Below are 576,716 nucleotides of genomic sequence, written 5' to 3' on the forward strand. Positions count from 1 at the left end.
ATAGGTTGACTACTAATTCATGTCTTCATACATGTACTTTGGATAATGATGTCCATCACATCCCACCATCCTTGCTAACCCCCCGCCCCCTCCCTTTCCCTCTCACCTCTCTTCCCTATCTAGAATTCATCTATTCCTCCCATGCTCCCCCTCCCTACCCCATTATGAGTCAGCCTCCTTTTATCAGAGAAAACATTCAGCATTTGTTTTTTGGGGATTGGCTAACTTCACTTAGCATTATCTTCTCCAATGCCATCCATTTACCTGTATATGCCATGATTTTATTCTCTTTTATTGCTGAGTAAAATTCCATTGTGTATATATGCCACACTTTTTTTAATCCATTCATCCACTGAAGGGCATCTAGATTGGCTCCACAGTTTAGCTATTGTGAATTGTGCTGCTATAAACATTGATGTGGCTGTGTCCCTGTAGTATGCTGTTTTTAAGTCTTTTGGGTATAGTCTGAAGAGAGGGATAGCTGGGTCAAATGGTGGTTCCATTCCCAGATTTCCAAGGATTCTCCATACTGCTTTCCATATTGGCTGTACCAATTTGCAGTCCCACCAGCAATATATGAGTGTGCCTTTTCCCCCACATCCTTGCCAACACTTGTTGTTTGTCTTCATAATAGCTGCCATTCTGACTGGAGTGAGATGAGAGAGTGATTTTGATTTGCATTTCTCTAATTGCTAGAGATGATGAACATTTTTTCATATATTTGTTGATCAATTGTATACCCTCTTCTGAGAAGTGTCTGTTCATGTCCTTGGTTCATTTGTTGATTGTGTTATTTGTTTTTTTGGTGCTTAGCTTTTTGAGTTCTTTATAGACCCTAGAGATTAGTGCTCTATCTGATGTGTGAGGGGTGAAAATTTGCTCCCAGGATGTAGGGTCTCTATTCACCTCACAGATTGTTTCTTTTGCTGAGAAGAAACTTTTTAGTTTGATTTTATCCCATTTATTGATTCTTGGTTTTAATTCTTGTGCTATAGGAGTCTTATTAAGGAAGTTGGGGGCCTAATCCCACATGATGAAAATTAGGGCCTACTTTTTTTTTCTATTAGACGCAGAGTCTCAGGTTTAATGTTCTTCTTTGTTCACATCCCTCTTCTCTCTGACTCAGCCCCCGTCCTTGACTGGTCCCTGGTCTTTCTTCTATTTTGATAAAATCTGAACCCCCCCACCTACAATTATTTTAGATTAGTTTCTGCATATCAGAGAATTGGACTTGTTGTTTTCAAAAAATCATATATTTAAATTTAATCTAGGATTTATTGCCTCCTGTTCATCTTTTAGAATATTATAAATTGCTTTCTAATGTATCATCAAGATTTGAAGGATTTCTATTTTATCTCCCAGACCTAATTTCCAGTGTTATTTTTCATTAGTACTGTGGTTAAATTGGTCCAATGCTCATCCCACTGTTTCATCTGGGCTTCTTGTTTGTCTTCATTTTGATTTCTTCATTGATTGGTTGGATGTCATCAGTTCACCAAAAAAAAAAAAAAAACAATTTTCTTTTTTAATGAAGGGATCCTAGATTCTTGGAGTCCTTGAGTTCTTTCTCTGCCTCAAACTTGAAGATTTTTATTCTTGAAGTTCATTTGTTAACTTGGTAGAGTTCAGAGTTAATCAGCCATTTCAAATTTTCCTAGAACACAATCTGCCCTGTCTGCAGTTTTCCTGTTTCTTTAATTTCATTTCAAAAATCTTGCTGACATGTATTTAAATGGTTTGCTCTTTGTTCCACTTGTTGGAATTGCTTCTTAAGGAAGTTAGGACAAAATACTGTAAAGAAAATGGCTTAAAACTATGGGGTGCATGCCTGTAATCCCAAAGGCTTGGAAGGCTGACAAGGAATATTGTGAGTTCAAAACCAGCCTCAGCAAAAGAGAGGCACTAAGCAACTCAGTGAGACCCTGTCTCTAAATAAAATACAAAATAGGGCTGGGGATGTGGCTCAGTGGTTGAGTGCCCCTGAGTTCAATCTTCAGTATCCCACTCTCCCACCTCTATCCCCAAAATACAGAAATTCACTCCTTTGCAGTCCTGGAGACTCCTAGGTCAAAATCAGTGTTTCTGCAGTGTTGATTCCTCCTGACACCTTTGGGGAGAAGCTGTTCCCCTTTCCTCCCTCCTGATGATAGCCGGCTAACCTTGGTTCTCCTGGGACAAGTCATATTGGATGAGGTCCTTCTCATGGGTGTGACCTTCCTTTAACTTAATTACATCTACAAAGATCCTATTCCCAAATAAGATCCCAGGCAGAGGTACTTAACATATCCTTTGATGGGTGACACAATTCAACCCACAAAACATCTTCAGGAACTCTTTCTTTAGAGTATAATAACAATTTCCTCTTCCATTATCAATTATATAATTTTTTATATAAAAAAATCTTTCTTAGCTTTATATTTCTCCCCTCCCTATGTTGACTGATATTTTAAGTGTGTCTTCTATCTCCTTAATTTTCTTTTCAACTGTGTCTCTTCTTTTTTGCTCTAGTTTATCCATTAATTCTAAAATGGTATCATTGTAACCTCAAATTTATTCCCCTTAGTCTTCCATGTCCCCCTCATACTTCTGAAGTATGGCTAGACTAGTTTAAGTTTTTATTTCTTTTTAAATAATCTTATTCTCATTAACCTATCCAGTGGGACTAAGAGCTTGGGAATTATCCTTGGGGTACTGTATTTTAGGAAAACAAGAAACCATATTTTTAAAATTTCTTTTTCATGTGGCATTTTCTCAGATGTTTCAGGTTAACACACTCCTCCTTTTTGCAAACTCCTGTTTAAGAAAAGCTGCTCTGAGTCCCACGGCCACCTCTGTCCATCCACGTGACCCTGGCTTCCTTTTTGCCTCTGTTGGAGGCATCTCATCATCCAGCTGTTGCTGGAGGTGAGGTGTTGCTTTCCACTCTGGATCCTGTGAGTGAGGTGAGGGCCGAGAATTCAGCTGGAGTTGGGAGCTATAAATCATTCTTGGAGGAATAAGTTTCTGATTCTCTGTCTTCAGTGTTGTTTTCTGACCTGTGCCTGAGACGGCTGCACTTAATGAAGCAGAGCGTCCTTTCCTCTGGACGGTTCCCCTGTGTAGTGTGGTGTTCAGGAGCCTGTGCTTCTGCAGAAGTAGGTCAGTTGGACAGTGCCCTTCCCGTTTCATTCCTTCACACCTCAGGTCATGCTTTGAGCATCCCTGAGGCCAAAGGAGACATGGGGACACCGTCCCCCTTTCCTTCCTTATCCAAATCCAGAGAACTAAGAAATATCCTTGGGAGTCAGTATCCTCTGGGGGATAAAATTCTTCTCTTGACTACCACCTTTTGGACAGGATGGCACGCACATTCCGTGTTTAGTTGTGGCTGATTTATTTTTATACTGTTATCTTTATTTCATGGTGATGAGACGGGAGAGACTGTGATTGTTTACTTTTTCTTTACCTGAGTGTCCTTCCTGAGCCTTTCAGTTATGTCAGGATACTAGTGGTGTTTTTTCAAAAAACTGTCAATGATAATTTATTCATTTTTGCTTGCAAATGAAACTCTTAGAATTCAATATTTTTTTTTGAGGGGGAGGTACAGGGATTGGACTTAGGGGCACTTAACCACTGAACCATATACCCAGCCCTTTTTTATATTTTAGAGACAGGGCTCTAACTTACTGAGTCTGGCTTTGAACTTGTGATCCTACTGCCTCAGCCTCTTGAGTCGCTGAGATGTTTTAGGTATTTTCATAGCTGCAGAAGTCCTTGCACATTTCATATCAACGCCATGATTCTGAAGCATGACTTGTAGTGTATCAAGATAGGAGGTGACTCTGAGCAGGATGGCACACACCTATAATCCCAGTGGCTTGGGAGGCTAAGGGAGGAGGATCTTGAGTTCAAAGCCAGCCTCAGCAAAAGCAAGGTGCTAAGCAACTCAGTGAGACTCTGTCTCTAAATAAAATACAAAACAGGGCTGGGGATGTGGCTCAGTGGTTGAGTGCCCCAGAGTTCAATTCCTGGTACCATCCAAAAAAGATAGGAGGTAATGTTAGGATGGAATGCCAGGCCATGTCCTTTTGGACAAAAATCAAAAGCTTCCGATATGAAATAGCAATGACTAAAATACATTTTTTTCATTTGTTTATTTTCCTTCTATCTACAGTCAGAATAAATGTCACCAGAAGTTATATTTTAGATTCTTGATGATTTTAAACTTTTGGTAACTATTAACTCATCACAAGTGAGAAAAACATTCTCAAAATATGTTTCTCCTGTTAGTTCTGCCTCCATTCCACTCCCGTGGTCACCTGGACACCAAACTTAAGGATCTGAGGCTGTGCATAGAGTCACAAAACTAGTCAAACCAGTCCTCATCCTCTCATCCCAGGTACTCATTATTCTTCAGAGCTTAGAGGACTAATTAATAAATCAAAGAAATCATGATAGAACTGTGCAGGTGTTTGGGCTTTGACTTTCTGAGAAATAAGTCTGGTATTTTCAAAGGCATATTTGTTTCCATGATGCAAGAGAAATACGTTATTGAATACAGATGCCTTGATATAATGGATTGGTTATATTTAAGCCAAACCATGATATAGCCAGGTCTTCACTGGGGAGATGTGGAACACAGCCAGTAAGTGCCACTTTTGGGCTACACTCACTTTTGGTGGCCTTTTGCTTCCTGCCTATTCAGGATTTGAGTTTTGGGCTGGGCCTGAATACCCAGCAGTCCTGGGCAATTTTAGGACATCACCAGGAAGCTTGTGAGTGGGACCACTTGGTGTCAGTGTTGCCTTTTCTTACCCTGGCAGGACCTGCGTTGGACTGTCTTTTTTTCAGACTTTCTGGTTTTGTTGGAATACAGGATCTTGGACTTTCTGTCCAAACTACAAGGACTATCTAGTTCTACCAGCTTCCTTTACAGGTGGAAGGTCTGAGCTGTAGAGAAGGAAGAGCTGCTTCCTGTGTAACATGATTGTCACCCTCCCGAGGTCTCTCAAATGGCTAACTCAGGATCTCACACTTAAATGGCCATTGGGTCAGGCAGAATGAAAACGCAAGTGAGCTTGAGATTCGCCTAATAAACTAAAAGGGGGTGCTCCTTTTTTGTTTTAATTAGTGCATTATAGTAATATATAATATTGAGTTTCATTTTGACATAATTTTAGATGCATGGAATATAATTTGCTCTCATTCTGCCCCCAGTACTTCCTCTTTTCCTCCTCTTCTCCCTCCACCTGTTCCATTGTCTTCCTTCTATTTATCATTAGTTTTTTCAATTAGTGCTTTATAGATATGCAGAAAGATGGAATTCACTGAGGTACATTTATATACATTCATAGCATAATTTAGTTGATTTCATTCACATAAAAATATGGCACTCCTTGTTTTCCTTAATCCCCTTGGTATGTCTTTTTTTTCTATCTATATTGATGCAGAAAAATTTCTTCTATTGTTAAAAAAAAAAGCACAGCAAAATCATGATAGAAGGAAACTGAACCTTGGTCACATGTTGGGGTGACCATGGAGAATGACTCATGCCAGCAAGGTGATCTGTACAAAGTGGGTAATGAGTAGATCTTCAGATTCTTCAAGAAAAATGGGGAATCTGGAGTTGTATGTGAATTCTTCTCATTTGCATTATCTGGCTTAAACAATGACCGCCACAATAACATCCAAACCCATCTTGTGCTAAATATGGGTCTTCTAGGAGAACGAGCTTCAGTCTATTGACTTGAAATATTTCACGTACATCTGAGTGAATTGATAGATTTCAGCATAAAAAGGGAAGGTCCCTTGAGAGATGCACAAGGTCATATGTCATTGGTGACTATCACTTTTTTTTTTATCCAATGAAAAGAAAATGTTGTTGCACAGATGTTTGAGGGGATGGGAGCCCAGGAAGGTTAAGTAGCCAATAAGAACCTCATTTGATCTAATTTAAATTTGGGAAAGACAGATAACACACACATATTCCATGTTGGGTACAGTTTGGGCTGTGAATATATCAGGAAGGGAGCCCCAGGAGGAAAGCACCTTAAAGTCTCTCCCAACTCTGAGACTGACCTCTTTCTTAGACAGAAGGGGCGAGGGTGAGAGCAGTTCTCAGACTCAGTGGTGCAGTGGGACTTTTGCTGGGTGGATTAGGAAGGAGAAGGGCAGGTGGGTAGTCACAGGGAAGATGGTGAAGAACTGCTGATTGTGGCTGTCCTGACTGTGGATAGCACAGGGCGGTGGTGGGGAAGAGCTCGCAGCTCACCCATTGGGCAGTACCATCTGTTGAGTGCAAATTTCACAGACAGTAATGTTTAGGAGAAGTGGAATCACCACACAAAGGAAGAAACGGTCTCTGAGAGAAGATCATTCACATCTAGAAAGGAATAAACTCTGGAACAAATACCTAGGAAGCTGAATTTTTCATCATAAACAAACAAACAAAAAACAGATTTGAGTTGAAAAAATCATTTGATTCTTGGTGTTCACCACCTGTAGTTCTCTGGTGCAGTGTTGTTTAAGTAGGAATTCTTTCTTCATCAACTTTAGAAGAAAAATGATCTGCCATTATTATTTGCAGGAAAAATAGCATCGATTTTAGAGGAGGATGCAGTGTTGGTATAAGGACTTAATTTGCAGCAAGAGGACTAAAATCTAATGCATCTGAATAACTTCTTTTTTATTTGTTCTTTTTTAGATACACATGACAGTGTATTTTGACATATCATACATATATGGAGTAGAACTTCCCATGTTTGTGGTGGTACATAATGTGGAGTTCCAGTGGTTGTGTATTCAGATACAAACATAGGAAAGTTATGTCTGATTCATTCTACTGTCTTTCCTATTCCCTTCCTCTATCCCTTCCCTTCATTCTCCTTTGTATAATTCAATAAATTTTTGTTCTCCCCCACTCCCTTATTGTGTGTTAGCATCCACATATCAGAGAGAACATTCAACCTTTGTTTTTTGGGATTGGCTTATTTCACTTAGCATGATAGTTTCCAGTTCCATCCATTTACTGTCAAATGCTATGATTTCATTCTTATTTATGGCTGAGTAATATTCCATTATATACATATACCACATTTTCTTTATCTATTTATCTGTTTAAGGACACCAAGGTTGGTTCCATACCTTGGCTATTATAAATTGAGCTGCTATAAATATCGTTGTGGCCCCATCACTATAGTATGCTGATTTTAAGTCCTTTGGGTGTATGCCAAGGAGTGGGATAACTGGGTCAAATGGTGGTTCCATTCCAAGTTTTCTGAGGAATCTCCATACTGCTTCTAGAGTGGTTACAACAATTTGCAGTCCCACCAGCAATGTATGACTGAACCTTTTCTCTCACGTCCTCAGCAACATTTATTGTTAGTTGTATTCTTGATAATTGCCATTCTGACTGGAGTGAGAAGAAATTTCAGTGTAGTTTTAATTTGCATTTCTGTAATTGCTAGAGATGTTGGACATTTTTATTTCATCATTTGTTAACTGATCATATTCCTTCATCAGTGAAGTGTCTGTTTAGTCACTTTGCCCGTTTATTGATTGGGTTCTCTCTCTCTCCCTGCACCCCCCTCCCCGGGTGTGTGTGTGTGTGTGTGTGTGTGTGTGTGTGTGTGTGAAGTTTTTTGAGTCTTTGTACAATTAATGCTCTATCTGAGGTGCAGGTGGCAAAGAATTTCTCCCATTCTGTAGGCTCTCTGTTCACATTCTTCATTGTTTCCTTTGCTATGAAGAAGCGTTTTAGTATGATTCCATCCCATTTATTTGATTCTTGATTTCACTTCTTGCACTTTAAGAGTCCTGTTGAAGAATTTGGTCCCTAAGCTGAACATGATGGAGAGCTGGGCTTACGTTTTTTTGAAGAACTTTTTGACAGGAAGGGTTTCTTAAGATTATAATGTGTTCTTGGCAGAGATACTGGAATCCTCTTCAATCCATTACTACAGTGATCATCTCTCAAGAAAACCAACTCTGCTTTTAGAATTAGCTTTATAAAACACTAAACTACCATATTCATGTCTTTTGATTAGAAATATTACTGTTTTACCCTTGATTCCTGGGTTTAGCACACTAATTGCTTCACAATATACTTGGAGGTCATGTTCTTATCTGGAGGTTAACTACTAATTCTTAAAAAATTAAAATGTTAAACAGCATTATCTGTGGTCGAACAAGACTAGGAAGTATTGAATATTATGCCTTTCTATGGAAAAATCACAAAACACACTTTAGAGTCTTCTACAAGTCCTGAGAGTTAAGGAAGTGCTAGAAGCCAGTGCTATACTCTTCCCCATCACTGGGATGCAGGTTATGTTTCAGCTCTACAGAACCTTTTCTTAGATAAAGTTTCTTCTTTTCCTCTTTTCCCAAACTGACAAGTTTTTACTCATGGTTTGAGCTTCACTCAAATGCAGTTATTAATCTGACTCTTCTGTTAAGCTATATGCAACTCCCTAAAAAGGACTGCACAATTTTTAGGTAGTTGCATTCCGGCTTCTTTGTTCATGGAGTGTGAATCACACTTACAACATGCAGTTGTGACACTCAGGCTGCTTCCTTCTGCAACCTTACATTGTCCATCTTGAGATCTGTACTACCCAGCACAACACCTAGCAATAGGCTGTACTTGACACATGTTTGTTAAATAAATGAAAATCAAAGTCCAAGCATACAAAAGCCAGGGAATGGCTTAGTGGTGATCTGAGGTATCTTTGCTTCTCTCTGAACTAGAGTTTAGGGAAAGAAATGTTACCAAGTGCTAACCTATGCCAGATGCTATGTTGGGCATTTCTATATAAGGACCAAACAGTTTTTGTTTGGTGTAGCCATTAGATGGTGCATCCTCATGGAAGATATATCAAAAGAAGTGATTTTGGATAATATACTTAATTTCATGGCATTGATCAAAAGTTAAGGGGGTTGGGGGTATAGCTCAGTTGGTAGAGTGCTTGCCTCCCATGCACAAGGCACTGGGTTCAATCCCCAGAACCACACACACACACACACACACACACACACACACGCAAAAGTTAAGGCGGGGTGGGGGAGCGTATTTCTAACACTTTGCAAATAGCATCAGTGCAGACTTTGCAACAGGTCAAGACTCTCCCCAGTCTGACTCTTCCCTAACTCCACTCCCACCTAGTTCTCCTACGCCACGTCACCTCTGAGCTGCACCAGGGCAGCTGCCACTACCCATCCCTCTCCTACCCTTGCAGTGCCCTCCCTGATCTCCATGGCGTTCCCACTGGGCTCCTTCCACACTGGCCTCAGTTCTGGTCTGTGAGTGCCCTGCAAGGTCTGCAGCCTCAGGGTCTTTTCCCTGACTGTCGCCTATCGGGGACCCTCCTGTTCTGGCTCTTCATCCAGTGTGTCCCTTACATCCCTCAGTCCTCAGCTCACAGACTGCCACCAGGTCCCTTTTGGAGCACTCTGAGACAAATGAATGGTGACAACAGGGAACATGAGCAAGGCAAACAACCAACAAAGGTGCCCAACTGCCACAGTGGACAATTGAGCTTAATCCCCGGGGAAGCTCTGGAAAAGGGGGAAATGCTGCCTCAGCGTCACCCCATGGGACACTGATACTCCCACTTCCCTCAGCCACTGGTATGAGATCTCAGGGGGAGGAAGGAGGTGCTTCTGGATTGCTCCTTGTTAGGCAGACAGAGCAGTGGAAATAGTGCCAATACAGCTGTAGGAAGCAATCCTGGAGAGTCGTTTTCAGACTTTAGTGTGCACACAGACCCCGGGGGACCTTGTTAAAATGAAGACTGATTCAGGAGTTGGGGCGCTAGGGCCCAGATTCTGCAGCTGCAAGAAGCTCCTAGATAATGCCCTTGCTGCTGATCTGAGGACCACACTGTGAGCAGCGGGCACCTTAAGTGCAGGGCGAAGGAGTCAGACCCCTGGTGCCGTCTGCTCCACCTTCATCAAGTAGGCATCCCCAGGTTCTCCCAGGTTATTTCCTATGCATCACAAATCACAATCTGAAACGTTGGGCCCTCCTCCCCGGAAACTTTTCCATGATTAACACAAATGATGCAGCAAGTTCTAAGCGCAGTTCTCAATTTATCTTGCCCTCCATTAAAGCAATAGTAACGTGTTATTAAGCTGTTCATGGTGTTCTGCTACCTGTTGCAGACAGGACTGTAATTGTGCACCCTTTGCACTTCAGGGCTTTCCAGACACATGGCCCCTTACCCTTCAAACCCACCACTTGTCTGGGCTGTAGGCTTCCAGCATTTTTCTTTTGCTCCTGCTGCAGTAGGAGCTGCAAGGTGGAAATGGGTGGAGGAGGTCTGACATATAACAGAAGGGACCTGCCTTCATAGCAATGTCTTCTTCCTACCAGCCCTTGCCAGATGGGGAGGGTGGCCATTGGGAATATAACTCTCCCTGCCCATCTCTCCTTGACTTTGGTGCCAGCAGAACTGTGGCTCCCAGCAGAGCGCTGAAATCTCTCTCACTCATTCCTTTATTCCCTCCTTTTCTTGCTTCCCTATCAGACACTTAGTGGGAACCTACTGTGTGCTGCACTCTGATGTCCTCTTGGGATCCAGGAGTGAACATGTAGACAAGAATCCCTGCCCTATGGAGCTCACTTTCTGTGGGAGGGAGACAACCAATGATCAAGACAAGCAAGGAAAATATAAAATATTCCAGATAGTGATAAATGCTATGGGGAAAAGTAAAGCTGGGACAGGTGGGTGAGAGGGCAGAGGGAGGAACTGTATTTGTGCGGAGCGTCGTGGGAAAAGCAGGTCTGGGTCATGGACCCACCTGGAGGGTTGGAGCTTCCTGTGGGGAAAGGGATAAAAAGACAGAGATTCTGCCTCACAGTCTCAGGGCAGCAAATGTTGGCTCAGGAAAAAGGGCCAGAGTCTTAGAAGAAACATGTCGAGTCTCTCTTGAACTCTTGCTGATGGAGGTGATCAAAAAATGCCATTCTTAATTTCTGGAAACTCAAGTTCTCCTTCTTGGAAGCAACTTATATAAACAATGTATGTATACTTCCAAGAATATTTTACTCATATATATGTATAAAATACACAAATATGTGTGCGTCTACATGCATATCTATATAAATATCCATAGAATATGTGTGTAAATATGTGTATGTATATTTATACAGTGTATGTATACATTTGCATATGCAGTATGTTATACATGTATGCATGCATATGTATGTATACACATTTCAAAGAGGAGTTCATGAATATTCAGGAATCTCACTTTATGAGGATTCAGCCAATTGATCATTCCTCCAGGTGTCTGTAATGCTTACAAAAATCAAAAAGTCTTTAGTACATTATCCAAGAAAAAAGCCAACCTAATTGAGAACAAAGAAAACAACATCTTTTTATGGGGCTAATTAGGATTGCTATCTAGGAAAACAGATTCAAGCAGTTTTGAAATGTGCTGTGAGGTTTTACAAAATGGTAGTGGTATGGACAGCTTTAAATCACAAGGACATTGAAAATCACATCACTTGGTGGTCAGGAATTATGGTTGGTACTGGCGAAGATAAGCTGTCTTGTAAGAAAGGGATTGGATGTGGTCTCAGCCTTTGGGGAATTTGTTGGAAAGGGTCCATTATATAGAAGGTCAAGGGAGATTGAGTGACTCACAGGTCAACTGTATTTGGCAGTGATCATTCTGTAGCCATATTCAAAGTTTCAGATGTAGATTTTTCTGTGATCTGATTAACAGTGACTTCCCAATACCGTTTTAAGTGTCCCAAATCAATGCTACTCCATCTTAATATTTTTTTTTCCTAGATAGGTAAATTTCCTGTATATTTCAATTTTAGGAACACCAGACATCAAGCACTATCAAATATCTCTGCAAGGCAAATCATTATGATAAATAGTTTCCTCCCCCCTATCCTGCCCCAGTTTGGCATCTACACCTATCTTATAATTCAAAGCATAGACTGTGGATATAAATACCTGAGAACAAATCCTAGTTGGGTAGGCTGTTACCCTCCTGTGACTGTTTTAACTAGTCACCACAAACATAGTGCCTTAATACCACACAATTTCATTGCCTCGGTTCTGTCAAAAGTCCAAAATGGTTTTCAGTGGACTAAGGTAACAGGCTGTGCTACCTTTGGCAGTTCTAGGGAAGAATCCATTTTAGTTTTTCCAGCTTCTAGAAGCTGCCTGCATCCCTTGGCTTGAGGCCCTCTCGTCCATCTTTAAAGCTAGCCATGTAGTATCTTAAAATCTCATTCATTTTCAATCTCTTCCTCTCTCTTCCCTTGCCCTTCTTTCTTTCACCTTTTCTTCCTTCATAATAGCTCCTCTATGAATCCTCTCCCTCCCCCAACAAAGTCCCTTGTGATCACACTTGAGACACAATGATAATCCAAGACAATTTTTTTTCATCTCAAATTATTAACAGTTTGCAAAATCCCTTTAGTCATGTAAGGTCATGTTCACTAGTTCTGGGGTTTAGAAGGTGAACATCTTTAGGGGGCTATTACTCAGCTTATCACAGGTAGTCTTATGAAAGTTTTTTTTTTTTTTTTTTTTTAATTTCTTTAGCTACAGAATTTTCCTAAACACAAGTCCTCTTCCCAGTAAATGACAGTAGGGACCATCCCCCAACCAAGTTGTGTCCACTAAAATGTTCTGGGGCGGAGTAAGGTAATTATCTCAGGTTGAGAACTAATGCTCTACAGATTACAGTCTGCATCCCCAACTATCACCCCAAATTATTAAGATAATCTAATTAGCATTTTAGCACTTAATGAGCAATGAAAAAATTTGCAAGGATATGATTCCATTTGATATCTCCCCAGTCCATTATGCTATCCATGTTTGTAGGGAAGCTTTACTCTTTTCCTTCTGAAGGTTTGATCATTTTTGTCTATCAAATGAACTAACAATAGACAGACAACAGAAAAAAAGAACCAACAATTTTTTTTCTATGCCACATACATACAAGAACATGAGACTCAAGAGGGAAAAGATGGCGGAAATTCATATAGGGTTTAACAAAGGGATCTGGGCAAAGGAGATCTAAGGCAGGCTATGGAAGTTTGGGGGAGGATGTGCACAGTGAATGGGGGTGTCTGGTTATGCAGATGAAGCTTTCCTTGTGACAGCACCTGAGGTCCTCCCTATCTGGACCAGGGGTCAGACCCCAATCTTTTTCCTGAAAGGGAGAGGCTGGAGGCAGGAGTTATCAGTTATCATAAGTCAAGATGATCTTTGCCTTAAATTAGAATAAGTAGCTTTTAGTATTTTAATATAATAAATATAAATTTCTTTTAACAAATGAAAAGCTACTCAGAGCCATTCCTGTGAGTGCAAAGGTCTGCAGTTTCTCTGAATAACCAACTTGAAATATGCCAAAGAAATATATTTGGGGTGTGACATTTTAATCTCTCTCATGCCATAAATTTTATTTCTGCATATATTGTGGATCCCCAGATGTACTTTGGTTTTTAATAGTCAATACTTTTCTTTTAAATTAAAAAAAAATCTTTTATATTTATGCACACATTTGGCCCTCTTGGTGTTCATTCCTTCCATGTGCCTGAGAATCCCTCCTGGGTTGCTCCCTTTCAGTCTGAAAAGCTGGTGACATATTTTGTCTAAAATGTCTTTATGTAGTCTTCATTTTTAGAATTCTAGTTTTTTTTTCCCTTCAGCACTTTAAAGATATCAATTCTGTTTTTTGTTGTCTTCCATTGTTTTCTAATGAAAGGTCAGACATCATTTTTTGTTGTTGTTTTCCTGGATATAGAATCCATTTCCTAAGTTTGCATGAAGAATTTATTGTCTGTGTTTAAAAGTTTTTCCTTGATCCTGTGTTTTCAATCAGTTTGACTAATGAAATAACATATTCTTTGCTCTGTTCATCATTTTAGTTCCATTTTTAAAAAATCTCAATTTCATGTGTTTTAGTATTTGATATCTAGAATTTTCATGTGGTTTTATTTCCAAGTTTTTATTTCTCAAAATTCTCATTTTTAAAATCTGTTTTGTCTCTTTTTCTAATTTATTTAATTTGTCCTAATAGCTATTTTAAAGTCTTCACTAATTTCAAAATCTGAGCCACTCTGAGTCTTGTATTAACAGTTTTCTTTCTCCTTTCAATTAGGAGTCATATCCTATTCCTTATTCACTTGTTTCATAATTTTTTCTTGCATGGCAGAAATTGTGCCATGAAACAATTGTAGCCCCTGGAGAAGATACTATCTTCTACAAAAGCATGTCCTTCCTCTGTCAGTTCATTAGGGGGAGAGGTCAGTCTTTACAATCCAGCCAGGATTTGAGCTGGCTTGTGGCTGGGTGATTTCAGCGTTGGTTAGGTTCAATTCAACTGTGTTTTTAAATGTCTTTAGGGCTAACTTGGTCTGTCTGTGTGTATCATAGGCCACACCCTCTGGTAGGACTTTGGGATCAAAACATTGAACTCTGTTCTGTACAGTACTCTCCCAATTTAATTTTTATGCCACATCCACCACCAACAGAAGTTCCCAGGGGGAAGGTGGTGGGCAAAAAGAACAAGTTATCTGCATTTGGAGCTTCTGAACACATCAGTCCCATTCTGCCAGCCCATGAGGTCTGTAGGCTTTTCTGACCCCACAAAGGTCCCAGTGCCTGTTGTCAGCCCAAGTTTCCAGTGGCCTCTGTGGATGAGAATATGGTCACTGATATTTGCTCACTCAGACCTGATCCTTGTCTGTAATTTATTTTCTTAGACCATTTTGTGTCTGCACTTTGCCAACCTCTTAAACAAGATGTAGGGTAGAGATGAGCAATCCACTAATTTTTCTAGTTCATAGGGCAAGAGCAATGGTCCCTCAAGACCTCCTTTCTCCTGTTTGCAAATCAGTTTTTAAATATTTCTGAGATTTCTAAAGGTGTCCCTTTGAATTGTTCTATGAGTTACTGAGACATGTGAATTGCTCTGAAGCTACAGATGTGTCTCCTGGAAGCCATATGTAATAGGGTTTTATTCTTTATTTCCTAATCTGACTTTTCTTGTGTGTTTGTAGGATATTTGGTGTGTGTACATCTGATGATGTATTTGGGTTTAAATATATTATCTTACCCCTGTTTTCTATGTTTCTCACCTACTATTCTTTTTTCCCTTATATTTCAGTCTTCTTTTGTGTTAAATAAAAATTTTATAACATTCTCTTTTCCTTTATTTTCTTCCTAACTACACATCTTAGAAATTTTAAGATTTTATCCTAAAGATTATACAATGAATCCTTGACTTAGTATTCTAACTTCAATTTTACTTTGACCATTTCTATGATAAATACATTTGAAAACTTCAATTCCATTTATGGGTCTCTCTCACCTTTTATATTACTATTGTCACACATATAAATTATGTTTAAAATTCGTCATCCGTGTGTGTGTGTGTGTGTGTGTGTGTTCCTGTGAGACAAGTCTTATTAAATAGTCAACATTCATTCATGTTCATGAATTTGCCTTCTTCTCTGATTTTCATTCTCTCTCTACCTTAGTGTTCTTCTTCTATCAGGGATTCTTCTACTTATAGAACCTCCCTAGTATTTCTTTAAAGTCACTCTGCTATCACACTTTCAGGGGGAATTATTCAGAAATGTTTTGTTTTCTCTTAACTCTTGGCTTTCCTGGTAGCCCTAAGCTCATTTATTCTGGTCTTCTTAGCCCAAGGGGCTCAACAGAACCTCTGGATTGCTGCTTTATGATCTGTGCTGTTCTCTAATAGCTGACAAGCACAGTGTGTAGGATAAAAGAGGCAAATAGAAGGTTTGTCTTAGTACATTTCCCTTCTCTTCAGGATCTTGATCTATTGAGCCTGGTTCATTGATTCGTCACTGATGATTATATGCGATCAATTTTTCAATTTTAATTTATTTTACCTAGGTTTTGTACTTGTTTTCAGTAGGAATTTCACTGTGAATCAGGATTCTGTCACAGCTAGAAGTAGCACCTATAAATAATTGTTTTTAATGAAACATGTCACAGAGAAGTCTCTCCTTGTCCAAATGGGAATCTTTCAGATGATTTCCACAGCTCCTATAAAGCCTGCCCAGCTCCTTTTTCTCTAGATTAAATGACTGACATGTTTTGCAGTCAATAGGACATGATCTTCAGACTCCTCACCTTACTAGTTTCTTAGTTTATCTTTTTCACTTTTAAGTGGACTCCTGGTTTTGGAGTCCAAAAAGGACACTTTGAAACCCAGTTCTCTCATATTGCTTGATAGTGAACAAGTTAATTAATTTAAACCTTTGATTTCTTATTTGCAAGATGGAGGATATCATCAAGCTTGCAGAGTTATTTTTGAATTAAAATAATGGGACTACAGTAGGCACTCAGTAAAAGATGCTACAGGTTTTTTTTGTTTTTTGTTTTTTTGTACTTTTTCACTTGCTATCTTCTTGGTAGAGCATCTCGCTGGAATAAATTCTTGATGTTGTTCTTAAAGGTTGGCTGAAACCTTTTCTGTACTTGTTCTTTATATTACCTGGCTTAGTTGTTCAATCCATTAAAAACTATAGAATCATCCTCAAAGACTTTATAAATCTTAAGTTATGTCCTGTCTCCTCCTCTGCACCCCCTCTTCTTGGCAGCACAAGAGGGAGGAAAGATGTTTCTAGAAGAGATTAATTTAACTGCAGGAATACCATTTAAACAGTACAGTATTCTCCCCCTCTCCAAAATGATCCTTTATCAGGACTTCACTTGGCTTCCTTCTGTTTTACAGTGGAAAATTAATAAACGTTTTGGATGCAACCGAAGCCAAGGTCAGAGCTGCCGCCGCCGCCGTGCATTTGTTTGAAATGCCTTTTTCCTTCCACTCGCTTCTGACCCTCTGAGTTCTTTTATCAGTGCCCACACATTTTTGGTAACTGATTGTCATTACATTGTAAGGATGCTGCCTGCATGATTGCTCTTCCACCATGGATGTCAGCCAGCTGAAACATACCAGGAGACAACAAAGGGCATTCCTGACATGGGGGAAAATGGAGCAAGAGAAATTTACACATGTGTCTGACATTTATATTCTTTTGAGTAGCTTTTGTCTCTTTGAAAATTCCCTAAACTTACTACCTCAAGAAGAAGGATGGAATCTAAATGCAAGGGAGAAAAGAAAGCCCCCACTTTGAAGATGGCGAGTAGGATGAAGGATTACAGGTCTTCTCTGTGTGTGTGTGTGTGTGTGTGTGTGTGTGTGTGTCCATTTTTGGTGATGGAAAAAGGACAGAGTTGTATAACAAGGTCACAATAACTTTAGTCCCTGATGTGTTAAAGAACAGTTCTATCAAAAAAAACGATGTTTTTAAGGGTTTGTTATACCAGTGCTTCCTAATAGCATCTTTCTCTTGCACCAAAGAGCTCTAGCTAGCCCAGGTGTTTTCTGCATTATTGGTTACATGTAAGGGGAATGCCTTGAAGAAATGTTACTTATGTGTGGGGATCTGTGTGCTGGAACAATAGGGGCTTATTACATGCTGAGCTTCTGATCTCAAATGGTAGAATTTTACATCAAGACTGATTAAGCCCCAGAGCGGCAGTAGTGCCCTGTCTCAATCTTTATTTTACTTCCTAACAAATGTAGAACTCATCAGTTGATGCATACTCTGGAGAGCAAGATGTACAGAATCTTATTTTGTAATACCGGGTTGACAGAAGTGGGTGATCCTTTGAGGTTAATACAGAGCACACAATTTGTAGGGCCAGCAGAGGCTTGATCTGTGAAAACAGTGGTATTGTCTCTGAATATTTAAAGACCCTCAGGCTCTGAGATACCTAAGAACTTAGTACTTGGATTCATGGAAGCTGTATAGTTAAAGCCGAGAGTTTTTTTTAATTTTCAAAGCAATCCAAAATCCTTTTCATAGAAGTTTTTCTTAAGAGCCCAGTACACAAAAGATAAATTTAAAAAGAAGTATTCAGGTTGATACAAGGTAACCAAAGATTCCTGCCCTCCATTTTTCTCTTTCACCCCAATGAAGTTTCTGCCCTGCAGTCTCTAGGAAGCAGTTTGATAAACACTTGTCTGAGGAAGCCAGTGAAATGTGTGTGTTGTCAAAAGAGGATTGCATCGACTAGCCATGACCTCTGGAGGTAAATTAAAGTAAAGCCATCACTGAGAGAAGGAGGTTTTTCCTGTGGACTCTAGTTTTGTAAAATTTCTTGTTTAAAAGAACGCTTTGTTATTGTTTTTGAATTTTCTCAATTCAATGATCATATAGCCCCAGAATAATTTCAGAGTCTGAAAGAGATGAGTAGGAGTCATATGAAGACTTCTCTGTTTTCTCATCTCCCAAAATGGCTTGGTATGATTTCTCTCTTCCGTCCACCCATATGCAGTCATCACTAAAGGGCATATATGGATTCTTGTGAATTTCTGTATAATTTTGATCTGAGCTCCTGGCAGTATAAAAGATCTATATAAGTGGTATGAAATCTGTTTATTGAGTAGAATGAAAAAATTTGCCTCTATTTTTTGAAATCTATGGCCCTGGGTAGAGGAGTAGTGAGGATCCCCGAAGAATCTCAAAATTATACATGCTTCCAGAATTTAAGACTGATCATTAAATGTGGGCTTAATCAGAATGTTTTGAGTTTGAAATGACAGAAACAGCTTAAGCGTAAGTAAGTAGTTGGTGATTATTGAAACTGCGGTTCTCCAGATACACATGTCATCCAATCTCTGTCACTCTTGCTTTCTGTTCAATGTTCTGTTCTTGGGCAAGTCCCCATTTTTCCTCCTTTAGATGGTGAAATTCCTTTATGCTTCAGGAGCAGCGCAAGATATGGAACAGTGCTCTGCTGCCACAGCTTCAGGCTTAAATGAACCCAATTTAGCAACCCTCCCCCACAAAAAATAAGAAATGGGATTTCTTTCCTAGAATCAGATTACAAAATCCTAGGGAAGATTTTTCTTGGTCAGCTTGAGGCATGTTCCTATCTGTAATCTAGTCAGTAGCCAGGGAAGCTTGGGATATTGTTTTTAATCTTGAATCCCATCAGAATATTCTAGCATTTTTGTCAATTTTTTCCAGATTCTGACCACTTGCTCTATTCTAGCTTTCACTTTAGAATGTTGCATGGCTATGTTCTGCCTCTGAAATAATACTTGCATTTTTATGGTGACCTTAAGAGCAAACCCTTCAAAGGTTTTGGCAATAAAGACATGGTAGCTACTTGGGTTTGATGTAGCTCTATCAAGAAAAATAGCTGGCAAATCCTTATTGATGTTGAGAAAGAAACCTTCTACACCTCAACCCCCAGCTTTACATTAACATGGTGAATATGCTACTATTATCCTGTCTTCGGTGATATGACTTTTTTCTTTGAGGAAATTCTTGCCCAAGAAGAGAAATATTGCAAATATTATTATTGTTCATTTTGAAGACCCATCCACTCCCCAATAAAAAAATAAGTAAATTTATTCCCTAAGACATTTTGAACATTTCTCTTCAAAATCGTCCACTAATCCTAAACCCTATCCTAATCAACATCTCCACACTGGAAGACTTAAAAATAGACTGCAAATCTAGTGACAACTTGCCTTTGTCCTTTCCCACTTTTAAGAATATGAAGACTTTGTCCAAAGTAGTGTTTGTCCTCCCCCATGGACAAGGAACTCAGTCTCAGGTGTTTGGGTGATGTTTGGGGATCTTCTGTTTGACCATGTGAATAGCTGCTCAGCTCTAAATACAAGTCCAGGTGAATATGACCAACATGTATTAGGTGAATTCTGTTTACAAATCCTTGAGAACTGCACTGGAAGGAGACTCTCAACCTGACTGGCATGTGGCTCCTGTTCTCTAAATCCCTATAAACCAATGAGGCATAATAAATCACATAAGTTCCAAAATCAAGTAATTTTATCAGGTAGTTTTGAAAGAATTCCAAGCAGGACATCTCAGAAGGCTTCTTGGAGGTGGTCTGATTGAACTTGGCACCAAAGCAGGACTAATATATCAAAAGGGCAAAGGGTGGGAGAGAGCATCCGAGACTGAGGATGCAGCCTGAGCTGAAGGCAATGACGTAATGGTCAGTGTGGGTCTTGAAAACTCAAGTAGACCTGTGGGCTGGTGAGAAATGAGGCTGCAAAGTTGGGTCCATATTTTCTCCCTGCCCTGGCTTGTTTGTGTCCTCTTCCTGCCTGTTCTTCTTATATGTTACTAAACGTATTGCTGAAGAGTTGGAACACAACTCTTCATCTCAGTTGATTCTACTTAAAAATGTTTACTTCTTCCTTTTTTAAAGAAGCAGTACATTTCAACATTTCTCAGTGATGATCATTTAATACCGAGGTCCCCACCTGCCAGGATGCCAGAGTCTAGCTGGGAAGCTTGGTGAGAGATATTTTCCATGATGACATAGGAGCATGATTCTCTTTAATGGAATGGTGCACACGCTGTGTATTCTAATGTCTGGGTGAACAAGCAGAATATCTTTATTTTTTTTTTAAATTAAGGTTAAAACTTTAAGCAGACTGAGCATGTGTCAAAACAGAAGGGAAAATATTAGTTAATGTAAGACAAGAAAGTGCCTTTGGTAAACTCTAATTTCTTTTTACATTAGAGAAGCAGTATATTGCTGTTCTCCATCTTAATGTGTCTTTAATGGATTTATTTGTAAATACAAAAGGGATAAATGCACATTTAAAAAGTTTAGAAAAATATATAATAGTACAGAGAAATAGGGGGAAACACTTAGAAAGCACAAATTGAGAGCTTGTTCTAGACCTTTTTTTCTATTAATGTTCTTACACGATTAAAAAAAATGCTGCTGCTTTAATTTTTATTTCAGAGGTTCTTCAGTTCATTAAATATATAAAACTTTAGGGTCTGCCTCTCTTCCACATTATCTATCCTTTTAGAAAATCTGTTTTTAAATCATTGCATAGAATATGGTAATACAGTTAGACCATAATTTATTCTTTCTATGGTGCCCACTTTGTTATGGTTTCTAGCTTTTTTTCCAGTGATAATGAGATAGGAATTTAGAGATACAAGTAGAACACTGAGTCTCAAAAGAAACTTTCATAAACCATTGTAATACACAGTATCCTTGCTCCCAACTTGCCGATTGTCTGATAAAAAAGCAATAAAACTAAGACCACAAGACATCTGGAGGAACAGCTTCTTTAAGGAGTAAAGACACACTCTTGAAGATTTCGGTGCATGCACTGGTCTCACTATTAATTGTAAGATACAAACCTCTGAGTGGAGAAGAAGAGGCTAATGAGATGCAATGTGGGAAATATGCAGGTATTTATGTATGATAACTAAGATTCTTTTTGTATTTAACATCTTGATTTTAGTATGTCATGGGGGCAAAGGGAATTTTCCTTTGAAGACTCGGTACTAGAATTTATGTCATAGACTGACAGACTCATGGAGAAAAGGTACATGTGCTTGTTACAATGGGCCACACAAGATATGAGACTCAAAAAGGGCCAGATGGTTGAAGCTTAAATAGAATTTTGAGCTATATGAAGAGGGTCCTGGGTTTTCCCGTGGGGAGGTGATGACACGAGCTGTGGAAGAGTGAGGGGAGTAAATGGCATGATGGACAAGATCGTCCTATTGTGCAGGTAGCACCCCACAGGTTGCACACACCTCTCAGTAGAATAAGTGGTACTGACCTTTAATCTTCATTTTTTAATTAACTTTTTAATTTATATATGACAGTGCAATGCATGATAATTCACATTATACATATAGAACACAATTTTTCATATCTCTGGTTGTATACACAGCATATTTACACCAATTTGTGTCTTCATACATGTACTTTGGATAATGATGTCCATCGCATCCCACCATCATTTCTAACCCCATATCCCCTCTCTTTCCCTCCCACCCCTCTGCCCTATCTAGAGTTTGTCTCTTCCTCCCATGCTCCCCCTCCCTACCCCACTATAAATCAGCCTCTGTATATCAGAGAAAACATTCAGCATTTGGTTTCTTGGGTTTGGCTAACTTCACTTAGCATTATCTTCTCTAACTACATCCATTTACCTGCAAATGTCATGATTTTATTGTCTTTTATTGCTGAGTAATATTCCATTGTGTATGTAAACCACTTTTAAAAAATCCATTCACCCACTGAAGGGCATCTAGGTTGGTTCCACAGTTTAGCTATTGTGAATTGTGCTGCTGTAAACATCGATATGGCTCTGACCTTTAGTCTTCTTCCTGGTGAGTTAATCTTTCATGTTTGTTGAGATTATGGGGAGAGAGCTCTTGACAGTCCTACTGCTTCTGGAGGAACTTGCTGTAGTCAAAATTCAGAGACAGCGAGCTTTACTGTGCTTCGGGAGGGAGGGAGTGTGAAGTGAAAGGAGGGGGAAGATAAGGTCACACAGACCTTGGTTCTGGGACTGCTTTTTCAACTACTTATCATGCCCAAGTGCCATACTTTTGAGGTGCTGCTTTCTGAACCTCAACAGTATGTATCATTCCTACTTTTTACTCATCATTTTTTTTTTCTCGGATTGCTCCAGTTTGGGCTATTTAATTGATGATTTGTCTTTTTAATATTCTCATTGTATAACAATACCAGAATTTATTTATCTATTGTCCCTTAGATGTTCATCAAGTGATGTCTACCCTAACTATTATCAGATTCTATATATTGCATACTGAATTTGCATTTCTTTTGCTAGTATGGGTAAAGCATCCAGTTATATATTCATCGTTCATTTTCTCTTCAGTGAATCGAGTGTTCTCTCTTTCCTTTCTGTTGAATTGTACATCTTTTACTTATTAATTTATAGGCTCACAAATAAAAAAAATTATAGGCTACTTTGAGAAGATTAGACATTTGTCTGCCCATGTGCAAGATTTGTTTTGAATTCTTTTAGGTATTTACCTAGGAATAGAATAACTGAGTCTTATGGTAATGCTATATTTAAATTTTGAGTAACTGACAAATTGCTTTCCATAATGGTTGCATGGTTTTCTATTCCTACTTGCAGCAAATGAGGGTACCATTTTCTTCTCATCCTAATCAACACTTTGTTTCTTTGATCATAGCCATCCTCATGGGTAGGAAGTGATATCTCATTGTGTTTTATATTTGCATATTCCTAATGATTATGATGATCAGCACCTTTGCATGCACTGGTTGATCATTTGCATATCTTATTTGGAGAAATGTCTATTTATGTCTGTTGCCTATTTTTGATTGGATTGTTTAATCTTTTTATTTAAATATAAGTATTCTTTATGTAATGTGGAGACAAGGTTCTTATCAGATATGATTTCCATTCTTTGAGTTGTCTTTTCATCCTCATCATACTGTCCTTTGATGCACAAGTGTTTTTAATTTTGACGAAGTCCATTTATTGATATTTTCCCTCTGTTTGGGCTTTTGTTCCATAGTCTTGCAAATAATTTTGTATGTAGCATCATGAGAGAGTTTGGTCTGTAATTATATTTCTTATAAACTCCTTGTTATATTTCAAAATCAAGATTATGATTCTGCTTTTTACAGTGGTCCTCATTTGAAAAGTTATCTTTCTTCTTTTCTATTCTCCGGCATGGTTTGTGGAAAATTGGCATTATTTCTTACATAAATGTTTAAAAGAATTTGCTGGTAAAGACTTCTTTGTATTGGTGTTCTTGATGGGAACTTTTCAAATACTGAACTCCACTTGAGAGAGATTAGAATACTTAGAATTTGTATCTATTTTTGTCAACTTTGTGCTATTTTTAGAGGTTTTACCTCTCACCCAAAGTGTCAAATGTATCAGTATAGAGTAATTTATACTTTCCTCTTATTAAAACTTTTATATATCTATAGGTTCTGTGGTAATGCCTCCTTTTTATTTTAGAAATTGTTAATTTGTGTTTCCTCATATTACTAATCAATTTTGTAAGGGAGCATCAATTTACTAATCTTTACACCCAGAAATAACTGCTGAATTTTCTGAATGAATGCTTGTTTTCCATTTTTGTTGATTACTTTTTTATCTTGTGTTTGATTTGCTGTTTTTATTCCGTCTTGAAATGGATTTCAGGATTTATCCTTCTTTAATGTATCTACTTTAGTTTATAAATTTTCATCTGACTACTGTTTCGGTGATAGTTAACCACCCTCAATTTTTTAAAATAAAACTTTTATTGAGAGACAATTCAGCATTTAAAATATACCATTAGCAGCTTTTAGTGTACTCGCAGTTATAGAACCATCAATTCTCTCCAGTTTAAGGACAAGTTTTTCATCCTAAAAAATAAATTCACTACACACGAGCTGTCATTCTCTGTTCCCTTCTACCTTCAAACCCTGGAACACAGTGACCTACTTTCTATTTCTCTGTATTTGCTTATTCTGGGCATTTCATATGAATTCATTTCACCCTATGTGGCCTTTTATGTGTGGCTCCTTTCAGTTACTATGCTATTTTCAAAATTTATTTTGAAACATGTATCTGTTATTAATTTTTATGGTGAACAATACTGCATGGTATGGATAGCTTACATTCATTTATCCATTCATTATAAGTAGTGGACATGCAGGGTGTTGCCACTTTTGTGTATTATGATAATGCTGCTATGAACATTTGTGTGCTTTTTTCGGTAGACATTTGTTTTCATTTCTCTTGGGTATATACTTGAGGGGGAATCTCTGAGTCCTATGGTAACTCTTGAGAAACTGCCAATGTGGTTTTCAAAACAGTGATGCCATTTTCATACTATGTGGCAATGTATGAGGATTTCTGCGTTTCCCTATGCTCCTCCGCACTTTTTATTCTTCCTGTTTTTGAGTCCAGACATCCTAGAGGATATGAAGAGGCACCTCATTGTGTATTGATACTCAAGTGTCGATTGGCCAGTTGTATACATTTTTTTTTTTTTTGGAGAAATGTCTATTCAAATCCTGTAGCTGTTGGGTTGCTTGTCCTTTTGTTATTTGTGTTTATCAGTAAAATATCTTGATCTTTGCACCACATGTGTTTTGCAAATATTTCCTTTGATTGTCTAAGTTGACCTTTGCTTTCTTGATGGTGGCTTTGAAGCAGAGAAGTTTTAAAGTTTAATGTACTCTAATTGCTTTTTTAAAAATTACACATGTTTTTAGCATCCTACCAAAGAATTCATTATCTAATCCCAATCACAAAAAATTTACTCCTGTTTTCTTCTTGGGGTTCCATCATTTTATCTATTAATATTTAAGTCTCTGATACATTTTGAGTTACTACTTGTATATCACATGACATTCGTACCCATTTTTACTTTTTTGAATGAGAATATCCAGTTGTCCCAGCACCATTTGTGGATACTCATATCCTCATTACTATTTGGGTGAAAATGTTTTCTAGTTTTAGTTTGATTTCTTCTATGAAGCATGGATTATTAAAAATATGCGATTCAATTTCTAGGAAATTGAGGGTTTTCTCTGAGAGATATATGTATACATGTTGCAGGCATTTGCAGACATTGTGGTACGTGTGTGTATGTGTGTGTGTTTGTGAGTGTAAAAATAATATCTATGCTCATTTATTCTTTATGATATGGCAAATGACTGCCTTGGTAACGGTTCCATGCTAATTTGAAAAGAAAATATATTCTGTGATTGTTCCATGAAATATTCTGTCTTTGTCAAGTACGTCAAGTTTATTAATTGTGTTACTGAAAACTTCCATATCCCTACAAGTTTTTCCATTTCTTTTTTAAAGAATTACTGCAGTTTCTGAAGAGGTATTTTTATGTCTCTTCTATCATGACTCTTTCTGCCTTTTTTTTAGTTCTGGGAATTATATTTTGTTTCATGAATTTGGAGGTTAAATCATTAGGGAAATTCCATTTTGCTGTCTTTCACTAACCTGGATCCATTAATCACCATGAGATATCTCCTTTTATGTGAAATTATATAATTTTTTGTCTTTAAGTTTGTTTTGTCTTATACTATGAGAATGATGCTGTCTTTCTTTTGGAAAATTTCTACATGGGAGGGCTTTCTCCATGTAGCAAATATCTCCAAGTAGCAAATATTTTTAAGAAGAATTTAAGTCAACTGTCTTAATTTTCAGTTGGAATAGTAATCAGTTTTTACTTAAAATAATTGCTGGTGCATTTAGGTTTGAATACATACTCTATTTTATTCATATTTTTAATACCTAAATTTTCACCTTATTTTTTCCACCTAAGGTTAATTTTCTGCAGTGAGTTCCTTATTTGGAAGTTCAAGGAGAGTTTTCCATCCTCCCAAGCATTGAGTTTATAAACATTGGTGTTAATTTTTTTCCTGCTCCATCTCTAATTACAGTTTAAATGTGTAAATAATTTTACATTTACAATTATGTTCCCAAGCACTTTAAATGATACAGGTTGCTGATGTTTACAATTGTTTTCTTTCTCTTGGTTATAACCCTTTCAAGAAACCTTTAAGATTTTTCTTTATTCATGTTTTCTAAAATTTTATTTTAAGGTTTCTATCTTTAAATAAATTTTTATTTATCATGTTTGGCATGTGTCCAAATTGAGGATTCATATATAGTATTTTTTTTTATTTTAGAAAGTCCTTAGTGGATATCTCTTTGAATGTTGCTTTATCAGTCAGGCATGGCGGCACAGGCCAGCAACTCAGGAGGCTGAGGAAGGAGGATCACAAGTTTGAGATTGGCCTCCACAACTTAGCAAGACCCTGTTTCACAATAATATAAAGGGCTAGGGGTGTAGCTCAGAGGTAGAGTACTCCTGGGTTCAATTCCTAGTACTGAAAAAAAAATACTACTTCTACAACATTCCCTCTATTCCTCTAAATCTCTAATTAGACAATTATTAGTATCTCTGAATGCTCATCTCAGTACTTTAGTCAATTTTACCTCCTTTCCCCCCTGGCTGTACTCTGGCTGAATTCTTTACTATTTTTCTCTAATTAACTGATTTTCTTTTTGCCTGTGTCCCTTCAGATTTTATCTTTATTCTCAACTATTATTTGAGTGACTGCATTTTTTATTTCTAAAAGTTGTTTCTGATTCTTTCATATATATGTGTATTATACATGTGTATATGTGTGTATGTCTCTGAGACAGAAAAAGGGAAGGGAGGAATTTTTTTGTTTCACACATTTTCCATTTATTATAGTTGGAGATGGACAAGAATGCCTTTATTTTATTTCTATATATTTTTTAATGTGGTGCTGAGGATCAAACCCAATGCCTCACATGTGCTAGGCAAGTGCTCTACTACTGAGCTAAAGCCCCAGCCGTCATACATTTTCCATTTTTAGGCATGTTCTTCTTTCATTTTTTTCTTTGAGGGTTTTGCCATTACTTATTTCAAAGTCTTTTCTTTTTTTTCCAGATTCACCTATAATATTAATTTACCCAGATTTCATTCTGAGTTGTTGACTCATGGCTTGCTTGTCTTAATATTAGTTTTCTTCATGTTTTAGATTTTCCCCTGACAGCTTGGGATCTTTGTTTTGATGGTTTTCTCTGACTCAAATGATTTTGTAAATTCATTTGTTTCTAGGATCCCCAAAAGTCCTTAGTGCAGAACTGGGTTTTATATCACTTGCTAGAGTTTTCCCCCTAGAGCAGCATCAGGGAATTTCTGCACACTTGCAGGTGCTGAGGAGGAGGCTCTGTCTAATCTTGTGCTGTGGATGGGGAAGGTTTCATTACCTATTGTGTAGGCTGCAGTCGCCTGCAGGCTTCTCTCCTCCTCCCTGTCCCAGATTGTAAGCAGTGAACACACCCTCAGACAACCTCTGACCCCTCCTGGTCCCGGGCCCCAGCAACCTCATGGCTTTAGCTTGACACACTTTTGCATTTTCTTCAGTTTTAGGATTATGCTGGGTTTTAGAGATCTTAACTCTTTTCCTCTTTTTCATTGTGATGCCTGTTTAGATCAGAGAGTCGGCCTCAAGGTGCAGTCTCACTATATCACCTTGACTGGACTTTGAAGCACCAGTCATCTCCTTGAAGTGCAGGACCTCGCTGTCTGGGGTGCAGCCCCCCATGACATCCATGATGTGCCGTGTCTTGACTTCTGATGCTTTGGCCTCTGTGGTGACGCGGTGTGAAATGTCGGAGACTGGGGAATTCTGACTTGTGTCTCCTTCTTTTTAACCTCAAAGGATCTCTACTTTCCCTTCTTGTTGGCCTCAAAGGTACTCCCTCTATCCTTTGGATCTCTCTTTCTAGTCCTTGATGGTCAATTATAGAAGCCATCCTTAGCACCTAAAAAGCACTTTTCTTTCCTGGAGGACAGATTAATATTCACACTCTCCCAGCAGGTGAAAGGCAAGAATTGCATTCCATGTGTCTAATTCACAGAAGAAAATGAAGATGAGCAAAGCCGTAAATGTTCAGCCTTCTAAGTAATGAAACTAACAACCTATACTTTTCCACAAACTGTTTCCTCTACGACAGCCCCCTTCTAAGTATTTGTGCGCCTGATTTCTTCTCTTGTCACCTCTTTGGGGAAGGGTTTGATTCTCTTATTGCACTTTGCACTGTGTGGAGACACGATCTTGTTCATATATTTTTGCATTGCTACTTCACACTGGATTATAAACTCCCCGGGCCACACCTGTTTGTATTTTATTATACTTTCTAGACACAGAAAAGCATGGCCAGCACTCTGCCCATGTTCATTAAACAGATGACTGGTGAATAAATGGCCCTGGTCACTCTGATGGTAATTTCCAGAGCACTGTGAAAAATCGCAAGCTGTGAGAGCTAGAGAAGATCATTCCTTGACACTTTCATTTTACAGAGGAGAAGGAACTGAGGCTTAAGTCTTGTCACAATCACATAACTAACTATTGACCAGACTGGGAAACGACAGTGAGTTTCTTGTATCCACGCTGCATGATTGGTTTTTGAAGGAGCATGAGCTTTGGGGGGCCCTGCCACTTGACCAAACCTCAGTAAATACAGATGCACCAAACAGATTCCAGATCTGCCTCTGCTGCTTTTGCACACGTCAACTTGGACCATCACTACGTCTCTCTAGGGGTCAGTTTCCCTCTGCACATGATATAGGTGTCTTGTGTAGTTTATAGATATACTGTGGTAACTTAATGCGATAATTTAAAAGGTTACTTGGCAATGCATGTGAGAAATTAGTTTGATAGACGCAGTGAAAAAAGAAATATCATGGGAATATTACTGCCTTTGTGCCAGTCAGACATATTATACAGGGAAAGATTGATGGCCAGGAGCTGGGAAAGGTGTTATTAGGAGCCCTAAAGCCTAAAGAAAGAGTTAACAGGCAGGAGAACACTATGAGGAAAGGCCAGTATTTGTAAACTTACCATCATGATTGAAGGAGTGTTTTTATAACCCTCAGAATCATGATGCATCTGTCAGAAGGAATAAAATCAACTATGCATATTTTAAAACATGTCAGAGATCTATCTAGCATGGCATGAAATCACCAAATTTTCTCAAGATGGAAAATGAAAGCTAAGTAACTCTGAAGGCTTTCATTTAATGTAACTATTATTTATGGATGATATTTTATGCTTTTCTGAGTTACATGGATATCGTGGAAGAACAGTAGGTTCCTGATCCAGCTAGGGCTCTGTAAATAAGTCACATGGCTAAATGAGGGCTGAGAGTCCACCAATAATGTGAGCTACAGACTGGACTCGGCACTAGATTGTGTCAAAAGGGAAAAATGGCCCCTGGAAAGGCTTCCGATTTCATCAGTAACAGGTCAATGGGAACTTTTTAAATGAACCACATCACATTAGAGGTAGGGGAGAAAAGTAGAATGCAGAATAATTTTAGCCTTCTTCCAAAGCTTAGGAAGACTAAACAAGATAACTGAGTAGGGATGGTTGAAGGTGTCAGGAACCCAGATTGCTGAAATCAGAACTCAGTGGCATTTTTAATGAAGGAATTTGGAATATTTGTGTATCCATGATGAGAGATCTCGAGTGTAAGACCCAAGTTTAAACACAAAATTGATTTATGTTACACACACACACACACACACACACACACACACACCACACACATATCTTGTGTACGTAGCCTAAAGGTAATTTTATACACTATTTTAAGTAAATTTGTGCATGAAAGATACTTGGTATGGAATTTCTACTTGTGATATCGTGTTGGCATTCAAAGTTTCTTATTTTGGAGCAGTTCAGATTTCAGGTTTCCAACTTGGGAATGTTCAATCTATATCAGTTATTTAAAAAAAATATTTATAAAGAATAGATGAGGACTTTTGTGGTAACTCTCTACAGAACTGGAGGAGAGGTTAACTACAGATTTCTGGGTACCTGAGTGCATCATCTATTACACAGTCTTTTCTGAAGAGGAGAAAGATGAGTCAGATGTTGGATGAGGAACCATGAGCGGCAGTCTCATGAGAGCTAAGGGAAGGGGGTTATGATGTGTAAAGATCATGGAAGGGATGGGGCCAAGATGCACCAAATTTGAATGAAACCATTTTACATTAGAGAGTATAATGTCTAACCTAACAAAACAAATCTGGAGTGTTTGAGGCAGGAGGGTGTTGTGGAACATGGAGGAATGAAAGTGAAAGAAGGTAACAGGGATCAGAAGGGATCTCTTTTCATTATTGTCACAACTTAGCTGTCCATTTCAAGTTGTGGATAAAGTTTTCTTTAGTTCCTCTTCATGTCTTTCATAAGGGGAAAGGGTTGGGCCCTTCCTCACCTTCTGCTTGCTTGAAATCCAGTAGGGGAGCCAACCTCCTACAACCCTGGTGCCCACATAAAGCTTAGATGTATTTGATGTCCATGCATAGAAGAGCTTTGTAACCATCACAGGGGCGAGAAGGACAATTTCAAAGGTCTCATTCTTCTGTGGCATGGAAGAAGAGGCAACCTTAAATTGCAACGTATTCTTTGTGTTCAGAGGTCTTTTCAAATTTGACCTATTGGTACACTTGAATAAATGGACTGAAAGTTGAAAATGAAACAGTTTTTAAAGCTCAATTTAAAAATTATCTTTGTTTATCTTACAAAATTAATGGTGGTACTTAAGGAAGTTTAAGTAATATGAATAGTCGTATTTATATTGCTATAACATCTTAAAATGATTGGGAATACTTTTTATATCCTTACATTTATTTTTTATTTTTTTCCCCACTTTCAAGTACTGAATGTTTGTGTCTTCCAAAATTCGTATGTTGAAATCCTAACCTCCAATGTGGTGGTATGAGAAGGTGAAAACTATGGGAGTTGATTAGCTCTTGAAGGTGGAGCCCTGATGAATAAGATTAGTGTCTTTATTAAAGGGTCCTCTGGGAGCTCTCTTGTCCTCTTCCTCCCATGTAAAGAGATAATAGGAACTTGACGCTCTCTATCTTGGAATAGGGCCCTCACCAGAACCCAACCAGGCAGGTACTCTGATCCCGGGCTTCCGGACTTAGAACTGTGAAATATAAATTCCTTATCAGCTTCCATTCTACAGTACGTAATGATAGCAGCTGACATTAAGACCTAACTATAGTTAGGTTTCATGCAATTCTAGATCTTTAAAATTTATTTTAAACATCTGAAATTGTTCTGTAGTTTCTAGATTATTTTAATACTTATAGTCTTCCATTGACTGGATGAACAGAGATGTATTTACCTATAGTTACTATTGTCAATTTAAAAAGGCAAATCCTGGATATTTTTCTTGCTAAACATGCAATATATAATTTTGGGTCAAAGGTTTTGTTTCTTACGGATTATTTCTAGGATCAAACTATGTGTCTTCATTTTTGTTTCATAGAAAAAGCAGGTACAAGTCTTTTTTGAAAAAGTTTTATTTTACAAATATTATAAACACAAGAATGAAAGAAAAACCCACAATACCATCATCCAAATAAATCAACTTGCTTTGTCTTTCAGTTTCCCCAGAAGTCTCCATTCATGTGTAAACATCATTTTTACATATTCAATATTCATTTTTTCTGTATCAAAATAAAATCCTCCAAATCTTTCTAAAGGCAGCATGATATTCCATAAAGTCAAAATAACCATGATCTAATTGATGTTCCCTTTTATGTGTTTAGGCAACATTGCTTAATTTTTCCATCTTTAAATTCTTGTGCAATACATATTACTAACCATTTTTTCCTATTTAAAAATCATTGCAGGGATGAATTTTGAAAATGGGTTTGGTGGGACCAAGGGGGTAAATATTTTTTATTATGACTCATTAAAAAATTAACCAGTTACTTCCTGAAAGAATATAACAGTGCCCACCCTTCAGTGCAGAGATACATTTGCCTTCTTTTTGACAGGAGGGTGCACAAACTCTTAAAAAGGAGGGAACTCTCCTGGAAGTTAATGCTCAGCTCTGTCATTTGGTAGTAGAATTATCTTAGGCAAGTTTGCTTAAAGATTTCTATATAGTGGGAATTAATACCTTTTTTTGGTTGAATTGTATCATTGAACCCAGGGGTGCTTAACTACTGAACCACATCCCCAGCCCTTTCTTTATATTTTATTTAGAGACAGGTTCTCTCTGAGTTGCTTAGGGCCTCACTAAGTTCTGAGGCTGGCTTTGGATTCTCTATCCCTAGACCTCAGCCTCCCAAGCCACTGGGATTACAGGCATTTGCTACTGTACCTGGTTAATACCTACCTACTGTTTCAGGATTAAACAAAGTATAAAACAGCCTTATTACATTTCCCTCAATGTAGCAGACACTATTTAACTAATCTATTAAATTAAAAATAATTTTATTGGTAAATTAAAACAAAACAAACAAAAAATCCAATAGATTAAGAAAAAAGCTTTGTCGATTAAACTTTCTTTTTTCATTGTTTATTCTTAAATCAAGGATATGAACATTTGAACCACATTTATATGATAAGCGTAACCACATTTTATTTAGTAGATTCTATGTTCCACTTTTTATGATTTTAATATTTCTAAAATCAGGCTGCATCTTAAAATGAATATTTAATGTGGTAGCATCTTTGTTTTCCTTGGATAGTGGTTATTAATTTTGTTACATCTTTCAGTGTCTCAGAATTAAGAAAAAAATGAACATGTTTACTTGTGTGAATTATGTGCTTATTATCTCTTTTGTTCATTTATTTATTGATGCCTTGATAGTTTTCTTATTAATTTACATGCATGTCTTCAAGTTCAAAATTTTTAACCATTTCTTTACTGCTATTATTTTTTTATAAAAGTCTCCTGTGTATGGCAGTGGGGTGGAGGAAGAAGGAATTTAAGAATTAAATATACTTGAACAGGCTAGTCTTTTGTCTTTGAGATTTCCTTCAGCATTCTTCCACAAATCCTAGGTGGGTTGCTAGTCCAGATCCTGTTATTTTGTCTTTCTTTTGTGGAACTCTTCCATACTGTGTGGTACCTGATCATTTTAGATCACTTGAGTATCCATAGGCTCTGAGATACTCAAGAGCCAGAACAGGATATGATTTATTTACAAAAGAAATTCAAAAGACACCGGATAGACAAACGTATGTAACTGTGGTCCACTGGAATTAATTTAAGGTGTGACTCTGAAGCCGCCTCAGCCTCACCAAATAAATAGTTGGTCAGTTTTTCCTAATACCAATCAAATAATCGTGACCTTTTTCACTGGTTTGTAAAGACATTCTAGCTCTTTGCTTTCCTGCCATCAACTTCTCTGCCATGGTTGGTTATTTCATATCTGTGACTACTTTGTTGCCAAGATTGCCCATTTGCAAGCTAAATGAGGGCAGAGGTCACTGAGTTGTTCTTGCTCTGTAGTTTGGGAATGAGAAAATAAGTGGTACATTGAACTGGTAAGACAGTTAGTCCTTCATTCATTTTCATTATCTATTTCTGGTAATTTCCATCGGTTCCATTCAGGAGCCTGGCACTTTGCTAGGCTCAGCATTTTATCAGTACTGAGCAAGCTGTGCCTTTGTTCTATAGACCATATTATAGTGGGGTAAATGTAAAAATTAACAGGTTGCTCTAGTAAGGTGGAAGCTGTGGTGGAGATGTGGGCAGGGTGCCTGGGAAAGATTGCTTGATAAAGATTGAGAGGAACATTCAGAGAAGACTTGCTAGAGGCGGGTGTCCCCTGAAATCTTAGAGGATGAGCAGGAAGGAGCCAGAGGAGGAGCATGTTTTCCAGGTAGAAAAATAATGCTCAATGCAGTCAATTTGTATTTGTTTCTGAAATATTATCTTCAATGTTGCTATTTTGTGATTTTCAACAGTCTGTTAGGTTTCTGTCATTTTAATGCTTTGTGGAGAGAATATTCCTCATCTTTTAATTTTTCTATTTTATTTTGCCTGATCCACTTTAAATCTTGTTTATTTTCCAGAAAGATCTGTTGGGATTTTTGATGGGTATTTTTTCAAATATGTAAATTAGCTCGAAGGAAAACAATTTTGGTCAAACAGCTAAGAGCTAATCACTTCATTTTATATTTTTCTTTCAAAAATTTATATGTTACTTAGTACAGGTTGAACAGATCTCTTATGAGATCTTTTCACAGATAAGTTTATGAATGTATACATATTTATTATGTTTAATACATAGATATTTTTTATCAAGAAATTTGGTAGGATTTCCTAACCAGAGATTGATTTGTTTGCCTAAGAAACAAGAACCAATTTTTACTTTGTTCTTTTTAGTTAAATTTTTGAATTGTACATGTCATTGAGGTTTTCTATTTTTCTTATAAGGAAACAACATGCTGCTGTAGCACACTTTAGATTTTTTTATGTGGTTTTTCTAAATGGCTGCTACTTTTTCTTGTAAGAGCATTCTCAGGCTGAGTGATTTCCTTTTCTTTGTCTCTGTCAGGTGAGGATTTAGAAAAGAGAAGAACGAGAGTTCTTCCAATAAAGTTTTACAATTAAAGGAAAAATTTATATGTGTGTTTTAAGTTTATTTTTATGTTCTTAAAAGATTTATCATCTAGATTCTTGGTTTCATTTTTTTTAAATATAAAATTTGGAATTAGTGATCTCAGCTTTATTGTTCTTTTTTTTCCCTTTGTCTACTTTTTCTAAAATCTTAAGTTGAATGCTTGATTTATTTCTGTGTTAATAAGTTTAAATATATTTATTATGTTGAATATTACTTTGGTCAAATTATGTCATTTGTAGCATTTTTAATTCTGATTCTTTAGTTGGGTTGGTTATTTTTTTCCAAATCACCAACTAGTTAGGGAAATGTTCAGTTTTAAAATTTCTAGAATTTTATGTTTGTATAAAAATAAACTGTTTCTATTTTCAGAGAAAATAGTCTGACAAGTTTTTAACTGTTTCATTTTGAAATTATATTTCTTTGTTTTATATGAGTATGGTCGAAGAACTTTTTTTGCTATTATACAGAGGAGTGTGTATGTGTGTATGTATATGTAATAGTTCATTTTTCATGCTTTAATAAAATTATAAGAATGGAGTGGTAAAAAACTTTGCCTCCAATTATATTTAATTTTCATATTTTTGATTTTTGTTTTTTGATACGGCTTGTTCAGCATAGTGGTTTGTGTATAATCCATAAATTAAGGCATAATTCATTGTATGTTATTAAACTGAATTGCTCCAATTTTTTTTTTTACCTTAAATTTCTACTTCAAAATACTGATTTCTTATGCTAACTTTGGCAGCACATGTACTAAAACACTGACTTCTTAATTCAAATTGCTTGGTTAATTTTTGCCCAACATTTTAAAATACAACTATTGACTTGGTCTCCTAGTAGATTAAAACTGATTACTGCTTCTGACTTAATATCTATTATCCTTAACTTTGCTGACCCCAAATACCTACTATCCTATCTACACAAGCTATAATCTGGAAGATTTTATTTCACATTTTGTGTGCCCATTTTAAATTCCAGAAGGAGTTCTCTTGAAGTATCACAAGTTGTCTTTAGGTATATCTGTTTGTGCTAGGGAGTTTCAAAAGCTCATCTGTTTGTCAGTTCAATGAGGCTCTTCACTGGGGGCTGTAAGTTGATTCTCAGCTGCAAGTGTTCAGTATTATTGAGAGGAATTAAAACCTGGTGTTCACAAACTAAAATCAACTTGTTATTGCACTTAATTGGAGATGCCAATTCATACATGTTGCTCACAAGTTTTTAACTGTTGGTTTATTCTCTGGTACTCTGATGTCCTTTCCCTTCCCCTGTATCCGAGGATAATGTGGGCTGCATCATTAACTGTGCCATAGAACCTTTCATCTTTTTTGAAGGAGTTAAGATCAGAAGAAACCTAAAAGTTGCTGATTTACACCTAACTGCTACTTTTAAAAATTCCCTTGTATGAAAAGGAATAGAGCTCTTTTTAGCTCCCTGGCATTTCCGTCTGCTTCCTAATTTTTTAATCAAAAATGATGTCTAGTTGTTTGACTTGTACTAAGGGTCTTCCTCTCACACCACATTAACCTTTATCTTTTTAAGCTAAGATAAGATTCCACTTTCTCTGATTTTGCTTTTTTTGCGGGGAGTGAGTAAATTTTCCCTAAAGTGAAGCCAGGTAACAAAATGATTGCATCTTTATACATAAGTTTCACCTTGCCTGGGGATCATGTTTTTAATACAGCCTTTTACCTTGAAGATTCTGTAATGTTCCCTCAGTGTTGCTTGGACTCAGGAGTTAAATTTAACAAGATGTGGCCTTTGATGAAAATATAACTGGGAGTAGACATTGGTTCTTTCATGCATTGACTATGTAAAATCTGTCTTGGGTTTTCTAGATGAGAAAATTACCTGTGTACCTTATAACATTATTGTGAAGATCAGTTTAGATATGTGATCAATTCTGCATAAACTTTAGAAATGATTGTTAAGTATTCTAGGTTCTCAGATAGATAAGGAGGCAAATCATAGTACAATGTAGTAATTGCAAAATAAATTATTAGAGACTTGAGGGAGAATGAAAAGGACCACAGAGAAAAGATGTACATGAATGGAAAGGAGAATGATGATATTCTGAGGTGGGGTAGTGCTAGATGGGAGGGTGTTCTTGGCAGGTGGAATAAACAGTGTCACCGCAACTTGTCACTGTGGTAGGCTAGGAATAATGAGATGCGCTCAGTGAAGGATTGGTTCTGGTGGGTAGGGCAATGTGGTTATGCCATGGTGCTGTCCATCATATACACGGTCTCACCCAAGGCTCCATTTAGGGGAGCAGTACTGGGATTTTCTTTGGATGAAAACTAACTGGGCCAGGGATGAACATGGTTTATCCACAGGTGACCAGGAATGTTAGTTGAAAAGGTTGTACCCAAAAGGGACCATTCAGACTGGTTTCCTCAGACTTAGAGAGAGGAGTTGTAAGCCACAAACAGAGGAAACCATATAAGTCATTAAAAGAATAATCTATATTAACTGACCTGCTTCAAATCCTGGGGACTCCAAATTCCAGGTTATGTATTACCTTATAATTATCTTTCTTTTAAAAGGCTGGATGGCTTCTACCTGTGTGGCTCTCTTCTTGAAAGCCAAAATAGCTTAGCCCAACATTTTAGGCCACCCATCTAAGAGATGTAGAAGAGAAGTTGATCTGAAAGTTTATTTCTGAAGCACAGTACATAAGAGTGACTGGTTTATTAGCTGAGAGATTGGAGTTCCCTGAAGAAGTGGACAAGGGTGCTTTCCTTCTTAACAATCATTATTTTTATTAATATATTTTACAAGACTGAAATTGAAATAATATTAAATACAAATTTTTATACAGAAAGCGTAATAAAGTTAAAATAGTTCCTTGTAATTCATAGCATTATTGCAATGCTTACAAAATTTTTGCATAGAGTGTGCAAGGATTGATGTTATTCAAAACAAAACTAAAAAGCTCTTCTTACATCACAACCAAACCCAGAGCAAAAACAAAACCAAACCAAAAAATAACACAGAGGCTGGCCTCCATTGCTTCATGGGAATGGGTCTCCTTTTTTAAAAAATTCAGAATTCCCAAGCCAATGGGACTTCTATGACCTCTTTTATTTATTTTTTTCCTATTAAAAGCACCAGAATCTGGCTTCTCCCGAAGTACGACTAGCCATATCATGATGGAGGGCCTCTGCCTTTTCTTTCTCAAATATGACCTCCTTAAGAGGTGCCTCTGCTCCTTCATGGACTCCAAAAGGAAAAGTCTTGACCAGGAAAAGTGGGTTACATATGGAAAACTTCAACCTCAATCCATAAAACACTGGATAACAATTATCTTAATTTTGTGTCACCCACATTCAAGTGTGCACACAGTTCCCTTCACTTTGCTAGAATCTCCCCTCTTTCAGGAAGCCAGATTTCTAGCCCTGGTCAGGTGGGTTCCATGAGACCCTTACAGTCATCCATTCCTGGCTTGCCATTTGAACATCTACACCAATAGAAAGGAAATCCCTGGTAGACTGACTCTGAAATAGGGACTTAAACCTTTTTAGCTCATCTTGTTTTAAGGTTTTTATGGGGAGGTTGAGTCAGGTAAACACTGTCTCAGGGGCTGAGTGTATTTGGGTATAGTGAGTGGATCTGCAGCCTCCCCAGTATATCAGATATGTGCAGTATAGAAAGCACATACCAGCAGGATGGATCACCAGCCCTGTGGCTGTGGCCCTCTCAGCTCGGGGGCGGGGGTGCTGGGGTGCCAGGTGACAGTAGGACCTTGATAAAGGCATACTGGTGCATAACCTATTCGAATGGTCCTTGGCTGAGTTAATTCTTCAAAAGGACTTTGTCTTTTAACTCTAGCAGTTCAAAGCCCAATGTCTTCGCTCAGAAGATAAAAGTGCTGCAAAGCTATTCAGTTCTAATGAACTTCAGGTGCACGCATTTTCTCCTTTCCTGGTTGGAAGGCCACCAGCCTCATTGCTGAATCTAGGACGCCAGTGTATGACCTACTCTGGTTAAGAGTGCTGTTTTTTTTTTTTTTTTTTAAATAATAAAAGAAAATTGGCAAATGGATCTCATTTCCAACTTGGACGAATAGGGAATTGTGGCCTGAAAGCTTTGGTGAAAAGAATTCTGCACACGAGGAAGAATATAGCCCATTCATGACTGCTGAGGAGGTGAGGCGCTCAAGCCCTGGCAGATCCAACATGACCCGCTCAGCTCCAACCCTATTGAGTGGCCAATGCTAACCAAACCCTGTATCGGTAGTCTTGTTTTACTGTAGGAACAGGGACAGTAACACTCTCCTGAGTGCCATTCTGTTTGATTGTTTCCTTTACTTTTGCCAAAAACAAAGGTGGAGAAGAAGGACAACCAAATGGTTCAAAGACCTCACCTAAAATAAGAGAGAACAAAAGGTATGTGTGCAGGAGTGCTGCTTTGTTTATACCCATAGATTACTACTAAAATGTCCTAATCATGAGGCTGACAATCTGAAAGGATAAGGTGCCTGGCTTAATAAGCAATACATCCAGAGCAAACACATTTTTTTTTTTTTTTTTGGTTCTAGATTCTATTATCCAGGCAGGTCTTCACCCCATGGGTCTATAATTTAGTATTGATTGTTATCATCATGAGAGGCTACAGAAAGCAGGGAGATAAGAGTTTTGCAGTCTCATTTGTTTAAGAAGATCTACTCTAAAATCTAGTAGCTGATACTTCCTAACAGCTTGAAACATAGTTCGTCATGTTGGTGACTTTTTAGTATGGTGGTCAAAAGTTAGATCTACATTCCAGCTCTGTCATTTCCTAACTAGTGGCTTTGGACAAGTTTCTTAACCTTTCCATGGCTTCATACCTGCATTTATACATTGAAACTGTAATGAAACCCATTTCAAAGGATTGTTTTGAGGATGAAATAAGTGAATACATGTGAAACACTTAGCCTAGTGCCTAGCACGTAGTACATATTCAGTGAATATTCATTAAGCAATTATAAGAGAAAATAATCAAACTCTTTCCGTGTCTTAGGGTAGGCTTTGGATCAAAGGAAACCTCCTTTTATGCAATTTTTTTTTGTGGATATGATTCTTTTTGCAGAGAAGTTTCATAGCTGTGCTCCTATTCTTAAAAGAATCCATGACCCTTAAGACTTAAGCATCCTGTGAATTAGATGGATATGGAAACTAAAGAGACATCTCTCTCATTGACAAATGTCACCTTCCTGCTCTCGGACAATCTGTTGCTGTAGCCCTCCCATGTAAACTAACAGACCAGTTTAGAGTTTCTCACTTTATGAAATCTGAGTTATCTCTGATTTTGCTAAAAATCCCCAATGTAGATGTAGGCTGCGAAGACACTGGACTGGTGCCTGCTAGAAAATTCTCAGTATGCAGGGTAGATTTTAGATCAAACAGATGTTTTCTTCTCCCTTCTCCCAGTGAGAGAAGAATCATATTTTACTTAGCTGATCTCAGCTATAGGATGTTCAGTGATGAGGCAGAATCAACTCACTTTCTATCCAGGATGTCTACATCCTGAACGAGGTGTTTGGAACACTACTCTGCCTTCTTACCATGATAAGTAGATTTGGACTCAAAACTACTTCTTACTTATAGCAATTCTTCCTTTGTTTTCTTCCAATTTCAAACCACAAAAGAGGTACCAATATTACCAGTTGCTGTGCTAAAGTAAAGGAACTGTAGTTAGCATCACTGTTGGTGTGAGGGAGACTGCTGACCTATGCTCTGAAGGCATCTTTAACACTGTGTTACGTATCACACTTTCTAGTGCATGGGGGCTCATGACAATCTTGCTTTTTTCTCCCAAAGGAAGATACTAATTTCCTACTCCATCAGTATCTACAAAAGGAGAGTGGGGGAAAGCCCAAGTCATGTGTTTGAGCATAGGGTGCACCAAAAGGGGTGTTTTCTTTTACACTTGTGCTCTAACAATACTCAAAAGGACCTCCCACAAGTAATTATTTTCCCTTTGCCATTCAGACCTGCCTGAAGAAATTTCAAGGACTCGATTATAAAGAAAGCTTTTGAGGACCATAGAAATCACAGTGCTTGCGAAAGAGCTGATGCGTGGTGTGCTATGCTGATGGGAGCAGCCGGCTTCCCACCGCTCTCTCTCTTATCAGTGGTTTGGCTTTGTGAATGAGAAATTCAGAGGCAACTGTATAATTTTAAATTCCGATTAGCACAAAGAAAGGGATGCATTTGACATCCCAATGCAGTAGCTTTGACTATTTTAATGGAAATAATGTGGGAACTGGGGGAACTTTCTACCAAGGAGAAAGTGATGAAAGACCACAAGAGGGACATTTTATCTTGGAGATAAAAGGCCTGTTTTCTAAGGTTGTTTCTTTCATTCTAACTTTTTCCCCACTGGTTACTGGTGCACCATGCAAATGTGTCATTCAAGGAATTGCTACTTTATCCTCTTTGTACCTGACATTTCCTGGGGTAGGGGTGAGGGCGAACTGATGTTGTTTGAGACTTCCTTAAATGAAAAATTTTCAGCTTTCATAGATCCTTATTAAAAAAAAGGGTCAGGTGCTGAATTGTATCTGTTTACTCTTTGCACTCAAACATCGCTACCTTTTGCCTAAAATAAAAGCAACACGTTCTATTCTGCTGCCCTGTAATCTTCTATCAACTGTATCTACATGGAAGGTTGAGGTGCCTCTTATCAGATAGAGATTAGGAACTAGTAAATAATGATCATTTTCACTAAAAAGATCCTTCCTCCCCAACGTGAATACTCATACTTACAGAGGGTCATTCATAACTCATGTTTTTTTAAAAAATAATATTGAGTATAAAGCCCTCAATTAGCAAAAGGGGTGTTGATTGGAGAGACGAATTTCTGGTAGGAACCTGCTTTCCCACACAGAAGCAGAGTAGTAGAATCCAAAACATGTTTTGTTTTTTTTTTCTTTGCACTTGGCACCAAGGAACAAAATACCGAGATCCTTGGAAACAAAAGCAAACTGGCATTACTCTGGTTCCTCTCACCAATGGCTTCATAAAAATAATTTTCCTGTATTTTTCTTCCTACACAAATTAAAATCCTGCTTCTTCTGATACTTCCAATTATCCTTCCTTCTGACCATTTCTTGAGGCATGCCGTGGCCAGAGGACCATGAAGTACCCTGGAGATATGGATAACCAAGGTAATGGAGACCAAAAAAAGACAATGAAGTAAAAAAAAAAAAAAAAGTCTATGAAGGACCTTGGTGTGGTCATCTTTCTGGAGAATGGGCAGGTGAGGTGGGAACTTCTGTGTGAGATTAGATAGTTCCAGAAAGAGTTTTCAGGAAAGAGATTGTCCATTTCAACCCATCCCTGCTTCACCTCTTGTCACACAATGATGCTGATCCATTTATTAAGAATCCTCCGAAAAGATTCAGAGGATCTATCACAACTTTCCTGTTCCACTAAGCTGCCCCTCATTCTGTTCTCCCTGACCCCCCAAATCCTCTGATCTTATGTTTCTCCAACAGATGAATCATTTCTTCATGTAGTTTTAAGGAAGCTCTTCCTTCCTAAATTAGTTTGCCAAGTATTTATATTCCCATGCTCACACAGAAATGCAGGCTTACCCTTGCTACTAGGGGATCTGCTTTCTCTCCTGCTATGTCCAACATATACCACAAATGGCCTCTAGGTCAGGGGTCAGCAAACTTTCTCCATGAAGATCCAAATAGCCATCATTATGTTTAGCGGGCCACATGAGTTCTGACAACCCTGGTGTCACAGAGTGATATCAGTCACAAACAACATGCAAATTAAAGCACATGGCTGTGTTCCAATAAATCTTTATTTACAAAAACTGGTAATGAATCAGATTTGGTCTCCAGGTTAGAGTTTGCTGACCCTTGCTTTAGGGTCAAACCTCAAGCAATCTTTGGTCTATGGCTGCTGGATGTACAGTGAAAATTATCCAAAGGGAATATGACTTAAAAGAAGTTGGAAGCCAATTCAAGTTTATAAGGTTTATCTCTTGGGCAACAAAACAATCACAAAGTCACATGTCAAGTTTCCACCTTGGCAGGTGCCACCATAAGGCTTTCAAAAACCTCCATCACACTGAAGTTTTTCCCAAGATGGAAATTTCATGACTTATCAAGCAGAGATCAAATAGAACTAAATGTTAAACATATTTGGAGATTTTTTCATTTATAAAAAATATGGAGAATAGTATCATATTAGAACTTCCAGTATATTGAAGAATTGTTTGAACTCTTTATTATATTGCCAGGTGTTTACTATACCCCAAAGTGTGATTGTCTAGCAGGTATTTTATACAAAGATTAGAAAGAATCTTGTTTTTTAAAATTAGGGATTAGCAGATTTTAATGTAAAATCTATTTTTTCCCCAGAATTCAAATAAAACTTTCTCTTATGACCATGGAAAGAGATTCCGTTTAGAGGGCATTGAGACGGGGGGAAAAAGTACATTGAAGATCTTTGAGTATATTTTACCAATTTCTAAAGTCTGAAATAAAATGCATAATTTCATCCACACTGGAGTTTCTGCTTATTAACTTATACATTGTGGTCACTTAATGTAAATGAAAGGCAGACTTTCAATCCCGCGTCCCGCAAAGGTGCTTCATTTATAATCGTGATTACTATTATTTTTTATTCAACTTGTGATCTGATTACCTTTAGAATTAAATTTTGCAAGAGGACTATACCAGTGTTTCTTCTTCTTAATTGGCATAGACCTCCCAAGGTGCTCATCTCAGACATTTGTCACGATTAAAACAAAATCAGAGGAAAGAGGTTCAGGGAACTCTTGTTTCCTCATCATCAATAGATGATGTATGTGAGATGGCAAAATGCAGAGATGGTTTGTCTGTCTGCTTCAAGTACAAACCTGTCCTAAGGTATTTAGCCACAATCTATTGTGAGCTATATGGTTTATCTGAATGCTATTCGGTAGGTGATCTGAATAGCCAACTAGAGATTTTTCCTGGCTGGGAAAAGCCCTGGGTGTGATACATGCAGATTCTGGCAGGGTGACCCAACAGGATATTGGTAATCCCAATCCAGAGTATCCCGATGTCTTTTATGGTATTCTTTTTTTAGACCTTAGTACTACCAACTCAGCAATCCTATGGACTTTCCCTAAGATCGACCAACCCAATTCTTCTGCGTGACATCCAAGCAAGAACGAGAGGAGCGAGCCTGGGAGAAACCAGCTGAGTTGCTTGGCCATCCCACCCTCCAAGAAACCAAGCAACACACAGTTTGCTTTGACAACCCATGTGTTCCAACCTCAGCCTGATGCTTGAGTGACACCTCAAAAATATCAAAACTCTTTATCTTTCATGACAAACCTTCCTCTGCTTGAGAAGGAAGAAAAATTAGAACCTTATTGAAGAAGGAAAAAAAAAAAAACATTCAGGCCAATACATACGGCTTCATTTTAGAATTGCGGGGCCGTTGCTTGTCAAATGGCATCCAGGACAGTCTAAGCCAGTTACATCTCCACTCTGGGCTCCGTAGAGTCCACATCTGTTAACCATTTGGTGTGTCTACCAGCTGTTGATGCCCAGTCATAACTAAACCATTCCTCTCCAATCACCCAAAATAAACTACAGGTAACAAGATAAATAGGATGTGCTTCTCCTTGCTGAGTGCATTGACTTAAGGCATAGGCACATTTCCCCCTCTTTGAACAGAGATGGTGTAATCCCCTGTCCCAGCACAAGAGCTGGCCAGGGTGACCCTGGAGCATGGTGATGAAGGTGGAAAAATGAGAGGTAGCTGATGGCGGGAATTAGAGATGCTTCCATTTACGGGGCAGTGGGTGCTGCTGTGTCCCACGGCACACAATGATTCTGATAAAGACACATGACTCAGTTTACGTTAACTTTCAGTGAGCAATTTTGGCAGCATTATAGTGCTTTAAACCTGTGATTTCTAGAGAAAACATAATAATGATTTAGGAATATACATATCCCAGTACTGAAAAAAAAATAAGATCAAAACTAGAGAGTGGGTAAATGCCTTTAAAAATACAAAATGTGTCTAAATTACCTCCCTGATACCCCAAAATGCATGAATGGCAATTGGGTTCCCTATGCTACTCTTATATTTCCATCTTAAAATGATTTTTCTTGGGGTAGGGCTCCACTCTTTGGGATTTTGATTGACCTCATCATTTTGGATCAGATTCTATTGGAGGAAGAAGTGAGACTATAACAGCTTTGGAGCCATTTTTTTCCTTTAAACAGAGACATATCACCCATTTATTCTTTGCCTGTCAGGCCACTGAGTTGCTACCAGCTGACTGAGGAGCAGCTGTTATCCTAATTTGTGCTGATTTACAACTCTAATTTTGACTATGGGAGGAATATGTGAGTTTAAAGGAATTAAGATAAGCTGAAGTTGGGTGAGCAGTTCAAAATTTGTTAAAACTCATGCTCCTCATTCATGCAATGACAAAAATCCCAACACACTTGGCTGCAGGGGTAGGACAGGCATTTTGAGTTCCTTTGATGACTTCCATGGCATCGACCCATCTCTGATTTGAAGGGGGGCCCTGGGCCAGCCTTATAGACTTACTAAAGCTAAGAAAGGGAAACCAAACATCTACTTTTTTTTTTTTTTTGGTGTTGGTGGGGAGCTGGTGCTGGGAATCGAACCCAGGACCTTGCACTTGCTAAATTCTCACTTTACCACTGAGCCATACCGCCCCCCCAGCCCAAGGTGTGTGGGCTTCATACAAGGATCTTAGCATTTGAGTGTGACTTGGCGATTCCCGTCATCGCTGCCTATAATGATGTAAAAAAAGAAGACATGCTGTCACTTGAACATGTTGATGCATATTCAAGTGTTTAATCCACTATGTGACTTTGAATGGTCTCGGGGATGTTGGGCCTGAATGAGTGTTTTGATTTCTGACATGTAGGTGGTGGGGATGGGATGGAAAATGACAGTGGATATCACAGGGTCACCCATGGTTCCTTTTGTACTGAAACCTCATTTTATACAGAGGATATATATATATTTATTTATATTTATTTATATATATTTATATCCACTCACACAGGCAAACACTCTCACGTGTACACATACACTCACCCATGCACACGCGTACACACACGCACACGCACACAAGGTCTTTGATAGGCTTTCTGTGTTCTAGTAAAAATAGCTGGCAGCCAGTGTCTAAAGCCAAAAAAAAGGCCTTTATGCTGCCGACAAGGTCCACTGTGGATAGTTTTTCAAAGGCAGACACTTGTGTTTATCTGACAAGTGGAACCAGTTCCCGCCTGGGACAGGAATAATCTCCCGTTGGCGCAGACGCAGATCTCGAAGACCTTCTGCCTCGTTCCTGTGGGCGTGTAGGATCCATGAGGCAGTCTAGGTAGTTTGATTTTCGCAGCATCTAACCTAATCTGAAGAGAGTGAATAGAAAGGAAAGAGTCAGTCAGAGGCTGCCATCTTTACTCTGGACTTGCAGAAAGAGCGAGCAGATGAATGTTCAGCTTCATTTAAACCTCACGAGCACCTACAGTGTCTTGGCACTGGGGATCTGAGATGCTCAAGACAGGTGAAATTGCTCCTCTCCCAGAAACATACATCTTAGCAAGATAATGCTACACCGACCAACATTAGCAGTTTTGCAAAAAATATAAAGTGTAGAGTGTGAATAGTGGTATATGTAACAGTTTTCATTACCTGCAGGCTTCTCAGATTCTACATATGTCCCTGTATAAGATGAACCTTCAAGAGGAGGGGAATGAACAGCATTTTCCAAGTTTTAAATGATGAGTGAACTTTCCATTTTCCTTTTTGAACAATTTATGTTGCTGGTATTCTATAGAATATACTTATATACATTATTATAAAAAAATTAGCAGTGGTGAGACTACCAATAGAAATGTGACTATAACTTAATCCTCCAGAGCTCAAATTCTGAGATATGTGAGATAGTCACTCACTATTTTTATGTGTGCTGTTTGCAGTTTGTGGCTATTTGAAGAGGCAGCTGTGATAATTGAATGTTCTCTCCATTTTAAAATAAAATAGTAAATGCCAAACCAATCAAAGGGAGGGTGTTATATCCATGGGGTGGATTAGGGAAGCAGGTGGAGACTCCCTGTGAGTGGATACAACAGGGAGAATAGTTTTACCTTTAAAAAAAAAAAATTCTGGGCTGGGGATATAGGTCAGTTGGTAGAGTGCTTGCCTTCTACGCACAAGGCCCTGGGTTCAATCCCCACCACCATCAAAGAAAGAAAAAGATGCTAAAAAAATCTCAGGTTTTCTCCTTCTTATTTTTATTCTTAAATTAAAAGCCTCACTCATAAGTGAATACTTTGAAAGTATTTTTAAAAGTTTGTAGTCAAATCATACTGGGGGGGAGGGAATGTTGTAGAGGCAATGAAGCTTGAATTGTTTGCAAAAACACAAGAAGTGTTTTTATTCATCCAACTGGATTGTGATGGGATAAGAGAATGGATATCTGTAATCCTTCATTCTCTGGTTACCTGGTTTTACCCTATTAATTTTTTGCTTGTTGTGGTTTAGAATAGTTGTTAGAGCTGACTCTCTGTTCCCAATGAAAATAGAAACATACAACATAAAATACATGCATGTAAATTAAGTTCATCTTTAGCCAGATGGGTGAGACATTCAGCTTGACTCTGTTGGCTAAATAAATATTATTTTAAGGCAACAAGAGAGAATTTGGAAATAGCATTCCAAATTGGCCATATAGTTGTGTACTTGCAACACACTCCATTATGGTAGCACTTCACAAATAATGAATCATAACTTTTAAGTACTATGGTTTTGGCTTGTAATCATGTTATTCAACTTTTTGTGTCATAAAACAAAACTTTCTGATTGACTCCTTTGGTTGAAGCAGTGCAGGATCAATCTTGGTGCAACCCAGCTCTGGGATAGGCCGGCCTCTCGGACATGTCTGTCTTTGGGCTTCTGTTCTTCCTAGCCCTTACCTCTCCATCTTTGGACTCCAGCCTCAGCTCTGTTCTGCAGGTGGCTTCCATATTGCCGGCTTCTGCATTTATTTCGACTCCTTTTGGGGCCTCCATCACCAGAGAACGGGTTGGAGACTCCAACCTGAAAGACACACAAGGTGAAGATTAAAGATCCTGTTCCATTTTTGGTGAATTTCAGAGAAGGTTGGTGCTCAGGGCATCAAAAGAGCATTTCAGAATTTGATCAGAGGATGTTTCTAGTTTTGCTTTAGAAACCTGGACAAGTTTGACAGAGAATATAAGGGGTCTAGGCTGTATCTCTATTGCATTCCACAAAGGTCAGAAGGAAGGTGTTCCAGGATCATGACTTCATGTTATCTTATATCCATTCAATTATTGCTTTATTGGTATAGTTAATCAAACTCTCACATGTGCATTTTTTCAAAAGAATAGGACAATCGTAGGTCTAAACTGAGCTTCCTGAAATTGGTAGATATTGTTTCCACTTTTTCTTACTTTCTGTGTCTTCTTTGGATGTGAAATCAGATAGAAGTTAAGAAAATAGATCTAGGAGCAAGACATGCTTGGAATTGAGTCATGGTGTGGCCAGTATATGATCCTGGGCAAATCATTTTTCCTTTTCCTTCTATAATTTCAAAAAGTTGAAGTTTCTTCATTTATAAAGTACTTCAAATAATGCCTGTCACATTGGAAATGCACATATGTATTAACTATTACAGGTGAAATTATGTATTCAAAATGCTTGGAACCAGAAGGATTTCAGAGGGTTTTTTTTTTTCTTTTTTGGAATACTTGTGTAGACTTTACAAATTGAAAAATCCAGATTCCAAGTTACTCCAAAATGTGAAACTTTTGGAACCTCCTGTCGGCACTTAAAAATTTTAATTGTTTGGGGCGTTTTGGATTTTTCTGTTGGGAACACGAAATAGACTGCTTTTATTAATGTTATTGTACCAGAAAATTATAAAGCAGTCCTGAGCCCTGTTCTACAATGTAGTTGTCAAAAGATTTAGAACGGGTCAGTGGTTGCCAGGGCTGGGAGTTGAGGTGATTTGTTGACAAAGGCATGACAGGAGGGGATGTTGTGGACAGTGAACCTGTGTTCCATATCTTGATTGCAGTGGGGGTTACAAGTCTCTCTGGATTTAGCAAATTTTATTGTATGTAAGATAAGAAGTAAACCCAGAGAAGGTGAATCAGTCATATTCTATTCTAATTATGATACCAAAATAGAGGATAGTATTTCTTGGGTATTTTTTCTTTTCTAATTCACCTTAATGAGAAAAACATTAACTAAAACTCAGTCATCCCCTGAATATTCTAGATTTTTAACATTCCTATTAGATGGCAATATATGAAGATCCTCTTCTCTATTACTTCAAAGTAGAAGTAGGGGCCTCAGCAATGGTTTTCAAACCACTTTTATTAAGACCAATTTCCCTAGTCAACATCTATAAGTTTTGATCACCCTGAACATGCTGAAAGGGAACATCATACCCTCTGCCCATGTTGTTGTGTTTCCATTACTCCCTTGGGGCAGGCAAACCCTCTAGAGCCTCAGTAAGGGACGAGAAGAACAAAGTGACCAGTAATATGCCATCCCCTAGCAATCGATGGTCATGTTACATGGATGCTGCAGAATGCTGCCACACTTCTGAGTCTGGCTTCTTTCTTTATTTTTTTGGTAGGGGGTATCAGGGATTGAACCCAGGGGTGCTTAATCACTGAACCACATCCCTAATCCTTTTTAAAAAATATTTTATTTAGAGAGAAGTTCTTGCCTAGTTGCTTAGGGCTTCCCTAAGTTGTTGAGGCTGGCTTTGAACTCTGGATCCTCCTGCCGCAGCCTCCAGAGCCACTGGGATTATAACAGGTATGCACCACTGTGCCTGGGTAAGGTTCTGGGTTCTTAATGTTTGCTTCCAGGCCATAGACTTTTCCCTTGAGTTGTTTTTCCCCTACAATGACTCAGCCAGAGTCTGAAAGAGAAGCAACAGGCACAATTACTTGACCTTCTCCCAAACTCATTCTTTGCTTACTCCTTTGTATGTGGCAAAAGTCCCCCATCCTGACCTCCTTCTCAGGAGACCTTCACCATGGATGCCTGGGCTGGGTGGGGCTGCCTGTCATTATGGTTTACTGCGTGTGCATGTGGTTTTTCTCCTGATGAGATAATGCTGGTGGGACAAGGTGTCTGGTTACCAGGGCAACAGGAGTGCTGCAGTGCCGCCTAGACCTCAGTCCAGCTCAGTGGAGCTTCTCCTATGTTCCTGACCACCTCTCAGTTTTGAAATATGAAGATAGTTCTATGCCACTTTCTTTTGGTTTCCCTCCCGTACAGTCTGGTTGATTTACACAGTTTATTCCAAGTTTTCTGACATTCCACGAATAGTGATGTGCCTCCTGTTAGCACAGGTTTGCCCTCCCATGGCTCCACCTGCTCCACCTTCCCCAGGGTGGAGCCCTCTTTTCTTTCCTTCTTTCTTTCCCTTGCTCCCTCCCTCATGGCATCAGTTAACTCAGCCTTTAACTCCTCCCTCTCAGGAGACCAGAACTTCTGTAATCTGCTTACCTGTTTCTCAATCTTTGTCTCATTATTTTCCCCCCGCTTTTTTGAAATCTACTTTACCCACAAATATATCTCCCTGAAGTCAGTATTGAGTATGTCATTTGTTGTTTAATTAAAACCTTCCCAAGGTCCTTAGGAACTTGAACTCCTGAGCTTAGTCACCATTTAGGGTTTGGTTCACCTTATTGTATTGGTCTTATTTCTTGCTGAAAACATCCGCTATCATTTATGAAGGGTTGACTAGATCGTGGCAGTGTGAAAGGGCTTGCTATATGTAACAGTATTGAATCATCACAAAACCTTATCAGCCCTGTGCTCCTGTAATCCTGATTGTGACTTGCTCAGGATTGCACTTGTAGTTAAATGGCAGAACCAAGATTCAAAGGTAGCAGAAACCAAAGCCAGGGTGTTGTTTACTGTACCACGCCGCTTTCAGAAAAGCTATTTTTCCTATCCATATTGCTACCCTGTTCTCTGTAATTAAATGTCACTTTTTTATTTTTGTGGAATTAATGCTCATCTTTCCAAAGCTAGTCCACGTCAATGAGAACAAGGATAGTGCCACAGACAGCTGAGTGATGCGCACTTCCCAGAATGCAGTGTTTCCCATTTTGAAACAGTCTTTGGGTGATGTCAAGGAGGCACCCACAAGAAGGCTGTAAATAGACACTAGTATGGCAATATGTAAATCAATGGATGTGTAACTGATGTGATTCTGCAATCTGTATATGGGGTAAAAATGGGAGTTCATAACCCACTTGAATCAAAGTGTGAAATATGATATATCAAGAACTATGTAATGTTTTGAACAACCAACAATAAAAAAATTAAAAAAAAAAGAAGGCTGTAAATAAAACAACAGTCCCAGTGTAGTGCTATTTGGCAAATGACATTGATTTGAATGTGAAAGAGAGGATGAGATGCTGTCCATCAAAGTCAGCTGCTCTTCTAACCTGGTCAGCTATTGCCAAAGCTTGTAACTTTTTTTTCACCCCCCCACATTGATTTGAATGTGAAAGAGAGGATGAGATGCTGTCCATCAAAGTCAGCTGCTCTTCTAACCTGGTCAGCTATTGCCAAAGCTTGTAACTTTTTTATCACCCCCCCACATTGATTTGAATGTGAAAGAGAGGATGAGATGCTGTCCATCAAAGTCAGCTGCTCTTCTAACCTGGTCAGCTATTGCCAAAGCTTGTAACTTTTTTTTCACCCCCCCAATTAAAAAAATTAATTTTATTCTGATACATGAAATTCCACTCATAGATACAAAAGAACATTTATAAAAGCACAACAACTATAAAAAGAATGACAATGCAAGGGGCCTTGTATACTCATCATCCTTTTTATGGGGAAAAAAAAAAAAAAGAACTTTTTACCTTGGTAGTGCCCTGAGCTCATCTTCTTGATCCCATCCATTCCTGTCCCTCTCTAGTAGTAAGTACTATATGGAATTTTGTGTCTATTTTTTCTTTTTTGCTTTTCTTTATACTATTGTATGCTTACTTTCTTCAACAATATACTGTTTCCTCTTGCACATTTTTTGAGATTTACGCACAGAGCAATTAAGCATTTCTTTAGTCACTCTTTCTCCCTCCTTGTTATGTTCCCATGTTCTGGCACATGGTTCTATTTTATTCTGTTTGTCTGGTGTTATCATAACCCCATGAGCTACTTGTCCACCTCTGTTGGATGTTTGCATTGGTTCTAGGTTTTTGTTTCTACACATAGTTTATCTATGTACATAATTGCATATGCTCCTGGTGTGTTCATGCAAAAATCTCTTTGAGACACTTAGAGGAGACTAGAATTGCTACTCCTAGGGGAGGCATACTTTTAGCATAATTAGATAATGCCAATTAGCTTTCAAAAATGATTGTTCCGATTGACTTCCCCACTAGAATTGTATACAGTTCCAGTTGTTCCACTTTCTTGCTAGCATTTGATAATATTAAGTATGAAATGAATGTGAAATAGGATGTTATTGTCTTTTAAAATTGCGTTTTCCTAATTAGCAGGGAAGCATTTTTGCATTTGTAAGCCATTTGGGATTTTCTTCAGTTAATATGCTTTCTTTTTTTTTTTTTCTTTTTGTGCTATTTCAATTATTTTACATTAAATGTTTTTGATGTGATTTGTAAAGTATATATGCTGAAAAATATTTAGTAGTTCTATATACTGATAATTTCGTCTTTCAATTTGTGGTTTGACTTCTGTGTTCAATATCTTTGGATGAACAGAAATTACATTTTATATTTTAGTGCAGGCACATTTATTATTGTTACTATTTTTTCCTATAGGATTTGTGCTTTCTATATCTTATCTGAGCAGTCATTCCCTACACTGAAGTCATGATGTTCTTCTATATTGTTTTCAAAAGTTTTATGCTTTTTTTTCATGAAATAAAATTCATCATGAATTGATTTCTGTGTATGGTGTGAGGTTGGGGTCTCAACAGAATGCAGGAAATCTCAATACCATATGCTTAAAAGCCCACATTTAGCTCTGTCACAATGATATGTTTATACATTTATGGTTCTTTTTCAGGGTTTCTAGTCATTACATTATTCTATTTGCCCATCCTCCAAAATTATTTAAATATTTTAGCTTACTAGAGGTTTTAAATTCTTTATATTTCATAAGGCAAACCTGCCTTCCATTTTCTTCTTTTTCAAGAATAGTTTACTATTCTTGATCTTCCATATAAATTTGGAACTTGAGTTTCACAAGGAAATACTGTCAGGATTTTGATTGGTTTTAAGTTCAATCCATGAACATTATGTCTAATTAGGAAACACAATTTATTCAGAAAACAACTAATTATTAGCAATTTTCTCTGAGTTTAGCATATCCTTTGTGGTTGATGAAAATGGTATTTTTAAAAAAGTATTTCTCTTGTTCCTTTCCCTTCCCTAGTGTGTATTTATGTGTATATGTGGGTACATGTGTATACACATACATATCTTCTATTTTTTTGGTATGTTGATCATATGGTCAACACCTAGATAAATTAATTTTCATAATTTGTGTACAGATTATTTTCCATATATTCCATTCTAGTCACTATTAATTTTAAATTATGACAGTTTTATATCTTTTCATTTTTAGACCTTTTATGTCTTTTTATCTTCATACTCTACATACTACACAATATGATATTGACTAGAAGTAAGGAAATAGAAATCTTGCTTCTTCCTGACTTTAAGAAAAATTTCAACAATGCAGTTACCATTCAGTATGTTTTTTTGCTCTAGGAAACTTTTTTCCCTTTAACACTTTTTAACAAAATACAAATCCAAGCAGCTTAGGAGGCTAAGGTAGGAGGATTGAAGGTTTGAGGCCAGCCTCAGTAACTTAGCAACTTAGTGAGACACTGTCTTCAAATAAAATATAAAAGAAAAAGGGGGCTGGTGATGTGGCTCAGTAGTTTAGTGCACTTGGGTTCAATCCCTGATGCCAAAAAACAAACAAAAACACACAAAATAAAAAAGTTCCCTTCTAATTTTCTAAGAGATTCTATCAGTAATGTGAAATGTATCAATATATCCTTATACATTATAAAATATATTATCTATTGAAATAATATATTTATTTTTAGTATATTAATGTGTTGATAACACTTTGTCATTGACCTAGCTTCCCCATTATTTATCACCTATTCTATATATGTATGTATATACATATATATAATTCTATATATATGTATGTGTGTGTATCTATCTATATCTATCTATATATATGTATATATATATATGTGTATATATATACACACACATACATATATATATGTGTGTGTATGTATATATATATATATATATATATATATATATATATATATATATATATATATATATGAAACCATGTGTTAATAACTTTTAGAATTTTGCACCTGCATTCCTGAATGGGTATATTCTGTAAATTTTTCTTATGATGTCATTGTCAGGCTGTATAACTCCAGAATTATTTATGAAAGATTAGAATTATTTGTCCCTTGTGTATTTAAACTTATTGATAAATCATCTGGGATAGAAAACCATCTTATTTCTATATAAAAAAATAGAAGCAAACAGTTTTATATGTTTTCTCAGGTTGCATTTTGCAAATTATCTTTCTCTTGATATTTCCCACTTTATACTAAGCTTTAAGTTTCTTGGCAAGTTTTTCATAATAGCCCCATTGTTTCTCTTAATGTCCCCTGCGTTTGTAGTCTAGTCTCCGTTTTCCCTTGAACAGTACTACCTGAGGTTTATTTTATTAGTCCTTTAGAAGAACTAACTTTTATCTTTTTCAATTCTATTTTATTTGTAGTTCTTAAATTTTTTGCAGGTAATTCTCCAGTTGTTCTAAGTTCTAAATGTCCTACTTTGTTGATTTTTTACCTTTCTTAATTTTAATATGTGTATTTAAGGGTAAGCATTTTTATAGCATTCCAAAGGAATACTTATAATAAGGTATAAATATTTTTTAATTTTAATATGATTTATCCTCTGACTTATGAGTTTTATAGAAAGGTATTCCTTAATTTCTACAATTACAAGGTTTCCTACTATGGATTTCTAGATATTTCTTATACATAGTTGCTTCATTGATTTGAATATTTTTTTGAAATAACAATCTTGAAATAGACAATCATAAAATCAGTTTTTTAAAAAAATTAAGACTAGCATTTGAGTCCATAATGTGCCAATTTTCATAAAAATTCCATGACAAAGAGTATGTGCTTGGGATGTAGCTCAGTGATTGAGCACTTGCCTAGCTCATGATGCCCTGGGTTTAATCCCCATAACACTACAAAAAAAAAGTGTTCTTCAATTGTTGAACATGAATATATAGAAAATGTTCTATGTTGGCCTTATCAGGCTATGTAAATTGTTTAAATTTTTATAGCCATATCCATTTTATCAACTACTGAAAGAGGTGCGTTATTAGATGCATACAACTTTAGAATGGTTCTATCATCTTGATCATCTTCTTATAAACATGTGGGACTCTCTTTAGTTTTTGTAATCCTTTGCCACTTGATATGGTTGTTCCAACTCTGTTTCCACTAGTATCTTCTTTAAACACATTTTTCCATACTTAAATACTAACCATTTTGTATGATTATGTTTTACATGTATTTCTCATGCTGTTGGATTATTATTGATTTTAGATGCCTTTTTACTGAGATAAAATTCCCATACATTGAAATGCACAATCTTAATTATACACTTTGAGAAATACATAAAAAAATGATCAACATCTCTAGTAATTAGAGAAATGCAAATTAAAACTATACTGAGATTTCATCTCACTCCATTCAGATGGCAATTATCAAGAATACAAGTACAATAAATGTTGGGAAAAAGGTACACTCATACATTGCTGGTGGGACTGCAAATTGGTGTAACCATTATGGAAAGCAGTATGGAGATTCCTAGGAAAACTTGAAATAGAACCACCATTTGACCCAGCTATTCCATTCCTCGATTTATACATAAAAGACTTAAAATCAGCATACTACAGGGACACAGCCATATCAGTATTTATAGCAGCTCAATTCACAATAGCTCAAGTATGGAACCAACCTAGATGCCCTTCAATAGATGAACGGATAAAGAAAATGTGGCATATATACCCAATGGAATATTACTCAGCCTTAAAGAAAAATGAAATTATGGGACTCTCATGCTAAGCAAAATAAGCCAATCCCCTAAAACAAAGGCCAAATATTTTCTTTGATGAATTTTTCACCAAACATCCCACATGTGCATCTGCTGTCATATTGATCAACCCTCCAAAGGCAAGTGCTCATCTCATTTCTGTCTCAACAGATCGATCTTGCTTGTTCCTAAACTTGATATAAAGAGAGTCTTAGTTTTTATACTCACATGACTTTTGAAATGCTTGGTTTTCTTCCACATGGCTGTTTTGATTCTTTCTATTGGTTAGTAACGGTCAATTCAAGAATTTGCTTATCTAATAAATAGTTCATAGACATCTGGTTGTTTCCAGATTGGGGCTATTTTGTGTAAAGTACTGTGAACATTTTAATGCAAGTATTATGGTTTAGATATGAGGTAGCCTCTGCCAAAGCTGCTGTGTTAATGCAGAAATATTCAGAAGGTGAAATGATTAGGTTATGAGACCTGTTACCTAATCAGTTTGAAGGGTCTGACTGGGTAGTAACTGTAGGCAGGTGGGTCATGCCCTGGAAAGGCAAATCTTTCCTTCAGCCCCTTCCATCTGTTCCTGGCTTCCATGAATGGAACAGTACCCAAGGCCTTCCACCATGGTGTTGTGCTGCACCTTGGTCTAGAACAATGGTTTCGCCAACCACAGGTGGACCTCTGGAACTGCAGATCCCAGATAAACTCTTATTGGGTATTTTGGTTACAGAGACAAAAAGCTGACTTACATAGCAAGTCTTTTGAGAAAAGTTTTTCCTGAATTAATATCTACGAGTGGAATTACTAGGTCATAAAATAGATAAGTTTTTAATAACTGTGGGAAGGCAGCATCCAAGCTGGTCCCCAGTGATCTTTTCCTCTAGGTACTTATGTTCTTAGGTAATTCTCTCCCTTCAGTGTGAGCTGAATGTGTGCTTCTATACAAATAGAATATGGCCAAAGTGATGGTCTATCACTCATGAAATTAGGATATAATAACTGATTTCCATACTTGGCTTGTGTTGTGGTTTAGATGTGAGATGTCTAAGAGAAGTGTTATGGTTTAGATATGAGGTGTCCCCCTAAAGTTCAATGCAAAAGGGTTTAGAGAATAAATGATTGGGTTACAAAAGCCATAACCTAATCAGTGTGTGAATACACTGGCAGGTATTAACTGGAAACTGTAGACAGAGGGAGTGGATCATTGCCGGTGCATCTTTAGGGTTTACATTCTGTCCTTGTTGAACAGAGCACTCATTCTCTCTTTCTCTCTAGTTCCTGATTGTTATGTCCTTGAGCTATTTTCCTTCACCATACTCTTCTGCCTTGATGTTCTGCCTCATCTTGAGCCCCAAGGAACAGAGCCAGATGTCTTTGGACTGAGACCTCTGAAACAGTGAGCCCCCAAATAAACTTTTCCTCCCCTAATATTGTTCTCCTCAGGTCCTTTGGTTCCAGCAGTGAAAAAGCTGACTAAAACAGGGAGTCAGTTGTTTTGTTGATAGCTTCCCTGTGAAGGGGCCCAAGAAACAGGGAGGACATTTGCCCATGGGGAACTAATATCCTCGAACTAACCATCTACAGGGAACTGAATCTTGTCCATGGCTGCAGAAATGTTTGGAACTGTGTCTTCCCCAAATCGAGCATTTGATGAGATAGATCTCGGCGCTGGCCCAAAGTTTAACTGTAACCTCCTAAAAGATCTTCAGTCAGAGGTTTCAGCTAAGCTGCACCTGGATTATGACTCAGAAACTGGAGATAATAAGTGACTGTTGTTTTAAACGGCTAAGTTGTGAGGAAATGTGCCACCCATCAGTAGATTAATAGCGTAATAAGAAATTGCCCAACTACATTCTGAGATAGTTCACAATTTTATGTCTCTACTGCTGATGTTGATGCTAACCTCCTTTTTAATTACAGCTATTCTAGTGACTATAAAATAGTGCTTTATTATGGTTTCACTTCCCCGATGAATAATGATACTGAACACCTTACCACTCATGTGGTAGCTGACTATTCAAATGTGTTCTTTTGGTAAGGGCCTATTTAAATCTTTTTTTTTTTTTTTTGCCCAACTTTTTCCAGGTGCCTTTTTTTCACATTTTTTGTTACTGATTTGCTTCATCTACTGGGGGAAAGTATTTTTCATATATACATATAAATATATATAAATCAAGTGTTTTCTCCCAATTGACAACTTTTTATTTTTGTTTTTGATGAGATTTTAATTTTGATAAATTTCTATTTATCAATATTTCGTAAGTTTACTGCTTTTGTGTCAGGTGATGGTTTATTAGAGAAAGTCCAACATAACAAAGGCACTCTCCTATGTTTTCTTCTGAAAGATTGACAGTTCTAGATTTTAAATTTATGATTTGTTTTGAGCTAACTTTTTAGAATATTGTTGAGGGTCATTCTTGGCAGTAGGTTTATCCATCTATTCCAGCACCATTTAGTAAAAAACAAAATTCTGTCTCTTTTGAACATCACAGTGCTGTGTTGAGAATCAATTAACCACATGTGGGAGGACAATCTCCAAAATCTATTTATCTGTATTATAGCTTCATGCTAATGCTCATACTGGCTGTCTTGGCTTCCTTATCCTCTTGGCTGGTCATAATGTTACAATAAGTCTAAAATTACTATCATTTCTTTAATGTTTGCAAAAGAAAACAGATTGTTTAGACCATTGTAGATCCTTCCCTATTTCATATTAATCTTTGAATTAACTTGTCAGTTTCTAAAAACAGGGAAAAAAAAGTCTGAGAGGATTGCTTCAATTCATGGAGGAGTTTTGGGGAAAGTTATTCTTAACAAACTTGAGTCGCCAGTAGATTTTCTTTTTAATCCAACTGTTCAAATTTACTCTTCCTGATTTATGTGCTTTTGTTACATGTCCTGATTCTGGGTTTTGCAAGGCTCCTGATTCTGCAAGGTTATTGTTTATGCAATCAATGAGTTCTTGTATATCTATGTATTTACCACTTTTCTTATTCCTTCTGTCATCTTAGTGTTTTTTTCCTTCTTTCTTATTTTTATTCTAATTTGTTATATATGGCAGCAGAATGCATTACAATTCATATTACACATATAGAGCACAAGTTTTCATATCTCTGGTTGTATATAAAGTATATTTACACCATCCGTGTCTTCATACAGGTACTTAGGGTAATGATATCCATCTCATTCCACCATCTTTTTTACCCCCATGTCCCCTCCCTTCTTCTCCCACCCCTTTGCCTTATCTAGGATTTGTCTAATCCTCCCATGCTCCCCCTCCCTACCCCACTATGATCAGCTTCCTTATATCAGAGAAAACATTTGGCATTTGATTTTTGGGGATTGGCTAACTTCACTTTGGCATGATATTCTCCAACTCCATTCATTTACCTGCAAATGCCATGATTTTAATTCTCTTTTATTGCTGAGTAATATTCCATTGTGTATATATACCACATTTTCTTTATCCATTCATCTACTGAGGGGCGTCTAGGTTGGTTCCACAAGACAATCCTTGATGTTTTGTTGTATTGCAGGTCTTCTGGGGTAAGTTCTTAATTTTGTTTTTATGGAATAAATTCATAATTTGCTGTCCCTTTGTGAAAGACATTTTGGCTGGATCTCAACTTCACATGGACTTATATGGATAAAAAAGCCAAGATGGTCAGTATGAGCATTAGCAGGAAGATAAAATTCAGAATACAGTTTGGAAGTCATCTACCCACGTGTGGTTGATTCTCAGCCTAAATATCTACTTGCTCTCAGAACTTGTAGCTGTTCTTTACTCTGCTCCTCAACACTGTGATTGAGAAGTCAGCTGTCAGTCTACAATTTTAAACCTCTCTGGGGTCCTTTTCTCTCCTTCTGCTCTTCATCTTGATGGTCTACAGTGTTATTGTTATACATGTGAATTTCATTTCATTTACCCTACTTGATTTCTTTTTTTAACTCTCTAAATTCGTGCTTCTGTGTCTTTCATCATTTCTAGAAACACTCAGTTGATATGTCTTTCCAAATCGTTCATTTTTTCTTTATTCTCTCTCCACATTCCAGAACTTGCATTAGATATTCTCATTCTGGAATTTCTGCCTCTTTGCTTTCTGGGGAGTTCGGATACCTTTTCACATTGATTTACATTTTTTTTTTTTTCCATCAGATCCATCGAGGTGTTGTTTCTTGAGATCTTTATTTTCATTTCTAGAAATTTTGTTTTCATTTTCTAACTTATTAGCCACTTTTATATTCCTTTGCTTTCTGCTCTTTCATTCTTTTGTTCCTTTACGTGTAGTAAGTTGTACTCATTTTGTTTTCTGTAATTACTACACTGAAGCCTTGGAAGGCGTAATCCAGCTGCCCTGGTTCCCTGCGTGCTCACAGTGCCTGCTTTTCTTTCTTTTTTTTTTTTTCCTTCTTCTTCTTAACTTGAGTTCATACTTCTTGGGGCTTTACCTGCTGAAATTATTTGAAACGGGCACTCAAGTTCATTTTCTCTAGAGAGGGTGCATGTTTATTTCCATCAATCTCTGGCACCATCCTCACCTTGAGCCCACTGTAAGCTCATCTCTTTCCTTAAGGTCAGGCCCACCAGGTAAGATGAATTCAAGGCTACAAAACAGATTTAGGTCCTATTTGAGGTGACCAGGTCCTACAGAACATTTTTGTCTTTCCCTCCTACTCGGTGCTGAGGTTCAGGATAGATCATTTCCCTAGTGGTCCTCTGGGTAAAAGGCTCAGGTGGGGAATTCCTGGAATCTTGCCTTTGCACTAGGGGTTTGGGACCTGGCACCAGTTTCGTCTGTGAGATCTCTTATTTGACACAGAACTTCCATAGGTGCTGAGAGAAATTTTGTTCCCATGGTCAGGAAAACTGAAATTAAACCATCTAGTTTAACAAAATCTACAAAGCTAAAGCTGGCCTCTATACTCTTGTCTTCTGTGGGTTTTCATGCTTCTTTAGTTTTTGAACACTGGTATAAAATCTTAGCTAATTTCAAGCTAGCAGTGCACTTAAAACATGTCTAAGACATATGTTATCCAGCATTCTTCCTTAATTTCAGTGGGTAAGCTGGTCAGAGTACTTAAACTACTTAGTAACGCACTAGAGGTCTAGGTTTCTGGTTTATTAAAATAAGTGAGAACTTCATATTGTTTAATGAAACCATCTCATCTTTAAAGGTCAGCAATTTGTTGTTCTTTTATTTTCTTAAACCATGGGTATGCCAACATTCTGAGAATGATATTTAATGTAAGAGTTGCCAATTTGCTTGAAAACTCTATTGACTAGGGCTCAACTAAAGGAAGAGAACCTCTGTCAGTGAGATCTGTTGAAGTTTGTTGTAAGAGTTGGACCTTTCATGACTGGGGAAGCTGATTTAATAGGCTGTTTAAGGCTGTTATCTTGGTGTCCAATGCTGGAGCCTGAAATCAGCAGAGGAGGAAGTTAGGAAGGAGAAATGGAATGTGAAGTGAGGGACAGTGAGGAAAAAGTGGTACCTAGGTCTCCTAGCACTTCGATGTGTCTGATGTAGGGGAGAAAACACTGTTATCTTTCTCCTTGATGCTAAGCATGCACATGGCCCAAGAGCTGGAGAATTTGAAGGAGGATCAATGGGAGCCTCTTAGAAGAGCTGAAGTCTTGGCTGCTGCCCTTTGCTGACAAACTGAGCCAGGAAGTAATATTGTGTGTGCATGTGTGTTGCTGGGGATTGAACCCAGGGCCTTGTGCATACTAGGCAAGCATTCTACTAACTGAGCTATATCCCCAGTCCCCAGCAAATGATTTGTGATAGTGCATCATGCTCTATTGCACAAGAAGCATATGGTAGTTACTTCAAACCAAGCCAGACAGGGAAAGAATTCTAGGGCTACAATTTCAGCTTAGAGAAGTCAGCACACTATATATCCACCCCACCATGACATCCTTGTTTTAAACATCTGTTTTGGTTTGAACACACAGGACTCATTGGAACTCACTTCAACTTTCAATTACAGAAAGTGGTAGAAATAAAATAAGCATCTAAAAACAGTAAGAAGAAACATGGGTTTTTCCAATCAGATAGGTTCTACTTTTAAGTCAAACAAGGGTTACTTTGAAACTCAAGATCCTTTAATGATCAGTTGGTATTTAAATTTTATGAATGAAGTTATTGAGTTTGTAAAGAGCTAAGTATTAAAAAAAAAAGTTATGCCGAATATTCCAGGGTTCTGCTCTAAAAGTTTAAAATGGATTGGATAGCTTCCCTTGAAGATGATTTCTCTGAGAAAGCAGCATTCTGTCCTCTAGAGTAGACCCATCATGAGATTTGCCTTTATGACAGGCAACTCTGATCATCATATAACATCCTTTTGAATCAGTCCTCTTTTTCCAGGATAGAACTTGTGGATTTATTTTTTAACAAACACTTATTAAACTAGGCCTATGGAGAAGTCACCTTAGCCCTGGTTTAATAAGGTTCTCTATATCCTAGACTGGTAGAGATTGGGGTGGTTTTGAATGTCCATTATGAATTGGTTCATTGATTTGGTCAGCAGACTTATTACTGAGTCCCTAGTATCATGAAGAAGGCTGAGGTTACAGTTAAAATCAAGACACACCAATTCTTGTCCTAGTCAGTTTTACTTGCTATTGTGGATAACATAGATTAAGTAACTATTTGTTAATGGTGGTGGGAAGTCCTTGACAGAAAGTACAGGACCTTATAGGAATCCATAACTGTGGACCAGGTATTAGGAGGAATTCATGTCTGGGAAGGCTTACGTTGACAACTGATGGATGGGAAGGAATTAGCCTCAGGAGGGAGGAAAGTTCCAAGCAGATGGACCAGCACACTGTCTGAAGACTTTTAGGAGGAAGATAACTTTGTAGGTTAAGATAAATTAAAAGAAGGTAGATAGAGAAAGTGGTATTAATAAGAGGTAGGAGGTAAGTGAGGCATAATAGCAGAATGTGGTGAGATAATAAAGACTTATATGGACAAATGTGGAAAGAAGCAAAAAGGAGGCCACGTAATTTGATTTCCATGTTGCAAAGAAGACTGGATAGTAGTTAATTTAAATTTAATTTGTCAATTTGACTAGACTATGGAGTGTCCAGACATTTGGTCAAATATTCTGGCTGTGTCTGTGAGGATGTTTCTGGTTGAGATCAACTTATGGACGTGTAGACTCAGTAAAGCACATTGTCTTTAATGCAGGTATACTTCACCTGGATGGCAAGCTGAGTAAGAAGGAATTTTGCATGGCTGACTACTTAGGACATCAATTTTCTGCTGCTATACTGGGACTTTTGTCCTCTGATCTCCTGAGACCACAGACACAGACTGAAACCACACCCCCCATTCTCCTAGGTGTCTCACAGACAGCAGATCATGGGACTTTTCAGCTTGATTTCTTTGATGGGAGTCAATTTCTCATAGAATTCCTCTATATTTCCCAACGTTTCTGTTTTTCTGACTGATAGTTAAACTCTCTACAGAGTGAAGAATGCAAAAAATTCATGAAGAAGACTGAAAAGGAACTAGTTGAGTCTGTCACTATTACAGGTGGGGAAAGATGGGGATTTGGATTTGATGACAGAATGAATCAAAAGTTTTTCCAGTGTTTTGGATTTTGTCACTGGTAGGTAGTTAAGGGTCAGCCACTGGAGAAAAGAGTATAAAGCTCTAAAATTAAGAGTTCAGTTTTAGATACGTTGAAGTTTTTTAGATGTTAAGTGGAAATATAAACATGAAGGGCTAGAGGAGGACATAAAGTGGTAACATTTGATCGTGGTTAGTGGTGAGTGAATGGTATTGTGTATATAAAAACCTCAAAAGAAAAATCTCTGAAAATATCACACTCTGTGGAGTTGCAGCTGTCTATTTTCGGCTGGTGAGAGTAAGGAAAGTGCACTCTGGGAACGAGTTGTGTGGCTATTTCACGGTGTAGATTGCATTCTGCCAGCATGAAGATTTCCCTTGAAATCAGTTCTCATTCTACAGCACAAAGAGGGCAACATCCCGACCAGAGTTCCAAAGGGCTCAGCTTCTGTTTGTGGCCCTTTGACATAGCTCTTTTTTGAGTTTTGTAGTCTTTGGCCCAGGAAACAGGACAAACAGAAAACTGGTCCTGTCTTCTATGTTTATGAAGCACCGAGGAGATGTTTCTCTATCAAATCGTCATTTGCTGCTACAGTTCTGTGCTCCTTTGCACCCGCTCATTCTCTGCTCAAAACTTTAAATGCTATCACAAGGCCTGTTTTTAAAACTCTGAGAATAATTTATTTGCTGTTGGCATTATCAGTTTGTTCTCTCTGTCTCAGGCTCATTTTTTTGTTGAAATTGTTTCTGTTGAAACAGTGATCACTTATCCAGATTTCTCGTTTTCATTTCCTTCATCATAAGCATCTACATTAATCACTTCCAAGCCTAGACAAGCTTTTAGATCATATTTTGCTCCGATCCTCAGAGAATGGAGACAATGGCTTTTGTTACTTTGGGGAGTGACCTTCAGAACATCATAAAAATCGAGGAATGTATATGATAGCTGAAATGGAAGGGAGTTAGCTCCGGACTTTCCTAAGAAATAACAGATTCCTACCAACACCTAGGATTACTCCCTATTTTTTCTCCTCATACTTAACATAATCAGAGAAAGTTATTGAAAGGGGAAGAATTGAGAACAAGCTATAAAGTTGGTATAGTTTTTTGGGGTGCCGGGGATTGAACTCAGGGGCACTCAACCACCGAGCCACATCCCCAGCCCTATTTTGTATTTTATTTAGAGTCAGGGTCTCACCGAGTTGCTTAGTGCATTGCTTTTGCTGAGGCTGGCTTTGAACTTGCAATCCTCCTGCCTCAGCCTCCTGAGCTGCTGGAATTACAGGTGTGTGCCACCATGCTCAGCTAAGTTGGTGCAGTTTTGATCAATCAAAGTAGCTGAACCTAAGGAGTTCTCAGATTAACTGGGAAATGTCACTGTCACAATTACAGGGGATCTTTGAATCTTAGGTCATACCTCACACAAATTAAATCAGAATTCTGGGGCATCTATATATTTTTAAAATTTCTCTCTAGAGAGAAGGTATAGACAACCACAGACATATCTAGCTCAGCAGACCTGTGTGTATTGCAGATCATGGGACTTTAATAACATGAATCCCTACCATTCCACTGATGCAAACAGCATATTCTGGTATCACTTCTAGGCAACAAGCAACTCTTGTTGCAAGCATAGTGGCCGAGTTAACATGCGGGATGCGTTCTGAAAAATGTGTTGGTAAGCAGTTTTGTAGTACAGTTTAGTATTTGTGATCAGTTTTGAGCTCTGAAAAGGTCATTGACCAATTCCACAGAGAATCTATTGATATTTTAGCACCTCAAAGTCCTCGAAGTTTTTGTAAAATCTTTTAATAGCTAGAAACAAAGCATGAAAGAAAAATGGACTTCTTTAGCCACTTGCCTCTGACTATTTTAGGTCAAGATTGTTCTCTGCACTCAAGCTCTTTGCTAAGTCTGACATGCTGCCAGGATCTACAACAGGGTGCTCCTTGTGGCTCACACAGAGTTAAAGCCAGAGAGGAGATTAGAAGAAATACAAGAAATTATCAATGCTTATCAGGTTCGGAAGGAGAAGAAGAGGGATGGCTGAGTTTGTATCTCAATGAATTCGATAATGACGCCTGTCACTGATCACCCCACCTGTGAACCATCTATCTGAGGAAGGCTTTGCCTGCATCTCCACACTCTACTTCCTAACAGTCCACAGGGGAGAGACTGTCATCCCCTCATAAGCACACAAAACGGCTCAGCCTCAGGAAGATGGACAACTTCTCCAAGATGAAACATCCAGCAGATAGAGGTGCTTGGGCTCATCCTGCATCTGAAGTTCTGTATCTAAACCAGTGTCTTATATTCCCGCTGAAGGGAGAATAAAGAGTCTAAGGCATTTAAAAGAGGAGAAACTATTGTGCTCCCAGAAAACCTAAAAGATAGCCTGGCAAAATATGGGTAGCTGCAGCTTTTGCTTTTGGTCCAAGTTCAGTATGAGACAATGCTAGTATGACTCGAACATGATCAAAATTAAGAAATCACAAATTGTTGCAAATCGTACAAAGATGGTAAGAGGAAGGAAAGTGATGTTTTTGGTCCTGGACCTTGTTTGGAACATAAAAGCATCATATTCAATGCTAGATGATGGGCTCTCCGGGGGACAGCAACTCACCTCAGTGAATATTCATTGAATATTAGGCACATCCTTTATACTGGGCGTGAATCTAGCAGAATCACCACCTTATAGGCTTTATTCCACAGGATGAGAGAAAGAAAACAAGTGAACAGACACATAGCTACAAACTATGCCCAGGGGCATGAAGAAATGTCAGTGTTTGAAGGGTAGTCAGGGAGAGCCTCTGAGAGGTGACATTTCAGTGACACTTGAAGTAGACAAATCAAGAACAGAGGGTAAGCTAACTCTCTGCTGCAAGGCAGGATGATCAGAAATACTACATAAGAACAGAATACTGTATACGAGCCTGCTTGCTGTAGGATCTGTTGAAGACCCTGTGCAGGCTGGAAAGGGAAAACTTTAGGACTATCCAGATGCTCATGTTTTAAAAATTGGGTTTATCTATCGATGGTGACATGGTAGATTACAGGAAGAGTTTTCTACCCAAAATGTAAAGTTACTTTTTATTAAATAGAAACAATATTGTAGAATACATTGGCTAGGAGTTGGGAGAACTGAGTTGATCTACAGCTCTCTGGGCCTGTGCTTTTTGGCCACAGTGTTAAACATTTAACTCTTTAGATTCCAGTTGTTCCTCTTACCAAATGGGACTGGTAGTGAACCCAAACAATACTATACAGGAAAAATGCTTACTGTGCACAGCATACGTTATAGAATCTGCTACATCAATGCTACAGTTGTTCCAAAGCTGTTGCTGGAATTTGACAGCAGACTTTTAAGTGAAAACCCTAGGCTTCCAAGTTCCTTCAGATAAGACTGAGAGGCTTACTCAAAAATACAGGGTGAGAGACAAGGGATACAAGAAAATAACGTGGGGAACATTATTAATTTTCAAACTGAAATACAGTTGGACCACAGACCTTTAACATGATGGTAGCCAATGTCCTGCTCTTAAGATTATCTTCGTCTCAAAATCTCACTCGGCATTTCTTGAGCCCATTATGTTGATAAAAATCAGTTTCCTCAAAACAGCTGCTAGTTTTCTTCAGTGTTTAGTCAAACAGTACAAATAAAATACGGGAATTTTTTTTGAGCACTTTTCTTGAAATGGCAAGTAAACTTCAAGCTCCTAAAGATTCAATAAGAGCTAGTGAATCCCTTCAAATCCATGAAGAAATCGAGAAATATTTAAAAGTTGCTATAAATAAAATACATGCCCTTTGAATAAAAGATCCCACTGAGTTGCTAAAGTTTTATATACACAATCTCATTAGATTGGCAACACAGAAAGCCAGTGGGCCCACAGAAGAGGCACTGCAGGTCATTTTATCTGGTACCGACATGCATCACATATACAACAGTGGGCCTGTGAGGTTACTGTAATGAAGCTCAAAAGTCCGTATTGCCTAGTGATGTTGAAGCCTCCCTAGGTCAATGCATCACACAAGTGTCTGTGGTGGTAGTGATGTCCACAGGCCTGGCTGCAGCCCTATAAATGTGTACATAATGGTGTACAGTACATAATACTTGGTAAATGACTTATTGGTTTATGCATTTTACTATGCAGTACTTTTATTATTCCCTACTTATGGAGAAAATGTTTACTATAAAATGGTATGCCATGTTAGGCTTTGTCCTCATGAATCTCATGTTTACTTTAATAAGGGACTGTGCAGAGTGGATAGCCTAGACCATCTAGATTTGTATTAGAATATGAGGTTCACACAACTATTTAATATGACCTTCTGAATTGTGATAAGAAACTGAGATTTTGTAGCAAATCGTGTTTCTCAAAAGTGGAGGTTGCCAAGGTGACTGCGTATGAAACCACAGACATGATAAGTGCAGTTTCCAGAGAAACTCTGTAGTCCTCCCAGTACCTTGCCATCCCCAAACCATTACATTCTCCGTACTTATTCTAATGTGGGACAGAAACCAAATAATTGATTTGAATATCACAACACTTCCGCATTCATGCTGTTCTTCAGAGTGCTACTTTTCCAGTTTTCCCAGTAAGACCTGACTCCATGGGTCACATAGAGCTAGGCTACTGATGAGTGCAATTCGAAATCAAAATAAGAAGTTCAGAGATGCTATTTGGAATTCTCACTGAAATGAAATCTCTAGCTCTGATCAGAATTCTCAGTCCATTGACCCTGTGGTATAGGGTGTCAGAGCAGAAGAAACACTGAACAAGGAGTTTGGAGTGGAATCTTATCACCAGGTGTGCCATTAACTTGCCATGTGGCCCTCGAGACCCACTTTTCTCCATCCAGTGGGAGTTGTAGTAGCATTTGAAAGGGTTAAAGCCTTAAAACAAAACCAGCATTTATCATCAGTATACAGGTTTTGGAAGATTAATAAATAAGTGTACTGCCTATCATGCTTATAGTATAAGGAAAAACTCTCGCATTGAGTCAAGTGATCATAACGAGCTCTGTTCATCCTCCATGCTAACGCTCAATAGACATCCTCATCACCCACTTAGATGTTGTACAGGAATCCCGGCCTACAGGGACCAAAACAGGTGAGCTTCTCAGTCCTGAGAAGGCTAAAAATGCAAATATCGCATACGCAAAAAAATTACACTTCTAGCTTAATTTTGTAAAAGGTGTTTAAATAATTTCCAGCTTACAATTATTCTGGACAAAAGTCATTATACTGCCATTAATATTATCCTCCTCATTTTAGACACAGTGAAAGTGAAGCTTGGAGATGTGATGTGTCAGATTACACAGTGAGTAGCCAGCAGGAAATTGGAGGTCCCCACCACAGCTCTTTCTAAAGTACATATAGTTTTAAATGCTGCCCTAAATCTGCCTTGGATTTACTGATAATGAGCTATAGACTAAGGTTTAAGGGTTTTGGGGACAAAGCAAATTATTTTTTTATTCTTTTTGGGTATGTATGACAGTAGAATGCATTTTGACATGTTGTACATGATGAGTTATACTGGTCATGTATTCATACAAGAACATAGGGAAGTTCTGATTCATTCTACTCTCTTCCCTATTCCCATCCCCCCTTCGTCTAATCCAAAGTACTTCTATTCTTCCCTCCCACCCTTACTGTGGGTTAGCAACTGCATATCGAAGAGAACATTTAGCCTTTGGTTTTGGGGGGATTGGCTTATTTCATTTAGCATGATAATCTCCAGTTCCATTCAATTCCAAGCAAATGCCATAATTTTATTCTTCTTTATTCATTATTCTAATGTGGGACAGAAACCAAGTAATTGATTTGAATATCACAGCAATGATATACACTTCCGCATTCATGGTGTTCTTCAGAGTGATATCACATTATGTATATGTACCACATTTTCTTTATCCATTCATCTGTTGTAGGGAATCTAGGTTGGTTCCATAGCTTAGCTATTGTGGATTGAGCTGCTATGAATGTTGATTTGGCTGCATCACTATAGTATACCAATTTTAAGTCCTTTGGGTATATGCTGAGGGGTGGGATAACTGGATCAAATGGTGGTTCCATTCCTAGTTTTCTGAGGAATCTCCATACTGCTTTCCAGAGTGGTTACAATTTTCAGTCCCACCAGCAAAGAATGAGTGTATCTTTTCCTTTACATCCTCTCCAACACTTATTGTTGCTTGTATGGCTAATAACTGCCCTTCTGACTGGAGTGAGATGAAATCTCAGTATAGTTTTAATTTGCATTTCTCTAATTGCTAGAGATGCTGAACATTTTTTTTCATATATTTTTGACCAAATTTCATATATTTTCTTCTTCTCTGAAGTGTCTGTTCAATTCAGGCAAAGCAAATTATAACTGAATAAAATTTAGGGAGTACTTATTTGTGTTCTAAGATATTTTGGTTAATGCAAATGTATCCATTTAAAATGAAAGTTCTATTAGATATTAATTGCAAAACCTCTATTTTTTGGCCCAGCCATGGGGGAAAAAAAAAAGGTAGTACTCAGCCTTCATACTTTGCACTCTGTGTGATTCATTTCCAGGGCTTCATTAACGAAGGGAATGGGAAGCCTAATATGGGATTGAAAGTGATATGGACTGATGGTTCTGGCCTTGGGCTTAGTATGGTTAGCTGTAGGATGATATGAAAACTGGTGGCTGAAGGAATCAGAGAGCACGTTTGGAAAGTAGCCACTGCGTACTAAGCATGGACTATGCTCTCAGACTTTTACAGGGTTCAGAGAGTCCTCAGGGTGTCCTATACACAGTGTGATGAATCCTTAATGGATGGATAGGGCTCGATGACTCAGAGATGGGACTCAAGTAAATAGTCTTCCCAAACACCATATGGAATTACCAACTACCGTAGAGGATGAGTATGTTCCTGTGAGGGTCTGGGGCAAAGGCTCTCTAAAAGACCAGCATTTCCTTAAAGTCTCCTGGGTTCAACCTAAAAAAGCCAAATAAGTTTGGTGTTCTTCCACATAAAATATCTGTATTTAATTGAAAAAATAGTGACTTAATTTATCATTTAGATTATTTGATTTCCATTCTTGGGGCAAAATATCCTCCAGGGAGGTGTGTGAAGTTGATCCTTTGGCTTACTATAACCTAATTCAAGAAGAACAAAACTGCAATAAGGCAGAGTAAGAAACACAGAATGTGAGGTTTAAGACTCAGCTCAGTAGAATGATTTTAATCATTTACTTAGTAAATGATTTTGGTAAAGTGCTCACCATCTCTGAACCTCAACTTTATTCACCTATGAAGTAAAGGTAATGAGGACTCTAATAGTCTTTTAAAATCTATGTATATGCCATGCTTAGCACAAGTCCGTATGATTATCGAGAAAGCAGGTTGAATCAAAGCTCTCCAACATGGCATGACTATTGGGGGTAGACAATGAAAATTATTTAACTCACTTTTTCTCCAGCCATTGTTCTGAAGTTGTAGTTGCTTCCCTGCCAGAGTGTAATTTCATTTCAATCTGTGGACGGCCTTTCCAGATTTCTATTCTTAGTTCAAGTTTGTTGAAGAACTAGGGGAAATGGCTTTAATCTACATAGTAGCTGAACAGGGTTGCAAAACTCTGGAAAGAATTATCAATTTAACATTAGGGCCTTCTGAGGGGTCAGGGAAGGTTGGGTCCTGCCGGTGGCTGGAACTAGAATATTGCACACTTCACTGTTTTCATGTACTTGTTAAATTTATTACATTTACAAATGGAAATGGGCAGAGAGATGCTTGCACACACCACTCTTGCTTTTATAATGAGATTTGAGTGAAAGCTGACTCTAGAATACAGGATGTCTCCCCCAAATCAGGGTAGCTGCACTGAGAGATGATGACAGTATTTATTAATATTCATTGCACACTTTATTCCAGGAATTATTGAAATGCTCTATGTTTACCACCCCACTTCATGCTTGTCAAAGCACTAAGAGATATGTCCCATAATATTTCCTTTAGTCTGACTGCGTCACCTCAAAGTGTGGTCTCACCAACTCTCAAGTCTTTGCTCTAACCAACTCTTAGATACAGGCTACTGGTGAGGGATCCGATCAGGCCAGGGTCTTATTGTCAATATGAGTCATGAGAATAACAAAGAAATGTGGCCATGAGGAGGAGGTCTTGTCCTCAAAGGAAACCTTATAGTGTAAGATCATGATCGTCTTTACTCTGAGTCACAAGGTAAGTAAAATCTTTCAGAGAAATGTGAGAATGATATATAGTATGCACTATATTTTTATGTAGAGCAAATTCTTTACACAGTGAAGATATCTCTGCTAACAATGTTTATCAAGATTATTTATTATGGGGCATTAAAATAAATCTTTTTTTTCAATTACTTTCTAATGAAATGTACCAATTACCTTCTGAATGGTGACATATGGCTGTAATCTATTCCAGTGGGAATAAATCTTGCTTATACAAGGTTTTGCAGACGCACTCCTGAACTGCATTAATTACTGATATAAACAAAGATAGAGGATTATGATCACATTTATCGATAAATCCTCAACCTCTCTGCAATAGAGTTCTCTGGGTTAGACAACATTAATCATCAGGTAATTTCCAACAGTTATGGTGCAAATCTGTTATAATGCGGACATTTTTGCAACCCAGCTGATTTTGGAGTGTGTTTATTAATGTGGATAAATCCTGGGGGAAGAAGTCACATGGGTTTTTGTGCACAGTGAAGTGGAAAACTAATGCTTGTAAACAACTGTTTACTACCTATGGGGCAAGAGGTGAGTAGCTATCATAGGAAAATGTCAATCACTGTTTCAAAAAGCCTAATTGGGGGGCTGTTGTCGAAGAACCAAGCTTCCACCAGGGCCAGCTGTGTAGAGTGCTCCACCTTTGACAGCAACTTTTCCCTGAACAGAGCTATTTTATTGCCAAGGAACTAGGAGGGGAGGCAAAAGGAAGGTACCACTTCTATGAAGATGCCAGTTTCTGAGCCAAGGAGAAGCTGTTGAGCATGGTATTGAGGCCACTTTCTTTCCTTCTGTGTTACCCTGGGTTTCAAAAAGACTCATTGTCACGAAGTCATTCTTCCCTGTGTCTGAGGTACTGAATGTAAGATACAGTTGTCCCATCTTTTCTCCAGGGGATGTGTTCCAAGACCCAAAGGAGATGCCTATCACCACAGACAGTGCAAAACCCTATGTACATAGATATTATGTTTCGTCCAATACATACATGTGACTAGCAAGATATAATTAACAATAATAATAGAATAATTATAATCATATACTATAATAAAGGTAAGTGAATGTGGTCTTTCTCAAAATACCTGAATTCCTCATTGTAATATATTTGGACCATGAAAACCTGAATCTGTAGCTAAGGAGAGCCACTCTATTTAGAATTGTGCCTGGCACGCTTTGATATTTCAAAGATATCGGTTATTTTATTGTTTGCGGAGCTTAACAATTTAGCATTCATAGGATAAAGAGGGAATTTTTACCTGTTCTTATCTCCTCACACTCCCTTCTCTAATTTAACCGAAAGTTAGCTTCTATAAAGAGTGGAAGGTGATTTATCAAGGGAAATACCATTCACTGTGATAGGAAACCTGTGCAGATCATCTTATTTAGTTCATGACTTAAGATATTATTCCCACTTTATATGTGGAGAAAACAGACACAAAAAGGATTTACTTTAGGGAACACAGGTAAAATAGTAGAGAGAACACTATTCTGGTGTTCTTTTACCAATCTCCACTGAATTCTTGTCAACAATTTGAGTCATTTTAAGAACGTAAGTGTTATTGAGTCCTATGTATCTTAAAGAATGAACCAAAAGACAGGATCTACTTATCTACATTGTAACATGGTTGTTTTTAGACTGTATTAATCAAATATTGAACATTGACTGACCCTTGACAAAGATTCTATGCTTGGCCAAACTTCAGCCTGTTTTAGAAAGAAGTCCTCATCTTCCTTATCAAGTCAGGTCTACCATCCCCCAGATGGTGTGTGTCTTCAGAAGGGATCCTGTTGGCTGGATTTAGTTAGGCTCTCCCTCGGTCCAATTTCCTCCTCCTAATTTTCCATTCACGGTCACCCACCCTGCTCCTTGACTATCAGCTCCTAATGCCCCATGTTTTATTTGGGATTGAGCTCCATCTCTCCCCCTACCTCAAAATCCTATCTTGATGATCCCAATAAAGTCTGAACTTAACCTTTGACACTGTCCTTTCAATATTTCTTGAGGTTTATCTATGTATTTGCATCATTCTTGTGTGTGCAGAATATATGGTTTAATAGTTTATTACTATCCCGATTTTTGTAGGTGAGGAAAAAGAGATTCAGAGAAGTTAAATAATTAGCCCACATTCACACAGCTAGGAAGAGGCAAAATTGAGATTTGAAATCAAGCACTATATAATCAGTGTTTATCATACTGCCTCTCCTGGGAAAGAGAAACCTGTAAAATGACAACTAAAACATAGCAGAAAACAATTATTGATAATTAGAATGGGGTGAAGATCTGACCAGAGGAGTTTAGCAAAATTTCCCAAGGAGAACATTAATAGATCTGATGAGAGGTTGGCTTTGGGCAGAGTGAGGTTAAAGAATTCATTTTTCAAGGAGGGTAGGGTGGAGGTGAGAATAGGCCATCAGGAGTTTATAAGCCAGGAGTGGGGTTGGGGGTCCTTCCTCTGAAGGGCATTGAACAGGGAGTGACTGGGTAGGACTGGGCTTAGATCACCTGGCCTCAGGGCACAGAAAATATTAAAGGAGCTGACAAGTAAGATAAAAGGCAGTAATATTTTAAGGCTAAAGTAGAGAGAGATGGCATCCAGATATATGTCTCTATGTTGCTAATTTTTAAGATTGACCTCACAGAACATGGAGCAAGAGTAGGGTGTAGCTCGAGTGCTTGGTTTCAGACATGTGAAGTAATAGGACCTGTAATACTTCCAGGAGAGATGGACACACTAATGAAGTACGGTTAGGGTCTGAAGCTCATTACCCTTGAAACTATTGCCATAGGCAAGGTCTCTGAGGAAAAAAAAAAAGCATGCCAATATATCTAAAATCCTTCATGGATTTGCAGAATTTTAAAATGTTAGCCACCTTCAAGATGGGTTACATGATGATAAGTACTTGGGCACAAAACAAGATCAAACAGTGACATAAATACCATTGAGAAGTGTAAAATTCTTGGGAGATGACTGGAATTTGAAAAAGCAAATCTTAATATCCAGTACTGGAAAGTGACAGAAAATAGAGTTGACAGAGAACATAGGATTAATAATTAACCAAGGAGAAATATGGACATACAAATTAATAACCATCAAGATAATTAAGAGTTGTTGATTATAAAGCAAAAAGCTCTCTTTTCTTTTTCTTCCAAGATTGGAAGACCATTAATTATACTGTAAAGCAGACATAGGAGCCAATTTGTCACTCCTGTCTGTGCCTTTGCCTAGAAATTTTGTTCTGCTGAATAGGCAGAGGGCGTGGGAATACTCCTTAGACTAAGATGCTTAGACATCAACCAATAGGATTCTTTCTTCAGGGAACAATGCAAGCCTAGCCAATGTCTGTTGACCACTCTGGACAGGATGGGGTGGCCATTCTGTTTCTCCTATAACAGAAGCAGGAAACATCACCTACAGGTGATAGCCAGTTCTCCTTTAGAGGCCCAGCCACCTTACCTTTGGGCTCTATCTCATACTCCTTTTTCTTTATAACCAATTTTTCCAGGAGTAAGAGGGCTTTAATCAGACACCCGAGTGGCTTGAAAACCATGAGTTAATGAATTGCGAAACCTCAGAGTAGGGAGGCTTTGACCCAGCCTTCCTTTCATAAATAGTACCTTGTGACAACACTTCCAATGCACAGTATTCCTTGATCAAGATCAACCCTCCCCTGAGATGCTCTTGAGTCACCATTCTAGGCATCTCCTTAGAACTACAAGTTCATATTGTCTACTGTCACCTCATGGCTGTGTTTCATTTTAGATTTCCAGACTGAACAGGTCTCTTAGAGCACTTCCTATCCCAGAGTGTGGCTTTGCCACTCTCGGTCGCCACCTGGGATTCATTCCCCATACTGCACAAGTCCTACAGGGCACTAGGTAAAGGGCTTAGTAAAAATGCACACTGGCTATCAGTCTTGGAGAAGGACACATTCTCAGCAAAGCACCAGCAGATCTCAAGCTGGGGTATGTTTCAGGGGACAGATTGCTCTAGTCTCTCCAGAACATTCCAGAAGATGTGATTAATTGATGGCTATGAGATTCTGTTTAGGGTGAGGCCTGTCAGAAAGACCTAAATGAGGACTTAACAAATATTTATCATCCCTAAATGTATCATTCTGCAACTCCAACTAACATATCTGCAAACAACAATATGACTTGAGAAAACCACATCACCAGAAATAACATCCAATTATGATACATTCCTATGCCACAGTTTCCCACTTTCCAGAAGTTTATAATAGTGAGTAGGCATCCTTCGTGAACGTCATGTTTGGCTCTGGAACGAGTCATGGGTAAGTAGGCTATCTTCCCTGTTAGATAACTGACAGGTGAATGTGGCAGGCCTGGCCAGGAATTCCAAAAGTCATCATGCTTTCCCTTGCTTCCCATATCCAAATCGCCATGACACCCATTATTTCCTCTCCTAAAACTCTTGCAAATCAGTGTCCTCTTGTTTCCACATTCACTGCTATTACCCTGGTCCTAGTCAACATATCTCACCTCTGTACCATTGCCATAGTAACTCTGTCTTCACCATGATCCTTTCCAAACCATTCTCTTCATTGCATCAGGAATGATCTAAATATAAATTTGACTATATTATATGAGTGCTCATACACTGCTTGGAACATTTCAGTGGATTCTGACCGTTCACAGTTAAATGTGGAAAATCTTAAGCTGGCCCGCAAAGCCAACCATGACCTGCATTCCCTGTACCTCTCAAACTTCATCTCGGACTTTGCTCTTCCACACTGCCTGCCTGCCCACCTTCACACATGCTGAGCGCCTCCACCATCCACTGTGCTGCCATCGGCCAGAGACCTTCTCCTATACTTCCTCTAGAGGCCAATTCCAACATGACTTCATCTGCAGAGGCTTTCACCTCCTCATTTGAACTAGCTTAGTTCCTCCTATTCCGTGCTCTCATAACATTACAAAGCTTCCCTTCATAGCCTTAGTATCTTGCAGTTTCACATATGTTTATGGGATTGTCTAACTCATTTTTCCTCCTCACCAAAATATTAGCTGCTCAAAGAAAGAGTTTTTTTTTTTTTTCCCCTGATCATTATATTCCCTGTTCTATCCCATTGTCGAGATGGTGCTAGAAGCTTTGCAGTCTACACTATGCTTTGATGCTCATTGTTGAGACCCTAGCACCTAGCTCAAGGATTAAGACCTGCAAGGAAGTCACAGAGGAGCCCAACTGAGACTACAGTTGGTAGAAGCAAGAAATGTGTAGGACCCACCCCATCCGACCTCAGTCTCAGGTAACCATGGTGCTCCCACCCTTTCAGTCCTTGGAGCAGTCCTAGAAGATTTATCATTTAAACATAAAATTTCACCCAGCTCTAGCCTTGCCATCAGATTTGATAGTGCTGACTACAAAGGAACTCCTTTTTTTTTTTTTTGTATTGGGGATTAAACCCAGAGACCGTTAACCGCTGAGCCCCATCCCCAGCCCTTTTCAATATTTTATTTAGAGACAGGGTCTCGCTGAGTTGCTCAGGGCTTTGCTAAAAGCAGTTCTTAATCCTCTTTAGGCAAAGGACTATTTGGAACCTGACTTCAAGTAGGTATTATTTTTTTCTCCAATGTTTAATTTACTAGCTGGCAAAGACTAAGCCAAATATAGGCATGTTTTTGATTCAGAGGGTGACTAGACATTTAGCAAGACAGGAGAAGGGTGGTTCCCCACAAAAAGAGGACAGAATGTATTTGTTCTCTGGGGTTCCAGAGGGGAGCTGGAGATGGAAAGTTTGGAAGCAGAGGGAGAGATTGCAGTGGGTAATAATACAGCCCATTCCACAGTGGAGTAGTCCCCCGGTCCTTTATATAGTCTGAATGGCTGCTTGTCAGGGAAGTTATAGGAAATTCTGGCGGGTGGATAAGATGCCCTCCAAGTTTCCTTCTCTGAGATTCTTTATTCGGTATAAAGTACATGTTGCATTTTAAGGTCCAGAATCGGTAGTAAAACACGGTATGACAAGGGGAGCCTGAACAGCCGTGGGAGAATTTATTGTGAATGCCCAGGATACAGACTAAACCTGAGCCCAGAGTAGTGGTTGAATAGATTTTATGACAACAGTGTCATCAGGACTTTGATTATAGTTGTGACAAGACAAAAATTACGAATGCGGGAGTGTTCACAGCTTCCCCTCCCTGCCATGTCTGCCCAAAATAAACCTGGGCCTGGATGCTCAAGTCCTCTTCCCCAACCTCTTCCTTCCTTCATAGAATTCGTCCTTGCCACTGCTTTTTTCTTCTGGAATGTTCAGTATTGGGAGAGAAACTTGAGAGGTTGAATTTTTTTAATTAAAAAAATAATAATAATGAATAGGAGAACTGAACACCCAGGGGACTTTAATATTAGTGGAATGGGACTAGGAGGTGCAGATTCACAGCCTCAAAGGGTAAACTGGTGGGAGAAGATAAGGATGCTAACATAGGACGCTGGTGACCCGGAGACTTGTTCCCCATTTCCTTCTCTGACAGATACGAATGAAGAATGAAATTCCTCCCTAACAACCCTTACCTGTCCAGTAATATTCCACTCTAGGAATAATACACCATAGACACTCTAGGTGTCTAAGGTTCACTTGGCCATTTAAGAAATATGAGTATTTCTGAGATGGATCATTCCTATTTTTTAGGAATCCAGTATGGCAGAAACTAGAATCAAGAAGAAAGGGATCGTTTTTTGACTCTTTTTCCCTACGTGAATGGCCTTGCTTCCTATTTCACCGGAAAAAGACAACAATTCATGTCTTCCCACCACCCAATGCACCCACATCTGCATTTACTTTGTCTTACCTCCTTTCACCACACACAGACCTCCATGCCCCCCGCCCCCCCAGGTGCTCAGGCCTTCAGCTCGACTAGATCCCCTCCCAGGGTCCATCACCTTGTTATTCCCCCCTCTCCTGCCTTATTCTCATCAGCATCCAGACTTGCTGCATTAATTCCTCATTCACAGACACCCCTCTAACGGCTGCTTCATTTCTTCCCTCTGATATCAAAACTCCTTTAAATATTTGATTACTTTTGCTCTGCCACGTCCATCCTGTGAATAGACCTAATAGTCTAGTATTGGTCTCATTAGTTAATTTCAACAGTATTTGACTCCCTTCACCCCTGTTCCTCCTTGAAACTTAAAATGTGTAGCTTCTAGAACATTTTTCTCCTTTTGATTCTTCTTAGATTTGTATAGAAGTTCCTTCTCATCTCCCTGATCTTGATCAATCCACCCATTCCAAGTGATTTGGACCAGTAGCATCCCTGCTTACCATCTCTACAGATGACTCCAACGTTGACATCTTCTGCCATGAACTCTGGATGTGTATGCCTAATTGCCTGTTTGATTTCTCCATGTGGATGGCTCACTGAACACACTCCCCCTGAACTCCTGATTTCTGCTTCCTCGGCCCCATGCTGTGGCCTCCTGTGGCCCTTTCCCCCTCTGTTGATTGCAACCTCACTTTCCAGTTGCTGAGGCCAAAATCCTGGAGGGAGTCACCCCTCCCTCCCTCCCTCCCTCCCTCCCTTCCTTCCTTCCTCTTGCACCTACACTCCAATGTGTCAGAAAATCCTCCTGTCTGCTTTCCATATAGATTCAGAATCCAAGTACATCTTGAAATATCTTTTACTACCCCCACCATATCTTCCTGAGATTTTTCAAGATCCTTTTAAATGGCTTCCCTGGCTTTCCTCCCTGGCTCTTGCTGTTTTTCCCCTCTCACAGAAGCCAAAATTATATAAGGTGACAGGCAGGACTAGACCAGTGTGATCCTGGGAATGCACACCTGATGAGCAAAAGGTACCTTGGAGTGAATGAGATGATAAGCTTTTCTTTGGAAGAATACAGCCCTCTGCTGGACATCCTTTGATTCTTGGCAGCTTTGATATCACTGTGCTGCTCAAAACCCACCAGTGGTACGCATCTCAGGCAGAGTAAAAGCTCCATTCTTCACATTGTCCAGAATGTTCTATGGCCTCTGGCTACCTCTCCATGTTCCTCTTGCTCACTGTTCCAGATACATAAGTTACCTTGCTTTCCCTCAACAAAGCCTACTCCCACTCCGGGGCCTCTGTACTCAGTTACTGCTGTTTGGAACATGCCTTACCAAATGCACACTTGGCTCACTCCTGCTTCCATTGGCCTCTTCACATTAGAAAGGTCTTCCTTGGCCACCCACTTTTAATAGCACCCTCCACTCTGTGCTCACTATTCCACTATCTGACATACGTTTATTAGTTATATCGTCTGTCATATCGATTTGCCACATAACTGATGCTCAATATTTGGTGAATTAATACTCAGTTAATATTCATGGAAGGGTTCAGAACAAAAATGTCAAGGATACAGATGAGGATTGGAGGGTGTGGCTTCCGGAACTACCAGAATAGGAGCCCACCCTTCAACTTAGGATGTCCCAATGCTTTAGCCCCCCACTAAGTGAGCCTCTCTGTTGGGAAGTGTTTCTCTCTGGCCAGAAGCCTGGTTCTATAAGATAAAAATGAAGCTGAAAAATACCTAGTGACATGAAAGTTGTGTTGGCACATGGCAATGCTCATGTATGCATATTAATGTTTGAGACTGGTTAATTTGGATCACTTCAATGGGCTGGGGTGCAGGGGCTGTCCCTCTTGTTCAGCGATTAGAGCAGGGAGACAGGAGTCGTGACTGTAAAAGCCTGGTAACAGAGGTATTTGGGATTTGGGCCCTGGATTGGATATGGAAGGTGAACTTGCAGGCCTGGCAATGTTTGTGCTCTCTAGGAACTCACTAGCACTGCAAGGGCAAGCTCCTCCAGGTCAGCCACACCCATGATGTCAAAGCATTGAATATAGAAAATAAAGACAATATTCATGCAAATGTGAAAGAATTTATCCGGAAGAGAGGAACCAAGGCACTACAAGAAAGACCACACCAAATGGAGCCACCTATGCATGAAGGAGCCTGGCAGTTTGGGAAATTGGCGGAGCATGATACAGCTGGACAGTAGTATGCACAAGGTTGTGTGCAAGTTAAGCACCTTGATGAGGAGACTAGATTTCATCTCCAAGCAACAAGGTGACATCAAAGGCTGCACAATGAGACACACTGATTAAAAGACTGCCTTTCTCTTTGAGGCACATTAAGTGACCCATTTCAAACCAGCCCAGCTTTTCTTAGCATGACTTTAAACGAATGTCCTTTCAACTATTTATTTGCTCCCCACCTGCTGCCCAGGTAAATGCCTTAGATGTTTTCCTTTGTAAAATATTCCATGTATTAATTTCACACATGAGGAGAGAAATCATATTAAATCCCACTACATAATTAGCCAAACCACAAATACATTCTCAGAAACAAAGATGACTCATGTCATTCCCTAATTAAACCTTTCAAGGTTTAATTAAAAAGCATCATTTGGAGAAAACCAGTTTAGAAGCAATCGGGGCTTAGCTTCTTGCATGCGTCCATATGTAGCTTCCCTGTCCCATCTCTGCTAAGGATGGAGCAAACATACATGATATAAACAACCCTCAACAGGGAATCAGGGTTGCATGTTCCCATTCATGCCATGTTATCTTAGGAAACAGAAGCTGGCTAATGTAAAAAGCAGAGTTAAAGGAAACAAAGATTCTACAACTTCTATGTAGTAGTGGAAATATTTCTACACATCTTGAGAACACACTGGCAACATAGCACTGCAGTAGTAGAACATTTATGGAGTGCTTACTATTTGCCTGGCACTGTGCTGACCTTTATGTATTAACACCATAGCCACGTCTCACAACCAGTTTGCAAGGTAGATGTTATTATTCCCACTTGTCCAGTAGGAATAAACACTGAGGTCCCAGAGGTGAGAGGTTGAGCTAAGGCAGTTCGTCAGACTTCAGGGATATGTCTCTATCACATTCAAGGTCCCTCTGGATATCAGTGAGAGTCCAGGGAGTCCTGGAGCAGAAACATGCTTCTCAGTTCCAGGGTCTTTCTAGAGGAGGAACTTCACTTTCTCATCTACAAAATGGGATCAGATGACTTGGGAAGGCAGTTGTGAGGGTTGAGTGAAATAATGCGTGTGAGCCTGGGCAAAAGTATCCACAGCATAGATACTTCCCTCATGATACAAAGCAGCTGAGGGTAGTAGGTTCCAGCAGGATTTGAAGTCAGGGTCTTTTGGAGCACAGTGTGGGGAACTCAGGCAATTAACATATTAAGGCTGTCTTGTAAGTTTTTCCAGGGAATATAATTTCTGCAGTACCCTTTTAAAGTACCAACATTCCTTTCTTGCAAACAAAGTGGTCTGTGTACCACTTAAAATCATGCAAAGTTAAACATTTGAAACTTAGCCAAAGGGAGGATTTTTTAACTATGTATGAGGCCCTGTACGATTCGGCCCAAGTGCTTTTTTTTTTTTTTTTTTTCTTTCAAACCACTCTCTTGCTAAGGACACCTTGGCACCATGGTGACCCTTCTGCTTGTCAGACAAGTACTCACTCTATGCCAGGCACTGTGCTGAGTGGTGATATGCAGATTATCTCATTTAATCCTCACAGCAGCCTATGAGGTGGGTACTGGTGTTATCTATGCTTTACAGCTGTGGAAATTGAGGCCCTGGTAGGTTAGGTAACTGGCATAGGAAAACACAGCTAATGAGAGGTAAAGCTGTAATTCATACCCATACGCTCTTGCTCCATACCCCGAATGCTTAAGTCAGACAGTATAGCAGGCCCAGGTTTGACTTCGTCTTGGTGTCTTGAAGCCACTCGAAGTAAATGTGTGTTGCATGAAGGGTGGATGATGATGAGGTGGGAACATGGATTAGTCACTTGGGATGGGAGAAGCCAATGTGGGTAGCACGCCACATCTGGCTCAGAGCAGACATCTGCAAACTCTGAATATGCCAGTGTGACAGGTACCTCTTTCTAGGTATCCACTACACAATCCTCATTGAGTTTGAAGTTTGAGGTAAGCAATTAAATCACCCTTTACCAATGAGCTTCTATCAGCGTTAAAGGCTTCAATCTCCTGTCCTTTTCATTTACCTTACAGATAGTCAATTTATAATGACTGCATTGACTTTGTATCTATTTCTACAGTCCCCCATTACTTCTCAATTCATTTTAGGACCAAGACACATTAGAAAGAATGTAACACGCTTCCTGTGGCTTCACCACAACAGAGTGAGTGGCTCTGTACCAAAAGTCAAGATTCACCACTCAGGGAGCCCTTTCCCCAGCCTGTCAACAGCACAGATGTTCAGTCCCAAGAACTGATGGGGATTTGTGTGTGTGGAGTTTCCACAGATCCCAACCTCAGTGGCCTGGGATTGACTTGGACAAGTAAGTGGTAAAGAGAAACAAAATGATTCATTTAAAGGGTTCACACTTTTCAGGGACTTGTGTTCTAAAGGGCTTAAAAAAATATATGCTGAAGAAAGGTCTACCTGTGTGTTGGATACAAATCCCTTGAACTAAAGTCTTATTGGATGAACACACACATTCGATTCACAACAGTGAAATTCTATGAAGTCCTGGAGATTGCTGGAATAACAAATAACTAAGCCATCACTCCCAAGGCAAGTACAGGGTCAGGTTCCCACAAGCTTCTTTTTTTTTTTTTTTTTTTTTTTTGACCTAATAAAGACATAATATTCTTTTATGTCAGTCCCTATTTTTAAAACACCTTATTTAATATACACTGTTGATTCATCAGCATTGAGCTCCTGGCCAACAGTTCTATATCACATGCTTGATGAAGCCACAGACCACACATATCCTCTCCAAGAAGTGCATGTGCGCTTCTTAGTGTGTAGGATCGCCAGGCCACACTTCAGAACTATGGCTGAGGCCATTGCAGACAGGAAATGGATCCCCCGAAAAGGGGATGCTTTCTTATAGTATGAGGACTAAATCAAGGTGCAGAACACTGATGTTTTTTCAACCTCAGCTGGGAATGTGGCATTGGGTGACATAAATCTCCTACTGCCCTCCACATGCATAAGCACAGGGAACATTGATGATAGAGCTACAGATTCATACATGTAGGATCTGTGAAGAATGAGGGTCATCTGTAAATACTGATCAGACTTGAAGTGTGAGACACCTCTATCATACGTCGTGTAGTGATTAGGTAATTGGGACCTTTATTTGGCATGATTGGAACCCAAACCATGATCCTATATGAAAGACATAATCACTTAGCTCTTTGAGCTAGTGAAGTAGCTGATTGGATTTGCAAAGGGATCAGGATCAAGCAGCTTAAAGGCAGGGCCAGTGTTAGCTTTTTCACGGCTGTAACCAAAAGACCTGACAAGAACGATTTTAGGAAAAGTTTACTTGGGGGCTCATAGTTTCAGTCCATAGATGGCTGGCTCCATTCCTAGGGGCTTGAGATGAGGAGGCAGAACATCAGGGCTGAAGAATATGGTAGGGGGGAACTTCTCAATATACCACACCAGGAAGCAGAGAGAGACTCCACTGACCAGATATAAAATATATACCCCAAAAGGACACTCCCAATGACCCACCTCCAGTTATCACATGGTTGGTTAATCCTTGTTGGGGAATTAATTCACTGATTAGGTTAAGGCTCTCATAACAATCATTTCACTTCTAAACCTTCTTGCATTGTCTCGCACATGAGCTTTTGGGGGACATGTTACACCCAAACCATAACCACCTGTGTACAAGAAAAATCCTCTGATTTAGTTGAGAAAATACTAGAAGTTAGTTCAGATATCCCAGTGGGAGTGTGCATTGTTGGGAGTCTGTCCTCACAATCCCCCCTCCCAGTCCCCCTAGTCATATCCATGGGCCCCTCACTGCTAAGCCTGTGTTTATATATGAATGTAGTCAATATGCAGTGGAGTATCTGCCCCAAGGGAAGCACTGTGTAGATGAGGGGAACATAGGGGTAGCAAGCTCCCCGTGAAGGCTGAATTCTGAGTGTGAGACAGCAAAGACACACACAGGACAGTTGCTCATTGTTGTGTTATGAGGGAAATAATGAGACGATGGAGGAAACTGGGCTGTTCTGGAAAAGGGTTAGGGGTATGCTCTTCTTAGGAGGAGCCACCTGGGGAAGGGCTTGAGAGTCCAAAGAGCACAGGCAGAAGAGGGAGAAGAACCAGGGCTTTGTGCACAGCATGAAGCTGTGGACTGGGAAGCAGACAGAGAAGAAGGTGTGGAGCCCAGACCTTGCCCCAGTGTCTCCTACAAACTAGATGCTGATCCTCAGATGCTTAGAGAAATATAAACTTACCAAGTTTCTCGTTCATTTTAACTCAAATTCTCTTTAGTTTCTAATATTTGCAACTAAAACAGCTTATATGCAAGAGGAAAATTGGTTGGTAAAATTAAGTAGTAATAGTTCTTACCTGGTTGAGAAAGTAAACTCTAAATTTGTTAAATTTGAGTTGATAAAATGAGTATCTTATTTAACTGCTATAATACTTTATCATACCTACAGCTCACCTTAAATGTTTTTAAAGATCTGCTGAGGCATTGGCAAGCCTTAATGAACCCACAACCACCGGCCAGAGTATTAGACTGTCACACCTCTGCAGAGATATGTATTTATGATGTATTATGCTTTGGGGAGCTTCAGGAAGTCATCAAAATATAAAACCTGATTTAAAAAATTGCATGTACAGGATTAAAGCAACCAGGGATCTCTCATAGAGCAAAGCCAGGTCAGGGCCTGGGGACAAACTTTCCCTGAAGCCACAGCAAGAGGTAAAGTACAGCAATTACCACTCCTAACAGAGAGTCATCCTCTGGCAAAATACAATGGATTAAAAAGTACTTATGTTGATGCTGATGGCTGCCAGAGCTGCTTGCGTCAGAAAGTTATTTTTTCCTCCAACTTCATTTTCCCTCTTATCTTGCCTGATCCGTAAGGGAGAGATTGCAAGATACATTTGTAAGAACGTAATGTTAACTTGGCAAGAAGCTAGTGATACGGGCTCAGTGCTGACAGAGGATGTACAGTGTTTACTGAAATAGGAAATCCTAGGACACTAGTTCTATGGGGCAAACACTGCAAAATGCTCCAGAAAATTGCTGTGGGTTTGAACATGGGAGTATTTTCTGAAGTACCAGGTTTATTATAATATTACCCCAGGTTAAAAAAGCGTGTTTTCTTGTATATATTTTGTCCTGTTTTGCCGATGGTGTTGACATTAGCAGCCAAGCTTGTATCAAGTATGTACTGAGCATCTATTCTCTGGTGAGCCTTGGTCTATGTAGAAAGACATTTTAAAATCATTACTATTGTGGCCACTGGGGGCGCTGGAGAGAGGACACTATATTCCAGGCATTTCCTGCTCACAAGTCATGTCCAACAGGTGCCTGTGGTGGACAGACTGTTAAGAAACTGGGCTGCAGAATGTGAGAAAACTCCCAAGACCTCCAGCTGCAATGCTACATGAAAACTCGAAGTCTGCCAAGTCTGGACCCTTTCTCTAACTTCTATCACAAGTCCTTGCTGGCTAGGGACCTGGGTAGTTGGTACTGAGGGATGGATTGTGCTTCTCAGGTTGAATCCCCAGAGGAAGGAGAAATGACCCAAGCAAGAGGAAGTTTTAACTGTTCCAGGCTAAACCCCTATTCAGATCACCAGAAATGAATTTCTACTCTCTCTAAGCTACGGTTCTTTCCTGGTAGCATCACTAATGGACATTAGAGGAAAAAAAATAAATAAATGTTCAAGAACATAATACAATGTGTATCTAAGTTGTGGCTCAGGGAAGGAACAAACAGTTCCTCAGACACTCTCACAGGATCATTTTAATTCTTTTATACTATTCTGAATTTTTCCATCACACCACAGTCTCCTCAGCTTTGTCTTCAGGACAAATCCCTTTTCCCTTGTTCTATTGGAAGTTGTATTCCACAAGGTCAAACTGGCCGGGCCTCTGGGTATTTTGTAATTGCTGAACACTTTATCTGTATACAGTTCCACCCCCTACAACACTGTTTGTGTGGAGAGAAGGTAAATAAGGACCTAGATATACTTATGATAAGTTTTTAATTGCATCTTTTCCTATTGTTTTTGCCACCAGATGGTCTTTGTGGCCTTGAAAGGGATCACAATATGCCATCCCCAAATATGCCACTTTGGCATGAGGATTATTTTGAGCTGAAGGCAACAGAGAAACAGAAAGATGCTTTCTTTTCTCTCCCTATTTAACAGTAGAGCATACATTTACCCTTATGGAGGGGTTCCCCACCTCCCTCTCTTAGAAAAACCCTAGGCTTTGATTAGCTCAGAGATGGCACCAAGAATAACAATAAACCTTACTAAAATAAACTTTACCTTCCATTAGTCTCCCTCAGGTATTTCCTTCCCTAGAAGCTCAAAACCCTTTTCCCTGGTCTTGTTATTTCTCTACAAATTTATTGTTCTTTTGAAAAAAAAAAAAAAGTACATAAGCCTTTGGATTTCACTGTTTCTTTGGGCTTTTCCATTCATTTCTATTAGGTTCCCTTGTCTGAACATAAAATAAACCCATTCTATTACTGTCTTTTTTTAATTTGCAGAATGCCAGAATATAATTAAGAGGGAAGAAAAAAAGCTCTTCTATGACATCCCGGATTTAGGAGCATCCCAGAGTCTATACTTAATAACATATTCTGACAAATTTCTCTTCTCCAAAATAATGGACTTTCCCATTTGCTCAATTCTGCCTACTTAAAAATAAGCAATGTGTGTATTTAAACATGAGTGCTTTATCTCACAAATTCATACCAATTAAGCATTTATCCCTGAGGACATCTAATGCACATCTGTTATGAGTGTGTATAGCCAGCCCCTGAAATCTTCAGGTAGGACTGACTTTCCAGAAGATGCATTCTGTTTACGCTGAAACCAATTTTACGTTTTGCCTCTACTTCATTAGCTGAAAGTAGAGTAAGGGGACACTGTTCATGCCAAGCAGGTTTTCACCTTAAGGAAAACCAAGATTAAACAAAATAAAACTGGATTCTATGAGAAGTCCTTATAGATCACCTATCTGGTATCAAAAAGGCTGGATTAGGATCTGAGCAATGATTTTTTTTTTTTTTGTACTGGGGATTAAACTCAGGGGCCACTCAACCACTGAGCCACATCTCCAACGCTATTTTGTATTTTATTTAGAGACAAGGTCTCACTGAATTGCTTAGCACCTCACTATTGCTGAGGCTGGCATTGAACTCTCAATCCTCCTGTCTCAGCCTCCTAAGCCGCTGGGATTACAGGTGTGCACCACCTTGACTGGCCTGAGCAATGAATTCTTAACGAATTCTGAAAGACCAGATAAAAAGTCCAACTAAGCAATGACCAGACTGAATCAGGAAACTCTGGATGAAGGAAGAAACGGTAAGTGAGAAGTAAAAAAGAGAGTTTAGATAGTGAGGCATATTTTAAAATGGGCCCCAGTTCAATCCCCCCAGCAAGGTCTCAATGCAGACCACTAGTACTTCTGGGTAGCACTGAGGAGTCTGAGAATACGGGGAACATGCATCCCCCAGCCTCCTCCTTCCTGAGGAGGCCAGCAAAGTGCCAACATTCCACAAAGGAAGGGCTTCCTGTGGGATCCACCAAACAGAGGGCTTTCAGTGTGCCTCTGAGCATGGCACAGGGAGAAGCACAGTGTTTTCTGATGGCAAAGGGCAGTGGGAACCTAGAGAACAGGCAGAGTGCTGCTCCTTATCAGGCTCAGGGGAATGTGGGAACATCATGCCCCCACCAACCACTAAAGATCAGGAGAAACCTGCAGCAGGGCAAGGATTCAACTTTGACTGGCCATCACAATTGAGATACAATCAGAGAAGAGAATTAATTGATAATAAGCTTATGCTATCTATAAGGATGAGGATTTTACATCATTTTTAAGTTCATCTTTTTAGACCATCTTTGTAGGTTAGCAGTTATATAGAACCTACCACACCTGTAATTTATTATATACCCAGTCAGTACGCTAAACTTCTACATCCTTCAGCGATGGCAGAGAAAACAAGGGTTGAAATATATCCTTCAAGTAACTGTAGTTTAGAATTTCTTACCAAATTGAATATGATTGCATCAGGTTGATTAAAGTATACATATCTGAGCTCCCCAAGAATAAAAACAAGGTACAACAGCACAGTATTACAACACACTTACTACGGTAAGGTCTAGACCACACATCACACTAGTAAAGGAGGGGTCAAGACACAGAGATAATAAAGTCCTTTGAATTAAACTGGTAAGGGACTATTCCATACATGTGACCACAGAGTGACGATGTCTCGGCAGAATGAATGTGAGCTGACAACACATGGCCAGTCCTCAAAATACCAAGTTCATCTGGATTAATACAGAGTACATCTCTCTGACCTTCAAGTTCAAGGGGCTAAAAAAGCTATTTGTAGATCAAAAGAGTAATCCCATTTAAGATGATATAAAATCCTTTTAAATGTTTAGGCTAACATATGCTGTAATACCAAGGACCCTGAATTTCAGAGACTTACAACAAAAACAACCTGCTGCTACAAGAGCAGGTGGGGAGAGAGAAACTGGTAGAACCATGCAGTGGCTTTTTGAGTTTCTGCTGGGAAGTTGAATGTGTCACTCCTGCTCACATTTAATTGATCAAAGAAAATCACAAAGTCCTCACAGGGGAAGGGCAATGCAACTCTGCTGCAGGAAAGGGCAGCAAATATATGTTTGCAATAATACAATTTACCATAGATATTCTGTTTTCTTTTTTCTCCTTGAGCAAGCATTTATTGATTGTCTACTTGATTTCTGTAAAATACTTGGCTGGGAACTCCAAGGATGTAATACTGCAGCAGCTAACTATCCAAACTTCATAATGCAAAGAGATGCCTATCACAGAAAAATGTTCCATTTTCGGTAGCATCCACCTTCAGCAAATGTTTTAAATAAAAACAAGTATAATTGTTAGAAATCAGGGAACAGCAAATTAAAGTTGTTTCTATCTCACCTCAGTCAGAGTGGTAGCCATCAAGACTACAAACAATAACAAATGCTAGTGAGGATGTGGGAAGAAAAAAACATATATTGTTGGTGGGACTTCAAGTTAGTAAAACACTATGGGAATCAATGTGGAGATTCCTCAAAAGACTAAGGACGCCCAGCTATTCCACTCCTGGGTATTTATCCCAAAGAACTGAAATCAGCATAATGCGGAGATGCATGCATTCCAATGTTTATAGCAACACAATCCACAGTAGCCAAGTCATAGAACTAGCCCAGGTGGCCACCAGCAAATATGTGAATAAAATATAAATAGTATATATATACAAAAAGAAGTTTTAGTAAGCCATAAAAAGAATAGAATTATATCATTTGCTGGGAAATGGATAGAACTAGAAAATATCATGCTAAATGAAATAAGTGAGACTCAGAAAGTCAACAGTTAAATGTTTTCTTTCTTATGTGGAAGCTAGGGAAAAAAAGAAATTTAAAAAAGAGTTGGGGGCTCTCACAAAAATAGAAGAAAGATTAGTGGAATGAAGGTAGGGGATCAAAGGGGAAGAAAAGAGAGGAAAGAGGAAGATCACAGGAATAAAAATCAACCAAATTATCCTATGTGCATGTATGAGTATATCACAATGAATTCTACCTTTTTGTAAACCTATAATACACCAATGGAAAATATACATGTAAATACATATAAGGAAGTCCAGAAGAGCACAGGAAGGGAGAACAGCAGAAAGGAAGGAAAAATATATTAAAGCAAATTATGCTATACACATATGTGAACCTGTCACCCTGAAGCCCTACTATGTATAATTATAATGCACTAAGAAAAGGAAAAAAAAATAAAACAGATGAAACTTTGTAACATGCTAAACAAGAACTGCTACTTTGAACATCATTTTTTTCATATTAACTTAGTTTTACATATGCATCCTTGATGGTTTCACTGGTAAAAATAAATGTGCTCATATTAATCACTTAAGGTTATAGGTATGACTATAATTTCGCTCATGGAGCTTCTACACAGGATGCCATAAGACGTAGTGTTTTGTTATAGCTGTGTTTTTTATCTGTCAATGCTAAAGGCAAAGATTATGTTGGGGTGCATGCAGATACCTGGCAGTTGATACTCAGACCCTTAAACGTTCTCATTTCTGTTATAAGAGGATTTCTTTGGCAATCTGCTTATAAAAAAAGTGTTAGAAGAAGATAGCTCAATTTATAAATCAGAACTTTGTGAGAAAAGGAGTATCCACTTTGATTAACAGTCCTATTGAGGATGGCTGTAATGGTGTCGGGCACATAGTAATTTTTAATAAAAGTTTGCTGACTCGTTATTATATGCAAATGATTATAAATTAAAGACCTAAATGAAAGAGCTAAAATGTCATTCCTCTTCTTCCAACCTACAGTTTTCACATCAGATTTGGTTCCTTGGGTTAATATTAACAGAAAAAATACTTGAATGGGATTTTGAGATTAGTACTTTTGCTTTTTCTTTTTGTCCTAGGTAAGCTACCACCAAGTGGATGATAATACTTGAATGATAACTACAGAGGTGTCCTACAGGTATGGCAGCAGAATTAACAATAAATAAAATGTGAGAAAACGTCCCTGGGTATATCTTCTTGAGTTAGGTGTTCTTTCACTTGCAACCAACATTCTACTAATAATTTGTCTTCATATCATAGTATGCATAATTTATTCCTCCCTCAGGGATATTTGATAATGATCCAAGAAGGGATGGCAAGTTGAAAGTCAGAGTACCACACTGGGACCCAAGAGCCATGGTTCACAGAGATCTTGCTCTCTATCAGGCATTAATGGTGGGAAAAGATTATAAACCTATATTGGCGTGGGTTTTATTACATCTTTATCTCATCATTTTATATTTATTTGCTTCTGGGCTTCATTAAACTGAGAATCCCTATCTCTGTATTCTCAAGATCCAATATTATGCCTGGCACAAATTAGGTACATAATAAATGTTTGAGCAAAGGAATGAATGAATATTCTCTAGAAGTGTTGCCTAGCACAGTACAAAAATGAGACTAAGGATGAAACTCTTTACTTCAATCAGTTTTCACAGCATGGATCATTGATTTTTCAAATGCATATTAAAAAGTAATGCCATTCAAAAAACCTTCTAAATGCCAGCTGCCAAAAGACTTAGATAAATATGTGGAAGAAATGAAATTCCAGGCAGAGGGAATAGCTTAATTAAAAAAAAAAAAAAGAAGGAAAAAGAAAAGTATGGGCTGACTCAGAGGCATATGTTTCATGTTCCAGAATCACCCTGCTATAGATTTTTTTATTTTTTTAGATTTTTAAATCAGGCTTGTATTTCACCTTGTTTAAACATTATTTAAAGTATCTTTTATACCGAGATTTGAACCTAGGGGCACTTAACCACTGAGCTACATCCCTAGCCTTTTTAAATTTTATTTAGAGACAGGGTCTTTTTAAGTTGCTTAGGGTGTTGCTAAATTGCTGAGGCTGGCTTTGAACTTGCAATCCTCCTGCTTCAGCCTCCTGAGCCACTAGGATTATAGGCATGCACCACTGCCCCTGGCTTAAAGTATCTTTTTTATAACTGGAAGCAGCCTAAGAATCTGAGATTCTACCCTTCTTGCAAACTACCAAGGTGTCCTCCAAGTTTCATGGATGCTGGAAGAAGACCTGGAATCCTGAGTCAGAGACAGGAGATTTTATTACTCATAGCATAGCAAGCACCATAAGCAGCATCATTCCAGAATAATTTCCTGTCTCCAAACCCATAGGCAAGGGCAACACAGACGTGCCCAGATGAATGCTTGCAAACACTGGCTTGTGCTATAAGGGAGGAGTCCTCATCTTAGGAACCCACATAATTTTTAATGGGCAGTAGCTTGCTTCTCCTTTGCACCAGAAGATCTTATTTTTATTATATTTGGCAGTGAGCATAGCTACCCTTTGCTCTGGAGAAAGATAACATTTCTGTATGTTTGAGAAGATAGTTTGGAACAAGGGCAGCTAGCATCTCACTTAAAGACATGCAGAAACACAAAAGTCCCATCAGAACTGTCTCCGACCTCTAAAAAAGAGGCCATAAGAAAATCTAAATTAAAATAGTAAGGACTGACTTTATTAAACCTTACATATTTAATTTCCCATTGAATAGAACTACTATATCAGAAAGAGGTACTATATAAAACACAAATCCATTCTGGAGGTTACTGAAGAATAAAAAGCAAAAACTATATTGATTTTTATTGAGAATAATTGAACGAGAAAAGTTAGGTTCTTTTGGTTTTGGTCTTATTAGAATGAGTTTCAATACATTTATCCCAGAGCGTATTGGGGATGACACAGGGAGAGAAAGCAGCCACGTTTTTGCTGGACCATTAACTTGATGCCCAGGTAGAATTTAATGATGAAAGGGTAGAAGAGTTCACAGAGAGAAAAATGTTGAGCTGAGAAACAGGAGTTGTGAAGAAGACTGGAAAGGCAGGCTGTACCTTGGAGGCTAGAAAATTAACCCAAAGTAGGGGGCACATTGGCATGAATGAAGGAAGCTTTAGTCACCCAGTCCTGAAGAGTTTTAAACAACAGTTGAAATGATAAGTCAACTATTTTTAAATTTCCAGTAGCATCTTGTAATACACATCAAAAATGCATGATGAGGTCAGTCATGGAGGTGCACACCTGTAATCCCAGAGGCCTGGGAGGCTAAGGCAGGGGGATCATGAGTTCAAAGTCAACCTCAGCAATGGTTAGGCACTAAGCAACTCAGGGAGACCCTGTCCCTACGTATGTTTCATTCAGAAGTAAGGCAAACAGTAGAGAGGGAGGGACAAGATCCTTTAGGTCTATGAGACTCAAGTCACAGAAGCAACCCTAGAGTAATTTCAAAAAAATAAGGTTGAATTGGTTCTATGGATTTTTCGGTCTATCTATTTGAATTTTGGGGGTTTTGTCTTTTGGGAAAAGTACTTATTAAAAATTGGAAGGGATGGAATCTATTTAGTGCCTTATTAAAAAACATTCATGCGGATGCTATTGCTTTTAGCTTTCTTTGTATCCATAAATGACAATATTGGTTATTGCATATTTCCAAGTCCTCACATTATAGAAGGTATTTGAAAATTCTGTGACTGTTTCTCCAGGTCTGAACATATTATTGAAACACCATTTTAAGATTAACACCTGGGTGGATTCTGGTTAACTCTGGGAGCTGAAAGAAAATTTACAACAATCCCTGCCAATCTAGTAGCTTGGGTTAGAAAGGTAGCAATGATGATGGTGTGAGGTGATATAACTATCAAGAGAGGAGCAACAGGATTTTATTTTATTTTATTTTGAGGAAGCAAAAAGCATGAGAGAAAGAGAAGATTTTGTTGTTTGCCTGAATAACTGAATGGAGTTGATGTTATGACAGGAAGGACTACAGTAGTTTAGGCTGGGAATCAGGAACTCATTGGCACGTGGAATTCCTATTAGATATCCAACAGAAAAAGCAAGTACCTAGTCAGATGTAGCAATCTGGAGTTCTCAGGAGAATTCCTGGGCTAGAAATAAGTAATTAAGAGTCAACAGGATAGGAATGGTATTTAAAGCCATAAAAATAAATGATATCATTAAGAGTAAGTAAGTACAACGCTGAACGTAGGAGCCTAACAATGATAAGAAGGGCAGGAATGAGTGACAGCAAAGAAACCATGGAGGGGAGTTAAGAAAAAGAATGTGAAGCAAAGTGAAGAAACTCTTTTAATAATAAACAGCGATCAACAGTGATGAATGATCAATACCAATAAAACAAAACCAAAGCCAAAACACCACAAAAAAACCCACCACAATAAAACATCTGAGCATTGATATAACATTGTAGAAGTCAGGTGGATAAGTTTTGTGTCACCCAAATGAATGTAATTTGGGGATATCTTTTAAAGTTAAATCTCCCACTGGTAGAAGTCACTAGTGAATGTGGAAAGAGTATTCTTTGGAGTGCTGGGGAAGCTTACTGGGCAGATCAAGGAAAAACAGAAGGCAAAGAAATGAACACCGAGTAGAAACAACCTCTTAAAGGAGTTTTCCTAAGGGGAGAGAAGATCAATGGGGTGCTTGCCAAGAATAACATCCTGATAAGAGATAAAAGCACATTTAGCCACTGAGGGGAATGATCCAGGGAGAGAAGTTAAAGGTACAGGTGAAGGGACGATGGCTAACTGTTGGAACAATATCCTTGAATAGTTGCAAAGGAGTGCATCCATTGCAAGAATAGGTGGGATGGTTTGGAGAGGAGTAGGGCCAGTTTATCTCAGCAGCTAGAAGAAGGAACATGGTAATCACACAGGTATTTGTGCAGTGAGAGGTTCTCCTTTCGTTCTGTTTTCTTTTTTTTCCTTAAAAACATGAAACAAAGCCATTAAGAAGAGAGGGAGGTGTAGCAAGGGGGTGTTCAGGTAAAAGGAAAAGGAGAAGCTAAGGTAGCTCTGTGGAGGAGGAGGAAAGGGAGTAGATTGGAAAGGATGGAGGGTTTCTGGGCTTAGGACCCTCTGGAGGTTAGAGACAGTGGATTTAAGGAGAGGTTGGTCAAGAGATTGGTATGTCTTTCTCTGACCATTGTCTACTGCCTGGGTGAAGACAGATGGTAGAGAATTAGATTAACCAAAGTTGGGGTTTAGTTGGTCAGAATGATAGGGTCAGGGAAGGCAAGGTCAAGTCCACTCTCCACAGACCAACCAGATTGGACTCCTTTTTTTCTATTCTATCTCTAGATCTTCTTCTATTAAATAATGTCCTCCACCCTTCACTTAGTTAGCTGCCATTATCTTAAAATGCCACTTCCTGAAGGAACCCTTTCTAGACCCTTGGCCTGGCCTGGAACAGATTTCTTGGCCACTCTGACTCTCCCTAAACTGACACCCCCTGGTAATTATTTATGTATGCATCTTTCATGTCTGAGTTGAAGTTTCCCAAGGTTAAGGACATACCCTCCTCACCCACCAGTCTCACCCGAGGCTGGCACAGAGCATGCCATGCCTGCCTGGCACAGTCGTTATGCAAGTCATGCATCCAAAGCAAGCCCTGTCATTAGAACCAAGCTCTCTGCTTCTTCAGGCCCAGGCCTGACAGTGGGAGCCAGTCAGCGGGGATATAGTGGAAACAACCAAAGGCAAGTGGCTGAGTTTCCCCTACTAGTTTCCAAGACAAGTGTGCTTACGACTTTTATATTCAGCAAATATTGAGAAACCACAAGGTGCTAGAACCTAGACTGTTATTGTAAGTATTATCTCATTTAATTTTTACAACAGGTATGTTTACATGTATTAGAGACTTGGTATTAGAGGAGAAAGAGGAAGCACTGCGGAGCCAAATTATATTGTGTATAGGTACAAATATGTAACAGCAAAACCTAATTTGTATAATTATAATGCATCAATTAAAAAAAAACCTCCTAAAAGAAAATGACAGGGCTGGGGTTGTGGCTCAGTGGTAGAGTACTAACCTAGCACATGTGAGGCATTGGGCTCAATCCTCAGCACCACATATAAAAAAAAAAAAGGTATTATGTCATACATTATATATATATATATATATATACACACACACACACACACACACACACACACACACACACATACATATGATGAAGACAAAGACTTTTAGGTGAAGAGGAAAACTATACTCCCCGATTCATCTTCCAGAATTTAGTTATTTAAATGCAGAATGAATTGACTTCCTGGATATCCGCATAAAGATATGTATATCCTTTGCTTCTTCCTTTAACTCAGCAGCCACGAAGCCTTCAAGTGCATTCGAATTATTGTATTGGGTTAAGCATGCTAAAATCAAGTACTGAGAGTGCAATTTAAAAGGTTTTGAAAGGCATTGCAAGCGTGTGTGTGTGTGTGTGTGTGTGTGTATTTAATTTGCTCTCTTGCTGACTTTAGAACCTCACTCTTATAATTTGTTATTCCTTAAGTATAAAAACTCAATAAATATGTGTTGAATGACGAAAATACTTCAATTAGAACAGTATTTCTTTCAGAGCTATTCAGCAAAACCATTACTGGGAAGTTATGTGCCATGAATTTGAGGGCACACAGGTGCAGCTCATGGTCTCCTGGATGAGGAATAAGACAATGTGGTTCCATCCAAATGTACATATATGGAGATGCTCGGGGAGTCCAGGAGTGGGTGATGCTTCAAGATAAATAGGAATTATCCTGATAGAGAGCATCAGGGGGTAGGATTCAGACATTATAAAGGAGGGGGAAATAATAGGCTCAAAAGCATAGGGGTTAGAAGAAATAAAATCAGAACTCTGAGGTGCTCTAGGACTTTGTCATGGCTCAAATCACTGAAAGGAAAGAAACTTGGATTTTTCTAAATGTTTTCAATTCAGCAGGAAGAATTCACATTCTTCCTGAGCGTGACAGTATCACCAGTGGAATCAGACCCCGGTGGTGGTGGTGGGTGGTTTGCAGTTAGAGGCAGTGGCCTAACAAGATGAAAATGGCTGAGCAGAACACACTGACCCCTGTGGTCCTGAAAGAAACTCTGCAGCCCTCACTCTTGGTTAGTGGGATGTCTGCTTCACACCAAATTCATGTTCATCCCAAAGGTACAAACTGTGCTTTAAATGAGGTAGGTGATCTTGTTTGAGAGCTTGATTATACATGGTGGGAAACACTGACGTGTTCTTGGCCCACCTAAGAAGTACTTGAGGATGTATCCCAACAGCTCTGTCCCCTTATCTCAGGACTACACTTAAGAAACAGGTCCCGGGGATGACTTGTCTTCCAGGAAATAAAAGTGGGCAAATTGCATTTCTTATAGAATCATTGTAAACCTGATTCTTTTTCTTGGTTTGCTGAAATGATAGCCAGTCCCTAAGCCATGTTGTAAGGATACCTCTTGATGATAATACAAGGGAGTTCAGGCAAAAAATAATCAAGAACAATGATCTTTTGTGTGAGAAGAACAATCCAATTGTTCTTAGAGATGGTACAAAGTCCCCATTAACACCTTGATGAGCTGGGTAATTTTAAGCTTTAACATCAGAAAATTAACTGAAATCACAGTTGGAGTCATCAAAACCTGCTTACAGGTACTCATAGAAAGACATGTTCTTTCCTTCCAAATGAATTGATGCATTTGATTTTGTATTGTCCTGGGATATTCACTAGCCCTTGAGGTAGTAGACAGCCACCTTGGTAAAGTAAGTGACTTTAAGGAATTGACAGGATTCCCAAGGAGTTTCACCTTCATCTGTTCCAGTTTTCTCTATGGAAAATGGAGCAGGCCAGTTTCTTCTGTGATTGCCACAAATAAACACCATTTAAATATCCAGATAGCTATGGAACTGCTTCCTATGCAACACAGTCTCTGCTTAGTAATTTCTTATCCTTAAGTCTCTGACTGCAAGTGAGTTCAGAGTCCTTCATATCAACTCCGGGTAAAAAATCACAGGATACCATATATAGTACAGTAACTCATTAGCTTGGTTTTGACAGTCATTATAACTGTAGATCATTCTTTATTTAACCTGTATTTGCAAAATTCCTGTCAGACTCATGACCTTTTTACAACTCTTGGTTTGAATTTTAAGCTGCCACTTACTGGATATTTCCTATGTGGCAGCCAATGCACTAAATGTTTTGTGCATAGTTTCTCATTTAATCCTCAAAATACAATAAATCAAATACTATTGGTCCTTTCTTTGATACAGACAGAAAGTTGAGGCATAGAGAAGTTAAATAACCTACTGAAGGGCATCCAGCTGAGATAAAACCAGGACTCAAAGGCTGGTGTGTCTCCAGACCTGTTCACTTTCTACTCTGCTGGTCTGAAATGACCTTTTCATGTCATTGCCCGACAGAGAAATCAGCTGTCTTCTGCAGTAATGGGTCATCTTCACTAGAGATGCACAAAGAAGGAGCTGAGTGCCACTGGTTCAGAATAACCTCCATTCCTAGCAGGTTGAACCATGTAGCCTCAGAGCTACTTTCTGATTCTTATATTGAGGGTAAAGGTTGGTGTATCTTTAGAGCTGGGTTGGAGGAGTGAGTTGGTGTCTATGTGTGACTATCAAGGGAAACAGATAGAAAGGGAGAAGTAGTCACCTAGAGAAAGCTTTACTTTTTCAATATGTTATCACTACTCCTGGATAGAAATTACTGCTCCTCCCAATAAGTTCTCATTCTGTTTGTTCCTGTCTCAGTGAGTGATTTCATGCCTAGGAAGTGTGGGACTTTCCATCTGAGCTGCAATGATATTTCTAAATTGTCCTCCACATACTGCCTTTTTACCATTCCTGTGTTAGAATACAGCTTCCCCACCAAGTTGAAAGATGTTTCCTAATTTATAAACAAGCAGGGAGAACAGCAGGAAAGCAGAGCTGGGTCAATTATAATAGCAAATGTAGATGAGACACGGTGCCCAGAGAAAGACTTCATTACACACCATTCAAATAATTGAGATTCCAAAAACAAATTCTCCTCAAGTTCAAGAATCAAATAGACCACAACACAATAATTATGGGTGACTTCAACACACCTCTCTCACCATTGGACAGATCCTCCAAACAAAAGTTGAATAAAGAAACTATAGAACTCAATATCACAATCAATAATCTAGACTTAACTGACATATATAGAATATATCAACCATCATCAAGTGGATATACTTTTTTCTCAGCAGCACATGGATCCTTCTCAAAAAATAGACCATATATTATGCCATAGGGCAACCCTCAGTAAATATAAAGGGGTGGAGATAATACCATGCATTTTATCCGATCATAATGGAATGAAACTGGAAATCAATGATAAAAGAAGGAAGGAAAAATCCTACATCACATGGAAAATGAACAATATGTTACTGAATGATCAATGGGTTACAGAAGACATAAAGGAGGAAAACAAAAAATTCTTAGAGATAAATGAAAATAAAGACACAACATATCGGAATCTATGGGACACAATGAAAGCAGTTTTAAGAGGGAAATTCATCGCCTGGAGGTCATTCCAAAACTACAAAATGACCAGACTGAGTTGTAATATCTTTCTTTCTCCAGACTAAAGATGGTGAAATACCTTTTATTGTAGATTCTGTCCATTTCTATTCCATGGAAATAAAATCCTTAGCTGTATATTAGTGAGCAGGTTATCCATGCATCTGTCTATGTATCTATCCACCCATCCATCCATCCATCCATCCTGAACTATCTTCCAGGAACTGGGAGACTCTGATGGGCATGATGAATTGCAAAGCTCATGGTCCAGGAAGCAGGCAGTTATGAAACAACAGGCTGTGATAAAGTCTAGGAGCCCATGGCAAGGGCTGTTAACTCACACTTGGCTGGTTAAGGAGAGCTTCGTTGAAGTAGCTAATGTCTAAATTCTTTCCCAAAAGATGATTCACAATGTTCTAACCCCATTATGAATATACAGAATTTGGGAAAGAGGGACAAGGAAAGAATTAGGAAGAATTGGGTAGCATAGGAACTATGAACTATGTGAAGAAGAAAGCAAAGTACAGTGTTCAGGAAACAGAATATCTCCTAGCAGTTTTGATGTACTTCTTCAGACCCATAGTTAGGGGTCTCGGAAGCTATGCTGCTTTTTTTAATCTAAATTGTTTTTTTTTTTTTAAAAAACTCTATTGAAATATAATTCATATGCCATGTAATTCACCCATTTAATGTATACAATCCAGGGCTTCCATTATATTTAGAATTGTGCAACTATTACCGAAATCACTTAGAACATTTTCATCTCCTCAGAAGGAAACCCCTTTCCCCTCAGCTGTCACCCCCCTAAGACAATAGGCAATCAGTTCTTAAACTTGCAAGTGATCTTCAGGTATGAAAAATGTGTACATGCCTATTACTAATAGTTTTAGAGAATAAATAGAAGCCAAACTTCTAAAGTCAAAGATGGCTCTTCATGTCAATTGCAGTAGTGAAATCGTGTGTGTGCGCGCTCGTGAGTGTGTGCAGAAGGATGTGAGAGAAAAGTGTTCCAAGAGGTGCTAGAATAATGGGCCAGATTCTTCCAGACCAAAAATACAAAATAGACTCTTGAAAGCAGAAATATTTAATCACAAGTGTTGATCATTTGAGGTACTGTTTTCTCTTAATGCCCAAAACATGGAATTTTAAATAATCTGAAAAGTTTGAAAACCCCAATCCTGCACATTTACATAAGAACAGTTTTGCTACCTGAAACAGTTCAACAAATGTCAGGAGAAGAATTCGAGTGGACTGTGGCTGTGGCTCAGTGGTAGAGCACTTGCCTAGCATGTGTGAGGCACTGGGTTCCATCCTCACCACATAAAAATAAATAAATAGAAGTAGAGGGGGCACATATTCAAAACTTAGACAACGCAGAGATCTCAGGGCTCCAAGACACCAGACAGAGCGGTACAGGGTCAGAATACTAGAACTCTGCATAATTCTGTGGGAAGGTTCCCAGAACAAAGCGACCATTACTTAGCTGCACAGTTATCACCAGAGGCAACCAAAAGTCTCACTGAGAAATACCAGGTCTTCCTTTGCATCCAAATAGCAACCAGTGAGTGGTGTAACAAGGGAAGGAATTCTCCCCTCTCCAGGGCCCCCCAGCACATTTCCATAGAATCTCAAGGTGAAGGGCATTCTAAATATTTTCAAGCATCCCAAAAATGTGCTAAGTGACTAAGAATTGTCAGGTAGGCCTTGAGAGGTCACATGGTTGGAGGTGGTTCACATTCCTGGGACATGTCTTGAAGCCTAAAAGGAATGATTCATCATAGGAACTGATGGCCATGGATAGACATCATTCTGCAAGACAGAGAGGTGCAGAAGTCCTTCCAGAACTTACATGTCCCGTCAATGGAATCCTATTAGTAGTTGGACAGTAATCTAAATTTCCACCTGTTAAAGCCTTACGCTAACCCACAGTAATCTCTGCTTCTCTAAATGTGCAGTCCTTGTGTACGGCACTCATTTTTCTCTAGGAGAATATCTTGTATTGCTTATTCTCTTTCAATCTTAACTCACAAATTGTTTTTCAGACTTAACAGATGATACTATTTTGACAGCAGAACATCCTGTTAAACATGGGTTAATATAACCCATCAAAGGCTCAAAGTCCTGGCTTTGAAGTCAGGTTGACCTTCATTTGAGTCCTGTGTCTACTGTGCGGGCAAATGGCTCAGTTTCTCCAAACTCTATTTTCCAGTTCTATTAAACAGACATGGAGATTGACTCTGGGTATTGTGAAGCTGAATGTGATAGGATAGTATTTATCAAATATTTACCAGTGGCTTATCTTGGTATTTTCTTTCTCATTTTGGCCATTTCTCTCATTCAAGAGTAAGGCATGTTTGCTCATTGCTGAGGGAAAGACATATTACAATATATTAATAATAATTCCAAAAGATAGTTTTTTTTCCCTACTTTCTGAGTTTGAGAAAGCTGAGCTCAGAAGAGAATGGAAAGAAATCAAGATGTGATTGAATTAAAGTGCAGTAGACAGGATTGAAAGGGATAAAAGCTAGACATTGGGGTGACAGTTCCTGAATTATGTTCCATAGGCGATGTCTAGAGAACTGAAGAGAAAAAAAAATGAGAGAAGTTTATAGTATCTAATTTATTCTACAGTGTGGAAGAAGGAGTCCAGGAGGGGCCAGACCCAGGCTAAGACTGGCCATCTGGTGAGTGGACAGTATGGCCACACAACTGATTTAAGGAGTTTTCCCTGCCCTCACCTGGTGTAAGAACAGAAAGACTATTGAGAACGATATGCAGGGAAATACAAGGCCTCTTTGGACATGAAGGAGCTTTGCAAGGAAGAACCAGGAGTATGTCAGTGGTACCCATGAAGTCAAGGGCCCAGATATGACAATATTAGCAAGAGCAGAAGACATGAGTGCCACATGGACATGCTCCCTCTGGACAAGCCCTAGGGAAATTACACTGGGTGCCCCAATTGGCAACATCTGACCTATTACCATTTACTTTTATAAATAAAGTTTTATTGGTACACTGCCATGCCATTTATTATGGCCATTGTCTATGGCTACTATGGAGCAACAACAGAGCTGAGTAGTTTCAACAAAGATCACATGGTCCTCACAGTTAACGATTGGAAAAAGCCCACCCATTTTGAGTATAAGAGGCTAATCTCTTGGACTCAAAATCTGTTAAATGTTAATCTCTAAATGGAATCATCTAAAGATAAATTCACGTTTGACCCACCTTCTGGGTACAGAAGTTCAACCACGTCTACACATAAAACTAACCAACACACCTACACGCAGTCCAGTCCTCTAAAGAGGGCACTATTCACTCGGTATTATTTTTTGTACATTTTATTTAACTCACTTTGATTGGTTTGCAGTCAATAAAAGAGAGAACACACGAATCCTGTCTAATATTCAGTTACTCAGTACTCCCGAAGAAAATACATTTGCAACAATGATTCAGTTTTCTCTCAAAGAATGAGATGAAGGTTAATATTTCCCATTTCATTTTTTGGTCTTTTTAGGGTAGCACCAGCACAAAAAGGCTAAATCCAAGTGGATTTTTATTTAAATCAGCTGGCATAATAGATGACACATTTCTCTCCTCTCTGTGGGAAAAGCAGACGGGCCTAATTAATAAAACGTATCATATCAATCTTCAATTATGTCTCAGTGGGGAGGGAGAATAATGTGGTCTGGAAGTCTTTAGGCCTCGGAGCATGATGTTTTAATTAAGCACGTTTTATCTTTGTATTTAGGAAACAGCTTTAAAAACAAAGTACTGGGGCTTGTTTTAAGGAAAAAGGCTGAAGTGCAAAGTCCCTCCTTAACAGCATCCAAATCTTCCTCTCTCTTGAAAGGTGGGTACAATTTTTGCCCCTTGTCTCACAAAGTCAGTGTGAAAAGCCAATGATTTTTAGGAAAGAGTTGAGAAAACTAAACAAATACAAGGTGATAAAGCAAACAGCCAGAATAATCAAGATGGCTATAGTTCAGATTTGAATGAACATCATACCCAAGAAGTTTTGATTGAATGCTAATCCAAAGCCAAGGCCTGGGAGGTGTAATTAAACAGAAAACAGGACTCCAAGGTGCTCACCTCCACTCCTGGATTTAGGAGTCAGCATTTCCTCTGGAAAATTACAGTGACCTGGGCAAAAAGGTTCGTTCTGCCCTTTGGTCCCCAGAGCTTCCACAGCAGGAAAACTTTAATTAGACAACGTTCTGCAGCCACAGCCATTTGGGATGTACTATGTTACCAGGCGGCCACAGAACCTCCAAGACCTCAAGGGTACAGAAGGTCCAGTCATAATGACAAATGTCTCCAGGGACCAGGTGGGGAATGTAGGGGTGAAATGCGATAGAAGTCATTGCAAGTCCAATGACAAATGTCTGTGTCAGGGAGACAGTAAAGAGTGGTAGAGACTGGGGAGAATTACAGGCCACCCATTCTTTCTGGACACAGCAGTTCTGTTTGGATGTCCCTGATTCTTGTTGGTAAGAATGGGCGTCTAATAAACAACAAAAACAAAAATCTACCAATGTTTACAAAATTAACTGCTAATTAAAATTAGAAAACCAAAACACAATCCCTATGCTGAACTAGAGATCTACAGCCTGATAATTGCAATTTCTTATAAGAGTCTACCCTTCCAATTTTATTAATGAGGAAACAAGACCAGAGAGAAGTGACTAACCTGGGGGGGTCACTAGCCAGGTGGAGATCAGATCCTTCTGCTTCTAAAGAGGATCCTTCCTCTCTTTATTACTACACTATGTTGAGTGGATATACTGATATCCCCAATATTTTGATTATTCAGCATAAAATGTGTAGTTGTCCCCATGTATTCCTGAAGTGAAGAATATTTTCTCTCATTTGCATCTTCCTCGCCATTTCTAAAGGTAGAAGTTAAACTATTATAGAAAATCATAAAGAAGGTGCAGAGGTCACATCATGTGGTTCTTTTCAAAGCCAGGGAACACAGGAGGCAAGAGTCTCTTATTCACTAGGCAGTAGGAGGTGTAATAACTTTTCCTGCATCTCTATTCCTGTGGTCATGAATATGAACTCTCAACCCACTTGCTCCCCTTCATGTCTCTCTCCATAGTTTCCCTTAGACATACACAACTTTGTATAGCTACCAGACTCAGGCTTCAAAAACAACTTGAAAAGAAAAAATAAAAATCTATCAAATGGAAAGCAAGAGGTGTAAAATATAGTTAATAAGGTAGAGGACACTTAGGTGTCCTGGAAGCTGTGTTTCATTAAAACAGTAAGTTCCTCTGTTATTTGTCTTCCCCTTCAGGCTAAAGGACCTCAGATCCATCCTCAGCACACATGCCTCAATTTGCCTTGTGGTAACAATCTCTTCCAGAGCTTCTGAGAGGATGGAAGGATGTTTGACACCTGGTAATGGCAAGCTAAGCCTGAGGATTTAGCATACTTATAAGTCCATACTTGGTAAATTATGCCTTTAAAGTTAAACATATTATAAGTCGTATAGGCTTGTTAGGCTATAATGCACTGGACTGAAATTTGTTGTTGTTGTTGAAATGTGGTCCTCCTGTGTTGCCCAGGATGGCTTAAAACTCCTATCTGGGCTCAAAGAATTCTTACCTCAGCCTCCAGAGTACATGGTACTACCAGCATTGCCAATGCACCCAACATTGAAGTTTTTAATTCATCCATTTGTAGACTTTTTCTAAAATATAAATTATCTCAGCTTTAATATTATACACTAACAAGCATTTAATAATTTTAAAGCATTTATTGCAGTAGAACAGCTAGGTTAAGTAGAGATGATGACTTGTCAAAAAGAAGCTTGTAAATGATATGATATTTGTGATTTGCACATAAATAATATGGGACTGGGAAAGTGGAATAAGAATTAGCTATGTTTTGATAATTGTTGAAGCTGAGTGATGGATATCTAAGGACTCATTGTACCATTTCCTCTTCTGTATATACTTAAAATTTTCCATAATGAGAGGTTAAAGAGAGCTCATGTATGCAATAGCCAGATCTTCAACAAATTGTAATAGCCAGATCTTCAGCTGGTTCAAAATCTAATGTCGCTCCCTCCCCTGCCTCATGCTCATCACCCAGACAAATAAGTAGCACTTGTGCCCCATCTTCCTATACTCTCACCATGACCAACATTAATAGTCAATCAAGATATTGGATTTCAGGCATTCAGGCAGCTACTGTGTATTGATGAGAGCCATTAGATGAAAAGAAAACTATTTACCACCAATGTCTTCTAAACAAGGAAAGTCAGTTGTACTTAACTGCATTTTCTTTCAAGACCTTGGTAGAATCTGGAGATGACTGTTGTTTGGGGTTTTAAATGCAGATATGTCAAGAAATTGGACTGCATATAGTAATTTCTTTTTATAAGGAACTCTTACATTGATTTCTATATAGCAACAAAGGTAGTTGCCTAATTGCAAGTTGAGAATCTAATATATTAACATTAATGCCACAATCAAAGTCCCTTTTCATTATTATTTATAATAATTCCCATTATTTTCAGTAATGAACTATTCATTGTTTATTAACAGATTTCCTTCTCTATTCTAACATAGTTCATGTAGTTTTAATGTGCATTTTTTTATCATATTTATATAATGTATTGGGGTTATGAAGAATAGATGAAATCAGTGCTAATATATATTCATTTTATACTTTTATTCTTATTCAGTCAGTTTAACATATACAGATGCTCAGGCACATGCTAATTCTGTGGCTGGGACCCACAATATTATAGTCCAAAGGTCAGCAAACTACGACCCTTTGGCTAAATCTAACCTGACATCTACTTTTGTAATCTTAGCTCACAGGCTAAGAATGTGTTTTTATATCTTTAAGTAATAAAATTCAATACAAAGAAATATTTGTGGTATATGAAAATTCTGAAATTTAGATGTCATTGCCCATAAATAAAATCTATTTGAACATGGCCACACCATTTATTTATGTATTTTCTATGGCTGCTTTCAAGCCCCAGTGACAGTTAGAGGTTGTGTGGCCCATTTAGCCTAAAATATCTGCTATCCAACTCACTACAGAAACTTTGCTGATCCCTACATTTTAGTTCAACCCTGTATGATAGAAGTTTCTGTAATGATGGAAATGCCCTACATCTGTGTGCCAATATAATAGACATATATGGCTACTCAGGGATCAAAATGTGGACACTTTGACTGAAGAATGGAATTTTTATTTTATTTAAATTTAATGAATCTAAATTTAAATAGCCACCTATACCCTGTGGACAGTGCAGTTCTAGTCTATCTATATGGCAGTCTGGATCCTAACTCCATAACACCCTAGAGCCAGGTGTAGTGGCACATGCCGATAGTCTTAGCTACTTGGGAGACTTAGGCAGGAGGATCACTTGGGCCTGGGACCCTGAGGCTAGCCTGGACAACACAGTGAGATCCCCTCTAATAAACAAAACAAAATAGTATTACAGTACCCTGCCATCTGCTTGACCTTCTGAATTTATTACTTCTCCTACTTTTCCCCATAAAAACAAATTTCAAGGTACCAAATCATTCTTGATATTCATTTTCCTTGACCTCTTTTTCTTATTAAAATAAATTATTTTCTCCACCCCATGCTTCTGAAATTTCTTCCTACCTCCATTTATCACAGACTGGTCTGCTTCCTCTTCAAAGCAGACATGTACTAATGACTTGGCTATGTCTTTTATTTATAATTGTTTTCCTGTCAATAACATTGACTCTCATGGCAGCAACTGTCACATCTAAGCAGATGGCCTGCATATCTGTAACTCATGAGCAGTGTTCCCACAAGTCTAACTACGGGCCCTACATCTCTACTAAAACAACTCACTAGAATGCACACCCAAGCTTATCTTTTAACACCTCTTTTCTTTCCCCTAATCAATTTATTTTTTTTTCTAGAATTTTCCATAAAATTTCCAGTTGCAAGACTTATCTGCTTGGAGTCCCATTATTATTGGTTTAATATCATCTGTTCTGTCTTAATCACAATCTCTAAGTAGTACTATTACTACCATTACCACCACTACTACTACTGTTGCTACAACTAACTTTTATTAAGAGCATGGATTCAGCTAGGCTACCTGGGTATGAATGTCAGTTCTGTCCTTGGCCAAATCTGTCATCTTAGGCAAGTTACTTAACCTCCCTGTACCTCTGCTCCCTCATCTGGAGAACAGGTACTAGTACCTGCCTCCCAAACGTGCACAATATGGGGATTAAAGGAGTTAATATTTGTACAGCATTTAAGTCAGTGCCTGCTAGATAGTAAATTTTGCATGTGCTTAAGTAAAATCTCATGTTTTAAACATAAAAAGCATGTTTTCAAAATGATAATAGCTGGTTCATACAATGAATGAGATGATATTTTGGTATTTTTTCACACAAAAAATAATCATGCACTATTACAAGGCATGAGCCAATTTCCACATTCATTTTTTTCCCCAGGTTGCTGTAAATTAATTACAGCAAATATTTGGGCCATTCTGGGTATTTGGACAGAGTTTTTAATAACTATTTCTAGTGCTTATGACACAAAACCAATTTAAATTATCTCTCATCTTAAATTTGGACTTATTTTCCCACCCTCCTTCCTGCCTCCTCCGAATCTTTTATACAAATCAAGTCAAAGGGTGCTTCCCAAGAGCAGTTCTGATGACCTCAGCTGTCTGCCAACAGAGAGGAGAAAGTTTAGAACATTTAATCTACATGGTGGGGCCTTATGTGCATCTACTCCATGTAGAGCTTAATTCTTTTCTCTAAGGTCCAGGAGTTATTCTTATTCTCCTTTCTCTTTGGAAATCCAAATTTTATCATCCTTTATGGTGAACTCAAATCTTTTCCCATAATTCTGGCCCCAAATTTCCAAGCATAATTCCTGCCCATCGTGTCCCCCTTGATACTGTCCTTTCCAGACCCATTGTACCTGTGGTACAGAAGCTGAAATATCCAATTTGGGGGAATACAATTGCCTTGCCTCAGAAGTCTATCTATCAGTGTTTGCCACTTTGTCCCTAAGAAGGCTCAGGTGTTCTATCAACCTGATATCATTTAAAAAACAACATTTCATATTTGGGATGATCTCAGATTCACAGAAAATTTATATAAATAGAGTTTCTGCATATCTTTTCCACAGATTCCTATCATTTCAACATTTTATGTAAACAGGGTACATTTTTAAGAGTTAAAAAATTGACAATGGTATAGTACTACTAAACTATTAACCTTATTTGGGTTTCACCATTTTTTTCCCCTTGTGTCTTTTTTTCCTGTTCAGCCTGGGGTAGTACCCTCCAGGATGGTACACTGCACATAAAAACTAAATGAGGTCTAAATGCACATACAGCAAGAGCATGGTATAGGACAGAAAGTGGAATATGGGAATAGAAAAACCAAGGCTTATGTTGCACCATGTGTGCAACTTTGAAGGAATCAACTAAGTACTGAGCCTTGGCGTTTCTATGCATAAAGAAAATGTGGTAGACCCTGGTGGTCGTTTTTTTTTGTTTGTTTGTTTGTTTTGTTTTTGGCTGTGGGGTGGGAGGGCTGGCCAGCATCCATTTCCTATTTTTCACTGATTTTCTTTGGGGATTTTCTCCTCACTGATGAAACTGTAAGTTGTGCTCACACTCCTTGGGTCAAGTAGTGGGTATAGGACACAGGCTGGTGTGCCCTACCTTAGGTGGGCCTCTAGCAGTATGAAGAGATGGAGACCAGCTGGAGCTTCTTTATCCTGATAGAGGTTTCCTGATCAGAGTCTTACGGTTCATAAGATTTCTGGCCTTTTGAAGCCATTTTCTCTCTTTCCTATCTTGGGACCTTATTTTCTAACCTCCTGTGATTTCTAAAATATTTCTGACATCCTTTCAAAAACAACAACAAGAAAGACAGAAACAAAACAAAATGCTTCATGAGGTCATGAAGCCAGAGGCTAAAGTTTGATTGTTTGTTACCAAAGAACCCTAAATAAGAGGGTTGGTAGAGTAGCTGCTGCTTTGACAGCTGTAAAGATCCAACAAGCTAACCTCTACGAGAGCTCATTATAAACAGTAACTGCTCTGAATATCCTAGTTGATAAATCCATTCAGATAAGATCCATTTGGCCACTCTTTCATCCAGCAAATATTTAAATTCCAGATATTTATAGGTGTCAGCCACTATGCTAAAAATACCAAATGTTTCAGGATAATCGTCAAGTCGCTTTGAGGCTGAAGTGTTCGGCAGCACTTCCTGCTCCACAGTGAGACCATGGTGAGGGTGTGTGGGCATGCGTGTTGGGGGCCCTGGAAGGAGTTGGGGTAGGTGCCAGTAGCATTGCTCATGCTTCCTGTGGTGGTTGAACGTCTCTCTTCAGTTCCTGGTGCTGCTGAGGTGCCTATCTGGGAAGTAAGCCTGTGACGAAGGAGGGCCATGTCCCTCCCTGCCTGTTCCATCCAGCAACCTGGTGATCAGCTGGGGATGAGCAGGGTGTGACAGTCCCTGGCACTAAGAGAATGGCATGTTTCTCTTGTGCTGCAGCCATTCTTGGGTTCATGTCAGTTCAACTTGTCAGCAAATAGCGCTTTATGACACAAGTCAATGCAGAGGGAAAGAGGGTCGGAGATGGAAGTGTGACACATTTTCTGGGCTGAGGCTGCCTCTTCGACTGGGTACATTATCTGCTGTCTTCTTCAATGTGCACCATTGATAACAGTGACATTTTGGGCCCATTCAAAGTTGAGGAAAGAGTCTCAGATAGCTATTCAGCTCAGTGACACAATGCCAACATAACTTGAATTTTCTACCTCCAATAAATAACTCACTTCCTCTTTGCTTTTTGTTGTGTTTCATGGTTCTTGCTAAAAGATTTTCATAAAAGGAAAAGAAAATAAGATGGAGTGAAAAGATGGGAAAGCAAGGGAAGTCTATTCCATTTGAATGTGTGCTTTTTAAAAAATTTCTGTTGATTTTCGGATGACCTGAATCCCATCTGATCCCTTTTAGGGTCCTTGAGACCCACCCCCACATTCCGATCATTTGTGGACTCCTTCTGCTGGGTGGAAAGGATGCTTCTCAATGATACAATGCCAATATTGTATAGCTTGGTTTCCTGGAATTTTGTCTCCTTGTTCCTCAGCCCCTGGCTGCCCTGCCTTTTCTGCCTAATCTGTCTTCTCCCTTTGACACAGTAGTGGATTTCTATAAATCCATCATTGCTCTGTGTGCCAGTTCTCAGGAGATTGTAGCACTGTCTGCTGAGGCATGAACATATCTGCAGCTGCTGGAGCGGGTGCCTATGATGGACAGTCACTGTGCAAAGAGCTGTTTGGAGCATGGGATATCTTTGAAAAATGGGACTACCCCCAGAGGGAATCAGACACGTTAATAAATCACAGGCATGGTTATTAAATGCTTACAGAGGCTGATGATGGGAGAAGAAATGGTCAGTTTCAAGAAATAGTCCTGGGAAGCCCTGAAGATCAAATTTCCTTGTGGCTTTGGTTTTGCCTATAGGATACCTGCCTATAGGACTCCTGAAAGCAAAGCAGATCAGAGCTTTCAAAAGAGTCATCACCAACTACTCTAAGGAGTTTCTCAAATTGGTCACCTCGAAACACCTTGCTTAAATTATTTGATAGTCCTAAAGCAAATTTAATAATCATCAGCAGCTTTGTTCCCTGGACACTTGCAAACCTGCCAGCCACTGAATAAGCTTTGTAGCACATAACTATGGTGGTTTTGTGTTCAGCAGGGATCCTGGTCAAAGATGAAGACAGCTGGGGACCCATGGTGTGCAAGATACTACCCTGCCTAGAGAGACCATCCATCAGGTTTCTACTGCTAAATGAGGCAGTGTCTAATTACCCCAGTATTAATTACCCCAGTAACCTTGGCTTCTGTCAGGCTGGAGGGCAAGGGAGAAAAAGGTAAAAGAACTTTTGCAGATTCCCATGGTTCTGGCATTCTCAGGGTTCACACCCCAGGGTGAGGCTCCGAGAGGAGTTGATGATCTGAGGAGTAATGCAGCCCCTGGATCTCTGGATTTAGATAAACCTGTTTCATTTGGAAACCAAGCCATTTACTGGCAATATGACCTTGAGTTAATACATTCCTTAACTTCTGCATGCCTTAGTTTCCTTATCAATGAAACGGGGATCAAGACAAGTACCTATCTCAGAGAATTAACTTGAAGACGAAATGCATATAGTGTTTCATGCAGTGTTGAGTATATAGTAGCCACTATTCTTAGTAATTTGTGGAAGAGTAACATTCTTTGTGGAGTGCTTTGCACCCATGTGAGCTGATAATCAAGCCTGTGGCACAAAAGAACATCAGCCCAGCTTGACTTCACTTCAATAAACATTTGTTAAGTAGCTACTGTAGATGCTGGTTACTGCCAAGACACTAAAGTAAATGACACCCTCCATGTTGTCTCCTCAACTGTACCATAAACTTCTTGACAAGGCAGGCATGCATGAAAAAACTTAGGATGGATTCCAAGGCAGCACATAAGCAAGCTGGAGTGTCTGTGGATCTCGAAATACTTAAATCCCGAGGAGCTACACAGCAAAGCAAACAAAGGAAAATCACGTTCCTCAGGGTTGCTGATGGCCCCTTCCACTCCCCCTCGAAATATTCTGCTGTATGCTTCATCAAACATTTGGAAAGCAATGTGCCCAAGTCACTGCCCACCCCCAGGAAAGGAACAGAATAACACCAGTGATTTTCCTTCTCATACCCACCTCCTTCAGTTTCCTCTCTGCCATCCTCCATCTCTGTTATCATCTTCCCCAAATTAAATGTGTTTTGGTAGCAGTGCCCTTGGCTGAGCTGCCTGGCTGAGGTCCTCTCCTGCCACTCTCCCCCTAGGCAGGGCTGGAGCGCTGGCTGCTCTGTCATGTACTTCTTTTAGCATCTGCTCCTTTCTCTCTATGGCTTTTAAGAATTTCACTTGCAGGTTCCTGATAGCTACTCCTTTCCCCGCTCTCAGCTTCTCCATCTTACTCCTTTGCCATCTCCTTTTCTTAGCCTAGTCCCTAGATGTATGTTATGTCTTTCTGGTCCTTTGTTCTTCTTGCTCCTCTAGAGATGGCATCCTCCACAGCCCTACCTTCTCTTCTTTTCACTGATGTTCGATGTACTACTTCAAAAACAAAACAAAACAAACAAAAAAAAAAAACATACTGAAATAATCCAGTTTTAATTCCCAATCATTCCAATAACCCTTCTCTTTCTCTAGCAGTAGTCCCTATGGGTCTGAACTCTAGTGTCGGCTGGAAAGGACTCTATAATTAGTCTGGCAATTCATAATGCCTTACCTAGGAATTTGCTTGAGCATTTATTCATTCATTTTAGCAAATGCTTATTAATGACCTACTATGTGCAAGGCCCTGTGCATTTAGTACCACATGGGAACAAACAAGACCAACCAAGTCCCTGGTGTATAGATCTTATAATTTTGTATAGGAGACAATCAACTAGTAAACAAATGAGGTAAAATTTGTTGAACTACTTTTTTTTTTTTTTTTTTTGCAGTTTGGTTTCATCTTTATCTTTAGTTTTACTGAATCAATCTTAAACTCTCCAGTGTTTCCCTTGAATTAACATTGCTATTTTATCACATTAGATGTCTCTGTACTGACACTGTCTACCAAATCTCAGAGATGCCTAATGAGATGAATTTATTATAAATGGTCTTTTAAAGATGAAGTAACTGATAATCTGAAAGGTTACAAGATCTGTTCAATATCATAAAACTGGTAAGAGTCAAAGCCAGGGATTTAACTCAGGTCTTGGTGACTCCAAAGCTCAGGGTACTGGGCACTGGGCACTGGGCACTGTGCAGATGCCTAGGTTCACTGCATGTGCTGGCTTTGTTCCTGTTAAGTTTCCAGGGAGTTATTTGTCTAGTGGCAACATTTAGATCCGTGTCAAGCACAATGAAGCATAAGAATTTCTACAACCCAGCAAAATACAATTCTGTCTATAAGTCTACCACCTCCTCTCTTAGGATTAACCATGCCAGCTGGCTCTGATTTCATTTCCTTTGTTCATCTCTCATTCAACAAATATTGAATAACTATTATATGACAGACATGGTGTTAGACACTGGGATAAACAGTGGGGGGAAAAAGGTGCTCTGCTGTCATGATGCTTTTGGGTAATTAGGGCTGGGAACATGAATAATAGATATCTAAAAGTGAAAGATAGAGGCAGAGGTAAATGATAGGTAAATGGAGGAGATACATGGTGGCTATAGAATGTAGAGCACAGAGTGGGGCCTGGGCATATGATGCATGAGTTCAACATAAAATTTAATTTCTCAAAAGGGTTGGGGAGGGGACCAGTCAAGTAGCAGCCAAGAACTTCCATTACTTGTCAATTCAATAAGGACTGAATGTTGCGTCATTAAGAATGAACAATCTCCCATTCAGGTATTTCCTACAACCCAATGTTATTCTCTTGTTCTAATTAAGCATCCACTGGGCATATGTTCCTTTAAGACTTGTGCCTGTCACTCACTCAGGTACCGGGACTCCCTCAGACACATTAGTGGAAATCATGTCTTTCCTTTCCACAGTTTACCCTAGGCTTTGGCAATTTACCTTCTTCCCTGGAATGTGTAAATTGCTCTAATATCTTTCACTTTCTTGGGGATTCTAAGTTCAACTTCCCATGTGAATGTGTGTTGGGAGAAAGATGAATAGGGAGGGATATACTGGCTTCAGCTTTGCTAAATATCCACTAATCCACTGTGTGTGGTGTGTGTGCATTCTGTATCAATGTTTTGGAGTCCTTTGTTGCGGATGCTCCACCCAGAGTCATGATTAAGCACTCGTAAGTATAAAATGAAGCTTCCCCTAATCTTTGACCTCTATCACTGCAAAGCCCCAAAGAACCCAACCCCTGCTGATCAGATGATGTCCCCGTCTCTCTTCACATGCTGGTTTCTTTCCACATTTTCAATTAGTTTTCTGCCTAGTACTTTAATGTTCCTTGTCCATACTGGATTATTTTTCTTTATCTTGGTTTCTGTGTTAAACATTAAAGCTAGCTGTTACAGAGCCTGAAGATACTATCTTTTTGGCAGAGGCTAAAAAGACTTTTGCATTTATACAGTTTGATTTTGGAAAGCAGGGATAATGCAAAAGTTAAAACAATTTTTCTTTTACTTATTTCTGCCTAGAAAAATTCCAAAAATTCTATTCTTGCTACTTTCCCACACTAGAAGATAGTCAACCTGTACACTTCTACTGATGCCTTCTAAAACTTTGGAAGTCTTCAGATGTTTCCCCTGACAGAGCCCACTCGGACCACAGATACCTGAGGCATTTATCACTGGAGAACTCTGCAGCATTGCAAGGCCTGAACCCAGTTTGTGGAACTGGTTAGTTATCACACGGCTGTACTGTTCCCAGTGAAAGAACCCAGTCCATATGGTTCTCTCTTCTACTCAGGCTCTTGTCTCACAGAAGCATCTTAAGACCCTGCCTACCCATGGTCCTGTGAAAAATCCACAAAGCTGCTCACAGCAGCTCTGCCAACCCATCCTTGTGAACCAACCAAGTATCTAGGTAGCCCACCCTGACAGGCTTTGGCTTGCAAAGGCTCAGAGAAAACCATTGGATAACCATGTTGACTCTCAACATCCTGGAAACAGACATGTGATCCTGCCCATGCACCCTACTTCCTAGGTAATTCATACTAAGCAGCCAAACCTAGAGACCCAGGAAAGCCGATGAGCATCCTTGCCCAACATACACAACACTGGGAAGGGCCAAACAGCCTTTCCTGAATCACTAAGCCCAACAAAGTCCCTGGGAAGAAACCAGGTTATCTCTTGCAACTCCAGTGGGTCCCAATAATAACTGTGCTGCCCCTTCTCAGAAGCTCAACCCACTGAGGCCCTGATAATTAAATGCTCAGCTCTGTCTACACACCCTTGACCCTGAGACACAACAAGCACATCATCCTTTGGTGATGGGCTTCCAGAGGCTCCCCCAAATTCACCTGTAATCCTAGTAGACATTGACAAGTGTTCTACCTGGCCCCACCAGTGTGGCCTGGCTCTTGTGCAGCCCTCAGATGCTGTCAGACACCCTCGCCTCCTTACCAGGATCTCTGTGTTACATTCACCTGGGCCCACTATGGTAACCTACCTTTACACAACCTGTAAAAACTTGCCCAGAGCTGTCAACAAACTCACCCCACCGTAGGGAGCTGCAGTCTTACTGGAGGTGAAAATATAGAACTCCAGCAATCTAGACCATGGAGATGCCACAGATGTTACCAACATGGGTTACAGCTGAAGAAATTACATTGACACTACAATAAAGCGTCTACCTGGGTCGAAGTCAATGAAGCATATCAAATTAACACTCTAGAACACATAGTGCAGAATCTTTTGCTATAAAAGATATCCCATAAGTTGATAAAGTCTACTCACCCACCAGCTCATAAATACCCATGTATTTATAAATGCATAGAAAAAGCATGAAAAAACAAGGTAACCTGATGCCTACAAAGGAACACAACTCTCTAGCAAGAGAATGCCCCCCAAAAAGAAATCAATAAATTATCTGACAAAAAATTCAAAAGAAATAATTTTAAAAAACTTAATTATAGATACATGAATCTATAGACAGACAAATAATTAAAATTAAGAAGACAATTCATGATAAAAATGAGAAATCCAGCAAAAAGAGATCATTTAAAAAGTACCAATGAGAAACGTTGGAGCTAAAGAACTCAGTAAGTAAAATAAAAAATGTAATTGAAAGCCTTGGTAGCAGAATGAATCAATCAGATTCTTTATTCTTTTAAGACTTATTCTGTAAGTCTTAAAGACATTCTTTATTTTTCTCCCCTAATCTAACAGGGTTATTTCAAAAGAAATAAGTCTTTAAGACTTATGGAATGCCATTAATAAAGCCAAATTTTACATTATCAGTGTTCCAGAAGAAAAATAGAAAGGAAAGGCCTTGAAAACCTATCCAATAAAATAATTGCTGAAAACTTTTCAGATCTTAGGAAAGATATCTAAGTACAGGAAACTGAAAGGAGCCCTAGAAGATTTGGCCAAAAATCTACCTGTCAAAAATACAAGACAGAGAGAATCCTAAAAGCAGCATGAGAAAACATCAAGTCACTTATAAGGGAATCTCTATTAGACTAATAAAAGTTATCTCAGTAGAAACCTTCCATACCAGGAGAAAATGGGATAATATGTTCAAAGTCATTAAAGAAAAAAAATCAAACTAAGAATACTCTACCCGGAGAAGTCATTCTTTAGAAACAAAGAAGAAATTTAGACTTCCAAGAAAGGCAAACTGAGGGAGTTCATCACCACCAGACTGGCCATGCTAGAAGTGCTTAAGGAAGTCCTAATACTAGAAGAAAGTGGATGATAACTACCATCATGAAAATATTAAGTTAAAAAACAGTAGAGCAGAGACACAAAAGATAAAGAGAAGATAATTAATTTAATCCCTATCAACACAGAAACCATCATTCCATAATGGGAAACAATAATAGGAAAAAATGAAGACAAGATATACAAAACAACCAGAAAAATATTAATAGAATGACAGGGATATATCTTTACTTATTAGCAATGACCTTGAATATAAACACAATTAAGTCACCCACTTAAAATAGAGATTGATGAAGAAATTAAAAAGCTGGACACAACAATATGCTACTTATAAGAAACTCATTTTAGTAAAGACACACATAGAATGAATGGATGGAAAAAAGATATCCATGCAAATAAAAACCAAAATTGTGTAGGAGTAACGACACTTATGTCAGATAAAATAGACTTCAAATCAAAAACTATAATGAGTATAATTATGAAGGGGTCAGTTTAACAAGAGTAAATAGTAACTCTAAATATATATGCACCCAATTTTGGAGCACCCATTATAGAAAACAAACATTAGCTCTAAAAGGACACTTAGGTTCTACCACAATCCTAGTGGGTGACTTCAACACTCTGACCACAATGGAATAAAACTAAAAATCAACAAGAAGAGATTTGGAAATTTAAAATACACGGTAAACAACGTTCTCTTGAAAGACCAGTGAGTCAGTGAAGAAATTGAAAGGGAAATTTAAAATTTTCTTAAGACAGATGAAAATAAAAACACAACATAATAAAACCTATAGGATAGAGTAAAACCAGTACTGCTATAAAGATATTTTAGCAGTGAGTAACTACATAAAAAATAAAATAAAATGATTTTAAATAAATAACCTAAAATGCAACTCAACGAACTAAAGAAGCAAGACTGAATCTCAAAATCAGTAGGAATCAAAAAAAAGAAAAAGCAGAATAAAATGACTAAAGATCATTGAAATGAAGGTTTTTAAAAAGCATAAACAAACTTGAACTTTATCTAGGCTTATGAGAGAGAGAGAGAGAGAGAGGGAGAGGGAGAGGGAGAGGGAGAGGGAGAGAGGGAGGGAGGGAGGGAGGGAGTGAAGAAAGAGACACACACACACACACACTCAAATAAAATAAGATATGAAAATGGGAACATAACAACTGATACCACAGAAATATAAAGAATAATTGGGGATTTTTTTGTAAACAACTATAAACCAAAAAAAAAAAAAAATGGAAATCCTATTAGAAATGGATACATTTCTGAACACATAGTCTAAAAAAATTGAACCATAAGAATATAGGAAACCTGAGCAGATCAATAACAAGTAATGTAAATGAATAACTAATCATCTCCCCATAAAGAAAAGCCCAGGGTGGCTTCACTGTTCAATTTTACCATACTTTTAAAAGAAAACTACTGCCAATTCTTCTCAATCTATTCTTAATAATTGAAAGAGAGGGAATTCTTCCAAACTCCATTCTACTATGATGTCCTGATACACAAATCAGACAAGAATACAGCAACAACAAAAAGATAACTATCATACATGACAAAAATTTCTCAACAAAATACTAACGAACTCAACAGCGCACAGAAAAGATTATAACATGATGAGATGTACTGATAAACAAAATGTTAAGGCATCTCATGTTCATGAATTGGAGATATTAATATTACTGAAATGTTCATACTATTCAAACAATCTATATATTCAAGGCAAATATTTTTTCAATATGACCCCCAATACTACATGCAAAAATTGACAAATGAGATTAAATCAAAATGAAAAGCTCTGTACAGTTGAATAAACAGTCAACAAAATGAAGAGACAATCTCCAGGACAGAATAAGCTTCTAGTGGGTAAGTAAAATGCAGTATCTATACAAATGGACTGATATTTATCCATATGAAAGAATTAAATACTACCATTTCAGTAGCATGGATGGAACTGGAAGACAATATGTTAAGTGAAATGAGTGATACACAGAAGGACAAGTTCTACATGTTGTCCTTTATATTTGGATGCCAAAATATTGATCTCAAAGAACTAGAGTACGAAAGAGTGGTTGCCAGAGGTTGGGAAGGATGTGGTAAGGGAGGGAGGAAGATAGTTAACAGGCACAGGTGGATGCACAGGATAATTTCTAATGTTCTACAGCACAATATGATAACTGTGGTTGATAACAATTGAGTCTTTCAAAAAGCTAGTAGAGAGGTAATTTTTAATGTGCCCAACACACACACACAAAAATGATAAATGTTGGAGGTAGTAGATATGCCAATTACCCAGGTGTACTCAATGCACAAGGTAAGCAAGTATTGAATTGCCACATGGTACCCCATAAATATTTCAATGACTATGTGTCAATTAAAAATAAAAATATATTACATTAAAAAAAGAGAACTTCAGGTGCCTTCATATGCTATGAGGAAATACAGGATTGTATTTCTCACAAAGGAGGAATGTACAAACTTACTGCTTTTCTGTTTTCTGCCATCAGAGAAGTAACAATACATCTATATATTTCTTAATGAAACTGACATTTTATATTATTTTCTCTCTTTTTTTTTACATTGCAAATCCCCACACAAGTCAGTAATGTGTCGCATTTGATCCTTACTAAGTATAGTCCTGAGAAATACATCAGACAGAAAGTACAGCTAGGTTTTTACCCCTTTTATATATACTCTAAGCAGGGTTTTATCAAATCCAGTGGCTGGAACATGTTACTTTAGCTACAGGGAACTACTTCATCATGCTAGCCCTCAATTAAATAAAAGCCTGCTGAGATTATATTTTCACCTTTCTGACAGCATTTGGTTTGTCAGTCTCATTTGACGTAGATCCACTTTTAGATGGACCACTTAGGACAAGAATATTTTTCACCAGTAAAGTAACCTCAAATCAAGAATAAATCAAGAGCACAGATAACAGCAAAGCATTTAAAATCATTCCAATGATTCATATGGTACAGCTTCTTTTATTGTGCAATGATGTTTGTTCGCCCATCACCTATAGGTTAAAATCCAAAATCAGCACAGCACTCAAACCCCTCTCTCATCCCACCCTGACATCCCTTTCCAGCTTCATCTGTCACTCTGGGCTGCAAACACTCTGGTGACACTGTTGCTGTGATTCCAATAAATAAATCCCACATGTAATTTCATGTTCCATACCATATCACACGCCCTGCCTCTCAAGACCAGATGGGTTTCGCCATCTTCTCTTTCTTGGTGAACCTATCCACATCCTTGGTGGTGATATCTGACTGTAATGTCAGGATTCTTACAAGCATGATACCAGGCTGACATGTGATAAGAAGACAAAGTACAGACCAAGTGGTGTAAGAGACACTTCAGTACTGGGAAGTTCCCAGGAGACTGGTTTAGTGCTGATGAGCCTGCTAAACTATGCAACTTCAGTCGGTCTGGGCCTGAACTTCCCCTTTCACAACCTGATAGCAGTTAACCAGATAATATCCCAGGGCCACTTGCCCCTATAACACCTATGCAACATCCTTCCCTATGGGCTCCTTCCTATTTGCAGGCCACAGAATGTTTAGTAAATAGAAACAAGCTGCCGTAAAGGACTGAGGAGGTGCTGGATCAGTATACAGCAAATATACATATTGACATTACACTCTACCCGTTAAATATGCAGAATTACTGCATGTTAATCTAAATTTAAAAATATTAAAACTTTGAAATTTAAAAAAAAGAAAAAGAAAAGAAACAATCAGCTATATGAAAAGAAAAAAAACTCCCCATTACCATTTAAATATTTGTAGCAAACTTAGAGAAAAAATATTTGAATACCTGCCCCAGAATTTCTCTTAGGGAAGCTATTCTCTGTGTTTGAGAAGATACTTTGACATGCAGCTCCAGGCCAAGATAAAACCTAAAGCATGAATCTAGGTAACCAAGAAGACAAGTAGAGTGAAATGTATTAGAAAGCCTCTAAAATGGGGGAAAAGGTTCAGGAGCAGAAATCCAGGAAGAAGGAAATACATAGAGAAGATACAGTACTAGATAATGTGACCCAGGGGCTTTTTGGACTAAGAATATTTACTATTGAATTTTAAGTTTGTTTTGCTTTCACAAAATTTTAGTAAAATCATCTGTGCATCACACCAAAACCATGTGTGAGCAGTATTTTGGTGGGAATTAAGTGAAGAATGCTGAGTGCCAAATCCCACTCAATACTTTATTGGGTGGTAACTGGAGCAGGTTTGGGGAGCTGATCTTTCATCTTCTCCAGACTCAGTAGTATGGTTCATGCACTGCTAAAGTGAGATAGGGGTGTGTGTGTGTGTGGGGGGGGGAATTTTCAAATCCTAGGCATCCCAGATTTGTACACTTATTGCATTTTTCTGGCATATGGTACAGCATGTCTTATTCTAAAAAAATATATTGTTATGACAATTTTTCTGACTCCTAGAAGTTCAGTGACCTGAAAGAAAGGGTGCCTTATTCTAATGTAAACAAAGGGGATACAGGAGCTGGTGGTGCCTGGTCAAAAGGAAAGCACCGGTGGAACAAAAGTTTAAAATCAAAGGTGATCATGAGCCAAAAGGAGGTCCTTAGAGAGGATGTGACATTTTCCATAATCTATCAAAAGCATTCTGTATCAATCACTTTAGGAGGGGGGTAGTCTCAGCTGACATCCAAGTACGTACAGGGGAAGCAGTGTGAGGCACATTGACAGAGGCCCACGCAGAGGCTGCCCTCTCCGCTCCTCTGGTCTTTCTATTGCTCCTGTCACGGTTGCGGACTTGAACTTCATATGAGTCAGAACTAGAGCAATCATTGACATACCCAAGGTGACACTGGCAGCCCACAGACGTATCCATGGGTGTAAGTGACATGGTGGGCTCTCAGATACAGAAGATGCCTCAGTGTCTTTCTCCACCTCCAGTTAAAATGTGAACATTTTAATATCACTCTGCTTTCTTTGCATCCAGAGGACAGAGAAGGAACTCCCAATTGCTCATGCGCACTATGCGTTTATCGCTCAATTTACATGCAATCATATCACTGCACACAAACTATAATTTCCTCTTTGTTATCTTTGCTTCCCTCAGACAAACATGACTCACTGAAGAAATAATAATGAACCATTACCTTTGATGTAATGGCTGCCTACGCTGTCAAAATGGAACGGTGCCAAAATGGGCAATTAATTCACATTAAGAAAGGCAAAGACAATTACACTTCCAGATGATGTGAGCACCCAGCAGTTTGCTGTCATCTGTTTCATATACTTACCTAAGGCCTCTAATTTCTATTTTGGTACAGAAGCATATAGATTCTGAATGATTAAAAGGTTAACTGTAAACAGTGATGTCATAAGAGCTATTCCATGAACTCAAATTTAGCATCTCCTTCTTGATTAACTTTCTCACTCACCCACCTGTCCATCCTTCCATCTCTCCATCCATCCATGTACTCAACAAGTACATGAATGTCCTTTAACATGGTCGCAGTTTCTCAGCTCACCCTGAAGTGTGTATGCGGTGAGGACATGGGACACAGCACCTGTACCTTAGAACCTGATTCCTGACCTGTGGAACCAATAGGCATGTTCTATGTTACACCACTGTCTAGGTGATATCCCTGTCCATTCTGATTTCATTCTTCTGGGACGGGCACTACGAATCAGGATTATCTTTAAGCTCCTTGGGGGTCTCCACTATGACACAAGGGTTGAGAATCACAGGTTTTGCTCTTACAGCCCAGGAAGGGAGATGGACTTTAAGCACGTGAGCAAATGAATGACTGTGTGATGTCCAAGGCCAGGGCAATGGTGGCTTCCCTTTCTGATAGTTAGCTCCAACCCAAGTCCACTCTGAGACAAAACCCCAAGTTCAGGAAATTCTCTTAATCTGAGTTTTCACACATTTCTCCCCCCTACACTTTAATGGCAGAATATCAGGGATGCAATGAGCAGAAAAATCCCACTCCTGGCTTTTCTTGTTATTTTCAATTTACTTTTCCTAACTGGAAAGTCTGAACGCCTCTTGGGTAATGTAACAGAAGGGCATAAGAAATTCAAGACACCTTCTGTACTCTGAGAGCAAGATCCCTTTTGTGTGGCAGGATGGTTTAGCAGGAAAAATAGGCTATAATCAGGCAAATGAGATATTTTCTCCCTAACTCTTTCAGCATCCCAGAGCAGGTCTCTGAACCTCTATGAGCCTCTGACTCCTCATTTGTGAAATAGGAGTGCCTGTAGCACCTTCCTCCTGAAAAGGCTTTTCTGATGTGAAGGTTAAATGACATAAGACACTGGCACTGATCACTTGGCCTGATAGAACACAGAGCCCGCAGGAGCAAGGGCCATGCCTGTCCTGTTAATCAGTGTGCTCCTAGAAATATGTACCAGATGTTCACATAGTATGCCAGACACCTGTAGATATTCAAGCACCTGTGCACAGAATACCTCCATTTGGATTATACTGATGTGACTAGCCTGGAAGGCCTATTTGGTTGGAACATATAGATTCTGCCAATGAATGTCATCTCAGAGCCTTCAGATGGCTTCACCGTGTGGAATGACACTCTGAGACCATTTCCTCTTGTCTTCCTTCACAGGTTGCACTCTGAGACCATTTCCTCTTGTCTTCCTTCACAGGTTGTGCCCCATGACTTAGCAAGCTTTTCAAAGAAGACCTGTGTGTACTGGGAAATCAAGGACCAGCATGGCTTAGCTTGTCACAAGGTCCCAGCCTGAGATCCCTCCAGAGAAAACCATGGAACTAACATGTTGGCTGTGTGCTGTGTATCCTCTCAATCTCGCTAGTATTGTCTGTTCAAGGGATACCAGCCAGCCCTTTGAAAACCACAGGGGTTTGCTTTTAGCAGTCCTAGGGGTGTCTAACTACCTGCTATTAACAAAGACAATCCCCTTTCCTGGAAAAAGCATTGGGGCTTCTATATCTAACAGGTTAGTCTAGCTCAGGAACAGGTTATAGATAAGAAACAAAAGTGCAGTGGCAGCCTTCAGTTAGGGTTATGAGATAAAAATCCATCAAAGCTCTGTGACCAAAAAAAAAAAAAAAAAAATAGGTACCCATTACGGCTTTCAGGGGAAGAAAACAATATAACTCGTAAGGGCAGTATTTAATGAAGGATCAAAAGCTTTAAGAATGTATGTAAAAATAAATGAGCAATCTCTAGGATGATACAAAATATTCAACGTGAAACATTTAAAAAAAATCTCATTAGAATTTAAAGTGTAATTTCATTTTCCTGATGGTTAGGAGAGAGCTATTGATTTCCTGGTAACAGTCAGCAACAGTGATAGAATGTACCCAGACAAGCCCTCTTGTTTCTGAGATTTTCTACTTGGTCTGGTCCTCCAGGGTGTTGGGTTTAACCCCCCATCTCCATCCTGCACATGGGTGAAGGAGTTAGGAAGGTGGGTACTTTGGTCATTATGGTGTGAGAAGATTTTTAAAACACGTTGGTACTTGCATGCTATTCTTTTCTATTTCTAAACAGTGTTGCCACCCCATCGTTTTCCCAGATGCAATTAAATTCAGAGGAAGTTCAAAAGCTCTTTGCAGTGTAAGTGCTTATAAAATGAACCTTTTCATTCACAATCACAATGCTTAGCACTTCATCCTGTCTTTGTAGTGTTTAAGTTGCTCAGTTTGCCTCTCCTAAGGAAAAAATATGGCTCTCTCCTGCCTTCCTGTAGAAAAGAAATATATTTCCTATGAAAAAAAAATATCAAAAGTATGAAAGGATTAAAGGGTTAAAGCTCACTTGTTAATTTTGGGACCAATCTGGCAAATCAATCATCTCGCACTTGTTGTTTTGATTATCTAGACTTGTACAGATAGGCCCTTAACCTGTTGTTGACTGCTACCTACCCAGCATCTAATACAGGCACCTTTCCAGATCACTGGGAGAGAGTCCTAGCCATCTGCAAGCATGAGTCCTTGCCATCTGCAAGTTAATTTCTGTTGCTGCAACAACAAAGCCCCTGAAACCAATATTTATTAAGCCCTAAGTTCTAGGTCATGCTTGAAGTAGTTCATATACAGTGGGCCATTTAGTTCTCACAGTCTTTCTGTGGTTGGTCTTGTTCTTATCCCTTTTATAAATGAGAGAACTGAAACTCAAGGAGTTTTTTCAAACTTGACTGGAGTCACATCTTAGTGGGTAGAAAACCCAGGACCAGTGGCCAGCCATTTGACCCAGAGCTCTGCTTTCCACCTTCACCATGTGCTGCTACCAGTAGCACCTTGATATCATGGAGCAGGTGTTGGGGGGATAGCTCAGTGGTACAGCGCATGCCTAACATGTGTGAGGCCCTGAGTTCCATCTCCAGCAATGCAAAAAGTAAAAACACAAATGAAAATCTTGGAGCAGTGAGAAAGGATAAGGCTTTTTTTGTGAAAGTCAAACAAGAGGTGTTTCATATTAACCCTTCCATTTCTTCATCTGTACAATGGGAATTAAGCCAAATGCCTCATATTCAGCTTTAGGAAGTATTTCGTTTTGTTTGAAACCAGGGGAGCTCTACCACTGAACTACATCCCTAACCCTTTTTATTTTGAGACAGGATCTTTCTAAGTTACTGGGACCAGCCTCAGACTTGCATTCCTCCTGCTTTGGCTTCCCAAATCACTGGTATTATAGGAATGTACTACTGTATCAGCTTTAGAAAGGTTTTGAGGGGGTATTTGTAAAAAATTCTTCAAAATGTACAAATCACTATAAGAATGAGTCATTCTCCAAACTACTCAGAGTCTAAGGAATAAAAAGGATCAACACTGATCACAGATTTTGCTCTCCAACCACTCAATGAAGAGAGCTTTTCAAGGAACTTAAACTTAATGAGAGGCTCCTGCTAAAATTGTGTTTGTGAGCAGCACTTGGAGTCCTGAGTTTTAAGAATCTTCATATCAGAGCAGACCTGAAAGGACATTTAGTTAAAAGTCTTCTCTCCTTCTGAGGCTTGACCCGGCTCTGTGGCAGTCCTGATAGGAGAGTCTCCCCCTTGCTCTCAGTGATGGGATAATTTACCTCTTCAGACTATTAGAAGTTGCTTCCTTCTATTAAACTGTCTCACTCTGGTTCTGCCCCCTTGCTCCTGAGCCACTCCAGGTCATTAGAATAGAGAACAAAATTTTCTTTTTACGAGACTATCACATCTTGCACAAAGAGAGGGAGGTTTCACTTTCCTGCTCACATGGCTTAGTGGCTCCTGGATCATGCCATGGGATTATGTGACAGAGGACAGAATCCTCCATTCATCATCCTCTCCTGACTTCTAGCTGCAGGAAGAGTGCTGAGGTGCTGAACATATTGTGTCATAGCTTCTCTAGCACCGAGAGTAGGCTATGTCTAATCCATTATGGTGTGTCTCTCACATGGTCCTCCTAGAGAAGCCCAGACACCTGCAGGGAATCAGAGGAAGCCTAATGCCTCCTGGTCTCCATTAATAATCCCACTCATCATGCACATTTTCTTTATAGATCTGCATGTGAAGGCTGAAGGGCATTTCCCAAGAGCATTCCAAGAGGGCCAGAGGGAGAACCATAAATAAAGAGACAGATGCATCATGTCAGAAAGGGTATCAACACTTTCCTTTAATCAGCACGCAGTCAATATTCTCCATCATGAATAACTAATTGGTGTCTCAACTCCGCTCCTCAAATGTCATTGCAAAAATCTATCTGAGGAATGTCATCTGCACTTAAGGAAGGGACAAGCATCATAATTAAGCTTGAAGCTATTACTTTAGCATGAAGTTGCCACGAAGTGTGAAATGACTATAATTCACATTTTTAAGACCCTGAATTTATTAGCATCTATTTCCTATTCAAGGTTAGGGGTATGGTGCTTGGATTGTCAAAAGATTCAAATTTCTCTGTGCTTTGTTATTTTGGAGTGTCTGTGTCTGAGCTCAGACGTCAGGCAAGGACAAGTATCATTAATGAGTTAGGTTGTATATGTAAAAAATAAAAATAAATCCTAGGGGATTGGATGTATCGTGATTCATCTAACCTGGTCCCCCTGTGGGGAATGGCAAAAGTGGGGGCCCTCTTAGTTTATCCAATAGAGGAGGAGGATAAGACACGGGGGAGACCATCATGAGCCTGGAAGAATGCCAAGAAACGTCATGTCATTAGGTTAGGAAAAGATGTGTAAGCTGAAAGTTGAAGAAGGAATAGGATTATCCAGAGCAGAGAAGAGTGTTCCAAGAAAAGGGAATGGTAACATGAAGAATTGCAAACACCCTAGAGGAAGCAGGGCAGGGTAGCGTGGCCAAAGCTTGCAGACAGAAGACGTCTGATTCAATGGAGTATCAAATACGCCTGCCTACCTTTTCCCTTTCTGGAAATGCTACTTCAATGACTATAAATGGACCCCAATAAGGTCGTAATCCACAAAGATGAAATAAAAGAGAAGAGATAAGGGTACAAAATAGATGGCGACCATGCTTTGGAAGTTGAAAAGGAAATCACAAATAGTAACTCCATTAGCAGGTGAAAGGAAACTAAAAGCTAAAAGCTTATATAGGTTTGGGGAAGATCAAGCTGCAAGTTGATTAAGCTGAAAAACTGTGGCCAGGCCCAGGAATCAGAAGTGTCTGGCAGGACTGCAATAGAGAAGACTTACGGGGCCCCATGGGAAATGGGCAGCCCCAAGGGACTGTTTCTTCACTGGTGTGGAAACAGGGAATTAAGGGAAAACCTACATATTGGAGAGTGAGGCCTCCCAGATTTCCCCCACCATGAACATACTGACAGCCAGATGTATGATAAGCAAGGGAATCGGACTTCTATTGGGGAAACTGATCAGCCCAAGAGAAAAGACCTGTAAGTTTTGACATTTGGAGTCACTCATCACCCACCACCCAGTCCCGTTCATGCACACAAACATGACAAGAAGTTCTTGAGGCTTTGATTCTTGATATTTCACTCTTAAAAATGAATAGCTGTGCAGGACTCACCTACCACTGGATAAAGCCCTAATCACAAACCCAGGGATGTGAAGTTTAAAAAAAAAATGGGGAAAACAAGAAATTTGAGAAAACCTATCATTGATATATTCAAAAGGTAAAGATAGTACATTTATGCAAGGGGTGTTATGAAAGGATAGCACCATAGGAAAAAAACAACTTTTGAAAATTAAAATATAAAATCAGGGATTAAAAGTTCAGTAGAAGCAATAAAAACTAGGAGAGAGTAAGAGGAGAAATAAAAATAAGAAAATGGTTGGAAGGTAGGGAAGAGTCCCAGGAGACCATCAGTCTAGGGTCATGTTAAATTCATACGTATACTTTTGTTTTGAAGTTTCATCTTCAATCAGGGAGACCCACTGAAGGATGGAAGGGAGTGACATTTGTCCCAACGTGGCACATGATCCATGGCCAGGTGTGGGGCAAGTTTATCTAGGTCTCTCTGAAATTTGTCTCACTCTCATTTATATTACACTGCATTGTATCTAACCATGGAGAATTCTGGATCAAGAAAAAAAAAATGATATTTGTTTTTGATTCACTTCTGGCTCTCAACTTATTTCAGGTAAAAAACTCATGTCAGCTTGTTCCTCTAAACTCCCATTCCTCTTTGTTTTTGAAAAGGTTATAACTGAAATAAAACAAGGCTGGCATGGAGCCAGGATCATGAAGGGTGTAATTAAGAAAGATTTTCTGTCTGAACACCCAGCAGGGCCATCCTACTGGGGAGAAAGAGAGGGAAATCAAAAGCAATTGTGTGTTTCTCAAGAATAACAGAACAATACACTCCACACCCTTTGCATAATAAATGGCAGTGGCTGACATTTTAATCAAGATGAAAACCATGACAAGTGGGAACATTCTGCTTTAGGCAGAAGGTGGCAGTAGCTCAGGAATGCCCACTATGCTCTAAGACTGAAAACTTCCCACTTGGTTTTAAAATATCATGGCTGCTGATGACCCAGATAAAAGTACAATTTTATATTCTCCCAATGTGCTTTTGAGTGATTTCCTCACATTTTAATCCTCATTATTGAAATTAATCTGAAAGACATAATTTTAATTTCTGAGTAAAAGCCACATGTCTGGGATGATGACAGTGATGCCATCACACTGCCCCTTTCAAATTCAGATGGAAATGGGCTGCTCATGACAGGTAAAACCAGGTGCCTCAATGCACATCATCCATGGCTCTAACTTTTAGGGATAGTCTAATAATGTCTAGTGACGATTCTGAGAAAGGCTTTGGTGCCTCCAAAATCTGGTTGAGTTTGAAAGATGAAAAACTGAAAACTGCATTTGGGAAGGAGGCTTAGAGCATCATATGTGGATTTTCATTTTAATTAATGATGGTTTAAGACTTGAAGTGAAAACCACCGAGAGCAAGAGCCTTAAGATGGATTCTAAAGGCATGCTTCCCCTTTGATCATAACTATGGTTCCTACAAGACACACAGGGGGAGACCCACAGCCTTAACGGTTGGCAAAGTGAGCCAATATCAGTGTAACACCTTCTACTAAAGGCTGGCCCACCGACAAGCCATGTTCATCCATGCAAATCAATGGAATATCTTTTACTCTCCAACTTCTGATCCTTACGAATTACCAGGAAAAATTAAATTGAGCCCAGTCTGGCAACCTTTCTGTGATCCCAAAACTTAAACTTTTTCTTCAACAATCAGTTTTTCTGACTCTAATTATTTTCTTCCCTCCATGACTTGAAGAAGAGGAGTCACCAGGACCTTGCTTTCACTCCTCTCCTTACATTTTGTAAAATCTTCTTCCCACAACCCCCAGCCATGAGAAGAGATGGGCTGTCCATTTATTTCTGAATGAGACTTTCCTTATGTGCTGCCCTGATTTTCCCCCTGATGTTATCCATTCTCCCCTGGCCTCTAGAGGCAGAATTACAATGTACAGAGGAGATGGTGATGGAACACATGGGCTTGACATCTTTAAAATGCAGTTTCCATCACATTTTTAAAACAGGAGCTTTTGATAAATATGTCACGGGATGGGATGGAAATATCTCAGATACTAAACATCACTTTTCCTTTGTGCCATTTGTTTCTCCTTCTGCACATGAAAAGAGCCATGGTAGAAAGGGCATCCTAGAGAGATACTGGGGACGGGGTAAAGAGAAATATGCAGATAAATTTAAACCACAGCACTGATGCTTACAGGGAAAAAGAGGGAAATGATAATAATTGTAATTTGGGAGGGAGGGAAAGAGGGAGCAAAGGGACACATACAGGTAGGTGGACAGTCCAATCAAATAGTCTTGAAAGGGGAGCAAAATGTTCTAATTTGGGGATTTTAAACAGAATGACCTTAAAACCGAGTTAACCTCATTATACTCTAGTCTGTGGCATTTGGAATCCCTGACAAGAGCCGTGTTACAGTCATGTCGTCTTTGGCAAAATGAGAAAATAGTGACAGCACATTGATTGGTTATAGCCAAGAGCATCCAACTGACAGAACTGTCTCTTATTCTGAAGTTGACCATTAGTGGAAATATCCTTTGATACAAACTGTTAATAGTGAACATAAGAACTTGTGTTTTTTTGGTTCTAGTTTTATCCTTAATGGAAACAGAATTGTTGGGTACCATAATTGGATGGAAAGTTTTTACTGGCTGATAAAATTTGAAACTCTGGAAACTCGTATCTGAGTTCCTGACCCCTGATAAAAAGGGCTGCTTGTCTCTCTTCCCCAAAGCTAACATTTGTTGAGCTTATTATGTTCACTGAGTTTTTTCAATGTTCTAGGCACTGGGGCTTGGAGAGCTTTAAACGAGATGCCCGAATTCCCAAGGCAGATAGGCACTGGGGCCAAGTTCAAACCTAGCAGGGCACCTTCAAAGTATACACTGGTGACAAATATGGACATTTGATGATTTCATAAGACCCTGGAGTAACCATGCTACTATGTTTTTTTTTAAATTTTTTCTTTAAATCACTTCAATATTTGTGTTATTTGACTAAATAATGCTGAATTCTATATAAAAAAATTCTATATAAACAAAACTAAAACTCTTAGCCTAAATGCATGGAATGCTGGGAATGGGTGGGAAGAAGAGATATGAAACAATTATAGAACATGTCTCTAAATTTTCATAAGAAACATAAGAACTTCTTGCACAGTGGAATTCAATGGTGTTGCTCCAAATACCATTTGCCCAGGGCTAAGAGGTTCAGTTTTCAGTGCTTTGTGTGTCAATCTCTCTCTGGCTGAGTATGTGTTTCTCTCTTTCAATATGTATGTTTATACATTTTTAAAACTCAAACTCAACAATATTTTTGGTATTGTGACTTTTTCAGGGTACATTATAGGTCTCTAATTAAGTGAACCTCAGGCTTTGACAAACTATTTCAGTAGCTTAAATTTATAAATCACTGGGAGCCAGTAACTTAGTTGATTATAGACACTCAAAAGTAAAGTTAAAGCAAAAAGAAATTTATTTTGTCAATTTGTGGGAGCCTTGTTTAATCCTTTTTTTCTTATGATATACACAGACTTTAAATCTCACCCATTCCCAAAGGAGGTTAGCTTTAGTACTTTCCATTATAAAACAAAGAAAAACAAAAGTACCTAAAGAATGTTCAAGTACACACTGGGAATAATAGATGTACTTTAGAATTTTTCTGCCTTATTGGTGGAAACCTGGTAATATTATGAAGAAAATGAACAGTAACAAAGCAGTATCTATTTGGAACTGAATAGGTTTGAGATTAATGAATCTTTCGGTCCTAAATGGTGTGGTGCACTAATTTTTGGAAGTTAAAGCAATCTTTAACGTCTTTTGAAACCATTCCTGAAAACGACTCCACACCATTTATTAAAGAACACAACTGTCAATGTGGAAAATTACATCATAAGCCCCCACCTTTGTAAATGATCAGGGATGTTTTAGAGACTACAGAGATATATTGGGCTATTCATTCCTACACTAGATGGCCTGAGAGATCCATCTTTTTTTAAAATCCTAAGACCTGTTTACTGACTTTTACCCTTTCTCTCTTCTTTTAATCAAAATTTCATTTCCTGTAGGTAACTTGGGCAACTCTTCTAGCCTTACCTAACTCTCCAACTTTACCTAACTAACTCTCATAGGGATGGCTTCCTTCTCCGTATTTCCTCTGGCTTGGTTTTTAATCTCTATCCTGTCAATCATCACAAGATATTGCATTTGGTGGTTATATTTTTGTTGTATTCCCCTTAACTAAAAACTACTTGAGTACTGATTTCTGCATTCAGAATAATTAGCACACATCCTGACTCCTTAATAAATGTCCAACAAATATTAGGTGAACAGTCCCTGATCTCCACTGAGAGGATAAGCAGCCCACCAGTCTGGTTATCATCGTATGTAAAGTGAGAGCACACGGGCACAGTGAGGAAGAAGGAGGAAGAAGAGTTTTTTCAGAAAGACCTTTTGGCTTTGAGATCTTTTGTGGCTCCTTCCAAGCTTTGGGGGATCTTAAGGGGAAAAAAGTTGGGTGTAGGAGTATAGTAGTCGATATCTCCTTCTCCCTCTTTTCACATATGCTATGTGCATGTGCCTGTGAGATAAGATTTCACAGTCTACTTCATGCTCTTGTAGGATCAGAATCCTATGAGGAAACTTCACAATTGAAAGGAATCCTTAGAACACTCAAAGGCAGCCTATGTTCTTATAGAAAATACGTACGCAAAACCAAGTGGCCTATTTCGTGCTTCAGATCATGAACAGCCTAATATCCGTGATTTTTTTTTCATTTTTCTTTTATATAGACTCCAGAAAAAGAAGAAGAAAAAAAAAAAAAACGAGCCAGTGAACATATAATACATTTATGTTCAAAGATCATGAATTTATTAGAATCCAATTTCTATTCAAAGTTAGTTTTTCTTATGTCGAAGGATGGGTACAATGCTTGGTATATTTTTTAAGTACAGTCTTGAATCTAGGACAATGAGTCATTATTTCAGAATAACCCTGAAGGGGTAAAATCAACATACACTGCCAGAGAGAGAGGTTTGGCTTAGACCTTTGTAACCCTCATTATTTGTCTGGAGAGAAACAAATGGTGTGTGTGTGTGTGTGTGTGTGTGTGTGTGTGTGTGTGTGAGAGAGAGAGAGAGAGAGAGAGAGAGAGAGAGAGAGAGAGAGAGAGAGAAGAGAATGAATCTGAGCTCATCTCTGGTTATTTACAAACATCTTAAGAAACACTGCAAAACCAGAACTCCAGCAACTCTGAATAGGAAAGGAATCAACTGAACTCCAGGGAGCAAGAAGCTTCCTCTCCTGCAACAGACCTTCTAGGAAGAAATGCCAGACGCCTCAAACCTGGTTTTCATTAATAAGCAAGCAAACAAAAACCAAGAGAATAAACAACAACAACAAAAAAACCTGTAGCAGCCCAGACAGAGGTTTGAGGACACAAAAATGATCCCAGAGGACAAGCTTTCTAAGACAGATGCAATTTTCTCACTTTTTTTTGACTCAATTTGTTTATCATAAATAACAAACAAGACCAAGAAAATCTTTGTCTAGAACATTAGAGATAAAATTTAAAAAAAAAAAAAAACCTACTGAAAAGCATTCCTACTTAACTTCAGTGGGAATTTTAAGATCAATGAATTCACATCTCGACAGGCTGCTTTTTTGTTAAGACTCTTTTATATGTTTTTTAATCTACAAGACCTTCAGGTGATTGCAATCCTTTTAACAAATCTTAACACAGAGTAGGATATTCTAGGACTTTAAGATGTTAATATGAGGGGAAAAATGAGTTACACATAGGTGGGAATGATCTTTATGGATTTTAGAGCTCTTCTTTAAATCTAAAATAATTTGAAAACAAAAAATTGAAAGACTACCAAGGGATTAACTGCTTGGAGCTGGAAGTGGTCCTCAGTTTTACAGAGCAAAGCTCCTTGGTTAGCTGGAGCCTATGCAGTAAGTTTGCTCTGGGGACCTGGCTCTCAGTGATGTGCTCCTTCCCCTCCACTGCCTTGCCTCTGAGGAGCAGACCCATCTGCTCCTTAGTGCTTCATCCATCTCTACCTCTTGGTAGGAGCCCAGGGATCTCACTTAAACTCCTCAGTTTTCTTGAGTCTAGAAGAAGCATGAATGTGGCCAAGTAAGAACCATTCAACTCTAAAGTCAGAGGACAGGAGACTTGGTCTCCAATTTCATTACCTATTTACTCAGTATCCAAGGTCAATACCAATCAATAGCAGAGTAAGATGTGGCATCATTAAACAGATAACGTAAGTGACGCGTAGACACACTGGTCTGGTTAGTCTGTGAACTACAGCTGCTTACCTTTCCAGTGGGTCAGAGACCCTCCTGCAAAGTGCCTTTAAAAAACAAACACAGTGGGCTTGGGGGGGGGGTGGCTCAGTGATTTTGCACTTGCCTAGCATGTGTGAGGCACTGGGTTCGATTCTAAGTACCACATGTAAGTAAACAAAATAAACCTCATTGACAATGAAAAAATATTTTTAAAAAATACAAATAAAAAATTGCAGAGGATGAAAAGGCTAGATTTTGACTCTGTAGGTGCCTGCATCAATCTAGGCTCTCGTGATTTGAGCTAAAGTGACAAACAAAAGAACGGTTTTGGGATAACAGGAAATATTTTTAGGCAGATAAGAAAATTTTATTTCTAGTCTCTGTAGAATATGCTCATAAGTTTAGAATAAGCAAGGAAAATTCAGCCATTACCTGAAGCCTTCATTTCTGCAGTTTCACTAGACTTAGCTTTACTCATGAATTATGGAGATTTAATTTTTTAAGGCAAGTTGCAGGGTTTCCTAGAGAAACTGCACTGACATTCTCAGTGCTGCTAGAGAATTACAAGGGTGAATATTCTGTTCTATATTCTTCAGGACACAGATATCTAAAGCAGAGGAATGCATGGAGCTTGTGCCTTTTGATTTGTATGTGTTTATGGGGAATAGTGAGTTAATTAGATACAGGTAAACCATGTGTAACAATTCAATGAGGTTAATGAGAATTTCTGTCTTAAGTATCATTTCTTTGTATTGGGAAATTTGGAATTCCTCTCTTTTCATTCTCAATAAAGTACATAATAAAGTGTTTTGAACTATATACACTGTACTGGGCTGTAGAATGTTAGAACTTATTCCTGTGTAATTGTATTTTGGTTCCTGTTATCTAGCCTCCTACACTCTCCTTTCCCCCACCTTTCCTAATCTCTAGCAATCACAATCACTATTCTACTCTCTACTTCTATGAAGTTAATTGTCTTTCTCTGTCTGGCTTATTTCATTCAACATAACATTTTCTAGTCCCATCCATGTTGCCAGAAATGTAAAGGTATAATTTTTTCTCTCTCTCTCTCTTTATTTTTTTGGTACTGGGGATTAAACCCAGAATTGCTTTGCTACTCCTTAGCTTTTTGAGACAGGGTCTCACTAAGTTGCTGAGGCTGGTCTCAACTCAAACTTGTGATCCTTCTGCTTCAGCCTCCCCAGCTTTTGGGATTATAGGTCTGCCCCACATGTCTGGCCAAGATTGCATTCTTTTAATGACTGAGTTATAGTCCATTACATTGTGAAAAAAATGGAAAATCACAATGGAACCAATGTTGAAAGGGTTTTACAAAATGGACTCAGAGAAACATAAGGAAATAGGGCTTTCTGCAGATTCTAGCTGCTGGGATGTGAATTTTGGTCATCTCTACTCTTTCTCTGTAGGCAGTAGGTATGACTGGATGGTTACATTGTACCCAGAGGTTCAAGATACATGTCAAGAGGATATTCTTGATTTGTGGATACTTCCATTCTGTTTATACATTCTTATCTTTACCCCCTAATGGTTAAGTAACCTTGGTTCCTTTTCAACATTCAATAGACGACAGAAACTCACCCTTTCTTGCCTTCCCAGGAACACTTATTCAGAGAGATCTAAACCTGTGTCTCCTTAAGACTCTAAATAAAGTGCTTCTGCAGTTTCTGATTTTGAATTGGTTAATGTTAGGGTTTGGATTTGGAATACCACAAGCTCATGTGTGAATGTTTGGGTAGGGCCTTTGGGAAGTTATTGGGTCACCAGGGCTTCAATTCATACCTTGATGAGCTATTTTTGTATATATAAATATTTAGTTGTAGGTGGACACAATACCTTTATTTTTTATTATTTTATTTTTATATGGTCCTGAGGATGAAACCCAGTGCCTCACCCATGCTAGGCAAGCGCTGTACTGCTGAGCCACAACCCCAGGCCCCTTAATGGGCTACTGAGAGGTGTTGGCAATGTTAGGAAATGGGGCTGAGTTGGAGGAAGTAGGTCACTGAGGTACATTTTGTTCACAGCTCCTTCTTCTCTCTCATACTTTGCTTTCTGGCCACCATGAGACAAGAAATTTTCCTCTATAATCACGCCCTCTGGTCTAATATTCTCTCTCTCCTTGGGCCAAGAAACAATAGGGCCAAGTGACCAGGAAATGAAATTTTTGGAACCATGAAACAAAAAATATATCTTCTCTGCTTTGAACTGATTTTCTCAAGAATTTTGTTATAGTCATTGAAAACTGACTAACACAACTGACATTTACATCACTTTTTAAATCCGTTTGTCTATTGAAGGACACCTTGGTTGATTTTACATCTTGGCTGTTAGGAATCTTGTTGTAATAATCATGAGTGCAGGTATGTGCCTGATAAAGTGATATAATTTGGGGCGGGGGGTGATATACCCAGCAGTGGGACAGCTGAATCATAAGGTAGTTCTATTTTTAATTTTTTGAAGAACTTCTATGTTATTTTCCATGGTGATTTACATTTACATGTACTAATTTACGTTTCCTCTAATAGCTTATGAGAATTCTCCCTTTTTCAACATCTTTGCCAACACTGGTTATTTATTTGTTTTTCTTTTTGATTACAGCCATTCTAACTGTGGTGACACAATCTCTCATTGTGATTCTATTTTCCATCACGTGATAATCAGTGATGATGAACATTTAAAAAATAGTTATTGGCCATTTATGTAGCCACTTTTGTGAAATGTCTGTTCAGATCATCTGTCTATTTTTTATTCTGATTATTTGAGAGTTCTCTCCCCTCCTTAGGGGAAGTGGTTTGAGTTGGATTTATTTTTAATTACAGAAGAGTAATTTTTGCTGCTTAACATCAAGTTAGCCTAAATTCTTTCCTGTTACATTTTCCAAATCTTTCATGTAACCAAGAGCTTATTCCATAGGGGGTGGACATCAATATTGTCTTTTAGAATTCAGCTTTATTTGAGAGAATTTCTCTCTGGGCTGGGCAGCACTAACTAGTTCTGTCAGAAATCTGATCCTGCTAAGGACTGTTGAAAGGAAGAGAATCAGACCAGCCCTTCATTCATTACCTCATCCGGAAAGAGTTCTTACATCACAGACATGAGACATTGCACTCCCAGAATGAGCTCTCTCAAGAGTCCTGAAAGGAAGTCCTGAGTGACTTCCAGCTTCAGTGCTGGAAGGAGAGGTGAGTCAGGTAACTGGCAGGGAGTCAGGTAATCTCTGGCATGTGGAAGTTTTGCTGAAAAAAAAAGCTAGTCTAGAAAATGTGGTAAAACTTTAATACGATAGCCCTTATGTATGTGGAGCTTTGCTCTTCTTTTGGCCAAGTTTATTTCTTTACAGTCACAAAGACTTACAGGCTTTGCAAAACCAGCTCCAGTTTTTCTAACGAGTTTTATTTTCCACCACTGAGAAGTGTTCCTGTTAAATGAATAGAAGCTGCTAGGGGGTTGTTTCTGTCTTAGCAAAGGACAGACAGCATCATAAAAGTTGGTAAGACTTGTGCAATGCAGATACCTTCGCCTGGGATTGGTGTCTATCATGAAACAGTTACTCAAAGCTGTTCATGGTCATTGGTTACATATCCCTGGTTTTAAGTAAAAGAAATATGAACCAAGATGAAGAAAGCCAGCATTCACTGAATTCTTCATGGTTATGATTATATCATAGAAATTGCAATTAAATTTATATCAACAGATCACATTTTTATGTGTGTTTGGAGGACCAGAGTTGATTCATTGGTGGCTAGAATGGGTTCAGGCTACGTCAGTCTCCCTGTCTGCTGTTCTTTCTCATTTTCCACAGTTGGTGTTAGTGAGCAGTGGGTTTCCCAGGGTCTTCCTCTGCTTCAGCAGCATACTAATGGCTAAATACCCAGAGGATGTCGTTCTAGCCACATTCTACCCAAAGAAATAGGTAGTTTGGTACATAGAAATATACCAGTATTATATTTAGACATTAATTTCCTTTAGAAAGCAGTTTTCTTTGAGCTGATCAACACCAATTACTGTATAGTTTTGTAACTGATCAGTTTGTGTACCATAAATACAGCAGCAAATCAATGAATCTGAATTTCACGAATGCAAAGTTGGCGACCTCTCACCCCAAGACCTTAATATTCTTAACTATTCAGCAAATCTTTCTTTCAGGTAAAGTTTATCTTTAGTCATCTCCCACCTCTCCTGGCTTACATATTCACATTGTGACACTATCATTATAATTCGAAATGAATCATGGGTCTGTTGCACAGAGTAAGATAATTGCAATTGATCAATGCAAATCCAGGTCAGAAGCTTACCTTAGTTCCTTGAAGGGGTCTGCCCTGACGTTAGGTGTTTCTATGGATTTAGGGAAGACTGTGCCCTCAGCTCCTGTAAACAAAAGAAAAGAAAACAGAGATTGGAAATGTTGGCAGAATCACCTAGGGGTACCATCAACACACTGGAGCTAAGTGTAGTGAATCCATTATACAACCCAAGAGCACTGGCTTCAGGGCTCCTGATGAGAGAGCATTGAATCAACTCATGCAAACAACATTTGAAAAAAACAAGAAATATCTTTTGAAAGTGTTCTTGCTGAGATCAGAGTGAGGCCATGAGGCAAATTCCATCTTGGCTTAAAAAAAAAATAAATTAAAAAGAAATTTAAAAAAGATGCCTAGAAATAAATTGCAAGGTCTGACTCTCATAAACCATTAATAGCCACCTAACTGCAAATGTTTTGAAATACAACAGCTGAAACCCTCTGATGGCAATGTGGGGCACAAATCACATAACCCCTTGGACATCTAAGCAATAGGTTAGATCGCAGTATTTGCCTAAAGTAAATAAAGTTCTGTATTATTCTCTGGGAGAGACAAACAAACAGAGCATCGTGACCTACCGTTTGAAGTTCAATGCTTTCACATTTCAGGTATTAACATTGATCACCCACCCTATCTAGACATTTAGCTTAGCTGTACTATAAACCTTTATCTTTACAATGTGTCAACACCGGCTGAAACTCCCAGCCATAAAAGATTGTGATTATCTGATTTGTACACTCCCAAAGTGTTTTCAAATCATTTAAACCTCAGTTTATCACAGACAATTGCACTGGATATTAGTTTTTCAATTAGACTTAGCTGAGACAGCTGAGTATGTGGCACATGCCTCTAATCCCAGCTACTTGGGAGGATGAGGCAGGAGGATTGTTAAGTTTGAGGCCATCTTGAGAATTATTTTGAGACCCCCGTCTCAAAACAACAACAACAACAATTAAAAGTGCCGGGGATATAACATGCATGAGGCCCTAGGTTCCATCCTGAGTTTCTTGAAACAAAAAACAAAGCAAATGGAGCCAAGGTCCTCTCTTATACTTTATAGTAAAGAAGTTTGTTTTATGTATTTGGTGGTTTTTTGTTGTTATTGTTGTTTTGTGTGTGTGTGTGTGTGTGTGTGCTGGGGATTGAACCCAGGGCTTTGTGCATGCAAGGCAAGCACTCTACCAACTGAGCTATATGCCCATGCTATTAGGAGAGATTAACTATTTTGCATTCATGTGTAGATTTCTAGAATTCTCTTGCATTGTTAAAATGTGCAGAAATCCTCCATTCACCACTATTATTCCAAATCTAGATTTATCCTGGAATAATTATAAGTCCAGGAAAATGAATTATTTATCCTGGAATAATTATAAGTCCAGTTTTTTTGATAAGAGTAATAGACTACTGTAAGTACAATCAGGAAATAATGCATCTACTTAATGTTACATATGGTCCTTAAAGGAACAGCTTGAAGAAAACAATAACTATTTCTAAGCTACCATTTTAAGTGACTATTGTAGACTCCATAATTTATATTCATAAGCACTAGTTCATTTCTTTCCTGTAACAATCCATTAAAATTAACAATTGCATTAGGCAAAGAGACATTAAGTGTAGGGCCATTGAAGACCTTTCTTAGTCTGTTAGACATCCTTTTTAAGACTCTAAACTGTCTCGTTTCAAATACATTGAAATATAAACATTAAAAAAAAACAACATTTTTGATGTGAATTTCAGAAGAATGTCATAATTTTCTTATGCATAAATTATTAATTTTGTCTTTATGATTTTAACTTTATTGTATTCTGTATATCGGAATCAGAATGGATTGGATTATATAGTGTAGTTTTGGAGCTTTTGTTAAACATGTGTTAAATTTGGTTTTGCAGAGTATACATTCCATCCATTTCCAACATTTTGTGATACTTTGTCGAATGCATAGACAAGAGGTCCTGTGGAGGCTGCCTAGGTTGACAGCCCTAGAAGTCACAGAATAATGAGTGACACTTGGGTATATGGCCCCAGACAGTCTAAAACCCAAGAGCATGCCTTAACCCCTCACAGCATCAACTCCTATCAGTTCTAGAGCAACTTCCATCTATCAATCTATCACTGTCACATTGAGCAGGAACTTCCCTTTGAAACTCAGAGATCCTTAGTCCATGGCCATTTGTGCGCTAGGTTTAAACCTATGACTAAAAGAACAATTGTATATGTCAATAAGGCAAGGATAGTTATTTGTTTGGTTATGTTGTCTTCATTCTTTAATTGTAGCTAAAATTCCCTCTCTACCCAGAATTCCTTGGAAACTATAACATCAATTTAAACCATTCCTAATCATCTGATTTATCCACATGGCAATTAGTACCGACCACGGATCGCCTTCATTATTTGAACTGCTACTGTACACAGTGAAGATTAAGGTTTCACCCATTGTCATGGCTGTTTGATTTATAATTGGTACCTCAACTTCTATGGGAGTACTTTTATTGTTTTAAGCCTCCTTACACAATGCAATAAAATTTGAATGAGTGTCCAAAATTATATTCCAAAATAGTATTTTGATTCCACCTCTAAAATTAAAAATCATGTCAATCAAGGAAGACTATTTGAGCTAAACAAAAACACAATTCTTTTAAGTAAACTGAGAAAAAAAATGCCTGTAGTCTCCTCCTGAAATCAAGGGACCCCTTAATCTATAGATAAGGAGTCCAGGGCTGATAACATGTGGGTTTTCAAACCATATATGGAGACATAAAGGAAAGAAAACGACAGACCAATATCCCTGACAAACTTAGATAAAAAAATCCTTAATAAAATATTAGAGAATTCCTGCTCAATAACATATTAAGAAGACTGTGCATAATAACCAAGTTGGTTTTAGTCCACAGATGCAAGGATGGCTTAACATGCAAATTAATAAATGCAGTTCATCACAAATAGAATTAAGGACAAAAATAACTATCACCTCAATAGGTGTAGAGAAGGCCTTCTACTAAATTCAGCACCCATTCATGACATGAACACTGAAGAAAGTAGGGATAGAAGGATCCTACCTCAACTGCATGAAATTATATATGAAAAAACCCAAAGTCAAACCTCATAGTAAATGGGGAAAAATTTTAAATCATGGAACAAGACAAGGGTGTCTATTTTCACCATCCATATAGTAGCCAGAGCAATTAGGCAAAGGAAGGAAATAAAAGGGATAAAAATAGGAGAGGAATGGGCTGGGGTTGTGGCTCAGTGGTAGAGCACCTGCCTCACATGCTTGGAGCACTGGGTTCGATCCTCAGCACCACATAAATAAAATAAAGGTATTGTATCCATCTGCAACTAAAAAAATTTAAAAAATAGAAGAGGAAGAAGTCAAATTATCGCTGTTTGTAGATGCTATGATCCTATACTTAGAAGATCCAAATTAAAAAAATTCCATTAAAAGACTGCTAGAACTAATAAACATATTTGACAAAGTGGTAGGCTACAAAATCATCATACAAAAATCAATAATTTTCCTATATATACTGACAATGAATCTGTTGAGAAATGAATCAGGAAAATACTTTCATTACCAATAGCTTCAAAGAAAAAGAAGGGAGGAGAGGAGAGAGAGAGAGAGAGAAATTAAAAAAAAAAATCTCCTAGGAATAATTCTAATTCTAACCAGGGAGGTGAAAGACCTCAGGTCTACAATGAAAACTATAGAATACTAAAGAAATAAATTAAAGAAGACACATGAATGTGGAAAGACCTGCCATGTTCATGCATAGGCAGAATTAATATTTTTTAAATGACCATTCTATCAAAAGCAATATGTAGATTCACTGCAATACCCATCAAAATGCCAATGACATTGTTCACAGAGCTAGAAAAAACTAGTTCTAAAATTCATTTGGAAGAATGAAAAAAATAGCAAAGGCAATTTTAAGCCCAAAACAAAACATAAAAAAAAAAAAAAAAAAAAAAAAAAATATCAAACAACAAAACAATGCTGGAGGCATCACAATATCTGACTTCAAATTACACTACAAAACCATAGTAGCCAAAACTGCATGGCACTGCCATAAGAACAGATACATAGACCAATGGTACAGAATAGAAGACACAGAGACAAGTCCACATAGATACAGCATTTTAGTCAGATTTTTCACAGCTGTAACTAAAAGGACCCAACTAGAACAATTTTCAGGGAGGAAAAGTTTATTGGAGGCCTCACGATTTCAGGGGTCTTAATCCATAGACAGCAGGCTCCATTCACTGGGGCTTGAGGTGAGTCTGAACTTCATGGCAGAAGAGTGCGGCAGAAGGAAGCAACTCCCATCATCAGAAGGCAGAGAGAGGAAGTCTACTCTCCAGATGTAAATTATATATACCCCAAAGCCATACCCCCAATTCCCACCTCTATCCACACCCTACCACTTCAGTGACCACTCAGTTAATCCCTGTAAGGGGATTAATTCACTGATTGGGTTAAGACTCTCACAACCCAATTACTTCTCCTTTGAACCTTCTTGCATTGTCTCTCAGGTGAGCTTTTCGGGGACTTCTCACATGCCAACCATAACATACAGTCATCTGATCCTTGACAAAGTGGGCAAAAAACATACATTGGAGAAAAAATAGGCTTTTAGATAAAGGATGCTGAGAAAACTGGCTGTCCATATATAGAAGAATGAAACTGGACCCTTATCTCTCTTCCTGCACAAAAGTTAACTCAAAATGGATCAATGATCTTGGAATTAGACCAGAAAATATAAAACTCCTAGGGAAAAAAAAAACATAGGGTTAACAGTCCAGCATATAGGCAAGGCAATAATTTTCTCAATAGGAACCCCAAAGTCCAAGAAATATTGCCAAGAGTTAATAAATGGGATAGTATCTTCATAGCAAAATATACAATTAGGAATGTGAAGACAAACCCTACAGAATGGGAGAAATTCTTTGCTAGCTACTCTTCTAATGTAGGAATAATAACCTAGAGAATTAAAAAAACTTAACACCAAAAACAAAACAACCCAATTAATAAATGGGAAAAAAATTAAACAGACTTGTCTGGCTAAAAAAACATGAAAAAAAATGTTCAATGTCATTAGCAAGTAGGGAAATGCAAATCAAAACTATTTCATACCAATCAGAATGGCAGTCATAAGACATACAAATAATAGACGGCCATAGTGGCACACTCCTCTAATCTCAGTGGCTTAGGAGGCTGAGGCAGGAGGATTTCAAGTTCAAAGCCAGCCTCAGCAACAGCAAGGTGCAAGCAACTCAATGAGACCCCATCTCTAAATAAAATACAAAATGGGGCTGGGGATCTGGCTCAGTGTTTGAGTGCTCCTGAGTTCATTCCCTGGGAATAATAATAATAATAATAATAATAATAATAATAATAATAATAATAAAAAAAATGCTGGACAGAATGTGGAGGAAAAAGGAATACTTTTACATTGTTGGTGGGATTATAAATTAAGACATGCACTATGGAAATGAGCATGGAGTTACCTCACAGACTAGGCATAGAACCACCATATGATCCAGATATACCACTCCTCAGTATTTATCCTAGAGAATTAATCATCTTACTAAGTGATCCATGCATACCCATATTTATAGCAGTACAATTCACAATAGCCAAACTGTGAATCCAGCCTAGTTGTCCATCAATGGATGAATGGATAAAGAAAATGTGTTATATATACACAATGGCATTTTATTCAGCCATAAATATACTTTGTCTACAACCAGAGATATGAAAAATTGTGCTCTATATGTATAATAAGAATTGTAATTCATTCTGCTGTCACATATAAATAAATTTTAAAAAAAGAAACGTTAAAAGATGGCATTTGTATGAAAATGGATGGAACTTGAGACAACTCTGTAAGAGAAATAGGCCAAACTCAGAAGATCAAGGGTTGTATGTTTCATCTTATATGTGGAAACTTGAGAGGTAAAAGAAAAAGAAAGGTAAGGGTGAATCTCCTAAAAATCAAAGGGACATCAGTAGAGGAAAGGGACCAGGAGGTGGGAAAGGGCAGGGAGGGGAAAATGCTAGGCAGTGATATTGGCCAAATTATATTGTTATATTGTGTGCATGTCCTAATATGTAAAAACAAATCACTCTGTACAACGATAATCTAATAAAAATGTGGAAAGAAAAACATAACAAACATGTGCGTCTCACAGTCACATACCCAGTTAGGTATAGCTCAGAGATTCACATACAGCCAGCGGACTTAAGAGCCCACTCTTACTCACAGCTCCTAGCGCTCTGTCTCCTCAATGCCAGGGCAATGTGGTGAAAGTCAAGCCAGCCCTAGGGGATGGACTGACAGGGAGATGTGGATGATTGACAGGTTCTGCATGTAGGGTGCAAGTGAAGGGCAAGATCCTCAAGCTTCCTCAGCTCCCACTGTCCACTCAAATACCTTTTGGTTTTAGTTTACTGGATTAGCCAAGGGGGCCCATATATCTTACATACCAAAAGACATACTTATTGACATAATTTTAAAGGAAAGATATCAAAGTCTCTCATTTGGTAACTGACTTTGGACATGATACTTACTCTCTCTGACAGAGGATTTTCTTCTCTGAAAAGAAGGCATATGTATAGTACCTTTAGCTCCTAGAGAGATATCATGGGAGATTGAGAACTCTGGTGCATAGCAATCGGTAGATGATAATCAATAAAAATCTACTAGGAATAAAATTTTATGAGACTTATTCTTCCTTCTTCTTATCCCAATTCTCACAATGATTTCAAAAACAATATTTTTAAATCACTGACTATGAACTTGAAACTATATTGACTAGTTTTTCATTTGACCCACAGAGAAACCCTCTCTGGTAGGGACTTTTAGTACCTGTCAGTATGAATGTGGCATCTGAGACTCAGGGAAATGAAAACTTTTTCCTATAGTCAAAGACTGGCATCTGAACTATAGTCTTCAACTCTCAGCTTTCTAAGCCATTTGCTGTCTACTTACTCATCTTGTGAGACCTGAGCAAATGCCAGTGCTTCTGCCCTCAAACAACCCTTGCTAAATCCCCAGTCACCCTTCTCCTGAAAACAATTCACATGTACGATGAGATAAGACATTTGTTATTTTTCCAAGGGAGCATTTCTCTCCAAGTCCTATCAGGTATCTGATTTTACACACCATTTTTCTCCTTCTCCAAAGCGGCACAGTGGACAACCATCCATCAGGACAAATTTCCCATTCCATCCTCTATTCATTCCTGGATAATACATTATTCTCAGTTTTATTATTTCAAAAAGGTTTCTTTCTATTAAAGCCATACCTACTGATTCCCTCTTTTGACACAATATAATTTACTGGCAATAAATGTTCATAAACAGTTTGACTGAAAAATCCATAAAGCCATTTCAGCTTTATTTTAAGTTCCATTTAATGTCCCTAAAAAATGATTTCATCAATGTGTTTCCATTAGCTGGTTCTCTGCCCAATAACTTAATTCCACACAATCAATCAGGAACTTATAAGGCATGAGACAGGATCTATCTAAAGTGTTTTGAATCACCATAAGGATCAGCTCAATGGCTCTTTTTCCTACTAGCACAGGTAGGGGGTATACTTGTTGAAAAATCTCAAATGCACTCTGTTACCATGGTAACGAAAAAGCCAGCTTCTCCTCTTTAGAAAGGATGCTCAAGTTTTGAGGTCTATTCTGTCGATCTGTCATGCTTTCCCCTCAAGGTGTCCTAGACATAGAGAATCCTGAAATCCAGGCCTTTCTCTGTGATTTTAGGAAAACCCCATGACCACTCTAAATTCTAATTTTTCAGATGTCAAATGAGGAATGAAGTATCAGAGATGTTGCTCTAAATCTAAAACTGGATGAGGTTACAACTGGATCTAACAGTTAACCATCTTTAGTCACCTCCTTTACCTGAAGCAAAAACAAAACAATCCTGAAATATCAAAGGAATTTACTCAGCATTTTCTCAGTGTTTAAGGAAAAAACAAAGAAAAGTAAACAGATTTTTGTCCAATTTAAACTTCACTTAATTGGTAGAAATAATCACCAGAAAATAAATCTTGTAAGAGAATAAAATAGTAGAGAGTAAAATTATGGATGAAACTAACTTAAAAAAATAACAAAAAAACCCCAAAGACTTTGTAACTGAAACTCCAAAAACCTGGGGGAAATGAAATCTTATGGAAAACAGTAAATACTGAAGTGCCTAAAACCATATGTATTAAAAATTTCTGTGGTCTAGACACTGAAAGAAAAACTTAGATTTATAAAATTTGTCAGAAAAATGGGACTTGGGAGAAACATTGGGCAGAAAAATTATAATGACAACCTCATGATGCTGATAAAAATTTATGATGATCAAATCATTCTAATAAATGGAAAAGAACCAATCTCAAAGTTAATATTTTAAGAATTTTTTTAAAAAAATTATATATATATATATGAAAATATATATATATATATATATATATATATATATATATATATATATATATATGATACTTAATTACTAATGTGAACTTTTATTTTTTTCCTAAAAGTAACATGCAGTGAAAAGTTCTTTTAAAGGAAACAGGTAGGGGAATGCTTCATCAGAGATTTAAAAAGAATCAATGAGTACAGAGTTTTCACAACTATCGAGGGTTGGCACACTGAACTAGCTGTGAGCTTCTGAGGCCTCTCCAGCTAGGAGCAGTACAGAGACACCAGACTGTCTCAAATAATGGGGAAAGTCAGTTGGGATGCTTTAATCCCAGTGTATCTTCCCTGGTGGCATTTAATAAACTGCTAATGCAAAACATCTGCAGTGATTACAAGTAGTTTCTAGGATACACACCAAATATTTTCTTTTCAGGAATTAGGACAGATTTTCCTAACCTAAAATGTACAGATAACTAATTAATTCAATAAGTGTTTATAAAAGGGCCCATCCATCAAAGTTTATGGGGAAAAACAGGCTCAGACTTCTTTGCAGAATTGCAAATTATTTTTTAAAAATTCAGAATGTATCTATAATTGGTAGCAATTCCAAGTGTTATAGTATTTATTGCCTATCAATATGGAGCAAATATGTACCTGTGTGCGTGGTACAATGTTGAGGCAATATTCAGGGAGATTTATCTTTGCCCTTAGAGGTTTTATTATAGCTAGACAGATAATATAGAAAATATTTAAATAAAAATTTAAAATAAAATTACCATAAGTCATTTATTCTCAATGAAGGAGATATCACCAGAGGAAAAAAATGAATTCATAGAGGTCAAACTAGATCTTGCTCTATTTGTGTATAGAACATGGTATGCATCTGTGTGTATGTGTATGGATTATGTGTATATATACATATGTACATCATAAGCAGAAAACAGTATATCTGTGATAATAAAATTTTATGGGACAGAATGATGAAGAAAAATCTGAAAAGATTCTCTAGAAGAGTAATATTAGAAAAAAAGTTGATAAGGAAGGAAGGAAGAGGGGAGGGCACAGGGAAGTACTGAGGAATGAAATCTACCAAATCATTGAATCCAATGTGTGTGTGTGTGTGTGTGTGTGTGTGTGTATAATTATAATGTACTAATTAAAGTAACAGAAGGGAGATCAGTAGAGTAGACCAAGAGGGTCAAGGAGGAGGATGAGGGGAGAGAAAAGGAATGAGACTAATCAAATCATGGTCTAATGAATCTCAATATGATGCATAATTATAATGCATCCATAAAAATATAAATTAAAAAAAGAAAAAAATACATTGAGAAAAGGTTAGATGTGTTATGACACAGCATAGGAACTGATGGGTCATTCATCAGGACCTGTCCTAGTGTGGGAGGGTCTGAGGAGGTTTTGCTGGGGAAATGGTCTTACTGAGAATCACTGGAGTGTAGATGATAAGAGAATGGGTGATGTGATCCAACGAATGTCGCGAGTAATATAGAAAGAGTGCCAAGGTCAGAACTGTAAGAGACTCCAACATTTAAAGTCTGAGCATGGAAGGGTGAGCCATCAAAACAGGAGAAGAATGGAGAAGAAAAGACTGGAGGTAGAAAGATCAGGCACAGAGTAACAAAGGAAAAGAGAGAAGAGAAGTATTTCAAGGAGGTGTGAGCACTTTGTGTTCAACAGTGCTGGGCTGTAAGGCGGGGAATTGACGTGTCCACTGAATTTAGCAACATGGGAATACTTTACATCAAAAGCGGAGGTGGTCTGCTATGGGCAGAAGAGCGAGTGGGAGGTGAGGAAATGGATTATGGCAAGAGTTACCATTTTTTGACAAGCGAAATACAGTGAGTGAACTGGGTACCGAGTGTTGGGTACAGGATATTGAAGGGCAAGCTACGGCTAGTGACCACCCTTAATGATGCTCTAGGCTGCTGTATGGCACAGGTTGGTGAGAGTCATGTGTGGTTGAGCTGCCTGGTTGCAGGTACACATAATGCGGATATGTGAGCTCGTGTAGGCTGTGAGTTTTGACATATGGTGCTTTGAAAAGAAAGTTCAGGGTTGTCCAGGAAGACTGTGAAGAAGAATATATTGAAGTACATCATAACACAAAATGCAATACTAAGCATGTCTGGTACATTAAAATGCTCAGAAAAAGGTGGATATTTTCTATTTATTCTGTTAAAAGATAAGATACAAAAATAGAAGGTAAATCTATAGAGATGAAAGAATATCACTAAATAATTTGAATGCTAGCAATGGAGAATAATAAGCTGTTTTCTCTGCCATACTCTTTAGCTCAGCCAGGCTTGCCATCAAAGGCACATTTTGCACATGTGTGTAGAATGTGAAACCACAAAGGAGATTTAGGATTTACATATAGAAACATCCAGGCTAGATATGAAGAGACAAGTGGTTTAATTAAACAAACTCTACTCCAGAAGCCAATAGACCAGAACTCATGCTTGGTGTATCATTACACCAAAGCTAGAAAAAAATAAAAGAAACCATTCAAGCAGCAAGCAACCTCATTTCAGTTTTTTATGACTACATTATTTTTGATAGGAAGCAAAACTTCACAATCCGACAAATGATTTCATCCCCTTGATTGTGTTTTACACGGAGGAAACACTCTGGGAAGAGGTAGCCTCTAAGTTAAACAACAGAACATCAGTGACAATGTGAGGATGCTGTCTGATATCTACTTCAGAGGGCTGCACTTGAGGGAAACCTCTTGGTTTTCAGAGATGATGCATGTCCCATGGATGAGATTAATGTAGCCCTGATTGCCCATGATTGCCTCCAGACTCTCAGGGGACAGGTGGCCAGAAGTAGGCCAACAGTGCACAAGAACAGGAAGAGAATATGTACAATGTGAACAAGTTCAAGTGAGTCTCTGTTCTGCCTGCTTTTCACCTGGGAGTTGGAGGTAAGATGGGAGCCGTGAATACAGTGTGCTCAGTGGAAATCTCAGTTCTCCAGTGCCTCTCACAGTGTGAAAGCAATCAAGGCTGAGATAGTGAATGGATTCTGAGAAGACCTGAAAAAAACAATACGTGCATGATTTTTAAGGGTTTCCTGGTCATTGAAACAGAGGTAGAACAGTTATTCCTATGGCCAGGCAGGTGGGTGGTGATGCCTTCCCATGGAGAAGGAAATTGAAACGTTAATTGAGAACCAGGGAGAAACACCATCTAAAAAATAATTGGAGAAACTTACAAAACCATTTACAGGAGTTGAAGATAATGACGACTTGAAAGCAAGAAAGAGCACATTGAAATCTTAGTAAAAGTGGTAAAGTTTCAAAGCATTACAACATTTGAATGATTTAACTTCTGAATACAATTTTGGTGTGAAAGCAAGCCTTCATGCTTGATTTTTACCTTAGCCACTAACTTTTGTTTTTTCTTCCCTCCAGGATAAACACTATTTTCTCCTTTTCCTTTGCTAACAAATCTTGAATTATTCATGGGAGCAAAGTGCCCAGCTCAATACTTGCCTTCCTAAACTCCCAGGAAGCTAGGAGGAACCATATGTCATGCAACTTTATCTAATAGGATGTAGGTAGCAGCCTACTGGAGAGGGGTATTAGGGAAGTTTTATTCTCTGTAGGAGGGTCCTGCTGTGGCTGGTTCTGCACTTCTTCTTTCTTCTTTATTGAATATCCAGAGCTATCTTTCAACCATGAGAAAAAAAAAAAAAAAAACAAAGAGGATTTCGGATATATTGACCCAGGCATCACTAAGCTGCCAGCAACTGTTTACCATTAGAATACTCTTATTGGATAAAAACAGCCCCTATTTATGATTTGATTGAGCCACTTTAAGAGAATTCCATTACTTGCCCCATCTGAAGTTTAATACCACACTGTCCATGACCTTCAACAGGATCATACCTTTCATGCTTTTTTGCATGAAGACAAAGGGCCATAAACTGAAAATCACTCTTACTATAGATTACTACTCTATAGAAATATCTTTTCACTGATTACTAAATGAGGTTTGGTTATCCCACTTCCCCATCTTGGTCACATTGTTTTCAGACAGAAAGTATCTTTCTTTGCTTGTTAGTATATCAAATTCTCTAATACCCAGCTCAAATGCCACCTCTATAAAGAAGCCTCTCCTGGTCTTCTCTCTCTCACACTAATCACTCCTTCCTTTGTTCCTTCATTGCCCCTTACTTATTCCTTGGATGAACACTTATTTCATTCTACCTTGTGAGATGGATCAATGACTGTGCCTTCTTTCACTGCAATGACCATGTCATGACCTTATTTTGAATTACATTTGACTTAAGCAAGAAAAATTTGGAAAATGAAAAAGGTATTTCATCTAGGGCTGATCATCATCTCTTTCATTGTGATACCTCACAAATTGCTGTCCAGGAAAGTAAATGGCTATAGCTACATAGTCTCAGTGGAACATCCTCTAAACAGTTCCTCTATTTTCCTACAGGTCTTTCCATAATCTCTCCAATTTAGTGCGATTAAGTCAACTGTTCAAAGTTGAAGTATGCCAGGTCTTTTGCCTGGTTTACAGCCTTGCATGAGTTCTTATTTTATATAACAGAATCCCACTTTTTAACATCACAAGGCTTAACTCATCCCTTTAACTTTGTCTATGGTGTGATCTTTTTTGTAAAAATATTGATTTATGCTTATTCTCTTCATGTTTTCTTTCCCCTTTTGTATTTTGCATGATCTTGATGTTTGTTTGTTTGTTTCCATAAAGGAAAACACACTCTACGCATTTTGAAAAATACATGCAGTGGTATATCTAGCATCACAAGCAAAACACAGCACAATTTTATCACTCCAAAATTCCCTGGACTTCCCTTTTGTAGTTATTCCATTCTCTGAGCTCTAAATCCTGGCTCCGACTGTTGTTCTATGGTTTTGTCTTTTCTGGAATGTCATTTAAGTGGGATAATGCAGTACATACAGTTTTGGGTCAGACTTCTTTCCGTTAGTAAAATGTACTTGAGTTTCAGGATAGGTTTTCATTGAATCAAAAGCAAAAGTTGATTTAAATCAGCAGCCTCTCCTGCCTTTTGTAAAAGCCTATCGTTTTTAGACAGTATGCTGGTTCCTTAGGGGAAGAAGGTGGGAGGGTCTTGGAAGAAAGCCAGAGAGAGTAGATGTTTCCTCTTACTTAGAAGAATTTAGAGATATGGGGTACCTGGAACATTGGAATCACCATTAGATGGGTGGCAACCTCTCAGAGGGGATGGTTATATTCTGGCCCTAGGAGGCATAATGATAGCTCAGGGGCCTCCAGCCCAGCAAAGATTTCTAAGTCCTCTCTGTGGCATGGAAGTCGAGCAGAGACATATTTCAAATGACTAGGCATGTCAGGAAATTGAGTAGAGATGATCTTAATGGAACAATGAGTAGCAAGCTGCCCATATTTTCATGACATCCATATGCTTCTTCAATTATGGAACTCCATAATGATGGAGATGGAATGTCCCACAAGACTATTGTGGGAGCTCAGAGACAGATTGAAGGGATAAAAGTCAAATCAATCTATGACATCTAATGAGCGCTTACTATTTGCAAGATATTTTTGAAAACACTTCATGGATTGACTCACTTATTCACACTGCACCCCTATTAGGTGCATATTTTTTTATTCCTCTTTCAGATGAGCACTGAAGCACAGAAAGGTTTAACAAGGAGTGGTGTGGTAGCCAGGATCAGAACACATGCCAGTCTAGCTGCGGAGTCCTCACTCCCTGCTAAATGTATTACTTTTTCAGCTATGAGTTTGGGAATTATAATTTGGACTCATAGATCTCTCTTCCAGGCAAGGAACCACCACTGTGTTGATCAGCTTTTCATCCCTAGGACAAAAATACCCAATGAGGACAACTTAGAGGGAGATGAATTTATTTTGGATCACAGTTTCAGAGGTTCCATCCATAGTGAGATGACTGCATTACTCTGAGCCCAAAGTGAGGCAGAATATCATGGCTGACAGGTGTGGCAGAGAAAAGCTACCCAGTTTATGGCAGACAGGAAGAGAGAGAGAGGGAAGAGCCAGGGGGGAAGTTATAATCCCCAAGGGCATACTCCCAGTGAACCACCTCCTTTGGCTCTGCCTCACCTGTCTATTGTTAAACCCAGTACAATAGTTCTTCCAAATTATCAGACCATTAAATGGATTAATCCACTGGTTATGTTATAGCTCTCAAAATCTGATACTTTTACCTCTTAACACTGCTTCATTTTTCTATAATAGGAACTTATTGGGGGACATCTCATATGCAAACCCTAACAATCACACCAATGCAAAGTTTATTTTTGTATATCCTATTCAGAACTTCTCTGTTGAAGGGACAATTTGTCCTACATCTAACATTTCTGACTTATTAACATAAATTTCAGGCTGGCAGCTCTGTTGAAAGGTATGCAAGTGGTAACATCTCAAGTAGAAAATGTGAAAGAGGAAAGGAGAGGTCACATGGCCTTTGAGGCGTAGAGGGAACATCTCCATTCTAGAAAGTTCCTTGCCGTAGATCTCACAATGCTTGACTGAGTGTAGATAAATAGCTCTTGAGTTATCTTCTCATGATGGAATAAATACTATTTTTCCAGGACCTAGGTAGATTCGGTTTTTTTTTTTTTATTTTATTTTTTTAAACAAACATGCCCTTAGACAACCCTTAATGTGTTTGCATGATTATTTTTTAATACCTCAGCATCTTCTTAAATCCATGTCTCATACTCCAGGGTGTATGGAGGCACATATACCAGAATAATCCTAAGTGAGCTTGGCCTCTTTGAAAAGAAAATCCCATAGTTCGTTCTTCAGTGATTGAAGGACTCAGAAAAATGGCAGAGGTTTTTAAATTCATTTACTTTACTACTTTAAACCCAAGCCATGGCAACTATTTGGTTTTTTTTTAGTCATTGATAGACCTTTATTTATTTATACGTGGTGCTGAGAATCAAACCCAGTGCCTCACACATGCCAGGCAAGTGCACTACTGCTGAGCCCCAGCCCCAGCCCACGGTAACTATCTTAGTCCTCAGGTTTCACCTACCCTTGCCTCCCTCGTGACAGTCACTAAACCTTTTTGGTATTAACCACGTAGAGAATATAGCTCTGAAGGAAAGACAGGGCAATAAAAAATGACTTTTCATTTAACTGTGCTGTCCATCACTGCAAATCTTCTAGACTCAGCAAGAAACAAAGTAAAAAGAAACGTCTTTAAAACAAGGTGTCACATCTGGCTAGGAGGCAAGGGAAAAGAGGGGATGGTTACAGTGTCTACCTATTTATCCCCTCTGCCCTTTTGATATGAAAACAATTATGTACTTTGGGAAATCCATGGGATCTGATAATTCCCTGTCTGCTTCCACCATCCCAATACAGAAAGGAATATGACTCGCTAACCAGAATATCAAAGTCCCTCAAAAAAGTCACCAGACCAAGAGCCTGTGACCCAAGCAGAGCTCAACAGTTCTTTGCAAGGATCGTGTAGCAGCTGCCTGGACAAAGCTCTGTTGCCCTCCATCTCCTTCTGAGATGACATCTGCTAAGGGGCTGCCGGAAAGAAAGCTATGCAGAAGGAGAAGATGGCAAAAGCATCGTAGCTGATTATGGCAGGACTTCTCAGTCCTGTGTCAGCAAACTCCCATAAAATTTTTTCAACCAGATTAATCTTACTTTCTCTCACTTAGAAATCGAAGCCCCATGAAGAACACATTATTTTCCTTGTGGGATGGAAGATTCTGTGTCTTAACTAACAGTCCACTAAAGCAGAGAGAGAGAACTGTCCCCCAGAGATGACAACAAAGACTTTGGGAAGTAACCTTGACTCCTAAAGGACCTAATATCAAACACTTGCTCAATACAAAGGGAAATAAATTCACAGAGTGACAGAGGCTTCTCAATTTTCACTAGCAGTGAAGAGTTGTGGAAGCAGGTATGCTCAAAGGTATCCTTTCAGTCTGAATCAGTGCAAGACAAATTTTGAGGGCATTTTGCATTTTTTTCTCTCTCTCTTCTTTAACAACCCAGGAGCAAGCACATTTTGTCAACTTCTTACAGCTTTTTCCTCCCTCCCTGTGAACAGTACCAATTTCACATGGTAAAGAAAAAAAGTGTCTATGAAGTCTAAATTATTCAGTGCCAAAGAGTATGTTTTTAGATTTTGAACCGATTATTTTTTAAAGGAAAAAAAAAAAAAAAAAGCAAGTGCCAAAACCCATATCTGCAGAGCTTTTTAGCTCCATTCGGGTGTTTGCTAAGTGTATTCTGTGCTGCTTTGTCAATCCAAGTGACAGTTAATCAATACTAATCTGATGCTGGTTGATTCTTCCCTTTCCCTAAACAGGATTAAGGTACACTATCTATGAATATATTTCATCCCAGGCTGTAAATCCATATGCTTTAACGTAAATGCATTAGCATCTTTCTTTTAAATAGAATGCACTGTGTATACAAGGAAATAAAGATGAATTACCAAGTTGTTCTGAAAAATGCCTCTCTGATCCATTATGAAAATGTTTCAGCTTTCAAGGCAGCACTAAGTAGATCAGCCACCTCCCATTATTTTATACTGTGATATATATTCCATTCTCTGTGGAGACCTATTCACACTCAAAATATCTATAGCCAGATTGCCTTCCTCAGAGAAGGCAGGTGAATTTCCAAAGGAATTTATTCCTTTGTAGGTTTGCTAATTTCTTCAGTCAATATTTACTTAGTATCTATTGTGGGTTGGACACTTCCCTAGGTCCTAGAGATATTATGGGTGAACAACAGTGATACTATTGACAGCTCCCACATTTGCCCTGAAATTTCCCAATTTTGTCTACAGCGAGTTGTGTCAATACATACTTAACATCAAACCTTGCTATCTTGGATGGTCTCACCTGTTTGTACGTGCTATAGCTGGGCTAAATCAATAATTAATTAATCTCTGGTTATTACTTTATAGTTTACAGGGATCTTCACATGCAATTTTTGATTCTCATAAACATCTGTATGAATGGAACGGGAAAAGAGGAGCTTAAGTGACTCATTTAAGATTGAGCAACTAACATGTCCTAAGACTATAGAATGCCACAAATTCTGATGGACTATGATGGTGTCTACACATCAGGTTATTGAAAAAAATCAATAAAATAAATAGTTGATATAGTAGAACATGGTAAGAGTGCACTACATGGCAACTTGTTAACCATTCCTATTTAAACTAGACAATCATAAGCACTGTCAATTCATCCATCCATCCATCCATCCATCCATCCATCCATAATTTATTAGGCAACTGTTATGTGTTAGACATTAGAAAAGATGCTGAAGATTTGGTATTGGATAAGCCCATGCTCTCACATCTATCATAGATTTATAGTTTTGGGTGTTCATAGAATGAAAAGGTGACAGAAACATAGCCCAAACCAAGGGTTGGCAAACTCTAACTCATGGCTCAAATCTGTCCCTCCACCTGTTCTTGTAAGTGAAGTCTTATTAGAACATGGTCAGATTCATCTGATTTTGCATCTTGTCGTCTACTATAATGGTGGAGTTAAAAGGTACAACCGAGATTCTGTGGTCCACATACCTGACACTTTTAAGAATTGACACTTTACAGGAAAAGATCCCTGATCTGGATTATTAGCCCATAGATTCTCTTAGCTTTACCACCTTATCACCTCTTGGAATTGGGGAAAAAATAGCAATATCTGGCCTGCATGGATCAATCAGTTCATTTCTGACAACATGCCCTCTATGAAGAAAAGTACATGATTTTGATGTTGAATTTTCTCTGTTGCCTTCCATGGAAGGCTGTGTATAACCTTGTGAAAATATTCCAAAGCATGAACTCACTCTTCTGTGCACCTACAGCTCCATTCCTATTTATTGTGTCCTCATTATGCCCCAAACATTATCAGCAATCCTTGGCTCTCTGATGATCTCACGCTTGGCCCATTTTTTCCCCCATTATGTGACTCACTGGACAGAGAACACCATTCCTGAGTTTCTATGCTAGAAGTCTTTTTGATCAGTATCACTCTTGATTTTTATCGTTCAGATTTGTACAGGTTGATATGTTGTTGGGCTGTTGGAATTTATTATTTTTCACTAGCATTCTAAGTACTCATTTAACTGTCACCTTATAGGAAATATTCAAGATTCTAATGTTCTTATTAGTCATTGTTTAATGATTGACTATCACAAATACTTGGCACCTCATATATATGTCCCTTACTCAATCATTCAAACAACCCAGCAGTTACAGACAATCATGTAAGTCTACTCACAGATGAGGAAAGTGACATTTTGAGAGACTTCATTTTTCTAATGACAGAACATTTACCGAGAACTTAGCATATCTGAGTAGAGCTTTATATGCATTTTCTTATTTGATTTCCACAGTGATCACCTAGGAATGCAGTAGTGATGTCCCCATCATACACGTAAGGCCCATTAATGTTGCTGACCTGCTCATAATTCCCTCTAATGAACAAGAGCACCAGGACTCTATGAAAGACTGGCTGAATCAGGAAGGCTGGCCAGGAGGACACTCCCCTGAAGCCTATCCTGTGGTTCTTTCACAGACCCCTGTCTTCTTTATCTTCCTCCCCATGAAATCAAATTGTGGTGCCTGCACATGCTCCTTCACTGAGCGGATGACTTGAAGATAAATTGGTTACTTTTTTTTTCCCCCAAGACTTGGTGAATAGAACACTAGAAGGAGAAGACAAAAACGAGTATGAGGATATTATTTGCTCAAAAGTGAATCTACTTTTAGCTCTCAAGGAAGCCAGATCCCAATTATTTGCAGACTACCTCTTATTTAAAAACAAATCCCAGTCTATAGTCTGACCAATAATGGAAGATAAATATTGAAACACCTACCTGTACACTAAGAAATATATTCTCTAAATGAGAAGTCACGAATGAGTTACTGCGTTTGACCAAAGACATTTAAATTCCCAAGTATTTCATACTCTGCATTTTGGTAACTGATCCAAGTCACTCTTGGCTCTTGCCACTTCATCTTTGTAGAAGATGGAATATATTTTTCTCATACTTCAAATTTTGCTTCTATGTGAAACCAAGCGGTAACACAGACTTGGCATCTGGGATGGATACTAGAACCTGGATCTTCCAACTCACGGGTTTTTCTTTTCTTTTCTTTTTTAAATTAGCAGCTACATAGTGGTTAACATTGGGGTTCTCATGTTAACCTTCCACCAGACTTACTGTGTGAGTCCAAGTGGGGGAACTCTTTTGGCTTAGATCCTGCAGTGGGCGTTATCCACTGCTCAATCTGTGGCTCAGGCTGATAATATACAAATAAGAGGTGAATGAGCTCCTCAACTGGACAGCAACACACAAACACTAGTGACAGAGGGCACCACTCAGGGAATTCTCCCCAGGTCCAGTGAAGATTCTTTTCATTTTTACAAGCTGATCTTTTATAAGAAGAGCCTATTAAAATCAAAAGGCTAAACTAAACATGACTAATTTAAGATTAAAAGCAAGACTTTCATCTAGGTCTATTAAATTTTCTATGTTTTTTTTTCATTGTTCTCAAAAAAAAAGTCACCCCAAGGTCCAATTTTAGGGACAGTGAGTGAACACTGACAAATCAATAAGCAGCCCAGGCTCATTTTTCTGAACCTTCTTATTCAGGCATTGCAAAAGCTCCTTCCAGATTTTCATGAAAAATGGAAACAGCTCAAAGAGAAGCTCACTAAATAGATGGAGCTGACAGGACCCTAATCCATCAGAGCAAAGGACTTTTAAAGACCCAGTGACCCCATCGGAATCACTCTCCCACAGGGCAATTGATCATCACCTGAGGAATCAGTTCAGGACTAAGTCAAATCAGCCTTAAACGAAGAGGAGGAAATGTCACCAATTAAAGCACAACTCAGAATTTTAAAGAAACAGGTCCAACTATGAGATCATACCTGGGTTAGGTAGGAATCTAAAAAGCTTGCATCTCACACTTCACAAACACAAGCTGGCCTTTCTTTTTGTCTTGGTTTCCAGTGCTGGGGATTTAAATGAGTGCTTTGCACATGCTAGGCAGACACTCTACCACTGAGTTACGGCCCAGGCCCTTGTCATTTTAAAGGCCTACAATGATGGGCTTAGATTATCATTTGCCCCAATATAAATAATTATTTTTTAACTGAGGAAGTAACCCTGATTATCAATGGAAAGAGCAGGAAAAGTATCAAAAATAAGTCCTACGTGATATGATGAATACAAAGCAACACAAAATATTAGGTCGTTGACAAATGTCAGTAATGTCATCACCTCTTTTAAGTCTATTTCAACGGTAAGGTTATGTGAATCATGGGCTGGATATCCATCTTACATGACAGACATAATGTTTGCTGTATCATGCGGAAACACGGACCTTCCTGTGTCCACCAAGTGGAGGGGAAGCTGTCTTGCTCAGGCTTCTACATTCCTTGCTGCACAGACAGAAGCAGTGTGTTCCTGATGCTCTGAATAAGAGGCAGAGACTCGTGTGCTTCCGCCACTTCTGTGTTCCCACTCCAAAGAGCCTTCCCCTGCAGAGCTCCCGTCTGGAGCTCCTGTTGGTCCTGCTTTGGGACCAACAGGCTAAAGAGAGAGTGGGCTCAGACTCATCAGTGGTCCACATTAACTATTCACCTATTTGTGTAACCCAACTCAGGCATAGTAGAGGGGGAAAGAACGCCATCTGCAACCTTGAAGAATCAGAAAGAACAACACACTCCCCTAACAGGGGAGAGAGCACAGAACCAGGGACACACAAGTCCATTTGCAATGTGACTTCATCAGTGTTCTGCATACCTTCCTTCTGGCACAGGGCTTCTCAGCCACAGCCTGATCGAAACTGAGCACTGGACAATTTCTTAATTCCTTGTTGGGAGGTTTTCCAGGGCATTATAGGATATTAATAAACATCCCTGCTTTCTACCTATTATATGTCCAGAGTTGTGATAATCAAAGATGTCTCTAGACAATGCGAATTGTGGGGACTCAGTTGCTGCCTCCCCACACTCTGCCTCTCTGATGAGAACCATTATATGGATTGGTGCACTGGACATGCCTATAATCAGGAGGCTGAGGCAGGAGGGTCCCTAAATTTGGGGCCAGCCCGGGCAACCTAGAAAGACTCTGTATCAAAATAAAATAAAAGATAAAAAGGGCTGGGGATGTACCTTAGTGGTAGAGCACTTAACTAGCATGCAAGAGACCAACTTGCAAGCCCCAGAAGGTCAAAAGAAAGAGAGAGAATTATTGTTTGGCTTTAGGATGTCGTAGCATTCTTCAACTTCCAGTTACAGGCTGACACATCCTTCAAATTTAGTGACTGGCTCCTCATAAAACAGGAGGGTCTTTCATCTGGTCCATGATGCTAAACATGAAATGATATGGACATAGTATAGTGTTTGGAATTGTGTCCTATTCTTGGATATTCTTGCTGCATACTGGTTTATCATGATGACTGCACATAATAAGTGCTCATTAAGCACTTACCTTAGGACAGGAAACCTCACCTGTGGACAATGGACTCCAGGGATTCATAAATAGAATTCTGTTGGTCTGTGAACTTTGAAGGGGCAGATTTTATATCATTCTTTCCACTATTCTATCTCTAAATGAAATCTAGCAATTTCCTTAGTCACAATGTAGAACATGATCTGTAATAATATCACCTCTGAGACTGTCACCAATTAACATCACAAATTGCTTCATATCACAGTCAATTTGTTACTTACAGCAAAATATTGTTCATGCTCATCACTACTTTGAAATTATGGTAGTTATTAGACCCATCACTAGATCTTTTAAATGCTTAACAAAGAAAGGCACATTATTATATCACAAAATTATTTGCATATGCTGATAACTCCCCATAATTGGTTTTCTTTTGTAATCTTAGATCTTGTATTTAATATAGTTAAAAATGTAATTTTGAGAATGGGTTCATAATCTTTAACAGCTTAAAAAGGGGTCTGGGGCAGAAAATTAGGGAAGAACCCTTGCTCTTTTGAATGATCACCTAATGTAAAAATCGGGGAAGTGTTTGGGAAACACAGTCGATCTTGCAGAACTTTCTGCACCACTCCTGTGGTGTTTGGGGAGGGGCCACACTTGCTCACCGCTGAGTTGGGATATGAAGCTGCGGCAGGAGCACACACTCCTTGCTGCTTGACCTTGGACCACTGTTTTACTTCCATAGGTTTAGTCACTTAATCTGTAATACGAAAATTTCTTTGTTTTATTCCCCACAATCACTGCCTTATTCCTGAATAGCTCTAAGAATGAATCTGAGCTGGGTACATTGGTGCACATCTGTGATTCCAGTGACTTGGGAGGCTGAGGCAGGATGGTCACAAGTTCGAGGCCAGCCTCATCAACTTACTGAGACCCTATCTTGAAATAACTTGGATAACTGAATGCAACTCTGCAAATATGGTAGTGTGTTCAATTCTTTAGGATTTCTCATTACCTCTTCGACATTACTAATCCACTTACGATAGTCCTCCCAATTTGTTGTGGTAGCACAGAATTTACCTAAACTGGCTACTTTCACTTTTTTTCTACCTGGGAATCATGGAAGGAAGGGACAAGGAATAGATGAGGGGAGAGATGAAAGGGGCCATTTTACCAAAGAGTTAGTTCAGTTCAACACCCTGTCCCTCAATTCACTCTTGATTCCTTGATTGTTTAGGCAGTAAGACTACATTTGACTAATTTCTTTTTTCTTTTTTTTTTTTTTTGGCACTGGGTATGGAACCCAAGGTTGCTTTACTACTGAGGCATTTATTTATTTATTTATTTATTTATTTTTGTTCTCAGACAGGATCTCACTAAATTGCAAAAGCTGTTCTCCAACTTGAGCTCTTTCTGCTTCAACCTCCCGATTTGCTGAGGTTGCAGACGTGTGCCACCAAGCCTGAAAGGACTAAATTTTTAACTACTCTTCAGTCCCAAGCCAAGACTCAGTGATTTTCGATGTCAATTCCTTTCATCAGGAAAAGCTTCTCCTGCTTCACCTAACTTCATCCAGTGGAATCTTTCAAGAGTGAATGGAAATCTCCACGTCTCAGTGATGACAGTCTGTCCTTACATTCCTGCGACTCTAGTTTTCTAGGCACTTGCATGTGAGTCTCTCTGGTCCCTTTCTCAGATCTCACCCACTTACGTTCCCAGTGGCAGATAGAGACCCTCTCTTTAAAAGCCAAGGCCCTGCATTTCTTTAACACAAATCTTTGGTCACAATGTATTAAGGAGAGATATATTCTTAGAGTCCTGGGATGAAGAAATTTGTCCAGAGAAACTTGCTCAGCCTCTCATGGAAGGATGCCCTCATTAAACACCCAGCAGAGACACTAGAGCCTGAATAGTCCCTAGTAACCAGCCGGACAGAGAGAGAGAAAGTCTGAGTGGGAAAGTCATTCTCCCTGGCAGCTGAGATGCTTTTAATAGCCAAAGAAGAAAAGCACATTACTTTCCTTCATAGCTCACAGGCACCCTGCATATTGATTTCATATCACTCTCCCCTTTGTTTGGTTAAAAGCAACTTCTTCCCCAAGCCCATGATACAATACAAATAGTTTGAATGTGCTCTGACCTCTGATGATCTCACATCAAGCAACCTAATGGGAGGAACAATGTGCTGCATTCAGCACTCATAAGGTGTGCCGTGTCCTTGCCAACCAGGGTGCTCCTGCCCTTTCTCGTATGCTTGGCCCGTTTACTTTGGGCTGAAGGCAAAAATGAGCCTTCCGAATTGTTTGTGAGATCTACAAGTCCTACCAAACAGGCTGCATAACTTTCTTTTGAGTAGGCCTTTCTTTGTTTTTGATTAAACCTCTAAACATAAATTTCAAGAATGCATTTGGTTTAATGTTAAGTGCATCTGTCCAACCTATCCCTGGCTGTTCTTCCTCACAGTGTCCCATAAAACACACACTACATCTTGTCATTCTTCAATCTGAAACCCTTCAATGCCTCCCCATTTCCCTTAACATAAAATCTAAACAGCTTCACATGCACAGAGTTCTCACTGCAATGTTGTGGCTTTCTAGTAGATTCATACATACACACTTATATGTCCAGAATGATACAGACTGTGTGTGTGTGTGTGATAGGTATACATGCATTAATATAATATAATGTATGTTATTCAACTATAATGTATATATGCACATATATCATATTTAACAAATGTACATACTATGCATATATACAACATTTAATATAGTAACATGTATGTCTACTTGTGGCTATGTGTATATGATTGTTGGGCTTCAGGACATGCTACCGTAAAATATGACACCTTGACTTTTAAGAAAACAACAGAAGCAGGGAGGTCTCTCTGACCTTCTCTTACCCTTCTGACTAGTGTTCTGCCCTGTACCCAGAGGGAAGGGACGAAGACACAGACACTAAGAAGAATCTGAACAAATGGGACCTGCTAAGTCGCCCCCCTTCAGTTTATTAGGTCAGATCCCCTCAGTCTAAACAAACAGATGAAGCCCATTCTTCATCAAACCTAAGCATGAACCCACACAGCTTCCTCTTTTGCGGGGTGTAAATATCTAAAGGCTTCCATGCCGCATATAATGTACATTAAATAAACTTAGCATACTTTTCTCTTGTTAATATGTCCTTGTTATAGGAGTTAACCTTTCAATGAATGAGGAAAACACATTTCTTTATCTCCCCTCTATGATCTATGTGAAAAGCAAAGCTTTAAACTGAAAAACATTGACTTCTACAGTTTAAATGGGTACATTGAATAATATCTCAATTATACCTCAATAAGATGTTTACAACATGAACAAAATAAAGATTCAGGGATCTGACTATCTGGTTTTGCATCTCATTCTGCCCTTTAACTTGTTGCTTACTCTTGGGAATGTGCCTGTCTGTCAGTTTTCTCACATAAAAACTGAGCACAAGGACACAACCCATCTCAGGGCTGTGGTGAGAACAAAGAAAACACACAAAAAGAGATTCGACAGTGCCTGGTATGGAGAATGTTTGAGCCAGCTATGCCAAAAAATAGACTGGACACATTGGTGTCTTTCCGTGGTGTTGTAATTCCATAAATTCTATATCACTTTCATTGGCTTGAATTCACCGAGTGTTCCTGGTTCACTTGGTGGCCATGAGCAGGGCAATGACAGGCTCTTTTACTTTATTCTGATCCTAATTGCTAATACATATATCACTCAAGTCACACATCACACTTGAATTTACACAACAATACATGTGGCTTACAGAACAGGCTAAGAAAGGGTTAAGCTGGCCACAGGGTTTCAAGAGGCCAAGCCAAGAGCAATGACTGAGAGCAGACACAAATGCAAAAGAGTCACTGCAGGTAGGTCAGACAAGATTAGCCACCAAAGAACCTGTTCAGGGCCCCAGCTGTTCAGGGTACAGAACTTGTTCAAAGTGAGGGTCCAGACAGCAGGCAGTTTCAAAGTGGGCTGTGTCAAGCAAGGAGAACTGAAGTCCTGGGGACATCCTGTCCCTCTCCTAATGTGTTCCCCAGGTGGTGTAAGATGACAGGCACTGTGAGCTGCCATACCAGTATCTTCATTGCCCTTATGTGTTCCAGGTGAGCAGGTGGCTCACTGGGTGGCCTGGGGTGTGTGATAAGCTCATAGGCCTAGTCTCTCTGAGAGAGGTACTTATGTGCTTATGATTTATATGACAAGCTCAAAGGTGGTCTGTTTTTTATGATCACATCCGTTTATTTATCAGTCTGTGCCTTATGATTGTGCTGTGTAGCTGGGGGGTCATTCTTTTTGATAAGTTCTATATGTCCAACAGCTGGTCCTTGTCTCTTTATGCAAACAAGTTACAATGTCATTCTGCCTTAGTGCTTGCACCCAAAATGGATTAGCTCAGGGCACAGCTGTTTTATAAAAAGGAGAAACTCAGGTCGAGGCACAGCTTGAAGATGGCTGTTCTATACATCATAAAGTAACTCAGGGCATGGCACAGGTCACTCTCCACAGAGTTTAAGGATTTAAAAATACTAACTACTACAGTCACAACCTCTTGCCTTTCATGAATGGGCACTCCGCTCCATGGTCTCTCTATATTGAACTTCTAAAATTTGTTTTTGTTTCTTTCTTTCCAAATGGTCTTGCTTCACAAAAACTTGCTATAAGGTTTTCTGTGTGCCTGAAACAGCTGCTCTGCACCCGGACTCTCAAGCCCTTGGACTGACTCTAATTTATCCTTCCAGTCTCAATCACCACTTGCCTTGGGAAGACTTTCCTCTTAAATAAATCTCCTGATTTATGTTTCCAAAACATCTTGTACTTCGCTCCTATGATAGCATGCATGCTTTTTGTATAAATATTCAAAACCTCTGTCTGTGCTTGTTCCAGAAAGTCAGAACCCCAGGGTGTGACCATGGTCAGCACAGCAGTTAGCCAGAGTGAGTGCTCAGTTAATGTGTTGAACGTAATGCGACTCTTGAATAGAGATCTGCTGTATGACAGCTTAACTCATGCCAAGAGGCTTCCTGTTGATGTCACTTCCTTTCTTTGAACTGAGAATGTTCTTGCATCATAAATAACGCCTGAGTCTAACTCTGTTTGTCTTTCCTCTCTGACTTACAGAATCAAACTAAAATCACATGTTCCCATTACCATTTCAGTCACATCCTTCACAGTACACTGCCAAGAAGGAAAGTCCCCAGCAGGTTGTAGCTGATCTCTGAGACATCTCCTTAACTCAGATTGCTTTGGGGGAGGAAAGCAATTCCTGTTCTCTATCTGCTGGTAATGACAGTCTCTTGCCCAACAAGAAATCCAAGTATCTTCATTTGCTGGAGAAAGCAATGGCCGACCACCCCAGCTCCTCGGTCACATACAGCTGTGCTGAGGCATCTGCTGAGGCTGTCACTCTTTTCCATTGCTTCTGCTGAGTCAACCTCTGCCCTCCACCTTGCCTTCTCCCTCAACACCCCTAAGAGGTTTCTCTTGGTCACTATTCTATTGCCTGCATTTACCACCTAATCCTCTCAGCCAAGTTCTATCAGATGTCTTTGTTAATTAAGTTTTTAAAATATTTACTGCTGCTGCTGTATCTGATGTTACTGGGCATGTGCACTGCCGCCCCTACCTGACTGAACTCTACTTGGGAACATCTCATGAGGAAATTTTGTCCTGCGTTTACACATCTCTGCACTGAACTTTATAATCTGTGATAGTCAAACAAATGCTGCTCAAAAAGAATTTGCAGAATAAACAGTGACAATAAGCAGCAACATTTTGGGTACTAATTGTGTGCTTGGCAACATGTCCAGGACATTCTTATGGCCCCATTTTATAGATGAGAAACCTGAGGTTTTCAGAGATTCAGAAACTCATCCAAAGTTGTAATAAGACTAGAATCTAAGCAGTCTATCTCCAAATCCTATATGCAACCATTCTACCATCCCACAGTACTGTCCTAAAGAGAGAGAGAAAAAAAATAAGCATTTTGCTTCTACTCTGGGCCCTGGAGGGGTCTGGATATTCCCCCCCCTTTCTCCCTATTTCCTTTGCTTAGATTCACCCTTGTCAACTTGGCCACTCTTCTTGAAGAAGAAGGGTACAAAGAGAATTGATACTGGGAGGGAAATACATGGCAAAAGTGTAGGGATATGGGGGAGGAAATGAATAAAGAACTTTAAAGAATATTTTAGTACTTTTCTTTCACACTCAAATGAACAAATACAATCCAAGTCCTTCCAATAAAGGAGAATAAAGTTAATTTCCTTCCCTGTCCTGAGTAGTGAGATTTTCTTATTCACATTGCCATCTCATTAAGTTGCAAGTGTCACTATGGAATACCAACATTCCTCTTGGATTCTGTTGGAAAGAAAGAAGAAAAAAAATTCTCCTTTGGTGACTTTTGGTGGCATAAGAATATCCCATAACAGTCCGTGTCATTAATAACAAAGGAGACAATATACCTGTTGATATTGAGGATGCCCTGACAGAAGTTGATCTCCTCCTGTGAATAGACCCTTATGGTGTTAACTGGCAAGAAGAAAACTTTGACAATAAAAACCAACCAACAGATGCCTGAAAGTGGTGCTGACTGCAACTTGATAGAGAAATCAAAATCTTGTCAGTTGAACAAACAAACAAACAAAAAACCCCAAAACATCTGCCCCTCCTTTGCTAAGTGCTGTAATTGGTTCTCTTCAAAGCAGCCCAGGAATGTATCTCATCAACTCTTTAATCAAACTAGAAAGCAGATAAATGTCCCTGGCTGCCTTCTTCCCACCCCCACCTGCAGGCACTGAGGAAGCCGGGGGCTGAGCTGAGCATCTGGGGGAGGTTTGCTGAGACTGTGGCTCTGGGACAGCTGGGGAAGTGTACACAGAACCGTGAATCCATCACGCTCATCGTAAATCACATCTCCCTGGTGCCAAAGGAAAAATGATGTGGGGCTCAGCAAATGTCTTTCCTCCTGCATCAGGAATTACCTCCTGGAGCACTGGGGGATTGGGCTGAAACACTGAAGCTGGCGGTGCCCGCACACATGGGTGGGTGCCTGCCTGAAGCTAGGTGTGGCACTGCCCCAGCTTCTGCGACAGCTCTTTTTAATGCTTTTGGAGAGTGATGATAGTATTTACAATGAAACTCCTTTATTATTTCTCTATTGTAGAATTGTGTTTTTTTCTCATTAAGTGTCTCTGGTTTATGAGGTTGGGGTTGTTCATCTGAAACTCTTTTCTATTTGGCTTTCTTGCTGCATTATTTATGGGAAATGTATTTTTATGATCTAAGACATTATTCCTGTATTTCTGTAAATAATAAACCAACTTTGGAATGAGGTACCCTGGAAGAACTATAGAACCAACATTTGTTTTTCTTTTCTTCTTCTTCTTCTTCCTTCTGCTCTTCCTCATTCTCCTTTTTTGGGGGCACTGGGGATTGAACCTAAAGCATGACATATGCTAGGCAAGCACCTTACCACTGAGCTACACCCCAGCAATTCTTTATAAGCAGCTAAATCCCCCCAAATTTATCTCTGCAATAGCAAGAAAAAGGAGGGCCTTGGCAAGTTTCAGGCTCCTCTGATTTGTCACCCAGGTGATAAATTCCTAGATTGGTGAGCTCTCATGCTTGAGGATCAGTGTCTGAATTACTCAGTTTTCAACTAGCCCACAGGAGGACCCAGGTTCTACTCTTTAATCCTTCAGAGCCTCTCTGATGTTTTCTGACACTGACAAAATACTGTAGAAAGTCAAAGATTAAAATAGATGGAGGCAAAGTGAAAGGAAGGGGGACATGCTGTTTATGGAGAGCAATTTTAATAGTGCAGTCAAGGTCACATAGCTGGTACTAGGACAGAATCAAATTGTGTTGAATCCAGCCGATTTTGAGTTTCTTCACATAGCTATGGTGGAAGGCAGAGAGGATCAGTATAAGAATATAGGGTAGGGCCTGTGACTCCCGAACACGAACCAGGGAGGGAAGCCTTGGCCTCAGGAAGCCAGCCCTGGGTTTTTCTTCAGAGACACAGAAGGTCTGGAAGGCTAAGGGCTTCAAGGAAGCTGAAATTGATGAACTTCTCCAGCTACTTGCTCCAGGACACTCCTAGGCCATCTTTCTTGTGCATATGTTCAAGCTACGTGGGCAGCTCTGCAGCCCCTCTGCTCAGACTGCATCTCTTGTGGGCATTTTTCTGGCATTTCCTTCTGGACAGTGGACCTCCCCATGGGAGAGGTAAAATTCCAGGATCCCAGTACACGTAAAGCTAAGCTGTTCACCTCTGATCTCCTACCAATTTCTGTTAATGACACCACAACTGTCTGACTAAGGCAGCTCACAACACCAGAGATATTCACAACTTGCCTCTCTCTGGACCCTTCATGTCTAGTGATTTGCCAGATTTTGACAGAGACCCGTCAGTTTGTCTCATCTCATCATCATTAGATGGTCTTTCCCATTTGGCTTTTTCATCTCTTACTATCCTAGTTGAGGTTGTAGTGAATGTTCAACAAAGGTATTCTAACAGCTTTGTAACTTGAGTGTAAGTTTCCCCTCCCTTCTTTACACTACATTGTCACATTAATTGTTGAAGAGTCCCATGGTTGAATCTTTCAGTCCATGCATGCAAAAACATTACCAGACACTTTCTTTATGAAAGGGGCTATTCAAGACTTTGCTAAAAAAGACTTCCTGCTGCCACATGAAGCTCATATTCTAAAAAGGAAAGAAGGGAAAAACAAATATATAGCATGTTATGTTATGATAACCTTTCTAAAGAAGAATAAAGTAAAATAAAGGTACAGGCCAGGATTCTGAAAACTTTTACTGTAAATAACCAGACAGTAAATATTTTGTGTTTTGTGAGCCATATGATCTTTGACTCAACTACTCAACTCTGTCATGATAGCAAAGAAGCAAAGAGATGATACTTAAAGGCACCACCTTGACTGTGTTCCAAAAAAAGCATTTTTTTTTCAAAACAGGAAGTGGTTTTGACCTATTTGGCCCATGGGCCATATCTTGCCCACTCTAGATATGTACATCGGTGGTAAGAATGTAACATATTTATAATGTGGTCAGGGAAGATCTTTTTGATGAGGTATTGAGCAATTCCTGGGTTCCCCTCTCATGTGTGATCATTATAATTTGCTACGATTGTAACTTTGATTACGGAAACAAATACTTGACTTTGTCTTTGCCTAGCATCTATTCCTTCTCTTGTTAACAATATTCTGGTTTTCCCTTGGAGAATGGCCTGTTTCACTCACTGTCAGTCCAACCTTAGCTCTAGCAGTTGGGATAGGACCCAGACCTCACTAACCTGCAGATTCCAGCATCTTGGTCTCAATGACTAGGCACATAGCCCCAGTGGTTGAATTTTTGTTAGGAAGATAATCACTCTATGCTCACCAGCGAAGCTGAGGACAGAATACAGCTTGGAAAGCAGAGCAGAAACATAGTAAGAGAAAGACAGAAGCAGTTCTGGTCTCATCCTGTGAACCACTGAATCCAGCTTGCAGCCAACTACCTGAGGGCTTTTCAATCAGATGAGCCAGTAAAACTTTCCAGCTCTCACTCTGGGTTGGATTTATATTACTTGCAGTCAAGTGAGTCTTGAATGATAAACTATCCCATTCACCAGGCCAGTCTTCTCCCTGTATCTCCCGCACCCATCATCTGAACTCAAGAACTAGTTCAAATGTCCCTGGTTTACCAGTTTAAGATTCTAAACTCTCTCCTGCCCTCCCCTGCTGAGTTCTACAGGTCCTCTGTTCTATCCCCCTCCTTAGGCAGCTGGTTTCCTCCCTGGGCTCACAGAAACCTGTCAGTTTGTCTCATCTCTTTAGACAGAGAGCTCCAGTGGCATCCATCCTTGAATCTCTGTGGCACCAGTAACAGTAATTCAGAGACACCACATACACATACCTACATATACATATGTTATATAAATGTACATATGTATGATAGACACACACTGATTTAATGAATGAATATTATCACTAAGAATATCCTCGGTTCCTCTTATCATAATCATCAGTTTGCCAGGGTGCAATAGAGAGTTTTATCATCTGAGTAGTCCAAAAAAAAAAAAAAAAAAAGTTAAGCATCAGGCCACATTTAAATTTCTATAAATTTTATGCTAATTTAAATGGCTTTAGATTTAATTAAAAATGTTTTTCACTTGATAATAATGTAACTCAGATAATTAGCATCAAGTGGCATCTAGAGGACATAATGAAAAAACTAATCTAGAGTATAAATAGACCTAATTAACAATTATAATAGCACTTTATGATTATGCTTTGTTTATAAATGCTATAATGCCCGATTCATTGTTCAATGAAATTGGTCATTAATGAAAACCAAAGTCACGCTTTCCCTGGCGTTGCTATGAAGATGTCTCTTAGATGCCCTGTCTTTTTATTGCCTATATTCTTGCTGCTTTTTAAAGACCACTTTTATCCAATATTTAATAACTGTGTTCTCTAATGAAAGATAAACTCTATCATGCCTCATCTTGAATACTAATTTTACACCTTTTGGGTCATTAAATGAATGGACCTGATTACAAACTAATTTTTTTTTTTTTTTTTTTTTTTTTTTGTGCTAGACCTAAGTAGCTCATAATGAGGTGGGAGAAAGGATTAAAATGGATAGGCAGGAAACTTGAGCTCCTTTAAGTTCAGATCTGTGTGTAGTGGGGCTGAGAAAATACCTACAAAAGCCAGGCCTCATTAATGTCAGGCCAACTCCTTGGTAAGCAGAGAAAAAAAAGAAATAACTGATAATAAGACATCTCGTGTTTGTTACCCAGGCACACACCACATCAATCAATCAATCAATCAATCAAAGACATGGTGACATAATCAGACCAGAGAACATGTGAAAAGCTTGTGGGCACTGAGTGTCTTACTCAGGATTGGGTGGGGAGCTCACTTTCTTAACCCTGTAGATTCACAAATCCTTAGATAATAGTCACTCTCCAGGATCCTTTGCTTGGTACCTCTCCCCTTTGGAAACCTTGCTTTCTTTCTATTACTCTAATAAATCCTGTTACTTTGATCTCAACTTGTATCTGTGGATTTCATTCCTCCACTTCAAAGACAAAGAACCCAACCCCATGCTCCATGCTACAGAAACCTCAAGAATTGCAACAACATTGGTGTTTGTACAAAGAATGAAATGAAAGCCAGACCCTGAACAAAGGTGGACCCATAAGGAGAATTAGTCAGGTGGGCCCTGGAGAGGCAGGGCATTTGTGGGATTCCTAATATGAAGTAGAAGGGATGCACAGAAGTCCACATAGGACAGGAAGGTCCAAGGTGATAGGAATTTGGAGCTAGGATTAAGAGGACAGTTCTGGGCTAATAAAATAAAGACTCTGGGATCATTTGAAATGAGAACACTTATATTCATAAGCTCAACATTACCTGCCCACAGGTAAAATTGTTTGACCCTGGCCCTGTCCAGGGGATCCATTAATCCAAACTCACCTCATGCATGAGAGCCCTTAGAAGTTTCAAGCCAATTTCTTTTGTGAACCCCCAAGAAATGAAATGTAGAATTTCAGTCTGGACTGGCTTCTGGAAGCCCAAGTGGGCCCAGAGAAGCCATTACCAACAAAGCAAGAGTCAGCATGTATTGAGTGCTGACCTGGGTGCCACACTCAGGGGTACACACCCAATGCTCCTCATGCCACTAAGTTCTCCAACAATGCCAAGGTGCAGATGTCATGGAGAGGAGAAAGGGTGCCGAGAAAGCAGAAGCAACTTATCCAGCCACAGCTACCAAATGACAGAGACCAGGACTGCAGGACAGAGTGAATTACAAAAGCTGTGCTCAGCGACTCAATGGCATAGATCTCGCAGGAAAGACAGGCATATACAGGTCAGCAAGTGCAGCCTGCTCACATTGATGCCCCTGCACTGCCACGGGAGGCTGTATGTTTCCAGATGATTGAACCATTCTGCATGAAGAATGGCTTCCAGGCCCCTGGCCATGCTCTTTGAGGTCCCTTGAATGTGCTCTAGGTTGAGTGTGGTTATCTAGAAGTCTATGTATGAGTGTATGAATGTATGTGTATGTATACGTATATGTATGTATGTGTGTGTGTGTGTGTGTGTGTGTGTGTGTGTGTGTGTTGCTGGGAATGAACTCAGGGCCTTGCACATGTTAAGAGCACACTTTACCACTGACCTATATAACCCAAGGCTGGAGAAGAACTTTAGAAAATATTCGGAACCAATGCATCCCAGATACATTATCTTTTTGGTTCCCTATTGCTTATTCCTATGAACTGAAATAACTCTGTCTATAATATTCACTTATACTTCTTGCTCTACTCATTCTTTTATTTTTTCCTTTCTTTATCTTGTTCTTCTGTGTTTTAGACGAGTGGAAATTCAAGCTTAGAGAGAAAAGTAGACTTGAATTGGATAACTCAGAGCCTGAGAGGCCGAGCAAGTTTTCAAACCAAGAAATAGGCTTCCAGAGTCAAACTTCTCAAGAGTTGTGCAGCCTGACAACTCACAAAGACAAAACTTCTCATTAAGCTGAAAACGAAATTGCCTAAGCTTTTCGTTCCACACCATATGGCTGAATCCCAGCTGACAGGAAGCTCATTTCTGCAGCACCCTTGGCTCATTTCACCAAGTAGGTTGATGCAAGATTTGTGGGGTGGACATTTCCAAATCTTTTTCACACTGGTAGCAGCAGTGGAGTTTATTTTCATGCTTTTCTTCTTCATTTTTACATAAGAAAAGCAAATTCTCCTAATGATGGAGAGAGACAGGCTTTATCATGTATCATTCTCTAAGCAAACTATGACAAATAAGCACAAACCACAACAAAATATCCACCTGCATTGAAGTGACCCCAAGCTACAATCATATTCCAATATTGTCTAAGTAGCTGTGGGACAGGGGGAATCTGTAAATGAGTTTTGTACAACAAGATTTTGTACAATAAGGGTTTTGTGCAATAAGATTAAGCCAAAGTACTTGGACATTTAAAGTTATTCAGCAACTGTTTTTGCAAAGACAGATTTTAATGTAGTGAGGTGACTCAGGAAGCAACAAGCAACTAATGGGAAGTTGTCAAACCCACTTTTCCAAAGTGATCCTGGTGTGAGATAGTGTCACTTCTCTCCCTGGACAATTATTTTAGAACTGGTAACGTAAAGTCCTCTGGAACAAGGGGACCGCCTGAAAATTTGTGCTCCCCTGCCTCACCAACAATTTATGTGAAAAAAACGTCATTTTTACAAACAGAGAAAAGCATCCATTGTGAGAGTGGAGAAGGTCTTAGATTAATATATCGTGTGTGAGAAATGCATTGAGGCTGGGGTCCGTGGGCAGGATTTGTACTCAGGTCCTAATTCTTACTGGCACTTGGTCTTGGGCAAATTTATTCACCTTTTCAAGACCTAGTTTCCTCATTTGAAAATGGTTTAATGAGAGGAGTCAGAAAAGAATGGTGCCTTAAAGTAAAGCACTCTGCATACCAAGCAGCAGGCAGGGGATGCCGGCTCTCAGTCTAACCATGACTCACCTCCCCTATGATTCAACCCTTTTCTGGAACCTGAAATATAGGAATGACAATGATATCACAAGGCAATTTATTAGGTCTAAATTTAATAATGTGTACAGAGCATTGCACCCAGATCATAGCAAGTGGTCCAGAGAATTGTTTTGAAAGATAATCTACTTAACAGGTTTTAAAAATTAATTCTAAGCAGTCCATAGAGGACACAAAGGGGGGAAAGAATGAAACTACACAGTTAAGATTCCCATATCTGACCTCTCTGCCCCAAATCCTTGGTGACATTCCAAAGTAATCTTGCTCTTTTATCTTTCTTATTTACTGGGGCTATATGTGAAATTTTGTTCAGTTTATGTCCCAGAAAACATTGTTTGGAAACTTCTCCAGGAAACTCTCATGTTACAGATTAGAATGGGCCCTGAAAGAAAGGAAGCGGATCTAGGTGATACCTGCTGAGCCACGGGCCAGGAACTAGATTCCCTGGCCTCACTGCCTCTCCTCCCATCAGCCCCTATGAATGGCCAGTTCCACCTTCTGAATCTGCAGAGCTGATGGTGCTGAAGTTGAGACTGAGAGAGCAGAGAATAATGGGGCTAGTATAAGCGACAGGGACAATAATCCAGGAAAAGTTGGAGAGAAGAGGGTCGGGATGGAATGTGAGTGTTAGACTAGGCACTTGAAACAGCCATGTCCGAGAGGCTGGTGGAATATCCAGTCTAAGAGGAAGATCTAGCTGTCAGAGCTGGAGATCTGAGTCATCCAACAAGGGCATTAGATGTGAATGTGTATTTTACAAGAGAGAGGGAGAGAAGGAAAGAGAGCGAGCGTGCGAACACAAGTGTGCATGCTAGCTCATGCGAAAACAGATTGACTGAGGGCTGAAGTGACAGCCAGGAGGATGAAAGTCATGGAACTGAAAGATGTGGAGGGCAAATAATAATGCAGGGAAGAAGTAATTTCAACTAGAAAGAACTTGGAATAATAATAATTTAAGATAACAATAGCTAGCACTTACTGAGTACTTAATGTTTTGGTCAACATATTACATATACTATTTCATTCAATCTTTCCAACAATATGGAAACATCAATATTTCTGCTGAGCCAATTGAATAGATTAAACAGGTACAGAGAGTTGAAACCACAAGCATAAGGTCACAGAGGTAGTAAAAGTCAGAGATGGAGTTAAAAATCACAAAGGGTTCATCTCAGAGCTTGAGCTAGGAACCACCATGCTACACTGAGTATTATGGAACAGAAGAAGGGAAAACAGTAGGTATTCATAGTGGCCCAAACAGCAGCAATCAGTGACTGAGTCCTATTGTGCACAGGCACTGTGTTAAGTGCGTCGAGCATGGTCTCATTTAACCCTGCCCATGACTTGATATGCCAAATGTTCTTAACCTAGTGGAGCAGAAAAGGAAACTGGCTCAGTGTTGTCAGGGACTTGCCCAAAGACACACAACTCATAGGTGCCAGTAGGCGTTAAAAGCCAGGTCCACTCCAATATGAACACCCCTACCATGCTGGGCTATTCCCAGTGAATAGTCATAGAACAATAATTTGTTATATGTTCCCAATTCAACAATTCAAAAAGTGGCATAACAGGAAAGTTTGCAAATATTTTAACAATAAACTTGCAGATTCTTCCGCCTTAGCTTATAATCCAATATGTCAGAGATGGATCTACAAACCTCAACTTTTCAAGTTTCCCAGATGATTCTTAATTTACATCCAGGTTTACAGATCACTGTATCATTTATACAATCTTTTTTTTTTTTTAATATCCTGGAGAATTAACAGATGGATGCTTTATCACTGAGCCATATCCCTAGCCCTTTTTATTTTTTGTGTTGAGAAGGGGGTCTCACTAAGTTGCTGAGGTGGGCCTCAGACTTACAATCCTCCTGTCTCGGCCTCCTGAGTCGCTAGGATTATAGGCATGAATCACCCTGCCTGGCTCACCATGTATAGAATCTTGACTATTTCAGGCAAAACTGCCAGTTTGTAAGGACAGCATATACTCTATTATCATTTTTGGACTGACCACCCATCCAAGTCAAAGCTCAGAGCTGGAAGATGTGCCAATATGACGTCATGGAATGAGAAACTTTCACCAGGAGGTCAGGCTCTAGGGAGATTCAACTGCCTCACTGTAAAAGAATCCAGCAAATTGGCCTTGTTTCCTTTTTTGGACACCAATTTGCTTAGTTTGGACCGATATAACAAAGTACCACAGACTGGCTGGCTTACAACACCAGTAGTAGAGGCTGAAGACTGAGATCAGGTCTCAGCCTGTTTGGGTTCTGGTGAGGGCTCCCTTCGACTTAGACTGTCAACTTCTCACTGTAACCTCATGTGGCTGGTGAGACAGAGGGGGCACAAGAGCACACAGGAGTAACTCTTCATTCCCTCCTATGGGCACTACATGAATACAATGCATAAAGGTTCCACTCTGAAGACCTAATAAACTTACAAAGGCACCACCTCCAAATACTTTCACATTGGGGTGTACATATTTTGTAGGGACACAAACATTTAATCCATGGTATCATTTCAGTTTTCCTTTAAAATATGTATGGCAGCATCAAACCAATTACATGTTGAAAATTTCCTTACCTAAAACTCTTAATCTCTCAGCTCCTACTACCACCTCGTTGTCATCTGCAGAGAAGAGCAATTTCCCGGAAACGGTTTTCACTTCAAACTTTTTGCCGTAAGCTTCTACAGCTTTTGGACCTAAGAGAGGGAGGAAGAAAAGGAGGAAGTATGTTAGTTTCACTGCAATTTGACTGCTTTTCATAGAACATATGCATCTGACAAAACTGTGTTGGACTTTAATGTTAAGTGGATTGGTTTTCAGAAACCAAGCGTGAAAATCAGCCTATTGACCTGAGTCATCTCTTGTCAATTACGTTTAATGATGGGTTCTCAGGCTATAATTTTAAAGACCATCACATCCTCCTTCCAAACTAATGCTCAAATGAAATTTCTCTCAGCTAACCACCAAATCAGTGGCAGAGTTGAAGATTCTTGGTTGAATATGTCAAGGCCCAAGAGGCTTACCCCCTCTTAAGTTGATCATCCACCTTCAGCTGCCCTAATGTTCAAAAGGGCTCCTTTAAATTTAGCTGAAATCTGCCTCCTTTTGTAGCCTTGACCCAGTGGCTGTATGTGAACTAAGACAAGTCTATTTCCTCACTAGATAGATCATTTCCTGGCAGAGATGGCTATAAAATATTGTAATTAATTGCTTTAGAAATTGTTGAATCTTTCATGCCAGAAAGTCATTCAATAAAAAATAAATTTTGAATTTATTATATGACAACAGAGGCTATTCTTGAGGGTGGGGTATCTGCAATAGTACATAGGGAAGACTAGCTCCTGATCCCATGTATCTGTCTGCTGATGGACAAATATTGATACAAGTTTAACAATCTGCTAACCGACAAACAAAAATTTGCAGAGAGTTTTAGGTACTATACAAAAACAAGTTCACATGCCAGAATTTCTAAAAGGAAAACATTTCAGTCCATCTGAGCTGGATCTCCCAGGTAGCTCTCACAAAGCATCTGAATAATCCTGTGGTGTGTTCATCCTCATGGAACCTAGTTCTGATCAAAAGGAAGTTATCTTTTGGTCTATGAACTCCTATAGTAAAATCTGGTGGTAGTGTCCAAAAATCTTGTATTTTCCCCAGGAGATTCGGATGTGGCATTTTTGCTGCCTTCTAGATAGTGTTCATCAGACTATCACTTCATAACATGTAGCAAAGAAAGGGTCCTCAATGCCTAACAGCCAAAGGCCCATGAAGAACACACCTGGAGGTGAACTAACTCCATTTCTTATTCACTGCAGGGAGGTGAAGGTGTGTGGTGGGTAACCATGAGGCATCTTGTTAAAAAGCTGCTAGGACTCTTAGGTTTTAGCCATGTGTTAGGTTATTTTTAGGAAAGGTTAAGAAAGCAAGACAGATTAAATCCTTTCAGAAGTGCGACTAACGTTAGGACAGGTATCTTAATAAATCTTATCTAGAAGTAGGAAAGCCCAGAGCAATGCTAAAATGGCCACGAATAAAGAAACCTCAGTTGATCACATTCACTAGGATGAGGGATATTTGGTCTTTTGGTTTGAGAATGTTTGTTATGTTTTTGTCTGCATTCAGACATGACCAAAGTTGTCTTGGCTTTTCTGTGCATGTGTTTTGTTTGATCTGGATTCATCACGGCCACTAAATGTCCTTGTCTGAAGATACTCTGAAATTATTCATGCTCAGGAAGGGGAGCAATGAAACCTGGCAAATAGTGTCAGGTCAGCCCTTGGGCATCTAAGGCAGCTTTCCTCTTGGTCAAGAATATTGGAACAGGAATCAAGAGGCATAAATTATATACCAATGCTCTCAAATTTTTTGGTGCTGCGACTTTGGATAAGTCACTTGATCTTTGTGAATCTCGGTGTCTGCATCTATAAAACGACTATCAGGAGGGCTCAGGGTGGGGTAGCTCAGTGGTAGAGTGCTTGCTTGCTTATTATGCACAAGATTCTGGATTCAACCTTCAGTACCATTAGAAAAAGAAAAAAAAAATGAATACCAACGATCTTCTCTCTATATCTCATAGAATCATAGAAAGTTGGAAAGGATCAAATAATATAGAATTCAGCAAAAGAACTCTGTAGGTGGAAAAATGCTATGAAATGTGAAGGCTGTTCATGTAGTTGCCGTGGTCATCTCCATCACCATTACCAGTTTTCGACTGCAATGGTGGTGATGCATTGAAAATGATGAACGATGAAGCCTCTCGGGGCACTTTCCTCATTCACATAATCATATCAATTTGGCAGACAATCATCTCTTACAAGTGCATCCACGGCTGGCCCCTTGATGCACAAAGAAGGGACATTGGAAAGGCTCTTTAATGTTTCAGAGATGGAAACGGCGGAGATTGTACAGAATTTCCAAGCAGCCTGGGTCCTGGGTGTCATCTTATGAGCTCGACTGCATGTGGTAGGTGAGGAGAGCTGGCAGTGAAGACGTGGTGAGCTCTCCCAAGGGCGCCCAGGGAGCCAACGGCAGACCTGAGTCTGGAATCCAGCTCTCAGAGTTGTTCCACGGCAGAAGAATATGTCTGATTGTCCAGAAAGGAGAAGAGGACTGGGCAACATGTCCAAATTAGCAAGGAGATGGGATTCATGAAGAGGAGAGAAAGCAGAAAAGCAGAGATGAAACCAGAGGGGGATCTTAAAAGAACAGAGATATGGAGTGAAGGATGTGAATTAAGGATGTCTGTAGTGGCTAAGATGTAGCTCTCTTCTTGACTGCATCTTCAAGAAAACTATCGCTTGTCAATACTTGAGGGACATTACCATTTTGGGGGGTTGGGGATGAGAATGTAATGAAGTATTAATGATGAACGAATGACCTCAGGATGGGCAGAGGGTTAGTGCAGTTTGCCCACTTTGGATCTAGTCACACGGCAAAGTGAGGGCCTTCCAGGAGGACACAAATGCTTGGACTTGGCCTCTGTGAACCTGCACAAGGTGATCCAAACTGGCCGCCTGGGGAGATAAGAGTCCTTTCCTGTGTATGGACTGAGATTACTCTGACTCATTAAACATCTGTGAGACTTACAGGGGAATGCATTCAAGAGACCCTAGTTAAATCAGAAAGTACAAAGCACAGTAAAGTTATCTTGCCTTTCAGGGCTTCATAGAACACAAAATGGAATTTACCCAAGGCCAGAACCATTTGGATATCTAACACTCCATAATTGGGATTTAAGCCAAAACCCCACAGAGTAACTGCTGGCTCAGTGGTGCAGAAAGCTTGCCCTTTGTAGATTTTCCCTGGGGCTGCCAGACTTCCTGGACATGGCTGGAATCTTAAAACAGGACTCCAGAGAGAAATGCAAATGGAGGGGGGACAGCTCTGGAGTTCCCTTGGTGAGCCCATTGTTTCTCTTGGGATGAAAAAAAAAAAATCACTCTTTATACTGTGAAACTAATCTTCAGTTAATCCGCCTTTGTCTGACAGTCTATGGGTGAAGTGCCTTCTACTGAACAGGGTGGAGAATTGGAATCCATCAGGATTTATCCACAGTCTTCCAAGTCAAGCCTCTGCCACAAATCTGGGAGTTGAAAAAGACAGGGTGGGGGGCGGCATTCAGCTGAAAATTTCTTCCCCATCTCCCTTGACACTGGGACCTATCTGCACTGACCACCTGAGGATGCAGGGACAACCCTACCACCTTCCTCCTTGCAGCATTGTGGGTCAAATATACACTTGTTGTCTATCTTGGGAAGTAACTATCACTGAAAGCATCGTTACATGCAAAGAGATTACCTGAAATGTTTAAGATTAGAACATCTAAAGGACTTTTGAGATCTGTTTTTCAGGAACACAGGATGTTTGAATCCCCAGGATTGCCTAAGTAGACCTCATTGCTTGGAAGGCAGGGACTTTCCAATAAGGCAGCGTCCTTTCCTGTAAGCACGCCACCCAGCATAACTGGACTAAGGTATGGGTGCTGAAACAGTGCTCTCTACTGTGTGCATAAATGTAACATCGTAAACGGAGAAGCACAGAGGAAAACCCCTACGTATATGGGTGTGCATATGTTTGTATAGACGGAATTATAATTTAAATACATCTATTATCCTCTGTAGAACTCATCTTGAAAACTTCTGTTACCCAGTGTTAGAATGTTTTTGCCCACCTCATTTTACTAACTCTCTTGAGCCTCACCATAAGAGTTAGTGATAGGTGTCTTTTAATTCCCGGGAGGGCTTAACTTGGGACTAGGACACAGAAAAACAAGACTACTGAAGGGGTGAAAGAAAAATGGAGAAAGAGGAGAAAGAAGGGAGGGAGGGAAAAAAGGGAGGCCAGAGGAGAGGGGGGAAGGAGAAAAGAAAAAAAGGGAGGAAGGGAAAAATGTGAAAGAGGAGAGGTAGGGTGAGAGACGGTGGGCAAGAAGAAACAGGTGAGAGCGGATGAGCCAGAGAAAGAATGGAAGTCAGAGAGCCTGGGCAAAGAGGGGAGGAGAGGAGAGGAGGACAGCAATGGAGGGAAGGTGGAAGGAGAGAAAAGGGGAGAGCGAGGGGAAGAGAGAGAGACTGTTTTGCTGAATAATAGTTATTTGGGCAGTTTCAGCTTTATCAAAACAAAATCTCTCAAGTAAGCCAAATCTCCCTCTGCAAATAAATGGCAAATGATCAACAGGCTAAATACGGTCCTTTTGAAGGAAGGAATCTGGGAGCTGAGGTTGGATTTATTTCCCTCCTGGAGGCAGTTTTCACACATGCCGCTTAAATCATTGCTTACCGAAGCTGTTTATTTAATTATTTAGCATGCTGACTGCAGGCCAGATGTTATATAAGCACGGCCAGCCGGCAATGGCACTGCATGCTGGAACGACATGTTTGTGGATTACAGGCTCTGTGTGCGGCAGTCCCTGAGACCCAGGAATGGATGGTCCTAGATGGTCCAAGTCACCTAGTGGTTATGAATCTCTTGACATCCATCTTCAGTTTTCCTGGGGACAGAGAGTAGGGCTCTCTCCCAGCAGGAAAAGACTCTGGGCACAAAAGCACCTGTTTCCCTGTGGTTTGTTTATGAGCCGGGCTCCAGAAATTTTAGTCACGGTAATGTTTCAGGGCATTTGGGCAACTGGCTTCTCAAAATATCCATCTGGATACTTTTCTCTCGGCCCTAAAGCCAAACAAATGGCATTTTTGAAGAAAGTATAACCATTCTATTCAGATAAGCACCCCTTCTCCCTTTCCGGTGAGGGGATGCATGGTGCCTCTCTGTTCACGGTTGCCTCTCACCTAGGGAGCATGCAGCATTCACATCACTCAACATATTAAGCGACCATGAGGCCCATGCTTAACATTACAGTCATTCCTGTGAATAATCAATCCTTGTTTAAATTTGAGGAATGTGCAGCTTCAGACCCAGTGCGTGCTTTCCACAGCTGTTAGGATCAGATCTCCTATATTAAAAAGAACCACACAAACATTTCCAATGGCTACATCTGCATCTTGCAATTGAGTTATGTTCAAAGTCAGCACATATAGGAAATATGGCATAGATTCAAACTATCATTAAAAGTCCCTTTTAAAACCCATAAAGCATGGCGCATGGCTTTGTACACACTCTGCTCTCCCAATCAATCTAACACAGCCAGTGTTTCCTCCAGCTTCAGAGTGGGGAGCTTTTCTTGGCTGAGCGGCAGGACAAGCAGCTGGCTTGTATTTAGGGGCCACAGCCTGCAAAAAATAGCTTCTCCCCCTAAGCAACTATCATTGGATTTCCTGAGTTAAAATGTGACTAGGTAGGGCTCTCTCCTTTAGGAGACTGATGGAATATATCTTATGTTTTCTTTTCTTGACACAGTCAATGTGTTAGCCAACCTTCTTTCCAAGTTCATGGGATGCTTTATTTGACCTTCAAGTGTATGTTCTCTGAGTGCCTAGCATGGATCTGGCTTTTCTAAGTTCTTTATCTTCTTACCTGTGATCAGCTGAGTTAGCACTTTAGTCTGATCATTGAGAATGTTCACTGTCACGTTTCTGGCAGATTTGAAGTAGAGGGCATTACCCTGCAATAAGAAAACAAAGGAAACACATGAAAATGGAAGGTTTTTTACCCCAAAGAACTATAATCTCAGTTCTCCAAGGAGCTGAACTGGTTTTAGTCAAGTTCCAACCAATGTATGTTATTTGAAAACTCCAACAAATGTTTAATGGTCCCACACACATGATAATTAAAAGACATACATTCAACATAGAATTCCCCCAGAGGCAGGTCTATGTATGTACACACACAACACAGGTTTCTCTAGAAAACACATTCAAGCATGGTGCTATAGTTAAATCAGAGACAATTAGGACACAGAAACTTTTAGATCTTATTGCAGATATAAGCTATCTTTTGTGGACAGAAAAAATCAGAAATAATCTCCTAACCATGTCCTTTCTAGGTTACAGTTTCAGCAAAAGAATAATGAAGAATCCTTAAAAGAGAACAGATAGTTGCAGTGAAATACCCAAGGTCTTCCCCTTGGGCATGTCCACCAGCTGTGAGAATCCCATGAACTTGTTTGCAACATATGCATACAAAACCTGGGATATCTAGACTTTCTGAGTAAATCTCTTCCCATTCTTCCTTTCCTCTTTTCCAGATTACTTTTCTGCCAGGTACTCTGTGCCATCATCCACTTCCCTCTTCATCAAAACAACTTAGTTAGTTGTTTTGGTGCAAAAATATTCCTAAACAGTACACAGATAAAGGGGCATGGCTACATTCCAAGTAAACTTCATTCATAGACCATGATATTTCAATTTCACTTCATTTAAATTTTATGTTTAAAATCTAATATATTCTTAATGTGTTATGATGTATTAATTTTCCTCTGTTTTATTCCCTCCACTGGTCATCTAAAAATGAAAAATCCATTTTTACTTTGATGGAAATACAAGGACAGATGGAGGGTTAGACGTAGCTCAAATGCTGTTATTTGCTAATCTTGCATTTAGTTTTCTTTTTTACTAATGTTCGTCCACATTGTCTAGTTGTCATTGGAAAAAAATGAATATGGTAGTCATTTCTGTCTTTTCAAACATGGCACACACCTGCCGGAAACTCTGTAATACTCAATACTCAGTATTGAGTCTGTCCAAATGCATGGAACCATTTTCCTACCAGAGAGGTGAAACTTAGCCATTACCTTCAAGGTCTTAGTTTCTAATGGGGACAAGTATACCAGCCAGAGAACCAGTAGGGAACTACAAAGTATTTGGAGAGCTTTCCCAAAGAGTGGGATTCTTTGCAGCTTGGGCCTGGGGAGTGGAAAGACTTCCTAGAGAAGTAGGCATTTGCACTGGTCACTAAAGAGAGCAAGGCTATGCTTCACCAAGTTTAAATGAAGAACAAAGTTCACAAAAGTAAGTATAGGCTCTTTCCTCTTAATATTGGTGAGGCTGATTAGCAAATCCAACTTAGAACCAGTAGACGGAGAGTAGCGGACTGTGAGCTAACAGACAGCTGGTTCCAAGAGCTGAGATGATTTTCACAAGAGGAGGAGAGGGGATGGAGTGGCAACAATGGTATACTGACAGCCTCGATCTGTGGTCATTCTCATCTTAGGCTTTCTGCTAAAATGGATAACCAATACCCTTGACTCTCTCAGGACCTGAGTAACCAGTTACCTTTGGGTGAGAACTATTGACCTAGTGTTGAAGAAAGAGACAAGGAATTTTGATCCCTGAGCCAGTGTACTCTCCCACCATGGCTTAAAATTTTATTTCCCCAGATTAAAAAAAAAAAAGTTTCTCTAGCCAGGTGTGGTGGCACACACCTGTAATCCCAGTGGTTCAGGAGGCTGAGGCAGGAGGATCTCAAGTTCAAAGCCAGCCTCAGCCACTGAGCAAGTCCCTAAACAATTTAGCAAGACCCTGATTCACAATAAAGAATAAAAAGGGCCAAGGAAGTGGCTCAGTGGTTAAGTGCCCCTGAGTTCGGTCCTACTTCAAAAAATAAATAAATTGTTTTTAATTGGGTCAAGAAAGAAGTACATTTACTCAAATCTTATCATTTGTTTTCTATTGATAAGGAAACAAATATTAGTCTAAAATAATTTCTTCATCATTTTTTCTGAGTCTGCTTAGCAATTCAACTTAAAGCTTCAAAACAGTTCTTTTTAATTTTTTTGTGTAATTTTTAATTATACAAAACAGTAGAATGTATTTTGACATATCACACATACATGGAGTATAACTTCCCAATTTGTGTTTGTACATGATGTGGAATTACATGGATCACATATCCATAACGAACATCGGAAAGTTATGTCTGATTCATTCTAGTGTTTTTCTTATTCCCGCCTTCCCTTTATTCCCTTTTTCTGATCTAGTGAACTTCTATTCCTCCCTCCTTACTGCTTAATGTGAGTTAGCATCTGCATATCAGAGAGAACATTCAGCCTTTTGTTTTTGGGGATTGACTTATCTCATTTAGCCTGATAGTCTCCAGTTTCATCCATTTACCAGTCAATGCCATAATTTTATTCTTTATGGCTGAGTAATATTTCATTGTGTGTATGTACCATATTTTTTTATCCATTCATCTGTTGAAGGGTACCTAGGTTGGTTCCATAGCTTAGCTATTGTGAGTTGAGCTGCTAGAAACATTGATGTGGCTGCATCACTATAGTATGCTGACTTTAAGTCCTTTGGTTATATGCTGAAGAGTGGGATAACTGGGTCAAATGATAAGTTTTCTGAATAATCTCCATACTGCCTTCCAGGGTGGTTGCACCAATTTCAATTTGCAGTCCCACCAGCAATGTATGAGAGATCCTCTTTCCCCAAATCCTTACCAAACCTTTACTATTATTTGTGTTCTTAATAATTGCCATTCTGATTGGAGTGAGATAAAATATTAGTGTAGTTCTAATCTGAATTTCTCTAATTGCTAGAGATGTTGAACATTTTTTCATATATTTGTCGACTGATCATATTTATTCTTCTATAAAGTGTCTGTTCAGTTCCTTTGCCCATTTATTAATTGGGTTATTATTTTTTTTTGGTGTTAAGTTTTTGCTCCCAAAGAATTCTAATGAAGTATGAATTCACTATCTAGAACTTGAAACCTAGACAGGAGTTATGTTTTCAGGAGTTAATTCACTAAAGTTCCTCTTCATGTATCCATCAGCTTTACACTTCAGAGAGAAAAATGGCCTGAAATCAGGGAACTGGCTAAATCTCCTGCCACCAATTACTGTGTGACCCTGCTGAAATCAGCTCAGTCTTCTGTGTCCCAGTCTTTGCATTTTCCACCATCAACACCAATGTCATTGTCAAGTTCATCACTGCCATGACTGAGCACTCTGTGGGCCAGGTGTGCAGTAGGAGATCTGGAGTCCAACTACTTCTGATCCCAACTTTACCACTTGGGAGTTGACATTAAACAAGTTACATAATTGTTCCAGTCCTCTGTGGGAAGCCATCCTGACACGTGACTGGGCGACTCCCGGTTTGGGTCTGAGGCTTCTGGCTGTGTCGGAATTTTCCCGGCCCTCTCCTGATGAGAGAACCCGTCCGTGTGGGGGTGTGACTGACCACTGACCCCGGGGGCCCAATCACTGACCCTGACCTTGGAGTGCAGTCCCCCCTCAACCTTCATTGGATGGAATTATCCCCTGAATTTCTTGTTCCCCAATAAAAGGCTACTCCCTGGCGTGTTCACTCTCTCTCTCTCCTGCTAGCCCTGAGTAATCCTTGCTGCCCTGCTGGGTGGTTAGAGGTCGGAGCCAGAGAGGGGAGCCGTCTCCGACCTGGCAAGAGAAATAAGGTAACTGAGTCTGTGCGTTTTATTTCGATTTCTTCTAGCTAACTTTATGCCAAGAACCTCATTAATGAAACCATTGCGCAGGCCGCATGGTGGAGTCCTCATTAAAAAAAAAAAAAAAAAAAAAAAGGTTGGTGCAAAATTAGTTATCAAATTACCAAAATACACTTAATACTGAAATCATTAAGGTTCCCAGATACAATTATTCAAAAACAAGTGATTCCAGATGTGATTATGAATGATGCCTGCATGTGGTCCAGTGCTGGGCACACGTGAAGTCCTCAGTAATTTTTAGGGCAAAGAAAGGAGGAGAAAAAAGGAAGTAGTAAAGGAGATAAGAGGAAGAGAGGAAAAGGGAAAAGAGAAGGAAGAGGAAGAAGGCAGGGGGAGGAGAGAAAAGGAGGCATGAAATAGAGCGGGAGAGATGGAGAGAACGGAGAATGATCTCACTTCTGTCTCTAATTTCCCCAACCCATCAGTAGGGCAAACCAAAGGTTTTCTCCATTTCCAACATTCTGTTTTTATATTTCAAAGGTTTTCCTACATCCAGTTGGCTTACCACCATCCTTCAAATCCCAGTCTCTCCCAATACTACCTGCCTGTCCTTACAACTATTTAAGTATTTCTATCATGGACAAATCTAACAGCTTTGTCCAAGATTTATATCAGGAGATATAATAAAACCACCCATTCCCATTTTATTACCTTGTCAAAATGTTATAGTTTGGCATTAATTGTTCTAATATGCTAACATCCTGGGAAATAGAATCTTTGCTGTATCAGGGTTTAAACAAAGAACCTTATTCTCGCCTGGGACGTGTTGCTGCAATCCTCATGTATACTTATATCAGAAAGATTGCCAGGAAAAAGGCAAGAGCCAGTCAACAAAGTGAAGAGCCTCCCGGGGTGGCTGAGACCCTGTGATTTTTATTTTGTTTTCTGACTCTGCTTATGGAGACTTGGCAGGAAAACACCAGCCAAGCCCAGCCTCTGGGAAACACTCTGATGTCTGATGAGAAGCTAACCTCTGCCCTCTCAGCCTTCCCTCTCTCCTCTGCATTCCCTCCTGCTCACCACTATGACTTATGCTCGCTGACCTCAAGGTAACTAGGACCAGAAAGGAGTCTAGCTGCCCCTCATCGGATGATAAGGAGGGTCATCTCAAGTCAGTCTGCAGCCAATCGGCTTGTGATTCTTCTGGACATAGAATGTAGGATAGAGAACAGAGGCAACATGCCACCCTCTCACAAAGGAGAAGGACAAGGATGCTCAACATGCACATGCATCTAAGTGTCCACACTGTGCACATTTTGATGGAGAGGAATTCCACCACATTTCTCTCTCTCGTTAAAGGAGACTAAGCAGAACAGAATCAAATCCTGTCTTGATGACTTGGAGCTAGTGAAATGAACATTGTTTTTCCACCACATCTTCCAGGGCTACTATATGTGGCTCTTTGAACACCGAATGGCTCTATTGTGTGACATTTTTAAATTATTGTACCTGATTGCTAAAAACGTCTAATTTATTCTCATATCAAAGCAGAATGCATAAATATCAAATGCTACAAGGCTTGTAACAAAAAGCAGCAATCCGCACCTCTCCCTCTTGCAAGAGCTTTTAACTTCTATGTTTCTGTCAGGTGTTTCTCTTCCTTTGGCCCAAAATATGCTTCTATGCAACATTTATCCACTTTAGATGCTATCTATTGCCCTGCAATGGTCTAGACTTTGTATAACTTTGGTTAAATCGATATTCATAGTTATTATGATTATGTGGCTATTATTCTCCAACAAGTCAAGGACTCTACTTTAGCTGCACTTCCTTTTCCTTTCTTGTACAATTTTCTTTGCTTGGAGCCAATATAGGCTTCATTAAAAAAAAAAAAAAAAAAAACTTGCTTAATTTTCTATTTTTTCCTATCCTTTGGGTTCTAACCTTTTTCTTTAGGTCCTATTTGATGGAGGACATTTTTGACATTGTTCTATTCTTTCTGTTAATTTTGAAAAACTTTTCTACTACTATTAATTTCAGGAACATTTTTCTTGTTCTTTAAGCTTTCCTTTTTTTTTTTTTTTTTCTTTTTTATCTCTTTCTGATTCACACACCATCCTCTCTCAGCAGGAAGCAGGAATACTAGAGCTGATAGGAGGCTGTTTCTGGAAAGGGTGAATCTTGCCCAAGGGGACAATGTGAGGGATTTAACTCATTCCTGGGAAAAACCTTCAAACTGGGCAGTCAGTACCTTTAGGCCAGTTTCACCAGAGGAATTCTGCAAACTCTGCCAGGAGGTGGGTGGGTAGAAATTTATAATAAGAATTCTGGCTGTCTAGGGGAAGGGGCTAGGCATTTTGCTGTGCAGTGGACTGTCCATTAAACCCTCTGTCTTCCATGGTCCAACCCTGAGGTCATCTATATTGGGTATCCGAGGCACAGAGATCCTCTGGTCTAAACCAGCTTCTAGAAAAGACTCCTCCTATCTTGTACTGGAAAACAGGTATGTGCCCAGCTGAGTGAGTTAGATGATATCTGGGTATGGACATTCTTCTTTTTCAGTCTATTTCCGTGTTCATAGTGAATCTAGGTTTTGTCTCCTGGCAGTCTAGTAGGTAAGTTGCCCTGACCCACTCACTCCACACCCTGACCGTCAGATCTCCAGGGACACCCAGGTCCCCAGCCTTGTCAGGGCCCTGCATCATGGACTAACACATTCGCTGTCGTTCTCCGTTTCCTTACTGAAAGAGGTTGATCCTAGCCTTGCAGCTGAACTACCTCTCCTCTACCCACTTCAGATTGTTTTGTTAGGTAGGAGTTTGGGGACAGCAAGATGGTAGAGACAGGGTATAAGAAAGAAGCCACTGGGGGACAAGACAAGGAGATAAGTCATGTCCCTATTTACAGTAAGTCCCATTACCCTGACAACTCCTCCCACTGAGGACGGATCACTGTGACAACACCCCCCCCCCCAGTTTCAATATTTTAAAATGACCAATGAGGGTACAGTGGGCAGTATTCTAATTAGATTTTCTAAAGTAACCAATGGAGGGGGGAGAATTGGAGAATATTCTAATCAGGTATCATAAGGTAACCAATGGGAGTAAATGGGGGAAGGTCTTCCTTTTGGTCTGTATAAGGAAGAGAACACCTCACAGCTAATTTCCAGACATTGGAGACCTTGAACCAACCTCTCTCTCTCTTTTTCTCTCTTTTTCTTTCTCTCTGTCTCACCAAGCCCACTTCACTTTATCTAACCAAGTGCTACCTTCATCTTCCATAAATCTGTACTATGCCTGTTATTTCTGTGTGTCTTGCTCAATTCTTTGTTCATAACACCAAGGACCCGGACCTCAACAAAACAACCAACAGTAATGATTTAAAATGTTGACATTCCTCGTCTATTGTCACTTATTCTTCCTTTATCCATGAGTCCTTTTAATTTTTTTTCTTCGTTAATAACATTACCTTCTCAAGAGCAGAGCTGGTTAAAATTGTGTGTGACTTCAGAGCAGGCCCCAAGAGCCTCTCTTAAGCATTCTCTGTACATTAAAGGAGTGCCTGGAACATGTCAGATCCTGTCCCAGTCCCTAGAATGGGAAGTACAAGTGACCTTTATCTTTAAGAAACTCCTAGCCCAGGAGGAGACTGATTTGATGTAAAATAACCATAACAACAATGTGCTATCACTTCAGTCAAGATTTATGCTCTCCTGGGATGAGAGACAGATTTTAATATTTGCATTTAATCACAACCATATCACCCCAGTCTGTTTTGAAGTGATGTGGCAGCCAGAAGCTTCTTATCTTGATAATCCTACACTGTAGTATATCTCCCTGGCCCTCCCAGGAGCTAACAATCTGTTCCAGGAATTTAGATAAACAGAGAAAACCATGAGATTAGCACACAAACAAGTTTCACATGAGGGAAGGGTTTGAACTCTCAGTGTGAGTGAAGTTCAGAGGAGGAAGAGATTAGGGCAGCTGGATTCCTGAGAGGAGTCTCCCAAGGAGAACTGGGCTGGCTTCTGCCCTTTCCTCCTAATGGAAGGCAGGTGGGCTCATAATAGCTTTGATTCTATATAATGCTAAGTAGGTAACTAGGGAGGCTGTCTTCCTGGAGCAAAGCTGGAGCAGAGCTCTGAAGTCTGGCAGGTCTGGGCTTCCATCCCAAACCCACTTCTTCAGCAACTCTGTGACCTTGGGTAAATCATTTCTGGCCGAGTTGAGTTTCCGTGCCTATGAAAGGAAGTTCAAGGCGACACAATGGTGTTAAAAGAAAATCAAGAAGGAAATTATAGGAAAAGCACCTGCAAAAAGCACTTCAGAACTGCAAACACAAAACACAAAAGCTGCAAGAAGACACAAAACAAACACAAAAGCTGCACGAAGACAGGTCCTTGAAGAAACAGCTAATTATACTGCTGCAGCAAGAAATCTATAGCATGAGTCAGGAGCATTCTTAATGCCAGAAAGAAAGTGTTCAAAAAAATGAACAAAACCCAAAACACCCACGATGATGGGGGTATGTATATCAAAGGGACACAGGAGATGACCAAAAGAGTCCCAATGGCCATGGATGGAATAATTTGAGCAGTGAAATAAACATCCTAGTATTGGAATATAACTCAGAGTAAAAAACAAATACCCATGAGTCCGTGTTGAGATGAATAAATGAATAGATGGATAAATGGGGAAGAAGAGTCAAACATTCTGGGTAGAAGAATGTCATATAATTTATGTAACTAACTCCCCACTCTTCAAGGTGGATTGCCCACAGTGTCTTCCTTTCAAAAAGAACAATACAGAAGGGAAATAATAGGATAACTTCATAGCTAAGAAATCTGACAGACACTACCTCAGCAAAGCAACCCAGTTGAACAACGTCAGCGGTGGTGACTCAACTGGTGTTGATATAGGCACCTTTGATATACTGTGGCGAATATGGCACTACACCTGAGGTCTTTCTCTTTACAAAGTATGCCCCTCATCCATCATAAGGCCCATCTCAGTTAAAATCCATTTCACAAAAATGCCGGACCATCACTTCTCAAACTGTCCATATCATCAAATCTTGGCCACGAAGAGACTAAGGAGACATGAGGACTACATGTATTAAGGCATCCTGGGTGGGATCCTTAGACAGAAAAAGCATAATTGGTTAAAACCAAAATAAATGGGCTTTAGTTAGTAATGATACAAATATTGGCTCAACAGATGCTACTTACAGGAAAATGTGGGTGTGGGGTATATGGGAACACTGTACTATCTTCACAGCTTTTCTGCAAATATAAAACTATTGCAAAACATAATATTTTTTTTGAAAGATTTATTAGGCTGCTGAATTCTAAGATCTAGAATTTTAGAAAGAGACCCTGAAAGAGCACCCATCTTTGAGCAAGCAAGGAGATATAGATGGTCCACTTTGGGTTTGATAATATCAGAAAAATTTTCCTTACATGGAGACAAATTTCTTTCCCACAGCTTTCTGTCTTTAAGAATAATCAAAGAACCATCTTTGGGATCTTTCACAGCCTCGGTGAAGTCTCAGGGGCCTCTAAGCATGATCATTCTTCCCTGGTCAGTTTCTAGAAAATAGGGTGCTCTGAAATTCTTGGCTTCTGTGTAGAAGGTATCCCAATGAATGAGCTGCAGGTTGGATGTTTCCTAAAGTAATACAAACTCTCGATGTGACCTGGAAAGATCAAAGCTTATAAATACTCAGATTTGTTAATAAAGTCATTTCCAAAGGGTTGTTAAGTTTCTCTTCAGCAAGCATCAAATGTTTCTATTATATTATTTTAATGGGATGCTATAATTTATCTGAATTGACCCCTTGAAAAGCACATTTATAAACTATACTTTAGTATGGGCATTTCTGTTTTACCTTGGAGTGTCTTTTTATAATGAAGTTTGGGTGCATTCACATTGTTTTTTTTTTTTTTTTTTAAATTCCAGCAGTGAATATCGAAGCTACACCGTGAGACATCTTGTCAAGGTAAGCTGGACAATGATCCAGATTTTCTCCCATACCATCCTTGCTCAGCTATTCTGCATATACCCAATTCTGGGTTCATTGTGGTCTTTCTCAATACTTTGCTAAGTGGAAGTGTTCTGTCTAAGGATGCCTTTGGGACATAGTGTTAACACACCAATGCTGCAGGGGAATGCCAGTTCTTCCAGGGCCCAGCACATTGCTGGTACCCATTAGGCTTTCAATAAACATTTATTGAATAACTGAATGTTCGGATAAAATCAAGAGTCAACGGACAGCGAGTTGTCAACTGAAGCAGTAATTAAATGAAGGTTGACGTGATCTGCCAAAGAGTTTTCAAAAAACAAGCCATTATGCCTGGGCAGTGTGATGATCTGAACATGGAAATCTGAGTGAGTGGAGAGGAAGTAGAATGGACATGAAATTAACAAATATTAATATAGCTTCTCCTGTAGTGCCAGGAACTGTAGGAGAGGCAAGCGAGACTTGAGCGGCAGAGTGACAGGGCAAAACAGCAGCCCAAAATGGGACTGCAGATTCTCAATGAGTGAGAAATTGAAGGACGCTTGCAGACTTCCCTGGGCCCATGGTATGCGTGTGGCAGGTGGTGTCAAATGAGCTCTCTTTCAACTGCCCCATATCAATCCATTTCTCTAACATTTTATGAGTGTCTTCCAAGTATAAAGCACTGAGCCAAGTGCTGGATAGGTGGCCTTTGATCTCCTGGAGTTTAATCTACTAGGGGAGATGGATACTAGATTCAGAGTTTAGAGTTCCATAAATGGCTATATCATTGTGATCGCAATATGTGCACTGAATGCAGATGAGAAGGTGAAATGAGATCACATACACAGCACCATAATTAGGGCATTAAAGCCTTTCTAAGGAAGAGACATTTTGGATGAGGTCACTGGGATGAGGGGCAACTGGATAGCTGACAGAGGAGCAGAAACTTTTCACGGACACAGACAGGTGTACTAACTCCAGGCCACAAAGCTTAGTATATTTAAGGGACAGGGAGAAAAAGGTCAGTGAGGTTGATGATTCAGGGAGAAATGAAAACTTTTTGTGAACATTGCCCCACGCTGCCTTCTGACGAACAGGGATGTTTCATTTTGTTAATTTGTTAATGTTTAATAAAGAAATCTTTTCCTTTTCTTTATATTTTCTTCTGTTTATATTTGAGTCTTACCTCTCAGATCAAGTCTTTCCCTGTTGCATGTAGTGAAGTAGGAATACAAATGGAAACCAGTTTTCTCAACACTATCCACCAGATAGTTGGTATTTTTCCCACAAATATGTGATGCCACTTTTTTCATATATTAATTCCCAAACTGACATGAGTCTGTCCTAGAGCCCTCTAGTCTGTTCTGTTATCTGTTCTCGAGTCAATACTCTATTGTTTTTATTACTGTGGCTCTGAGTTATGTCTAAGAACCTACATGCTCAGTAGTAGTAGTCAGTCTACATGCTCTTATCTCACAGGACATTTTGAAGGTTTTGAACTTCCCCCCCAAATGAGCAATCATGAAAGGATTTTAAGAGTGGTTTGAACTGACTTTCATTTAAACGCTGTATTAGCTATGTGTTACTACAACAAAACACCTGAGACTGGCTACTTAAGAAGAAAAGTCTGTTTAGCTCCCAGTTTTGGAGGTTCAAATCCAGGATATGAGCACTATTGAGGATGCCCATCATTGGGAGAACATTTGTCAGAGTGAGCATTCACATCTCAAAACAGAAAGTACAGGGGGATGATCCCACAATCTCTTTTGAAGGCACATCCCCAATGACCTAAGGACACCCACTGGGCCCCACCTCCTAAAGATGCAGAGCATAGCATCCCCTCCCAGTACCAACACCCTGGGGACCCAGACTTATTACATTAACCTTTAGGGGACACTGTCCATATAAGAGGGTGGCAAATCTGGCCACTCTCATTACTTTGCAAGTGCATGTGATAGAAGGTGAGGTAGACTATTCAGCCACCCAGATAAGGAGACAATAACAGCTTCAACTGCAGTGGAAGCAGAGATAGTAAGGAGATTAAAGATGGGTGTTTTTAGAATTGACAAGGGTTGGTGATTGATTTGGCCTGGGCAGGAAAAATGGGACAGAGTCAAGGAGAACTTTTGCATTTCTTGGCAATTGGAGAGGTATAGCTTTTCACTGAGCTACAGAATAGCAGCTGAGGGAAATATCTGAAGGGTAAATTTGGTAGATGTAAAGTTTTAGACTTTAACATGCTGCTTGGGGGCTGGGGCTGTAGCTCAGTGGCAGAGCATTTTCCCTAGCATGTGTGAGGCATTGGGTTCCATCCTTAGCACCACATAAAAATTAAACATAAATAAACAAATAAATAAAGACATTCTGTCCTTCCACAACTACAAAATAATTTTTAAAAATGCCACTTGGTAAATGCTAAGTATGAAACATCTGAGTCGACATATTGGGGTACAGAGTTCACATTTTTTTCAACTCTATATTATAACTTTTAAGTTACTCTGTACAGGCCCAGTAGATACTGAAATTTTGTTTATAAAAATGTTCACAATTTTGCTATCTCAGCTGTCAACTTTCACTCAAACATCTGTGCATTTCCATGTTGATTCTCCCGGCAACTTAAAATGTGTTTCCTCTTCTTTCTGGGCATCGTCACTAGGGATTCTGTGAGATGGCAGACATATTAAAATGCAATTGTTATCTTCAGGGTAACATTGCAAGTCTGATTTCCCATAGTCTGAAGGTTACAAAGAATTCAAAGAAACTTTTTAGGAAATGAAAACTCAGTGGATTTTCTGGTGTGCATGTGTGTGTGTGAGTATGTGTGTATGTGTGTGTGTGTGTGTGTGTTTTCAAAGGCAGGTAGACAATTACACACACAGAGCTATGAAGAAACAAATAGGGAGATGTAAAACTATAAGTTAATTCTCATTTCCTAGCTGAGGTTCCTGAAATGTAGCTAACTCCATAGGAAAACAAAAGGCTGACACATTTTCCTCTTTGCGGGCAAGGTCAGGTATAAAGGTTAACTGAAGGGCCTTGGAAAAGAATGACTTCCCAACATCCCACCAGAGACCCAGGTGACAGTGCAGCCAGACTCCACTGTGTGCCAGCACAGCCATGGCAGCATGCTTTGAGGATGTGTCTATGACACATGGCTGGGGAAACCAAGGCCATAATGCATGCAGTCATCCTTCTATGCACCCAGCACTGAGCTAGGAACTGTGTCAGAGCAGTGAAGAGGTAGCAGGGAGCCTTGTGCTATATCTGGAAAGAGAAAATCAACACTCTTGTACAATCAAAGCCCCTATGAGATCAGAGACAGCCCATGAAGGTGGCACTGGATAATGTACAAGCCACTGGTCTATCATGATCTCAGGTAACACGTTTATATTCACAGCATATGAAATAACACCTTTGGTAACTGCCTGACCCATCTTTCTAATATTTTCCAGTGTTGTGCAGGAAAAAATTTCCATAATAGTGAGTAGTCATTCTTAAAACAAAGAAACAAAAAAAAAAAAAAAAACATCTGTCTCCAAAAGATTTTACGAGCAAAACATTCACAAAAGTCTAATGTCCTCTCCCGTACCTTCTAAGTTCACAATCTTGGTTAGAATTTTCCTTCTCTGAGAAGTCTTACCTCAATAACAATTTGTTTTCCTTTGGGTACCAAACCTCTCCCATGTTTATTTAATTATAGATGTTTTTTTCTTAAACTACTTATCAACAGAAAATACTGTAGGACTCACTTGGGGAAATACTACCCTATAGCTTGGTCTGTATGCACAAGAATTTATGAGGTAGATCTGACTTTATCTTCTTCAAATCATAAAGGGGTTAGAAGAGCTCCTGTCACTTGATGGGTACTCAGTGACGCCTGCTAGATGGCTTAATGTCCACAGTCCCAGTGAGACATTTTATAGATGGGGAAACTAACACTGGGTGGGGGGGCACATCGTTGACTAGCTTCAGTGCTGGTAAATTGCAAAGAGAGAACTCGGGACTTGAAAGCCAAGAAGTTCCCTCCCATTCTACTGCTGTGGAATATGCAGTCTAAGCTGTAAATATAAGACCTGTGGCTTGGGAGGCTGAGGCACGAGGATTGTGAGTTCAAAGCCAGCTTTAGCATCGGTGAGACACTAAGCAACTCAGTGAGACCCTGTCTCTAAATAAAATACAAAATCGGGCTGGGGATGTGGCTCAGTGGCTGAGTCCCCCTGAGTTCAATCCCTGGTACCCCTGCCACCACCACCAAAAAACAAACAAACAAAAAAAAAGATCTGATGAAGAAAAGTCTTCAACATATTTTATTTATATTGGAAAGGTTAAGACATCTTTATGGGGGCAAGCAGGCTTGACTAGGGGTTTGGAGAAAGCCAATAAGCAGAGACATCCTGCATGAAAGGAGTCAGCCCCATCTTTCCCCCTGAGATCAGTCAGACCAATTCTGTTGTGAACAGCACTGAATCTCAAGACAGCAAGACTAAAATGTGTTTTCGTATGGAAGGTTGTTTGCCAGAAAGCAAAACAAAAATGGTTCCACCCCTGTTCTTTGCAGAGAAACTATCACAGGCCAAAATCCTCTGGCTTTTGACCACATTTGCAAACAGGACTTTTCCATGGGCAGTGTCCTTGGCTTTGCCATGGCCTGACAGCACCCCCAGATCTGGGTGCACAAGTCTTGGCTTTGTGGCTGGCCCCCGCACATTCCTCAGCTCTGTCTGCACATTGTTCTTCCCTCTGTCAGTGAGGACTGTTGCTTTGGATCTTGACCTTTCACAGAACAGTACATGGTATTCTCAGGAGTCAACAAGCATCTCTCAGGAAAAGTTGGGGTAGAGATAACGGGAACCCTTCAGAGAAGTGCAGGCAGAGGTCAGAATTATTAACAGGGAGTGAAAAATAATGGCTGCATAGGGGCAGGTTTGTGTCATGGGAGAGACATAATTTGATTTTCTTCAAGAGAAATATGCCTAGCCTCGTGCCTCCTGACTTGACAGAGGCTGGACTTCATAAAAAAAATTAGAATGGCATAGGAACCAAAAACAAATTTCAAAACACTGACCCTGGGGGCACGGGATCCTTTCTTTGGAGTGTGCTACTGTGCAGGCTTTGGAGGTGCCGAGTTCTGAATTGATTCCCCTGCTTTGCTATTTCTGAACTAGTGGCCTTGGACCACTCAGCATCCGTTTTTAACTGGAAAATAGACATCACATTGTAGAAAATGGTATTACTAACCACAGAGTTGAAAGGTTTAAAAGAAAGAGCATATGCAAGGAATTTAGCACTGTGTTTAAACATTTAAAAATGTTATTTAAAAAAGGATATTAACCACTGATGCTGATGGTTGCTAAGCCCAGCTGACCCCCACCAAATAGAGAGATGTTAGATGTGAACATGCTGGTTAGAAGCACAATTTCACGCAGAGTAGGACTGGAACCAAGCACATCCACACCCTAGTGTGTAAATGCAGGGTGCAGCTTGTTTCTTTTTTTTTTTTTTTCACCTATAAAGTGAGCGTGGGGGCCAGGGAGCAATACCTACCTCTTAGGTTGCTGTGGGAACCAAGATCATTTATGCAAGACAGCACAGTGCCAAGCAGAGTAAGGACTATGAGAGCCAACTAATATTTTATTTTGAGACAGGGTCCCACTAAGTTGCTTAGGGCCTTGCTAAGTTGCTAAGGCTGCTCCCAAACTTGCAATCCTCCTGCCTCAACCTCCCGAGTCACTGGGATTACCAGCATGTGCCTGCATGCCTTGTGAGTCTTTGTCTCTTAAAGAGCAATAAGTATATATTGCTTTTATGATCATAAAATAATGAATGCATAATATACGCATAATATATGTTAATAATCATGAATATCATGAATACATAAAATAATGTTCATAGAAATGCCTTTAAGTAAGAAAGTATGGACAAATGCAGGCAATATATAAATTTCTTTCTTTTTTGTGTGTGGGCTCTGCATTTCTTTCTTGGCATGTCAAAAGTTCTAATTTCTTGGGCAGGTGAAAAGGGGGAGAAGAGAAGTGGTTTAAGAGTTGTTGCTGACTCTTTGAGAAGAAGCTTAACTCTTAGAAAACATACACGCATTCTGCTCTATTCTCAACTTGTGCAATGTCTGTGTTGTAGTAGTATGATTAAGAAGACAAGGTGATAAAGGAGAAAGCCAGTTGAACTAAACTTTCATTAGTCTGAGTCTACCTACCTTGCAAAGATACCATCTCCTTCCCCATTCCATAGAAAAGTGACAGTATTCTGTGATCAGGCACATCTGTGCAGGAAATATGGCCAGAATGGCCAGAGAAGATAGTGTTTTGACAGACACCTAGGCTTCTAACCCATAGCCATGTTAAGGCATGGCAAGAATGGAAACAGAAAACCACTAAGTTATAGTGGGTCTGAAAATATTAGGTAAGTTTCATATCAGCTAAAAGGCTACCAAAAAAATCAGAAAATAATATGGCAGTAAGGATGTAGAGAAATAGGAAGCCTCATGGTCATCGTCACTGGTGGCAATGTAAAATTGTACCACCCCTATGAAAAACAGTTATCCATTCCTCAATTTCAACATAGAATTACATGTGATGCAGCAATTCTACTCCTGGGTACATATCTCAAATTAGAAAACATTCTGAAACAAAAACTTACCTACAAATGTTCATGGCAGCACCATTCATAATAAATAAAGGTAGGAAACAACACAAATGCTTATTGACAGATGAAAGCATAAACAAAATATGGTATGTCAATCCAATGGAATAGTATGCAAACACAAAAAGCCACATACTGAGTGAAGCCATTGATAAGAAATAGCCGGATTAGGTGAATCCTTAGAAACAAAGAAAAATTATTACCAGGGACTAGAGCAAGTAATGGGATTAACTACCAATGGGTATAGGGGTTATATCAAGGGTAATAAAAAACTTTAAACTAGATATATGAGGGTACAGAAGCAGGTCATTGAGTCTACACGTTTAGTTGAAGCCAAGCAGAAGGAAACTTTCAGAGTCTGCTGTGGTGGGACAGCAGAGCCAGCCTCACCTGTGCCAACAGGTTACTGGACAGCTAAAGCAGATGGAGGGTGGTGTCATATCTAAGAGGAAGGATGGAACTAGTAAGGGAACATGTTGATAATTAAAATGGTCACTGCAAGAACTAAATTATCACCCATGGTCCCAAATCCAGCATAAGAGAAAGAGAAGGAATATATCTAAGAGGACAAAAATGTTTTTCTTTATAAAGACAATACCAGAGAATAAATACCAACCACAATGTCAGGGATACAAAATATTCACAATAGAGAGAAAAAAAAAATCTACAGAAGTGCTGCTTTTACAAATGAAATATTTAAGACAAAATCATATGGAAAGGATGAAAATAAAGATCTGGCAAAAAGATATGGCAGGGGGAAAATTAAGATGTCAATATTAACATTGGATAAACTGTACTTAAAGCAAAGAACATCATAATGTATACGGTAGAGGCTGCACACAAAAGAATCTAACAAGAAGCTGTACAAATCATTCCTAGAGATGTATCTATTAATGTACCATAAAATCATGCCCAATAAAAATTATCAGAAGTTTGAGGCAAATTCAGCAAACCCTATGATGAGATTTTTTTTAAAGACAGAGAGAGAGAGAGAGAGAGAGAGAGAATTTTTTAATATTTATTTTTTAGTTTTCGGCGGACACAACATCTTTGTTTGTATGTGGTGTGTGGTGCTGAGGATCGAACCCGGGCCACATGCATGCCAGGCGAGCGCGCTACAGCTTGAGCCACATCCCCAGCCCCTATGATGAGACTTTAACAAGAATCAGAAAATTATAGACTGCATTCCAAATGACAACATGGATATGATCTGAAGACCAATGTTTAGCTAGTTTGAATTAATGGATATGTAGAACTCTGCACCCAACAAATTGAGGATCTACATTATTTTCAAACACAGTAAAGCAATTTCAAAATTAATGATGTGCTAGTTCACAAAGGGATTTTTAAACAACTAGTGTCATAATAAATTGCAGTGCCTTTAAATTATAAATAAAATAGAAATGATCATTACAAACGAACAATCTTGGAAATGCAAAATTAGTTGTTTTCTTCCATAGTCTATATTGATTTCCTTGCGTTCACTCTTGCCCTCCTGTAGTCTATTATCCTCCGAGTAACTGGGTAATTATTTTCAAATTCAACACAATGACCTCACTCCTATGGGGAAAAAATCAGACCCCAATTTCCAAGTTTGAATTCAAATTTCTTATTACAAGACATTAAATGATGTGGTCTGCTACTCTCTCGCCATCTGCATTTCTTTCTGGTGCTCATTTCTACTCCAGCAAACTTGCCTCCTGCTTTTCCAGCCGTCTTGGGGTTGGCCCAGCTCCAAGCATCTGCACTTACTGGTCCTGCATTTCTTCTCACTGCATTTCACCCCACTGGCTGCCTTTGCTTCCTTGTTTAGCACAGAAGACTCCTCACTCTCCATATTTCTTACACTTAAGCTTTACCTTTCTTTATTTCAGTCAGCATAACTGAACATTTCATATCTGCTTGATGTATTTGTATGATGTAGTTTGGATCTGTCTTGCTCTAATGTAATAAAAGATGCACAAGGCAGGGATGTTTATGGGTTCACCACCAAAATTCCAAGTGTTTAAAACAGGGTAGGTACAAAGCTATATTTTTTCTTCAGATAAATAAATATCAAAGTCAATATGAGTTCATTGAGTTCACTGATTGCTAGAAAATTTTTAGCTCCTCATAAGAAGGAGGATGGTTCTGTTTTACCTTGGGTAGTGAGGACATGTGTGGAATACTGTGTTCATACCCAGAGCCTATATTTTAATGAATGAAATACAACAAGGTGAATAACCAAGTGTATAAGTACAACATAGCCTGAAGCTATAAACATTAGTATATGTACACGTAGTAATGGCTTCATGGTTTTTCATTATGATACACATGAGCTCAATGACATGATATGACATGTGAAATATGCAACAAATGTGGTTCACTAACAGCTCCTGAATGGTATTAATGATGGGTGGCTTCAGATGATTGGCATCTCTGCTTCTTATTGAAGAAACCTGCACTTTCAACATGTCAGGAGGGTTCAGATCTGGCATGGGTGTAACCCACGGCACAATCCCCGTTGTCCCACCCAGGTTTTAGAAATCATCAACCAAGCATTTCCTGACCACTCTGGTGCAGATGGGGTGCCATCCTGCTGGGATGTAACTGTCTAGTCAAGTATGGGTATTAGTTGGTCCACTTAACATGGTCAAATATGTCAAGTGTTTCCAGACTTTATGGCCAGCCTTTGTTTCCATACTGTATATTCTGGTGTGAGTCAGCTCTTTGTCACTACCGTGCCTGACAAGAGCAACTTAGAGGAGGAAACGTTTATTTTTGTTCATGGTTCAGTCTGTGGTCAGTCAGCTCCACAGCTCTGAACCTGAGGTGGGGCAGAACATCTTGGTGGAAGGATATGACATGGGAAAGCTGCTCAGCTCAGGGCTGCCAGGAAGCAGGGATAAGGAGAGAAGCCAGGGGAACAAGATATAATCCCAAGGGCACACCCCCAGTGACCTACTTCCTCCATCCAACAGCCTGTGCAGTGGTCCTTTCAAATTATTCCATCAAATGATTAATTCACTGATTACATTAGAGCCCTCATAATCTAATCATATCACCTCTACACACTGCAGCATTGTCTACCACATAAGTTTTTGGGGAACACCTCGTTTTATTTTTCTTTTGTGGTCCTGGAGATTGAACCCAGGGCCTTGTGCAAGTGAGGCAAGCACTCTACCAGCTGAGCTATATCCCCAGCCCAAGGAACACCTCATATCTAAATCATAACAATTCTGCAGTGTTTTATAATGGTTCAAAGGAGGACAAGTGGGGGCCAGGAACATTTAGTGGTAAAAAGTTACACGGACTATGGAATCCGACTACCTGTACCTAAATCCTACACCTCTCTCTTAGTAGTTGGGCATGCCATTTAATTCCTCTACCACTCAGGTTCTGTGTCCACCTAATAGAAATAAAAGTAGAACCTGTTTTACAGAGTATTCAAAAGATTACATAATATCCAAAGCAACGAGTACTGTGTCTAGACTATAGCACACTCTCAACCTGTGTTCGCCATTGCTAATAATGACCGTAATATCACTGTCATCATCCAGTACATATTAAGGATTGAACACAATCTCTGGGCTGCTTAGTTCAAATTTCCAGGAGAATAATGAATTTGTCTGACATAGGCGTTTGTAAAACACTAGTAAGCTGTATACCAAATCACTTAATTGTCCAGCTCACATTGTCCTTGTTCTGAAGGAGATTTAGGCTTAAATCAGTGGATTCTGATTAAACTATATTGTCCTCATGTGTAAACCATCTGTGGTTACTCTACAGATGCGGTCAAATGTCAACAAAATGAGAGGAGAAATTTCTAGCAGTCAAGTTTTTCCAAGGATGGAATGTGAGAAAGAGGTATTATTCCCCAAAGTTTGGGACTTAGCAGTGTGCAAGATTTTAGCTGTCACAGAACATGGCATTACATATAAAAGGCTCACTTCCTTTTCAATTGCCTTTTAATACCTTTGATGACTTTAAACATAATGTTTCAGTTTGGACCTATGATGGTATCAATACCTCTGTAAAACACATTTCCATATTTATCAGTGAGTTGGTTCCTGTTTAATATTTTAACATTAATAGTTACTTTTGTGTCTACCTTCTGTTCTTGGATATAAGGTTAGTTCTTCACTTAGAATAGTGCTGAATTTTTCTTTTAACTGAACAACAACAACAACAATAAAAACCCAAAACAAAACTCCATTAATAGAAAAACATTGAGTAAATATTATTTTAAAAAGATATGTACTTAGGCCCCAAATCATGCCAAGGATACACAGTTCACAGAGGTTTGGCAACACAGACCATAGAAGGTTCAAAGCAAAGTCTGAGGGCCACAGGTGACCAAATGGATTCAGATCATGTTGAGCATGGGGTCTAGGTAAGTTTTAAGTTTCTTTCCACCTGGAGATTTGATGATTCTATAACATGCTGGTCCCTTTAAAACGGGTGCTATCTTATTCCAATAATAAAACAGCATGCTCTCTAAAGTAGGCTAAAAAATCCATCTGAGGACTGGGGATGCAGTCCAGTGGTAGAGCATTTGCCTAGCATGTGTAAGGCCCCAGATTTAATCCAGGGGAAAAATGAAAAAAAGAAAAAAACATGTGAGCAAAACAAAATATATAAGTGGTAAAAATTATTTTGGTAGATACCTATTAGTTTTTAAAAATGAGTTTATGCAAGGGGCTGGGGTTGTGGCTCAGTGGTAGAGTACTCGCCTAGCACGTGTGAGGCACTAGGTTCAATCCTCAGCATCGCAGAAAAATGAAATAAAGGTATTGTTAAATTTAAATAAATTTTTAAAATAGGTTTTTGCAGTCTTTATCTTAAAGTAAGATGTGAAACACACTCATATGATTAAAAAATCAATGTTTTGCAGGTGTGGTGTTGTACACCTGTAATCCCAGTGACTTGGGAGGGTGAGGCAGGAGGATGGCAAGTTCAAAGCCAGCCTTAGCAATTTGGCAAAACTCTAAAGAACTTAGGGAGGCCCTCTCTTAAACTAAAAAATAAAAAGGGTTTGGGATTTGACTCAGCGGTTAAGTGCCACAGGTTCAGAACTCAGTGCGAAATAAAACAAAAAGGTTCAATGTTTTGATTCATGTAGTTTGGTCAAAAAGGAAATCATAATGATGGACAGGTCTATGTATGAGTTGAAAGAGAATAATCTAACACTGGTAGAGTCTTTTTTATTATTATTAAAATTGAAATGACTTTCACTTATAATTAGTTTTATACGTTCTTTGAAGAACTGTCAAATTACATTTCCCTAAGGTTAATATTTGAACAAATCTATTATGTACTGTGGAAAGTAAAATTTTCAAAAAACCCAAATACAACCCCCAAAAGAAATTGTTGTGCAAACAAAATGATTTGCTTAATTCAGGACAAATGAAACATAATAAATAAGAAACAAAATATACAGTGGGAAATGCTCCTCATTTTTGATTCTATAGACCAAAAGTCAACAGAAACTTCTGGGAATGTAGAGACCTCCCCTCCTTTTGCTTAAAATAGTCAGTTGCTACAGTTCTGTGCACTTTATAGGCTAGAAGCAACAAAACAACTTTTGCTATTGAGTCCCCACTTGATTGTAAAGTGACATGACTTCTAAAATTCAAGATAAATTAATGTGCTATGAGAATTTTAAAATATATTGTGATTCATCAAAGGATGAATGGGAAAACAAAATATATGTGTACATACAATGAATTGGTATTTAGCCTTAAATAAGTAAAATCTGACAAATGAAAGCAACATGGAGGATGTTAAGTGGAATAAGCCAGACACAAGAGGAAAGGTCCTATATGATTCCACTTATATGGTGCCTGGAGCAATCAAATTCATACAGAAGAATGTTGGTTGGCAGGGCTTGGACATGAGGAAGTGGGGAGCTGTTGTTTAATAGGTACGGACTTTAGTTCTTCAATATGAAAAGAGTTCTGTAGGTGGAGGGTGCTGATCGTTGAACATTGTGGATATGTTTAACATCATTCAACTGTACGCTTAACATCGCCTAAAACGGTAGATTTCATTTTACTCTGTATTTTACCATGTTAAAAACACTTTAAAAATTTCATTGTGATTTTTGGACAGTTAAAAAAAAAGAAAACAGAAAAAGAGTATTTTGATAAAATTGTAAAATTGTTAGGTCGTTATTTTTTTCAATAAACAAATTCATTAGCCACCCAAATGTCTGATATCCTGATGGACACACTTCTATCACTAGGAATGACATTTAACTTCTTCATTCTTTGATAATGATTTCAGAGAACCATTAAGAAGTCCAAGTAAGTCAGGCACAGTGGCTCACCATATGAAAACTCTGAGGCAGTGGGGGAAAATTAATCTTTAGGAAAAAAAGAGGGCGGGTATAGAATGTGGCCCTAAGTGACTCCTCTGTACAGACCACACCCCCCCCAGTGTGGCTCTAGAATCAGGCCATGTGGGCTTGACTCCCAGCTCCACCACTGTGATGGGTGGGACCTTGGTTGTGATCCTTGGACTCTCTCTGCCTCAGATTTGTTTTCTGTCAATAGGGGTTAATAATTACACCTTCCTCATTGGTGCCTGGGGAATTAGCACAGGCCTACTTTAGGTAGGTGTTGATGGTTGTCTTGTATCACCATCTTTTCCTTATTAATAGCTCTCACAACTGGATAAATATTGTTACCACAATCTAAGAAATAAAAGGTAAGCTAAAAAGAACAACATTATATTCAGAATCCATCCCTTCTTGCTGCCCGATGGCTCTGGCCACCATCACCTGTTACCTGGAATCCTGGGAAAGACTAACTGATCCCTCTACTCCCAGTCTCACTGAGATCCTAAAATAGCAACCTGAGAGCTTCATTTATAAGCCCAAGTTAGAGAGTGTGTTTCCTTTGCTCGGTGTCCTTCACTATCTCTCCCTTTTCCTCAGAGTTCTCCTGGGTCATTCTGCCTTAGCCACATGGGGCTCCTTCCTATGCCTGAACATGGGAAGCATGCTTCTGCCTTCGCACATCAGCAAGGAACCTTCCAGTTGATATCCCACATATGTTTGGGACTCTGCATAAGTTTTCTTATTTAATCCTTCTGGCATTCCTTGAATATGAATAAGACTGCCTCCATTTTCATGAGAAGGCAGCTAAAATTCAATGGAAGAGTAAACTAGTTTATCCAAGATCACAGGTATAAGTTGGGATTTACTCTCCCATGTTCCTGACTTCAAATTTAGCCTTCTTTCCATAAGACCACATTATAATAAGACAATTAAAAAAACTACAAAAGATATAAAACCAAAAAAAAAAAAAGGCTCCATTTGAAGATTGCACTCCCTAGAAAGGATGACCCAAGCAACCAACTCAGACACTGAAAAACAATTCTAAACCATCAGGCAAGTAAGCAGGTGACACAGCTTCCCTGTCCTAACAGGGACATTTCTGATCTCTGTTTCTAAGTCATCTAAACCAAGTTACCCAAGACTGAACCGTCAGAGAAACCTTCCTAAGAGCTTCTTCACAGCTTTGCTTATTAGAGTAATACAAGGTTGCATAAGTTCAGATAGCCTCTTGCTACGATCTTGATGGTTAATTCCTTTCAACCATTCATGATGTTTACAGATACAGGCAATGATGATATTTATAGAAATGGTGATTTAAAAATGGCTTGCAATAGTCCTGGGGGAATTTACTTGGACTTCTTTTTATTTTGAACCAGGGATTAAACTCAGGGACACTTGACCACTGAGCCACATCCCCAGCCCTATGTTGTATTTTATTTAGAGACAGGTTCTCAGTAAGTTGCTTAGCAGCTTGGTTTTGCTGAGGCTGGCTTTGAACTCTCAATCCCCCTGCCTAAGCCACCCAAGCTGCTGGAATTATAGACGTGAGCCACCATGCCTGGCTTACTTGGATTTCTTAATTGATAGAAGGGGAAAAGTGAGTGACAGAGTTGGGAAACTACTTCCAAAGCCCATAGGGTGGAAAAAGAATCAAATCTTGTCAATAGGACATCATGTTCTGGTTTCAGGTGGGAATTGTAGAAGAGAATGTCCCTTCCCAATGTAATTTGATTATAGTTTTCATTAAGCCTAAGTTTACTTGTGTGCTACCCCTTTCTCCCTGGAGTGAATTCTAATTAATGAAATTGTTACTGAACCTCAATGCATATTAAATAATTTCAACAGCAGCAATTATTGAGTGTATACTGTATGCCAGGGTAAGCGCTTTACATTCCTTGGACCATTTCAATCTGGTAACAGCCTCATTAGTTATGAAGATTATTACCCCAAATTTGCTTTTTAGATGAGAAAATGAAAGATCAAGGATGTAAACTGACTCACCTAAGTTCATCCAGAGAACAGAGGCAGGGCACAAATTTTAATTAGGAAAGGGTTTATCTAACTTCAATACCACTATTCAAAATCACATTACTATACTATATTGTTTCTAATTAAAATTATCTTCAGTTAATTGCATTTGCCTGAAACACAGAGGGTAGGGGAGAAATAAATCTTATCCTAAAAGTCAAAAATGATTCAGCACAAACTTCCTTAGAGGTTGTAAATTGCATCCAAATGTGAATTTTGAACTTTGTTTTCTATTAAAAAGTCTTCTAATTTTATGGACTTCCTGTGCCCTCTTCATCATGCACAAATACAGCCCACAAGAGCACTAAAGCTGACAACAGACGGAAACCTCATGTCGGCACTTAGCAGGATTTCTGGGTGTAGCCTGAGGAACTTTCAGAAACTGGAGAATTTTTCTTTCCAGTTTTCCCTCTTCCTCCAGCTGATGCAACATTATTTAAATTTAATTACATTCCATTGAGAATAAGGGCTTTTCCACTTCCAAGGGGCTTTGTTACTGCTCTGCAGCTGAGAACTCAGGGAAGGATGTAATTTTGGTGACGGGAAGAAAAATTATATTACAGCATGTTTGCCCCTATTAAGAGATGTTAGAGGAAACTGTTACATCTGGCTCATTTTCCTTGCCAAATTCTTTAACTGTTTTGTAATTTGAGAAAAACCAAAGGTGATGAAAGAAAACTGATAGAAATAAATAACTAAATAAAAAAAACGCTTATAAAAGAGTTTTAACTCCATTACCATGGCAACGCATATATACATATTTTGAGCCTCTGAATTCCCCTACTAGGGAGATTAATTTATTTTTTGTTTTATTGCAAATTCTACTCAGAACCCAGAGGTATTCCACCTCTGAACCTCTGAACTACTTCCCCAACCCTTTACATATATTTTTTTCTTTTTTGAGACAGGGTCTTGCTAAATTGCCCAGGTTGGTCTTAAACTTGCAATTCTCCTGCCTCAGCCTGATAATTAACTGGGATTACAGGTATGCAACAGTCCACCTGGCCCACTGGAAGCTTTTTATAGAAATTTCTGATATTGTCTCTTTTTATCTCCTATTGAAGGGAAAAAATATATATATATAAATAAATCCAATATTTTTACTCCCATAAATATAAGAAACAAAAAAAAGATAAAAATAAATGCAGTGTCCTCAGTATCCTCAGAACCTAGAGCTAAAATTCCTGTTTAGAAGTCATTGGGAAGCTAAATTTCCTTGTGAAGGTACAGGTCTATAGTAAGACAAAAAATCAGACAATAACATGTTTTTTTCCACAGAGTGTGAAGAATTTGGTGCTTTGCCTAAGAGTCCCTGTTTTGGAGGATTGTGCTAAATTCTTCAATTCTTAAGGTACCCCAGGCAAGTAGGTGTCATTATTCCCGCTTTATAGATGAAGAAACTGAGGATAGGTTAGGAAACATGCTCAAGGTCCCACAGCTAGAAGTGGTAAGCATGAAATTTCTTTTTCCTGCATCTGTTATTTTATTTATTATTGCAGTCTGCCTCTTAAGGGTATACCTGGGCCAATATAATTTTCTTCTCCTGTAGAGAAACAACCTCTGTACCTCAGTATCTATGTAGACAGAGTGTGTACTCACACACACACACACAACATATATATTTTGGGGGGAGTGGGGGAAGGTACCCGGGATTGAACTCAGGAGCACCTGACACTACGCCACATCCCCAGCCCTATTTTGTATTTTTATTTATAGACAGAGTCTCACTGAGTTGCTTAGTGCCTTGCTTTTGCTGAGGTTGGCTTTGAACTCCCAATCCTCCTCTCCAAGCCTCCTAAATTGCTGGGATTACAGGTATGTGCCACTGCGCTCAGCAACAGCATATATTTTTTAAAAAGTTCTAAAGTGTATTGAACTCAAGTTCTGTTTTGCATATATACCTGCAATCAGTAGTGCCAATGAGACATTGCTGCCTGATGTACTAATGCCCTTCTTATGTTGGTGTGGCCACAGCTGAGCCCACAGAAGCAGTCAGGCAGAGATTGAGCCCAGGAAAAGGAGGCTGGCAAATGAGGTCCATGTCAGCTGCCCTCAAGATGGAACACTTCCTAGTCTAAGAGATCCAGGGACACTTTTGAAACTGGACCACTGTTCCTAGGACTATAGGCCAAAACCAATCTGATAAAGTTGGCATTATGACCATTCACATTTTACACATGAGAAAACAGAGAGAAAGGGGTCTGCATAAGGTCACTGAACTAATGAATAGTACATCTGGGATTCAACCCACATCTTTCTGATTCAAAATAGGAACTCTTGGGTCTATTCTTTGCACAGCAAATGGTCTTGGAATCCATTCACCAAATGCCAGCATTTGCCTTTCAAATGCACAGCATCCAACTGAAGATCAAGGGGCACAAAACTTTTCTCAGGTCAGAACACCTGAGCATCTTTACCTGTGGCCATCTATAAGTGCAGATGTGCAGACAGAAACAGTAGTTCCACATTAATTGGGGATCAGGTGCGTCCCAGCTTTATTCTTTGACATCAGAAATTCATTAGATAGAGTATCATTTCATTCTTTCAGTGTTTTGCTTGCTTATAAAAAATGAAAGGGCAATAATCCTTAGTTATTGTCAATTTCTGACTCCCCCTCATTTTTGAACTGAGTTACACATACTTTTTTAAAAGGCATCCTTGGATGCAGTGTAATAGAATATACTAGATTATGAAGCACTTAAGGATCTTAATGACTTTTGACCCGTCTTTCTATCCTTCGACTGGTGTGGTATGTGTCTGACAAAGAGTCAGAACCCTCGCCCTACCCCCTACCCCCCGGCAAATTTGTGTATAAGAAATACATACATGTATACATGCAATCAGTAACTTCGAAGTGTGGTAAAACTAAGAGGCAGGACAGGGAGTTAAATTTTGTTTCAAAGAATAATGAGGTTCACCAGGAATGGCCATCATATGTTGGTTCCTTATAATGTTCCTGGTGCCATGCTAAAATTGTCCATGGATTATATGACTCTGTTCTCCACAACAGCACACATGGGAGGTAATATTGCTATGTTTATCTTACAGGTTGGGAAGCTGAAGCAGAAGAGGATAATTAACTTGACCACAGACTCAGAGGTCTTAAGTGGTAGAAGTGGGCTTTCACTAGAAGTCACTGTAGTCCAGAGAGCACAGGCATCATCACTTTCCCAACCTGCCTTTAAATGGCAGACACATAACACTTCCATTTCTCTTGACAAATAACTCATTGTGCATTCACTCACTGGTTCAGCATATTTTGGGGGTATGTTTTTGCCCCGGGTATTACTACTAGGCCCTAGGAATACAAAGAAGAAGAACATCCTTCCTCAACAACAATGTCCCTTTTCTGATGAACAACTATTCCAATCAGGATATAATGTGAATTTTCACAGGCTTAAGAGATACCACAGACACGTGGATGACCTATTTTACATATTAAGTTATGAAAGTTACATAATAACATCTGTACAGTAATTGGGACCTGCCCACAGTGTCTGAGGAGGACAAGGAAAGAATAGTATGCTCAACCTGATGGGGGGGAAGGAACAAAGGGGACATGTCATGGAAGAAAGGCGGCAGTTTTTCTTAGCAGTTCCAAATCTAAAATATATATGCACTGCAACTACAGGTCACACAGTTTGTGTGATAATATAAAATCATTCTCTAATAATCTTCCAATAGAGTGGTAGCAAACTTTGTGAAGAGTTAACAAATATTATAGGCTCTGCAGACATATAGCTTCTGTCACAACTATTCAACTCTGAGTGTTTTACAAGCAGTCATAGGGAATACACAAGTGAATGGTTATGACTATGTTCCAATAAAACTTTATTTATATATGCAGGTCACAAGCTGAATTTGACCCATGGACCACAGTTTGCTGATGCCTGTTCCAGTATAAAAACTATCATCCGTGTCAGTAGTGATAGTTTCAGTCTCCTCTGAATTCATTACCTACGTGGTCAGCAGTATTTGTTGGTGCAAAAGTCTTGGGAAGTCAAATTGGCTTCTGATCCTAGCATGCAACTTGCTTAATTATGACTAATACCTCCCATCTTTATTTGAGAGAAAAACGTTCTGGAAATGGGCAGATGGTGTTGCTATGGAGTCTTCAACATCCTTCTCAGCTGCAGATATAACTACACAGGTTGCAGGCTGAAAATGATCAGCCAACTGACTTCCTAGGAAAATATTTAAAACACAGAAATATTCTGCAGATGGGAAGTTCAGATCCATGCTTGATTTTCTAAAATAAAGAGTCCTGTTAGCAAAAGGGAAGTCAAGGGCCCTAGTTCTTGAGATCTAGGAAATCAGTAAAACTAGCAAGAGCACAAAAAAGTGAAAGCACACAAACGAAGATGCATTTAAGGCTCATGATGACCTCTTGACTCCAGAACCTATGAAATCTGCTATCCAAACAGATAAGACATATGACTTTCTGTTTGCAAAATGACTCTAGACTGTGACTGCAACTAGTTACAGAGAAGCAGCTATTTTTTTTTTCTGAGATTGTAAAAATCTCCTCTTAATGTCCTGATTTCCAAAGGTTTCCAACCAAAAAAGAAAATGTTTAAGAAAACACACAGTTATCTCTCACTGACCCAGGAGTAAAGTGCAAGGTTTGACCCCACACTGATTCTTCTGTAAACTGGTATGATTCTAAGGGAGATGATTCTTTTCCTGTCTATTCCACTTAGCACATGCTCCAGCAGATTGGAAGAGCTGTAGGAATGCAGAAGTTAATAAAATCAAGTTGCGATCCATGAGGACCTCTGCATCAGCATGATATTTATCATTTTAAGACGCTACTAATCAGGGATGATATCCCTGGATTTTAGATTGGCATTAGATGTCTGTGGCACATGGGAAGATACAGTGAAGGGAGGAAAATTGTGGAACTTGGCAGCAGAAGAGTAACAAGGAAAGACGTACTGGAGCTAAATACTGGGGTACCGGGAGTCTAGAAAACCAAAGAAACGATAAATTCAAGAAAGTGAATGTTCAAGGAGAGAAAGATAATTAAAATTATATGGGGAATTTTGGTGACATAATCATGGGAAATTTGATATTGTAAGGGTTTCTTTCTCTGCTAGGAAATAAAGTAAGATACAACTGGGTTTAGCTTATTTGGAGGAAGGCAAATGAGTTTATGGATTCTGATTCGGGGCCATCTCTGCTAACTGATTTTTTTTTTTCTATACTGGGAATTTTTCTTAGCTAACAGGTATTCAAGTCACTGTTAAGACAATCAAAGAAGCTTTTTGAGATGTGATGATTGACTCAAAAAAAATAGGAATTTTCAGGCAGAAATTTCTTTCAGGGAAAAACCATAGAGGAATGAAAAGACTGTAAAAAAGTTTTGCCAACAATGGCATTAAAAGACAAATAACACCAGTAAAAAAATCTTAGGTTAAGCTCCCTTAGGTGCTTAACCAAAGGGAGACAAAAAATACACCGAAAAATTGCAAGACACTACTAAAATAAGTTAAAAATCTAAATAGATGGAAAAGGCATCTTGTGTTCTTTGGTTGTGACATTTATTGTTGTTAGAATGGAAATATCCTCAAATTTGAGCTACAGATTCAATGAGATCTGATCAAAATTCTAGCTGTCACTCAGAAATGGAGAGTAGATCTTAAAAAATTCATATAGAAGGATAAAGAGTCCCAAATAGTCGACACAACCTTAAAAAGATAAGGATTTTCTCATTTGGAGCCCTTGTACTTTCCGGTTTCAAACTTTACTATAAAACTACAAGGGTGGTTTGACATAAAAATAGAAATACAGAATAATGGAACAAAATTTAGACTCTAGAAATGAATTGGTATAATTATGGTCAACTGATTTTCAGCAAGGGTGTCAAATCCACAACTTTTTCAACAGATGGTGCTGGGACAGCTGGATAGCTACATGTCAAAGAATGAATCTGGCTCCTTACCCAACATAGCATACAAAAAACTCAAAATGGATTGAAGATAAATAGAGGAGCTAAAACTCTACCACTTGTACAGGGAGACATAGGTATGAATCTGTGTGACCCTGGATTAGACAACCTTTTAGATATAACCCAAATCACAAGCAATCCAAAGAAGACTTGACTTTGGTCAAAAATAAAAGTATTTGCATAGCAAAGGTCACCATCAAGAAAGTGAAAAAAACAAGCCACAGAATGAACATCAATACTGGCAGAGCATGTATCAGATGAGTGTGTAGTGTACAGAACACAGATGGAACTCACACGAGTGAACAATAAGATAGCAAATAGCCAATTAAAATGTGAACAAAGGACTTGAATAAATATCTCTCTAAAGAAGAAGGAGGGTCAAAAAGTGGCTAAGAAGATAATAGTCATTATAATATGAAAACCATAATGAGATACAAGATCACACTCGTTATCACGGCTAGAGTAGTAAACTTGAAGCGTTGATGAGATCATGGATCAACTGGAAATCTCATATACTGCTGGTGGAAAAAAGGTGCAGCTAGTGTGGAAAATACTTTGGTGTTTCCTCAAAAAGTTAAACATATAATTATTATATGACTCAGCAATTGTACTCCCAGGCATGTAATACAGACCATTGAAAATATGTCCACATGCATTCCTATCAGCCTCATTGATAGTAGCCCAGAGAAACAACCACCTAATTGCCCACTGACTGATGAATGAATAAGCAAGACGAGATATGTCCAAACTGTGGAATATTTAATCTAGCCATAAAAAGCAATAAAGCACTGAATCTGCTCCAACATTTCCAGGAACAGAGTATGCTAAAAGGTTAAGTCAGATGCAAAAAAAGCCATGTATTGTGTAATTCCATCTATGTGAAATGTCCAGAATAGATCCACAGAGATGGAAAGCAGAGGAGTGGCTGCCAGGGTTTGGAAGGAGCAGGGAATGCAGGGTGGTTGCTGATGAGGGTGGAATTTCTTTGGGGGTGATGGTAATTTTCTGAAATTGGATAGCAGCGGTGGTCATACAATATAATAAGTCTATTACAAGGCAATAAAGTGTACTTTTTCAAAAGTATATTTCATGTAATATGAATTAATTTCAATAAAAAAAGGAATAATGAAGGAATAATAATAATGATGTGCCTGGGCTAGTGTTCCAGTGGGTAAAATCAGGGGAACATGTTCCAAGTGTGGCAGGTGACAAGTGATTTAATGGCATGCAAAGGAAGAAAGGCATCTGATAACTCAGTACCCTTTAAGGTGGAATGAACTAAAGATGAAACGAGGTTTGAGAAGGACTTAAATCAATGGATGAAACAGGATTCTGAAAAACATCTAAAAGTATTTTGGCTGATGACACAAAGAGAAGACAGATGTGCCTACTATAAAGCAACCCATGCTGTTTTTATTGCTATTATTATCATTAATCATACGCTTACTATCTCAGAGAGAAGTAAGAGGTGAAGTAACTCAGGGTGACTGCAAGAGGTTATTTTTATTTTCTAACGAACTGATCCTTATTCTTTGAGTAGGTAGCTTTCCTCCATCCACAAGGACTCCCAATGCCTTTGTACTTATTTGTACCACTGTACATACAGATACAGCTAAAGAAGTCTTCTGTTTGAACCTGGACCTAATAAAAGATGAATGAACAATAGATGTATGCTTGCTGCAAAGCATTTCAAAACAGAAATGCAGAATGATAATCCTACTGAGGCTGGGATGGCCAACCTGATCCACAATACCAACACATCCCCGCTGTGCCAAGGGCAGGTATTACCAACTGATAACTGCTCACTTTCTCTAAGGTTCAGATTTAGTTTTAAATTCCCTCTTAACACAGCACCCTAGGCACGTGGGATGAATCTATCTTGGTTGCCACGAAGAGGAAACCTACTTGCACACTGTCCTACAGACACGCGCCTTGATGTTATCAGAGGAAGTGGAGAGGGAGAGGCGGGCTAGAGAGAGGCATGTGTCTGGTGTCTGTGGCATGAGCTCCGAGTTCTAGCTGACTCCCCATATTGGAATGACAAATGTCTAGAGGGAGAGATTCTGCTTATAGGTCTCCATGCTGTGGACAAAGGCCTGGGCTGTGCGTAACAGATACCATGCTTTAAAACGTCCAATCAAAAGCTACTTGTGTGAGTGATGATGTTAATGGAAAATAAACAAGAACTCCATTCTGTGACATTTTTGTCAGGTCTTTGAGGAACAGGGGGAAACTGATGGAAGCTAGAAGAAAAAAAAAGACTATAAGAAATCATGGAATGGGAATATCATGAAAAAGATGATTTCTCTTGAAGGGGTGGGTCATGGGGTACATTACCAAGTATTATGTTGAGATTGCTATAGACACTGAGAGGTATGTCATTGGAATGGAAGTCACTGCCTGGGTTAAGCTAACACACGTAGAGAAAAGCAGAATCATGCATGGGTTTTTCTTTCCTTCCTTTCTTTTCTTGTCCTTTCCCCTCTTTCTTTCTCTCATTCAATAATTTGTACCACGTGCCAGGCACTGTTTTTAGCATGAAAGGTACAGAAAAACCCCTGCCCTCTTCCCCACGAACAAGTGCATTTGAGGAGAGCAAGGACGGACACAATGGACTGTGGCATTGAGAGAATGAGAATCTGGAAGATCAGAGAAGAGGATCCAGAGACGGAAATAGTGTGTGTGTGTGTGTGTGTGTGTGTGTGTGTGTGTGTGTAAGAGCTATGATTGGACATATATAAAAATGAGTAAGTGAATATGTCCATTGGGGATATATACATAGAACACAATAAAAAAGAATATATGTTGGAAATGGCACAGAAAAGATGCTCTAAAATCATGGCAAATTTGGCAGAGATCTGGAGGAAGTGAAGGGATGATACAGGGGAACCTCGGCTTCAAACTTTCCAGATAGCAAGAAGCTCAAAGACCCTGAGGTTGGATAATGTGTCTTGTTAGAGAAGTTGGGGGCTAAAGAATAGATGGTGCGAGTGTGAGGACAATATCAGAAAAGATCTGGGAGCAGGATCCCGTTTGGCTATGAAGAATGCATCTGACAGCTGAGTACACAGAGGACAACTAGATGAACAGCAAGTAGGTGGAGGAACATGGACACTAAACAAGATGCCCCTCCTAGAAAATGCAAGAAAAGAAGGTGCAAAGGACAAAGGCAGAAAGCAGTGACAATTGAGGTGTCACATTTGTGTAGCATGTTCTAAGTCCTTCAATATCTCATTTAAAATGTGTTGTGCCCTGAGTTCTTTAATTTCTATTTGCTAAACACATGAGCTTCTTTAGATTGCAGAGGAAGAAAGTTTCCCAGCAGATCCTAGTTTGAGCCTTGACTCAGAGGTAACCACAAGCCAGGAGAGGGGACTTGGAAAGAGGAAATCTAATATTGATGCTTTATTTCAAACGACTCATCCACAACTGAAGCCACTTCTCTGCACGAGCAAATGAATAAAATTGAGTCATAAACCTCCCTTTACTGACTCCAGGAGCAAGAGGCTTGGTGATGTATCTGTGGACAGAGGCATGGGAGGATAAATCAATGGACAGAAAGCCAGCTCTCACAGCTGTGCCAGCAGGTTCCAGACTGGTAGTGTACGAGCAGCAGTAACTGCTGTGAGAAGTGGTTGGGAGGATGCAAAGCCATCCTATGGCTCATCACAGAACATAGGCAGGAAGCAATTAACCCCGCAGAGGCAGCAGCACCTCTTCCCTGTGCTCATAGCTGGAGAATGCTTATCCTAGACCACACATTTCCTCACCTGTGCACAAGCAAATCCTCCCCATTCCTTCTAGCCAAGAGCAAACTCTACTTCCTGCCCCAACGTTTTGCGCATCTACTCAGAAAAGAAATACAACATGTCTATACAGTCAGCCCTCTGTATCAAGGTCTGCATTCTCAAGTGCAACCAACCATGGAGTGAAATATTTGGGGAAAAAATTATATCTGTACTGAACTTGAAGTCATCATTTACTAAGTGATACAGTAGAGCAACTGCTTATATAGCATTTATGTTATATTAGGTATCATAAGTCACCTACAAATAATTTAAGACTATTAGAGGATGTGCCTAGGTTATATGCAAACACTACAGCATTTTATATAGAGGACTAGAGCATTTGTGGATTTTCATATCTGTGGAAGTTTCTAGAATTAATCCCCCATAAATTTTTAGGGCCAACTGTATTTCTTGTAACATCTGTGTCATTTGAAACCTTGGGATGAGGTTATGGGAAGCAACACATTGGCGAGGCAATGAGTTGTGAGAGAGCCTTCCTACAATCTTGGATTTTCTTCTTTTTAGCTGTGTACATCAGTTTTTTTCTTCAGTTTTCTGTACCTCAGTTGCTCCATATGTGAAACTGGAATAATGTTAGAAACCTCATGAAGAAGTATGTGAAACATATGGAATAGTGCCTACCTTATAGCATGGATTCAATTATTTTAGGTATACTTTTTCTGAGGCCAAGGGTTATCTGTTTTCTCATTTCACTCGCCAATGGGAGAGTCAATTTTTTTGATGGCAGTGACTACTTCTTGGTCCAACTCAGAAGAAGAATTACTTAGGGGAAAGACTTTGGACACCATAATTATACAGACACAAATCAGAATTTCAGTCCCATAGCCTAAACTCATTTAGTGAGTTTAGGCAGTGACTCAGAAAGCCAAGAGGTTTGAAAGCCTATTAACGAACATGCAGCATTTGAATGAAATACTAAGAACCAAATAACTAAAGAAAAACTTATGCCATAATTAACAGCAGATGCAATGAACAGGCCTGGGGGAAAGGGAGCAGAGTTACTGAGAAAATAACACATGTATCCAGCTAGCATACTCATCTCTAGCCCACTTGCTGGAGAAGAACCCACCCCAGGAAAATGCAAAGTCCTTCTAGGTCCCCACCCTCTCACATCAGAGTTTGCATGAGCACCCAGCTAAGTCTCTGCCCTGCATCTACTAGGCATTTAACAAATGTGGGCTTGATACAATGGGTATATATTTGTAGCCAAGTATGCTAAGAGGCAGGATACTATTTTAAATAGATTTATACAATCCAAGGCTGTAAAACCCCACATGTACATCTAGGCTGACAGTCCAAGCTCATCTGGTTTGATGAGGGGAACGCTCTACTTCTTGTTTTATTGTAAAATCCCGTGAGACAGTTACTATCCTTCAGCACCAAGCTGTGATCAAAGATGATAATACACCTTCAGCAAGATGACACCATATCTAAATCATTACAGAATGGTGAAAATCTGAAAAAATACTGGAGGTATTTCCTAGATGTAGGTTGATCTTTTTTTTTTCAATTTGGGAGTAAAAATAATTGAATTTTGCCTTTTGACAGAGGGAAGGGAATGGGGTAGTAGAAAGGAAGGGATGGCTTGAGCAACTGTTGAAAATTTTTATAGATAAACAGTATCTTACACAGCCCAGGAATGAGCTAGATTTCAAAGTGCTGTGAGGTTTATCTGGAAATGAACATTTTTAGAGCACTTCTTAATGTCCTGTAAAAGGATGCCCTGAGTAATCATTTCCTCCTGCAAGATCAGAGGCCTTCCATGTTCCTCTCCCTCCTGCTTTGGTAAGTGCTTTCACTTCTTCCAGGTCAAAAACAACTGTCCCCCCACCATCACCAAAGTCTCTGCACTAATGCTTTGGGATGTCCACACCTCAGTGCTCACATGTCCTGCCTTTGGAGTCTTTCCAGTGTTATGAGGAGTGTCCATTTTCTCAATTGCACAATCAAGGGAAATAGCTCACAGGAAGAAAAATGATATGGCTAAGACCTTGCCCTCAGCAAGTGGAGTACTCACCTATTTAGAACCAAGACCAATGTTCTCCAACCATGACTTAATTACCAATATCCAATTTCCCCCAAGATCATCTTTTTGCTCTTCATCTTTCCTCAGCATATTCTTCATTCATGTGCTTTCAATTTGTATGAGCTAACTTGTATTGGAATTTCCCAGTTTATCTGGATGATGTTCAGCTTAAGAAGCAACAGGTACTGAACTGACTCTATTCCCTACTTGTCTGATTGATGCTTTCCCTTCCCAAGATTGTACAGGGGATACTCAATATCTACTCTACAAAACTGATCTTATTTATTTTGCCAGTTGGAAGGATTAGGGATGAGAGTGAGGTACTCAGTCATTTTGAGTCAGTAGCACATAAAAAAAGATTTCTGGAAAGGCAACGTGTCCAGCCTTCAGAGAACCAGGCTGTTTGTCTACTCCTGGACGTACTTCAGGAAACAGCTGCTCACACCTGCTGTGATAAACATCTTATAACATCAAGGGGCATCAGCCTGATGCTATGGGTGACAGACCCAAAGCCCAGAATGAGTCTGAATCCATGATGGCACTGTATACTACCCAACCACCCCAATCCAGAGTCTAAATTGCGTTAAGACCACTGATCAAGTGAGAGTAGATTCCTTTCTTGTTCAAGCCAGGTGAAGTCTGTAGGTATGATACTTGCATCAGAAAAACATCAAACTGACAAGTCTTTCAGTCATACAGGCCTGAGTCCGCTAAGCCAGTTTCTAGTTATCCCAGTGGTTTAGTGATGCAAAAACCCTCTCAACATTGCCTCCATCTTTTGGCACAGTGATTTCTAGTTTTCAAAATATCTCTGGGATAGTAATTTTTTGACCAAGGTGAAAGGTATTTGTCTGCTAAGGGATACTTGGGAAGCTCTGGGATATTTTTTTGGTTGTCAAAATTAGGGGTGCTGTGGGAGTCTAGTGAGTAGAGGCCCAGGATACTGCTGAATCTCCACAATGCACAGAACATTCTCCACAACAGAGTTATCCAGCCCAAACAAAATAGTGCCAAGGTTAAAAACTTGCTCTGGAAGGACCCAATGATGCTGGTAATTAAAATGACCTCTGTAGAGGGGAAATGGGTATCTGAGGTAGACAGGTCACAAAAACAAATATAACTACTTTAAAATAAGCAATTCAATTAATTATATAGGGAGAAATTTTTAAACCAAAGAACTGGGATACATATGTAGTTTTCCTTATTTGAAATCCAATATATTTATTCTTACATGCCAAAGCCTCACTATATCCAGTTACCTTCCCTTTCCTGGGATTACATCAGGGTCTCCTACTGATTTTGCTGCACAGCTTGCTCTCCACTGCAACTCATTTCCACCAAATTATGTTTTTTGTTTGTTTTTTTATGATAGTTGCTTGGTTCATTGTAGCCCGTCAAGATGTTTTTCCTGTATTTGGTCCCATTCCTGCTCATTCCATTTTTATTCCTACCTGCCATCATATTTAACACACTTTCAAGGTCTAGAAAACATTTAGGTTTTTTTTCCATAAAAATGAAAAAAAATCTCCAATCATCTTAACCAATGTTTTTATCTATGTTAATCACGTTGAGCATTTAGTGCCATGGATTGCAATGAAACAAAAATAATCTGAAAAATCACTCAGTATTAGATTTCTCTCAGTTGTTCAAGTCCCCAGTGAAGACCAAATAAATATTTTATATTGTTCTTGCATGGTCCATAGAATTTATTATAATAGTAGGTGAACATGTGTTTAAAATACCAGCTAATGAATCACACATGTGAACACATACACATCTGCACACCTCCTGTCCCTTAGGTAAGATTAATTTAACTAAGGGGCAGAGGAGAACAAGGAAGAGTGATTTCCCAACACTTCAATCCTATTCTTCAAATAAATCATAATGCCTCTTCTCATGGTACAGAGAATTATACCATCTATTCCTGAATTTCCTAAATGTGTCCCATGAGATTTTAACCATTATTTCAAAATCAAACATTCCACAGTCATCTAAATTTAACAATGAGTTAAATATAGTTGAACACATTTCTTAATTGCAAAGTGTCTCCAAATACACTAATGCTAGTATCCAAGAGGAAGACTGAGTGTGCCAAATGTACGTCCCCAGACATTTTCGAGGGATATTCATTTTTGACAGATAGTTTTAGACATACTGATCTAGACAAATGCTTCCATTTTTCAAATGAAGAAACAGACACCCACAGGACACATGGGATAGTTAGTCACAGAACCTCTTGGCTAAAGCCAGGTTTTCCTGCTATGGAATTGTTAAATCACGTCAATTATTTTCTGTTCTCCATGTTATTTGAATGTCCCCAAAATGGGGCTTCCCCCTGACATCCACATACTGCTTCCATTTCCAAATCCAGTGTGATAAGCTGAGCATGTGTGATATCAGTTTGCTGGAACAAAACTGAAGGCTCAGAAAAGCTTAGTATATCTGTGCCAGCCATGGAAGCTGTTTCGAAGCAAGGACCCCGACGCTCCAATTCACGCCAGTCTTACAAAGTTCCCTTCCACTATAGTGCTAGGAATTAATTTGGATGGTGGGAAGCATAACAACATAATCCACAGCCCCTCCATATTAAGCTTCAACATACAGAAGCCTTATTTTATTATAAAATATCTAATTTTGTGCCACAAACATTGAAATAAAAAAAAATTCCCAGCTAGAGTTGTCTAGCCAATCTCTTTACTGAAAAGAAAAGAAACTGGCATGATGACAGAGACCAAATATCCAAATTAGTGACAGCAGTGACTGGTCACTCAGTCAAAAGGCCCTTAGTCATCCCCCCACCTGCCATATTCCCATATTAGTTGTGTGACCTGAGTAAGCCACTCAACATTAATAAGTTGTTTTTCTTCCTAAAAAATGGGCCTTGCTAGGATTAAGGGAGTGACTGTGTGATGAATCTAATAGCATCAATGACAGTAGTAATTATCATACTAAATATATATATATATATATATATATAATATTGCTATTTACCGTTGTCCATGCCAACCACTTCTTTTTACTCCTTTTTTAAAATAAAGGCTACTTTTTACCTTCTTGGCCAAGGACAAACCATCCTGACCTTTATTTGTGTTTCAGTAGCCCATTTAGCACAGTGAATACACCAACATTGCATTTATTTCAAACTTGGAAGCAAAACTCACATGTCTTCATGAATCAAATGATAAAGACCGGTGATGCCTAGGATAGATGGGAATATCCATATGTGCTTAAAGTCCCCCAAATTCAACTTTCTGAAGACACTAGGATGACAAGTCCAATGCACATGAGGCCTCTTGTAGGGACTAAATTTGACATGCTATTGAATGCTGAACAAGCCATCTTATCTTTCACTCTCTATAACTGTGTTTCTTTTAAAATGTTTTTATTAGCACATTATAATTATTCATATTCATGAGGTTCATTTTGACATATTCATATATGAACATACATAATTTGCTCTAATTCATTCACCAGTACTTCCCTTTTCCCTCCTCTCCTACCTCTGTTCCTTCTCCTATATTCTCTGTTCTTCCTTCTACTCGGTTACATGTGTATATTTTTCATTAATGAATTATAATTATACATAAAAGTGGGATTTATTATAATAGAGTCATACATTCATATAGCATAATGTAATTGATTTTATTCCCCAGTTTTCTTCTGATTTTTTAAATGTTTGTATTAGTACATTATAGCTATAAATAGTAATGGGGTTCATTTTGACATAATTAATCACACATGCATGAAATATAACTTTCTCCATCTTAATCCCCAGAATCTCCTCTCTCCCTTCTCTTCTCACCCCTCATTACTCCTCTTCTATTTTTTCTGGACTTCCCTCATCTATTTATTGTTATAAATTAGTACTTTATAGCTATACACAGAGGTAGAATTCACCACAGTACATTCATAGAAGCACACAGCATGATTTGGTCAACCTCATTCCATTATTTCTCCCAGCTTTTATGTACTTTCCCCTCCCCCAACCCCATTCTTCTACTCCACTGATTTCCTTTCTATTTCCATGAGATCACTCCCACTTCTCCCCCTTATTTTGTTGTAGCTTTGACAGATGAGAGAAAAGATTCAACTCTTGACATTGAGTCTGGTTTATTTTATTTAGCATGATGTTTTCTAGTTTCATCCGTTTACTGGAAAATGCCATTATTTCATTCTTTATGATTGAGTAATATTCCATTGTGTGTATATATTATATATATATACACACCACATTTTCTTAATCCCATATGTTATGGGTTGGTCCCATAACATAGCTATTGTGAAGTGTGTTGCTGTAAGTATTGATGTGCCTACTCCACTATAATATGATAATTTTAGTTCTTTTAGATAAAGGTCAAGGACTGGAATAGTTCTGTCACATGGTGGTCTCTTTCCTAGTCTTTTGAGGAACCTCCATAACACTTTCCAAAGTGGTTTCACAATTTTGTAGTCCCACCAACAATGTATGGGTGGACCTTTTCCCCCACATCCTTGCCAGCATTTATTGTTATTTGTGTTCTTGATGATTGCCATTCTAACTGAAGTGAGATGAAATCTCAATATAGTTTTGATTTGCATTTCCCTGATTGCTAGAGATGAACTTTTTTTTTTCAAATATGTGTGGGTCATTTGGTTTTGGTTTGGTTTGGTTTTGGTACGAGGGATTGAACGCAGTGGTGCTTAATCACTGAGCCATCTCCCTAGCACTTTTTAATATTTTCTTTAGAGACAGGGTCTTACTGACTTGCTTTAGGACCTTGCTAAGTTACTGAGGCTGGCTTTCAACTCATGATCCTCCTGCTTCAGCCTTCTGAGCTGCTGGAGTTACAGCTGTGCACCACCACTCCTGGACATTTGTATTTCTTCTTTTGAGAAGTGTTATTTAGTTGTTTTGCCCATTTCTTCGTTGGGTTATTTAGTTTTCTGGTGTTTTTTGAAGTCTGTATATATTCTGGATATTAATCCCCTGTTGGAGGTGCAGCTAGCAGAGACCATCTCCCATTCTATAGGCTCTCCTAACACTCTTGTTTGCTTTGCTGTGCAGAAACTTATAAATCTGATGTAGTCCCACTTGGTTTTATTTCTTGAGCTTAAGGAATCTTGTTAAGAAATTTGGTGTTGGAGTGTGACTCTGTTTTTTTCTAGCAGTTTCAAAGTTTCTAATTCTTGGGTCTCTGATAAATTTTGAGTGGATTTTTGTGCAGAGTAAGAGACAGGAATCTAGTTTCATTTTTCCACATATGGATATCCAGTTTTCCTAGCACCATTTGTTTAAAAGGCTATTTTTTCCTTTAAAATACATTGTTGGTACCTTTGTCAAGTATTAGATGACTAAGTATGTGGGTTTGTCTCTGTGTGTTATATTATATTCCACTGTTTTCCATGTCTGTTTTGATGCTAATACAATGCTCTTTTTGATACTATAGCTCTGTAGTATAATTTGAGGTCTTCTGATGTGATACGTCTAGCATCATTTTTCTTTCTCAGAACTCCTTTGGCTATTCTGGGTCTGTTATTTTTCCAAATAAATTTTAGGACTTTTCTTTTTTTAATTCTGTGAATTTTTCAATTGGAAAAATCATTGGCATTTTGATGGGGATTGCATTGCATCTGTATAACACTTTTGGTAGTATGGTCATTTTGACAATATTAATCCTGCCTATCCAAGAACATGGGTGGTCTTTCCATCTTCTAAGGTGGTCTTCAACTTCTTTCTTCAGTGTTCTATTATTTTTCATCCAGAGACCCTTCACCTCCGTGATTGAATTTATTCCCAAAGGTTTTTTATGCAGTTATTGTGGATGGGATAATTTTCTTGATTTCTTTCAAAGCAGGTTCATTATTGGGGTACAGGAAATAAACTAATTTATATAGGCTGGTCTTGTACCCTGCTACTTTGCTGAATTTGCTTATACAACTCAGAGTCTTCTGGTGGAGTTTGCTTTTTTTTCGGGTGGGGGGTGTCATCTGGTTAGAGGATCATGTCATCAGCAAACAGATAATTCAAAACTTCTTCTTTTTTCTTTTAAAATATCCCTATAATTTCCTTCTCTGGCCTGATTATTCTGGTTAGAATTTCAAGACGTATATGGAGTAAGAGTGGTGAGAGTCAACATCCTTTATTTGTTCCTCATTTTAGAGGAAATGTTTCCAGTTTTTCTTCACTCAGTAAGATGTTGGCTTTAGGTTTTTCATGTAAAGCCTTTGTAATATTTTTAATATGAGTTGGTTTGGATTTTGTCAAAGCCCTTTTCTGTATCTATAGAGACGATTATGTTGTTCTTGTCCTTATGTGGTGAATTATAGTTATTGATTTGTGTACAGTGAAACCACCTTGCGTCTCTGAGATGAAAACCACTTGATCATGGCCTACTACCTTCTTAATGTGTTTTCGGATTGAGTTTGTAAATAAGATTAACCAAAGGAAAAAAAAAGACTCAAATCAACAAAATCAGAGATGAAAAAGGAGATATCACGCCAGACACTACTGAAATGCAGAGGATTATTAGAAACGGTTTTAAAAATTTATACTCTAATAAAAAAGAAAACCTAGAAGATATTGAAAGATTTCCAGACACATATGACCTACCCAATTTGAACCAGGTCTGACTGGTCGGATAAATGGACTAATATCAAGTAATAAGACAGAAGCAGCAATTAACAGCCTTCCAAACAAGCAAACCCAGGATCAGATAAATTTTTGGAAGAGTTCTATCAAACTTTTAAAGAAGAACTAATGCCCAATTATCCTCAAATTATTCCATAAAATACGAAGGGAATACTTCTGAATTAATTCTACAAAGCCATTTACCACCCTGATACCAAAATAAAACAAATATATATCAAGGAAACAAAACTACAGGCTATAACCCTGATGAACATAGATGTAAAAATCCTTAATCAAATATTAGCAAATCTCCCAATTTGCTGTTAGACTCTTCCTATAGTCCCTAGACAGCCCTTCCTGCAATACTGTCCTGTCTCAGGACACAGTTACATCAATGTTTATAGCAGCACAATTCCCAATAGTTAAAGTGTGGAACCAAACTAGATGCCCTTCAATAGATGAGTGGATAAAAAATGTGGCATATATACACAATGGAATATTACTCAGCAATAAAAGAAAATAAAATCATGGAATTTGCAGGTAAATGGATGGAGTTAGAGAAGATAATGCTAAGTGAAGTTAGCCAATCCCAAAAAACCAAACGCTGAATGTTTTCTTTGATATAAGGAGGATGATTCATAGTGGGATAGGGAGCAGGAGCATGGGAGGACTAGATAGGGCAGAGGGATTGGAGGGTAAGGGAGGGGCCATGGGGTTATTAATGATGGTGGAATGTGATGATCATTATTATCCAAATTACAGGTATGAAGACACGAATTGGTGTGAATATACTGTGTATACAACCAGAGATATGAAAAATTGTGCTCTATATGTGTAATAAGAATTGTAATGCATTCCGCTGTCATATATAAATAAAAAAAAATACTCTCCTGTCTCCATCCATGGTGAATACTTATAATTCAGACAATTTTTACTTGTTACATGAATGAAGAAAATGTTTCCACTGATCATCCACAGCCTACCCCTTGCTCCGGAACTTTCTTCCACCCTCAATTGGGAATCTTTGAGAGAAGACCATCAATCACATCTAGATGCTCCAGATGTACAGGGAAGGAAATGGGTGGAAACTGAGCCAGAGACATTTACAGTACCTGGAGGAGTTCCAAACCCTGGGTCTCTGCCCAAACCATGGTCTCAGACAGCTGAAGTTCGGGCCATTTTGTACCTTTGATCAAGATCAGTTCTGACAACCTGGCACTGCCTCAGGTGATCATTCTGGGATGGTCACCTGACAGTATTCAGCAATTCATTTCAGGTCAGCCACCATTCTCCAGGCATTGCCACAGGTCCAGCAGCGGGGTAGTGCTAGGGCTTGGGGTCTGGCAGCAGTTCTCAAATTTGACAAAGTCACACATTCAGGACTTTCTGGCTCAGCAATTTTCAAATGTCACAATCTTGCAGTTTGCAAATAATCTTATTTAATTGAGAAGTGAACTTAAACTTATATCCAGGTAGATTGAGCGACCGGCCAGAGTTCCTGGGAGAAATTACTTTATAGAATCAAGGATTAGAAGGCAAGGCTTTTTTAACCTAGCTATTTGCTGCCACTGTTGAATGGAAGGATAATGGTACATACAACTGTCTGTTGCCTCTTTCTGATGTTCTAATACCATGTACACAAGGGGATATTGCTTGCACTAGGTAGCCAGCTCCTTGCTAACTCTGAAAATACAGGCCTCCTCTTTCTCACTTCTGCGCGTACACTCTTTTCAGAGAGGTGATTTAATTCAGAAAATCCCTCTTCACTGGAAAACACCCAACTGAGCTCTCCATGCCACTTCCTGAAGAGATGCTGTTAATCTTCTAAATCCTTTAATCACAAAACTGCAGTAGAAGCTGAGCCAGTCCACCCTTTGGATTGACTCACGGGGTCCACCAGAGTTTATGGAAAAGTTTCTCTAGAATCACAGGAGAATAATCTCTGCACTGGCCATTTATTAGACATTTTGTTCTAGAAGTAAAGCCATAAAGGTGGTTTCTATAACGTGAGTTCATAAGACCAAAAGGATATCAGAGTCTCCTTGGAGCTGGAGTTAAAGATGCCATGTGCCATGAAGATCAATTGAGTACTCACTTTGTATCTGGCACTTAGCCCAGCCTCTTACTTTTATTTTCCTATTTAATCCTTACAACAAACCCACGTGCTATGTATTATTATTATCTGTAATTTGCAGAGAGAGACATTGTAGGTCAAGGAGAGTCTGTAACATGCCCAAAGTAAAGATGCCCAGATTTTAAGAGGACTACACGTAAAGCAGTCTGACCCACAGCACACGCCCTGTATAAAAAGACTGTATTGCCTGAAGTCTCCAGACCAGTGTTAGAGTTCTGCTACCAGGAAAAGCACCTGAAATCATAGGATACTAAAAACCGAGCGGCACTTGGCAGGCTGAATGAAGAGACACATCGTCTTACATGTGTCTTACATCTAGATCAGTGGGCATTAATGTGGGGAGCATTAGGCAGATTATTTTTTTTCTTACTGTTATAACTGGTTTATACATAGGGGGCTATTTACACCTAGAGGCCAATGATGCTAGGGTTTATAGGGCAGCCTCCCATAATAATAATATTCCATTCCCAAAGATCAACAGTGCGGAGGTTGACAAACCCTGGCACAGATGAAACCAGGCAGGCTGCTACCTGATATCCAAAGATAATAAAGCAGTTTCGGCCTTAAGAAGTTTTTTTAGAATCAGGATCTTCTTTGATTTCTAGACCTGATCTTGGCTTCAACTTTTTGTCTTTTTGGCTATATCTTGGACACTTGCCTCTGGTTACCTGAATTCACATACATCAGTTATGTGGTCTGCACATTTGAATCTGCAAAGACTAGTGGATGAGTACCTGATTCTTCCAATTTGGAATTCTTGCTCTGTAGTTGCCCCTGATTTGCTGGGATACTCTGGACAACTCTTTATTTTGAACCAGATTGTGTTGCAGAGCAGTGAAGCATAAGCCATGGATTTGGTTAGTGTTGAGGGGAGGCAGAAAAGGAGAGAGGTTAAGCCTTACTCTCAACTTCTATTTCCCAACTGGGAATGCTGGATGTTAGCTGATTAGCTTTAAGACAAGTGAATTCCTCTCTCTCGGGCTTACTTCTTTCTGAAGCCCACTTTCCTGTCATTTTCCCTACCTACAATATTGTAATAATAATACTAATGACTTCAGTGAGTTGCTAGGAGGATTACATGAATTAGTATGTGTAATGCATATTACCTGACAGTATATGAAATAGGGCTTAACATAATTGTCTTCCAGAAACTGTTTGTATTCTGCTATGGTTTAGATATGACGTGTCTTCCAAATGCTCATGTGTGAGACAATGCAAGAAGGTTCAGAGTTGAAAAGATTAGATTTTTGAGAGGTATATATCAATCAGTGGATTAATCCACTGATATACATTAAGTGGGTGGTAACTGGAGACAGGTTGAATATGGCTACATAAAGTGGATCATTGGGGGCATGCTTTTGGGTTTTATATTTTGACCTTGGTGAGCAGAACTCCCTCTACTTCATTCCTGGTGTGCTGCCTTATTCCACCACGCTCTTCTGCCATGTTGTTCTGCCTTATCTTGGGCCCAGAGGTATGGAGTCACTGAACTTCTGAAACTATAAGACAAATATACTTTTCCCCCTCTAAGTTGTTCTTGTCAGGTCGTTTGGTCACAGCAATGAAAAAGCTGACAAAAACATACTCCTACAAACTGGCTCTAGAAAATCAGTTTGAACTTATATGATACAGATAAATAATTCTGATAAATTCTTGCAAGTAGATGTAGAGTTCAAAGGTGACTATATTCAGTATAACCAATGTTGAATAAACTACTTTGTAAGGCACGGCAGCTATTATAATAGGTGAAACGTTTGAATTAAGGCTGAAGGGAGTGGTGGGTGTTTTCTTAAGCCTAAGGAATAGTGTACTTAAGGAAAGGAAGTTTCTAAAAAGTTAGGATTCTCTACTTCCTCCCCAAACATGCATGCACACGTGTTCACACGCACACTCCAAATTGTATCTGTTATCTTGCAATTTGTAAACTCCTTCCTAGACTTTCAATACCTTTAAACTTATTTTCCACATAAACTGCATGCGATGAGTTACAGAAGGTGAAGCTATTCAAACTCCAAGTGGATTAGACTCAGAACAGTCTGCCCCAGAGCATGGTATAAACAAACATGTACAAAGCCAAACAAAACAGAAGTCATCCTTCCAAACAAGGGCTCTAATCCTCTGACCAGCTTCACAAACAGGGAATTCTTTCCCCTCCACTCAGTTCTTCTAACACTATTTGGCAATCAATCTTGGAGTAATCCTACTGGTGGCTTTTAATATGGCTTGTGTTTAAAGTTTTATATTTGTTTGGGATGGTGTTTGTGCATCATTTCAACAATTTGGCTGGACACTAATGGGCAATGAGAGAGTGCCTGTACACAGGAGGCAGGAAAAGGATTTTTTTTCCCTATTTTATCTGGTCTACTTTGATCAAAGTGTTTTTTTTTAATATAACAACATTTTTAAAATTGTAGTTGTTGGTATATTTTATTTATTTATATGCAGTGCTGAGAATCAAACCCAGTGCCTCATACATGCTAGGCAAGCACTCTATCACTGAGCTACAACACCAGCTCTTGATCAAGGTATTTTGAAAAGCACTAGTTTGGAGGTTCACTAGTCTTCTAACCCTTAACATTTTGACGGACACAAATGAGTGCATGGATTATTTAAACTTACAATTCATCCATTTTTATAATGGGCATCTGACAGATACCTAGCATGGTACTAGTCACTTTCCAAGAAATAAAAATATTGAGTTGTGTGGCATTATTTTTGCCTTTAGAAATACCAATGATGTTATAGAAAGAGAATTTGAAGATAAGTTTCAATTTTTGATTTCTTTATTTGCCAACCCTGTAACCTTTGGCGAGTCATTTAACGTCTCTGAGGCTTCATTTCCTCATAGGTAAGATGTGTGGGTTGTGATTTTTGCTTTATGAATTGCTTTAAGTACATTAAGCAGCATATGCAAGGTTGGCCTGGCTCCCGACACACCTCTGGGTGTCCATGAACTTAAGATATTTCCTTTGCCTCCTTATGATGAGCCCCTTCACTACTTTTTAGCTATGCTAAGAACTTAAGTTATGACTGAGGCAAGATCAGCATACATTTCTTAAAAGCAATCCTACAAAAAAGTCCAGAGTCACTCTTGATTCCTCCCTTTCTCTTCTTCTCCAGTTTCCTATGATTGACAGCTCATATCAACTGTACCTCTGAAATACTCCTTGAACCCCTTAGCTCTCCTTCTCATGGCCATATCCCATTCAAGTTGCCATTGTCTTGCACTTGAATCCCAAGCAAGTATATCTCTTTGTTTCAATTCTTGCTTCATTAAGGTCCATTTTTTCTCTTATACATAATACCCTCTTATACATAGGGTATTATACAATATTTTTGATTATAATTATATGTATATATATGTGTATATATATATATATATATATATGTGTGTGTATATATATACATGTGTATATACATATATATGTATACACACACACATATATGTGTGTGTGTGTATGGATATGTCAAAATGAATATATATATATATATATATATATATATATATATATATATATATATATATATATATATATATTCATTGTGACATATCCATACATGCACATAACAAAATTTGGTCAATTTTACTCCCCAGTACCTTCCCTTGTCCTCTCTCTTGTCTCTTTCCTTTTATTTTCATGAGGTTCTTTCTACACTACCTTTTCTTTTCTTTATAGCTTCCATATGTAAAAGAAAACAAATGACCCTTGACTTTCTCAGTCTGGTTTATTTTGCTGAACATAATACTTTCCAGGTCCATCCATTTTTCTGTAAATGGCATGAAAATGAAAATGTGGTATATATATACACCATAGAGATTATAAGACTTAGATACATCCTTCCCCAGCTTAAATTCCTTCACTCACTCTCAAGTTCATTTAGAGTTTAATCCCAGCTCTTTGACATACCTTACATAGTCTTGCTCCAGCTCAGCTTGGCCCAAATGGGATTATCAACTCCATAGGAGAAAGAAAATATTTATGGCTTGAAAAATTATATCCCCAGCCTGCAGCACTCACCAGTATCCAGAGGATGTTGTCAATTCATCTTTGTGGAAGAAATGAACAAATGATTGCCATTGAAATTGTGCATCGCCACCATGTTGATATTGAGGCAACTGGATAAATAGCCCACTGTTGGATAACTGCCCCTAGCATGGAGAATGTAGCAGTCTTTGGTCAACATGTTGGTAAATGTTAAGACAAAGCAGCAAACTATGATGAAAAATAAGAATCAGTAATACCTCTTCAATGAATCACTAGTTTAAGGTCTACCGCCAAAGTTCAAAAGTATTTAAGGCCAAGCTATCACATATAAACTTAGAGGGACATATTTTAATTATGTGGCTTACCTAACATTATACACTCATAAGGGAAAACTTCTCTCTCATTTTGTTGACTCCAAATTTTACCACAGATACAATTAGGGAGAAGCAGGAAGAAAATGAAACAAAACCCTAGTGTAACAGCTACTTCCCATAGAGAGGGTGATGTAATTTTTACTTCTTCCCTAAATGACTAAGTATTGAGTATAGGAAAAAAAATCACAAATGGAACAAGCAATGCCTAATAATCCCTTCCTGGCATTTGAGTGCCTAGCTACAGTGGGGGGTGTGGTTAGTGCTTTATGAATAATATTTCTAGCCATATTGAGTTTGAAATAATTAGACAATGTGGCATAGTGGTCAAGAATATGGACTTAGGAGTCAGGGAGTTTAGAGTGAAAGGTGCTGACCACCTGCAAAGCTTTGGACAAATTAAAAACTTCTCAGGGCCTGTTTCTCTCCCTAAAGATGGAACCAGCAATAGTTCATATGTTAAGGAGTTGTGGTATATGAGAAAGAGAAGCTGTATTGTTTACTTCACATTCTGCATGGTGCCTAAAGGTTCTCAGCTGTGAGCTCACATTCTCATTCTCCGATTAAAAGTTGGTGCCAACTTCTGTGGCTTCTCCAACATGGCCTGGTTTCCCTTCAGAGGAAAACCAGTTTTTGAAATGTATCAGAATTGGAACTGATATTAAGAGGGAGATCCAAATGTGGCACATTCGGAACATATCCCTCCCCTTCTTTCTACTTTCTCAGAAGGATCACTCAGTACACAAACGTCAGACACAGACACGAGCAGAGTAAGTAGGAACTTTTAACAAAACTTTCAGAAGGACCACGTGGCATCCTGTCAGAGTCTCCCCAGTGGCACTGCAAAAGGTCCCCGAAATAGTATTTTAATTTTTTAATCCACTTCGGATTTGACACAATTCATAAATCTCAAGTTTTGATATATGAAACTGTTAGCTATAACCTAACTCAAATTAAATTCCAGTTGGGAATTGCTTGGAAAAGAATTAAGAATGGAACACAGAAATTTTGAAAAAAAAAAAATGAAGGGTAGCATGAGTCTCACAGAACTGCACTAAGTTAGGACATCACAGAAGACAGCTGACCTCTGCTCCCAATTCCTTCCACCACCCCTAGATATTTCCATTTATTCAATGTTCTTTTATTAAGCACCTACTCTGAGCCATAAAATTTGTTCAAATACTAAACACAATGATAGACAAACAAATTGCCAAGAAAAGTTTTTTCAAGTGTTATCCATAAAAGCATTGCAGGACAAGAGGAAATGAAGGTGTTTTAATTCACACTAAGTCCAAAGTCATAAGTCCACAAACACTTGCCAAGAACCTGCTCTCTCTGAAAGCAGAGCCATCATAGAGCTCTGGGAAGAGAGGACACAATGACAGGCAGTACCTCCAATCTATCATGAGTGGGAGGTCTCCAGACACAGGGAGAAAATCCATTCTCCACTCTCATTCTCAAATACCCCAAGATAACATTCATCAAAGAAAGGTTTTAAACAAAGCAAAAAACAGAAAAGTAAAACATGTTCAACCCTAAGTTGTGGTCACTTCCACTGGAAAGAACATTCTTCCATTGTAGTTGTCCTCATCTGGTCTTCAAATATCTGCTTTCCTCTCCCCTAAAAGATGAAGTGAACTGCTCCAGAAGCCTTTGCCACAACACCCAATGGGAGCACCTTCCGCCAGCCACTTAGCTCTTCTTCTCAATGGTAGTTTAGCCCAGGTATTATTCTAAACACCTCAGTGTTCTTGAGGAAGTCAAGAAAGATTTGTCAATCACCATGATGGCTTCTGAAAGCATCACAGAACAGAACCACAGACGTTTGGTTTCAAGGAAAAAAAAAAACAAAACACATCATCTTTCATTTAGTTAGTCCTTACAAGAAGAAGAGACAGAGTGTCTCTCCAGACCCAGGGCAGTGAGACAACAGGGAAACCAGGAAAGCAGAGACAGCTCTCCTCTGCACTGTGGTCCTTCTTTCACTTTCTGTTCACTTGTGCATCTGGAGTAGTTCCCCATGTTCTTCCTTCCATCATGGTGTCAAGAACCTTACACAGGATGAGGTGAGACCAGCAAAGGCAGCGCCTCGAACCATTTCTCTCTGAAAATCAGTCAATCATAGGACCTATTTATGAGGGTGTTAAAAATGAGGTTTCAACCAAGTATATCTATCTCTATGTGTGTATGTAAATATGTATGCATGTATCTATTTATCTTTCTATCTGGGTGAGTTCTACCTTATAACCTCAAGTCCAAAGAGAAGAGACATCAGTGAATCCAATCTTAGATCTTAACATATGTTCCTAAAAGCAAAGTAGCTATGGATGTCCCCCTAGGATGTCCACTATAGGCAGTGAAGGACTGCTTCTTTAGAAAGAGTCTGTACTCTTTGAATTTGTCAGATCTATGATCATTATCACAAAACAGAGATGGGTCAAATGCAACAGTGCTGTTCTGGGGGTATCCCAAATTTCCCCCAATACATAAGAAGTAGAGAACAGAATGAGGGGTGACGTAGCCTGTCCAAGAATGGACTGCTTCACTAGTTCTTTCCACAGGAGTTCTAAGAGATGAATTTTCAGTGCCAGTGCCAGGAATGTCCAAAGAACCCATAAATGCTTCATGAGGATGGAAGCCAGCCAAACCATTCACCAGTTCCAGAGGACACAAAGTCACAAAGCCAATTAGAACATCTGTCATTACCACCCCTTGGTAGCATCTAAAACTAGAGCCAGCAGCTTCTAGTAGGTAGGTGAGAGCAGAGACAGCTGTAGTGAACCCCACTCCTATCTCCTCAATGGAAAGAGCCATCACATCAAGGCTGTTTCTAGGAGAGACCAATATGTAACTTTGAATGTGATTAGAAACACTGATAAACACCTCAGATGGGTCATTTAAAGTTTATTATTGGGTCTGTATTTTGCTTCTTAAGTATTACTAGGATGCTTAACAGGTTTGAGTGTGTCATACATGCACCAGGGGCTACCTGGTGGAATTTTTTGTGGGGAAGGTAGAAGAGAAGATGACACCCATACACTCACACTTCAAATTTTCAAAACAACTCAGTGACAACCCAGACAAATTGCATTTTTATTATACTATGTGTTATGTTTCCTTAACATACTAAGTGCACATTTGCTACATATTTGTTGAGTGCCAAGCATTGTGACAGGCAAGGGAACACAGTGGTGAACCAATCCTATGACAGGACTGCAGCTTGCAGAGAGCTCAAGATCCAGGGAGGGCTGGGGCTGCCTTGACATCAGCTGCCCTTCAAAGTGAATTCATATCAAGGTGGGGAAGTTCATGCCTGGATTTGAATTCCACCTGCTCCATACGCTAGTTGGAGACAACTGTCTAATCATCATATCTCAGTTCTCTTTATCCATTAAAACACAAATAATATGATTTACCTTATACAACCAGCAGGAGGATTACAGGAAGATCTATCTACAGCACTTAGTAACCTTTTACCTACCCGATCTCAAAAAAATAGTGGGTGACATCACCAACACCCAGTGATATGATCAGGATGCAAATAAAACCAACGGATATTGCCATGAACTATCCCCATTAAGGTCAAAATGAAAGACAATTCAACTGAAAGTATTAATTATCTCTAAATAACATATCTCACTACTCATTATCTTTCTTCTATGCTAAGTCCCCCACATCTGACTGTAATATTTTTGCTTCCTCAAATTTTATTATATAAATGATAAGTACACCTAATCTAGGACTTAATCACCTCATTTCTTATGCTTTAATTGTCTCTTAGACAAAGGCTTATCTTGCAGATTACACTGCAACAGCTCACTGAAAATAGTGCAGGCAATAACATGTTGGAATATTTGCTAGAATGTTCATATTGTCAATAAATACAGACAGATTGGAGCTGAAAGGATTTTAGTCTTAAAATTTACCATTGTGTAAAAATGTCTGCAATTCTGAGCTCCTATGACAAGTATGAGCACAAATATCAATGTGGCGACTTTTGTAACCTTTTGTTAAATTACAGAATGCCTTGGCCAAAGCAGGAACTCCTGATACCTGGAAATAACCTAACCGATAAGAAACTAATTTTGGCTTTGGGGTAGGACTCAAACATTAAAAAGCCAGGCAGGTTAGAGAACAAAGTTCCTCTAACAATTCTTCAAGTCGAAGTTCAACATGGAATCTTATGGAGTCTGCTGGTGGCATTTTGAAAAGAATTTCATTAAATGTTGCTAACATGTCATAAGCTCCCTTAAATGGAAGGGTAATGGCTCATAACATTTGTAAGCTTTTTAATTTCATGGAATATGAGCAACATAATCAGGACCTATTAAAGTCAATCAACTGTGCCAAGTGGGCTACCTACCTTTGCATTGTTTCTATTTTCCTTGTGGGTATACCCTGTGAACCAGAGGCAGCAAGCCCCAGTAACATTCTTTAAGGCTAACACTGTGTGTCATATTCTGAACAACCTCTGAGGAAACCATCACAGCCTCATTTGCATGCACGGGTTGAATAGACACCTCTTGCAAAATGGCTTTTGGCTTCTGGAAAAGAGAGATTTCTCTTTCCATTTGCTTCATCTCAGAAGGTGCAATTTTGGGAGGATTCAAAACCAGTCATCTGGCCACTTTAACAGGAATTAGTAAATGGAGATGAATTTAAGGAGCATTATTCATATTTTCAATGCAAGAAGAGCATTCAAACTACCAGTCCTTCCAGGTCTGTCTTGGGGGTTTGCTTCTACTTTGAAGCCTTTGATAAAAAACAGTGGTCTTTTATAGTGGATAAAGTGGTGGGCACTATTTAGACATGAGTTTGTTTTCTCGTTCAATTTTCAAAACAACTCTATGAGATTGTCAGTTAACCATATCATAGAGAGAGTAGAGTGCTACAGTGTCAAGTAACAAGTCACAGGTTACTAGTAAGTGAGAAGCAAAGCCAAATTTCAAATGCAGTTTTGTCTGACTCTAAATCACTCCTACTCTGCTACCATGCCATATTGCCTATTCGAGTGCCCTGGCAAATCTTCTCAGAGGAATTGCAGATATCCAGAGACAGCATTTCCACTGGGGGACTAGAAGGGACATTTTAGCATGGCTGAAGGTTACAAGTTAAAGGGAGAATTCCCACCGCAGTGTGGGAAGTTATGCATCACAACCCAAGAAGCATAACAGAGGATGAATAGCTAGGATATGGCATCACCAGGGACAGGAGGATGGGAGGATGGTTTGGAAGTGAGGAAGGCGGAGGGTCAATGAGGGAATGAAGCAGAGGCTGAAGTAGGGCAAGCAGGATGAGCCTAAAGGCTATGAACACCCAGAGAGGTTAACTTGCCCTTTGTACAGTGCTGACTGCATAGTATGGGGGGAAATCTGATGACGTTATAGAACTGATAAGTTTATAATGCGTGTCACTTTTTTAAAAAAATTTAAAATGTGGATATAGGAGGTATCAAATATATTGCCTCTATTTAATTACAATGCATATAAATGATTGGAAAACCATTAGCTATTTCATAGGCTGCCCATATGGAGACTCGACTAAGAAAATATACAAATTAACTGTTACATTAACTGACATGCCTACTCACCATGGTACTTGAAAAGGATGAAAGAAACGTTTTATCATAAAAGGGAGAAAAGTTTCACATGAATATTTACTGTATATGTGGCTCTGCTCTGCTCTTAACTGTATTGTGAGTTGTCGGTTTGGGCTGACAAGTAAAGGAATGAGAATCAGTGTGGGTTCTTGTACTTGCTGCCATGAGAAGAATTTATGAGGCAAGTTGGATTGAGAATGAAGAGGACAGCCCTTTTCCCAAAGGGTTCCCGAAGGTAATTAAACTCTAAAGCATCCATTGCGTGGAGTGGATGAACAGTTCTCCTTCGCATCCAGCGTGCTAATAGGTATTCGGAAAACTGGAAGAACTGAGAAGATAGCCACGTCTGTTTTCTGAGTTCTATAGTCGCAACAATGAACCAGAGGAAAGAGAGACTAGGTCTTTGGAAGTTCAGAATTTCTATAGGTTTTATAACTTCATATTTGTTTCATTTTGATGGACTCAGAATGAGAAACCAGGAGAGCACTTTGATATCAAGGAGTCTGAAGTTCTGGGTAGAAACTTACTTGCAGAATCTAAGCTGTCTGAAAGACAGCCTTTTTATCTAGGTCAGAGACTTATTTTACAGGAGTCCTTGATTAGTTCCAAGTAGACACTGCAATACGATTCTAAAAAAGAACCTCCACAGAGGGAATCTATGGCATAGAAGGAAATGGTGCAATTTAGGCGATCTGTGATTTGAATGGAGAAAAAAAACGACAGAACAGAGGCCACTAAAGGGAGTGTGGGGAACCGCCAGAGAAGTAGCAGTTGGTAGAAAAAGGAAATAAGATCATTCCCTGTTCATGAACTGGCAATTGTCCTGCACATCTCCTGGGTTTACAGAGATGGCAGATGACACAGACATTCAGAAACCCCCATCTACTCCTGCAAGAGAGCAGAGCGCTCCAGCTAAGGACAGAGGGTTAAAATCAAGCTGGGTTGGACTACTAGATGCGTGTCCTTTCTAAACCTTTCTAAGCTTTTGCTCATCTCTAAATGAAAGATAAAAATGATAGATCCTTCACAGGGTCACTACAAGGAATAAATGAGACAATTTTACATTAGCACTCTATTAGCTATTACAACATGAGGGTTTAATCACACATTGCTTAGATTCAAATTCAGCAAACATTTATAAGCAATTACAATGGGCTGGGCCCTCTGCATGGTGCTTTCACACCTATTAGTTTATTTAATCTCCTTAACAGCAAATCGTTTAATGTGTATTAAAGTTGTAGATGTTCAATATTGAAACAGAACAGTGAAACCCTGCAGGTACTTAAGGACACTTTAACATTTTGTCACCATTTTCCATTTCCTGGTAGCAATTTGTTAGAATAGAACAGTTTGTTTAGACATCCATATAGAGTCCCTTTTTCCCTTTACTTAGGCTAGCCTTGATGGTTCCCTGGAGCTTAGATTTCCAGATTTATGTATAAATCTATGGATCTTATATTTTGTAGGTGACTTAGGTTTTTTCCAAGAGTAATTTTAAAAATATAGCTATTGCTAGCTGCCCACCTTAAAAATTCAATGATATACTTTCATCATTTAATCAATATTGCCAGACCCGCAAGATGTAAGCCCTGTGATGTGTGTGATGACAAGGACCTGAGACAAAGGGTGCCCGCAGCTTTGCCCACTGAGAGAAGGCAATTGTCCTCCGTCATCCACCATTATGTTGGGTTGTGCATCTTTTTATACTTTGAAAACATCTGTCACAATTCTGTTAACTCTGTTTTTCATTAAACTTCTTGTACATTTCTTAGTCCATTTGTGCTACTATAACAGAATCTTCCAGAACAGATAACATCTCAATAGGAGTTTATTTTCTCACAGTTCTGGAGGCCAGGAAGTCCAAGGTGCTAGTGGGTTCAGTCATCTGGTGTGGGCTGATCTCAGCTTCCAAGTTGCTTGTTGCTGTAACCTCCAGTGGGGAGGGACACTGTGCCCTCTCATGGTGAAAGGGACATCAGAGACAACATAAAGGCCAAATGGTATGTGAAGCATCCTTTTATGAGGGTCTTAATCCCACTCACAAGGGAGAAGCCCTCATGACCTAATTATGTCTAAAAAAATCCACTGCTTAATACTATCACATTCACCATTAAGTTTTAACACATGAATTCTAGAGGAGACATATTTAAACCATTTGGCTCCCCGAGTTCTGCTCAATTATAATGAGGGAGAAAGAAACATTTTATAATTTGATAAACTCTTTGTGGTAGCCACAGAAAGTATGGAGCTGAATTCCATATCTCATGGTAAGACATGCAAAAAAAAATCATCAAGAATGTTAAGAAATCAGTGAAATCTTGGGTTTGTCAACAATTGGAGTTAGGAACAAACTATGAATCAACATGCATTAATGATTTAAAAATAAGCCCCACTCCATTTCTCATCTTTTAATGAGCAACCACCTAAGAATAATTTTCATCTCATAAACATTCCTACCATATTTTTTGAAATAATGGTTGGAGCCTTAACTGAGAACTAAAACCAACCTACATAGTTTGATAGTAGAATACTCCAATTTGCCTACCATCTTCGTTTGTCTTTTACTATCTAGAGAGGCCCATTTTTATTTCCATGACTCTGATGTTGCAAAAATAAAAGCAGTGGCTTAGGAGGTAGAGAGATCCAGACCAGTGTACTAATCCAGGGAGAAAACAAGGAAACCCTCTCATCTCATTCTTTCAATATGGCAATTTTTGTGACAATCTACCTCTCCTCCTTCTTTTCCCTTCAACACACAACAAGTACATCTGCAAAATATTTATGAGTCTTAAAAGCCTCATTTGCTTTGCAAACCATTTGGTATTTGCCTAGAGGCAGAATCATTAATGATAAAAACAATCATTCATGGAAATGGAAAGTCCTACACTAATAATTTAGGTAACCTCCATTTAAAACATCGCTGGTAATAATTTACAGAGGGCTGCATCGAAAGGTCACACTTAGCTGCTCATAGAGTGATCTCTATCACAAAACCAAAATAACTGTAAGCATTTGTTTATTATTTCACATGCCAAAAAAGTGGGTTTTTTACAGTCTCTGAAATTACATCTCTGAAAAACTATCAGTGTTTTTGACAATGAACAAGATTTTTAAAATGAAGAGTAACAGTGGAACACATTCATAACAATTATAAAACACTGGGTGCTATGAGAGTTGACAGGAGATGAGTCTGTTTGGATAGAAGCAACATGGAAAAAAAAAAACCCCAATTTTTAGAGCAACATTTTTGTTTTGTGCCAACCATTTAGGAGTGAAGAACAAGCTTTTTAGAATACATGAAAACATGCTCCTTGCTAAAAGCTAGCTTCTCTCTTCATTATTCTCCTCAAGTGCCAGGAGGTGTCACTGTCTATGAGATGCTTCCTAACTGCAAAAGGGATCTTCTTGCCATTAAAGGGACATCAACCAAACCACCATGGAACCTGGTATGCATTTTTTTTCCTCTTACATGTTATTTATGAAATAAGTCAGAAGCAGCCTCAACCCAAAATAGTCATTACATAATGACATCATGATAGTCATGACATCAGAAGTGTCAGATGATGCTGAAAAACCATAGTAAAGATTGAGAAACTGAAGTGCCAGGTTTTCTCTGTGAAGCCCTCAGGCTAATGAACGCTCCACTCCTGGGAGCTTTCATTAGCCTGAGGATGGCATGAGCCAAGGCAAAACTGCACAGCAGGTAAAGATGGGCAGCAAGACCCTTAGTCCACATCATTTTTTCCACTTGGTCAATTCCCTCCCCCACACCTAGGGCCACCTTCTATAAAATTGAATACTTGGAATTCAGATGATAAAGATATTAATAAATAAGCTCCTATTAATGAGTTATTTGTGTCTAAGAAGTTCTAACAGAATTTCTAACAGAAGGATCCTAGGGCAACATTCATTCGTCCATGCATTCAAACAAAATTTGCTTTCCTACCATATAACAAGAACTAGCCGAGGAACTGAGGAGATGATGGTAAACATGCCAAGAGTAATAATGATAATAATGCTAATGGCAATATATAATTATTTTATTCAAATTCCATGTAGTGATTTGTACTTAATGCACTATTCTAGGAACTTTACATAGATTATGGTCCTGTCATAAGCTTATGAGACAGTGATATAGCCATGCCCATTTTACAGAGGAATAAAGTTTAACAAACTTGCTCAAGGTCACATAGCTAGCATGACCAGAGCCAGAATTTGAATCCAGGAAGCTGATGGTTCAAATCCTGCTTTTTTAAAGACTTTTTTTTTTGTGCAAATTAAGGTATATAATATGACATTGTAAGATACAAGTATATAGCAAAATTGTTACTATCATGGAACAAATAAAGCACCACTTAGTACTGCATTTATCTGTCCCTGCTGTTATGGAGATTATGTGGTAATAGGTGAAACTAACAAGTGCGTATACAAATAGATCATCTCGACATGTTGTGGTTTGGATTTGGAATGTCCCCAAGTCTCCTGTGTTGAAGGCTTAATCTTCAGTATAGCAGGTGGGACTCTGGGAAGTGAATAGATCATGAAGGTCCAGTTCAAAATGGGCTTTTTGGAAGTGAATGTATCAGGACTGTCCTGACTCCATCAATGGATTAATCCACTGATGGATTCATAGTTGAATGGACTATTAAAGGCACTAGACATTGAGGAGGTAAGACACAGTTGCAGGGAATAGGCTCTTGGGGACTGTACCTTGTTTCCCTTCCTCCCTCTGCTTCCTGGCTGACATGAGATGAGCAGGGTTCCTCTGCCACCACACTATTTCTGCCTTGGAGTCAGTTAACCATGAACTGAAATCTGTGAAACTGTGAACACAAATCAAACTTTCCTCCTTTAAGTCAATTTTCTCAGTTATTTTGTCACAGTAAAGAAAAGCTAACACAATACATATGACATATTAACATACATAATTAATAGGATACATAAGAAAATAAAGCTACTAGATAAGATATCTAGTTTAGAGATGGTGATCAGGGAAGGTCTCCATGAGAAAGTATCATGTAAGCAGAAAACTATATGAAATGAGGTTCGTCTGGTGGTTTTCAAACTGCTCTGTGGAAAGCCACGTAGGGCCTCAGCATCCTGTGGCTAGTGACAGGGAGACTGCATAGATGGTATAACATGTTATAGGGTCCCACCCCCTGTCCAACCTGGTTTGAATTTGGGGCTTCCAAGTAAAACTCACCTAAAACTTCAATAACTAATAAAGTTGTAGAAAACCATTGATTATGTCCAATGGATAAACAAACAATGAAATGGAGAGGAAGGACTTCTTCAAGGACTCTCTGTTGATCAGTAGGACAATGTGAAGAGAACCCAGATCCCCTAACTGCAAACCTTTCTGGAACACTAACTGGCAATTTTAATTCCCCTCCTGCCCAGGATTTTTAAATTGAGGCTCTACAGGACATAGATAGACAATTTCACTCAGCACACTCAGCCTCTCCCTTTATAAAGGTCATGACCAACCCTCAGGATTAGTAAGAGCAAACCTATGGAAGCACTTTGACCTTTCCTCTGAAACCTATTAATTTACTCCCATCTCTGCCTCCTATTCTAGTTATAATTTTTTGCTCTTAACCCATTAATATCTTTTGTTACTTTGCTACAATACATATTTCTGTTACACTATTTCCAATCCCTTGTGGAGATGTGTGTGCATGGTGGATGGTAGAGTCTGCAGTAAGATATTGGCATGAACCGATATTTCTGAGAGCTCCAAGAGTTTCCAAATGAATGCAATTCTAATGATGGACCTTCATATATCTTGACTGCAACAAGAAAGAATTTGAGGCATTCTATCTTTCCAATGGCCCTCCAATCAAACAATTAGACATTCTCACACTTACATGAAGTTTGGACCTGTTTCCTCTCCTAATCTCCTACAACACTGGCCAATATAACTAACAGAGATCTGACCGAAGTCCACACTAATTTTCAGCATGAATTTTATTTAAGAAAATCATGCAATCAATTCCTTCTAAATATAAGAAATAACACAAACTCTATCTGCCCACTTAAGTTCTATAGCAAACAAAACTCTTTGAATAACTATGTTTCTAGGAAGAAACAAACCTACCAAAGTAGTAATGTCGATTTATTTGGTTTGTGTCTGCTTTATATAAAAGTAAGCAGCTGGTTCACACAATTGCCCACAATAAATTATAACATGTAAACAGATAGATACATGTGGGGAATAGCAATTGGCCTCATAGTACAGATGAGTTTATAGATGACCCTTCCAATTTTTAATAATATCCATAATTTATGTGTGAGCAAAGAAATGCAAAGATGCCTAATGCACCCCTCTGACTTAGTACAAATCACTTTTATTTACTCAGGCAATACTTCATGGGCCAGTTAACTTCTTAATTAAAGACAGCAAGATGCTCATGTTCCATGCAAGTGGCATGGAAAATACTGTTTTGTGCACAATATGTTCAGCTGGGAATTGAAGCTGTTTTGCTTATTGAGGAGAAGCCACCACAGTCTTCACTGGGTTTCCAAACTAACCAGAGGCACAGCTCTGCTCTTCGCAATTAAATTGGAAGCTGTTTAGATGAAACTTTTGCATGTCTGCCATCTCACGTGATTTCTGCATGCTTTTTGCCTCGTGCACAGTATGCATAATGCAAATGTTCATTTTCTTGTCCCTGTCTGCTTTTTTTCCTAGATCATGCTCTAGTGGGTAGAGGGATTCAAGGAGGTGTGTGCTAGGAAGCTCAGGGTGAAGAACAGCTTCAGTCTCCTGAAGGTCCCAAACTGCCACCACCTGCTGAAGCATGCTCACGATTCCAAAACCAAAAGAATAAAGGTAAAAGCACCACACTTCTTGATTTCCTATTATGTTACAAAGTTATGGTTTTGAAAATAGTAAGGCTCCAGCATAAAAAAGACACATAGCCCAATGAAGCAGGACAGAAAGTCTGGAAATAAACCCACTCATAGAGGGTCAAGTAGGCAACATCATCTCATATCTGTTACAATGGCTATCATCAAGAAGAAGAAGGATAACAAGTATTTAAAGGATGCAGAGGAAAGGGAGCCCTCAAACACTGTTGATACGAATGTGAATCGGTATAGACATTATGGAAAATTGCAGAGAACTACTGTATGATCCAGTGGTTCCCCTTCTGGGTGTATATCCAATTCAAATAAAATCATTACCTCTATCAGATGTCTGCACTTCAAGTGTTTGTTACAGTAATATTCATAATTGCCAAGACATAGGATCAACTCAGGTATTCATTAATAGAGGAATGGGTAAAGAGACAGACGTGCAATGAAAGACTACTTGGGTTTTAAAAGAAGGCAGTCTGTCATGATTGAAAACATGGATGAATGAAATGCAAAGATGCCTAATGCATCCCTACAATACTTAAAGTGAACCAGTCCAGGCACAGAAAGAGAAATACTGAATTCACTCTATTGTAGAATCTTAAGAACTTTGAGCTTAGAAATACTGTTTAGAAGGGCAGGGTGCTTAAACTAAATGAGAATTACAAATTACACCAGATGAAGTCAGCCATCCTAACAGATGTGAGATAAGGAGAAAAGGTGAAAAGGTACAGACTTCTAGTTATAATACAGTCAGGTTCTAGAGTACTGAGCAACATGGAGACTAAAGTCAATAAAGTAGTTTAGTTATAATATGACCATGTCTAGAGTACTAACATGCAGCATTGGAGACTACAGTTAACAAATTTCAAGCATACAATACATTATTAAGAGAATAGATTTTAGGTATTCTCAACACACACACACACACACACACACACACGATTACGTAAAGAGATAGATATGCTCATTAGATTGAATGGGGTAGTCATCTCAAAAGTGTGTATATCACAGTATTATTAAGATTGTACTCCTTAAATATATGCAACTTTTACTTGCAAATTTTATCTCAATAAAGCTGGTGGGGGTCACTCTTAGGAACCAAACTAATAGGAAAATCTGGAATATAAATAAATAAGAAGGAAGGGAAAATGAATAGGAGTGCATATAAATCCTAAAAGTCAGCCTGAGTTTTGAGTTCTGCAACACGGGTTACATACCTCCTACTTTCCTATAATCCAAAGTCTGCATCTACAAGGAACTTCAGAGGGGCGCAATGCAAATGCATTAAGCAGTGGGTGTGAGACACTAGGGACTAGTGGGGACTATGGAAAACAATGCCTCATCAAAAGCGGGCAGCTGCTATGCAGCTCCACCCCTGTCAAGCCACTCTTTCAGAACTTCTAATCTTTCATGAGAATTAGAAATTGTGGATTTTTAAAGAAGTAATGCCTTCAGATTTTCAAATGTTAGACAAAATGAATTTTAAAAGAAAAATATGGTGTGAGGCAAACTGTTGGTTGGATACCAAAGACAGAACATCATGGCTTAGAGCATGTGGAGAGCAGAGTGGCTCTCCTCATGGCAGTGGAGAAGTAGAGAGGATGGGGGAAGGGGCCAAAGATATACCCTTCTAGAACATACTCTCAGGGACTTCCTTCCTTCAACAACAAGGCTCCATCTGCTTCAGTTTCCATCAACTCCCAATAACTCATTTAGCTGTGAAGCCCTCAATAGATTAATCCATCGATGAGGTCAGAGCCCCCATGATCCATTCACTTCCCCAAAGCCCCACCTCTGAACATTGCTGAATTGAGAACCAAGCTTTCAACACAGGGGCCTTTGGGAGACACTTATCCAAACCATAATAGTTCATCAAATATAATTTTTAAAATTCCTCCTCCAACTTCTGTTTCAACCCTCCTCTCTCCTGAACTTCTCAACAGAATATAGCAACAAGTTAGGATGCCTATATCAACCTTTAAGCATAGTTTGAGAATAGGGATAAAATCGTTGTGAAACTTTCTTATTGCTATAGGCCTGGAACATAGTAGAAGCTCATTAAGGGTTCCTTTCCTTTCCTTTGTCACTTCATATTAAGTTGTGCAAAAGTGTATCATCTGATTTCAGCATCATGAGAAGACACTTCTCTAAGGATGTTGGATTCATTTGTCCAAAATGACACTTTGTGCATAAAGCTCTATTTGTTTCTTATTCTTTGAATCTATGAGTAAATTCTGCCCCAAATTCACATTTGTATTTAGAAAATGAAAAGCTAGACATTCACATTGAAGTAGTGATTCAAGTACAGTTTCATGGATGTTAGCCCCTTAACTTCACAAAATGCAGGCCAAGGCATTCGAATGATATTTCTAAGACTGTTTATGGATGTCATCATAGGATATTTAATTTAGTGCATATCCTTCTCAAGCTATTTTCTGAGTAATTAGATACTTTACCACTTAGAAGTTGTGCATTTATGTGGCTGAAGCTGGAAGTTCCTGGGGCTTTCACTGAATTCCCAGATGAATTTTTTTTTTTTTAAATAAAGATGAACGTTTTCTCATTAATTTACCACCCTAAGTGATTGCTATCACACTAATCAATTTGTAGTGACTTGACCAGAATTGCAATCTTCAATAATGAAATCAGATACGGTATTGGACATTGTGAGGATTGCTTAACTAATCTCAATTCCTCCCAGATCAGTGAAACACAAAACTGAAATGAAGTCAAGTGTCGCTTCATTAGTTCTCCTCACTTAGAGTTGCTGGCTAATCTTGTTCAACTGGACACTCATCTTTTTTCAATGGGAAAAGCAGAGGGAGTTGCCCTGGAAAATAGGAGCAGCAGCTATGATCTGCAAAGAAGAAATGACACTGCAGATAATCCTACAGAGAAGAATTTTCCGGAGGTGGTCTACAAGCAATGGTCAAAACATCCAAATCAAACACATCTAAAAGCAGTAAGCATAAAAGGAAAGAGTGGAGAATGGGGAGCTGCCAGCAGCAGGTGGAAGGTTCCTGGAGCTGGTGGGAGGTTATGGTGGGTGTGGTGCATTCCACTGCCTCCAGCAACAGTCGCCCCTCCCACCTACCTTCCTCCACATCAGAGCCCCAACTGCCTTCAGCTGCAATAAGCCCTGGCTTGTGGGGGTCATCTAGACTGAAGCAAGGGACCTTCTCCTCTCACTCTTTCACTTTTCTATGCCAAAACCCTTGTTTTCACTTTTTGTAACATTTCAAAGAACTAAAATTTCTATCTTTGCTGTCATTCCTAATTAGTTGCTCTCTTTCCTTCTGTGCACTCTGAAGTCCTCCAAAATGGAAATGTTAAAGGTTTAAGTCCTGAACCACTTTTCAGGTCTCCCTGGCCAATTGAGAAACCAAATGCAGGCAATAAATACATAAATAAAAATTTTCAAGTTTATTAATTTTTTTTCCCCAAAAGAACTTGATAGATGTGAAAAATTTATCTCTGGAAGTATTTAGATACTCATCATGTATCATTCCATTTATCTGAAGTTCTAAAATGCAAAGCAATATATGGGACGAAAAATAGATCAATGGTGCTTGGGGGTGCTTGAGGGAGTAGGGAGGGTGGTTTAGGTTAGACAGAGGGATTTAAAAAAGGCAGGGAGACTCCCTTAGGGGTAATAGATGCATTCATTATCTGTATTGTAATAGTGTCAGCATGTATATTATATATTTAAAATGGTACAATTTAAATATATGTAGTTCATTGCATGCCAAGACATGTCAAAAAAGCTCTTAGAATTTAAAATATTATAAGAAAATTTACAACTCACGTGTTATTTGGAGGAGAAAATACAGAATAGTAAGGAAAATATAGTTTTTTTGTTTGTTTGTTTTATACTGGGAATTGAACTCAGAGGGACTTGACCACTAAGCCACATCCCCAGCCCCATTTTGTATTTGATTTAAAGACAGGGTCTCACTGAATTGCTTAGCACCTTGCTTTTGCTGAAGCTGCCTTTGAATTGAAATCTCCTACCTCAGCCTCCCAAGCTGCTGGGATTATAGGCATGTGTCACTTCACCTGTCAAAAAACAGTTTTGTAAGAAAATAAAAAATGTACTCATGGGAAATGCCTAAAAAATATGCTAAGTTGTTAACAGTGCTTGTGCCTTCCGAATAGAGTTTAGGGAAATTCAATTTACATACATCTACTGAGGATATATTATATGCCAGGCACAGCAACAGAGCTGGGAAATACACAAAATCAAGAGGATCTTCTTCCCTTCCAAATCTATATTATAAATAAGAATGTCAAATAATGGCAATAATGTGGGGGTGGGGTGAGCAATGTGCCATTTATATTTGGCTAGGTGAAGATGATTTTTCCAAACATCTGAGCCAAAATGAGGGTGACCAGAAGGAGCCCTCCAAGGAAAACATGGGGTGAAGAATTTTATAAGCCTCAGTAAGGACTTTGGATTTTATTACAATTGCAAGGGGAAGTCAATGGAGAATCTTTTTCAAAGGGGATGAGACTTGTTGAAGGCCATGCTGGCTACAGCTTGGATAAGGAAGCTCAGAGTAAGAGTGTAATGGTCAATTTGAATTGTCAACTTGATTGGATTAAGAGATACCAAGGATGTGTCAATGAGGGTCTGTCTAGGAATGACTGGCATGTGGGATAGCCAACTGAAACACAGACCCTACCTAAGAGTGGGCAGCACAGTCCAATAGGATGATGGCTTGGATGAAATTAAAGTTGGAAGAACAAGGAAATAGGAGCAGATGCAAGCTGATTCTTTTTGAACAGGTTCTTGATTGCTTCTTGGGACTCTCACTTCTTCACCCTTCCAAAGCATATTCTCCAGAAGCCTTCAGTCTCAGACTAGGGTAGCACCACTGATCCCTCTCATTCTGGGGCTTCAGCCTCTTGGACTGCACAGCTACTGGTTCTTCCAGCTCTCCAGCCTGCAGACGGCCATTGTGGACTATCCAGCTTCTGGTTGTGTAAGCCAACCTAATAAGTCCCCCTTTGTTGGCTCGTGATTTGTGCCCAGCCAGACTGCGGCACCCCTTTAATAATTACCCTTCCTGTTGATTCCGTTCCCTTAGAGAACCCTAATACAAAGAGGCATCAGACAGTGAGGAGCCTTCTATAGTAGTACCAGTGAGAACAGTGGCTGGACGAAGGGGGGCAGGCAATGGAGGAGGGGGGGTTGGACTAACACCCTAGGTTTAGGTAGAGCTCATGGGTCTTTCTGATGTTTTATTGTGTAATGGACGACTGTCGTTTTCCTTGTTCAGTTAGAAGATATTTATTTTGTTATCAGAAACAGGTCTAAAAGACTTTATTATTTATTTTTTGAAATGAAAAAAAAATATTAACAATGTAAAAAAGTGAACTCTAACTTTTTGCATTTTCTTTAAATAGTGACTTGAATTGAACTCACTGATTTTTCAACATTAAAGCAAGTTTTTGAAATCATTTTTAAAGCTTCCAAACTAGTGGATCACTGAGTTGGGATCAGCTAACTGAGTTCACAGATGGCACCGGCTGACATATTTGCTAAATTCAATTCATGCAGAGTCCATAGCACCAGGCACTGTTTCAAGTTTTCCAAAATACATATCTTAATTCCTTTATGACCCTAATTCTATACCAAGAAATACTTAATTTACTCATAATCTTAAAATTTACTCTCTGCACCATATTCAGCTGAAGCAGAACACACATATACTTATAGGAATATCATTAATATAGATTAGAGTCAGTAGCACCTCATACATAGCCTACAGCCTATTTTTGTATGGTCCCTGAGCTAGAGTGGTTTTCACATTTAGTTGTAAAAACAGAGGTGGGGGGAAACCTGTGATATTTACTCTCTGGCCCTTTATAGAAAAAGTTTGCCATCAAAGTTTGCAATCATAAGGACATTGCCCCAAATTAATATGTTAAATATACTTAATACAGATAAGATTACTAAACTAAAGAACAACTAGTAATTCAAATAGATGACTTCCTTAACCAACTTGCCAGATTGGCAGAACCAGATATCGCTAAATGATGACGCATATAACAGGTACTTTTAAAATGCCTGAAATTTCTCTCTTCAGTCCAAAGCAGAATATCACCTGCCCGTTTTCCTTACAGTGTCACCATGTTATTCTTCTAGAGTAAAGATGCCTCCATAGCAGTGAATATACTGACTATACCCTTAGTATCTAAGTGCCCAAGTATTAGTATTAGTGCCTTAGTATCTAAGTGCCACAATGGGTTCTGGCTAAATTTTATAAATCGTCATTGTGTAGCTGAATTTTTGCTGTTTTAGTGATTTTTAAAAAATATTCTGGCTCCTTCTCTTTTCCAAGGCAGGAAGTGAACTTATTGGCAATTCAGTAGTTACACTCAATTTAATACAATTCAGGACTTTAGATGGCATTCAGATAAAATTAACCACTGCACCAAGCTGCTGAATTTCATTAATTATGCTAATCAATGCACACAATGCAAATAACGCTTTGGGAAACTTTCATGTTACTCTGTGCTTGCAGGTGGATATAGATCTATCCTGGGCAGAGTGAATACATTAGCAACCTTTTAGAAAAGCAAATTCTACCAGCCCTGAAAAAGAAAAAAAAAAATAAACAAACAAACCTAAAAACACGCCTACAATCAATTTTGATAATATCTTTTATTAAAAGCAAGGTATGCAGGAATCACTTCCACCATGATAAAAAAAAGAAAAGATAAAACTAAATGAAAGTAAAGGTTTTTGTAGGAGACCATGGTTAACACAAAAGCTTTAGAACTGGATACCCAGAAATGAAATTTTGACCCTGATATTTCATAAATGTATAGCTTTGGACAATATTACTTCTCTAAGTTTTAATTACCTAATCTGTAAAATGGAACAAAAATAATCCCTACCCCAATGGACCAACCTAAGAGTCAGATACTGATATGATAATGCATGGAAAGTAGTAAGGTGCCCAGATGAGGGCACATGCTCCACAGAGAGTCAGTATAATTTCAGAGTATCCTTTGTCATAATGAATTGATTCTAACCAACACTGGTTTCATAATCCAAACAAAACCAAGAAATGAGAATCTAATTCTTTAGTTCTGTGTTTCCAAAGCTGGCTTTGGAAACTTGACAATTAAAAGCAATATCAAAACTTTTCTTTTTTTCCTGGTGCTGGAGACTGAACTGTAAGGTGCTCTACTGCTGAGCCATATCCCCAGTCTTTTGAGGTAGGGTCTCACTAATTTGCACAGACTGGTTTCAAACTTGCAATGCTCCTGCTTCAGCCATTGAGTAGCTGGGATTGTAAGTGTGGGGCAACCTAGGCTGACTAAAAATACTAACAATATTATCTTGCATTTGTATAGTATTTAAGGCTTTCCATATTTATTATGTTACCTGATGTGCAACCCAGTCTCTACGGTTGGTTAGCAGGGTTGTTAACCTCTGTCAGAAAAAGGAAAGAGGCTCAGAGAAGTCAATCCACTTGTACCCAGTACCACAGCTGTGATTATAACCCAAGTCTTCAGATTTGAATCCCAATCCATCTCATTACCTGCATGAACTCTCCCTCCCGACTCGTTTATCTTTGCTGACAGCAAAATACATTTTCCTAGGTTTAGATTGCAGAGGAACAATAATTTTTCCTTCTTTCAGCAGAAACTTACCGGTCGGGACTGGATTTCTTTGGCGTAGAGAGGTTGTAAGAATTCTGAGTCTCCTTCTAGCTTTAGACCTTTTTCTGTGATTCTCAAATTTCCCATTCCATCCTGAAATAGAGACACAGAGATAACAGGGAAAATGTGATTAGCCAAAATTTCAAAATACCCCAGGCTGTCAAAAATTGAAACAAAGTTATTGCTTTTTTTTTTTTTAATATTTGAAGGAGCAAAATGAGGGAAGTCCAAATGAACACAGAAAATATGAGGAAGTATTGTTCAATACAATTATGCAGATTATCCCTTTTGCTCACTTCTGAGAAAATTCTCTTTCAAGCAATTTGTAATGCCCCTTATTCACTAACTGGCTAGGAGAGGGAGGAACTTATTGCTAAGTAGAGCAGGAGGAACGGAGGCAGGAGGTGGGTGGAAAGAAAGTGAAGGATGACCCTCGAGGTTCAAGGGCAAGATCTGGTTTCCCAATGTCCATGCAGAAATTGGCATGGCTGGCGACTTGTGGGTCACATCTGACTTTTAAACATGGCATGTTTGGCTCATTAGACATTTAAAAAGTCAAATAAGTTACTGACACTTTAACTAATATTTTATAATTTTTTATTATTAAAATATATATAAAAGAAAGGCTAGGAAACATCTAGGTAGTCGTCACCCATCTTCAAATATCATCATATCATGGCTATTGCTGTCTATTGGATCCCCTTACAGTCCCCTGACCCTCAGTTTTAAAATGACCACAGTACCATATACATTATCCCACCTCCAAATAGCAACCATTCCTTAATTAATATCAAACAACTGAAGCAGACCAGGTACCCCATCCAAAAGACTCCCACCATAATTAAGTTTGTTCTCTTGTCAGAAAGATTTTTTACAAAGGGTGTCAACACCATTTCACGGGAAGAGAGCTCAATGTGGTTTGAAGCTTTCTGTTTCTTATAAATGCCAGATTTTCACACAAAACATGTGTAATCTCTATCTAGCCTAAGATTATGGGACAAAGAGTAAATATTATGTTCCTACCCACTCCCACTGACATGTGACCAACACTGAGTATAAATCTAAAAGAATTTCTGAACCCCAGGGTCCAGAGATATTTAGGCATTAGCCCCTCTGCACCATGGCAGCTTAAATAAACCTGTTTTCTTTTTTTTATTGGTTGTTCAAAACATTACAAAGCTCATGATATATCATCTTTCATACATTTCACTCAATTGGGTTATGAACTCCCATTTTTACCCCAAATACAAATTGCAGAATCACATCGGTTACACACTCACATTTTTACATAATGGCATATTAGTGAATGTTGTATTCTGCTACCTTTCCTATCCCCTACTATCCACCCTCCCCTCCCCTCCCATCTTCCCTCTCTATCTCATCTGCTGTTGTTCAATTCTCTCCCTTGATAAACCTGTTTTCTGAAAATTCCTGGGGTGTCCATCTTCATCTGTCCTATATCACACCCATTGTAAGTAACAGTAACAATCATTCCTTTGTTCATGTCCAACACCTAGTGTCAATGTTCACTTTTCCCTAACATAAATTTTTATTTTTAACTTTCTAACTTTCCTGCCTTTGTTCATGGAGAAGAACCCCTTCAAGATAGCACCCAAGTCCTTATTGTGACCTGGTAGTCTGAAATGGACCTTTTGCCTCTAGGGTGATAACATGGGTCATTTTAGCAGGAACTGGTATTTAGAGACCAAAAGTGCAGAGATTCACATTCTCATAGCTACTGGATAAGCCCTTGCTTCTGTAGGAGCCAAAAAATAGTTTAGTGTATAGAACATTAAATCAAAATAAAATAAAAACCACCGTGTATTTTCTGTAGTTTTAAGTAAAATATACCATGACTTTGTCTCATGATAATTCATTTGATTTAATCCACAATACACACACAACAGTTTCAAAACCCCAATGCTACTACAAAACTGACATGATTAATAAAAACAATTTAAAATTCATTTGTTTTTAAAAGTCTTTAAAGCATAGCCTACTAAGGAAGCATAAATTATTGGATTTCAAAGTCACTTGAAATTCATTCTGTGTGGTTATGCCACCAACCTGATACCAGTGTAGTTCAGTTGTCTCATTTTTTATTACTTGTCTATTTTTGTGCTGCTGGGGAATCAAACCCAGGGCTTTGTGCATGCCAGGCAAGTATTCAACCCATACCAGTCCTGCTCATCTCTTTTTATCTCAATTTTTCAGGATTTTTTTTTTAAAGTACAGATTTTTCCCTTTACCATGTTTCCTTTCCCCCAAGTATCCTGTGTAGACTGTGTATGTTTATACACACAATGCATACACGACCATTTCTTAATAGCATTTGAAAACTAAAATACTAGAATGAAAAATCTAGGTTTTCAGTTTCTCTTAAACACTGGAATCCTGGTGACTCCAGGTCTGCCTTCTCTCATGGCCACTGTCCATGGAGATGAATGGCAGCTGTCCTGCTCGGACACCCCAGAGGCTCCATGGTTCACCACAGTCCCTACCCAGCCCATTTCACTGAGCTGTGTGATCTCAGACTCCTTCAGCTTCTTCTCCCCGGGCACTGCCATTGTGAATGAAAGTCCATAAATTCAACACAGGTGTCACGTAGGGTGGAATTGAATGGCCAAGTGAGAAATGGGCACTCTTCCCCAACCCTTCTTCATAAAAGCACATCAGCCTGGAGATCAGAACAGATCCTGCAGGTCAGTATTGTTCTCTGTGGACAGTGTACCATCTGCATATTTCTGTTTGTTTCTGGCACTCATGGGCACAGCTCTGCCAAGGGGGCCAGCGACTGGTACTCAAACCCAGTAGGAGAGGCGAGAGACATTAGGACATGCCCACATCTCACCTGCAGCAGGCAGAACCTGCAACACGAGGAAAAAAAATAAAAAGAAAGCAAGAGCCTAAAGGCATCTCAAATCCTTCCAAAAAAAAGATATGTGGATTCACTCTTACTTTGGGATTATTCTTCAATATCCCCTTAGCTAGAGAGATAGACCTCTTCCGAAAAAACACATGCCAAATCTGGATTCTATATGCTTCCTAAACTGTCTTGTATGCTTGATATGTATGTTTATAAAATTTTAAAAAAGACTTATAAGTATTCTTATATAATAGATTACATTTGGGGGGTAGTTAGCTAGCCTATCCCAAATAAGATCTATTTCCCTTCCCTCTTACATTCCTAAAGTTTTTGATGAATTACTTTGCACTGATTGCCATACTCTGTCCTTTTCATGCTTTACAATAGTGACTCAGTCTTAACTTAAATCCTTGTGTATGGAAACTCTCCACGAACTTGCCAAGCCCCTATCATGTCTTCTACTTCTGTATTCCTCCTACTGTGTGCATCATCAGCTTCAAGTTTTCCAGCCTCCTTCCCTATGTCTAGATATGTATCAAGGTATTTGGTGGGAAAGGTCTAGCAAAATAGTGTGACTTTCTGTCATTTTCCTCTATTTGCAAAACAAAAAGTCAATGACAGTAACCAACTACACATGTCCCCACATATAGAGAGTCTCCTTCATATTTTTGCAACAGTGGTCCTGGGTTGAAGACACTCCACAATGTCTTGAGATCAGCATCCTTTAAAATATTTGCAACCTTTAATTGCAGCAGCAGCTATGAGTAGAATTCAGATAGGACTTTAGGTCCAGTCTGACATATTACTCCCCTTCCAGTAAAATGTAAAAGAGGCATGGAGGAGATTCAGAATCCTTTATCTTTTTTCTTCTCCAAACTGTGAATCTTAGATTCTCTTTAAGACAGGCATAAGAATTCCAATAAGTGAAATGACCAAACAGGTGTGACGGACTGCCAGAGTGCAGTCTGGGGAATGAAGTCTGCAAAGTCCATCACAAGTGCAAGGTCAGGGTCCACTGTCATCCAGCAAGGGCAGAGCCTCTGACTATCCTGGTCACTGCAGCTTCACCAGTGTCATAACTCAGGCCTGGCCCATGGTACTCACTCAGAATAGGAGTTTTTGAAAACACAAGAGCACCTCCCATTATTTTCCCAGTCTAATTGAAGAAGGCTCCTCCATAAGATTTTTCAGGAGAGACAATGCTTGGGGACACGGGCAGAGGTGGGTACAATCTGTGGCTTCCCTTCTGAGCTGGTACAAGGACTATAGCAGTTGTTGTTCTTCTTTATCTGGTCCTGATTGGTAGGTTGGTTGGCATAGCCAATTTTCTACAAGATGAGTACTGTAGAGTAGAGAGTTTTCAGAGTGGTGGGACAATAGGCTGAAATATTAATTTGTTTCTTTCCTCCGACCTCTCATGCTGGGACCTGATCCCTAAGATCCCCATTTCAAGCAGGTTCCCAAGCTTTGTGATTACTTGGCTAAAAGCCTGCAAGTGAAAAGAAGAGGCAGCCAGAAAGCACTGGGACTTCCCATCTTTTATAAAAGGGAAATCTCATTGAATAGAGTGAGTTAGAGAGGAAAGTGGAAGGGGGAAAGAGAAAAGGAGATATTTTCCAACTGGGGGGTGAACAGGAGATCTGTGCTTCCCATCAGTCAGAGACCAGCGTCTTGCAATGTCCCAGGAGGGGTTAAGGCCTCAAAAAGAAGTGGCTGCAGGCTCTGGCCCTGGAGTTGAAGAGAAGCAGCAGAACCACTAATCTTCAAGGGATCACATGGGTAAGACCCCAGTTCTCTCAGTAAGAGCAGCACACAAGGGTGACAGGACCCCCCAGAGTTGCTGGCCAACTCCAGGACATCTGTAAACTCCCAAGTGCAGTGGACTTAGCTGACAGCCAGCCTTTGTGGCCCAGGGGGACTGGGAATTGGTATTATGTTGATTTTAAGAAAGTGCTATTTCCTGCTCCTGTGATTTTCCTGCTGCATCAGCATCAGACAGGTTTTTAATTCCGTCAGCACATTTCGAGCTTGAAGTAATGCCAAGTCCTGTTTTAGTAAGTACTCTCAAGGCAATCTCTTCCTGGAGCAATTTTAATGGCAGGCAGGACTTAGTTCTGATCTGAGCATGAAATAATTTTACCTATGCACAGATTGCATTCAAATGGAAGCTTCATGAGGAATGGGATTTTTTTCTTTTTTACTATTTTGTTCACTCCTTTGATTTCATTCCTAAAATGTTGCTTGGTAAATAGTATTGATAACTAGTATTTCAACAAATGCAAGTATCCCTTTACTTACAATGGGGTTATGGCCCATAGGTTTAATATAAAACCACTGTGAGTTGAAAGCATCATAAATAGGAAATTAGTTTAATGCTTCTAACCTACTGAACATCCTAGAATATTATTTGCTTACTCTCTTGCTTGCATGGTCTAAGGAGAGCTGTGGCTTGCTGCTACTGCCCAGGGTTTCAAGTATTGTACCACAGATGGCTAGCCCAGAGCAAGATCAAAGTTTCAAGTATGATTTCCACTGAATGCTATCACTTTCACATCTTTAAAAGTAAAAAAAAAAAAAAAAAAAAATGGAGGTCAATGTTTATAGCAGCTCAATTCGCAATAGCTAAGCTATGGAACCAACCTAGGTGCCCCTCAATAGAAGAATGGATAAAGAAAATGTGCTATATATACATAATGGAATATTACTCAGCCATAAATTAAGAATAACTTCATTAATTTTTGTCAGTAAATAGATGGATCTGGAGACTATCAGGCCAAGTGAAATAAGTCAGTCCTAAGAAACCAAAGGTGAAATGTTCTGACACGTGGATTGTTAACAGACAGCAATGCAGGCAGTAGATTAGACAAAGGAGAATGATGCAAGGGAGAATGGGAAAGACAGTAGAATGAGTCAGACGTAAACATCACTGGTGAAACTCCATCTCGAGGACAACGACAAGAATGGGATACTAAGTAGAATAAGTTGTACTCCATATATGCATAATGTGTCAAAATACACTCTACTATCATGTGTATCTAAGAAGAGCAAATAACAAAATTGTAAGGTGAACCATCTGTAGATGGGGACTGTCCACACTAACATTTTTAAAGGTAGTGTGGGGGTTATAAAAATAGTAACACTTACACCCACCTCTACAAGAGCTTTCCATCTAGAGTGACCATTCTCAACCAGGGTGGCACAACCTCACTAGGTGAATATGGTTACTGGGGAGTCAAAGGGAGGAAAAAGCAAATCTTACTCTCTGTATGTAGCAAGCATAACTATTCTTAAGTGTCTAGTATGATGCTCCTGGGAAGGAGGTCAGTAATGAGAACCAGAGTTGGGAAATGCTGTATTGAAGTATTATAAATTTTTCAGACTTTTCCCTTTAATTTATTAATGGTCCCTTACGCTATGTGCATATTGATATATCTTCTTTGCAGTTCCTCATGTATCAAAATGTAATAGAACACGGCAGCAAATATACAGGGCAAACACCTTAATTTAAGCAACATTTAAAACCCCCTTTTTTTTTTTTTTGGTCTTTTTTGTGATGCGATTTATTTCACTTAACATAATGCCTCCCAGTTCATCCATGTTATCACAAAGGACAGGATTTCCTTCTTTTTTAAGGCTGAATAGTATTCCATTAAACCTATATGCCATATTTTCTTTATCCCTTTATCTTTTGATGGACATTTAAGTTGGCCCTGTGTCTTATTTCATAGTGCTGCAATGAACAAGGGAGAGCAGATATCATGTCAACATACCAATTTACTTTCTTTTGAATATTATTTACACATTTCTTGATCTCCATCTGTTCACTTCCTCAGCTCCACCTCTTTCCAGTCTTTCTTTACTGCCATGGAAAATGTTGGTAATTTTTCTAAACTAACTATCTCTCTCTCTTCTTTCTCTTTCTCTGAGTTTCTCCTTTGGTCAGCAATACTCTCCCTAGCTCTTTTTCTCCCCTCTCTCTTCCTTTAGTTTTGCTTAGGAGTCTTTTCTGGGTTCAGTGTCTCCCTCTGAGGTGCCTTCATCCCTGTGTGCCTCTCCATCAGTCTCACATCCCCCATCTCACCGCCACATCTCCTCTTTCTCATGCTGCCTTCCATCTCCTGTCCCCTATCATTTTCATTGTAATCACCCATGCACATCTACATCCTGCTTCACTAGACTTCAGATTCCTTGAGATAAGGGATTATGAATCACTTATAAATTTTACCTTTGGGGTCCAGGACATACCCTGTATGTCTCTAAATATGTAACTGCAAGAGAAAAATGAAGTGGGCTAAATTGGATATTGTTTGGAAAGTGCTCGTTGATGCAAAATTTGAAACATGAGTAACAAAAGCTTTCACTTCATATGCATTAGGTAAGTACATCCTCTGCACTGCATTCATTAATCCTCCATTATAACCCTGGGGGAGGGACCGTTAGCTCCATTTCAGTTAAGAAAACAGACATTTTGAGGCCCTGACAGTGTAACTCCAGAACAAAACTCCTGAACCACCAAGCTCCACACCACACTGTTCAGCTCTGTGTGCCCAAACCTGTGCTAAACACCAGTTCTGAGCAATTAACTGTTGCAGAGTTCTAAACTACAAGAAAACACACAGGTAACACACATGATAGCAAACATGTAGAGGAGCAGGGCTCATACACCACCCAGGAAATGTAAAGTGGTGTGGCCACTCCAGAAAAGAAGTTGGCTCTTAAAAAAGTTGAACATAGCATTACAATAGGACCCAGCATTTCCACACCTAAGTGTCTGCCCTGGATAAATGAAGAACCTGTGTCCACACAGATTTACACATAAGTGATTATAGCAGCATAATCCTAAAAGCTAAAAAGAAGTAAATGACCATCAACTGATGAATAGATAAGTGTAATAATCTGTATACATGCAATGGAATTCTACTTAACAATAAAGAGGAATGAAATAATGATGTATGCTATTATGTAGATAATCCTCAAAAACATTATGCTACATGAAATAAAGGAGACAAGAAAGGCCATAGATTGCATGATCCCATTTACATAGGATGACCTGAGACACAGAGCTATAAAGACAGAAAGTAGATCAGTGGTTGTTTGGGGCTGGGAGTAGGAATGGAGCTGACTGCATCTGGGCTCAAGGGACCATACAGAGGTGATGAAAATGCTCTAAAATTGGATTGTGGGATAGCTGCATAACCGAGAAGTTAACTAAAAACCACTGAATTGCATACTTGGAGTGGGTGAATCTACAGTATGCAAATGTAACCTTAATAAAAATGTTTTAAAGAATAACCAACATGCATTGATGCTCACAGAAAGGAGGGAGCCAATTCAGGAGTCATGGCATTATGGACTTTGAAATCCCCAACCTCAGTCAAGAGCAGTGGTTCAGAGATGAATGCTGGGAAAAGAGGAAGTAGGTATGAGAGACTATGATTTGTCTATGTTTTGTTTGGAGTTCTAAAGGTGCCAGTTGGCAGTGTTTTGTTTCTTCCAAAGACCAAGCTTGATGAAGGATTCCTAAAGGGAAGCAAGATGGAGGCAAATTAGACACAGGAAATATTTTATAAGTAAAGAAATTGTGGGACAGGCTACAAAGGTAGCTCCTGACCTTTTTTTCCCAGGAGCATTAAAAATGGGGATATTACCATAGCTGAGTAATTAACACAACAGCAAGATCAAGTGACCCCTTAGTATCCGGGTCACAACTTCTGCTCCTTTTGGTCATTTTCTGTGTCATTTCAATGTCATTTACATTTTCTTTCTTTTTCCACCAGTGTTGACATATTACATGTTTTTCTTTCTTCCCCTTATTACTTCCTCGTTACCACAAAGCTTATGTATTGGCTAGAACTATGTGTACATGAAACAGATGGACAGATGGATAGATAGACAACAGAGAAGAAGACAAATGTACCTACCAAATTGCTTAGAGCCCCAATGGTCAGGATGTGATATCTTGCTTATATTTTACAGTATCTCATAAAGTTGCTTTAAGTGACTGACAGATCCAAGGCCATGGTATTTGAAGCATTCCGTTTTACCTGGTTGCCAACAATAACATATAGACAGGCATTCTTTCCTCTTCTTTTCCTGGGGTTGAGTAAAGCAAGGAGGCCAGGCATGGGGTGAGGGTAGGAGGGTCCCATCTCTAAAACACACATAGAGGGCTTGAGTCTAAATCTCTTTATTACCAAGTTGTCTAACTGTCTAAGTCCTGTTGTCCTGTAGAGGCTTAATGATTTTTTTCTCCCTCAGTCCTTTGAGAACCATCTTTCCTCTACTATGGAACACACAAACACACACACACACACACACAGCATTTGGTACACTAACAAAATAAGTCCTGGGCTAAGACAGCACTGGACAGAGTGAGCTCATCACTGCCTTCTGGTGCTCCTCCTAAGCCTCATGCTCCATGCAGGAGCAGTCAGGTAACCAAGGTAATGATTTCTAAAGTCAGGATTAAATCAGACCATCCAAGGAAGCTAGACTACACTATGGTAAGAGGAAAAATGTCAGTGGCTTCAAACAATAAATATTTATTTCTGTATGAAGCCACATGTCCATGGAGGGTTAGCAGGTTGGTCACGCAGGCATACAAGATAGTAGAAGAGCCACCATTTTGAAATTTTTGCTCTTTTCTCTCTCCCTCCCCCTCTCCTCTCTCCCTTTCTCTCTCTCTCTCTCTCTCTCTCTCTCTCTCTCTCTCTCTCTCTTCCAGCACACGTGGAAATGCATTTTCCCAGCTACTTACCATTGGTTTCAGTAGTGAAATGTGAGTTATTCAGACATCTGGGAGCTAATGGTTTAACAGCCACTGCCTGATTGACCACACCCTCCTCTTATTTGTCTAGATTGTTAGCTTTTAGTAGGCAGAGCCAGCATTGTAGCCAGCTGTAGTCCTTGACTCAGTTACTTCCTGTCCACTTGCTGGATGAAAAGTCTTCTGTTAGCTAGGAAGAACCTGATTCCAGCTCCCCAAAGAACTTAAATCTGGATAGAAAGTCAATAAGCTCTGGATACCACTTTATGTAGAACCATAGTGGTAGCTAGCTACCCGAGGAAACAACAGGGAGATTTTGTATACTTCTGCAAACTAGAGATTATTCTTTTTTTTCTTTTTTTTTGGTACCAGGGATTGAACTCAGGGTCACTGAACCACTGAGCCACATTCCCAGCCCTATTTTGTATTTTATTTAGAGACAGGGTCTCACTGAGTTGCTTAGTGCCTGCTTATGCTGAGGCTCACCTTGAACTGCAATCCTCCTGCCTCAGCCTCAAGAGCCACTGGGACTACAGGTGTGTGTCACTATGCCAGGTGAGAATATTCTTAAATGTGTGTGAGCATATTCCATGCAATCACCAGCAAAGTGTAGCACCTGGGTCTTGGCCTCACCCCTTCTACTAGATGTTGGTGTTAATTTAGACCAGCCTAGTGCCTTTGAATCTGTTTCTTCTTAACCCATAATGGGAAGTAGGGTGATATAAACATTTAGATTCTTTCACCTTAAATACAGTCTTATTCCATGATACCAAAAAAAAAGAAAGAAACAAAGAAAAAAAAAAAAAGAAAGAAATAACCTATAGAACGAATCTCAGTTATCACTGGGAACCAGTGTCCAAAACCAAGATAGGCTACAATTAGGGTATTTGTGTGACTTATAGTTTTGCTAAAGAAATTCTGGAAAAAATTCCTGCAAATCACTCTAAATGCACACTGGATTCAGGGAAGATTTAGGCATAAAAACCAAAGCTGGCACATTGTTCTGAAATAGAAACTTGTAAGCAACCTTTAAAAAGAGACATTGGTGGAGAATTTATCGATTGTTTGAAGGGAAGAAAATGAGAGATGGATAATAAAGTGCAAGTTGCTACATCCCCTGTCCTCAGTGAAAAATGTGAGCTTATGAATCCTGAGCCATTGTTGATAAAGGAGGGAACTCATTTATCTCAAAGAGACACATAAAAGAAAATAAGTGAAATATGACTAGGCCTATGCCAAGTGCTCAGAGAAAATTCATGCCAGGGCGATCCCTGCTGCTAGGTGAGCACTTCCCATCAGGAAAGCCCGATTAAGATGCTGGCCTGAGCGATACTAAAAATGCATGCTGCGAAAATCCCGTCCAAAATAGATTCTTTCACCAGGGTATATGCCTCAAGGGAACTACTTGTCCTGTCTTCTCTCTATTTTCATTAGGAAAAGTTGTCAGTGGTACACGACAGTGTCTTTTATGAGACTTCAAGTTAAAACTTCAAAGTACCCAGTGCCTTTTTGATACTTGTGAGAACGGTTTCCGAGGATAGGTTCAGAATTATGAAAGCGAGTGTGTGTGTACTCTCAGCACTGGAACTGTCTTACCTATTAATTTAGCCTTCAAGTTTGAAGGTCCAAATTGGTCTTCCAAGGGATGGTACCGGCTGTACTCTCAGGCTTTCAGATGTGCCACCAGTTTCCACAATTACGTGCAGCCTTAAACTAGAGAGGCAGCAGTAGTCCAGGGCAGATGTCTCTGGAAGCTTCCCTTGCTTGCACTTCTAAGTCCTAATACATTTCCTATATTTTACACAAGGGTTCTTGAAAGAGTGGAACAAGGGATACTGCATAGGGGATGGTTAAATGCTTGGAGAACCCGTCTTCTTTGTGAGCAAAGGTGTAACTACTGTTCTCCTCATAGCATCCTGTAACCAAAGCTGGGAAGTATTTCAAATGAAGCAAGGAAGAAAGAAAATGGACAGAGGGTGGGTCTTCTATAAACAGGACTTCCCAAAGTTATCTCTAAGAAGAAACCCAACAGAAGTAAGAACTCGGTAAAAGAGGAAATGGGTTTGGTCTATTTGAAGAACACCAAGAAGGTCCACTGTTGATATGACTGGAGTGGAATCCTACCACCTCTATCTACACTAAGGAGCAGAGGATAGACTCAGAGAAGTGGGAAAAGACCAGATTAATAGAGCATTCTGGAGAAGACGGTACCAAGAAATTTGGATTTATATTCTTCCTGTGACCAAATGTCAATCCAACATGCTAATCTAGGGGCTGGTTGGAGCTGATTTATATTTTAATTTAGGTAAATTCCACCAAGAATTCCATGAGAGCACTGAACCATACTTCAATAAATTCTCTTTCAGACTTAATTCCAAAAATGACTTTTTGTTTACTTTAAGAAAAGTATTGTATTAAAAATTAAGACATGGATTTTCATTCATTGTTTCTTTTGCATATGACAGTCTTTTCCCTTTGATTCACATATAGGCTGTGACTTTTCCTTTCTCTTCCTTTGCTTTTTTTTTTTTTTTGAGAATTTATTTATTTATCCTAATTAGGTGTATATGAGAGCAGATGTATTTTGATTCATTGTACAAAACTGCAGCACCACTTTTCATTTCTCTGGTTGTACATGATGCAGCACCACACCATATGTGCAGTCATACATGTACCTAGGGTAATGATGTCCATCTCATTCTACCATCTTTCCTGCCCGCATCCGTCTTCCTCCCCTTTCTCCAATCAAAATTCCTCCATTTTTCCCATGCCCCCACACCCATTATGGATCACCACCAACTTATCAGAGAGAAATATTTGGCCTTTGGTTTTTTGCGATTGGCTTACTTCGCTTAGCATGATATTCTCCAACTCCACCAATTTACTTGCAAATGCCATAATTTTATTCTCTTTTAAGGCTGAGTAATATTCCATTGTGGAAAGCATTATGGAGATTCCTTAAAACACTTGGAAAAGGACCACCATTTGACCCAGCTATTCCTCTCCTTGGTTTATACCCAAAGGACTTAAAATCAGCATACTATAGAAACGCAGCCACATCAATGTTTGTTTATAGCAGCTCGATTCACAATAGCTAAACTGTGGAACCAACCTAGATACCCTTCAATAGATAAACTATGATATATATATATACACACAATGGAATATTACCCCAAAATGACTTTTTAAAAATCATCGATAGTAACAGATCTGTGTTTTTGTCCCATTTAAATAATTGTTTTGAATAGACTTCTTTTGTTTGGCCAAATCCATAGACTCAATAGATCAGACCATAGGCTCTGGAATCAGAAAGATCCAGTTTGGAGTTCAGGTTCCAGAGGACCTTACCTCAACCTTTTCTCCATGTACAATGGAGATCAGAGTATCATTCTGAGGATTGTGAGTATGCATGTTTGTGTGACCTACTCAGCATGGTGCCTGGCACAATGGAAATGCCCAATGGCGGCTCTGAATCATCATCTCCCAGCTGCCACAGCCATTCCCAGCTTGCTTCCTTGATTCTCTGATCTCCTGTATGGCAGGTGTCTACTCTGCCACACACAACTTAGCAATTACTTGATTCCATATGCTCAAAAAGATTTGTGTAAGAGGAAAAACAAGAGAGGATAGTAATGGAGCTGCCAGTGTTAAGGGGATGGAGAGCAAGGGAGTCAGGAGGGGTAGGCATGAGCCATGAAAGGCAGTGCACCAAAAAACGTGTCTGAGACAGTAACTTGGAGAAAGAGATTAGCATTCAACCAACATCTCAAGGCTAGCAATTCAGAGGAAAGGAGAGCAGAAGAGATGTTTTAGGGATTGACAACATTATGAACATTTTCCTCTCTGGACAAGAGGGTACCTCAATTATTTTAATGGAAGATAAATTATTAAATATTAAATCTGATTAAAGAAACTGAATTTGCCATTTATTTGCTTTTAATTACCGGGCCAAATATTAGCCACATCTTCATCTGTGCCTTACAAAGGGAAAAAGGGAGACTTTAAGAATCTGAACAATTTGGGGGACCAAGTATTGGGGTAATCTCCTTAAGCAAGAGGAGAGCCAGCGAGGCAACATGGTCATCAAAAATCCATAATCAATCCAATTTGAATCATTCCTTTTGCCTTATTTGGGAGAATGATCATGATGATTGATTTTATATGTTAGTTGCCCAGATATTTAATCAAACATAATTTGGGGTTAGAGAGGGGGTTGGTTAGTCCGAGGGATCCATGGTACCATAGTGTGGCTAGAGTTCATAACAATATGTTTTATCTTATGTTGTTAAGAAGAAAAATTTTAAGTGTTTTCCCCACAAAAAAGATAAGAAATAATACATGTTAATTAGCTTGATTCAGCCATTCCACAAAGTGTATGTTTACCGAATATCAAAACATCAGGTTATACACCATAAATACAATTCTTATTAGTCACTTAAATAAATGTCAAAAAATTACATTGAGGGGCTGGGGATATGGCTCAAGCAGTAGCACGCTCGCCCGGCATGCGTGTGGCCCGGGTTTGATCCTCAGCACCACATACAAACAAAGATGTTGTGTCCGCCAAAAAACTAAAAAAAAAAAAATATATATTAAAAAATTCTCTCTCTCTCTCTCTAAAAAAAAAAAAATTACATTGAGGTGTTTCTGAATGAGATTAACATATGAGTTGGTAAACTGAGTGAGGCTGACAGCCCCCAGTCATGTGGGCCTCATCCAATCCGCTGAAGTCCCTCCTTGACGGGAGTAGGGGTTCCTGCTTCCAGACTTGCACTGAAACATTAGCTTTTCTTGGGTCTCCAGTCTGTGGACTTGGCCTGGAACTACACCACTGGCTGTCTTGAGCCACTAGGTTGCCAACTGCAGTTTGGGGACTGTCTAGCCCCCATAACTGCATGAGATAATTTTTAAAATAATAAATATCCATTTGTTAAAGAGTCTATCTTTTCTCCAATGTGTGTTTTTGGCACCTTTGTCTAAGATAATTGTAATTTTGTGGGTTAGTCTCTGTGTCCTCTATTCTGTACCATTGGTCTCCAGTGTGTTTTGGTGCCAATACCATGCTGTTTTTGTTACTATTGCTCTGTAATATAGTTTAAGTTCTGGTACAGTGATGCCACCTGCTTCATTCTTCCTGCTAAGGATTGCTTTAGCTATTCTGGGTCTCTTATTCTGGGAAAACTGGAAATCCATATGCAACAAATGAAATTAAGTCCCTATCTCTCACCATGCACAAAACTCAATTCAAAGTGGATAAAGGACCTAGGAATTAGACCAGAGACTCTGCATCTAATAGAAGAAAAAGTAGGCCCTAATCTTCATCATGTGGGATTAGGCCCCAACTTCCTTAATAAGACTCCTATAGCACAAGAATTAAAACCAAGAATCAGTAAATGGGATGGAATCAAACTAAAACGTTTCTTCTCAGCAAAAGAAACAATTTGTGAGGTGAATAGAAACCCTACATCCTGGGAGCAATTTTTTACCCCTCACACATCAGATAGAGCACTAATCTCTAGGATATATAAAGAACTCAAAAAGCTAAGCACCAAAAAAAAAAAAAAAACAAAACAAATAACCCAATCAACAAATAGGCCAAGGACCTGAACAGACACTTATCAGAAGAGGATATACAATTAATCAACAAATATATTAAAAAAGTTCATCATCTCTAGCAATTAGAAAGATGCAAATCAAACTACTCTAAGATATCATCTTACTCTAGTCAGAATGGCAGCTATTATGAAGACAAACAACAATAAGTTTTGGTGAGGATGTGGGGAAAAAGGTACACTCCTACATTGCTGGTAGGACTGCAAATTGGTGCAGCCAATACAGAAAGCAGTATGGAGATTCCTTGGGAATCTGGGAATGGAACCACCATTTGACCCAGCTATCCCTCTCCTCGGTCTATACCCCACAGACTTAAAAACAGCATACTACAGGGACACGGCCACATCAATGTTTATAGCAGCACAATTCACAATAGCTAAATTGTGGAGCCAACCTAGATTCCATTCAGTGGATGAATGGAAAAAAAATGTGGCATACATTCACAATGGAATTTTACTCAGCAATAAAAGAGAATAAAATCATGGCATTTACAGGTAAATGGATAGCATTGGAGAAGACAATGCTAAGTGAAATTAGCAAATCCTCCCCCAAAAATGCCAAATGTTTTTTTCTGATATAAGGAGGCTGACTCATAGTGGGGTAGGGAGGGTTAGGGAGGAATAGATGAATTCTAGATAGGTCAGAAGGATGGTGGAATATGATAGACATTATCATTCAAAGTACATGTATGAAGACACGAATTGGTGTCAACATACTTTATATACAACCAGAGATATGAAAAATTGTGCTATATACATGTAATAAGAATTGTATGCATTCCGCTGTCATTTATTTTTTTAATCAATAAAAATAAATAAATATCCATATTTATTTGTAGATGCAAATATCTATCTATCTATCTATCTATCTCTGGTCCTATTCTGTTGATTGTGTTTCTTAAAACAACCCTGACTAACAAAGAACTAGAGAACTTTAACCCCAAATGTAGTTTCTAGAGAGAGAAGTATATCAGCATGATGTAGAATTAAGAGAAGCTTTCAAAAGGCATTTGTTCCTGTTCCACATCCATATTCACCACACCCCCTTAGAGACACACAGTTGGTCTCTCCCTTGGAGGAGACAAAAGACTTTCTTAGTCTTTGTAGGGACCAGAAACACCAATACTATAGCTGCTCAGTTACCTCTGCCTCCCATGAGAAGGGAAGTCCTTTACAGAACACCAGTTCTCAAGCACCAAGTCGGTGCCTTGTTCAGATCTCTTCTAGAACAAGAATGCCAGGCTCCAGATCACAATATGGCTGTGTGCAAATGAGCTGGGTCACAACCACAAAGAGTTTAGGGTAACCTTAACCTTGTCAGGTGGGGGGCTACCACAGGTACTGAGAGGTTAACTGCTTAACACAATGTAAATTTGTAGGGCAGAGTTTAATGAGAGTTTATAATTACTACAGCCAACAAGAAATTGGGAGGAGGCTGTGTCTAGTTAGGCTTGTACAGCACAAGCTTTCAGAAGGGTTTATTTTATTAATGGCTGTCTATAAAAGAAAGACAAAGATTTACTTGTTTCCTACATTCTGTGCAACATGAGGATGTCAGAAAAATTAGCAAACAAGAACCTCCCTCTCTTGTACTTGAAAGAGAGATGCATGAAATCAGTAGATGAAACAAAACATCTCTCAGCCCCTACCTAAAAGATATGAAGGTGGCAGGAACATCTTCTGAGGATCACCTGTGTGTCTTGGGAATGTCAGATATATACATTATCAGGACAACTTCTTATACTTGCAAACTCTTTTAAAACACACACCCACAGAGAGTGACACACACACACACAGACACAGACACACACACACACACACACACACACACACACACACACTTTGTTCCCAAAGGTTACACGGAAGATACTCCTCAGCACTTGACTAGTGCTTTTCATTTTGGCCCATATCCTATTATTCAGGAGATTTGAATTGCCCAGTAGGAACATTTCCAACAACAATATTTCAGAATTAAAATCTCATTTAACCCAGCTGACCCTTGGAAATTACCAAGCTCAGACAAAAGGAAACTCTGCTCCATAAATGGCCGTGTGTTATTCACTCCATCCAGAAAGTGCAGGGAAACCTCTGCAGCAATTTCTTTTTATCATCCAAGTCACGCTATTCATCATGAAATGCTTCGTAACGAGCAAGCCTCCCCCAAAAAGGTGCATGTCACCATGTCAGACATATGTGTACGAATGAGGATTGGTCTGGGAAACAAAAAATCCATTTCAGAGCAGCTAGATAAGAGGTGAGTACTGATAGCTCGAAAAAAAATGATAGTCTAACAAGCCATTATGCAATGGCGGTATTAGTTTAGAGGATAACTCAATACTGTCTTCCTTAAATTCAGGTCTTAAAATATCTTCACTTTGGAGTACTGCAAGAGCAGCTCTAGAGGCAGAAAGACCCATTTTCAAATGCAAAATTGCTCTTCTTGTTTATGTGACCTGGTGCAAATCACTTACTATTTTTGATTTCAATTTACTACTCTATAAAATATAAACATGCTACCTAAGTAGAATGATGCAAGTATTTAGCAGCTTTAAATCACCTAGAATAGGATATGACCTGCTAGGGGTACACTGTCACCTTACTTCACTTTCTTTAGATAACAAATAGAGATTTGGCCTTCATGTATTCTTATTTTCCTTTTGAAGTCTTTCTGAAAAGGATACAGATTCTTGAGGCCAGAATTATTTCAGGTTTTCCCTTTCTTTAATTACAATGTCCTATACTGGAATATGAGCTCTTCAGTCGATACAGATGAAGCCCGTAGACTTATTTCCCTTAGGTCTAGTCCTGATGTGGGAATTCACCTGAGTCAGGTTCTCTGTTTATTAAAAAACACCTGCTGTCTGAAGTGTCAATTTCAAATGAGTGAAGCATTCAAAAGTTTACTTTCTGCTGCTGTAGTTATAACCTTCATTTCCCGATATCTGTAACATACAGGCCAAGATAGCTATTCACCAGTAGCAGGTTTCTGCCTCTCTCACCTGGATTTCACTCCATGCATGACTCTGAGCTCTGTCGCAAAGATGCTAAGAATGTTAGTGGGAATTCCCCTCAAACCAGTGGTTGCTGGTTGGACTGGTGGTTTGAGAAAAGTGAATCTCATATAGATGCACAAAGTAGCAGCTCACGCTCAACTTGGGCATCACGATATAATTGACTCACGGTGCTGCATGTAACCGACACCATGCTAGCAACTGAGGCTCTTGCTCTCAAGAGACAAAGAAATACAGAAGAAAAGAAGGAAGCTGAATGTCCCCCATGGTTGACTCTAGTACAAATCTGTTGAAAACCTGCAGTTGCCCCTCTTTGGTTGTCCCTGCACAAAGACAAGCGAGGCAGTGCAGAAGGAGCCCACGTGGCAGTCAGTATGCATTTAAGAGGGGCACACTGTGTCAACCACAATTAGTATCAATTCTTTCTCTGCAACCTCAGGGTGACTCCCCTGTCCCTCACAGTCAGACATCTGAGATGGGTTGTCTTTTAAAAATGTCACAGTCTGACCCCTGTTAAATATCAAGCATGTATAGAAGGAAAGGAAGATTTTATTTCTAAGTCCATGATCATGGGGGCTAGAAGAAGAAATGGAAAGAACACACTGCACCCCAGCTATCCCAGCCTTCTTGCTGGCCCTCTGATCACACCAAACAGGCACGACCTCCAGGCCTTTGCAATGGAACGCTCTTTTCCAGGCTCTCTGCACAGTTTAAACATCTTTCATAAAAACTTCTCTGGCTTCATAAAGCCCCTTGCTCCTTCTACCCCATCATGCTGCCTAACGCCTCACTCCACATTGTTTTGTACTTGTGGATGGTTGGGTACCTCACTGAATTTTTCATTTACTGCTGGGACAGTGCCTGCCATATACTACCAATAAATAATTCCTAAAAAAATAAATGAGTTTTCTATGATCAGTCACTAAAGCCCGTTTCCCCTCCATCTATAAATTGAATAATATTTAAAACCTGCTATTCTCAAGTTTTGCAAAGGTGTGAGAAATCTTTGAATACCTCCCTGATAAACCACCAAATGAAGTAAAATATTAGCATTGCTATCATCTTTATTGGTTACTAACTTTTTATAAGTACCGCGCGCTAACCGATTGCGCCACTGGAGCTCCGGTTACTAACTTTTTATCAGCACCCCAGGTAGCAGTGGATTTGAAGTTGTGCCTTGATTTATAAACTTTCCCAAGAATGAATAAACTCCTGGAAGATAGTAACCATCTCTCACATTCTTTCTTTTGTCTTGAGTTAAAGTAGACCCAGAAGGATTTGTATGAGTAGATGTATAAATGGATGCATGGAGTAGATGAGTCACCTACAACAGAGATGTAGAAGAAATAGAGATGGTGCCAAGTGTAGAGTTCTGACTCATAAAGCTGGGAGTTAAGATAATATACTATATATGCAACAGACCAGCACCCAAACACTCCACACCTGGAGAGTAGGTGGACTGGACAACATCCCAGACGTCCACTGAATCACTCACCCCAACTCAATGAAACAGTCATGATTAATCAAATGCTCAGAAATAGGAAGTCAAACCTAAGTCATGAATCTCCTCTGCTAAATGACAACAGAGATAATGTCCTAGGGAGAGAGTGGAGTCCCTGTACTAATAGTCCCTGGCTATTTCTTGCCAGCTTATGATTTGGGGACAGTGGCATGTAACGAGGGGAACAAAGTTAATGCAAATGAGTCTGAAGACACATAGTCAGAAATGCTAGTGAATACAGCACAGAATAGGTCTGCACACTGAAAATCTCATTCAATGAAATGCACATGTCTCCATCACCCCTACATCTCTCATTTTGTAAATCCACACTAAACATGAGATCCACTCACGAAAATGAAATTTTTTGGTGTATCTGTGGTTCTATTTCTTGAAAATAGAGTAGATCAAAAATGAAGGGATGTCCAAACAGAAAACTAAAGAATTCACAGGCAACAAGACACATTGGAGCTCATGTACTCCAACTGTGCCATTCAGTAAAACAATAATCAATTGGACTCAAGGCTCCTTGGCTGCCCACAGCCACATAGCAGCTAGTGGTAGAACTCAAGCCGCCTGTCTCCTCATATAGTGTTTCTTCCACTTGCCCATTTGGCTAGTACTGAACAATGCCCAAACCAGCCAGATCTCTAGAAAGTTACAATGGAAAATAATATAAATTGTCAGACAACAAACTAAAATGAGGACCTTATCTCATTCCAGAGTTCTATTTGCAGAAACCACAGATTTAAGTCATCAGGGAGAAAACATTCCAGATATACAGGAACTGCAGCATTTCCCTGGTTATTTAAAAATTGTTTCAGAGACAGAAGGCCCTTGATTAATCATTAAGTATAAGTTTCTAATTTTATAGATCATGCAATGTTGCTTATAGATGTTACTTTATCAGTATCATACTGCAGGTTAAAATAAACAACCCAAGAGTTAATGAGATGGTTTAAATTTCTTAGTACAGGAGACCCCAGCTGTCTTGGATTCTAGGTATCAAGGTGCTTTGAAAAACTTTTGTATCAATATAATCAATTCAAATGGACCTGTGAGTAGGAAATGGTACACTGGAAGCCAAGGGCAACTAGTGCCTAGGAAAGCAGTCTAGAGGTCATTCCATCTTCTCTGTAACAGCTGGACAGGAATTCTATTTTTCAGTCAACATTTTTAACACACCTCGTTCAGATACACTTCCCTAAACCAGTGTTTTACATAGGACTCAATGTACTGGGAAGATTTTCCCAGAGCCTGGCAGAGATAGACACTTAACAAAATATTTTTGGATAGGTAGATGGGTATGTGAGTAAATGAAATAAAGGTCTATACTAGAGAGGCACAGGTAAAGGAAATTGACCTACTCCTGCCTCGTGAATCTGGGAATCAAAGCAAAACACTGGACACAGTAACAGAACAGATCCCAAACACCCCGATGCAGATGCCTTGGAGAATATCCCAAAGCAGTCTTCCAAGCCAACCATTGCGTCAAATGAAGATGTAAGGAATATAATTCAACGAAATCAAGATGGCGGGTGTGCAGTTGAGGGAAAGGTAGATTTTTTAAGAATATTTTATAAATGGTTGTAGGATGAAGAGTTGAAGACAGGTTATCAGTCCTGGTCCCAAAGTTCTAATATTCAAATACATGAACAGTACCTAGTAATCAAAACCTTAAGATGAGAACAAATAAGCAATTGCTGAGGTAAACTACTGTGGACTGTCCAGAAGGCCAGAGAAATGGTGATGGCAAGAACTGATGTTTTTTGACTGTCTGACACAACCCCATCAGCCTCCTGGATCCTCCCATATCAAAGGCAGGTGCAAATATTAATAAGACTCTCAGCAAAACTCCAGGCCTCTCAGACCCATGTACTTATCACCGTAGGCTAGTGAAGCATTCCCTAGGACATAAACCCTTCTAGCTGCTATGGTCAGCACCCTCCACATTCAGGCAGTTCCTATCTATGTCACTTCCTGGGAAATTCACCTTTCTTCATTTGCACCTCTTTCTGATGGTCCCTTACACTCAGATGATCACACTCCTTCTTCCATTTGATTTCACTCCATTTCATCCCCCTGGTATTGGGGACAACCAAGAGCACAGGTTTGTGTGGTGAGCTATTCCCTTCACTAACTGTAGGGGGTTGGGGTAGTGTTTCCCAGCATCTGGTGCTAACCCCATGATTTGGATCTCCTAAGGGGACATGTGGCAACATCGGGAAACATTTATGAATGCCACAACTGGGGAGAAGGAGCTGATGTCACCCAGTGGAAAGAGGCCAGGGTTGTTAGTGAACATACTACACTGCACAGAAACATCCCCACCATAAAGCCATACCCGTCTAAAATACCAGGAGGTTGGAAATCCCTGTCCTAGACAATTCAGATATTGCCAGGTCCCATTTATACATGCTCTAACTCCTTAGGTTGAAAGAAGGATGAAAACGTGCAACTGTTTTGAAAAGTGCATTATAAATGTTACTTTTCTATCTTGAGACTGTTCCTCAGACCACTGAGTAGACTTAAAAGGACTTTATGTTCTTATCCTTTACAACACAGTCACAGTACTTTGACCTTAAGGTGAATCTTTATTCTAAAGAGAACATGGAGCTCATTTACCAGATCCTAGTTAGCAAGCTTTGCTTTTTTTCATATGTGATCTAAAAGAATTGGCAGAGGATCATTTGACACTTTCCTGAAGGGAGAAAACCTGGAGTCACCACTGCTTTGTTCACAGGATAATTATTTGGTGCTAATTGTGTAAAACAATAACAGTACAATGAAAAGGTACTAGCACCCATCCCTAGCACACCCCAGCGTCTACTGCTAACCCCATCTCACCCATGCGGAGATCAATGCTTTCCTTTAGCTTTCCCCCACCCCAGGATTTTAATTACTAAAATATTCCAGCAGAACCTTTCACAGGGAAAGGTTCGGGCTGTGGTGACCTTACAGGATGTCTTTCACCCACAGCACTGGAGCCCAGCACCCGATCCCTTGGATTTCATCTTGACTCAGATTGGCATCTCAGTCCTGGCAACCACTTTGATGTCTGTGCCTCTACGTCTCATTATAAACCTGAGTGTCATTCCCAGGCACCTGGGCAAGGGAGGGGGAAAGGGGAACTGTGAGGGGCCGGGGGTCAGACAGCCTGCTCTGTGGGTCCTGAGTCACTGATCCCAGAAGGTGGCCCAAGTAGGGGGCATCTGTGATTAGTCAGGATTTAATAAGCAAAAGGAAACGGCAAACAGACTTTCCAGTAGTGGCCCTGAGGAGTAGAGCACTAGTCCTGGTCCTGGACCGAGGGGCTCCCCTTTACCATAGTTGCTTGTATCAAGGTGTATCTGTAGCAGCCCCCTTTGGAACTGGCCCACAGGGAGTGATCTGAAACTCGTTGAAGACCCCTTCCCACCCTGGCGACAGGTATTATTATCTGGGGCAGGTATTATTATCATCTTACTCTTCTAACCAAGGCAGGTAAGAAATGGCCAGGCATAGGTGTATGAAGAGATGTATAATAACTAAAGCTTCAAATTGCACACCTGTGGGCTCTTTGGAGCTGGTAGATAGAGTATTGGAGATCCCCAAAATGTTTTTGATTAAAAAAGCAAAGCTAAACAAATCTAGTCCATGAGATTGCATTCCTCTCTTGACAAATCCTAACACATTTATCCAGGAAGCAGAAATTCCCACATGATGAGAACAGGGAGAGTAGCCACTATCCTCTTCAGATGGGCAGGGACTCCAGGTTCAGAGGCTCACAGTTCCTCTACCTCCTGAGAGTCCCGCCCCGTTCCTTTTTCTCCATTTATTACTAACTTGTCCTTCCAAGTTTTTGAATTTGAGGTTCTCACATACTGCATTAGACCATAATGGAAATTTTTTTTAAAACAAAGAAGACTTAAAACTACAGGAACAAAATGGTCTCAGAACACTGATAATATCTGAAATTCCACACTAAGTGAAAGAAAAATATTTAGGTTTGCTCTGGACCTTCTCTATGCTTTGACACCACAGGCCTTGCACGATCTCCTCAAGATTGCAAAATCCATCATATCTTTGTGCTCTTGATGACAAAATCAAGGCACAGAGAGATTTAGAGACATATTCAAAAGTGTGACCACATAAAATAGTTGGCAGATGGACTGGAATCAGCGTCTAGGACCATCTTTTGATTACTTTATAATGTTTCTCTCATCCAGTTCTCGGGGAATGTGATTTTTCACAGTGTGGTGAAGATGTAGCCTTCGAAGACCATAAAATATGAGTGTTCATGTCTAATGGAGCTCAGAAGACCCATTTAGCAAGTTCCTTAAACTCCTGAGGTTTAGTTTTTGGAATTGTCTTAAAAGCAAGCAAGCAAACAAACAAATACCCCATAACTGATGGCCAGTAGTGGCAACTGTGAGGTAAATAAAGCATCCAGCATTATCCCTGGAGGAAACTAGGTTTGCCCATGGCTGGGGTAGCAGCCATGCCTGTGACTCCCGTCCTTGTTTCAAGGCTGATATTGACCGATTCAAACTCATTGAGGTCATCTTACTCCATTTACACAGTGATTGGTTTATGTTGGATGCATGAAATAAGTTGGTTCAATCAGAGTGAAGTTGAGAACTTTTAATGGGAAAGAAGAGAAACTCTTTCATTCTGTGTGTGACGTACAGGTGTGATGCCTGGAGCAGCCGGTGCCATTTTGCTAAGACCAGTGAAACCATGTGAAAATACAACTAAAGAAAGGAACAAAGCTGAGGGAATTCCAGAATCCAATCAAAGGTCCAATCAGGGTCTCATTCACTCTGGACTTTCCATTATCTACCACTCAAGCACATTCTCTCTAGTCAACGCAGAGCTGCTAGGTACCACTGAACTACTGTACCTATACTCTTTATAGGTAAGTACAGAGTAGTGACTAGGTCAATCCACAGGGTCAAGGAAACAAGAACACAGTTGCTTGGCTATAGTCAAACATCTTGACAACAATCTTGACCACTGTTTTCTTTTTTTAAATAAAAATTCCTTAAGGTTAAATTTTATTATGTGCATGAAACAAAACACACATCAGTTCTTCATATCTTTGGGTTTTGAACCAACAGATTTAACCAAATCTGGAAGTAAATTAAGAAATATGCATCTGTATTAAACATGTATACACATTTTTTCCTTGTCATTCTCTAAAAATCCAGTATAATGAGTATTGACACAGTACTTGTATTAGGTATGGCAGATAATCTACAGAAGATTAAAGAATAATGGAGAGTGTGCATATGTTTTTGCCAAGCCATACCATTTTATGCGAGGGATGTGAGCATCCCAGAGTTTAGTGTCTGTGGGAGTCCTAGAACCATTCCTCCTCAGATAACAAGGGGTGACTGCATATCTTTCTTTCTTAGCCCTGAGAGGGTCAAGTAAGCCTAGAGGGAGGGGCTTGGCCCTCAGGTGGAAGACAGTCGAGGGAGAGGACTGGGTTATCAGAAAGGAGGTAAAGTGATAGCTCTTTGCTCCCAAGGATTGAAAGTGCTTCTGTGAGATGCGAAAGGTGGGTGGGGGTTGTGTTTTCCCAAAATGGCTTTGACAGAGACACTCAAGGGGAAGGACTTCCAACTAGGATGGCTACAGAGATTCCTACAGAGATTCTTGTGGCTCAGAGAAGACTAGACAGAACAGCAAAGCCTGCACAAGCTCCTACTTCTCAAAAGAGCTTCATGGGTGGGGGTTAACACCACCAGCAACAACTGTCTAAGTCTGAGGTCAAGACTTTTTCCCACCTAGGGTGAGGGAGACTTCTCAATTCTTTTTTTCTTTCTTTCTTTGGTACAGGGATTAAACCCAGAGGTACTTTACCACTGAGCCCTCCCTCCCTCCCTTCCTTCCTTCCTTTTTTTATTTTGAAACAGATGCTCTCTAAGTTGCTTAGGGCTTCTCCAAATTGCTGAGGCCATCTATGAACTTGAGATCCTCCTGCCTCAGCTTCCCACATCACTGGGATTGCAGGTGTGTGCCACTGTACCTGGCCCAAATTCTTAATATAGGTTTCTCATCAATCTTACTGAAGGTAAGAAATTAAAGAAAGATAAGAAAATAAATTTGAAAAGTCGCAGAACCGTTGCTATTATTGTTAGAACTGGTATTTCCACTCCCAGATGAAGTGGGCATCAGAAACGCCATCCAGCACCCCCAATTCACACAGCTAGTGAAGATGCCCAGGCATCTGCCCCTTGACTCAGTACCTCGCCCCCACTGGCTCACACCGTCTCTCTAAGCCTTCTTCCATTTCCACCCCTTTTGTCCACCTGGTCTTATTTCCTGCACTACCTAGATGGTGATGACATTGTGATCTAAAGCTTCCAAGAGGATTTGATTAAAACGTATGTTCTCTACTATCCATTAACCATCTTTAGAATGAGCAGTTTCCAAAAAATAAATTTTGATAAGGCCTGCCTTTTGCACCTAATGACACAGAAAATAATTGATTTAAAGGTAAATTGCAGCTGCCCACCTTCACCTCCATTACTATTAGTTCAGATCATTAAAATACAATTTAAACCAGGTGCAGTGGTGCAGGCCTGTAATCCCAGTAGCTTGGGAGGTTGAGGCAGGAGGATTCCAAGTTCAAAGCCAGCCTCAGCAAAAGCGAGGTGCTAAGCAAGTCAGTGAGACCCTGTCTCTACATAAAATACTAAACAGGGCTGGGGGATTTGGCTCAGTGGTCAAGTGCCCCTGAATTCAATCCCTGGTACCCAATAAAAATAAAAATTAAAAAAAATAGGTCAAGTGGTTATGACCTTGACATCACAATTTTTGTTTTGAAAAAAAATTTAAACTGTGTTTGTTGTAAGAAGCCAGATAGATACAGTTACCAGTATCAGGGCAGCAGTTAGTGAGAAATCTCTGCAAAGGCTCTCATGAGACAAAATCATCAATAGAGGTCAAGTGCAGGGAACAGGGCCCTAGCTATTATAGCCTTAGTCAAGGAAGACTTCCCTGTCCTTTGTCCCCTTCTCCCTAGAATCCCTGAAGTCAGATGGGTTTTTATGATTTATATTGTCCAGATGACGTCTCATTATCTGAGAGTAGCCAGAAAAGTCAGGGGCCTTGCCCTACATTTATCCAAGAACAGAGGGAAACACTGGTTCAAGTGGGATATAATGTTTTGGGGAGAATAACTGTGCTAATTGCATCTTAAATATGTCTCAGTTGCATAACATTCTGGTTCCATCCCAGTAGTATATAAAAACATAGAGACCTAAACAAATACCATATTTTGTTGGTAGCATCCTAGTCAATGGGGCTCGACAATACCAAAGAAATTCTTAAATGTAAAAGCAGAATAGAGAAAGAACTGAGTCTGAAATGTTCCTTCAAACTACTTTTCAGTTCATTTAGCACCAACAATTGTATGAGCCTTTCTTTTCTCTTTTCTCCCCCCTTTTCTCCTCAAATTCACTGAATTAACACTCTGTCTGAAATTGCTATTGTTTGCAGTTCAAGGATATTGAGAGTCTCAAGGAAGATGCTTTTAGGACCATGAGATATTTTTTTTTCCTCTAAAAATGAAAACCCTCCTGCAATCACAGTGCAAAGATCTACTCAGAGGCAAACCCGGGACTGGATGGGTGACGGATGCCAGCTCCTCTGGATCGTTCAAGGCACAAGAATTCAGTTTACCTATCAGACACCTGATGAGGATTCCCAGAGTCACTGTTACACCTGTGGAAGCCTGGACGGGTTTCTCCCTCAGGTGAGCAATTTTCCTCTACAATGATTTTGCTGAAGAAGTTCAGGATTTACCATTTACTGCATTCCGGGTCCCTCATGTGCAACATTTACCTATAAAAGCATTTACACACTGCCCTATTTTCTTGAAGGCATTTTTCTTTTCTCAAGTTTCAAATAGAGCTCTGGTAGGCCCTGACTTCAAAATTCATTGCAAAATACTCTATTTAAAATCTGCTAAGGCCATGTTTAAAAACCATGGCTACACTAGAATCGGGACTGTGTGGATGACCAGAAGTAAAATGTGATGATGATTAAACCTTGTATCTCCACTGACCCCAGCTCCATTATCAAATTCATGCTCCTTTCAATGTGGCTACCCTACCCACACAAACCCAATTCCTATCTGGAAATCTCTCCTTTCTCCCTTCTTTATGCATTTTCCACTGTTTCAAAGATAAACTCTAAATTCACTATTTTCTTGGGTTGAAATTCAAAACTCTAGGACTGCTACTGGAGGCTGCCTGCAAACAGGCCTGCGGGTTCCCACCACCCCCACACTATCCTCCTACACCCTAAGTTTAAGAAATAGCCATGCGGAGGACCACTTGGATGCTGTCCAGTTCTTGGCATGGTTCAATGGCAAATCACACAGAGACGGAGGCCGGCCAAGCCTGTGCGGCATCAGTCACAAGGAAGAGGTCACAGCTGACTGTTGCCTTCAGCCAGGGCAAGTCAAAACAAAACAGATGATCGCCTCTCTGATCTTTCACTCTGCAGCCCTGGGGAACACAGCCTCCCAGCCCCAGTGCACCTCCCAGCTCTGAGGGATAGGCTACACATCTTTATTTCCTCCTCTTCTTTATGCCTTCCCCAGGTGTGGTCTCTTTCTTCCCCCAATTCGTCACAGGTCCTCTTTCTGGGTTCCTGCTCCCCTCCTGTAGGGTTGTAATTGACCTCTGCACAATTACTATGTGCTGAGCTGGGATCTCCAACTACCAGGGAAGTCTCCACTTCTGCAAAGCCTGCAGGAGCTCTTTGCAGTTGTTTCTACTTTTGGGTGTGGGTTCTGTCATAGAGAACTTGCTAGAAGTGTTAGCTTCCAGTATGGGCATGCAGGAGGTGCAATAGGAGGTGGGGGGCATCTTGTCTTCTTCTATCTTTTGGACAGATTAAAGTCCCATGGGAGAGAGGGCTAGAGGAATCAGCTGATATAACTATTCAGCACAGGTTCCTAAATAAGAGCTGAACAGTGCTGAGTTCACAGTGGAAAAAAGGCCTAGAATTGCTTGGAATTTTTCTTTCTCTTCTGCATGGATTCTGGACATACAGTAGCCTTTGAAATGTCAACAACCTTTAGAGAACCCAAATCTGGAAATATCACAAGAGCTCTGATGTTCTGAAGACAGGCATGATGGAGGAAGGACATCTTTAAATGGGCTTTGGGGCAGAGGAAGCCAGCTCAGGTGAGAAGAATTACCAGTGAGTAATGAGGAGTGTAGCTGAGACTGATTTGCGAGCACAGGACAGGGATTCTTTTATGGATGGTTAAAAATAATGGATGGGTATCTTGAAGAGGGGCTAACAGGCCATAATTAAGGCAAGGAGAGCTGGTACCACAATCCTATTGGTACAAAAAAGAAGGGGGGGGGGTTATTGCATAGTCAGAGGCTGGTGGAGCCTGGCGTATTTTGTGAGTTAATGGTGCAGGAAAATAATGGCTAATAGCTATCATTTATTTAGTGCTTACTGCATGCCGTTCACTTGACTAAAATATTTCTGTACCTTCATTAGGCTCATTTAATCTTTACAACAGCCATATACTATTGACATTATTAGCATCATCATTCTGTAATCCAAAGAAACGAAGACTTACAGCACTAAGCCTCTGAGACCCAATATTCCAGCAAAAATAGGCCAGATGGTGAATATCCCTTCTTTCTTATATTCTCACTTACAGGGTTCTCTTCCTTCCTCTTGCCCCAATTATCCCTGTAAAAATCTCAAACGAGAGGGGGCCCATCTCTGGACTGGTATTTGCTTCTACCAGGACAAAAATTAAATCTGTCTCCTGTCATGTCCAGCTGGTTTGCATATTTCTGTGACCAGCTGGAGCATCTCCCACCTCACCAAAGAGAGCTGTCAGCAGGGCTGGAGTGGCCCAGGTCCAGGGCCAGCTGCTCAGATGCCAGCAGACGCTTTGTCAAGGAAATGAGAGGAGCTGCTGTGGACGTGCTAAGGAGTTAGCTTGAGCTGCCTGCTGGGACATCCAAAGGCAGCTCTGGGGTTCAGAGCCAGGAAGAGTGTGCAGAAGTCTATAGATCCCGATGCAAAGTCCTCGCACAAGGCTGAGTCATCCTGAGGGGAATCTGGGACATGACATTCCACAGGGACTATTCCAATTTCTCTACCTTGCACCACTGACATTTGGGGCTTGATATTTTGTTGGAGGACTGCCAGTGTACTCTACAGTGTCTGGAAGCTTCTCTCTTCCATTCTGTAAATGCCAGCCACGCCTCAGTCCAAAGGTGGGATAATCAAATATATTTTCAGACATTGCTGAATGTCTCTTTGGAGACAAAATGTGCCCCGCTTAAAAACCACTGAACTTTGTGTTACTTTGATGCTTTATGGCTTGACAAAAAAAAAAAAAAAAAAAAAAAAAGAAAGAAAGGTGGGGGATTAGTTTGGGAGACTTGCATTCCAGGCTCCATTCAGCTCCTGCTAGCTACAGAACCTTGGGGAAGTCCCTGCTGGTCCCTAGGCATCAATTTCGACATTTAAAATAAAGGACTTGGGGAAAATTATCTCTCATTTGGGAGTCCCACCTTAGAATGCTATCTGAAGTTTCTAACAGTGTCACAAAAAACTATCCAATAGCTACTACCCACAGTTGAGTAACTGGTGTCAGAGGCATTCAAACTCATCAAGTTTATTTACTGAATGGCTAATTAATTGGCACATAGTACTGAAGCCTTGTGTGTTTAATGGAAATGATACAAGTATGATATGAGTCATTGATTCTCAAAAGCTGGTCAGCGTATAATCACCAGGAATGTTACTTAAGAACAGATTCCTTATACCAATGCCAAATACAGAATTACTATATCTGTAGGTTGAGTCTCAAAATTGTGAATTTTATTAAACTCCCTGGGTAGTTTTTGTGCAAATTAAAGATTGATAACTACTGATATAGATGATGATCCCAAGGACCTTATAATCTCTCTGAAGAAACAAAGAATTTTAAAAACCCAAAAAGCTACACGTCATTAAATAAAGATGGTAAATATTGTAAAATTGCTAAAATATGGTAAAGAATAGTTGAAATAATCACCCAAGTCTTCAACAAGAGTTTTTTTTTTCTTTTCTTTTCTTTTATTTTTTTAATTTATTTATTTTTTATTTTTATTTTTTTAATTTTTTATTGTGGGTTGTTCAAAACATTACAAATTTCTTGACATATCATATTCCACACTTTGATTCAAGTGGGTTATGAACTCCCACCTTCACCCCATACACAGATTGCAGAATCACATCAGTTACACATCCATTGATTTACAAATTGCCATACTAGTGTCTTTTGTGCTCCACTGCCTTTCCCATCCTCCCCCCTCCCCCCTCCCCACCTCTCCCCTCCCCTCCCCTCCTCTCTCTCTACCTCCTCCACTGTATAACCCTGAGGGTCTCCTTCCATTACCATGCAATTTTCCTTCTCTCTCCCTTTCCCTCCCACCTCTCATCCCTGTTAAATGTTAATCTTCTTCTCCTGTTCTTCATCCCTACACTGTTCTTAGTTACTCTCCTTATATCAAAGAAGACATTTGGCATTTGTTTTTTAGGGATTGGCTAGCTTCACTTAGCATAATCTGCTCTAATGCCATCCATTTCCCTGTAAATTCTATGATTTTGTCATTTTTTAATGCAGAGTAATACTCCATTGTGTATAAATGCCACATTTTTTTTATCCATTCATCCATTGAAGGGCATCTAGGTTGGTTCCACAGTCTTGCTATTGTGAACTGTGCTGCTATGAACATCGATGTAGCAGTGTCCCTGTAGCATGCTCTTTTTAGGTCTTTAGGGAATAGACCAAGAAGGGGAATAGCTGGGTCAAATGGTGGCTCCATTCCCAGCTTTCCAAGAAATCTCCATACTGCTTTCCAAATTGGCTGCACCAATCTGCAGTCCCACCAGCAATGTACAAGTGTACCCTTTTCCCCACATCCTCGCCAGCACTTGTTGTTGTTTGACTTCCTAATGGCTGCCAATCTTACTGGAGTGAGATGGTATCTTAGGGTGGTTTTGATTTGCATTTCTCTGACAGCTAGAGATGTTGAGCATTTTTTCATGTACTTGTTGATTGACTGTATGTCCTCCTCTGAGAAGTGTCTGTTCAGGTCCTTGGCCCATTTGTTGATTGGGTTGTTTGTTTTCTTATTGTCTAATTTTTTGAGTTCTTTGTATACTCTGGATATTAGGGCTCTATCTGAAGTGTGAGGAGTAAAGATTTGTTCCCAGGGTGTAGGCTCTCTATTTACCTCTCTTATTGTTTCTTTTGCTGAGAAAAAACTTTTTAGTTTGAGTAAGTCCCATTTGTTGATTCTAGTTATTAACTTTTGTGCTATGGGTGTCCTATTGAGGAATTTGGAGCCCGACCCCACCGACTGTAGATCGTAGCCAACTTTTTCTTCTATCAGACGCCGTGTCTCTGATTTGATATCAAGCTCCTTGATCCATTTTGAATTCACTTTTGTGCATGGCGAGAGAAAGGGATTCAGTTTCATTTTGTTGCATATGGATTTCCAGTTTTCCCAGCACCATTTGTTGAAGATGCTATCCTTCCTCCATTGCATGCTTTTAGCCCCTTTATCAAATATAAGATAGTTGTAGTTTTGTGGATTGGTTTCTGTGTCCTCTATTCTGTACCATTGGTCCACCCGCCTGTTTTGGTACCAGTACCATGCTGTTTTTGTTACTATTGCCCTGTAGTATAGTTTGAAGTCTGGTATCGCTATACCGCCTGATTCACACTTCCTGCTTAGCATTGTTTTTGCTATTCTGGGCCTTTTATTTTTCCATATGAATTTCATGATTGCTTTCTCTATTTCTACAAGAAATGCTGTTGGGATTTTGATTGGCATTGCATTAAACCTATAGAGAACTTTTGGTAATATCGCCATTTTGATGATGTTAGTTCTGCCTATCCATGAACAGGGTATATTTTTCCATCTTCTAAGATCTTCTTCTATTTCTCTCTTTAGGGTTCTGTAGTTTTCATTGTATAAGTCTTTCACCTCTTTTGTTAGGTTGATTCCCAAGTATTTTATTTTTTTTTGAAGATATTGTGAATGGAGTGGTTGTCCTCATTTCCATTTCAGAGGATTTGTCGCTGATATACAGGAATGCCTTTGATTTATGCGTGTTGATTTTATATCCTGCCACTTTGCTGAATTCATTTATTAGCTCTAATAGTTTCTTTGTAGAGCCTTTTGGGTCTGCTAGGTATAGAATCATATCATCTGCAAATAGTGATAATTTAAGTTCTTCTTTTCCTATTTTTATGCCTTTAATTTCTTTCATCTGTCTAATTGCTCTGGCCAGTGTTTCGAGAACTATGTTGAACAGAAGTGGAGAGAGAGGGCATCCCTGTCTAGTTCCAGATTTTAGAGGGAATGCCTTCAGTTTTTCTCCATTCAGAATGATGCTAGCCTGAGGCTTAGCATAGATTGCTTTTACAATATTGAGGTATGTTCCTGTTATCCCTAGTTTTTCTAGAGTTTTGAACATAAAGGGATGCTGTACTTTGTCAAATGCTTTTTCCGCATCTATCGAGATGATCATATGGTTCTTATTTTTAAGTCTATTGATGTGGTGAATAACATTTATTGATTTCCGTATATTGAACCAGCCTTGCATCCCAGGGATGAATCCTACTTGATCATGGTGTACAATTTTTTTGATATGTTTTTGTATCCGATTCGCCAGAATTTTATTGAGGATTTTTGCATCTAGGTTCATTAGAGATATTGGTCTGTAGTTTTCTTTCTTTGAAGTGTCTTTGTCTGGTTTAGGTATCAGGGTGATGTTGGCCTCATAGAATGAATTTGGAAGTTCTCCCTCCTTTTCTATTTCCTGAAGTAGCTTGAAAAGTATTGGTATTAGTTCTTCTTTAAAGGTTTTGTAAAATTCTGCTGTATACCCATCTGGACCTGGGCTTTTCTTAGTTGGTAGTCTTTTTATGGTTTCTTCTATTTCCTCAATTGATATTGGTCTGTTTAGGTTTTCTATATCCTCCTGACTCAATCTGGGCAGATCATATGACTTAAGAAATTTATCTATGCCTTCACTATCTTCTAATTTGTTGGAGTATAAGGATTCAAAATAGTTTTTGATTATCTTCTGTATTTCTGAAGTGTCTGTTGTGATATTGCCTTTTTCATCCCGTATGCTAGTAATTTGAGTTCTCTCTCTTCTTCTCTTCGCTAGCATCGCTAAGGGTCTGTCGATTTTGTTTATTTTTTCAAAGAACCAACTTTTAGTTTTGTCAATTTTTTCAATTGTTTCTTTTGTTTCAATTTCATTAATTTCAGCTCTGACTTTAATTATTTCTTGCCTTCTACTTCTTTTGCTGTTGTTTTGCTCTTCTTTTTCAAGGATTTTGAGATGAAGTATGAGATCATTTATTTGTTGGTTTTTTCTTTTTTTAAGGAATGAACTCCAAGCAATGAATTTTCCTCTTAGAACTGCTTTCAATGTGTCCCATAGATTCCGATATGTTGTGTCTGTGTTTTCATTTATCTCTAAGAGTTTTTTAATTTCCTTCTTGATGTCTTCTATAACCCATTGATCATTCAATAACCTATTGTTCATTCTCCAAGTGATGTATGCTTTTTCCTTCCTTCTTTTATCGTTGATTTTCAGTTTCATTCCATTATGATCAGATAAGTTCAACAAGAGTTTAATAGAAAATACCTAGATGTAATTATCCCGTGGAAGCATTAGATGACTAGAGTACATGATATCAGATAATTACATAGATTCTACCACGGATCTTAGTTTTTTTTCTTTCATTACAGGGTAATTTATACACAATGAAATGCACAGATTGTAAGTTTATATAACACATTTTGATGAACATCCATAGTCATGAAATCACCATCTAATTAATACTTCTACTTCCCAAAGTGGCTACTTATTCCTGTCAGTCAGGAATAAGTTTTGAGAGATGAGTCCTACGTCCCATAGAGGAATACTGTTTTGAGATATACCACAGGATTAGTTTGCCTCTGGTTGAAATTCTTATCAATGGAATGTGTTTACTCTTGTGTCTGTTTTCTTTCATTTAACATAGTATTTTTTAAATCCTCTATGTCATTGTGCATATCAGTGGTTATTTTTTTAACCAATGATTGATTATTCAAAATTGATTCTTAATACATATTGGTTGTTTTCAATTTTTCAGCAACTATGAAAAAGTTTGTATAAATATTTTTTTAAAATTCATGATGTAGATGTGCATTTTCATTTATCTTAGCTACTTAGAAGTGAAATCCAGGGGTCACAAAGCAGGCATATGTTTAACTTTTGAAAAAAAAAATTCCATTGTGTTTGTATAGTTTCACACTTTTAGCTGTGATGTCAAGAGCTCTACCTGGGCATGGTGGCACATACCTATAATCCCAGTGGCTCAGGAGACTTAGACAGAAGGATCATAAGTTCAAAGCCAGCTTCCATAAAAGTGAGGCGCTAAGCAACTCAGTGAGACCCTGTCTCTAAATAAAATACAAGATAGGGCTGGGGATGTGGCTCAGTGGTCAGTGCCCCTGAGTTCAATCTTCATCCCCAGTCACTCTATCTCCTTAATATTTCATGCAGTGGCATTTGCAGGGAAATGGATGGCATTAGAGCAGATTATGCTAAGTGAAGCCAGCCAATCCCTAAAAAACAAATGCCAAATGTCTTCTTTGATATAAGGAGGGCAACTAAGAACAGAGCAGGGAGGAAGAGCATGAGAAGATCACCATTAAACAGGGACGAGAGGGGGGAGGGAAAAGGAGAGAGAAGGGAAGATGCATGGTAATGGAAGGAGACCCTCATTGTTATACAAAATTACATATAAGAGGAAGTGAGGTGAAAGGGGAAAAAACAAGAGAGAGAGATGAATTACAGTAGATGGGGTAGAGAGAGAAGATGGGAGGGGAGGGGAGGGGATGGGGGATAGTAGAGGATAGGAAGGACAGCAGAATACAACATACACTAGTATGGCAGTATGTAAAAAAGTGGATGTGTAACCAATGTGATTCTACAATCTGTATACAGGTTAAAAATGGGAGTTAATAATCCGCTTGAATCAAATGTATGAAATATGATATGTCAAGAGCTTTGTAATGTTTTGAACAACTAATAATAATAAAAATAAAAAAGAAAATCATAAAAAAGGAGAATGGAAGTTAAAAAAATATTTCATGCAGTATATCTCTTAATGTCAGCTATTCTAGTGTGTGTGGGGATATTATTGGTGTATTAACTGGGAAATCCCTGATGACTAATGATGTTGAGCTTTTCATGTGTTTCTTTTGTACAATACCTAAGTCTTTTGCTCATTTTTATTGTCATCTTTTATTGTTGATTGTAGAAACTATCTATATATTGGTGTAAAACCTTCACCTTATATATATGTAGCAAACATTATGTTTATGTTTCTTGCTTGCCAATGCCTTTCTTAATGTCTTTTGATGGATAGAAGTTTTTATTTTGATGAAGTCTAATTACTCATTTTCTCACTCATTAAATCCTAAAAAATCTTTGCCTATTTCAAACTCCTGAAGGTAATTTTTTGTATTTTCCTCTGGGAGTTTAATACTTTTAGCTTCTATGTCTTGGTTAATTTTGTATGCAGGTTCACCAAGCAATGTAAATTCTTTTAAAATGAGGATGCCTTTTTCAGTATTATTTGTGGAAAAGACTTTACATTTCCCCAAATTATATTGCCTCAGAATCTGGTGAAAAATCTACTGACTATATTTGTTTTGACTATAGACATGAGTCAATTTCTGGACTTCATATTTCACATTAAATGTGTCAATCATTTTGCTAATATCATACTAATATCATAATTGATTCAGTAGCTTTATATCTGGTAGTGTGAGTTCTTCAGCTATTTTTCTTTTAATTTTTTTTTTCTGCTGGGAGTGGTGGTGCATGCCTATAATCCCAGTGACTCAAGAGGCTGAGGTGGGAGGATTACAAGCTCAAATTCAGCCTCAGCAACTTTGCAAGATCCTAAGCAACTTAGTGAGACGCTGTCCCAAAATTAAAAAATAAAAAGGGGCTGGAGATATGGCTCAGTGGTTGAGCATCTCTGGGTTCAATCCCCAGTACCAAAAAAAGGAAGGAAGGAAGGAAGGAAGGAAGGAAGGAAGGAAGGAAGGAAGGAAGGAAGGAAAGAGGAATTTTTTCTTATTTCAGTCCTTTACACTTTCATATAAATTTCATGTATAATGTCAATTACTAAAAAATCAATTTTGCGCTATTTGTGATAGCATTAAAACTATAGATCAATTTGAGTGAAATGGTTTACTGAGTTTTCCAGTCCATGAATAAGGTATACCAAATTATGTATCTTAAAATTTATTTTGTATAGAATACCCTCTTTCTCCATCTATGCAAATTCTGCTGTGTTTATTGTACTGAGAAGTCACCCAACTAATGCTACCTAAATAACTGCATCTTTTAAGTTTTGAGAGATGAGTCCTTCATATTCATTACTGAGAAAAAAATGTTTTGTATTTTTAGCTCCAGAGAGCTAAAAATCTCTCCTGTATTACTGTAGACATCAGTTATGTTTTTCCTTTAATTTAGTAAGTTTCTTAATATTGTTCCAAATATTTCCTTAAGTAACCTATTGTTTGTAACAGATTCCAATACAACATTTATTGTTATTACAAATTATTACATGTTTAATTAATCTTCATTATGATTGCTTTTGAGGCATTTTGTACTGGTTCCAATGTTTTGACATGGTATAAATTTGAAATGGTAAAAAATTCTTTTTGAGAAAATTTGGAGCAAAAGAAATGATAGGATAAACCTCAAGACATCAGGAACTTCATGAATTATGTAGCAATCATTCATAGTCAGATGCACAGACTGCAGAATAATTTTTCTGTTTTACTAGTCTACTCATGTAATATCCCAGAAGTGAACTGAGAAGCTAATGGTGAATATACAAGTATTTTTATGTATAAATATTTCTTCTCTCCAAGGAACTCAAGAAATAAATGAAGTTGAATTTGAAGAAAACTTGTTCACATCCAGAATGAGGTTTGTTTGTCATGTAATTCAACCTCTTAAGGTCTTCCACAACCAAGACTGGCTTGGAGAGATTAAATATGAGTTATAAATAACTTCCCAGTACAAACTCACTACTTTAGAAATCGTACCCTTATGCATTACTAGCATATTTTCTGCTAGTAATGGATCTTGGAGACTTGAGAACTAGCAGTACTAAAGATTCTGGCTTAACCTGGTCCAGCTTTCCTACTTGTGTAAATGTGATTTTTCATCATCTCTGACCCTCACACTAACTCATCTCACTGAAACTCAAACTAGTGGTCATTGTCAGTAGCAGGTGATATTATCACTTCTGTGTTTGGCAACTAATTTTAGTCACCATCAAAAGACTATCAGGTGTGACGCTTGACACCAATCCATGAAAGGAGTGATCTTAAGCCAGGTATGACTGTAAATGACCCTGGGATTGTAGTGCAGATAAAATGGCATAATATATATAAACCACTGATTAAAATAACTGGAAAATTAAAAACAAATTAGCTAGTGCATTTTTCAAACATAGCATTGAATTTATGCAGAATCATTAAGGAATGAACTGGTTCACTTAATTTTTCCAAAGTACTGAAATTCTCACTTTTAGATGAATTTCATTATTTTACATCAAAGTCAGCTTTTCAATATCTGTAATTTTTCCTTCAAAGAAGAATGATGTTTATTTGAGAACAGCAGAGTACTGGAATGGGAATACCCATACCATAATAAACTCAGAGCATATTTAAAGAGGTTGAGGCAAGTTTGTAAACATAATAATGAGGATTACATAAGATATTTTGAATCAATAATTCTTGTAGTATTTTGAATCAGTAATATATTAAATCAATAAGTCTAATATCTGTAAGTTTCGATAAAATATATTGTTATATTTTAGGAAAATTTAGGTAGCTCTTTATATAATAGTATACTAATTTTAGGGAGCACTTTCTTAATAATTTGTATTACTATCCTAAGCAATTATAATACCAGCTAAGGCCAATGTCCTCAAGGCATATGGACTGTTTGTATGATTACATAATTTGTAAAACTTATGAATTTACTTAGCAATGAATTTACTAAGAAAAGTGATGGACTTTTACTCTGGAAAGATGTATATTTGTTTAAAAAAAAATCCACATGTGCATAGTACACACACACACACACACACATACACACATAAACACCAAACCAAACCAATAATACTATAAGCTCTGGCACACACAGTTTTACTAGAATTCATGTGCTTTTTAAGTCCCCAAGGTTTCTCCAGGGGGAATCTAAGAACCCAAGCTTTAAACAAGAAATGATGACCACAAGAAAGTGATAAACATTTACAATGTTCTAGGAATTTGCACTGTCAGATCCTAAGCCAGGATTACGGATCAGTGTTGTATTTAGTTCCCCATCAGTGTTAAGAGGTATGTTCTCTCTCTCTCTCTCTCTCTCTCTCTCTCTCTCTCTCTCTCTCTCTCTCTCTCTCTCTCTCTCTCCAGTTTTGAAGTGGGGAAACTAAAGATCAGACAAAGTAAGGGAACCAGTGGTATAATACACCTAACAAGTGAACAGAGGCAAGACACAGAGTGTAAGGCCTAAAGGTTTAACAGGTGTCTTTTCTAGGAGGTCCCTTGTCTAAAAATTGATTCTTTTCCTAGCAGTGATTATTCCCACCTCTATGGGAATCAAAATGCTTCAATTTATTGAACACCTATTTGTCAATGTTACAGGTGTTCAGTTACATGTTTTACTTGTAAAATCTCAGGTAATTCTTCAAGTTCCCATGGAAAGCACAGAAAAAGACATTCTTCAATTCATTGTATAGTTATAAAAATTGAGATTTAAATTTTGGTATGTTTATGGTGCTAGGGATCAAACCAGGCAAACATTCTACCGCTGAGTCTCATCGCCAGCTCAAGATTTCAGTTTTAAAAACTTTCCTAAAAACTACAGAAAGTTATAGACCCAAGATTTGAGTCCGAATTTAATTCTAAAGGCTATGGTCTTTTCATTTTCTTCAACTTCCAAAGCCCTCATTAGTATATATGCATGGCCATAAAGGTTAGCCATTTGTTCTGTAGGCTAAAGTCTCAAGTTCAATAGACTGAACAGGGATCATTGCTCCATAAATATATATCTTTTAACACAGGAGTTTTTGACCACCTCTTCAGGGCCTGACTGTACTTCATCTAAACTGAGGCTTAGTCTATGAGACCACCTTTCCCTTTCAACTAAATTACTTTCAACTAAATTGTTTTCTCTTTAAGCAACTGCCTGACCACCCAAATAAGTCACAGGGGAAATCTTTCACAGAGTCAAGTGACAATGGACCAGGGCAGACCATAACTATTATGCCATCATATATATTTTCTTTTTATGAATTCTATTTATGTACACATTGCTTCTAAATAAAGAATGTTTGCAGGCATGAGTTCTCTATTTCTCCATATAAGGTAATCTCTGGAAACACTGACGTATGACTAAAACATTTTGTTGCCTTCTGCTTGATTTCTTTATCAGAGTGAAGAAAATTTGATAGCTTGATAAATCCTGAAAAAGAATTTTATAGGGGTTCTTTTATTTGGTTGTCTTGAAAATACCAAAGTGTATCATTTACAACCTTCTCCCTTGGTCACATGTTCTTGAGGATATTTCTTAGATAACTGAATGAATAAAATTAAACTTCTTTTCAATACCTCAATAATAAGCCCATGGGTATTAAGTCAAGAGTCAACAATTAAGGCCTAAGAAACCAATTCAGGCTGCTGCTTGATTTTGTAAGTAAGTTTCATTGGAACACAGCTTTCCCTCTTTGGGTTTACATTTCCACGTCTACTTCCATGCTGCAATAACAGAGTTCAGTAGTTGAACCAGAGACTGCCTAGCCTGCAAAGTCTAAACTATTTACTGTATGGCCTGGTCTATGTGTCCATCTCCAATACGCTTCCTGTGTGCTGCTGTGCTAAGCGATTTGCTTAGATCCTGGACCCACTGTGACTTTTGTGGGTCTCTGGGCACTTTTGCTTTTGTGGTCCTTTCCAACAAAACTATCTGAAACTTAAAAATATGACATTGATTATGAAATATGAAGATATTATATATTAAGACTTCTTTTTAAAGTTTCATTTGTTTCTTCTGATTTTGAAAGAAATTAATATATCTTTGTGGTCCCTAACAGTACCAGGGGCACTACACCCACAGCAACTCATGGAGAAGTCAGCTCTCGGACATCATGCTTCCCTCCCCACAGGCCCCCTGTATTAGTCAGGAAGCCAGGGTTGTCTAGAGAAGCAACCAAGAGAAAACATGGAATCACAAAAGGGGGTTTATTGCACTGGCTCCCATGATCAATGGTTGGAAAGTCCCATGATGGCTGTCTGTAGGCTGGAGAGCCAGAGAAATCAGTCTAAGAAGCTGGAAGTCTCAAAAGGGAACAATGGTGCCTACCCTGTGAGAAGCTAAAGATCTGGAAGCCCCCTAGAGTGTCACTGGGTTTAAGTTCAAAGGCTGAAGAAGCTGGAGCTTAATGTCCATGGGCAAGGGCAACAGCAAACAATGGGGCCCTTAAAAGAACAGTGCTTGTGGGCACACAGCCCTCCTCCTCCTCCTGCTTTGTGTTCCTCCATTTGGGTTCCCAGCCTATTGAATGGTTCCATCCACCTTTGGGGAAGGAGTTCTATACTCAGTTTCTGATCTACATGCTGCCATTCATGTCTGGAAGCATCCTCACAGATATACCAGAAGTGCACTTTACTCCTTTCCAGGGGTTTTTAATCCAATCCAGGTTTCTTTACCTCTATACTTTTAATATAGAGGTAAAGAAACCAAATGAGACCTCCTTTCTCTTTCAATTAAATTACTTTCAACTAAATTGCTTTCTCTTTAAGCAACTGCCTGTGTTTATATTTCCGCGTCCAGCATCTTTATTTATATGTTCATGCCCAAATAGCTTGTAAGGTCTCACCCCAGTCTTCCCTGAGTCTGGATAAAATGCAAACTCTAAATCTCTTTCCCAGTCTCTTCACCTTGCGCTGTCCTAGAGTGGCTGAGGGAGAAGTTGGATAAATGAATCAAGAACTGCCAGAAATAGAAGAAAACTTTTCTCATTAAGGCACAAGGGCTAATTGAGTATCTCCTGGTCCTCATTATTCTTAAATCTAGCAGGCAGTATAATTAGAGTTGGCAATGTGTTTTTGAAAGGAAATAGCTGTGGGTAAGGGTTAAATATGTTTATTTCTTAGAATGTTGTCACTCTCTAGAGGCTTTGTAGGAGACTTTATAGGAATAGAGATGAAATGACATCCCACATCACCCAGTCCTCCCCTACAGTTCTCCAGTTAAGGAAACACTGAATTTTTACAGTTACATCTGTTCACAAAAATATATGACTTGGCATTTTCACTCTCAGAATATATTGAAAAATAATTTAAGCTGCCTTCTGGTGTTATCTAAAACTTGTATATGACATTGCTGGCTGCAGAGAAAGCTCGGGAGGTTGCCCAGAAATGAGAGATTTGAAAGATATTATCCCAAAAGGGAAGGCATAAGTATATTACTTTCTTTTTCTTTACAAACACATACCAACCAAGAACTTTGGAAACAAAAAGAAAAAAAATCACAACACCTGTTAGCATGGAAGCCTGATAGTATACAATAACAAGTACAAGGGACTGTCTCCTCAGTAGAAAGAACTGCTGCTCCCTGAGCCCTGGGGCTGCAAAACAGTACCCAGCATCCACGCGACATCATCTCAAGGATTCTAGAAGTTTCCTCTGCTCCAAAATATCTCCCTATCCGACCTCTCTCATTCTTTTGTTCTGGGGTAAAGGCTTTGGACTGATTAGACTGGCACCACGGAGGGGAGGTTCTGAGAGTGTAGGTCAGAAAACAGGTCACTTGTGGTGCATTAGGAAGCAGAGAGAAGAAAGTCTTTGAGACACGAGACCTGATGGGAAAGATGCAGAGATGTTCTTGGAGGCCTTTCAGAACAGTATGAACAATTAATGACCTAGGCCATTAGAGTTGCAAAAAGTGAGAAAATGTGATGTGTGTTTGTAGTTATGAGGACGTCTAAAAATAAATATGCCTCAGTGATCCCATGAACTAACTGTAGGGAGTTGCTCAGGGATAAAGTTTTCCCTAAGCTGACATGATAGTCATATCTTTCCATGAGGATACAGATGCATCCCTCATTACCTTGAGTTTCAAAATATTAGAGTGGACCAGTGGCATCAGCTTCATGATGCAGATTTTCTCTACCCATACCTACAGAAATCGAACTTAGATTTTCACTGGTTCCCCAGTGGTTAAACCACACACTGCTATTTGAGAAGCACTAAGTAAGCTTTTGAAGCATTGGCATGCTAAGAGGCAGGTGGGTGATTTCTTGGAGGGGATTTTTGGAGAGAGCAACCCTGAACTGCTTTTATGAACAATGCATACTCCTGGATGCACCAGGGTGGGCAAGTGTCCAATACTATCCAATTTATCCTCAAGTTGCAGCTCAGACACTGGAGAGGTAGCCTCAAACACAGCTCCACAAATCTAAAGTGTGCAGAATAACCTTATCCCACGTAGCATTTCAGCTCAAGTACAGAAAAAAAAAATGCTGTAATTAATGTTTGAGCCAGGGAATTGTTGGGTAATTTTGACTTAAAAAAAATCAATAGCAATACAAAAGCCTTTCAATTATTAAGGGGCTGAAAAACCTCTGCTACACTCTGCCCACTCCTAAATGTCATTACATTATTTGACAAATATAACAGGGAACATTCATGAACTGTGGTGTGTTGTACAAGCTGTAGGTGTTCAGGGGGAAAAAGATAGCTGGAGGAGAAAGCTGAACCTATGTTTTGAGTTTGTGTCGAGGGAAAAAAAAAAGGGATCTGTTCAATCAAGCACCTTTCTTATCATCTCTTTGATTTAATCAAGAGTTTTCAAAACTACTACAAAGAAACAACCCCCTGCATTTCTTCATAGCTATTCTCAAATGCTTTCATATTAAAAAAATGGTGATTAAAATACAGACTCCAATCTATATTCTTCCACTTATTAGTGGTGTGAGTAGGGTTCAGCTGTGTCATTTTTCTTAGCCTCAGTTTCCTCATGTATAAAATGAATACCGCGGTAGTAGCTATTCCATAGGATTGCTTTGAGTTTTAAATAAGATGGGCACACCAAGTGTTTCACATAGAACCCAGCACATTGTCAATTCAATTAAAATTTACCTTTCATCATCAGCAGCAGTTACACAGTTTTCATTGCCCCCAGTGTGACTGGACTTAGAGAAATTTAGTGATTCATGCAAGGTCATGTGCTTTGGGGATTAGGAAAAAAATGATCTACTCCTTTCTCATTTGCTGCTCCTGCTAAGTGAACACCATACTGAGCCCAGTGCAAACTCACCATCTCCACTGCAATTTTTCAACCAAGGAAATGGACAGTTCAGGTGAAAAAAAATTTTATATATATATATATATAATTTCAAAGCCTAATTGACAAAGAAAAATATTAAAAATTCACCCTTTGCTCTAAAGCCAAGTGCTATACATCTACTGCATAAAGAGGATTTCTTTGGATAGAGTCAACACTTTTTCTTTGCATCTGTCAATATACATTTTCTCTGATGTTTCCCAGAGTTTCACTTTCTTCCAAAGTGTCATTAGACACTTTCCAAGTATAGGGAGGAATTTGAAAGGAGAGGGAGAAATGCTCTTATTTCACGATGAACTTTTACCAGGAACAGCAAATGCTTGATGACTCAGAATATAATCCAAATTCACATTAATCATAATGTTCTAGTCTTCAAAATTCTACATAAATTCATAGCCCACAAAATTACACCATAGCCTGCTTTCTTTTGGGAATGTTATTAGCAAAAAAGAAAAAAAAAGTCTAAACACTTGTGTTTTAATCATAAGATAATCTGTTCTTCATTATTATCTTCTTCTACCAGTCACCCAAAGTCCACTTAATCTTTATTTATACATAATTCTAACAGGTGTGGTCATCTAATTTCCAGAATTAAAAACAACAACAAACAACAACATTTCATCCGTTCTCTCCTAAATCAGTAGACAAGTTATTTCCAGTCTTTGTGTCTTAATTTCTTTTCTTCAACAGTAAAATCAGGATAGTTAAATTTAACTCATTAAGACTCAATTTTTCAATTCTGTGAATAATTCAACAATATTGACATAGGTACATTAAAATATATTGGAAAGCATAATCTAGAGCTTTTATCTCCTTTATGAATATTTTCTTTTTTAACTTTTTTATTAAAATTTTTTTTGTAGTTATAGATGGACAGAATGCCTTTATTTTATTTACTTTTATGTGGTGCTAAGGATCGAACCCAGTGCCTCACACATGCTAGGCAAGCACTTTGAGGCTGAAATACAGCCCCAATCCATGAATATTTTCATATATACCTGGAAGCACATATTTTATATATATATAAAGTATTTATTTTTCACATGATCTACTCATTCTTCTATTTTCTCAAAATGATATAACTCTAAAAATGTAATATTTATTTCAAAAGTTACCATAAGTAACCCATAAGTGTTATATTTTTCACTTAATTTTTTATAGGTATTCCACATTTGGGATGATGAGACCTAATGGGTTGAAAAATAAAAAAAATAAAATAAAACCTCTGTTTTGTCTCCTTTAATTTTAAAGTCACGCACGTAGTATGACTTTCAGTAGGAGTAGCACCTTCTACAGGGGCAGGTATCAAAAATCAGTAGGTCGCTGGTGCTATAGCTCAGTGGTAGAATGCTTGCCTAGTATATGTGAGGCACTGGGTTGGGGTCTCAGCACCAAATATTAAAATAATAATAATAATAAATAAATAAATAAATAAATAAATAAATAAATAAATAAAATAAAGGCATTGTGGAAAAAACTCTTAAAAATTCAGGAGGTAAGATGAAGATAGATAATAAACGTAGTCTAAGTCAACTTAAAATTTTTCTTAAATCATCAATGGAACCAGAAAACAGAAAATTTCAGAATTATCTCTGAGTAGATTCCTGGTCTAAGGGACCGCCAAAGTTGAATATTTGAATATGGAGAAGAATACGGAATATTCATTTCCTTCTCCTCACCCCTTCCTCCTACCCTATTTCTCTTGCCCTTTATGTTGAGCATTATATAATCAAATTCGACCATAAAAATAGAGTGCTAGTCTTTCGTAAACATTTTCACATAATTTCTCCCTTCACCCATACTTATACCTATGACCCCAATCTATAAAACTATCAAGAGAGATGCAGGTGGGAAGCTCAAAGTCTGGAGGTCTGATTAGAACCCAAACTTTCTGAATCTAATACAGAGTACTATGAACAATGCAGAGGTGTTTATTCGTGGAGGAAAGAAAGAGAGATTCACTTGATCACCACAAATGATGATTTCAGGAGAAGGAAGCTAAATGAATAAAGGTGAGATTCTAGACCACATCTCCCTCCCTTCTGGGAGGACTCCAAATGCATCTTGCTGTGTGAATGTATTACAATCCAGGTATCTTCAAATTTAATTATTTGAAATGAGACTGTGAAAGTTAGCTCCTAAGTAGACTGTGTCTTTACTGGTAAGCAACAAGGTAAAAGACAAAGGGAAAATGAGTAAAAATGCATGGTCAAATGGATTTCCCAAAAGCATCTTATATATGAGCATAATTTGTAGAATGAGGGATTTTTTCCTCCAAGATTATTGCTGTTTTCATATAGAATTAAACTTATTTCATTTTTTCCAGTAGTTTACCACATTAAATCTAGTCTCATTTCATAATAAGTTTTTCTCATTTTTTTTTTCTCCCTGAATTTCTGGTAATGCTATCCTGTTACAGAAACTCCTATGAAATTCAATGTTCATTTTGACATTGGTTAACAGGACAGGAAAAACCAGACACATCACATAATTTTTTAATCATTGAAAGTAATATGCTTTGATAATGCAATATATACCTTATGTCCCTTAAACTGAGATTTTTATGGGCTTCTCAGAATTTGTTAATTATAAAGGAGCAGAATTGCCATGTGAAATGAAAAGTGTGTAAGCCAGTCATAGTGGCACACACCTATAATCCCAGTGACTTGGGAGGCTGAGGCAGGAGGATCACAATTTTGAGGCCAACCTCAGCAACTTAGGCCCTAAGCAACTTGGTGAGACCCTGTTTCAAAATAAAAAATAAAAAGAGCTGGGCTTACAGCTCCATGGCTTATGTCTCCAATATGAAACAAACAAATAAAAAAGGAAATGTAAAAGTGAAGCTCACTCTGAGAGGGACTCATAGATTCTATAAAAGCCTAGCAGAAGAAAACTATTTTTGTATCTCCCAGACTATGTCCTAGAAACGCTTTCTCTGTGAAACTCTTTCCCTGTGAAATGCTCTGAAAAAAAGGAATCTATACAATATCTGTCAATCTATCTACCTATATATCTGTAAGTACTGACACATTTCATTAATCTCTTTCTTTCTGTGGCTAAATCATTTTGGGAAATGCTGTATACTCTAGGAACTTCTTGGAGAATAATAAGGCATGGCCACATGTTCAAGGCTCCAAGAAGCCTTTAACTTTATCCCAGTATTTTGAGATTTTATTTGGCTAAGAAACTCCTTCAACACCCTTTAACAGCCTGAAGAGCACACACCAGGAAATGCTATTCTGATACATCTTAGTTTGCTAATTTGGGCTTGTGGTGTTGGACAGAGTGGGCCATCCCTTAGCTCTGTCATTTTAGCCAGTAGTGAATGGGCTTGTAGATAATAAACCCCAGGATATCTTTACTCACACCTTCCTCCATTCATTCACTCACTCGCTCAACATCAACAAAGGACACAATTAAGTCTCTGTTTCCAGGCAGCACCAACAGATCTGTCTGCCTGTGGCATGCATTATTGGGAATATAACCCTTATTTTTCCATTCTTCAAAGTCCTGGTCAAATCCTATTTATTTTATGGATTCTCCTGCAATGCCTATTATCCAATGGCTCTTTCTCATCTTTGAACTCCAAATGCATTTAGCATACATACAGTTATGGGTAATGATTTCTAAATCTTAATATTTCTAGATATTGATTTGATGCCTACATTTTTAAGCTCTTAAAAGCCAAGGACTATATTTCAAATATCTCAGACTCACAGACCTAATGTGGTCTTCAACCAATAAATCATTGTTTACTTGATATATGCAGCAACATTGTACTCTCTGGCCTTATAATTACATCATCCTAGACTGCCTGCAGTTGAGGGTAGTTGCTGCCCTCCTTGAAATGCAGCAATCAATACTGCATTTCCTAGTCTGTATTTATAAACAGGAAATTAACTGCCTTCCATCATTGTTCTAATTGACCTTCAGCTCAAGTTTGAAAAGAAAGACCTCAGCCAAACAACAGACTTTAGTGACGGTATCAATCCATTAGTGGTGGCTTTGGTTTCCTTATAATGGGACCATATGCAATAAAGAAACACATTTCAATAGTCTAGGTTGGGGGGAAGGCTGTTCTTTAAAAAAGGTTTCCCTGTAAATGAGCAGGAAACTTTTCAGCCAATACTTATCTCTGGCTTGAATTCAAACCTCCAGGGAATGTGAACAGTGTATCCTAGCCAGCCTGCAGTAGGGAAATAAATGCAAGGAAAGGCATTAAATGCAAATTATCAATTGAATCTAGGATGTTCCAGATTACCTTAGTTAATGCTTAAAAATCTCCTTTAAAAATGGTAAGTCTGGATGCTAATTGGCCTTTTCTAATTTTCAATACATTGGTGGTAAGTTGAATGAATTAGATGCACTTCTTTTCAATCGCCAAGCATTCAGAGTTAATAAGCACTGACCAAGAGTTCTTCAGAACACAGACGTGGTGTTCTAAAGAGAGCATATAAATCATGGAAAATAGAAAAAGTACTCCTAAGTTCTTTCTTTGTAAACTGTGAACACCAAGCTGGAGAGTTTCTAAGGCCCAGAAAAAAAATAATTCCTCCAGGAGCATACAGGCAAAATGAGGGAATAGCTGGGATTCTTTTTTAATCTTTCTTAATTTTAGAGACTGAGTGTATTTAAAAAAATCCTCCAAGTTATCCTCATGCACACCAAAGCTTGAGAAGCAGTGTGGTCAGGAATTAGATGGCTGGGAGAGTAAAACAGAGTGCCACTTTCCAGCTGGACTGCAGGCTTTCTGCTAGAACACAGCAGGCTTCAGTGCAGGGTGTCTGTCTGGCTCTGTGCTGCAGTGCTGAGCTTTAGGTTTCTCCATATAGTATCCATGCAATTTTGTCCTTCACAAAGTAGAGGACAAGAGGAAGGGGACAAAAGGAAGTCAGGAGGGAAAGAAAAGGGGTAGAAAGGAGCATTTCATAAAGAATGCTTGAATTTGGTTAATTTTATATTTTTCCTGATATTAGTATCCAATCAACAGGGGGAGAGAAGAAGAAGATGAAAGTTACCAGGAATGAGACTGATCCAATTATGTAACATGCACGTATGAATAGGGCATAATGAATCCCACTATAGAGTATAATATTATAATGCACCAATGAAAATCAGAGACCCACAAAGACTAGATCAGGGATTTTTAAAAACAATGAATATTGTTCATCCATGGGGTTGATAATTTCCAAGGTTTGTGAATGCGCTAATGATGCGATTATAAAAACAATGCCCTTAGAAGTATTAGTCAGGACTTCAATTTATGGATTTGTAATTATGTTCATATTACTTGATCTAGATTTTCTACTTATAGACCTAGATTTGTTGGTTTACTTGGGCATTATTTTAATTTCCTGGGGGGTGCTGGGGTGGAACCCCAATCCATGATTACCCATTCAAGGGAAATGTTCTAACACTGATAACACATGTCCAGCCCCTCGGGGAACATTGCTTTAATTTAGGAATATTTCAAGCTGAAGTGATCAACATCACTTGTTATTATAATAGCTTAGAAATAACAGTAAAATTTACATGCTTTGATAAACAGGATTTCTAAGACATTGTTAAATAATTGCAAGTTATAAAGAATTATCCCAACTTTTATAGGCTCTTGCTGAATGAAAAATAAGATAATCTCAATATGTCTTGAAAGAGCTTTATTTTTCATGATTCAGGGGAAATGTCTTAAAATGTGACAACTGCAACACTATCTTTAGCTTTAATAACCCCATACTAGAATTGACATCTTTCCAATGGATCTCAGGTTTGGAGGGCAAAGAATGCATTAAATTCTACTGAAAGCCAACCATGTACTGGCTATTTGCTTAAATGCTCTGCAAAGGCTCTCACAGGTAGGACTCAGGAGATCCTTCAGGTTAAATTACCACTCTCCCTACCTCACAGGTGATGACAATGATGATGGCTGAGCTCTTTGCAAGTAAGTGTCTAAAAATAAATTATCACCTTTATTCTTAAAACATCTACATGAAGATATATCTTTTGGTATTTTACAAATAAAGATGTGAGGACTAGAGATGTTAACCAAGGTGCCAAAAGTGACCTGTCTAAGTTGTAGAAGATCCTGGACTAGCTCTAGGACTCTCCTCACCCCATCACTTGTGCACACATACACCCGTGTCCTGCACGGGCTCTGACCCAGGAAACTGATTCAGGGTTTGGTAGGTGGAGAAGATTCGAGATGCAATTAGGATAGTAGATGCGCTTTATTCAGAGGTGACCACTGTTGAGGGCCACAGCCGAGTCGGGATGACGCATGGCATTTTTGCCAGAAGTAGTGGTTGAGAGGTGACGCTAGCGAGCCATTAAGATGATGACTTTTCAGTTCTGGTGGAGTTCCCGTTGAGTTCCGCTTGAGCTCTCGCGGGGATTCCTGGAGAGTTCCCATTGGTTGGGGAAGTGCCGGAGGAGGGATTTCCGGTTGCTGGTTCCTGGAGGAGCCACATGGCGTTCGGGAGAGTTCCCGGGGAGCATGTGTGGAGTGTGCTGGTGGAGTTCAGAAATAAAGTTTGTTCCTGCTTCAGTGGCTTGTGATTTGTGCCCAGCCAGACTGCGGCAGACCACAGCCTCCAGTCCCCAGCTTCAGCTTTATCCTCCAGCCAGTTCCATTTTAGCCTTCATTTTGCCCCCATTTTATCCCCATTAGCCCTCTATTAGCCCATATCACTCTGAATCTTTTCCATAGGCCCCCCTTTTTTTTAATATATAAAAGGTCAAACAAAAGAAGGCACAATGCCAACAGGTCACCTAAGGGAGCATATGCTCACAAGTTAATGTTTATGACGTTGAGTGCATACATTGAAGCAATCAGAGTGTTTCTGGCCTTGACCCACCATAACACAGCTTGTTCCCAGCCCTGGCTACACACTAAAGACATAACACAGCCCACCAGAAGAGGAGCTTATCTACAGCCATTTGGGGCCTGCCCCAACAATGCCTGAGGAGAAAACAAGGTTACAGCTGTTCAGTGGCTTATTGGCTTCCAAGGCTCCAATAGGGACCACTCTAACCAACTCTGAAGTGGGTCTTGAGGCACATTCACACCTTCCCATGCTTTCCTAACAGAGGACTAAGAAAAGGACTCCATCTTTCAATCTTCTAAGGTTTCAGACACCACTAGGCAGGGCTTAAAGAAGAGGAAGACATGGTGATGATTGTGATTTTATTTCACTTTTGTGTATTCCTGAGTCAAAACCATGGGAACATTTCAGTGGCTTAGTAAACACCCCGAAAGAGCTGAAGCCCCCCGTCAGGGATGTGATATTGGATGTATTTTGGATGGATGTGTCAAGTATTTACTATTTTGTCTTTTTTTGAGAGGAGGGTGTTCATTCTGTCAAAAGCATGCATCCATACTCTGTTTCAACCCCTGGTGCCTTTCTTTTCCTCCCCCTCCCCCCACCACCCTCCTTTACTGGTCTTCTTTCACTCACATTTTTATTTTTGGTGGGTGTTTTGTCTTTTTAATGAAATGATTTCCAGTTTGAGTATTTAACTTTGGGGAGATGTAAAAGTCGTAGAGGAAATTAACATTCCCTCGGCATAACTACTGCATATTCAGTAAGTAAATGTCAAGTCAGCCTTTTATATATATGCTAGAAATTATTTTAAGGGATCAAAGGTCTAGCAAGAGTGACCAACTTGAAGAAACAAAGCAGGCTTTTTTTTTTTTTTTAAAAAAGGCTATTTTCAGAAGCTTTTGCCTTATTAAAGCAAAATAAGGTTTCCCTGAGGAAATCTTCACTATTTTGAAGAAATTCTGCTTCTGAATGGAGTATAATGAACACAGATTTTCACACTTGGGAAACAAATAAGGAAGTTAGCATAACAAATGTTTTTTGGGTCTGTGTTCCAGTAAAATGTAGATAACTGAACAAGGTTGAAACCTAGAAACCCAAAACATTTCCTGAGGCAAAGGTTCCCATCATGATGTGTGCACTGAGACCAAATTACTTTTGGATTAATGTAATTTTTATTAAAATATAAAAACTAATGTTTTGTATATATCCTAACCAACAAAGAAAATGTAATTACGAAATGGGTTTTAATTTAAAATCTGAATCAATGAATGGAATCTGCCAGATGTATTATTGTCTATGGCTGCCATAACAAAGAACCTACAAGCAAGTGCCTTTGTTTTAACAACTGAAATTTATTTTCTCACAGTTGTGAAGGCTGGGGGTCAGAAATAAAGGTGTCCGCAGGACCATGATATGTCTGGGGGAGAAATCTTCTGTTTTTTTTTCCAGCTTATGGTAACCTCAGGAGTTTCTGTTTTATTTGGTTATGTCTTCACAATTTATTACCCAATTATTTTTTTTTTCCTTTCAAACTGTACTGTGAGCAGCAAGGAGATACCAAGTTGCACCTTCCAAACTTTGCTTAGAAATCTCTTCCTAAATATCCAAGATCATAATTTATATAATTTTTACCTGAATAATTCAGCTAATTTCTCTGCCACTTTATAACAAGGATTATCTTTACCCCAGTGTCTAGTAATATGCTCCTCATCTCTGAGACCTCATTGGAAGCACATTCACCAGTCATGAACCTGGGAGCATCTCTTCACTGCCATGTATGTGTTTGCTAAGAGGACAACTTTCCCTGTGGCTCTCCTCTCTTTCTGAGTCCTCTCCAGAATTGCTGTGAATATCCATATTTTTACCAGTAATCCCCTTAAGGCAATCTAGGCTTTTTCTACCAAGTGCCACCAACTCTCCCAGCCTTTACCCATTACCCGATTTTGAAGACACTTCCACAATCTTGGATGTTTGTTACAAGAGCTCCCCACTCCCTGGTAACAAAAATCTGTTTCCTTGATCCCTCATAGCATCATACAAACTGGTATTTAAAAACAACCAAAATTGATTCTGTCAGTTCTCAATGCAAGAAGTCTGAAATCCAAGTGTAAGCAGGGCCATGCTCCCTCTGAGACAGAGTGGAATGTTTCCGTGCTTCCTGCCAGCTTTCCACCTGTGCTTACATCCATCCAAAGTCTGCCTCTGCTGTAACCTGATATGCCCCCTGTGTGTCTGTCTTCACATAGCACTTTCCCAGGCCTTATAATGGATTATAAATTATATTGGATTACAGCCCACTCCCCACAAAGCTTCTATGTCCAAATAAAGTTAGGTTTGGGGTACTGGGAGTTAAGACTTTGATATATCTTTATGTGGGACACAATTTAAGCCGAACAACAAGAATGTCAAGTATTAATTTATTGTCTCTCAAGTTCTCCATTTAATAGATGCTTTTTAATAATGGTCAGGATTTTTTTAAATGCCCTTTCTTTACAGTTAAGGTGATGCTGAGCAACTGTAAGTTGGAGAGATACTGCAGGAAGGAGGAGCTCTCTTGCTGGTTTTGCATGCTACACAGAGGATTAGCACTGGATGTACGAACTTCTAGTGCATTTCTGATCCAGCCACATGCTCAGAGCGCATAGTCCCTCAGCAACACTGCATTCTTTACCTGGCCTGACAATAATCTGGCAGCAACTTTCTTACCAGCACACCATTACCTCTAAGTCTCCTGAACTCAGAGGCCTGATTTCTGTTTAAGACCACACTTAGCTCACCTTTACTCAGCAAGCGTCCCTGCTCTTGCCACTACTCCAAGGCTGTCTTTATATCCATGCATGGCTCACCTGCACCCCAGGATCTCCTCTATGTTCTTGCATCCCCAGGTGCTCATGGCCTGTACCTCATCTGCACTTCAAAGGCTACTTACAGCTTGATAAATAACCACAGACCAGCTCCAATCTGGACAATCAATCAATCTTCTTTGCTATCCAATGAGCTAAGTGACACTTTCCTTCCTCAGCAAAGTCTGAACTCTAGTCTTGGGAAAAAGGTAGACTTTTAAGTTCAGCCTAACTTAGATGTTCTCTTGCAGCCCTAGGTACCATTTAGAGTTTATGTTTTATGAGATTTGAATAATTGTATTAAATTTCTCTTCTTTAACTTATCATATAATTTTAGTCTCATGATCAAATGCACACTGATTCAACAAGCCTTTATATAGACTTCCGGAATGTCCAATAGACGGACAATATAATGGACAGAGAGTGACAGAAGGACATCTTGGAGCAGGGAAGCAAAATAAAGAATCTTACATGAAGTGCCTCCTAAGACAGAGAATCCTATTATTTAATTTTTAGGAATGATTTTATATATATATATATATTTTTTTTTTTTCATGTCCTTTGTTGAAAATTATGCAATGTGATGAGTTTTATATACATATGAAACCACCACAACAATCAAGATTGAGAATATTTCTAACCCCAACAGATTCTTCATGACCCTCTGCAATCTATTCTCTTCCCCTTCCACCCCAGGCAAGCACTATTTGCTTTCTCTTCCTATAGATTACCTTTCACATTCTAAAATTTTGTACAAGAGAGACCATGCTGAATGCAGTCTTGTGTCCGATTTTTCCCCACACAGTATCGTAATGTTGGGATTCATCCATGCTATTCCATCTATCAGCAATTCCTTTCTTTCTATTGCTGATCAATTCCACTGTACGGACATTCTGCAGCATGGTTCTCAGGATTTCTCAACCTGGGCAGTTTTTCCATTTGGTCTGAATAATTCTTTGTTGTCTTGCACAGGATGTTTAGGAGTGTCCTCAGTCTCCAGCTGCTGGACACGTACCGCATGCCCCTTCCCCACCATAAGAAACCAAATTATCTGCAGACATTGCTAAATGTTCCCTTGGAGAGAAGAACCACCCTCATTGAGCAGGATTGGGAGGTACACTCATCTGTTGATGGACGTCTATGTTGTTTCTGGTCCATGACTCCTATGACTGATGCTACTGTGAGCGCGCACACTTCTTTTTATAGCACTCATGATATGATATTCCAGTCTTCACTTGGACATGGGTGAAGGTGACCCGATTACTACCTTGGGGAATACCTAGTTCTGTGATGGCACATTGTACTCTAGCGGCTATATCACATCCTCCACGTGAAAAAGAAACACTGACCATTTCCTCCACCATGGAGTAATATGTGAGGATTCTGCTTTCTTTTTCATGTGACAATACTTCCAACTTGAGAGTATCTTTTTTCCTCCTCTGATTTTTTTTTTAATTTTTTTTTCCTAAAATCACATTATGTTTTGGTTTTTGGTACTGGGATTGAACCCAGGGGCTTTTAACCACTGAACCACATCCCCAGCCTTTTTGAGACAGGGTCTCACTAAGTTCCTAAAGCTGGCTTTGAACTCACAATCCTCCTGCCTCAGCTTCACAAACCACTGGGATTACAGGCGTGTTCCACCACACCCAGATCACATTATTCTTTTTGCCTATCCTAGGATACATTTAAATTTAGCAATAACACTGTTAGAATGCAATATTTAAAACTGAACTGAGTACTATAGAAAAGCAAGAAAAAAGGTGAATATTGTCATTTAGTAAAACTATGCTACCTAATTTGGTTTTGGATTGACTTGGTTTGTAGTAAATGTATTGTCAAGTACCTCTTTCTCCAGCTTACTTTTCACATACATTGTTGTTAATTAGGATTTCCTTTATCGCCTTCATGTAAAGCTGTCAGAGAGATGGCACACATTTGCCTACATTTCCTTTCTTCTTGTTGATAGAGACATTTTTTCCAATGCATTAGAGTAAATTTGAATGTTGATTGTGCCATTCACTACAGAATCTTGCTTTTGAGGCATCCATAAATTTATTTAGAATAATTTATAACTCCTCTTCTATGCTTTAAAATAAATGTTGAAGATGAAGATCCAAGGAGTCTGCTGGCTTTCACTAATTTGGCATGCATCTTTTGAATGTTTTCTAAAACTCTGATGAACATAGAAGGGGAAGCTTTTATTAGGAATGCCTAGGCAGAAACATTTTGTTTCTGTATAATTAGGGAACTTTGTTCAATGTGCAACCTGAAGACGCAACTTCATTTCCTCCTTCCAAAATGTTAGTGGCCTAAAGAATCTACTATTAACTGTGGTAGCATAATCTGAGAAATGGGTAGAAAGCAAATAAAAATGTGTTCAGAGAGAGAAATGCAGAGAACTGCAAACTGCCTTACCCAAAAGAGCAAATGTGTGGGGGGGGGGACGCTTTAGAAAAACTTAATGAGAGGCTGTACCTATATGCTGCTCTTTAAGATATACGGGGACCTTGAGCTTTCTTCAGTGAGAATGAAAAATGACAATTAGAAGGAACACTCATCACAACCAAGAAAAGCATGGGAATCAGGCAGTAGACTCAAAGTTGCAGAAGAGGTATTGAGGCTGAATCAGGAGGTGGAGCAACACTACCATGATGCTAGAACTGATAGGCTCCCGAGTTGGATTGCTGGGATGAAATCCTTGACATAACTTGTACCAACTGCATGACATCAAGTATGTGTCCTCTCTCTGCCCCAGTTTTCTCATCTGCAGATCTAGTAACTGTACCACTAGGGTGCTGGAAAACGAAATAACTCATACAGAGTCTTAAGCAGAACTGGTACAGAGGAAAAGCTCAATAAAACTCAAAGTTTAACTGTTGTGTTATCCACCAAGGAGCTAAGTAGAGGCATCCTTGTTCGCCAATTGCTAAGTGTGTCAAAAGTTTCTCAGTGTGGGTAAACTGGAGTGTGAGTAATTGCCACATGTCCTGCTCTAGGTTGATGTTCTACTCCAAGACAGGTAAACATTTTTGTAAACTTGGTGGTAAACTGAGTAAGGATTCAGTTAATCTCTCAGAACATTTTTCTTCTTAGTGAAATGTTTAAGTTATAAAGCGTCCTCTAAACTTGGTAGTAGATTAGACCCAGAGGGCAGATTTCTCTATGTCCACAGCAATTTCAAGCCTACCATCTCTAATTTTATGATTCCATTCTTAGAGGTCTGTTCCATCATTGCCTAATGGGCTTTGATTGAAATTACTTTCAAGATTTGGATATAGACAGATCAGCACTTACTGAAAAATTCCTAAACTAGGCATAATCCTGGGTGCTGGCTAAGCATAGTATCTGCTAAACACAGTCTCGCAGACACCACTGGGACCTCTGTGCTGGTTGATACTGGGGCATTAATCAAGGCCCTCTGGCTACAAATGTTCAGCTAGCTGTCAACTCACCTAATTGTCCTGCTCTTCAGGCCATAGTTCTTCATCTTGTCCACAACTATGTAATAAGGGACTGTGTCAAATGCCTCACTGAACCCAGACCCACACGTCCGTGCCATTAAACTGGCCTACTAATCAAACCCATCAATTTTTAGCTGAAGGCTGTTGGATAAGAGTATGATCATAAGAAACAAGAGAAGATAGTAAAAGGAAGAAAGGAGGAGAAGGGAAGAAAATAAGAATGAAAGGAAGGAGAAGAAAAGAAAGAGGAAAACAACGTATATTATATCAATCTGCCTATTATTGGAAAGAGAAAATAAAAGACCTATTTCAGGAACAGTGGGATTTAGAGTAAGTTCTATTCATTTCTTTTTTTTTTTTTCTTTTAAACTTTTTCTTAGTTTTAGTCAGACACAATACTGTTATTTTATTTATTTATTTTTATTTGGTGCTGAGGAGCATACCCAGTGTCCTGAACGTGCTAGGCAAGTGCTCTACCGCTGAGCCACAACCCCAGCCTCTCGTTTCTTTCTTGCTCATATGTTTTCCAAAACTTCCTACAATATATCTGTATTATCCTAATCATATGAAAGAAAGTTCCCTCCAAATCATCTCTCCCCCCTACACACACACACTCACACGCCCAGATCATGGATTTGCTTCTGACATTAAGTTCTAGCTATCCTCCTTTTAATTAGTTTCATTTATAAAGTAGGTCAATTTCTACATGACATTATTATTTGAATACGCATACCAGTTCTTTGTTAGACTCCTCCCTTAATTACTACTAGAAAACAACTAGAATACTATTTTTTCAAATTTCTTGAACTGCAACACAAAAATTCTTTCTGAAGAGGATTCACCTTTAATCTAAGCCATCTTTCAGTGACTCCCAGATGGCTGTATGCAATCCTTGCCGATTAACTTATATTTGCTATAAAGTTTTGCAGGGTATCTAAGCATTCTCTTCCTGAGGTAGATTCCTCCCTGGTGAAGCTTCTTTCTTGTGGAGTCTCCACCGCAGCATTTGCAGGGCAGTATGTGAGCGGAGCAGGATCTAGCCAGTACCTCCTCACATTGCCTGGCTCTGTACCTGGACTCCCATGGGTGGTGTGGACTTGAAAAGTGAACTGTTTGGGGCAGTCACATTAGCGACGCTGTCAGCCAACTGGCAAATCCAATCTCCAGGAGAAACTGGCAACTCAAATTGCAGCCCGTGGAAACTTTTTGAGGGGAATAAGAGGAAAAAAATATTGAAATTGAGTAGCACCTGTGAATGGTGCCCACCTGACCAGTGTCAGGGTGTGAGGGCTCTGAAAGGAGGGTGGTTAGACCAAATGGGTTCTCCCAGACTCACACCTTCCTCCCACCTGGGGGACAATTTCAGGCTTTCAGACCTAAAAGTAAAGATCACTGTGAACACAGTTTATAGCAAAACTAGCTGTGGAGAAATTTCACAGGTGACAAAGTTTATTATTCTCTTCATGGTCCTGTTTCCCTCCTCTTGGTTGATTCTCAAGCCATCTCCTTATCCTCCCTTGAAGCTCCTCCTTTCACTCATGGAGTTGACTGCACAGGTGTCTTTCAGGATGTGTGCTAGTTACTAAAAGTTCGGTGGTGAGGAAACTCGGTTCTGCTCTTAAAAGTCTGTTTCACTTGAAAAGAGTGAAACAGACATGACCCCAATACTCTGATGGATGAGGATAAATTTGAAATTGAGAAGTAGTAAAGAAACCTGTTACAATGCATTTCATGAGGTGAAACTTAGGTGACTAGAGATGCATTACCCCAATAAAACTGATCTTTCAAAGAACACACTGTTCGGAAGTAAGGGCTCAATCACAAAAAAAGAGTGCATGCTTTTGGTGCTTGATAATATCCCAACGGAATGCAAAACAGGGACTTAAAACCTCACACAGGGCAAGTGTTTCTCCAAATGAGGTTTTCCTGCCCATGGACACAACTATGGATAGTTATCTGTCCTTGGAACAGGCAACTGCTGAAACTAAGTTTAGTACATGCAGACATGCCCTGAAAATTAACTTCTGGGCAATGCAAGGTTATGTCAACCATATCCTTCTAGCTCCTGCTGCTTTACTCTGAAAGCACAGGGCTTCCAACATACCCCACGGAGAGCTTGCTATTGTTTAGTGTTGTACCACAGACCACGTTAATAAAAAAAAAAATATATATAGAACCACTTTTCATCATCACGCTCTGATTGAGAAATCAATATAATTCATCCCCAATAGAGTATTCTAATTAAAGTGATCTCAATTTACCTTGTGCAAACTCAGGCAGGTGGTCAAATGGAAACTAATGTTTTATGCAATGAGAGGCAACCCAGAGCTGGAGAGTGAATTGGGGGGGGCATTAGGACACACTTTTTAACAGTTGGAATCATCCAATGATAGGGGTCCCTCTGGGAGGGCTGAGTTCAATCACTAGGACTTCAAGGAGACAAAGGATGACTTGAATGGAGGATGTGTTACAAAGGGATTTGATAAAGGTAGAAAAGGGTGGCTGTTCCAGGTACAGAACAGGATTCAGACAGACCTCTGTTTAGAAACTAGTTTGACCTTGAGTAAAACATGTTATTTCAGGGAACCTCATTTCCTCCTCCCTGTAAAATGGAGATTAATAATAGTGTTTACGTCTCATAGAACAGTAACAATAATTAATCAAATAAAGAATGATGTCGGATACATAGTGAGTACTCAGTGACAGTTTTATTATCACTTTTAAAAATGTTTTCATATTTTTAAAAATCCAGATTCCCTATTATAGTCTATCAGGCATGACAAGATTTTGATTAAGACAACATGTCTGCAGCAACAGTAGAAAATTTGACTAGGGGATTCAGAAAATGTGAATCATTCCTGGTCATGCTGCTGTGTTCTTAGAATATCAATCACTCATCTGTTGATTGCTTTGTATTGGACTGAATGTCACAGCAATTTCCATTTCTGTATGCTCCCAACATCCAGATATGAGCAATTTTATATGGTTCTAGCTAAACAGGGACAACATGCTCAAATCATACCTCCAATCATAGGAATTAAGAAAAGATTTGATGGAGTCAAAGTAGTTTAAGTCCATCGAAGCATTTACCTCTATAATCTGTATGACTTCTTAAAATACTGTGCAATTCTCTGTGGACTTTAAAAAATGCTACTTTAACCCATCTTTAGAGTGTTGTGTATTTCATTCCTGTGTTCTAAAGATCTCATAAGTGTAAAGCATGTGGTCTCTGCCACTGGTTTGTGGAGAACTGGGCTAAAACTCCAGGTTTGGCATAATCTGATGTGTGACCTTAGGGAATTTGCTCAGTTTATCTGGGCCTCAGTTTCTCCAAGTATAAAATAAAGGAATTGGGGTAGAGGGCTTTGAGATCTCTTCCAGCTCTTTAATTGCATGACTCTGTGGCTGGCCCTGGGATTCATGTTCTTTTCCATATTATCTCATCCTCAGGAAGTCATTCCATTCCAGGAATTTTACCAAGGGCTAATTTGCACAACAATTATTCCTACCCAGCCAGCCTTTTCCTGGACCCCACTCTCTAAGCTAGGGAAGAGAGGTGGAACTCTGGCCATCTGTCCCTTTATACCACAGGCTCTGTTTTTGAATGGTTGCCTAGGATAAATTTAATTAGCAAAGTAAGTCTGTTGGGGGAAATCACAAAATACATTGCATAACCAGAAAATAAAAGAGACTTTTGAATAAGATTTGCTTTCCTCTGCCATCCTGAAGCTGGGTGAATATCTGGGCTGCTGCTTCTTACAATAACGCCATGAGGCCACCTCTCTTCAGTCATTGCAAACCACCCCACACCTTGAAGTCCCCAAGGATGTTCACCCCTACAGCCAGTTTCTCTTCCCCCCCTCACTCCAGTGTCACTGCTTTTATGACTTCCTCAGTCTCATAACATCCTTCTCATCTTGTCTTAAACTCTCCCAAATGTACTTTTCTTGCGTCTGTAGGGTATACTTAATTTTGCTGCCCAGCTCCTATTCTTTTGGAAAAATTAATTTGATTTTGCTTTGGGGAAACAGAGTATGTGCCTGTATCTTCTGTGGCTCTGGGTGGAACTCAAGATCTTGGTTGACCCTTTTCCTCCATTCAGCAGGTATATTTTTAGGACAAACCATGTACCAAGCACTGATTGTACGGGACTAGAATGACAAGATCCTGCCACTTTGGAAATCATTCTTATAGGAGCTCCTAGAGGTTGGAGACTGTCTTCATTTTTTTTCCTCCCTAACAAAAAGCATTACTACATGACACACAATACGTACCCTCTGTTTTAGTCAGCTTTTTCACTGCTGTGACTAAAAGATCTGACCAGAACAGTTATAGAGGAGGAAAGGATTATTTGGGGGCTCATGGTTTCAGGGGTCTCAGTCCATGGGCAGCAGACTTTAATCCTTGGGGCTCGAGATGAGGCTGAGCAACAAGGTGGAAGAGTATGGTGGAGGGAAGCAGCTCACATGAAGATCAGAAATGAGAGAGAGAGAGAGAGAGAGAGAGAGAGAGAGAGAGAGAGAGAGAGAGAGGTCTCTACTTGCCAGATACAAATAGATACCCCAAAGCCACACCCCCAATTCCTACCTTCCCCAGCCACACCCCACCATTTCAGTTACCACTCAAGTAATCTGTATCAGGGGATTAATTCAATCCACTGATTGGATTAAGACTCTCACAACCCAATCTCCTCTGAACCTTCTTGCGTTTTCTCACATTGGAGTTTTTCAGAGACATTTCATATCCAAACCATAACACCTTCAAAAGACTTGGCAAAGAAGTGAATGAATAAAACTATCTCAACATGATAAAACTGTGTGTGTGTGTGTGTGTGTGTGTGTGTATTTTCACATGCAATGTGATCAAGGGATCTGTGTGCCAGGATTTTTACATGCACTTAGTCTTGCATGGATAATGCCATTCCATCCATGTAACAAGTCAATGTGATAGGTGCTATCACGGTGCTAGTTTGTAGAGCAGGAAACCAAAACACAGAGAGGTTACATGACTTATGGAAGGTCACAGAGGCTTCAAGCAGTGGGAGGGACTTAAATCCAGGCAGTCTCAGCCTCAAGTCAAATAAATTATATTTCAAAACAGCTCGTATATCATAAGCATTTTGATGGTATGGTTCTCATTTTACAAGAAATTTGGTAGCTCAAGATACATAAATGCCAGTAGTTTTGATTAAATATGGCAGATATTTAAACTACAGAAAAAAAGAAAAGGCCAGTAATGGAGATCCAAACACAACAGTGCTTAATACATGCATACCCAATGGATATAATGTAACGGACACTGAGAAAGGTGACACCTTCTTGTGGGCCCCACCTAGTCTTTCTAACATTTTCTGGGTCAAGAGTTGCAAAATGAGGACTGGAAGCCAGCACTCTTCAGGTAACATTTAAGTTAGGGCCTCTCAGGAGCAAAGGGAGCATTCATCAGTGAGCACTCCACAGAGCCCTGTTTACAGTCTGCAGGAACATCCATTGGGCTATTATAAAGAACGCTAATGCTCTCAATTACACCTAAATTAAGATAAAGCAGTAACCTAGTTACTGTAAAAGTGGCTTTATTTATAGACAGCAATTTAATCTTTAATATGCAACCACCATCTGTAAAACTACTTAGCCCCATCTATCCCATTTATGTCTTTATTATCCTCTTGTAAAAACACATGGAGCATTCTTGGTTATAGATGCAAAATGAGTTCTTTCTCTAACACTTCTTTAAGCTTAAAAATGTTGATGTAATTACAGCGGATAGATACATTTTCATGCTGAATGTCCTTCATCCATTATATCCTATAATGAAATTAACCACAATCTCTACAGAAAAGAAAGGCAATTTATGATCATTGAAGAGGAGGATCTTTTTCCTCCTCCAGTAAAGCATCAATTTGTGTGGAATAAAGGTTTGGAGGTGGAGGGGGGGTGGAGATGGGAGAGGCACAGAGAGATTCTGATGTGTGGGACTGCCAACCTTTTCAAATAAATCGTTTCCCCAAAGGAAGCAAGACTTTAAGCACAGCCAGCCATCCAGCTGTGGGCCTTCAACCAGCAGTGGCGGAGGCCAAGCTTTCAAAGTGCAGACAGCCTCATGAGGCAGAGCACATCTGGAAGCCCCCAAACTTTCTAAGCTCAGTGCTTCAAGCAGAGGCAGCCAGCTTGTCCCAAAAGATAGAAACATGATTTTCTGAGCAGAGTTCTCAGGCTCTTGAGGAGATTTCCTTTCATTCTTCTGAAGGTGATTGATTGAACAGTTGAAGGAAAAAAGCAAACACACACACACACACACAAAAACATGAACACAAAGAAACAAAACCTCCCGAAAACCTGGTGAGAAGTCCAAAATCAGCAAATATCCGTTTTGTTCAGGAGGGTCTTTAGAATGCAGAAAATCTCAATTGATTTGGATTCTCGTTTATAAAGGTAGTACACTTTCATAGCTAGATGAGGAATTAAATGAGAAAGATGATCTAACTATGTGTCAGCCAATCAATCAAGTGTGCCAGCCACTCCTCCTCCCGTCCCTCGCCCATAGCAGACCCAAGTGGCTGGGTATCCTTTCCCACTGGGCACTGACCCCAAGTTCCATGCTACCAATGGCAGTGTGGGATGAAATCTAGAAGCCATTTTGCGCCAAATAGTTCCCTTATTTTTACAGCTGGAGAACTGAATCCCCGAGGAGCCTTGTGATTCTTTCAAAGACACACAGCAAATTAGTGTCAGAGACTGGAACTGATCCTAAGTGCCCTCACTCTTGATCCCGGAGTCTTCACTTGTCACTTGAGTGTCATTTGCACCCAATCAGCTATGACCCAGGATGCAATAAAACAGGATCCTGCAAACCAAACTTCAATAAATGGCCATGAGGTCAGCCTTTAATTAGCCCAGTCCAATGTCTAATTCTTACAGTTCCAGACGATCGTGAGAGAGACTCAGTCTAATGATTCCCGGGGTGGAGACACTGCAGAATCACACAGCGCGAAGGCTACCTCATGTTGGCAAAACTCTTCCCAACAAGAAGTTAGCTGTAGATTTCCATCAAAGGTATATGTCAGAGTTACTGTCTTTTTAAACATTAGTCTAAAATTTTAATATACTATATATTGCAAAGAAATAGTTGAAAAAAAGATGTAAAAAGTGACATGAGTTAAAATATACACTTTTTCTGAAAATAGGTTCACTCCTTCTTTTGCTCCATCCCAGTTAACTATTTCCCTCAAAAACAGCAACCACATTTTTAAAAAAATATTTTTTAGTTATTGACAGATCTTTATTTTTGATTTATTTATATGTGGTGCTGAGAATCGAAACCCAGTGCCTCACACATTCCAGGCAAGTGTGTTACCACTGAGCCACAGCCACAGCCACCAGCAACCACATTTTAAGATCATTTTGTGTGTTCTCTTCTTTACTTTGTCTCCTCCATTAAAATATCAGCTGCATAAACACGGAAGCAATTCTCTTTTCTTGTGTACCAGTGCAAGATACAAACTGCACGTATTCTGTGCACTAAAATACACTCTGGAACCGCTGAACTTCATTCTGTTGGGTGCATGCATTGCCTTTAAAAAAAAAAATGAAACCATTGAACACTTACTAAAAAAAATTTTTCCCTCTTCCTCCAATCTTTTCATTGTGCAGTTGAGGAAGCTAACTTTTACAGATGTGGGGATGTGTGCAAGGTCCAGAGAAACAGAAGGGTAAGGCTAAAGTTTCAACCTGTGTAAACCAATCCCACCTCCATGTTTTTTCTATTCACCAGACTCCTAGAGTTAGGAGTATCTTTTGATCCTTGTTAACTCTGTTATGTCTACTTAGCATACGGAACTGATTGGAATACATTTCATCATCGCAGACAAAAAAAGTGAAACAACGCGTGATTTCTTTACAGGAATTATACTTAGGCACACTCCCAACTGGAACAATAAATCTGCACCCACACTCAGAGATAAATCCATTGTTTTGTCGTCCTAGCTCCTGCGAAACCTCCATGCAAGGAAGTACACCATTACTGGAGGCCCAAGTGGACTGTTGGATTTGGAGATTTTCTCACTTAACAGCAGCCTGCTACCTCCTGACTTGGAAGGAAGTTCATGTCACAGCTAGAAAGCACTCTCAGGACAATGCACCTATTCTCAGGCATTCCTTCCATCCAAATCAGCTATTTCCACCTCTGGTGACTGTGAGCAGTTTACCCATTTGCAACACCCAGAGTATACGAAATTAACTCCCAAGGTCCAATGACACCCTAATAATCAGATGAAGAAAGCTGATGACAGGAAACAGTCATGGCTGGATTCCACACATGTTTCTAGATAAAATCTCCCTGTACCACTCCAGGTGACCAACAGGACTCTCACTACATACCCCAGAAAGAAAGATGCAAGTGAGCAGCCTGGCAATTACAAATTTTGACTGAAAAATACAGGAGGATTATCTGTACAATCATCTTTCAATTAGTCACACTAAAATAAAGGAGCAGTTGCATGGATAATGCAGAACCACTGGATGTGGAAATGATCATTTAGTTTTCATTCTGCACCATATGTACTGATTATCAATAATTATTACTTGATTCTTTGCTAATGTGATATCACTGATAACTTTTTTCAAGCACATTATATGCACTGTATGCTATACTGACCTATTTAAGACATAGCCTCAAAAAAAAAAAAGAATCCCTATTCATCTGTTGAAGAGCACCTAGGTTGGTTCTATAGTTTAGCTCTTGTGATATTGTGAGTTGAGCTGCTATAAACATTGATGTGGCTGCATTACTGTAATGTGCTGATTTTAAGTCCTTTGTGTATAAGCCAAGCAGTGTGATAGCTGGGTCAAATGTTGGTTCCATTCCAATTTTTCTAGGGAATCTCCACACTACTTTCTATAGTGGTTGTACCAATTTGGATTCCCACGAGCAATATGAGTGTACCTTTTTCCTCAAATCCTTGCCAATGTAATGTTGCTTGTATTCTTGATAATTGCCATTCTGACTGGAGTGAGATGAAATCTTAGAGTAGTTTTGATGTACATTTCTCTAATGGAATGGACAAAGAAAGCATAGTATATATACACAATGGAACATAACTCAGACTTTTAAAAGAATGAAATTATGGTATTTGCTGCTAAATGGATAGAGCTAGAGAATATCATGCTAAGTGAAATAAGCCAGTCCCCCCAAAACAAATGCTGAATGTTTTCTCTGATATGTGGATGCTAATTCATAATAAGGGGGTTGGTGCTAGGGAAAAATAGTTACTGTAGATTAGGGAGAGGGGAGTGAAGGGAGGGGAGAGGGTATGGGGATAGAAAAGAATAGTAGAATGAATGTGACATTATTATATCATATCTATATCTATCTATCTATTTATCTATATCTATCTATATATCTATATCTATCTGTATATCTATATCTATCTATCTATCTATCTATATATACATCTATATCTATATCTATATGATATATATATATATATATATATATATATATATATATATATATATATACACACACACACATGACTGGTGGGATTCTACATCATGTACAAAAAAAAAATGAGAATGTATGATGTATCACCGTGCATTCTATAGTCGTGTATAACTGAATAAAACAAATTTTAAAAAGTAGAATCTTATCATTCTTTCCTTTACAGAATAAGAAATCTTTGAGACATCTATTCTCTTGCTCTAAGACACACAGTAGATTCAAACTCAGCTTTGCCTCCAAAGCTGTGCCTATGATCAGCAGGCTATGCCTGGCGGAAGTGTATCTTCTAAGTCCTTAGTGTAGGCGGCTGATGATGTGGCACCTTAGGAGACATTTCAAGGCCACTGCCACTAAACTAGTCCCCACCCCACCTACTATAGGGCTTGTAATCACAACATTAAAGTTTTAATCCTTCAAGTTATGGATTGGAAAGTTACAGGATTTCTATTAAAACACTGATACATCTTGTCTATGACACCAAAAGCACAGGAATGAGCTGGGCAAGCGGGGAGAAATCCTAAACTCAATGAATTATTCTTCCCCCAAATTATGGTGCTTTAAGACACCGTCAGGAAAGTATAAAGACTGCTAACTCACAGAATGGGGACAAATTTTTGCAACTCATATATCTAATATTGGACTGATACCCAGAATATGTAAAGAACCCCTACAATTTAATAAAAAGACAACCAGATTTTAAAAAAAGAAGACAAGTATTTGAATAGACATTTCTCCTAAGAAGATATCTCATATGGCCAATAAGCCCTTGAAATTATGCTCTAAAATAAATCAATCCCCAAAACCAAAGGCCAAATGTATTCTCTGATATGCAGATGCTAGTTATAAATAAGGGCCGGGGGCAGCGGGGGCTAGGGAAGAACAGAGGTACTTTGGATTAGGCAGAGGGGAGGCAAGTGAAGGGAGAGGAGGGGGTTAGGAGGTAGAAAGGATAGTAAAATGAATCGGCCTTTATTACCCTATGTGCATATATGATTACATGACTGGTTCTGCACTATATACAACCAGAAGAATGAGAAGTTATACTCCATATATGTATGATGTGTCAAAATGTCATGTATAATTGTCATGTATAACTGTCATGTATAACCAATTAGCATTAAAAAAAAAGAAGTTATGCTTAAAAGCATTAATGCTTAGGGAAATGCAGATCAAAACCAAAATAAGGTAGCATTTCACACCCACCTAAAAGACGATAATAAAAAAAAAAAATGAGTGTATATTAGATGTGGAACAATTGGAACGCCTACGATGCTGGGGTAAATGCAAAATAGTACAGCCAAAGTGGAAAGCAGTTTCCAGTTCCTGAAGCAGCGAAACCTAGCATTCCCATACGATCCAGAAAGTCCATACCATGCCCAAGAAAACTGAAAGCCTGTACCCACACGGCAATTTACGCACAAATAACCACAGCAGCTTTATTCACAATAGCCAAAAGGTGATAAGAACCGGAATGTCCATTAGCTGATAAATAAGCAAATTATGGCATAATCTATACAAAAGAATGTTAATCAGCCATAAAAAAAGGAACTTCTAAAGATGGGTGAAACATTATGGTAAGTTAAAGAAATCAGACACCAATAAAAGCTAGAGATACATGATTCCATCTATATGAAGTATTTGGAATAGTTAAATCCATAGAGGTAAAGGCAGATTGGTGGTGGCCAGTGGGGAATGACTGATTTATAGGTGTGGGGTCTCCTTTAGGGATGCTGAAAACACTTTGGGATTAAAGATGAAAACTGAACTACCCTTTGAATATACTGAATACCACTGAATCCCTCACTTTAAAATGGTTAGTTCTATGTGATGTGAACTTCACTTCAATTAAAAACAACAGCATTGAACTTCTGTAGGATGGATATCCCATGAGTCCTGAGCCGCCAATGATAAAGTTAAAAGCCCAGAAAAAAATATGTCTTGCTGATATCCGTTTTTTTTTTTCTCCAGAACAATCTGATACAACCAGACAAGGCATTCCAAAGGATATGAACATAAAGGATTGTCGACTGATGGAAGCATCCAGCACAAGGAGTTCTTACTTTAATCAAAACTTTTGTCTTGCTTTTCAAGAGAGCATGGCAAGAGGGCTTTAAAAATGCGGTACAGAAAGATTCACCCATGCATCTCATCTGGGTAATAAGTCCCTCAATGGGATGAACACTGGCTATGTTTAACTAAAATGCTGTATTTCTTTCACATATAAAGCACAGTCATACCTACAGTGCATCAACAGACATGGGGTATATCTGCTATATTAACATTGCCTGCTGGGAAGTGATTATGCCAAAGCAAAAGAACATGAAAACAATCCACAGACAACTGAGAAGGACAATAAGGGGAAAGGGAGGGAGGGGAGGGGGAGAGGGGGGAATGGAGGGGGGAGGGAGGGGGAGGGGGAGGGAGGGGGAGATTGAGAAGTAGTATCCTAGCTAAATAAAGACAATAAGGAATAATCCTTTTCTCTTGAGAAATGAGTGAGTCAGCCCAAAGGGAACTCTTTAATATTTGCTTACCACCCAGATAAACATCAGGTATGTCCTGAAGCTCGATCATGCCATGATTAAACCAACAGGCTCCTCAGAAGCTCTGCTTGGTAGCTGCATGACATTGAGCAACCCCTAACCTTTCTGAACCTCAGTTTCTTCCAGAGGGGGAGGCACTAGAAAGAGCACCTCCTTCACTGGGTTTCAGGGTTAAATGGGATTGTATCCCAGAGGTTCCTGGCACAGTTCCTAAGGTAGTCTGACTCCCACTTAGAGATTAGCTGCTTTTTCTTAATTTCACTCGAGAAAGAAAGAGCCCAGGGGTTAGGTGTGGAAGCTTGGCAGACATTTGGCTTGAGTTTTAGTATTCACTTTGAATTTGAGTTAATTCTTAACATTTCTTACCTTCAATGCCCCTTCAATCGCTCAAACGCACGAGATAAACGGGAACTCTCTCAGGGTTGTTGGAAGATTAAAAGACTTGCTTCCTGGAAAGCTTAAGCAGCATCTACTGCCTAAAAATGCTTTCAATCCATGTTAAGTTGCTAGGTTGGTTATTACCACGATTCAAACTGCAGCTACTGCTCTTATTAGCCTCTCTGGCTGCTGCTTGCTAAAGAGAATACAAAGATCATTTTTGAAACATAGAAAATGGCACACCCTTACGTTAGGGTTCCCTGTGAGGAAGCGAAGGACAAAAGAAAAGAGATGATAGAAAATGACTAATTACTAAATATCGTAGTAGAGATTACAGGTACTCCATAGTTTCATAAACAGGAGAACAGCATGAGTCGGTGTAGCTACAGAGAGCTTCCCAGGAGAGGTGGGAGTTTCCTATCGTTTAAGAATACAAATCTCTGTCTTCAGCTCTGTGCTTCTCGCTCCTGTGCATGAAAACCACCTTTTGAAAAAAATCCTTCCATCTTAACTTCCCACAGGCTTCCCTCCCTGGCTGCAAATGGCCCACCTGAAAGCACATAGGAAACACAGCCAAAGTCCACCACACAGAATAATAGGTCCTTAAGCTACAGTGACTGCCAGAAAATGGCAGCTTTCTGAGCAGGAGCATATGGCGGAGACTGCTGGAATAGGAAGTGGCGATTTTTACCGTGGGTTATTACTACAAACCTCCTTGGAGAGGCCGATTCACAGCTTGTCCTGAACACTACATTAACTCATTTATGGGTTTCTAAAAATGGTCGATTTCCTACTGTCCGCAAATCTGACAAATATGCTCTCCCAATTCCAAACCCTCACGGAGATCCTTCAACTCCCATTTGAGAGTGAAGCCATTTCAGGGTTGTAAACCCAGCCTGCCCAAGGCCACTTCCAGATCCCCAACTTGTACATAGGCTTTTGGTCCCTCTAAAACCTAGAGAATGTACAGCTGAGACTGATTTAGAGTGCTCATTCAAATACCCCTTGTAGTGGGTCTGAAGGATTGATTCTAAAACTTGAATTTGGTTATTTACAAAAGTTTAAAAAAAAATGAACATACATGTTTTCTTCCTCCTTCAGAGAATGACATTAGTGATCTCTTGATTTTCCCAGAATTGGCATCTTCACCCTTGACCAAGATTTAAAACATCCTAAGCAGACAGTCAAATTGTAACTCCTCTTTGTTGTTAGATAAATTATTGACCATTTCCACGTGTTTACTAGAACTGTGTTTCATTGAAAATGTAAAGTTTAGACCGCTAAGGCAACCCCATCTGCATCATTTGATGACACCATCGAAACTTCCTCTGTGGGCTACAAAATTTGCAAGACAAGACGTGCAAAGGGACCTTAATTCCTACCTGGGCCACCTTTGTACCATCTTTCATTCTTTAAAATTAACCAAATAGCTCTGGGTGTGATAGGAACATACAGGAACCCACCATACTTTGCCATAGACATACTTCAGAAGAATCCACATGCCCACAGGATAGCATCTTTATTTTCATTTAAATGAGACCATAAGAGCATTTCCTTTGAAATTTTGTGAGTATACCCCTTTGGGGTACAAATGGAAAGATGACACAATTAAACAAAATAATGAATGAGGGAGTGGGTCCCCAAAGCATAACGCAGAGGAGATGTCTTCCACATACAAAGACTTTAAAATATTTAAAAACATTTATAAGAAAAACCCTGACACGTCAAGTTTGTTATCCTATGAATCTTACTATTTAGGATGAATGCCATATTTTTTAAAGCTCACTGAGAAGAAAATGTTCTGTTTTTAGTATAGCTATCAATGTGATGAGTGAATGGAGATGAATAAATTATGGGGTACAAGGACTGGTACTAAATGACAGCGAGGGTTCTACTGGCCATTAGATGCTCCCATTCCCTGAGGCTGGATTTTCTAATTGTTTTTTACAATTTGAAACAACTATTACTCTGATATTTTGATAAGAATTTCTCCATATGTTAGATATGGCTCAGTTACTTAGCGACAAAGGAGGTGTGGATGCTATTTACAGGGGAACTATTAAAATTTTGATCCATTCGGACCCATTTACAATAATTTATTGTATGTTTAATGAAGAATTTGAAGGCTCCAATGCAAAGTAATAAATATTTAAGGAGAAGGAAACAATAATTATCCTTATTTGATTATTGCACATTGTATTCACACAAATTATCACATTATACTCCATAAAATGTATGCAATTATTATATCAATCAAAAAATAATTTTTTTAAAAACCAGAAAGTTTGTACATTTCCTTAAGTGATCCTATAGCAAGGAAAGCTTCCCTTTACTTCCCTAGAGTAAGCCACAGCTGGGAGATGGTGTCAAAGGGAAGGAGATGAACTCACAGGGAAATATAGGTTCTACTCTTAGTCAGTCTCCACTCATTAACCTTCTCTGGGACCTTAGGTAATTTTCCTGCCATCAGGTCATCTAAACCATAAGAATGGAGTGGAGGATTTACAAGGACACTTAGAATTTCCAAAATGTTATTATTTCCTTCTACAGTATCAGAGATGAGAAATGGGACGCCATACTATCAAAACTATTAGTTGTTCTTTGGGAATGTTCCTACTATATGAATGCCTTTGATATGATTGGAATTCATTCATTCATGCTTTCATTCCCTCAGCAAGTACATATTAAGCATTTACCATGCACCTGCCCATCCTTACTTAGAGATCGCTAGAGTCTTTTAAAACCTTATGATATGTAAGAATCCCCTAAGAAATTTGCTAAGATCCCAGGTGTAATACAGAGCACAGACAAATAATCCAAATTTTAACAAGCAAAATCGGGCAATTTTGATGTAGGTATTGCCTGGCCCATACTAAGAAGCTGTGGTCCAATAAGAGGCAGGTAATTGGTAGGCTACTCTGAATAGACGAACTCTAGATAGGGCAGAGGGGCGGGAGAGGAAGGGAGGGGGCAGGGGGTTAGCAATGATGGTGGAATGTGATAGACGTCATTATCCAAAGTACATGTATGAAGACATAAATTGGTGTGAACATACTTTATATACAGAGAGATGAAAAATTGTGCTCTATATGTGTAATAAGAATTATAATGCATTCCACTGTCATGTATTTAAAAAATAAAAGCAATTAAATAATTTTTAAAAAGATGGGTTCTTGAAATGTTGCCCAGGCTGGCCCTGAACTCCTGGGCTCAATCCATTCTCCCACTTTAGCCTATGAGTAGCTGGAATGACAGCCACACAGCCACATCTAGCTAGCAGGCTACTCTAGATGAATGACAGTTGTCATAATAAATGTAGGCTTATGTACTGGGGACAACTGGTGTAGTTCCCACATGATCTGGGAGCCAGGGAGAGCTACCTAGAGGAAAGAATATTCAAAGTGAGCTCTGAAAGATGAGCAGAGTTTCCTCAGCTGAAGATAAGGACAAGAGAAATTTTTGACAAAACTTAGGCTAAGCAATTATCAGAACCCAAGAGCTTCCTCCCTTTCCAACCTGTAGAGAATTATCCGAAGCCCTAATTTGAACTACGGACTTAATTTTCCACCCCAATCCCTCCTCAGAAGTATATGCAGAATTTATACACAAATGGACAAATAGATAACTAATTAGGTAGCTAGTAACCAGGGGTGGTGGTGCACTTAGACTCCCATGACCTAGGATAATCATAGGACACAACACTCTTGAGGCAATCTCTGCATCACTTATCAAGGAGATAGTCCAGAGTAGACACAGAAAATAACTTCAGTCCTTGAAATATAGCAAGAACCAACACATAAAATACCTGTGGCTTCCTGTGCTTTCATGTGCATGATCTATGTTAAGAAATAAGCAAACTGTATTTGTCTGTCGTGTAAATTTTAAATTTTCCTCACAATCAACAAGCATAGCTAGATAGTAATCTGTAGATAAACGTCTCTATAAAACATGTCTGGGGATGTCAGCAGCATAGTGACATAAGGGCGAAATGCCATTTCCCATAATTAATTTGCAAGTTGCACTCCACTGACTACATGAGAAATTTTGTGTCCAAGGCACCTATCAATATGTGCTAAGCTGTGTGGCCTTGAGCAAGTGACAGAGACTCTCTGTGCCTCCTTTTACTTCCTATAAACAGAATGGCATGAATTAGACAGTCTCTAAGAACCGTTGCTATTCTGGTAGCCATGAATCAAGGTAAAAGAATATTTCTAAAGGAATTAATTAATCCTTGGGGATAAAATGACATAAGCATGTTGCTTTTATTTTACCTTGCTCTGCAGATGATCTCTCCCTTACAATAATCCGATCTGAAGAAAAAAGACCGTGTGACGTGCTTAAGTGTAATGTTTGCTAAGAGATGCTGTAAATTGAGGAATGACTTTCTGAAGCCGAGATGACTTGCTTTGAAGCTATAATTTCACCTCCTCAATGACTGAGCCAATTTTCTCCTCCAGTTCTCCTATACACCTTTAATGAATACATGTTTCTTTGATTAAATTAACATTTTTGTCTAGCTAATTATCCTGAAAAACCTACGCCTAACTGATCTGGTGGCAACTTCATTACTGCTCACGGGTGCATGTTTGTGACCAATCAGTGTCAGTCAATCGTCTCATCATCAGGGAAACATTAAGTTTGGCTAATTTGGCTTTCCATGGCATCATCATGTTCCCCATGACCAGCCAATCCCCACCCTGAATCGACTGTGCTTGACAGTGACAGATGTTTTAATCACACGGTTTCCTTCATTAATGTCCATCCCCATTGCTGGCCAGGCTGGCAGCAAATACCTTGATTTGAGACCAAAACTAATTAAATAACTATCTCTGTAATTACTTTATATAGTTACCCTTCCCTAAGTAGGCCAATATGACAAGAGCGGAAAAATAAAGCCTTCAATGAGGTTAGAGAGGGAGGGAGCCTTTCTGTCGCTGAACTGCATTGAACTTTGCAAGCTTAATGAACAGCGTGCATCTGTGGGGAGTTTCCCTCCTCTCTCAATTTTATGTTCAGAAAAATACATCTCAATTTCACCTGTTACAGAACAGCCAGGATACGGAACAGTGCTTTCTTGGATCTCTGGTGTTTTAATAAGGTTTTAGCATTGAAACGATGCCGCTGGATCTTTCTTATTAGCAGTCACCCTTCTTCAGGTTCTAGCCATGAGAGACCCACACTTTACACACTGCCTTTGCAAGTGGTTCTAATGGTATCTCAGGTGCAAGGGTGGCAATTGGCCTTAGCCTAGCCAGCATTGGGCAGGGAATAGTACCTATCCAGGCTCGTTACCCAAGGCAATTAGCCGCTGGTATGGGACTCTGAAAGCTATGGTCTGGATCCAACTAGAGTGTGCACCCTCAAGGTTTCATGATTTGGGCACCCATCTCCAATGTGATGATGTGAGTGGTAGTGGACCACCTGTAAGAGGCAGGACCTAGTGAGAGGTCGCAAGACGGGCCCCTCCCTCCCCCTCCAGCTTCCTTCCTACTTATGACCTCTCCTTTATTATGTCCTACTGTGGTTGTGGTGCTAATCCCTTTGAGGAGATATTTTTGAGAGATACTTGCCAGAGCCAGAGATAAGCTGCCTGGACTTTCAGGCTCCAAAAACTGAGAGAGAAAAAAAAAAAAAGAAACGCTTTTCTTCACGAGTATCTGGTCTCAGGTATTTCATTACAGTTGTGATAAATGAACCAATATATTCAGTTTGAGCTACATATAAAGCACTCTCTGTCTTTCCCGAGGCATTTGACATTTGCAGATAGCAAGTTAACAACTGCTACAGTCATGTCATAACCACAAGGGGAGGTGCTTTTGAGAATGGGGCATCCTTGAAGGAAAGGAAAGCCTGAGGGCGGCCCAGGAGGAAGCCGCCTTATGTTGCCACAGCTACACATGCCAATACACCTCCTTCTAGAACTTTCAGTTTTATGTCCTGATAAAAGACCTTTTTGCCTCAAGACACAGGCAACTGAGGGCGTAATGACTGATACAAGCCCCTTAGCAATCTTTCAAAAATACTTCTACTGTATTATTATTATTGCTGTCCAGAATCATACTGTGCAGGTGGCAGGTGGGAATTTATACCCTCATTTGGGAAACCGAGGATTGAGGCACAAAGAGATAGGGGCAGGCTAAAGCTCACTGAACCAGTTCTGAACGGGGGTTTCCTGGTGGGCCAACCACCAACATGGACCTCTGTTTTCTTGCTTAGTTCACAGTGACCAGTTTCCTCCATCTGGTTCACCCTGAGACATCATGAGGGTAATATTTGGAGATGGCAGTAGGGCTCATGGGCAAGTCTTACTTTGGCATCTGTCTGGTTCAAATCTCTGCTCCATCACCTAGTAAGTGGAAGAGATTTGGGAAATTCAACATGTAACTCCTAGTGTCTGAGCACACATTGGGAGCCCTTAGCACACAGGGAGAGTTCTTCCCAGTTTTCCTAACCAGTAAAGAGAGACTGTTCACCTAACTTTATTATTTGCTTTAAGTTACAAAAATTTTTAACTTTGCCCTCTGTGGTTCAAAATATGCATCATTTAAGCAGTTTACCAAAAAATGTCGCTGGCTCCAAACTATAGCAAGGCCATATCCTGCGCTTAGGTCAATATAGTAGCCTAAGACTTTTCTCAGAAATGACTTTTGAAATAAGAAAATGATAGGTCAAGTTAATGTCCACAAAGAAAGACATAACACGATTGGATAACTTCTCTAATTACTGGGGATGAGCCTAAATTCACCGCAGAGAGGATGTCAATTTTTGAAGGTATTTTTTTTTTTTTTAATTTTTTATTGTGGGTTGTTCAAAACATTACAAATTTCTTGACATATCATATTCCACACTTTGATTCTGAATTTTGGGGGCGGGGCCTGGTTCCTTTCCTTCTGTGCTCTGTCTGGGGCAAGCTACTTCTCAAGGCCTGTTTCCTCATTTTAAAATGAGATCATTGTTATCTGCTTTTGTGTACACTAACATACACTGAAAGTAAAATGGGCAGAAAAGATTTAACCTAGTGGACCTGACCTCCACCCTTTGAAAGCCTCACTAATCAAGTTGACCTTTGGCTGGAATTTGAGAACTTACAGTCTTGGAAGGTCCCATGGTTCCCAGAGCTGATAAGAATGGCTCTCTCTTCCTCTACTCTTGGCACAAACAATATGGGCTTATGGTGAACATCTGATTTCCTTCTGAAGGCCTGGGATTTGGGTATATCCTGGGCACAGACAGTCCATGCCACCAACCCTACAAAAAATGACTTTCCCTGATTAGCAACACTTCACACATGTTATCCCAAATCTTTGGGGGGGAATTAAGAGCTTTCCACTGGCAGAAGACTGGTTTCCAGTGGATTTGAACTTCACCCCTCCTCCCTTTTACTTTCCTGGTTTTTTTGTTTGTTTGTTTGTTTGTTTTTTTAGTAAAGAAGGAGGAGGAGGAGGAGGAGGAGGAGGAGGAGGAGGAGGAGGAGGCGGCGGCGGCGGCATGAATAAGACTACTTGCACCCTGTGAATCTCTCTAGCAAGTTTCCAGACCCAAGGGTGGTCTTGGAGACATAAAATATCTAGCACAGTATCTAGCTTATAAAAAATGCATGCAGTAGATGTATTTATCATTATCCTCAGCTTGATTTTCTGAGGTTATTGCTCTGAATGAAATGACAGGCAACAGTGATTTTGATGTGGCAAGAACAAAACTTTAGGATGCTTTTGCACATCAGCTTCCTTCCGAGAGAAATGTGAGAAGATTGTATATCCCAAATACATCCTCCCACGTACATTAAGAGCTAATGAATGAGGAAATTCATGACTGTTCCATTTGTGAAGGACTGAATGCCATTAGGTGCTTTTCTCTGGAGAATACAAAGGCAAGTCATGCTGATGCACATCATCAAATGTCATGTGACTATGAAGAAGCATGCAAGCATGCAGTAGTAGCTCAGTGAAGACATTAAGGGAGAAATCACACACAGTACAATATCATGGATGTCAATCAAGAGCATGCACATACAAAACAACATGCATTTTTCAAGATCACATACAAACAAAATAACTAGTAACTGCATTAAAACAAAGTTTTCTGGTGAGGGAAAGGGTGAAGGAAGTAAGGTATGGAAGTCAAGAATCATCTAACCCTTAGAATAAGAGGAGAGGCTTGACTAGGTCAACCAAGTACCATGAACAGAAGAATATGATTAACTCAACTCCTGCACCTGAGAGCCAAAATAAATCAATTCGCACTATACCCCGATATTGATGGTGACGCCAACAGTAATCACATTAGCTAACTTTAATTGAGCATATACTAGATAGATATACCATGACACAACACATCTACTAGGTATAACAGTAGGGTCACATGGTACTTTATTTAACTTCCACTATAACCACATGAAATATGCACTGTTAATATTCCTGTCTTACAGACCTGGAAGCTGAGGCACAGAATAACAAACAACTCACCAGGATTGTGCTTAGTACTGGCATAGATCCCAGAAACTGATTTAAAAAAAAAAAATGCTGATGGTTGACCTGTGCCTGCATGGCCATTGGGTCCTGGGGCTGTTCTTGAGAGCTGCCTGCCTTCTTCCCTTGCGCATTTTTTGTGCATATTCTTAGCATCAGGCAGTGTTCTTACAATCCAAGTTGCTAGCTGGGCATAATAATACACACCTCTAATCCCAACAACTTGGGAGTCTGAGACAGGAGTTTTGCAAGTTTGAGACCAGCCTCAGCAAATTAGTGAGGCCCTCAGCAACTTAGTGAGATGCTGTCTAAATACAAAAAAAAAAAAAAAAAAAAGACTAGGGATATAGCTCAGTGGTAAAGTGTCCCTGGTTCAATCTCCAGCACCAAAAACAAAACAACAACCCAGGTTGTAACTCTGAGAAAAGAAATGATGCAGATGATGCTAGAATATTCACGTATAAGGCATAGGGGACTCCAGGAGACCTGTACCCTTTGTTAATTTACTATTTTCTATCTTTGTTGTTTCTAAGAACCTTTGTGAAAGGAAGCTTTCTCTAGGACTAAACTCACACTATGAGTTTTAGGCTGAGTAAATTGGTTTGCACACCTCCCAGCCTTCCTGATTTGCAGATTCCTTGGTCCTACTTCCTACACAACTTCCATTCATTCTTCCAACCACCTATTAAAAGATATCTTGACTTCACTGTACTTCAGTGGTTTTCTACTGGGACACAGAAACACATTGCATCTACAGGGACATTTGGCAATGTCTAAAGACATTTTTTGGCTGTCTGGTAGGTGGGGTGCTGCAGGCTTCTGGTGTGGGAGAAGCTAGCAATGCTGCTGTACTTCCTACCATGCACAGGACAAGTGCCATAATAAAGAATTAGCCTTGCTCAAAATGTCAACAGTGCTGCTGCTGAGAAACCCTGCTTTAACCTGAGGAAACTGAGGAGATGTCACTATGGGGTTCATGAATTTGGGGATTTGAGAATATCCTGGGTAATCTAGCTAGTGAATATCAAGGATCAAGTTGCATGAACATTTTCAGTAAATCCCTCTCTATATTAAGCCGAGAGTCCTTTAAAACCCATGGCAATGTTGTCCAAATTAAATTTCAATGGAAGCTGACAAAAGCAAAAGAGGAGGACTTCAAGAGATATGTCCTCAAAACATATTTTCCTTTGATGTCTGAGAATGAGAATAGCGACTTTGTTATGAGGGCACATCATTTTGACACAAATGGATGGATCAAAAATCCACATTTGGGGAGCAAACCGAAATACTGTTTTGAACACTTTGTTTCTACCTTACACAACTTGATTTTTATTTTTACTTAGGCTCCTGCTCACAGCAAATATTTCCCCCAAGCGAGCAGTTCTAAGCCCTCAAAAAGCAATTGGAATGGGAGAAAGAGACCCAGTGATAAGATCAAGATATGAACTATCAACCCCAGCTACTGGGTGATAAGTTTAACTTTCTGACCTTCATTGGAAACCACATTAGTAAAGTGCTGATAAAACACTCTGAGCTGCTGGGCGGGAGGTGTCTGTTTCCAAAAGCTCTCTGTGGCCTCGTGGGCCCAGCATAATATGAGTCTGTACTTATCTCTGTAATTTCCGGAGGGCACACACTGTCATTTCACATTTATCCCATGTGCTGTGTCTGGTAAAAGCTTGCTGATTGGGTATTAGGACTTATCCTTCAACCAGAGCCTAATCAAAAATCTTTCCAAAGGCAGTCAGGAATAAGTGACAGATTTTCCTAGCCTTTGTAAGTAGCATCTGTGATTTGGAACTGTGCCTCTTTAGGCCACAACTGAGAGCATCAAGTGCTACCAAGGGCTCTCATTTACTTAAGGGCTTCTTTAGGAATTCAAATTCAATGGCTCTTGAGAGGTGACCTGTCTGCTCCTGCGGCCGCCCTCTCTGCCCCATCGGGTCATGTGCTTTAAACTCCGTCTCCAATTCAGATGCTATTGACAGCAAGCACGGGGGTAATGCAGGGACAGCACAGAATCACACGTGCCGTTGGATTTCTTTTGTTCAAGGGGCACTCCTGTTGACCTATGTTTGTCAGAGTAGCCAATTCCAATTGTGAGGAAAGCTGTCAGCGGCTGTGAAATAAAACAAAGCTAACTCAATTGTCTGGAAAGCCACACACCACAAGTAATACAATATTGCTTTAGTTACTACTGCAGAGTTCCTGTAAATGAGATGGCTATACATTTGTGATATACATTGAGTATTGCTTATCTAAACTGCTTGGGACCAGAAGAGAATCAGGTTTCATATTTTGGAATATTTGCATGTAGATATTGAGTCATCTCCAGGATGGGACCTATGTCTAAATCTGAAATTGATTTGTTTCCTATATATTTTATACCCAGAGCTCAGCTGAAGGTAATTTTATACAATATCTTTAATGATTTTGGCAAAGGAAGTCAAGTCCCATGGTCTGGAATTTTCTACTTACGGCAGCACGTCAACACTCAGTTTCTGCATATGGGGTGCTTTGGATTTTGGATGTTTGTAATAGAGATGCTCAACCTGTATAGTACTCAGAAGATCACTGTGGGTTTACAGGTAAAGTCTAAGGTACTTGGAAAGGAGGAGTGAGTGGCTTGGTGATGGGGTGGGAGCGGGGGAGGCAGGCCCTGAGTAGTACCACATTTGTCCAATAATTCTAGTTGGGCTACAGCCACAGGATCTCTCATGAAAAAAACAATTTAAATAATTTGTGATGTAAGCTGCATCTATCATCCTAAAGTCACACGTAAACATATGTTCAACTGATAGTTTTGTGCTGGTAGAATTTTGCAGAACTGATGGCTGGTAATGTGTGCCATACACAATATATTATCAGTCAACCAGAAAGATAATCCTTAAACTGGGCTATTGTAGAGAAAGCAAGAATTCAGAGTCAGAAGTAAGAAGCACAAAGGTATCTTTCCACCAGAAATTTCTGATGATACCAAGAGGGATGTGGAATTATTCAATGAATGCAAAATGGGAGGTTGGAATTTACTTAATTTAAATCTCAAAGGGCAGTTTTCCTTAGTGGACATGTAGGATTATAATAGAAAAAAAATCATTAAGCCTTGTTAGAATATAGACTCTAATCTTTATTGTTTTTGTACCTGAATCTCCAAAGATGCATATAATGCCAGGTACATAATAGAGGCTCTATAAATAAGTTTGGATGAAAAAGTTTGTAAATCTAATAGTAGGACCCAAGCTTATGGAGGAAGAAACCAATGTTTACATGAAAATTACAAGTTATCCAAAGGTGGAGTTTATGGACTCGAAATCAGGATGCAAATCTGTCCTGTCAAAAACTTGCTGTTTTCCTTTACCACCTAAAGGATCACAAGTTGATTATTATGATCCTTTAAATGGACTGATTCAGTAGAAAATCTCTGAATACACTGTTCAGTCTCAGCTGGGTTATTACCCTCTTTATTAATAACAGTTTAAAGGGCATGGGAGAAAGGAGGCCATTCCCATTCTCAAGCCTAGTACAGTTTACTTTCTTTGTGCCTTTTCCTAACAGCATTCTCCAAAATATCCCATGGAGACCATTTGAAGTTTTTACTTTACTATATTTTTTTTGTTTTATTTTGTTTTTTCAGGCTCTGTTGAACTAAGCATTTGATTTAAGGGAAATAACAGGTTTGAAAGAAAGACATCAGTAAACTTCCATATAACAGATGCTTGTCTGTGGACACCTGATTGAGCTGAATTGAAACCCTGGTCTAGATGCTAAAAGCTGTAAATGTCAGTTGACTACAACTGAATCATAACCGCTTTGAAGCAGGGATCACCAACAGATAGCCAATTCAGAATCATGGCATACAAACTGCTCTTCATCTTGTCAACACCACTGAGGGAGAGCACAATTCTTACAGTGGGAAGCGGCTTTCATTGCTAAGAGATAGTGACTAGAGCCTGAAGCTAATTGTCCTGGCAATTACACAGCAAAGAGTCTTTTTAAAAAGCCCCAATAGAAATACCGCCCTGATCTCTTATCACGGCAGAAACGCCAAAATGGTTGCCCTAGCACTCGGAGATGAAGCAGAGAAATTTCTTTGTAAAGTTAAAATTGAAATGAGAATCAGGCTTCAGTTGAGATGGGTTTTTATGCAAATTGTATAGAAATATCAGGCAAAGAAAGGCATGGTCCTGTGAAATTCACACAAAATTAGTAATGAGTTACTTGGTACATTAGAGAGAATTTGTCCAATATTCTCTAAGCTCCTAATGGTACAAGCATAGTAAAAAACACTCCCAAGAACAAATTTCACTTGGTATCTCTCAAATTTTTACGTATTTCTTATGTGCTTCCCCTTTGAAATTGCTTTTTTTGCATCTATGATATAGTGCAGTTTCAGATATAAAATCAGAGGAACTCATTGAACATTTGTTACTGAACTCTGTGCAGACCATCAAGATGGTCCATCAGCCTCTGGACTTGCATTAGTAGAATATGCATGATATCTAAAGAAAGAAGATACAGATTTTGTAAAGAAAAAATTGTTAAAATTGAGGGGGAAATCTGAGTATTTTTATAATATTACCATAGGGAAAGGTAAGAGAGCTAAAGCAAGATGGCAATCAAAATTTGGGAAGGGGTAGGGATGGGGCAAAAGCTCGTCACAGAAATCCCACTAGGTTCTGCTTGCTGTTGCATGGAGTTACCCTGGACAAGGATGGAAAAACGTAGTTCACTCCATTAGCACACAAGTGTATTCTTGAAACTCAGTGCACACTTGCACAGAACAACACTCACCTTGGCAACTATCACAGATGTGGAATGCCCATTTTTCTGTGTGACCTTGGAAGTGGGCCTAGGTCTTGGTCCAGCAAGATATTTACAAAATGTAACTTTCAGTAAAAGATCAAGAACATGGATTAAGAGAGTCCTCTGTTTTCTCTCGTCCATTTGCAAAACTAATAACTATTTCCCATGGTAGTCCACATCCTTATCTCCCCTTGCTTCCCAAGGACCAGCCAGTTGCTGATCCACCACCATCTTTCCCCTATTGCCTACCATCAAGTACAGGGATGGTAAGTTCCATGAATAGTATCCATGAACCATTCTGAGTGGCACTTTTTCTATTTGGCAGAAACTATAAATCTAATCCTCAAAAAAGAAAATTATGGAGGTGTTGGTGTCAGAGCCTAAATAAAGATCTATATGTTATCTCACCAATGGAACACCCATTTCTGAACTCCCTCTCTTGGATATGATCTGGGTGAAGATGAGCGCCAAAGAGAAAAAGTAAGGTACAGAGAAATCTCAGAAGACATGTCATCTAGGATCAGGATATTGTTGTTGACAAATTCATTCTTCTGGTTAGGATCAATCTCTCTCTTGTTTTCTAAAGAACAGGAGATCGAGATTATTACTTCAATTACACAAGGGAAAAACTGAACCCATGTGGTCAAGTACTCAGATGCATATATAATTTTTTAATAGCCAGATCATGGATGAACAAATAAGACCATACTCTGAAGGTGGTTGGAAATCTTCCCTGAGAGTGTTCTGAGATCTCTCTCTTAACTAGGTAATAACAAAGTAGGTTAGAAAAACTGACTTCCATTCTGAAGAATCCTAATTGCCATATATCTTTAGATATGGGGACAGAATGCTAAAAATCAACATAGATAAAAGAAGAAAATCCAATACTGGATTCCATTCTAAATGAGAAAATAAAAGGTAGTGCCAAATATACACTGGGCTAGCAATAGACCAGAGAGCTTTAGGGAAAGCTGAAGCTTCTACATGAAGTAAAACTACTTTGGCAAAAGCCATCTTCCATTATGTAAGCATGTATGTTGGAGACTGTCATAAATACTTGTTTCTGCTCTAATTTGTATTTTCAATGTCCTGTATCTAACCAGTTTCTATTTTGGGGTATCCCATATTTCTGTGTAAAAATAGGGCCCCTGGGCTGGGATTTTAGCTCAGTGGTGGAGCACTTGCCTAGCATGTGTGAAGCATTGGGTTCAATTCTCAGCATCACGTATAAATAAATGAAAAAAGGTCAATTGACAAATTTAAAAACATCTAAAAAAAATAGGGCCTCTGAACCCTTATATAAGATGTAAGGGCTAGATCTTCCCTCTCTTCTTTCTATCCCCAATCGGGAAACCATTAATGAATGCTCTAGAAGAAGATGACTGGAAATCTCTCTGCTGGGACTCTGACATCCCATGAGGTCCCTCCAAAAGAACTGGTATGAACCGACTCCAGGGGCTGATGGAGATGGTGTTCTCTAGCAGCAGGTTGGTGTCCTGGTGGTACTTCTGCACTGTGGTTGCAAAGTTGCCAGGATTCTGTCCAGCAACCATACGGAGTCTTCCCCTCCTTCACCAATTCTGCAAATCCCCAATACCCTTTATGCTTAGAATGAGAGTTGACTTATAGTTTTTGCTATAAAAAGAAAAACATCCTAACTGCTGTTAAGATGCCTTATGAAGTTGGAACTCATTCCATAAACTCCTCCATTTAAAATCACAATCGTATCCATTACCACACTGAGCACTATAGTGGGAGTCAGAAGGCTTCCAGGAACATATGGATAACTGCTTAACTGAGTGACCTATGACAAAGCTCTCCATTGCTCTTAACGTCCATCTGCAAATCTGGGTGTCAAGTTTGGTTTGGATAATTCCTGGGATCCGTGTGTCTACAATCTTCTACGACTTTCACAACTGCCTTTTAGGGTTGACAAGGAGTTATGGCACTCCTATCTTCAATCTTTCTATCTAGTTTGTGCTTCTCTGTGGGGATGAGACTAGAAACACCTGTGATGTTTATGAACTAACTGTTACAAAAGCTAAGGGCAAGAAAGCATCTTATGGTATTGGCAACTGAGAGCTAGGCCAGTGATGGTTCAGTTTCAATGCATGATACTACTATAGATTGAATAGTGCCTTCCCGTTCCCAAGTCCAAATGTGAAAGTTCTAATCTCTTACAAAATTGCACTGGAGATAGGGAGGTGATCAAGGTTCGATGAAGTCACAGGGTGGTGCCCTGATCCCAGAGAGTAGGTGCCCTGCAGAGCAGAGGGAGAGACTCTAGAGGTTCCTCTTTCTGTGACTGGGCACAGGGAGAGGGCAGCTGTCTGCAAGTCAGGAATAGAGCCTGCAGCAGAAACCAAACCCTGCCAGACCTGGATCTTAGATGTTTCAGTTCCCAAACGCTTTCTGTTGCTTAAGCCACATAGTCTGTGCTATTTTGTCATAGAAGTTCAAACAGATAGAGATGACAACCAAGTCTTTTCCTGAAAATCACTAGAAACTATTAAGCAAACTTCAACTAAGTCCCCCATATTCCTGTGAGGTGTTACTGCTGTCATTATCACCAAGTATTTACACTTATTTATATAGTTTTCCATTTGAAGTGCTCACAATCATTTATTAATGGCCAGGGAGGCAGACTACTGTGTTGTTATTGGGAATACTATCTACAGAAATGAAATAGGGATGGAAATAAATATGTGACATTAGGAACAAGTGTAAAAAAAAAAAAAACAGAGAAATTGGGGCTTTTCATTGAGGAAGGATATGGAGCCGTTCAATTGAAATATTTGTAGCATGGCTGCATTATCGGTGTGCAATGTATTACCAAAACAGTTTTCTCAAAGTTTTTTGTTGTTGTTGTTTCTCCTCTAAAATGAGATTTTTTTTGTAATGCATTGTTCTCTCCTGCCCTTTCTTCTACTTTCTTCCACCAGAAAATAAATGTTTGAGCAAAGAAAATCTAAGAACATGTTATGAAATGGCAAGTGCACTTGACTCAGAGCCAAAGTGGCACATTCTTCAAACTCACTAATAGCATTAGAAAACAAAAGTAGTCGAGCCATGTGCCTTTTTCACTCAGTCAAATGACCAAAATTTTAAAAGGAATTCAAAGTCTTTACTGCCAAGGTTATGATAAAATTTGTTCAGTCTAACACTATCGATAGATAACATTGCAAATCATGTAAGACTTGTAAAATGACTTAATGATAGAGATTCTCAGGATCCTCCTGAGGCAGTGAATATGATTTTTTTTTTTTTTTAACAACTTGATGAACCATTAAACATATTCACCAAATTTGTGTTGGCTAATCCATAATTCTTCATTTGAAAATACAAAGCTCACTTTGCCAAAAATGTTTAAAGAGACTTTCCTCCAATTAGGAATAAATCAGAAGCCCCAGGTTTTCTCCATTTAACTGATATTTGAAATCCACTATGAGGAACTCTGAAAAATGTTACTGAGTCAGGGAGACATCTGCCATGGTCCTCTGGAGCCAAGGAAGGGCAGGCCATGGGACACCCACAGGGTGAGCCTCTGCTTCCATTTTCATTTCAGTGATCTCTGACTGGCTCCACTTTAATTAGTGGCTCCTCAACTAGACTGATTTTGAAACTCAAATGCTAAATTATGGCAATTTGTTTCATTTCAAGACCCATTGATGTTTTGAGCCTTGGAGAAATACTCAGTCTGATCAACATTGAATCATGAAAACAGAATCAGGGCAGAAGTAACTCATACCGAACCTCCGATCCCGAGTTCAAACCACATCTTCAACATGGTCATCAGGGAAGAGAGAACCAGGCAGAACGAACTTTCACATAAACTATGCTCCTCTTTCATTGTGTTGATTAACGCCGCACAACAGGGGAAAACTGAAAGTATCATCTAAGGCAGGACAATATCATGTAAAGAGAGGTAATGTTCTGATTACAGAAGAATTGGTATAGAGATTTTATGACATGTTACATATTTCATTACCTAAGAGTCTGCATCAAGAGTCCCCCTCTAGCTGGGCATGGTGGTGGGAGGGACACCAGAGGCTGAGGCAGAAGGATCACAAGTTCAAAGTCAGTCTCAGAAATTTAGCAAGGCCCTAAGCAACTTAGCAAGATACTGTATCAAAGTAAAAATAAAAAGGGCTGGGGATGTGGCTCAGTGATCTCAGTGATTAAGTACCCCTGGGCTTAATCCTTGGTATCAAAACAAACAGAAAAAGATGCCCCTTCTAGACTGACATGAGAAGATGGGTAAAGATGGGTTCAATCCTTGGTAGCAAAAAAAAAAAAAAAAAAACTTAAAAAAAAAAAGATCCCTCTTCTAGAATATGACATCAGAGGATGGAAAGAGACAGACTCTCACTTTGTACCTAGATACTTTTTAAAACTCAAACTGTGGGCAAAATTTGGGGTAATGATGCCCTGTTCTTGTGGAAATTTCATTAATTAGGGGCTGGTGGTATATCTCAGTGGTAGAGCGTGTGCTTAGCATGAGCAAGGCTCTTGGTTCCCAGCAACGCCCCCCAAAATAGTAATTAGTTTAATTCTGCACTTCTGATTGCTGCCTCCAGAGAATAAAATAACAGCAATTGCTCTGAGGGCATAGAAAATATATGAATATTACTTATCTGAACTGAGCCAATCCCAAATTAAGACAAACTCTCATTTTACTAAAATGGTAGTGTCTTCATTGTTTTTGCTGACAATAAAAGCAATCATTGCTTATTATGACATACTAAATGCTAATAAAATCATTCCAATAATCTCTCCCTGCAATATAGTGAACATTAAACAATTTGTTACATATCCTTCCAAATATTTAATTGTTGAAGAACAAATTATTTCACAGTCTACATAGTTTATGACAGTACCTGAACAACTACGGACTGTGAATCCACCGCCTGTTTTTGTAAAAGCTTGTAAAGGGTTTTATTGGAATACAGCCTTGCTCATTTGTTTACATATTATCTAGGGCTGCTTTCACGCCACGACAGCAGAGCTGGGAAACTGCCACAGAAATCATACAGCCCACAAAACCTAAAATATTAACTACCCGTTCTTTTACAAAAAAGGTATGCCGGTCTCTTCTTCATAACCATCGTTTCCTGTCAACGTTCTACCAAGAACATCCTTTTATGATCATTTTGTCTAGATCTACCTTATTCTTTTTAAGACACACATCACTGAATGTTATAGAAAGGTTGCTGATTTAATTGATGTTCCACTGATGGGAATTTATTTTTATAGGTCCCATTTACAAATTTTGAAAACTAGAAAACCAAGAGACATTGAAAGTTGAAGCATGGTGGAGATCAAGAATAAGAAACTTGCCTCAGAAAACTGCAAAAAAAAAAAAAAATAGTGAATAGTATTTTTAACTTTTCCCTCAGGTATCCTGGGAGTAGAGACAGGTGCCAAGATACTACATGATACCCTGGAAAAAAAAAAAAAACAGATGCAAAGCAAAGTTCAAAATCCAGGAACTTTGCATTACCTAAATTCAAATGGATCAACTTTCTCTCACACAGCACATTTGGAGGACAGCAATCCAGGTGACCCCAGGCTGCAAAGTCTCCATTTACATTTCCCAGTTCTTTGAAAGGACACTTGCTTCTATTAGAAAGGCTTCCTTTTCCCAATTTTCTTAGCCTCAGTCCAAGGTAAGCCAACTTGTAAGAAATCTCTTTTGAATATCCAGCATAGCAAATATAGAGTTTGTTTTATATAAATCAGATTTCTCTCAAGAAGGGGGTGAAAGCAAGTGACATAATGGAGCAGCTGCCAGAAGCAGCTCACGTTTCAACAGCAAGATAAGATGCCTTCCAACTCCTGCTCAGTCTTCAGCTGCTGTTTAGCTTCTGAGTTTGAAGAGTGAAATGCCTCCAGACTCAAGTCATACATTAGACTTGATCTCTGGGCTTTGTATCCCCATTTAACCACTAAGCTGATAGGTCACACATGTGCCAGGTGACCATTTTCTCATCTCATGAGGCCTAGCTTAAATGCCACCCTCTCCAAGAGCCCTTCCTTGAACATCTGATCCAAATACAGGCCTCTGCTGACCCTTTGTTCTCCATCTCAGCACCTGCTGGCTGTAATTACAGCATTTAGAACAGTGTGCAATTATTAAATTTCCCTATTTGTATATTTTTTCATCTACCCCATCAGGCTATGAACTCAAGGAGAACAAGAGCCCTGCCTGCCTGATTTACTCTGGCTCTCCCCCATGATTTGTACTGCCAGGTAAATAATGGGTAATTAATAAGTACTTGCTGAATTAAGGAGAAAATAAATACTAAAACGAGGGATTTCTCCATTGGACTATTGAGCTCATGGACTCCAAAGATAGAATACCTACATTTGAATCCTGGTACCTCTGTTTCTTAAGAAAGAAACTTAAATTCCTTGTTTTTCCTCATTAGTAAAAGGCAAACAAATAATAGAACCTAATCCAAATAATTCTTCATGGTTAAATTAGTCTGGTCCTGAGGCATAAAGAATATTGTAATATCTACCCTGGGTTACTATTCCTATTCCTACATTATTTTCTAATTTTTAATCATGGGTAGGAAAAAATTTGTTATTTGTCTTCAAGTACAATTATAATTTTAAAACACCTTTTATATGCATGGTCTAATTTTAAACTGAGAAAATCTTGGAAGTCTGGCTAATGAAGGGTCACTCCAATCACTTTGAATGAAAATAATAAAACCAAGGGCCACAGCTCTGGTGTTTCTCGATGGGCAAAGTGTGGCCAAGTCAGGTCCCACCCTGACCCCTGTGTGATCTAACTTTTCCATGTTAATTTTCCCTAAATCAATGTAAAGGGTGAACATAAAGCACAAAGGTAGAATACTCCATAGAGGTCCACCTTCCATTGCACGACTGAAAAATGTTATTTAGCTAAATTCCAGATTCCCTCTGGGAATGCAGCGCTTGATAATTCAAAGTAAAGGGAGAAAGACCATTTTCAGACTTTTGTTTCTGGCTGTCAGGTCGGAAGTAATAAAAACAGTTCTAACTCACATGTGTGTTTTATCAAGTTTCTTTCCTGTTAAGAAAGAATAGCAAACAATTCACCCTTCAAACATCATCATGTCTTACAGTAGACCTGAAAGGGGTTGAAAAGTTATTTGCCAAGTTTTTGATGCATTCATCAATCATTCCTGCCATGTTCTCTTTGGGTGGGTTGGTGGGCAACCAAACATTACCAGGAATAAAGAATAAGTATTAAATAACACTCTGAAACAACACGCATGCCAGGAGCTCTATGTACTGGCCCCTTGAATCTTAAAATAGCATGAGTAGGCAGATATTGATGCTACCACATTCTTGAATGACAAACAGTGATTTGGAAAGGTTAACTCCAACCACTCTGAGTGAAAATAAAGAAACCAAAGGCCACATAGCAGCCGGAGCCTGGATCAAAGCCTGATCATGTCAGACTTGAAAGCACCTGATCTTTCCACTGAACAGAGCTGTCCTTGCCTGATTTCTCCATGAGCCTTGGAGGTAATAAGCCTGAACCAGGACTTGATAAACTTGAGTCTATTTCCAACTCCCCACTGCTTCCTTGGACCTCTACTTTCTCTTCCCTCAAAGGGCAGGCCTCCTGCTTTTACAGTTTACAAGGAGGGTGGGGAAGGAATGAGTCATGAGCTAATTTCTGCAAAGCAGATGGAACCTCTAGGAGGAAAAGGGTCTGTGCAGAGGCCAAGAAATAAATGGTGCCACCTAAGGATTAGATTATGCAGGAGCTGTGAATTCCATAAAAATCAAGCTAGAAAATCACCAAGGAGAGGTTACTGAACTTTTATTATGTAATTGCTCAATAGTTGTCTTGGCATTAAAGGAGAAACAAGGCAATAAGGAGCTATCGAGGAGGAAAGCATCAACACAATACTTTTTTTTTTTTTTTTTGGCAGTGGGTATTAAATCCAGGGGTGTTGTAAAAACTGAGCTACATCCCTTGCCATTTTTTATTTTTCCTTTTAGACAGGAATTTTCTAAGTTGTTGAGGCTGGCCTCAAACTTGCAATCCCCTTGCTGAGCCTCCCGAGTCACTGGGATTACAGATATGTGCCACCGAGCCCAGCTAAACATAAGGCTATCTTACATTAGTACCAAGTTACCAGTGAATGTGATATGTTTCTGAAATAAATATAGAAAAGTCCCAAAGGCAGGCATAGTAAGGTCTAGATCCACAACAATCTTAAAATTCTTAGTATGTTTTCACTGCACCAGGTAGAAAAGAAGCATGGTAAAGGAGGAGGAGAAGGAATTGGGATTCCATTAAGGAGGAGTGGGGAAAAATGGCAGAATAGAGACTGAGAAAAATGAGGCTTCTTGCACAGGTCAGTGGGTACATGAAAAGATATAGTAGGAAGAAACATGGTAGAGGCAGCTGGGAGGGGAAACTGAGGCTGAACTTGGGTAAACTTGTCTGTCCATCACAGCTTCTAGGAATTTATTTTCTGGGTTAAAGAGAGCAAGGGACTGACGTGCCATCAACCCTACCACTTGCTCAGTGAGACAGTTCGGTGCACTATCTCGGGGACTGACATTTTTAATTCCTACACCAGGCCTGAATGGTAGCTCACAGAGGTTCAAATGGAAACTCACAGATGTACAGAAACAGAACTGAAATTATTCAGAGAAGAAGAGGCAGAACAAGGATTCAAGCCCAGTTCTGCCAGTTCTAAAGATTTTCACCCTTTAATGTCATATAACTTGCTACATCTGCACAACTGTGCCGTGGTGATCTTGATCTAGGTTTTGTCCTGGGGCTCTGGAGTAGTAAGTGGAGAAACCTGGAGGAGAGCATGCTGGTGTAGGGCTGAAATGCAGAGTACCACTTGTTCCATACAAACATCCTAATGAGGGCTTTTGGGTGGTGTGGCACAGATAAAACCTAACACCTGCCAACTGTGGAGTACAGGAGCTGACAGGACTCTCTGTTCAGTATTTTGTTGACTCTTCACAAGAACTCCTGGAGGGAGAAACCATTATTACCATTATTCCTAATAAAGATGAGGAAAGCCAAGATCAAAGAAGTTTGATAGGTTTGCCAAGGTCACAGAATTGTTCTGGGGCTGGGATGGGTTGCAACACAATCTTTCCACAGAATGTGAGAACAAGGGAAGAAAAGGACAAGGAGGACACCACCAGAGGTGACACAAGGCCTGGTGATCAGCTGGAAGTCAGCACTTAAAAGCCATGTGTGACTCATGATTTACCATGTGGTCTGAGGCAAAGGAGACCAGAAGAATTGCTATTGCTAATGAAAACAGGGAAGGAGCCCTTATTTGAACAGAAAAAGAGAAAAAAAAATATGTTCCTGGTTGTTTCAAGACAGAGGAATTTGGCGGTGGAAAACTCTACACAGATATCAAGGGGGACAAATGAACAAAGGCTATAGGATTTGAAAGTTTGACCATTGGTGACCATCAAGAGAATGATTGAGAGAGAAAAGGCTGGGCATGGTGGCTCATGCCTGTAATTCCAGCAACTCAGGAGGTGGAGGTAGGAGGATCACAAGTTCAAGGCCAGCCTCAGCAACTCAGTGAGACCCGGAGCAATGTAGTGAGAACCAGTAGCTAAATAAAAAGGGAGAGGATGTGACTCAGTGGTTAAGCAACTCTGGGTTTAATCCCCAGTAACAACAACAACTGAGACAGGAAGAAAGAAGGGGCTTTATAACAGGTGAAGGTTGGATGAACAGGTAAGGCCACGGAGACAGAGAAGGTTTTCCTTTTGCAAGGTAGCCAGGCCAAATAAAGAAAGGCAGTGTGGCTTAAGGACATGCAATCAGAGTCAAAAGAAGTTTTGTTTTGTTTTTCTAAAGGATAAAGGAGCCTTAAGTATATTTGTGTGTGTATTTTATTGTTACCCATTTGTGTTTGTCTTCCTCCCACCAAGAGAGTACAAGCCTTGGGAAAAAGCTATGCAAGAGCAGAACCTAGATGTGGAAGCCACACATGGGTCATTATCTTTCTTATCGAAGAGGACACCTTCTTAGAGAAGCTCAGGGACTCAGATAAAATCACCAATGGAAAGTGGTGACTCTGACCCGGGGGCTCTCTCTGACCAGCTGTGAGGACACAGAGGTCTCAGCCTGAAAGGAGAAGGCATATTTTCTCTGGAATGGGACAAAATGAGAGAATGATTAAAGACAGATGCTTTGAGGATGGAAAGAAAGTATGATGACAGAGAAAAAAGGAGAACCAAAGAGGCGGCTGGCCCATGATAAGGCTCAATGAGCGAAAGAAACTGGACTTGGGTTCCTGCCCAGGAAGCCGAGGAACTAAAATGAAGTTTGAAAATTGTCTCCACTGAGTCCTGTGTATCCAAGACCAGGGGCACAGGGTGGGGTCCTCATTTCATTCTAATACTAAGTCCTCTTATCCCTAGTAAAATGCTTACATCTCTGAGAAACATTTTTATATAACAAGGAAAGGAATGGAGAATTAACAGTGACATGCGGTTTTATGATCTCAACCTACATATTCAGCAGCAACATTGAACCAGGCACATAAATATCACTTTGCTCAGCTCCTCTCTCCTAGGACGCCATCTTTGAGGTGGACATTGGTATTCCCAAAATTGAACCAAGTATTAAATGCCATCACCCTCTGCTTCAAGGCATGTTATGTTCTTCTCCATGTTGGTTACAGATGATGCCATAAGGTAGAAAAGGAGCTTGGGGAGCAGAATATTTTGAAACCGTTCCTCTGAACACCCTGCAGCTGCATCCAACAAACTCCATCCAATTACACACGTTAAATAAGTGGAATTAAGCATCAATGATGCAATAAAAGTCATGGTATCTGGGGAAAGTGTAGACTTGCTCCCTCCTCTTATTTTTCTCACTCTCTGCAACTCTTCTTACAACTGTGCTTTTCCATTCAATGAAACAAAAGCTCAAGACCTGGTACTTCCAGTGAACCCACTCCTGGCCTTATCAGAGCCAATGTAACTAAGAGTAGATTATCATTTCCATTAGATATTTCTTTCCCTTGAGCCCTTTTGCCTGTAACAATTTTTTCTTATTCTCTATTTAATAAACTCAGGTATGTCCAACATTTTATACCTCACTGGAGATACATTACGACGAAGATGGCCCCTACCTCCATGAGACTTACAAAAGAATGGAGAAGATGGCTGTCAATAATGACGGGAAGGAAGGACATTGCTTTAGAGATGACACATACAGAGCTGTGGGGGCTCAGGAAGCAGTAGAGTCCAGAGAAGAACCCCTCTGTTATAAGCCCAGGCTTTGGATTGAAATAGTCTCTGGCTTATGTGCTGGCTTAGTAGCTACAAAACTTGGCCAGGTAACTAAACCTCTTTAAGTCTTAGCTCCATCCTCTGAAAGATGCAGAGTGTGTACCTCATTGGGCTGTTGTGAGCATTTTTTGAGATGACTTGTAAAAAGTGCTTATAACAGGGGGAAAACTCAGTGAATGTTTGCAAAAATCCTCTGGTCAGGGGAGACTGTGTAGAAGTGATACTTCAGTGTGGTCTTGAAGGATAACTGTAGAAATCACTGGGTGGATGGGATTGGGGAAGAAGTTGCAGCAAAGTTCATTCCTGAGCAGCTAATTGCATGCCCTGAAATTGGAGAGGAAAAAACCCAAAGGGAGAGCTTTGAGCAGGTAAATGAAACTAGTACCAGCCTACACAGGGAGGGAGCAGGGCTTAGGGAAGGGTGTACCACACTGAGACTCTGAATGCTTTCTTGTGGCTAATGAGAAGCCATTGAAGAGCATCTGCATTAACAGCTCAGAGATTATAATGTGACACCTCAAGGAAGGACATCATTGCCACCAATCCTCTTCATGTCTTCTCTGGATCCTGGGCTCTCAGGTTATTTCTTTCCTGCCTTATGTGGAATTCTGAACAAGCAGACCATGATCTGAACACATTACAGTCATTCAGTCTTTAATCCAATGGACCAGCTACTCCTAAAAGTTTTTCTCTCTCTGAAAGAGGGACTTATACCCAGAAGGTTTTTTTTGTTTGTTTTTTTTTTTAAGGCAAAGATGGAACCAAATGTATCAGGTGCTATCTATACACAGGAATGCCTTAAAAAATCCAAAAGTGTGTTGATCAATTATTTGGTAGCAAATTTTGTTCCTTAACTTATAAAATAATTCAGTCTAAAGGTACATTGAACACCCACTGTACATTAGGCATTTGGCCAGGCTCAGGGGGTCATGAGAGGTAGAAATTGTGTCCTGCCTCTGGGCCTGTAGCTTGAGAGGCAAGATAAAATGCAGGAAATATTTATCAGTACAGGATTCATGTTGACAACAAAATGCAAGTTTTTACTCAGGCACAGGATTTAATAACTCACTGTTGAGAAGAAAGAGACTCTCAGGAGCAGAAAACACCTGCAAACCCTTGCAGAACTTGCCCTGCAGTTTTAGAGAAGGGGAAAAATCTAAACAATAGAAGGAGAAAGAGGACATTTTCAATCTGTGATTTCTAGACTTGGCAACTTCTCCGTTTACTAAAATTCCCAAACATACCCTATAAGGCAGGAGGAGTTGACAAGGTTTATAAACATTTTTATTTTTTTTTTGCCAAAGTCATAATATTTTGTTGAAACCCCAAACCTACCCTCTACCACAATCATTGTTTGCTAAAAACAAGGCATTTATTTTCACACCTGCAACTAAAGGAAAGTCAGCCAGCCCAGAATAAAGTACACAGAGATGCTCTCCTAAATCCCCATCAGCACAGATTCAGGGGCTTAAATCCACACCCACATATCCCCTCATGGTGCCTGCAGGTTGGGAGCCCAGGCACAGAACAGGGTTCTCTGACAAGGTTCTCACCAGGCCTAAATCAAGGCCTCACCGAGCTGTGTCCCTGCTAGGGCTTGGGCAATTTCCAGGCTTATGTGGTTGGAAGCCTGGAAGCCATGGGACTGAGACCCCAGTTCTCCTGCTGGCTGATGGCCAGGGCCACTCTCAGGTCCTAGCAGCTGTCTTTCTTTCCGTGTGACTCCCAAACTCCTTCCCCATTTCTCTCTGGCTTTCTCAGACTCTGACTCCTGTACCCAGATTCAGAAGGGCTCACGTGTAGAGAGCAGCCCCACCTCAAATCTCCCCTTTGACTGGGTCAACTGATTAGCAGCCTTAATTGTATCTACAAAATCTTTCAGGCAATATCATCATCCTAAGGGTCAGGTCTCATATTTACAAGTTTCTTGCTCCCTGAGTGAAAAGGAAGAAATTACACAAAGTATGTACATCAGAGAGTGATGATCCTGGCAGCCACTTTAGATTTCTATCTACCACTCCGTACAGCTTTCTAAAAAGAAAGTGATGACTTCCTAACAGAATGTTTTAAAGGACATGTTGGAAATTATTGAAATATAAAAAGTATCAACAATATAACTTTGTAGCAGCAGCAATGAATCATCACAATCATTGCTAAGGTTGGCACACCATTTGACACTGTCACCCAAGGACTTGTCTGTTGTAATTTAACTCCACTGTGAAGTAGTAAGAGGGGGACACTGTTTCCCTCTGATTATGGTGTTTAGAGGTAGGAAAGTTGAGAGGGGATTCAGAAGAGAGAAGGCCCACACCTCTCTAAGCAAGAAGACCACCACCATAGGTGGCCTCTGAGACTTGGATCTGCAGAACTGTGAGCTTAGAGTTGTTAGCTAGATATTGTTTTTTGTTACTAGCAACCCATGATGGATCAATACAGTTGTTACATAAAACCAGTTTTTATGTAAGTAAGAAACAATAGGTAATCTACCCTGCCTTCAGAGGGAGGGGACATGTGACAACCCCTTGTGGTGGAAACTGGGTCAATGCATGTTCTGTGTGACTTAGGGCCTGGGAAGGAATGTGAGGAGTTTAAAGAGTTACATGCAGGAGGGAGAAAAGGAGAGGTTCTGGATGCTCCCAGGGAGAAAGGCACTAAGCAGGGAGACACTGATTCAGGAGAAAAGACTCATAAGGGTATCAAGGTCTCTGCTACAGGAAGCTCACTGGGGCTCCCCGCAGAAACCTTCAGTAGAATCTGCATTCCTCTCTTAGGCTTTTTGTGGAACTGAAATTTTCTTGACCAATACGAAGCAGCATAGAATTCTGCATCAAAGAAGAACAGAGAACAAATGGATCTGGAGACAAGGACCCTGCCCACACCTGCCCACGGGCAAGTTGAAGGGAATGGAAGTGACATTCTCAATACCATTTGGGCTCAATTGCAAATATTCAGTGGAATTAAGAGATGTTAAGGGATATTTTTATGCCCCTCTTCCGGGTGCTTTTCCACCTTCTCCCAAAGAACTGGAGGAAAAAAAAAAAAAATCCATGGAACACACATTTCACTGCCAGGGCTGCAGATGAGCACAGAGACCTAGGTCCGTTCTCATGAAGCAGAGGGGAGCTAACCCTAGAGAGACACTGAGCCTAGCATGGGGGACTGACACTCCACATGTGGACACGAGCACATAGGAGCAAGTGACACTGGTCTCTTATAGCTGAGTGAACCCTGGCAAAAGACCTTGCAAGCATCCCTTAGTCTATCATTATGAAATCCGTACCACTAGCTCCAAAGAGAGGTCATTACAACCATCTCAGTGAGTCAGAAAATGTGAGGGATTTTGGAGGTTAAATGACCTGCCCCAGGCTGCCACGCATTGTGGAGCAAAATTGAGATTAGAACTCCCCAGTGCCTTTGCCCCAGGCTTTCACTCAACCTTAACAAAACCTGAGTTCTCTAAAACCAGCAGCTTCTTCTGTGGGGTATGGCAACAGGATTATAGAAGATTGTACCCGAGATGGAAAAACTGTGACTCAGAGGAACACATTATAGGCCACATGGCCCTGGGCCTGGGGGCTCTAGGCTGGATTTTCTTACTCTGTAAAGCTGAATGTGGTGCTGGGGCTTTCTTCCCTGGGGAGGATGGGTAGAAGGATAAACTGGAGGTGGGGGTCTGGGGGGTTGGGGAGGTGGCTTTGGGATGTGGGCTACAGTGTAGCCCTGAGGTGCCTGACATTAAAATTTTTTAAACAATGATAACCCAAATAAATAAAATCCTTACAGGAATAATACCCCAATTCTGCTATTTTGTCAGAAGAGTGCGGCTGTAAAATTAGGGTAATGATTGTGGAAAACAGTATGGCAACTCTTCCAACCACAAAATGTAGAGTTATCATATGACCTGGAACTTCTACCTCTAGAAATACACTCAAAGGAATGGAAAGCAAGGGACCCAAAGGAATATTTGCACACGAGTGTTCAGAACAAGGAGATATACAGCAGACCAAGGTGGAAACAAACATGATATACACATACAGTAGAATATCATTCAGTATGAAAAAGGAATGAAATTCTTACATGTGGTGAAATATGGACGGATCTTGAGATAACATATAGAGAAAAATGAGACAGTCACCCAGAGCAGTCAAATTTATAGACAGAAAGCAAAATGGTGGTTACCAGGGCTAGAGGAAAGCAACCAGGAGTAGTTGTCTGATAGTTACAGAGCTTTAGTTTGGGATAATGAAAGAGCTCTGGAGATGAATGGCAATGATGTTTGGGTAACAATATAAATGTTCTTAATGTCCCTGAGCTATGTACTTGAAATGGCTAAAGTGGCAAACTTTTAAAAAATTGTTTTATTTGTTCTTATTAGTTACTCATGGTGGTAGAATGTATTTTGACATATTACACATACATGGAGTATAACTTCTGCTTATTGCGATTGTGTGTGATGTGGAGTTATACTGGTTGTGCATTCATCTATTAACATCGGAAATTTATGTCTGATTCATTCTACTGTCTTTCCCATTCCCATCCCCCCTCCCTTTCTTTCATTTCCCTTTGTCTAATCCAAAATATTTCTATTCACACCCCCTTTTATTTTGTGTTACCATCCACATACCAGAGAGAACATTTGGGCTTTGGTTCTTTGTAACTGGCTTATTTCACTTAGTGTTATAGTCTCCAGTTCCATCCATTTACTAGCAAATGCCATAATTTCATTCTTCTTTATGGCTCAGTGATATTTCATTTTTCTTAATCCATTCATCTTTTGAAGGATACCTAGGTTGGTTCCATAGCTAACTATTGTGAATTGAGCTGTTATAAATATTGATGTGACCATATCATCATGGTATGCTGATTTTAAGTCCTTTGGGTATAGACTGAGGAGTGGGATAACTGGGTCAAATGGTGGTTCCATTCCAAGTCTTCTGAGGAATCTCCATACTGCTTTCCAGAAGGGTTGCACCAATTTGCAGTTCCACCAGCAATGTATGAATGTACCTTTTCCCCACATCCTCACCAACATTTGTTGTTTCTTGTATTTTTGATAATTGCCTAAAATGATTAACTTGATGTGAATTTTACCAGAATTTTTTAAAAACAGGGAGAAGACCATGATTCTATCTCCTATTTGAGTTTCCCCTAGATTGTTAGGGTCTCTGAGAGCAGGGGCCACTAGTTTTACTTATTTTTAATATCTCCAGAGCCTCACACATTGTCTGCCACACAGAAAGTTTTCAATATTTAAGTGACAAGACTGATCCTGTCAACTCTGGTGGAGTGCCATCCCACATGGCTTTCTTGTTGTCACCATTCATTAATTGTCTCTTGGCTCTGTTTGCAGATCGCCCACCCTGAACTAGCAGCCCTCCAGAGCCAAGAACGTAAGGGTTTCTCTCCTTGCCATGCCATTTGCCATCAGATAAATAGATTAGACACACTCTGAAGACAGAATATGTCAACTGGATGAAATAGAATTTAAGGCAGAAGTGTTCGATGTATCATCTTTATTATTGAAAACTCTTAAGCTATTTAGTGAATTCCAGTTCTGCCTGGTTATCAGCATCCACTAGAAAAGTATTTAAAAATACATATCTTCTAACCAGGCATGGTGGCCATTCCTGTCACCCATAATCCCGCAATTTGGGAGACTGAGGTAGGAAGACCCAAGTTCAAGACCAGCCTCCGCAATTTAGCAAGGCCTTGAGCAACTTAAGGAGACCCTATCTCAAAACAAAATAATAAAAAGGTTGAGGATGGAGCTCAGTGGTAAATTGTCTCTGGGTTCAATCCTCACTACCAAAATAATAATAATAATAATAATGTAATAAAAATATGTATTCTCTGGTGTCACTTTTTCATAAGTTGATTTAGTAGGTCTCAGATGTGTCCTGGGAATCTGGGTTTTTGCTTCCTTATTTGCTTTAGCTACTATACAAATATGTTGGGAAACCTCTGCTTTAATTATTTCATGATTATGTCTTGCTCCCCCAAATAACTTACATATTCCATGAAGACCAGAAATATGTTACCTAAGGTATTTATGAGATTAATGAGTGCCAAGTTCATTGATGAATTTTCTGATAAACCTAAAACAACACACAGTGCTGGGTTAACTTACAGTGATTCGTGTCATTCTAAAAATCTCAAGCAAAAAGACCAAATGCAGTTTTTTCATTTTCATGCAAATATATATATTAAATATGTATGTGTGTGTATGTACACACACACACACACACATATATATATAATCTCGGTATAAAGCAATATTAGCAAGAGTTGATTATTCCTTCAGGTCCACATCTGTTCTTTCCCATCCTTGAAAGTCAGAAGACTTATGAATAACACATTTCAAACCATTCTAAAGTCCAAGAGGCAAAAAAGCAGCCGGCTGTCAGGGCCAAGCAATGTGTATTTAAACTAGAACAGCTGCAGATACAAAGCATCTCAATTGCTTTAGACAATAATAATGCCAGAGATTCGAGTTATAAACAGTTCTTTCCCAGGCAATACTGGTTGTGATTAAATCCATTTTATAACTAGGAGGAGTCATTGATTCTTTTTCTTTTGATACTCCATCCCAAAATCTTGTCATTATTTTGGAATGAAGTCCAAATTTTATCAGTAGCAACACATTATTTATGCGTCCAATAGTTCTCTGCCCAGATGTCCCAATAAAAATGTGGATGCATTAATTTATAATTCATAGGCACTTGAGCATAAAGTAGGTCAAGTTATACTGAGCTTTGGGTTTAAAAGATATTTAAAGGAACATGTATGGGAAATGGTAGAAATATCATTTTTTCTGAGAGTCAAAAACACACCTTCACATTGGTTCTCAAAGTTTGGCGGCCAGACGAGCTGCATGAGATCAATTGAGAACTTGATAAAAATGGTAATACTCAGGTCCTCCCTAGGCTTCTTGAATCAGAAACCCTGGAGGCAGAGCCCAGAGATGCATGCTTTGGCAGTTCTCCAGGTGAGTCTGAAGCTCACTGTAGTTTGGGAAACACCACTACAGTGCAGTGATGCAAAACGTCCTGCAGAAGGCCTTAGAGAAAACACACTCATTTAAAATAGCTTTACTCAAACACATTTGCCCTTCCACCACTTTCCATGTGATCCCTACTAACTTCCATACAAACTGTTTTGTGAGGTACATATTAACAATTGCAACACCAGATTATCAAAAAGCAAAGGCTGTGGCATGCGCCTATAATCCCAGCGGCTCAGGAGGCTGAGGCAGGAGGATCATGGGTTCAAAGCCAGTCTTAGTAAAAGTGAGGAGCTAAGCAACTCAGTGAGACCCTGTCTCTAAATAAAATACAAAATAAGGCTGGGGATGTGGCTCAGTGGTCGAGTGCCCCTGATTTCAATCCCTGGCACCAAAGAAAAAGTAAAATATATTCACTAGACAATTATCAACATATGATGACAAGAATACATATTTATTGCATTATATTCCATGCCAGACCCTGGGAATACTGTGGTACCTGTGACTGATATAATCCCTTCCACCTCAGAACATCCAGTCTGGGGGAGAACACAGATGAGCAATGAATGCTCAGAGAACATTATATGTGGGGTCCATGCAGTGTGGGAAGAGGCAAGGGCATGTTATGGAGATAGTGGATAATTCAGCATCACTTGGGCCCTTAGTTTGCTTTGAAAACCAGTATCATCCTTCCTCTGCTTTGTTTTGGCCAAAGGGACTAAAACACCTGTACTAGGACATGAAAGATGATTCCACTCAGGCATGCTTCCAGAAAGCACCATGCACCAAGGCTCTAGAAATGCCACAGTCAGCTGGTGAAGGTGGAGAGCACACCTCACAGGTGTGTTTCCCCCAGCTCATCTCATCTTTGGAGCCTCTCCAGTTGGACCACTGGTTTAGTGGGTCTGCTTCTTGCACAGAAGTTGGTATTTGGGGAACTAGTAAAGGAGAACATTATTGATATTATAGAAAACAAAAATCCTGAATTTGCACCTTCAGAAATCTTATAAGTCACATGGCTTATTACGATGAGTTCATGGATAGTGGGGTATTTATTTATTTATTTACTTACTTACTTATTTTTGTTTTAATGAACAGACTTTATTTTAAAGAGAGTTGTAGATTTACAGGAAAATGAAGCACATAGTACCATGCTCCCATATGCCTTCCCTTATTCAGAGTTTCCACTATTTTTTTTCTTTGTGTATTACTGAGAAACATTTGATATAAGCACAAAATCAAAATATTTTGCTAATAGTGATGGTATTGAACAATTATTAATGTCAATAAATAGTTTGATTATTTATTAAAACACGAATTTTACAGTTTTTTTTTAAAGCATTGACAAAGAATAATGGCAATTTTCACCATGATGGCATCTTACAGAGTAGATTCACCACTCCAGAAGTCCCTGTTCTTCATTTGTTTAACATCTTCTACTCCCAATAGTGGGGTATTTAGTTTGCTATCCTCACTGGTGTATTTCCAAGCTCTAGCGCAGGACTGGAACCTCAGTATGCACCTAACAAATATTTTTCTTTAAGGGTCAACAAACCCTTATCCTGATATGTGTATTAGTAGGAGGAGGCCCAGTGGTAAAGAAGTGAGAGTTAAAATATATCAAAGTTCAAATATAACAGAGTAGAGATATTGAATAGGTCCATCTGAAATCATGAAAGTGTTTTCTAACTGTGCTGCCCAGTATGGTAGCACTTGCCACATGCATTTATCAAATACTCAAAATGTGATGAGTGTAACCAGGGAACTGGAATTTTAATTTTAAATAATTTAAACGGCCACATGTGTCTAGTGGTTGCTCAACCACACAAGCTATCCAGTGAGGGTTAGCACCCAGGTGAATGGAGGCTCTGTCACTCTCAATACATAGCCTTCAAGGTCACCCTGGAAGTTCTCTATCCAGCCCATTGGAAGAGGAAAAGAAGATGGCAAAACATGGCAGGGCACCATTATCGACCAGGCGTGTGCTGAGTGGTACACATTTTGTCCAATTCTATTCCCCCTCCCGGAATGAGAATTGGCCATATGGTCACAGGGAACGCAAGAGTCCAGAAGGTGTGCTGACTGGGCATACAGCTGCCCGCAGCTGCAGGTCCATGTTCAGCACTGAGGAAGTACATATCATTTTGGTGAATAGCCCACTGTCTCTATCATGGGTAACTTGTCACAATGAAGCCTGTTTTCTAGGGTTCTCTATCACCCCTGACATCCATCAAGCCTACTCATGGACTTTAAAGATGGTAAAAACTAATTGATCTCTAGGTGTGGTGGCGCACACCTATAATTCCAGTGGCTCGGGAGGCTGAGGCAGGAGGATTTTGAGTTCCAAGCCATCCTCAGCAACTTAGTGAGGCTCTAAGCAACTCAGTAAGACCCCATATCAAAATAAAAAATAATAGAAGGGCTGAGGATATAGCTTAGTGGTTAAGTGCCCTTGGGTTATATACTAATTGATCATTTCATTCCATTGTTCATCAGGTGCTGAAGCAGTTCATGCTAGAATATTCCCAGGAAAAGGCCTTTCTAGTTCTAAGGAGCTTCCTCCAAGGGAGGCTTATTCTCCACACACACTTCCTTCCGCTTTTCTTCTTTCCTTCTCCTTCAAGGAAAACTGAACTAGTTTCTCTGGTAGTCTACTTGGGTGATGCTATAAATACAATGGACAGCTGCATGTGAAGATGAATTCCCACAATCCCATCACTTCATACTGTCCACATTAAACGATTGACCCCAATGCCCACGTCCCAGGAATAACCAATAAGGGAACTTTAGGCAGAGCCTTGGGGGAAGAGATTTATCTAACAGCCTAGAAGCAGTTGTCAAATTCCCTGGAACACTTGTACCAAAGGGTTAAAAAGTTTTGGATGCTGGTCCCAAAGCAATAGGGCAGTAATGTTACTAAATCCTACTTCTAATCAGCCTCAGGACAGATTCAAAACCATTTCTTGGTAGGCAGGTGAGATGAAGAATAACACAACTCGTTGCCCTAAAATTCATCAAATAAGTCCCTGCCCTTGGTTAGGAGCTGTCAAAAAAAATCACTTCACTTTGCTTCCTTGGAACTCAGCATTAAAAGTGTCACTTTCCTAGCAACGACTTATGTACTTCTTTGGGGAGGGCTCTGTATTGCTGGTTAACTTATCATGCATTTAAGTCTTGTCTCTCCCTAGATTCTAAGCTGCTTGGTGGGTAGGTGCACTTACACACTCTATATAAATCCACCACATATAGCCCCGTATCTGGCCTGGTTTAGGGCAAAGTGAACGCGTAACTGCTTGGTTTGGTCAGCAGGGCCCATAACACAATTTTTGGACAACTTGAGTTCTAGTCCTTCTTGAATGTGTGAGCTTTAGGCAAACCACTTTCCCTCTCTGAATTTTGGGTTTATCTTCTACAAAAAGGTTTGGCAAATCAGACTGTGGACCACATCCAGTTTGTAGGCTATTTTTGTATAATTCATAGCCCAAGAATGTTTTGTGTAAAACATTAAACATAAAAATCAAAGTAAAAAATATGCCATTGAGACACCACATAGAACGCCAAGACTAAAGTCTTTACTACCTGACTCTTTACAGAAAAAAGTGTGTTGACTGCTGCTCTAAACTGAAGATAATAAACTAGAAAAAAATTCCTATTTCTTTAAAATTTCCCTCTCTCCCCACACTTTATCGGAGTCATCTCTCTAAAGGATATCTTACAGTGAGTCCAAATCCTAAATATATTTCCCATACTACAACCCACTCAGGCTGATGCAGTTGTTGAAACCTGATCAACATCCTCTAGGGGTACCTGATAAGCCCCGTGCTCCTGGATGCACAGTTTGAAACCCTTAGACCTAAACATTCATGATAGTCTTTTCTGTCTCTGACCTCCTTTGTTTCTGGTTTGAGGGTCTGAATCCTCACACTGAGTCTGAGCTTTATCTCTTAAGATCTGTAGGCATTGGTAAATTATTTAATCTCTCTAAACCTCAGTACTCAAATGAGAAATCATGATAGTATCTATTTCTAGGATTGCAGAGAGAATATAGTAATATAGTACATGGGAAGCATTCTGCAAAAGGCCTGGGACATACTAAGATATCAGTCAATGTAAGCTGTCATAATTGCAGTGAGAACACACTTCCTTTTTCTCTGTTTGAAAACGCCTGCCTCATGAAACCGCTTCAATAGTACTGTTCGGGGGTCAATAAGTCTCACATCGTGAAGTACCTACCATGCTCCACACCAGGGACCACTCAACACATATTAACCAATCAATACTGTTGGCAAAGGCCTCAGCAGCCCTCAGGTGAGAAACTCAACAAGGGCACAAAATAGTGTCTCTCCAAAACTCTGCTTATCTAAGCCCAAAGCCCTCTGCACACTCTCCACACTGCAACAACAAACACACACACACAAGCACATATATAAATAAAATATTTTGCTGCTAATGAGAGGCAACCCAGCAGTTTTCTCATCACTCCACTGACAAGTTTATGTGCTCTACAATTGCAGTCGAAATATTTTTGCTATTTTCATGATTTTCTTGGCTTCCTTCCGAGGAATTAATCATTTCTACAGCACTGGGGAGAAGCTGAGAAATCGCAGACATGACTGAATGACATGATAGTGCATTCTCTTCGCCTACGCAGAATCTCTCTGTGCATGAAATTAAATCCTTCCAGGGGAAAATGGCTTGTTGCAGTAGGCAAAGCTATGCCTTTCCTGGGAAGCATAAGTCTCCCAGGAAGGGCTTTATAGACAGGGTTCAGTTAGCCAGGTAGCTTGACTTGGTTCTGTTGAATTTTCAAAAATTGATGTAATAAAATTTGCAGACACTCAAGGTTTTCTGGATATGCCTAAATTAAACTCATGGTCTCATGAGTTGACAGGCAGTTGGTCTCATGGGTTCACAGTTGGTCTGGTCGAATGAAGGTCATGAATGGGAATGATGGACACCATGGTCCAGTGAATCAGAGATTTGGGTTTAGAAGCCACCCTAGTGATCACCTTCATCTTCACTTTGCAAATGGATCGAGCTGAACCCCAGTGGAGCATGGGAGTTAAACTCATGGGCTTTGGAGATACATATGTGTATCTGAACACAGTCTCTTCCTCTTACTAACAAAACACCTAACCTCTCTGATCACCCGTCCCCTCTCTGCAGATGTTAGTTAGTACCCTGTTCATATTGTCATTGAGAGGATTAGACAGGCAATTTATCACCAGGCTGAGAAGATAATTGCAGTGAGACTGAAAATTGCAGAAAGACTGAACACACAAATAGACAATGTTCAGATCACATATAAAAACAGAATTTGACCCACAACCTGCTGCAATCTGCCCAGGAACCAATCCTCCATCAACTCAGGAAGCCAGTCTGCTACACATCAGAGCTTCAGGAAGACAGGTCTGCTGTCTCCAGTGGCAATCTAAGAAGCTACACAATAACTCTGTGATAATATGCCCCAATTGGCCAGAACTTTATTAATAATTGTCAGCTTCCCTAAATTTCTGTCTTCCAACTTAGGCTTTCTTAGCCAAAGAAAGCCAAGTATATACCCCTAACCAATCATGCAGAATGCCTCGCTGCTAGCAGCCCACCTGCAGCTTCCCCCTAGCCTCCAAGCAGGGCACACCTGAAACCTCTTTTTCTGTTCCATCACCTAGCCTCCTCACTCTCTGCCCGTCTTTGAGTCTCTGCCAAAACACAAGTGATGGGTGGCTGACTCCCTTGATCTAGCAAACTCAGAATAAATAGCCTTTGCTTTCTGCTTTTGTTTGGTCTTCTCTGACTTTCATGGCGTGCACGCACACCTACCCCGCACCATCTCACACACACTGCCATACCGTAAATTAAGAACATATAAGGCTTCCTGAAATCCAGTGTCAGGACTTTCAATCCACTGATCAAGCCAACAGCAAAGGAAGTAATCAGTGCAATACAATGCCTGAGCCTCTTCTGGCTTATATGAATTCTAAAAGGAGCGCAGGTTTGTATAGTGTTTAATCTTCTTCCAGGAGCTTACCCGCATGTTCCCTCGTTTGCCATCGACTTTAAGAATGAGTCAGAGGCAGAGCTGACTTATCCATTAAGCACAGTGCCATTGTGGAATATAATTAGCAGGCCTTGTGGAAGAAGGGAGCCAAAGAAGCAAAACGTACCTAAAGAATTCAGAAGTCTTATATAATGTGGCACTGGTCATAGAAAATAATACTGGTCCCTTTTGTGGATGACCAAAGTAATGGTGGATGCCTGATGCCTACCTCAGGTTCCCCTTATACTCTATCTTCTTGAAGCTTTTTTTTTTTTTTTTAAGTTACTGGGAATGCAACCAAGGGTGTTCATTATTCATGCTAGGCAAGTGCTCTACCACTCAGCTACATCTACAGCCAGACATTTTTATTTATTATTATTTTTTTTTGAGACAGGGTCTTGCTAAACTGGGGAGACTGGACTTGAGCTCATGTTCCTCCTGCCTCCGCCTGCCAGACAGCTGGGATTACAGGCATGTGCCACCTGACTTTTGGTGTATTAATAAATTCAGTTTGTTCCATCTGCAGTTACTGAAGCTAACATGCTCTAAACAGAAGCAGTCATCATACAACCTGTAAAACCATTGGAAACCTTGTTGGCACCTCATAGCTGCTAATCACAATTGAGTCCTAATTTATAATCTCCTCCTATCATCACCCCAAAGCTTCTCATCCTTTATCCAGAGAACACTAACTCATAAGCTGCTGATGTCCTCCTCTTCTACCTACTGAGATCAATATATATATTCTGCTCAGTTCCTAGTTCACAAGTCACATCCTCAATGAATTCCTCCCAAGTGACCAATATGAGACTGACTCATCTTACTCCCAAAGAACCATTATATCAGAATCAATTGTAATTAGTTAGATACACATCTCTGTCTTCCAAGCACAGAATCTGGCCTCCTTGAGAGGCATGTCTTTAAATGTGCTGATTATTAAGTGACACACTCCGAATGCAAAACTCATGCAAAATGCAAAGTTGGTACTGGAATCTCAGTCACCTGGCTCCTGCTTCTGCCTTTCAGTTCATCCCACATCTTTACCCAGCCAGACCCAGGAGGTAGATGGATGCTACAGACGAAAAACACTGCAGACAGACAAGCACCTTGCTGGTAACTGCTTAACAATAAGCTCTTGGGGGAGGAGGACCCTGACATGTACTGTCTATTTCTGTGGTGTAAATTCACTCATCAAGGACAATTTTAAGGTATTAACCAGGACTTCACTGAGAAGAGATGCACAGGAGAATACCACCATATGGGACTTCTATGCCATAAAGATCTAATAGACTAAAGAACCTTGAAGCTAGGCAAGGTGGTGCATGGCTGTAAGCCCAGCTACATGGGAGGCTGAGGCAAGAGGATCACAAGTTTGAGGCCAGCCTCAGCAACTTAGTGAGACCGTGTCTAAAAATAAAAATAATAAATAAATAAAAAGGGCTGGTGAAGTAGCCCAGTGCTAGAGCATCCCTGAGTTCAATCCCCTGCACTCCACCACAGACAAAATCATCATAGAGTACAAATAAATAGGGAAGTGATCAGTTTGGGGTATTTATGATCATTTATCTGTTTATTTAAAATAATATTAATAGTTGTGTTTAACAACTGAGTCATTGGCAAAATTCCTAAAGATCAAAATTGGTTTTCCATAAACTAATATGAGTTGGCTTTATTATACTATAAATAGAGTGAAGTTTGTTTTAATAATAATCCTATTGGCTACATTCAAACAAACACCCGCGGCATTCCAGGACCAGTTCAAGTACATAGTACAGACACTGCTTAGATTGAATCGCCTTTATTCGGGGAGGTCTTCTCAATCCCTGTACCAATGCTTCCCTACTTCCTATTTCCTTTTCTCCATGTGTGTCCCATGTCTACCTGTACCACCAGACTGCAGGCTCTGTGGGACAAATGCATGCCAACCCTTCACCATGGTTTCTGACATCAGGACCTCAACAAATGTTGAATGCATGGATGGAATAAATATGTGAGCAACTTCTTCCCCTCATCCCTGTAATACTGATGTGATACTGGTTAATGCTTCAGGACAGATGGCAAGTGGTTTAGAGTTTGAACGAAGAGCCCCGAAAGGATAAGTCTTTTATCAATGTGACCTGACATGGCTTGCGTTTGAGAAATTCCCAAGAATATAACTGATACACGTTGTGCTGAAAGAATCAAGTTTACAAATAAGGACCTGTTACAACACATTTTCAGACAGCTTGTACAAAACACCTGACATCAACCAAGGATCGAAAGGCAGTTCAGCAACAATGATTTTTTTTTTTAAGAAAACGATAGCAATTATTTCCTGTATTCCTATTTTACTATTTAAGGAAGAAATTTCAACGATTAGAAAAATATCAGTTTTTTTTTTTTCCTATATAACCTCAAGAAAATAGCCATAACAAGTATGTACATATAGTACTTTATATGCCGGGTACTATTAATTCATTTAATCGTAGAACACTCTGATGTGACATGAAGAAACTGAGGCACAAAGAAATGAAATTCCTTCTCAAAATCACATAGTTTAGAAAGGAATGTATGGCATTCTGGCTCCAGAGCCTCTGTTGTTAATCAGGAGGCTATATTCTACAGCTGACAAAACACAGAGTATACTAAAACTCTCAGCTGTTGAGTTTTATCTTCCTGAAGTTAGTCCCATTGAGTCAGAGTAGATCCAATCTTCTAGAAGACCTCTAATGTAGGCACCCAGATTCTGGATAAGAGGAGGAAGAACCTTAGTTTGGTCAGGCGCGCGGTGGAGCACAACTGTAAACCCAGCGGTTCTGGAGGCTGAGGCAGGAGGATTTGTGAGTTCAAACCCAGCCTCAGCAACAGTGAGGCACTTAGCAACTCAGTGAGCCTGTCTCTAAATAAAATATTAAAAAGGACTGGGAATGTGGCTCAGTGGTTGAGGACTGCTGGGTCCAATCCTCAGTACCAAAAAAATTAAAATTAAATTAAAAAAAAAAAAAAAAGAAAAGAAAAGTATGAACGTCCCCCTGACCATGGGATGGAGCTGGGAATTCCTGCCAGCTCCCAGCCTTTGGGTAAGCTCTCAAGGCATCTTTTCAAATGGAGGTAAGTCTTAACAGATGGAAGAATCCATAACATTTCTTGTGCCCCCAGATTAGGTAGCCAACAGAAAACCCGCAAGGAAGAGACAGGAGAAGCTCCTCTGGGAAGAAGCTTGGGGGTGGGGGCTGAGCTCAGAAGTTTGGACCTCTTGCTGTATCTGAAGTTAATGTGAGTCTGTCTGCAAGGAGCTGGTGGGAGGGAACGTGGTGCAAGCACTGTCAGCTCCTTCCAGATGCAGATCTGTTGAACCTTCTAGATAAGGACCAGGGCTTCCCTTTTCTTCCGTGCCCACTACCAAGTCAAGTCAACACTTCAGCTATGGACACCCGGTGAGAATTTAGCAGGTGGTACATGTAACATTGATTTTACAAGACTGGCATTGGGGATCTTCTGGTTTCAATATCTATATTTCAGAATAATATATGTATTATGTTTTTTGCCCCTAGAAACGCTTAGGGAGCTATTTAAAATACAAATGAATCAGTAACACTCCTTTTCAGTTGACTAAAAGTTAGACATAAATAGAACCACAGAAAGTTATGAAAGTGGGAGCGAGGAAATTTTTGAAATTAAACTTTTTTTTAGAATAAAACAGACTTTTTCTGAAGAAGGTAGAAGAGCTGGTCTAATTCACTGATCTACACTCCTAGCTGTATTTTAATGTAGCCGGTGCATGGATTTTGGCACAATGGTGTCCTCAGACTGCCAAATCCAAAAATCAATTTGTAGGAGAAACAGCAATCAGTCATTAATTGATTTCTGATTCCATTCTTCTTTAAATTAAAGGACATCTTCAGGGCCCTTGCAAATAAAATAATGACCACTGATAGGGCACATCTAATAGTGAGTGATTTGATTACTGTCTATATCAGACCACTGGGTTTGCCAATGACTACTATTTTCTTGGCATCTGATCATGGAATGAATCCGCCTTCTGTGTTTAATCCAGCAACAGTCTTTCTGTTAATGAGCCAGGATCCATAGAGAAAACAAAGTGTTCAAAGAAACTATTATCAGGAAAATTTTTTTACTTGTTCTAATTAGTTATACATGAGAGTAGAATGCATTTTGACACATTATATACAAATGGAGCACAACTTCTCATTCCTCTGACTATACATGGTACAGAGTCACACTGATAGGACAATTATACATGTAAATGGGGTAATAATGTCTGTCTCATTCTACTTTCCTTCCCATCCCCATAGCCCCACACCTTCCCTCACTCCCTTCTGTACAATTCAAAGTTCCTTCATTCTTCCCTATCCCACCCACTATGAAATTATGGCTTTTGCAGGGAAATAGATGGAACTAGAAAACATCATGCTAAGTAAAATAAGCCAATCCCCAAAAAACCAAAGGCTGTATATTTTCTCTTATAAGAAGCATTTTTTAAAAATCAAACATAGTTCTTGAGTTATCTTGAATTTCTCACCTTCAATTGCCTATTAAACATGCATTTTTGGTCATTTAGAATCAGTCTGCAGTGGTGACCTCAACAAAAATAGACTCATTCCAAAATTTAAACATGACTCCTTTGCAGTCTCAAAATGTAAAATTCAACTTACATATAGCTCTTGTGGTTAGACAAACCATCAGTATTGACTGAGCCTGAAAAAGTGAATTAGCCCAATTTCATACCTATGGACTCTTTCTTAGTCTCTCTCTTGCCCTCTCCCCCTAAGGTGAAGGGTTGTCGTGGAAAGGAAAAATTGGAGAATTTGAGCTAAATAAATCTTTGCTTTCAGAGACACCAAACTGATGTAGCCACTTTTAGGCTATAATATGAATGTTGGTAATGGGAGAATAAAGTCCTCCACCACCTTGCCTATGTAACTTCATGCCAAAGACAATATTCTTTTCTCCTTAACACATACACCCTCCTAAATAAGGATTCTTTAGTTGGGGTTGCATTTGGGCACTTTTTTTTCTTATTGAAAATGCAGTTTCCTTCCAACATCACAGAAAGTTATTTAGAAACTATACTCTGCGCCAAACAATAATTCTGCTTTTATAAAGAAATGTCCTGCTTCAACATCTAATTCTTCATCTGCTAAGACAGAGTTTGCAAAAAAATATTTTACCTTCAGCTGGGCCCAGTTAGTCCTTTGACTTGGCTTACAGGTGCAATGCATCATGCCCACAGGCCCTCTGGTATTATATAACCTTCCATGCATAACTTGAATTAGCAAGGAAATGACATATTTATATAGCAATTAAAAATATGTTTAGCATTCCCTCAGGTGCCACCCCTCCCAATTATTTAAGCTAAAAGCACATTAATCATCTGGTGTGGTGAAGTACAATAGAGACAACAGTTGTTTCTGTATCCAGAATTGAATACTACACACAGCAAAGGGATCTGAACTTCCACAACCTTGAAATGTCACCACATGTTGATTATACTCACGCTTACACCCAGCATGCTCCTTTAAACAACACCATTTGGAACTGTCACATCCCCCAAATGCATGAGGCTCCTGTGCTTTTGTTACTGACTTCACAATACAACTATTTATTACTGAGCATGAACAAGAGGAAAGGGAAGGCAAGTTCGCTCCCAAAGGCTCTCTTGATTTGAAAATCTGCTAGATAGTTCTCCAGGGCTTTAAGATCCCAGAATCTGCAGGATGTGCTGGGATCTTCATTCCTGACTGCTCAAAATGGCATTGTTTTAAACCACAACTGAATCAGTGTGTACTCCCCCAAAAAATCCATCACAAAATAAGAAAGAGCAGTGAATAAACATACCTTCACCTGATTCACCGTTTTGAAATAATTTTTGAGAGAGCTAAAAATTTCTGATGACTCCAGTGAGCTGGAGATGGTTTGGGCAGAGCCAAAGTAATAATAATCAAATAGGAAATAAGACTGATGCCCAATTCCTCCAATACCTGGGACACTCTTCAGCTACAGAGAGTTCCAAGGAGCTCCTCACTAGAAAAACACTACCAACATTCGTAAGAGGCTGGGTGTTTCAGAAAATATTTCTGTATGCTTCACTTCATTTAGGCAAATCACAGTCTTATGAGGCACCATTACAACCCCCTACTTTATAGGTGAGAGATGCAATATCCTAAATTCCATGTGACTTTTAAGACAACACATTTTAAAAAGTTGCAAACTGAGATGTTTATTCTTTTTTGTATTAGGGGATTAGAACCCAGGGCTTGTACATGCAAGACAAGCACTCTACCAACTGAGCTATATCCCCAGCCTGAGATATTTATTGTTAAATGTAGTGCTTATCCATCCAATATGACAGTGTAGATGATGATTATAACAATGGGTCTTATGTCTTGTGTTTTATTGTGTGCTATGCAACATTTGCAATCAATTTAAATATATTAACTCATTTAATCCTATTCCCTTTCATGGGTAGGCAAATCTAGATTCAGAGGGGCCAGTGGACTCGGCATGCATCACACAGCCAGAAGGTAATCTCAGATTGTAACTATATAACTCATCCCCTATACAATCCACATTTTATTATCCACAGATTGTACTGCTAACTCCACAATCTGACTCAGTATGTGGCCTTCAGTGCTTCAAGGACTTTTGCAAATGTGTAAACTAAGGTAACAGGTGAGTGTACTATCAGCAAAGCAGTGTGGTAAGCTTTGTCTCCACTTTTACTGCTAATGACCGGGAATCATTTTTGTCCTCAGTACCTATTAGAAGCTTCTGGATTTAAAGACTCAGAGTCCATGCTCCTATTCTAACTAGGTGTATGCTCTTGGGCAGAACACTTTGGTCATTCAATTTATACTCTTCCTTATTTAACAACAGAGGTGGTAATAAAAAATACCTGTAAAGCCAGTTTGGGCAACTGTAGGAGATCATACATGTAAATATGACTTAGCACAGAGGCTGACTATTGACAAATGCTCAATAAGTGGGAGCATCTAAAATTAAAAAAAAAAAAAAAAAATATATATATATATATATATATATATACACACACACACACACACACGCACCAGGGAACATGTGCTTTATTACTCAAGGCCTTGCATCATCCTGGAGACCCTGTCTACAAATATCCCAAACTTACAGCAACCTCTGAAGGGACTTTCCTCCTTCAAAGACCCAGCAAAAAGCCCTTACCTCCTCCAGGGAGAGTTCCCGAGTGGCCAGGAAACAGCCCTTCTCCCATTCTGATGCTCCTGCATACTCTACTGAGACATTCTTGTCTAATCTTGTTTGGCAGAAATATTGTGAAAATGAAAAACCATTGTCAATTTTTCAATATAAAGACCATTACTCCCAGGTCACTGTCCTTTGGCTTTGTCCTCCCCTTCTCCTAGGCCTAGACTACCCATCCTTGAAGTCAACTGGGGTTGGAAGTAGAAATGCACACATAGGCAACCTTGGTTCAAAGTCTCCTGCTGACCAATGATCTCCTGTGGCATCCTGTTGCCTAAAGAATTATCTAGACTCTAAGTTTATGGGGTTGTCACTTCCCTTATTTTACAGAGAGATAAACTGAAGCCTGAAAGGTAAGGTAGGTTTCCCAAGGGTCACAGGACCAGTCACGGGTTAGGCCTTCCAATCCTGACTTCTTGTTCGTTCCGCTGTACTTCAGCGCCACCTGAAGGTAAACTCCTGATCACCTAGATTTTGGAGTGTACTCTTGGTGCTTTTAATGACTCCTGTTTCTGGCTGGATTCCAGAACCTTCTACCCACATTCAAGAAGCCATCTGCCCACCAGGATTAATGTGCTTTCCCTCCCTGCCTTGGCCAGACCACTGTCTCTCTGCCTGCATCTGCACCCCTGACCCTTCCTGCTACATCATGTGACAACTTCAAGTGCATCTTGGAGCACCTAGCTTTCAATACCTAGAAGCCCCTCCCCTTAAGCCTGACTTGTTGTCTAGGCTAGGTCCTGTTTCTAGTCACCCAAGTCCTGGAGTGACAAAGTTTACACGTAAACATGACATAACTACTCTTTACACTCTTACAAATTTACAACAAATTTTATTTGAGACCTCTGATAATAATGGAGGGAAAAATACTGAACATTCTGTCAGTATATGTTTTTAAAATTGAATGTATTTCCAGGTGTGGTGGCACACTTAATCCCAATAACTTAGGAGGCTGAGGCAGAAGGCTCACGAGTTCAAAGCCAGCCCCAGCAATTTAGTGAGGTCCTAAGCAACCCAGCAAGACCCTGTCTGTATAAAAAAGAGCTGGGGATATTGCTTAGTAGTTAAGCATCCCTGGGTTCAATCCTCAGTACATATACATTATATATAATATAAATTATATATATATTTATTGTGGGATATGTCTTATATTCGTCTTTGTAGATAAAACCCTGAAGATTTTATTTGGCATCTAACTTGTTTGTTTGTGCATTTGTTCAATTCTTCACCACATATTCACCATCCTATCTCCATAGTCTGGCATGTGGCACATAAGAGGAACCCAATAAATGAGACAGATAAGGTTCTGATCTCTCACTGAGGAGAGCCAAGTTATCAAGCAGTTCCCACTGCAGTATGAGAAAGCCTTTGTTAGTGGGGGTGAAGCACCCAGGAGTCTAGCTTAGCTTAAAGAGGCCAAAGAAGGCTTGCAGGTGGAGGGGACTTTAATTTAGAGCTAGTGGAAGAAGAGGAGTTAGGGAAGTAAACAAAGAATCACGGAGACCAAAGAACCAAGAAGAGAGAATCACATACCCAAGAACCTGGGAGCAAGGAAAAACCTGGCACATCCTGGCAGGGGAAGCATTCACTTTTCTGGTCTATATCCATTAGCCCATTCTGAGATCTACTGCAGCTACACAGATTTAACTTATGTGACTTCAACAGCATAGACTTGACCCAGATAACCCAGCATCAGCCAAACGTCTGCACACATGTGCCTGTTAAATGCACACAGATTTAAATAGCATGCACTCAAGAATGAGCACATGAGAGAAGAGATTTATAATTTAATTATGTATATAATATAAGACAAATTGGGTAATAAGGATTAATATATGTATTATATAAACTGCTATATAATATACATCATTAATTTGTCATGTCATAATATAAATCTACATGATATATTGTATATTTTATGATGTCTATTACATATTGTTATATACAATATTATATCCTACATAATAAAATATATATAATATACATATGTAGATATAAATATACATATATATTTACTTTCATACGAGTGTCCCTAAACAAAAGTCAATTACTACATCTGGCATTTTGTGCTTAATGAAAAAAAAACAAAACAATCTGTTTTGTCCCTGGAGGACTCAGCTGTTCCAGACTTCTGCAGAGACAACATATGAGCTTCTAAAAAGAAAAGAAAGCCAAGGGCCATTCTGAGGACATCTGTGATTTGCATTATGGATACTGGATTGATTTCACTTTAGGCTTCAGTGCAAGGCTCCCTGTTATAGACAAGAAAATAAAGGGAGCCAAGAGGAACAGTGCTTGTAAGCACCCAGCAGAGCAGAGGGGGCATCCCCAGGAGTCCCGTCTTTCCAGTCAATACCCCTTCTCCAGTCAAACTTCCAATGATTATGAACTCCAGAGACGAGCACAGAATGTCCTACACATCACATGGGCCAAGTTCATGGCAACATTCCGGGTAAACTTCCAGATTCCAAGTCCTCTTCATAATTATAAAATCAGTCTTTTGAGCAAGGTGCCATGCATGAAAACCTGTCTACTCTATGACAGCCCCCAATAAAAAGGGCTGATGAGCTTGTTATACATAGAAATGAGCTTGGTTTTGGCCAAGGATGAAATCAATTGTACTAAATATAGCCATTCATCATGAATGGAGTAGCTTGGTTTTAGCTATCAGAATGTGCTTATCAATCAGATTAAAATCTAATATTGTACTATAGTCATTGAAAGTTCATAAAACTTCTTACATAAATCACCAATTTTAGCAACCTCATATTAGATGCAAGAAACTTGCTTTGTTTACATATTTCAGTGAACAGGGTTTGAAATGCTGACAAATTAAATCCCAGTGTAAAGACTTCCATTACTGGATTTGGAAAATGTTATGCGCCTACTAATATTATTGGAAGCCATACTCAGTGTTCCTGATATTTATTACTTTGTTTTAAACACCCTGTCACTGCTCTTGGAAACAATTTTTAGGTTTAGGTTTTGAGTAACAATCTCTTGGCTCTTAAATGAACATGAGATATAAATGCTTAGTAAATTTAGCCTCGATTTGCAAGCTAGTCAAGATACAAAACAGCCCTTCCATTACTCTATTAAACCTGGTCCTCAGCATGTTTTTAGTGATCATGTTTGTTCATATCTGGGTAGACTCTTCACTTTTATTCACAATGTAGAGCAACATGAGTGAACTTCTACAAGTCTTTGAAGTGTGCTAAGCAAATTCTGCCATCTTTTAGCTGGCTTCTTTGACAGGGGAAGCTGAGAGAAGAGAAAGGCAGAGGATGTGCCAGATGAACATCTAAGAAGCAGTGATTAAATCCCTGGCAAATTTCCAGTGAGCCCTGTTGCCCAAGAGCCTAAATTCTGGAATGAGACACACCCGAGTTTGATTTTTGCTTCCTGATTTCTGATTATTTACGTCATTTAACATCACAGAGCCTTTAGTTTGATAGCTGCAAATTAAAAACACAACTGTGCATACTTCAACAACTTGGGGGAGGTAAAGGAGATAATATAAAATGATGTTTATGATAAATGTTTAAAATGTACATGGAACAATTACTGTGTGCTAAGTGTTTTACACAAATAATATCATTCGGTTTTCCTAACAACCCTAAGAAAGATATACTATCATTATCCCATTTTATGGATGAGAAAACCAATGTACTGAAAGTTTAAGTAATCTACCCATAGTCAGAGTCTCAAAGAGTGAGGTTAAAATCTGGCCCAAGCAGGTTAGTCCTGAAGCTTACAATCCCCCTACTTCCCTGCAATTCCTTGCTGTTTTTACCAAGCCTTTTAGAGATCCTTTCAACACAAAAATGCCACAATCTCATTACTTCTATATGAAACTGTACCTTATAACACAGACACTGATGACTCAAATCTATACTTAAGTGTCATCACTCTTAAAAATGAATAAAACAAACTATTTAGATTTTTACATTTTTATTAGTACATTATAGTTATACACAGTAGTGAGTTTCACTTTGACATATTTACAAATGCATATAACATAGTTTAATGCATTTCTAGTTTTAATACTTCCCCTTTCCTTCCTCATCTCCCTCCCCTGACTCTCTTTGTTTATTGGTCTCCCTTCTAGTTTTTAACTAGTGCATTGTATTTATATATAAAACTCATAACAATAGCCAAGTTATGGAACCAACCTAAGTGTCCATCAATAGACAAATGGATAAAGAAAATGCAGTATACATACACAATGGAGTTCTACTCTGTTATGAAGAAGAAAGGCTTTATACTGTTTGCTGGTAAATGGATGGAGTTGAAGAAAACATCATACTACGTGAAATAAGCCAAACTCAGAGTCAAGGGTTCAATGTTTCTTTCGTATAAAAGAAGCTGGAGAGAAAAGAAGGAATGAAAAAAAAGTATCTCATGAAAATAGAAGGGAGATCAGTGAACTAGAGATGGGGGACAAAGGGAAAGAGGTGGACCAAATTATGCTACATGCATGTACGAATGTATTAAAACACATTCCAATTGGATATATAATCGTTTCATTTTCCGACTCGCAGTGTCTCACTTACTTGAAGGAAGGAAGGAAGGAAGGAATGAGAGAGTGCTTGAAACATGTGCTCCTCTAGCTTTCGTTAATCCAGCCTGGCCAGCCTCATCTGCTACAGGCTTCCAGACTCGGTTTGGCTAAATATTATAGCATTTTTGATGTCTGCCTTGGGTTTGGTGAAGTCGACAGCACATTTAAAGTACATTTACATGAGTGCAGTACAATTACTGCCCTGATTCTTTTTTGAAACCCAGGAGGAACATAGACCCTGGAATCTAAACCAGACATTTGCAATGGTGATTACAAGTGAGAACAGAAAATGAAAGGGTAGGAATGTTCAAGATGCAGCAGCCACAACTTGAGGGAACACCTCAAACCACAAACATGGCGCCTGGGCGGATCTAGGCCTGGGCATGCCCAAACTTTATAATTCTTTGTTTTTGTTTAAACACAAGGAACAAATGTGAAATGACAGATATACTTAAGACTAAAACAAATTCTAACATTGCCATTTGGCAGGTTTTGCTTTTTATTATTTTCCTAAGATAATTTTCTAAATCATTCTAAAGGAATCATCAAAGCAAAAAGACTGGTGTCATTGGGATTCCTTTCTTTTGTCTCACAACCAGTATCCAGTCCAGCAGATCACTCCAGTCCTTCTTTGAAAAGATCTCCTTTTCTCTGTTGCTATCACTCTGATCCAAGCATTATCTCCTCAAACCTGGATTATTGGTACAGTGTCCTCTCTTATATTTCTCCTCTTCCCCTTGCCCTTCTGCCAGGTAGTTTCATGATAGCAGCAAGAGAGATGCTATTAAATAACATTGCTGTTCTGCTTAAAAAAATGGTTTCCTTTGTCACTCAAAATAAAAGCCAAGCCTTGTTCTCATGCACAGACACTGAATGATTTGGCCTCTGCTGAACTCTGAGCTCGTGCCCACTGCTTCTGCCAGGCAGAGGCATACTTCTTTCTGTTTCTTGTGAATGCCACCCATACCCCACCTCAGGAACACCTCAGCTTCTTGCACATGCCAGTTCTTCGGATGTTTTTGCTCAGACATGTGCGTGAGCAACTCGCTACTTCTGGCAGATCTTTCCTCAAAGTCAAAGACTTTTCCTGAACTGCCAAAATCCACCCACCAATGACATTTTCTAATATCCTTTCCTGACTTATTTTTCCTCCTTAGCTGTTATCACTATCTAAACTATATACACTTAACTGTGTATCTTGTTTCAAGTAAGATTACCTTAATAGGTAATGCAAGATACCAGATATTTTTTATTTTGTTTCTTTTGCATCTTCAGAGCCTAGAATAGTGCCTGGCATGTGAAATACATGCTCATTCAAGGAATGGACTGAATAATTAACAAATAGGCTTTCGGGTTGATGAGCAGGTAAAATGGAAGTAGGTGCCAGTATTTGACACACAACAGATGCTTGGTGCCTGAGTGAATAAAAAATGAATTAACCACAACAGGGTAACATCTGGGATGGTGTTATTCCATGTAATTTCTCTTCATTCTTTAGTATTAACCATACTTTCTAATACATTGTATATGAAATTTAAATTTATTTTTCATCTGCATAAAACTTTAGTTTAGAAAATTTGTCCATACACCCCATCTCAGTTTATGCTCTGGGTACACTGAATAGGAGTATATTCTCTTTTTACATGCAATGAACTGAAACCTAGAAAAAAATAATTATCCAAGAGCTCACAGCTAGTAACAAAAATGGAAAAAATAAGAAAGGATAGTTTTTCACTTATATAAAGTGATGGTAAAAGAGTGGAAAATAGTTTTTTAAAAAGCTGGCTTCTATCAGAAGTTTCACACACTGGAAATGTATTGATGCCAGGGAGCTTTTAGGAGTTTGCATACATGGCTGGATTTTTATAATGCTGGAGATAAAATTAGGAATATTTTCATTAAATTGTTTTAAAACACACTTAACAAAATTAACCATATCATCTCTTTTAAGTATATTGTTCAGGCATATTAAGAATATTCATTGCTGGGCTGGAATGGTGGCTCAAGTGGTAGAACACTTGCCTGGCATGTGTGAGGCACTGGGTTTGACCCTCAGCACAACATAAACATAAATAAAAATAAAGGTATTGTGTTCCTTTACAACTAAAATTAAAAAAAAATATTGCTATGCAGGCATCACCACTGTCTATACCTCAAACATTTTTTGTCTTGTAGAATTTAAAGTCGGTACCCATTAACTAATACTGCATTCTCCCCTGTCTGACCCTTTGACTTTCCTTCCCTGTGAATTTGACTACATGCCTCACATAAATGGAATCACACAGTATCCATACCGTGTCTTATTGTGACTGACTTTCTTCACTTCTCAGGAAGTCCTCAAGGTTCATCTATACTGTAGCATAGGAAATAAAAATTTATTTTCTTTCTTTTTTTAGAACTGGGTAACATTTTTTGTATGTATATGACACATTTTGTTTATTCATTTATCCATTAGTGGATACTTGGATTACTTCTACTTTTTGACTACTGTGATTATTCAAACACTGATATACAACTATCTGTTTGAATCCCTGGCTTCAATCTCCTGGGTATATGCCCAGAAGTAGAATTGTTGGATCATATGGTAATATAAAAAAAAAAAAAAACTGTGTGATCAAAATGTTTATTCTTGTTTCAAGCCACTGAGTTACATAGCAACAGATAATGAGTACCATCCACTTAAGAGAGTTTGTCTAACACCAGAGAGACTTCATCTTCATTACACATTCATCAGACAAACTTGCAATTAATAGAAAATATATTTAACCCCAGAAACTACACAATTAATACTCATATATATATATATATTGTGTGTGTGTGTGTGTACCTAATGGATATTATTGGTAGGGCTCAGGGATTCAAGACAATCGTTTATTTGACTTGAATCTAAGAGCACACCAGCACACACCACTGTCGTCCTCAAGTGCACTGCTGGTTTTATTTTTGGCGAGGACATCGACTCATGTGTCTCTGTCTCCCAAACGCCTTCCAACACATTCTGGGCACTAGGCTTAGGTAGTGACCAAGTCCAAAACAATTCTGGCCTTCATGGAGCTTACAGTTATTTCAGGAAGACATGCACTGTGTATATCACAACAAACTATTGCTATTATGACTGTTATTTGCTCTAGTGAGAAAACGTAGTATGTTTTGAGAATAATAAACAGACTAACTTGCAAGGTAGAAACAGCAAGAATCAGGATAAATTTTACAATGTAATGGGATTTTGACACATTAAAATATCAAATTTATTTTGCAGTGTAAACAATCTGTGTTGAGCATCATTGCATTACTCCCTCCAAATTTAAAAACATACTCCAAAAGATGCAGAATAATGTTGGCAATATTCAGGTGCTCATCAGATGAATTAATTAGACTAACTAATTAGCTTAAGTTTTAATTAAATAGTAGGTATTAAGTTCATTATCCCTATAATACTGACATTTTAAAATAGAGGTTTGGGATTATATATAAATTCCTTCCCTCTTTCATTCTTTATTTTCAATTACAGTGGTTTTAGGACATGTACACCCTATGTTAACTGCTGGACAGAAGAGCTTTAACTATTTGTCATTATTTTTCAAAGATAATTAGTTTAGGCTCTTATCTGTTACTCAGCCATATGCACCCAAAGCAAAATCTGGGATTAAAAACTCTGCACTTTTCTCATTGTCTGTTAACAAATAAAAGTGATGTGTGTGTGTGTGTGTGTGTGTGTGTGTGTATGTTGCTACCAAGGATTAAACCCAGACGTGCTTAACCACTGAGCTACATCTCCAGCTAATTTCATTATTTTTTTTTTTTTAATTTTGAGACAGGGTCTCACTAAGTCGCCGAGGCTGGCCTTGAACTTGATATCCTTCTGCCTCAGCCTCCTGAGCCACCACTGGGATGAAAGGTATGCACCACTGCACCCAACTGAAAACTATATGGATTGTAGTTTTTAACCTACAATTGTGTTTTTTTTTTTTCTTTTTTATTGTTGTATTATAGTTGTACATAATGGTGGGAATTGTCGTTATATATTTGAAAGCTGCATTTTTTAAAAAAAATCTTTTATAAGAAATTAAGTTATTTAAACACAGAACAACAGGAGTCACTTTGATGTTAATTCCTCAGCGAATTAGGTGACTATAGTAAGTTCAAAAAATTTCCCAAAGTATTGGCTTTCCCTACAAAGTATAATTCAGACTAAAAATAATATATATTATTTTGGGGGGGGTTAGGTATTGGGAATTGAACTCAGAGGCACTCAACCACTGAACCACATTCCCAGCCCAATTTTGTATTTATTAGAGACAGGGTCTCACTGAGTTGCTTAGCACCTCGCCATTGCTGAGGCTGGCTTTGAACTCACAATCCTCCTGTCTCAGCCTCCCGAGCCCTGGGATTACACACATCCACCATCATGACTGGCTCATAATATTGTTGTGTACTAGAGGAAGCTTCTGATTTTAAGAAACTATTGAGAATTTTTTTGAATTTTTGTTTTACACACACACACTGCTCCCCCATATCAGAAAATGTTCCATATCCCCCCAGTGACCCTGCCTCAATGAATAGGTCAAGTATTGAAAATACTGGGCAATTCTCTGTGTCTCCTATTCTTTGAGAAGAATAAAACTCAATAGGTGCCATTGAAGAAAACTAACAATATTTTGCTACCAAGTCCAAATGACTGGTAGTAATTACGCCAGGTGACATTTACATTATGCTAGGGTTGATCACTTATTACTTTTTCCACAACTTTGGTGATTCAAATACCCAGATAGGGAGCCAGGTTAAGGTAAGCCTTTTTCATAGATATCTTTGTTGATACAGCTTCTAGATAAGGAAACCCCTTCTATCAAAAATGTGTTTCTGCCTACCCCAAATGAAATGTCTATTGACTCCACTGCTCTGCTTCTAGCTACGATTTCATTTCCCTACTCTCCTTGCCAACAGCATATTAGGATAGAGATTTCTAAGTTCTTTGCTCTAACTTCCTGCCATACAAGATGATCTGGTTGGTCTGTCCATCCCCAGCCCCCCATGCTGATCACTTAGTGACGTAGTCACAAACAGAATGTAAAACCAGATGAAAACTTTCACAGAACTAAAATATCCTCTTGGCCTGAGCTAACAAGTCATCTCCTTTTTGTGCCTTATTTTACAGTATAAATAGCTTTAAAATACCTGAAGCTAGGTGGTGGTATTCTAATTATGAGTGCTATCTACTCGTTTTCTTTCAGCACTGAAATTCTGTGAATCTTAAACATTATTATTATAGTCATGGTCCTGGAGATTTCTAGAAATTTAAGGAAGTTTTTTCCCACTGTCGCATTCTCTAAAATTAGGTCTAATCTATTCTGGATAATAAATGCTTTCACAGAGATGGAAAGAATCCTGGTGAATTTCCAAAGTAAAATGTGTAATAGACTCTTGTTAAATTAATTCTTAAATGGAGTGATTTTTCCAAATATAGGCTAGCCCTGGGCGGTCTTAATGCATTACTTATTTTTAAGTGATTAAAAGTAACTCTTACCAAATCAATAGAAAGGGAGATATCAAAGAGGGAACATTAAAACTAAAATTAGCATCAACTGAGGATTTAAAAATAATATGAGATCATGTTTTTTTCTTTAAAAGTCCAGTAAAATTATTGGAGGTTATAGAAAAAGAAATGAGAAGTTGAAAATGTAATTGGATTGGCAAGTGTCCTCCCTTACAGAGTTGTTTTAGAGGAAATTACTCTTCTCCTGTAAATTATCTAAAAAGACATGAATGCTAACACCAACACAAATGAAACCCACACTACTGTTCGAACAGCTAACTTACAAGTGGCTTAAAACTGGGGATTTAAACACTAATACCTCTCATGATCAAGAATCACTATTGTGTATTTCTGGGATGGCACAAAAGAAGATGCTACTCACTCCATTTTCTCCATTTTATAAAATGTCATCTTCATTAGGGTAGCTCAGGCTACAAACCTAACAGCAAACATGATTTCAATGTAGAAAGTTTGAAGAGCATAGATAAAGGAATCCCACATCCCTTTCAAAGCTCTTTAAGCTTGAGTGAGACTCATTTTGAGTGAGTGAAATAATTTGGATATTAAACAGAAGGGTTGTACAATGCCCTTAAAGAAGGTAGAATGTGACTCTAACTCTTCCTAGCATTTAATATGTAGTAGGCAAAGCTATGTCCCACAGTTCTGAGATACCTAGCTAATATAGCCTTATGTTCTCCCAAAGTATTCTGGATAAATTCCTATTCTTGCTTTCAAGGAATTCGGACTTTAGTGGATGGGGCAAGTGAACTCACCAATTATTTCTAAATGCACACTACTTTGCTGACAACATACAAAATAATCCATAAGTTAACTTTTAAGTGTTATGATATATACTATACCATTTCAAAGCAGCCCAAAGGGAGATGAGGTGAAATTTAGATACAATTGCAGACAAACAACTATAGAAAGTAAACCCAAATGAGCCCCAACAGGGGGTAATACACTGGAAGGAGTTGGTATTATAGCTGGGAGAAAAGTAAAGTTACCATAATTAACAAACACAGGACATCACCTCTTACTCTAAGCACATGTCTGTGAAAATGTGCCAAAGTAAATTATGCAGGTAAAATGATAGATTAACACCCATGAAGGAGCTACAGAATATAAATCTTATTATTCCAAACCTCTAGGATAGCATGAAAAGATATCATTCCTACATTCTGTCATGTTTTTATTTTCTCTTCTCTATTATGTCACAAAATCAGCTTAAATGCAAAGAGGACCTGGTAGAGAACCCAACTCTTCATTATTAACAATCCTAAAGATGCATAACTTTGCCTTAACTGTATTGAAACCTCTTGATTCTCATCAATCACAGCTTCATTTTCCAATTATTAAAATAAGAACACTAAGGGGAAAGGGGAACATTTTTAGAGTGCTGGCATGAACACAGATGGAGGTATGAAGCTGGTAATCACTCTAAAATAGTTTCGAAGTGTTAGTTGCTACACAAGTCAAAATTCAACATGTGAGAGGGCTGAGGTTGTGGCTCAGTGTGGAGTGCTTGCCTTGGATGTGTGAGGCACTGAGTTCATTCCTCAACAATATATAAAAATAAAGGTATTGTGCTCATCTACAACTAAAAATATTTTTAAAAAAATTCAACACATGAAAGTCAGCACGTTCTGTGTCTTCTGTTATCTCAAAGCTGTGGAGGTAGCACAAGACATCAGCCCCAAAGATATGGAAATCAGGAGGAATACATTTCAGGGACAGTAGATGAATGATAAGGACAATGGGGAACATGCACTGGATATTGAGAGACATCTAAAGGACAGCTGCAAGTCTTCCTGATAGAGCAACCCTCAATGTGTCTTTCAACTTCTGAGAAGTAGAGTAACACATCAAGTAGCATTTCAGAGAGGTTAGTTGGATAAACCATGGCCTGCAGTGAGTTAAACAAGACCAAGAGGGCTGGGAGTAGAGTGTGGCCATGAACATGGAGGAAGGAGAGAAGAACGAGAGACACTCCAAAGGGATCTAGCTCCCCGTTGCTGTCAGAGATCAAGGCGGGCTCAGAATCAGACTTGCAAACAAGGGTTCTGTAGTAGTTTGTTAGAGATTAAAGAGACTTGTCTTTTGTGTCTAGCTCATCTCCCACCCATCTAAAGGAACAAGTGCAACATCCCAAGGAGCCAGCACCCAATGCTGGGGTCTCTCTTCTTCCTCCAGCCTGAAGTCCCATCCTAGTCACCCACGACCTCCCAGGGAAGTCTTCACATTGCTTCCTCAATCCTACAACTATGGGTATATTCTCCTGGTTTTTTACTCCAAGTATGTATCATAAAAGGAATTCCTACACTAATCCTAACACAATTTGTCTTAGTACAAAATAACCTTAAAGATGATTTATTCCTTCATTTAAAATGTGAAAAAAATAATCCCTAAAGATAAACATCTTCCACAAAGGGTAATAAGTAAATAAATAGCCCAAACCAAAATATGATGCAAAACCCCACAGGACTCCTTGTTTGAAAACTGCTCTCAATGCTGTTTAAAATAATCCCTAGGCATGGAAATTCAAGTATTGTCCTCTATATTTAGCAGGAAGGTAAGAAAATTGATTCAATATATTTGTAGTTGCAGGTTTACTAAATAAGGGAAAAACATGTTCAGGGAGTAGGGCAGGGTAAAAATAGAAACCGAAGCTGGTAACTGCATGTCATGAGAGGGGAAAAAATAATCATTGTTAGCCTTTTTTTTTTCTTCTTCTTCTTTCCTTTAGTACATGAATCATCTTCTTGCTGGTTTGCAAATGGGAAAAAACATAATAAATCCTCCATTGGCCTCCCACAGCATCCTAGGAATTAGAGGCCGATTATTTCTAAATGCACACTACTTTGCTGACAATATTAATATTTAGTCATCACCTTAGTCATCACCTTTCTGTTTGTTCCCAAATATCTCCCCCCTCCTTTTGTTCTGATCAATTTCATGAAAGATATCTCTTTAACACCCCACTTTAAGGGGGAAAAAAAGGAAGTGGCATGAATCTATAGCACTCCCTCCTGGAATGTCCGTTTCAGCCTTGTGTTATAGTGACAACTCCTTGCAGGTAACAAAAGGGCTCTCACATCAACATTTACTTTGCAGATATCAGATCACAATAACAAATGAATAAAATGCATAAATCATTCATCAGGTAATGGTGTTCAGAGAATAATAATATGTTCCTCATGAAATATTGTGCAAACTCTGAAAATGTTCTTAGGTAGGCATGTTGCCTCATTTCTCCAAGACTCAGTTTTCCCATCTGTGATCTAGTAATGATCATAGTTACTTACTAAGAAGCCTCCTGAGCAGGTCAAGAGAGATGGAGTGTGGGATGTTCCTAACTGTACAGGCAGATGCAGAATTTTCAACTCTCTTCTATAGCCCCAGGTCTCCCTCTGTTGCAGGACTGTCCTCAAACTCATACCCACTGCCTCCTGGCACCATGGTTTCTCACTAGATTTTCTTTTCTTTTCCCAGCATTGCCAACTGGGGTCTCCCTCCCTAGAGCTGTGCCTTCTGAGCTCTGAGTCTAGTACCTAATTATTCTCTCAAGGTCACCATGCAGAATTTGCAATCTTAATCTTGGATGCCGATTTCTGGAAAGTGACTGACCTTTAAGCAAGGTGCCCTCTGAGAGCACCTGACTCAAGCCATGAAATGCTGAATCATTAACAATTTAGAGCAGAAAAGAATTTAACCAAGTTAGACAACCTGTAATAGCTCTTGTGACTGAGGCCATTAGGACCATTCTGGTGTAGTTCAGGCCAATCTAATGACTTCGAAGAGAAGGCACTTGGAAACAAGTACACCGATATAACTTTTCTATTTCCATCTTAAAATCCATTTGCAGTTTCTCTGGCATGCCTTCCTAGGTTGACTTTCCACCCCACATCAATCTATTCTAATGAGTCAAATTTTAACCTCGAATGTCTAATAAAAACACATATATACATATACCTTTTCATATTGACTCTCCAGAATTTGAAGAGCAGAAGAGTTAATTTTAAAGATGTAGAATTGAATTCCTCCCCTGGCCTTACTGAAAAATCCCCACCACATGATTACTGAAGTTAATAAAGTAAACATAAATGTGTGCTGAAGACCAGACTTGGGTTATACTACAGATGGTGGAAGGCTGGGGTGTAATGCTGGGCATGCACCCCTCCTCCAACAGCATTCAAAAGAACACTGTCAACACTTTACAGGTCTATTAACATATTTCTGCTAGACAGTTTGTCCAATGGCCAGTCCATAACACCTAACCTCAGCTAAACTTTTCATTTCACAAATGAGGAGATTAACCCAGAGAGCCAATAGTGGATTTTAGTCCATCTTGGATGCAGGTCTACCAGTGGGATCTCTTGACTCCTAATGCAAAACTCCCAAATACATCTTCAATTTTCTCCTGAATTCTTATATGACAGGAGGATATACCACCACAATACAAGTCTATGTTGTATCTACTCTGTTGACAACCCAGTAAACCCTGATGTGGGTAGGAAAATGGGCGATTTTTGGCTCTTGCCCTGATGAGATTGAGTCTTATTTTTCCCTTGAAATCTAAACCTCCTCTCATACACACAGCCCTCCACAAACACCTATGGATCTTAGAGCTGGAAGGAATCTCAGGGAATCATCTGGTTTACCTCACAGCTTTCAGGCTGAGAAAGCGTGGCTGACTCTCAAAGAAATGAAGAAACAGAAGTCATGAAAGAATAAGAAATGCGTTGTAAATAACAAAGAACCTCATCTCCTTGCTCTCCAGGCTACAAGTCTTTCCTGGAAGAGCCATTCCATATTGCAAGGTAGGAAATAGTAAATAGAATTGTTGATAAAGCATATAGTATTAACTCCATATGCACAAATATGGATCAAAAGACTTGGAAGAAAATTCCAGTCTCCAGATGAGATAGAAAAGGCTGGAATGTGTTTTGGTACTTCCTGAGAAGATTCTCAGTTAAAAATAAAACAATGAAAACACACGCTCTTATCCCATAGCATTTCTGAAGACTGAGCTTAGCTCAGGTAGATCATGCAATTTGTCTTGTTGATGCTCACGCTCTGTCACCAAGCCTATGTGGCAACACCAGACCTTATTTGGCTTACAGTGCTGCTTCATAGCACAGCGCAGTAGGAACTTCTTTACCATATGTGGACCTGTACAGGTTGTCTAAGTGACCCTTCCTTGATGAAGATCTACAACTAAATGTCACTCCGCATGGTCAAATGTACCATGACACTACAAGATTGCTTCCATGTTAGAATTAGGCAGTAATTAGGTTAAGCCTTTAAAATGAATCTGAATACCCTTCATGCTTTTTTGACCATCCATTTAGTACATTTATTTGTTGTTTCTGAGTTACCATATCCTTGCTCTCTAAGAAAGGGTATTATGAAAAAATATACTCCTTGACATTGCTTGGGAATTTTTTTAAAAAAATAATTCTATCTACCTTTCAATTTCTATCAAAGTGAAGACAAAGTGGTAGTTTTTGAGTTGCTCCTACCCATTTCTGCTAGACAGTCAATGGTCAGTTCAGAACCTCCAAATTCACATCTCCTTGCCCCTTTCCTGCATTCTGTATCCACCCCTCTGGTCTTTGAGAATGATGTCTACATTTTAGATGCCAGTTTTTAGGTTAATCTATACCTTATATCTCTTTTTTTCCTTTGCAACTACTTACAATTGTGTTTAAAAATTTGCAGAAAATATTTAGAAATCTTTCACAGGCTTATGGTTGCAAAACTTACCCCCTATTATTTTATGGCATCATCCTCTCATTTTGGGATTCTTAATTTGTATTTGACTTTTAGTTGGCTGGAGAAAACTAGTGGAAGATGTTTTATGGGGATTAGATTATGTGAGAAAGTGTCTTAGTTTTATCCCATTAAGATAAACCACTTCTCTGACTGACGCATCCTTGGAAATCATTTTTCCCTTCAAAAACATCTAGACATCCTGTTGTTTTTCTTCTTCATTCTAAAAGAGAAGCCTTGGATCAAGACAATTTTTTTTTGGGGGGGGGGGACGGGGTAAGTTTTTGGTTCCATACTGGTAACATGTGGTTTCCTAGGTGTGGTTCATGTGTGGTTCATGTATATCTTCATGTTCTCAAATGAAAACTTTCAATACATGTCACTCAAGAATTTGATATATTGGCCTCAATGCTAACCTCTTCCTCAGAGATTTCTGTGGTTCTTAGGAATTTCTATAACTCTTACACTGTTCTCCATATATAATGTTTATTTTCTTCTGCTTTATTTCTTTTCTTCCTTATTCATTTTGGGACAGCACCTATTTTTTGTTTTGTTTTGTTTTCACTTATTTATTTTTCCTCTCAACATAAATCTTTTGTCGATTCCAAAGTGGGGTTTAGTTTTGCTGTTGTCTTTTTACTCTCTTGTTTCCTATGTGATTTCCTTTGATTTTACAGCCTGTCCGCCTCTGCCAGATCTGTCCTTTATATTTCCATTCTTTAGGCACAGAAAACATTGTACCCGCTCACTAGTTTATGGGTGTGTGTGCATATATATAAGTATATATATATGTATGCATACATAATGCACATATAGGTGTGAATCTTTGCAAATATCTGTATGATTATGTTCAGATATGTTTGCATAAATGCATGTGCAAGTATGCAGACTTGCATATGTGTATTCCCCGAGGAGGAAGAGAACTGAAGATCAGTTTGACTCAAAAAGACCAATCACACAAAGCAAGAGGAGGAAATGCTTGTTTTCCCAATTTGCTACTGATAGTGAATTTTGTATCCAGGGTGAAAATATGGATGAAAAGATGAAGCATTTTCTAAAGAACCCCTGATAAGGGGAAGATTTCTCCATTTCTGATGGTGTAGCATCCACTATCTTTAATTGTGCCCTTTAATACAAGTGCATAAACCTTGAAGGTTCATGAAAATTCCTCCCAGATTTTGGCAAGAGACTGATTACCATTCCCAGTTTTTGATCAATGAATTCTTCATTCTCCATTTTATCTTGGGAATTTTAGTAGATGGTTAAAAGGGTGAAGAAGATGCCACTTTTAAAGCAGAAGTCCCTATTTCACATCTCCCCACTGCTGCAATGAGCCATAAGCAGTTGGAAAAGGAGAAATGTAGAATATGCATGACTTTCAAAGGATCCATTAAGGTTCAGTGCCTTCTTAGTTTTGTACACAGACTATAGAAGGTAACTGCTATCTGGGACATCGCTTGGTTCTGAATGCCTTTGCAACGCTTCATCTTATCAAAGTGCACCATGTTGCCCAGAAGGGATAAGTTTCGCGCCCAAGGTCACACAGCTTGTAACAAAGCCCAGACCATAACTCATGTGTCCCGACTTTCACAGTGATGAGGCTCTCCACAGTTCTGGAGAGAAAATGGTAATGATGGCTATTTAGAAAAAAACTACTAAGTCAGTGTGTACTTCTGCTTTACCAATCTTTAGGGAAAAGGAGGAGTGACTCTCATTATTCTTGAAGCACTGTCCTGTCACGAACAACAGCCAGTTCCCATTTCTTATCCTTGGAAATGAGCAACCCCACAAGAGGAGGGAGGTGACTTGAAACACACAGGGAAAGATGACCTTCTATAGTCTGTGTACAAAACTAAGAAGGCACTGAACCTTAATGGATCCTTTGAAAATCATGCATATTCTACATTTCTCCTTTTCCAACTGCTTATGGCTCATTGCAGCCTGGAGATGGACCAAAGATTTTTCAATTCATGCAACTGCATGACACTTCCCTTGCAAAATAAGCCATGCGTTGTCCCCAAAGTCAATTTTGCAAAGTGCCACATTTCTGCTAAATACTCCATGGATTTCATTATGCATCTTAAAGCATGTAGCCCTGAAGCTAATAATAAGATAGGCACCAAAAAAACATGTTCCTTTTGAATTGGTTCTATAATATTGGCTGTTAATGAACCTTGGAGAAATACGGCAAGGAAGAGAACTTTTCAGATTTACAGTTCACATGCACTAACCATCTTGAAGCAAAAGTCACTCTAAAGTCAAGAGGTTCCCTGGTTTTCTGCTGTCATAATCCCAGTATGACACAGTGCATTCGGCTCTGAGAGATGGGCCTGCGAATGCCTTCCCCATGCTCCTCCTTTGTCACTTGGGATGGCTCATTTTCATTCTGCTGCTGCTTGTACTTCTCTGCAGGTAATGGGTTTTGGGCATGGGAACTGTGATTCAGGATCAAGCTAATGATCCCAATCACACTCCCTGCCTACCACTGCTGCTCCACACATGGACATGTTACCCCATTCAGGCCAGTGAGACAGGTGGTGAGTTTTCCTGGATGCCCTGGAAAAGAGGCTCCTGGGTCTTCTGACATATGTCCTGAAGTGACATCTTCTTCCTTTCCCAGAATATGAACAAAGAAGAGAAACAAGGGGAATTTCCAGCTTCCATCTATATACAAGACTTTTTAGGGAAATAATGAGGGGGCTAATAAGAAAGTTTAATTGCCAATCAAACATGAAGGCATGCATTTAAAAAATAGTTCTTTAGGATGAACATGGCTTTCTAAATCTTCTGCAAAGGGAATGGCTCAAGCAGCCAAAGATTCTGGCTGAGCATGTGGTGAAGTTATCATTCTTCTCAGGAACAGAAATCCTAGAAATATCAGGAGATTTTTTTAAAAAATAATAGCTATTCTTTTTGACATTTAGCTGATCAATGTAATTTGAACTATCATTCAAATAGAAAGAAAAAGCCCAGGTAACTTTATGAGAAGAAGCGAACTTAGAAACAAAACCAAATCATATTTCTACTTCTTTTTTTTTTTTTTAAGCTTGCACAGAAACAAAAAAAATGCTGGTCTAGCACATCTTTCTCATAGCATCTTCAGAACATGAAACATGGGCTGTAGAAGGTAATCACTGACTCCCATGGCAAAATTCATAAATCAAAGGAAGAGCAATATATTCTGGATTAGGTGAGTTGATTTAGCATTACCAGGGAAGTTGAGAGATTAGATCTACTAAAATCTGATGTTGAGAGGTCAGCACTGAGAAAGGTGACTGTTTACATAGAAAACATATTTGTGCAATTAACTGAAATTAATTATGTTTGTATGAATTTTATAAACACATCACAGATCTGGACTTTTGGCTAATTAAGTTTCAATTTATTTGGGAAAAATAAACCATATAAGCTTTTATCAGAAAACCCTGCTTGCCCATTAAAAGAAAAGAGGTAAAATCATAGTTTTTTTTTTTTTTTTAGGAACCATCTGGAGAAATAAACAATTTAGGAAAAGCTATAAAGGCAGAAATTATAGTTAATTATCTACGACATAAAGCCATATTTTGAGGTTAGGCTGTCCTTCATTTTCTCAGGAGTACCCCTTAATTAAATGCAAATAATCAGAAATGGCAATTAATAGATTGCTATAATTCTCATTAGATAGTGGAGCCCATTTATAATACTTGAAGGTTGCTGTGGATACTGAGCAAAAAACCCAAATGGACTGTGTTTTCATAAATTGCTCTCCCACGTCTCTCTGACTGGAAAGGATTTTTATGATGGCACCATGAGATTAACAACCACCAGGCCAACACCATCATTTCTCTAATAACTGAGCACTCTGTCTGTAAGTGGGACAAAGGGATATTGACTCCAAATAGACCAGCTAGGCACAGGGCTTACTAAAGGACATGGATATCAAACCACCTGATGTAAGTATCACAATATGCCAATCAGAAACAAGCCATTAAAAGTCAAATGGTGACTATGAATGACTAAGCAGGGCAGGGAACAAAGCACAGTATCATCCCTTCTCTGACTCTTATGTGGGGTATAGACACTCAATGGCACCTTCCTTTTTTTGTCACCACAGGGAGAATGCCTGCTCCTAGCTGTTTCCCCATCAGGACCTTTGAAATTTCCTGAAACACCATCCTCCTCCTTTTCCCCCACTGGAATTTCCGCTAGTTCTTCCTATGACTGGCTCAACCTCTTTCTTTCAAGTTTCCACTAAAATTCTCCTCTGTGGAGAGGCACAGGCTGACCAGCATCCATAGCAAGCCACGCCCCAATTTCTCATCATGACATCTCTTTCCTGCAGAGGATAGATCATAACCAATAATTACTTTGTTTATTTAGCAGTTTGCTTCTTTATAAGCCATCTCAACCCCCTAGAATGGTTATAGTTTATGGTTTCCCAGAGATCTATTTTAAGTTGAATTGGAAATAATATGCACACATAAAATATCTGAGCGACTGTAATTCTTACCACAATGATGATTTTCTGCAACACCCAAATTAAATATGTTTTTAAGACTCTATTAGTCATTCCTTTAAAAGTGAGCTTGGGACCATACTGAATTTCAGCAACTGAATCCACTGTCTTTGTGAGGCAATTCTGCATGTATTCAAGTTGACAGTAAGAATGGCTAATGCTGGTTGTCTGCTATGATCTACTTTCTGGTTATGGTTAATCTTCATTATGTTCTGCAATGCGAGTATTATGAATCCCATTGCTACAGATGAGTACAGCAAAGCTCAAAGTAGGGAAGCTGCTACCTAGCTCATTGGTAGCAGAGCTGAGGTTTCGACTCAGTTCTGTCCTCCCAAGCCTGCTAAATCCTGTTGCTCCTAAAATCACTTTTTCACATGTCAGAATCCTCCCCAACCATCAGTTGCCAATATGACTTCAGAGTAGCTTGGCACAATGAAAGCCCAGTGGAAAATAAGCCAATAATCCAGACAGTATAGATCGGGAGGATTTGCTTCAGTGTAATTAAGTCTGCAGTCTATGAAGCCTCTTAACCTCTCTGAGTTCAATATGCCATTGGACCAATAAGAGTGAGGAGAATCAATAGGGCCCGTTAGAAAATACAAAGAAAAGACAATATCTCAACAAACTGCACAGAAAGCACAGTGCCAGCTGCAGTAAGACATCTTTGTATTTGCATGTGGGCATCAAGAAGGTTCCAGAGATGAGTACTGCAGATTGTCAGCATTTCTCCTGTAGCCTGCTGTGGACTCTTTGAATGTTTTAAGTCATGTCACAAGCCTGGGGACCAAGTACTCAGAGGAATAAAAGAGTATACTCTCAGACTGTATAGCATCATGGAAAGTCATGTAGCACTTCAGGAGTTCCAAGTTCAGCCTTGCTTGGTATCCAAGTTCTGTCACTTCCTGCAACTTTAGGAAAATGACCTGACCTTTTCTAAGATTCAGCTTCCTCAGTTGGAAAAGGAAGACACTGTAGGACCCACATGCTAGGGTTGTCACTGGGCTAGATAATATACCCTGTGTCTAGTGCACAGTACCATGCCTACCGGAGAATCAGCTCTCAAACCTCATTCTATCAAAGACAATACTCTATTTGCAAATCCTGAGGTCAATGTCAATGCATGTGTGAGTGGACAAATGTTGTTTTGTCCTAATAAAGCAAGCAAAAGATGCTATAAGTCAGCCTTCTTAACGTAGAAGGTATTTATAGTCAGTGAGAAGAATAAGTCTATTTATTCTGAAGGGCAAAGTCCCCAATTCATCCATGATGTAGCCAAGTGGTCCATAAGAAAGCAATTACCATGACTCATTCTTACTTTTATATTTATGATGATTCTTTTTTTCCTTTAGCTTCTTATGTTTAGTTTGTCTTGAATTACACAACTGTTACCTAAGAACATTCTCCTCACACCATGTTCAATAGCATAATGTCCAGGGGAAAGTCAGTTTGATTATACCATATCACTCCTTTGTACATTCTTAGAACACCCTCTTATCACAGCTACTCCTTCATGTATATTGGTCTCATCATATGATTGATCCCTGTCTTTTTACTACTGTACGGAATGCTGCATGAAGGGAGATAGGCTCTGGGTCTTGTTCACTTCTGCACCTCTAGCCAGAAGGACAAGTTTGGACTAAGTAGAGCACTTGGCTCATGAGGAAAACTCAACAAACATTTGTTGAGTAAGATGACGGTTATTCATTTATTAGTCTATCACCAGATTGTAACTAGAGTGGTAATGAACTTAAAGAGGTAAGGATTTCAAATAGGATCCATTTTGCTTTAATTGGGACTAAGAAATTATTTTCCAAAGAAAACCACAAAAGTCAGAAGCACAAGGCTTTCAACCAGGGAATGAACAAGACACAAATTATCCCTGCCCCTGAACCCTCCTTGTCAAGAATTGCAATGCAGATTTCAGTTGAACATATTTGAAAGAACTTATGTGAACTATAAAGCATTGATTTCTCAAATGGCAATCAACTATGAATGGCACCTAACTGATTTAATCTAGTGAGTGACCCAGTGATCCAAATGATCAATCCCTCTGTATTTAGGGTTTAGAGATGGTGCTTCCTCTTTTATCTTATTATGATTAAGAAATTATCACATGCTTTATTAACATAGCAGATTATAGTCTTATACATCTATGGTCAAAACTTCCTGATGCTAGCCAACCCAAACTTGATGGCTAGCTAAGGGAAAAGAATGTGATTTTTACCATACATGTCAAAGACTCAGACTGGGTGGATTGCTGGACTTTGCAACGACAAATGTTGCTAAGTTTTTGTTTGTTTGTTTTTGTGGAGCTGGGGATTGTACAGATGCTAGGAAAGTGCTATGTGATCAGTTGCTACAGAAGCCACAGGAAATTGGAAAGTACTCTTCCACTGAAGTATACACCCAAGCCCAATGTTGGTACATTCTAATGCCCATTGTTCATTTTTACTTATTCTAAAGATAAGAGGTTGACCATAGTACTTACTGGGGCTGCGAGTCACGCTCTCCACTTAACAATATTGGTTACTAATTAAAGCTGGTCAGAATGTACAATTTTGTCTTCAAAGCAGTCGGTTGGGTTTTTCTTATAAATTGAAAGGCTACAATTCTATTGAGGATTTTTTCCCCATGTTTTTAACTTGTTCTTTATCAAGAAAACAATTAGCAAGATCATTTATCTGTGGCTTGTGAAAACAAAAAAAGGAACTCAAAAGGAAACCAAACTATGATTCTTACAGGCACCAGTTATGAGCTTAGCAAGACCCTTTAATTATTCACAGAGAGAAAACTGCTTGAGTAGCCAATGGCTGAACCAGGATCAAAGGGTTTTCAAGATGCCCATTGAGCCTCAGTCCTCCCTACACACTGACCATCACTGGCCCTGAACATTATTCAAGTGAAGTCATTGCTGTTTAGGACACACTGACTTTGCTTTTTGACAGTAAACATTTTCTGGTGGGGTTCAAAGGCTAAGCTTTGCAGTTATACCTATTTGGGTCTGACCTTTCTATTTACCAACTGGAAAAGTTGGGCAGGTTAGTTAAGATCTTAGTGTTTCCGTTTTCTTCTATGATCCAAAGGAGAGAATAGAATCTTACAGGTTCATTATGAGAAATAAAGAAGAAACCACAGTCCAACACTCTATGTTTTTCTCAAGGAGGGTTTGATGCAAATGTGGGTTTGTGTGTCTAATTGCAGTTGGCAGAGGAGGTGTTGTGCCAGATTTTAATTTCCAAACATGGACCCAATAGTATTGCAGTATTAATTTCCTGTGGCTTCTGTAACAACTTACCACAAAACGAGAGGCTTACAACAATATAAATATATTTTCTCAAAGTCATAGAAAACATAGTTCTGAATTCAAGTTGTTGCCAAGCTTCAGACCCTCTTCAGGCTCTAAAGAATCTGTCCATTGTCTCTTCCAGCTTCCTTGACTTACCCTCAAGTAGTGTGCATCCCCTCACTTGCTGCGTTACTCCTGTTTTGAACTCTAAGGTCATGCTGTCTGTTTTTCTGTTTGTTTCAAATCTTTGCTTGCCTCCTTTCACAAGGACACTAGTCATTTACTTTAGAGTCCTCCCAAATAAGCCAGGAAAAATCTCCTTGTCTCAAGACCCTTAATTTAGATAAGATCCATCTTTCCAAATATAGCAACACTCACAGGTTCTAAGACTGGACATATCTTTTGGAGGACCACCAGTCAATCACTACACTCTCTCATCCACATGTTCTTCTAGAATCTTTCAGCTACCAATGAAGAGTTAGAGTTCCGACTCTGCCCAAACTGAAGATTTGGAGCAAAGTGAATTTATTTTCACATTAAGCTTCTAAATTTTAAGACCACTGCTTCTGTAGCTAGCCAGATCAAATACTCACTACATAACTGAATGAATTAAGATTTAAAAAGGCACATGAGATTTCATTCCCTGGAACTTAGGATCTTAAATCTTTGTTTAACCAGATATAGAGTAAGCAGAGACATACACACACACACAATTATTTCCAGAGAGAAATAATGATCTCATTCTGAGTCAAGGAGTATGGAGAACCTAGTAATTAGAAATAGAAACTATGTGATCTTGAATGAATTTATATAACATGTGGTCCTAACTGCATACTTTATAAATTAGCAAAATTAGCAGAATAAGGCTAAACATGGCCGTGCCCCTCCTTCCTCATGCAGCTCATTACCTTACAAAGATCCATCTTGCTCCTCACAGGCAAGATGAAAAATGTTAATAATCTCATTTCCTTCCCAATTTAGAAAACAGAAAGGAAGGGAGAAAAAGATACAAAAATGCTGTGGATGTAATAGTTATTCTAGATCATTTGTTCATGAGATTATGACACACTTTCTTCTCTTACTGTTAAGCTATATTATTGGGTGTGTTTGTTGTTTGTTTTCCTACATTAATTCCATGGCTTCAGGATTTGGAAAGTGTCCAGAGCCAAGAAATGTTGTATGGTGAGGAATGAAGAACATCTTCATTCAAGGGTATAAGCATGTCCTCAAGGACCAATCTAAAAAGCAAAGACCAATCTAAGAGGTGGGATGAGAGATTCTAAACCAAGTTCTATAACAAAATGATTCTGGGATGGGGAAGTGTGCTATATCTGTTCTGTTGAATATGGCAGCCACTAACCACATGTAGCTAATGAAGTCTTGCAATGTGGCTAGTAAGACTGAGGAAGTGCAATTTTAATGTTATTTAATTTGACATCTTTGGTGTACAGAGTACTTACAGAACCACTCAGAGCCTAAAAATCCCAATTAATGAGTCTCAAATACACCAGATAGGAAAACCTCCTTCTATTAATTGGTTCTTTCTACAGTTTGAATAATTTCACTATCATGTCTATTGTGAAAGGACTGACCCTCAAGTTATCTACAGTAGCATGCTCCTGGAGAACTGTAAACGCTTTCCTATGACTGATAATGCCTCACTAAGAGCAAACAGATTCCTCAGATGTGGTCATGATTGCTAATTTCTGAGATCATTCATAGTTCCCAGGAGCTGGACCAATAGGACTAAAATTCCATGTGTGAGCAACAAAAATATTTCCAGGGAGATTTTCCAGCATTCTTTTTCTCTATTTTAGAACCATAAAAATATAACTTAAGGTATAGAAAATGTAATAAGTGGCAAAGGTCATGAGTACTACCCAAATAATTGGATAAATTTGCATAGTAATGTGCTGATAATTGGAATTCACATTTCTCAGGTTGACCTCCTTAGAGTGTAACTTACATTTAATTCCACTTGACCAGTGTCAGATTCTGGTCTCCACCTTCCTACCAACTCTGCCCTCTCTAATGGCCTGAGGTTTCACCACCAGGACCATCCTGAGGAGGTTCCCCAATCAACTTTAACCCTCCTGCTTCCAGAGAACAACCATGCTGCTTTCTCGGCTTTGCACATCCCTCCAAATGCCTCTTCCATCTCACAATTCTCAGATCAAGAAGCCTTTCAGTGCCTTCTAGCCTTAGTTGATTCTTCTTTCATAATCATTTAAAATATATGCCATTTTGGAAGGTCTTAAAATGATACACTGGGTATTTCTCCTGGTAAACTGTGAACTAGCTACTAAAGTATAGGACCATTTTTATTATAATCTTTAGCTTTCACACAAAACAGAACACTGCCCATTGTGCTTAGCAATTAGAAAAATGCAAATCAAAACTACTCTAATATTTCATCTCACTCCTATCAGAATGGCAATCATCAAGAATACAGGCAACAATAAGTGTTGGTGAGGATGTGGGGAAAAAGGTACACTCACATATTGCTGATGGGACTGCAATTTGGTGCAATTACTATGGAAAGCAGTATGGAGATTCCTCAGAAAATTTGGAATGGAACCACCATTTGGCCCATCTAACCCACTCCTGGGTTTATACCCAAAGGACTTAACACAGCATACTACAGTGATGCAGCCACATCCATGTTTAGAGCAGCTCAATTCACAATAGCTAAACTATGGAACCAACTTAGGTGCCCTTCAATAGATGAATGGATAAAGAAAATGTGGTATATATACTCAATGGAATATTATTCAGTGTTAAAGAAGAGTGAAATTACGACATTTGCTAGTAGAATAGAGTTGGAGAATATCATGCTAAGTGAAATAAGCCAATCCCAAAGAACCAAAGGCTGAATGTTTTCTCTAATATGCAGATGCTAATTCACAATAAGGTGGAGGACTCTAGAGAAGAATAGCATTACCTTAGATTAGGTAGAAGGAAGTGAAGAAAGGGGATGTGGGGATAGGAAAGATAGTAAAATGAAATAGACATTATTACTTTATGTATATATGTGACTGCATGACAATGTGATTCTACAACATGTACACTCAGAAAAATGAAAAATTATATCCCATCTATGTATGATGTATCAAAGAGCGTAAATGCATTCTACTGTTATATATAATTAAAACAAATAAAAATTAAAGAAATCCTGTTTGAATGAAGCAAATATGCCCACTGCATTGTATAAACTCCTAATAGTCCTGATTCATGTCACTTTGTAGCAATTACAACACCAGCACCTTTCCCGATGATAGACAAGCTTGCCAAGGTACAAAACGCTTTCCAGACCCAAGATGACATCAGGCATTTATATTCTACGACTCAGTGTAGAACAAAATAAATTTTGGAGGGTGATTTTTCTGCATTAAAATAACATTTTGGCAATGTCTCAGACTGATGACTTTGAGCTAATGGGTGAAAAGTATCCAATAGAGTCAAAGGACTTGAGGTGAATGCATGCTGTTCTCTGTGGTGTCTCCCCAAGTCCACAAGTGAAGGTGAAATCTACCACAGAGCATAGGCTTCTCGCGTGTACTATGTATTCATTCATTAACAGTGTAAAACAAAAAGTATAACTAAAGCCAGTAACAGCACTTTCTCTCATTAGTGAGCAAAACTGAGTATTAACTAGAAGGAAGTCAGTTTCTAATCTTTTCACATTGCATTATTACCCTTCTCTTCTTGTGTAATTAAGGTGTATCAGGTAGTTGGTACACAGAAGGGAGTGTCTGTATTAAAACACCTCTTCATAATCAAATTCAAGCACTCATCTCATTTATGATCTGTCTACCTTAATAAATCAGTGAATACTTCATTTTAAAAAGCCATATAAAGCTCAATTAACCCATCTTTCCACATTTTAATTTAAAGTGACTGCCTATTCATAACTTTGCCCTGTTCATTTATTCAGTAAACACATTCCAAGTATCCACCATGTGTTAAGCAAGAGGCTGAGAGCTGTGCTTCAAAGAGGAATAGTTTAAGGTGACTGTCTTCTGAGCTCACAGCCCAATAGGAAGACAGACAGGAAAATAAAAGCAGTACTGCCTGTTGCCCTGCGCCAGCCACCCTGCACAGCACAGCACAAAGGAGGGAGTCATGGGCTCCAACTGGGAGGACTTCAGAGAAGAAATGAGAAGAAAAAACCCTTTAAAGGGGCAATGTGGATAGGAGATCAAATGTACATACAAATTTCAAGTGAAATCTGACCTCTTTTGTGGGAAGGGAGTTTACGCCCTGCTGCTTTGGCACAGGATTCTGCAGACATGCGACTTTGCCCTCCCAGGGCTCAGGTACTGAGACATTCAACTCCTCCTAAGGGGATGCAAGCCAACCGCAAGGTGATGAATGGAATCTACCAGGCCAGTGGGGTTCTCTATCTGGGATTTCACTTAGGTAAGAGATGACCACCGGTCGAGGTGGGGACTGAATGGCAAAGGTCATTCCACAGGGAAGGTCAAAGGCAGAGGCAAGTTGAAGTTGCAAGCCAGCAGAAAACAGGAATAGACACAGAGACTTTTGCTCACCACGAGAAGAAGGACCCCTGCCTTTAGAAAGAGTCTTCCAAGGCAAGGCCTGATGCCATTGGGCCAGGAAAGCCATATGCAGAATATCCCTGAGGATTACCAGTTCCCCACAGCACCCCGACTGCTGTGCGAGTCACCCATACCCCATTGACATCCTGAATTCTTTTGAGATCCACTCGCCTTTCCTCTGTATTTGTGTCCTCACCTCCCTCGAGTTAGATTGACTGCGTCGCAGTTCCATGAGCCTTCCCCAAGCAGAAGACGGGCCAGTGTCCCCAGTTATGGAAGAAGCTGGCCATTCTCTCAGGCTTTTGTTGTTTTACAAAGTGTCCAATTTATAAGTCTTAGAATGCCTTCCTCCCTGACCCTCAGTGGATCTTTATCTTACTTTAGGGTAAATAAATCATGTTTTAGACATCATACTGAACAAATTCAATTTGTCTTCATGAAAAATAGCACTTGGAAAACGGGCAGCGCTGTGCCGTGATCAAGAGGAAGGGATCTCGAGTCAGAGTCCCTGACACCCAATCCCAACTACATCCCTCACCCACTCTATGACCTTGGGCAAGTTACTGTACTTCTCTGAGCCCATGCCGCCTTATCTATAAAATATGGGTAACAGTGATGCCTGCCGTATAGAGTTTTTATCAGTATTGTGGGAGAACTAGAGTTTTTATTTATATCAGTTTTTATTAAACATATTGACATTTATTATTTACACAATCACAAATTCCAATCATTTGAATGTTATAAATCTAGAGACTGGAAAGAGAAATAGAAGTCAAGAGATCTGTATCAGACAGTTATGGATAATTTGAGAACCTATGATGTGCCCAGCACTGACTAGACCCTTGACATCCATTACCTCCTGTGTGTGGCCTGAAAAAGGCAATTTACAATTAACAAATGCATATTCAAAGCCAACTATATAGGAGTGACTGGAGCAAAGCTAGGAAAATAATGAACAGATCAAAATTCTTGCTCCTGAGAAGTTCCCAGGTCAGCTGGGGTGCTGAAGCTAGGTCACCCTGGTTCTTTCATCTGTGAAATGAGGGTTTCTGATGAACTGACTCCTGTGGCTTCTACTTCATCTGTTTTACAATCACCGGGGCAAAGGACCAGGCCACCTATTCATGATTCCTAACCCTTTTTAGTTTTGCCACTTAATGACCACTTGTGTGAAATGATAGTGTGCATGATCGATACGGCAGGACTTGGAAGGTCTTTGAGGCCAGGTTGTTTGGACGGGGCTGGTAGAAAGTGTTGGCAGAAGCAATAGCCTTCAATGGAATGAGGCTTCACCTGGCTAAGTAAGATCAAAAGACAAAATCACAGTAACCAAACAGGAAGGTGCTTTTGAAACACCGGGGCTAGCTCATTTGGTTCTACACGGAGCTCCAGAAGATAAAGGATATGTTTGTCATGGCCAGTATGGAGAAGCCACCTAGCCCCAGACATCCCTGCTGAGGCTCTCTGTACTATCCCCTTAGTGTCAAACCATCTAAATGAACAGGATCCAGAGTCAGACCCTCATGGATTCCCAAACCAAGTTAATGAGCCTCTCCCTTGTAAAGTCAGCCCCATATAGTGTCTACCTGGATAAGGTTTAAGTTATGTAACATTTGTAAACTGCAATAGCACAGTGCCTGTCATAGACTGAGCCTGCAATAATTGATGATCACAGCCAACATTTCTACGAAGCACTTACTATGTGTCGTGCTCTGTCCATCAATCCTATGAGGTAGGATTGTTACTTCTGGGAAGTAAGAACTCAGAAAGGTAAAGTAACTTGTTGAAGGTCACACAGTAAGTGGCAGAATCAAAAACTATACCTCTGTCTATAGAGTCTGAGCCCCTCACTACAACCCTGTGGTGTCACATGTGTGGCATGACTTTATGCCGTCAATACTGAGTCTTCCTATGTGTCAGATGCTGCTCCAAATGCTTACTGTGAGCCCACTCACTGAATCTTCACATTCACCTGTGACACTTATTCAATTGACACAGCAAGGGGACAAAACAAAAGTTGAAGACAGTGCAGGGAAAGGGTCATCAACTTACAGTGCCAGGAGACATAAGATAAGCACCAAACAGTCATAGGTACCAGGGAAACACTCCCGGCAGAAAATGTCACTGTCTCCAGTGACATCCTTAGATGGGAGGGAAAATCATTACCAATGACACAAGATGGGCAACAGAGATAATAAGCCATTTTGCTAGCTCCAAAATCTTTGTGAGGAGCCGGGTGATTGCAACATTAGGAGGAGAGGAAGGAGCAGTGCAATGGGAAGGTTGGGCTTTGATATGAAACACCAATTCTTCACTCACTAGCTGTGTATCTTTCAGTGAGTCTCTCAACTTCTCTGGGCCTTGGGGTGGGGCTTAGTATTGCAGAAATAATACCCGATTTATTTTAGTACAATGGGGATAATAATACCTAATTTGTAGCGTCGTTTTGAAAATTGAAGGGTTTTTTGTTTTTATTAGTTCTTTGCAGCTATACATAATATTGGGGTTTATTGTGACATGATCATATAGACATGGGATATATTTTGCTCCAATTCAGCTGCCAGTATTTCTACTGTTCTTTAGCCCTCCCTACCCCTGTTACCCTTCCTCAACTCTATAGGGCTTTCTTCTATGTATTCATAGTCGTTCATGTAGGTGCTTTATAGGCATATGTAAAGGGGACATTCGCTGTTGTATAGTACGTAGTATAATTTGGTTCCTCCTCCTCCCTGTTCCTCCCCTTTCCCCCTTCCTCTGCTCCACTGGTCTCCCTTCTATTTTCATGCAATTCTGCCCCCACCCCTTTTCCTTTTGGTCTAGATTTTTCATGGGAGAGAAAACATGGCTTATTCGCCTTACATGATATTCTCCATTCCATCCACATACCAGCAAATGCCATATTTTCACTTTTCTTTCCAAGTGAGTAAAACTCCATTGTGTATATGTACCACATTTTCTGTATCCATTCATCCGTGGGTGGGCATTTGACTATGGGTTCCATGACTTGGCTATTGTGAATTGTGCTACTATAAATATGGATGTGTCTTCTATCACTATATTATGAGGATTTTAGTTACTTTGAATAAATACCAAGTTGTGGGATAACTGGGTCATATGGTGGTTCCATCCCTAGTCTTTTGGTGGTCCTCCATACTGATTTCCAGAGTGGTTGAACTAATCTGTAGTCCTACCAACAGGTATGACTTTACCTTTTCCCCCATATCCTGGCCACCACCTACTGTTATTTTTGTTCTTGGATGATTGTCATTCTAATTGGAGCGAGATGAAATTTCAGTGTAGTTTTGATTTGTGTTTCCCTGATTACTGAGGATATTGAAGATTTTTTTTCATGTATTTGCTGCCTCCCCTCTTGTTTTTCTTTTTGAGAATTGTCTGTTTAGTTCTTCATGTTTTGTGCACAGAATATACACAATAAATATTAGTTCCCTTATATACCACTGTGTGCGATAAACTAGGAAAGGTTGATGTTTAAGGTATTTACAGTATAGGTAAACTACGCGCTCTTCATTGTAGGGGGAAATTGAAAAGTGTAACCTTGTTTTCCTGTCTAGTAATGAACACTGGAAAATCCTGCCAAGAGCAGAGGAAAACAAAACAATTTTTCCTGATTTACCTCTGAAATAAGGAAAATGTGTGTGTACGTCCACACTGTTATATTGGGCGGGCTTTTCCAACAGAGTCCCTTGGGATTGGAACAGAATGCAAGTCTGATGACAAAGTAGAATTCCAGATATCCAGTCCTGGATGGCGTGCGAGGTCATCCAGAAGGACTTTCACATGATATCACCCTGTTGGATCATTGTTACTTGGAGGGTTTGATTATAGTGTAAACTCTTCCAGATCCCAAATTATGGAGCAATCGAAGCATATAAAATAACCACTGTTTCCTATTGCTGACTTTTTAAAAATCTCTGCATAAAATGCTTCACTGTTCCATCATTGATTTCCTTTGCTTGCTCATCTCACAATCTTCAATATAACATTGATTAATACCTCATTTTTTTTGCAAGGCTTTATTGACAGTAAATTATTATTTGTGAAATAAAATTATAACTCGAAAAGACTATGTTTTATACTGTGATTGATGGAAAAATATGCTTTTAACTTTCAGGGCAAGACCAATTTTCTAACACTTCACTTCTATTTGCTCAAACGCATTACTCTTGTAAAGCGCCAATTACAGCTAATAACAGCATTATTCTCACCTCAGTAAGTACTTGGTTTGGTAAAGCTTTAAGGACTCTCAACTTTGACAATCAATTTAGTTAACTACAGGAAAGAGCGATTTTATATAGATTATTGCCTTAATATGATATTGCTCCCCCAGCTCACATCTATGAAGTGGTGTTGCACATACATGTACATATACTTTTATGACACTTGCCAGATAAAACATACTTTAGAAGTCCTATTTGTATAAAATCACACGTATTCAGGTTTGAAATCCTATTTTGACCCCCATGTCCCTAAAGGTTTCAGACTGTATTAATGAATGCCAGAGCAGGTAAAAGTTACAAACGCAGAGGGACAGGGGATTTAACTTCAAGCAGAAGACTGGGGTGGAGACCAGTGGGAAGGTAATAAACACCATCTTGGTTTTGGGGGCCCCATCATCCAATTTACTCCCCAGTCCAAACCTGGAATTCTTCCAAAATTAGGTCTACTCACTCCTTAACTCCTATTTCCAACCAGGGTAAAGAGGGTATGTCAATTCTATCTTTTAAGTGTCTTTCAAATCTTTCCCCTCCCTTCCACTGCCTGAGTTTCAGTGTTCTTATGTTTTACAATGCCGAAGGATTTCTAAGTTTCCATTATTCAACCAAGAACATGCACATTAATAGATGGCAACTGTGATCACTTTGACTTTTGATCCAATGGACCCTGGGCATCCTCTGCAGGCCTAACCTGAGGAAACTTTCCCCATTCTATTGTATCATCACCTGTGCCAGCTCTCTAGACTACAATCTGATCTCGACTCTCTTCCTGCTTACGCACTTCTCTGAATTCTGCTCATCTGTAAAGAAAGCTCAAGCTTTAAAAGTCTTTACTGAATTCAATTCAGAAAACAGAAGCTGTTGTGCTCCAATACTGTAGAACCTATAACCTGGGACTCCCCACAATCCCACGGAGAGTGAACGATATAGGCTTCCAAAGTTGGTATTGCAAGACAGAACTTTTTCTGTATTTGTGAAATAACTCAACCCGTTCCCCTAAAATAGAAGAACTCCATAACATGGAGGTTAATTTAATTAGATTGTTTCTTAGCTTTAACCACAAGTATTAAAAACAGAGCCATTCTGAAGCCTGAAGCAGCATCTTCAACCTTGGTATACAGACTCCTAGTCAACCCAAGCACCAACAAGCCCAAGCCCAACCATGAGTGATGGCCAAGGCACTCAGGGAAGAGAGGCAGCCCTTACCCTTCTCATCCTTCAGTCAGCCTGGAAAACACATGCAAAAAACCATTATCTGGAATGTTGAGTGTATTTAGAGATAAGAAATGGAGCTACAAGAGCATCAAGGAAGGGTTTCCTAGGAAGGCAGAGAAAAGCACTCCAAGCTGATTCTGCCCGAGCAAAGGCAGAGAGGAGTAGCTGATGCACAGGTTGCCAAGCATAACACCTTGTAATTCAGAAAACAACCTGTTATCATGTTTGGGATTTTCACATGAAAACCTGTTATTTTTGTTGCACTTAAACAGGAGTTTGTTTTCATTGCTCATACAATTATTAACTTTTGCAATCAGAACAAGAAAAAGTTTTTTTCAGGTCGGTGGATTACAACAACTACCTCCTTTTTAGTAAGTTGAGAACTTATATTGCTCTGTATAGGTTAGGATCACTAATGAAAAAAAAATTAAAAGCTCAGAATAATGCCAAAAGTTACTTTATCACCATTTTCTTTCCATCTCAAATCAAATGAGTAATTACCTAGTCTGAACAGGGACCCTAAACACCAGTAACAAATTTTCTTCAAAGAAGCATAAAAGCCAATTCCTAAGATATGAAACCCCACTTCTTTTTTTTCATCTGCATCTTTCCCGAATAGTGCCAGAGAAGATTTTTCTCTTCAAACTGAGAACTTGCTCAGTTATACAAAGCAATGGACAAGAAGGTGTAACTGGACAGGTAGTACCCTTAAATAAGGCTTAAAGCCTAATTGCACTCAGAAATCTCAACTCCTACTTCACGAAACCTTCTACTAACATGGTTAAAATGGTGGGAAACATAATACCTTGAGTTTATCCTGTATTTCTTCCTGCATTATTTACTTTAGCTGCTTAAAAGCTACCAGATACAGAAGCACAGGTATAAAAATGGAGGCAAAGCAAACAAGGGATCCTAAAGGAGAGCAATGCCCCTAAAGTGGATCACCAGCCTCGGGAAGAACTCAGAGGGGAGATCACAGCCAAGGTCCATATCCAATCTGATCAGGAATTCCATCTAGCCAACACCAGGTTGCGGGATGTACTGAGTCATGCCATGTCACTCCTCCACAACCCCTTTCATCTGGCTTCATGTTTCTCCTTCCCCCAGCAAGCGCTCCACAACCCAGCGTGCTTTTACTTACGATTGTGAAGTTCATGACTTTGAGAATCCAGATGGTCATGGCCAAGTTCACCAGTATCAAAATCATGAGGAGCAGGACAAAGAAATAGAGGCATCTTTTCCGCCAGCCGTAAATCCCCACTTTGTAGACCTGTGGCCCCTCGGAGCTGGGCATGGTGCTCCGGTGGTGTGTGTACTGTTCCTGAGGCATCTGAAATAAACGAGGTGAGAGAAAAGTACACACATTAAACTGCTGAGAGAGAGTGAGCAAAAAAGATAGGAAAAAAAAAATCAACTGATGAAGAGATATGGCTGGCTACTGTGCGTGTTCTCACCCTCCTGACAACTCTAAAAATCTGTCTCCTCTGGACAAAGGTGGCTTCTCTGGATGCTTGCTTTAGCCCTCCCTTTCAAGCAGCCTTCTTTCCTGATGTGCATTGAGACATCCACATCCGCATACACCCTGGGAGGAAAGGGTCTCCTAGGAAGCTATTTTCCAAATAAATCTTAGAATTCCAACCTCTTAGTAAGGGAAACATTCAGAGACTCATTCAAGCTCTAAAGGTGAAACTTGGAGTTAGTCTGATAAAAACAAACAAAAATAAAATAAAACAAAACAAACCCTACCTCCCAGTTCATCTTGTAGGGTAAAAATATTATTCAGACCATTTATTTGGAGAGTAAAATAAGATCTCAAATGCAATCATTCTGTATTGCCAAACAGTGAGTGGCAAAGTAACCATTTTGATCTTCCCTATTTCAGAGTTAAAAAGGGTCCTGGTGGACACACAGCTTAAGCTTCACTGAGCTGGGAGACTTCATTGAGTGGTAGAATATTACAGACCTTGGTATCTGTGTTAGTCCTTGTGAGTTATCCAGCTCTGTTTTCAACTGACTTATTTACCTAGTCAACATAAGAAAGCCAAGTCGACTAAGATGTGCTCCTGCCTTCCAGGAGCCAATAGGCTGATATGAGCACTGGTCAACATAAAATAAGTGAAGAATAGTATTTGTCAACCATAGGTACTATTGATCACCTTTAATGCAAGAAATCTCTCCCAAATCCCTTTGTGTTGACACAAATGATCCTAATACTAGCAGTGCTAATTGGTTACCAACATCACTTGTTTTTAGAATACTAAAACCAAAACAAATCTTAAAATTAGGGGCAAACAGAGTTATAAAACACCTGTCATTTGAAATGCGAAAGAACTAATTACTCTACAGAAGGATTTGCTAAAAGTAAGTCTCAAGAGTGTGGCACCAAGGGCCTTGGTACAGGGCCTCTGAGCACAGTAACTCTGCTCTGCCTTAAACCATCCAAGGACACAGCCAATGCTGCTCCTCTCTATTCAGATTACTGTGTAGCCTTTATCTGGGGCATTTACTTCCTGTGGCCCCTGTGTAGGCATACTACATTCTCTGCAGAGAAGGGCTGCCTGTTTATTCTTTCTTAGCCGGTAGCAAATAATTAGTAAAATGTGGTGCCAAAGTGACCATAAGCACAAACTAAAATGTGAGTCCTAAAAAAAAAAAAAAAAAAAAAAAATCACAGCTTTGTGTTATTTGGTCATGTTCTCCATGGTTTAGAAGATGATTATTTTATGACTTTTAGATAATCAGCAAAAATTTCCCCACAGGACACATGGCCATCAGGCATCCAGTGGAATTCCATTCAAAAACCTGAGCGAATTCTTCCTGATGGCAGCCATAAAAGCCTGCATGACATCTGTCTCATTCCCAACACTGCCCTAGTGCTGAAATCAGTACCTAATATGATTAGATGCTTAAATGCTGTGTGTGGAATTGATGAATGAAAAATATGAACATGTGAATTTAGAGCAAATAAATGATTTTACATCCCCTACTGGTGCTCATGCTGCCTGGGAGTGTATACAAGAGCAAGTCAAGCACCACCAGGAGGTTCCTGTGTATGTCCTTGCAAATCTCCCCTTCAGGCTCCCAAGCCCACGGTTCCCAGTCGAGGAATAAGCCTTGTGCTATAAGGTGATCCCTGTTTTATTGCCCAGGCTGACAATTCTGTCAATGAGAACTATTGTAATGAAGATGAGGCACAGTCATCACACAGCAGTCTTATATACACCCACATTATTTTATTAAAGGGGAAAAAACGTTGCAGAAGTCCATAGGAAATTAGACCTTTGTTTTCCATTTGATCATATTCTGTGAAGTAAGTAAAGGATCATAGAACCTTAGAAGAGCTACAAGTTCCTTTGATTCGAATCTACTCATTTTATGGAAGAACTGAAATAGAATTAGAGAAGTAAACCCACAGGTGTATGGTGGTAGGATTAGTGGTAGGGCAAGGATACAAATGACAGTCCAGGATTCTTGCAGGCATGGTGGACAGTGAACTACCCCATAATGAATGTACAGAAGCTAATCCCACTGCCAGCATAGCACATGTCCTTTCTCTGTCACTCAATGCAACTGATGATATCATTATATAACTTAGGTATAAAGTGGTCATTTATTCAAAATGGTATGTTCAATAGGCAGAAGAGAATGGGGACATAGATACCAAGTTGTGACTTTTTGGTTTTAATACGTAGACTGTTAAAACTTGACAGAAGGCTGTGGTTGCTTTTAGTAGATGTTTTTAGTTCAGAGTCCACTGTGGAGTTATTAAAAACAGCTACACTGAGGTTAATTAAACAACAGTCAGGGATAGAGCACCATTGTATCTCTGTTTATCAAAGTTTGCAGATAATCCCAATGGTAGACAGGCTCGCATACCATTGGGCTGGAATAATAGCAACCCTGACCCTGTGTCAGCCCCAAAGGAAACTTAAATACAAATTCTGATCTCCATCATTAGAATATGGGCTCATTGTTAAAATACTACCCAGGTAATTCCAAGCATTTGAGACAACATCAAAAACTCAATTTCATTTCTTTATGATGTAACCACGTTAAGAAAAATCTTGAATGCAACTTCAGCAAAGAAAACAGCAAAAAAGCAGAGTCCTGCCACTTAAAACAGGAACCACAGTCTGGCTGTCTTGGAAAAGCACTTCTGTGGAGACCTTCAGCTCCTAGGACCCACAGATTTTCTCAAACACCATTACAGATGAACCCTTGGCCAGGAAGAAGTAGCAGCTGCTTTTCAAGCCACACAGAGAATCAGAAGCGGAGCAGTGATTAGAACTCAGGTCCTCTGGCACGTGGGGAGTGGGCTGTTTTACGTACCTCTAGGTTCTCACATCTTTACCACTTACTCTAAGGATCCTTAAGAAACACAATACTCCAGTGCCCAACTCTAAAACTAATAAAAAACAGGGAGGAAGAGAGCAATTTTCTACAACTGATTACAATAGGAGTCCTTGCTACGCAAACGTAAGGTAGTTTGAGCACATCTGTTCTCAATTATCCTGCAGAACATGGGAAAAACTAATGCTGAGTATGTTCATTTCTCTAGTCAAAAATCAAAACACGTTGAAATGATAAAAGAAGAAAGACAACCTCTAATCTGTGTTTCTTTTTATTCCTTCCCCAAAGAAATCTGTCCACAGAACGAAGTTGAACTTTCAAGTCCTCCCTCGGCCAGGGCTCTTTGAAAGTCCTGGGGGGGTGGGGTCCCGGGAATGCATGAACATCATCAAAAGTTTCTGAGCAAAGTAAGAAAGTTTACTTTTAATTTGTTAAACAGTATTTTATTCTACTCTGCCTTCCTTCACACTTTGATGGACTTATATAAATTTTAGAGATTCAATGAAGAGGATGTTGAATTGGGGGTTCCCTTATCTTGGGTGTTACAGATGTATTTACGTGGTTTTCAGCCACTTTCCTGTGGAGGCACAGGATTGCCTGCTCTCCTGGGACAGGACTGTCTTCCAGAAATCCTCCTTTTACCCCTGGTGCCAACTCAACAAGCATTGTGACATAAAGGTGCAGTGTCCAAAAACTACATACCAAGATAAACAAGACTTAGGGTGACCAGCACCAGAAATATATGAGTAATAAGGAGAAAGATGTGGCTAGGAAAAGAAAATGATCAGAAGTATAAAGTTGCAAGTGTAAGATTCAATTTTCCTAGAAGCCTACTCAAGACAGAAATTCTTTACATGCAGTTCATCATATATAATTATAAATGCTCTATTTTTTTTTTCTTTTTAGGAACCAAGGAAATGGAATCAATCAGAAGACTCATTCATAGATTCTGTCCATCAGGTGGGTTTCAATGTAAAGTTGCAAGCTTTAAGTGTCTGTGGGTCATCAATAATTAAAAATAACTGTCAAGATTGCCATAGGAGATAGTACCTTTTTATTAGCCGTTTTCCACTCTACTTTCTTTATAGATGTCATCTAAAGAGGCAGTCCAAGGCTAAGCCACTGTGTAAAAGTATATATTATGTCACCGTTTAAAAATTAATAATGTAATCTTGTTTTTCATTCTAAATACATATTCATGTTTTTATCTTAAGTTTGTATTCCTAGTTTTATTTTCTTAAAATAGACACTCAAATTGAGCTTCCAGCCTCATTAACCCCAGATCCTCTCTTGGTCCCTCCCATCAGGAGCCCTAAGTGCCTACCAAGACCTGGGTGTAGCACTGCAGACTCTATTGCCAAGCTGAACACAGTGGAGTCCGTGTTCCACCAGCATGGTTTTTAAACTTTAGGATGCAGATGAATCACTCAGAGGAATAGATTAAATGCAAATTCTTAGGCTTCACACTAGGAGATGCCAGTTTAGTGCACCTGTGTCAGGAATCTCTTTTTAGCTAGCACCAACATGGACACTCATGCACCTGGGTCACCCTCTTCTTCCCATTCACACTTCCCCATCCTTCACACTTTTTCTTTACTCCTGGAGCTTTCATTTTTACTACCCTCTTTCAGAAGTCTATTTGGCTTTTAGTTCTCCTTTGGAGAATCTGAGTATTTCATTCCCTTAAAAAAAAAAAAAGATTTAGTTATTAAAGAGGAGAAACATACCATTTTTGTGGACACGAGTCAAATGGAAACATAATAAATTTTCATGAGCAACAGAATAAGGAATATAATGGGATATTATGTAGCAGTGAAAATTAAGAAGCAATCTTTACACATTTATACAAATGAATCACACGTATATAACAATGAACAGAAAGGGCAAGTTGTAGAAGAATGTGCATAATCTGATTGTATTAATATTATGTATAGAACCATGGAACATGATGGTATTTTTGGAATATGCATGTTCAGAGCATGTATAAAGAAAAGCATGCTGATAGGAATCATTGCATTTAGAATAATTGGGTGTTAGGAAAGTAAATGGGATCAAAGGGAGGTGTATTTGGGTACTTAGCACTTTATATTGAAAAGCTTTTGTTTCCCCAAGTTGAGTAACAAATGTCAGTCTGTACTGTTATTTATTTTTTCAAACTGGTCTTCTTTCTTTCTTTTTAATTTTTTTTTTAAACAACTAATTGTTTTTTTTAAAAAAAAAGGAAGAAAGAAAGAAAAAAAAAACCCTTGTATTGAGCCCTTAGTACTTGCCAGGCTATCTTCTAAACAACTTTTATACATTCATTATTAATTTTTATTTAACAATTAATAAAACAAAGGCATAGAGTGGACATAGCTGTGTGTTTAATCTTATGCTCTTTGCAACCTTTGGTAACTTGACAATTTAAAATGCACAAATCTTTACTGCTACCAAAACAAACAAACAAACAAAGCCCTAAGTTCATCTTTGATTTCTTCTGTTTATTTCCTTTTTAATTTCATTAATACTCAGGGTTTCCAGAGCCATGGTAAGCCCTAGGAATCACATGTTGTCATCCATTGATTGAAACGGTCCATTCAAAGCCCAGCCATTAAAATTCAGTGTACTTTTCTTAACATGCTCATTTTCCTTGGACCTTCTGATGTTCTAGGCACTGCTCACTTTCCCTCCCACCTGGAAACTGTCTTTCTTTGGCAATCAGGACAGCATAGGACTGGGGTTCTTTTTCTACCACTTTGTTTACCACCTGTCATTCCTAAATCTCTTCTCTGCTTCTTTAGGTTCATGTTATAAGTCAATGTTCTCCTTCTCCTCAGCGACAGGTTCAATATCATCCTGTTGGTTTGTACTTCTATGAGGATGACACTCAGTGTACCACTGAAAGTTCAGTTTTCATTGCAAATTGAACTTACATGTTTTCCATTCAGCTACTCAAATTGTTATAGAGCATTGATCGAATTTCATATCCTGTACCAAGTTCTCGAGGTATGAGAGGTAATAAGAGTTACCCTGCCTTTATGAATCCCACAGTCTGGATGGTGGAAGATAATGAGCATTGCAAATGAGTAAAGAAATAGAATTGTATTAAGCATTCACACCACATATCCAAGTTGCATTAAAGAGAGCATCACAAGGTGGAAGGTACTTTATAAGGATTGACCAAGAAAAGAACTCTATGAAGACGTAATATTTGAGCTGAAGCTTGAAGTTTATGAAAGAGTGAATACTAGGGTACAGAAGCATCCTAAGCAAAGGGAGAAAAGCCTCAAATTCACACAAGGCCTCACAACTGGCTTGGCATGGGTACAGTAGGGACAGGCATGAGATGGACTTGGAAAAGGACCCTGGAGTCAGGTAATTCTGACTTTGTAGATCACAGTAAGAAGTTCAGATGTTACAGAGAAGGCTGTGAAACGTCACAGCAGCTTAGGAACTCAGGGAATGGACATCTCATTTACAATTGTAGGAAGTCTATAGCAGTGTCTCGTCTGTCATAGTAACAAAACAAACATTTGTGTTGGATGATGATTATCATTTTTCCCACCTTCTATAATAATATGCATCCAAAATGATTCCCACAGTTAAATAATTCAGCAAAATTAATTTCAACCAGTATAGTACACTCCCTAGGAGGCTTTCTTGTATCTCTGGAGTTGAATTTCAAAAGGAGTCAATTTTCAAACATGCCCATCTCTTAAGAATCATAGAATGGTGGTAATTTCCATCAGTCTTTGAAGCACTTCTTTAAAATTATTCCATAGGATTTTTTAATATTAATATATGTCATCCATGAACACAGGGTCCACTCTTCAACCTCTTTGACTCCAGTAGCACCTAAGATATGTCACATAAGCACATGTTTGCTCAATGAATGAATGAAAACCAAGTCAATGTTGAATAGCAGAATACATTGGCTGGTAATAATAATAAAAAAAAACCACCTGCTGTAATATCAAAAATAAGGGAATAGAAATGTACACCCCTGTGCCTTTCCAAAGACACACACATTGTACTAATGCTAAGTAGGCTTAAATCCAAAGCATAGCTCTCCTCCTTCATAAGGCTATTTTCGGTGTTCACCTGTCTAGGCATCAATCCAGTTGACTTAAGGATAATGTTTCTTGTGCACAGAATGCAATAGGATTATATTTCCCAGAGAATGAAGGTAGCAAAACTTTCTGTCACTTTGCCATAGGATAGGAATAAACTCTCAGTAACTAAGGTCATGTTGTAATATAACCACCCACATTCCCAGACTAATGACTTGTCAAACATAACAGATGTGGAGTTTCCAAAGTAGGTCCCTCAGGGTGGGCATGGTACTAGATAATGGTTTTGGGAGCTCCAACCTCGTGGTCTCAGACATTCAAATGTTCACACTTGGGATCACATAGCATTACAGAATCAAGGGCCTGATGTTAGTTTATTAGTACAGCTTCAAGAAAAGGCTCCATTTAATGACTTGCCTTGGTAAACGTCCTAGGCTGTGTGACCCTGTCTCAATTCTGCCACTGCAGCCACCTCCAACCACTCATGACTTTCTGAGGCCTATATAGAGTGTTCTCCAATAGCCTCATGAGGGCAAATATGTGTTACAGGAGCCCAATAACTGGGAGCAAATCACCCCTCCATATGACGTTGTCACAAAGACCTTTGAACCAGGCCCAGACTAACTGGCACCTACACTCTCTAGCCATTGTCCCTTTAATTATGGAAGCCACACTGAGATTTATAGGAGTGACAGCATTTCTTTGACAAGCTTTGACAGTCCAACGGACACTGGCCCCGTCATACTCCAGGGGTCATTGAGTTTATACTGTCTTCACCCACCTTCCCTCTCTCTCTCAGAGGCATATACACACTATGAAAATCTTTTATTGCCCTCTCCCTACATATCATTGGTAGATGAGGGCATGATGGAAGTTCATGGGGCAGAAACACACGGCTGCTGTGCTTCGTGAGCCTAAGTACACACTCTAGCCTGATACTGAGAGAAGCCGGCATTTTATAGATGCGTTCCATGCTCAAGTTCAAGCAGGTCTTTTTAGAAGGGAAAAAATACTCTCCAGGCCCAAGTAAGAGAGCTACCTGGCAACTAGTTAGATCAGCTGCATTATTAGCCTGCTGTATAAGAATACATTATGTTTTCAGGGATGATTTGTTTTGAATTAGTAAACTATCTAAAGACACATCAATGCCACCAAGTTTTCCAATGATTTTTGTTTTTAGTTTGTACCTTGATCAACTCTAGCGATAGGGCAAGGTTAAGAACCGGGAGACGACAATGGCCCACTTCTTACCTATGCTTACTTGACTCTGTTCTCCATACGGTGTCACTACATGTGTTCCATCAAGGAACGTGAGAGAGAATGAGTGCAGTTCTCTGTTCAGTCACATACCCGGGAGGAAAGAACCGTGACAAAGCTCAGATCCACCCTTGAAGGGAATTCCCATTCATTGGCAAAAGTCTGAGAGTGATCTTATTTCTGCTTCTATATTTTATTTCTTCTTATTTCAAGGGCTCATTTTAATGGGAGAAGGGAATAACAAATGGGAAGACAGACAAAACCATTACAAATAAAGTAATGTGCTGGAGAAGAAGCAAAAGGGGTTCCATTGTAGAGATTAGAGAGTGACCCTCTCTGGTCATGGAAGGCTATTCTGACAAGGTGACAATTCCTGTGGCAATGAGAAGGGTACAAGTTTTCCAGTGGAGACCACACAAGATAACCTGAAGAGCATTCTCAAGTGCTTAAGATTTGGAACTGACCAAACATGGAGGAGAGGGGAAGACACACAATTGAAGAAAGAGGCTAGAGTGCCAGTATATGGCTCCTCATAATTATAAGAATTTGAGAAAAATACAGAAGAACTAATAACTATATTATCTGGCTTAGAATGAGACATATGACATAGGCCAAGTAGGCTAGGGTGCTTTGGTGCTAGTCCATGTTGAAATTTCCGATAAACAGAAAAGTAACCATGAATTATGCAATTACACAATTGTAATCAGTTTATATAAATAGCTAGCACAAGTTCCCTTGCAGGCTCATTACAGTTTCTGGTTTATTGTGGAATCTGAACTATTTTAGATTGTCTTGGCACATAAATAGTCATCTTTCACATGTTCATTCGTGGTTTCTGATTTAAAACTCTTTGCTTTCAAGGGTTGTGTTCAAGCAGTCATCCATATGAGTAATAAGTCTTAGATTACTAAGGTCTGGCACAATTTAGAAAATTGTAACAAACCCATTGTTTTTAGTTCTGATAGAATACATTTTTCCTTATAAATTTATCCAGAAAAGTAAATGACTTTTTATAGCCTATGAATTGTATTCACTTTTTGAATATTTGGATTAATTTAAAAGTTATTCCATATTCAAACTTTATACAATTCAAGTGCATTAACTACTGAGCCACTTTTACTGAAAGTTAGACAAGCACATTATTTGAAAGAACATAACAGTTAAGAAGATTCTCATCGCAACTTCATCCTCTATAAAGGCAACCACTTTTACTGGGTTTTAAAAAGTTCTTGTACAAATGTTCAACACACATATAACAGAAATGTAAAAATGGCTTTTGCAAAAACTGGACCAACTCTACTTGGGCCTGCAGCTGTTTCCTTTGCCTCCTTAAACTCTGAGTCAGTTTCCTACCCAACTCTGCACGTAAACAGGTTAAGTATTTAAGGAACATCTGTACAAGAATTGGTAACATGAGGATGACTAACCCTGAATTTACCTAGCCTCTCCTGTCTCCTTCAAGACTGAGGACACCAAGAAGGAGTGACTAAGGTGTGTAAGATTTCATGAAGAACAAGTCTTGGAAGCAGATCTCCCTGTGATGGGAACTGAGGCTGCCCCCAAAGCAGGAGCAACGACACCATGACTAGAATCCAGGCTGCCCCCTCCCCCAAGCTGGAGAAATCATCTCTCCGTGGAAATCCAATCACCACCCCACCATGCAAGAGCCCTTTCTCCAGAGCCAGCAGGATGTGCCAATAGTGACCAACCAGCTCTCAGTTTGACCAGGAGTGACTGACAACACACACTGCCTACTCCTCACCACCTTTGGCCTTCCCCTGTATAATCCCGAAGGTGCTCAGGATGCTGGGCCCCTGTTTCTTCTCTTTGGGCCCACTCAGAATAATTAGTTCCTTTCTGCTTCACCTCCCATTGTCTCTGATTGGGCTCTCCAGACAGCAGGTGTACAAACCTGGTCTGTTGGGAGCCAGAGAGTAAGGTTTCTGGCCTAGGATTCCAGCAACATATATGTGTTCAACACATGTGTGTGTGTGTGTGTGTGTGTGTGTGTGTGTGTATGAGAGAGAGAGAGAGAGAGAGAGAGAGAGAGAGAGAGAGAGAGAGAGACTTTTGTTTTTTATTTTTAACAAACTGTTCTAAACCTAATTCAGTCCACTTAAAATTGGTAAGTGATAGTTCCACAAAGATGTATAAAATTAATTTTTTAAACAGCTAGACTATTTAAAATCATATGGATAGGAAGATAGTAGGTTGAAACATTGGTCATGCAGTCCTATACATACATAAAGTTCTTACATAAAGTAAGAACTTTATGTATGTATAGGACTGCATGACCAATGTGATTCTACAACATGTACAATTAGAAAAAATGAGAAATTATATCCTATCTATGTGTAATATATCAAAGTACATAAATGCTTTCTACTATTATGTATAACTAATTTTAAAAATTACTATTTTTAAAAAAATCATATGGATATAAGACATGTAACAATGGACTCCTTAGAGATGAACACTGTGGCTCCCCTCAGAAGTTTACTGTCACCCATGAGTATTGAAACCAATAACTCTTGCCAGGGCCTCCCAGGTGTTCACACTAGACCTTTGGCAGTCAGAAGACTGGCCACTCCTCCTCTGGGATGCATTAATGGAGGAAATAATAAGCAGATAAATCAATCAACAGGTAACTTCTTGCACTTATTCTTGCAAAGTTGTCTTGTGAAGAAAAAACTGAAGCAGTTGGAGACAAACTTGGGGAGCTGTTTATGTTGGAGCACTCCTGTCAGAGAACAATCTCTCTGTAATGGGAGGTTCGAGGGGAAAAAAAAAAAAACATGAATGAGCAAGAGAGTAAAGCATGAAGACACCTTGGGAAGGCTTCCAGGAAAAGGAAACAGGACCAGCAAGTGCCAAGGCCCTGGGGTGAGGGCTTGCTTGGCATGTGTGACAAGTGATGTAACTAGAGGAAAGTGTTTGAAAATAAGCCCTGGTACAGACAGGATGGGATGTATGTGCAGAGTCTTATAAGCCAAAGTAAAAACCTTAGCTATGATTCTGACTGTGAAAGTAACCATTGAGGACCTGAGGCAGGAGGCAGAGATGATCACATTTCTACTTTAGGACCACTCTGGCTGTTCTCTAGTGGACAGGCTGTGGGGCACAAGAATGGAAGTCGAGAGAGTAGGCCGAGGGGACCATGGCCCAAACCTGCATAGAGATGGGTGAGAAAGTGAAGAGTTGCTATAAATGGAATTTATTGGGCAAGTACAATCAATAGCATTCACTGTGTGTGAGAAAAGAACAGGAGTGAAGGAGGATGCAAGGGCTCTGGAATAAACAGCCAGATGGGAAGGGAGGCTCACAGGGCAAAGGAGTGGAGTGTGAGCAAGGCAGCCAGATAGACAGTTCTACTAAATTTCAAATGCATACAAGACCCAAGAGAGGACAGGGTTGCAAAGGCACTTAGAAATGAGTCTGGAAACCAGTGGATAGAGGGCTGGGTCTTCAGGCACAAATGTGTAAGTCTTCAATCTATCAGTATTATGAACATGTACCTTGTATTTAAGTTTAAAATTCTTATCTCTGATGAACTGGAAGATAGTCTGGTATCATTATGAACATTGATTCTTGCCATCCTGGACCTGCAGAAACCTGGCATGCTACTGAAGTAGTTTTAGACAGATATATATTTGTGAGCCACATACATACTTGTATCAGGTATTATCAGATCTATGAATGAATCCTTTTCTGATAATACTCTAGGAAATCAATAGTGTTAAAACTGTTTCATGAATGAGGAAACAGTGGTTCCGAGGAATACAGGAATATTCTCAAGAACTCGTAGCAAGGAAGTCAGCCAGGGTTTGAACCCAAATCCAGGCCTGATTTTCTTACTGTTACATACAGAGAGTAAAGCGAAGACCTAGCATTTCCTGAATCGGATGCAATGCAAGGTATTTAGAATTCCCGTGGAGGTGTGTTTAGTGAAGGAGACATTTAAATGGGCATAAATGCTACCAGCACCTGCCAGTAGGTATTTCTTTCAGGTGATCCCATGGCATTGATCCTGAAAACTGGGATACATAAAAAAGCAAAGATGAAGACCCTTGATTTCGTGGCAGAGGTCAGTGATAGAGGCAGGTAACAAACATGAAAATGAGTAAGGTATATTATATTTATGACAGGGGAAGAGGGCTTTGGGAAAAAAGACACAAGATAAAAAAAGGAAGAGGGGTTGTCTTCATGAAATAGTAACATTTGAGCAAAGACTTGAAAGAATCTCATGTGTTGAAGATTTGGCTCTATATAAAACTCAGAGATGTAATTCTGTACCTGTTCCTTGACGGGCAAGATAAGGACCAGAAATGGATGTGTGAACTGCACACTTGAACAGGAATAACACTTTGATATGCTCAACCACAGATTTAATAACGTCATTTTCACATGCAAAAGATGCTGCTCTGGCCCCTTGTGAACATATCTCTGACTCCTTTCAGCAAGGCTTCTGCCCTGTATTGTACAAGGCCAGTGCTTCCAAGTCCCCATAGAGGGTTCTGACCAGAACCAGATAATGACAATCACAGAGGAGCTGCCACAACTCTCCTGTGACTTGGGGATCGAGGTAGTTAATAAAATAATAACGAACATGACTCAAACACTTAGAATCATAAAATGAAACACAGACTTGAAGAAAATGTCAAAATCCTTGTTAAACAGATGAGAAAATGAGGTTCAAGGAGGTGAAGTGACTTAATCAAGGCCACAGAGCAACTTACTGACAAAACCACATTTGGCTCATCTGAAAATTAGTATGTCTCTCAGAAATTCCAGGCTCAGCCTTCTGCACTTTGACTTTCATTTGATGGTTTCACATCACTTTTATCAACTACTATACCCATGCCTTTTGCCTTTTGAACAATACTCAAAGATGTGTGTGTGTGTATGTATGTATATATGTATGTGTGTGTGTGTGTGTGTGTGTGTATATATATATATACATATTATATATATACATATATACATACACATACTCACACATATGTATCTTGGCTTTTTAAAGGCATTACAGGAATCTGAATCCAGAATACCTGGCCAAAAAAGTGGTTCTCTTAATTCTCATGGGAAATGCTCCCAGATATATGAGAATCATTAGCCAGAACAGCACAATTACTAATTAAAGACATATTTTTATAATTGTTTTAGCCAGAATTTTTCAACATGGATATTAATTTTAAGATAGATTATTGAATAATTACTGAGAAACTATTGTAATTCAGTCAGGGTGCATGTTAATTTAAGTATAGGTATTTTTCTCTCAGGAAATAAACCCTGTTTGATATGTCTCCAAAACCCATGAATTTTTACAGCATCATGAAAAACAGCTACAGCAAATTAGGCACATTCTTCTACAGTGATTCAATAGCTCCATAAAATTACCATTGATCCAATAGATTCTCCCTTGACAATTGTTTGGCATGAGTCTTTAGCTATTTACCTATACTTTTAGATGCTGGGAATGAAATCTGTGGTCAAAAAGGAAACACTCATCCCATTTTTAGACATTTTATCTTCCTTTTTAAATAAAAATTTCCAGAAACAAGCATGAGAACAGCTAACAGTTATTATACACTTTGATAAGCACTTTGCCTGCTTTGAGATATGGATGGATATGTCTATCAAGTTATAATTGACCTCCAGGGACATACACATAGATATTAACTTTACAGCTCAGTGTGTTTTACAAATCTGTATTTCTTTGTAAACAATATTCAAAGAAAGTAGGGAACATTTCTCTCACCATAGAAAGTTCTCATATGCCCTTTCTTAAGCAGTTTCCACTCCCAGAGCCAGTGACTGTTGTGATTTCTACCACAGTTAAACTTTTAACCCTAGTTACAATCATCTGAGGTGGTCATTTCCAGATACATCTAACTTTGAGACCCATACTCTCAGCCGCCATGTTGTCCTTCTGTGCCCCTCCCAGGGATGCTTAGCCCATCCCATCAATGTTCTGTGAGAGAATTCAGCCAGGTCTCAATTATGCCACAACTTCTCTCCTGTGCATCTAGAATGGTACTATATGTACCACCCCAGGGAGGACCAAGGAAATTCTCTCAAAATCATTACCTTTTGTGATTCCACTGAGAAACTATCAAGCAAAACAGAGTTGACAAAGTTGAATGCCTAGAGATCAGGAAGGTGGGATCAGTGAATGAGGGGACATATGCCACTCAAAGAAACAGGAGTTGTCCAAATCCTCAGCCACTGCACCATGAGAAATCAGAGCACGGTGCCTGTCTTTAGCTTTTCCAGAAAATGCAGACGTAGATTTTTGCAGGATATCTTAGGGCATTTTAATGCTTTGTAACTAAATCAAACACACACACACACACACACACACACACACACACATGCACACACACACTTTGTGAACCAAAATGCACCGTTAGGCCAGCCTTTGAGTTGCTAGTTTGTGACCTGATGTTTCGTCACCTGGGAAACATCAGGAGCAGCTTAGTCAGACACAGAAGTGAAAGCACAGATCTTTGAAGGACACAGCCAGCTTTACACGTTAATGTCTATCATGACATGATAAAAAAAAAAAAAAATTAGTGCTGTGCAGACTCTGGTCTATCACCAACTCCAACCCCTGGAGGAAAGCAGATAACAACTCTAGTAAGCACATACTGAACAAGAGAGAGGAAAGAAACTCCCAGTGGATAAATGGACCAGAATAAGTAAACAGAGGAAAAGAACTAGAAAGATCACAGAGAGAGTAGAAATAAAGCCACCATAGGCAAGAACTGGAACAAAACAGCCTGGCTCTGCCCCCCAGCTGTCTCTGCCCTTGAGCCATCTTCTTTCATTACATACACCTTGCCCAGCATCCCAACCCCAATCAGAGTGAGTGCAGCAGGATATTGTGGAATGATCTTCTTGCAGAAGGGAGGGAGCCCTGCTATTTATTTACTCTGAGCTCAATGAAAGCAGTTTCAGTGGCTGAAGATTTCAACCCTGGCAAGTAACAGCAGGGGCTGCAGGCATTTTGAATGTATCATTTGGAAGTCAGGGTGCTCACAAGAGAGTCTGATTCTATCACTCTGGCAAGGGAAAGCAGTCTGAATAAGAAGGGAGTTTCTAATCCCTGGCAACACAGGTTTTTTATCTTATTTATTTATTTATTATTAGGGAATTCTGCTCACTTTAATAGGTGCCACTACTTGATCAGTTAAAAAAGAAGAATAAAGCAACTACATTCACATCCACCTACACACCCTGAGCTCCATTAGTATAACCACCAGCAAAGATCCTCGACCAAACCAATCTTACAGGATTTATACACTTGGCGAACCATGGTGACCCGTTCCTCCCCAGTCCTGCAGACCTGTCTGAGAGGCAGGTCAGGGGCCACAGCTTACATGATTTCCTTTATATGAGGCAGTTCACACTCTGCAACAGGAATTTGAAACAATGATGAAGACAGTCACCTTTCTGTGTGGCAGCATAGGTGAAAAGAAAAAGGGGACATCAGAATTGGTAGAGAAATTTTTTTTTGCAGCACTCAAAAAAATAAAGCAACCTGAGCAATTCATGTGCAACATTCTTTTTTTTTTTTTTTTTTTGCTGCCTGCCTTGGCTCTTCATACTCTCTGATGCCCCTATTCCGTTTGCCTTGTACTATCTCAGTTAACATGAACTATGTGGATATCTAAATATTTAGGTTCTTTTTTAAGTATAGGGCACCTTTCTAAGAGCATTATGCACACAATCTCACAATACAATATGAAGGGGATCTTATTGGAAATTAGGACCATGGAGGTGATGAAATTTGCCTGAGGTCACCCAGATCTCCACAGTGTCCACCTGTGAGCCTGAACTCAGAGCAAAAGAGTGATAATATTCTAAGATCACCCACTGGCCACCCTTCTTTTTGGTTGTACTTCTCCCTTACAGTTACCCTCTTCCTTTTCAGGATACCTACGTCCCGCTCATGCAAGATACAAATTCTAAGATAATTGGAATTGAGTTCTGGGGACCATAATTTTGTCAGGGTGAGGTTAGCTGTTGGGTTTCAGAGGAAAGCAACAGGAGAGTCCAGGGAGGATGCAGAGGTGGGTGCTGGAATTCAAGATGTATCATGTTAAGCGAAATAAGCCAATGTTCTCTCTAATACGTGGATGCTAATTCACAATAAGGGTGTATGTTGGGGGGGGGGGCACTAGAGAAGAATGGAATTACCTTAGATTAGGTAGAGGGAAGTGAAGGGAAGGCAGGGGAAGAGGTGTGGGAATAGGAGGGATAGTAGAACAAAACGGACATTATTACTTTATATACATATGGGACCCCGTGACTAGTGTGATTCGACAACATGTACACTCAGGAAAATGATTATATTCCATGTATGTATGATATATCAAAGTGCATAAGTGCATTCTACTGTCACATAAAACTAATTAAATATAAAATGAAAAATTTGGAAAAAAAATATGAATAAATAAAATTCCCAGTCTAGTCATGCAGAAAACATCTGATAAATAAGGACTCTTCAAAACCATCAAGGTTATCAAACACAAGGAAAGTCTGTAAAACTGTCATAACCAAGAGGAGCCTAAGACAATAAACTGCAATGTGTTATCCTGGATAGGATCCTGGAACTTAGAAAGGATGTTAGATGAAATATAAAGAAATTCAAACAATGTATGAACTTCAGCTAATAAAGTGGATCACAAATAGTTCATTAATTGTAAGAAGTGAACTGTACTAATAGTCCACTACCAAGGCAATCAGGTGTGGGGTATACCAGATCCCTTTGTATTGTTTCATTATAAACCTAAAACTGTTAAAATTATTACAAAAATTAAAATAGATAAAAATAAATCAAAAGCTTCATTTTAAAACATCTATAAGTATGATATTCTCCAAGTCCATACTTTTGCTAAACAAAATAAGCCAATCTCAAAACTTAAAGGCCAAATATTCCCTCTGATATGCGAATGCTAATTCACAATTGGGAGGGGTGGCACTATAGAATAGAGTTTCTTTAAATTAGGTAGAGGGGAGTGAAAGGAGGCAGGGAGTATGGGAATAGGAAGGATAATAGATGAATCAGACATTATCACCTTTGTGTGCATATAATGACTGCACGGCCGATGTGATCCTACAACTTGTACAATCAGAAAAATGAGAAATTCTACCCCACTTACGTATATCAAGGTGCATAAATGCATCCCACTGTCATGTATAACTAATTAAAACAAATAAAAAATTATAAAGAAAAAAAAGAGAGAAAACACCTAAAAGGCACCCAATACTCTTACAAAACTGAGACCTAAAGAGCCATGGAGCTAGCATCTATCCCAACATTTCTGACCACTTCTCCATTTACTCTATCTCCCAAGCCCACTTTTGTACAGAGTACCATTGCCATCCTCAGATGTGACCCAAGAGGCAATGACAAGCGTGGTTCTTGCGAAGTATAGAAAGGCACATTTGACTGAATCTGACAAGGTCTGAGGGGGGAAGGGACACCCCTGGCTCCCCCAACGTGCAGAGACAGGACATCATTGAAGGCATCACCGTCACATCTGCCTGGCATCTGTCACACAGGGATCCCATAAGGAGATGAGGAATCCACCCACAGCCACATTTATCAGACCTGGCTCTGTGGACCAGTATCTGCTTGGCTTCAACAGAATCAGTGGGGGAAGCTTTAAAAAATACAGGAATTCTCCAACTCTGATCTCTAATCAGGTTATGGGATTTTGAGAAATTATGAAACCAGGTGGCTTCTGAGGGGACTTCTAATACTAAGTCTCCACTACAATGTCACTTTCTCTAGCACAGCCTCCAAAGTCTCACTCAGCTGAGGTCACTGAACCAACACACAAAACGCCTACTCTTCCCTGGACCTGCCTTGTCCTGGACTGCCCATGCTCCTTAGGCAAATGACATGTCTCTTCTGGTCTCCATGTCTACTTCTTTATGATGGAAGAAATGAAATATGAGAGGAGTTTTTCAAATGGATTTGCAAATGAACTTTTGTAAACATTTTTAAGTATTTGTATGGGCTGGGGTTGTGGCTCGGTGGTAGAGTGCTCGCCTTGCACATGTGAGGCACTGGGTTCAATCCTCAGCACCACATAAAAATAAATAAGCAAAATAAAGATATTGTGCCTATGTATAACTAAAAAAAATATATTTTTTAAAAAGGTATTTGTAGCTGACACTACCCATCGCTACCTGCCATACATCTTCCCCGATCTCAACTGCTAATAGAACAATGATGCTCATTATTGGGGGAAAAAAAAAAAGCCTTTGACCCAAATTTGTGGGTTCCTACTTCAGACTTAGAGGGTGAAATGGGATTGACTTTAACCAGTCATGGTAATATGACACCCTGAAACCAGGGTCTACAGGACCCCATACTGCCTGTGTGGGCTGAGCCATGAAGACTGGTCTAAAAGGAAAGGCATATCCTTTGTGATTAAAGGAGTCAAGGTTAAGAGAAGGAATAGATTTCCCCTTCATGTCCTGCCTCTTTTGCCCTGGCTTGAAGGTAATACCTGCAGAGAAGAACAGGAGTTGAGCTCTACTACTGAAGATGATAGAGCAGAGGATGTTCTGATCCCCTAAGACAAGGCTCAGCTGCTGCCAGTGTCCTGGACTGTGAAAGGCTGATCTCTATCCATAGGCACAAAAAATAAGTCCTTTCATGTTTACACTTCTTGGAGTCATGTGTGAATAGCTTGCAGTCAAATGCAATCTTTACTGATAAAATATTAAAACTCTCTCTTCATACGAAATACCTTGCAAAACTCCCAATATACAAGACAAAAGTGGCTGGGCTACAGCAGACACCCAGAGAGGGATCTTCCCAAAGCCATTCCCTCCTGGATTCCTGTAGAAATTCTTCTATAAAACCACATCTGGCCAGAAACAGCGCCTCGTAAAGTGCATCTTCTCCTACCCTCAGACTTTCGATTTCCTGGCTTTGGGCCTGACTTAAATCGGTGCTTTCCGTCCCCACTCCAACCCCCCTGCTTCCTCAGGCCTTAGGTCTCCAAATGGGAATTACGCCATCAGCTCTTATGGTGTCCAGGCCTTGGGACTCAGACTGAAGTACACCCTGGTTTTCCTTGGTTTCCAGCTTGCAGATCAATATGGTGGGACTTTCTGGCCTCCACACTGATGTGAGCCAATTCCCATAATAAATCTCCTCTTATATCCATATCTATCCTATTGGTCATTTCTTTAGAGACCCCAAATATAACCAAAAATGTGGCACATGCCCTTGGTGATTTTTTTAAAAAAATACAATTAAAAATTACAATTAAAGAGATTTCTTCATGAGAATAAAGCACTGCATTCTATTCCACAAGTTTGTCTTCATAAAGGGACCACAGCAGGCCTAGAACTAGCTTGGCTCCCCACAGTCACTCACTCATCTCCACCTGGTCCTGTCATTCAACGCCCCCTGCAAGAATGTCACCACAAGGAACAAATCCCGGTTAAAAATAAGGCCTTAAGTGCCCATTCCCGCCCTGCTGAGGAAATCTGAGCCCTTGGGTGATGCTATTCTTATAAAAATGTGCCTTCTGATTACTTCCAGAAGGCACAGCAGGGCAGGCTGACCACAAGGCTTCCTATTTTGAAGGGAGTAAAACAATCCTATGCACTGAGGCCATGGTTTACCTGCATGCTCCAAGCCCAACAGACCAGTGTCTGGGAGTCTGCACTCTTTCTAACAGGCAGCCTCTGCTCCTCACGAGGGTCTCCTCTGTCCACGCTCAATACCCAGTTTGTGGCGTAGGCAGCCTCTCCTTACTGCCTGCCTCCACCTCTGCCCTGTATTTCTTCTTTCCTCTGCTCTTTCTCCTCTTTCCTTCTTTTCCTTTCAAATGTCAAGGGAACTTGATTCTCCCATCCCCTTCGCTGGGTTCTTGGGATTGAACCCAGGGCCTTCACATGCTAGGCAAGCGTTCTACCACTGAGCTACACCTCTGGCCCTGGTCCCCTCCTTTATTTCTAAAAGAGAAAAATTATAGAGTTTCTTCCAAGTTTTTGTCACTGTTCTTCATCAGCTTGTAACCTGGGGTTGCTAGTTCACGCCTCTTTCTGATGAGCACTTGATGCACACTAAATTTAGAGGCTATGACATTTGAGCTCATTGGAGTCTCCATCGCATTGGCAGTGCGCTTGGCTGTGGTTCATGGCAACCCTTATCTGTCTTGGCATTAGAATAAAGCAGTCACAGACTTCTAACTGCCCTCCCTTCCTTGGAGGGAGCCCTGCAGTTTCCACACCCGGCCCTCCCCACCTCACTGCACCCCACCCAAAGACAAGGTTACCGAAGAAAACACTCTCTTTGAATAAGAAATCCTACTGCCAGTCCTATCCTAATTCCATCCTCCAAGACTGTAGAGAAAATAAAATTGCTGCCTAATCATCCTCATCTTCTACCAAGAGGAGAAACTTCTTCCTACGCACCCTAGTTCCACGCAGAGTAAGGACTGAGAAACCCCAGCCTTTATCATTCATTCACCGAGGGGTGAATGTCTACTGTGAGCTACTTGTTTAGAGATTTCAGAATACTAATGTGAACTCACACTCGTTTTCATAGAAATCCATGCTATAAGGTCTAACTCTTTAGCTATTCACGAAATGTTCAAGAATTCATCCATTCACCTCTTTGCTGGAGCAGACTCTTGGCCAAGCCCCCTTTGGAAAACACCACCGTGGCCACAGATTGCTCAGCCAATAATCATAAAGCAGTAATGAGGTTCAATCCAGCTTTAGCTGAGCAGAATCAGTCTTTTAAACGTAATTGTACTGTTTATATGTTGGCTGTTGTCAATTTTTTGTGTATTTCTCGTAAGTTGAGGCTAAATATTTAACATGGAGAAAGTAATACTTTTCCTATCAGAGGAAAACCCTATATTACATATATGTAAGGAAGATCCAAAATTGAAGGGGAAAACAGATTCCCTGCTCTGTTGAAAATTATTTAGCATTTGATTGTTTTTAAGCACTATATTCACTTAGGTGTAAAATCAGATTAATTGATTATTAAAAGGTGGAGACATATGGTGTGAATTTTAACATTGACTTTGAGTCAACTATTGTTCTGTTATGGTTTTGTAATCCTTTATAAAATATAGAATTATTTTTTGAGAGTAAAACTCTTAAGTTACTTCTTCCACTGAGAAAAAACTGGAAATGATTACAGAAACAAAATCACAATCCAGCTTATTTGTAGGCAATCATATCACTGACAGTCAACTCTGATATAATGACAGTCAAAATCCCAAACAAATAAAAGAAGCCAGGAACTCATGCACACATATCTGCTCCTACACTCTGAAAGTGTGATCCAAAATACAAACTTCAAACCGATTCCCTCCAAAAAAACGAGAGCCATTTTCTGCTAGAAACGCCCCTCTTAAAACTCCTGTGAGGCAAAGAACACAAGACAATTTCATTTAAAATTATCTTTCCTGCCAATGAACTGTCCTTCCAGGCAGAAAGAAAAAGTTACAGATGGTTGGAGCAGGGTGACATACAAGGAATTCACATGCTTTCCTTCACACAACAGCAACAGCGTTACCAGCTAAATCCCAACTTTCAAAAGTGCCTCTTTGAAAGAGGCTGGGGAAAGCAAAGATTAGAACTCCACACCAAAAGCTCAAGGGATCGAGTTATGACTTGTTAATTAACACACACGCAAGCGACACTCAAGAGCTTCTGCAAACAGCAGGCAGAGGGCTTAGCAAGTGAAGGGAGGCTAGAAACGCAGGAGCTGAGCAGGACCCTACCTCTCTTGTCTGTTTCACAAAGCTGCCGATGGAAATCGCCCTTGTCCGGGTTCCGGGGGTGTGTGTGTGTGTCCCAGCCTGAGCTGCTGGGAAGGAGGCGGTCACTCAGCCCGCTGAGTGTGAGCAGGCCCTGCCTGTCTTCTCAAGCGGCCCCAGTCAGATTTTCCAACTGCAGAACAGCGGCCAAGTCCCTGCCCATGCCTGAAGAATTTCCTGAACAGCATTCTCGTTCTTTTTCTGACTGCTTTGAAACCATACTCTGTCTGTACTTCAATCCGGCTTTGTCAGGCCGACTCACAGGCTACTGGGCTGTCTCCAGCTATCAATGGGAAACACATGTGTCAGGCACAGGCTGGCTCTTGCCACAGTGCTCATGGCCTCTGCTGGAGCTCACACTCACAGAGAAGAAAACTGCTTCTAGAACCAATTCTGATTTTTTTAGCCATTCTCCACGCGGGCTCTGCTCCATGGTGCTTGATGATGAAGATAAGTCCTGCCTTTCTTCCACTCCACACTGCCCCTTTTTAGCTTGCTCCTTCCATGCGGAGTCCCCAGCTGACCTCTGTTAGCCCCCTGAGTGCTTGCCAGTCTTGATAACGAACCTATTACAGCTGAGAGATATGAATTCTAATTTGATCTCTCTACCTGCTGCTTCCTAAGTCTTTGCTCAAATTTTCAATTGCTGGAGGGGTAACAATATTTTTAGCGTTTCCAGACTGGCTCAGTTCTTGAGAGTGGTCCCCTCAACCTGATACGTTCATCTATCACTGCAGCAACTAAAAATAATGCAATTATTTTTTTCAGGCACTTTTGTTGTTCTATAACTGTGCTCATCCAAAAATGTAACATTTTACAGGCGATTGCAACGGTGTGTTATGGTGATGGGAAACAGGAACGAGAGAATAATGTACCTTGAATCAGAATGCATCCTAATTCTGTGCACCTGTGATTATTTCTGGCTGACACTCCTGCAAGATGTCCTGTGTACCTTCTCTAGATGATGTGGTCTGCCTTTGACATTTTCTTCTTTCCATAATACAAGAGGAAATCTCAAGACACAGGAACACAGAAGGAGGACACCCCTCTTCTCCCACACTGAAAACCCCATATCTAAAGAACCAAAGCTAAGTTGTCAAGGTAACATGGTAGAAGAGACCATTTAAAGAGAGAGCAGCAATTATTTCGAGTTTTCTCTCTTTCTTTTTTGGTATTAACATTTTACTTCCAAAAAACACTCTTTTTAGCAGTTTTTTTTTTTTTTTTTTTTTTTTTTTTTTTAAAAGAACTGGCTTGCTGGATTTTTAAAGTGTTGTGAGTTCCTAAGGGGCTGTTGTAAATAATAGGATTCTGTGGGTTCTGGGCTTAGCATCAAATTGCACTGGGGACTTTCAGCAAGATTAGGTTTGGCCCTGGGAAGTAATGTGAGTATGTGCACACAAATGTGTGCCCGTGTGTGTGTGTGTGTTGGGGGGTAGGGTGCATGTGTGTATCTAAGGTCATGATGCAATTATAGAATCAGAGAACTTTAGAGTTGGAAGGAACCCCAGAGACCATCCAATCAAATTGTTTCTAACCTTCATTTTACACAGGGATACAGAAGCCCAGAAAGATGAGATAAATCATCCAGAATTGCAAAGACAGTTAATGCCAGAGCTGAGGCTAGGAAAGGTGGTTGTCTCCTGTTCTGTGTGCTTTCTCTATTTCAGCATAATATGGGAGGGTGGCATAATCCAGCTTCAGTAGTGCAGGCTAACCCTCAGATGGCTTGGGTCAAATCTGGGCTCGCCTCTTTTGAGTTACCAACCCCAATCAGCTTGCTTAAGCGGTCTAGACCCAGGATTTTTCACTGTGAAATGGGAACAAAAGTCAAATCTACATTATAGAGCTGTTGAGGATTCAATGAGCTAATCCACATAAAGTGTTTATGACAAAGACTAAAAGTAAATTTTAGTTTAGTTATTTTTTATTATTTTTTTTTTAGTGGAGCAAAACTTAGACCTCCTATTACTTCAGTGCAAAATTGTGCTTTCACATCTAGTCTGAGTTCTGGAATAAACAAGTTAAGTTTCCTGCCACCTTACCTTTATATAGCAGAGGCTTCTCACCTTCGACACAGAACATTGTCCTAAAGCTTTATTGGAGCATTAAACCAGCCACTGAGCCACTTTTCATTTATTCCCTAAACATAACTCTGAAGTCTTTCCTCAAGATTAACTCAGAGGAAAGGGAAATAGTGCCATTGAATCTGCAGTCAGTTACGTGAGGCTCAGCAAAGTGCCACTGACAGCAAGCTGGACTTCGTGTGACATTCCAAAAATAGAAGACCATTAACTATGTTCAGAAATGGCAACATCCTAAACGAACAACAGGAGCAGCAAAATAAAATTGAAAAGTTGGGAAAGAATTCCTTCTGAGAAAACAGCTGCCGTAAATTCTAAAGAATCAGATTTCTCCCAGTGGGGTTCCACCGCCTTTGTCTTGGAGCCAAAGTGGTTATGGAACCACTCAGAACACATCAATCATTTGCTGTGCCCAGCTTTCTTCAGGAACCCGAAAGAAGTAGTTCAAGAAGTTCTTAATTTCAAGTGGTTTACAAATGTCTGCATAATCAAATAAGCAAATCACTGGAAAAAAAACAAGCTTTGGTTTATACATAAGAATAACAGTGGTGTGATCCAGAAGACCCTGTCCCATTGTCTCCCCAAAGTCTTGCTAAGTGTTCCACTTCAGTGTGAGTGACTGGAGACAGGCAGCTCTGTATGGCATCCAGCTTCATTGGAGTTAGCTGGAAAATCCAGAACAATTCCTTGGTTCATCTGATTTTTAAAAATATTATTTCATACTTGCAAATAAGGCCAAAAGGTAGTCAGTCATGTTCTTTCAACATCATATGTGGAATTGTTTAACAGACAATTTAGTATCCTAAGGGAATGTGCTTTCTTGAACTTGCTGTTTGCTATTGAAAAAAAAGTTCCCAGGCTTAGTGAAGTTACATGGTAACTGGGAGATATTTTGTCTACTAAAGATACAAATAATTCCAATACACTAAAAAAAAATAATAACCTCAAATGTGATTGTGTGCAATCCTATAGGACAATCCTACTTTTGTGTCAAATCTAGCAATCTCACCCTAACATTTCTTTATGCATACTGAGATCCTCAAAGCCTTGGAACTAGTCTTGCCATCACACCAACTCTCTCATTAATGAATGAGATTTTTTAAAAAAATATATTTTGACATATTTCATTTTATATTTGCACAAGTTAAGATTTGAATTTTCTCTTCATCTCTGAGTGTTAACTATTGTGAGATAATGCACCAGGGAGCATGCATACAGTATGTGCTCAAGCTATGCAAGTGCTGTCAGTATTTAATGCTCCAGCACTTGGATCTCAGTTTTGCAAAGGATTCTAGAGCTCGCCCCTCAAGGTCCCTCCTGTCACGACTTTTCTTCCTTACTAGTATGTTCTTAAATCCCCTCTACATGCACCAACCCTGCTTAAGTTCTCCCCTAAATGAAGTTCTCTTTATTTTTCAGAGACTTCTTTTAATGTTCTAAAATTATAATGGGAATATGCCATGCTATAATACATACAAGTTCTATGTCTGCTAATCACATAGTCAGCTAAAAATTCTGATCTTGACAATCACATGAACCAGGAAGCTTCATTATTCTCTTGAATATAAGCTCCATGGGGCCAAAGATATTCATCTGTATTATTTTCTTCTATTTTCCAATGCTGAGAACTGGAATTTGGTAAGTTGACGTATTTACCCTGAATAAATTACAGCTTTGACTTTCTTAAAAAACAGAGATTCTGAAATCATCCTTTTAAAAGAATTATTTTGATGATACTTTAAATTTCTGGCACTATTGGATCATTTCTCACTGTTATGGTTGAGACTGTACTGGTCATTTGGTTCGCTTTCCTCTGGGAATAGTTCAGTTTGGTTGATTTCTTCCTTTAGTGCTGAGAAGCTGACAGATATTTCAGGTGTGTTGGGTCTGATGCAGGGGAAAAGCACCCTCTTCTCTTATTCAGAAACTACATTTCTATTAATGCAATCCATGATAACATTCAAATCATCTGGGCCCAGTGCATTAAGGTACACCTTCTGCATCATTGACAGCTGTGGTTCTCAAGACTATGTTAGAATCTCATGGATGGAGGGGCTCTGAAAATGAAAACCAGGGTCCTACACCAGGGATTTTCATTCTAATGGAATGTAGGATGCAATACTGTTTTTCTTTGAACTCCTTGGATAATTTTAATATGAGCCAAATTTAAAATTACTAAATTTAAAATTACTACAGAATCTCATAAAACATAGACCTAATGTTACAGTGCTGTGAACTGAAATCCTTAAACACCTGGCTATTACTTGTCTAAAAGGCACAGGCAGGACCCACAGCAGGACTGAGGTGAGAAGCAGTCCCTAGCCTACCCCCTCACCCATGTTGGCTACCCACCCTTCCCTTCATCCAGTTCTTCAAGTCATGTATCTTTCCACTTGAGGAGCTTGGAAAGTAACTATCTTTCCCTTCTAGAAGATTTTTACTTGTTCCTAGAAAGTACCCTAGTCTCTTGTTTTCATCTACTTAACCCCAACTCAGCCTTCAAACTTGTTTGCCATCATCACTTCCTATAGGATTCACATCTCCCTGAGCCCTGAACCCTCGAATAATAACTCCATGTTCTGTAGACCCACGGACTGGCACTGACTATGGACATATTACATGGTTTGTATTTTTGTTTGATTCATGTCAATCTTTCTTAATATTCTGCTGTCTGAGGTTGCAATCTCTTCCTCACTGGTAACTAGCTCACAGAAAATTGACAACAGATATTTTTAAGTAAGTGATTATTTTTTTTTTAATCCCAATGCAGCAATAGACATAAGCTTCAATGCCTTATATCTTGACTTTGTAGGTTTCATTTACACTTTCTAACCTGTTAAAATATTGCCTTGGGTGCAGGAAACTGAGTCCTCTTATAAGATACAAAAGTTGTTAAAAACAGATAAAGTAATTCCTACATTTATTCAAAAGACTTCTCTGTTAAAAGGTTAAGCAAGGTTCTTGGAAAACCATAAGGCCTATGACACATAGTAGGTAGTCTATGGTTATAGGGATGGGAGTCTGGTGGCCATGGACATGGGGAGGAGGGCAGGCTACTGTGTAACGATACTGTGAGGTCCTAAAGAGAGAAGCAGCTAGAAGTTACAGCATAAACCTGAAGAGAGGACTTTTTGGTCATAGCAGACAGAACTCAAATTAACCAAAGGATGAAAAGGTGGGGGTTGTACTCTATGAGGTAACAGCAATTACAAGTGGTGCCTATCTGAAGATAGGCAGTGAAAAATATAATCAGGACTCCTCTACTTCTTCCAGAACCTTCTCTTGGCTTCACTCTGACTTCTACTCTCTCTTTGGGTAGTAAGACATGCCTTGGTGGTCTCACTCTCACTGGGAAAATAGAAGGTCTTTTTCCAGGGAAGACTCTTGATAGCCCAGATGAAGCCACATGCTCACGCCTGAGCAAATTCCAGGGAGACGGGGTCCTCATGTGCACCATATTTGACTCATGGGACAAGCTAGAAGCAAACAGGAAGGAGTCAGCTCCATTTATTCCATAGTGTGATTATTAGGGAACTGACAAAAGGTGACAAGAAACTAAAGTACCCCAAGACACACAGCAGCATCTTGCCCAGGGAAGGCTCTCTTGGAAATATTAGGAGGCGATATTTAGTCAAAGGACAGAAAAGAAGTTATTCTGTACAAGCCCAAAACAGTTGGATTAGATTAATGGCAGATGATTGGGAGATACCATGGTGCCACCCTTTCATTTGAGGTTTCATGTCACAAGTCATACCTGGTGGGAAATGACACCCAGCTTTGGCTCTGCAAAATAGAGTCAACTTTAGTTTTCAATGGTTAAGGACAAAATTACCTGGTTGACTATGAAGGAAATTTTTATGGAAGGACTCTGGACTGGGACATTTGGCTCAGTGACAAATCAATGACCCACACATTTTGAGAATCTCTACTGGCCAGACACACTGTCTAAGCTGAAGTCATCTTCAGTTTTGGAAATTCAAATAAATGCATCATATACAATGAAGGAGTCTGAAGCTAAGTCATTATTTTCACAGGGAACCGGCATATTGGTGATTAATGTGAATAGTAATGAAACACTACAAACGTACCTTTTGAAAAAAAAATTAATTAAATGGCATGAAGAAAATACTGGTGTATTTGAATAGATGGTTTCATGCATTCTTTCTCTTTCACTGAAAAACAGTGATCAATTCTTTGTAAATTTCTTTCTAGTCCATAATCTCTCTTTGTATTGCAGTTTTCTGAAAGTAAAGTCTTGAGATATCACATTTTTATTTGAAAATAAAATTCATTGAACAATAAAATGGGCCAGACTCCATGAGAGGCCAGAAGGAATAAGATCTGTGCTTGAGAAATACACAGCATCACGGTCTTTATTTTTTACAATCACATCAGTGCTCGGTGGTACAAAACAGAACTGTTGCTTGTAGGAATTCCAAGCTAATTATAAGTTCCACGAACAAAGAGTTCTGCCTGAAAGTAAAGGCCAGGACTTCAAATCCAACTTCCAATTGCAGTAGTTGTGTTCTCTTTCTCTCAAAGGCTGCCAAAGACAGAAAATTTAATATTCTACATTTTAGATTATTTGATCATTAGAGTTTGCTAGATATGTGATAGAAGCATAGTTAGATGACTCCACAAGTGGCACAGTATGTGAACACAACAGTGGCTTCATGAATATCTGTTATTTTCCTAAAAATAAACACTGCTGCTAATAAAAATATTCTCCTAGCATTTTTTGCAGTAGGCCTACAGTCAACAGAATTGTATATGGTTTTTAAAGTTCACAAATGATGGAACATAAAATATTTTTGATCCACAAGGAGACAGTATACTAAGTCGAACATTCTCATGACTTGGAATTGAGAACTCAAGAGTGGAAATGACATGGCCAGAGACACAGAGACAGCAAAGAAAGTGGCCAGGAATTTATAGTTCTAGATACCTCACTGCCCCCTGGGGAAATGATTGTGGTTCTGGTTGATTCACTGTATCATTTCTTCTCTCAATTTGGGAATTTCTGCTGGGAATTTACTTTAGTATATTGTAGGGTTCAAGGGAAAGGCACTTTCCCCAGGGCATCCCTTCTGATCAACTTCAACAGCCTTTTAATATCATAAGACTCATCTCCTGTAATTAGCAGAAATTGTTAGAAGCAACAGACTGGGACTGTCTGGCTGGGCTGCATCACTGTCCTATTTTAGGATGGAATATTGATATAATAGATTCCAACAAGTACATTTTGTGCATAATGTACTTAAGGGCTGCAGTAACATGTTCTGCGTCTCATGCCCCAAAGCAGGAAAAGGCATAAATGGAGAAGAACTGAAATATAAAATTCAGCATGGAGACAGAGGGACTACCTACATTTAATTCAAACTTGCTATGAATTTAGACATCAATCTCATGAGGTTGTTTAGTGTGAGTCTACCATTGAGAGAGAGATTGACTTCCTGAGCTGATAGCTTTATACGTGTGTTTGCTAGACTCATGGAAGACATTCTGTGAGAAATCTATGGAAAGAGGGCTATCCATGGACAATGACTGTGACATCTATAGATTCCCAGATGTATCATATAGAATAATAAATTAGCAAATTTTTATAGCTAGAGAAATGGGTAAATTTTTTAACCATGTCATTTAATGCATTTATAGGAAATTACAAAGCTGAGACTTCATTACAGCCTCTCCCATGAATATACCATTCATACATCAATATTTTTCTGTAACAAAAACAAAGATTCTATTATTCAAAGAGTTAAGCAGTATTGGGGCTCCATATAAAAGTCGAAGTCAAACTTCACTTTGTAGCAACATAATTAGTATCAATAATATCTGTTTTTTCCCCAGAGCCAAAATCAATATTAGAACATTTCCATATTGAAGAAATATATTTGGGGTTCTAGAGAAAATTTTTGAATTCACTGCATTTCACTTTACCTCTACTTGATTGTAAAACTGTTACTTTTTACTTTTATATCATGACCTTGAAAATATTCTTAGCATCCAGGTGTAGGAAATTGTGTAAGGCAGATATTTTGTGATGCTACCATGTTTGTGATTTGCAGGAGGTAGAATTTCTTTGCCCTGGTGTGGAATTTAGCAGACCAAGATTATTGTCTTCTTAGTCAGCAGAAGATTGTGTTACTTAAATGCTCTTATCCTTGAATCCTCATCTATAAAACAGGACAGCAGCCATCTCATAAGATGTCAAGAGTTTCATGAAATAATCCCAGTAAAAGTGACTTTTATAAACACTGTAATAGGTAACATGCATTGAGAATTTATTTAGCTCTTATATAGTAAACATTCCAATATTAGTGGATATTAACAAATTATCTACTTTTTGAGCAATCTTATAAGTTGGTATTTAAATATATTCAGAACATAAATATGCTTCAGTAGTAAGAGTCTACACTGAATCTGAACCAAAGACTATCCTTATGTTTGCTAATTGCCCATAGATTTAATTGTTACAATATTACTTATGATTTAGAGCTTACATACAAAGTGACATTAATCAAAGGTATGCCATCTTAGTTTCCTTAAGGAAGAAGACCATATTCAATACCACTGCTTCAAGGCAGCCGTCTTCAAAACCAATTAGCTTGCGATATCCACAAATAGTCACCTAGGTTTGGCCCTCACTTCCTGCCTTTTTTCCTTCAGATTCACTCATCCACCCCTTCACTCATCCACCCCTTCAACAATGTAATCTTTCATATTTGGGCAGTGTTGGTCTTTCAATTCATATGAACTATACAAATGTCCTCTCTCATCTTAGAATGATTGAGTTAGCCAAATTTTCGCTACTGCGAAATTTTGGTAACTTTGTCAAAAGTTTAGTTGAACTATATGTGTAGGTTTATTTCTGGGCTCTCTAATTTATTCCATTACCCATGTGTCTGTTTTTCTTTCTTTCTTTCTTTCTTTTTCTTTTTCTTTTTTTTTTTTTTTGGTTGTAGATGGACTCAATATCTTTGTTTATTTATTTTTATGGGGTGCTGAGGATTTAACCCAGTGTCTCCCACGTGCTAGCAAGCCCTCTACCACTGAACCACAATTGCAGCCCCCTTGTGTCTCTTTTTAATGCCAGTGCCATATCACTTTGATTAGTATAAATTTGCAAAGTAATTTGAATAAGGAAATGTCATGCATCCAGCCTTGCTCTTCTTCCTCAAGACTCCTTTAGTTATCTGGGTATTTGTGGTTCCATATATATCTTAGGATTATTTCTATTTCCATTGAAAAAGCCATTGGAATTTTAATGGGGATTGCAGTAATTCAATAGATGACTTTAGATAGTAGGTACATTTTGATAATTAATTCTTTTATTCTATAAGCATGGAGTATCTTTGCATCTATTTTTTTCAATTTATTTCATCAGTGTTTTATAGTTTTCATTGTACAAGTCTTATTTCTCCTTGGTGATATTTATTACAGAGATTTTATTCTTTTTGATGATAGTAAATGGGATTGTTTTCTCAATTTGGGGAGGACAGTTCATTTCTAGTTTGTAAAAACAGAACTGATTTTTGCATATTGATATGTACCTGAAAATTTAATATATTTGTTAGTTCTAACAGTGGGTTAACAGGTCTTTAGGGTTTTCTAATGTATAAAATCAGATCACCTACAGACAATTTTACCTCTTCCTTTCTGATTTCGAAGCTTTTTGCTTGTTTGTTTTCTTGCCTAATTGTTTTGGCTAGGAAACCATATATCCAATGAAGAGTCAACATTCAAAATATTTGAGGAACTTAGATTTATCACAATGTGATAAAAAAGCACAATTAAAATGGGCAAAAATAACTGCATATCAGGAATTTTCCCAAAGAAAACATACAAATGAAACTTAGGTTTACAAAAGAATGTTTCACATCACTAATCCTTTGGGAAATGCACAAAACCACAGAGATATAACCCTGTACCTCTTTGGGTAGCAACTGCCAAGAAGAGAAAAGAGAATAGGTATTATGAGAATGTGAAGAAAAGGGAACTCTTGCACTTCACCGGTGGAGTGTAAATTGACACAGTTATAATGGAAAAAAATATGGAGGTTTCTCAGAAAATTAGCAGAGATATCACATGATTTGCATATGTACAAAATAAAATCACTGCCTTCAAAATTGCTTGCACTCCCTTGCTCTTCAAGCATTATTCAAAATAGTAAAGGTATGAAAACAAGTATCCATTGACAGAGGAAATATAAACCAGGTGTGATTGACATGTACATGTCATTACATTTTAAAAAGTGTCCCACAAATGATCATGAGTTCAAGGGTTGGTCCCTAACCCATCACGCTACTGGGAGGCAGTGGAACCTTTAAGAGGAGGAGCCTAGTGTGAGCCAGTTAAGTGACAGGGGCTGTGTGCCCTTAAAGGGGATACTAGAATCTGAGCCCCTCCCTTCCTTCTTTTCTTGTTTTTTTTTTGGGGGGGGTGGGTGTACCAAGGTCATTAAACTCAGGGACACTCAATCACTGAGCCACATCCCAAGCCTTATTTTGTATTTTATTTAGAGACAGGGACTCACTGAGTTGCTTATAACCTCACTGTTGCTGAGGCTGGCTTTGAACCCATGATCCTCCTGCCTCAGCCTCCTGAGCCCCTGGGATTACAGGCAAGCACCACCACACCTGGTCTCCCTTCTTGTTTCCATCTCTCCTTCTCCACTTGCTTCCTGGCTACCACAAGGTGAGCAGCCCCCTGCCCCACACACTGCACCAATGTGTCCTGCCTAACCACTAGCCCAAAGTGCCAGGGCCAATGGACCATGGACTAAAACCTTCAAAGCTTTGAGCCAAAATCACCCTTTCCTCCTTTTGATTATCTTAGATATTTTATCAGTGCAAAAGAAAGTTGCCCAACCAATACACATAGTAAGATATTATTTAGCCTGAAAAATGAAAGAAATCTTGCTGCCATTGGTGGCAACAAGAATGAATCTGGATGATATTATGCTGAGTGTAATAAACCAGACACAGGAAGACGAATGCTGCATGATCGTAGTTACAGGTAAATTCTAAGCAAAAACTCACTCGGAGAAACAGAGAGTGGAATAGTGGTTACCAGGAAGCTGAAGGTGGCCTATAAGGACAGACGCCGAACCAAGGCAGTGGCATTCTGTTATAAGATGACTGAGTCCTGGAGAGCTAATGTGAAGCATGGTGATTCTAGTTACTAACAGTGTATTGTGTACTCGGAATTTGCTAAAGGAGATCTCAAGTGTCCTCATCAAACACAATAAAAATGGTAACTATCGGAGTTGATAGCTATGCTAATTAACTTGATTGTAGTAATCATTTCACAACATGTACATACACCAAAACATCACAATGCACACCTTAGATGTGCACAATACTTAATCACAATCACACCTCAATAAGATGAAAGAAAAAAAAAAGAAACACAACTACAATAAACATGTGAGAATTTCCCAACATTGATTGCAAGCTACTGAATAACCAACACCCCGTACTTCCTGTATAATATTCAGCTGTAAGTCCCTTCTACCTGAGAGGCTTCTCTGCATTGAATTAAACCCAACTCTGCATTAAATATTGTTATTTTCTCCACAAAAGTTTGTAGTGTTCATTGCACACTACTTGCCATTATTTATTGTCCCTGTCATATGCCGGTTCAACTGGATCATCAGCTGTTGAGTACAATGCACTGTGTCTTTCCCACTCATCTCTCAGCACCAGAGCCTTCCACACTCTCTGGGCTGGAGTAGACACTGTCATAAATGCTAGATCAAAGAAAAGGGAACCAGAGCAAATCTGAAAACTGTGCTAGGGAGGCTGTATGGGGAGACATAGTATGGTGGACTAGACAGCTTGCTACAAAACAATGTTTCCGTAGTAATTAATTTTGATTTAGCAAAATCAATCTTGAAGTTTGATTTCCAACCAGCATGATGTTGCAGACCTCCAATCCCAGCTCCTGGGAGGCTAAGGAAAAAGGATAGCAAATTTGAGGCCAGACTGGAAAACTTAAGAGACCCTGTCTCAAAATGAAATAAAAAGGGCTGGGAGGTGTAGTTTGTGTAGTGTCTGAGTTCAATACCCAGTACCAGAAAAAAAAAAATTTGCTTTGTGTTCTACCTAGTGACCTAAAATGCTTACTGACCAATGAATTGTTCTTGTAAGCTTTATTATCCTGCTTAGTCTTTAAAGACTAAATTACAGAAGACAGAAAATATTTAGATGGCTATATTAAATAAAACAACCTTGACTATCACAACCTTGAGGTCCAATTGCAAGCAGCCTTCCTCTAAATTTAGTCTTTTGTTTATGCTTAATTAATTTTATATTTTTGACTAAACTGGCTTTTTCCTAAGACTCTGATGATGTAACTCTAAGGTATAGGAAGCATCTCATCACCATTGCAATGATTGTAGAATTGCAATTTCTCCCTATTTTCAGGAACTGCAAACCCAGATTTCCAGGATTTAGGAAAAGGCAATGATAGAAAAGTTGCCTAAATATTTCACAAGAAAACATCAGGAATGTCCTGGCCTTGGGTTCATTCTGAGGCACATTTCCACAGAAACCAAAATGAACAGTACTTATAAATTCCAGAATGAGGTGGAGTAGTGGAGAATCCTAAGAGTTGAATGTGGAGTCTCCTCTCCGGAATGAAGAAATTGCTACCAGGATTTGTTTAGAGAAGACAGCTACCACCCTAACAGACCTGGATTCCAGGACCCAGAAACGTCACCAATCACGTAAACCCTCACCAATCAGGTATAAAGCAACATCTTCAGCCCTGAAGACTCGGAAGTTCGATACCTCATCTCCCACAACTGTTCCCAGGTACCTGACTTGACTTCAGAAAACTCAACTTATTGGATGTTATCCTTTCTAACCGGAAAAGGAGACAATGCACAGCCCCTCTCTGCTAACATAATATTTACATATAAGGAAAACAACTGACAGGTATTGCATGCCACTGTCTTCCAGGTACTTCAATAACTGCATCTGTCTTTGTAAAAACTTTGTGCAGTTAGAACCATCTCAGGTGTTGGTACATTTTTTTCTGTAAAATCCAGATAAGAAATATATTAGGATTTTCAGGTTATGTAGTCACTATTATAACTACTAAACTTAACTCTTGTAACATTTAAGCAGCTACAGACAATGCATAAATGAACAGGCATATCTGGTTCTATTGCAATTTTGTTTATAGACTCTTACATTTTGTATTTTACACTGTTCATGTCATGAAATATTAGTTTTTCCATTTTTCAATTATTTAAAAATGTAAAAACATTCTTAGCAGATGAGTTTACAAAAACAGATGGAAAGTCAGATTTGCCCTGGGGGTAGAAGTGAGCTGATTTCTGCACTATTTAAATATTTAGAGCAGGGAATTGGAACTCAGAGAGGCTCCATCACTAGTCAGAAGCACACAGCTCACCCTACTTCTATTGTTCCTTTTCCTTTTGATTAAAATGTCTCTATCTGTGTGGAGTTTATAATCAATACAGAGGATAAGATTCCTCTAGCCAAGATCTTAAAATGACTGACATTTTAAAAACTTGTTTTAATTAGTTATACATGACAATAGAATGCACTTTGATACATCGTATATAATAGAGTATAATTTCTCATTCTTCTGATTTTACATGATGTAGAATCCCACCAGTCATAGAGTTATATATGTTCATAGGGTAATAATGTCTGATTCATCCATCCTTTCTATCCCCATGACTCTACCCCTCCCTTCATTTTCCCCTCTACCTAATCTAAAGTAACTTTATTCTTTCCTAGCCCCACCCCCATTGTGAATTAGCATCTGCATTTCAGAGAAAATATTCAGCTTTTTTTTTGAGATTGGATTATTTTGCTCAGCATGATATTCTCTAGCTCCATCCAAATTATGGAAAATGCCATAATTTCATTATTCTTTAAGGCTGAACAATAGTTCATCGAATATATATTCTTAAGGGAAAAACACCCCTAGATTCAATCTGCAGTACCAAAAATCAATTAACTAAAAGTTTTTTTAAGTGAAGAAAATTATTATGTATAAAAATGTTTCAATTTCAAAATAATGTTACTGGCTAACAAGAGCACATAGTATGTGATGGACATTGCAATAAATGGATTAACTGAATTATAAGAAAAAAAATGGTTAACTGTAAATAACAGAGCAGGGAAACAGGTCAATAAATTATGAACAGGTCAGTGAATTAGTGGGCGGTTATTAAAATCAAGTTGATAAAGTCTGTGGTAATATTTCTAAATCCTTATGTTAAACCAAATAACAGGATATATAGTATAATTATCATTATTATTTTTAAAAGGGAAGAAACAAAAGCTAAAAATAATCCTAATGAATTTTTAAGAGCTAACTTGTCAAGCTAATGCCACAGTAAATTTTTTTTCTATATTATGTAATCTTCACAAAAACCCTACGACTCAGGTGTTCAAATTATCTTTATTTACAAGTAAGGAAACTGAGGAAGACTGGAATCAATACTCTAATTGATTATGTTTCAAGAGTAAGGCATTTAATTTTAATTTTTCCATACTGCTAATTTTATAAATGTCTTCAATGAATACACATTAAATTGAAAAAATTAAATATTTTTAAAAATGGTTTTCACCAAAAAAAATAAAAATTAAAAATAAAAGACTGACAAATGAGTGCATCATTCCTGAGCTGATACTTTTCTTCTTTGGACAATGATGAACTCAACCTTGGATCATTATCTTCATTGCATCCTTTATAGAGTTTGGAAGGAAAGAAGGTCTGGAAAATCAAAACTAATAAATCATGCTCATATTTGTTCATTGGACCTTAAAAATACATTAGTTTTCCTAATACTTGTGTATTTCTCTAATATAGTCTAGAATCAGTAAATGCCTCTTTTTAAACAATTATATTTTTGGTTAAAAACTCAAAATAGTATTGAAGCTAACTACTTTTAGAGAAAGAAAGAGGTAAAAAAAATAAAACAAGGTGGAAAGGGGGTAAGAAATTAACTAGAAATTATGCTCCACTTTATAATTTTCTTTTAAATTTCTATCTTTACAATTTAAAGATAAATGTGCTCAAAGCTTCAAGCTAAATGGATTTTTCCAGCCTGAAACCTCAGGTATCAAAAGTCAAAAACCAAGCATTATCCATTAAGTGGGCATGAGGTAGTCAACAAACTTTCAATTTAGAGGAGAAAGAGAGGGAAGGAGAAAGAAAGAGAAGAAATTCTTCAGCTATAAAGGGAAAATTTAGATATAGAGTAGATCCCCTCTCATCCCTGGTTTTATTTGCATGGTTTCAGTTACCCATGGTCAACTATGGTCCAAAAATATTAAATGGAAAATTCCAGAAGGAAACAGTTGGAACATTTTAAATTTCATGCACTTTTGAGTTGTGTGATGAGATTACTCGTGGTCCAACTCCGAAGCAGTACATAGTTGCCGTGGTTCTGTTTTATTAACACTATTAATAGTGTTGATATTAATCATTTATTTAACACTGTTAATCTCTTACAGTGCCTAACTTATAAATTAAACTTCACTATAGGTACACAAGTATAGGAGGAAGCATGGTGTTTTTAGGACTCAGTACCATCCACAGTGTCAGGAATCAACTGAGGGTCATGGAACGCATCCCCAGGGATGATGGAGGGACTGCTGCACAGGGATCTGGGATGCACTGCTTGAAGGAGAAGAAAGGAGAAAGTTAAAAAAATCAAAGTAAGTACGGACTGGAAGACAGAAGTTCTTAAAAGGTTTACAAACCAATTATGCTTAAAGTGAGTTAAAGAATAAGAAATTCATTCAGTCAGCATTTGTGGAAAAATGGAACTTAAATGATTCTCTTAGCCTAGTTTAGTTAGTGTTGTTGAATAAGAAATAAAAATAATTCCAGTGAATTTTTAAGGGGTAACTTGTCAACCTAATGCAACAGTTTTAAACATTTTTCCTCTATTGTGAAATCTTCACAAAAACCCTATGACTCAGATGTTCAAATTATCTATTTACAAGTAAGGAATCTAAGATAGAGAGAGGTTAAGTAACTGCCCCAAAGCACATAGTGGAATAATGGATAAGAGGGATTGGATTCAATTCAGGCCTGTCTAATGATATAGTCTGTGTCCTTAATTATTATGCTAAACTGCTTCTCATTCCTATTAATGAATATGAAATTGAAGCAGAGTGGTGTCATGATTTAATACTTTATATGAGTGATGGACTAATGCATTTTTAATAGCACTCCATGATTTACAAAATGCATCTGCACACACAGTGCTTCACTTGAGTTATAACATCCTTATGTGGTAGCTGAGGATTATCTTCTTCTAGTTATATCAAGTAAAAAAATATATTTAAAGAAATTAGTGACTTGTTCAAGTTCATAGGGTTGTTCAACGTGGATAGAGTGCAAGGGAAATGTCTGGATCTATCTATGTGTTTGGGAACTCTGACACATCCCTCACTAAACAAATGCTTTGGGGACAAACCCTTTTCAACTCTAGTGTCCACATCTGAAGAATGTAGATAAAATTCCACGTTCTCAGAGTCCTTGTCAGCATAAAACCATTTAACTGGTAGGAATGCATTTGAAGCATGTAGGCATGCAATTGATGTGGATTCCTCCACCTTCTATGACACTGGGCATTTCAGAAACAGTCCTGTTGTCAGAGACAGAAGATCTGTACTCTTTTCCCAACCATGCCCAGTAGGTTGTGACATGTGCTTATATATTACGCCCATCAGGAATGACCCAATGATTACTGGCTCTTCAGAAAATAAAAATTATAACCCCCATGTGTAGCATTAACTAAGTTCTAGCAATCAGTGTAATGTCACCAAACACAGAGTTGGGAAAAGATACACTCTATTAGTTACCATTAATGGGTAAGAGCTGATTCTAGCACCACATTAAGTTACATTCAAATTAGATCAGTATTTTTCAAACGTTTTGTAGGAAAAAAAAAGTTGATTTTTCACCTGATGCTAAAATTGCACAGAACTCACATCTCACATACAGAGATCTGATAAAATATAACTCTGCTGGGTAGAGCAGGGTAGTGGAGCACAAAGCCCTGCTCAAACCAAGTTTCTCCTCTCTTAAGCACAGCACCCTAAGACACATCTGAAAAACACAATTAACTGGATCATCTCTTAAAGTCCTTTTAGGTATTTCATTCCAAGATACTATATTGTATGAGAGAATAAGGAAAACTTTCCCATTTGATAATGCTTTAGAAAAGATTTACTCCTATATACTTGTATCATTTTAGAAAATCAATTGGATTTCTACCTCATGCAATACAAAAAAATTGAAGGACATTGAAAAAACAGTCTCCTGGCGATGACTTGCCAGATTGAATGGCCACTCTTGCTTGCATTCAACAACCACACTGGCACACAGTGTATTGAGTTTTTCACAGTGTAGTGTATGGATCTAGGCTCTGCAAAACCTCATCTGAAGTGACAGACTTTAAGACAGCAGGGAATCTAGTCTCATGCAGGGAGTGGTAAAGTAGCAGGTGTCAGAATTGGAAAGGAAAACATTTCTTAGAAAAACCACTTTATGTGGCATTGCGCTTGGTGACGAACACACCTTCTCATCCTGAACTCCATCTACCTTTAACAAAGCTCTGTGAGTTTTCATTCACTTTATAAGCTCATCATTTTCCCTGGGGCTTTGGCAGATGCTCTTCCCCCAACCAGAAGTTTTGCAGCTTCACTGTACCTAGTAGACACTAAAGGACCCTTCTCTGTGAAGCTTCCTCCCTTGCCACTCACTATTTATGCTCCCGGGTATGCTTTCAAAAGTTATCTGCAGATTTACCAGTGGCTAATTTCTGTGGGGTCATTTTTGTGTATTTGTCCCTTTCTATGAGATAGAAATTTCTGAGAGCAAGGACATATACTTCTCTCTTATTTTTTAACACTTGATTGCATACTGGGTGTCGGAACATATTAAGCTTTAAAATAATCTGGTCATTCAGCCTCAAAAAATTTAAATGAGTAAATTGAGACAATAATCTGGCAAGATGGTGGAGGAAGAAATGCCAGACACTTTTCCTCCAGCCAGGCAACAAGTTCAATGATACAATATGTCTGATGTACATATTGTTGAATCTATTGAAGGCTTGCAACTTTTAAGGGAAGAGAAATTGTGGTTTCCCTTGACAGTAAATCGTGGTTCATTTTTGGTCAGTTTTAGCTCTTCCCACAGTAGCAGATACCCATCCCCCAACCCCTCAGCACCTTGGCAGGTAGCTGTGCATGATCTCATGAAGACATTGCATACTGCTGGCAGGAGCCAGAATTGGCAAAAGGGACTCTGTCTTCAAAATATCAAGTAATCTGTGTTCTGACTGCTTCTCATCACAGAGAATTGGGCACAGAAAAAGCAGCAACTGTTGCTGCACCTGCCTCCTCTGTTGCCTTCTTCCTCTGAATGAAGTGATTTCCAAGGGGCTTACAGGACCAGTGGCTCACCTATTCATTTCTCTCTTCTGCTTGTGGTATCCAGGAATTGAATATTACAGGATTGAAAAACATCGCCATATATGGGGGAAAATAGAAAGCCTTTGTGCATGTCCAGGGGAAAATGCACATTTATAAAAGGCCTGAGAACACTTCAGGCTAATCCTACAATAATTCAAAAGAAGACAAGACAATGAAACAACAACAAAAACAAAGGCAACAACAAAGAAGAAAAAACATTAAACCCCGGAGAAGAGGGAAACTCTGATTCCAGAGTAACTACACCATATGATTGAAATGTCCAATTTTCAACCACAAAAACATCATTATGTACAGTCAAACAGTAAAATATAGTCTACTATAGAGAGGAAGTAAACAAACAGCCTAATTTATTGCTTAAAAAGACCTGAAACACACCAACTAGACAAAAGCTTTAAAAACAATGGATTTAAATATACTCAGAGAAATAAAGGATGATGTAGACAAAAACAAGAAAACAATGTAAGAGTGAAACAAAAATATCAATAGAAAGGCAACTAAAAAACAAACCAAAAAGAAATTATGAAACTAAAAAATGTAGTCAATGAAGAATAGATTTCATTTGAGGGATTAAAAGGCAGAGTTGAGCAGGCAGAAGAAATAATCAGCAAGTCTGAAGCCAAACAGTAGAAATGATAATGATATTGACAAAAAGAGTCTAAGGGGAACCTGTGGTCACACCATCAAGCATATCAGTACATGCACAATAGGTTTCCCAGAAGGAAAAAACACAGAGTTTGAGGAAGAGAATATATTTGAAAACCCAATGGCTGAACATAGCCCAAATTTGATGAAAGACATGAATATAAATATCTAAGAATTCAATGATTTCTAGTAAGATAATCTCAAAGAGATGCCCCAACACATTACAGTCTAACAGGTTCAAATCAAAGGCAGGGGTAGAGCATTGAAGCCATCGACAAATAACTGACTGGTCACATACAGGGATCCCAAGAGGACTATCAGCAGATATCTCAGCAACAACCGAATGCTAAAATGCAGCAGGCTTATACATTCTATCACTGTATTCCAAGTGCTAAGACATACTTTTCCTTCCTTCCTTCCATCTCTCTATACTTCCTTCTTTTGTTAATGCTGAGGATAAACTGCTAAGTGTTGAAAAAAAAAAAAAAACCCTGTAAACTAAGAATCCTATATTTCACAAAGCTATCCTTTAAAAGTGAGAAAGAAATTAATGCATTTCTAGGTAAACAAAAGACTACAGAATTCATTACCACCAAAAAATTCCTTGAAAGAAAGTGGTGCAGTTGTAAAATGAAAGGACATTGTGAGTACCTTAAAGATGTAGGAAACCTGTACTATTTTAAGACTGATGTGCAATTACATATTTTACTTTCTAAATGATTTAAATGAACAATACATTAAACATTAATATTCAAGAAGCAATTTTTATTTGTAGCTTTGGTTTTCAACTCTAAATTTTGTTCTTTGTACAACTTTACAATAAATTACAGCTTTTGTTTTTTGTAAAGCACTAAAAATCATCAGTTTATATTTTATGACACAAAAATAAATGTAAAGTTGTGACAGCTGAAAAATAGGGACAGACTGTTAAAGGAGAAGAGTTTTTGTGTTATTGATGTTAACCTTGTATATATTAAAAATAGACTGTTATTGCTTTGGGTTTTTAAATATAAACCCCATGATAATTTCAAGCAAAATAGCTAAAGAATATACACAAAAGGAAGTGAGAGAATAGGAATATTTCACTACAAAAACTCAACTATCCTCAAAGGGAAATAGTAATGTAGGAAATGAAAGACAAAAAAAAAAAAATCTCTAGGGCAGGCATGCATAAAACAAACAGCAAGATGATCAAAATGCATTCCTTTTTATCAGTACTTACTTTAAATGTAAATGGATTAAACTCTTCAATAAAAAGACAGAGATTAAATGGATTGAAAAACATGATCCAGTGATATTTTCTATGAGAGGCCCATGTTAGATTCAAAGACACAAACAGGTTGAAAGTAAAAGAACGTAAAATAACGTACCATGTATAAAGCAATGTTATATGTATGTAATGCATTAATATATATCCTGTATTAATATCAGGAAAAAATGGATGCTAATTTTAAAAGTTTATGAGACAACATTTTGAATTAATAAATTTCCAGACAGAAAGATGTTATAATAATTAAAACATTTACATATGAAAGCAAACCATGAAAAACAAAAGCAGCAAAAATTGACAGAATTGAAGAAAAAAGAGGATGTATCTATAAGGGTAGTTGGACACTTACACACCACACGCCAAAAGAGAAGAGGGGTAGTTATCAAAATAAGCAAAGTGCATTCATTTGTGCATTATGTGATACCCATTTATGAATTTAACATGTACCAGGAATTATGAGCAATGTTGCAATCTATGCTTGCCAGGACTGTATGAGGCAGGTAGAGTCAACCCACCTATTCTGGGAGTGAAAACAGTAGGGAGTAAAGGCAGGGAAGGTAGGTAGCCTGCAAAGTCTACACAGTCAGGTTAAGAGTCATGTAGCATCGGGACTCGGATCCTCAGGCCATCTTTCTTATGTTTTGATGTAAAGATACTACTAGGGAAGAATGACAGGTTCAGTTAAGTTGTGAGCATCCTGACAACTACTGTGTTTAGCACAGTAGCTAAAAACACGGGCTCTGGTATTGGCCATTTCAGGTTCACATCCTTCAGGGACTGCCCACAGGCCTGGGAAGTTACTCAACCTCTGTCTGCCTCAGTGTCCTCATCTGTCAAATAAAGGGAATAGCAATGCCTATGTTTTATGGAAGCTATAATAATTAAAGTACTCATGGTACTCTCAATGCATAACATCTAGCATTAAACCTTAAGTATCAGTTATTATTATGGTGGTTGATATTAATGTCTGAAATATTTTATATTATTGAAAGCCCAATTTAAGGCATTCCAAATATTCAGCCTTTCTCCAGTGACCTCTGCCTCTTAAATAGTCTTTTTTCTCTACCTACCAACCTCACTCATTTTGCAGCATATGAATCGGTTGATTCCATATAATTTGATATTATTCCCTTGTTGTAAAGATGTGGAAATTCTGGAAACTGGAAGCTCATACTGCTTTACACATGGTAGGTCCTCAGTAAATACTCACTGAATTACAACTCCTTGTGGAGCCCAGGTACTATAGAACAGTATCCCAACGAATTCCAGCAGAAATAAAAAAGAAGGAAGCCAAAGAAAAGATTCTTAGTCAAGTTCATTTGAGAACTCAACTAATTACATGGTTCCCCACTACTGATTGTCTCAGAACTTTGTATCCAGTGTGTTTTGTGAATCTCCATGAGGGGATAAGCATACATATCGTTTCCTAAGTTTATATGACTATAGATCCTTTGATCAGAACATTTTATAGGGCTAATGTTCTATAAAGCATATTTTGGAAAATTCCACAGCAGAAGAAAAAATGGTGAGCCAACATGGACACTTCCGCTTTAATCGGTACAGCTTAATCAAGTCATTTGCCTAGCATTGACAATGTGTCCAATCCTGGGTTAGGAGATCATGGAAGTGAAACATAATTTTCTGCAGCATAAAATGGACAGGTCATGTAAAGGAACGGTGGTGTATGGTCAGAAAGCAGGACCCATGGGGCTAGTCTGTAGACCCACCAGTTATTCAAGGAGTAACATTCTTAAAGTCAGAATCAAGCATGAAACAGACTTCTTAGAGCAAATACTGGATGTTAAAAAAAAATAGAGGGAAAAGTGAGCTAAGGACGTGTTTTTTTATGAAGTACAAACATATCTTCACTCATCTGTGGGAGTGATCCTCAGTCCCAAGAGGTCACTAACACACCAAGGTTGCCCTTCTTTGTTGTTCACTATGTTGGAGATTCAGTTCAGTCTGAGGAACAAAAAGCCTCAATGGTTCTCCTTTGGGCAAACACTGAACATGACAATTTTCTTTGGGGTGCCGCGTATTACTTACTATAAAATATAAACACTCAGAGTAGACAAAAGAAACCAGGAGGCTGCCAAATAAAGTTAATTTCAGGCAAAGAAATATCTCTTCTTTCCTGATATCCTGTTGAGAAGAAAAAGCAGCCTTAAAGGTACAGATGAGTTAAACTGGTCTAGGTATTTCAAATGCCGAATGATGGACTCAGAACTATTGGTTTCCTAAGGTCTTTGACAACCACTCACACAACACAGGGAAAGAGAACTCAGTGGCAGGAAAGCTCCCAGGAGTTCTATCAAAATGATTGTTTCCAAACTGCTTTGTGTCCTGACAGCTTTCCTGGCCCACATTCAAAAGATGTTCTGCAGCACACAACTAAGTGCTTAAGCCTCTTGGTAGAGATTTTATGCTTTTACATTCTCTCAGCCCTCATGGAACATTTTGAGAATTTATTCCTATTCAATATCTTATGCCTGAAAATCAAGACCATCATCACAATTATATGTAATCCAAATGCATTGCCTGGCACATGGGATAACTTTTCTAAATTATCTATTGCAGCCTTTAAAACAATACCAGCCAAGGGTGTGGCCCAGGTTCGATCCTCAGCACCACATACAAACAAAGATGTTGTGTCCGCCAAAAACTGAAAATTAAATATTAAAAATTCTCTCTCTCTAAAAAAACAAAAATACCAGCCAAAAAGATGTGTGGTGTGTGTGTGTGTGTGTTTGTGTGTGTGTGTAAGTGCACATATATACATACTTTCAGGCACACACACTATGGTTTCTCCAAAACTCATGTAGAAATTGAACTGCCCTTGTAAAATTGTTAGGAGATGGGGTTTTTAAAAGTTGTTTAAGTCATGAGAGTGTCCCCCTCTGGATGAGGTGGCTGCCATGATAAAAGAGCAAGTGTGGCCCCTTCTTGATTTCTTACCTGTATGCTCCTCCACCATGTGTTGATGCTGCATGCTGTCTCTGGCCAGGCACCAGCACCTTTATATTGGACCTTCTAGCTTCCAAAACTGTTAGCCAACACATTTCTGTTCATTATAAATTGCCTAGTCTTAAGTATTCTATTGAAGCAACATCAAACACACCAAGATATAAATGTGTGTTTCCTTTTGATTGTATATGAAAATGAAGCCAGAATTAGACAGGCAGTCATTAGAGATAGGTAAATTGAGTCAGGTGGGATCAAGGAGGTCAATTTGAGTGAGTCCAGAAAGTTGGAGAGGGATTGAAATGCTAATGCCTGCAGAGCCCTTCCTCCAACCTTATCAAGATAACCTGCCCCTGCTCCAACCTGTTGCTAAGGTAACCTGTCCCAGGGATTGTCCCTCCCTACAGGAAGTTGTTAATTATGCCCCCTTCCTGCCAAGATCTCTCCAACTTGGCCCCTCCAGCCCTCTGCTTTTCACCTTTTGGCCACCCCACTGAGCATCTCCTGGACCTAGTTACTAACTGATTTGCAGGAAAGAGAGATATAAGGGAAAGAGAGCAGGAGATCAAAGGAAGCCTAGGACATATAAAAAAGGCAGAACACCTCCCTTCTTGGGATACCAGGGTACCAGCTAGGGCCCCCTTCTCCCTCCCAGGAGATGTCTATGTTACCCCTTTTTAAATAAACCCTGCTTTATATGCTTGCCTCAGCATGCTTCTCTAATGTTATACTTCAACATGGGAGGGAGCAGAACTCATCACAAGTAACTGGCAGTATAAAAAATATTCTTTTAAATATTGTAATATTGAGAAATCATAAGTCAAATCATCTTCAGACATGGTCTATCTACACATGTATACACACATCCTATGCATATGTATGTGTAGAAATGTACACATATATAAAATAGATATGTATCTCTATATATGTAAATAAACACTCACCCAAAACACAAATACATTCATCTTTCTTTCACATTTAGTACAGGATTCAATAAACCATGACATAAATTTATCACTTTAATATAACATAAGCTTTGTGTCAGATGATTTAGTCCAACTACAGAATAATGTGTTTTGAGAATGTTTCCAATAGGGTAGGCTAAGCTATAATATTCACTACATTAGCTGTATTCAAAACATTTTCAACTTTCAGTATTTTCAACTCACAATAGGTTTATTAGGATGTAAATCCATCATAAGTTGAGATGCATACACATAAACATGTACACACACACACACACACACACACACACATGCACATGTATATTTCTCTTTTCCAGATGTGGAACTAAGTGAAATGTCCATGGCCACTCACCTAGTAAGGAAGGGCCAGGATCCTAAATCAGCCCTGGGACATTCAGACCCATCACCGACCCTCTTTCTCCCTGCCATTCTGCGTCAGCTTCCCTATTTTCCCAGGTGGATTTCAGCCCTCACTTTTTCTTTTGGATCTTACCCTTCACCTTCAGACTCCTTTCCACCCCTGACCAGCTCCCTGAACCGTCTCATCTCCTCAATAAGGCTGAGAAGGCTAATAGCATTAAAACCACTTTTCAGACAATAGGATAAGCCCACCCCATGCCCCACCCCTGCTCCAGCCAGGTCTGTTGAGTGAGAATATCTGGGGTGACATATGGGAATCTGTATTTTCACCAAATTACTTCATGGCATTATTTGACACAGAAAGGTAAGTAGAGTGTTATTCAAATTATTATTAAAGCCTATGTGTGATGTATAGCACTTGTTATCACCAAATGTGCTACATGTTTGCCTTCTTTGCTTTCTGTATTTTCCCTTCTAGATCTTGTTCACTCGTCTATCATCTGGTGAGTGATTAATAAATATTAGTTGAATAAGCAAATGACAAGAAAGGGACTATTCTATGCCTAGTTTATCTCCTAGTTATCCCCCCACTTCCTGACACCCACTGGTCCTTTCTCAACACTCTCAATGCTTCTTAAATATTTTTCAGCACTCTGCTTCCAAATAGTGCTTCAGTTCTAATAAACATTTCCCATCCTTTTTTGACTTCCATGCTCACAAAAATCCCCCAGAAGTTATGCATGCACATACACAAATTAATGACTTGGAAAAGCTTAAGGTCATAACAATTAAAATTAGCAATACATTCCCTAACTGAAGGGACCATTTTGGGTTCACCTCTGTCTCCTCAATACCAAATATAAGTATACATCATAAGTATTCATTTCTTTGAGGTCAAGCAGTAGACCTCAAAGTGTGGTCTACCATCAACATCAGCATCAATTGAGAAATGCTTGGAAATTTGAATGCAGTCATTTGTCACTTATGGACAGAAATACATTCTGAGAAATCCATCACCAGGCAATTCATCATTGTGTGATATTATAGAATAGAAACGTACTTACCCAAACCTAGATATCATGGCCTACCACACATTTAAGTTATATAGTACAGTCTATGTTGCTTCTAGAGTACAGTGGCATATGGTATATTACTATTCTAAATACTATATGCAATTATAACACAGTGGTATGTGTTTAAACATATGTAAACATAAAAAAAGCATAGTAAATATCCTCGTATCAGAGGATAAAAAAAATGGAACACTTGTAGAGGAAACTTGCTAGGAATGAAGGTTACAGAACCGGATGTTGTTCTGGGTGAGTCAAGGAGCAGGTGCTGAGTGAATGTAAAGGCCTAGAACATTATTGTATAACATTGAAGACTTTGATCACCCTGCATATGTCAGCTATACTCAATTTATTTACTTTTTAAAAATCATTTGCACTGGGGATATAGCTCATTGATAGAGCTCTTGCCTAGCATGTATAAGGGTCCTGGCTTTAATCCCAGCACTGAAAAAATATTTCTTTTCTCAAAAATAAATTAAGCTTAGCTTACTGTAGCATTTTTAATTTATAAATTTTAACTTTTGAACTTTTTCACTATTTTGAAATTACACTTAGCTTAAAACATGAAAATATTTATAGATTTACAAAACTGTGACTTTATGCCTTATTCTAACTTAATTTTCTCTATTCTTTAAATTTATATTTTTATTAATTTTTAATTTATTAACACCCAAGACACAAACATCCACATTAGACTAGGCCAGTGCAGAGTCAGGATCCTCAATACTGCTGTCTTCCACCTCCACACCTTGACCCACAGCAAGGTCTTTAGAGGCAGAAACTTGCATGGAGTTACCATATCCTATAATAGAAATATTTTCTTCTAGATACTTTCTGAAGGGCTTGCTCAAGGCTGTTTTACAATGAACATGTTTTTATAAGGATGAGAAGATCATGCTAAAATCATGATAAAAAGTACTGTATAGAACACACAAACCAGTCACATAATTATTATGTATTACACAATTACACATTTATTATCGACTGTTGCATTCTGTATATAATTGTGTGTGCTATACTTTTACATGGTTGGTAGCACAAGTTTGTTTACATCATTGTCACCACAAATACAATTTTACAACTGCTACAATGTCACCAGATGATAGACCTTTGCAATGCCATTATAATCTTGTAGGATCACTGTCAAATATGTGGTCAGTCCTTGACCAGAGTATCATTTTGCCATGCATATGGCCACACTAGGGCAAGATTCAAGATGTGCAGTTAGAACTCTAGGGAGAAGACAGAAATTTGTTTTCAAGTAGTTCAGGTAAGATTGTTGAACACACACATTTGAGAACATCTTAGTTAAGGTAATATACCTCTGTTAAAATGAAAATGCTACCTCTAAGGAAAAATGCACTGAAAAATAATCATGGTAAACACCACAGGTAAAGAAACCTCATGAGACCAGCAGAGATCACAATGGTAGTGAAATGTTGGAAACAATTTCTGTCCCATTTTAAAGATTTAGAATAAACCTGCTAAGAAAAATGGAAGACAGAATAAGTGCCAAGAAATAATAAAAAAGAGGGACAGGAGAAGCTCCTGGGATCTTATTCTAGGTGAGAATGCTCTGTTCATAATGTTGAACCACAGCACAATTCAACTGGAGGAAAAAGTAAACCTCAGTTTTCAGTTTCCAAATACCATTTACGAATGAAATGTTTTGTGGCTTTTTCCGGGGGACCAGCACCGATCACCTGCTCTTAGCATACCACACAGCCATGGAGAAGCACTACCCGTTCCCCTCTGGAACTACCATCTGGGAGCTTGCTTCTACTTAGTTCAATGTCTCTATTGTATATTAAGGTCTCTGGGGAATACTTTAAAGAATACAGGACTAGAGAATTTGTTATTAGATGTAACAGAAAGGGCTTCTTTTCATCTTCCTAACAACACTGATTTAATCCCCTGGATTCATTTATGAAACACAGTATACAAGGCTAAGAATTTTAGCAAATGACACCACACACAGAAATCAGTTTTAGCTTTACTTTGCTGTGACAAAACACACACACACACACACAAAAAAAAAAAAAAAAAAAAAAATTAAAGAAGACAAGGTTTATTTTGGCCCAGAGTTTCTAAGGTTTCAGTCCATGCTCAGTTGACTCCATTGTTTCTGGACTTGTGGTGAGACAGAGCATCACGGTGGATAGCATGGCAAGCAAGACTACTTATCTCATGGAAGCATGCAGGTAGGACAGGGTAGGAGTGGAAATGCCAGGGACAAGATAAAGTCCCTAAGGGCACACCCCCAAGAACCCACTCCTTTCAACTATGTCCCACCTCCTAGAGTTTCCACCACTTCCTAATAGTCCATTCAGATCATGAATGAATCAATGGGTTAATCCTCTGATGAGATCAGAGCGCCCATGATCCTTCAATATAAAAGCATTTGGGGGGGAATTCCAGATTCAAATCATAACAATGGCTTCAAAAACTATGCATTTTCCGTACATAAGGTATCTATTGACTGGATAATCCATACTGTGAAAAGTAAACAAACATTTTTAATGGAGGATATTCAACTGAACCGCTCAGAATGAACAGAGAAACATGCCCATTTTCTTTTTCGAAACAAGGAAATTCCCTTTTCCTTTCCACAAGAAGAATTTTAAGGGTTATGTAAACCAGCTACAAATAATTAAAGGATAAAAGCATTCCTTGGCCTAAACCAGTAATTATTCAATTAAGTATCTAATAGCATCCAACCATATTACAATTAATTAAGTCCCTTTCCTGTGCTGGTGCTATGGGGCAGGTAAGCATACCCAGCTGCTAGAAAATTTTCCTTATACCATCAATGATAGAAATTACTTATCACATCAGCCACATTCAAGTATCTCAGCCATTCATTCATTCATTTTAGCATTCATTTATTTAGGAACTGTATTTGTCTGCCTCCCACATCCTGGGAGCTGAGCTCAGAGAGATATGATGTTCCACAAGAAAAATAATCTTTTCCCCTTACAGATAACACAAATACTAAAAGTTCCATTTGGTGTTGCTTTAGAAGGTAAAATCAGGATGTGCAGGTTAGAATGATGCTTCGCCCAAATACTCAATCTGCCTTTGTTTTATAGGGCAGTTCTCATTCCTCTTAAAGAACAAGCCTCTTCAATGTATCTAGTTCACACAGTTTGACCAACAAGCAAACTCCCTACCTTGGTGCCAGAAAGGGTCACATGACCCAGGCATAGTCTATCTGCATGTTCCCTGACAGTGATGGGTTTATGCCACATATATGACCTGAATCATGCCAATGAGCACTAACACTTCAGACTTGGTTAGAGCTACTGGGAAACTGAAACTTTACAGGCTGAAATTGATGGCATGATGAGAGTATAAGCTTGGAACTTACTCCTAAGCTCTATTATTTTGGTAAGACACCCTGGGTTTGAATGAGGAAATCAAACATATAATAAAGAAATAAAAAATGTCAATGACATCATTTGACTCACTTCCTGGATATAGCCATGCCTATAACTAGCAATAACCTCTAGATTTAAATTATATTTGTTTGTTTGTTGTTTTTTGGTTTTGGTACCAGGGAGTGAGGATTGAACTCATGGGCACTCAGCCACTGAGCCACATCCTCAGCCCTTTTGTGTGTTTTATTTAGAGACAGGGTCTCACTGAGTTGCTTGGTACCTTACTGTTGCTGAGGTTATCCTCCTGGCTCAGTTTTCCAAGCTACTAGGATTACAGGCATCCGTGACCATGCCCAGCAACATCATCCTTATTTTTATATTATTTTTAGTTGTCAATGAACTTTTATTTTATTTCCTTATTTATATGCCGTACTGAGAATCAAACCCAGTAGCTCACACAGGCTAGGCAATCATTGTACCACTGAGCTGCAACCCCCCAGCCCTCATCCTCATTTTTTTCACCTGATGTTCTATATGTTTACCTATCTATATTTTGTTTAAACCCTTCACCACTATAACATAAGGTTTATTATGTTTTTAAAATTTAACTTTGCATTGGGGAAGAGACATATTTTTTTACTATCACATCTCTGTATGTAGAATAATCACATTGTAGATGCTCAAAAATTATATATTGATAAAATGAATGGGCACCCTTCTGTTCCCAGTCTTCCTTTTCATTACTGCCACACATACACACATAGGATACCATTCAGGGACCCTGGCATAGTGCTCTACATTCTCTTAGGATCATTGTTCCCTATATTCAGTTTACAAAGTTTTATCATATGGTTTCTTGATTCTCCTTATCACAAAAAGATATTAGCCAAAAAAGATAGTAGCCCCCCAAAAAATGCACAAATAAGGGAGCCAAGGTTTCTAATAAATTACTCACCTAATTAATAAATAAATCTGAAAGAAATGGAACTCAGTACTTACAATTCTAAAAGCAACACTTTCCCAAACACCAATATTTAAGTTCTTTTCCCTTTTCCCCTCATTTATATTTGTATCAACATAACCTAGATCATTCCTAAAATTCTGTACATACTCAATAGATATCTGATGAATGTTAAATAGATGCAAGTTATTTGGTTAAAATTCCACTTTGCAATAGTATTGCAAAGTTTCCCCTATTATCTTTATCTTTAATTCTGAGAAGTGCCTCCTAATTAAGCAATATTGCTCTGTGGGTTTGCTCTAATAATGACTTTTCATTCCAATTAATACAATGCAGTGGGAAAACTAGTTCACTCTAAAAAATTATCTGTGTTAAAGGAAAAATGGGTGGAAACAACAACCAAAAGTCACTGGTAGAAATTGCAATCTTAATTCCTTTTTCCCCCAACACTGAAATGTGCCCCCTCTAATGGATTGCTTGAGCTGTACTAGCTATGTAAATGTATCTATGATTGATTTTTAAAACAGCACATCAGGGTATGTTCAGCCTCTGAACAGGAAAAATATCATCCAACTGTAAATATCCAATGGAGCCTTAAAAACCATTTCTTCTCTACCCCACATAATTGCAGAACCCAAAGAGAAATGTTGTATTTCCTAAAATCTGGTTTCCCATTAGACTGAATAAACATCAACTTAAAAAGCAGGAAACAAAAAGGCCATTAGGAGATCTATAATCTTAAATATTCAGAAGTCTTTGTGTCTAAGAAAGAATCCCTAATAATGTGAATCCAGCTTGAACCTGTGGGCAAAGTTGTCTGGAGTTTTCATTCTAATTGCACATGGTCACATGTGTGCCCTCGGTCCTGACAATGGGTTCATGGTGGTAATGGTATTGGATGCCTATAACACAGTGCACTGGAAAAACACATGTGCTGGACCAGCAGTTCTAAGCATCTGGGGCCACAACCCTGTGGCCAGTTTTTGGCCAACATGGGCTTTTCTACTCCCTTTTAAACAAACCAAACTGTGTGTACTGCTGAAATTGGTGCATAATATATGATCTTATTTCATTTGGTAAAAGAAAAAGACTGGACAAGGCAGCCAGCAGTAAGTTTTTTTTTTTTTTTTTTTTTCCCCAATGTGTGAATGTGTGTGGGAGGAATCCATATATATATATATATATATATATATATATATATATATATATATATATAGTATTTCCAACATACTATATATATAGTATTATCAACATATATTATATTATCAAATAATACTATATGTAATATATAGTACTAAAGTATATATTATATACATGCAGTATTATATTATATAATATTACATGTTTATATATGTTATATATAGTATTATATATATATATATATATATATATATATATACACACACATATATATATAGGGGGAGATTTTGGTTACATACATACATGGATTTTGATAACACTATTTAGTATAAAACCCAGGCTCCAACAATTTTGTGGAATAGTAGATCCCTATTTGTATTATTTTGCAGCAGCCACCATGACTGGGTGCTGAGGCCATTGTTTTCGCTTGAACTTGTAGTGACACTTTCCTGTTTGTAATTTGGGGGAGACTCATCTGCAGGGGAAGTATTGTAGGGAGTGGCTCCTCTTTGTTCTCATTACTTTCTACATCCCTGCTCCCTGGTAATAAGAGAACTTTCAAAATAATATGGGATAGTTCTTGCTCAAGAAAAAATACCTTGAAGATATTTGCATTTTCCCAACACATTTTATGACCACCCTTCTCAAAAGAAAGAGAAACAAACATCACCCACAGCATGCTTTCCCTACTCTCTAGATACTTTTATTCATAAGAATCTAGGAAAATTGGACAGTTGAAAAACTGTTTACTTATATACATCTCAGTGAAATTCTTGAATACCTTCTTCTTAATGTTTCCTGGTGTTAAACATTTCTTCTTTGGTCAATTGTGTATTCATATGCTTTGAATTTACCCATTGCACTTTTCTGAGCATTTCTTGTTGTGTCAGGTTAAAAAAATAAGAAAAGAGTAAAGATCTAATTTGGGAGAAATTGCAAGTATCTCTTGGGCATAAATATTGTTGACATGTGATATTTGTTATCAATAAAATCTAAATTTGAAATACAGTCAATTACTGGAATATTTAAATTGTCATTGAGTCTACATTTGATTTTCAATGTCTCTTATTTTTATTTACATTGTAAATTCTATGGAATTGAACATTCTGGACAATGTTGAATGTTGCTGCAGAGCTATAAGAATTTAGGATTTTTTTATTTGTTCCCTAACCTACCCAAAACAAACTACACTAACTGAGTTACTCTGCGGCAACATGCAAAAATCTCACATCCAGGAAGCATTCTTCTAGTTCAGGTCTTCTCAACCTTGATATTACTGAAGTTTGGGACTGGATAATTCTTTTTTGTGGAAAATGTCATGTACATTGCAGGATATTTAGCAACATTCCTGGCCTCTACATGCTAGATGCACTAGCAACTCTGAAGTTGTGGTCATCAATCCAGGCATTGCTAAATGTCACTATAAAACAAAATTGTTTTCATTTAAAAATAACTCATCTAGTTGACACATGTAAGACAAATCTTTGAAAATCTCCAAAATGGAAATCCTGTCCCTCCCATAGCAAGGCATTTTATTCCAAATATAAAGACTGGTGACAGCACAGTGCCTCCCGATATCTTAGCAAGCACAGATAAAAATGATCAGAAAAGTGAATATGCAATTGTCACTGATATTCAATTACTTTTACATCTCTAAAGTGTGTTACAGTCAGCTTTTCATCACTGCGACAAATACCTTAGAAAAACAACTAAGACAAGGAAGGATTTATCTTGGCTCATGGCTCCGGTCCATGGTTAGCTGGCTCCATTGCTTTGGGCATGAGATGAGAGAACATCATGGAAGAAGGATGTGGTGGAGAAAAGCCACTCAGCTCATGGTATTCAGGAAGCAGAGAGAAGGAAAGGAAGGTTATGGGGGGACAAAATACAGTTCCATGGGCATGCCACCAAGGCTTCACTCCTTCCCACTAGGTTACACCTCCTATAGTTTCCACCACTTCCCAACCGTCCATTCAGAATATGAATTCATCAATGGATTAATTCACTGATGAGGTCAATGACCTCACAACCCAATCACTTCTCCAAAGCCTCACTTCTTGCAATTGATACATTGGGGACTGAGCCTTCAACACATGAGCCTTTGAGGACATTCCTATCCAAACCCCAAAAAGCAAATTAGGAATGGCTAGTTTGCTTGCAAAGGTAAACATTCTTCACTGAGGCTAAAACAAACTAATCATCCCAAAGAGGGGGTAGAATTCAGCCTACCCCCTCTCAAGGTAGAGGCAGGAGAAAAATGTGAGCTTGATGACAAAATTACCATGTCTCTTCCTTACCTCTGCAAAAGGTGAAACTGATCCACTATTTGTCATCCAAGTGCTCTCCTCTGTCCCTCTTCTACTCACCCAAGTTTTATTATGCTGTGGTCAATACTTCACAGAGAATCCTACAAAGGTTAATAGGCCAGCTTGGAGAGCCTACAGCCCTCTTTGCATTTTTATGTGCTTTATTACAAGTGGGCTATTTTTATACCTGTTAGCTGCTAACAATTGGCAAAACCTCAGGCTCAGAATAAAATATGTCAAGGGCCAAGAGAGGTAACAGTAACATTGCTTGCACTGCAGCCAGCCTGGCATTAATAATAAGAGCAGGAAGAAACAGGAAAAGGTGCTAAGCAGGAGTAAAGGCTTCTGGGATCTCAGTGAAGACACTATCCAGGGGAGAGAAAAATGTATGATCCGCCCAGCCAGACCAGAACTGGGACCCACCTCACTCCTCATCCCAGCAACCCTGCACCTGTAGCCTTCCTGCTAGCCTTAGAATTTAGAAAATCCCACAGTCTAGCAGGGTCCTGCATTTCAAACTTCAGCCAACCACAGGGTTTTGGAATATTTCTTACAAAACAATAAACTCCTTCCTTTTAGAACTTTATGGAGTTCATTGGCAACAATATATTTGCACATGGGAGAACAGGCCTTCACAAGAAAGCTCAGTGAAGGGTGGTTTAATAGCAAAATCCAACCATCTAAATGTTTATCACAGGAGTGATGCTGCATAAATTTTGGTACACTTATGCTTTGGAATATTGCTATATGATTATTCTTAATTTTACATATCAATGATTATTGACATTTCATACATTTTTGTGATTTATACATATTTATGACACACTTAGAAATGGACTTAGTGTATGTTTCCATTTCGGAAACATAAGTGCCATGAGGCCAGAGACCTTGTTCCATGGGGCATGGAGAAGGTGTAAAATAAATGAGACCATACTATGTCCCCATTAAAAAATACAGTAAGTCCATATGATGAACTTAGGCAGAAAGAATTCTTTAAATGCTATTATTTATTAAAGAAAGAAAATACAGGGGTGCAATCTGGGAAACATCATTTTGAGCTTCCTTGTTTGTGCGACACTGAAGGGCAGGTCAGAAAGGGAAAAATCCTGTGGTGTGATCAACTACTTCCTCTGCAGCTTAACTTATCTACCCTGACAGGAAGTTAAGAACATTGGTTGGGGTTTTAAAATGTAAAACTTTTATCAAACCAAGTAAAGGATATATTTTTCTTTGGTAATTTTGATCTGCCTTTTGGCAGCTGTGCATTATCTCATCATCTAGTGTCTTCTAGAATAAAGAAGACAAATCCAGCAGGTTTGGCCTCCCTATGAACAGGGAGACTCCAGCTTCACTGCCACATACCTTGTACCCTTGCCCAATGTGCTGAGCTGCATGGAAAGTCAGGAATAGGGAGTCAGAAGGTTGAGAGTATCCGACACTTGGACAGAACCAAGTTGACTCCACTTCCTGTAGCTACAGGACCTTGGACAAGTCACTTCCCCTCAGAGGGTCAGTTTTACCATCTTAAAAATGGACATAATACTGGCAAAGCATGATTTTCAGAACAAGGTGATTATCTACAGGAGGAATGTAGGACAGTACCAACTGTTCAGAGAATCATTTTAAGAATTAAGTAATTTGTGTACATGAGGAACACATGATAGTGTCTGACTCCACAGTGCCTGGCCCATGGGTTTTTATGAGGTCCTAATAACAAATTTTCTGTGCAGAGAGTCCATTTAGCATTGTTCCATTTTCAAGCCACTGACTGACTCAATATGGCACCTCAATAATGACACAGTGTGCTTCATAAAAAAGGGTCCGCCATAGGTGAGAGCAAGGAGGGCTTTCTTAAACTTCCTTTCATCCCTGAAAATTTATTCAAAGCCAGCCACCCTGGAGGAACATCTTGTGCTTCCCAATCCTCAACTCCTTCCCATTCTGTATTTGAACTTGGAACATGCTGAAGCTAACAAAACACAATGGAGCATTTCCTAACACTACACAATGAATAAAGAGGAGACAGACCCTCTGCAGAGCAGCACCAAGTGCAAGCATCATGCTAGCATGGGAGCATGCAGGCACTGGGAGAGATCTGATTTAATTTAGTCACCTCTGCACTTTTATTATGCATCACTAATAAAAAAAGGAAAACCTGTTTTAAGCAAGCATCTCTACTCATGAATATTTATTTAAAAATTATATACATGCCCTATGTAATAATATAGTACATACAGTATAAACTTTAAAAATAGACATTTTAAAGAGATGAGGAAAATCATCATAAATAAAAATCCTAGTAATTTTTTTTTTTCTGTATTGGATGGGCTGTCTTTTGCAACCCTGGGATGTGAGCATCCCACTAGTGAAGAACAGTTTGTAGAGTCTTCTCTGAGGCCTTCCCACCATTGTTAGGGAGAGTTACCTCCTTTTCCTACTCGCCCCTAATCAGAGAGGCTGAGCAGGGAAGATCAACAGTTAAGACAAGAGTTTTTTTATGTGACTTGGGTCATACATTTTTTTTTTTTAAAGTTTCCAACCTTTAGCAATTAGAACAATTTTTAAAGAATCAAAATTCAAGAAACACTGGGTCCCTGTGTCTGCAGCTCTGTTTGACCTGTTCAGGACAGTCCTTGCCAAACCTGCTTCCCTCACTGTGAAACCTGCCCTAATTCTATAGATGATTAAGCTTTCAACTCCTCATAGACTCGCACCAGAGTAAAAGGAGAAGAGGAAAATCACGTATGAACCTGGAGAGATTTCCTCACCAGCCAAGACTTCTGTAGGCGAAGCTAAGAAGATGACTAAGGGACAATGTGGAAGCCATTCCTAAGTCTGCATGCACTGTGATGTCTGTTGGTTTTTCTCTGTCACAGAAACAATAATTAAAGACAATTCAAATATTCTTGATACAATGTTTGTTCTCAACCAACTAAAAGCACAGCCATTTTTTACAATAGCAACATACAGCACTTTGGGGCCATATTGAAGTCTGAGGCAAAATAACAATTGTGTGTTCCTTCAATACTTACCAATATGCTCTCTCATATTTTGAAACAAGTGCAAAAAATGTTAATAGAAAATCTGTAAGTAGGGCCTAGGGTTGTGGCTCAATGGCAGAATGCTTGCCCAGCATGTGTGAGGTACTGGGTTTGATCCTTAGCACTGTAGACAAAAGAAATAAAATAAAGACATGATGTTCATCTACAACTAAAAGAAAAAAAAAAAAAAACCTCTAAAAAAATTTAAAAACCAACAACAACAAAAAGAAATCCTATAAGTAGGAAACATGACTGTTATGAAGTCTCATGTTGCCTAAGCTATTCCAAGGCCATTTTCCAATGCTAATAAATGGCCAGGAGGGCCTGGTGACTGCCAGCCAAACTGAAAACCAGGGATCCACTGTCACCATGGTACAATAAAACAGTATGCATAAAGCAAACACAGGAGGAAGAGCTTGGTACATATAATTCTGATGTTTCATAAATTGTAAAGTTTTTACTTTTCTTTTTATCAACGTGGTATTAAAAGGTTCCATCTTAATTGCTGAGGATTTTGGTGTCCCCTGATATTCTGTACTTGAAATGTAAGCCCCATTCGCTCCCTCTAACCTTGCCCTGGTACCCATACTGCATCTTAGGTTCATGCCGTTTAGTGCCAAGTTTATTTTCTCTTGCTCTCTTTTAAATCTCACTGAAGAGAGGCCTGTGGCATTATCCCCACACTTAACTACTATGGTCCCCGTGAATATCAGTGGGGGTCCAGTGGCCCCTTCAAGGTTCTGGTCCAATACGGTGTTCCAGCACACATGCTTGGTCCACATTGTATGGCGCCTTGGGATTATGTTGAATCTAAACTAAGGGCAGAATTGAGTTTCCGCATTTACCACACTCCCCAAAAGAACAGGACAGTCTTATAAAGGCAGCAAGCAGTTCCTCTCATACTACTAATTTTAGCTATGGGTACTTTATTTTTATGTTTTATCAATTTTTCTCACCTTTCAGGCTCCTGTGATAACCCTCAAGTGACTCATCACCATTTTCCAGTAGTGACTTTTTTCCCACTTTTAAAAATTCTAAAGCCACATTTAGAAAGTGCCCTGCATAGAAAATAGTGAAGGCTCCAGTTATCCCATGGTAGAAAGGGTGCTAAAAATTCTTTCCTTCTGGGTGATGACATCCATTCAAAGGTCAGGGGAGAAATAAATTTAGCTCAGGTGGTAAAATGGAACAGATCCCATCGCCGAGTTCTAGCAAAGTCTGATTAAAGTGTTATGCTGATGGTAAGACAGTTCTATTGATCCAAAGGGAGAGGAGTCACAGGCAGCACGGAGCTGACAATGTGCCATGAACAAAATTTCCATGTTGTCAAAATCTCTCCCTGTCACTAATCTTGGCATTGCTTGCTGTTGACTTGCAAGGAAAACAAGTTCAACACGGCCTATTGGTGTTTTGTTCTCTCTTCTATATACAAGGAAAGATGTACTATAAATAAATACTACATGCATAAGCAATTATTTTGTATCTGCTTCTTTCAAGGGAAGGTGACGCTAAGGAAAGAAGGGGACTCTAAGACTAAAAAATTTGAACTGTGGGATGTGGATAAAAGAAGCAGTTGTCCTTGCTGTGTGCCCCATGCCTCCCCAGGACACTCTTCACTAACTACCTATAATACACCCAATACTTTCTCCCCAGTGCAAAGAAGCTGATCATGGAGCCTGTATAAGGAAATAAAATGTCAACTGTGTCTGTGGTGATCTTTGACCCTCTGAATCATTGCTGAGCAAACTTTTTTTCCATAAAGGGTCATGCGTGGGTTTTTTTGTGTCCCCAATGCTCAGATGTTGGAAACTTCATCCACAATGCAGCAGTGTTGAAAAGTGCAACCTTAGGAGGTGAGCAGGCCATAAGGGTGCCACCTTCATGAGTGGGTCAACGTCATTATCATGAGAGGTGGTTGGTGACCACAGGAGTAGTTCCAGACATAGGTATGGGTTCAGTTCTTACCTTCTCTCTCTCTCTCTCTCTCTCTCTCTCTCTCTCTCTCTCTCTCTCTCACACACACACACACACACACACACACACACACACGTAAGCATATACACAAGCTGTCTTGCCCTTCTACCTTTCACTTCCACCTTGGGGTGACAAAACAAGAAATCCTTTGCCATACACAGACCTTTCCCCTTTGTACTTTTCATCCTGCCTACTGGAAGAAATAAATCTCCGTTCTTTCTACATTATCGAGTCTCATTGATTCTGTTATAACAACTATAGGGACTACGAGGCCAGATATTAAATACTTTTGGCTTTGTAAGTCACATCATCTCTATGAACTACCCAACTTTGCCACCATAAAGCTCAAAGGCACCCAGAGAAAAATCCATAAGCAAATGGAAGTGGATATCTTTTGTTTTAAAGCCCCAATTTGTTTATAAAAACAGGCTATGAACTATAGTTTGCTTTCCTGTGTTCTAAAAGGTAACTAGACTGTATCCTCCTAGACTCTGGTACATAAAAGAAATCATACAAGCAAGCAAGCAGGTACCCTTCTCTCACAGAAATGTAGGCCTTTATGAAAAAACCCAAGGCCTTAGTTCTATGAGAGAACACAAGCACACCTCAGTTTAATAACTGAGTGTCCACTTGTGTTTGGAAGGTGGTGGCAATGGGAAACTGACACTGGGGCCTCAACAGGACTCTCATTTGAATGGAAACTCAAAAGACAAGCAAGATTCTGCTTCTTCTAAACTAGAAAAAAAAATCCTCAGGTTGGATTTTTCATTCTCCTTCTTTTTGATATAAGCCTCAAGTCAGAAGTTGTCAGAAATCAAGTTCCTTTGTCAGAACTGTGGGTGCTCTGTCTGGGAAGGAGCTCTCTGGAGAGTACAGCCAACACATGGGCTTATCCATTGCACCTGTTGCAAAGTTTGCTGGAGCTGCTGCATTTAGAAAGCTAAGTTTAGACCAGGAGCAAGGGGAGAAGAGGAATCCATCATGTTCTCTGGGACGTGCCCCTTGGATCATGATGTATTTACAGAAATAGCTCTGAAGGACTGCTCTCCTTGACGACAAAAAGTCACCATCTCTCTTGATTTTTCTCTCATATGCATATTTATAAATATACCAGAAGCACTGTATCAAAATAGATGATATTTTCATTGAGAAAAGAAATTTAATGAACTACATTCAGTCAATCTAATTTCTCGATTAATATTCTACTTTGGTGATATCAAATAGTTACTTTTTCCCAACTTCTTAACTTTGCTAAAATTGTTTCCTCCACAGTCAAGGCCTTTTTGATTAAACTTTAAAGAGGGTTTTGTTGTTGTTGTTGTTAAACCTTTTGAGAACATCAATTGTTAACTTCTGGTTTTCTTTTGACTCCAGTATTTCTATCACGAAAAACTTAGGTGGAAATCTTGCAGAACTAAATGTTATATGCCAAGTCATCTTGGTCAATTTTGCTTCTTGATAATTATATTAATTGTAATACTCATTATGTGTCAGACAGATGCTTGAAAGTTTGTTTTTGTGTACTATCTGATTCATGAGAATATTGAAAGCAATTACATCCAACCTCCCAGGATTTCTCTCATCAATAATGAATCCATTGGATTGGATTCACCTTTCCTGTATAGTTCTAATTCTATTATATTTGTGCAGATGGTGATATGTAAAGCAATGGAAGAATTCTGATGTTCAAATGAAAAGATCACTACATACCCTTTGTGAACATGTAACATACTATTATAATTAATAATATATTTTCTTAATTTTAATGGAGGGAGAATAGAAAAGGCATTGAATTGACTGGCAAGGATTACATTAGGCAGCAAGTCCAAATAGTCAACTGACAACCTGAATTGGAGCCCAGATATCCAAAATTTTAAGCATATAAAACCATCTTCATATTTTTGTTCAGCTTCTCAAAGAACATGCAAATCCATTCTTGTAATTCAATGATTTGGAAGGAAACTTTCTTAAAGACCTTCATATACATCACTGTACAACTGGAATTCCCTGCAATTGGACTCTCTGGATTGGGAACATTTCTCCCCACAAAGACCAAGAAAGGAGAGTGTAACTATTCAGAGTGTCATCTTTAGAATCAGATGGACCTGGCGTTCTAGGAGAAATAAACTCCAGTTTTCACAATGGCCAAGGGCTGAGGCTGGAACTCAGAGGTGGGTAGGCAGCCATTGCATCTCTTTGCCCTTCAGTGGTAACAGAAAAAGCACATCAGTCATGACTCTGGGTCCTCCTCTGCTGCTCTGTCATGGTGGTAGTTGGGCTGCTCATGTCTCCCTTGTCTAATCTACCAACTGATAGTGGTACCTGGGTGTGTGTAAACACTTATTCTCCAGTTCTGAAATGTCCTGTGCTCCTCATTCCAAATTCATATTTTTCCTAAAGCATTTGCCTCTTTACCCACTTCTCAAACATTCCCTTGATGTCTACTACATGTTTCAGGCACTGTTCTAAGTGCTAGAGAAACAAGGATGGATAAACCTGGCAAGATCCCCGGCTCCATGGAGGTTACATTCCAGCTAACATCTGATCTCTTTGGAGTTTCCAAACCTTATTCTTTGTATCTGTAGTACATTTTCAGTTCCTCCTTGTTGACATTGGCTGTATTAAGCCTTTTAAGATATATTATCTAATTTAAGCCCCATAGTAACTGAGATAGGTACTATTTATACATTTTTCTTTCCAAAGAGGAAAATGATGCTTAAAATTGAAAGTAATTTGTTACAGGACTTATGAGCTAGAAAGTGGCAGCGTGGAGATTTTAATCTATCAGCATCTTCTTTCCAGAGACTATTATCTCTTTCAGTGGTGCTTTACAAACATTGGCTATATGCTTCTCTAGCCATAGCTATATCAGGATCTTCATACTACTCTGTGCTTCTTAACTGACTTTCCTTTCCATTCTATTTTTTAAGTTCTCTAAGCTTTAGAATAGGGAAATTCACTAGAATTTCTCTGTTTGCTTGATTAGAACTCTCACATTGAAAATTTAATCTACTTATTGGTATTAAGAAAATTTAGAATCTCATTGATTTATTGAAGGTATTAGTTTCAATAAGCATCTCTCAATGTCTTTCCCAAGCAGAAGCCATAAAATAACTAACTAGATCAATGGAATCTAAGGTTCCCCAGCAGAGAGTCACGCAGTCTTCTATCTGGAAAGGAATTCTGTAAGACATCTGGTGATGAAACAATTACCCATCAATATTACTGTTATTTTAAAAATAAATTTAAGATAATTAAATAGAAATGTTTGGTATAAAAAACAAATGAATGAAGATAAAATTAATAAAATAAATAGCAAAATGAGCATAGATAAGAAATAAACTATAAAATTTGGAAAATAGACTATAGAAATTTTAGAAAGAAGAGGGCTGGGGTTGTGGCTCAGTGGTGGAGCACTTGCCTCGCACATGTGAGGCCCTGGGTTCAATTCTCAGCACCACATAAAAAATAAAATAATAAAATAAAGCTATAAAAATGTGACCTCATTTAAAAAAAAAGAAATTTTAAAAAGAAGAGAAACTTACAAAAATAGAAAAAACTTACAAAAATACAAAGGATATGAAGGATAGTATTAAAAGTACTAACATGGATAATTATAGCTCATAATAGAAAAACAATGAGGAATAAAAGAGGCTATTATTTGAAAGGGACAGGAAAAATAGAATTAATTTTACAAAATTTGGGGAAGAAAACAAAATCAAAGTCAACCTAGAGATGGTCCAGGCTGTTGGAATTATCAGATAAGCTCTTGAGAATTACTACGTTAAATTTTTGAAAAGAGCTAGTTAAAAAGATAAATATATGAAGAGGGCATAAATCAAGGTAGAGCAATTCACACTATACATGGCGAAGAGGATACTAGAAATTTAAAAATTGGAAATGAAGAATTTATTTATTTGGATTAATAGCATACTGGTCATAGTAGATTCAAAGATCAATAGATTAATCAGGAAACAAGTCAACAGAAATTATTCAAACTAAAACACAGAGAAAATAAGAGTGGAAAAAAATTACAAAGATTACATTAACAAAATCTCTGGAGTAATATCAAATGTTAAAATATGCACATAACTATAGTTCAGAAGAAGATGAGAGGAAAGGTACAAAAAATATTTGAAGAAATGAAAAGAAAATATTTTTAAATTGATGATGTTCAGGTATAGATCCATGAATCTCAGTAAACATCAAGCAGGATTAATGCAAAGAAATCCACACTTTAATACATCATAGTCAAACTACTGCAAAATGAACGTAAAGAGAAGTATTTTAAAAGAAAAGGAAAGAGAAATGTTATGTGTCTGAGAGTACTACCATTCTCAAATAAAATCTAGTGGACAACAAAATGTCATCTTTAAAGTTTTGAGAGTGGGAAAAGAGTGAGATTGTCAATTTATAATTACATATGCTGTGAAAATACATTTTATATGGTAAGATAAAATAAAAAATATGACAAAGGTAAAAGATGTCATTTCTAGCACACCCAAAGATAACTGTGGGAACTTTTGTTGATACTAAACCAATAGGTAGTAGATATGACAATGAACTTTTTGAAAATATGATTACATGAATATCCATTGGTGCCTTGTACTTATTGATCATAATTCAACTGCTGTAATTTGGATATTGAATATTTTCCAAAAGCCCATGTGTTAAAAGTTTGGTTGCCATCCAGTGGCCCTATTGGGAGGCAATGCCATCTTCAGGAAGTGGAGTTGGTGAGAGGAAGTGAGGTCAGTGGGAGGTGTGCCCTCAAGGGGATATTGGGACACAGCCTTCCTATCTCTTTCCTCTCAGGCTACCATTAGGTACACAGCTTTGCTCCACCACATGCTTCCTGCCATGATATTCTGCCTCACCACAGGCCCTAAAGCAGTGGAGCAATCTTGCATGAAAAAACAGAGTGTATCTACAAAAATTTTGAGAAAAACCAGCATTTCCTGTATGTTGGGAATAATTTACCTCTGAAATATCTGAAACCATGAGTCAAAATAAACATTTCCTTCTTTAATTTGATTTGTCTCATATATTTTGTCACAATGTTGAAAAGTTATTTAACATATGAACACATGATTTTGTAACACCAAGTTATGATCATTTAAAAAACACATATTGGTTCTCTGAATCTTCTACATGTTAACTGACCTCATTATCCAATCATTGAGCCGCACCACATTCGTTAATATCATCATCAATCTCATCAGAAAAGAGCAAAGTACTTAAAAGCTGTTAAGGTTATGGTGGGACATACGTGTTTTCTGAAATTCTATAAATTTTAACTAGAGAGTTCAACTTTTCTCACTTACAACAAATTATAGTCACTAATTTTTCTTGATATAAAAAGCTTTCTTGGTTTATTTACAAGAAAGCATTTACTAAATATGCAAGTCTGAATAGTTTGTCAACTAAAAAAAAAATACGCTTCATGACAAAACCAGCTAGTTGAGCCTGTAACTCAAAGAACACACAGGGGTTTTCCTCATGGCACCCATCACATTCAGTGTGCAGTGGGAAGCCTTTACATGTACTTCCCATTTATCATACAGATTATTAAAATATGAGTGCATAACAGTCAAGATTTCGGAAAGTTAATCCTATTTACCATCATCAAAGGAATTTTTACTAGGAAATAAAATACTGAGGGTATGTGGTAGACATTACTAAAGTAATACCATGACTATTAGTAAGTCTTCATTCATTTTTCACTCATCATTGATTTTGTATCATTACTGTAAATGTCAACTCAGTGAAAAAGATAAATATCATGTTACTTTTATTACAAAAATGGTTTTGACCTTGTGAAACTCTTAGAAGGATCTTTAGATTCCCAGGGATCCATCGTTAATTCTGAGAACGATTGTTAAAAATTTAAGCATACATCCATCCCATGTGCCAGCACTTTCACTCCTAGATATTTGTGCAAAAGAAAGGGAAATGTGTGTTGACCAAACACTCATGATGGAAATGGAGAGAAGAGGCTCTTACAGAATTGCTAACAATGGGAAACAAACAAAATATTAATTGAGAGAAGAAAGGGTAAGCATGTCATCATATATCTATAGAAGGGAATGATACTAGATAATAAAATGTAATAACATACTTATTGATAAAATAATTGGGTGTTTTTACCCAAAACATATGTTAAATGAGAGAACATGACATCAATCTATTTGATTCCATGTATATAAAATTCAAATACAGGCAAAATTGATCTAGGATGATGGAAAACAATGTTCACAGAGGGGTGAGACTGGGAAGTTCTGCTAAAGGGAAATTTGTTGGGGGGAAAGATTCACTCTAACTTGTTTTGGATGGATAATATTTTTAAAATGTATCAAATTGAATGTTTAAGATTTTTAGATTTTATTGACTATTAATAACATCAATGAAACAATAAATCAGATTTCCTTCTTAAATGAATAGAGAGCATAGACTCTACAGTTTGGGGATTATTCCTGCTTTCTCTACTTGAAAAGCCCAAAACTGGAAAAGTAGCTAGTTCACCATAAATGCTTTTGAATGAATGGATGCATGCAAAAATGGAAAGTGTATTTAGATACAATATAAAGAAAAGCAGCATGGCCTGTGGTATTAGGAAAAATTTATTTCATAATTGTATGCTTCTCCAAAAAGATATTTATTTAAAAAATCAAAATTATTTAACTAAGTGTTCAGCTTACCAATTTAGAAAAAGAGCCATACAAAACAATGGAAGTACAGAGGTTATTAATAAAACAGAAAATTGCAAGAGAGAAGATCATTCAAGTCAAAAGTTATTTCTTTGGAAAAGCTAACAAGACAAACCTCTGTGGAGACTGACTGAGAAAAAAGAAAAAAATCTATAACTATAAATAAAAAGAATTCGTAACAACATAAAAATAGAGCTTCAAAAGAAGAAGTAAATAAATAAGAGAGTACTACTAATAACGACTTGCCAATTTTGAAGAAACCTCAATGAAATGTTTAGAAAAATAAGTCACCCAAACTGCCTCATGGGAAAAACCTACCTGTAAACAGCTTACAAAATCATGAGTAAGAACATTTGATTTCACAGCCCAGTGCTACCAAAATTTCAAGGGACAGGCCCAATTTCATGTACGTTTGTTTCAATGAATAGAAAAGGAAGTGCAGGTCAGTATGAGCCTGATTCCACTTCCACAAAAATACTGTAAGAAAGAAAAATTAGAGGCTCTCTTTACTAATGAATGTAAATTTTAAAAGTCCTTTTAAAAAACTTTAGCAAATTGAGCCCAACATTGTAATATAATATGAGATGATATAATTGGATTTACTTCATTATGCAAGTAAATTTGAAACTAGAAAATTTACAAACGTCTTTCATAACAATGTGACATTTAAAGAATAAAAAGATCATATGATTATCTGGTCTTATCCAAACAAAGACAAACAACAACAACAACAAACAAAATAAGATATAACAGTTATTTAAAGACAAAACACTCAATGTAGTACAAATGGTGAAACCCAAGGGAATCTATCATCAGCTACATTTCCAGCTCACTTTTAAATTTTTCTTTGTGATTTTGAGAGAAGGTCTACCCTCAAACTTGTGATCCTCCTGCCTCAGCCTCCCAAGTAGCTGGGAATACAGGCGGGTGCCACTAACTGGCACAAATTCTTATTTAATTATCATCATAAGGTCTCTTAAACTGATAGTGTCCTTTTAAAATGACCAGAGAAAGCAAAACCATAGTGAAATCTTTGCAGTATTCCCTTTAAAATCAGGAATAAACCATGAAGGCCAATTATCACTGTGTCATTCTGCAGCTGTATCATATTCCAAGGAATTACAAAATAAGAACTCAAAATGAAAGAAATGCAAAGGAAGAAATAAAACTGGCATCATTTGCAGATGATATCATTGTTTATATAAAACTCTCATCTTCCAAACACAGAAACAAATTATTAAAAGTTATAGAAGAGTTGAATGCAGTGCCTATTATTTAACTGACTGGCTATGACTTTATTGATCTTGTTATAATCAGCTTAACCATTCAAATAAAGTTTGCATTCTCTCAGACTTAGGGGAAATATTGATTTTCTCCCTTGAATAAGTCAAGTATAAATGGTAGTTACTTCAGAAGTGGTTTTAGACCACCACCCAGGCCCTGGACTGTCAGTAGAAGGACAGTTATGCTAAATGATCTCATTTTCCCAACTCTGAGTTGAAGTGACTTTTTTCATTTTAGCTTCTCTTGCACAAGAGATCTGAGTAAGAAAACACAGGCTAAACTTGTTTTTGATTTTTTTTTTTTTTGGATTGAACTCAAGGGCACTTAACCACTGAGTCACATCCCCAGCCCTTTTGTGTATTTTATTTAGAGAGAGTGTCTCACTGAGTTGCTTAGGGCCTCACAAAGTTGCTGAGACTGGCTTTGAACTCTCCTGCCTAAGAATCTTGAGCTGCTTGGATTATAGGCAAGTGCCACCTCGCCCAGTTACTTGATGCACTAGTTTTCTACTTGCTCTGCATTGCGGTGCTATACATGGTATTTGGGTGGTGGGAAGTTACCCAGCAATGGGAAATCCTCTCTGAACAAATGAAAGGCAACTGAGTCCATCCCACAGGAAGAGAACTCTGTTGGCAATGGGTTTTGTCATCTTTGTTAGTTTTTGTTTGTCTTGAATTCTCATCCATGTTTGGGAACTTAATTTCTTGAGAACGTAAAACTAAAATTGAAAAAAATGCTATTTTTTTCCTCCTGGCCATTTGAACAGAAGGTTTGATAATTCAGGAGCTGTGAAGAGGCCCCACATGTTGGGTCTGGTGTGCAAAGAGAAGGAGAGTTACACATCTATGCTCAGAGAGAGTCGAGAGAGGAAAACAGCCAGCCCCAGGATGTGCACACCAGAAGACACCTGGCTTCTGTCTCCTTTCCTGTTCCCAGTGCTGGTCCTTTCTGACACAATGCTCCTGACAGTCACCCTTGTCTGCATTCTTGTGACACTCCCACTGCCCAGATAAACACACTGTTAAAACTTAAGGAAGTTTTGTGGGCTTCTGCTACTTACTAGCATAGAGCTTTGACAAAGACATATGTAAAACACAAGGTCTTCATGCATCCCAGGGCTATTCTATGTTAAAAAGGCAGGTGTAAGTGACTTTGCCAGATACTTCAAAAGCAGTAGTACTTTATAAAAGAGCATCCTATGTCCAGTTCTAATGGGGCCCATGAACTCCCAGGGCTTCCAGCAGCGCACATAATGGGCATTCAAAGCCAAAGGATAAATACACCACATCTTCCCAGACTGTCAAATGTACTAGATATTGTATAATCTAAAATAACTTTTTTTTTTAAAAAAAATTAAGGCTTTGCATGAATATTTAAGATAAAATACCAGACTTCAAAGACATTTCCCTGTTTGCTGGCAGACTGCTTGCGGCTAAGTTTGAGCCTCATGGGGTCCCCACTGCTTTCCTTGGCCATTAGGGGTTCTTCTGAAGAAAACTTTGAACAACACACATGCATTATAATACCAATAATCAGAAAATCCAAAAAGCAGTCCATTTGCCAATATATATATAATTTAGTTTCTGAGCCGCTTCACAGCAAAAGTTCTTATTTAAAAAAAAAAAATCAAAACAAACAAAAGAGGAACAAGGGACTCACAAAGTGTCAGAAGGTCCACAGTGAGTCTGGGTCACGTTCTGTATGCTTTGTTCCCTCCCATTCCATATAGGTATATAATGAAGCCGAAATATCAGATGGATGTTAGATTAGTGGATTTAAATATTTTTCAAACTAGAGTTCTAAAGTAAAGGGAGGTTACAAATTTTATAGCTAAGCTTAAGAGCATTTTTAAAACCAATTTGTTAGTTAGAAGAAAGGTTAAATAGACAATGGTTTGTGGGTAATGAGGACTAGTACAATTTGTGGGGCAGGGTTCATGGTGGTGGGACCTGAACTCAGGGTCTTGCACATGCTAGGCACATAAATGCTCTACTGGTAAGCTATGTCCCAGCTTGAAGTAAGGTAAACTTTAACAGCATATCTCTAATACATAACATTGGGTATTTTTCAAGGAAAAAGACTTAATATAAATCATGTAAAGCATATTTTAAGCAAAGATTTAAAACATCAATAAATCTATATATTTTTCCACCTGAACTGATTTATAAATATAATACCGAAAGCAAAAGGTCTGGAAAGACCCACTCTAAATCAGTAATGGCAATTACCTTTGAAGGAATAAAAGTGGGCCTAGGCAAAAGATCAGAGGGTTGCTCAGTATTGTGTTCCTCTTCATGCATGAAAAGGTCTTCCCTTTTAAAACCAATGAGTGTGCAACTAAAAGTTTTCCAATTTTGCTTTTGGCACTGCTGGGAGAGGGACAGAAGAATCTGTAACCTTGCTACCTATAATAAATAAGGAGAAACTGTACACAGAAAATAAATGTGCTATTTGGTTGCTTTTTTAAAATGAAGAGATCCTTTAACGATTTGCTCTTCTAATTTCTACTAAAATTTTATTAATATAAAATGTGTTTATATTTTAATAACGTTTAACCTAAGTTCCCTAAGATAAGAGTAATTTGGCAAACCATAAAACTGAGCTAAATTCAATAAACTCAAGTAAAAGAAATCATTAAACTCTCTACAGAGCAATGCCTGTTTTCAAGCTCTTGCTTAAGTGTCTATAAAAAGACCAACAAGATACTTAGTTGTCTCTTTATTACCATTACTTCCCCATTGACTTGCACAGTAATTTCAGATATGCTGTATTTCCAGTCTCAATTCATTTTCTATTGGCATTGACTCCAAACAAAAGAGTTTTAATTTTCCCTGTTCACCAACTCCCAACTTTCAGTTCTATGTCAAACAGTTAATAATCTGTAAAAAAAACACTAAAACACAATATCAGAGTTTTCCTTGAAGACATTGCAGGATATATTTTACACAAGTGAAAAGTTGGTGAATATTACAAACAAAGGAACCTCTTTTCTTTTGCTTCTTCTCTTTATCTGAGTTTCTTTTTTATTCCCAAATCAAACTGAATGGGGATGAAGTGAGGCTGCTCCCAGGTCCCAGAGTTCAAGGCAGAATTTGGACACCAATTTCCAGGCTAAGATATTCTCCCTGTTCTCCTCTTTCTCTGCCATTATTTAGGAAAAAGCAAATTATTTGGAATTTTAAGTTATCAGCTCTGACATCTTCAAATTGATGCCTCATTAATTTCCTCAGTGATCTTGGTGAGGTCTACACCTTTTCCACAAGGATCATTAGAAGAATGAACTGTCAGTCGTCCTTTGTACAAAAAAAATCAGGTTTCATTTTATAAAAGTACCTCACTATCTTTGGGAAATATCAATGGTGACAAAGGTAGTTTGTGGTGTTTCTTTATAAATTATGTCTGACTTCATAGTAAATGCCAAGAAAGAGGAAATCAAAATTGACAGTGTTGATTTTTATGGGCATAGAAGGGGATACAAGCAAGAAAATGAATCAAAATTTCAACACTTCTTATCATTATAAAACTCTAGGAGACTCTCAAGATAGCCACAATATACAAAACAGTTCTTTATCATTTCATTTTTCAGTGTATAAAATCTACAGGCATGTTGATTAAAAATTTGCATGGGTGTTTGTCCAGGGAATTTTTCTTAAACAAATATATGGTCAGATCTATTTCATTATACATTACTTATTTTAAAATAAAGCTGATTGCTGTGAGTGGTGGTACACACCTATATTCCCAGTGGTTTGGGAGGCTGAGGCAGGAGGATCATGAGTTCAAAGCCATCCTCATAAATTTAGCAAGGTGTTAAGCAACTCAGTGAGACCCTGTCTCTAAGTACAATAAAAAATAGGGCTGGGGATGTGGCTCAGTGATGAAGTGTTCCTTAGTTCCATCTGCAGAACCCCCCTAAAGAATAAAATTAAATTAAGTAAAGCTGATTAATTCCAGGTTTCCTCATATTAAAGGAGTAATAATAAATTTTTGAGCAATTTTCAAAAAAATACAGAAAAAATCTAAATCCACAGTTGATGACACTCTTTGTATATACCAGGCACTGAGGTAATACATATATATTGTCTATTTTCCTTCTTCAATAACCTTAGGAAGCAATTATTTCATCCTGGTTCTTTCATGGCTGTCTAACTAAGACTTAGACAGAGAAATACTTATGAAAGTCACTCGTGTGAAGTCTCTAAGCCTTAAGATAGAGTCTCTGAGATCAAGTCCAAAGATTTCAGCCTTGTATTGTTTGATTTCTTAAAACTTGTGAAAGTTCTAGAATACAGGGAACATATTATTTGTGTATGTGTGTGTATATATTAATAAATTAATACATTATTCTGTTTAATTTTTAACCTTTAGAACTAGGTTTTGGAGGAAAGCCATTCAATATGCCTGCCCCCCCTCCACCCCATCCTCAGGACTATTGCAACACATGGCATTGCATGTATTCAATGTAAATTAAGAGATGAATCAGATCAAATGTCAGAGGGAAGGACAAGTTATGGAATTATAAATCAAAGGTTCATTGCTTCTAAAACTATTATTTTAAGTAAAAAACCTTCCTTTGAGAACCTTTTTGTAGTAACTAGTACTAAATCCTACCAAGTCATCTGTCAGAAGTCCAACCCTCATTTTGATCCATTCCTTCCTCTCTACCACCTGATCCTGCTGCTTCTGTCTCCCATGTGCATCCACAAATTCTCTTCCTTTGAGCATCCCTAAAATTCCAGTCTACCCCACTAGTTAATCTTTTGCTCAGATGACTACATAACCTTTCAAATGGTCTCCCTACTTGTCTCCCCCGTTTTCCTAAAAATATTTTTCTACTGAGAATCTGTAATAATTATTAAAAATCAAAACATCAGATCACCTCAATTCCCTATTTAAAATGGCTTAGTTTTTTTAAACCCTCTCCCGATGCCATTACTATCATCTTAATATTTTATTCTTTTGATCATCATGTAGAATTATCTCTTTTCTTTCCATCTATGAAAAGAATATAAACTTCATGAAGTATAAGCACTTGCCACATACATCTATTGTGTCAGGCACACAGTAGGTGTTAAAAAAAAAAAAAAAACTTGTTAATATTGAAGGAACACATAGAAACATATTGCCATCCCGGGGCACCAGTGGGTGCCAAATTACTCTTTAAGAAAGAATTTCAGGAGATTGCTCATTGAGGCAAGTCAGGAGCCCCTTGTATCCTGAGTCTCGTCATGAGCTTCACAATCATCATCGGAAGCTCAAGAATTGGAATGACTTCTAATGATTAGGTCCCCACACAATGCTTCCTGTATCTTGAATAAATTCTACTTAGCAATTCATGACTTTGAGAATTCATATGGAAAAGAGCTAATGTGATCTCTAATTTCTGATTCTTTCCAGTCTTAAGGCTAAGTGTGGCTAACAGGGCAACAGGGCAATAATCTTCATTACCTCTTCCTCTTTACAAAATTGCTCACGAAGTGCCACAAATGGAAAGGGGCCCACTGGTGCCCTGGGATGGCCTAAGTGGTGCTTTTTTTTTTTGGTTTATGCTAATTAAGTAGGTTGCAGACTGGTTACTTAGCAATATTCTTCATTGAGATGCCTAGTGCTGGGAGCTTAATTATATGTTTTAGGCCTAAAGTGGTCATTATTAAGATGCGGGCAGGCGATGCCCGTGGATTGAATGCTGTTCTCAGTATTGCTGGTGTCTGGCACAACAAAAACTTCTAGAATGAGCAAAGGCATTTATGTACAGATGTGCTGAATTACACAGTGGGATTTCACTACTTTGTGGTTTGCACTGAGCATAGACACACAAAAAAAGGAAATTATTTTTTAAATGAAATTATTCTAAAGTACACTTAAATACAGTGATAGTGTATCTTTTGCTCAGGGTTTTGAAAACTTTCTCTTAGCTTTGCATATTGCTTGTTTATATGAAGCAGTTTCCACACCTGCCTTCCACTGGCGTGAATAAGAACTTCCTAGCTCGCCTGCCAGGTAGGGGAAGGGTGACCACCGACAGAAAAGGCCCAGTGGCCCGTGGCGGGACAGAGCTTCCAATCACTCCTTCAAGGTAGGCGGGCCTGCAACCCACCAGCAGAAGAGGAGCAGCCGCCTGCTGAGAGGCTGAGCCGCCCCCTCCCCCTGCGCCGGCAAGGCAGAAGGAACTGTGACCATGCACAGAGCAGGCCCAGCGGCCTGCTGAGGGGCAGAGCCGCCCCACACCCCCGCGCCTGCCAGGTAGGGGAAGGGTGACCACTGATAGAAAAGGCCCAGTGGCCCGCGGCGGGACAGAGCTTCCAATCACTCCTGCAAGGTGGGCGGGCCTGCGACCCACCTGCAGAAGAGGAGCAGCCGCCTGCTGAGAGGCAGAGCCGCCCCCTCCCCCTGCGCCGGCAAGGCAGAGGGAACTGTGACCATGCACAGAGCAGGCCCAGCGGCCTGCTGAGGGGCAGAGCCGCCCCACACCCCCGCGCCTGCCAGGTAGGGGAACTGTGACCACCGACAAAAAAGGCCCAGTGGCCCGCGGTGGGACAGAGCTTCCAATCACTCCTGCAAGGTAGGCGGGCCTGCGACCCACCGGCAGAAGAGGAGCAGCCGCCTGGTGAGAGGCTGAGCCGCCCCCTCCCCCTGCGCCGGCATAGTAGAGGGAACTGGGACCAAACACAGAGCAGGCCCAGCGGCCTGCTGAGGGGCAGAGCCGCCCCCCACCCCCCTCGCCTGCCAGGTAGGGGAAGGGTGACCACCGACAGAAAAGGCCCAGTGGCCCGCGGCGGGACAGAGCTTCCAATCACTCCTGCAAGGTAGGCGGGCCTGCGACCCACCGGCACAAGAGGAGCAGCGGCCTGCTGAGAGGCAGAGCCGCCCCCTCCCCCCCGTGCCTGCAAGGTAGTCGGAACTGAGACCACCATCAGAACAGGTCAGACCTGCAACCGAGAGACAGAACAGGCCCAGTGGCCTGAGGAAGGGTAGAGCCGCCCCCCCCCAACGCCTGCAAAGTAGGCGGACCTGCGACCCACTGGCAGTACAGCCCCAGAGGCCTGCAGAGGGGCAGTGCCGCTGCCTGCGCCTGCAAAGTAGGCAGAACTGCGACCACCGACAGAACAAGCCTAGCGGCCAGCAGAGGGACAGAGCCGCCGCCCGCGCCTGCAAGGTCGGCGGACCTGCTACCGACTGGCAGAGCAGGCCCAGCGGCCTGCCGGCGTGGTAGGCACATTGCCCCAATTGGAGGAGGGGCAGAGCCGCCGCCCGCGCCTGCGAGGGAGACTTTGCAACTATACAAGACCAATATAAATATATAGGGGGAAAATTCAATAGCACAACAGTTTCACCAAGAAGAAAGGAACGCGAACAGTATGAAGAGACAAGGAAAGAAAGGACCACAAGCATTGCAGGTCAACTCAACGTTAGAAGAGGTAATAGCTGCAGCTGATGGAATGTCAGATAAAGAATTCAGGATATACATGCTTCAGATGATCTGGAGTCTCAAGGAAGACATCAGACAGCAAAATCAGACAATGAAAGATCACTTCAACAATGAATTACATAAACAAATCCAAGAAGCAAAAGATCAACTATACAGGGAAATAGAGGTTATAAAAAACAAACAAACAGAAATCCTAGAAATGCAGGAAGCAATAAGCCAACTTAAAAACTCAATTGAGAATACTACCAGCAGAGTAGAACACTTAGAAGACAGAACATCAGACAATGAAGATAAAGTATTTCAACTTGAAAAGAACATAGACACCTCAGCAAGACTGTTAAGAAACCATGAGCAGAACATCCAAGAAATATGGGATAACATCAAGAGACCAAATTTAAGAGTCATTGGGATACAGGAAGGAACAGAGTTTCAAACCAAAGGAATGAGCAATCTATTCAATGAAATAATTCGAGAAAACTTCCCAGACTTGAAGAATGAGACAGAACCCCAAATCCTAGAAGCCTACAGGACGCCGAATGTGCAAAATCATAAGAGACCCACACCTAGACACATTATAATGAAGATGCCCAACATACAGAATAAGGAGAGAATTTTAAAAGCTACAAGAGAAAGGAAGCAGATCACATTTAGGGGTAAGCCAATCAGGATAACAGCTGATCTTTCAACACAGACTCTGAAAGCTAGAAGATCCTGGAATAACATATTTCAAACACTGAAAGAAAATGGGTTCCAACCAAGAATTGTGTTTCCAGCGAAATTAAGCTTCAGGATGGAAGATGAAATTAAAACCTTCCACGATAAACAAAAGTTTAAAGAATTTGCAGCTAGAAAACCATCTCTTCAAAACATCCTTGGCAAAACATTACAGGAAGAGGAAATGGAAAATAACAATGAAAACCAACAGTGGGAGGTAGGACACTAAAGGGGGGAAAATAATCAAAGTGGAAAACAAACCATGTTTAGTAACATAAATAAACAAATATGGCTGGAAGAACAACCCATATCTCAATAATAACCCTAAATGTTAATGGCTTAAACTCACCAATCAAGAGACACAGGCTAGTAGAATGGATCACAAAACAAGACCCAACAATATGCTGCCTACAGGAGACGCATTTGATAGGAAAAGACATACATAGGCTGAAGGTGAAAGGTTGGGAAAAATCATATCACTCATATGGACTTCGGAAACAAGCAGGAGTATCCATACTCATATCAAATAAAATAGATTTTAAGCCAAAGTTAATCAAAAGGGATAAAGAGGGACACTACATATTGCTCAAGGGAACCATACACCAACAAGACATAACAATCATAAATATATATGCCCCAAACAATGGTGCAGCTATGTTCATCAAACAAACTCTTCTCAAGTTCAAGAGTCTAATAGACCACCATACAATAATCATGGGAGACTTCAACACACCTCTATCACCACTGGACAGATCTTCCAAACAAAAGTTGAATAAGGAAACTATAGAACTCAATAACACAATTAATAACCTAGACTTAATTGACATATATAGAATATACCACCCAACATCAAGCAGTTACACTTTTTTCTCAGCAGCACATGGATCCTTCTCAAAAATAGATCATATATTATGTCACAGGGAAACTCTTAGACAATACAAAGGAGTAGAGATAATACCATGCATCCTATCTGATCATAATGGAATGGAACTGAAAATCAACGATAAAAGAAGGAAGGAAAAAGCATACATCACTTGGAGAATGAACAATAGGTTACTAAATGATCAATGGGTTATAGAAGACATCAAGGAGGAAATTAAAAAATTCTTAGAGATTAATGAAAACACAGACACAACATATCGGAATCTATGGGACACATTGAAAGCAGTTCTAAGAGGAAAATTCATTGCTTGGAGTTCATTCCTTAAAAAAAGAAAAAACCAACAAATAAATGATCTCATACTTCATCTCAAAATCTTAGAAAAAGAAGAGCAAAACAACAGCAAAAGAAGTAGAAGACAAGAAATAATTAAAATCAGAGCTGAAATTAATGAAATCGAAACAAAAGAAACAATTGAAAAAATTGACAAAACTAAAAGTTGGTTCTTTGAAAAAATAAACAAAATCGACAGACCCTTAGCCATGCTAGCGAAGAGAAGAAGAGAGAGGGCCAGGTAGGGGAAGGGTGACCACCGACAATAAGAGAGGTAAATAGAGAGCCTACATCCTGGGAACAAATCTTTACTCCTCACACTTCAGATAGAGCCCTAATATCCAGAGTATACAAAGAACTCAAAAAATTAGACAATAAGAGAACAAACAACCCAATCAACAAATGGGCCAAGGACCTGAACAGACACTTCTCAGAGGAGGACATACAATCAATCAACAAGTACATGAAAAAATGCTCACCATCTCTAGCAATCAGAGAAATGCAAATCAAAACCACCCTAAGATACCATCTCACTCCAGTTAGATTGGCAGCCATTATGAAGTCAAACAACAACAAGTGCTGGCGAGGATGTGGGGAAAAGGGTACACTTGTACATTGCTGGTGGGACTGCAAATTGGTGCAGCCAATTTGGAAAGCAGTATGGAGATTTCTTGGAAAGCTGGGAATGGAGCCACCATTTGACCCAGCTATTCCCCTTCTTGGTCTATTCCCTAAAGACCTGAAAAGAGCATGCTACAGGGACACTGCTACATCGATGTTCATAGCAGCACAATTCACAATAGCTAGACTGTGGAACCAACCTAGATGCCCTTCAATGGATGAATGGATAAAAAAAATGTGGCATTTATACACAATGGAGTATTACTCTGCATTAAAAAATGACAAAATCATAGAATTTACAGGGAAATGGATGGCATTAGAGCAGATTATGCTAAGTGAAGCTAGCCAATCCCTAAAAAACAAATGCCAAATGTCTTCTTTGATATAAGGAGAGTAACTAAGAACAGAGTAGGGTCGAAGAGCATGAGAAGAAGATTAACATTAAACAGGGATGAGAGGTGGGAGGGAAAGGGAGAGAGAAGGGAAAATGCATGGAAAGGGAAGGAGACCCTCAGAGTTATACAAAAGTACATACAAGAGGAAGTGAGGGGAAGGGGAAAAATAATACAAGGGGGACAAACGAATGTCTTTAGAGGGGGCAGAGAGAGAAGAGGGGAGGGGAGGGGAGGGGAGGGGTGATAGTAGAGGATAGGAAAGGCAGCAGAATACAACAGACACTAGTATGGCAATATGTAAATCAATGGATGTGTAACTGATGTGATTCTGCAATCTGTATATGGGGTAAAAATGGGAGCTCATAACCCACTTGAATCAAATTGTGAAATATGATATATCAAGAACTATGTAATGTTTTGAACAGCCAACAATAAAAAATTAAAAAAAAAAAAAAAGAACTTCCTAAATCAATCTGTTCAGCATATGTGAAAGAACAACTTCATTAAAAATCGAATTTCTCACAGGCTTTAATGGAACCCATCAATATTGTGTTAGGAAAAAAAAATCTATAACCTTATTTTTTTTTCCAAACAGAAAACAAACTATTGATTTTTTCAATAGAATTTTACTGTTTTAAGAGTTCTTTTTCCCTTCACACATCAGTCTCCTGCCACTATCTGTGAGGCAGAGATGAAAATGTGCTGATTTTGTGCAACTACAGCTGACCAGGGAGCTCTCCATGGAAGCAGAACAAACAAATGTGAACAACATGAAATATTTAGATTGCAGAAACCTTAAGGGTGGTTGGGATGATGGTGTGAATTATGCCCAGTGGATGGACCATCCAAGTAACAGTGAGCAGCTGATAGCCAGCTTTCCAACAGACCACAGGATGACCAGAGCTCAGAAGAAAAAACTAAGAGATAGCCGCCATTGAAACAAATCACATATTGTAATCTGAATCCTATCACTGTAGTTGTGTGTGTAATTTCCTTTTTCCCCAAGCTTAATTGATCAATAACCACTGTGGCACTAATGAAGCTTTTCAATATTGAATCCAGAGAGTGCATATGGCAACTCTTACCTTGAAACTGGGTGGAGGTAAGACATTTGGTTTGCTGTCTCCCCAAGTGAGGCTGACCACCAGCCACTGGACCAGCAGTGGAGAGGGCTGGCGGTTACTTAAGGAGAGGTAAGTAGACACAGAAGGGCAAAGGTCAGGAAGTGCCCTTTCACAGTTGTCGCTGGCATTTGTCCCACACTGCTTCCTGTAGCACCTTCCATCAATCTTAACAGCTGCCTTAACATCATTTGATCTCGAAAAAAAAAAAAAAACTGATGATAAATAAAGGGAAACTTAAACATTGACTTGTATGAATGGCACACCTGGGTGATCAAATGATTGTTCAGGAAACGCTGTTCTTTACAGAAAAATTTCAGCCAGTCAGTGAGGGATGAAAAATGTGAATATCATCATTTTGCATTTCCTGTGGAAATAATAGGTCAGGGACATAATAATCAGTGGATTATAAAACAAGAGGTGAATGATCACGTGGGGTATTTTACAATAGAGGGGCGATCACAAAAAACCAATGATAAAACTAACAAAAAAGAAAGACAGTCAATCATTGCAGAACCATTAATATGAAACAGCTAGAAATACACAAATCACCTTCAAAATCAGGGGCATGCTGGAACTCGAGTCAGACAAGACCTCTAGTCCAAAGCAAAGATGACAAAGAACTACAAAGAATAAATGAGTCTGTTAAATGATACCACATGTATACCACCAACAGAAACTCAGACTGTAAGAAAATGTAGCCCACCACAAATAACTAGATTAAAAAAATACAGAAAAAGAGGATGAGGAAACAAAGATTAAATTATATCTAAGCAATATATTCATTTAATACAAAACAAAGACCTTGATTTTTTTTTAAATTTTTAAACTACTTTAGGGGGAAAAAGAAGCAACTGTCAAAACCATTTATGAGATACCTGGAGAAATGTGAGTAGAGTTTGAAAGTACTGAGGAATTAGTCTTTGCATTTAACATGTGATGCTATTATAATCACACAGAGATGTTATTGTGTAGAGGTGTATAGTATACCAGAACAGTTACTGACAATATGACATCTTGATATTCTTATAAGTCATCCTTTAGAGTTTCAGTCACCTCTTGCCAACTGTTAAGGTGGGTGATGAGTGTTTATTATACTACTCCCTATACCTATGATTTAAATTCTCCATAATTATTTAAAACAAGTGATTATTCTGATGAAGTCTAACTGTATCATAGGTTTCCAATTATAATGCAATGATTTGTTTCCTGATAACATTTTGATCATCAATACCTGAAAATTGAACTGCGAAAATCTTTCTGAATAATTCTGGCTCTTTGAATTTTAGTATATTTTTTAATTACTACAAAAAACTAAAACACTCTCAAACTTATGGAAATATTGAGAACATGAGCAAATTACTTTTTTTTTAAACAATGAATCATTTAGGAGCAAATATGCCAACCCGATGTTCTGTTACCATGGTGTGCTTTAGTGTGTATTCCTATACACTATTCAATCACATGAGGATATTCTATTATACAGCACAGATATATCAAAGCAAGGACATTAATACTGATACATCAGTACCATAAATAAAGGGGAAGTCAAACACTTACCATAAAAGAAAAAGGAACGGGAGAAAGTGTTGGACAAGTCCTTCTAGAAGGATGGGGCAGTCTGGAGAAGTATCCACTCTACTTCCTCACTGTCTAATACCCCATGCCAGGAGTCCCTTTGTTTGGACCCAGTCCTCACCCAGATAAAGGTCTGATACCTTCTCATGTGCCCATGTGGAAAGTCACCTTTCACACATCTAAAGCCACCTATGAGACTATCCTCCTCACCTTGCTGACCATAGCAGCCCACCTCCCTGGGGTAACCAGTCTATCATCCTTGGCATCCTGGTGTCTCACCAAGACACCCCTCTTGTTCCTTATTAGGCTCTTGCACCATATGCAGAACACCCCAGGCCAGGACACCACAGACTTCTCTCTCATCCCTTCTGGATTCACACCACATATTGGGCACCCTGTGTATTCAGGACCCTCCGCAGCTCACTCAGTCCTGGCACTCTGCACTGCCATTCCTCTTACAGAGATACCCACCTCACCCTGTTCAACTTGTCTCCTTTTAATTAAATGTTTATTTTGAGCTAATTATAGATTTATATGCACAACTTTAAGAAAGATTACAGAGAGATTCCACATTTCATTTACCCATTTTCCTCCAGAATTAACATCTTACAAAATCCTAACTACACAACCTAGATGATTGGCAACCTTATTCACATTTCCTTAATCTGAAACTTACTCCTATGAGTATGTATATAGCTCTGAAATTTTGTTACATATATAGATTTAAGCATACACAAGAATAGTCAATGTACAAAACAGACCCATTGATGTCCTTATCCCTTGTGCTGTTCTTATATAACCACACACATCTTCCTCCTGCTCCACCACCAACTCTAATCCGTGGCAACTACTAATCTGTTCTCCATTTCTGTAATTGTGTTGTTTAAAGAATGCTACATGAATGAAATTATAAATTCATTCCCATCAATTCATTCATTCAGTCCCTTTGGGACTGGCTTTTTCATTCATCTTAAGCCTCTGGAAACCTATCTAAGTTGTTGAGTTTATCAATAGTCCATTCCATCCCACAGTATAGATGGACTCAGTTTGTTTATCATTCATCCATTGGAGCCATCCAGATTGCCTCCGTTGGAAGCTACTACAAATATAACTGCTATAAACATTTGCATGTTGACATTATGTGTGAACACTCTACTGGGCATTTTACACCCTAGAGTGGCCGGTCCTCTTACACAGAAACCTTCCTCAATTGGGTCAACTCCCAATCTGGGCCAACATGCTCCACAGTCCATTTTCTTGATTGGAATCCTAGGTCTGTCCTATTCACTGGATTTTAGGCCAGAAGAATACAAACGGGAACATGAAGGATCTAAACTGACTGCAGATACAATGGAAGGCTGCTCAGGAGAGCATTTTCCAGCACCTATTAAAGTAGTGACCATCACCAGGAAGGCTTTCCATAAACACCTGTGAATGAGGGAAGGTGTGTTAGAGAATGTGTCCTCAACAAAGTGGGCATTTCTAAATCTAGCAATTGATGAATGCTAGTATGAGTAAGAACATATGATCCCATAGAAGAAATAGGAATGGGAGAAAATGTTGAAAGAGTCCTTATAGAATAAAAGTTGTGTTCTATCTAGCTACTTCCTCATCCTGTCTTATATGCTCTATGCATATATGTCCTCTGTAAGCCCACGGAGAGTTTACACTTCCATACCCAAGTGGGAAGGACCAACTTTGTCAATGAAGCTTTCTCTAACTCTGAAATTAAATTTGTTCCTTAGAAATCAATTTTCTAAATTGTTATTTTCAAAACTATCTATAGGTTCAATAATTGAGGTTTACTCATAAACACATGAAAGTTTGATATCACTCTAAACTTTCAATGACCAGTTAACTGTGTGCTTTTTAGACATGCTTAACTGAATGTCAATTTCTTACATGTTCCAAATTTCAGTTGTTCAACACTTCCCAGTGGTTTATAAGTAATTGCAAAATTATTCTCCCTAAATATTTTTTTTTTTTACATATGAGCCAGGTTACACCCCACCTCTCACTGGGGTGGTATTGTCTCAACCCAGTTTAAGGAGATTTTCTTGATACCTTCTAGTAAGCTAATCTAGAGCTAACAACTTCCAGATAACAGAAAATTACTCATTCTCCAACTTCTCAAATACTGACATCTACCAGTGCTTTTCAATATAACCATAGTGAAGAAGCAGTTTTATTTTTTTAAAATTCGTCTTTTCTTTTTGTTTTTCTAAGTTAACCTACTACTGACCGACACTTTCACAAAATACATAATGTGGCTGCAAATATCCAACAAGGGAGGGAGGGGAAGAATAGAAGTTCTGTGGATGAGACAAGGGAATGAAAAGAAGGGAAAGGGAATAGGAATAGGAAAGATGATGGAATGAATGTAACATGACTTCCCTACCTATATATATGAATACCCACAGTGAATCTCCACATCATGTATATCCACAAGACTGGGAACCTACTTAAATAAGACATACTTCATGTTTGTATAAATATGCCAAAATATTCTCCATTGGCATGCATAAATAAAAAAGAACAATTTTTTTTTAAACGCATTAAGTATAAATCACCAGAGAAATGAAAATTAAAAAAGAAACAGAACAAAGACTAAAGTTTGTAAATCTCAATTTTATTATATTAAATAAACAAAGAGCTCTCTGTCAAATTGCTATGGAAGTTTCTAGGCACTGACACTCAATTTTGTTTTTTATCTCATCACAGATGAGTGATTAACAGTGCAGTCTGCACTTGGACTGCAGTGGTCTGTACTGACCCATCTCACACCTAATAATATCTTGGCTTTTGATCACTCTGTAAGACATCATTTATTTGCATACCTCGGGGACCTTAAATACTCTGTGAGGTCAGAGACAGTGCTTTCTATTTTGTAAGCAGCCCCAAAGCATTCAGCCCAATAGAGCGGAATAAATTCTTATTGATCGAGGGAAAACAGCTTATTCTATTCATTTGATTCCCTTCTCTGTTTTTCTTCCCTATTGCATTTTATTTTTTAATATAATTCATTTTAAATCCCGTAAGGAAATTTGCAAATTCATGGCCTGCAGACAGGATGGGGACAATAAATGAAATTCATTTGTCCCATACAATATGAAAATATCTCTAACACACTGCAAAAATCCTGGCAGCCCCAAGCCCACCTTCCCCTGTGACAGAAGCATGACTTGAACAAGCCTGCCCCTTCTAGATGAGGGACACTCTAGCCCCCCCACAGCCTCTGCTCTGCCCCTCCACTCACTGCAGGGACCTGTCTAGCATGGTTAGCCTTTGAAAATGCAACCCTTGTTCCAGATTAATAAGATTGAAGTCAATGAACTCTGCAAAGCAAAAATATGAAAGCACAATAAAAGAGCCCCAAGGAACTAGTATAGGAGCTTATGTTTTTCCAAACGACTTAGAGGTCCAAAACCTTTTGGTTCCCCAAGAGAGCCTCATAAAACCACATGGAAGATTCCAAATGAGAATAACTGTCTTTATTTTATAGGTAAGAAAACAGGTTTAGAGGATCAGTAACTTCAGACGCCACATCAAGTAAATAAGAAAGCAAGGACTCAAGAGATAGTGACTTTACATAGCAGCATATTGGGCCCCCACAAACTAATTCCAGTGATGATTTCCTAAGCATCTTGTATACTAACTACAATACAAAACAATATTTGTTTCTCTAGTGTAGAAAATCTGTTTTCATATACATGTATTTAAGATTGAGTGTGGGTCTCTGACAGGGGCATGTCCTTTGGCTTCATACAAATCAATACTTTTTTTAAAAAGTTTTTCTTCTTCACTCGTTTGTATAGTGCTGTTACCCTTTGCACAAACTAAATCTGATTCTTTATTCCCTTCAAAGATGCTCCACTGGGCTCAGATCCAAAGTGGACCAGTTCCAGGAATGAATGAGGTCCTCCAAGGAGGCCCATATTTTCACAATGCTGGGTCACCCTTCAGAATGCATTTGGCCTAATACCAGAAATGTCAGCATCCTGAACAGCCCACAGCCCAGTGTCCTACCCAGAAGCTCCAGGAGAGCCGTGTTAGAGGAGCGATTCTGTACAGCTCATACAATAGAGAATGGAGCACCTCCAAGCATCCATTAATGATGTTGAAATAAGCTGAAAACCATAACAATTTTCTCTGGTCGTGGGGAGACTTTTAGCCACGGGAGAAGCCTGGCTCTGCACATTTTACGAGAGAAGTGTGCTTTGTGACAAAGGGGTCTCCAGCCATATGTGGATGTTTATATTTAATGTGATTAAAATTAGATATAATTAAAAATTCAGGTCCTAGTTTCATTTCCAGCACTCAGTAGCCACATCAGGCACTGTTATATAAAGTCAAGCCTCAGCCTGATCCACAGGGAAAGAACTTGAGCCAAGGGCTCACCTTTGTATCCTAGGGGTAGCATGTGTTATTCTAGAGGGTGAAGGCAGTTGTCTAGGTGGGGACAACTGTGAGATACCACCACTGACAGTTCTGGGGGATGGATGCTCTCTCCAGTGGGAAAACTCCCTCCTCGAAGAGCACCAACCACATAAGACTGCAGGGTGCATGACCTCCCCAAAGGAAACCACAAAGGTACAATCACAAATGCAGAAGGGGGGAGATAAAATTAATTGTTTCACTCTTCATTAGCCTTTCTTTTGCCTGTGGGAATTTATTGGATCTGAATTTCCTTTTTACACTCTAATCTCTTTGAGGGTAAGGACTGTGATGCCTTGCACATCAGGTCTCCAGTGTCCCATACATATTAGAGGTTCATGAAATAATAGCTAAGTTAGCACTGACGTTAACAATTACCTTTAAAAGTGATATAACCAATCCTTGTTAGCCCCATTCAAGTGATGCTATTTGCTCTATTAATAGAATTCTCTTTTCCCCTTAACACATTCCCATATTATTTATAAACTATATAAATGACACAGAGACAAGGTGCCAGAAGAATGATGAGAACAGAATATGTAACTTAAGTAGCTACTGTAGTAGCTACTTAAGGGTATCCAGACGTCTGGCATTTGATCCAACAGTTCAGGTGTTGCCTTTACGGGTAAAACATCCACATTTAAAAACAATTTATTTGAAATTCTAGCTCAGCAGTCCATTATCCTATTGGTTACAACTTAATTTCTTTAGCATTGGGAGTGGGAGCATTTAAAATAAACATATTTAACAGTAACATCCATTTGTAATTCAGCTGTATGAGTAAAATAATCATTTATATTTTTAACTTCAGGTGGTAAAACTTTAACTGTGGTAAACCAAAGACTCACTACAGCTAAAATTACTGTTTTTAAACCCAGAGGGACAATACTGTGAACTAAATGAGGTTTGTCTCGAGCGTGTAATAGGGCACACACTGTGATCCAGTCCCATTCCTGAGTATAAGACAGTTTGAGGGGAAAAAAAAAAAAAAAAACTTTACTCAGAATATATTTTGGTCAAGTTATGATGTGTTAATCTCTCTTGGGGGAGAAAGAACTAATATAATATTAATCATACCATTCTCCTTTAATCATTTTTCTAATTTTTTTTTTCTAAAAATGTCTTGAATAGTTTACAGCATTCACACACACACACACACACACATACACACATGCACACACAAAATTTTCTTTTTCACAAGGGAGAAAAACCACCACATATTTTCATCCTATGCATTAAATCATATTTGTTTATTTCAAAGATCATTTGAGTAGAAAGTAAGGCAAAACAAACTGACCTCAGGAAGACATTTATTTTCCTCTATAAATTTCCCGATTTTCTTACCCAAAAAGGAAACAGAAAACAAGTCATTGAGCTCTCAGATTGCTAGGAATTTAGGAAAAGAGTACTTCAGATAAAACCAAACCATATTCAATTACAACCTTGTTATTGGATATATATCCAGCTTCCTAATGAACTTTTATGTACTATTTATAATAATAGAACTCCTTATGATATCTAATCATGATGGTTTCAATGAGAAGACAGACTGTGTTTCATTTTAAACTAAATTACCTGTAAGGAAAGAATAAGTCACAAGCTTCCTCTTTCATTAAGAAATGAAGTTAATTCATAATCAATAGAAAAGCAAATCCATCTCTGGCAAAACTCTGAGCTGCATTTTTTTTCCTCAGGATTAGCACTTGGCGTTTGGAAGCATGCACAGGTCTCCTACTTCTCTGGATCCATTTCCTTTCTGCCCAGTTGGCAAGTAGTTTGTTGAAGTGACATGTCAGAGCAAAGACCAAAATGCATCTTTAAAAAATGTAGAACTGTGTTCTTTGCTTGTTTGTTCCCTTTTCCTTTGTTCTGATATGAATTATCCAAGAGTCATGTGGTTCAGTGCAATTGATTTTCTGCCTCCAGAAAACATTGTACACCAAATGGAAGTATAAAGCCCAGGTCAAATACGACATGTGCACAGTTATCCACATCCGATTTGTAATAATGGGCATGCATTATTTATACCATCTTCATTCTTTAGTCATGCCATTGATGGTTTCTCCCACCAATTAAAATAGTGGATTCTCTTCTCTATGTAAATCTCACACTCTTGAAAGTGTTAGGGCAGGGGAAAACCACAAATTTTCAGGTTCCTTTCTTTGATTTTTTCAGATGATTCTGATGGGTTTCATTAAAAAAAAAAAAAAAAAAAAAAAACACTTTCAGAATGTAATTTCCCTTATCAGAGATGAATCATATACTGGCAGAATAGTCTCATCTTCTGTTGTATCAGTTAGGATTCTCTTGGTTCTAAGTAACGGAATGCCCAGATAAAGATCTTTTATACAGTACATCTTGACCTATGAAATTATGTGATGATAACATTACCTGGTTCCTCAGTCTCCTGTTTTTTTTTTTTTTTTTTTTTTTGACCCATATTGATATTAATCTAAGATTCCATGAGGTAACATTATGACTCCCAGCATTACATGGCCAGGTCTAGGAACTGGTAGAGGGCTTTCCTAGAATGAGTGCAGTCTTGGGTTCAATTCCCAGCACCACACAAAACAAGCATTGCATGCCCATGTCTAAATCTAACAGACAAAGAAGAGTTCTATTAACTTTTTCCACCAAGAGTCTAGAGATTGTCTCTGGTTGACCATATTCCCATTTGTGAGTCAATCACAAACAAGTAGAACAAAACGCTCACATGAGCCTCATGGAAAAAGAGTGTACATAGAGGATGCTTTTCCAAAGCAAAATCATGTTTTTATTTATAGTAATATTGTTGTTAATTGCTGTCCAACCCTGGCAGTGCCCTGTGTTCTAATGAGCCCCCGTGGAGGTGGTGAAAGGGACACTATCGATGAGACTCAGGCCTTCTAGCTGTGCTTCAGTATTTATTTAAATTTCTGGGTTAAAACTTATGTTTTAAGATGGGAATAAAATGTTTGAGTTAAGAGAGAGAAAAAACAAGCCACAGACTAGAAGAAAATAGTTTGAAAACATATATTTGATAAGTGACTGGTATCTAGTATATACAAAGAGCACTTAAAACTCAACAATAAGAAAATAGACAATCCCATTTAAAAAAGGGCAGAAAGATACGGAAACATTTTTGCCAAAGAAAGTAGATGTGTAGATAGCACATAATCATATGAAAAGAAGTTCTATATTATGCCTTTAAGGAATTAAAAAAACTGGAAAACTCAATGAAACATGACTGTATATCTTTCATTATGGCTGAAATCCATAATACTGACTACAATCAATGCTGACAAGAAGATGGAGCAATAGGAATTCTCATCCATTGCTGGGGATGCAAAATGATACAGCTACCTTGGAAGACAGTTGCGCAATTTCAAAAACTTGTGTGTGGGGGAATACATTTGTCTTTAGAAACTTGAGCATTTAACATCTCAGCCCCTTTGAAGCAGGACAACTATAAACTCCTTGGGAGCAGGACAACTGTGCTGTCGTTTGTGTGAATCAAACCATGCCCATGTGTTACCGTTTAGCTGCACTCAGAAATGTTGTTACCATAAGATTATTGTTCCCACCTTCTATCTCCCACAATTTCTCTGCATCTGTCAGTGCTGTAACTTTTTTAAGTTGAGCAAATGCCCAGAGGAACCTTTAATCACGCCCTCAAACTTCTATTTCCCTTCATTAGTACTAAATGCTCTAGCTTTTAGTACCTGCCTTTAGAACACAACCTTGTTCATCAACAGATTTACCAAAGTAAGTGGAAATCCATACAGTGCAGAACTGACAGGCAAGCTGCATTACAGCATTCCTGTTATGACGCTTAATTACTGGAAGTTATGGCAGCTTTCAAATATAACATTTATTACTCCCTTTTATTATGTTTTACTGCAAAGACATTGTACAAATAATTGGTTTTCTCTGGATAAAGTCTGAAGCATCTCTTGGTATTTTACATAGGCAATGGATATAGCCTCCATTTATTTTTCTTATGCAGTATTTTTTTTAACTTAGCTACAAATTTCATCATGGCTCTATTAGGGGAGGCAAAATGAATTGTAATTTAGCAAGCTTCCTCTGGTTTCTTGTTGTGAAGAATACCTATTCCCCCAAAAAGCAAAACTGTGCATCAAGAATTCCTTTCAGCCAATCTCCTGCCTGCTCTTCATCTCTAGCAACCATACACCAGAGATGAGTTTAAAGATATTTGTCTTGTGAATATAAAAAGAAACCTTCTCTATCTTTGTCTCCAATCTTTTATGATGGGATAAATGGTTCTTTTAATGGAAGTGAAAACACCGAGGAGCTAGGGGGATATACAGGAAGAACTGCAGACGATATTAATAAATATACATGGAATGAATTGTGAATAAGGGCAATGCAGAGTCCCACATCTGCCCAAAATAAATGTGATGTGTTCATTGCAGAAGATGCCTAATAGACATGCTAATATACTCAGAGGGGGCTATGATCCCGGTAAGATTTTATGGTCTGCCAAACCGTTCCAGGTTTGGAATAAATAGAGCCCTAATAATGCACATTGCAGATGCCAGTCCACTCGGCACTTAGGAGTTAAAGAAACACAGCCTACTGCTTTCAGTGTCCTGGTGAAGCAGAGGTAAAGAGAGTTAAGTCACCAGATGGAATGTGCAAGGCTTGCACATTTAAAATGGGTCTTAGCTTCTTTCTGGCTTCAGGAATGGTAGAACAATAATCCAGGGATAAGTGCATGGGTAGATGGGTTTCTGCCTCACCTTTGGGCAGCTATTCTAGTCTTAGAATTATCTGAGAGAAAAAAAAAAAATTAGAAGTAGACGTTAGGGGTGTCAAAGCAAAAAAAAACTCATACAGGGGTACTAAAGGATTCCCCTGAACAGAGAGGTGATTCATCTAAAGGAGTTCTAACCCATGTCACTATGGATGGTCCCTCCCCCACCCCTCCCCCACCCCGTGCTAGGGAACAGAGAGTTTCATGCATTCTAGGCAAATGTTCTACCACAGAGCCACATTTCCAGCACTCACTAATGATTTTTTTTTTAAAAACCATAAACTCTTTAGCTAATTGCAGCAAAGCCTAAGGGCATTGCAGAGGCCTATGGGAATACACGGGCAGATTCAGACAGTGCTGGCTTTACTCTTGGCTTGCATTTCTTTCATAGAATCACTTGAATGACTCAGTCTACTGTTATTAGTCAGGGCTGGGGGACTGATATTTTTCAGTTCCCTAATCTAATGCTCTGCTAGCTACTGAATTTCCTCTAAGGATTAATCCTAAAGCTATACCTCAAGCGGTCTTGCTGAATCGATCCTCACCAAGAGAAGATGGGAGACCTCAGAGACCTCATGGAAGGAAGCCCAACGAGGAGGAGCCACAGGAACTGAGAGGGGTAAAATGGTGTTGCCAAACAGTCCTTCCTTCCTCTGTCTTCCCTCACATATCTGTATGGCACATGGGTTCTTCTCCCCCAGAGAAGAGAGCCTGTAATTTGGGATACCATGGTACCAATCTTCCTCCCATCTTTATATAAATCTCTCATGCTAGTACTCTAACCTATGAATCCAGCATCTAATTCTTAGTTCAAATTATCAAGTTGACCTGAGTGGCTCATCCTGAATCAGTAAACTTTCCAGTCCAATAAAGTTTTCCAAGGTCACCTCATGATCTCCTATATTAATAATTTTCCAGTGAACAAAAACTCAGTGACCCAGGTTGGAATTCTCCTCACCTTTGAACAGGGCATAGTAAGCACACTTCCAAGGGAGAGAACCAAGCAACTTCCATTATGCCAATTTGCACTACCTACAACCACCTACTAGGTTTTTCCCCTTAGATGTCATAGTGGCACCTCTCACTCACATCCAAAACTAAATTTGTTGCTCTTCCTTTTCTTAATTTTTCTGAGTCTTCCCTTCTAAAATAGTTCCCATGAAGCTTTCCATTAGTTTCCTTGTCAATCATCACTTTTCATGATGTGAACACCTTTCAGAGGATGTTTAGATATGCAAATATTTTATATAATCATTAAGGATACTGATAATATAAGTGATGATCAATAAATACATGGGCTTTACAGAATCCATTTATGTAACCACTATACCATAAGCTCAACATGTGTTAGGCACTGAAGACAAATCAAATTAATGTTATAGATTATATCCTGTTTTCAATACTTGCATACAAAATGATCTCCCCCTGACAAAAAAAATAAAAATTCTTAACTGTGCAACAGGTTTTCCTTTTGGAAGTAGAAATTGGGCAACTGTGTTCATATAAGTCAAATGTTGCTGCTTTTCTGCAAAAGGTGAGGCAAACTCCTGAGCAAAAAGATGAGCTTATCTCTCCTGTCTTCTAGTTTTGTTTTTTTTTTTTTTTTTTTTTTTTTAATGTCATCTTTGCTTTCCTCCCTGCTTTCATGTTTAAATCACAAATTCTCTTCTGTCACTTCCAATAACTACTTCAGTAAAAATACTCATTCTTGCTCCATTTAATTCAGTAGGGATTTTGAAGATACTATTGGTAGAAACAAAATTAAACTGTATTTTCACAACTGCAGGCAAACTTGGCATCCATTCTTTTAACGAATTGTTTATTCTGATCACAGAACAGCAGCAAGCACTTAAGGATGCTGAGTAAATGGTCCTGGAGACAAAATTATAGGAGACACGGAATGTCATTTCATAGTTCTGCATATTCTTCCACTTTCAATTCCCAAATGGCAGTGTGCATTCTTTAATATCTTACTGGGATAAATGACTGTAATTCTAATAACAATAAAATAATAATCAGTCTTTTAAACAAATCATCTCATAAGAGCTTTTGTGTAAGTAGCTTCATGTGTTTAGTAAACACTCTATTAATCTTCACTCTGTACCAATAATTTTTATGTCTATTAAGAAACTAATACTCCAAGGTAGTGTGATAGCTAGGTTTATTTTCGCCAAAAATTATTTTCAGTCAAGACATAGGTTTTTGTATTAGATACTAAAGTTCAACTAACTTGAACTCTGAAATACGCAGGGAGAAATTGTTTTCTAAAGGCCCTTTCACACCTGTGTGGTGCCATACTGGATTCTAGTAGCCTGAAGATGCTTGTGTTGGGTTCAAAACAATGCTTTTGGTGAGAACGAGGTTCTTGTTCCTGTTCCAGGGATGATGTAACAGATACAAGAAGGTTAAACAACTTGCTGACAATAATTGAAAATGCCAGATATAAAGTATACCTTCTATAATAGCTAATTCTTTTTGTAAACCATCATTACTCAATTTTCTTAGAACCCTAAATATAGGAAAACTTTTATCTATTACATCTTATATCATAGATACCAAGGGAAAAAAAAAAAAAACACTTCACATAGTTTAGAAGACTATCAAATGAACTTATAGAAGCAAAAAGCATTTAATCAAAAAGGCCTGATGCACTGCGTGCAGTGGTGATGCCTATAATACCAGCAGCTTGGGAGGCTGAGGCAGGAACACCACAAGTTCAAGGTCAACCTCAGCAATTTAGGAAGACCCTAAACAACTTAGCCAGAATTGTCTCTAAATAAAAAGGGCTAGGGATGTGGCTCAGTTGTTAAGCACCCCTGGATTCAATCTCTGGTATCAAAAAAAAAAAAAAAAAAAAAAAAAAAAACACCCAATGCTTAGGACAAATGCACATGACCTATTGATTTGTTTATGATTTTTTAATTAAAGCAGGTTCTGTGATTAGCCTTGTTTGAGCCCTCACTGAGATATAAAAACTACAGTTAATGCCTACAAAAGTAGTCCTTTTGTTGTGGTTTGATTTTCCTTGATATTAGCCTTTACTTCATTGATCTTTCTTTGGTTGATTTTAGGTGGAGTGTTCACATCAAGACCTCTTGGTTCTTAGAAAACTGCCACTCACAAAATTTTAAAACATAGTCAACTGGAGCAAAAGTTAATTTAGAAATAAATCTAAGAGTTTGGTTGTCAATGAAAGTGATAACGTTGATGATGTTACAAAACTAAATACCTATGTGGACCCCTGTTTGTACCCTTGTTTTTGATCAAATGTCTTTCCCATTTATTTGTGCCTCTTTGTCTTCATGCTCTGTCCACTTAAAGGCTAATTAAGGAGTCATGGTTCTGCTCCATGGTAGGTCATGATCAGGAAGCTCTTCCTGAGGTGGGCTGCCAAATGTTTAAGAGAATGGGCTTTTGGCCTGGGGATCAGAATGGAATCCTGACTTTAGAATTCACCATCCGTGTACCCTTGGGCAAGGTTCTCCATCTCCCTAAATCTCCATTGCCATTAGTGGACTGGGGTTGAAAATTGTTTCCATGAGGACTAAGTAAAATGATATGTTCATATACTTCGTACAATTCTCATTATATAATTAGTGGCCAATCAATAAATGAGAGCGTTTGTTATGCTAACACAAATCTGCTACTTCACTATGTTGACATTGGTTACGAAACAAAGCACAAGTCAAAGAGCAGATACATCCTCGAATTGGATGTATTCATTTATGGGTCAATTTAATGTTACTTTCATCAAATGCATACCTTATCACATAAGTTGATTTATTTAGAAAGACAGGCCCCACTGTTATCACTTGTCATTTGTAATTGTCCCTTGAGAGAAAGCAATTGTCAAACAACCTACATTCTGCTATTTTGTTGTCACCTCAGCCACAAAGCCAGTAATGTCATTTAGGTCCCTCTTCTGTGTTCGCTCTGTTACCATATCCTGCGGTGCATTCTTCCAGAGCATCACTAATATCAGCTCCACGCTCTCCAATCCTGTAGAGATGGCATTCTGGCCACTGTCTACACAAATTTGAGCCAATTCCATCCTATCACTCATGAGCCTGCCTCATTTGCACCAACTGTTTACTTAAGAAATCAAAAGATCTGTGGCCTTGCCAAGGGAACCCAAGTTCTGCCCTAAGAACTACTAAAGCCAAACACGAGCAGTAGAAAACCTCTATTCACATAGTTCTCATTGGAATTGGGGTCATTCTCCTTTCTTGCATGGAGACCACGTAACTCACTTCACTTACTGTGTTTGAAGAGACCACCATATACATTAGCCATCTTTCATAGGACCCAGTTTCTAGATGCCCTTGTTCCTGTGACTGTACATCTGCATTTCCACCTAATAGCATGCAGTTTCTAAAGATTGACCTATCCTACCAGCCTGAGTTTTCACAAGTCAGTCTCACAAATTTTATTATTTTCAATTCAAAGTGCACAAATCCCTTATTTCCTATTAATATTTTCAACTCTTTATCCCTTATCTGATAAACTAATACATCCAAGGTAGGAAAATACTGTCCATTGCTAATCAACCACTCCATAATCATCCAAATGAAAGACTTACTTTCATATTCCTTATGATTATGATCTTATTTCCACCTAGAGAAGTGAATCTTAATATTGTTTTGGGGGTGAGGTAGATGGATGAGTTTGGCCAGGGAGGCACGGTAGAATTGCCAAGGTAGGTGCTGTGGTTTGAACATGCTATCATAAGTTTATATGTGGAAAACTTAATACCCACACAATAGTATTGAAAGGTGGGATCTTCAAGAGGTGATTAGGTCTTGAAGTCTCTGTCCTCACGAATAGATTAGTGCTGTCCTCATGAGAGTCATTTTATCTTCCATAGGAGTGGGTTCCTGATGAAAGGACAAGTTCAACTTACTTCCTCTTCTCCATCCAGCCCCTCCCCCATCCCTTGTGCATGCTCTCTCTTGCTCTTCCACCTTCTGCCATGGGATGAGGAAGCAAGAAGACCACAACAGATCTGGGGCCCTCAACTTTGGGCTTCCCAGACACAAAAATTCTGAGAAATAAATCTCCATACTTTGCAAAAGACTCAGATATTTTGTTATAGCAACACAAAGGACACTAAGGCAGAAGGGGAAGTAAATGACTCAGTAAAATAAGATTGACAGGAAAGATAACTTGAATGATATTGTAACTTGAATGCCAAAGGAAAGATTATTTTAAGCAAGCAGGTGAACCCCAGTTTCCACTGAAATTATATCATTTAAGTTTTAAAATTATATATCTCTCAAAATCAAAGGAAGATAAAAAAAAAAAAAAAAAACTATCCTCCTGCCTTTAGTAGGTGTTTAAGATATATTATTTGCTTTAAGATTCAAATAACATTAAAAGAGCACATTTCATTTTTTTTTTTAGAAATTTTTGACATTTATTTTTTAGTTCTTGGCAGACACAACATCTTTGTTTGTATGTGGTCCTGAGGATCGAACCCGGGCCGCAGGCATGCCAGGCGAGCGCGCTACCGCTTGAGCCACATCCCCAGCCACATTTCATTTTTATGCTTCTCAAGATACTGGTTTTGTGAAAATTTGAGAAAAGTCAGAAATTTATTAAGCTTGAAAAGCTAACCACTTCATTACTTAATGCAAGGATTCTTTTGAGTCTTACCTGAAATTTTTGTGACTAGAATTAGCAATTATACCTCACAATCCACAGTATCATCCCCAATAAAAACTACTACAAAATGTTGAGCTTAAGAGATTCTAAAACCTTGTACTTCTTCCTTCTAAAAATAAAATATTAAAAAGTTCAAGAGACAAGCTAGTATCATATGAACTCTATTTAAAAAAGGGGGTGGGGGAATCTCAAAATGCAGAGAAGGAAGATCAATAGAGTAGAAGAAGGGTACCAGGGAATGAAAGTGACCAAAGTATAGTGTTATATTATGTGTGTATATACAATAATATAACAACAAATCCCCCTATTATGTATAATTATAATGCACCAATTGAGATGTATAAATAAAAATATCAGAAAATGTAGAAATTATTGATATTTTCCATCTTGCCTCCATAATCAATAGTCACAAACAGTTCAAACCAAAAATATGGAATCCTAGCCATGGACAGAAGTTTGGAAATCATATAACTTAAAAGCTCTGTCCCCCTTAGAATTCCTGTTACTTGGCTTTTGTTTGAATGTGCAAGTTTAATCACTTCTAATGACAAGAAGTGCATTTTTTTCCTCAAAAAGCTTCTTCTATTTTTTTAACAGATCATAAATAAAATTTTCCTGATCACAAAATTATTTGGTCCTAGCTTTGCCACATGGAGTCTCATAAAGTAAGAACTACAGAATATATTCTCAATACTTCCAAGTTCACACAAACCTCAAGATCTTACATTTTCTATGATAACAATTGTTTTAACCATTCATTTTAGAAAATGGAGAAGAGTTAAAATTATGACCCTGAGCCATGGATCCTAGCTCTTGATGCCAGCTCTGTCCTCCACTAGTTAGTTACAACTTCTTAGTAAGCTATTTAATCTCCATAAAATTTAAGTTGTATTTGTGAGTAAATTCACAATTTTGTTATGAGAATTATTAGAGAATGCATACAATTTGCTATTATATAAAATATTCCCCCCCCCCCAAAAAAAATGCGATTATCATCAGAATGCCTTACCATTAGCTCCAGGTATTTTATTCCCAATAATCCAACAAATCTCCAATTATAACAATGAGACTAATAAACATAACAAAATCATCACTGTGTTGATTGCAGTTAATGTATTGGTAAAGCGATGAGTTTTTCTCTTTTGAATTCTCTCAATGACCCATAAGGTAAGGGCTGTTCTCCATATACAGATGGGAAACTTTAGGTTTCACAAGCCTAGACATTTTTCCCAAGCTCTACCTGGGAAGACATAAAGTTAAGTTGGAATTTTGAACCAACTTTAAACTACGTGCTGCTAACTATATTGTATTTCTAAGTGATTCCTGTTACTTTCTGCCAATGTTTTTCCATGAGATAGCAATGCACTGGGAACATCCCCTTTCCTCATATTGACACAGGTACAATTCCTAGGCACTTGCAAGTTTCACTATAGAAAAACACTATGCAAGTTTCATTCACTAGAACAATTATCCCTGTACACAGTTCTTTGGGTAATCACTGAAAGCAACAATCATTAAGCAAAAATGAGGCAGTTCCAAAAGCTAGGATAAGGAGTGACATCAGGAGGAGTGAAGGGAACGAAAATTCCTTTATTGGCTACTCTTTGCCTTATACTTTAGGTTTGTTCTTCTAACTTGATCTTCCTGGCAAAACCATGGAGTTGGTATCACCTCCATTTTATAGAAAGGAAACTAACAATGACCATATAGCTAGTCACAGGTGGAGATGCAACTAGAACTTAGGCCATAAAACCCTAGGAGGAATGGCACAGGGAATAAAAAAGGAGTCTGCAAATTGGTGCAGCCAATTTAGAAAGCAGTATGGAGATTTCTTGGAAAGCTGGGAATGGAACCACCATTTGACGCAGCTATCCTCCTTCTTGGTCTATTCCCTAAAGACCTAAAAAGAGCATGCTACAGGGACACTGCTACATCGATGTTCATAGCAGCACAATTCACAATAGCAAGACTGTGGAACCAACCTAGATGCCCTTCAATAGACGAATGGATAAAAAAAAATGTGGCAGTTATACACAATGGAGTATTACTCTGCATTAAAAAATGACAAAATCATAGAATTTGCAGGGAAATGGATGGCATTAGAACAGAGTATGCTAAGTGAAGCTAGCCAATCCCTAAAAAACAAATGCCAAATGTTTTCTTTGATATAAGGAGAGTAACTAAGAACAGAGTTGGGAGGAAGAGCATGAGAAGAAGATTAACATTAAACAGGGGTGAGAGGTGGGAGGGAAAAGGAAAGAGAAGGGAAATTGCATGGAAATGGAAGGAGACCCTCATGGTTATACAAAATTACATACAAGAGGAAGTGAGGGGAAAGGGGGAAAAAAAAACAAGGGGGAGAAATGAATTACAGTAGATGGGGTAGAGAGAGAAGATGGGAGGGGAGGGGATGGGGGATAGTAGAGGATAGGAAAGGCAGCAGAATACAACAGACACTAGTATAGCAATATGTAAAACAGTGGATGTGTAACCGATGTGATGCTGAAATCTGTATACGGGGTAAAAATGGGAGTTCATAACCCACTTGAATCAAAGTGTGAAATATGATTTGTCAAGAACTATGTAATGTTTTGAACAACCAACAATAAAAATTTAAAAAAAAAAAAAAGGAGTCTGTTTTTAGCTTCATTTACCAAGACTAGACTAAAGAGGTTCAGCACTCCCTGGATTCTGTTCAAATACAAGCTAGTTTCCCTATCCCTCATATCACTGCTGCGACTACTGAGTACTGCCGTCACCCTTCCTTGGTCACATTCCCTGTGGGTCTAGCACCCTAACAAGTACTTCCTGTACTTTATCTCAACCTCAGGCAGTGACATCAATGTTCCACGTGATATTTACAGAGAAAATGAAGATAGATAGACTCAATCATACTCAAGTTCATACAGGCAGTTAAACTGATAGAGTCAGGATTTGTTCTACCAGTAACCAAGCTCCAGCATATGAGCTTTTAGCCACTCTATTATACCACCACTTGAAACCCAAATCCCAAAAGCTCTCTCTGGATCTGGTAGAAAAATTACACATAAGTGCCAGTTAGTAGGTATCTGAGAAAGGTCCTTGTAACTAATTATTAGGGCAGAGGGTTGACAGAACTCCAAGAGGATCTGAGGGCCCAGGTTTGCAAAGACCTGGGATTCAGTACTTGTTGGCAATCCAAAGTCTCCAGTATAATGTCCAGTGTGTTTTGTAGGAGCAGACATAAATATGTAGGTGAGTTTGCCAAGATAAGTGGGCCTGAGAAAGCTGCATGAATTTCTCCATAGCCAAGAGCAAGGTAGGAATAATATATATATATATATATATATATATATATATATATATATATATATATATATATATATATATATATTTTTTTTATGTTCCCAAGATAGCAAACACACAACTTAGAGAACTTGAAAATCGCTAAATATATCAAGTTATGAAAGAGGAGATAAGTAACAACTTAGGACCCAATATGGTTAGAACATGTCCCCCAAAGTTCACATGCTGGAAATTTGATCCCCAATATGGCAACACTAGGAGACAGGGTCTGATGGAAAATGTTTGTGTCAAGGGGGCGCAGCCCTAACGAGTGTGTGAATGCTGAGAGCATAGTGGGTTCCCAGTAATAGGAGGCGTTCAGCTCTCTTGCTTTCCCTCATGCCCTGTGGTCTGCTATGTTTTGACTCGAATACTTGCCCCTCAGCAATGCTTGCTCCTCTGGATTTTTGCCCCTCAGTCTCAGATTTCTTTGCACCAGAACTATGAGCCAAGAAATTTCAATTCATTATACATTACCAAGTCTGTGGCATTCTGTCCCAGAAGCACAAAACAGCAGAAGGTTACCTCCACATATATTATGGCATGATATAAGCTTTTCTTGATCATCATCTAAATATTGGAGAACAAACATTTCCAATGGCAAGAAACTGAAATAAACATTTCCATTATCAGAAAATCCATTCCTTCTACATAAAACCTTTTAAAATTGATTTTAAATAAAAAAGAACCAAAACTTCTTGTGGAATCCATCCATGGGTCCTGGTTAATGCCACAAGGAGCCACACAAAATAAGCATATACAGTTTCAACATTGGGAGCCTGAAATGACTAAGGATGACTCCTTGCTGGTATCCAGAACAAGTATTAAATACAGCTAAAGGAAGAAATAAAGTTACAAATGGAGTAGACATCAGTTTGAGGACCAAGATTGACATGCCCCAGGTGTGAATGTTGCAGGAAAAGGTGGAACTGGGGTTGAGATCTAATCAGATGTCAAAGCAATTATCTTCACAGCAATTATTTTTCTGCTTTCAATTACTTAGTAGGTGTTTGTGTTTTACCAGCTGTAAAATAATTTTCTAGTCACCCATCCAGGCAAGACTGGCCCTAGGACCCTTCTAATTTTCCGGTAAGGTTGATTTAGGCCATGAGAGATTTTCTTCCATGTCCTTATATTGAAACCATTGGCATTGCCAGTGGACTATTCAAGTCATTACCTTGTAATGCTTTCTTTTAAGATGAAATTCTGTTTTCCAAATGTCTATTTTCAATAGACATTTCATATTTCATGCCCATACCTGGAGCTTTTGATTTATAAACTCAGCAAAGCTGGTCTACTTAATAGACTCTGTTGGATACATGAATGGATTCTTCATAGCATCAGGAGATGGTAAGATTTAAACACACACACACACACACACACACACACACACACACACTCAAAATAGAACAAGCACCAAGGTTCCCAGCTAGTACTCTGAAGTGTAAATCAAAAACCAGAGGAGCGGCACTTCAATGGAAATAAAATTCCAGAAATATATACTCGTAAAGGTAGAGCTTTGCAAAGCAAATAACAAATAAAACTGGAAATGTCCTTCCCCAAACTCTGAATCACCAAGACAGCTCCAGTGTGTGTGAATTCTTAAATACTTATAAAAATGATACCTGGTTTTAACTGAAATGTGCAAAGTGTGAATATTTATTTTCTTCTGTATTCTGCCTCCAGTATTCATCAAAATCTGTAGAGACTGGGGCTGTGGTTGTGGCTCAGTGGCAGAGCGCTTACTTAGCGTGTGCAAGGCACTGGGTTGGATACTCTACACCATATAAAAATGAATAAATAAAATAAAGATATAAAAATGTATCCGTTTAAAAATTTTAATAAAAAAATCTGTAGAGGGGTTGAATTTTGATTACCTTATACATTGGAAAACTAAATACAATGATCACATTCTAAATTGGCATTCTTGCTACCAATGCAATATATGCTTGACTAGTTTTGGTGTTTCTGCCAATTGTACCTCTGCATATCTTGATCTAAAATACTGCTCCAACATAGGGGAAAACCTGAATGCTACAAAGAGAAGAATAGATTGTAAAGTGTTTCCACCTTTACTAAATCTTATGATGGCCTCAGCTGTCATTGAATCAACCAAGGAGTAGAGGGCAGAAATGGCATTTGTAGCCAAGTCACTAAGACACGGCAATATAAAAAAGATTTTGGCTTCTATATTTAATCTGACCTCAATAAAGTATTGTAGAGTTACAGTCACTTCTCAATGAAGCTTCATCCATTCAACTCACAAGGTCTTTTTGAAACAGAATTGGTGATTCTGAAGCATGTGAAAATACTTTTTTCTCAATGTAGGCAATATGCAAAATCACACATTGAGAATGTTTCTACGATACAAAAGGTAGGTATAACATGGCTGATTACAGGAACAGAAAATCTGCCTCAAAGAAGTGCATATATACACAAACGTATGCATTTGTATATTCATCTATATTTGTATATGATCAATTGTTCATTTTTCTAATCTTACCAAATGGAATCAGCATCATTAAATATTTCATGACCATTTCATGCTTAAAATGGTCTTATAGAAAAGTCGAAGGATGTTACAACCTTTTAAAGATGAAAAACTCCAGGTACACTGGTGCATATCTGTAATCCCAGTGACTAGGGAGGCTAAGGCATGAGAATCACAAGTTCAAAGCCAGTCTCAGCAACTTAGCAAGGCCCTAAATAACTTAACCAGACCCTGTATCAAAAATAAATAAATAAATAAAAAGAGCTGTGGATGTGGCTCAGTGGTTAAGAGCTCCTGGGTTCAATCCCTGGCACCAACAAATACATATATAAGAAAAACTGCAACAAAAATACAATCAATTTTACAAGGTAACAAAAAGAGAATTCACATTTCTTGAACTATAACTTTGGAAGTCATAACTGAGTTAAAAAACAAACAAACAGGGCTGGCCTTGTGGCTCAGTGGTAGAGTGCTCGCCTAGCATGTGCAAGACCCTGGGTTCAATCCTTAGCACGAAATAAAAGTAAATAAATAAAATAAAGGTTTTGTGTCCAACTATAACTAAAAAAATAAGTATTTAAAAAACAAACAAACAAATCAACAAAACAAATGAACAACAACAACAACAAAAAAAACACAAATAGGATACTAAACTACCCAGAGACAGTGATATGTTTAGAGTGCCTTTCTTCTCTATGAGTGTCTCATTTTTCTGAGGTGAGGAGACACTCCTGTGGTCAGTGACAGGAGTAGGCAGAGAGCCAGTCACTGGGTGGATGGGTGTGGCTTCTCTGCAAAAAACACTGTACAAGGTCCTAAGGAATGGACAGAGAAAATAAAGAAAGTGGGTTAAAGTATAAATAAGTGCCACTTACAGTATTAAAAACTAAATTAAAATGATTTTGAGAATTGAATTAAGCCTGATATCAAGACACTTCACAAACGTATCTTTATAATAGCATGCCACTTTCAGAGATACCATTAAGAGGCACATACACTCTTTTCAATCATGCTAATACATTTTTTGGCCATTGAACTCTTCCTATTAACATATTACATTCATTTTCTCAGTCTGATTTTCCAAAATGCAAAAGTTATTAAGTATTCTTATTTTCCTTATAATTCCTCCAAATATTTTTTTTGCCTCTTGTCCATACCAAAGCATTTCTAAGGATTTTAGATTGGACCAAAAGAAAATAAATTGTAAAATTGTATTGAAAGCAGGTCTCCATTTTTGGGGGGACAAAGCTCAAATTTATTTCAGAGATGCTATGTTTGATATATGAGACTCATGGGTGGCAACATAAGAGAAAATGAGGAATAAAATAAGTATTACCTTTGCTTTATAAAGAGGCTTACATAAATCAATCAATCTAGTATTTCAAATTTATGACTTTATATTTATTTTTAAAATTGATAAGTAAAATTTATAATATATGTCATGTACATTGTTTTGAAGTATGCTTACATTGTGAGATGACTAAATTGGGAAAATCAACATATGAACTACCACACATACTATTATTATTTGTGGTCAGAGCATTCAAAATCTACTCTTAGTAAGTTTCAAGAACACAATACATTGTTGCTAATTATAATTACTCTATAGTACAAAAATCAAAGTTTCAAGAATTAGATACATTGTTATTAACTATAGTCACCCTATAACAAAATAGATCTCTTGAACTTAATCCTCCTATCTACCTGAAATTTTGTATCAATTGATCAGCAACTCCCCAGCTACTACTTTCTATCTACCCACAATTGGTAACTCTGTTGCCAACATTGAGTCCAACATTTTTATATTCCATGTATAAGCGATATTATACAGTATTGTCTTTATGTGCCTAGCTCATTTCACTTGGCTTAATATCCTCTGGATTTATCCATTTTACCACAAATAACAGGATTCACTTATTTTATAAACCTAAATAGATTCTGTTTTTTGTATATATACCAAAGTTCTTCATCCATTCATCCATTAATGAACATTTAAATCTACTCCATACATTAGCCATCATGAACAATGCTGTAATGACATAGAAGTGGGCATATCTATTTGACACACTTATTTGATTTCTTTGGCTATTCATATTCAGTGTGGGATTGCTGGATCACACAAACATTGCATTTTTTAATTTTTGAGGAACCCCCATGCTGTTTCCCATAATGAGTGTACTAACCTACACTCCCACCATTAATTTGTGAAGATTCCCTTTTATTTACATCCTCCCCAATATTTTTGTGTTTTTTTTTAATAATAACTACTCTAATATATGTGAGGTGATATTTCATTGTGGTTTTAATTTCCATTGCTCTGAAGATGAGTAATCTTGAGTACTTCTTCATAAAGCTGCTGACCATTATTATATCTTCTTTTGAGAAATGTTTATTCAGTTTCTTTATCCATTTATTAACTGGGTTGTTTTCCTTCTGTTGAATTTTTAAAGTCATATAAATTTTAGACATTAATCCATTATCAATTGTGTGGTTTGCATGTATTTCCTCCCATTCCAAAGGTTGGCTCTTCATTCTGTTTACTCTTTCCTATGCTGCACTGAATTATTTTTAGTTTAACACATTCCCATTTGTCTATGATTTTGGGGTCATATCCAAAAACAATTGGCTAAACAATTGCCATGGAATTTTCCATTGCATTGTGTGTGTGTGTGTGTGTGTGTGTGTGTGTGTGTGTGTACCATGGACTGAACTCAGGGGCATTCAACCACTGATCCACATCCCCAGTCCTATTTTTATTTTATTTAGAGACAAGGTCTCACTAAGTTGCTTAGCATCTCGCCATTGCAGAGGCTGGCTTTGAATTCGAGATCCTTCTGCCTCAGCTGCTGGGATTACAGTCATGTACCACCACACCAGGCTCCATTACATTTTTATTCTACTAGTTTTCTAGTTTCAGATCATCCATTATTTTTACTCCATTTTAACCATATGGTGAGTGATGATGATTCTTCTGCATGCCGTTATCCAGTTTTCCCCACATTATTGATTGAAACATTTCTTGTGTGATCGTGGCAGCTTTGTGGAAAACAAATTGACCATTAATGCATGGATTTATTTCAAAGATCTTTATCTTGTTCCATTGGTCTATGTATGTGTGTTTATGCCATAACATACTGTTTTATTACCATAGTTCTATACTATAATTTGAAATCAGGAAATGTGATGTTTTAAGCTTTGTTCTTTTTCCTGAACATCATTTTGCCCATTCCAGATCTTTGTGGTTCTACACAAATTGCTTCCATGGGATTTATTTTATTTCTTTAAAAAAATATCATTGGGACTTTGATAGAGATTGCACAAAATCTGTTGATCAAGGTAATATATTACCATGTTTTCTGTTATTATAACAAAATACTTGAAGCTGAGAAAAGAAAAAGAAGTTTATTTAGTTCCCAGTTTGTGTGGCTAAAAGTCTAAACAGTATAGTACTGACACTTTTAAGTGCCTTACAGGTTTTGGTATGTTTTCTGTTCATTTTCATTTGCCTCAAGATATTTAATTTCCATTTTAAGTTTTTCTTGACCCATTGATTAAAAGCATGATGTATAATTTCCAAATTTGTGTATTTTCAGAAATTCTCATTATTGACTTCTAGATTTATATCCTTCTGTTCAGAAAGAATATGTGCATGACTTTAGCTTTTCTAAAGTATGTTGGGATCTGCTCTGTTGCCTAGCACATAATCTAATCTGGAAAATGTCCTGTGTGCTCTTACAAAGCATACGTATTCTGTCACTGTTGGCTGGGATATTCTTTATATATTTGTTAGGTCAATTAGGTCTAAACTAGCTTAAGTAAAACATGTCCTTATTTATTTTCTCTGTTTATGGTTGAAAGTGAAGTTTTGAAGTCCTCTACTATTATTGTTTTGTAGTCTCTCTCTTCCTTCAGATCTACTCATATTTGCATTATATACTTAGGTGCTCCAATGATAAGTATATATTTAGAATTTTTATTTCTTCCTCATTAACTGCTCCTTTATCATTATATAATGACATTCTCTTTTTTGTAAATTTTTGACTAAAATTTATTTTATATGATGTGAGTATAGCTGCGTTTGTGCTCTTTTAGTTTTCATTTGCATAGAATAACTTTTAATCTCTTTATGTCCTTTATGGAGAAGAGAGTCCCTTGTAGGCAGTATACAGGTGAGCTTTTGAAAATCTGTTCAGACTCTTTTTATTGCAGAAATCAATCCATTTACCCTCAATGTAAATATCAAAAGGTAAGAAGTTAACATTATTATTCTGTTCCTTGTTTTCTGACTACATTATATCACATTTATTCCCCACCCCTTCTCACCCCACATTTTTGTTATTGTTTTTGGTGATTTGGGTGATTTTTCTCTAGTGATATTCTTTGATCTTTACTTTCTGTCTTTTGTGTATCTCCTGTAGATTTTTGCCTTGTGCTCAGCATGAGGTTTACATAAAGCATCTTATAGTTATAAAAGGCTATTTAAGGCTATTATCAACTTGAGTTTTATTGCATGCAAAATCTCTACATGCATATTTTAGACCAACCAAATATATTATATTTTTGTTCTCACAATTTGTATCTTTTATATCATATATAAATTAGCAAATTATTGTGGCTGCTATTATTTTTATACTTTTGACCTTTCACTTTCCTATTAACCTATTTAGTCCCCAAGTCCCAGATGTAGAACACTGACAGAAACTTAAATATAGTACATAGTATATAGTATATAATTCAATTATATATCAATTATAATATAATTACATTCTCATAATTGTGATATTAAATAATATTTATTTATAGAATATATAAGCTCTGGATTATGTTTTTCAACCTGTTTTAATATACCTGGATTAATTTCATTGAAATATTCATAGAATTGAAAACCTGGGACTTAATGGTTTATAGCTATAAGTTATTTACATACCACCATTATATTATTAGAGTATTCTGAGTTTGATGGTATACCTACTTTTTCCAGTGAGTTTCATGTTTTCATATTACTTGATCAGCATTCTTTTCTTGCAGCTTTAAGAATTCCTTTCATCAGTTCTTGTAAGACAGGTCTGGTGGTGATGAACTCTCAGATTTTGTCTGCGAATAAGGCATTGCTGAAGGAAAGATTTTCCTGGTACAATATTCTATGCTGGTAATTTTTCTTCAGCAGTTTTAATATATCATCCCATTATACCCCGACTTGTAAGATTTCTGAGAAATGTGCTGACGCCCTTGTTGAAGCAAACTTATGCATTGTATGTTTCTTTTCTGCTTTTTGGATCCTCTCTTTGACTTTAATATTTGAAATTTCATTACAATGTGCTCCTGTAGTCTTGCTTGGATTGCATCTCATTTTATCTTCCTTTGCCTAAATATGCATATCTTTCCTCCTATTTGAAAGTTTTATGCTACTATTTCTTTAAATCATCTTTTTACCGCTGTGTTTTTCTCTTGTATTTCTTGAACTCCTATAACTCAAACCTCTGCTCTTTTACAAGCTATCTTTTAAAAATGTTTTTCTTCTTCTAGGACTGTTTTCACATAACCTGTTTTTGAGTTTAGAGATTCTTCTGTGATCATTATGTACTGTACTGGGTCTCTCTTGAATTTTCCATTGTACTCATTACATTTTTCCACTCCAGAATTTCTGATGTTTGTAAAAAAAAATCCAATCTCTGTTAAATTTATAGTTTGGGTCATTTATTACTTTTTCTGACTTGATTGAACTATTTCTCTATATTTTTTAGAAGTTCACTAAGCTCTTTATTTGTGAAGCAGTCAGTCTATATATCTATTTTGCTGGGGTCAGCCACTACTGTTATTTGGTGTGTTATGCCTCCTTTGTTATAATTTTTGTTGCTTCATATTGATGTCTTTGAATTTTTTAAAAGAAGGAACTTATTTTACCTTTGGAGGACTGGAAATACTTTTTTTTTTTTTGTCTAGATAATATTTTATTGATTGGCTTATACAGAGATTTCAGGCAGGTTTTCTGGTGTGGTCTATAGGTGGGTTTGCTACTGCAGTCTTCAGACAGGCTAGCCTGGAGCCTGGGTCAGAAGTGGGTAGGATGGCAGACTCTATTTGTACAATTGGGCCTTGAACCTGAATCTACTAGACTCAACCTTTTTAATGGAACCCTTTTGGTGGGCCTGAAGCCTGGGTCCCCAAGGGGTGACATGATGCTGGGTGGGCATAAAGCTTGGGTTTATATGTGCTTATGTAGCTGTAGGCTGATCTGAAACCTGACAGCGTACCTGGGAATCCAGGTTCTAGCCTCACTCTGGGTGAGCCTAGAATCTTATCCTCAAGGACCAGTCTGAAAGATGTGTCCATGAGTGCTGGTCTGATGAGTAGGGCTACAGATGTCGGCTTAGTTTGGGGTGGTCCTGAATGTTATATGAATGTTACCTGGTCTGAAACCTGGTGCCTTTGGGGACAATCTGGCTATGTGGCAGGCCTAAAACCTGAATTCATGGAAGATGATCTGATCTAGAGGCTGTGGTGACTGGGGAGGGCCTGGCATTAGGACAGTAAGTTTGCTGAGCTAGTCTAGATCCTGGAGCTGCAGAAATCTGCCTTGCATTGGAGGTGCTTTAGAGCCTCAACCTGTGAGAACTTCCTTTTTTGTTTGTTTGTTTGTTACTGGATTTTACTGAGGCAGACCTAGTGCTGGAGTCCTGGCAAAATCCTTCTCTTACTTCCTTTCCCTTCCCATATTCACCCTGGATTTCTTCATGCTCCACTGCTCAGGGTTGGGGACAGGGTGAATGGAATTATGTAAAACTGTCTTTCCTACCCTCTTTTATTTATTTTTCTTATGGATGTGATAAATCCAGGTGAAGTAACATGTAACCTGATTTCTTTAGCTCTGGTGAAGGTATCTTCATGTGTGTATAATTGTTAAATTGACATTTACAGGGTCAGGGGAATCATGCTGCAAAGCCATCTTCCAACATCTTGTAGGTTCCCAGACAGGAGTTAATCTTTACAGAAGCAAAATAGTATAGATACTAAAAGTATATATACTAAAAGGTTGAGTGCAGAAAAAAAATTGTAACAGAAAAAAATGAGTATGTTATTCAATAGAGAAATAGCTGAATATTTCATGGCACATATAAGGATATATACATAAATATATCCAATGATTATATTAAAACTATATCAGAAGAATCATAAACATGAAATCTAAAAATATAAATTATAATTACTGTGTAAGTTGACATTTAGTGTAGGTAGAATAAATCCAATAAATCTTACTGAAAACGATGTTGGTGCAAAGTCAATCTGTTCCACATTGCAGACTAAACTCCATTTGGTGTAGACAGTTACCTAACCCTTGTCCTTCAAGCAGATCAGCCAATGTTTTAAATAGTACCAGAAAGTTTCAGTTGTTCTGGATGGCTGACAGATATACTTAAGATCACTCTCCTCCTCCTGCAGCTCTCCAAGGTGCTGAACCATGAGTGCTTCTAATCAATCCTAAGAGTCAGAATGAGGGCCTGTGGCAGTGAACCCCAAAGCACAAGAGGTAGAGGACATTACCTCAGCTTCAAAGTAGCCTAGCACACATGACTTTGAGTACTGCCTCACTATATAATAACAAGTATATAAAATCTCAAGAAGGTCTGAAATTTATCCCCTCTGTTTCCTACTAGGTCACTTTACAATCAACTTCTTTTGTGAATGTGTTTATTAGTGCCTTATATGTAATAGTGGGGTTCATTTTGACATATGGGATATAATTTACTCCATTTCAATCCCCAATCTTGAAGAGAGAAAAGTGGAGTTTAGTCTGCAATGAGGAAAAGATTGAATTTGCACCAAAATTGTTTTGATGTAAGATTTTTTAAATTAATTCTATCTACTCTAATACTTATATACACAATTATTATAATTTTATTTTTATAATTTATGGTTCTGATTATTCTGATATGGTTATATTTTATCTTTCCCAGTTAAATTTGTGCTTACCGGTAAAGTTGAGTCCCATGTTTGATTTTTATATATTAAAAACATGTTTTTTTATATGATGGGTTTTCAAAATAATGGTTTAATGAATAAAAGAATATAAGCAGACACACCACCACTTCTGCCTCACACCTCACTTTGCCTGCCCTCTTCAGAGAAAAGAAGCCTATCAGGGTCATCAGTTGCTATAGAGATGAGCACAGCAACAGAGGCAGATAGGTCAATAGTGGAGTTTTCTCCTCCCTATCTCATTTCTACTTACAATTTTAAAACAGTGGCTTCTTTATTTCACAATTTTTAAACACCTGTGGTATGCAATGATCAATATAATATATGCAGTTGGTATTTTCAATATTTCAGGAAATATTTGGGAAATTCAAAAATAAGCAAATTATTTTTTCTTTGATGGCACTGAATCCAGGGCTTTGTGCTTGCTATGGAAGCACTCTACCACTGAGCTACATACACCCCCAGCCCCAAGGACAAGCTGGTTTCAATGCAGATCTATATATTCCCTATGTAAGTACCAGGTAGTATAATTAGAATCAAGATACATTTTCAAATCACAAAGAACATTAATGATCAACCAGCTCAAAGTGCTGGGACACAACATTTTAGATGTGAAAAAAAATGAGGTACATAAATATTAAATGACTGTATTAGATTTTAAAGGATACTGCTGGAACCAAATGCACACACTTTATTGCTATTGTCCTAAATTCTTGTTTTGTTAAGATTTGTTGCTTTTTTAAAATTACATGGACAGACTCACAATCACCTTGGAGCCATACCAGTGCACACATAGTGATCTTGTGTAAAGAGTAGGAGCTATACCCTCCCATTTAGTCGGCTTTTGCCTGTCTTAAAAAGGTGGTATCATCTACAGGCAGGTATTTTTCTCATTGAAACCACCATTTTAAGATATATTTCAAATAAGAAACGTTAGCACACTCCAAGGGATATGTTCACCAATAAAAATACATTTTATTAAGATCTTCTTGATACAATATACATTTCGGTGTAAGTCTTATCATTCAATCATCTGATGCTGGATCCTGCAAGCACATAGCCAAGTGCATAGAAAAAATTATCATTCTTTTTAACAGCCTAGAGAGTCACCTTTGAATAATGTGATGCATTTTAATGTAAAAACATTGCTTACTTTCTTTAGAAAATATACTTATAAGATGTAGCCATATAAACCCTCTAAGAAAAAGTAAGACACAAACAAACAACAACAACAACAAAAAAAAAACTTTTTATTCAGGTGAACCAAATCATCCATTGTCAAAAGTACAGTATCTTATATCTAACTCTTACATATTTTGGGTTAAATGCCAAGGAAACCTATACTTGCTTGGCCAAAAGTTTATTTTTAAAATGTTATATAAAAGCAGACTCTGCTGCCCACTGAGAGGTCTTTTCCCTGGGCAAGCTGCACTACCTCTGAGGTCACTGCCACTGATGTCGCTGATGGCACCCCAAGGTTGCTTGGAGGACTTCTTTCTGGGTGTTGCTGCCCATGCAGCTGCAGCCACCTGCTGTGGCCCCTGCAGCCACAGTTGCAGCCACTGCAGCAGCTGCCACTGCCACTCTCCTACTATAGCTGCCACCGACCTGCCACCTGCTGCTACCAGTCCCCCACACTGCTGCTGCCATCACCACCCAGAGGTCTACTGTTGGTTAAACATGGCCACATCCATCTTGGGATGCCAGCCAGGGCCTGGGAGCCAGGGTGGCACCAGGTTAGCCACCATAACCGCCTCTTCCTGGGGACTCCTGCCAGGAACTGTAGGTTCAGCATAGGGTTGCCTATGGATTAGGTGGTACCTGGGGTCTTGTTGCTGCTTTTCTGGGTAGCTTCTTTGTGTCAGCATATCCCTGGTGGTCTCTTTGCAAGTAGGAGCAGAATTGTGATCTTGGGACTTCGGTGTGGTCGAGCCTGAGGTATCTGAAGCCCAGACTGGTAGGACAGTGACTGGGTCTGTGAGGGCTTTTCTGGGCCTGGTGATCCTATGAGTCATCAGAGACAGGGCTGAGAAACTTCTGAATCCTAATAGAGATCGCTTTATTTTCCATTGAGATTTATCTTATCTTATTTTATTTTATTTTCCTATTTGCTAATATCTCTACCATATTTGGAACAGGGTGTTTTTTGTTTTTTTATGTATCAGTTTGTGGAGGATGGTGTTATATGAATGGTGTTTTGCAGTTTTGTTGAATTCTTATATTTTATTTTTTTTTCTTTGCTTGTATTCTTCCTCTCACTTGTCTGTTTTCCTGGATTTATTTTCCCCACCTTTTCTTCAACCAACAGCCAATCTCTGTTGGCTCCTCTTCCACTTTTCCTGTGAATTTTTGCATCTAGCTTCTCTCTTCTTCCCTTGTGAACATCGTGTACTACTCTATTTCTGTTCTCTCATCCACCATTTGAAATTGTAAACCATTTTAGCCAATTTTCTGTTTATACTATAGATAGTTATTGAACTCATCATTTTTGTTTATTGCGTGAAAGCAGTAGACGCCTTAGTGGGAGCTATTAGGTTTAAGGTTATATATTGTTTACACTGTGCTATTGAAATTGGTCTCACTGTTAAAAGTGAGGCACTGGAAACTCAGAGACACTATAAGTCTGCAGGGTAGAATTTGTGCTGCCTTAGATCTATTCTGCTAGATGGGAAAACACACGAACAGCATGAAAAAACAAGGGAATAAAGTGCCCTAAACAAATCAAGATGCTCCAATGACAGAATCCACTGATAACACAGTAAAAGAAATGTCCAAGAAGGAATTCAGAATGTACAAAATTAAACTGATCTGTGAAGTATAGTATACAAAGTAAAATCAAAGAAAAAAAATACAGGAAGTGAAAGATCACTTCAATAAAGAGTTAGAGATTGTTAAAAAAAACAAGCAGAAATCCTCAAAATGAAGGAATCAATAAACTAAATTATAAATTCAATAGAAAGCATCACCAACAGACTAGAGCACTTGGAAGACAGAATCTCAGGCAATAAAGACAATGAAGATATATAATCTTGAAAATAAAGTTGACCATGCAGAGAAGACGGTAAGAAACCATTAACAGAATGCCCAGGATCTATGGGACAACAAGGAAAGACCAAGTTTATGAGTTATCAGAATAGATGAAGGAGCAGATACAAACCAAAGGAATACACAATATTTTCAATTACATAATATCAGAAAATTTTCCAAACCTAAAGAATGGAATTGGAAATCAAATACAAGAGGCTTACAGGACCCCAAGTGTACAAAATTACATCAGACCCACACCAAGACACATTATAATGAGAATGATTAACACAGAAAATAAAGAGAAAATCTTAAAGGCCATGAGAAAAAAAATATGTATATAGGGAAATCAATTCAGATCTCAATTGATTTATCAACCCAGACCCTCAAATCTAGGAGGTCCTGGAATAATATATTTCAAGCTCTAACAGAAAATGGATGCCAACCAAGAATTATGCATCCAATAAAATTAAGTTTCAAAATTGAAGATGAAATTAAAACCTTCCATGATAAAAAAAATTAAAAGAATTCACAACTAGAAAGCCTGCACTACAGAAAATTCTTAACAAACATTCCATGAAGATGAAGTAAAAAAAAATGCAAATCAGCAAAGAGAAGAACTACAATAGAAAAATATTCAACCAAAGGAGAAACTAAGACAAATTTAAAATTAGAAATAAATCAAAATGCCAGGGAATGCAAATCATATCTCAATATTAACATTGAATGTTAATGGCCTAAACTTATCAATCAAAAGACATACACTGGCAGATTGGATTGAAAAGCAAGACCCAAAAATATGCTGTCTCCAAAAGACTAACCTCATAGGCAAAGACATCCACAGACTGAAGGTGAAAGGATGGGAAAAAACATGTCACTCATATGGATTGAGTAAACAAGCAAGGTTTTCCATCCTCATTTCAGATAAAGTGGGCTTCCAGCCAAAGTTAATCAGAGGGGACAACGAAGGACATTTCATATTACTTAATGGATGTATATGTATCAGCAAGACATAAGAATTGTAAATATTTATGTCCCAAACAATGAAGTATCTATGTACATCAAACAAAACCTTCTCAACTTCAAGAATCAAATAGACAAAAACACAATAATACTGAGTGATTTTAACATACCTCTCTCACCACTGGATAGCTCTTCCAAACAAAAACTAAGTAAAGAAACTATAGAACTAAATAATACAATCAATAATTTAGACTAAACAGACATACATAGAATATTTCATCATCTATGAATGAATATATTTTTTTCTCAACAGCACATAGCTCCTTCTCTAAAATACAGCATATCTAACATCACAAAGCAACTCTTAGTAAATACAAAAAAAAAAAAAAAACAAAGATAATACCCTGAATCCTACAGATCATAATGGAATGAATTTATAAATCATTGATAAAATTTAAAAAATAGAAGCTATCCTAACAAGTGGAGAGCAAATAGTACCCTATTGAATGTTGAATGGATAGTAGAAGAAATCAAGGATGAAATAAAAAAATTCTCAGAGATAAATGAGAACACCAATATAGTATATCAAAATCCCTGGGACACTATAAAGACTAAGAGGAAACTTTATTGCATTTGAGCTAATTCATAATAGAATAAAAAGTCAACAAATAAATGACCTAATACCACATTCCAAAGCCGTAGTAAAAGAAAAACAAATCAACACCAAAAGTAGTATGAAACAGGAAACAATTAAAATCAGATCTGAATTTTATGAAGATGAAAAAAGTATATTCATTTATAGATGGATGAAATATTCTATGTATGTCTGTTTAGTACAATTTCAAAGCAATTGAAAAATTTGATAAAACCAAAAGTTGGTTCTACAAAAAATAAATAAAACAGATAAACCCCTAGCCATGATAGTGAAGAGAAAAAGAAAGAAAACTCAAATTTACTAAAATATGTGATGAAGAAGGAAATATCACAATAGACAGTTCTGATATACAGAAGATAATTAGAAGTTATTTTAAAAATTTATATTCCAATAAAATAGAAAATATCAAAGATATTGACAAATTTCTAGAAACACTGACCTACCCAAATTGAATTAGGAGATCACACATGATTTAAACAGATCAATTTGAAGTAATGAAATAGAAAACACCATCAAAAACTTACCAATCAAGAAAAGCCCAGGACCAGACAGATTCTCAGCCACCTTCTACAAGGCTTCCAAAGGAGAATTAATACTCCACAAAGTATTCCATGAAATGGAATAGAAGGGAACCCATCTAAACTCATTCTATGAGAGTCCCAAGATGGCCGCGAATAGAGTGCATCACACCCCGTGTACCGCGCCACTACGCGGGTGAATAATGAATTAGAACAACAAAAAACTATCTTGTTAGGAACTTACAGCAAAGTGGGGGTGCACCGAAACCTAGAGGAAGGATTTCCAGCACCGAGGTCCGGTAATTGAGTCTCATACACGAGCCGACTGTGCGACCGGAGATCCGGGCTGACTGATCCACGCGGCCCGCCCAGGGGCTACAGACGGTGGGGAGCCGCCGAGAAGCGACCAGCAAGCAGGGAGATTCCTGCAGATTCTGTGGAATTCTGCCGCCTGAGCACTCACGGAGTCCCGGGCTGAGTTCGGGATTTCAGACTGGGAAGGAAGCGGGACAGCTCTATCCCCCACAATGGAAAATCCACCAAGGAAACCAGCGGCCACCATCTTGGAGAGCTGAAGTAACCACCGCCACTCTCCGACAGATTGCAACAATAAAACAGGTGTGTGTTACTCAGCTCCTCTCCCATACAGCGGGGAATTCGCAAAAAATCTCTCCTAGGCTCTCCGGGGGAGGGATTATCAGAGCAAGCCTGCATAAAGACATGGGGAGAACTAGAGACACCCGACCTTCAACTCCCCCTCCCATCAGCGGGGAAAATGAAACCTGTATTGCCAGCGCGGGGGGAGGGGCAAGCGGAAAAAATCAAAACAATAGAGTGCCTGGGTTCCCAATAGCCACCCTCCACGCCCAACAAACGGCAGGCCCAGAGTACAGTTTGAACTGCCGAGAGGCATCACTCAGGGGAAAACTGGTCTAGCAGGAGAAACCAGGACTAGCAGGAGAAACCAGGGGACTAGAGGCCAGGCCCTCGCGACTGGGTGGCTGGAGAAACTCCACCCGCTGCCCGCGAGACTGGGTGGCTGGAGTCCTCCCCGCCACCTTTGATCAACCGCACGACTGGGCAGCTAGAGATTGCCCGCCCACCAGCAACAGCCGGCCCATTGCCCTTGCGACTGAGCAGCGGGAAACCAATCGCCCGCCGGCGACCAATCGCCCGCCGGCTGCCAGCGCGACTGGGCAGCTGGGGACCGCCCGCCCGCCGGCGACAGCCAGACCGTTGCCCGTGCAACTAGGCGGCTGAAGACGGCATGCCCGCCGGCGACTGATCATCCGCCCGCTGCCTGCGCGACTGGGCAGCTAGAAACCACCCGCCCGCTGGTGACCGACCCTGCAATTGGGCAGCTAGAGATCACCCGCCCGCCAGCGACAGCCCACCCGCTGTCCGCGCGACTGGGCGGCTGGAGACCGCCTGCCAGCCGGCGACTGATCACCCGCTGGCTGCCTGCGCGACTGGGCGGTTGGAGTCCGCCTGCCCGCCGGCGACCAATCGCCCACCGGCTGCCAGCGCAATTGGGCAGCTGGAGACCGCCCGGCCGCCGGCGTCCGGGAGCTGAAACCAACCAGAGACAGTCCAGTCCAACCCCTCCATTCGGACACCCCAGTAAGGAGCCTGGGGCCCGCCATAGCAGGGAGGTGACGTCACTGGAACTCGGCCGTCTGAATTCCTTCTCAGCAGAATCCACTTTAGCAAGCATAGTCTACCAACACAAAAGAGAGATAACAGAGATATAAAAAACCAAAACAAGTTTATAGAAGACAGCAGAAACACAGCAATCAAATAGAACTGGAAAGTAGCGTGAACATCATGAAAAAACAAGGGAAAAAGGAGTACAAACAATGCAGGACAACAAAAATCTACAGGAGGACCTAGAAGCATCAGAAACAGGGATAGGGAAAGAACTCAAGGCATACCTAACTCAGATGGAAAGGAATATTAGAGAAGACATGAGACAGCAAGTCCAAGCAATAAAAGTATATTTTGAAAATGAATTAAACAAACAAATTCAAAAGGCAAAGAACGAGCTTTACCAGGAGATAGAGATCTTAAAAAAAAATCAAACAATAATCCTAGAAATGCAGGAAACTATAAATCAAATTAAAAACTCAAACGAGAATATTACAAATAGACTAGATCAAGTAGAAGTCAGAACATCAGATAATGAAGGCAAAGTTTATCAACTTGAAAAGAATATAGTCAACACAGAAAAGATGCTTAAATCCCACGAGCAATCTATTCAAGAGATATGGGATGTCATAAAAAAACCAAATCTGAGAGTCATCGGGATAGAAGAAGGCACAGAGAATCAAACCAAAGGAATGGACAACTTATTAAATGAAATAATTCTAGAAAACTTCCCAGAGATGAAAGATGGAATGGATTGCCAAATCCTGGAAGCCTACAGGACCCCAAACATTCAAAACCGTAACAGACCAACTCCAAGACATATAATTATGAAGATAGCCAACATACAGAACAAGGAGAGAATATTAAAAACTACGAGAGAAAGGAGGCAGATTACATTCAGGGGTAAACCAATTAGGTTAACGACTGATTTTTCATCACAGACTTTGAAAGCAAGAAGATCCTGGAACAATGTATTTCAAATGCTGAAAAATAATGGATTCCAACCAAGAATACTGTATCCAGCAAAATTAAGCTTCAGATTTGACAATGAAATTAAAATCTTTCACGATAAACAAAAGCTGAAAGAATTCGCAGCCAGAAAACCAGCACTGCAAAGCATTTTGAGCAAAATACTACAAGAAGAGGAATTGAAAAATAGTGCCCAAAACTAACAGCAGGAGGTATCTCAGTAAAGGGGGAGGAAAATAACCAAAAAGTAAAAACTAGCCAAACTAAAATAAATAAATAAATAAACATGACTGGAAGTACAAATCATATTTCAATTGTAACCTTAAATGTTAATGGCCTAAACTCACCAATCAAGAGACATAGGCTAGTAACCTGGATCAAAAAAACAAATCCAACAATATGCTGCCTTCAGGAGACTCATATGATAGGAAAAGATATACACAGGCTGAAGGTAAAAGGTTGGGAAAAATCATATCACTCACATGGCCCTCGGAAGCAAGCAGGAGTGGCCATACTCATATCGAATAAAATCAACTTCAAACCTAAGTTAATCAAAAGGGATGAAGAAGGACACTATATACTGTTAAAAGGAACCATCCACCAACAAGACATAACAATTATCAATTTGTATGCACCAAACAATGGAGCTGCAACGTTCATAAAACAAACTCTCCTCAAGTTCAAGAGTCAAATAGACTACAACATAATAATTATGGGTGACTTCAACACACCACTCTCACCATTAGACAGATCCTCTAGACAAAAGCTGAATAAAGAAACTATTGAACTCAATAGCACAATCAATAACCTAGACTTAACCGACATATATAGAATATATCAACCATCATCAAGTGGATACACATTCGTCTCAGCAGCATGGATCCTACTCAAAGATAGACCATATACTATGCCATAGGGCAACTCTTAGTAAATATAAAGGCATGGAGATAATACCATGCACCATATCTGATCATAATGGAATGAAACTGGAAATCAATGATAAAAGAAGGAAGGAAAAATCCTACATCACATGGAAAATGAACAATATGTTACTGAATGATCAATGGGTTACAGAAGACATAAAGGAGGAGATAAAAAAATTCATACAGACAAATGACAATACAGACACAACATACCGGAATCTATGGGACACAATGAAAACAGTTTTAAGAGGGAAGTTCATTTCTTGGAGTTCTTTCCTCAAAAAAAGAAAAAACCAACAAATAAATGAACTCACACTACACCTCAAAAACCTAGAAAAGGAAGAGCAAAATAACAGCAAATGTTGTAGAAGACAAGAAATAATTAAAATTAGAGCAGAAATCAACGAAATTGAAACAAAAAAAAAACATTGAAAAAATTGAAAAAACTAAAAGTTGGTTCTTTGAAAAAATAAATAAGATCGACAGGCCCTTAGCCATGCTAACGAAGAGAAAAAGAGAGAGAACTCAAATTACTAACATACGGGATGAAAAAGGCAATATCACAACAGACACTACAGAAATACAGAAGATAATTAGAAAGTATTTTGAAACCCTATATTCCAATAAAATAGAAGATAGTGAAGATATCGATAAATTTCTTAAGTCATACAATCTGCCCAGATTGAGTCAGGAAGACACACACAATTTAAACAGACCAATAACAAAGGAAGAAATTGAAGAAGCCATCAAAAGACTACCAACCAAAAAAAGCCCTGGACCGGATGGGTATACAGTGGAGTTTTACAAAACCTTCAAAGAAGAATTAATACCAATACTTTTCAAGCTATTTCAAGAAATAGAAAAAGAAGGAGCTCTTCCAAATTCATTCTATGAGGCCAACATCACCCTCATCCCGAAACCAGACAAAGACACTTCAAAGAAAGAAAACTACAGACCAATATCTCTAATGAACTTGGATGCAAAAATTCTCAATAAAATCCTGGCGAATCGAATAAAAAAGCATATCAAAAAAATTGTGCACCATGATCAAGTAGGATTCATCCCCGGGATGCAAGGCTGGTTCAATATATGGAAATCAATAAATACTATTCACCACATCAATAGACTTAAAGACAAGAACCGTATGATCATCTCGATATATGCAGAAAAAGCATTCGACAAAGTACAGCATCCCTTTATGTTCAAAACACTAGAAAAACTAGGGATAACAGGAACTTACTTCAACATTGTAAAAGCTATATATGCTAAACCTCAGGCTAGCATCATCCTAAATGGAGAAAAACTGAAGGCATTCCCTCTATAATCTGGAACAAGACAGGGATGCCCTCTATCACCACTTCTATTCAATTTAGTTCTTGAAATACTAGCCAGAGCAATTAGACAGACAAAAGAAATTAAAGGCATAAAAATAGGAAAAGAAGAACTTAAATTATCGCTATTTGCGGATGACATGATAATATATTTAACAGACCCAAAAGGGTCTACAAAGAAACTGCTAGAGTTAATAAATGAATTCAGCAAAGTGGCAGGATATAAAATCAACACGCATAAATCAAAGGCATTCCTGTATATCAGCAACAAAACTTCTGAAATGGAAATGAGGAAAACCACTCCATTCACAATATCCTCAAAGAAAATAAAATACTTGGGAATCAACCTAACAAAAGAGGTGAAAGATTTATACAATGAAAACTACAGAATCCTAAAGAGAGAGACAGAAGAAGACCTTAGAAGATGGAAAAATGTACCCTGTTCATGGATAGGCAGAACTAACATCATCAAAATGGCGATATTACCCAAAGTTCTTCACAGGTTCAATGCGATGCCAATTAAAATCCCAAAGGCATTTCTTATAGAAATGGATAAAGCAATCATGAAATTCATATGGAAAAACAAAAGACCCAGAATAGCAAAAGCAATTCTAAGCAGGAAGTGTGAATCTGGAGGTATAGCGATACCAGAGTTCAAACTGTACTACAAAGCAATAGTAACAAAAACAGCATGGTACTGGTACCAAAACAGGCGGGTCGACCAATGGTACAGAATAGAGGACACAGAAACCAATGCACAAAATTACAACTTTCTTATATTTGATAAAGGAGCTAAAAGCAAGCAATGGAGGAAGGATAGCATCTTCAACAAATGGTGCTAGGAAAACTGGAAATCCATAAGCAACAAAATGAAACTGAATCCCTTTCTCTCGCCATGCACAAAAGTTAACTCAAAATGGATCAAGGAGCTAGATATCAAATCAGAGACACTGCGTCTCATAGAAGAAAAAGTTGGCTACGATCTACATACTGTGGGGTCAGGCTCCAAATTCCTTAATAGGACGCCCATAGCCCAAGAGTTAATAACAAGAATAAATAAATGGGACTTACTTAAACTAAAAAGTTTTTTCTCAGCAAGAGAAACAATAAGAGAGGTAAACAGAGAGCCTACATCCTGGGAACAAATTTTTACCCCTCACACTTCAGATAGAGCCCTAATATCCAGAATATACAAAGAACTCAAAAAATTAAACAATAAGATAACAAATAACCCAATCAACAAATGGGCCAAGGACCTGAACAGACACTTCACAGAGGAGGACATACAATCAATCAACAAGTACATGAAAAAATGCTCACCATCTCTAGCAGTCAGAGAAATGCAAATCAAAACCACCCTAAGATACCATCTCACTCCAGTAAGATTGGCAGCCTTTATGAAGTCAAACAACAATAAGTGTTGGTGAGGATGTGGGGAAAAGGGTACACTTGTACACTGCTGGTGGGACTGCAAATTGGTAAGGCCAATCTGGAAAGCAGTATGGAGATACCTGGGAAAGCTGGGAATGGATCCACCATTTGACCCAGCTATCGCCCTCCTCAGACTATTCCCTGAGGATCTTAAAAGAGCGTACTATAGGGATACTGCCACATCAATGATCATAGCGGCATAATTCACAATAGCTAGACTGTGGAACCAACCTAGATGTCCTTCAATAGATGAATGGATAAAAAAAATGTGGCATCTATACACAATGGAGTACTACGCAGCAATAAAAAATGACAAAATCATAGAATTTGCAGGGAAATGGATGGCATTAGAGCAGATTATGCTAAGCAAAGCTAGCCAATCCTTAAAAAACAAATGCCAAATGTCTTCTTTGATATAAAGAGAGCAACTAAGAACAGAACAGGGAGGAAGAGCATGAGGAAAAGATTAACATTAAACAAAGACAAGTGGGGGGAGAGAAAGGGAGAGAGAAGGGAAAGCATATGGAAGTGGTAGGAGACCCTCAATGTTACACAAAATTACATAGAAGAGGATGTGAGGGGAAAGGGGGGAGGAACAAGGGAGAGAATTGAGCAACAGCAGATGAATTAGAGAGGGATGATGGGAGGGGAGGGGAGGGGGGATAGTAGGGGAAAGGAAAGGTAGCAGAATACAACAGTCACTAATATGCCATTATGTAAAAATGTGAGTGTGTAACCGATGTGATTCTGCAATTTGTATTTGGGGTAAAAATGGGAGTTCATAACCCAATTGAGTCAAATGTACGAAAGATGATATATCATGAGCTTTGTAATGTTTTGAACAACCAATAAAAATAAATAAAAATAAACTCATTCTATGAGGCTAATATCACCATGATACCAGAACCAAAGACACATCAAGGAAAGAAAACTTCATACCAATATCTCTGATGAACACAGAGCAAAAATTCTGGCAAATTGCATACATAAACATATTAAAAAGATAGTGCACCATGATCAAATGGGGTTCATTCCTGGGATGCAAGGTTGGTTCAACATATGGAAATCAAAAAACATAATTCATCATATTAACAGACTTAAAAACAAGAATTATATGATGATCTAAATAAAAGCCGAAAGAACATTTGATAAAATACAGCACCCCTTTATGTTCAAATCACTAGAAAATCTAGGGATAGTAGGAACATACCTCAAAATAGTAAAAAGTATATATGCTAAACTCAAGTCCAGAATCATTCTAAATGGGGAAAAATTGAAAGAATTTCCACTGAAACCTGGAACAAAACAAGGATGTCCTCTTTCACCACTTTTATTCAACATCATCCTTGAAACTCTAGCAAGAGCAATTAGACAGAAGAAATAAATTAAGGGGATACAAATGGGTAAAGAAGAACCCAAACTATCACTATTTGCTAATGACATGATTCTATATCTAGAAGATCCAAAAAAAAAAAAAATTCCACCAGAAAACGTCTAGAATAAATAAATTCAGCAAAGTAGCATGATATAAAATCAACACCCATAAATCAAAAGTATTCCTATATATCATCAATGAATCCACAGAAAGAGAAATTAGGAAAACTACCCCATTTACTATAGGCTCAAAAAAAAAAAAAAAGAAAAGAAAATACCTGGGAATCAATCTAACAAAAGAGGTAAAAGACCTCTATAATGAAAACTACCAAACACCAAAGAAAGAAATTGAAGAAGACCTTAGAAGATGGAAAGCTCTCCCATGCTCCTAGACCAGCAGAACTAATATTGTCAAAATGGCCATACTGCCAAAAGTGTCATCATATTTAATAAAATTCCTATTAAATTCACAATGACATTCTTCATAGAACTAGAAAAAGCAAACATGATATATATTTGGGAAAATAATAGACCCAGAACAGACAAAGCAATCCTTAGCAAGAAAAGTGAAGTAGGAGATATCACAATACCAGACCTTAAACTATACTACAGAGCTATAGTAACAAAAATGGCATGGTGTTTGCACCAAAACAGCCACATAGATCAATGGTACATAATAGAGGACACAGAGACAAACCCACACAAATACAGTTATCTCATTAGACAAAGGTACCAAAAACATTCACTGGAGAAAAGATAGCCTATTCAACAAATGGTACTGGCAAAACTGGAAATCCATATGTAGCAGAATGAAATTAAATCTCTAACTCTCACCCTGCACAAAAATTAACTCAAAATAGACAAAAGACTTAGTTAATAAAACAGGAACGCTGCACCTAATAAAGAAAAAATAGGCCCAAATCTTTACCATGTTGGCCTTGGATCTGACTTCCTTAACAAGACTCCTAAAGCACAAGAAGTAAAATCAAGAATCAACAAATGGAATGGATTCAAACTCAAAAGCTTCTTCTCAGCAAAGAAAACAATTAATAATGTGAGGAGAGAGCCTACAGATTGGGAGAAAATCTTCACCACATGCACTCTGATGAAGCATAAATCTCTAGGATATATAAAGAACTCAAAAAACTTCACACCAAAAAACCAAATAACCCAATAAATAAATTGGCTAAGGAACTAAACAGACATTTCACAGAAGAAATACAATCAATCAACAAATATATGAAAAAGTGTTCAAAATCTCTAGCAATTAGAGAAATGCATATCAAAACTACACTGAGACTTCAACCCACTGTAGTCAGAATGGCAATCATCAAGAATACAGACAACAATAAAAGTTGACAAGGATGTGGGATGTGGGGGGAAAGGTACACTCATATATTGCTGGTGTGACTGCAATTTGGTGCAACCACCATGGAAGGTAGTATGAAGATTCCTCAGAAAACTTAGAATGCGAAAACCATTTGACCAGCTATCTTACTCTGGTTTATATACAAAGGGCTGAAAATCAGCATACTAAAGTGAAGCAGCCACGACAATATTTATAGCAGCTCAATTCACAATAGCTAAACTATGGTTCTTCTATAGATGAATGGGTAAAGAAAATGTGGTATATGTATTCAGTGGAATATTACTCAGCTTTAAAGAAGAATAAAATTATGGCTTTTGACGGTAAATGGATGGAGCTTGAGAATATCATGCCAATCCCAGAAAACTAAAAGATGAATGTTTTCTCTAATATGTGGATGCTAATTCACAATAAGTGGGGGGCACTAGATAAAAATAGAGTTACCTTAGATTACGTAGAGGGTAGTAAAGGGAGGGATGGGGAGAGGGATATGGAGAGAGGAAGGGTAGTAGAATGAAACAAATATCATTAGTTTATGTATATATGTGTCTGCATGATCAATGTGATTCTACAAGTACAATCAGAAAAATGAGAAATTATATCCCCCAAGATGCATTCTACTGTCATGTATAACTAATTAAAACAAATTTTAGAAATTAAAATAAAATGTTATATAGAGTCATTTGCCACATTATTCTTGCATAAATTACCAACACACTTTACATTGAATTGCACAATGCTTCAGCTCTTATGAAGAATTTTGCAATATATATATAATGAAATTCTATATGCATTCATTCTACTGCACAGCTATCTAGCAATTTACCCAAAATATATTCACACAAAAATTAAACTACATAACTACATGTTTATGGTGGTGACAACAAAATCATGGGAAAAACTTAGTCTCCCAGTCACAGAAGATTACGTTACTAGGTTACTTGAATACTCTAGTACAAACACACATTGGGATATTATATAAACATGCAAAATAAAAATAACATTTCTTTAAAGAAATATAGAGTAATCTTCAAGATAAATTGTTAAGTAAAAATACCAAGGAATATAGCTCCAGTCAACCTTTTAACCTTGCCTACTATTCTTTAGCATAAACTCTCACCTTCATGTGCTTTATTACATTATTGTGCCTTTATTACATTATTTGTCATTTGTTTGCTATGTGTCACTGCTTTACTTCAAATATAGCCAGTATTAGTAATTTTCTGTTGCTTCCAAATAAAACAAACAAAAATCTTAATTTTATCCTAAACACACAAGGAAGTTAGTCAAGGTAGTAGAGTTGTCCTTGGAATTCAAGGCTTTGGGAAAGATAGTAACCTCATGTACAGGGTTGATCTGCATGTGGAGAAGTCCTGGAGAATCTATTCTGGTTCTCTACTATGAGCCCTTGATTTTCTATCACTACAGTGTAGAAAGAAGAGTTTCCCATAGAAGAGGAGAAAACGATTCTGGAGTAAACAATGAATGTTCATCTCATTCCTGGTATTTTGAAATTCAACAAGATTGTCCTTTGTTAAGATTTCCCTGTCTTTTGAGATTGTGGTGCTGTGAGAACTTGTATTTCTCCATTACTCATTGCTAGACAATGCATCTGACCCAAATTTAATTATAAATCTCTTCCACTGATTAAGTTGTTAACTTAAGCCCATAATTGTTATCTCATCCAGATCTTGTCTCTACAATTCTGGAGAGATTTGGGAATAAACGAAAAACAAAAAACACAAACCAAGATGTGCTTAACACAATTACCTAACATGCTTCATATGAGGTGCTTTGTAATTTTCATTACTCCTCACAACAATTTAATGACATATTATTGTCAGTTCTCACGAGAAGAAACTAAGGCTCAGAAAGTTCATAATAAGGTGCCAAGGTCCCATACGCTGTCATTCACACAGATGGTTTTTATAACATCAGAAATTGTAATTGACCCACTGTCTACACCATTGGTGTGTTATATAATCATGTGGTATTAATGCAGGATTCCCTCAGGTGTGTGTAGCATTCTGTGTGTTTTTCTCTGGGTCAAATTGTAATCTATTTCATTAGGATATGTTACAGCCCTATTTGCATCACCCACCATATATAGCACATTATTATACACCTCACAAGCCCTCAAGAAGTGATCCTGAATGAATCATATCTGATTCTCAGGTGCCACAAAGTCATCAACCTCATAATCTTTTTGAAACAATGTTCATATAGCAAATCAGAAACAATGTTCATATGGCAAATCAGACCAGTCATGAGTCAATGATAAAAAAAACTTGTCTTTCTGATGCTATTCTTCATCAATGTCTGTGTCCACCCTGCAAGAGAGTTTGTACTCCTTTCTCTAAAGTAGATTAAACTCCCCCACTCCAAGTGGGTTTTTGTTCTGAACATGCAGGCACAATAATAGCTACTTAGGAGTTAAAATCTACCTCACTGCCCACACCCTGGTAAGTCAGGATCAGAAACCCAGGAAACAATGGAATGATATGCTCCACAAACCATATTGATATTAAGGATATCTTAATATAGTCACAAGTCTCAATAGAGTCTACAGTTGTGAACACCATGGAAGTCTCTGGAATATAAACCTACTGAGAATATGGTCACCAAACACTAAACAGGATTTAGCATGTAATAATTATTCACTGAATTAATACATCATATCACAGGATTTTATTCAATATATTTAACTTAGAGACATTTCTAGCCAAACTCAATCATGAGTTTAAAAACATTACCCCTCATGTTTATGTTATAATTTCACCATCTGGTTCCTTTTTCTGCATTAACACATAGGTACAGTGACAGTGGGAAAATTATTTCACTAACTGGCCTTTAAGTGTCCCATGGATAAAATGAGACATTTCATTTTCACACACACAAAAAAAAGATAGGAAAAATATCTTACTTTCAGCTGGAAGTCTTCAGGAATTCGTACATATTAAGGAAACTCAAGAATCAGATAAGAGCAGAGATGATAGCTAACCCATCTTTGTTTCCTCACAATAAAGCATAATCTCAGCAGCATGGAGGAAGTAAGTGTGAGGTGAATGAGAAATGAACCAGTTCTGGGACACACAAGCCTTAAAGACTTTGCAATCCAAAGAAGTTGTAGTTGTCTACCTTCATGTGAGTCATGAGTCAATGACATAAAACTTGTCTTTCTGATGTTATTCTTCATCAATGTCAGAATCATACATCATATCTAGTCCCTTACTTGTGTGGCCAATAGGAAGTCACATTTTGTTCTTCACAATCTTAGTAATCTTGAAGAATTTAAATGTTAAGCTATTATAGTCTAGACTTGATATGCAGAGATTTATAAAAAACAAAATATAGACAAAATGGAATGGAGCAAATGGTACAGAATATGCCACAGCAAATAGACAAACTAATATAAAGTATACATGAGCTTATATCCAACGTGATGGAGTGTGATTGTCTCAGAAGATTTCTATATAATGTTAATTCTAGTAAACTCTCAATTAAAACCATTTCTTATTATTGAATCCTTGGAATAGGATGTATCCTTTCAAATCCTCCTAAGGAGTCCCAAAGCATGTATTTCAAAGCTTTGAGAAATCTCACTTTGTTAAGTCCTGTATTTCTCAAACTTGCTTGTCCACAGAATCCAACTTTGATAGAACAATTAAAGCCTCTGTAAGTAGTGTTTCACAGAACACACTTTGGGAAAATACTATTTTGGAGCACGAGATAAAGAAAAACATAGCAGAGCATCTCTGCTCTTGGCCAACTCTGTTAACTGCCATTGTTTCCAACCTGCACTCTTCTTAATTAAAAACAAAAAGAACCTCTTCTACTTCACTGTACTATCTGTGATCACATCACTTTGCATCATACCTTGATTATGGCACCCCCAACAAGACTCTTCACAAAGTGTCAGTTGATCTGCATTTTCAACAATAAGAGGCATAACCTTATTTGGAACAATGAATCATTTTTTTTTTCTAAACAAAATGGCTTTACAAGGGGCTTTGAAGGGCCCCTTTCATATGAATGTTTCTCTATGGCCTTTGCTTGTCTGGTCATCCAAGGTCAAGGAATCTCAGTGCTAAAAACAAACTACAACCTCAATGGTTTCTCATTATAAATCCAACTCATTTAATTAATCTACAGGCCATAATGAAGCTCAGACTCATTTAATCAGAGGCCATTATAAACAATAGCAGAATCACATTGCTAAACTCAAAACTATAAACCAGCATGGCTTCCACTCCTTCCATTTGTGAGCAAATATTTTAAGTCTACTATGTATCAGGAGTTATCCTGATACAATACTAAGTTCAAAGTAGTCAAAGAAAAATAATCCAGGGTGAAGAAACTATCTAGGAGGAGTTTATAGCAAGCAGAGTCATGCTCAACTGAGAGATTATTTTAATGAAAAAAAATCTGTAAAATCTCTCCTCAAACAAGAAAGCAACCAGGGTATTAGAAAAATTGGGGGTGAGAATTCAGAGAACGACTTTGCTTAAACCTGGATGCTTGTTTGCAATTTCACAACAACAACTACATGAAATTCCTCTTTTGCTGAGCAGACCCAGAGAGTTGTTCTCAAAGTCAGGACCACTCTGGGAGACGCTTAGATGGCTGCTCTCCTGTGGCCTCATTAACTGACTCGTAAGGTACACACTGGAGCGGTGCCCTAGATTCCCACACACCAACTCTGACATTTATAAAGCACTTTCAGTCCTGACAAGATGAAAAACTCAGCATTCTTTCAAATCTCATAATAACTCCCAAACATCCCTGGTTGAGGCTAAGAAAACTGAAAGTGATAAAGCACTTATTAGATTAAAAGAGAGAGAGAGAGAGAAACTTGGGGGCTATAGGCTCACTTCCTTCTCTCCTGCAGAAGGTAGCATTCATTTAATTTTAATAATACATTTTCCCCTTAGAGAACCACCTGCTGTGTTACTTCTTATCTGGTATTCATTTACAATGGCCATGGTCCTAGGATATTGTCAACTTTATCAATATTCTGTGGTTTCCCTGTTAAACTATAGATATCCAAACCAAACCTCCTATGGTTATGCTTTAATGTCAACATAAGACATCTTGGCACCGTGTGTCGATTGAGCCTTGCTCAAGGCTACAGGAGAGTGAAGAAGGATTTCTGCATATTTTGCTGAGACTGTAGCAGGCTACAGTGTGCACAAATGTGATACTCTCTAGTCCTTTGTTTTTCAAAGGATCAAATAAACCATTTTTTGAATATTCATAACTGAGCACATTAATGGTGCACAAGGGTGCCATGTTTCATTGTTATGTTTTAGATATGATGTCCTCCAAAATCTCATATGTGAGACAAGGTTTGGGGGAGGAATGATTGGGTCCTATCCTTTACCTAATCAGTGATTTGATTCCCTGATGGGATCAGCTGAGGGGTTACTGGAGGCAGGTGGGGTGTGGCTGGAGGAAGTGGTTCATTCGGGGTGGGGCAAAGGGACATATATTTTGTATTTGGAGAGTGTAGCCTCTCTCTGCTTCCTGATTGCCATGTGAGCTGCTTCCCTCTGCCACACTCTTCCGCCATGTTCTTCCTGCCTCACCTGCAGCTCTGAGGAATGGAGCCAGCTCTCTATGAATTGAGACCTCTGAAACCATAAGCCATTAAATAAACTTTTCCTCCCCTAAAATTGTTCTGGTTGGTTCTTTTAGTCACAGCAGTGAAAAAAAAAACTGACTAAAACATTCATCATACTATTTTTTTAATTTGGCCCCAAACATAATGCATTCAATTTCCCATTTCTAAATGTAGAGTTCAAAAGTGAAAGCATATTTGCCTTGTTGTATAACAGATCTCTAGAACATTTTCCTCTTAGAAAACTTAAACTCTAAATTAATAAATCATTTATTTCTCCTTTCCTTCCTTGGCCCTTGGCAACCACCTTGCTACTTTAGGTTTCTGTGATTCTGACCGCTTGAGATATTTCATATGAGTGGAATTTTTCCTTTCTGACAGGCTTGTTTTGCTTGGCAAAATCCTCTTGAGTTTCATCTGTGTTATAGTATGGGCCATGGTTTCCTTTTGAAAGGTTGCTTCATATTCCATGGTATTACACACTGAATTTTGTTTATTCACTTACCTGTCAATGGGCATTTGGGTTGCTTCAACATATAAAAAAAAAAGTCATTGTGAACAATGTTGTGGAGAATACAGATGTACAGATATGTCTTTGAGATTCTACTTTGGGGATTCCTGTTTTTCTTCCATGTTTTCTTCTAAGAGCTATATAGCTTCATATCATACAGAAAGGTCTTGAATTTTTTTATATGAACATAGAAATGGGATTCTTGAACTGTATGTGAGTTCAATAGTTAGTTTTTTGACACCTCTCCATGCTGGATTTCATAATAGCAATAGCACTTTACATTCTCACCAATATTCTTCAAAGGTTCTAATTTCTCTACAATCTAACCAGTGCTTATAATCTTTTTGCTTTTATGGCACCCATGCTAGTCAGTCTGAGATGATGTTTTGGCTATATTTATCTTACGATGTTGAACACATCATCATAATTTTCTGACCATATCTATGTCTTATTCAGAAAACAAGTACTTTGCTCATTTTTTAAGAGGTTGTTTTGTTGCTGTTGCTGAGTTGTAGAATTCTTTAATATATTCTGTATACTAATTCCTGATGAGGTTTGTGATTTGCAAATATTTTCCTCCTTCCATAGGTTTCCTTTTCACTCTGTTGATCATCTCCTCTAATGGAGAGTTTTTACATTCAATGTTGTCTAATTTATCCATTTTTGCTTTCATCATCACATCCATGAAATCTCACCAAATCCAGTGCCCTGAAGCTTTTTTGTTATGTTTTCTTCTGAGAGTGTTATAGTTTTACATTTTATATTGAGGTCATTTTTAATAAACTTTTACACATGGTATTAGGTAAGTGTCCAACTTCTTTATTCTCCACATGGATACCTACTTTCCTAACAGTTTTTTTGAAGAAGCTGTCCATTCCATATCATGCAATCTTGACCTCTTTCTCAAAAACCATTCTACTGTATATGCAAGCATTTATGTCTGGACCTCTATTCTGTTCCACTGGTTTGTGCAACCATCTTTGTCAGTGGCACAATATCTTGAAAAATCAATTATCAAGTTTTGCAGAATGTCTTGAATAAGGAAGTCTGAGTACTCTGCTTTGCTCTTTTTTTTCAGTATATTTTGGCTGTTTGGTGTCCTTTGACATTCCATATGGATTTTAAGATGTTTTCTTTTTTTTTTTCTAGAATGAATGCTATTGGGATTTTGATAGGGATTAGATTGAGTCTGTAGACCACTTTGGCTGTCTGGACATTTTAATGACATGCAGTACTACAATGCACAAGCATGAGGCACCTATTTGTATTTCTTGATTTCTTTTACATTATACTATATTAGACTATATTAAAGGGCCTTTGGTAGATTCCTAGAACATTAATGCTAAACGAAAACATGTGGATATTTTATTCTTTCACCTGAGGCCCAGACCTGAAGTCCATGAAGCCTGGGGATGGGTGAAAAGATGAAATGCATTTGTTATTTGATGAGTCATTATTTACTCAGCACAAAATCATCCAATACTTATCTGTCACTGGCAGTATTGCAGCAAAATTGAGAAAAGGCACTGCCTTCGTGAAATTTATAGACTTCTGGTCTGTGAATGATTTGTAAAAGCTCAATATTAATGTCAATCCAATGTCATTATTTCAAGAAGAAAGGAATCAAAGCATGATGAGGAAATTTGCCAAAGGCAAGAAAGCCCAAAGATGGCAACTGCATTTAAGTTGAGAAGTCTCCAGACTCACATCAATCCTCCTTTTCCTTCTACAGTGACACTATTAACTATGCACCTTGAGGTTGAAACACCTATAGTTTCCAGTTCCTCAGAGCCAAGTAAGTGTGAGGCACTAGGTAAAGGGCTTTGCCTGCCTCATTTAATTTATCCCTTCTAAAAATCTGTCAGGCAGATTCCATTTTTGTTCTTGTTTTTATGTTTGTGTATATATATTTTTAGTTGTAGATGGACAGAATTCATTTATTTTATTTTTCTTTATTTTTATGTGGTGCTGAGGATCGAACCCAGTGCCTCACACACACATACTAGGCAAGTGCTCTACCTCTGAGCCACAACCCCAGCCCCAATTTGTGTTATTGTTGGCTGGTTATGAGCCAGTAGACATAGTAAAGAAGTCAAGAACCTCTTTGGGCTTCAACTTGCTCTTCTGATATTGAAGTGACTTGACAACATAAAGGAAAGCAAGCTCTCTATTCATGGAAGTGGCAAGGTGATCTAAAGTTAGGTACAAAAGAAATATTTATCAATCCAGGTGTAGCCTCAGCAGGCAGAAGGTTCAGGTTCATGCAGTACTTTCATGGAGGTAGAAAAGGATGTGTGAGTGTCTAGGAGGTGCAGTAACAGGCTGTTTTAGTTGGCTTTTTCACTGCTATGACTAAAAGATTTGACCAAAACTATTGTAAGTGAGGAAACATTTATTTGGGGGTTCACAGTTTTAGAAGTCTAAATCCATAGATAGCTGGCTCCATTCCTTAAGGCTCAAGGTAAAGCAAAACATCATGGCAGAAGTGTGTGTCAGAGGGAAGCAGCTCATATGATGATCAGGCAGCAGAGATACTCCACTCTTCAGATACAGAATATGTACACTAAAGCTATGGCCCCAGGGACCCACCTCCCCCAACCACACCCTACCCACCTTCAGTCACCACTCAGTTAATCTCAGGGGATTAATTCACTGATTGGGTTAAGACTCTCATCACCCAATCATTTCTCCTCTAAACCTTCTTGCACTGTCTCACACATGAGCTTTTAAGGGACACCTCACATCCAAACCATGCAACAGGGTATATGCCACTCTTTCCTCATCCACATAGATGATTGTTATTAAAATGTCATTGGTTGTAAAGTTCTCATTCAGAACACTCAATATGTCTCCAGTTGTTCCTCTAACATTTGAAGCACAGAAGATGACTCTGTCATATCTCAAATTAAAAAAAAAGGATACTGCAAGAGATTTCCCAGTGTTGCCCATTAAATCCTGACAAGAATTATTTGAACCATTTGCCTCCATAAACAACCAAGAAGAAATGATCAGTTCTTTCCATACAGCCACTGTCCATGGAGTCATTTCTGAGAGGGATGAGGATCAAGGGAAAAGGGTAAGGACACTGGAGCCAGAGTCAATACAAATCCCCACTGAACCATTCCCCCACTGTGTCACCAACCATTGCCACATGATTACTTTTCTACACAGCAGGGGACATAATAATACCTATTTCAAAAGACTGCTGGGAAAATTAAGTGACTTAATAAACACAAAATGCCAAACCCAATGTCTCACAATTCAAGCACTCGGCGAATTATTATTACTGAATGAAAGGGAAAAAAAAAAACATTACTTTAATTTCTTATATGAATACCAAAAATACTACACAATTCCTGCAAGGCCACATTTCTACTTGGACTTGCTCCAAGAACTACCAGGCTACTTATCTCTCCTGTGCACCTGCCCTTATTGATAAAGATAATCTTTTATGTTTCCTTTGTTCTACACACACTTGGTGTCCTAAAAATGAGTGAAAGAATAAACACAGTTGTGAGGCAGAAAAGAACAGATGTTGGCAACTCTCAACACGAGGATATCTACCTGAATTTTAATATTTTGGCTATATTTACAAAGGGAGTATAATGGAGAGTGGGGGGTGGAAGGATAGGCCCTCCCTCTCTTCTCCTTCTAGGGTGATCCTTAAAGTAGGTGAAGTGATGGAGAGGTTAAATAGCTTGATTTATTCGTCCTCCAATATATACATATAACAAAACATCACACTCTAACACATGTTTGTCAATTTAATAAAAAATTTAATAAATAGGGAAAAAATTAACTAAAAGGGAAAAAGTATCCAGAGGAGCTCAAAACCAACATGCTTGAGTAACAGGCATAAAAACAATCACATATGATTAATTTCCAATCAAAAGAACAAATACAAGCCACAAATCCTCATGGCTTTTAGCTTAAAATTCAGAGACTAATATGGTGCTTCATCCTATTTTGGACCTTTGTTTTCTAGGCTCCCTGTCTTAATTACTCACCTTTATACCTTGGGCTGTCTTTCAACCATAGTTCAGCTTTTGAAGCCAAGTTGGTTAAACACACAGGCGTGTGCACGCATACACACACACACACACTATCAGAAATAAAAATGAAAACTAATTCTAAATTATTAATAGAGATTTAATATGTGGGTATAATGAGAAATTCAATAAACAATTTTTTTAAAGTAACCAAGAGAGTCCTGTTACTTAGATGAGAAAACCATTTTAAATTCTTTCTGTTATTTTACAGTAATCAGGGAGGACTGGAAAATGCATCTCCTCATTCAACAAAACACAATTACTTGAAGGCCATTTTGGTAACAGGTTAAAAAAATGTCACTATACTTTGACCCCTTAATGGCAATTTTAGGCAAATTTTCTAAGGGAACCGTTAAAAATGTATGAAAACATGTATTTACAAGGTTTCAAATGATTTATTTTCATATGGGACAATTAGAAACAGCATAACTAGTTGACAAGAGGGGATTAATTAAATGAGTAATGGCTGATAAGAAACATTCAGTGGCAGAATGATTAAAAGCAGGTAAGGTGTTAATAACAGATTAAGCACAAAGGCAGAATAAAAAGTGCTGCAAAGTCCATACATCATTTTAATAAAACAATTGCAGAATCTTCTCACATAAATGCAAAGTGAATGGAAGAGTATAGCCATAGTTTAGTGTGCTAAGGAAGCCTTATTCCCAAAGACCTAAAGTGTATGGTATGTCCCTAATCATGTCCAGTCTTTTAGATGTAATCTTTAATAATGTATTCATAGAATTGAGTACACAACATCTATCTTTGCCCACTTCCATTATGCTGTAAGTACTGATTGGCTGAAGACCAAGCTGTGAAAGAGACATCTCCAACTTCCCTGATGATCAATGTTTTTTTCCCCAAGTTATATGGAACTTGTGACCAACAAGTTGTGTTTTTAGCATCAACAAGTTTAGGTTTCTTTTTTCTTCTTTTCCTTCATTTTCATAAAATAAGGACCAAATGCCTATAAAATTAAAAATGATATAAATCAAGTTTATGTAAAGGTAATTAATGATACTGACAGGATGGATCAGTTAGCTGGTAGAGGACATTCAAGTCAGAAATGTCTGTTCTTGGTTGATATATAAAATCTGTTTCTAGCTTGTGAAAGATAATTTGTGGTCTTAGCAGCAATAACTAAGCACAGGGTGGAGATGGAATATCAAAGTCAAGAATATCTTGATATGTGGGCACAAATGTCAAGGCCACTTAATTATTTTAAGGGATGCAATTTAATATAGAGAAATGGGTGAAGAGATACAGAACTGGAGAGACCAAGGGAAATAGTAACATGTCACAGAGGCAGTGACTGGACTGTGGATATAGCTCCTAGGGATGCAGGAACATATGAATGAAATTGGAATAATTAGAACTCAGAAGCTCCAAAATGGTACCCAGGTACCTGGGGCTTAGACTTCTGGGAGGGGCCCAGCTTAACCGGCATTCCTGCCTTCAGACATTAGGGAAGGCCCTGTCAGGCAGAAGCCCACCCCCATAAAGAGATGATGCCATGATTTTCACCATAGGAGTGTGAGCAGTAAACGGAAACTGACCCTAAGCAATATAGAACAACCCGCCCCATACCTCTGGTAGTGAAGCTTTGCTGAGGTTCAGCTACCAGCATAATGAGCAAGCACCAACAGCAGTTCTCCTGGCCAGCCTGCCATCTCCCAATTTCCCTCTACTCCTTTAGTGGGCGAGACCTATCAACCAACCCAGCACAAACTTGGATGACTTGTGGAGCCCCAGCTATAAATAACATCATAAAGCAAGTACATAGGAATATTTTCTGACTTGAAGAGCAACAGCTTATCCAAAAAGAAATGATGTTCACATGTATTCAGAGAAAAAAAAAAATAGACATAACATATATGCTAACATGTTAACAGTGGGTATTACTGGATGGTGGGAGAAGATGGGGAACAATTTTATTCTCTAGGTGCTTTTCTGCACCTAGAATTTTCAAATTATTCTGCAAAAAATAAGTCAAAACAATTTTCTTAGATTATAAAAAAGAGCTGACTTCTGATTAAAAGAATTTTAAATGATATCATCCAACATTCAGCTGTGAAAGCCAGTGGTAAATTTGTAGGGCTTTTTAGAATGAAATTTCTCATTTACTCTAATTTCCCTAATGACATCAAGAATAAAACCCCAACTCCTGTTTACCCAGCTAAACAATGATTAATGTGAAGCATATGGAAGCATGTGGGAAGAATAATGAATAGTTCTCTCTGTTTGAACCTGGTAATGGTTGTGTGAAACACGCTAGCTCAGGGCTTAAATAAGGCAACTACATTAAAACCAAATATGAATCAACTGGTTAAAAAAATGGCAACACCATCTACACTGAAGTGGAGTAGAATAACTGTTGGAGGAAAAAATATCCCCTAAAGAACATTAACGTTTAACAATAATAAATGGTACATTATTATATATCTGTGGCTTGCTTCAGTTTTCCTCAAAGCTTGAGGATTGCATTCAATGTCACCACCACACTCATCATCACCAATATCATCAACACAGCTATTATTCATTAAGCTCTGACTATGTGCTCAATATGTGCTATATGCTGGCCTGACTCTATTCCTCACAACAACCCCATGGCATTTATGTTATTCCATTTTTGAGTTCAGAAAACTGAGCCATAAATGGTTTAACTATCTTGCCCAAGATTAGATATGATGTGAAGGCCAAGCCAAGATTTCAAAGAAACATAACTCTTAAGGGCATCTATTTTTATCATATGATATTATATAATTAATAACTTTAAGGCATTCTATAGCTAATTAATTTAAGTTCTACTATATTGTTAAACACTTCAAGGTATTACATTAACTAATTCAAATTTTTATTATTTATTTGGCCATTGAGTTACTTTTTCTGTAGCTCAGATATGTAAAATAGCTTAAATTCCTAAAATAGAATTGGGTTTTCCTCGAAATGTGTATCATTTAAATTACAAAATGCCTCATAATTTACTAACCATAAGAAAAATAACAAAGTTTCACCTATTGATAATACTGTTTCACAGAATGTTCAATGTGCAATTAATTTATTTTAAATAATTAAGTCTATTTAAATTTTTAAATTTTCAATTGCTCAGGGAAAGGCCTGTCTTTAATATATATGACCCTACCTACAGTTGCTGCTTGCTGTCCTATAATTGTGATAGGAGCAAATCCCGAGGCTGTAGTTAGGGCTCGAATGTCAATGACCATGAGTGTGCCAGGTTTGCCTCCCACAGCCATCAAAACCAGTCCCTGAATTCCTTCCCATGGACCAGTAAACATAAACATCCATCAACAGGTGATGCAGGTTCCAGAAAAGCACTCTGGATTAATCAGAGTCTATAAAAAAGAAGAAATTGCTTGGTTGTTGCTATTCAAGAATGAGGCTTCCTCTCTGTGGGTAGGTGGGTGTCCACTGAAGGCAGTGAATATCCTGACACCAGTCTTTGCATAAAAAGAGAATCCAGTGACAAGACTAGGAAACAAAGCCTAGTAGTGTCCACCAAGGGGACACCACGCTCTATCAGGTGTCTTCTGTTAAGTCTGGCCTAGAAGAATGTTAGACATGCTGCAATATGGCAGGTGAGAAGGAGGATTGTGTTATTTGCCTCACAGAGGCAAGAAGGGGGATAACTGTCCAATGGAGGTCACTAACCTGAAGATGCATAGACTACCTTGCATGCCACATCTTTTATTTTCACAAAGCAATAAAACTCTAGAAGAGAATAAAGTTCACCTTAATTGTTCAAACCTGGACTCAGCTATGGCATAAGGCAAGCCGGAGGATGTCCTGTGTTCCTGAGTGGCTCAAGTATTAAGAGGAGGGCTGAGACTGATAGTCACACTGGTGACTTGGGAAAGTGCTTACAAAAAAAAAAAATCTTAAAAACCCAATCCAGCTGCTGTTCTCCCTGTCCGTGCTGGAGCAATTTGGCTTTGATTATATGAAGAGGATCTGTTGATTGTTTTAATTAGATTGCATTAGACAGGGATCAGCAAACTACTGCCTGAGAGCTAAGAATGGATTTTACACTTTAACTAGTTAAAAAACAATCAAAAGAATAGTTCATGGCAATCGGAAGCTTTATGAAATCAGAATTCCAGTGTCCATAAATCTCATTTTATTGGAACATAGCCAGTCTCATTAGTTTGCATATGGTCTATTGTTGATTTTACAATGATAGCTTGGTGGTAACAGAGATCACAGCACAAATTCTAAAATACATTCCACCAGGTCTCTTACAGAGGTTTTCCAATGTCTATGCTAAAATGTTGTTGTGTGCTTATTATTTAAATTTTCTAATTAATTCAGAGTGTCAAAATTTCACTGGCAAATTATTTCCAGGACATCTGTTAAGTGTCCAAACATACCTTTACCAGAAGATTGTAAGATCACTCATTTTAGGAGAACTGCGTCAACATGAGGAAACACAGACCCTAAAGATCTCCTCAAGTGCCACCTGCCTTACAAAAGCAGTCCTCTGAAAGGGGAGACAAGTGGCGATGGTGATTATCTTTTTACTTTTTTCTTTTTTCACAAGAGGAAAAATTCTTGTTTATTCTTGAAAGAGAGAAGAAAAGGACTCTCATTGGATTTCTAAAAAATTTTTTTTGTATACAAGTTCATTTTAGTTATATAAAATATTAGGGTCCATCTTGACGTAAGTATACAAGCATGTTATCTGATTTGCTCTAATTCCGTCACCCGTATTTCTCCTTTCCCTCCCCTCCTACCTCCTCCTGTTCCCTTTCCTCTACTCTACTTTCTTCTATTTATTTATAGTATTTTTGTTAAATTAGTGCCTTGTGGATCTATATGAAGGTGAAACTCACTGTGATATATTCATATATGCACATAGGAAAGTTAGATCAAATTCATTGCCCTCTTTATTCCCTTTTCTCGTCCTTAGTCCCTCCTCCCCAGTTGTCTTTTTCTTCTCAGATCATTCCAGCCTCTGTCTATAATCTATAAAGCCTTTAAAAGTTCCTTAGTCATTATGATTCATTTGGAAGTGTATGAAAACCTTCTGCTTCTTTTACTTCTTCTTCTTTCCCTCCCCCTCCTCCTTCTCTTTCTTCTCCTCTCCCACCATCTGCTTCCCTTTCTTCTTCTCCTATCTTCCTCCTCCTCTTCTTTCTTACAGTTTCTGAAGCACAGACAGATGGAATTTCAACCAGGGAATCCCAAACCTCTCCAAGGGCTCACCATGGCCAATCCGCTCTCCTGCAGCTGAGTAGTGAAAGTGGTTGGCAAAGAGCCTCAAGACCCCCTCGTTGCTTCCCACTAAGTTGTGATCACAATTGGCTGCTCTGTTGTTCCTTCTTAAGTTTTTCTATGATTTCTTTCCGTTAGCAGTGCACCCATACAGCCAATCAGCACATAAATGAAAAGCAGTAAACCACATTGCAAAGTTTTATCTCCCTCGTGTTGTCTTAAGAAAATAGGTGAGAGGAAGAAGGGAACTCTGGCCACAAGGAGAGATATTGATTTGTAGAACAAACTATTTGGCACATTTTATTAAGGTCCTATAGATCTTGGGGTTTAGGCCCAACCTAATAATATCCTGGACATATGTTGAACATTAATTGCAGTCATTCTGAAAATTGCAGGGATGTAATCACATTATGAATTAGTAATTTAGCACTCTTATTAATGCATCCACCTTTCCACCCCCATTTATTATTGATAAACCAGGTTCTTTGGTGCTCAGTCACTAGTTGTTCAGCTAATGAAAATCTACTACCTTGGCTCAAGGAATACCTTAGTGCCTCCGTTATCCAAGTATTTTAATCATCAATTCAGTTGCTTGATTTTTTTTATTCCTTCTGCTATATCTGTAAAGGATACCTGTAATGATTAGACTTGGAATCAGGCATCAGGTGATGCTAAGTTATCACTCCAGACTTTATGCACTCTAAAAATATAAGAGCCCAAATCTTAGCTTCTGTCTATTATAAAGTAATAGATTCACATTTTCTTTCTATAGTACCAGGTATTGAACTCAAAGGCTCTCTATAACTGAACTACATCTCACTTGTTTTTTTTTTTCTTTTGTTTTTATTATTGTTGTTTTGGAGATAGGGTCTTGCTAATTCACTCAGGCTGGCCTTGAACTTAGATCCTGCAGCTTTGGACACTCAAATATGGAATTGCAGGTGAGCGCTACTATACCTGGCAGATTTTAACTTTTGACAAACCCACCTAATATGTAGAATTATGGAGAAAACTAATGAACTTTTATTTGTCTATATGTTATTTACATGAAAAGTTTCAAAGCCATTCATATTCCATGTGGTATCATTTAGGGAAAAATGTCTCTGAAGTTAACTATCAAATCTTAAATATTAAAAAGGGTAAATAGCAGGTAACTACTCCTAGTAGATTTGAATTAGTACAGGAAACTAAAATTCTCAGAACTAGTCTAGGTCCTCCTTTCAACAGGACATCTGGAAGTGTGGCCTATCACCTTTATTCTGATCTCCTTTCTTTATCCTAGAACATATCCCTTTCTAACACAATTTCCCATTTTTTTTCAGTATTCAGTTGTGTTACATTTTTATTTTTTTTGTTAATAAAAGCGAAACTCCATAAGAGTAGACATTTTTGTTTATTGTATTCACCAGTTTATGCCCAGAATTATGACCAGGCACATGAAAGTTATCATTATTAATTTGGAGATTTTATTTATCCCCAATAGACACAGTAAAAGTTATAGAAAAATCTTGAAAGTTCCCCCTTACTCTTTATTCAAGCCATCATAATTATATTTTCCATAAGATGTTAACTATTAACAGTTTGATAAGAAATGTTTTCAAGAAGGTCTTTGTCTATTTATTCATTCATTGAATCATTCATTTGTTTTTGTATTGTCTGAAATATGTGGTGGTTGGGTCATCAATTTTTGAACAATTTAATAAATATTTTCATGAGCCAAATTATATGCTAAAAACTCTTCTAGATGTGTTTAGAGCCTGGGATGCAATGAGAGATTGTCATTACTGGTGGAGCACATTGGCCGTACAAGGCAAAATTCATTCTTGTGACCATGTGGACCAGGTAACTGAACTAGTCAGATCACATACTGCAGCATAGGCCCAGTCAGCCCCAGGTAAAAGAATGAAATACAAAACTCAAAGGCAATACATTTGAAATATCAGAAAAGAAACCAACGGCAGATAAGCTTACCAGATTGCAGGTCTGGCTCTATTTTTGTCAAAAAATTTTCAAAGAAACCTAGTTGCGGGCCAATAAATACCCATTGAAAGAACGAGAACATGGTATTCTCTAATGTTTTCTTCCAATGCTCCCAATCACAGAATCAGGGGCCTTAATTATAGCTCTTTTACTTGATGTAATGTCCAAAGAAATTGTTGTCATAAGGAGTTTCAAGATGCCCTGTCCTCTGTGACATGCTCTTTAGTTTGTACATTAGCAATCGCAGACATCGGTCAAACTTCTATTTCTGTGACCAAAATACCTGACATAAACAACCTAAAGGAGGAAAAGTTTCTTGGAGCTCACATCTTCAGAGGTTTTAGTCCATGTTCAGCCGACTCCATTACTCTGGGCTCCACAGGAGGAAGAATATCACGAAGAAAGGTTGTGTCAGAGGATAGTTGCTCAGCTCAAAATGATAGGGGACGGGGGGATGTGGGTGGTGGAAAAAGGAGGTTAAGAGAATAATTTTATAAAATGGGTCTAATCTGCTTACCCCCATATATTTTTCTTTTCCAAGAAGTAATTTACCTGCAGCCTGGCCTGGCTTAAGAGGACAAGATATGTCACATTTCTCAGCAAAATACCTGCTATTTGCAGGAGAAAATCAGGTCTAAAATAGTGTTAAGCTAAGAAGAATACAAGCTACCTTAAAGGAGGGGGGCACTTTTGACCCTTTCACAGAACAGATCCTAGAATTCAGGAATACAAGGGTAGTTCTCCCTAGCCATAAATTCTGTAAGAAAAGGTTCCAATCCGAACCAGTCTGCATGGGACAAAGTATCTTAGCATTGTCATGGAGGTGGGAACTTGAAAGTTGGTTATCATCCTCCTGTCAGACAAAAATCAAGACGTGAACCTGGGCAATATTTTCTGGAAACTTCTCCGGATCCACAACAAAATTGGAGTGCAGGAGAAGCACTCTGTCCCTCTCCTCTCTGAGACCCACTCTCCCTTGAGAGTATCCCCTTTCCTTTTCTCTTCAATAAACTTAAGCCCATTTTTCTGAGCATGACTGAAATCTCTCTGACTTGATGGCAAGAATTGAGGTTGGAAGGGGAGCCTTCACACTGTCTCAGTTTCTTGGAAGACCTCAGCCCTGTGACAATGACAGCCAGAAAGCAGAGAGAGAAATAGAGAAAAGGGCCAAGGACAAGATATCCAACAACAAGACAGGATATCCCCAAGAACATGGCCCATATGGCCCACTTTCTCTAATTATTCCCTCCATGCTCAGAGTTTTCATCACCTCCTAACAGTCCATTCAAATTATAAATCCATCAAATGGTTTAACCCACTGATGAGGTCAAAGCCCTCATGATTCAATCATTCTCTAAACATCCCACCTCTAAACATTGCTGTGTGGGAGTCAAAGCCTTCAACCTTCGAGACTCTGGGGGACATTCCGGATCTAAAACATATCATGCCCCATAAAATAGAACCTAACAAATTTAGAAAGTCCAGAACTTTGTCTTTTTCTGGTCTCATTTATTTTCTCAATTTACTCTTGTCCTTTCATGTTCTTTGTGTCTCCTACTTCCTGTCTTCAAATGTCTAATTGCCATGGGTTCTGATGGATAAGCTCTTGGCCATCATCCCCTTTTTTAGTGACAGAGCTTCTCTCCCTTTATCATCCTTTTCATAAAAGAGATTTTTTAAATTAATTGATCTTTGCACTCATCATTTCCTAACTCTCATTTCAGATCTACTTTGTTAGATGATTGCTGAGGTTCTTTCCAGTTCTAAAACTCCATGACATTTGTGTGTGACAAATACTAAGTAGATTGTAGAATTCATCAACTTTCTCTAATTTTTCTTTCTTTCTTTTTTTTTTTTATACAATTACAGCCTGCTTTTTCATTTTGGTGGTGTTTTACAGTCAGTTTGTCTTTAGATTTTCATGACAGAATCATTTTCAACGACAAGAGGTCCAGAAAAATCAGAATATCTTTGTCACTGGTAGGAATGTTCTATAGTCACATTAATGGTAGGTGTTGAAAAAGCTGAAAACTTGCTATATGTTAGAAGAGGCAAATAGGTAGATGGAAATAATAAGCCCCTCCTCTCTAGATGAAGTCAAGGCAGACACTGTCAAGGGCTCATATAAATTATTTCCTGCTGAAGAAGGACATAGTCTCAGAACCCTGCTACAGAACAGGAGGCTCCAGGCAGCCACCCCTGGGAAATCTGAGCTGGTCCTGGTGACTGACCCTCCTAGAACTAGGTCCTCCATAGAAAAGAGCACCTCTAAGTATGAGCTACCAGCATTTTCCTTCTCTACTCTTATTCTTCTCATAGGACACATCATGTTCTAACATATTGTACAATGTGTTTCATTACTGCACTTATTATTTTCATCATTCCTGTCACACATTCTACAAGGGAAGGATTATTGTCAGTCAATTTCAGTGACATGTGCTAATACCTGGAATAACTTCAGGCACATACACAGCTGTTCTCCAAAAATTTGTGAATGAATGAGTGAATAAATTTCTTCCTCCACCAGCATCAGAATCTCAAGTCCTCTGGACCAGGGTGCGGTTAATGAGACATAAAGTTTCAAATTTAAGGAAGCACTCTCTCAGGGACAACTTTGCGCTAACATGCCCCGGAGCATGAGGGTCCTCTTAAATCACTTACCTAGGCCCCTCACCTACACTACTCTAGTCCTACATCCTTGTTAAAAACAGATTTCTCACTACATGTGTATCTTCTGAGTCACAATCACAGGGGCTAGGGAGACTTCGGCCAAGGATTTGCATTCTTAATGAGTTACTCAGTCATTCTCACACACAATTTTGCGAAGTAATCATGGCTTGAAATTAAGCAGTACTGCTGAGATAAATTTTTCATTAAATCATTACTGACGAGTTCCTTCCTCATCTTATTCAAGGTCCTTCACAATCTTTCCATAGTTTAACTTTTCTTCTCCTTCCTAACAATATTCCAACATGAGTTAACATATCCTGCTTTCTAAGCCACAGACACTGTTCTAAGTACTTCATCATTTATATTGCACCTACCTTCATACAACACCATGTAACAGGTAGTGTCATTATTTCCATTTAGCTATGAAGAAAATGTGGCTCAGAAAGGTTAAATAATTCATCTGAGGGCACATGACTAGCAATGGTAGACTCAGGATTCAAATCCAGACCAGTCTCCCTTCAGAGACTTTATCTATGCAGGGTTCTCCTGATATTCTCTATTCTCTCTAAAAGGAAATGATTTTTGTGCAAATCTTAGATACTCTCAAGTGTCTTCTCTTTACTAAGATATTTTTCAGTCATTTCCCTACCAAAAACCAATGCACTGAATTGACATCCAATCTGTATTATCCTAGCACATTTCCATTCATAGAGGACGCCATCTTCAAACAGCCTTCTGTGAGGCTTCTTTTCTTCTCTTAGAGTCAATGAACTTGGACTACATGGTTCAATTACTCTGTCTTAGGCTTTGTGGTATGACCAGCCAGATATGGTTGGTTAAGTACTTTGGAACACTAACACTTAAGCCTTTGTCCATTGTCCCCTCCCCTCATTAGAGCACTGCCTACACATTTCCATGCTCCTTGTTACTGGAGAGGAAGAAAACAGCAGAAAAGAAAAAAGAAATCCTTGGCTTTTGAACTTCAGTAGTCTAGAACATTCTCCTAGGAAAGAACAGACATTACTTAGAAGGCCATAGATTTGGGAAAGTGTGATAAGTAAAGTTTGGAGCTATTCAACTGGTCCCATTTCCCTGACCAAATTGAATCAAGATTCCAATTGGGAGGAGGAATTTAGGGGCATGGGCAAAGGGTGAACAGAGATGTCAGGCTCATGAAAGATGTCAGGCTACGCCAAGTGCAGATGTGGCCAATTCAGATTAGTGTGGAGACAACAGAGAAGCATAGAGCATTTCTATATCAATTCTAGGCTGGAGGTCATCAGTGCCATGTTATTAAAAAAAAAAAAAAAGGTTGTTATCAGATAAGAATTTAGACATACAGAGAGAATACTGGGTCTAAAAAGAGAAATGCCCACAAACAATTGAAATGCACATCAAACAACTCCTGGGCAAATCTTCACCCCATGCCCCCATCTTTGACCACAGCAGCCAATGGGCTGATGAAAAAAACAACACAACCACAAGATGACCACAAGGCCTCTGGAGGAACCAGCCCTTCAGGGAGCACGCACATAGACTTTGGTGACCAAGAAATGAACCGAGCCTCATTCCAATAGTTAAATACACACCCCTGGGTGGAGACATAAAATGTACAATGAAAGAAGGAGCATGATTAGAACAAGCGAGGGTGATCCACAAGCGCAAGGAAAACTGGTGTGAAGTTGTGTAACCCTGCTCTGACCCCTCCTCTATTACAGCCCCCTCTCAAGTGTCCCAGAAATGCTAAAAGCCCAGACTGGGGGATTGGGATTCACTCTTTCCCTCTGACATCACCCACACCCCCACTTCTCAGTGTGTCTTGACCCTTTGTAACAAATCTCCTGCTCTATTACTCCTACCTAACCTGTGCTTATATTATTTTCTGTAATGTGATCAGCCACATGGAAAGTCTGAGCAGAGGTCTCCACTGCTCCTGGAGACCTCTTCAGACTCCTGTATATTATTAAATAAAAATAACAGAAGGTCACTGTGTTGGACTAGGCTTCCACACTGGGCCCCAACTGACCAGACTAAAAATCAAAGTGCAGTCATCCATGCTAAAGTTCCCATGGATAAGTTGAAAATGAGTTGTTATTTCATCTTCCAAGAATCCAGAAGAGAGAGACAGCAGTCAAATGCCCCACAAGGGACCATTTCAGTCACCATCATAATAAGATCCTCCTGTTTTAATTCTTACCAATAAAAAAAAAATGACTAACTAGTCTTTTTTTTTTTTTTAATTATTATTATCCTGTCCCTCTGTCCCCACCTTTGTGGGAGAGGAGCATAACTGTGAAATGACCAATTCTATTTTGGTTCTTTGTTTTGACTTTCTTTAGTCCTCTATGTCTAAAGACTAAACTTTTCTGCTTGGCACATTAAAACACTTATTCTATTTTATGGAACAAAGCCTTGGCCAAGTCCAGAATAAGAAATAAAACCAATTAAGACTCTTAACTAAATTGTTCTAATTTTACACATTGAAAATAGCCAGTGCTCTCACATTCTCCATGCTCCACCCCTTCCCTTCTCTCAGAGATCCTTCACCAGACACTGAATTGGACAATACCTTGATCCTGGACTTTCAATCTACAGGACTGTCAGAAATAAATGTCTTTTGTTTAAGACAAAAAAAAAAAAAAAAAAAAAAAAAAAAGGACAGAAGATAGGAAGTCATAGAAGGCAACAAAGAGATCAGGTAGACCATGATCTCTTTGTTCAGATTTAGCTAAACTCAGATGAAGACTTAAAGACTGCCAGCGATTCTTTCCCAGGCTCATTTAGCACTGGAACAGCAGAATGATCTCATGTGTGCCTAAGCAGTTTGGCAAGATATGAGGAAAAAAACTGAACACAAACTGTAGGGATGAAGGATGATTCAGAGATGTCTTACAGGACAATGGAAAACAGGACAACAAGACAATCATGGCAGATATCAGCCTGCACAGATACTGACCAGTCCATTTTCGCCCCTACTACCATCCACAACCTGGACACCTCAAAATATGAAAGTCACTCATATGTGTGTCTGGGCCTTCACCATGCACCCAAATGTGTCTACTGATAATAGTCAAATCCCAAGTTCAGGACCTGGCACTGGAAGTGCTTACTGGGTATTTCTAAGTGAATAAATAAAAATAAGGAAATTCCACATATATGGAAATAGATATTTTTGCTAATAAAATCCTCCAATGGCATTAGGAGTCAGTAGTTACCATTAGAGTGACCAATTAGAAAAATTTAAAAGTATCCTCTCCTCCTATCATAGTTCATTATTCTAATCATAGATGTCTGGTGCAGATCAAAAGAACTGGAGTCCTGAGTGAGTTCTGAAACACAGCAATTATGAACACAGGAAAGAGAGCATATGGGAGATGGAGCCATTTTATTTTGGTTTGTAGAAATCACAGTCCACTGAGTTCTTCAAAGACTCTCCATAAAAGTGACATTTGTTGGGGTCCTGCCAGAGAGGGTTTTTGTGATAACTGTTAAAAAAATGAGCAGAATTTCCAGCAAGGTCTTTTCTCTGGGGAAACATAGATGCTGGATTATCCTTACTTCATGCTAATTTGTTCATCAAAAGATGATAATTGATACACAAATTAAAGAAAAATAGAATAGACAGCTAGAGTGAGGATTTTAAAAATTTTAATTTTTAAAATTTTTCCTTTAGGAAGAAGAAATGGATAGCATAGTGAAGTGTTTTTAACTGTCTGACCATCAACATGGAGGGAGCATTTTGAGCTTCAAGAGCCCTTATTAAAGTCATTATTATAGACCCAGTTCATTCAGTTGGGCACAATGGTGGCTACACCTCTAATCTCAGTGACTCTAGTGGCTGAGGCAGGAGGAACCTAAGTTTGAGGCCAGCCTCAGCAACTTAGGAAGACTCTGTCTCAAAATAAAACATATAAAAGGGCTGGGGGTGTAGCTCCGTGCTAAAGCACCCCTGCGTTCAATCATCCCTAGAACTACAAATTGCAACAACAAAGACAGCAAAAATAAAGGCCTACTTTTTTAATTTCCTTTTTTAATAATTAGCCCTTCCAAATAAATAATATGCAGGACACCATGTCAGCCTTAGACAATAACTGAGGGCGTTGGGTCATTTATGTTTTGAGTGTGTCACCCAAAAGTCAGTGTTGAGGTTTAATTCCTCAATGTGGTACTGTTGAGAGGTGTCTGGGTCATGGGGGTGCAGCCCTCCTATGTACTAATGTCTTTCTCCAGGGAGTGGGTTAGTTACTGGGAGTTATGATAAGGCAAGCCCGCCTCTCCTGTTCTCTTCCTTCTGCCACACTTACTTGCTTTCCTCCAAGGATCAAGGCCCTCATCAGAAGCCACACACATACTGGCCCTATTTATGCTCTTGGGCTCCAGCCTCCAGAACCATGATGCAAAGCCCAGCTCCATCCTTTGGTCCCTCAGCCTCACACATTCTGCTACAGTGAGAGAAAGCACACTAAAACTAGTAGGTTGATTTAACTGGCTTTTATTTGAGCTGGTGATCTCAGGTTGGACCTGACTTGCCTTGGTTGGGTCCTTGCCTTCTGCTCACAGACATGATGAGTGCCCTCTTGGCTACAGGAAAGGGCAGAGGTGGAAAGTGTAAGGAGATGGGAGTGGGGGGTCATCAGAACTAGCCATTTGTAATTTACTTTAAAATCCAACAGCTAATAAAATGGCTTACAATGGAAAAACGGCTGTCTCCTTTTTCCTTCTAGTATTTGCCTTCATGGATTTAATTAACATGATTATATTACAGATATTGAATCTCATATATAGCTATTGAAAGGGGACAGATATGAGGATATGAGCAACAGGAAAAAGTGGTTACGAGGAAAAATTCTAAAAACTGAGCCCACTGGGCCCCCCATATTCATTCTCTCTATCTCTCTCTCTCTCTCTCTCTCTCTCTCTCTCTCTCTCTCTCTCTCTCTCTCTCTCTCTCTCTCTCTCTCTCTCTCTCTCTATATATATATATATATATATATATATATATATATATATATATTATATATATATATATCTGTCTCATGTAGCCTTACCTGGCTTAAGTTAACAGGATACAAATGCAAGCCCAAAATGCCAATAAGAAGAATATAAATTGCCCTGGCAGGGGCTTGGGGAAGTACTTTTGTGACCCTGACACAGACCAAATCTCAGAACTCAGGAAGTTAAGGATAATTTCCACTAACCACAAAAAATCTGTAAAAATAGTTTCCATTTAGAACCTGACAGCATTGACCAAAATGACCTAGAGTGGGCAAGCACAGAGGAATTGAAAGTCTGATATCTTGCTGCTGTCAGTCAAAAGTCAAGTGTTGGACCTGGGCAGGACTCTCTCGAAACTTCCCTGGGACCCCCCCCAACAGAACTAGAGGGCAGGAGGGGCACATTGTCTTCTCTCTGAAAGGACCTACTGTCTCCTTTTAGAATGTCCTCATTTCCCTTTTCCTATCCCTTATAATAAAGTCATGCTTGTTACTCTGAATGACATGCCTGAAATTATGTTGGCATGATCACAAGAATCAGGGTGAAGAGGGGGCCACTATGCTGCCAGCATCACAGCAGGCCAGTGCCCTGTAACACCACAGCCACTGGTTCGCTACTATGGAAGATGAAGATGACATTCTGTTTTATCACCAGCCACTCTGACACCCTCCCTTATTTAACCTTCCTCTTCTTTTTTTGCTAAAATTTCATCTTGTTTTTAATTAAATCTGCATGTCTATTTAGTTTTTTAATCATCATGATGTCTGTGTAAAAAATGTTCATGACTAAGCCAAGTCAGTACTATCATTTCAATTATATTCCATTTCAACTCTTTATTTTTTTCCTGGTGTTAATGACCTCTTTTATTTTTTAAATGTTTAGATTTCTTTGAAATCTGGCTAAGATTTCACACTCTATTTTTCTACTTCTAGGAAAATGGCCTTGGCTGGGACACCTGGGGTAAGATGACTGTCTTCCACTCTCTCTCTCCAGCAGGAGATCCTGGGTATGTCATAGCAAATATCATAGCACCTTATTTTTAAGTGACTTTAAAGATTATGTGGCATACAAGTTGCTTCAGAAACTACAACCTCTTTTAATAGTGGGCTCCAAAACAGAGGGGTGGAATTACTTTGGTTCTTCTTTAGCATAGTAGGGTAACTATTGATTAAAACAATTTATGTTTCAAAATGAATAGCTTCAAAATGACTAGAATTGTAAAAAAAAAATATTTCAACACATAAAAATGCTTAATGGCTTATTACCCTGATTTGATTTTCACACCTTATATATACATAATAAGTTAATATTATGCACCCAATAAAGATGTACAAATATTATGTTTCAATAAATTTCCAAAATAAATACAAGTCTAAGAGCCAGGTACAGTGGCACATGCCCACAATGCTGGCAATTCAGGAGACTGAGGCAAGAGGATTGCAAGCTTGAGATCAGTTTTGGCCACTCAGTAAGACCCTGCCTCAAAAAACAAATATATATATAATGAAGCTCAGTGATATAGTGACCTGAGTTTAGTCTCTAGTACTTAAAAAATGTTGGGGATGAGTCCAGAATTATAAATCAATGGTAGAGCACTTGTCTAGTATACCCAGGTTTCAATCCCTAAAGCACTAAATAAATAAATAAGTAGGAAGAGAGAGAGAGAGAGAGAGAGAGAGAGAGAGAGAGAGAGAGAGAAATAAAACTTCAACTTGTAACTTCAGTTCTAAGTCAAGAGCAAAAAGAATTAGAAAGGTACAGTATTTTTCTAGCCTCTGCATGAGTGACATTTGCTACCATCTCACTGACCAAGGCAAGCATTATGGTCAAGTTCGGAATCCAGAACCAGGGAAATGGACTTGTATCATGGAGTGGAAAAAACTACAAAGTCATTCTGCAAATGGGCACAGATATTAGAAGGGACAAGGAACCAGGACTACTAATTTAATCAATCTACCACAGTCACAAAAAGTAGGTGACAATACATGGTCAGGTCAGTTTCTAGATTTTCTGGCTGGTTCTCTTTATCTGCTAGCTCTATTCCAGTGCCAATATTCCAGTCTTCATTACTACAGCTTTATAATAAGGTCTTGATAGAATGTCCAGTATTCCAGATTTTTGTTCTTTCATGATTGTCTTGACTGTTATTAGTTCTTTGCATTTGCGTGTAAATTTTAGCATCAGTGTGCCTATTTCCACAAACATGTCTTCTGGGATTCTGATTGGGAGAATGCAGTGATCAGACAAGGTTCAACTTTCCCTAAGCTGTGTGCTCCTGGAAAACAACAAGGGCCAGGAAATCCCTCCCACCCCACTACATTCCAAGAAATAGCTTACTGCAGAGAACCATTCTTTCCTGATTGACTTAGACAAGACCTCCAGATGGCCCCCTTGTTTACTTATCAAACTGACAGATATCCTCCAGATTATTATTTGCTTCATAAATTAATAGGTTACCTATTTGTACTCACCAGTTACTCTGGACAAACCACTTTAAACTTTGACTTGCCCTTAAAATTAAATAAGCATTAGGATTCACAATGAAGGGACCCTCCTAAGAATTAGCAGACTGCAAAGAAAAACATACCCTGAACAATGATATGATCATACTACATTGTTTCCTTTACTGCCACTCATTCCCCAAATCTGGTCCTTTCTGGCTTTATTTCCTGCTCATTGTAAAAGAAAATCCCCACTTTGAGATGCATGCAGAGCTTAAGGTCATGAATTTCCCCTCATTGCAATAGCATCTCTCTCCCTATTGCAATTGTCCTCTTCTCCTTGTTTAACAATCCATTTAAATAAAGTATCTCTATCTAAATTTGTATTTGTTTTTATTTGAATGATCTATGGGTCAATTTGAGAAATAATATTTTTACAATATCAAAATTTTCAGTTCATGAACATGGTATAGCCTTTCATTTATTTAGTTCATCCTTATTTTTCTCCAATATAATGTTCTGTGCTTTTTAGCGCTGAGATCATGTTCCTCTTTCCTTAGTTGTAGTCCTAATTAGTAGAATTTTCTTAATGATATTTTCAAAGTTCATTTTTTAAATGTTCAGAGCTGAAGTACATATTTACCGTGTATTTAGTGACCTTATGAAAATCACTTATTATAAGAATTTGTCAGCAGATTCATTTTTTGCCTTTCACCCAAACATTCATGTTGTGAATAATGACAAGCTCATTTATTCTTTTCTAGTTCTAATGCATTTTATTTCATTTTACTGCTTTATTGCAATGGCTTAGGATCAACAGGACAGGGTTCAAATGCAACAGTGAGAGCAGCCACCTTTATTCTATTCCAATCTCAGGAAAAAAGCTTTAAATTGTTCACCACTAACTATTATATTTGTTATAGCTCCTTTGTGGGCTTTGAATACATTTCTAATAAGTCTAAGAAAATTCTGCAGTTGTTTGCTAAAGGTTTATCCATTAGTAGCAAATATTCTTTGGGCTAGAATAATTCATGGAGTAAAAACTGAGCCACAACACCCTTAAGTGGCTCTAAAGAATATGAGGCAAAGAAGTTGTTTCATCAAATACCCCTTCTAACTTCAGTTCCAAGACAAATACCCTTGATACTTTCTATATTTCCCTCAAGAAGAATGCATTTCCACAGTTTTTCATATATTTGCAAGTTTATCCAACTTCAGTATCATGTGAAAGAGTTTGAAAACCAGTAAGTTAAAATGTACCCACTACAGAGGGGGGAAATGTATCATGAAATCTGTGTGAAAGGTAATTTGTAAATATGCTTTAAAAGCCTTATTCAATGTACATCATTTAAACTAAGGCATTTTCTTAGAAGTGATATTTTAAAATACCATATCCAGTACAAGCATGTATTATAGTAAAATTCATTGAGTCATTTTTAATAGCAGAAACAGAAAAAAAATATCCAACAAACATCTAGCAATAGAGGAATGGATAAATACTTACGGTACAATCGTATAATAGGATTTTATGTAACCATGAAAATATAAAAATTACATAAAACTCTATTTTTTGTTATCAAATATTGGATTGATATGTTAGATTAGATTTTAAGGAAAAAACAAATTGGCCCAGATGGTATGAATCATTTTCATTAAAAATATGCATTTATATATGCATAAAGTATAAAATGCATACAAAATGTTTATCATTAACAGTTAATAGACTTTATAAAACATCTATAACACATATGCTTTTATGGGTGTCAAAAGTAACACCAGAAGGAAGGAATGATGATAGAAAGGAACAATATTTTCATTCACATAAAAATGGCCATTTTGTTTCTATTTTGATAGTGAATGTTTGTCACTTATTAACCTAAGGCTGCGCTTTGGTCTTGATTGTAATATTCATTTCTAAAAAGAATGATTGAGTATTGTACCCTTTGGGGAAATATCAGTGTGAAATTTTAGGCACTGTTAGAAACTCAATAGCATACATTGCAATCATTAATAAATTCAATAAATGATGGGCTCTGATCTCTGTTATATCATCAAACTATCATAATGAAAATTACCACTGGCTAAACATGCATGTGCCTGATAAGGACTTGCAAATATTAGTTGTTATCATCACTCTTTAGAAGAGGAAAATTAAAGTTTTATGAGCAATATTTATCATTTACATATAAATAAAATTACATTAATAAATTCACTAAGAACATTGATAATATATATAGCAAGTCAAAGAATTTAACCTGAGATATATATGTATAAAGACATCACTGTATAATTTATAAGAGGTGTTTTCTCTGACCACTTTTTATAGTCATCTAATCCTGGCTTGAAACTCCAAAGAGCTAAGATTTTGACATGCCAGTAACTAAGTGCCATTACAATTGAACAGGTCACACTATTTCTTTATACACCTTTTCTATCCACACTGTTGCTCTGGAAGCATTGACAAAATTGAATTCTCTTTAGTAACTATTTAGACAAAGGGTATGTAATTTATGCTAATCCTTCTAAGTGATTAAAAAAAAACATTGCTTTTCTCTATGTGTTGTCAAGTTGCTCAATGGTCTACATTGAACAAATAGTCAGTATTTAAGAGACTCCCCTGCAAAACTAATATACAGTGACAAAATCAGATCACTAGTTTCCTGGGCCTGGGAGAATAACCTCTGGAGAGGGAAGTAGAGTACAAAAGGGCTTAAAAGTTCTTTTGGGGCTATGGGAAAATCATACCTTGATGGTGATGTTCATACCTCCATGTGTGTGTACATCTGTCAAAACCAATTGAATTGTCCACTTTACAAAGATGCATCACACATAGATTATGCCTTAATCAACTTGATGAATAAACAAACAACTCCCAAGATAACTGGTGTCTACTACCCTCAGAAGAACTGCACAATCAAGTAGCAACTCTACTGGCTGTACCCATATTAATTAAAGTTTGTATTTGTAATTTCTTGAGCTAAGAAGATAAACCCAAAGCCAGTTTCCAGTCATTCAAGGTATATTTAATTTAAAATATCTTCAAAATTTAGAAAAATATTTCCTTGTATTCATTCATTTTTAGAACTGGTATTGTATTTGTTAAATATGCTATAAACATCCATATGCTATAGACATTTATTTGTATATACATTATTATTAAGAGAAAAATAGTCCCCCTGTCTCTTTAAGAGGCTTATCCCTGGTGATTTTTCACCCTGTAATTATTTAAAACTAAAGGCAGATAAACAAAAAGGGAAATGCACAATGAAGATGAGAGAATATTTTTGTGGTTCAAAAAGTCACAATTTGCCAACAATTTTTAAGACATAATGACAAAACATTGCAAGAATCTTTTGGCACCTAATATAGAGTAAAACAGGGTATAAAGAAAACCCTAAGATGACTAAAGTTCTGTGGATCTGATAGAGTAGCAGTTATTTCATACTGCAGGTAAGGTATTACTGAATCTTGAAAGGTAAACATTGGTGCTCATTGCCTGCACACAAAAGTAAACAAAGCAGCGTGTGCCATTTTTCTAAAATACAAATAATAAATAAATAAGATGATATAAATTTTAAAAATCCAAATGCCAAAACTAGATTATTAGAACCAGATTGAAATTTGGAGTATAGCTTCCTATAGGATAGATAGAATGAAATTTCTTTTCTTTCTTTTGTCTTGCCAAGATTGTTTATCTCATGGATATTTTTTTTAAAAGATTGACATAAGGTTTTCCTTGGAGATGTTCCTAATCTGTTTTCCTCATTCATCACATCTATACTGTACTACTATTTTATTAAGTCTCTTAAATAAATAACTTCATGCACTTTGTACTTAGAATTGACTCTGGCTATTTAACTATTGAAACCTAGACAGTTTTGCTGTTCTGGGGTTGATAAAAAATGAGAATTCATGATGTCACTCCAAGTTGATGAATTCAGTAGCTTTAGCCACAGTGCCACCAAGCTCTGAATCCATCACCACTAACAAATGGTGTAAAAACCAAGCTCTACATTCTACCACACACACTAAATCAAGATAAATTAAAAGATTTGCACACAACTTTCTGAATGTCATTAATTTGGCATGTGGCAGTAAGTCTACTTATATCATGCTGGTCAGGTAACTTTTTTTTACTTATTCCAAAAAAGTAAGATAAATGACTAACTGAAAAATAGCTATTTGAATGCTTACTTAGGTAAGAATCTGTCTAGTTGAGATGAGCAAACATCTATTACAAATCTTTACTCTTCAAATTCATTGAGGGCAGAGTAATTTCATATCCTTTAAAACATAATCTCATTTACTTTTTTTTTCATTATTGATTAGTACCATCAAAATTATATTAATTGACCTTCACAGGAAATCTAAATAACAGCATATCTTTCTAAGCCCACGACTTCCAAGCAAATTTATCTGGAGTAGATTTCCATTTGTCTTTCATGCACAAGTAGTTACTGACTTCCTATTTATTTTTTCAAAAGATAAATTAGAGCCAGGAACTCCTAGCTGCATTTTATTTTCGACTGTGTCATAGTCTTTTAGAATGATACATTTTCCTACATTAATTACTACATCTTTGGATAATATTCTTTTCGGGAGGAAACGTAAAAGATGAGATTGATGAAAACTGTCTCTGACTACAGAACACAAAATTATATTAGTGGTAAAAACCTAGCACAGTGGTGATTTTGGTAGACATCAAGACACATCAAATCCTGCGCGCAGTGGCGCATGTGTGCACGTGTAAACACACACACACACACACACACACACACACACATACCTGTAATCCCAGTGATTCAGAGGCTGAGGCAGGAACATCACAAGTTCAAGGCTAGGTTTAGCAACTTAGTGTGACCCCCAACAACTAAGAAGAATTTATCAGAAAGGAAGAAAGGAATGAAGGAAGGAAGGGGAAAAGGAAGAAAGGGAGGAAGGGAGGAAGGGAGAAAGGGAGGAGTTAGAGTTCAATTCTCAATACCAAAAAAATATGTATCAAATATATTTTTTTCTGAATAGAATATGATCACAAAACAGCAGTCAATCAAATTCATAAATATTTTCCTCTATTTCACCAGGTGTTTTCACTACTTACTGCTTATCTTACTACCATTTTTTTTCTACATTCAGAATTTATTGACACACATAGTAAGCCCCTGATGGATATCTGCATATCAGGAAAGTTTAATTTTTTATGACTAAATAGTATTTGGTGACTAAATCTAAATACAATTCACCTGAAGTATTGTTAGTTTTATAGTCTTCTTCTCCCACTTACCCACCAAATTGAGCCTAGGCTCCCAATTAAGTTGGTATTATTGAAAGGTAAGAGTGTCTCTTCAGCTGACTTTAAACTTTTGCTTCATTTAATATGCCCTTCCTTAATTTAATCTTTCCCTGGACTCACATGTATCTCCTGGTAGCTTTACTATCTGTGCTCACCTGATCATCTTCTGATCTTTTCAATTCTTATTCTCAAACACCTCACAAAAGGCATCTCCTAAGAGTTATCATCAGTTGGCATATTCTCCCCCTCAGAGCTATCTTATTCTCATAAGGTAAGTGTCTTTCTGGAACTTTGAATGGGAAACCATGAACTTGTCTTTAATATCTTTTTCCCACCACTTACACATGCAATTACCAAGTTCCCTCCATTGGTTCTTCAAAAGACTGAGGTCTTACTCTCTCCTCTACCACCAGAAGTACCATAAGCCCATGTTATCCTGCTCTTTAAAGGAACAATACTCTTGAAACCCCCTAGAGTTCATATTTTGAATAACATTTCTGAGTTTGTGTCTCACAGTTTAAATTGTAGCAAAACTTCCAACAAAAGCCATTGTGAAAAATCCATGTAGATCCCAAAGGCAACAAATGACATGAGCCCTGCCTAGAGAATTCTACTTGTGAAATGACAAGATTTGCAGCAAGAAGCCATAACTGTGGTGTTTTTTGCAAGACCAAGTGTTTTGAGAACGATACCATTGGAACTTCCATCCTTCTTGGTTTATAGAAGGGACTTATAGATTGGTTAACAAGTGGGAAAATTACTAGGAGACTATAGGCAGAACAGGACAATTCTTGAGCAACATAATCATGTATTCATTCTTGTTTTACAAAACAACTTCACCCAGATTAATCTCCAGTGCTGCTGCTCCAGAATCTTCTAATTCCTATGCCATGGCCACACTAGTAACCCACTGTCTACCTATCTGCCCATTCACATGGGATGCCCTTCTTCTATTCTTGGGTTTTCTCATCGCCCATGTTAAATCATAATCTCCTTCAGGATACTTTCCTGGAGTCAACAGAACACAGGGTTTATAAGCTGGAACTTTTCAACCTGACTGTCTGTGTTCAAAATTTGGCCTACATGTGTGGTGTTGGGCACATGAGTGCAATTTTTGAGCTTCTGAGTCTTCAGTCATAGAAAAAGGATATGACATGTTCTCATTTCCTAGGTTTTTGTAAGTATCTCAGGACATTACTCATGTGGAATGCTGAGCATTGAGACTGATACAGAGAATATGTTCAATACATGCTCATTCATTATTATTAACATTGTTGTTCTCGTTTTGAATGTATTTTCCCCCTTTTGGTCCTCCTATAAATTAGCACAATACATTGTGTTAGTCAATTTTTGTTACTATAACAAATACCTGAGATGAATCAACTTAAAAAGAGGAAAAGTTCATTGTGCTTTATGGTTTTGGAAGTTTTAGTTCATGGTTGGTTCATCCTATTGCTCTGTTGCTTTGGGCCAGCAGCCCAGCAGTACATTATGGAAGGGAGATCCTGGTGGAGCAAGGTGGCATACCTCATGACAGCCGAGAAATCAAAGAGCAAGACAGAAGGGCCAGGGATCTCCGTATTCCCTTCAAGGGTAGGCCACAAATGATCTTACTTCCTCCCACAAAACCCCACATATTAAAGTTCCACCACCTCCCAATTGTGCCACAGGCTGGGGACCAAGCCTTTAATACATGGGTCTTGGGGGGGGGGGTGCATTCCAGATCTAAACCATCAAAATTTCAAAATATCTCAATCTGCAAATCAAAAATTGCCAGAATGTTAGTGACCTTTTATACAAAGAGTTTCCTTTGCCAGCTAGACTTAAAGTTTTAAGTGCAAAAATCATGTCCTCAATTCTTTGTTCTTCCTCTCAAACATTATATTATTAGTGCTTTAATAATTGCTGTCATCCCACAGTTTTTTTTTTTCATGACGTCTATGCTTACATTAGGCACAATGCTTATCCTTCAATATGCATCTTATGCAGGAAATCACCATTTTCCTTTTATCGCTAAAGAAAGCAAAGAAGAATGGATTACAGAACAGAGAGCAATGCACAGAACAGTAGCTTGCACACTTTCACCTGCCCAGAGCCAAGAATGTAATAGCATGGCCTAACATGCATCCCATCACAAGCCCGTGGTGAGACCGCCTGTTTTGTAATAGCACTGTGCCAGGTAAGACAGCTACAAATATAAGTAGGGCATGGCCCCCAACTTACACCAACTTGCATAAGCTTACAGTTTTAGTTGGTCAAGTCAAATATTAACCTACTATGAGAAGCATTCTGATTATTGCCATCTGATTATTGCACAGAGGAACAGACGTGTGAGGGGTGAATGGACGTTCACCAAACATTCCAGAGAGAAGGAAGAGCAAGTGCAGTGACAAGGGGAGGGTGAGGAGGGCTCAATGTGTCATTTAGAGATACGCTTGCAAATTCCATGGGAAACATCTGGGGATCAGTGCTGATAAGTCCAAAGATGAAGGAGAAAAACAGTGAAGTGCTCTATGTTCTCTGCAAAGATAGCTGGAAGTTTTATTACTGATAAAATGTCCCCAAGTGGTTTTAAGCAACCAAGGTTAGGTAAGTAGGAATCAAAGGGGGAAGCAATGATATAATGAGATTTTGTTTTGGAACTAAGCGTTTTACGGGCCATTTGGAAATCCAATAGCAAGAGGCAACCTTGAGGTGTGTCATATTAGACCAGGAGAGAAAAGTCATCATGAGAGTAATGGGAAGAAAGACTAAGAGTTGATAAAAGGGATATGCAGGTGGGAGATGGGTTGGTATGTAACTCAGTGTCAAAGTGCTTGCCTTGCATACATGAAACCCTGGGTTTTATCTCCAGTACCAAAAAAAAATAAAGGAAAAAAAATGAGCACCATCCCCCCCCGCCAACAAAAAGAAAGAAAAAAAAATAGAGCTACGCAGGAGGTAGAAATACTGGTTAATATCACCAAACAACTATGAGTTATGAGAGAGGAATCTGGGAGACACCAGTTGACTTGGAATATTAGTCTTTCATCCCAATAGACTATTTAATTTTGTGGCTATTGTGAAAAAGTGTTAACAGAACTTGGGCAAACCAAGGACACCACCTGCCTCACAATAACATCTCTGTACTTTGCCTTTGGAAACTTGTATGAAAAAACTCAAATCCTTAAAACAGATCACAAAGCTTATCTAGGACTATAAAATTGCATAACGTGGAAGGTCCAATGTGATAGATCCCTACATGTTCCTTTTGCTCTGTGTTCATCTTCCCCACACTTCCCAGGCTCCAGCCACAGCACCCATCTTCATTTCCTTAAACAACATGACTTATTCCTCCACTGCAAAGCCCTTGCCTTCAAATTCCTTGTCTTGGCTCTTAACTCAAAGGTCACCCTCCCAGAGAGGCTTCCTGCAATCACCTATCCAAACAAGGCCTTCCCTGCTACCAACCCATTACCCACTTCAATTTATTTTATAGTTCTTATCTCTACCAACAACTCTCCTATTTGATTTCTCTTTGGTTGTGTCCCTTAATTAGAATGCCAGACCCATGAGAACTGATACTCTCTCTGCTGTGTTCACTGCTATATCGTGAATGCAGTGCTTGCACATAATAGGCACTCAATAAATACTGAAAGACTGAACTGTTTTAACTGTCCAGAATATAGCCGTATGTACTTCACAATGTGCTTTCAAATCTGCTAAGCCCCTGATATAAATTCAGCAAGAATAATTAGGTCTGTCACTGTGCAAAAGAAAAACTGGGACTAGACAAAGTTTCCTGATGTTGTGAAGTAAAGTTACTTCACATAATTGCAAGTACAATACATAGGACTTAATTTTCCATATGATTGATCATCACTAAAAAAAATTACATAGTGTATTTTTTTAATTTACTATCAAAGGGATAAGGACTAAAGGTCAAGTTAACTATAAAAGAAGTTATCTCTTCATTATTTTAAAGCAAAGAAAATAGATTTAAGTATTTAACATGAATTGGGGAATTTTAGGATTCACTAAGGTGTTTCTACATCAAAGTTAGCTTTCAAAAGAGCACCAAAATGTGAGGAATCAAAAATGAACCTATGCACGAGAATCAAAATGTATAAATACATCAATTTAATCTGTGTATGATGACAAACACAAAGGCTTATGTCCCTACTGAGTTTATTTTTCTACTTTTTACTGGATATAACAGTATTTAACAAAATGACAACCATTTTCCTCTTCAAGAAGTTATTCAGTTGAATAACTTCTTACATGCTTGTTTCATTGAATACTGTCAGAAATGGAAATGACGATAATTTGGGGGTCAATGTGTGTTTGCATGCAGCCAAGCACAGAGTACCACAGTGATCAAGATCCTGCAAAGAAACTTGCAAAAAACATTTTAAAATTACTTTAAACTACCTGGCAGGAGACAATTTTCCCAGTAAGGTTGCATGGTTCTCTTTTGTCCATTCATTTTTATTTTTATAATGGAATAGGTTATAATCAAGCAGTAGCACTGAAACTAAAAAATCTGTTCACATTGGCTAAATTTCTTCCAGCATTCAAAAATTTTAAATTTCATTACTGTCCTCTCCTATGTTACTCAATATTGATTTGCCTATGTCAGAGATTTCTAAAACTTTAATGGGATATTGAACTCAGGTAAATAAGATCCAAATCATGTTAACCTAAGGGTGAGGAGGTCTTTTGCTGATTAACTCATGCAGAATTTGATAAGGTCAGGGTCATTTTACTCACCAAACTGACGTATAAATAGTTTTGGGATAGTTTATCATGCTCAATCTCTCATTTCTACGCTGTCAGTAATATGTATTAGGTTAATATTAAAAGTACATAAATACATGCTGAAATTGCTATTTGAATTTTTAATGAATTATTTATAACAAAATCTCCCTTACAAGTTTTCATGCTTCTCAGGATTGGTAAATATCTAGCCAGAAAAAAGGAGCAGACAGGATTACTCAGAGAAAGAAATGAATGGTACATCAATCCCCTTCCAATCAAAAGGTGATTTTCTCCTAAGTCTGAAAAAGATTCCACTTGATAGAAAAGTTTAATGGTAATATTTCATTTAAGAGGTATTTTATAAGTAATTCATCAGGTCAGAGGATTTCAGAGCTGAAAAAAGCCCTGAGGGTCATCACACCCGATTTCCTTATTTTATTAATGAGGAAAAGGAGAAGCAGAGAGGTTTAGTAATTGGCCAAGATCACAGCTAATAAATGGCAAGGTCATGATTAAAATAAATACTTCTCTGCTGTGTGGTTGAGAATAGACATTGGGTACCAAGGAACAGGGGTGAACACTCTGCCTTCACTGTTGATCTTGAAGGAGTTATTTTCTAGCTCGCAGCTTCAGTTTTCTCACCCATACAATACAGACCAAACTGAACCTGCCTCAAAGGGCTGACTGCTTATGGGTGGGGTTTCGTAACTTTAAGCAATTGCCAACATCATTAACCTATCACAGCTGCTTCTCACTGAACTGTGTGTACCCTGGGACACTGCCCTTAGTGAATGATGGGAAACTTACAAGAAGATCCCAAATCTCCCTCGAAATTATAGCTGATGTTTAAAAATGTATCTCTTAGTTTTGAAATAACTTAGATTTACAGAAGAATTGTAAGAGTGACACAATATGCTACTAGGTAAATGTCACTCACTCTTTCCTAATGTTGACATCTTCCATAACCATGTTTTAGTTAACAAAACTAAGAAATTAACATGAGAGAGATAATTCAAATTGCTAACTACAGAATTTATTTGGATTTCCCCAGTGTATCTACTAATTTATTTTTTGTGTTCCAGGATTCAATCTGAGACACTACTTTTTATCTAGGATGACCTCAATCTTTAATTATGTCTTATCTTAATCCAATTAAGAATGTTGCTGTTTATAGATGTTGGCCAAATAACACTGCTCACAGGTAAGCAGAGAACATTTTGGAAAAAGAAATTTGTATCTAAGCGGAACTGAGATAGATGGATCCAATTCATCCCTTAAAAAAGAGCCATGGGTTTGTACTGACCAAAGGGAAGTGTTAGTTTTTCCAGGGCTTACTAGGCTGTGTCCTGTGTGTGAAGTCTTGAAATATTAAGTTAAAAAGGGCAGAAAAAGAAACTTGGATTAACATGCTTTGATACCCTAGTTTCCTCCTTGGGGAATTAGACATTTCTATTCTAATGCTCTAGTCACAGACACAAACTCCAAATTAGGAAGAAAGAAAACAATCCTGCCAACAGAAATCAGACAGAACCTAAGACAGGCCATTCATCCACACAGGAATGAGAAAGTTGGTCCCCAGCTTGTAAATGACCTAGTGGGATACCTAATGGATGGTATCTGGCAACCATTATTTATAAATGCCCACCTTCTACCAAGTACTCAATTCCAAGCCCTTCAAAGAGAAAGCACTTGTGGAGGACCCTGGAAACGCATCCATTTCTTCTCTTGCAGAAGCCACGTGCATGCGGATGTGAGGGGAGATGGCATCTGATTAGAGCCTGGAGCTCAGCCAAGACCAGAGGATAATGGGGTGACGGTTGCTGCCTGTGTTAATGAATGACTGTCCTGTTTTGATGGATGTTTCCTGGTCCCTCCTCCTAATTTGTTTCACCTGGCACTGCATTGCCACTACAGAGAAGGGGGGAAAAAAGAACAAGAAATTGGCTTTCTGGTGCCACTTGATTATCAGAAGATGGAGGGAGAGAGGACACTGCTGAGAACTAATTCTGGAAATTTTGATCATCACAAAAGCAATCGCTGAGGAGTGGCACATCTCCTGGTGTTCCAGCCTTTCCTTCTGGGGCTTGAACCCACCTGACAACGTGTCTGAGACTTGGGATGTTCAGACACTCAGACACAGGCTTTTGATTTTTATCAGGTTCAAAACACACTCATAACAACTCAGGTGGACAAAATGTAATAGATAATTATATTTCTGTATGTTGTAACTGACCTCATCCTCTGTTTAGTTGCCAACCCTAAGAATGGTATGAAATCTTGGTTACATAAGATAAATTAAACTTACTTCCTGTCAGAAACTTAGTTCTTTTAAGTGTGTTTACAACGTTGCAGGGGTTTTCTTTACTCAATGGCTGCCTCTGGGTGTCTTTTTGGATGCTCAGTGTCTGTGACCATGTTCTGGATAGAGGGATCATTTAAAAGAGTCAAGGCACCCGGTGTGGTGGCACATACCTATAATCCTAGCAGCTTGGGAGGCTGAGACAGGAGGATCGCGAGTTCAAAGCCAGCTTCACCCTGTCTCTAAGTAAAATAGAAAATAGGGCTGGGGATTTGGTTCACTGACCAGATGCCTCTGAATTCAATCCTTGGTACCGCCCCTACCAAAAAAAAAAAAAAAAAAAGGTCAGGGCCCCATGGCTCTCACTGTCTTCCTTCAGCCCTTATCTGTGCTGCTGCTTCTCTAGAGACTCCTGGGAATTCACTGGTTCACCCATGGGGAGCTTGTCAGTTGACACTTCTATCCATCTTTAGCATCTGAAATACTGGGAGCCGATCAAATCATCTCACAGCTCTACCCAGCACCTCCACAGCTCTCCATGTAACTTAGAATAAAACCTACAGAAGGCATCCTATGGCCAGAGGAAGCAAATGTGCCAGTTCAGGTCCCTCTTTCTCTTCTTATAAAGCCACAAATGCCATCCGGGTGACTCTGCCCCCATGCTTGCATCTCATCCTGATCACCTTCCAAAAGACCACCGACAAATATCACTACCAAATTAATTTGAAGGTTTTTCTGATACATGAACTTTTGGGAAACCCATTCAAACCATTCCAGTGAGCTTTGAGTGATTGGCCAACGTTCAAACAATAAAAACCATCTTCTTTGTTTGCCAAGGGAGACAAGAATTTGCAAAATGTGTGATTACGTAAAGAGGAAAATGCAACAAGAAAACCACACACCAACTAGCAAGGATCAGAGAGCACTGGGCTGAGTAAAGTAAGTAGGCTGAAAACTCAGCAATCCTCGTGCCTTTTCCTGTAAACAAATCTCCTTCCAGGAGGCCCTTTCATTTTTCAAGTGGTCAAAGCAGCAGCTGGTTGCAGATAATCAAGGAGCCTGAGGGCAATTAGTTTTAGTGTTTTGACAATGAGAAAGTGGGGAAGCCTCAGCTCTTAGGCACTGTTGTCATGCTTGGGAGGTTCTTTATTAGGCTGTGAGATCAGATGTTCCCTGTCAGCCTTTTTGATTCCTACTTACAGGGGCTGAAGCCCTCACCCTCATATCCTCACTAAAAACAATCCATACCACCCCCCTATCCCCACCCCACCCAGGACACACAGTGGTGGCAGGAAGGGCTCCTGCCAACCCCAGGGAGTGCTGACTGCAGAGTACCATTCCTGCTGACTGTGCCTTCTCTAGGGCCCAGCCCTGCCTCTCTCTATCTCCCTGAGCACCTGGCACCGAACAGGTGTTCGATACATCTCTGCTAAATTGAGCTGGCAGTCCACTTAATCAGCCCAGACCTGGTGTTCTTATCTGTCCAATGGGGAGAGTGAAGCTCTCCATAAGGATGATTAGGGTGAACAAATGAAATCAAATAGGGCTTCTTCTTAATTGCACACAAGAGATGTATTAACTTTAAAACATAGAATAAATGTGCTGTGAGATTTTGGGTGGGGCTGACATTACTTCACTTGTCTACAGTACTGTTTCAGAGAGGTAAAAGTTTATATTAGAGTCACTTGTTCATTTTGGGTTGTAATCCTTAATATAACAGAGAAAAATATTAAATTCTGCATTTATACAAGGAACAAATAAATATTTAAATTTGCTAAATCTAATCAGAAAAAAATATATTGAGAATTGAATATTCAATAACATAAGCATTAGACTAATGTAACCAGATAGTCAAGAAAAAAATCATGCTTTTATTTTATTGTAGTTCTCCTTTGATAATTTACTATGTGCTGGGCACTCTGTTAAGTGTTGAAAATGGATTATCCCATTTGTTCCACAAAGTCATCCTATTTGGTATGTTTTACTATTTCTCTCAGGCTCAGAGAACTTAACCCACTAAGTCCCAGGTTTTCAATTCTGCAAACTGTCTCAATGAAATTGACACAGTTGCATTAAAACAAGTTGTAAATCAAAATCCTGCATTTATTGTTCATGATAGCATTGGTAATATTAAGAAATGTTATCACTAGTCATTGACTTATTATTTTGCTCAAAAGAATAGTACTCTGAAAACCTTTACTTTGGAGTTACCGTGAGCAAATCATTTATTTATTTATTTATTTATTTAATTATTTATTTGTAGGTATTCCAAAAATGGACAATGGGACATAATGGGTTAAGCCACTGGCTCAAATTCACAAAATGATGTGATAATCAAACCCGTTTACTGCAACAAACATACCACCAAACTATCTCCCTAAAATCATCCTTGATGGACCATCTATTCATCCATGCTACCAAACCCTGAGACCCACCATAGATGAGGTGCTGTGGTAGCTGCTAGAGATACCTGGGAAGGACAGAGGAAGAGTTCAGCCCTCAGAGAGCTTGGAGTACAGGGCAAGCTAATGACATTATGAAAATCATCACGCAAATAAGCACGTAATTTCTAGTTGCAATAAGCTCTAGAAAGAAAAGACTAAAGGTTATTATGAGAACACCAAGAATGCAGAAAGAGAAAGAGGGGAGAGAACATGAACCGCCATTTGGGGAGAGGAAGTCAGGGAGGGCCTGATGAAGTGAAGCTGAGTTGAGAGCTGAGAGGGGTCAGGACAGCAAGAGTGAAGAGCACCTTCTCCCAGAGCAGAGTGTCTGCAGCCGCTCAGTTGCATAAAGGACCAGGCCTCACCAGGAGGAGAAATCAGATAGTGAGAAAGGGGTGAAAGCAAAAAAGTTCAGAATGCAGAATCAGAGACCATGGATGACTAGAGAAGAGCTTTAAGACTGCCAGATCACTGGGGTATAATTGTTTTCCCCACTCGGATTTATAAGTTTGGTAGATGAAGTGGCAACAAACAACAGTTGTATTGCAAGTAGGTCTGGGTTCATCTTTCAATGGAAAGGGTTTGAAGAAAGAATAGATATCAATAAGTGCAGAGAAGGCCTGAAATTGTCAAAAACTTTGCCCCAAAATGTTATATAGACATTATTTCCTTAATCAGTAAACCTGTTAGTCTTCCTTCAGCCAAAATGACTCAAATGATAAGGCTCTGGCTCCAAGGTGCCTATTGATGGAACTCAATCTCCTCAACATGCTCTAGAAGTTGTAGGCACTGAGCTCTCTTTTAAGTGGTTTCCTTTCTGTCCTGACAAAACAAAACAACAATTAGTATTATTTTTTTTCAAAATGATACACTGGAGTAATGCACTTCATTGATGTATTGATGTAAAAGAGGTACAGATGATAATACGGAGGCTCCAATGAAATTCCAGAGCCCTGTGATAATCCTGAGAAGTCAATAACAGTAATAGCAGTGCAGGAAGAGGAAGAGAAGCCAGAATATAAGAGTTCACGAAATTGCCAAGCTAGGCATGGTGGCATATGCCTGTCTATAATCCCAGTGGCTCTGGAGGCTGAGGCAGGAGGATTGCAGGTTCATAGCCAACCTCAGCAACTTATCGAGGCTGTAAGCAAACTAGTGAAACCCTGTCTCAAGGTAAAAAATAAAAAGGGCTAAGGATGTGGCTCAGTGATTAAGTACCTCTGGATTCAATCCCTGGTACAGAAAAGGAAGGAAGGAAGGAAGGAAGGAAGGAAGGAAGGAAGGAAGGAAGGAAGGAAGGAAGGAAGGAAGGAAAAGAAACTGCCAAAGGATAGAAAATAGATATATGAGTGATGTATTGAGCACCTACTGTGTTTTCGTTTATGATCAGATTAAACGACATGGACACAGCATTTTTCCTAGGAAGTCAAGGAGGATCCCAAACCCTGCCCCATCATACTTAAGCTTCTCCTTCAACAATGCTTTGCTGTTTTCTAAAAAGTTCCAGAAAATCGTTCAAAGACACACTGGTTTAAACTTTTTCAAGCACTACTGAGATTCCCCCCTCCTCTTTTGAAAAACATCTATTACTGAATTTTCACAAGAGATACTTAGGATCAAAAGCAATAAGCAAACCAGAGAAAGCCCTGGCACTTCTTCCTAAAATAGCTTACCTGCCACTTTCAAACAGCTTGCAGTTTTTAGCCCTAGAGATCAATATTTTTAAAATGTCTCAAACCTGTATTCAAAAGCCAAAAGGTAACTGTCAATAACATCCAGGTCTGGGGAACTCTTACAAGTCCATCCACCTGCAGGTTCAATAATTCACCTAGAAAGAGCAAAAACTTTCTTGGCAGTGTGTGGGCCAGCCTGAAACACCTGGGTTCCATCCTCTTTCATTTGGGGGGAGAAAAAAAAAGGAAAGAAAGAAACTGTATAGTCAAATAAAACAGTCATGTTAAAATGGAATTCTGCTACCTTTCTTATGGAAAAAAAGCTAAGCAGGATACCTCTGAAACAGGTTCAGTCTGAGTTCCTTTTTATTTTTTAAAAATGGTTTTAGAGATTTTATTTCACATAAGGTTGAGTGGGAAGGTTAAAGAGCAGATGGAACATAAAGCATATTGTGTTCCCACTTAGAATGTGGCAATGTTCCCCCCCCCCCCCTTTCCTTATTGCAAACAGTTTCTAATGGCTCAACTAAATGTCTATTACCTCCATGAAACTTGTAAAAGTATGTTTCAAAGACCCCCGTCTCTCCTCAACTCCTGCAATCCTTGCTGTCCTTATAATTTGACTCTTTGGGGTTTACTGTCTGGTGAGGTTTCTTGAATTGTATTGAGCACCTAGTGTTTTAGTTTATGATCAGGTAAACCGACATGGACACAGCAACTCTAAGAAATCAAAAACATTATCATGCCAATTTTCCAAAGAGGAAAAAGGAGGAAAGTCATTTCTTTATCAATCATTATAATCTTTCCCAGTTATTTATAAATTTGTAGAAATGGTTGTTCATATTTTGCATCTTTGAATAGTTTATAAGACCTTAGGAATCCGTTCTTCTTATTGATCCGCTTTGTGTCTCTGGGAAAGCCAAACACAGGTCTTATTCAATTCCTGTACTCACATATGTTGGTGTGTTTTGATTTGATATTAAAAAGTTTAGAAAGGTAATGCTTGGATAAAACCTACCCTTTACAAATGACTGACATTTGAATTCAATATTGACTTGGAAAAAAATTTTAGATGCATTCATATTCAGTACAAGAACCAAATACCAGATGAATTTCAATGGCAGGCTTTTTTTTTTCTTCATGTCTATGGTTCTTTTGGTATTTCCAGCAGGGGCAGGAGCAGGGTGGAAATAGACAGGCTCCCTCATTCTAAAGCTGTGATGCTGACACCAAGATTCAGTGCCATTTCATAAAGGGAACTGGGAGGGCAGGTGTGCGGAGGAAGGCTGGGAATGCAAAGGGAAAAGAAAGGGGGCCAAAATGGCAGGAATTCACATTCTACTTTCCGTGGACTAAATACCCAAGGAAAGGAGAATAAGAAGCCATTCAGCAATTGATAGCATTTTTCAATGCAGTCAACCTAAGCTCCAATATTTATTCCAAGAGGAAAATTGAAACTCAAGTCCAAAAAATGACTCTCAGCTCCCATTCTCTTCTCAAATACACATACATTTACATTTATGGGTGACTATGTGGCTATATTTAAATTCTCAGCTTTAAAAGCTGCAAGATTGTAAATAGACTCATTTTAGCCATCTTATCAAAGTGTATTAGTTTTCCTTCCCTGCCATTCTCCAAGGCAGGCAAAGTTCAAACGTGCAGAAAATGTAAATTATTTCTTTTGATATCAGCACTGGTAGATTTGAAATCCAGAAATCGGTCCATGCTCATTTGTGAAAGCTTGTTGAATGATACCTGGTCGTGGTATTATGCTAAAGTAGTGTATTTCAGTATAAAGAGTCAATGGGATGTTCTGCCTAAGGTCAGAAAAGAAAAAAAATAATACTATTATAGTAGCAATGTATACCATCTCAAATCAAATAGGTCATACATGCTGGGTGGAAAAATTACAGTTGAGGCTTGAATCTCTCTCTCTCTCTCTCTCTCTCTCTCAATGAATAGATTTTGTGTAGTGTCTCTTGGAAACTTTGAGACAAATCCCAGTTCCCTACCAAGTTAAGAAATTCCTCTAGGAGTCTGATGGGGTCCTAGAGAGAGGTATGGGAATGACCTCTTCCTCAATCCTGGGTTTTCAAGAAGAGGGGACTTCCCTCTCACATGTCATACTCCAAAAGTGGCACACATAAGTGGTGAGATGATATGCATGTCCTAACTGTGTGTTACTTTCCTTAATTTCCATGACCTCATGATCCCTCATTCAGGAAAGTAGAATCTACCATTTTCCAGAGAGAAGAAAGTTTACCACAAGGATCACTGAGAGAAAGAGAAACATTAAATGGTTTGGTTTCACATTGAAGTCTCTGTGATCTACCAGCAGACCAGAAATATTTACAGAAAAAAAAAAAAAAAAAAAAAAAAACTTGACTACTTTCCACACCAATACCTACCAGGCACACCCAGAAATGGGGGCTGGAAGAGAAGTAGTGATGCTAGATTAAAACCAAGACAATTAGATGCTGGAGTGATGATAAACTACTGCTTTGCCTTCTCCCCCAGGCCCAGTGTGGTGTGGAAACTGCAGAATCCGATTGGTTTTAAGGATTCTAGAGGGGAGAGGAGATATGTTTCATTTCCTTCCTGGTATTAGGGAGGCACAATGTTTCAGCTATGCCCTGAGCCAGTTTCCATGTGCATATGAATCACCTCCTGCAGATGCAAAGCATCATGGGGAAATAGTAAAACCTTCCTATCTTCTGAGCCTGGAGGGGGCAATCAGTTGAGAGAATAAGCTGGAGGTCCAAATAATCCTCAAGGTCAAAATGAAACGCAATGGGGATGAGGAATGTGCATCATCCCTTCAGAGATCATGGTAGGATTTGAGAGGCTGAGTGTACATCTCAGCAGAAACCAAAGAGAAAACAAGTCAGATCTTAAAAATTGTTGGTGACTCTGCTGCGACACTAAGATATCATGAAATTCCTGTGGCTTATAGGTCCTTGTTTATGTCCCTGCTCAGATTTACTCAGACCTCCTGCCTTCCTGGTCCTTAGCCACAACCATCATGACCTCACCTATTAAGACCTCACCTCTCCCCACTTGATGGCACAATACAGCGGGGCCCCTGCCATACCCAGCACTCAGGGAGCTCACAGAGCCACTGCCTCTCCCTTCAGGCACAGGTGCCATTCTGCTTACAGCACAGGAGCTGCAGCTTTGTCAACAGTTGCCTGGATCAGCTGTCTGAAAAACCAAAAATGTAGGCAAAGTGCTGACCAATGAGCGGGTGCCATCTGTGTTTATCTGCGCAATGGCAGCCAGTTCTGCAATCTACTTTTATTGGCTTCCTTCCTCCCTTGGCTCACTTCTCTTTTCCCCCCTCACTCCCACCACCCTAGGACTGAACACTCATCAGCTCATGAGGTTTGTGGCATACTCTGTTTTCTAAAGAATCTGGGCTAAGACTCATTGGTTCTCAACTGCAGAAAGGAATCTAAGAGGGGAAAGAATCCTAAACTTGCAGGAAAGTTAACAGTAGATAGCTGCTTTGGACTGAATTTAGTAGTGAGGGTGTTAGATGGAGCAGCTGACACCAGAATTCAATCCATTGAAAAAGAGTTAGTTTTTCATAATTTGACTTTTTGATGTAGGAATAAAACGTTTGCTATGTTTTATTAAACATTAAGCAATCCAAGCATCAGGAAATTTCTTTGCCTCAAGGCTTGAAACACACAATTATGATTCAAAATCAAGATCAGCTATGGCTTGGATATGATTTTTCCTACTCAGGCTCATGTTTTGGAAACTTATCTCCAATGCAGTAGAACCTTAAAGAGGTGGGCCTGCTGGGAGGATGTGGGTTATCAGTCACCTGTGAGAGTGGGTTAGGTCTCAAGGGGCTGGACTGGTTACTGCTGAAGTGGCTCATCTCTCTTGGATACCTTCTTTGCTTCCTCTCTTGCCATGTGTCCTCTTGGTCATGCACAGACTCTCATCATGGGGTGTAATCCTCCATATTATAATGCAGAGTGAGGCCCTTATCAGACATGGTCACCCAAATCTAGCCTTCAGAACTGTGAGCCAATATAAACCTCTCTTTTAAATAATGTACCCAGCCACAGTTATTTTGCTATAGCAATACAAAATGGACCACACCATATAGCAAACAGGAAGTAGAGAAGGAAAGGGCAGTAAAGTGTCTGGGTGTACATGAAAAACATAAGTAGTAGCAGTCCTATTTTTTCTGTTTTGTTCATTCCTTATCTTACAGTAGAACTGAGAAACATAAACGGTACATAACAAGTTAATACAGACAGCCTTGGTTTAGATGTCAGACATATCCAGCCTTAGTCTTATTTTTGAAATCCGCCAGCTTTGTGCCCTTGAGCAATTTACTGAAGCTCTTAGACTCTTCATCCATAAAATACAGACAACAGAATATACCTCTGCAATCTGCTCTGAGTGTGAACATACATTCTTAGTACTGGGCCTGGAAAAGAGTAAGCACTAAACAAATGTGTGTGTATGATTTTTGTTATCAAAGTAATTAGTTGAGTACACTTTGAGGAACTGATCAATTAATAAAGAAAATTTCCATCAGTGAAATCTAGGTGAATGTTCACTACAGCATTAGAAACAAAAATAAAGCTCTGATTGCCTTCCATCCATCTTAAGATCCTTTCCATCCTGTCTCTGGTAAAATAGACAACAGGGTGTCTTTATGTACGTAAAAACTCTCAGTCTTTGATGCATTTGTGCATTTGATTCCCATGGGCACAAAATATTCATAGTAGAATCCAGAAAGAAAAATGAAGATACTTATAAATAAAAACACACACGGTAAAGAAAAGATTCATGCCAACATCTAAGACAGGGCTGAAGGGAACCAAGTCTGTGATTTGTTGTTTTTGTAAATAAAGTTTTAATGGAACACAGTCACAAACACTGCTTCCCATAGAGTGTATGGTTGCTCACACACACAGAGAAAGCTGTATAGGGACAGCGATTTTCTGGTACACAAAGTCTAAAATATATGCTCTCTGGTGCTTATTAGAAAAACATTGCTGACCTCTGATCCAAGAAAATTAATGAAAAGGAGAGATGAAGTGGACGGAGAGCAGAAGAAGTCAGGGGAGGTTACTCATATCATGTGAGGATGGGTGCATGTGAGAAAAGGTAAAGAACAATACACTGAAATCAAACAGGATGCTAGCCAAGGACTGCAGGCATAAATGCCACTTAAAACGGAATGTTAAAATCAAGAATGCACATGCAATTTCTCCCTCAGGATCCTAAAGCAAAAACATTTCATCTCAGGAAACAGAGCTCAAGAAAGCATGTAGGGTTAAGAGATCATCTTCTGGATGCCCTGAACACAACCACCATGGAAGCTAATTTGCTGCGGTTGTTAATTTATGAGTCTTGCAGAAACATCTTTGGGGTCATAAAGAATATTTTCACATAAATGTGATTCAGTAGCATTTTCATTTATTACCTTAATAAATGAATTGAAGGGGTGATGTATAAGAAGTGGCACTTTTTGAACAGTAAAACTAGAGAGATCAATTATTAAAGAATCTCAAATTAGCACATATGAGATGGATGCTGAAACAAATGTTTATCTATGAACGGGTACATTTCTGCTAAAAAATAGATTTCATTTCCTTTTAGTTTCATATTATGATTTTTTAAAAAGATTTAGCTTAAGTTGATATATTTTCCTTTCTGAGATAATTTTATTTATTACATAATTATCTTATATTCTGAAGCATTTGTGAAAAACATAACTTGAAAATATGTCTAAGCTGATTTAGACATATTCAAGTTAGTGAATCATAATGATTAAAATATTTACTAGAACTAATTTGCTAAAGCACTAATTTCTTCACTTAAAGAGACTGATTTCCTATCATTTCTTATTGTCTCTCACACCTCAGTTTTCTATCAATACTTCAGGGAAAAAATCACATTTTCTTGATAATTAAATCACACTTCAAGAGTGATTCAAGAGCCAGGCATGGTGGTGCACACCTGTAATCTCAGAAGCTTGGGAGGCTAAG

General features: G+C 38.7%; 1 protein-coding gene across 2 annotated transcripts; it reads right to left on the reverse strand.

Moving 5' to 3' along the window:
- Positions 1–37,527: 37,527 nt before the first annotated feature.
- Positions 37,528–424,339, reverse strand: Sgcd (sarcoglycan delta). Of its 2 annotated transcripts, none has more exons than XM_027938748.2 (8): positions 424,182–424,339; positions 401,895–402,083; positions 252,491–252,592; positions 182,654–182,741; positions 176,761–176,880; positions 138,679–138,751; positions 47,739–47,862; positions 37,528–46,172 (listed from the first exon to the last, which is right to left on the reverse strand). In XM_027938748.2, the coding sequence occupies exons 2-8, from the start codon at positions 402,081–402,083 to the stop codon at positions 45,999–46,001; spliced, it is 870 nt and encodes a 289-aa protein (XP_027794549.1). In that variant the 5' UTR covers positions 424,182–424,339; the 3' UTR covers positions 37,528–45,998. The 2 variants fall into 2 exon arrangements, with proteins under 2 accessions (XP_027794549.1, XP_071468130.1); XM_071612029.1 differs by lacking the exon at positions 424,182–424,339 and adding an exon at positions 422,062–422,202.
- Between the last annotated feature and the right edge of the window lie 152,377 nt (positions 424,340–576,716).

Source organism: Marmota flaviventris, chromosome 5 (genome assembly GCF_047511675.1).
Source record: "Marmota flaviventris isolate mMarFla1 chromosome 5, mMarFla1.hap1, whole genome shotgun sequence".
Lineage (NCBI taxonomy): Eukaryota > Metazoa > Chordata > Mammalia > Rodentia > Sciuridae > Marmota > Marmota flaviventris.

Bases quoted from the DNA above. Each gene is read 5' to 3' on its own strand.
- Sgcd (XM_071612029.1), bottom strand. The intron at 182,742-252,490 runs GTAAGTTTCTGC...TTCTTATTGCAG, and splicing joins AAGAAATCCAGTCCCGACCG to GGTAATGCCCTCTACTTCAA. The intron at 46,173-47,738 runs GTAAGGGCTAGG...CACTCTCTTCAG, and splicing joins TGGAGTCCAAAGATGGAGAG to ATTAGGTTAGATGCTGCGAA.